General features: G+C 46.1%; 1 protein-coding gene across 1 annotated transcript; it reads right to left on the bottom strand.

The window, feature by feature from the left end:
• Positions 1-218,269: 218,269 nt before the first annotated feature.
• On the bottom strand, positions 218,270-576,321 carry GABRG1 (gamma-aminobutyric acid type A receptor subunit gamma1). The gene is made up of 9 exons (XM_069201737.1): positions 574,627-576,321; positions 480,370-480,518; positions 476,851-476,918; positions 452,998-453,218; positions 434,122-434,204; positions 368,224-368,361; positions 319,725-319,877; positions 225,028-225,239; positions 218,270-219,905 (listed from the first exon to the last, which is right to left on the bottom strand). The coding sequence occupies exons 1-9, from the start codon at positions 574,794-574,796 to the stop codon at positions 219,639-219,641; spliced, it is 1,461 nt and encodes a 486-aa protein (XP_069057838.1). The 5' UTR covers positions 574,797-576,321; the 3' UTR covers positions 218,270-219,638.
• Between the last annotated feature and the right edge of the window lie 395 nt (positions 576,322-576,716).

The following is a 576,716-nucleotide window of genomic DNA, read 5'->3' as shown; positions in this document are numbered from 1 at the left end:
GTACAGAATAATGAAACTCCGAACTCAGAAACGCCATCGGGATCTAAGGACCCGAGTTTACTGTTCACCCCGCAGATACCGCAGGTTAGGAGAATATATCCAGATGTGCCTATATTGAAAACAGCAGAAAATTATCAGCCGCAGGTCCCAAGGTACTACAGCAGTGACAACAGTACGGGAATGATTCTAGATCCAACCGTAATGGGAATACAGAATGGTCGCAACCCAACATTGGCACAAGCTGAATCAACCCAGCTTTTGATGCCTCAAAAGCAGATGCAGGGGGGAACAGCACATGCTCAGATGACGGGGAGTCAGACGGGCATGCCGGCAATGATGACCCATAGTGTGGGAATGAACATGCCTCAGAACCTGGGGAATGGACAGAACCCAGATGCGATATCCCTACCCATTACTGTAGGTCCACCGGTACCTTTGTACGTTCAGCCTAACTCAGGTATGAGCGGTCAAGGATCAAGGGTGCAGAGTGGGATGGAAAGGAGGTGCATAGAAAACACTCCAGAGACAACTCCGATAGCGGCTCTGCCAACTGGATCTGGGTCCTTGATGGAGTTTAGTCCCATATGTGCTCAGTCAACAGTGGTGAGGTCGAGTCCCCCACTGATGATACCGCTATCATCGAACACTGAAAAGTTGCCGCAACCATCAATGGCAGTCGATGCGAATGCTACACTGATGGGGTTGAATGCACAACAGCTGACACAGTGGTTCAGCAGTCTGAATTCCACACAAAGCTCAGCCAGTGGGACGGGAGAAGACTATCTGAATAGGGTCAGGTTGAACATGGAAGCAGAAGAATTGGTGGAAGGGACTATGGGTTTGAATAGGTTAGAGTCCTACTCGGAAGAAGAGCTGAGGTATCTATGTCCCAGGATTACGAGAGAGGTGAACAAGGTACACAGAAGGTTACAAGAAATAGCTGACAAAAACGGGGTTGAGATAGACAAGACAAAACACTTGAGCAGGAGCTATAGATTGGATTTCGGGACCACAGACTTTGAACACATGAGGTCAGCAGGCATGAAAACGCACCTTAGAGAATTGCTGCAGAGTGCACAAGTGTGGAGGTGCTTAGACAAGTGGGAGAGCAGATGGGCAAAGAAAAAGGAAAAGAAGAAAGACAGTGTCCCAGAGCATAAGGAGAAAAGACCACAGAGTAGTGATGCAATAGCCATGTTACCAATGAGGGAAACAGCAGGGGGAAAATTGATACATGTACCGTGGCACAGAAGCGACATTCAGTCTTTTACGGATGATTTTCCCAAACTGAGAGAGAAACCGATTGAATGGTATCAACAGACTGATAGGTTTGTGAAGCTCGCAAAATGTCTTTGGGAAGACCTGAACACCCTCTTTGAGATTGTGGTTCCGGCAGATTTGTGGGAAGAATGCAAAAGGGCTGTAGGTTGGCCGACAAGTGAACCAGAGAGGGACAGGGATACGGGTGCACCATCGCCTATGGTGATGAGCTTGTACTATAAGGTGATTGAGCATTTGAAGACGAAGGTTGCCGCGAAAAATGTGGATTGGCAGAAGATTGATCGAACTGCCCAAGAGGCTAAGGAGTCGATTCATGGTTACTATGAGAGGTTGTTGAAGGCGTTCAAGAACTACAGTGGCACGGAAACAATAGAGGCGAAGGACATGCTTAATTTTGTGTTTAGATTTGTGGAAGGGCTGAGACCAGAGATAAGTCAGATGATAAAGACGCATTTGATTTGTTGGCAGTCGAAACCGATTGATGAGGTGTTGAATTATGCGAAATACTGTAGCGACGAAATTGAAGTGAAACAGAAAAGGTTGAAAGAGAAAGTGATGATGATGCAACTTAAAGCAGCTCAGACAGGTTTGCAAGGGTTGCAAGGGTTCCAACAGCAGGTACTGCAGCCGCAGCCGCAGCCGCAGGGAAATATGGTGTTTCAGCCACAGGCGAGAGGCAGAGGCAGAGGAGGCTTTGGGAGTAATGGTCCGGATTTGAACACTGTTGCGATTCCGAATGGTGTGCAGGGAATGAAAAGGGTCATGCCGTGTCATGTGCGCGGAATTGTCGGACATTGGAAACGCGAGTGCCCGATGGTGGTGCAGGAAGGTGCAGGTGTTGGTCAGCAAAACAATGATGTCAATGCATTCCAGACAATGAGGGGACCGAAAATGAGAGGTCCAAACCCAAATTTTCAGACCATAAATCAGCTGCAGGGATTACAGCCTATGCAGCCGCAGCAGATGCCCCGTATGCAGATGACGCAAATGCAGCCAATGCAACAGCAGTTTCCCATGGTACCTAATCAGCAAATGCAAATACCTTTGGCACCAGTGAGTCAGCAGCAAATGATGGTTCCTCCACAGGTCTCGGGTCAGGTGATGAATACAAATGGCACAGTACAACAGTTCCCATTACACAGTGAGAATGGAATAAACAATGTATGGGAGAGTGAAAGTTCAGAACAGGAGGGAGATTGTGTGCTTGCAGCATCCTTGGAAGTTGATCAAAAGGGTCCATATGTGGAGGGAAGAGTTATGGGTCACCGTGTTTCATTCTTGGTTGACACAGGAGCCACACGTTCAACTGTTAGGAGCATTGAAGTACCAAATTTGCCACTCTCAGGGAGGACAGTTCAAGTAGTGGGAGTAGCAAACAGGCACCTGACGAACCCAATCACAGATCCAGTACCAGTCAGAATTGGTAACTATCAAGGGTTACACAATTTTGTGGTATGTGACTCAAGCCCGATAGCACTGTTAGGGAGAGACCTATTGTGCAAATTGGGATGTTCGATTATGTGTTCGGACGATGGAATTAGAATTCAGACGAACAGTGATGGAGAAGAAGAGGACAGTGTAGAAGGGGATGAGATGGAAACTGTCGATGAAGAATACCCTCTGATTAACCTTTTTCCGATGATAACTGAAGAAGATATTCCAGCTGAATTACGGGAAACAGTCGGAAAGGAAGTGTGGGATATGACAGGAAAAGAGGTGGGATTGGTGAAAGGAGTGGAACCAGTGAAAGTGACCGTAAAACCCAATGTAACCTTTCCCCAGACCCCACAATATCACATGGCACAAGACACCCTCATGAAAGTCGCCCAACTCATTGACGAGTTTGTAAAACAGGGAGTGCTGAAAGAAGTGTTAAGCAGTCCATGTAATTCACCAATCATGGGACTAATAAAGCCGAGTGGAAAGGTCCGAATAGTGCAGGACTTGAGGAAAATAAATGACATCATAGTTAAATGCTGCCCTGTAGTACCGAATCCAGCTGTGATAATGTTTCAAATCCCTTGCGATGCCGAGTGGTTCTCAGTCATCGACTTGTCACAAGCATTCTTTTCAGTGCCTCTTCATGAGGACAGCCAATTTCTCTTTTGTTTCAAATTCTTAGACAGAGTTTACAGTTGGTGTCGAATTCCTCAAGGGTTTTCTGAGTCACCGTCAATTTTCAATCAGATTCTAAAGAAAGACTTGGAAGAGTTAGAATTGCCATTCAAGTCAACACTAGTACAGTACATTGATGACTTACTGATTGCATCTAAGACAGAAAGTGGCTGCACAGCCGACACCATTGCTCTACTGAACCATTTGGGAAGGAATGGACACAAGGTGTCTCCTTCAAAGTTGCAGTTCTGTCAGAAGAAAGTGAAATACTTGGGTCATCAAATAGAGAAGGGGTCACGGAGAATAATGAAGGAAAGAATAACAAGTGTACTTCAAATGAGTCCACCAAAGACAAGGAGGGAGGTGAGGAAGTTTTTGGGGATGGTGAGCTACTGTCGCCAGTGGATTCCCAACTTCTCGACTCTAGCAAAGCTTTTACTGAAACTGACCCAGAAGGATGCCTTGGATGAAATTGAGCTGAAAGGAGATGAGATGGATGCTTTTATTGAATTGAAAGAATGCATGTGCAGGGCTCCAGCTTTAGGTATGCCTGATTACACAAAGCCTTTCACATTGTTTTGTCATGAACGTGATGCATGTTCTTTGTCTGTCTTGACCCAAGCCCATGGTGGCATAAACAGACCAGTAGCGTATTTTTCAGCTACTTTGGATCCGGTCGCAGCAGCACTGCCAGGGTGTTAGCGTGCCGTAGCAGCAGTTGGTATCAGCCTCACTCAGAGTGAAGGAATAGTGATGGGACACCCATTAACAGTCATGGTCCCTCACTCAGTTGAAATACTTTTGACCCGCTCCCGAACGCAACACATGACTGGAGCAAGACTCACAAGGTATGAAACAATAATTCTGGGCTCACCGAATGTGCAGCTGAAAAGGTGCACTACGTTGAATCCAGCAACCTTGCTTCCCGGAGAAAATGCTGAAATTGAGAACGCTGAAGACGTCGAGCACGACTGTCTTCAGGTGACTGAATTTTGCACAAAACCCCGACCTGACATTAAGGATACTAAGCTTGATGAAAATGACCAAATTGTTTTTGTTGATGGGTCATGTCTAAGAGATGCATTGGGAATTTTGAAAGCAGGATATGCTGTATGTACTGTAACAGGTGTCTTGGAAGCGTCCTGGCTTCAAGGAGTCTATTCTGCACAAGTAGCAGAGCTTGTAGCCCTTACAAGAGCATGCCAACTGTCTACATTGATGAAGGTTACCATTTACACTGATAGTCAGTACGGGTTTGGAATTGTGCACGACTTTGGGCAACTATGGTCACAGAGAGGTTTCCTGACCTCTTCAGGGTCCCCAGTGAAAAACGGGGAGAGAATAAGGGAATTGTTACACGCCATTCAGATGCCAGCCGAAATTGCAGTGGTAAAGTGTAGTGCTCATACAAAAGGACAGGACTATGTTTCCTTGGGAAATGCATATGCGGATCAAGTCGCAAGATTTTGTGCCTTGAACTGTATATTGCTCAGGGATGAATGGAATTTGATAAGTGAGCCAGAACTCGAACCAGCTGAAGCATTTGCCTTGAAGGTCGTGGATACAATGGATGAACTAAAAGCATTACAGAATAGCGTCAGGGAGGATGAAAGAGCTTCCTGGATTAAGTCACAATGTACAAAGAGACCAGATGAGTTATGGGTTTCAAATGAGGGAAAATTTGTTTTACCAAATTGTCTCTTATCGCAGCTAGCGCTGTTCTATCATGGGCAGGCTCACCTAGGGAGAGATGCCATGATAAGGTTGTTCAAAACTGATTGGTTTAACCCCAGATTCCGTCAAGCTGCAGAAGCAGTTTGCCATCGTTGTGTCATTTGTCAGCAGATGAACCCAGGAAAGGGAACGGTTGTGAACATGAGCCACATTGGCAGGGCGAGCGGCCCGTTCAGCAGAATGCAGATGGACTTTATTGAGATGCCTGTGCATGGAGGTCTGAAGTATGTGTTGGTGATTGTGTGCATTTTTAGTCACTGGATTGAAGCCTACCCCACACGTAGAAATGACAGCCTTACAGTTGCAAAACTATTGTTGAGGGAGTTGATACCACGTTTCGGATTCCCGATCTCTTTAGAATCAGATAGAGGAAGTCACTTCAATAACGAGGTGATAAAGTTACTTTGCGCAGCGCTGAACATTGAGCAAAAACTGCATTGTAGCTATCGCCCTGAAGCCTCAGGACTGATGGAGCAAATGAATGGTACACTGAAATCAAGAATGGCGAAAATATGTGCATCGACGAATTTGAAATGGCCTGACGCATTGCCCTTGGTGTTAATGTCAATGAGAAACACGATTGAAACAAATTGGCCACAGCACACAGAATATATTGTCCAATCATGTAGTGAGGATAAGGGATCCCCGGTGGTACGTTGAAGGTTTTGAAGAAGTATAGGTAAAGAGACAATCTTGAGTCTTGTTGCTAGATGGTGTCTTTAATTGTGGAAATTAGAAATCATGATGTCATCAGAGAAATACAGCCAACACGTGTTTCGTCACACAAGTGACTTCATCAAGGCTTATTGTAATAATAAAACTAAGAATAGTCACGCTGCTCGAGCAGCGGCAGGAAAGTTGGATGTTGAGCGCGTGACCACTAGACGCTCTCAGACAACTCACCTCATTTCTACAAACAACGCAGCTCAGGTTTAACTTTGAGGCTTATCAGGGCTTCATACACTTCAACCCACGCGCTCAACATCCAACTTTCCTGCCGCTGCTCGAGCAGCGTGACTATTCTTAGTTTTATTATTACAATAAGCCTTGATGAAGTCACTTGTGTGACGAAACACGTGTTGGCTGTATTTCTCTGATGACATCATGATTTCTAATTTCCACAATTAAAGACACCATCTAGCAACAAGACTCAAGATTGTCTCTTTACCTATACTTCTTCAAAACCTTCAACGTACCACCGGGGATCCCTTATCCTCACTACATGATTGGACAATATATTCTGTGTGCTGTGGCCAATTTGTTTCAATTTTGTTCTTGGGTACTTGGATACCCGTGATTGTGCCTCCTGGGTAGTAGGGCACTGGGCCAAGCTGCACCAGACTTTGCTTCATCGCATATACCTGTCTCTAATCATTGTTGTACTGCCTAGAAGTGCGGCTGCAATCACCCCTACTACCCTAGTGTATCTTTACTTTATATTTTGTCAATGAGAAACACCCCTGACAGAAAGACTGGATTGTCCCCGCACGAAATTCTCATGGGCAGGGCCATGAGACTTCCTGCAGTTCCCGCAAACGCGCTTTTGAATATTACAGATGATATGGTGTTAGACTACTGCAAAGGTCTGGCTGACGTGGTTCGCTCTTTCTCTCACCAGGTGGAAGCAACCACCTTGCCACCGATCCAAGGTCCAGGACACACACTGAAAGCAGGTGACTGGGTCGTGATAAAGAAGCACGTGAGGAAGTCGTGTCTGGAACCCCGTTGGAAAGGCCCTTTCCAAGTGATCCTGACGACCACTACCGCTGTGAAGTGTGCGGGAGTTCCCAACTGGATTCACGCCAGTTATACAAAGAAAGTGTTGTGTCCCACAGATGAGGAAGTTGAAGCGCTGAAACTGCCAGTACCTGATAACAAAGTGCCGAGCGCTGAGACAGAGCAAAACAGAACTAGAAGCGAACAGGCAGAAATAGAGGAGAGAGAAATATTCTCTGAGGACGAAACAACAGATTCACTTGGGGAAGACCAAGGAGAAACCTCAGACAGCGACGAAGCAGCTGAAGGTAACAAAGAGCCTGAAGCAGCTGAAAGTGACAAAGAGCCTGAAGAAAGTAACGGTGACGAAGGGCACGAGAGAGGTGAAAAAGCAGGAGAGCCTGATCAGAGGAGGGCTTTCCCAGAAGCAGACGGTAAAGAAAAAGAAAAGGAAAACGTGATTGACTCCCCAGAACAAGGGGACAAGGCAGAACAGAACGAAACTGTTCAAACTTCTTCAGAATAGATCGCAGGTCCATCAAATGGACACAGTGCAAAGAAAAGACAAAGTATATCACCGGTAAAACTAAGGACTAGAGAAAAGTTGAACGACAGTGAAGGGCCAAAAGTGAAAGAGAAAAGAAAGGGGGTGACTGTCGTGGTACCAACATCAGGTGAAGAAAAAGACTTGACCAAAGAGGAAAGTACCAGTGAGGCAGAATCAAAGAGAGATGCAAAATTGAAAAGGAAAAGGATACCAAATAGGAGATATTCCGGTCCAGAATGGGCATATGTAGTCAATGACGATTGGACCGACGAATTTGTATCTCTTAGCCTCGAGAACGAAGAAGAAGAGATACCAATAGAAAAGAAAAGTTTTATGGACACTATTGACTGAAAAAAAAAAAAAGAAAAAAAAACTGATAAATGACATTGCTTGCTATAATATAACGTGATTCAACCAGCTGAGACATTGCTAAACCGGATGAGACATTTGCTAACTTGATAAGACTTTGATAACATGATTGACTCTTAAACACGATTTGAGACAACGTTGCTAACTGAAAAAAAAAAAAAAAAAAAAAAAAAAAGACTGAGTTATTGCCGAATTGAGACAAATGCTGCTAACCGATAAGTGACTGAGCTCCTGAAGAAAACTGTGTGAACATTGCGCTCGTTAAGCTTTGTAACTAATTGCTAAATCGTTTCTTTTATAAGTGCTTCTAGCTCTCTGATTCTGTACAGATCATGACTAGGTACGCTACACAAAACAGTAGAGTGAAATATTGTAAATATGCGTGTATAGGTTTGATAACTGCATGTGTACTAATAATAATGGCAATAGTGCTTGCAACGCGTGCTAAGGGTGAGAATGGGAAAATTGATGCTTCTACTTCTGCTCCTGTTACTGTCACTGAACTAACCGCATTGAAAAGACTAGAATTAGATGAGAGACACTTGCATGATAAGAAGGAACTTTCGTATAATGTTTTCTATCGCCTACTAACAGAATATGTTGAGACTATGGATGCAAAAGATTGTTATGTGTGTACACAGATACCGACATCGGTAACGGAAGGGGTGACTTATCACCACATGCCTCTTACATATGGGATTACATGTAGTATAGTTACTTCTAGATTTTATGGTCAAACTAACATACAGTATTTTTACTCAAATTATGATGTTACCTTTGCATATGTTCCTATAATAACGCAGCTAAGCCAGATTGCTAAAGATTGGGATGCTAAAATAATGAGGGAATTCTTTGAGCCAATGCAACCTTTTGAAACAGCTCACGCTCATAGGGAAAATCTTACCTGCTCGCTATCTGCAGTAGAAATAAGCTTTTAAGATCGCACAGATGATAGAAGGGCACAAATGAATGCGAAATTAGAAAAAGAGCTAAGTAAGAGGACTTCAGTAGATAATTATGCTTTTGCAGCAATAAAAACACAAGGGAAAATAGCTTTAGATGCTTGGCATGTAGGGAAATTTTGTATATATCGTGGTGAATCTTATTATGATAACATCTTCGTGGGAGCGAGTGAATGTAAACATACGTTTATCTTTAAGGCCAAATGGACATTCATGCTGAACGGACTTGACCCTGTCATACCTGGTGTATATTACATTTGTGGGCATAATGCCTATTATCGTCTTCCAAAGGGATGGTGGGGGAGATGTTATTTGGGTATAGTGTTCCCAAAGGTTTATCAACTGGATGACCTATCGGTGATTCCAAAGACGCCTGGATCTCATCGTATCCAGAAAAGAGAGACCGCAGCTGCTGTGGTAGGAGATATATTTGGAGCCATGATTCCTTCATTAGGAGTTGTGTTGAATTCCATCAAAATAAGAAAGTTGTCTACTATAGTGGATAACATGTTGACAAAGTTTTCAGGTGCTATAATCCTGATGGATGCTGAACTTGCAGCGGAAAGAGCTATGACTCTTCAAAACAGGCTTGCCCTAGACATTCTTTTAGCAAAGGATGGCGGCGTTTTCAAAATGCTTGGTGCGCGCCACTGTTGCACGTATATTCCAGACAACAGTGTGAAGATTAAAACAATGCTTGCTAATCTAACAAAAGAGAGTGCAGACTTGAAGGAATTGAAAGAACCAGGAGTTTGGGAGAAGGTTGGAAAGGGACTTGCTTCAGTGGGAAATTGGCTTGGTAGCATTTGGAATGGAATATTACTAAAAATAATACAGGGAATACTAATTGTACTAATTTGCATCTTTGGAATTTGGGGAATAAAGAGGGGAATACTAATGATCATGGCAAGAGTTAAGAGAAGGAAGGAAGAGAAAATGATGAAAAGAATGGCAGAAGAATACAAGGCAAGAACAAGGGGAACTAAAAGGCAGAGAGAACTGACAGAATTTTAATGGAATAAAATTTGTGGGAATAGTTTTGTGTGATGACAAGTAGTCATCAGAGGAGGGATTGATGACGCAGAAATGAAGGTTTTACATTTATTAGCGCATAAACGTAGTGCTGCAATAATCAAGTGTGACTTTAACCGAACTAATAAAGATTGTACGGGGACAAATGTGCCCTCAGAGTCGTTTGCCAACATTTATAAGCGTGCTTTATATAACGTGATGTATTCGAATTGTACTAATCTGACATAACCGTAAACGTGTGCTAAGATTTGCTTGTTTGAAATGTTTTAACTTAGCATAACTTTAGTGGAGGCATCGGCCTAGTTGCCTTGTCTCACGGTTTAGATGCTCGTGTTTTTCCAATGTGCTAATAAAACGTGTATTCTTGCTTGAAGCTGTACTTTTCCAGTGAAGATCGGTTCACATGCTTATCTTTAAGGTTTCGTGCCAGCCTGGCATCTTCTTCTTTGCTCCAAGGTCAATCTGCAGGTGCGGACAATGGAAGCTCTGAAAGTGAGTTAATTGGTAAAATATGTTGCAACTTACGTTCCCGACTCCAAGGATAATGTATGCTTAGGTAGAAGCTTGTGAACTGTTGTTTTTGATTGGACAATTTGAAGCCAACCTATGAACCCTCCAATGGAAGACCCTACTGGATTTGAACTGTTGTTTATTTAAACCTGGTGCACAAGAAGAAAGCAGCCATTACCCATTGCACCCACTGAGGATATCGAACATTATTAGCCATTAGACATTGGCCATTACCCGGACATTGCCCATTAGACCTTGGCCATTACCCGCCATTTGCAGGACATTGCAGCCATTATGGCTCATCTTGCCGACCTCGTCATTTTGCCATCTTCTAGAGACTTTAAGTAATTCTCGCTCTAGAGACTTTAACTTTGATTCGTCCCTTTGCATGAAATAGTAGTTTTGTCCTTTTATCTTGCCGCTGTGAGGCAACTGCCCCGTCCACCCTGCCCCTTTGCCCCGTCCCATGCTGATCGAAACTGGTACCTGTGAGACGAAGACTTCCTTGAATGCTGATTGAATTTGGTAAATATGAAAGGAAAATGTACAATTGCATTGTGTTTTCTTTTTAGGTAACCAACTGCTGATTTTTGATAAGAGCCCTAGTTAGGAGTTTTCCAAATTAATGTTGCTAAATTGTTTTGCATGAAGACCCACATGCAGATGCTAATCTGAGGTTAGATGAGGATTCATTTAATGCACGATGCAATTTGAGACCTTGTTATGCTGACTAATGTATGCAATTAGCCCATTACAGATTATAGTTTTAGTGGTTTGCGTTGCTATTATCGAATGCATTGTTATTCAAATGCTGCATAGATTGCTTCTTTTTCGCCGTTATGGACAGCTATTAATGTTCATTTACATATATCATTTGGTGTTGAGACACATTTATATCGTGCTAGCTTTGTTAATATAGGGAAATAAATTCATTAACTTTGAAGAAACTGGTGTGGTTATTCATGGCCGAAAGGTCATGGTTCGCCGAAATGTTTTCTGGATTAATTGTGAAGTGTTATGTTGATCAAGGCATTGCTTATGTTCGTTATTGATTATTGATTTGATTAAATTGATTACTCTCGGGTGAAGAGAGTCCCACTTGGTCAAAAGATTCATCGACCTAAGAGCGTCCAGATACAGGTAATTTATTAGGTTGGAACGCTCTATCACACCCTAATACCCAGGGCCTTCACTGCCTCAATAAAATTACTAATAAATAAGCATGGATTTTCATTATAGGAGAAACCTCTTTGATATGCAATGCAAGTAGATTTCGCATACAATGGTTGCTTGTCATTTTCCGAAAAAACAATAACACAATGCAATGTTTTATGCTGGTGCCATTTTTAACCTGAGAAATAATATTTCCCTATTAAATGTAGAATAACTGAGGTAGTAGCTGTCTACAATAAACATGAATTTTTATCACTGCCTCAAAATCTAATTAATGCATGCAATTTATTTGTGTTGCAGCTTCATTTTTTCTTAAAACTACAGGAAGGCAACTAAAACATTGCTGGCTAGCTTCCCTTTGTGCTTATTGATTGGTGTCCGCCACTAGATGTTAAAATATTCCTCATGGTGAGGATAAGACCCACTTGTCATACTGTTACAAAATCATTTATTAAGTATATTCTTATTCTCACTCATCCAAAAGGCTTTTCAGCAGTCAAAGAGCCTGCTTCATACACTGCACCATTAAACATGGATATAAGTGCCTTTTCCTGTATGTATCGGATGCATTACTTGTAAAAGAGGTTCTTCTCGCTTTACATTTAACAATTGCTAATTGAGGGTGGTTAAAAAATGAGGAAAATTGACCCTAAATGGGTAGAGTTAAAGGAGATTCAAGGAGGAGGTTAGTGTGGGGCATGTAAATACAAAAACAAACCTACATAAGAATATGACAATTACAATTCCCAAAATACTCATTTAAATCTACTACAGTAGTACTCTGAAAAAACAGACTTAAATGTACTACAACTGAGCCTTGAAGCAAGTCAAGCATCAGGTATGGTTGATCACCGGTACTGCAATACACTGTCATAGAAAAGAGATGAGGCAGGTCAAAACACTAACAAATGAGGAAACATATACAATAAATTAAGTCATTTAGGATTTTAAATTAAACTCCATACTTTATTTTTAGCTTTATTTTTAATTTTTAATTTTGGAATTTTAATTGTTATTTTCAGTGTACATAATACTATTCAATACATATATTTTAAATACTTTCAACTTTTAAAAAAGTAAATTACAAAAATATTATACATTCTATGCATCCTAAATTGTGACAAATTCAACATAAATGACACTGTTGGGAGAAAATTACCTTTTAGTTTTTTCATTAAAAAAATCAATCCAAATAAAACAAATTTAACCTATTTAAAACGAAATTATGGCCCTCATTACAACCCTGGCGGTAGGTGTTAAAGCGGCGGTAAAAATAATGGGACCACGGCAGAAACCCCCAAAACGTACAGCCACTTTAACACTCTGACCGCCACGGCGGTAGCAACAAACACCACGGCGGTAACCACCAACAGCCAGGTGGAAGACAATGGACCGCCCACCCCATCACAACCCGCCCATCCGCCAGCATTTCCGGGGTGGTACCAACGCCATCAAAAGCACAGCGGAAACAGTACTTGGAAGGGAAACCACTCACCTCTCGACACTCAACGAGGAACCAGGACCCCATGGAGCCCGAGCTGCAGGTCCTTCCCCTGCTGGTCTACCTCCTCATCTACCAGGAGTACCAACGGCGGTGGCGACGATGATGGTGAGTACTGCACCTAGGAGACAGGGTAGGGGGGAGGAAAAAGAGAGTGACACGCACACGCAACACGCCACACCCACACCCCCACCCTCACCCACAACACCATACACACAAACACATGCATCAACATTACATTTACACCCCGTAACTCCCGGGAAGAACGCAAGAACAAAAGGAATAGAGTCCAATCAGTTATATATCAGAAATAGTCAGATATACGTAAGAATTTCTAAAACAGTATTTACAAAAATATACAATATGTACATAAGAAAGTACATTGTCCACTCAAAATGTCCGTGGGCCACTGAGACAAAACTCATAGGCCAAGCCCACACTTGACTCCTGCCTCAATATGGAGAGAATACTGCAGGGGCATCAGGTCAAAAACACACAGGCACCTCAGGGGGAGGGTGAAGCGTGGTGCACCTCTGCCGGAAGATGGGACAACGCCACTGCTCCAGGAGGGGGCTCCATGCCCACAGCGATGTCCTGGGGAGTGCAAGGCCAGAGTCTCTCAAGTGGGTGCTTTGCTCACTGCTTGGTCCTGGGGAGTGCAAGGCCACAGTCTGTCAAGTGGGTGGTTTGCCCACTGCTTGGTCCTGGAGAGTGCAAAGCCACAGTCTCTCTAGTGGGTGTTTTGCCCACTGCTTGGTCCAGGGGAGTGCAAGGCCACAGTCTCTCAAGTGGGTGGTTTGCCCACTGCTTGCTCCTGGGGAGTGCAAGGCCACAGTCTCTCAAGTGGATGCCTTCTTCCACTGGTTCTGGAGGGGGCTTTGTGCCCAATGTGCATCATCCTGCCAAGAATAGGGTGAGTGGATGCCGTCTTCCACTGGTTCTGGAGGGGGCTTTGTACCCTGTGTCCTTCATCCTGCCAAGGATAGGGTGAGTGGAAGGTGAGTGGATGCCTTCTTCCACTGGTGGTTCTGGAGGGGCTTTGTGCCCAGTGTGCTTCATCCTACCAAGGATAGGGTGAGTTGGTGCCTTCTTCCACTAGTTCTGGAGGGGTTCTTTGTGCCCAGTGTGTTTCATCCTGCCAAGGATAGGGTGAGTGGATCCCTTCTCCCACTGGTTCTGGAGGGGGCTTTGTGCCCACTGTGCTTTATCCTGCCAAGGATAGGGTGAGTTGATGCCTTCTTCCACTGGTTCTGGAGGGGGCTCTGTGCCCAGTGATGGATCACTTGGGGTGTGGCAGTTCACAGTCCCTCACATGGGTGTATGAGACATGAGATTTGCAGGGACCTGGTTGCATGATAGTCCATGGAGGCTGGGCTAGACTCCATCCACCGACGGCTATAGCTGCAAACCTGTGGTAATGCCGGAGCTGGTGCAGGTGCTGCCAGTGGTGGAGGGAGGCTCCAGCCCTTCTCCTGCAGCCTCCGACAGCTGCCCACTGGGGCTGCTGCCAGTGGTGCTATTGTCAGCGGTGAAGGTGGTGGTGCTTGCAGCGGGGCCTGCGGTGGTGCTAGCGGCGGTGCAGGTGGCAGTGCAGGTGGCAGTGCTGGCCGTGGTGCAGGTGCCGGTGCTGCCTTTGGTGGAGGGAGGCTCCAGCCCTTCTCCTGCAGCCTCGGATGGCTGCCCACTGGGGCTGCTGCTGCTGACAGTAGTGGTGCTTGCGGCGGTGCAGGTGGCAGTGCAGGTGGCGGGGCCTGCATTGGTGCTAGCGGTGGGGCTGCTGGTGGTGCCGCCCGCGGTGCAGGTGGTGGTGCTGGCGGTTGTGCTGATACACACCAGGCCTTCACTTGCAGCCTCGGACGGCTGAAGTGCCTTGGCTGGTTTTCTCTGCCCTTTCCTCACCTTGGGAGATGGTGGTGTGACCTTGGGTCTGGCAGCTGGAGTCTTTGAGGTGGCGTTGTTGGGTGGTTGTGGCTCCTTCCCTTTGCTGGATACTGTCCCCCTCTTCACCTTGCCAGGTGGCGGAATGGCTTTGGCAGGGGTTGATGGCACACTGACTGGGCTGACGGGTGCCCCTTTGAGCCTTTGATAGCTGCAGGAACCAAAGAGGATGATGATTTGGTGGCTGAGGTGCTGGGCTGGGTTCTGGCCACCCTGGCCCGAGGGGAAGGACAGGGGGGGAGGTGTAGGGAAGAGGTCAATGTTTGCCAGGAAAAGCTTCTGAGGTACACTGGGGTGGGAAGAGGGAGAGGGTTTGGGAGTGGAGGAAGAGGGAGTGGTTGTAGGAGGTGTTTGTCTGCTGAGTTTGGGTGCAGGTGCATGGGCTGGATGCTGTTGTGAGGTGGATGGCTGTTGGGTGGGTGGGTGCTTGCGGTTGTGTACTTTGGGAGGAGGGGTCACAGACACACTGGGAGAGGACACAGGGGACGTGTGCATGGGTGTGGGGGTGGTGACTGCCAGTGAGGGGTGTGTTGGGATGGGCGTGCTGGTGATGGAGGTAGAGAATGAGGATGTAGTGCATGCAGGTGTGAGTGGAGACGCTACTGAGAGGGAAGTGGACAAGGAGGAGGAGGGGGACACAGTAGAGGCAGTGAATGTTGGTGTGTCTGCATGGGGATGGTGTTTGTGTGAGTGCCTGTGAGATGAATTGTGGTGCTTGTGTTTGCCTGAGCCACTTTTGTGTGGTGATTTGGGTGAATGCTGGTCTGAAGGTGTGCTTGGGATAGGTTGAGGTTGAGGGGATTGGGACTGGGTAGAGGAAGTTGGAGGAGGGAGGCTACAGACAGGGACAATGGTTGCCATCAGTGCTGAGGCCAGCGCCTGAAATGCTCTCTGTTGGGCCGTTACGCCAGAGTGAATGCCCTCCAGGTATGCATTTGTTTGTTGCAAATGCCTCTCGACACCCTGGATGGCATTCAGTATGGTTGACTGCCCAACAGTGAGGGATCTCAGGAGGTCAATAGCCTCCTCACTGAGGGCAGCAGGGCTGACTGGGGCAGGGCCTGAGGTGCCTGGGGTGAAGGAGATGCCCACCCACCTGAGTGAGCGGGCACGGGAAACACGCTGAGGGGCTGCTGGGAGGGCAGTGCTGGTAGAGGGGGGGGTGGCTGTATCTGTTGTTGGGGTGGGCACAGAGGTGTCCACCACCGTCAGGGCGCTTCCATCGGAGGAGGAGTCACTGTCTGTGGTGTCCCCTCCTGTCCCCGTCATGGTGCTCCCCTCGTCCTCTGTCCCACTGGTGTCCTCACCGTCGGTGGATTCGGCCTCCAGGCACATGTGGGATGCAGCTTCCTCCGTCGCTGGTGCCTCTGCCAGATGATGCTAATGCACACAAGGACAGGGTGACAAAACAAAAAGGGGAGGGAGAGACAGAGGATACACTTGGTCAATGCCAGCAACAACACTACCTTTGGTGTACACAACTCACAGGGAGCAGCCCTATGCACTAGGCCATGCACTACCAGTTACTAAGCTAGTCGCCAGCCCATGGGGTACAATGCTTAATGCCATTAGCTGCACACCTGAAACCCACAGGGCCCTGCCCAGTAGTAGATGAACACTAACATTATTGGGAGTGGAGTGCTTTAGAGCCTGCCCAGCAAGGGGCCTATCCTACCATGTTCGCCCTGGCCTAGTGGCACCCACAGCCCACATCCCCCACCCAGGTAAACCTTAACATGCGCACAGTCATGAATCTGAATCTGCACTCACCCCCTTGTGGCTGCTGTGATGCCTTCAAGCACCCATCCAACTCCGGATAGGCCACCGCCAGGATGCGGAACATCAGGGGGGTCAGGGTACGACGGGCACCCCTTCCTCGTTGGGAGGCCAGCCCCAGCTGGGCCTCCGCCATCTTCCTTGACCAGCGACGCAGGTCCTCCCACTGTTAGTGGCAGTGGGTGCTCCGCCTGTCAAAGACCCCCAGAGTATGCACCTCCTTGGCAATGGCACGCCAAATACCCTTTTTCTGATGGGCGCTGACCTGCATGGAAAAGACAGCAGAAAATGGCATTAGTTAACCGTCCAGACCGTCACACTCATGGCCCACAAGATCCCTCCCATCCCCTGACGCACATTACTTGACCACCATACATGCATCACCCTGGCCAGGACGCCCCTACATGTGGCTTACACATGTGGCTTACACACACAGCAATCCATACATTCATGGCCCACACATCATGCTCACAGTGTACTCACCTGTTTGCCTGGAGGACCGTAGAGTAACGTGTACTGGGGTAGGGCCCCATCCACCAGTCTCTCCGCAGTGAAGGCAGGGGCCCTTTCCCCAGACACATGAGCCATTGTCGCTTCCAGACACAGGTCAGAGCAGCACTTGCAGTGTAGGTCCTCTCCTGTTGAAGGTCAGGTAGCAAGTGAGTGAACAGATAGAAAATGGTGGTCATGTCCGCGGCGGTGTGTAAAATCACCACCGGCGTACATCGCCATTGGCTCCTGGAACCCATAGGGCCCAATGATAACCAATGCGAAGTTGCGCGGCAGTCATCGACTGCCTACCGCAACAGCGCAAAACGCCAGCGGAATTACCTAATTTCCACTTGTCCCTCCTCACAGGTCAGGCAGCCGCCATTTCAGGGGGGCACAGGCCATGGCACTTAGCAGACATTGGCACAGCAACTGGCTCTCAGATTCACATACAGGTTCTGTAAAGTAAAATATGCATCATTATTTCAATTGATGTGTGAATATGACCCCCTGCTCACTGTTTTCCTCCATAGGCTTCAACCGCTGAGGATGAATATGAGATGGCGACATCTTCCGGTGTACAGACCCCTGGTGGACCTTGCAACTACGGAGGACAGACACATTATCCTAACCTACAGACTTGATCGGGCCACAATCCAAGAACTGTGTGCCCACATTATCCTAACCTACAGACTTGATCAGGCTACAGTCCAAGAACTGTGTGTCCAATTGGAGCCAGACCTGATGTCAGCTATCCGCCAGCCCACAGGTATCACCCCTCTAGTGCAGGTCCTGTCAGTGCTCCATTTCCTGGCAAGTGGTTCCTTCCAAACAACAGTGGCCATGGCATCAGGGATGTCTCAGCCAATGTTCTCAAACATGTTGACCAGTCTGTTGTCAGCCCTGCTGAAACACATGCATAGCTACATTGTATTTCCCCAGGTGGAGGATTTGGCCACAGTGAAAGCTGACTTTTATGCCCTGGGATATATCCCCAACATCATTGGTGCCATAGATGGTACACATGTAGCATTTGTCCCACCCCGGACAAATGAACAAGTGTTCAGAAATAGAAAAAGCTATCAGTCTATGAATGTGCAGATGGTGTGTTTGGTGGACCAGTACATCTCCCATGTGAATGCCAAGTTTTCTGGCTCTGTGCATGCTGCCTTTATCTTGAGGAATAGCAGCATCCCATATGTGATGGGCCAACTCCAGAGGCACCGGGTGTGGCTAATAGGTGAGCCCAAGGTCACCACCCAGTATAAGTTTGTGTCTGAGTATATGGTTGTCCCTAAGGGTTAGTGTGTGTCTAACAGGTATCTCTCGATATTTGCAGGTGACTCTGGTTACCCCAACCTCTCATGGCTACTGACCCCAGTGAGGAATGCCAGGACAAGGGCAGAGGAACGTTACAATGAGGCACATGGGCGAGCACAGAGGAACATTGAACGAACTTTTGGGCTCCTGAAGGCCAGGTTCCGGTGCCTCCATCTGACAGGTGGATCCCTGTACTACCCACCCAAGAAGGTGTGCCACATCATCGTTGCATGTTGCATGTAGCACAACCTGGCCTTGAGACGCCAGGTGCCTTTTCTGCAGGAGGATGAGCCTGGAGATGGTCTTGTGGCAGCGGTGGAGCCTGTGGACAGTGAGGAAGAGGAGGCAGAGGAAGAAGATGTAAACAACAGAAGTAATATAATTCAGTAGTACTTCCAGTGACACACAGGTAAGACTGTAACTTCACTTTACATTTCAGTTTACTGTTGGAAATTGTACATGGCAGCCTGATTTCCCTATGTCTATGGCCACTTACTGTCACCTTTGGCATCTCTATTTTCAGATCTCTGTGGCCCACTCTGGCTCCTGGCATGTTTACTGCTGCCACTTAAGGTCATACCAACGTATAAATGACTGTATATATGACTTGCAATGTTTTCAGAATGTTGTACTAACACATGATTCAATCATTTGGCAGACTCAAAATTAGTGTTTGTTCTAAGGGTGTTTATTTAAGTGCTCATACATAGAGGGAGATGTGCAATGGGCTGGGGTGAAGGTGGAGGAATGTCCAGTTACAGTCCAGTCTCTTTGTATCACAGGTGCATTGTCCAATGGGGCATAGGAAGGGGAGTAATGGCAGTTCAAGGTGGACAGGGTGACAGAGTGGGACAGAAGGGTGACAATCAGGAGAGTCTTATTTCCTGGTGGGTGTCTCGGCAATGTTCTCTGGCTTCTGCCTGGATCACAGGGACCGTTTGCGGGGTGATTCTCCTTCTGCAGGGGGTGGGGTGCTGGTGGCCTGTTGGTCCTGTGGCGGGGCCTCCTGTCCACTTGTGCCGGCGGAAGTGGAGGGCTGTTCTTCCGTGTGGCTAGTGTCAGGGGCCCGTTGGTGTTCCACTGCCACCCTCATGGTCTTGCCCATGTCTGCCAGCACCCCTGCAATGGTGACCAGGATGGGGTAGATGTTTTTGAGGTCCTCCCTGATCCCCTGGTACTGTCCCTCCTGCAGCCGCTGGGCCTCCTGCAACTTGTACAGTATCTGGACCATGGTCTCCTGGGAATGGTGGGTTGCTCCCAGGATGTTGGAGAGTGCCTCGTGGAGAGTGGGTTCCCTGGGCATGTCCTCCCCCTGTCACACAGCAGTCCGTCCAGTTTCCCTGTTGTCCTGTGCCTCTGTCCCCTGAACCATGTGCCCACTGCCACTGACCCCAGATCGTCCTGTGTTTATGGGATTGCCTGGGGTCCCTGTAGTGGTGGACACACTGCTGATTGATGTGTCCTGGGGACAGTGGCATGGGCCCGCTTTGTGGGTGCTGTGGTGGTGTTTCCTGAGGGGGGAGGCTCTGTGGTGGGTTGGGACTGTGGCAGGGTAATCAACTGTCCATAGGTCCCTGATGGGCCAGGTTGGTTATCGTGATCGAGGCATGCAGAGCTGCTGTCATCACTGTGGGCCTCCTCTGGAAGGGGACTGGATGTTGGTGTCAACTCCTCTCCGGTGACGTTGAGTAGGGGTCCTGTGGGAATGAAAATGCAGTATTATTGTATCTACGTGTGCCATCTTGTGCATGGGTATGTTTCCCTCTATGGTTGTTATTAGCAAGGCAGCTTTGGCTTGTGTGAGTTGCCCTTGGTTTGGCTAAGTGATTGTCACTAGTGTGCATTCTGTGGTGATGGGTGTCCATGCAGGTCTGTGTTGGGGGTCCATGGATTGGTGTTACATGCAGGGCTTGGTTTTGGGATGGGTGGGTTGTGATGGTGGGGTATATGTGAGGTGGTGGAGTGATGGGGTGACGGGGTAGCAGTTTGTGATGGCATGCAGGTAGGGTGGTGGATATAGTAGTAAAGATTTGACTTACCAGAGTCCAGTCCTCCTGCTAATCCTGCAAGGCCCTCAGGTTGGATAATTGCCAAGACTTGCTCCTCCCACGTTGTTAGTTGTGGGGGAGGAGGTGGGGGTCCACCGCCTGTCCTCTGTACGGCTACCTGGTGTCTTGCAACCACGGAAGGCACCATCCCCCGTAGGTCGTTCCACCTCTTCCTGATGTCATCCCTTGTTCTTGGTTGCTGTCCCACGGCGTTGACCCTGTCCATGATCCTCCGCCATAGCTCCATCTTCCTAGCAATGGACGTCTGCTGCACCTGTGATCCGAATAGCTGTGGCTCTACCCGGATGATTTCCTCCACCATAACCCTTAGCTTCTCCTCTGAAAACCTGGGGTGTCTTTGGGGCGCCATGGATGTGGTGTGATTGATATGTGTGAGGATGTGTGGGGTGATGTGTTGTGGTGGGAGGTGCCTAGATGGTGTATGGGTGATGGTGTTATGTGGCTCAGATTGAGTGGGTGTTTCTCTGTGTCGGCAATCTATTTTTTCGTTGGAAGGGTTGTGGGTAATGTGGGTGTGTGTTTTATATTGGATTGGGTGTGTGGGTGTGGTGTGTGTATGTGTGTCAGGTGTGTAGTTTGAATTGTCACTGTTGTGAATTGTCAAAGCATGTACACACAAACAACAAACCAATCGGGAATGGGTGTCGAGGGTGGCACACACATGTAACTTGACACGCACACTCACAGACAGCCACATACACACCCGCACACACACAGTACACACACTAAGGCCATCACACACACGTCAAAAACACACACCTATTCCCAGAAACACAGTACATGCACAGTCACACACTACAACACAGAACACCACCAAATGACACTACAACACCACAACAAAACATCAAAGCATTAGCAATCACCGACAATAGAGACTACTCGCTGACAAATCACACATACAATACAATGTACTACCAACAGGGAAGGAACACACACTATCACACAACCATGCAACATAGCATTGGACATACCTAGCAAATACACATTACAAAGTACCTGACATACCATTCACCACACATCCACATGCATACAGTCAAAGCACACAAAGGTGGGGGGAGGCCTTGGAGGTGGAAGAGACGGGCCTGGTGGGGGAAACAGAGTGTTTTGTAGTCTCCTGGTGGAAAGAGGAGTAGGGAAAAGGTCAAAACATGAAAGCTACTCCTTTTTAGACACAGGGACGGTCATCAGATGGGGGTTTGGGAGTGGAAGGTGAGGGAGTGGTTGTCTGACATGTTGGTGTGGTTGTTGTGGGTGTGTGTGTGGGGGAGATATGCTTGTGGGTGGTGGCTGTCTGTTGGGTGGGTAAGTGAGGGCGTTTAGGTGTACGGGACTGAGGGGAATTGGAGGTGCTGTGATGTGAGTGGGTGATGGGTGTTGCAGATTGTGTGTGGCCCTAATATGTGTGTTTTGTATGCTGTGCAGGTGTGTGATGTATGTGTAGTGAAGTGTAAATTGGTGCCTATTCTTGCTAATTTAAACTCTCTGGGATGTTGATTGTGGCTGTGTATGATGTTTTCATTGCAAAGGATTGTGGGTTGTGTAGGGGTGTGTTATACTATGGCACACTAGTGACAATCACTTAGCCAACCAAATCAAAACTCACACAAGCCAAAGCTGCCTTGGTAATAACAACCATAAAGGGGAACATAACCATGCACAAAATGTCACATGCAGAAACAATAACACTGCATTTACATCCCCACAGGACTCCCACACAACATCACTGGAGAGGAGGTGCCAGCAACATCCAGTCCCCCCAGAAGAGGCCCAAAGTGATGACTGCAGCTCTAGACGTCTGGATCTGGATGATCAACCTGGCCCATCAGGGACCTCTGGACAGTCAGTGACCCAGGCACAGTCCCATACCACCACTGAGCCTCCCCCTCAGGAAACACCACCCAGCAGGCCCAACCCACTGTCCCCAGGACACATCAATCAGCAGTGTGTCCACCACTACAGGGACCCCAGGCAACCCCACAAACACAGGATCATCAGGGAACCGGGGTCAGTGGCAGTGGGCACACGGTTCAGGGGGACAGAGGCACAGGACAACAGGGAAGCTGGGAGGATTGTTGTTCATCAGGGGGAGGACAGGCCAAGGGAACCAACTCTCCACGAGGCACTCACCAACAACCTCGGAACATACCACCATTCCCAGGAGACGATGGGCCAGATACTGGCCAAGTTGCAGGAGACCCAGTGGCTGCAGGAGGGACAGTACCTGGGGATCAGGGAGGATCTGAGGGACATGCACTCCACCCTGGTCACCATTGCAGGGGTGCTGGTAGGCATGGCCAAAACCATGAGGGACGCAGTGGCACACCAACGGGCCCCTGACACTAGCAAAACCGATGAACAGCCCTCCACCTACACTGACGCTAGTGGCCAGGAGGCCCCGCCACCGGAACAACAGGCCACCACCACCCCTGCAGAAGGAGAACCACCACACAAAAGGTCCCTGTGACCCAGGCCGAAGCCAGAGAACATTGCCAAGACCCACGACAGGAAATAAGACTCCCCTGAATGTCACCCTTGTGTCCCACTATGTCACCCTGTCCACATTGAACTCCCACTGCCCCACTCCCTATGCCCCCTTGGACAATGCATCTGTGATTCCAATAGACAGGACTCTATCCTGGACATTCCTCCATCATCAACCCAGCCCATTGCAATACCCGCTACACTTATTATCACATAAATAAACACCCTTGGAACTAATACAAGTATGGAGTCTGTCAAATGATTGAAATATGTATTCGTTTAACAAGCTTTAAACATTACAATTCAAATGTACAGTTATATATACATTGGTATGACCTTTAGTGGGCAGCAGTAAATACACCAGGAGCCAGAGTGGGGCACAGATATCTGAAAATAGAGATGCCAAAGGGTACAGTAAGTGGCCATAGACATAGGGAAATCAGGCTGCCATGTACAATGTCCAACACAAAACTGCAATGGAAGGTGAAGTTACAGTGTCTTACCTGTGTGTCACTGGAAGTACTGTTGAATTATAGTTGTTCTGTTGTCCATATCCTCTTCCTCTGCCTCCCCTCGTCACTGTCCACAGGCTCCACCGCTGCCACACGACCATCTCCAGCCTCATCCTCCTGCAGAAAAGGCACCTGGCGTTTCAAGGCCAGTTTGTGCAACATGCAAAGATGATCTGGCACACCTTCTTAGGTGAGTAGCACAGGGATCCACCTGTCAGATGGAGGCACTGGAATCTGGCCTTCAGGAGGCCAAAGGTGCGCTCAATGTAACGTTCCTCTGCCCTTGTCCTAGTATTCCTCACTGGGGTCAGTAGCCATGAGAGGTTGGGGTAACCAAAGTCACCTATAAATATCAAGGGATACCTATTAGCCAGACACTCACCCTTAGGGCCAACCCCACACCCATATAGCAACAGACACTGGGTGCGGACCATGGGCTCACCTATTAGCCACTCCCTGTGCCTCTACAGTTGACACATCAAATATGGGATGCTGCTATTCCTCAAGATGAAGGCATCATGCACAGAGCCAGGATACTTTGCATTGACATGGAAGATGTACTGGCCTACCAGGCACACTATCTGCGCATTCAGAGAGTGAAAGCTCTTTCGATTTCTGAACACCTGTTCATTTCTCCAGGAGGGGGACAAAGGCAATATGTGTACCATCAGTAGCACCAATGATGTTAGGGATATGTCCCAGTGCATAGAAGTCAGCCTTCACTGTGGCCAAATCCTCCACCTGGAGGAATATGATGTAGCTGTGCATGTATTTCATCAGGGCAGACAACACTCTGGTCAGCACGTTTGATAACATAGGCTGTGACATCCCTGCTGCCATGGCCACTGTCGCTTGGAAGGACCCACATGCCAAGAAATGGAGCACTGACAGGACCTGCACAAGAGAGGGGTACCAGTGGAGTGGTGGATAGCTGAGATCAGGTCTGGCTCCAATTGTGCACACAGCTCATGGATTGTGGCCCTACCAAGTCTGTAGGTTAGGATAATGTGCCTGTCCTCCATTGTCGCCAGGTCCACCAGGGGTCTGTACACGGGGGTATGTCTCCATCTCCTATTCATCCTCACCGGTTGAACTCTAGGGTGAAAAACAGTGAGCCGATGCTTATATTCAAACATATACTCAGATTAATATGCCTTGCATTTTTTTACAGAAACAGTATGTGAACGTGTAGGTCAGTTGATGTGCCTATGTCTGCTGTGACGCAGTTAGGTGCCATTGGCTTGTTCCCCCCAAATGGCGCCCGCCTGACCTGTGAGGAGGGACATGTGGAAATTAGGTAATTCCGCTGTCGTTGTGCGCCATTGCGGGAGGCGGTCAATGATCGCCGTGAAACACATCATTGGTTATCATTGGGGCCTAAGGGTTCCAGGAGCCAATGGTGATGTACACAGGTGGTGACGGTACGCACCACTGAGGACGTGACTGCCATTTTCTATCTGTTCACTCACTTGTTACCTGACCTTCAACAGGAGAGGACCTACACTGCAAGTACTGCTGTGAGCTGTGTCTGGAAGCGACCATGGCTCGAGTGTCTGGGGAAAGTGCCCCTGCCTTCACTTCCGAGAAGTTGGAGAGACTAGTGGATGGAGTCCTACCCCAGTACCCTTTACTTTATGGTCCTCCGGACAAACAGGTGAGTACCCCTGAGCACGATGCATGGGGCATGAATGTATGGAGTGCTGTGGGAGTAAGCCTTGTGTAGGGGGGGAGGCTGAGGGGTCCAGGGCAGAGTGCTACATGTTTGGCAGGCAAAGTCTGTGCGTAAGGGGATGGGAGGGATATGGTGGGCCATGAGTATAATACTCCGGATGGTATGACTAATACCTTTTCTTATATATCTTTTTCTGCAGGTCAGCGCCCATCAGAAAAAGGGTATTTGGCGTGCCATCGCCAAGGAGGTGCAGACCCTGGGGGTCTTTGACAGGCGGAGCACCCACTGTCAAAAACTGTGGGAGGACCTGCGCTGCTGGGCAAGGAAGGCGGCGGAGGCCCAGCTAGGGATGGCCTCCCAAGGGGGAAGGGGTGCCCGTCGTACCCTGACTCCCCCTGATGTTCTGCATCCTAGCGATGGCCTATCCGGAGTTAGATGGGCACTTGAAGGCATCACAGCAGCCACAAGGGGGTGAGTACAGATTCAGAATCATGAAGTTGCACGCGTTAAGGTGGGGGATGTGGATCTGTGGGTGCCCCTAGGCCAGGGCGAACATGTCAGGGTAGGTTCCATGATGGGCAAGCTCAGATGAACTCCAACCCCAATAATGCTAGTGGGCACCTACTACTGGGCAGGGTCCTGTGGGTTTCAGGTGCGCAGCTAATGGTGTTAGGCATTGTACCCCATGGCCTGGTGATTAGCATTGTAACTGGTCTTGCATGGCCTAGCGCATAGGGCTGTTCCCTGTGAGTTGTGTGCGCCAATGGTAGTGTTGTTGCTGGCATTGACCAAGTGTATCCTCTGACTCTTCCCCCCCTTTTTGTTTTGTCACCCTGTCCTTGTGCATTAGTATTATCTGGCGGAGGAGCAGAGGCACCAGCGACAGAGGGAGCTGCATCCTCATGGGCCTGGAAGCCGAATCCACCGACAGTGAGGGCACCAGTGGGACGGAGGGCGAGGGTAGCACCACAACGGAGACAGGAGGGGACAGTTCTGACAGCGACACCTCCTCTGATGGAAGCTCCCTGGCGGTGGTGGACACCTCTGTGGCCACCCCAACTACAGGTACAGCCGCCAACCCGTACCAGCACCGCACTCCCAACAGCACCTCAGCGAGTTGCCCGTGCCCGCTCACCCAGGAGGGTCAGCATCTCCTTCGCCCCAGGCACCTCAGGCCCTGCTCCAGTCAGCCCTGCTTTGAGGAGGCTATTGACCTCCTGAGATCCATCTCTGTTGGGCAGTCAACCATACTGAATGCCATCCAGGGTCTAGCAGGGCATTTGCAACAAACAAATGCATTCCTGGAGGGCATTCACTTTGGTGTGGCGGCCCAAAAGAGATCATTCCAGGCTCTGGCCAACTCACTGATGGCAGCCATTGTCCCTGTCTCTAGCCTCCCACCTCCAATTCCCTATACCCAGTCCCATTCCCGTCAACCCCAGCCTATCCCAAGCACACCTTCAGACCTGCATGCACACAAATCAACACACAGAAGTGGCTCAGACAAACACAAGCACCACACTCCATTCCACAGGCACTCACACGAGCACCATCCAGATGCAGACACACTAACATCCACTGCTTCCACTGTGTCCCCCTCCTCCTCCTCGTCCACCTCCCTCCCAGTTGCGTCTCCACTCACACCTGCATGCAGTACATCCTCATCCACTACCTCCATCACCAGCACGCCTATCACTACACGCCCCTCACTGGCAGTCACCACCCCCACATCCATGCACACGTCCTCTGTGTCTTTTCCCACTGGGTTTGTGCCCCCTCCTCCCAAAGTACACAAATGCAAGCACTCAGACACCCAACAGCTATCCACCTCACGACAGCATCCAGCCCATGCACCTTCACCCAAACACAGCAGACAGACACCTCCTACAACCACTCCCTTTTCCTCCACTCCCAAACCTTCACCATCTTCCAGCCCCAGTGTGCCTAAAAGGCTTTTCCTCTCCACCCTTGACCTATTCCCTGCCCCTCCCCCCCGTCCTTCACTTCAGTCAGGGTGGGCAGAACCCAGGCCAGCACTTCAGCCACCCAATCCAGGGCCACTGTAGTTTCTGCAGCTACTGCATGTGTGAGAGGCTCCAAGGAGGCACCCGTCAGCACAGCCAGTGTGCCTGCACCACCTGCCAAGGGCAAGAAGGGGCCGCCAGCTAGCAAGTGGAAGGATGCACCACCAGCCAGCAAGGGCAAGGATGCACCACCAGCTAGCAAGGGCAAGGGGCACCACCAACTAGCAAGGGCAAGGAGGCACCACCAGCTAGTAAGGGTAGCATGGATCTGGTGTCTGGGGCTGGAGAAGCATCTGGGCAAACAACACCAGCCATGGCACTTCAGCTGTCTGAGGCGGCAGGGGAAGGGCTGGAGCCTCCCCCCACCACTGACAGCACCGCCACCAGCTCCACTGCCAGCAGCAGCAGCCCCAGTGGGCGGCCGTCCGAGGCTGCAGGGGAAGGGTTGGAGCCTCCCCCCACCACTGACAGCACCGCCGCCAGCCCCGCCACCTGCCACAACTGAGCAGCCATCACCGCCGTTGAGCAGTGTGTAGTCGTGCCTACATGGGCTGTAATGCATCCTGGCTCCTGCAACAACTGTAGGTATGACACACAGGTGAGAGACTGTGATCTCGCACCATCCAGGATCTGCATCACAGGGCACAAGGCCCCCTCCAGAGCCAGTGGAAGAAGGCATCCACTCACCCCCTCCTTGCCAGGATGAAGCACACTGGGCACATGGCCCCCTCGTTAACCAGTGGAAGAAGGCATCCACTCACCCCCTCCTTGCCAGGATGAAGCACACTGGGCACAAGGCCCCCTCCAGAACCAGTGGAAGATGGCATCCATTCACCCCCTCCTTGCCAGGATGAAGCACACTGGGCACAAGGCCTCCTCCAGAACATGTGGAAGAAGGCATCCACTCACCCCCTCCTTGCCAGGATGAAGCACACTGGGCACAAGGCCCCTCCAGAACCAGTGGAAGAAGGCATCCACTTGAGAGACTGTGGCTTTGCACTCCCCAGGACCAAGCAGTGGGCAAACCACCCACTAGAGAGACTGTAGCTTTGCACTCCCCAGGACCAAGCAGTGGGCAAACCACCCACTAGAGATACTGTGGCTTTGCACTCCACTGGACCAAGCAGTGGGCAAACCACCCACTTGAGAGACTGTGACTTCGCGGAGGGCATGTAGCCCCCTCCAGGAGCAGTGGCGTTGTACCATCTTCCGACTGAGGTGCCCCCATTCCCCCTCCCCTGAGGTGCCTGTGTATCTTCGACCTGATGCCCCAGCAGTGTTCTCTCCGTATTGAGGCAGGAGTCAAGTGTGGCCTTTGTGGACATTTTGGAGTGGGCATAGTCCCCCCATTTGTATATATTTTACATACTGTTTTGTGCTTTAGGACGTATTTATCTAGATTTTTAATATTACACTCACGTTACTCAATTCCTTTTGTCCTTGCGTTATTCCTGAGGGTTACGGGGTGGATATGTAATGTTGTTGCATCTGTTTGTGTGTATGGTGTTGGGGGTGGGGGTTCGTGTGTGTGTGTCACTCTCTTTTTCCTTCCCTCCTCCCTTGTGTGCTAGGTGCGGTACTCACCGTGGTCGTCTTCGCCGCCGTTCATGTTCCTGGTGTAGGAGGAGGTAGACCAGCATAGGAAATATGTGCAACTCGGACTCCATGGCGTTGTGGTTCTTCCTTGAGTGTCAAAAGGTGAGTTGTTTCCTTTCTGTGTTCTGTTTCAGTCGTGCTTTGATGGTGTTGGTACCGCCCCGGAAAAGTGGGTGGTACATTGTCTTCTGCCTGGCTGTTGGCGGTTACAGCCGCGGTGCTTTTTGCTACCACAGTGGCGGTCGGAGTGTTAAAGTGGCTGTCTGTGTTGGCAGGTTGTGCCGTCGTCAAAATTCCATTTTTTTTACCGCCGGCCTGTTGGCAGTATTACCACTGCTTTTTCACTGACCGCCAGGGTTGTAATGAGGGCCTATATTGTTTCAGGTCATAATACCTCCACCGCTGTATTATGCTGTTAAAATATAACATCTTTCAAGTTGTCACTACTACTGTCCGGGAAATGGCTAAAACAAGCAAAGTATAAATCAGGAGTTGCATTGAAGTAAAATGTAAGGACATGTTATCACATGAAAAACAAGCATACGGCCTGATTTAAGAAAAGTGATGCTGCACACAGTGCAGCGCCACTTTTCTTGAACCCCTTAGCGCCCACCACCCCCAATGCCACCATGTATGAGCTGTGTCTAAGATAAGGCACACCACGGAGGTAGTTAGGAGAAATAGCGTCAACATTTTTTACGCTAGTTCTGAGCTTTGCATGATTACCGTAAACATTTTTTACGCTAATCCTGCAAAGTCCATTGAGGCCCATTAAAAATAATGGGAGCAGGCGTTAAAAGTGCAGAAAACAATTATGCAAAGAACTGGGGAACGCCCCCTTTACATACATTATGCCTGGCGCAGGCATAATGTATTGCAAAGGGTTACAAAGTGGCACATTGCATACATTGTGCCACTTTGTAAATATAGCACAGCCTTTTTTGGCCATCTTACACCACATTAGCGTAAAACAAATGACATTAATGTGTCACTAGGACGGCGCTAGTGGCTCATAAATCAGCCCCGTAGTGCATAAACTTTACGGCCAGAGGTACAAAACACAGTTTGATGATTTATAAATTGCAAGTCTAATCAAAGCTCTATTTGTAAATTGCTAAACTGAGTATAGGGACAGCAGTTGTGTCTAGAAAACAAATCGGTATGCTTCACATCTGCAAAATTACAATTCTAAATTGTAATTCGGATTCTGCCACAGATTGGAAACTGTTATTGTAACAGCCACTGATGACATCACAAACCTGAGCCCACTGCCACAAATAGCACTGCATCTAAGGAGCAGACAAGTGCAATAATGCATATATCCAAAGAGGCCTAGACTTTCTAACACGACCAGCCAGGAAAGCAAACCCATACTGGAAGAACAGAGTAGATGCAAACAAACGCCTACTGCCAAGGACCTGTGTGTACCCATGGAGAAACTACCTGCAGAACATAACTGGCACTTTGACAAAACTGTGAGAAAAATACGCCATTGACTCTGCAAATGTATCAGTTCTGTAGGAAACATCTAATACAGCAAAGAAAACTTTTGCTAAAGGTGATGTGTCCTCTCTTGCCATAGCACTGATAATCTTCCTGGAGATCTGCATGAGGCTCCAATGACTGGACGAGGATCCAAAATGAAATACGTAAAGGAGAGCACCTGGGCGACAGAATCACCTATGCAATTGCATCATTTGCAAAACGGTTGCGCAGGTAAATCCCTCCTTTACAATGGTAATGGTCACAACAGATATAATTCACATAACACTAGGGGCCAAATGTACTTTTTACTCTTTGCAAAATACTGATCACAACTTATGAACAATATTTTGGTGACTAGTAAAAATGTTGATAACCAATCTTTATACTAATAATTGGTTGTTATAATTCTGAATCTTAGCAGGTCCGAATTCCAACATCCTTGTGAATATTAGTGAGGTAGATCGCAAAGTGCAACTCACTATGGTTGGAGTCCATCACATGGATGTTGGCCTGCTGGGATCAGTACACAACCATGTCTGTGATTGCTTTTAAATAAAGATTTGTTTTTAATGCAGCACATTTCATTTAAGGAACCAGGACTCCAGTTATAAAGACAATTTCACTTTCTTTGTTTAGGAGTTGGCAGTGGTCCCCTGCATCACTGCCTAATCTTCAACAAACTTTTGTTTTAGATTTACTAAGTGAAGGGGTCCTAAAGGGCCCCCTTCCTTTTTGTAAATACATTAGCACATTCTTTGAGGTGTTGGTAAAATATAAATGTTTTGCAACTGGATTTTGGTTGGAAAACATTAATACATAGCCTGACAGCCTTAAGGTGGTCATCCCCCAACTTTTTGCCTGCCTCCCTTCATTTTTCTGTCCCTGTTTTTGCTGGTTTTAGGACTCTGTGCACTTTACCACTGCTGACAGAGCTAAAGTGCATATGCTCTCTCCCCTAAACATGGTAACATTGTTTCCTACCCATTTGGCAAATATAATTTACCTGTATGCCCCTGGTAAAGTGCACTACATGTACCCACAGCCTGTACATTAAATGCTACTAGTGGGCCTGCAGCACTGATTGTGCCACCCACATCAGTTGCCCCTTAACCATGTCTCAGGTCTGCCATTGCTAGGACTCTGATTGCAGTTCACTACCACTTCAACTTGCCAAGCCTTAAACTCCCATTTTTCTAAATATAAGCCACCCCTAAGGTAGGCCCTAGGTAACCTATAGGGCAGGGTTAAGGGCCGGGTAGAGCCCTCTTTCATTAATCTTTACACTCCGGGGTTGGCAGTCTAGCTGCCGCTGGTCACGTGAGCATGTGCACCCTTGACCCGGAGCCAATATAATCGTGCCTAAGGCAAGCCCGTCTGCACCTGTCCGCGCCCGTCCGGGACCGGGGGCCGGTGATTATTCCACTCATCAGGCTACCTTAGACCGCCTTTCTTACTCGTCCCAATCCCTCCATTCATTAGCAGAAAATCCATGCTTGCATAAGATGGCCCTAGATAATTGAAAAGAATGGAGCTGCAAGCTGTGTAAATGGACCTCCCAGAGCTCAGATGATGTTAGGGCTCTTACTACGTGTTCATCTCTGGCATGTAAAAAGCAAATAAAAGGTGTGACCTCTACCAGGGATACGCTAATTTGTGCTTTAATAAATGCCCGCTCTTTAACTAAGCATAAAATGGAAATTGCAGAACTAATTGGGCAACACAAATTTGATTGCCTCTTTATTACAGAAACCTGGGCAAAAAACTATTCTAATCCTGACTTCATAGAGGCTACACTACTGGGACATGCACACTACAGATTGGATAGAACTGCTGGTAGAGGAGGAGGATTAGCTGTTATTTGCAGGTCACATTTTACATGTCAATGGAATGGGATGCCCCCCTTTTCTGAGACGTGCAAAGGTATGTATTTTAAAATAAGTCAAAATAATTCCTTACTTTTTGAAGGACTGCTAGTTTATTGGCCACCTGGTCCCTTTTTTAACTTCTTTCAGCATTGGCCAAACTTACTAGAACCTTTAATCATGTCAACTAATACCATTAAATTAGGGGATTTTAATCTTCATTTTGACGACGCTCAAAACCCACAGATTGAAGAATTCATAAGTTTTATGGCAGCTTTAGACTGGGAACTGAAAGTCATATCAGCTACCCATATAGCTGGCCATCTGTTAGGCAGGATTTTTACTCGCTCTGAGAATCAGTTGCTATTGACTAATTCCCTGCTTAGCTGGACAGATCATTGTCTTCTAACCTTTAGATTTATTGAGGTTCGCCTGTTCCAGCAACCCAGCTCTAAAGGGAAATTGGTCAGACTCTGGAACCATATCAAGAAGGAACCGTTAGTACCTGCTTTTGAGGCATTTTGGGCAGTTACTAAAAATCTGTCTTTGTCAGCTTTAGATAGTTTCAATCAGGGAATTTCTATTGCTATTAATCAACTGGCCCCATTGAAGTCTTCTGCTTCACGAAAAATGAAAAAAATATAGTCACCCCTGGTTCACTAAGGACCTTAAGACCTTAAGATAAGAAAATATCGCCAACAGCGGCGATGGAAGCTAAACCCTAACTTGGCTGAGAAAGACAAACTAAGAGCCACTCTTAAAAATTATAAAGAGGCGAGCACTAAAGCCAAATCTGAGTATTTTACCCAAAAAATTAATGAGGCATCCAATGCCCCCAGAGATCTTTTCAAGGTAGTTAGTACCTTGACAACTCCCACTCCTCCCCCAGAGTTGGAAAATTCTCAAGAGTTTTGTAACAAGGGGGCTACTCACTTTGAAAATAAAGTTCTACAAATATACGCTAGCTTTAATCACTCTGAAGAGATGGATGGTCAATTTAGATACAGACTGTCCTCTATTAATTAATTTTCAATCTCTACCTCCTGAGAAAATTAAAAAGCTAATGTTAGAAATTAAATCAGGTTCTCCTTGTGATCCTTGTCCTCCTCATATTTTACAACAGGTCCCGGACCTTGTTTTGACAGCCCTAGCCCCGATTTTCTGTGAGGTCCTTTCCTCCGGAGTATATCCTCCATCTTGGAAGGATGCAACTGTGATCCCTCTGGAAAAGAAACCTGATGGAGTTAGACAAGATTTGAGCAATTTATGGCCCATTTCTTTACTCCCTTTTCAGGCCAAGATTTTTGAGAAACATATAAAAAAGGAATTAGCCAATTCCTTAACCGCCTCAAGAGGATTAGATTCCTCCCAACATGTTTTTAGGCAGGCACACAGTACTGAATCAGCGCTCATTACCACCTCTGATACGATTCGCAGAATGGTGGATGAGGGACAAGGAGCCATATTAGTCCTGTTGGACTTATCTGCGGTATTCAATACTATCTCGCCTCAGATTATGATATCCCGCTTATATCAAGCAGGGATTAGGGACGTCGCTTTGAAGACTTCGGAATCTTTCTTGAAAGATAGACCGATTACGGTAAGCTGCGGCGACTTTAAGTCGCCAGCATATCACTTACCTTGTTGTGTCCCCCAAGGCTCCTCACTTAGCCCCACTTTATTCAATCTGTATGTCGCACCTTTAGTCAGACTAATTCACACTTTTGGCTTTATGCCTACTTTCTATGCCGATAACACACAATTAATCATCCCAGTTTTTAAGAATTGGGAGGAAGTGGCAGATCGCTTTAATAAATGTATGCGAGAAGTCAACAGGTGGATGGGCTTAAACTGGCTTAAATTAAATGGCGACAAAACCGAAATTTTGTGCTTTGGATCTGGCAAGGAACTGTGGAACTCTCGCTGGTGGCCGATAGAATGTGGAGCTCCCCCGGCTCCATTGTCGCCTCTAAAAATGTGGGTGTCACTTTTGACAACTGTCTCTTTCGAGGCGCATGTTAATCATGTTGTAAAAATCAGCTTTTGGACGTTGAAGATGTTGAAAAAGATTCTCACTTATCTCTGCCACCACCTGACCCCCACATTAAAACCCTGGCAGTCCAACTGGACTGCTGAATTGGGGCCTTTATGTATTTTTAACTCCACCAACCACATCAAATGAAGACATAAAAACATTTCTACCTGCAATGGTCAAATAATATTTGATAAATGTGCCAGATGTAGTAGTACACAGTGGAATATCCTTTGCAAAGTTGAAGCGGTCATCTTTGAGTAGCTGCTGCACTGAGGTCTACTGCTATATTGATACTTATGTTTGGTTTAAATATTTGCCTAGACCAAACTGCAAAGGTATCTTGACACTGAGGTGGTCATTCTGACCTCGGCGGTAAAAGGCGCCTACCGCCGGTCAGAAATCCTCCATAATCCCGCCGCGGTCGCGGAAACCCGCCACGGTCATTCTGACCCGCAGAAGGCAAACCTCCGAAAATCCGACCGCCACAACAGACCGCCAGACCAGCGGTCGGCGGAAAGGTGGAGGTGACCAAACCTCCACCGCCACGCCAACAGAAATACGCCCATGCCATTACGACCCACGAATCCACACGGCGGTCATTCAAACGCGGTATTCCATTGGCGGGACACACCGCCGCGGTCAGAATACACACAAACGAACAAAACTCAGCCACATTGGACGATTTGAATCCCACACACCTGATACACATACACACACCACTCCCACACACACAATACAATATAAAACACCCACCCACATCACCCACAAACCCCTACGCTAAAAAATTCGTAAAGAAGGCAAGAGCGAGACACCAGCATCCAAAAAATAACAGCCACAGCCACTCAACACCATCACCCACACACTATCCACACACAAAACAACACACACCACCACACTCAACTCACTTAAATACACATACTCCACCCCACACATCATACACACCACCCCATGGCACCCCAAAGACAACCCCGCTTCACAGACGAAGAACTCAGGGTCATGGTGGAGGAAATCGTTCGGGTAGAGCCCCAGCTGTTCGGCACACAGATACAATACACCAGCATTGCCCGGAGGACGGAGCTATGGCAGAGGATTGTCGACAGGGTGAACGCAGTGGGACAGCACCCCAGAAATCGGGAAGACATCAGGAAGCGATGGAACGACCTACGGGGGAAGGTGCGTTCCATGGTATCCAGGCACAACATCGCCGTGCAGAAGACTGGCGGAGGACCCCCACCTCAACCCCCACAATTCACATCATGGGAGGAGGAAGTCTTGAACATCCTGCATCCTGACGGCCTCGCAGGAGTCGGCGGAGGAATGGATACTGGTAAGTTGAAGCTTCAATACTGCTTCCCCCCCACCTGCATGCCAAATCAGACCCCAACCCTCACCCCCATCCTCGAACCCCACCCTCACCCCCACCCCCATCCTCACCCCCACCCTCACCCCCACCACCATCCTCACCCCCACCACCATCCTCACCCCCACCCCCAGCACACCTATTCCCCGCCAATGTCTCACCATCACAACCCACACATCCCAAAACCTAGGCCTGCATGCGTCCACTAAGCATGGACACCCATCACCAAAGCATGCCCAATGCATATACACATCCCCCCCACAAGCCACCCTCACCAAAGCCCCCACACACGAATGCCAGCACTTGGGGACACGAGAACCCACAGATACACCCATATGCCACACATTGAAACTATAACCATACCTCTATACCCCTGCAGGACCCGACCGTCAACACACTGCGGCGGAGGGGCCAGAATTCTCCACACCCCCCACCCAAGAGGCCGTCAGCGATGACAGCAGCTCTGTCGACCTGGACACCGATGACCAGCCCGGACCATCGGGGACCTCTGGACAGTCGGTTCCCCTCACACAGGCCCAGGCCACTACAGACCCAAACCCCTCTGGGAACACCAGCACAGCTCCCACCCAGCGGGCCCATGCCTCTGTCTCCAGGGCGCGTCAATCTGCGGTGTGTCTACCACTACAGGGCACCCAGGATAACCCACCACCCCAACAACAACAGGGACCTGGGGGCAGTGGTAGTGGGCACACCGGCCAGGGGGCAGAGGCCCAGGGAAACAGGGGAACTCGGAGGGCAGCTGTGCGACAGGGGGGGGAGGAGAGGCCCAGGGAACCCACTCTCCACGAGGTCCTCACCACCATCATGGGAGCATACAACCGCTCCCAGGAGACGATGGCGACGGTACTGGCCCGGTTCCAGGAGATCCAGGTACTGCAGGAGGAACACTATCGGGGGTACAGGGAGGACATCAGAGCCATCAACACCACCCTGGTTACCATGGTAGGGCTGCTGCAGGACCTCGTCAACAACAGGGCGGACACTCAACAACACCCAAGGGCCCCTGCCACTAGCCTGGACCAAGAACAGCCAACCACCTCCGCCGGCGCTAGTGGACAGGAGGCCCCCGCACAGCAGCAGCCCACCAGACCCCCACCTCCTGCAGGAGAAGAACCACCCCGCAAGAGGGCCCTGAGATCTCGCAAGAAGACAGAGTAGGATGTCAAGACCCCCGCCAGCAATGGATACCACCTGATGTCATCCCACTGTCCCACATTGTCACCCTGTCCATCCTTGAACTGCCCATGCTCCATCTCTCCACAGGCCTCTGGACAATGCACCTGTGTGACTGTTACTCTGGACTCTGCCATGGACATTCCTTCACCATAGCCCCCACCCACTTGAAACCACCCATCCCATTTTGAGCACTTAAATAAACACCTATTTTGCACCAAAATATCTGGAGTCTGGCTGTGATTTCAATAGATTGTAATTGACATGACAGTGCAAATATGTCCTTGTACATGGTGAAGTCAACAAACAGCTGCCACAAAGCTGTAGTCCATGGGGAAACGAAGCACAGGACTCGTAGTGGGGACCCCAGATCTGAAATAGGGAGGGAAAAGCCAAAACTCAGTCATCATACACTGGGGCAAATAGACAGGCAGCAGAGATGCTGGAGAGTAGTTAACATTTACTAAATTATCTTTGAAATGTTACCTGTGTCCTATTGGAAGTACTGTTCAATGATTCTGTCCCTGTTGTGTGTTTCAGCCCCGTCGTCTTCCTCCTCGTCACTCTCCTCAGGTTCCACCGCTGCCACAACACCACCGTCTCGACCATCCTCCTGCAGGAAAGGCACCTGGCGGCGCAAAGCCAGGTTGTGAAGCATGCAGCAGGCCACGATGATGTGACACACCTTCTTAGGTGAGTACATTAGGGATCCACCTGTCATATGCAGGCACCTAAACCTGGCCTTTAGGAGGCCAAAGGTGCGTTCGATCACCCTCCTAGTACGCCCATGGGCCTCATTTTACCGTTCCTCTGCCCTGGTCCGGGGATTCCTTACTGGGGTCAGTAGCCACGACAGGTTGGGGTACCCAGAGTCCCCCACTAGCCATACACGGTGTCTCTGTAGCTGTTCCATCACGTAAGGGATGCTGCTATTCCTGAGGATGTAGGCGTCATGCACTGACCCTGGGAATTTGGCATTTACATGCGAGATGTACTGGTCAGCCAAACACACCACCTGGATGTTCATTGAATGGTAATTTTTTCTGTTCCTGTACACCTGCTCCCTGTCTCTTGGGGGAACCAAAGCCACATGGGTCCCATCAATGGCACCAATTACGTTGGGAATATGTCCAAGGGCGTAGAAATCACCCTTCACTGTAGCCAATTCGCCCACCTCAGGGAAAATGATGTAGCTCCTCACGGATTTCATCAGGGCAGACAACACTCTGGATAACACCTTCGAAAACATGGGCTGAGACATCCCAGAAGCAATTCCCACGGTTGTCTGAAATGACCCACTTGCCAAGAAATGGAGTACTGACATGACCTGCACCAGAGGGGGAATCCCTGTGGGTTGGCGGATGGGGGACATCAGGTCGGGCTCCAGCTGGGCACACAGTTCATGGATAGTGGCACGGTTAAGACGGTAGGTCAGGATAATGTGGCGTTCTTCCATTGTCGACAGGTCCACCAGCGGTCGGTACACGGGAGGATTCATCCGTCTCCTCGCCCAACCCAGCGGACGGTGCCTAGGAAGGACAACATGGAGCACACAGTCAAGCAACCCACAGGTACGTACTCACAGCTAGCACAGTATACGATTCTCTATGCAGTGAATGGCGTGTCTGAGTGGCTATGCAAGGCCTAGGCCTGTGTGACGCAGTTGAAATTGAGCCATGTGGGCCCTGGAAATGGCGGCTGCCTGACCTGTGAAGTGTGACAATGGGATGTGAGGTCAATGCGCTGGCGTGGCACACCGCGGCGGGCGGCGGGCGAAGACCGCGGCGCAAAGCCGCATTGGTTAACATTGAAGCCTATGGGTTTCAGGAGCCAATGGCGAAGGGCGCCGGCGGTGGCGGGACGCACCGCCGCGGTACGCACCGCCACGGACGTCACCGCCATTTTCTATCTACTTATCCACTTGCGACTTGAACTTTCACAGGAGAGGACCTATACTGCAAGTGTTGCTGTGACCTCGGTCTGGAAGGGACAATGGCTGCTGCGCCTGGGGAAAGGGCCCCTGCCTTCAATGGAGAGGAGTTGGAGAAACTTGTGGATGGGGTCCTCCCCCAGTATGCGCTACTCTACGGTCCTCCAGACCAACAAGTGAGTTTAATTCAATATGGATTTGGGGCCACTGGCTGGCTTGGGGGCCTGGCGGGGGGCCTGGCGGGGATGGGGGGCACGTTGGGCCTGGCGGGGGGCCTGGCGGGGATGGGGGGCATGTTGGGCCTGGCGGGGGGCATGGCGGGGGGCCTGGCGGGGATGGGGGGCATGTTGGGCCTGGCGGGGGGCCTGGCGGGGATGGGGGGCATGTTGGGCCTGGCGGGGGGCATGGCGGGGGGCCTGGCGGGGATGGGGGGCATGTTGGGCCTGGCGGGGGTCCTGGCGGGGGGCCTGGCGGGGATGGGGGGCATGTTGGGCCTGGCAGGGGGCCTGGCGGGTATGGGGGGCATGTTTGGCCTGGCGGGGGGCCTGGCGGGGATGGGGGGCATGTTGGGCCTGGCGGGGGGCATGGCGGGGGGCCTGGCGGGGATGGGGGGCATGTTGGGCCTGGTGGGGGGCCTGGCGGGGATGGGGGGCATGTTGGGCCTGGCGGGGGGCATGGCGGGGGGCCTGGCGGGGATGGGGGGCGTTGGGCCTGGCGGGGGTCCTGGCGGGGGGCCTGGCGGGGATGGGGGGCATGTTGGGCCTGGCGGGGGCATGGCGGGGGGCCTGGCGGGGATGGGGGGCGTTGGGCCACTGGAAAGGAAAATGCTGACAAACTTGAACGTGGTATTTCTCCCTCCCTGTACGTGTCACATAGGTCCGCGCCCATGAGAAGATCGGGATTTGGCGTGCCATCGCCAAGGAAGTCCGGACCCTGGGGGTCCACCATCGACGGGGCACCCACTGCCGCAAGAGGTGGGAGGACATCCGCCGCGGGACCAAGAAGACCGCCGAGTCTCTGCTGGGGATGGCCTCCCAATGTAGGCGGGGTGCCTGCCGTCAACTGAGCCCCCTGATGTTCCAGATCCTGGCGGTGGCCTACCCTGAATTGGATGGGCGCGTGAGGGCAGCACAGCAGACACAAGGGGGTGAGTACAAGCATTATCTACTCTGTTGTCGCGCAGTGGAGGTGTCTGGTTGGGGGAGGAGGGCTGGGGGTTCCCCTAGGCCAGGGCGATATCTGTAGGCTGGGCACCCCCGTAAGCCCCTGTGTCCCCAGCCACCACCCTCAGTAGTTTGTCAGTACAGCCATCCCTGGGCCGTGTCATCCATGGGTGCAGTTGTCAACTCTAGGCGTGTAGGGCATGTTCCACGGAATGCGTAGCGGACCCCAAGTGCGCAACTTAGTGCAGGGGGCATCTGTGTCTGTCATGTCCGCTAACTGTACCGGAGATCCATGTACTCAATATCCCTTTATTTCTCTCTCCCCCCCCCTTTTTGTTTGTCTTTCTGTGCTTGTGTGCATCAGCATCATCAGGCGGAGGAGAAGTGGCATCGGGGCAGGAGGGAGCTGCATCTCACATGGCCCAGGAGGGCCATGCCACAGAGTCAGACTGGACCAGTGAGACGGAGGGCGAGGGGAGCTCCACGACGGGGACGACTGGAGCCTGCAGTGACACGGACACGTCCTCGGAAGGGGGCTCCCTTGCGGGGGTGGCACCATCCGTGCCCCCGCCATTACAGGTACAGCCGCCACCCAGCGCACCATCTCCGCCCTCCCAGCAGCCCCTCAGCGTTCGCCCCGTGCCCGCTCTGCCAGGAAGCCGGGCATCTCCTTCGCCCCAGGCACCTCAGGCCCTGCCCCTGTTACCCCCGCTGCCCTCAGTGAGGAGGTCATTGACCTCCTCCGAACGCTCATTGTTGGGCAGACTACCCTTTTGAATGCCATCCAGGGGGTGGAGAGGGAGGTTCATCGCAGCAATGCGTACCTGGAGGGCATTCATTCGGGTCAGGCTGCCCATCAGCGATCGTTCCAGGCTCTGGCCTCAGCACTGACGGCAGCCATTGTCCCTGTCTCCTGCCTGCCTCTACTAACTCCCTCCTCCCAGTCTCCTGTTCCTCTGCCTGTCCCACCCACACCATCAGACCAGCCTGCACACACCTCAACACCCAAGAGAAGCTCATCCAAACATAAGCACCACAGATCACGCAGACATTCACACACGCAACATTCCGATGCAGACATGCCAACAGTCACTACCACCTCTGTGACCCCCACCTCCTCGTCTCCCTCCTCCCTCCCTGTGACGTCTACACTCACACCTCCATTCACCTCACCATCAGCCAGTGTTTCCATCACCAGCACACCCTCCACTCCAGTCCGCACACGTGCAGTCACCACCCCCACTGCCATTTACACGTCCCCTGTGTCCTCTCCCACTGTGTCTGTCACCCCCTCTTCCACACCACACAAACGCAGCCACCCACCCACCCAACAGCCATCCACCTCACGACAGCCTATCCCTCCTGCACCTGCACCCAAAGACAGCAAACGTGACTCACCTACAACCACATCCTCTCCCTCCACTCCCATTCCCACTGTACCTACCACTCTCCATTGTCCCAAGAAGCTCTTCCTCGCCACTACTAACTTCTTTCCTGACCCTGAGTGCCCCCCTCCTTCTCGTCGGGGTAAGAAGAGCACCTCAGCCACCACCAGCCCTGCAGCCCCCTTGACAAGGGTGCAGGGGTATTGGAGCCCGCCAGCCCGCATGTCTGGATCTTCGCCCAGCAGCAAGGGGACAGCCAGCCCACCCCCTGGGAAGAGGAGCAGAAGGCGGAAGGGGCGCCGCAGGAGCCCGCCTTCTACATCCCCCCCGGACACCACCCAGAGACAGTCACCAGCCACAGCTCCAAAGGGAGGAAAGGGCCACAGGCCCACGACTAAGGAGGGCAAGGGCAGCAAGTCGGAGAGGTCAGGCAGCAGGCCTGCTGCCCAGGAGGAGCCCACAACCCCCATAGCCGCTGCCCCGGGAGGAACCGGCACAGCTGCCCCGGGAGAGCCCACCACCCTCATAGCCGCTGCCCAGGGAGGACCCAGCCCAGCTGGCCAGGAGGGCCCCACCACCCACAGCCCAGGTGAGCAGTGAAGGAGCACCATCCCCGCTGCCCAGGAGGGCACCACCAGGCAATTAGCAGTTGGCCATAGACCGTCCGCCGTCTCAAGAACCGCTGAACTGGGCCCTTCAGGGCAAGGACCGCTGAACTGGGCCCCGCCGTCTCAAGAACCGCTGAACTGGGCCCCGCCGTCTCAAGCACCGCTCCGCTGGGCCCCGCCGTCTCACGCACCGCTCCGCTGGGCCCCGCCGTCTCAAGAACCGCTGAACTGGGCCCCGCCGTCTCAAGAACAGCTGAACTGGGCCCTTCAAGGCAAGAACCGCTGAACTGGGCCCTTCAAGGCAAGAACCGCTGAACTGGGCCCTTCAAGGCAAGAACCGCTGAACTGGGCCCCGCCGTCTCAAGCACCGCTGAACTGGGCCCTGCCGTCTCAAGAACAGCTGAACTGGGCCCTTCAAGGCAAGAACCGCTGAACTGGGCCCCGCCGTCTCAAGCACCGCTGAACTGGGCCCCGCCGTCTCAAGAACAGCTGAACTGGGCCCTTCAAGGCAAGAACCGCTGAACTGGGCCCTTCAAGGCAAGAACCGCTGAACTGGGCCCCGCCGTCTCAAGCACCGCTGAACTGGGCCCCGCCGTCTCAAGAACAGCTGAACTGGGCCCTTCAAGGCAAGAACCGCTGAACTGGGCCCTTCAAGGCAAGAACCGCTGAACTGGGCCCTTCAAGGCAAGAACCGCTGAACTGGGCCCCGCCGTCTCAAGCACCGCTGAACTGGGCCCCGCCGTCTCAAGAACCGCTGAACTGGGCCCTTCAAGGCAAGAACCGCTGAACTGGGCCCCGCCGTCTCAAGAACCGCTGAACTGGGCCCTTCAAGGCAAGGAGCGCTGAACTAGGCCCCGCCGTCTCAAGAACCGCTGAACTGGGCCCTTCAGGGCAAGGACCGCTGAACTGGGCCCCGCCGTCTCCAGCACCGCTCCGCTGGGGACCGCCGTCTCAAGAACCGCTGAACTGGGCCCTTCAAGGCAAGGACCGCTGAACTGGGCCCTTCAGGGCAAGGACCGCTGAACTGGGCCCCGCCGTCTCAAGAACCGCTGAACTGGGCCCTTCAGGGCAAGGACCGCTGAACTGGGCCCCGCCGTCTCAAGAACCGCTGAACTGGGCCCTTCAGGGCAAGGACCGCTGAACTGGGCCCCGCCGTCTCAAGAACTGCTGAACTGGGCCCCGCCGTCTCAGGAACCGCTGAACTGGGCCCTTCAAGGCAAGAACCGCTGGCCCTTTGGCAGACGTGGCAGGGCAGCATCTATCTCGGGCAGGGCTGCAGGATGTCCTCTGGCCAACTTGCCTCCTCCAGTGGCAGTGGGGTCTGTTATGGACTGTTTGGACTGTGGCTTTGCTCTCCCCAGGATGGCCCAGTGGGCAGGCCACCCACTGTATGGACTGTATGGACTGTGGCTTTGCTCTCCCCAGGATGGCCCAGTGGGCAGGCCACCCACTGTATGGACTGTATGGACTGTGGCTTTGCTCTCCCCAGGATGGCCCAGTGGGCAGGCCACCCACTGTATGGACTGTATGGACTGTGGCTTTGCTCTCCCCAGGATGGCCCAGTGGGCAGGCCACCCACTGTATGGACTGTATGGACTGTGGCTTTGCTCTCCCCAGGATGGCCCAGTGGGCAGGCCACCCACTGTATGGACTGTTTGGACTGTGGCTTTGCTCTCCCCAGGATGGGCCAGTGGTCATGGAGTCCCCTCGTGGATCTGGCGTCGTGTACTCAAGTGGCTGAGGTGCCCCCCCTTCCCTTCCCCCTGAGGTGCCTGTCCTATTTTCTTTCTGATGCCCCTGCAGTGTTCTCTCCGTGGAGTTCTTGTCGTGGGACTGGGCCTTGCCCCTTTGCACAGGACCCCTGTGATCCACGGACAGTGGTTGGACTACATTTAGTAGCTGTATATATTTTGTACATAGTTTATTTATTTATTGGGATTACTGGTGTCCATATTTCAATATATCTGCCCGTTTATGATCTCTTCTTTTGGTCTTTGCATTATTTCAGAGGGGGGTGGTTTGTGGGTTGTGACAGTGATCTGTGGGAATGCATTGATGTGTGTGTTGTAGTGGGTGTGGGTGGGTGGGTGTGTGCCGGTAATCTTTTCCCTCCCCTGTGTCGTAGGTGCAGTACTCACCGATGTCTTCCGCGCCGCCGGGCGTGCTCCTGGTATATGAGCAGGAATAGGAGTGCGGGGATGACCTGCAACTCTGGTTCCATACTGCCGGAATCTCGCGTGGAGTGCGTAGAGGTGAGCGTTTTCCCGTTCGTAGTCTGTTTCCGCCGTGTTCTTATCGGCGGTGCTCCCGCCCCGGAAAAGGTGGCAGATTGGTGGGTCGTAATAGGGTGGGCGGTACATTGTCTGCCGCCTGGCTGTTGGCGGGAACCGCCGCGCTGTTTGTTTGTACCGCTGTGGCGGGCGGAGTGTTAAGTTGGCGGGCTGTGTTGGCGGTTCCCGCCAGGGTCAGAATTGCATATTTTAGACCGCCGGCCTGTTGGCGGCTTGGCCGCCGCTTTATCACCGACCGCCAGGGTCAGAATGAGGGCCTGAATGTGCTGCATTACGGACCAAAATGTGCTTTTTATTGCACATGATTAATTGAGTCAACCGTGATACACATTTAGCTAAGGCTGGTTTTAAGGCTTGGACTATGTTTAGGTTTAGTTAGGGCAGGTTAAAACTAAAATAGTTTGTAAGAGGTGGAATAAGAAGAAACGTAGGATAAGAAGTAGGAGAAATGGGAGATAAAGTGGGTGGGCGTACACTCTTCATCCAGAAAATAACAGGGTGAGAGACTAATGAGCATGGTAAGGTATGAAATGTTTGTGGACTGGGGTCTAAGAATGAAAATGGAATACTGGGGTTAGAGTTAGTTACTGTCAGCAGTTGTCATTAAGAAATTATTTAGGAATCATCTCAGCTGCCACTTCCTGTGTTCTACCTCTGTCCACCTAGCATTTATCCTGTGTTTCTCCTGGAAACAAAATGCACTGATTAGTAAAGTCATTAGTAAATTCAATAGGCATTCATAAAGCATGTATAATCTAAAAAAATTACTATTACTAACCAAAACACCACTCAAAGTTTTACTTATAAAAATAAAAAATCTAAGGGGCGGATTATGAGCTCAGCGGTTGAATCGCCCGAACTGCAATATGGTAGTGGTGACAGGGCCATCAAGCGCACAGCCTCAGCACCATCATATTACAAGGTTTCTACTGGGCTGACTGGTGGAAACATCATCAGTTTGGCGGAAACAGTGCAGCGGTATTGGCCTTGGCTTCCTCAGGGAGCCGAGGCCAATGTCGTCACACACAGCAGCCTCAGAATGTGCACTGTCTGCCATAGCAGAGGATGCTGAGAGGAGGGCCCTTGCACTGCCCACAACATGTTAGTGGGCAGTGCATGGGCCCCCCGTGCCCCCAACTCTTCCTTTCCACCTGCCTTTTCATGGCGGAGATCCTGCCATGAAAAGGCAGGCATAAAGGAATATCGTGATCAGCATTGTGATGCCAACTTGGCACTGTTTTGATTGACCATGACTTTCACTGCCGCTTAACACTTGGGATCCCTGATCCCGGCGGAGCTGGCGGTCTCCTGGCAATCCAACCGCCAGGATTGTAATCTGGAGGTTGGATCAGCAGGATTGCGGCCATCAGACCACCACTACAAGTTTGGTTGTCACAGGACCACCAAACCCATAATGAAGCCCTAAGTAATCAAAAAATCATCACAGTAACATATTAAAAATTGGGGAAGAATGGTCAGAAAAGGAAGATCAGGAAGACTAAAGAATTTCACTCTTTCTTCCTGTTAATAAACATAAAACAATGAACCTTTCAAAAATATGGTATGCATGATACCCTTAGTGAACTCCCTTCTACCACCCAGGGAAAATATTTTATTTGAAACCCAATATGGGCATTATATAGTGTCAAATCTCTCCCTCTGAACATTATGGACTGTCCCTTATCTTTGTACATAACTACTATACTGTAAACTCTAAATTAGGGAGCACAGACCAAGCATTTGTCCACCTACAGGTTGAAATTCTCCTAGCAGCTGTGGGTTTGCAGCTCTTCAGACCAGTGGTGTACATCCACCTCAATGGTATTTTCTCTTCCATAAATTTCACCTTACTATGGGCCTACAATCTGCCACTAACTTGAGGGTGAGATATTTTACCCCATAAAATATAGTGCAACTTCCTCCACCACTGTTAAATCGTTCTACATTTTGAAACCCATGTTGTGCTGAAGGGACTGGGACCCTTTATATCCCACAAATACCGTCTATAAAATTATACCTTTATCCCACTGTGTACAGCCTACAACCACGTGCATCAGAGGTTGGGTTTGTCCCATAACCAGCCCTCCAAAGATGTCCTCCTTCTGTTGAGTATGCGTTTTGGCCATGGATAGCAGTAGTTGGCCCAAGGGATTGTATTATGGTCAGGTTCTGTGCCCAACTACCAGTGTGTGGCCAATCCCCTGTCAGCAGGCACCAGCACAGCACCTGACCTTTCAGCAGCTAAATAGAGGACTTCCTTCTTTTCCTTGTACCCACAGACATGTATTGGCCTTTGTATGATCTGCCTTGTATCCGTGTGCCAAATACCAAGTACTCATACACACCTAGAAGTCCAAAAGGGCCCACAGATTTGCCATGATGCAAAATGTTAAGCATAAGAGAATGAAAAAGTGCCACCAGCAAAATCTTACTGTTAGCAGTGCGGGCATTGCTTTTGAGTTAATTTAATGGGGCGTTCAGTCTTACAAATATAACTCAAATGACAAGGGAATAGTAGAAGACAAAATCTTTTTGTACTGCTGCTCTCAACATTACAATGACCTACTACACAGCCTCTGCCTCTCTCTTTACACTGTCTCTCCAAAATATATGGATTGGGCAGGGGAAAGTGAAAGGCAAAACATCAGGGACCACCAAAGCCTCCACCTCCCTCCTCCGTCCTACCAGAGCTCACAGTGTCATTGAAGCCTCGCAAATATCCAACCCGTCTTTTTACAAGTGTGTTACCTACTATGATATTTGTAATAAGGCAGACAGGATATCCATCATGTTTATGTTATCCACCAAACTCTGAATCAGTCCCATAGTAAGTAATGAACCACTACTCTTTTTGGATCAACCCAACTTTCACAAAAAAATTGACAATGTTGAAATATATGTTGATGGAAGAAGCAATTATTAAGGAACTAAACTGTTATGGTAGGCGGAGCTTGCCTTGCCCGAAGATGGCCACCTACTAGGCAACTCCAGCTGCATGCACAAGTCTACACTCTCTTGCATCATTTCACCAAAAATAGCACTCTAAGCTGTCGCCTGCTGCCTCCTCTAAATCAGGGACCCTGGCACTGTGGGCATCTTCTGCACAGAGCAGCACCTGGGGTCTTGTCACAACCCATTGTGGCCTGCCGTATGAATGGGCCGGACACAAACTGCATGGCCTGGTGTTGAGTGCTGATTAGCTGTTGCTCCTATTGCACTGTTTCCAAGTCCTCAGTGCCTCCAGGGGATCCACAACATTAAAATGCGGCCTTTGTGGGCGGCCGGCCTGCCGGTGCTCCTAAACAGCCCACCTCACTGATGCTCTCGGTCGCAGGTCCAGCACCCTCGCAGCTGAGGGTTCCTGCTTTCTGCCCCATGCTGATTGAGTGACCAGGCCCTCTTATTTGGCCTCCCACGCAGTGACTACCTTTAACTGCAGCACGCTGCCTGACGCCCTGAGGATATTTGCTGAAGTGACTGCATTACTGCACACTGTGGTGCGGCCCGCAGTTATTCTGCCCATGGTGGTGAAGACATGCCCCTGGGCCTTGTACACTGGGGATCTCTAACAGTGAGCCACTGTGGCCCCCTGCACCTGGAGGAGAGTGCCGCTGCATCATTGTGCCCCTCAGTGCCCTTAGGAAATTGGTGCCCCCATGTGTAGCAAATCTGGTCCTGAGCTGAGCCCCTTGTGACTTGGGGCACCCGGCTGACCTGGTTTGTGCTCCTGCCATTTGACAACTGTGGGGAAAGGTTTACCACAAGGCTACCACACTACTCTGCTGTAAGGAGATGTGTGGGCTCTCGGGGCCCAGAGCGACATTTACTTGTGGCACAGACCCACATCGTTACTTGAGAAGGATCAGTGCCAGACTGTGGGGCATATGTTACACTAGGCCAAACATTGATACTCTGCCTCATTAAGACTGTGCCCAAGCATCAACTGGAACAATTGAACATCCATTTGGCATCCATAATTTATTTTGCATGCCTTCCTACCATGGAACTGCATGTCTATGCGCCATTGGTGGGCTGAGATGCTGATAATGCAGGTGTTGATCCCTGCGGAATTATAGCATGCTCTGCAGGTTATAGGGCTATGATGACAGCGGCGTCCCCAAGTCATAGTGACTGCTGCTCACTATCACTGCACAGGCAGACAATGCTCCCCACCAAGGATTCAAACAGGGTGTCTTGCTCCTTGCCCCTTGCTCCTTGCCCCTCAGCACCAACCTGCAATTCCAAGTGTGACTTGTGCGACTGTTGCGGCTAGGACTGTATAGAACGCAAGGGGCAAAGCTGACAAAATGCACCCCAAGCTGCAATTCAAACTGTGAAAAACTCCATGGCTGCACAAGAAGGGAGTGGCAGCACCTGAGAAGGGACCTGAAACTTCTGTGCCAAAGAAGGGAGGTGAATTTTGCCAAATGTTGACAGTTATGCATCTCTGCCTTACCTAAATTAATGGTAAGATTAATGTGCTCTTGTATTGGATGGATAGAATGTCAGAGTGTCTTGATTAACATGCGGAGGGCTTGGACATGGAACAATGACGAGTGTCAGAAACTGAGGATGTACAGGTGTCAACGGCAGGGACACAAAAACAGCTTAAGGAGGCCCTATCAATGCTGCAGGCCAAATTCGAGGACTTGGAAGCCCACTCCTGGTCTACAGATAGTCAGCCTGGCAGAGTAAATGAATGTCGGAAATTTGGAGTTCTTGTGGAAGGGCTCCTTATGGAACCACTAGGGTGAGAATCTTTCTCTGACATAAATTTGATGGAACGCACTAACGGCACACTTCCCCCTTGACTACTGCCAGGGGCTAGGTCCCACCCAATTATCTCAATACTGCTCAACTATTGGGATTGAGATGCTGGGCTCTGACTCTTCGCCATGGGGGCACAGAACTCCATATTTTCCTGGACTTTACACCACATGTACAGGAGGCATGGAGACAGTTGCTGCAAACTACAGGAATTGAAAGTTAACTATACTATGCTATACCCCGCATGTCTATGAGTAACAGTCAACAGGATAACCAAGATTTTCAATTACCCTAAAACCCTTCAACAGTTCCTTAAACAGTGGGTGTTGGACCTGGCCCTTTTCGCAGGGTCATCCCCAAACTTTTTGCCTCCTTCCTCCTATTTTTCCTGACCTGTTTTTGTTGGCTTTTGAACTCTGAGCTCTTTACCACTGCTAACCAGTGCAAAAGTGCATATGCTCGCTGTGTAAATTGTACTGTTAATTGATTTATCCATGATTGGCACATTAAATTTACTAGTAAGTCCCTAGTGAAGTGCACTAGAGGTGCCCAGGGCCTGTAAATTAAATGCTACTAGTGTGCCTGCAGCACCCATAAGTAGCACTGTAATCATGTCTCAAACCTGCCACTGCAGTGTCTGTGTGTGCATTTTTAAACTGTAAATTCGACTTGGCAAGTGTCCCCATTTGCCAGGCCTAACCATTCCCTTTTCCTACATATAAGACACCCCTAGGGTAGGCCCTAGGTAGCCCCATGGGCAGGGTGCAGTGTATGGTTAAGGTAGGACATATACTATTGTGTTTTATATGTCCTGTCAGTGAAATACTCCCAAATTCGATTTTCACTGTTGCAAGGCCTATCTCTCTCATAGGTTACCCTGGGGACTGCCTTTAAACATGCTTAAAGCGTAGCTTCCCTTTGGGAGCAGATAGACATATGGAGTTTGGGACCTCTGAACTCACAATTTAAAAATACATCTTTTAGTAAAGTTGATTTTGAGATTGTGTGTTTGAAAATGCCACTTTTAGAAAGTGTGCATTTTCTTGCTTGAACCATTTTGTGATTCTGCCTATTTGTGGTTTCCCTGTCTTGGTTAGTTTGACAGTTGGGCTGTTTGTACCTCTCTCCAGAAAGTGACACAAAGGGGGCTGAGGTGTACCCTGCATATTCCAATGAGCCATCTGTGCTAGTAGGGAGGGGAGACGTGGTCACTCGCACCTGAAAGGGCTGTGTCTGCCCTCACACAATGCAGACTCCAACCCCCTGGTGTGTGTCTGAGGCTTTGCCTGGGCAAGGCAGGATTTCACAATCAAGAGAGACTTTCCTTTGAAGTAAGCCTACTTCAAAGGCCAAAATGGGTACACGAAGAGCACCCAAACACACAGACTTTAGACACTTCTTGGGGTAGAGACTCTACCTCACAGACACTTCCTGGAGAAGAAACCTGAAACCAGAACCTGCATCCTGCCAAGAATAACTGCCTGGCTGTCCGAAGGACTCACCTGACTGCTTTCTTTGGAGGACTGCTGCCTTGCTGTTGCCCTGCTGCCTTGCTGCTCTCTTGCTGTGGTGAAGAGGTGCTCTCCAAGGGCTTGGTTAGAGCTTGCCTCCTGTTACCTGAAGTCTTAGGACCAAAAAGACTTCTCTCTTGCAACTGGACTCCTTGTGCAGTGAACATTTGACGCACAGCTTGCTAAAATTGACACACAGCCTGCCCTGCGGTGAGAACTTCACCACACGACGGACCGCAACGATGCAGTGCGACTTCGCAAGGAGAAGATCGACGCAGCGCATGTGTTGCGACCGGAACTTCGGCGCACAGCCCACCGGATCGACGCATAGCCGACCTGGGACGACACAGCCCAACTTCCAGAGAAGAAATCGACACAGCGCCGGCCGTGCGGGAGAAAATTCCACCCACTGGATCGATGTAGCGCTTGTGACTTCGCTCCGCAAGCCCAGAATTTTATGCACAGACCCCGGGGCGACTGAAAACCCCGCAATCCGAACAAGATCCATGACCAAGCGCCGCAAATCGACGCACAGCCGTCCCTGCATGGAAACTAAATGACACATCGCCGTGTGCGGCCTGAGAAATCGACACACACCCATTTGTTTCCACGCTTCTCCTCCTCTGCGGCCCTTTGCAGAGATTTTTCACGCAAACCAGGTACTTTGTGCTTGAAAGAGACTTTGGCCCTCATTACAACCCTGGTGGTCGGTGTTAAAGCGGCGGTAATACCGCCAACAGACCGGCGGTAAAAAAAATTGAATCACGACCATGGCAGAAACCGCCAACATAGACAGCCATTTTAACACTCCGACCGCCACGGCGGTAGAATCAAACATCGCGGCGGTAACCGCCAACAGACAGACGGAACACAATGTACCGTCCACCGTATAACAAGGCACCAATCCACCAGCTTTTCCGGGGCGGTACCAACACCATCAAAAGCACAGCAGAAACAGTCTGTGGAACGGAAACCACTCACCTCTCAACACCCAACGAGGAACCAGGACGCCATGGAGCCCGAGTTACAGGTCCTGTCCATGTTAGTTTACCTCCTCTTATATCAGGAGCAGCAAAGTCGCCGTCGACGACCACGGTGAGTACTTCACCTAGCACACAGGGGAGGGGAGAAGGGAAAAGAGAGTGACACACACATGCATCACGCAACACCCACACCCCCACCTTCACCCACAACACCATACACACAAATACATGCAGCAACATTACATTTACACCCCGTCACCCCCTGGAAGAATGCAAGGACAAAATGAAATGATTGTAATGAGTGTAATCATCGAAAAATCAGATTGACCAAAATTAAAATCGTCAGTATATACAAATATGTACACCAACTACACAAGTCCAGATAGTAATGAAATCATTGTCCGTGGACCAGTGGTCCAGTGGTCCCAAAATGCATGGGCAAAGCCCACACTTGATACCTTACTTGAAACGGGGAGAACACTGCTGGGGCATCAGATCGAAAATAAACAGGCACCTCAGGTGGAGGTGGAGGGGGGCACCTCAGCCGGATGAACGGACGACGCCACTGCTCCACAAGGGGGCTCCATGCCCACAGTTTGGTCCTGGGGAGTGCAAAGCCACAGTCTCACAAGTCTCTCCAGTGGGAGGTTTGCCCACTGCTATATTCTGGGGAGTGCAAAGCCACAGTCTTACAAGTCTCTCCAGTGGGTGGTTTGCCTACTGCTATTTCCTGGGGAGTGCAACACCACAGTCTCACAATTCTCTCCAGTGGGTGGTTTGTCCACTGCAATATCCTGGGGAGTGCAAAGCCACAGTCTCACAAGTGAATGTCAGTCTCCACTGGTTCTGGAGGGGGCATTGTGCCCAGAGTGCTTCATCCTGCCAAGGACTGAGGTAGTTGATGCTTTTCTCCACTGGTTCTGGAGGGGGCATTGTGCCCAGAGTGCTTCACATGCAATGTGGCAGGTCCCATTCCCTCACCTGGGTGTGTGTGCCACAAGATTGCCTGGGAACAGGTAGCATGATACTCCATGGAGGCAGAGACACACTCCACCCTGCTGCGAATTCACCTGCGACCTGCAGGTACAAACAGTGCTGGATGTCATGCCTCATGTAAGCTGTGCAGGTTCCAGGACGTATCCTGCAGCCTTGGATGGCTGGCAACTGGGGATGATAGCCATGTCAGCTATGGTGGCACTGTCTGAGCACGTCGCGGGGCTGGTGGCGGTGGTTGCGGCGGTGTCTGTGGTGGAGATGCTGGCGGTGGTGAATGTGTCCGCACCTGTGGAGGGACACAGCAGGACGTCTCCTGCAGCCTCGGATGCCTGCCCACTGGGGATGATCCTGGGGACTGTTACTGCGGCATCAGATGTGCAGGTGGCGGTGCAGGTGGCAGTGTCTACCGCCGTACAGGTTGCTGTTCTGGTTGCCAGAAGGGGTGACTCTGGTCCCTCAGCCAGAGGCTCCGTGCCCTGACTTGCCCTTCGCCTTGTGTCCCTTCCCCACCTTTGATGTCACTGCTGGTCCCTTGGCACTGTCCCCTTTTGGCTTGGAGGAGCCCTTGCTGGGTGTTTGGTGCAGCTTTTCCATATGGCATGTGGGCATCTTCTTCACCTTGGCAGGTGGCGGAATGTGCTGATCCTTGGCCTCGCTAGGTGGCAGACTGGAAGCTCTGAGGGGTGCCGCATGCGATGTGACAGGACCTGCATGGAAACTAAATGACACATCGCCGTGTGCGGCCTGAGAAATCGACACACACCCATTTGTTTCCACGCTTCTCCTCCTCTACGGCCCTTCACAGAGATTTTTTACGCAAACCAGGTACTTTGTGCTTGAAAGAGACTTTGGCCCTCATTACAACCCTGGCGGTCGGTGTTAAAGCGGCGGTAATACCGTCAACAGACCGGCGGTGAAAAAAATGGAATCACGACCATGGCAGAAACCGCCAACATAGACAGCCATTTTAACACTCCGACCGCCATGGCGGTAGAATCAAACACTGCGGCGGTATCCGCCAACAGAGAGGCGGAACACAATGTTTCGCCCACAGTATTACAAGGCACCAATCCGCCAGCTTTTCCGGGGCGGTACCAACGCCATCAAAAGCACGGCAGAAACAGTCTGTGGAACGGAAACCACTCACCTCTCAACACCCAACGAGGAACCAGGATGCCATGGAGCCCGAGTTACAGGTCCTACCCATGTTGGTTTACCTCCTCTTCTATCAGGAGCAGCAAAGTTGCCGTCCACGACCACGGTGAGTACTTCACCTAGCACACAGGGGAGAGGAGAAGGGAAAAGAGAGTGACACACACACGCATCACACAACACCCCCACCCTCACCCACAACACCATACACACAAATATATGCAGCAACATTACATTTACACCCGTCACCCCCTGGAAGAATGCAAGGACAAAATGAAATGATTGTAATGAGTGTAATCATAGAAAAATCAGATTGGCCAAAATTAAAATCATCAGTATATACAAATATGTACACCAACTACACAAGTCCAGATAGTAATGAAATCATTGTCCGTGGACCAGTGGTCCAGTGGTCCAAAAATGCATGGGCGAAGCCCACACATGATACCTTACTCAAAACGGAGAGAACACTGCTGAGGCATCAGATTGAAAAGAAACAGGTACCTCAGGTGGAGGGGGAGGGGGGCACCTTAGCCGGATGAACGGACGATGCCACTGTTCCAAAAGGGGGTCCATGCCCACAGTTTGGTCCTGGGGAGTGCAAAGCCACAGTCTCACAAGTCTCTCCAGTGGGAGGTTTGCCCACAGCTATATCCTGGGGAGTGCAAAGCCACAGTCTCACAAGTCTCTCCAGTGGATGGTTTGCCCACTGCTATATCCTGGGGAGTGCAAACCCACAGTCTCACAATTTTCTGCAGTGGGTGGTTTGTCCACTGCAATATTCTGGGGAGTGCAAAGCCACAGTCTCACAAGTGGATGTCAGTCTCCACTGGTTCTGGAGGGGGCATTGTGCCCAGAGTGCTTGATCCTGCCAAGGACTGGAGTAGTGGATGCTTTTCTCCACTGGTTCTGGAGGGGGCATTGTGCCCAGAGTGCTTCATCCTGCCAAGGACTGGGGTAGTGGATGCTTTTCTCCACTGGTTCTGGAGGGGGCATTGTGCCCAGAGTGCTTCACATGCAATATGGCAGGTCCCATTCCCTCACCTGGGTGTGTGTGCCACAAGATTGCCTGGGAACAGGTAGCATGATACTCTATAGAGGCAGACACACTCCACCCTGCTGCGACTTCACCTGCGACCTGCAGGTACAAACAGTGCTGGGTGTTGTGCCTCATGTAAGCTGTGCAGGGTCCAGGACGAATCCTGCAGCCTTGGATGGCTGGCGACTGGGTATGATAGCCACGTCAGCTGTGGTGGCACTGTCTGAGCACGTTGCGGGGCTGGTGGCGGTGGTTGCGGCGGTGTCTGTGGCGGAGATGCTGGCGGTGGTGAATGTGTCAGCATCTGTGGAGGGACACAGCAGGACGTCTCCTGCAGCCTCGGATGCCTGCCCACTGGGATGATCCTGGGGACTGTTACTGAGGCATCAGATGTGTAGGTGGTGGTGTCCACCGCCGTACAGGTTGCTGTTCTGGTTGCCAGAAGGGGTGACTCTGGTCCCTCAGCCGGAGGCTCCGTGCCCTGTCCTGACTTGCCCTTCACCTTGTGTCCCTTCCCCACCTTTGATGTCGCTGCTGGTCCCTTGGCACTGTCCCCTTTTGGCTTGGAGGAGCCCTTGCTGGGTGTTTGGTGCGGCTTTTCCATACGGCATGTGGGCATCTTCTTCACCTTGGCAGGCGGCGGAATGTGCTGATCCTTGGGCGCGCTAGGTGGCAGACTGGAAGCCCTGAGGGGTGCTGCATGCGATGTGACAGGACCTGCATGGAAACTAAATGACACATCACTGTGTGCGGCCCGAGAATTCGACATACACCCATTTGTTTCCACTCTTCTCCTCCTCTGCGGCCCTTCGCGGAGATTTTTCATGCAAACAAGGTACTTTGTGCTTGAAAGAGACTTTGGCCCTCATTACAACCCTGGCGGTCGGTGCTAAAGAGGCGGTAATACTGCCAACAGTCCGGTGGTAAAAAAAAAATGGAATCACGAACATGACAGAAACCGCCAACATAGACAGCCACTTTAACACTCCGACCGCCACAGCGGTAGAATCAAACACCATGGCGGTAACCGCCAACAGACAGGCGGAACACAATGTACTGCCTACCGTATTACAAGGCACCAATCCGCCAGCTTTTCCGGGGCGGTACCAACGCCATCAAAAGCACAGCAGAAACAGTCTGTGGAAAAGAAACCACTCACCTCTCAACACCCAACAAGGAACCAGGATGCCATGGAGCCCGAGTTACAGGTCCTGCCCATGTTGGTTTACCTCCTCTTCTATCATGAGCAGCAAAGTCGCCGTCGATGACCACGGTGAGTACTTCACCTAGCACACAGGGGAGGGGAGAAGGGAAAAGAGAGTGACTCACAAACGCATCACGCAACACCCCCACCCCCACCCTCACCCACAACACCATACACACAAATACATGCAGCAACATTACATTTACACCCCGTCACCCCCTGGAAGAATGCAAGGACAAAATGAAATGATTGTAATGAGTGTAATCATCAAAAAATCAGATTGGCCAAAATTAAAATCATCAGTATATACAAATATGTACACCAACTACACAAGTCCAGATAGTAATGAAATCATTGTCCGGGGACCAGTGGTCCAGTGGTCCCAAAATGCATGGGCGAAGCCCACACATGATACCTTACTCGAAACGGAGAGAACACTGCTGGGGCATCAGATTGAAAATAAACAGGCACCTCAGGGGGAGGGGGGCACCTCAGCCGGATGAACGGACGACACCACTGCTCCACAAGGGGGCTCCATGTCCACAGTTTGGTCCTGGGGAGTGCAAAGCCACAGTCTCACAAGTCTCTCCAGTGGGAGGTTTGCCCACTGCTATATCCTGGGGAGTGCAAAGCCACAGTCTCACAATTCTCTCCAGTGGGTGGTTTATCCACTGCAATATCCTGGGGAGTGGAAAGCCACAGTCTCACAAGTCTCTCCAGTTGGTGGTTTGCCCACTGCTCTATCCAGTGGAGTGCAAAGCCACAGTCTCACAAGTCTCTCCAGTGGGTGGTTTGCCCACTGCTATATCCTGGGGAGTGCAAAGCCACAGTCTCACAAGTCTCTCAAGTGGGTGGTTTGCCCACTGTAATATCCTGGGGAGTGCAAAGCCACAGTCTCACAAGTGGATGTCGGTCTCCACTGGTTCTGGAGGGGGCATTGTGCCCAGAGTGCTTGATCCTGCCAAGGACTGGGGTAGTGGATGCTTTTCTCCACTGGTTCTGGGGGGGGCATTGTGCCCAGAGTGCTTCATCCTGCCAAGGACTGGGGTAGTGGATGCTTTTCTCCACTGGTTCTGGAGGGGGCATTGTGCCCAGAGTGCTTCACATACAATGTGGCAGGTCTCATTCCCTCACCTGGGTGTGTGTGCCACAAGATTGCCTGGGAACAGGTAGCATGATACTCTATGGAGGCAGAGACACACTCCACCCTGCTGCGACTTCACCTGCGACCTGCAGGTACAAACAGTGCTGGGTGTCGTGCCTCATGTCAGCTGTGCAGGGTCCAGGACGTATCCTGCAGCCTTGGATGGCTGGCGACTGTGGATGATAGCCATGTCAGCTGTGGTGGCACTGTCTGAGCATGTTGCAGGGCTGGTGGCGGTTGTTGCAGCGGTGTCAGTGGCGGAGATGCTGGCGGTGGTGAATGTGTCAGCACCTGTGGAGGAACACAGCAGGACGTCTCCTGCAGCCTCGGATGCCTGCCCACTGGGGATGATCCTGGGGACTGTTACTGAGGCATCAGATGTGCAGGTGGCGGTGCAGGTGGGTTGTCCACCGCCGTACAGGTTGCTGTTCTGGTTGCCAGAAGGGGTGACTCTGGTCCCTCAGTCGGAGGCTCCGTGCCCTGTCCTGACTTGCCCTTCGCCTTGTGTCCCTTTCCCACCTTTGATGTCGCTGCTGGTCCCTTGGCACTGTCCCCTTTTGGCTTGGAGGAGCTCTTGCTGGGTGTTTGGTGCGGCTTTTCCATAGGGCATGTGGGCATCTTCTTCAACTTGGCAGGTGGCAGAATGTGCTGATCCTTGGCCTCGCTAGGTGGCACACTGGAAGCCCTGAGGGGTGCCTCATGCGATGTGACAGGACTCGCTGAGACCACAGTGCTGGAGGATTTGGTGGCTGAGGTGCTGGGCTTGGACCTGGACATCCTGGCCCTAGGGGAAGGACGGATGGGGGGAGGTGTAGGGAAGAGGTCAATGTTAGCCAGGAAGAGTTTCTTAGACACACTGGGATGGGAAGATGGAGAGGGTTTGGGAGTGGAGGAAGAGGTAGTGGTTGTAGGAGGTGTATGTCTGCTGAATTTGGGTGAAGGTGCATGGGTTGGAGGCTGTTGTGAGGTGGATGGCTGTTGGGTGGGTGTGCGCCTGCGTTTGTGTACTATGGGAGGAGGGCTCACAGACACACTGGGAGAGGACACAGGGGATGTGTGAATCGTAGTGGGGGTGGTGATTGCACGTGAGCGGTGTGTGGTGATGGGCGTGCTGGTGATGGACGTAGTGGATGAAGATGTAGGGCATGCAGGTGTGAGTGGAGATGAGACAGGGAGGGAGGAGGAGGACGTGGAGGAGGGGGACACAGTGGAGGCAGTGGATGTTGCTGTGTCTGCATGTGGATGGTGCTTGTGTGAAAGCCTGTGTGATGTGTGGTGCTTATGTTTGCCATGTCCACTCTTGTGTGTTGATGAGTGTGCATGCTGGTCTGATGGTGTTCTTGGGATAGGCTGAGGTACAGGGGATTGGATCTGGGTAGAGGAAGTTGGAGGGGGGAGGTTGAACACAGGGACAATGGCTGCCATCAGTGCTGAGGACAGAGCCTGAAATGCTCTCTGTTGGGCCGCCATGCCAGAATGAATGCCCTCCAGGTATGCATTTGTTTGTTGCAAATGCCTCTCAACACCCTGGATGGCATTCAAAATGGTTGATTGCCCAACAGTGAGGGATCTCAGGAGGTCAATAGCCTTCTCACTGAGGGCAGCAGGGCTGGCTGGGGCAGGGCCTGAGGTGCCTGGGGCGAAGGAGATGCCCACCCTCCTGGGAGAGCGGGCACGGGAAACTCGATGAGGGGCTGCTGGGAGGGCGGTGCTGGTAGGGGGGGGTGGCGGCTGTACCTGTTGTTGCAGTGGGCACAGAGGTGCCCGCCACCGCAAGGGAGCTCCCATCAGAGGAGTAGTCGCTGTCGCTGGTGTCTGCTCCTGTCCCCGTCGTGGAGCTCCCTCGCCCTCCACCGCACTGGTGCCTTCTGATTCCGTAAATTCACCCTCCTGGGCCATGTGAGTTGCAGCTCCCTCCTGCTCCGGTGCCAATGCTCCTCCACCAGATGATGCTAATGCATACAAGGACAGGGTGACAAAACAAAAAGGGGGGAAAGACAGAGGAGACACATGGTCAATGCCTGCAACACCACTACCGTTGGCGGACACAACACACAGGGAGCAGCCCTATGCACTAAGCCATGCACTAACACTGCAGGGGAAAAGCACATGCCCATGGGAGACTCTGTCTAGACCCATTTCATGCACAGCTGGAACCCATAGGAGCCTGACTAGGTGTAGAGGGCAATTACCACCTTTGGGGTTGGAGTGGGACTGAGCCTGCAAATCAATGGGTCTACCTTTGCACGTCTGCCCTGGCATAGGGAAACACACAGCCCACCTCCCCCACCCTGACACCTCATTAAGGGTACCGAGTCAGCTGAATGAGAGTGTACTCACCTCTTTGTGGCTGCTGTGATGCCCTCAAGCGCCCATCCAACTCAGGATATGCCACCGCCAGGATCCGGTACATCTGGGGGGTCATGGTGCGACAGGCACCCCTTTCACATTGGGAGGCCATCCCCAGCTGGATCTCTGCCATCTTCTTGCTCCAGCGCGCAGGTCCTCCCATCTTTTCCGGCAGTGGGTGCTCCCTCTATGGTAGACCCCCAGGTTCCGCACTCCCTTGGCGATGGCACGCCAAATACCCTTCTTCTGGTGGGCGCTGAACTAGAGGAATAGTGAAGTAAAAAAAGGATGTTACTCCCCCGCACAGTTCTTTTCACACATTGGCCACAAACCTCCCACCCTGTCCCAGAAAAACATACACTCACCATCCTCACATGCTGGCCTGTTCCCCCCCTGTCTCTTCCATCCACGACACTCCATACAATCATGTCCCATCCACCATGCACACGGTTCACTCAACTGTTTGTCTGGAGGACCGTAGAGTTGCGTGTGCTGGGGGAGGACCCCATCCACCAGTTTCTCCAACTCCTCCGCAGTGAAGGCAGGGGCCCTTTCCCCAGACACTGTAGCCATTGTCGCTTCCAGATGCAGGTCACAGCAGCACTTGCAGTGTAGGTCTTCTCCTGTTGAAGGTCAGGTATCAAGTGAGGGAACAGATAGAAAATGGTGGTCACGTCCGCGGCGGTGCGTACTGTCACCGCCGGCGTACATCGTCATTGGCTCCTGGAACCCATAGGGCCCAATGATAACCAATGCTGATTTGCGCAGCGGTCTTCGACCACGTACCTCGACGCTGCACAACGCCAGCGCAGTTACCTAATTTCCCCTTGTCCCTCCGTAACAGGTCAGGCAGCTGCCATTTTAGGGGGCCACATGGCAGGCCAACTAACTGCGTCACAGCTATTTTGGCCAGGAATACGGACAGACGAAGGCACACAGAGATAATTTCACAATTGTGCTAAACAGCCTTGTGAAACCTATGTGGTGTATGACCCTCTGCTCACCCTTCTCATCCATAAGGCACGTCCGCTGGGGCAGGTGATGAGATGGCGGCATCCTCCTGTGTACAGACCCCCGGTGGACCTGTCGACAATGGAAGACAGACACATCATTATCACTTACAAACTTGATCGTGCCACAATCCAGGAACTGTGTGCCCAGTTGGAGCCAGACCTGATGTCAGCTATCCGCCATCCCACAGGAATCCCCACTCTAGTGCAGGTCCTGTCAGTGCTCCATTTCCTGGCAAGTGGGTCCTTTCAAACAACAGTGGCAATGGCATCAGGGGTGTCACAGCCAATGTTCTCTAACGTGTTGTCCAGAGTGTTATCTGCCCTGCTGAAACACATGCGCAGCTACATCATTTTCCCTCAGGTGGAGGATCTGCCCACAGTGAAAGGTGACTTTCATGCCATGGGACATATCCCCAACATCATTGGTGCCATTGATGGAACACATGTGGCATTTGTCTCCCCCGCAGGAATGAACAGGTGTACAGAAACCGCAAAAGCTACCATTCTATGAATGTGCAGATGGTGTATTTAGCAGACCAGTACATCTCCCATATGAATGTCAAGTATCCTGGCTCAGTGCATGCTGCTTACATTTTGAGGAATAGCAGCATCCCTTATGTGATGGGGCAACTCCAGAGGCACCGGGTGTGGCTAATAGGTGAGGACAAGGTCCCCACACAGTTTTAATAGGGTAAGGTATGGGTATGGGAGAGTCCCTAAGGGTTGGAGGATGTCTAACAATTGTCCCTCGATATTTGCAGGTGACTCAGGTTACCCCAACCTGTCATGGCTACTGACCCGTGAGGAATCCCAGGACAAGAGCAGAGGAACGCTACAATGAGGCACATGGGCGAACTAGGAGGATAATAGAGCGCACCTTCGGCCTCCTGAAGGCCAGATTCCGGTGCCTCCATCTGATAGGTGGCTCCCTATACTACTCACCGAAGAAGGTGTGCCAGATAATCGTGGCATGCTGTATGTTGCACAACCTGGCTTTGCGACGCCAGGTGCCTTTTCCGCAGGAGGATGGGCCTGATTCTGGTCTTGTGGCAGCTGTGGAGCCTGTGGATGGTGAAGAAGAGGAGGCAGAAGAAGAAGATATAGAAAACCGAAACAACATCATCATGCAAAACTTCCAGTGAGACACAGGTAAGAGGGTGGCACTGCTTAACACATCTCATACTACTGTAGGACAGAGCATATATCTGCCTTTTGACCTCTGTGTATGGACCATGACATGTCACTTTGCCTTTCTATTTCACAGATCTGGGTCCCACTTTGTGCCCTCTGCTATGTTTACTGCTGCCCAACAACTGTCTAACATTGGTATGTGAAAATGAACATTGACATTGCTATATTTCAGATAGGTTGCAATTACACATTTGTGAAAGTACAGACTGACTCCAGATTGATTTGTGATTCAAGGGTGTTTATTTCTGTGCTAATAAATGGAGGGGGGGGTGCAATGGGCTGGGGTGATGGTGGAGGAATGTCCATGGTAGAGTTCAGTTTCTTGGTCTCACAGGTGCATTGTCCGTGGGGGCATAGGAAGTGGAGAAATGGCAGTTTAAGGTGGACAAGGTGACAAAGTGGGACAGAAGGGTGACAATCAGGAAGGTCTTATTTCCTGGCGGGGGTCTTGGCAATGTTCTCTGTCTTGTTCCTGGATCTCAGGGATTGTTTGCGGGGTGGTTCTCCTTCTGCAGGGGGTGGCGTGCTGGTGGCCTGTTGGTCCTGTGGCAGTGCCTCCTGTCCACTAGCGCCGGCGGAGGTGGAGGGCTGTTCATCGTCCAGGCTAGTGTCAGTGGCCTGTTTGTGTCCCATTGTGTCCCTCATGGTGTTGGCCAGGTCTGCCAGCACCCCTGCAATGGTGGCCAGGGTGGTGTTGATGGACTTCAAGTCCTCCCTGATCCCAAGGTAGTGTTCCTCCTGCAGCCGCTGGGTCTCCTGAAACTTGGCCAGTACCGTGCCCATGGTCTCCTGGGAATGGTGCTATGCTCCCATGATGTTGGAGAGTGCCTCGTGGAGAGTGGGTTCCCTGGGACTGTCCTCCCCCTGTCGCACAGCAGTCCTCCCAGCTTCCCTGTTTTCCTGTGCCTCTGTCCCCTGAACCGTGTGCCCACTGCCACTGGCCCCAGGTCCCTGATTGTCTTGGGTTGGTGGATTTGCCTGGGGTCCCTGTAGTGGTGGACATACTGCTGATTGACATGTCCTGGGGACAGTGGCATGGGCCCGCTGGGTGGGTGCTGTGGTGGTGTTTCCTGAGAGGGGAGGGTCTGTGGTGGCTTGTGACTGTGGCAAGGGAACCGACTGTCCAGAGGTCCCTGATGAGCCAGGCTGGTCATCTGATCCAGGCGTGCAGAGCTGCTGTCATCACTGTGGGCCTCTTCTGTGGGGGGACTGCATATGTCTAGAACCTCCTGTCCGGTGACGTTGGGTATGGGCCCTGTTGGGGTGTAAATGCATAGTTTTAGTATCTCTGTGTGCCATCTTGTGCATTGGGTGAGTTACCCTGTACTCCTGTGCTTGCATTATTGTGTTTGCCCTTGTATGATTAGTGTTTTGGGGTCTGTGTGGGTATCTGTACTGGACATGCTTTGGCAATGGGTGTCCATGCTTTGGTGTTGCATGCAGGGCTTGGTATTGGGATGGGTGGATTGTGATAGTGGGGCATATGTGAGGTGTTGGAGTGATGGGGGTGAGGGGGTCGGTGGGGGTATGTGATGGCATGTAGGTAGGGTGTGGGGGATATAGTAGTGAAGATTTGACTTACCAGAGTCTAGTCCTCCTGATACTCCTGCGAGGCCCTCAGGATGCAGTATTGCCAAGACTTGCTCCTCCCATGTTGTTAGTTGTGGGGGAGGAGGTGGGGGTCCACCGTCAGTCTTCTGTACAGCAATCTGGTGTCTGGATACCACTGAATGCACCTTCCCCCGTAGGTCGTTCCACCTCTTCCTGATGTGATCCCCTGTTCTTGGATGCTGTCCCACTGCATTGACCCTGTTGACGATCCTCCGCCATAGCTCCATCTTCCTTGCAATGGAGGTGTGCTGCACCTGTGATCCGAATAGCTGTGGCTTTACCCGGATGATTTCCTCCACCATGACCCTGAGCTCCTCCTCAGAAAACCTGGGGTGTCTTTGAGGTGCCATAGTGTGGTGTGGGTGATGTGTGAGGTGATGTTTGTTGTGCTGTGTGATGTGTTGTGTTGGGGTGTGTTGTTTGAGGTGCGTGGATGTTGTATGAGTGACGTTGTGGTGTGCCTGTGGATGCTGGTGTTTTGTTTGCTATTCTCTCTCTCTCTGCTTTTTCAAAATAATATCATTGTAAGGGTTTGTGGATAATGTGGGTGTGTGTTTTATAGTGTTGTGAGTGTGTGGGTGTGGTGTGTGTATGTGTATCAGGTGTGTGTATTTCGAATGGTCCAATGTAGTTGTGTTTTGTAAGTGAGTGTGTATTTTGAGCGCAGCGGTGTGTACCACCAATGGATTACCCTACTGGGGGGAGGGAGACTTTACTGGATCTATAGGAGAGTGACAGGGAGAAGGGTTCCCCCCTGGTGGATGTCCTGGGTATGGAGTGTGGAGACATCCCAGAAGAGTGTGGGTTGAGTGTCAGGGACAGTCAGATACTGTCTCACCAGTCTCAGGAGGGTGATGTGGAGTGCTTTTTCAAGGCTGAGTCACTGGATGGTTGGGTGAAGGGTACTTTGGTTAATACATGTGAGGGGCTGAGTGATGTAATTGCTGGAGAACATATGTCTAATCCTTATTTTCCAGAGCTACGCCAACACCAGGTGGAGTGTGAGTTCTCTGACCCCAGGGAGCTTACAATGGAGGCAGACTTCTGGGTGAGTACCAGAGAGTCTGAAGAGGCATTTGGGGGTGCTCCTGAAGGGAGTGGTCTAGGTGTTTCCCAACCAGGTGAGGTGGGAAAGGATTGCAGTGTCCCAGGTAGGTCCCAGTGTAGTGGGATAGGTGAGGGACCCCATGTCCAGTCTCAGAGGAGAGGGATTAGGGATGGGCTGAGGCTGATGGTGCTCGAGATCCGGTCCCAGGTCATGGAGGGTTCCATGAGGGAATGCCAGGAGAGGAGCCTAGCTTGTACCATAGGGCCACCTGTTGAGGGAGACCCTGCAGTGTCAGAAGAACTTTGGTGGGGTGACTGTAGCCAGCATCCCACCAGTTCTGGTGTCTGGCAGCACCACTCCTAGTGAGGGGGTGCAGAAGTCCATACAGAGGGTTGAGAGGGGGCTGCGGACCCCAGTGGAGGACCTGGAGGGTCAGGGGTTAGCTCTGAGAGCAGAGCCCCCAGCAATGACCTAGGTGAGACCATTTTTGGTTTGGGGGCATCCAGACTCTGCCAGATGGGCAGAGGTCAGGAGACCTGCACCAGCCAGACTCTTGTGTGGCCCTTGGGGACGGTGTGTTCATTGTGGGGGGTGAGTGTTTCCCGCAGGAAGTCCTGGCGTGCCAGGCAATAGTTCAACCTCATGGTGGTGACTCTGGGTTGGATGACCAGGTTCAGGGGTTAAAGTCTGGCCTGGTGGGGGGTCAGTGTGCCCCCCCAAGAAGTCCTGCTGTTCCAGGCAATAGTTCAACCTCAGGGCGGTGACTCTGGGTTGGATGACCAGCTTCAGGGGTTAAACTCTGGCCTGGTGGGGGGTCAGTGTGCCCGCCAAGAAGTCCTGGTGTGCCAGGCAATGGTTCAACCTCAGGGTGGTGACTCTGGGTTGATGGACCAGGTTCAGAGGGTAAACTCTGGCCTTGTGGGGGGTCAGTGTGCCCCCCAAGAAGTCCTGGTGTGCCAGGCAATGGTTCAACCTCAGGGTGGTGACTCTGGGTTGATGGACCAGGTTCAGAGGGTAAACTCTGACCTGGTGGGGGTTATGTGTGACCCCCAGAAAGTCCTGGTTTGACAGGCAGTGGTCCAGTCTGAGGGTACAGACCCTGGACTGGAAGGCCAGGTTCAGAGTGCCCCCCCTGACCTGGAGGAAGGGGCTACTGCTAACAGTGCCCATACCATGTTGTCTTCTGGGGGGGCCACTCCTAGTTGGTGGTTGCCATACCCCAGAAGGGAGGGCAGGGGGAGGGAAGCTCACCCCTGGCCCTAGTCCAACCTGAAGGTACAGACCCCAGGTTGGAAGACCAGTTGCAGGTTAACCCCCCTGCACTGGTCCAAGAATTGTGCAGGACTGCTGCTATAAGCACCCTGACAATTCTGGACTCTGGGGGTGCCACTGCAGGAAGGAGGGGACAGAGCCCCAGAGGGGAAGACCTGTTGCAGGTTAACACCCCTGCACTGGTGGAAGAATTGTGCAGGGCTGCTTCTATAGGCACCCTGACAATATTGGACTCTGGGGGGGCTGCTCCTGGAGGGAGGGTGGGGGTGCTGCTCCTGGAGGGAGGGTACAGACCCCCAGAGGGGAAGACCAGGGTTAGGCTGTCATCCCTGACCTGGTAAAAGGAAGAGTGGTCCAAGGGTGGCCAGCACCTGGGGCTACCGCCCCCCACTCTCCACAGTCACAGTGGTTAGAGAGCTTTGAGAGGCCTGTGGCCTGGCTCTCATCCCTGACAGCTGTCAGTGGCCACTGTGGCTTGTTGTCCTGGTGGACAGAGTTAACCCTTTGGGGGGTACAAGAGTCACACCCCGGGGTGGAGTGGGCATCACCACTGTGTTGGCCCTGGTGGTACTATCCGGCCCCTGGGATACATCTGTGAGCAAAGTAAGGTTAGGTGCTGCACAGATGGTATCCGCAGGTGGGAAGAAAGGTTCCCCATGGGTTAGCTTAGTGTGCCCTGAGAGTATGGACAGAACGTTCCAATTGGAGTCAGGAAGGCGTAGAACTGGAACATGCCCCTGCTGTTGTGGCCCTGGGTCCTTGTTCTATCACCTTAATCAGGGAAGTACATCAGGATAGTGATTGTTCTCCCCTGGCTTTGGGCTAGTGGTGGGTCATGTTGGACCTTGCCCTTTTCGCAGGGTCATCCCTAAACTTTTTACCTCCTTCCTCCTATTTTTCCTGACCTGCTTTTGTTGGCTTTTGAACTCTGAGCACTTTACCACTGCTAACCAGTGCTAAAGTGCATATGCTCGCTGTGTAAATTGTACTGTTAATTGGTTTATCCATGATTGGCATATTTTATTTACTAGTAAGTCCCTAGTAAAGTGCACTAGAGGTGCCCATGGCCTGTAAATCAAATGTTACTAGTGGGCCTGCAGCACTGATTGTGCCACCCCATAAGTAGCACTGTAATCATGTCTCAGACCTGCCACTGCAGTGTCTGTGTGTGCAGTTATAAACTGTAAATTCGACTTGGCGACTGTCCCACTTGCCAGGTGTAAAGAAATGGCTCCCTGTTGCAGTTACCCCCCACTTTTTGCCTGATACTGATGCTGACTTGACTGAGAAGTGTGCTGGGACCCTGCTAACCAGGCCCCAGCACCAGTGTTCTTTCACCTAAAATGTACCATTGATTCCACAATTGGCACACCCTGGCATCCAGATAAGTCCCTTGTAACTGGTACCTCTGGTACCAAGGGCCCTGATGCCAGGGAAGGTCTCTAAGGGCTGCAGCATGTATTATGCCACCCTAGAGACCCCTCACTCAGCACAGACACACTGCTTACAAGCCTGTGTGTGCTAGTGAGAACAAAATGAGTAAGTCGACATGGCACTCCCCTCAGGGTGCCATGCCAGCCTCTCACTGCCTATGCAGTATAGGTAAGACACCCCTCTAGCAGGCCTTACAGCCCCAAGGCAGGGTGCACTATACCATAGGTGAGGGTACCAGTGCATGAGCACTGTACCCCTACAGTGTCTAAGCAAAACCTTAGACATTGTAAGTGCAGGGTAGCCATAAGAGTATATGGTCTGGGAGTCTGTTTTACACGAACTCCACAGCACCATAATGGCTACACTGAAAACTGGGAAGTTTGGTATCAAACTTCTCAGCACAATAAATGCACACTGATGCCAGTGTACATTTTATTGCAAAATACACCCCAGAGGGCACCTTAGAGGTGCCCCCTGAAACTTAACCGACTGTCTGTGTAGGCTGACTAGTTCCAGCAGCCTGCCACACTAGAGACATGTTGCTGGCCCCATGGGGAGAGTGCCTTTGTCACTCTGAGGCCAGTAACAAAGCCTGCACTGGGTGGAGATGCTAACACCTCCCCCAGGCAGGGGCTGTAACACCTGGCGGTGAGCCTCAAAGGCTCACCCCTTTGTCACAGCACCGCAGGACACTCCAGCTAGTGGAGTTGCCCGCCCCCTCCGGCCCCGGCCCCCACTTTTGGCGGCAAGGCCGGAGAAAATAATGAGAATAACAAGGAGGAGTCACTGGCCAGTCAGGACAGCCCCTAAGGTGTCCTGAGCTGAGGTGACTCTAACTGTTAGAAATCCTCCATCTTGCAGATGGAGGATTCCCCCAATAGGATTAGGGATGTGACCCCCTCCCCTTGGGAGGAGGCACAAAGAGGGTGTACCCACCCTCAGGGCTAGTAGCCATTGGCTACTAACCCCCAGACCTAAACACGCCCTTAAATTTAGTATTTAAGGGCTCTCCCTGAACCTAGAAACTAGATTCCTGCAACAACAAGAAGAAGGACTGCTTAGCTGAAAACCCCTGCAGAGGAAGACCAGAAGACAACAACTGCCTTGGCTCCAGAAACTCACCGGCCTGTCTCCTGCCTTCCAAAGAACTCTGCTCCAGCGACGCCTTCCAAAGGGACCAGCGACCTCTGCATCCTCTGAGGACTGCCCCGCTTCGACGACGACAAGAAACTCCCGAGGACAGCGGACCTGCTCCAAAAAGACTGCAACTTTATCCAAAGGAGCAGCTTTAAAGAACCCTGCAATCTCCCCGCAAGAAGTGTGAGACTTGCAACACTGCACCCGGCGACCCCGACTCGGCTGGTGGAGAACCAACACCTCAGGGAGGACCCCCGGACTACTCTATGACTGTGAGTACCAAAACCTGTCCCCCCTGAGCCCCCACGGCGCCGCCTGCAGAGGGAATCCCGAGGCTTCCCCTGACCGCGACTCTCTGAAACCTAAGTCCCGACGCCTGGAAAAGACCCTGCACCCGCAGCCCCCAGGACCTGAAGGACCGGACTTTCACTGCAGAAGTGACCCCCAGGAGTCCCTCTCCCTTGCCCAAGTGGAGGTTTCCCAGAGGAAGCCCCCCTTGCCTGCCTGCAGCGCTGAAGAGATCCCTTGATCTCTCATTGACTTCCATTGCGAACCCGACGCTTGTTCTAACACTGCACCCGGCCGCCCCCGCGCCGCTGAGGGTGAAATTTCTGTGTGGGCTTGTGTCCCCCCCGGTGCCCTACAAAACCCCCCTGGTCTGCCCTCCGAAGACGCGGGTACTTACCTGCTGGCAGACTGGAACCGGGGCACCCCCCTTCTCTCCATTGAAGCCTATGCGTTTTGGGCACCACTTTGAACTCTGCACCTGACCGGCCCTGAGCTGCTGGTGTGGTAACTTTGGGGTTGCTCTGAACCCCCAACGGTGGGCCACCTTGGACCAAGAACTGAACCCTGTAAGTATCGTACTTACCTGGTAAAACTAACAAAAACTTACCTCCCCCAGGAACTGTAAAAATTGCACTGTGTCCACTTTTAAAATAGCTATTTGTGAATAACTTGAAAAGTATACATGCAATTGAAATGATTCAAAGTTCCTAATGTACTTACCTGCAATACCTTTCAAACAAGATATTACATGTTAAATTTGAACCTGTGGTTCTTAAAATAAACTAAGAAAAGATATTTTTCTATAACAAAACCTATTGGCTGTATTTGTCTCTGAGTGTGTGTACCTCATTTATTGTCTATGTGTATGTACAACAAATGCTTAACACTACTCCTCAGATAAGCCTACTGCTCGACCACACTACCACAAAATAGAGCATTAGTATTATCTCTTTTTACCACTATTTTACCTCTAAGGGGAACCCTTGGACTCTGTGCATGCTATTCCTTACTTTGAAATAGCACATACAGAGCCAAATTCCTACACCAGGCCTAACCCTTCCTTTTTCCTACATATAAGACACCCCTTAGGTAGGCCCTAGGTAGCCCCATGGGCAGGGTGCAGTGTATGGTTAAGGTAGGACGTATATTATTGTGTTTTATAGGTCCTGACAGTGAAATACTGCCAAATTCGTTTTTCACTGTTGCAAGGCCTATCTCTCTCATAGGTTAACATAGGGACTGCCTTTAAACATGCTTAACGCATAGCTTCCCTTTGGGAGCAGATAGAATGTGGAGTCTAGGACCTCTGAACTCACAATTTAGAAACACATCTTTTAGTAAAGTTGATTTTGAGATTGTGTGTTTGAAAATGCCACTTTTAGAAAGTGAGCATTTTCTTGCTTGAACCATTTTGTGACTCTGCCTATTTGTAGATTCCCTGTCTGGGTTAGTTTGACAGTTGGGCTGTTTTCACCTCTCTCTAGACAGTGAAACAAAGGGGGGTGGGGTGTAGCCTGCATATTCCAATGAGCCATCTGTGCTAGTAGGGAGGGGAGGAGTGGTCACTCGCACTTGAAAGGGCTGTGCCTGCCCTCATACAATGCAGACTCCAACCCCCTGGTGTGTGTCTGAGGCCTTGCCTGGGCAAGGCAGGATTTCACAAACAAGTGAGACTTTCCTTTGAAGTAAGCCTACTTCAAAGGTCAAAATGGGTATGAGAAGAGCACCCAAACCCACAGACTTTAGACACTTCTTGGGCTTAGAGACTCTACCTCACAGACACTTCCTGGAGAAGAAAACTGGAACCAGAACCTGCATCCTGCCAAGAAGAACTGCCTGGCTGCCCAAAGGACTCACCTGACTGATTTCTGTGAAGGACTGCTGCCTTGATGTTGCCCTGCTGCCTTGCTGCTCTCTGGCTGTGGTGAAGAAGTGCTCTCCAAGGGCTTGGATAGAGCTTGCCTCCTGTTGTCTGAAGTCTCAGGGCCAAAAATACTTCTCTCTTGCAACTGGACTCCTTGTGAGGTGAAAATTCAATGCACAGCTTGCTAAAACCGATGCACAGCCTGCCCCACGGTGAGAAATTCACTGCACGCCGGACCGGAACAACGCAGCGCAACTTTGCAAGGAGAAGATCGACACGGCGCCTGTGTTGCAACCGGAACTTTGACGCATGGCCCACCGGACCGACGCACAGCCAACCTGGGAAGACGCAACCTGACTTCCAGAGGGGAACTCAACGCAGCGCCTGCCGTGCGGGAGAAAATTCCACGCATTGCCCACCAGATCAACGCAGCGCTTGTGATTTCGTTCTGCAAGCCCAGGATTCCACTCACAGACCCGCGGCGTCTGAAAACCCTGCAACCCAAAAAGGATCCACGACCGAGCACCAGAAATCGACGCACAGCCATCCCTGCGTGGAAACTAAATGACGCATTGCCGTGTGCGGCCCGAGAAATCGCTGCACACCCATTTGTTTCCACGCTTCTCCTCCTCTGCGTCCCCTTGTGGAGATTTTTCACGCGAACCAGGTACTTTGTGCTTGAAAGAGACTTTGTTTGCTTTAAAAAGACTTAAGACACTTTATAACACTTTTCAGTGATATCTCTACATTTACTTATTGCATCTTTGATTGTTTTGACCTGCAAATATCCAGATAAATATTATATATTTTTCTAAACACTGTGTGGTGAATTTTTGTGGTTCTATATTGTGTTATTGTATGAGTTATTGCACAAATACTTTACACAGTGCCTTCTAAGTTAAGCCTGACTGCTCAGTGCCAAGCTACCAGAGGGTAGGCACAGGATAATTTGGATTGTGTGTGACTTACCCTGACTAGAGTGAGGGCCCTTGCTTGGACAGGAGGTAAACTGACTGCCAACCAAAGACCCCATTTCTGACAGTGGGAGTCAGCAAATGGAATGCAACTGTCACTGTGAGCAGACGTTGGTGAACCAGCGGCATTCCAGGACTTAGAGGGACTAGATTGATGCGGAGATAGCTTCTGTCTCACTCACATTTCATATTGCTAAGTTCCACTTTATATGATGCTGTTACATCTTCGTTGTTGATATGGCAGTTGCAAGTGGAGGGTGGCATACTTGTTCTGGTATGTGGGCTTGATGCATGGTTGGTGCCGTTGTTGGTTGCGGGGCACCCCCATGAGTTACCAAGATTGCATTCCTTAAGGCCAGACAGGGCTCCGTGGAGGTGCTGGGCTGGATTGATGCATGGCACGTGCAGGAATACCTGTGAGTGGCAAAGGAGCGAAGTCTTGCATGTTTGCTTGTTTTTATTGGTCAATTGGTATAATCTATATCCCTGATGTGGCCCTCCTGAGGCATTATGTTGCAGGGGTGCTTGGTGGGAAATCTCTGTCCCCATGTGTCCACCACATAGTTTCTTTTGGGGCTCTTTGTGGGGTTAGGTGAGTCTGGTGTGGGAATTGTATTACTGTGATGGCTTTTGGGGAGTGTGGCGTGGGTGGGGGGAGGTTGCAGGCAAGTCCAACAGACTACAAGGCACAGGCGAGGGATGATAGAGACATATGTCCCACAGCTTGACCACAATAAATTGGCAGCAAGGAGTGGATATGTCTGATGATGTGGGTACTGCCACAGCCTTTGAAAATCACCCATTAAAGCTGAATTTTCTCACTTGGAATGTTAGAGGGCTGTATGAGAGTAGGAAAATCCGAAAAGTGGTATTGTATTTGCAGCACCACAAGATAGATGAAGTTATCTTACAGGAAACACACCTGCCCCTCAGTAGCATGTTGCTCACTCAGAGGCATTTGAGGGGTGCTTGTCATGCTGCAGGCTTCACTGTGCACTTGCATGGAGTCAATGTGGGCCCGACGTGATTCTGGAATTCAGCTGAAGGATGTTTATGTAGAGCCTGGAGGTTACTTTTTAGTGGTGTCATGCCATAAGGAGCACTTCACTGCCTTGCTGGTGGGGGTATATGGGACCAGTCATGATGACCCACAGTTTTACTACACTCTACATGCTAAGCTAACCCTCTATGATGACCTGCCCCAGATATGGGCGGAGATTTGATTTTAATTGCATCCTGCCTCCTGCTTTGGATTGCTCCTGGGCCCTCCTCGGCAGCCGTCAACAGTGGATTTCGCTATATCGGAGGTGGCAGAGAAAGGTGGTCAGTAGACATGTGGTGTTATCGCTCTCTGAAGGGCAGAGAATACACCCATTTTTCCACAGTTGAATACAGACAAACACACATCGACTACCGGCTTGATGCAGTGTTCTGTGAGTAGCTAGCCCAGGCAATTGTTGAATACTTCTGTACCCATCTAGCTTCAAGAGAGAAATTCACCACTATCTGAGAGGCCTCTAAGGCCTAAATCCGTGGAGTTACCATTTCAAAACATCCCGGCGTGCTTCGCTCGATTTAGGGCCCACTGACGTGGCTGGCGGTAGATCTGGATGAGCTACAGCACGCACTTAGGGAACCGGCAGAGCAGAAACTACTCAGGGATGTCAGGGGCAAACTAGCTAAATACAACAAACTGGCTCAGACCACACCTGGGCAGATACTCAACAGCTAGAATCTAAGGTGAGGGCAAGTGCCTGAGTGCCACTCTAGCAGCTCTTGCCCATCCCATCCAAGAAGACAGCGAAGTACTAACAAATGTAGATGAGCAGGACGTGTCTCTCCACTAGGCTGGTCAGGTGGCGGTCTGGTTCTGTCACTATTATTCCACACACTATGCCTCCCAAACTGCATATGATGAACAGGCCACATCTGATTATCTCACTCATACAACTTTAAAATGGCTGACTGATGCGCATAGGGAGTGGCTCCTGGCGGCACTCCGCCCCTCCGAAATTGTGGCCGTGCGGAAAGATATGCTGAGCGGAAAGGTGCCAGGCACAGGCAGTCTGACAATGAACTTCTACAAAGCCTACCAAGGAAAACTAGTGCCTCACCTGGTCAGCCAGTTTGAGGACATGGTGGGGGATGGGAACATGCCCCCGACCCTGCATGAGGCCCTACTAGTAATTGTACTTAAACCAGGTAAGCCAGCCAATCATTGGTCATCCTATCGGCTGCTGTCACTCTTAAACACTGACACAAAGATCTTCGCGAAAGTTCTGGCTAATCATCTGGTGCCATTGCTACTGAACATCATTAGACCTGAGCAGTCTGGATTTATACCTGGTAGATCGCTCATACATATTCTTCATACCTTCTTTGGTGAAACACCCCACATCGATCTTGAAGTATGAGTCATGGCAGTCTTTCAAGATGTGGAGAAAGCGTTTGACTGTCGAGTGGGGATTTATGTTCACTGTACCTCACCACGTGGAACTGTCTGATGTTTTTTTTAAAACTAGTAGAAGTCCTCTACACGGAACTGACGTTGCAGTTACGGATCAGCGGTCATGTGACAACCCCTGTTAATATCACAAGAGGCACCTACTAGGCATTCCCTTTGTCCCTGCTGCTCTATACGCTTTTTGCTGAACCTCTGGCTTGTGTGCTGCAGGAGTACCATATGCACTGTGCCATCTGCTTTCCACATTACAACCTTATAGTGTCCGCCTATGCGGGTCACACACGTCTCTATGTTCGCAGTCCTGAGCATAATCTCTCGGCAGTATTTAGGGAGTTCATCCATTTTAGCCGCCATTTTGGATTATAAATTAATTTAGGCAAATCCCACTCATTCCCCTTACTGCCACCATAACACGGATACAATTGAAGTTCCCTTTTAGGTGGACAATAGATCCGGTGTGCTACTTAGGAATTCAGATTCACACTGACCCAGAAGTAGTGATGAAAGAAAATTACGGGAAGGCGGTGCATTGCCTTACTGTGGAAATAGATTGCTGGATTTGGTTGCCCCTCTCCCTATGTGGCCGCAAAGCCATCATGAAAATAATGGTATTACCGTAATTTATGTTCCTATGCGTGAACAAACCAATTCTGCTACCAAGTGCGGTCTTCCGAACTCTATGCATGTTGCTGGTGCGCCTGGCTTGGGCCGCTAAGCAACTGCAAGTGTGTTGGGATACACTCACTCTGCCAAACGCGATGGGAGGACTTAATGCTCCAGACCTTGAAGCTTATTGCACAGCAGCACAATGCATGTTTCCCTGTTACTGGCTTTGTGGGGGAGTGGACTTGCCACATCTTTGGCTGGAACATGATGCAGCACTTCCTATGTCTCTCTCCCAAGTTTTATTTGGCAAACTGAAATGCCTGTTTCATACATTAGACCTCGTAGGCACCACGTATATCCTTTGGAAGAGGTTGTTGGACTTGCAAACTAAGACCTTTCTCTATTCCTCGCGGCTGTCCTTAGAGAGGTGCATGGGGCTTCCACTGGGTTCAAGAGAAAGCGGCCGAAACATCACTTCCAGAGCTCAGAAAACGATTTATGGGTGACTTCTTCAAGAACAGAGTTCTTTGTGACTGGGCTCAGGTTAGCGCAAAGTGCAACAGATAATCGTTACATTATATGCCTACTAGCAGAGGGCCCGGTGGCCTGGTGCCTACTGTCACTGGCAAGAGAACCTGGGCACAGACAGTAGTGACAAACAGTGGACGTACTGTTGCTTCGTAATGTGCACCGTGTCCCTGAAAGGCTGCCACCGACTTTTACACTTCAAGTATCGCAATAGAGTATACTACACCCCAGCTCAACTATTGCGATATGGCCTCCGTGAAGACTCCCACTGCCTGTGCTGCTGGGTGAATGATGCAGGCTTCGGCCTGGTGTGCAGCACCTCTGGCTTGCAATATTTCAAACATTAGAGGAGATGACGGGGGGCTTTGACCCACACAACTCTAGTAGCCCTTTTAGGTTACGACAGAGATGTCCCGGTGGCATAACGGCGACTAGTGGCTCTGGACCGATTACTGACATGGCTTAGAATAGCAATGTACTGAATGAAAGGCCCCCTTCCTACAATAAAAGAGTGGCATACGGACATTACGTATTGTAACACCCAATCAGCTGCTTACCACATTCTTATGCTGTCCTTTAGTCCCCTAAGGGCTATAAGCTGCCCATATGAGAAGTACTTGGTGTGTGTGAGAAATAAAGAGGACATAGAGAGAGAGGTGAGTGGTGCGGTGCAGTATGTAACGTGGTGGGCCTGAATGCTGGTTGGATGGGTGCGACATTGCTTGCACACTTGTCCCTTGCGTGGGAAGGAACTTAGAGTTGATATGGAGCATCCTGTAATACAATACGCGTGCTAACTCACGAAAGAATATTGTATGCTGTTCCCCATTGGCAAAGGTGGTGAAAGTATACTTAGCTGTGATGGTGAAGTTAATTTTTGCCGCTGCATGTAGATAACTGCACTGCATATTCACCTTGTATTATTGTCATGCTTGTTACGTACCTGTACTGGTCTAAATCTGTCCTAAGTACTTTGTCTGTGCTAAAATGGTTTTCCGGCTTCGCCTGATTGTCAACCAAAATGAAAATAAGCTTTTTTTATTTTATTTATTTTTTAAAGAACTGAATTGTTAGGTGCATACAAAAAGACTAGAAGAGATGACGAAATCACAAGAGTACAAGGAAATACTGACGAATGAAAAGATTATGAATTAAGGAATGATGTGGCACGATTTAGCCTCCAATGCCTACATCAAAAGGAAAGCGACTAAAAAAGTTCAGCTCGTCGATACTGAAACTACATTATTGAAAGAAGGTGTCAGGGTGCCTGATCTGTTCTGCATGGATGTCATGTGCGGAGATTAAATGTTGACCTTGTAGGCCTTGAACTGGGACCTTAGCTTCCTAAGGAACACTAAAGGACCAGACTATTTAGGTGGTGGGTATTGGGATAGAAAAAAGGGCAGCTGGTTCCTGCGTGCTAATTGATACACATGACAGATGTACTTAAACTGTTCTTTGTACACCTCATATATTACTTGAGATTTCTCAACAGTCTGTTTTGTCTGTAATTTAAATGTGCAGAAGTAAACAAAGGATATGTGAATTTCAATACAATTGTTTTCAGCATTTCTATTCTCTGCTTAATGTTTATTAATTTAAATGTTTATTACCTCTAGTTAGATAGTCTATAACGGTGAGTAGTTTGAATAATTACACTTTCCAAATGCTGTTCATTGAAAATTGGAAAATAATTATCCAATTGAAAGAATTTGCATTTTCTGTTAAACCACTAGAATCGGAGTCATAAACCATTCTCACAATCCTAGGGGTAATAGCTTTCTTATCTACCTTAAAAGGGGAGGGGGGGGGTCTCTTCCTTAATAGTTGCTGGGAAAACTCGGATAATTGCACTGGATTTCAGATGATATGTACAAATCGGTCTTTTTCAGTTCCCCTCAGAATACAATTTCTTTTGTAAAAATAAACGAACTGAAGACTGAAGCCTACTTCAAGAAATTAGTTATAACAGGAAACTCCAAAATGTTCCGTGGCTGCAGCTGAGAAGTACTGCATGGACTCTTCCACTTCCTGATATGTGTCACTTTGTGATAATACTAGTGCAGCTCTAGAGAAATGTTGCTCTACTTTCAACATGACGTTCTACTCACGAAAAGAGCTTTGGTATCTGAATTATGTCCTTACTTCGACCGTTTTATCACTAAAAACAACATTCTGTGTCCTGTTCATAAATGATCACTCTTGACTTTGCGAGGAGTTCATTGAAGACTGAACTGCAGTTTCCACATTGCACAGAAAAGAGGTTTCTCTTGGGACCTAAATATCCAGGTATCAGCTGAATTGTATGTTTGGGCATAATACTCCAAATGAGCGGGAAGTCCTTCCAAAGCCTACATATAGTTATTCTTTGAACACAGAGTTATTTGCTAATGCTTGTTCTGGGCAGTAGGGATGATGAGACACCAAGTACAACTACAAGTTATCATTAACCTGGCAATTGTGACCATTGCATAACCAACAAAGAGAGACCTACCAAAATTAAGGCTGAATACTTTATTTGGAAAAAGGCAGGAAAAAAAAAGCAGAGGCACAGGGCAAGCAGCAATTAGATTCTCTGAGGACAACCAGGTGCAGAGAGTAGGCCAATTACATGATCAGTTAAGTAGTCATCTTGTCAAAGATGAGTTCTGATGAAATGGAAATTCTAGAGAAAGGACCGAATTTTGTCAATGCCACTAGTAGTGATCCATTGAAGACATTTTCAGAACTCCAATATATTTCCACAAAAAAGAGGAGAATATTGTTGTTCTTAATCTCAATCAGTGATCAACTAGCAATCATGGGGAGACACTGGAATGAGCACAAACACCTAATTCTTTACCCACACCCCCACACATGATACCTCCAGGTGCTGTCATATTTAAAAAGGTGGTGACAACAGATCCTATATTGATGAAGACCAATCAGAAACAAGAACTCAAAACCTAGCCAAAGAAAAGAATGCATTAGCAAGACTGGAACTAGAACAATACCTGTAGATAAGAGTGGGGATAAGCTGATGAAGAATAGTGAGGCTTACCAACAGCGTGTCTAAGATTGTTATTGGTTACAAGAAACTATGTGGTACCTAGAAATTCCACAACTGGATTGAAAGAACAAATCCAAAATGTTGTAGCTGAAGCTCGACTGGCTGGTAAACAACAACATAAAAGGCTGATTTCTTGGTGGCACAAGCCACAGATGCTCTATTTTAAACTCTGTTGAAGATTCATAGACATAACAAACTACCCTATAATAAAAGTTCCACAGAGCCTGATCTTTATCAAGATTCTGTGACTTATTTTTAAAACGGAAGAATCTGAGAGTGGAAATATATGTTAATTTCACCCAATATATACTCAGCTTCATGAGGAATATCGAGTAAACTCAGCCTCCCTGCTATTGGTTTCTCTAGATGATGAAGGTCTATCAACTAGCAGCCCACATAAAACGAAGTTGGCAGTATTTCACTGTCAGGACATATAAATCACATTACTATATGTCCTACCTTATCCATACACTGCACCCTGTCCTTGGGGCTACCTAGGGCCTACCTTAGGGGTGCCTTACATATAAGAAAAGGGAAGGTTTAGGCCTGGCAAGTGGGTACACTTGCCAAGTCGAATTTACAGTGTAAAAATACACACACAGACACTGCAGTGGCAGGTCTGAGACATTATTACAGAGCTACTTGTGTGGGTGGCACAACCAGTGCTGCAGGCCCACTAGTAGCATTTGATTTACAGGCCCTGGCACCTCTAGTGCACCTTACTAGGGACTTACTAGTAAATCAAATAGGCCAATCATGGATAAACCAATTACATACAATTTACAAGGAGAGCATATGCACTTTAGCACTGGTTAGCAGAGGGAAAGTGCTCAGAGTTCAAAAGCCAACAGCAACAGGTCAGAAAAAAATAGGAGGCAGGAGGCAAAAAGATTCAGGATGACCCTGCATAAGCAAAAGTCCAACACAACGTATGTCCTCCCTTTCTATTTCTTTGTCACAACCTGGCCACCAATACCAACTCTTGACTCTATTCTTAGTTTTGCCTACCCCCAAATGTCTTTCATGGCAAATTCCCAGGATTTTCTCTCTCAAAGTTTCAAGAGGCACCACCTTTCCTTGTCTTAAAATTAAACCACCTTTTGAGGACAACTCATGTCTTAGTTACCAGTAGGTAAGCAACTCTTTACTGAGGGACTTTTTATTTGGCCAACCAACTGATAACAGCCTACTTACTTCCTAGAGAACTGAGTCCTGTTCTTGGACTTTTTCCATTCGTCACCTAACATACTAGGAACTTCTCTTGTAAGGGGTTTATGGTCACTCTGCAAGACAACATTTTACCCCAAATAAATTGACAGAAATACTCTAGACCCCATACACAGTTGTAGAACTGAGTATTTTTCTTCAGTATCTTCCTTACCCAGCTTATTCTTCTGTGTAAGGCCTGCACCAATCCCTCTAACACAAGCATCAGTAGTAACAGTGTTAGCTAATTCAGAGTCAAATCCTTGTAAAGGAGGTGCATTGCACATCCCATTCTTGAGGGTTATAAACATATCCTGACAATGACTGGGCCATTAAAACTTGTTCCTAAGTTTGAATAGTTGTCTGATCTTAGAATAGAATTCTATCAACCACAAGAACACTCTCAACTCATCCTTGTTTCTGGGGTCAGGTGCCTCTCTTACTGCATTCAACAATTCTTTTTTTTGGTTTAATCCCTTCACCGTTAATTTTGTGCCCTAGATATGTAACCTGTGTTTTTGAAAATTTGCATTTACTGAATTCTGCAGTAATACCTTTTTTACAGTATACGAAGTACCTGCATCAATATCTGGTCATGTTCTTCCCTGGCTATCCCCATCACTAAAGTGGTGCCTTAGAAAATCAATAGGTTTTTAATTCTTTTAAAAATTAAATGCATCAGTGTTTGGAACATAGCCGCAGCTGAGGCTAAACCAAAAGGTACTCTTTTGAACCCATAGCACCCAAACAGTGTAAAGAAAGTGGTGAAGTTCCTGCTATCAGAGTGTAATGATACCTAGTGATAGGCTGCAGTAAGGTCAATAGTGGAAAACCCCTTTACATTCTTGGTAAGGGCTAACTTCTCATTAATTCTTGGTAAGGTGTACTGGTCCACACTAGTGTTTTGGTTCAGATCTTGTAAGTTAATGTATAACCTTAATTTGCATTGGCTTTTATAGCTACAACTAAGGGTGCTACCCACTCTGAAGACTTGACCTGTTCTATTACCCCAGCTTTTCACAGATCTTCCAGTTGAATCCTCACCTCATTCATCAAGGAAAACAATATGTTTCTAACCTTATGAATACTAGATTTGGCTTCTGCTTTTAACTATATACTATGTTGAAATCCTCTAAGTTTACCTATACTGCCTGTGAGGACTGTGTGGAATTTCTTTTGAAATTTGCAATCCAAATTCTTCTTCTGGCTGAAACATAAGTACAGGATCTGGGATGTTTGGATTAAAAGTTATTTCCAACTTGTCTTGATCCATCCATCCCAGTACTGAAGGATCAGTGACAGATACATACAATTAGCCCATAGTTTCTCTGCTTTTAAACATGAACTTAAGTTTCCTATATGCAACAATATCAATGGGTTCACCAATGAATGTTTAAGGGAAATATCAGGGTGTTCCAACTCTTGCCCCAATGCACGCTCAAATTTCTCATCATATACTATTGTAAACGGTGAGTCCGAATCAGCCACTATTGAAATATGTACCCCATTGTATACAGTGAGTCCGAATCAGCCACTATTGAAATATGTACCCCACCAATAGACATTTCACACATTGGTTTCATTCTTTTACCATTAGCCCTAGTACTTATATCATGTATTTGGGCATCATCAACATTCAGAACACACATATTTAATTGAGAATCATTGGGCAAACACAAATTGCTATCATCTTCCTGGTCAACCATTTTAACTTTACCCCCTTACTTCCTCTGGCAAACTTTCTGGAAATGCTGTATAATGCAATACTTGACACATTCCTGCATGCATGCTGAACAATTCCTGTCACTACTTAAGTGTCTGGTGCTGCCACACCTATAACACTTCCTTGGGTTTAAACTTTTTACATTATTTCTCCTCTCCCCTGCGTCTTCTCCTTGTTCTTCTTCTTGAATGATGCTTGAGCAGACGACCTGGTGTCGCTTACTTTGGCTACTACTGACCTTTCCTGTTTAACCTTGCTTTCAGATAACACAGCCTTTGTCGATTTAGCTCTTTTGACAATGTCAATTACATCTTGCAGTGGTTTTTCACGATTTGCCCCCAAACTTTCTTGGATATTTGAGTTGGAAGCTCGCATTACCATCTGGTCCCTAATAAGTTTGTTGTGCAAGGTTCCTAAACAACATGAGAGAGCCAAAGTTTTGTAACACAGACACATAATCCTTCATAGACTCTTCTTTCCTTTGTTTCCTGTGGAGTAATTTATAGCGACCACTGCATACAGTGTTTTTTTAGTAATTGTCCAAGTCTCCCAGGGCATTGTATACACAACCCCTTTACCTTCTGCACAATTTTTTTATTAATGCAATTGTAAACCTTTAAACTTCCTGATCCCAAACAATGCAATAAAATGTTCTTATTCTTTTCAGGTGTTAACTCTTTCTCTTTGTCATCAAAAGTGGAAAATGTAGTTTGTGAAATATTCCCCCCATTCCTCCCACTTTAACACAGGTTCCCCAGCAGCAGGTAAATTTGCTTGTGGTAGGGTAAAATTGTACACATTTCCAGATGCCATTGTGAACAATGAATGTACAATGAGGAGAAACACAAAGTACAGGTGAAAGAACTTGAAAAAAAATCCTTGTTACTCCAATTTTATATATCACAATGAGGAAGTCAGCACATGTTGCCAAAAGTATTAAGGTTACTATTTTAAGAATATTCAATTAGTGCTTTCAATAAAAATTTGAAGTGCCAGCTCATAAACGTGCTAAAATGCTTTGTTGAAAATGGATCAGAGTGTGACCATCAGTAGGGAAACACCAATAATAGTGCCCCAAAAATGGATACTTTAAAACGAATCACCAGAATGTAAGCGCAAAGCTGAAATTCACAATGGTAGCCTCACATGAAAGGCAAAACCCTGAGCACAGAAGTAGTATAAAGACATGCACACTAAACGTCACAGTGGAAATACTCACAGCTCTCTCTGAACCCAAGTACAAGGTTTTGGTGATGTACTACACATGTCAGTGAGCAAGGTTTCACTGAGGAATGGGGCAGCTTGTGAATTTCAAATAATAAAAAATGTTGGCATGCATTTGACCATGTGTTACAAAGGCTACAACCTGTGCTTGTGGTTGACACTCCATGCATTTATCCTCTTTTCAAGATGGGGGCACTTGGACATGCACAGTTGTGTTTGCGTTCCAGTGATGTCAGTGGTGTCATAGAAGGAAGCTGGTGAGACAGTTGGAAGCTGCCAGGTAAGGAGTTGCTTTAACGACCAAATAAATTAATAATGGACCGTAAATGGCCTCATAACATAACATTGAGAAAATAATAATAGTACTTGCTGTTTGAGGACATCTTTGGAAATTAGCAGCACTGAACCAGGTTGCCAAAATGCATGTCCAAGGCTCAAAAGTGTGTTGAAGATCGTCGCCAATTTGTAAAGAGCGACTCCACATGGTACACAGGAACTTCTTGCTTTATTGAAATTACATACATCAACACACTGTAGTGGAGGACAATGTGGTAACACACAATGCGTCTACTCCAGACAGTTCCTCTCAGCATCTCTGACTGTTAATCTGTGGTTCAGATGGGCATTCTAGAATGCCACCTGAAGTCATCTTAATAAGAGAGTTCTAACCCTGTTACGGTCCTACGAGATACGCTCTTAGAAGTGTATACCTGCCATCATAACAGTAGCGATTCACCTCTTTTGCTCGCACTGAAGATGGATGACATATTTTGTTTATCTGGTTAAAATGTTTCTCACCTTAGGGACATTTAGGAGTGTTTTTATTGCACTTTTCATTTACTCTACTAATTGCAAGGGCCATGTTTAGAGAAGATAAAAAACGGACTCTGAATCTTGACAATATTTTCTAAGATATGAAGGGTGGAGATGAGTGAACCTATTTGCTTTTCATCATATTTGAGTGGGACAGGTATGATGCTTGACTCACCTATCCCAAAACATGTGTTAGTAATAGTAGACTATGGCCTCCTTCTTATACACATCTGCTGAAAAATGGCCTTCTCTGAAGGGTCACCCCAATCATTTTGCCTTCCTCCTCCTCTTTTTCTGACCTACTTTTTGTTGGATTTAGGACTCTGGACACTTTACCACTGCTAACCAATACTAAAGTGCATGCGCTCTTTCCATAACAAAATGGTATTATTAGCTCATACCCAATTGGCATTAATTTACCTATAAGTCCTTGGTAAAGCGCACTAGATGTGCCCAGGGCCTATAAACAAAATGCTACTAGTGGGCCTGCAGCACAAATTGTGCCACCCACATAAGTAGCCCCTTAACCATGCCTCAGGCCTGCCTTTGCAGGAACTGTTGTGCAGTTTTACTGCCACTTTGACTCATCATTTAAAACTACTTGCTAAGCCTTAAACACCCCTTTTTCTACATATAAGTTGCCCCTAAGGTAGGCCCTAGGTAACCCATAGGGCAGAGTGCTATGTAAGTAAAGGACAGCCCACATGCATATGTATTTTACATGACCTGGTAGTGAAAAACCCACAAATTTGTTTCTCACTAGTGTGAGGCCTGCTCCTCTCATAGGCCAGCATTACAACTGCCCTTATATACTTTTAAGTGGTAGGTTCTGATCTGAAAGACGTAGCCCTGTCATGTTTATCATGGCCAGAAAGGTAATAGAAAATCCTGCTTACTGGTGAAGTTGGATTTAACAGTACTATTTTTAGAAATGCTATATTTAGAAAGGGGGCATTTCTCTGCACGTACCACCATCTGTGCCTTACAGCCTGTCTCCAATCCACATCTGGTCTGTGCTGGTTGACAGCTCCCCTTGTGCATTCCACTCAGACAGCCATATACACAGGACACTCAGTTATATGTGCATTCATCTGCATACTGAATGGGCAGTAAGGGTGGAGAGACTATCTCTTATACTTCAAAGGCAAGGGGCTTGCCTTCACACAAAGGACTGATAACCCACCCACACTGATCCTGCCAGACAGGGCTGGGTTGGAAGGGTGACTTGTGCACTTCAAAACCACTTTTGAAGTTTCCCCTACTTCAAAGGCATTTTGTGTATATATACTGGGTCTGTGACCCTGCAAAATTAGACATTTCTGGATCTACAACTGAACTCTATCAGAGGAACTGCCTGGCTGCCCAAATGACTCATCTGGACTTCTTTGCTGGAAGAACTGCTGCCCTGCTTGCTGTCCTGCCGCCTGCTGGCCGCAGACTCTGCTGGACAACTCTGCCTTCCCCACAAGTGCTCTCCATGGGGGCTTGAATTGAGCTTGCCTCCTATTCTGAAGTCTCAGGGCCACAAAGACTTCACCAAAGAGAAGAAAATCCAAATTCATCAGAAAATTGATGCAACACCTGCAGAAATCAGCGTAGCACCTGCCTCGTGGCTTACAAATCGCTGCATCGTCTTCGGGATCAATGCAGTGCCTGCTCCTTCTTACTAGGGTGTTAAGGATTTTCACATTACACTAAGAGAGAGTATATGGGAGAAAAGGGGATAGAAGAAGAACACATCCGTACTCGACTCCCAAAACAATACTAAATCACAAAACAGAGTACGGGGTTCTTGTAACGAACTACTTGCACTAATGAGCCACGCATATTCCTAGACGATCTTGAGTTCCGGAAAGATTGGTCGCTTATAGCATGGGAATGTACATGCGATTGGCTGATACTAATTATAAAAACTGCCACTAGATTATCCGAAACCCTACTGATTCAGATAAAAGCCAGTGAAAATAACCTGAAGTCAGGTGTGAGTATTCTCTCCTTCAAAAAGAAACTGGAGGAGGTAAACAGGAACATGAATGAATATAAAGAATACCTAACTCAGCAAAAAATAGCAAAATTTCAAAAAGACCTGAATCGGTTTTCCCTAGAAAGGATATACCCCTACACCAAACCTGACTATGTAGCAAAAAACCCCACTAACACATCTGACACGTCCTCGGGCAGTAACATCAGTTCAGATAGTGACAGTAACTCGTCAGGGAATACACGACAACGCCGCTGAGGACGTGGGCAACGTCGGGGTGGATGGAACTACCCACCCCTACCACCTCCATGCCCCCATACTTTAACCAAAATGGGGCTGGCCTAACCAGTATGGCCCCCCAACACATTACCAAGCACCCTACTTGCAACACCCAGCCCAATGGTCCTTCTCCGACCCCCCACCCCCTTTTTTAGACAGAGGTCACGGGAGGGGCGGAGGGAGCAGAAAAGAAGTGCAGTGGCGCCCAAGAGAGGACGCCCCAGAAAACCCTACACACAGGGAGGCCACCCCAGGGACAAGCAAGATATAGTGAAACCTGGCCCGGAGAATATAGCCAGCATCATTAACTTAAGCAACCGGATACTAAGCCAAACCGAAACTCAAGCATTAAATAAAGGGTTGAATTTCGTTCCTACCCCAAAAGTTGATCTGTTTAGAACCAGAACAGAACTAGCGGGTCTGTTTCGGAAGATCCGCCTTAAAACCTTCTTCCTTGGGAAGAAATATGAGACTCCCGCACAGAATACAGGACTGCACCCTAAGTCTACCTTCTGTCCCTCAGCAGGGCAAATGCCCCCTGAGGTGCTGGCCTTCGAAAAATCAGTATCCCTTAAAGTCAATGGGCTAAACGAAGCACCTAACAAAATATTCCACAATATGAGCAAAATTGAAATAGAGTCACTGAAGAACCTTACAGCCGACCCAAATATCATCATAAAACCAGCGGATAAAGGCGGGGCCACGGTGATCCTTTCACAAAAAATGTATAGAGACGACTGTGAGCGACTTCTGGGCAATACCAGACACTACAAGCGTCTGGCACGTGATCCGACAACTGATATCCAAGAAGAAATCGCTTTCCTAGTAACAAAAGGGAAGGAGAACAACTGGATCACAGATCACGAGGCAACCTTCCTGATACAGACCAACCCAAAAATCCCATACTTTTATATTTTACTGAAAGTACATAAAGAAAAGATCCCCCCCCCCGGAAGACCCATAGTTTCCGGTATAGGCTAAGTACTAGAGCCCTTATCAAAGTTCGTGGATGTCTTCCTACAACCATTAGTCGAAAGAATCCCGACCTATCTCAAGGACACCACCAATGTCCTCCTTTTACTGGAATCTATAGCCTTCGACAAATCTAAGGAGCTCCTGATCACCCTAGATGTGGAATCACTTTACACAAACATCCCCCAAGAGGCTACCCTGGAAGTTATAAGCAATCTGCTGGAACTACATATGGATGAATCCCAAACACCCCCTGGTTTCATACTGGACCTAGCACATCTCGCTCTCACCAGAAACTACTTCAAATTTGAGGATAGCTTCTTTTTGCAGACACAAGGCACATCGATGGGTAGCACATTCGCCCCAAGTTTAGCTTGTCTATACGTTGACCACTTAGAAAGACAGGTGGTCCTACATGAGGATAATCCCTACTGAGACCAGATTAAACTCTGGAAGCGATACATAGATGATGTACTACTGATATGGACTGGCAGCAAGGAAGAGGCCCTGACGTTCGCAGTTTGGCTTAATGGAGCCAACCCTTTCTTAACTTTCACGATGAACATAGGTGACAACAAGCTACCTTTTCTCGAGTTACTAATCTATGAACGTGACGGCGGTCTGGCCACGGAAGTGTATTATAAACCGACAGACTGCAATAACCTGTTACAATACCAGAGCTTCCACCCACGAGCTCTAAGAGATAACCTCCCGGTCGGGCAGTTCCTACGGGTAAGACGAAACTGCTCTTCCATGACCGATTACCGCAAGCATGCAGACAAGTTAACTACCAAGCTACACACCAAGGATTATCCTCCTTATCTGGTCAGTAGGGCACGAAAAAGAGCACGCAATAATAATAGGGATCAATTGCTACAACCCCGAGCCCTGAAACCAAGTTTGGAGAAGATCGTATGTGTTACCATGTTCAATCCCCTATCCAATAAAATCCAGAAGATTATAAGAGACAATTGGAAAATTCTAACATCAGGCGGTTTACCCTTTGAACCACCACTACACGCGTATAAGAGAGCAAGCAATATACGGGACATGGTGGTCCACACAAGACCCAAAGAGATGCTTCGTCCCACACAGACCACATTGTGGCAGATGGGCCCCCCCGCTGGTCACTATCCGTGCGGCAACTGCAGCGTTTGCCGCTTCACCCACAGATCTACCACCATCAATCTTGACCTGAAAACCCCATGGGTGCAGAAATCACTTACGAATTGTAACAGCAAGAACGTAGTCTATCTAATCAAATGCCCCTGCCTACTCAAATATGTGGGGATGACTACAAGAAAAGTTAACACCAGAATCTGTGAGCATAGAAGCACGATTAGGTGCAAACGCGAGGCAACAAAACTTACTAGCCACTTTCTGCTAAAAAAATCACTCCCCAGATGACATGTCATGGACGGTCCTGGAACATTTTCTTCCTTCAACCCCTAACATGTCAGAAAAACTGTTTAGGGCTGAGCAACGCTGGATATGGAGGTTACACACCGACACGGTTGGTCTAAATGACGAGATACCTTGGTTTTTTCTTCAATCTTAACCCCCCCTATGACCCCTCTGTCTCCTTTCGCACTTTCCTTCACTACATACCCTCTCTACCTCCCCCTTCTTTTCCCTTCGCCTGTCTAGTATTGTTATTCCACTTCTCTCGGCTTTAGTTGGGTCGCCCTAGCCCCTTCTCCCCCTTTTCCTCTCTCTAACTCTCACCTCTATGCCTTCTCATTCTCCTGTTGTGTCCCTCCCTTATCCCTCCTTCTCCCTTCTTTCCAGTCTGTCCCTCCTTGTTCTCCATATTCCCCTTTCCTTTCCTTCCCCCCACCCCTCCCTCTATCACCCTTCGCCCTCTCGTCCCTCCTCAACCCCCCCTGTCTCTTTCCTTACGTCCTTTTCCCTCTCTCCTCTTCTTTCGTTTCTGTTTTTCACCCTCTCCCATTTTTTCCTCCCCCCAAACCACCCCCCCTTTCCCCCCCTCCATCACCCTTCACTCTCTCGTCCCTCTTCAAACCCCCTTGTCCCTTCCCTTTTTTCCTTTCCCCTCCCCCCGCCCTTGCCGGGCTACAGGCAGCCGGCACTCATTTGAGCCTTGGGCTCATCCTACCATGCCGGCGGGAGACTACATTTCCCGGCGGCACACACGGGAGGGGCGTCAACCCCTAACGCCGTCCCCGCACACAGGGGATCACCTGCCTCCGCCGCTCAGTACGGCGTTTTTGCCGAGCATGGATATCACGTCTCTTGACCAGCGCGCGCGAGGGCAGCGTCATCTAAGGTCGCTCCCTCGTCGCGCACTGGCCACTTCCGGTCCCGGGCTTCACCGGGTCAGACCGGTCCACATTTTACTAACACCCACAACGAAGGAACATCGTCAGCACTTCCGGTTTATGCCCGCACCCCGGTCGCGACGGTGATTGCCAGCAGCTGGGTCCCTTACTACCTAATTAGGACCACTATATCTACCTACCACAACCAGGCCACTTCATTCAAGCGGTCCTGAGAAGAGGTCAGGTATAGACGCACAGAGAGTGCCCACCTTTGATGCAGTGAGTCGGCCAGCGTTGGATTTACAGATAAGAGATCTCTCTCAGTTTTTCCTTATTCCTTTCCTTCTTCTTTTTCTCCCCTTTTCCCTTGTCTCCCTTGGCATTTTTACTCCCCTCCTGTTCTTAACCTTTTCATCCTATCCCTTTTCCTCCCCTGTCTTCCACTTCTCCCTGATTCCACTACAGCTAACCCCCTTATTTGTCCCCACGCCTTTCCCTCTATTGCTCTATCCCCTCTGGTTCTTTTTGCTTCAGCCTCATTTTTCTATGTGAGCTGCATGTTTCTGTCTCCCTCTGCCTCAAGTCTCTCTTGCCTTCTCTTCCCCTTCTTTTCACTCTACTCCCTCGAGAATTCTTTCCCCCCCCATTTTTGATTTTTCCTTCTACTTTCATATGGGTTCTCCCTTCTGCCCTTTTTTTCCCCCGAACCTTAGAGTCTGACTATAAGGGGACGCTCCCTCTCCAGGATACCAGAGGCCACTAGCCTCGTATGTTAGGGTAAGAAATTGCCTTGCCCTTCCTATTGTCCTCCACGTATCTGCGTGCACAGCTAGTATTGAAGCGATTGTTATTCATAAATGCAACCAGTACTCCTGTTCTTGCATGAACCGTGTCACGTGTGCTGTGGTTTGCTGTGTTTTACCTTATCACGTTGTTGGTCTGTTTTTATCCCATTTTATTGTAGGTCCTCCCCAGGTATTCCCTTGGTAAAGGTAGGCCCTTCTTTCACCCCTTTCTAATGTGATTTCTTTATGCAGCGCCCAATAAGCATATGCAACAGGGATCCAATGCCCTGATGAATGCCCAGAGACCCCCCATAGCTCAATTTCAAGGGCAGAAACATGTCAGCTACTTCTTTTAGATAGGTGACCTTGTGAGTCATTGCTCTCACATCGGTCCCCCAGTTCTTTTTAATCACACCACACGGAACCCTTATTAAAAATTCACCCGGGTATCTGAGTAGGTGTTTTTATTTCCCTAGCATAGCTGGATCCCCTTTCCAGAAATAAAATTAATTTACGCACTCCCTCCTGTAACAGTGAGGTTGAGTCCGCCCAGGTGGCACTGTCCTACCTGGGTGGGGCTAGGTGTCATATGATGAAGCATGACACTATATAGTGTGTGAGACCACCTAGTCCGTAAAGGAAATCCCCCTCGCAGACCACACACCACACCATAGCGCACCGACATTTCACCTCCAGTTGAGGTTTACGGGTGGTCTAGTGTCACAATTGGTACACTATCGACCTACCTTCGTTACAAGAACCCCGTACTCTGTTTTGTTAAGGATTTTCAACACATCATCCATGGCCATCAAAATATTCCCATATTGCAGTGAGGAACCAAGGCTGCGTTCTTGAAAACCAACACATCACCTTGCATTGTGGAAAGAAATTACGCATTATCTGTGCCATGCTGGAAAATCAAATGCAGCGCCTTATTTTTCAACACATCTCCTCCTCTGCTGCCTCTGTGTGTCGTTATTTTTGGAGTATCCTAGACACCGTGTGTCAAAAGGATACAACCACTTATTCCTAATGGTTGAGACTCATTTAAACCTTTAAAAAGTGATATCTTGACTTGTGCATATTGGATTTTTGTTGTTTTATCTATTTTTCTAAACTTGTGTGGAGTATTTTTGTGGTGTTTTCACTGTGTTGCTGTATGAGTTATTAAACAAATATTTTACACATTGCCTTCTAAGTTAAGCCTGCCTGCTCTGTGCCAAGCTAACGGAGGGTGAGCACAGGATAGTTTAGATTGTGTTGTGACTTACCCTGACTAGGGTTGTGGTCCCTACTTGGACAGGATGCATATCTCTGCCAACTAGAAACCTAATTACTAACAACATCCAAGTATGACCAGCGTTAATCAGGATACATGACAGCACTTAGCAACACTGTGAAAAGTGGCCAGACAAAACTCTTAATATGACAATAAAGACATTAGATTTACAAGGATTTGTTCACAAGTACTAGAAGGGAGTGCCTGAGAAGGAAGCATTCTACACCATATGGGTAACATCTTACGTACTTGTGATGCCCCATATGTACGGGACTCATGTTGGAATATTGACCACAGTTTGACTGGAAAAAAGTTTTTATTGCACATATCCATTATAGAGTCACACTAATTGTATGTAACTATCAAACTCAACTCTGCCAAAACCAATTTTGGGATCCCATAATAAATGTTATTCTATTTCCAGTGCTGATCCACAAATTGGTGGACCAATGTAGATGAGACCATACACTACCTACAACATGCCACGTTGGGCCTCAGTATGAGATTGCCTTTATCTGCCCCAGTAACTAGCAATAATTGACATGTTTATTACACTGTAGCTGATGTGTGCTCCATTACTCCTAACTGGTTCAAAAGGACACAGGTAACAATTGGTAAATGTGTGAATTCAGACTCCTAAAAAGCTGCACTCACAAAATAGATTGAATATTAGGACAACAAATTAACCTGTTTCAGAAATTGGTGTGCATTCAGGAAGAAGATTTGTGAAGTGATAAAATTAGGAACGACGCCATGAGTATTGTTCTAAATCCTACAAAATCTATGTGACCTAACAATGCACAGCAATCAAGTACGACCTAGGGCCGTAATACAGAAGTGCCCTGGGGGCATAATGGGCATTTGTGGCCACTTTGTGCACCCTTGGAGGCCTTCGCTATTACAGAAGGCGCAGCAAATGCCTGTGCAGCCCCCTCTGTGATAAAAATAGTGCTGACGCACATCTAGCGCCAGCGTTATCATTAGAGGGCATTTCCTCATTTGCTTTGGGCCATGCCCCCATGCAAATAAGGGAATCTGTTTGCCTCAGTACCCGTACTGTAATACCGACGTGGGTGCAGAGGCAAGCATTCCTTTAGAAGGCTCACTAAAAGTGTGCCACTAAAAAGTGGTGAGCTTTCAGTGCGACTTCTAAAGGCAGCCCTCTAAAGGGATGAAAAAGGGTTCTATGGACCCCTGAGAGATCACCTTTCACACGGGTGCATTGATTCACTGCACCTGCATGCAAGGAGATCTCAAATTCCTCTGAAAAGTGCAGGTGGGTTGCCCCTTTACAGAGAAACATGGAGCAGCTTTTGAGCAGCTGCTCTGTATTTCTGTTGAATGCGCTGCCTGAGTTTACCACTGCCCTGTACCCCATTCTGATTAATGGGGGACACTTTTCATGTTTGCACCTGGCACACATGTTTTAAGGTGCACTGTGGTTCATACATTGAAAGTGCGCCCTATCCCAAACAAGGGCCCTGGTCAGTGGTGTAACAAAGGTCCTGCAGTGCGGGGGCCCCGAGCTTCAGGGGGGCTCTTAACACAGAGGGGCCCTCCCTGCACTTTGCAGGGGGAGGCCCTCAAGTTTCATTACGCCACTGGCCCTGATGCTTTATTCAATTTCTATCTATGTCATTCCATCCTTTGTCACTGTGTAAACAAGCTCCAAATATCATCACGTCTTAGGTAAGTTACTTGAAGCTAGTAAGCTCTAAGTTCATCTGTGCCCATGCATAATTCACTCCAGGCACCAGAAGCACCCCTGATGTTTACATCGCTGCACTAGATGCCTACTTGTTGACCATTAAATTATTTCATATACATTCTGGAGGAGCTTGACTATTTATTGTGTAGCAGCAGAAGAACCATTAGCCCTAGAGCCAGATGTTAAAGGCCACCTCATATGTGGCCCTGAGGAGGATGTAATGTTTATTGCTCTGATGAAATCTGACAACACAAGTAGGACATTTTCGATGCAATTAATCACATCCCACGTTTTCCTAGATAATGAGCAAAAACATACAGATTTGTGTACTTAACACACAAAACCAATTCATGTTTTGCCAATTAACAGGCACTTTTCCCTACTAAGTTGCAGCAGTTATAACATTGTGAAATTTAACAGGGTATGTAAACTTTATCATACCTAATATTTATCAGTAGCGATTTAACAGGTGTGAGAAATTTGAGAGAGGTGACACCGATGGAGCAGCAACCACAATCCTTGTCAGGGTGAATTCACAACCAAACTTTAAACTAACCTGTGCTCAGCCCTCTGGTAGCTTGGCACAGGGCAGTCAGGCTCAACATTGAGGCATTGTGTAAAGTATTTATGCAGCACTTCAAACAATAATAAAGTGAAAACACAACACAAATCCAACACCAATTAAAAAAATAGAGGAGTTTTTAATAATTAAAAAATACCAAAATGAAAGAAACCAATCAATGTAACTGGAGATATGCAATTTTAAAGATTTCAGTGAAAATAGTGCCAAAGTGCAAAAAGCGCTAACTATTGTTATCTGCTCACGTTGGACAGGAACAAAGTCAGAAATTCAGGCCAACCACAATGGAGCACAGGCCGGCGACAGGGACCCACCTAGGCCCTGCTGAACAAAGTACTTCAATCCTAGCTGCAAAGAGATGTGCACTCCTTTGTTGAGAATGCGTCATGCAGCAGAGGAGACACAAGGTCCGAACAAGGAGATGCATCACACAGCAGAGGTTTCAGAGAGCTGATAAGTGAAAGGTGATATCCTTGCATGGAGATGCATTGCGCGGTGGCAGTTTTGTTGGGCTGTATTGATCGAAGTGATTTCCTTGTAGCTGCAATGGGTATTCCAAAGCCTATGTGTTAGGAAAGGCAGCAAAACAGGCAATGTATTGGTTCAGAGAACAAAACATTGAGCAGCAAAAGTGATGCAGCAGTTCTGCAGGAGATGCACTGCTCCACGGAGGAGATGCTTCAGTTCTGCTGGATCCACATATGTGCTGGCAGATAACCTTCAGGCCCACTTCCAAGGGACCAGGGCTTGGGTGGTACCATGTGGGAGAGCAGGACTCACAAGTGGCAGCGCCGAGGTGCTGGGTTCAAGGTTGTTGGAAGCCTGTTATGTCCGTGAGGCTTCAGATCACGAGGCCAGTCAACTAGCCCTTGGCGTCACTCTGGGTTTAGAGTTGCAGGTCCAGTCCTTCTCACTCAGGCAAGAGGGAAGCAAGTCAGCACAGTAGAGCAGCAGTCCTTAAGACCAGCATTCTAGCAGTGTGGCAGTCCATTCAGCTGCACAGCAGTCCTTCTTCCTGGCAGAGTCCACAGGTCCAGAAATGTACTGAAGATTTGGGTCCGGAGGTCCAACATTTTTTAGACAGCAACCACGACCTGTCTACCTGCTCCCAATTGAAAGTAAGAGATTATTAAATGCAGTAAAGTAACTCCAATATTACCCTATGGTAGACATAGGCCTTGTAGTAGTGAAAAATGACTTTAGGAGCCTGTCACTATCAGGAAATGTAAAAGTACATGTCCTATTTTTTAAATACATCGCACCCTGTCCTCTGGGCCGGTGCAAAGTCCACAATAGGGGTGACATATGTACAAAAAAAGAAAGTTTAAGCCTGGCAAAAGATTTATTTTGCCAAGTCGAACTGGCAGCTTAAAACTACACACACAGCCTGCAGTAGCAGGCCTAAGAAATGTTTAAAGGGCTACTTAAGTGGGTGGCACAATTAGTGTTGCAAGGCAACTAGTAGCATTTAATTTACAGGCCCTGGGTACAGACAGTACCACTTTACTAGGGACTTGCAGGTACATTAAATGTGCCAATTGAGTCTAAGCCAATACTACCATGTTTTAAAGAAGAGAGCATAAGCACTTTAGCACTAGTTACCAGTGTGAAAGTGTGCAGAGTCCGAAATGCCAAAATAAATGGGTTCAGAATATTGAAGGGTGAAGGCAAAAAGTCTGGGAATGTCCATGTCAAAAGAGTCAAGTCCAACACAATCCCTCCACCAAAAATCTGGGCAGACAAATCAATACATTAATGTGCATTCCTTCTTATGCGATAGAACATGGACTAAGGACCTGTTATGCGGGTTAACTTGTCAGTTATATGCCTCTCTCTCTAAACTCAGTTGGATCCCTCCATGTACACACTCCAGAGCCACTGAACTGTCCCATGGGGATCCCTTTTCTACACCAGTGGACCCCTTCTGTGCAGCACCTAACCTCAACTTGCTCACAGATGCATTCCAGTATTCAGAGAGTACCGCCATGGCCAGCAATGTGATAAAGCCCACTCCACCCCTTGACCAATTGGGTATAAGACAATGCCTTGGACCAGACTTCTATCCCCAACCCAAGGAGAATTCTGCCCATAAGGACTGCAACCAACAGAGGCCACTCACAGCTGTCAGTGCCTAGACCGGACCCCAGGCCATTTAGGGTTATCTGATCTATGAGGTTTCTCTGAATGGGGGGTCAACATCCTCAGGTGTTAGGCACCCTACTTCCACTCTCTTCTCTTTCCTAGTAGTCTATTGGTGGTAGCCTGAAACTGGCTGCTCAGCCCAGGGTCTGTACCCTGAGGCTGAACAAGTGCCTGGCAGCCCAGGACATCCAGGGAAGGGAGAGTAACACCACCCCTATCAAGGGTGACACATTCTGTCTGTGTCATGTAGGGGTCTGTCTGATACAGGTTCTAAGCCCTCTGTCTCCTTGACAGCACGGAGCACCCTCAGGCCAGAAGTGGCCTGACCAGAGGCAGTCTAGGGGTGCTTTGTTCTCAAAGCTGGTAGCCCTGAATCATCTGGTCCTCTCACTGTGGACTGTTTCCACTGCCTGCTCCTCCATCTGGGCCTCTGTACTCTCCATTTGGAATCCTGGGTGACCACCTCACTGGTGCACTGCTCTGGAGAAACCAGCCTTTTGTCAGGAATAAGGCCAGGCGCGGTCCAGGTCTCGCCCGTAATTCTGCTGCGCAACTCTGCAGCGTTTTATGCACACCACTGGTCATCCCCGCTTGTTCCAAGAATGGCCATCAGTGTCGTCTGCCCTGTGGCAAAGCTCACGTAGCTGCAGGTTCAGGGCATTGGTGGACAAGATGCACTTATCAGTGATATCCTATGATGGCACTACATTTCCCATGTTTTTAGAGGCAGCGGCCATCTTGGGGTGTGGCAGGCCTATAAAGCCCAGCCACACCCAAGCACGTTGCTCACTATTTTGAAGACTTCAATGCAGCCAGACCTCGTGGAAGTTTCTCTGGAGAAGCCCAGAGTTTCTGAATGGCAGATTATCGTCTAACCAAAGTCTATGGTGCATTCAAAAACAAGTAGCTCGTACTCGTAGCGGTAAGGCCTTGCTGAATCCAATTTTGGAGGAAGTTATTACTTCCAAAAGGTAACGCGCTTTTATGCACAGTAATTCAAGGTGTTTCCGTTCACAGATGTAAAGCGCTCTTTTGGCTCAGTAATTCAAAGTGTTTCAGTTCACAGAGATAACGCGCTTTGTGCACACGTAATTCAGGGTGTTTCCGTTCACTGATGAAAAGCTCTCTTTTGGCTCAGTAATTCAAAGCGTTTCAGTTCACAGAGATAATGCGCTTTGTGCACAAGTCATTCAAGGTGTTTCCGTTCACAGATGAAAAGCGCTCTTTTGGCTCAGTAATTCAAAGCGTTTCAGTTCACAGAGATAACACGCTTTGTGCACACGTAATTCAAGGTGTTTCCGTTCACAGATGTAAAGCACTCTTTTGGCTCAGTAATTCAAAGCGTTTCAGTTCACAGAGATAACACGCTTTGTGCACACGTAATTCAAGGTGTTTCCGTTCACAGATGTAAAGCGCTCTTTTGGTTCAGTAATTCAAAGCGTTTCAGTTCACAGAGATAACGCGCTTTGTGCACAAGTAATTCAAGGTGTTTCCGTTCACAGATGTAATGTGCTTTTGTGCACAGTAATTCAAGGGGTTTTCCGTTCACAGTTATAAAGTGCTCTTTTGGCACAGTAATTCATAGCGTTTCAGTTCACAGAGGTAATACGCTTATGTGCACAGTAATTCAAGGTATTTCTGTTCACAAATGTAAAGAGCTCTTTTGGCACAGTAATTCAAAGCGCTTCAGTTCTCAGATGTAAAGCGCTCTTGGCATGATAATTCAGGCACTTCAGTTCCCAGATATAAAGTGCTTCAATTCACAGGAAGAAAAGATTCTTGGCACAATGACCTAAGTGATTTAGACTACTTGAGTAAAAGCGCTTCCTGGTGTTATTAAGTAAGACGCTTTAGGTTTAATGAGTAAAACCTTTTTGACATTTATTATTATGAATGTGAAAGTATTTTGGAGATAAACAAATCAAAGTTTTCATTGTTCTTTGAATAACTTAAGATATGAAAAACATATTTAAGTCTTTGAGATTTTCTAAGTCATGATCAAAAGTTTATGTTGTGAATACATAAATGTTACAGGATTGATATTCTGTGTATAATCATAGTTTAATGTTCTTGTCATCTCTTGAATCTGAGGTCGTGTTTGACAAGGGGCTTAACCATCATTTCAGAAGAGGTCTCCACCTGATATCTCGGAGACACATTTAGTCAGGAGTCTATAAATTACTTACGTTTCTATGAATGAGTAAATGCATATTGTTCTAACCTTTCCTTTTCAGATCTCTCTCCCTGCTGTTCCCTTCCCTAATTCCCTTCCCTCCAACTGGCTTCACCATAACTCTGTGCTATAATAGCTTTCTGAGTTGGTGATGCCGGGAGGTGGGCCTTTTGTTCAGCGACGTGCAGATCTCGAGGAAAGGATCCCGTGACACTTTTTCACTATCATGGTCTGGCTGTCCCCTGTCTCCCTCATTGACAGGGATTCCATTCACTTTCACCTGGTGGAAATGATGACACCCACCCTCAGGGATCACAAGTCTGCCCTCTGAGTCTGCCTCCCAACTAATGGAGATTAGGTCAAGGTCTACTTCCTGCCCTGGGGAATGCTTACCTCATAGGTCATATTGGCCACCCTTGTAACAGTCCCACCAGTGGGTGATTTCTTAGGACAGGAAGAGTCCCCTTACTTGTGTCCTAGTAGAGAACAGTCAACGCAGAGGGGCTGGTAATGGGGTGCCCTTGGCCACCACCTACCAGAACCTCCTCCCTGTTTCTCAGAAGGGTCTGGGCAACTCTTTCCTCCACTTTACTCTGGGACTTGTCTTTGTCACCTTTGACCTCCCCCTCACTCTGCTGGGAGGACCCTGAACCATCCTTCTTGGAGTCACTCTCAGCTATCTTCTTGTGAACCATGGTGTTGAGCCAGTGGCCCGTCTCCTTAGCAAGCTCCCTGGGACCAGTGAGCATACTAGCAATCAGTTGTTGGTGCAGATCTGCAAAACAATGACTGAAGATGTGCTTTCTCACAATCACACTGTACAGTCCCTGGCAATCCTGCACAACACTGTCCCTCACCTAGCCAGATTCTGGCTATCACTAAGCTTTTGCCAATACTTCTCAGGGGTGAGGCAGTATTTCATGACAAGGGTTTCCTTCATAAGAGGATACCTCATCCTGTCCCCTTTTTCCATGGCCAGTAGAGTGTTCCTTCCCTCACCAAAGATATGGTTGCAGAGGTTAGACTCCAATTCTCTTCAGGGGTCCTATGCATCTGCAAACCTACCTCATATGCTTCAATCCACTTGTCAATATCATTCCACACAATAATGTCAGGCACCAGATGTGTATGAATGTTGGACTCTCTTGTCTCCAGAGGACATTTCAGGTACTCTAACAAAATATAGCTGGACTCTGCCTGCCTGTCTTTGAGGGTTAGCTCTCTGAGTTCCTTTCATGAACGAGTCTCTCTAAGGTCAGTTTCTCCTCGATGGCCAGTTTCCTTTCCTCCATCCTGAATTTGGCCATCTAAGGCCTGAACTTCCATTCTGCCTTCCTATTTGCCAGATCCTTTGTGGACAGGCCTTGAGAAGACACACTGCTCTTCGCTCTGGCAGGGAGCTTCCACTCAGGAGGCATCTCCCTCAGCAGACTGCTGCCTTTCATGTTTGCTTTATAGATCCACTCCTTGCCTTTCCACGTCATCATCTCCTTCCATTGTTGTAACTAGTGACTGGTGGACTTCCGCCCAGGACGTCAGTGCCTTTTGGAGCTCCAGTTTCATTGTGTTGCTCTTGTCTGGAAGTTCCCTCTCCTTGCAGAACTTCTTGAGCTGGGCCACCATGTAGGTGTCAATGTTGGCCACCTCAAACTCCATCCTTGCAGGTGTGGTTTCAGGCACATCACTCAAGTAGAATGAGAGGGAATTTGGACAAAACAAAAATGGCAATCAGGGAGGAATTTAAAACTTCAATTGGTCTCAGATTATTTATCTGTGATTTTCAGTGTAACATAAAACTCCTGCATGGCACTGCACAAACACAAGTCTGAATCATCACCAATGTAAGAAATTGGGTTACTGGCTGGGAGGAGTGAAACCCTACTCAAGGAGCAACCACAATCCCTGTCAGAATGAAGTCACAAACAAAACTAAAATTATACTGTGCTCAACCCTCAGGTAGCTTGTCACAGAGCAGTCAGGCAGAACAAGAGGGATTGTGTAAAGTATTTATGCAGCACTTCAAACAGTAGTAAAGTGAAAACACAAGACAAATCCCATGTCAATTTAGAAAAATAGAGTACATGTTAATACATTATTTGACACCAAAATGACAAACATCCAATCAGTAGAACTGGAAATATGCAGCATGTAAGCAAATCACATAATAGTGCAAAATACTACTCATGGTTATCTTGTCCTGCAAGACTTGGTGAAAGTTACAAGTTTAGGCCAGCTGTGATGGAGCACTGGCCGGGTACAGGGGCCAGGTTAGTCCTGGTTAAAGAGTTACTTTCAAAGTCCAGCACAGAGAGTTGATTTGCAGTAGAAAGGGCCATGAGGAGCAGGGAGAATGTTGAAGATGGCTGTTGATGTAGTGCGAGGAGCAGGCTGGGCATTGTGAATGGTTGTTGCTGTAGCATTAAGATCCTTGCGGGCATCGTGGATGGTCATTGCTGGAGCTGTGTGTTGGAAGTCACTGTGAGCTGTTGATGCTGTACCACAAAGGACAAATCTCATATTGCAGGACGTTATTGGTGGTCGCTGTGTGCAAAGAGCTGAGTTCGCTGGAACTTTGTGATGGCAGGTGACTTGGGCGGCAAGATCTTTGTTTGACTGGGTCTGTTCATATTCGTGGAGAGACCAAAATTTCAAAATTTCTCCTTTTCTTTGGAGAGGAGCTCAACTGAGGCCTCACCTAGAATCAGGGACCTGAAGTGCACCTCTCGGGGTCAGGAACTCACTCCAAGAGAGGCCAGCAGGGTTCAGACAGGTGCAGCTGCAGGTTCAGGCAGCAGGTTTGCCGGGCAGTTGCAGGGAGCATCTGGAACTTGTTATGTCCCTGTAGATCAAAATAGGAGGTCAGTCTGTGACTCTTGGGGTCACTTCAGCCTAGAATGAAGGGTGCAGTTCCAGTCTTTCTTCTAAGCAAGCAGGGCATCAGGCCACCGAGTAGCAGGGCAGCAGAATGGCAGTCATTCTGTCAACAAAGCAGCACAGGAGTCCTTCTTCTGTATAATCCACATGTCCAAGAGTATACTCAAGAGTTGGGTCTGGGGGTCCAATATTTATATATCTGCCACTTTGAAGTAGAAGTTTCCTGAGAATTCCCTTTGAAGTCCTTACATTTTCCTGCCTCCCCTGTCCTGGCCCAAAGCTGGCTGCATAATTAATGCAGTGGTGACAACTCATTTGTGTGGTGGCATGGCACAGCATATTCAGTTGCAAGTGGGGTTGCACCCAGCTCTGCCCCATCCTGCCAGTTGATGACCTATCCAGGCACACCTAATCCCTGTATTGTGCAGCTGTCTAGAAGCAAGTCCAACTGCCAACTACACCCAGTCATGTGACCTAGGAACAGGCTGCAGGCACCAAGTAGTTGGGGGGCAGGGGGAATGCCAACTTTCTAAAAGAGGATCTTTCAAAATTGTAACGTAAAATCCTACTTTAACACTAAAGAAGATATTGAATTATAATTTCTCAGGCACCAAGCATGGCATTCCCATCTGTTCCTAATTGAAAGTTACCACTTATTAAATGTAGTAGTTCAACCAAATATTATCCTATGGGAGAGGTAGGCCTCACAATAGTGAAACTTTAATGTACGTTTTTCAACTACCAGGACATGTAAAATTTTAAAGTGCATGTCCAACCTTTTTACAGTCCTGAGGGCTGTGTAGGGCCTAGGAGTGGCTTAGGTATAATAAAAAGGGAGGTTTGGGTCTGATAAAAGGTTTATTTTGCCATGTCAAAATGGCATTTTAAAAGTGCACAAGGAGGCTGCAATGGCAAGCCTGAGACATGTTTAAAAGAGCTACTTAAGTGGGTGGCACAATCAGTGCTACAGGCTCACTAGTAGTATTTAATTTGCAAGCCCTGGGTACACGCAGTACTACTATACTAAAGACTTACAAGTAAATTAAATGTGCCAGCTGGGTGTAAAACAATTTCACTATGTTTAAAGCACAAGTACTTTAGCAGTGGTAATGTGAACAGTCCTATAAGCCAACAAAAAGGGGTCAGGCAATAGGAAAGTGAAGGCAAAGAGTTTGGGAATGACCCTGCAGAAAGGGCCAAGTCCAATAACAGGGTATGTAAACTGAAATGTAGTGCTTAAAAGCATAAAGCGCCAACCAAGACTATCTGGTCACATTGTACCAGGTCAAATCTGAAAAGTAAGGCTGACCACTATGGAGTGTGGGTCAGATCCATGAACCAGCCTTGGCCCGCTGAAGCAGTACCATGTTTGCGTTGATGTTGAAGAGGTTGCAAGGGGTAGAACAGGCAATGTGTCCTGGTCCATCCTTGGGATGGGGGCAATGTGTCAAGCCTGAGCCATGCAAAATTCGAGATGTCCTCGATTCTCACAGAAGCAGCGATGCGTCGGCATTGATGGAGATCTGCCAGTTACAAGCAGCACAACAGAGCTGACACATTGATTCTTGGCTGGAGCAGCACTTTATACTCACTTCAAAGGGCCCAGTACTGGACTGGCACCACTTGGTAGGGAAAGACTCACAGTTGGTAAAGTGCCAGTGCTGTAGGCAATGGGTTGGATCACATCAGGATAAAAAATAGATCTTAATTTGATGAACAAAACAAGACAAAAATGACAAAAATCCAATCAGTAGAAGTCGATATAAGAATGTTTAAAGAATGTCTGTAAATACAGTGCTTAGAAACATGAAGCACCATCCAGAGCTATCTAGTCACTTTTTAAAGGGGTAAATCTGCAAGTTCAGGCCAACCATGATGGAGTGTGGGTCGGATACAGGAGCCACGCATGGCCCGTTGCAAACAGTACCTTGGTTAATGGATACATCAACGCCAAGGAGAGATGCGAAGAGCAGCTGTGTCAATGGGTTGTCATTGATCCTGGTGATGTAGATGTGTTGGTTCTGAGCCGCACAATCCGAGATGTACCATCTGTGAACCCCTGAGATGTAGATGATGCTTCATCATTGAGCTGCACAGCCAGTGATGGGATGTCCTTGCAGGAGCAGTGATGTGTCGCAGTCAAAGGGAGGTGTGTTGATTCTGACCAGCACAACCACAAAGATGCAAGGTTTTAAGCAGGGACAGCCAGGAAACCCACTTCCAAGGGCCCAGGACCAGATTGACACCACTTGGAAGGGCAGGACTCACAGCTGGCAGAGTCCAGAGACTGTTGCAGGGTTGGAGAGATGCATACAGGCTTTGATGTCCCTGAGACTGCATAACAGGAGGCACACCACTTTGGTCCTGGGAATGATGTGGGTCCAGGCCTTCTCACCCAGGCAAGGAAGGTAGCAGGCAGCAAGTTAGCACAAGCATCTGCTCCTAATTGAAAGTTATCACTTATTAAATGTAATAGTTCAACCCAATATTATCCTATGGGAGAGGTAGGCCTCACAATAGTGAACACTGAATGTATGTTTTTTAGCTACCAGGACATGTAAAATTTAAAAGTGCATGTCCAACCTTTTTACAGTCCTGAGGGATGTGTAGGGCCTAGGAGTGGCTTAGGTATAATAAAAAGGGAGGTTTGGGTCTGACAAGAGGTTTATTTTGCCATGTCAAAATGGCATTTTAAAAATGCACAAGGAGGCTGCAGGTCAGCAGTCTAGCAGAGTAACAGTACTTATAGCAGCACAGCAGCCCTTCTTCCTGGCAGAGTATTTACAGGTCCAGACGTGTACTGATTCGGTTGGGTCAGAAGTCCAGTTCTCATACTGAGTGGTGCTTTTGAAGTGGGGGTGACTTCAAAGAGGGGCTTAGAAGTGCACACAGGTCTTCTCTTTCCTGCCCTGGCTCCAAACAAACCACAGAGGGTATGCAGCTCTTTTTGTGTGGACAGGCACAGCCCTACTCATGTTCAAGTGTCAGCTCCTCCGAGGATGGCCCATCAGCCTGGTGATGGCCAATTAGGATGTGAATGGGCCATCAGGCACACCTTAACTCCCTTTGTGTTTGTCTAGAGGGAATGCACAGAGCCCATCTGTCACCCAACCCAAATATGTATTGGAGGCAGGCAGCAGGCACACAGGGCCTAAGAGCAGAAAAATGCTAACTTTCTAAATATTACATTTTTAAAGTTATAATCATAAATCCAACTTTCCCATTATGAAGGATTTATTATTATAAATCCATATGTACCAAACACAACAGTCCTTCTCCTCTCAATCAGGAATTACACTTAATAAATGTATTAAGGAGTCCCCAATGTAATCCTAGGAGAGGGGTGGGACTTACAGTAGTGAAAAACGAATTTGGGAGTTTTTACTACTAGGACATCTAAAACTAAAAAGTATATGTCCTGCCTTTTACTCACACCACAACTTGCCTTATGTGTAATGAAAAGGCAGCTTAAGGCTTGACAAGGGGTTTTAAGTGCCAAATCGACATGGCAGTGAAACTGCACATGCAAGCTCTGCAGTGGCAGGCCTGAGACATTTTTAAAGGGCTACTTAAGTGGGTGGCACATTCAATGCTGCAGGCCCACTAACAGCATTTAATTTGCAGGCCATGGGCACTTATAGTGCACTTTACAAGGGACTTATAAGTACATTAAATTTGTCAACTGTGGATACACCAATGTTACCATGTTTTAGGGGAGCGAGCACGAGCACTTTAGCACTAGTTAGCAGTGGTAAAGTGCCCAGAGTCCTAAGGCTAACAAAAACAGATCTGCAAAAGTGAGGAAAAACAGGCAAAAGTTTGGGAGAAGACCACCCTAAGGTTGTCAGGTCTAAAACTCAGCTTTATTCTACCATCCATCAATACCTGTATATCAGTATGCTCCTGCACCAGTCTTCTGCTGTCACCTAGACCAAATCCATGAGTGATTAGATCAGGCCTCTCCATCTCCATGTTTGTAAGATCAGTCATGTTTCCTAATTTGCACCTGCAACTTATTAACTAATCAAGTTTCCAAATTCTGGGTCCTAGACCATTACATGATCCACTCCATCTGCAGTACATATGCACCAGCACCCTACGCTATACTGTGTGCAAAGCATACCCATAACCATGACCCACTGTCACCAGCCAGCAAGCCGTTTTCTTGACGGAGCCCTCTTCCCCAATATAGGCCAAAATTCCCCTTCCAAAGCTCTGTTCCATTTTCGGTGCATAGAACCAATCACACTGTCTCCAGTTGTTGCGCCGCGTGGTGCGGCGCGAGCCGAGCATTCAGCTCGCGCCGCGCAGCGCGTTCTCAGGACGCGGCGCACCCCGAGTCTTCTTTGTACAGCGCGAGGCCCCAGATATTATTTTGGGCCTCGCTCTGCCTTCTGTGGTGTCCCTGTTCTCCCCTGACCCCTCCTTACCTGTTTCTTTTTCTTTCTTCTTCTTCTTTTTCTTCTTTACTTTTTCGAGGCATTTTCTGTCCTTTCTTTATGTCTTTCCCCCTTCCCATGTTACCTTTTTCTTCCCAGCATTCCTTGGTCCCTATTTTCTATGGTTCCTGTTCTATTCTATCCTATGTACTTTTTCCCTATCTAAAATGGTGTCTTTTTACTTCCTGTTGGTCACTTCCTGTTTCTTGGTATATAAGGGCTCTGTTTTCTCCCTTTCCTTGCGCTGCATCACTTTCTGCTCAGATTGAGTCTTCGCTCCTGATTCTTAGCCTTCGGTTCTGAATCTTTTCAATTTTGCATTTACCTGCATTTTGTTCCTGTTTGATTCCTGGTTTTGTTTTCGTTTCAGGAATCCATTTTTTGGAGGTTTTTTCCCCTTTATTGGGGTTTTTTCCCTCTGGCACTAATTCTAAAGGGCACGGTCTGTTCTTGGCGTTTCCACTGCCTGCAGCACCGTGGCTACTAGAAAGAGTCGCCCCTTTCTGGGCCAAAGCCGAACCCTCAAGACCTACGCCACTAGATCTGCGGTTTCCAGGCGCCAGCAGCACGTGAGTCGTGACAGAATGCAGCACCAAACCATTCCGACATCTTCTGATACTATGGATGACACAGTGGCGGCGGCTGCAGATCCTGATTCATCTTTTTTGACTACTATTCAACAACAAGCTCAGGAATTGCAACAATTGCGCAACGAGAATGCGGTCTTACGACAGGCTTTGGCCCTCCGCAGTGGCGATGTTCCGACTATCTCCGCCTCAACGCCTCGCTTCTCTGGTGAACCAACTAAACTGCGTGAATTCCTGGATGCATTAACGGTTTACTTCGCCTTCAGACCTAGCCAATTCTCTCATGACAGGACAAAGGTGGGATATCTTATTAGTGCATTATCCGGTCCTGCCTTGGCCTGGGTAACCCCGATGGTGTCATCCAACGATCCAGTATTGTCGGACTATTCTGCCTTCGTGACCCGCTTCAAACAAATGTTTAGTCGCCCAGGATTGGAAGCCTCGGCAGAGGAAGCATTATGTGATATCCAGCAAGGTTCCCAGGATGTCCTCCGATATATTACACGTTTCCGTCAATTAGCGGCAGAGACCACTTGGGTGGAGCGTACCCTGGTAACTTTGTTTCGCAGAGGACTTAAGGAAGAAATTAAGGATGAATTAGTACATTCCACCAGAGTTGAAGATCTTCGTGGCCTCATGGATCAAGCACTTTCCATCGAGTATCGTCTTCAAGAACGACGAATGGAGAAGAGAAGGAGTAGAGGAGCATCTCAGCCAAGCTCTTCACGGATGTATCCACCTCATCCTGAGGAATCTCGTCCTCCTGCTAAGGATATAGAAGGGGAACCCATGCAAGTGGATACTGCTCGAGGGCCACTCTCTGCTAGTGAGAAGGAAGACAGACGGAAGAAGGGATTGTGCCTCTACTGTGGTTCTGCTGGTCACCTGCTTCGTACATGTCCTGTACGTCCACCTAGACCCTTGGGAAACGCCACCTCCCGTCCTCTGTAAGAAGGGAGGGGACGGGATCATCGGCTATACCTTCTATCAGCTCATTCAACGACAATACAACTTACTTGTTCGTGTTACCAGTCATATTACAACTACCTGATGGCCGCCAAGAAAGAACTATGGCATTATTGGATTGTGGTGCTAGTGGTATATACATGGATAAGACATGGGCCACTAATCTGCAAATTCCCACTCAACCCAAAGACATTCCTGAACAAGTACACACCGTGGATGGATCTTTAATATCCTCAGGTCCAGTTGATACTACGACCTTGATGTTAAATTTACAGTTTGGTAATCATCAAGAACACCTCTCTTTTGATCTCATTTCATCTCCCAACCATACCATTATTCTCGGAATTCCATGGTTTACTAGACATAACCCATATGTGAACTGGGTAACCCGGACAATTTCTTTATCCTCACAGTTTTGTCAAGAAAATTGCTTTGCTTCCGATAAATATTGGTCACCAAACAGATTAACACCTATGAAGAGTACTACGGAGTATTCCATCAACACTGTCCAAGGGGTTCCTGAACATTATTTAGAGTTCCAAGACGTGTTTCAAAAACCATCCAGACCTGTATTACCTCCACATCGAGAGTACGATTGTGCTATTCCTTTGGAACCTGGAACAGTCGTTCCCTTTGGGAGGATGTATTCTCTCACGGAACCTGAAAAGGAAGTTCTTAAGGAGTATCTGGAGGAAAATGTACAGGGTGGTCTCATTGTTCCATCATCTTCTCCAGCAGGGGCTCCTCTCTTTTTTGTACCTAAGAAGACCAAAGATCTTCGTCCTTGCATAGACTTTCGAGGCCTAAACAAGATAACTATAAAGGATCGTTATCCTTTGCCCCTCATTAAGGATATTTTAGAGGCAGTCAGAGGGGCTCAACGTTTTACCAAGTTGGTTCTTCGGGGAGCTTACCACCTTTTACGTATAAAAGAAGGAGACGAGTGGAAAACAGCATTCAGGACACCGTTCGGTCATTTTGAATATAAAGTCATGCCCTTTGGTCTTACGAACGCTCCTGCTATATTTCAAAGGTTTATGGACTCAATATTTTCCGATCTCTTGAACCAGACACTCGTAATCTACTTGGACGACATCCTTATTTTTTCCAGACACCCCGAACTCCATTCTTCTCATGTGAAACAAGTCCTTCACAGACTCCGAGCACATCAACTATTCTGTAAACCCGAAAAGTGTGAGTTCGATAAGACGGAAGTCAAATATCTGGGTTATCATTTAAGTTCCACCGGCATAGCTATGGACCTAGAAAAGGTACAAGCAATTCTAGAGTGGCCTTCTCCCTCTTCTATCAAAGAAACACAATGTTTCCTAGGATTAGCAAATTTTTACCGACAGTTCATTCAAGACTTTGCTAAACAGACCAGCCATATAACCCATACCTTAAAGAAGGAAAATCTAAAACAGGGGTTTGTCTGGACCAAGGCGGCTGAAACAGCTTTTCAAGAATTAAAGAAGGCATTCACTCAAGCTCCCATCTTGAGACATCCAGATACCAATAAACAGTTTATCGTAGTTACCGATGCTTCCGAAAAAGCTATTGGAGCAGTCTTGCTTCAACTTCAAGAAGATGATGGTCTTGAACATCCTGTTTTCTATTTGTCCATATTCTCTCTTCAGCTGAACAACATTACTCTGTACTAGAAAGAGAGTTGTTAGCTCTGAAGACAGCCTGCATCGAATGGAGACAGTTTCTGATGGGATCCAAGGAGCCTTTCGAGGCGAGAACAGATCACCGTAATCTGCAATGTCTACGTAATTTTGTATGCCAAAATAGTCGCCAGGCGCGTTGGGCCTTTTTCTTTAGTCAGTATGACTTTTACATCACCTATATTCCTGGATCTCAAAACATTCTGGCTGATGCTCTGTCTCGACGCTATCCAGATTGTACTCCTTCCCCATCTCAGTTTCTACTGGAGCCTAGTAAGATCATTGGAGTTGCTCAATCTTTTCTGGATGAGGTACAACTGGAGTATTCCAGCCTGTCTAATAGCGAAATAGAGAAATTAAGAACCTTTTTATGCAAGAAAGAAGGATTCTTTTTTCATCAGAAGCTGTTATTCCTCCCTTCTAACAGAGTGCGAGACAAAGCATTACAGATGTGCCATGATTCACCGGTTGCTGGACATAGAGGTATTAAGGCCACACAAGAACTTCTTTCGCGATCTTTCTGGTGGCCTACCTGGAAATCAGATGTCGAAAGATATGTTCAGGCTTGTCCCATATGTGCCCAAGTCAAGATTCCCCGTAGCAGACCTGCAGGATTACTACAGCCTTTGCCAGTTCCACCAACGCCATGGCATACTATTTCCACTGACTTTATGTGTTCACTTCCGCCATCAGCTGGAAACCAGGTTATCATGGTCACTGTTGATTCTTTCACTAAGATGGCCCACTTTACTGCTCTAAAGAAATTACCAACATCCCAAGAATTGAGCCAGATATTTATCGACCATATTTTCCGTCTCCATGGACTTCCACATACCATTGTGTCTGACAGGGGTCCCCAGTATATTTCCCGGTTTTGGAAACATTTTTGCAAGACACTGAATATCAATATAGCACTATCATCCGGTTTCCATCCTCAGACCAATGGACAAACTGAGCGTTTGAATCAAGGACTAGAACAATACCTTCGTTGTTTTTGTAATTCCACCCAAAGCAACTGGAACACTTATCTTCCTATTGCTGAATATTCCTACAACAATTCTGTCCATAGTGCCTCCAAGGTCACTCCCTTTTTCTGTTCCTATGGCTATCATCCGACCTCTTTTCCTACTGCTCCTCAATCTACCTCTCCTCTGCCTGCCATTACATCTTTTTCCAAACGTCTCCTGCAACTCCATAAGCTCATTAGATCTAATTTATTGCACACTAAGAGGTATATGAAGAAGATCGCTGATAAGAAACGTGGACCCACTCCTGATTATCACCCTCAGGATAAAGTCTGGCTTTCTTCCAAATTCTTGCCCTCTCGTCTTTCTCTGAATAAGTTCACGCCTCGCTATTATGGGCCTTTTCGTATTCTTCAGTTGCTCAATCCTGTCACTGTTCGTCTTCGCTTGCCTCATACTTGGAAAATTCATCCGGTCTTTCATGTATCCCAACTCAAACCTTATGTCCCTGATCCTTTCTCTCGTCAGTTTCCTTGTCCTCCTCCTGTGTTGGTGAATGATGTCCCTGAATATGAGGTTCAAGAAATTTGTGACTCTCGCCTTTTTCACCAGCGTCTTCAGTATTTGATTCACTGGAAGGGTTATCCTCTTAGTGAATGCTCTTGGGAAGATTCTTCTTCTGTTCACGCCCCTCTTTTGATTTCTCGTTTTCATCGTTTGTTTCCCTTCAAACCTGGACCTTCGGGGGGGGGACCTACTGTTGCGCCGCGTGGTGCGGCGCGAGCCGAGCATTCAGCTCGCGCCGCGCAGCGCGTTCTCAGGACGCGGCGCACCCCGAGTCTTCTTTGTACAGCGCGAGGCCCCAGATATTATTTTGGGCCTCGCTCTGCCTTCTGTGGTGTCCCTGTTCTCCCCTGACCCCTCCTTACCTGTTTCTTTTTCTTTCTTCTTCTTCTTTTTCTTCTTTACTTTTTCGAGGCATTTTCTGTCCTTTCTTTATGTCTTTCCCCCTTCCCATGTTACCTTTTTCTTCCCAGCATTCCTTGGTCCCTATTTTCTATGGTTCCTGTTCTATTCTATCCTATGTACTTTTTCCCTATCTAAAATGGTGTCTTTTTACTTCCTGTTGGTCACTTCCTGTTTCTTGGTATATAAGGGCTCTGTTTTCTCCCTTTCCTTGCGCTGCATCACTTTCTGCTCAGATTGTGTCTTCGCTCCTGATTCTTAGCCTTCGGTTCTGAATCTTTTCAATTTTGCATTTACCTGCATTTTGTTCCTGTTTGATTCCTGGTTTTGTTTTCGTTTCAGGAATCCATTTTTTGGAGGTTTTTTCCCCTTTATTGGGGTTTTTTCCCTCTGGCACTAATTCTAAAGGGCACGGTCTGTTCTTGGCGTTTCCACTGCCTGCAGCACCGTGGCTACTAGAAAGAGTCGCCCCTTTCTGGGCCAAAGCCGAACCCTCAAGACCTACGCCACTAGATCTGCGGTTTCCAGGCGCCAGCAGCACGTGAGTCGTGACACCAGTATCCAATAACTCAACTGGTTTTAGATCAAGCAAAGCACTAAAACAAATATATAATTTCCGAAACTAACTGGTGCCATTTGTGAAAGAAAGCAATATCTAGCCCACAAGCATTCACCAGCTAGCGATTTTCTTGAATATGTAGTGGGTTGGAACTCTAGTGAACTGTTCCCACACTTGTGCCTATTTTGAAGATAATTTTGCGGATTAAAATAAAGTGAAAACGCACTTGCACAATCAACTCATTCATCAAAGGAGTCCCCCGTTAGGGTCTTTGAAACGTTCATTTTGAAGTTGTAAATATAAAAACGTGTTTAATGAGAGGTTTAATGGAGTTGGCTTAACGCCAATCGAATTGTTTTATTGCATATAAAGTGCTTCAAAAGTTCAGAAAATGTTTTTTGCTCCCAGCAAACACTCTATTAACCACAGCAAGATGATTTTCACCTGGAGGGAGCTATGGAGTCAGACACATTAGTCATGAGGCCGATTTTGACAAAAAACATCTGTAACTCACCGTTCCTGCGATCATTTATCAAATGCACCACTATCATGCAACTGACAACTGAAATTAATGAACAAGAACCTTTACGCTATGGATGCACTCTCCCTGACATTGATGGAAGAAACACAGGTTGGCCCACCGGCTGAAAACACACCGGGTTTTGTTACGTTAAATAACGAAGAACGAGAAGCCCCGCTGTTTACATTTGCTATAAGTAAACATGTGATTTTACATGGCATTTTGGAATGGATTTAATTTTTTACAGATAGGTATTATTTTCCTCTAATTCACAGATACATCACTTAGTAAACGAATTGTAACTGGTAGCTGCAGTGTGTGATCTTATCAAAATAATACCAGAAGACTCTGTACACAGGCAGAATATTTAGCTTAAGTAACACTGTGGTTTTGATTTGTAACACTTGGTTAGGAATGAAAGGTCTTTGGTACTCTATGGGGTCATTGTAGGATTTTAAATATTCGAAAACGTGAAAGAGCTGTATTTCCTGTAGGTCAAGGATGCATTAAATGTAAATCTTGCCAAGTCAACAAAACGCAGCTGACATGCCCATCCTCACAGTCTTTACAGCTTCAGCCCCTAATACGATGAACCAGTGGCGCAGATTGATGACATCATATGTCAGTCATATCAGAGTTCGTCCAACTATGTTGAGGTGAGAATAGTAGAAGAGCATTAAGCGGGAATCAAATTGTTACACAAGTTGCTGTGTGAGAACTAAAGAGGAAAAACCAATAAATGTAGACGGTCGTTTGTACAAGTAGTTCTGGATAGACTACTGATAGAAAATAAGATCATAAGCAACTGACTTTATCGTTACTTCCAACAAGTCCAAATCAAAGTTTTAAAGTGTTACCGAGTATTCTAGCTTCATCGAAGAATGCGATTTATCAACAAATAGCTACATCGATATTATAATCATAATATCAACAATAAGGTTTTTGTAGCAGTTCCTAATAGGCTTCCAACATTTCTAAGTACCTTAGCAAACAGATTACTATTACACAATTTAATAGCACTCTTTCTAGGATGAAAATGTTTATTCAGGATTTAGAAGTTTTTTCTGCAGACCGCCACATTTCAGTGGTAAAAGTTCATCTTGCTGAGCCATACCTCTGGCAAATCTACCAAAATCAGCTCTATGCATGCTTTCCTTGCTGGAAGACATGCCGGATAGTATTTCAATCAAAGGCCCTGTTTGTATCTTTGGGCCACATGTAGCAAGCGTTTTGCACGTCGCAAACAGCAAAATTCACTGTTTGCGACATGCAAAAAGCACATCACAATGCACAAACCCCGTTTTGCGATTCGGTAACCTGGTTACCGAATCTCAAAACGGGTTTGCTACACACAATTAGGAAGGGGTGTTCCCTTCCTAATTGCGAGTCGCAGTGCAATGTAGGATTGGTTTGTGACCGCGAACGCGGTCGCAAACCAATTGCATTTTTTTACACCCATTTCCTATGGGACCCCTTCCATGTTGTGAATGGCACTGTAAACATTTTTTCAGAGCAGGCAGTGGTCCTACAGACCACTGCCTGCTCTGAAAAAATGAAACGAAAACGTTTCATTTTTCGTTTTTGTAATGCATCTCGTTTTCCTTTAAGGAAAACGGGCTGCATTACAAAACAAAAAAAACTGCTTTATTGAAAAGCAGTCACAGACATGGTGGTCTGATGTCCGCAGCAGGCCACCATCCCTGTGAGGGCCGCCATTTGCAAGGGGGTCGCAAATTGCGACCCACCTCATGATTATTCATGAAGTGGGCATTTGCAACCCCCTTGCGAATGGCAGATGGTGTCAGGGACACCATCCAACATTCGGATTTGCAAATCTGAAAGTTGCTACATGTGGCCCTTTGTTTGGTACACTGAAAGTAGAAGCAGTAATAACTGTCAGCACGTTGAATAACAAGACTGGAGTCTTCAATCCACCTCTGCCTCATGCTCCCTGCCCTTTTATCTTCTCTTCCTGGTTCCTGCTTTCTCTCTTCGTGAATGTTTCTCGATTTTCACTTTCTTTCCCCTTTGTGCGTTTTCCCTCTTTTGCTGTCTGTCAATTATCTGATGAGTTACGGTCCCCAAGAAAGAGTACTGGTGGCCTCCATTGGCAACCAACCGCTCAAATTTAGCACCGCTGGTAGTGGCAGTAGAAAAGGACTTCAACATGTACAAACACGTAGTCACAACTTATAACACTGAAGCTCACCACTCAAACAGCAGTAGATCCTAGCCCAAAAAAGCTCAGGGATAATCTAATTAGACTCACATTTAATTAGGCTACTCTATTACATGTGCAAGGTACATGGGCCCATGTTTATACTTTTTTTGCGCTGCATTTGTGTCATTTTTTGACAGAAAAGCTGTGCAAACGTACAAAATACAATTGTATTGTATTTTGTAAGTTTGCGCCACTTTTGCGTCAAAGAGCAGCGCAAATGCGGCGCTAACAATGTATAAATATGGGCCATAGTTTTCCCTGCTGACAGGGGAGGTATACGTTTTGCTTGCACCACATTCTCCAGCAGAATCGACGTCTCTGTTTGGGAGCAGCCCTCACACATACAACAATTTTCAGGAGGTACGCTAACACTTAGAACCTGATTAAGACTTTGGCGGTCCCACCAGTACCACCAAAGCTGCAGGGAGGACGCCATGGTGGTGATGTTCTCCCCGAGCGTATTACAATGTTCCTGCCGGGCTGACCGGCAGGAACATTGTAATATGCATTCCCGCTGGGCTGACCGGCCAGAACAGTGCCACAATATTGGCTCCCTTAAGGGAGCCGAGGCCAGTTTCGTAGCACTCCAGCACCCTCGGAATGCACACTGTCTGCAGAGCATACAGTGTGCATTCCAACAGTGCTGGGCAGGGGGGCCCTTGCACTGCCCATTCCATGGGCACGGGCAGTGCAGACCCCCCATGTGGCCCCCTGCAATGGTTTTCTGCCAGCCTCTTCCTAGGGGGATCCCTTGTAAGGCCATTTTAAGTTGCTGCAGGAAATTCACCAGAGGCATGGCAGTTAATTGGGGGCAGCAGTTTGTGTAAGTGTTTGTCTCCAGAGGTCACCCTTGTGTACTAGCCTGCATACAGTGTAAAACCAGTACAGTGACACGTCATGGAAAGATATTTCAACATGTTAATCATCTACTGGTATACTTTAACTAAGTCAACCTTAAGTGTGCCCTGTAAGCTGCTTAATGTGCAAAATTTGCATACACACACTGAATAATAAAGAAAAGTATGTTCTCACAGTGAAATATTCTTAAAATCGGGTTGTCGCTGTGTAGGCCCTATCACATCTTGTCCCATGCAAAAACCTATATTATAAATAAAAGTATAGTTGTACAACTGGAAAATAGTACAAAATGCATTCGAAGTTCTTTTTCACTTTTTTTAATCAATAATCTAATTAAATTGTGGAAGTGTATGTTTGTTAAACGAAGTGCAGAGGAAACATTTGAAAAGTGTACTTGATCCTGCTTGAGATCAAAGTGAAATTAAAATCACTTATGCAGAGTGCTTCCACTCCAGTTACTCTAATTAGCTTTCCAGGTTAGATCTGGCAGATGCTGTGCCATTGGTCCACCAACGAGATTGAAACAGAGTGGTGGAGGATCGAGTGCTGAGCACTGTATCAGTCTACTGCATCATAGTTTGTTCCCAGCTGGGGGCATGGACAGGCAAGGAGTAGAAGGCTGCCTCATGACTTGCTGTGGAAGGAGGTGCGAGGTCCATGCAGAGCAATGGCAGGCTGGCAATGCTTCTTTTTTCTCTCACCTTTAGGAATTCACTGTGCCTTAATTCCTCCTAGCCATGAAGACCCAGCTGTTCATGGGAGTTAAACTGGACAAGTACAGGTAGCAACTGGAAATTAACAGCATCAATGACTGGACTGATGTAAGAACACAGGCTCAAACTGTTCAGCACAGTCAATGCCTCAGCACCCTCGATGACACACAGAACACATGATGAAAATTGTGGGTTGGTTGGTTTGCTTGCATCCCCTCTAGAAGCAGCAAAGAGGAGACTATGATAGTCTGGTGTGTGGTGAAACAGCACTCAGGTTGGTTGCCTATGGCCGCCCCCACTGTTCTCTTTCACTGCTATGGGCAATGCCTTGGAGGGTGGACCCCTTTTTCTTAGCTGGCTCTGAATGCTTGGTGGAGTGTGAAGTTGCTTCTCCAGTGTACCAAGGGTGAGCCCATCTGACATCATGAGCTGAGGCTGGGGACCAGCAGACAGCAATGAAATAATGAACATTCAGGGCCTAATTAACAAACACCACTTTTGAGTAAGTTTACCATTTTGAGGACGTTTCCTGTTTTTCAGTATTCACAAAGTGCATTTTTGTAGTAATTTACACTTTTATAGTAACTTACACTTTTGTAGTGAGTCTGGCATTACTACATGGTCAATCATAGGTACTGCAACACCCTTCCATAGAAAATAATGGAGGTAGAATTTAAAATAAAAGGGTACTATGTGTGGATAGAATGGGCCATAATGCCGGGATGGCTGGGGAGAGAGCTGTACCCAGCCCCACTTACACTTCAAAGAGCTATGCCTCCTGCACACACAGGAACCTGACACCAGTTCTGCCCCTGCTCTTTACACCCAAGACATTTTCGGAGCTAGGCTTAGAAAGGAGGAAGGGGAAGCAAAGAGGGCATTACTCACATAAAGTCTGGCACTGGGGCTAATACTCCAAATTAGATAATTTCCTGACCTGTGGAAGATTAAGAGGGTAGACTGCCCTGTTACTGGAAGGACTGCCCTGCTGCCTGAGGAAGAAAGACTAGGTCTGCTCCTAGAAACCAGAACCGCCAGAGTGACTCCATGGGATAGCTGGCTAGCCTCTGGTCTGAGCTACAGGGATGCAGCAAGCTCCAGAGACCCTGCCTACTACTTCTGGTCCCATGCTAGAGTAATTCTTAGCCCTCATGTGGTGCCCCTAGTCTTGGACCTGAGGTGCTAAGTTGGCTTCCTTCCACCAAAATATAAAACCTGCAAGTTAGAACACTTTTCATCAAAAACTGCCCTTAGAAACAACAGGAGACTGGGGCTGGCCAATTTGACGAAGGTGCATAGCCGATGGCATTGACTTTGCCACAGCTTCCTCTTCATTCTTCTCCAAAGCATCAAATCCCTTTCAGCAGGACCTCTCAAGAATGGCATCCAGACTCATGGAGCCATCTTCAGCTATAGCCTGCAGCCTCGCCCCCTGGGGTATTTGGAACTCCAGAAAAATGTCTAAGTCTGAAGGTAAATATCTTACCCCCGTTTAACGATAGCCAACACCCCATTGACGACATCTGCCTCCTTGAGCTGAAAATATAGCTTTTCGACCTTGGAGCTTTTCCAGTCATCATCAATGGCTTCACCAAGACTTCTACCAGTGGCTCCCCATCATCAATAACTTTTCCTCAGATACAGCCTGGTGCCTGTCTCTGCTGATACTCTGCCTTCTGAAGAACCTTTTCTGAAATTTCTGGAGCTACATTGTGGTCAGCATTAACTTTTGACTTTGACCCAGTTTGACATGACCAGATAGCCAAGGTTGATACTTTCTTGTTTTGGGCACTAGATTTCACTAAAGATTTTGACAAATTAATAACACTGGTTCTATTAATTGGGTTGTATGTGTTTGTGTTGTGTTGTTACTTAATTACTGTTTGTGTGTGCATAAATGCTTTACACATTGCTTCAAAATAAGCCTGACATCTTTTTTGCCAAGATGCCACAGGGTTAAGCACAGGTTAATCTTGTGACTCTTTGTAGTTCACTCTGACAAGGGCTGTGTTTTTATGTTAGAGGACCTTCCACCCCTTTCAACTAATAACACAATTATTTTCCAGTGTATTTTGTTTTTATTAATAACTTACACTTGGAGTTTGTGAGTACTGAAAAGTAAATTACTCAAAGTGGAAGCCCATTCAAAAGTGAAAATACTTTTGTGAATCAAGCCCTCATGTGTGCGAAAAAGTTAAAGAAGCAACAAACCCTCCAGGACTGATGCAGTGAATCATGGGACTGGACCAACTGCTCGTCCTCCCTCCGTGTGAATAAAAAAATAAACACATACTCTTGTAGTCAAGGCCATCTTAAGTACAATAATCATTACTAAATATACTCCTAAAGTTCATTTGCTCCTTCCTTTGTAGTTGAAGATAGGAGGTATGCTGAGTTTCGGAGACAGCAAAAGGAACAACATGGTCTTAGTGGTAGACTGCAACAAACCTCATGAAAGAAACAACTTCCTTTAATGTGAGCTCACTAGTAGATACTTATGAAGGCTCTTTTGTTAGTGCTTGAGTGAGTCTTACCAAAGTTGTTCTCCTGTTGCTGCACAAATATAGTAGATTACATTTTGAGCAGAATTGAGTCAGTCACCAGGCAGGCAGGTACCAAGACCAGAGGTTGGCAGAACCGAGGAATGCCATCACAAGCAGAACCCACATTGGTGCCTCTACTCCAGACCCCCCTTATCACAAAACTGAACCTGGTTTAAAGTCACAAACTTGAATATTATGGTGACAGAATAGAAGGTAGGGTTGGGCAAAACAGTCTCCATCCCCAAATAAGGGAAGATAGATAAATTCACAAAACAATCCGATGCACCCATGACACCAATGAAGATAAAATAGGTAGATGTGGGCCAGAAAGACTGCCCAGTTGGACTCCTTGACATCCATTGAAACAGTATTGCAAGTGATCCAAATAACTTGAAATTAATGTTCTTGTAAAAAAATGGAAGCAATCCTATAAAGGCAAGGTCTTAGTATTGGATAACAACATTTCAACCCTTGAGGACTATTTAAGAGAACGCAAAAAATCATCAACCACTGTTTGTTAAAATGTAAATGCCTTAAGTCCCACATCAAGTATGCTGAGGGCAGGGCCCACCACAATGTGCCCTGCTTCATTGGTTTAACAGAAGGAGTGAAGGACATATGACCTAAACATTTCCTTGATAAATGTTATGTGATTTTATGGAGTCGGTACAAAGAGCATTGACCTAGAACCCCTCCCCCTTTCACTCACTGCACTTCCGAGGACCATGATCATCAGACTCCTTCATTTACAAAGATAGGGACAAAATCCTAGGGACAGTTGTGAAACAAAGCACATTGAGTTTTACTTCAAACACATTTAAAAATTTCTAGGTTAAACACACCATATAAAACTATTGGGCTATAATCGGAAGGGGTCAATCAGCAATTGTGTGGAAGGAACTCATGCAACATGCTTTTTTACCCTGCTAAATTGAAAGGGCTGTGGCAATCAAATACATACATTTTTGAGACATTAAAGGTGTTGCCCAAATTGGGTTGCAATAATAAGTGGAGGAAAGACCAGAAGGAGGAACACAAGCAGGTACTTCTCAGGATGCCCGTTGGCAAGGACGGACAATTCACTTAAGAGATAAGAGTAGGAGGGGCAGAAAGCAGCACTGCACTTGGCTGAGTGCCAAAAGCTCACATAAGGGATGTAGAATTTGATTATCCCCAGCGAACATTTTACAGAACCAAGCAAAAAACGCTGTTCCTGAAGGAGAGATCCCAAAAGAGCACCCAATATGCAAACAAGAGGGAGATAATGAACAGCATACAAAAGCTTATAAGCCAATATCGGAAAATTACTCTGATGAGCTTTTCTCCTAGTAACTTTAGAGTGATGGTTCTTTTCCGAATATCTGACAGCTAGCCCACCATCAACTAATGTCTAATTTCCAACATGCTGAATCCAATTCTAATGAATTGCACACTGCTCACTCACAGCAATTGCTAGGTATGAGAGGAATGTAATGATGACTGGTTAAGGCAGTAATGAAGTATAGGGCCAGGCCTACAAGGACCTAGCACCACCCTATCGTCATATTGTTACGCTAATGTGGCATTAAGGAGGACATTCTCCTTTGCCAAATTTACACAAAGGTGCAATGCTAGCATTGCACCACTTTGTAACCCTTTGCATCACATTATGACTGCACGAGGCATAATGTATGCAAGGGGGGCATTCGCCCTCGGGGAGGCCGTGAAAAATAATGCGGTGAATTCTACTAGATTTCACTGCATAATTTTTGCCGTTATTTTTAATGCCTGCACACTGCAGGCGTAACAGTGATGGACATATTAAAACCTATGGGCCTCCCTAGCGCTTTACTGGACTAGCACCATAAATAATGGCACTAATCCAGCAAAGCACCACAATAGCATCATAAATTCTGATGCTTTTGTGGTAACGTGGGCCATGGTGCGCTGTATTGTAAATACAGCGCTACCATATTGATGTTTGGGGGACTGAGGGCGGCACAAGAAAAGTGGCGTATCAGGACATTCATGGTGCTGTTTTATTTTCTTTATCTAGTTGTTCTTTCGCCTAGGAAAGCATTGCGTTTCTTAGAAAGACATTCTTTTCCCTTTGTGCTTTCCTCAAGGCTGCAGCGAGATAGTGTAGCCGGCAAAGTGGTACACTGTGTCTCCAACATTCACAGAAATACACACATACTTCTGTGGGGATATTTTCTCAAAACATCAGGTGTTTTATTATAAAAACACTTCTCTGTCTCATGCACATTAGAGGGATATTCCAGCCAGTTGACCACAACCTCATGCTGGTTGACTTTGCTACAGCTGCTTTTTGAGACCACAGGTTCCATGGCCTAAATGGGGAAGGTGTCTCTATAGACAACATGCTACCTTGCCAGGTATAGGGGATGATGTCTTCCCAGGGGGAAATCCTGAAAGGCGGATTAGTGCTCATCATGCTGTGCTCTAACATAGCTTAGGTAGGAACCACTTATATTACACCTAGTGACAGTATGGTGGGACTTTTCCTGTGTTTCACTTTTCTTGTCACCATTTTGCTTCTATCATGTTTCATCATTCTAATTATTGTAAATCATACCACTTTATCTAAGACACAGCTGATTCAATATATATTAATGAACCATTTTCTGCCTCTGTTTGTCTTTGCATGTGTGAGACTAATGTAACTGAGAGAATAGGACGAGATCTGATCTACCATGATTTCCCTGAGAAGTCATTAGGTCATGCGCCCGGTTGCCACAAATCATCACTGCTCATGGGCAGAGATGAGGCGCTGCTAGTTGGCCAGAAACGGATTAGACCGACAGTTGTCATATAGTGGTGAGTTGGACTCAGTGCCCCACAATTCAGGTGATACTGCTGACCAAATCCAGCAGCCTCATTAGGACGCGACAATTTCACTGGCAGGATGGCAGAATTTATCTTTAATTTCATGTAACCAGTGTTACCATGGAATCACTAAATTCCTCCGAAGCCACTGGTGGGTTTAAAAATTCCACCCCAGGACTACTTGTTATATGTTCTATGTTTTCTCTTGTTAGACCTATCAGCCTCAGGGTGGTCTTCCCTCAATTTTATGTCTTTACCCCTCCTCTATTTTTGTTGACCTTAGGACTCTGTGCACCTTATCACTGCTAAGCAGAGCTAAAGTGCTTGTGCCCATTCCCTTGAATATGGAAAAAGTGACTTAAACCCAATTTGCATATTTAATTTACTTATAAGTTTCTTGTAGAGTGGTATAACATATACCCAGGTCCTGTAAATTAACTGCTACTAGGGGGCCTATAGCACTTGTTGTTCCATCCACTTGAGTAGCATTTTAAAAACATTTCTCATACCTGCCATTGCTGACTGCTAATAGTTTTAAATGTCCATTTCAACTTGGTAAAATAACCCCCTTGTCAAGCCTAAAACTCTCTTTTTAAAACATATGTCACTCCTAAGGTAGGCCCTAAACAGCAATAGTGCATGATGCATTGTAAATCAAAAGTTGAATATGTACTTTTATTTTTGTACATGTCTTGGTAGCAAAACACTCCCAATTTAGTTTTTTCACTATTTTGAGACCTACCTCTCCCATTGTATAACATTTGGTTACCTTATTATCTTAAATAAGTGCTAACTATTGATTCGGAGTATTTAGGAAAATCATGTTTGGTGTCTGAGGATTTTAAGTGACACAAATTGCTCTTTAAGTAGTTTTGGGCCTAAACCATTTGGTATTCGCAGTCTGTTCCTGGGTCAGATGACTAGGTGTGATTGGCAGTGAGTGGCAGGGAAGCACCAAAACCTTACGCCTCCTCAGGTGAGGCATAATGAGGAAAAATATTTGTATTTTGTCCTGCTTTTTCGTCTTTCCATGTGTGCTGCATTCTGTAGCACACATAGAAAGAGTAAAACTTCTCTTGGGATTGTTTTTGTGCAGGAAGGTGAGCCTTTCTGCACAAAAAACAAATCTGCATGCAACACAGAAACCCTTGCACCGTGGAGCAAGAGTACCTGTGTTTGATTTAGGCAGGCAATTGTGCACCTGTGCAGGGGGAAACGACAGGAGTGCACCACATTGCATAAAAAAGGTGCATTCCTGCCCTTTCACATTGGCATTGGGCTGCACAGCAGAAAGACTTGCAGCACTGCTCTATGCCAATTCCTCATAAATAAGCCACTAGGGCCCTCATTACAACCCTGGCGGACGGTGTTAAAGTGGCGGTAAGACCGCCAACAGACCGGCGGTAAAAAAATTGCAATTACGACCGTGGCGGAAATCGCCAACAAAGACAGCCACTTTAACACTCAGACCGCCACGGCGGTACAAACAAACAGCGCGGCGGTCACCGCCAACAGACAGGCGGAAGACAAAGTACCTATTATGACAGGCCAATCCGCCACCTTTTCCGGGGCGGATTCACCGCGGATAAAAACATGGCAGAAACAGGAATTTCGAAGGGAAAACGCTCACCTCATCACACTCCATGAGGAACGAGGACACCATGGACTCGGAATTCCTAATTCTACCTGCGATAGTCTTCCTGCTCCTGTACCAGGAGCACGAACGCCGGCGGCAAAGACCACAGTGAGTACTGCACCTACGACACAGGGGAGGGGGGAGGGAAAAAACAGGCACACACACACGCAACACTCCCACCCTCACCCACTACAACACACACACTAATACATGTTGATACATAACAGTTGCACCCCCCAAGCCCTCCGGAAGAATGCAAAGACAAAAGGAAATGATTGTAACCATTGTAATCTATTAAAATACAGTATTCCAAAAGATATATACACTATAATCAAATATATACACCAATAATACAAGTCCAGGTATTGCACCATTTATGGTCCGTGGACCACTGGGCCCAAAATGCATGTGCGAGGCCCACACTCGATACCAGATCAAAACAGAGAGAACACTGCAGGGGCATCAGAAAGAAATACAACAGGCACCTCAGGGGGAAGGGAAGGGGGGGCACCTCAGCCAGATGCGTGCACGACGCCAGATCTACGAGGGGGCTCAATGCCCACTGTTCAATCCTGGGGAGTGCAAAGCCACAGTCTCTCAAGTCTCTACAGTGGGTGGTTTGCCCACTGTTCAATCCTGGGGAGTGCAAAGCCACAGTCTCTCAAGTCCTTATAGTGGGTGGTTTGCTCACTGTTCAATCCTGGGGAGTGCAAAGCCACAGTGTCTCAAGTCTCTACAGTGGGTGGTTTGCCCACTGTTCCATCCTGGGGAGTGCAAAGCCACAGTCTCTCAAGTCTCTCCAGTGGGTGGTTTGCCCACTGTTCAATCCTGGGGAGTGCAAAGCCACAGTCTCTCAAGTGGATAACAGTCTCCACTGGTTCTGGAGGGGGACTGGTGCCCAGAGTGCTTCATCTTGTGAAGGACAGAGGTAGTGGATGGATCTCTCCACTGGTTCTGGAGGGGGACTGGTGCCCAGAGTGCATCACTCACCACGTGACGGACCCTGTTGCGTCAGTGCCCCTGCCCCTCATGGGCTAGCAGTGCTTGAGTTGATGGTGCCCTCTTCAGCGGTGCTTGAGTTGGCAGTGCCCTGTTCAGCGGTGCTTGTGCTGGCGGTCCTTCATGGCCCAGCGGGGCTTGAGTTGGCGGTGCCCTGTTCAGCGGGGCTTGATTTGGTGGTGCCCTGTTCAGCGGTGCTTGAGTTGGTGGTGCCCTGTTCAGCGGTGCTTGATTTGGTGGTGCCCTGTTCAGCGGTGCTTGTGTTGGTGGTCCTTCATGGCCCAGCGGGGCTTGTGCTGGTGGTCCTTCATGGCCCAGCAGGGCTTGAGTTGGCGGTGCCCTGTTCAGCGGTGCTTGTGCTGGCGGTCCTTCATGGCCCAGCGGGCTTGTGCTGGCGGTCCTTCATGGCCCAGTGGGGCTTGTGCTGGCGGTGGCCTCCTGGGCAGCTGGGCTTGTGCTGGCAGGGCCCTCCTGGGCAGCGGGGCTTGTGCTGGCGTGGGGCCCCCCCTGGGCATCTGGGCTGGGGCTGGCGGGGCCCTCCTGGGCAGCTGGGCTGGGGTTGGCGGGGCCCTCCTGGGCAGCTGGGCTGGGGCTGGCGGGGCCCTCCTGGGCAGCTGGGATGGGGCTGGTGGGGCCCTCCTGGGCAGCTGGTATGGGGCTGGCAGTGTCCTCCTGGGCAGCTGGGATGGGGCTGGCGGAGGCCTCCAGGGCAGCGGGGATGGTGGCGGTCTTCTCCGCCGTGCTGCTCTTCTCAGACTTGCCGGGTTTCTTGTGGCCCTTCCCCACCTTGGGAGGTGTAACAGCTGACTCCACACTCCCAACGGGACCCCTGGGAGCGGCTTTGGTGGCTGGAGTCTTACCCCTCTCCCGCCAGGCACTGGCCAACTTCTGATGCTTCACAGGGGGGGGAGACTGGCTGTGCTGTGGCTCCGTGCCACACTGGCTGTCCTGGTGGCCGGTGCACTCCACATACCTGTGACTACAGGCACCACTGGTCCCGGAGATGTTGTGGCTGAGGTGCTACTCGGGACCTATGAGATGGATGGGGTGGGGGATGTGCGGGAAAAAGGTCAAGGCTGAACAGGAAAATTCTTTTGGACACACTGGGACGGGTAGCTGGAGGGGGTTTGGGAGTGGAGGAAGAGGTGGTGGTAGTAGGAGGTGTACGTTTGGTGACTTTGGGTGCAGGTGCATGTGCTGGAGGCTGTCGTGAGGTGGATGGCTGTTGTGTGGGTGTGTGCCTGCATTTGTGTATCTTCGGAGGGGGCGTCACAGACAAACTGGGAGAGGACACAGGGGACGTGTGAATGGTAGTGGGGTGGTGACTGCACGTGAGCGGGGTGTGCTGGTGGGTGTGCTTTTGAGGGACGTAGTGGCTGTAGAGGTAGTGCATGCAGGTGTGTGTGTAGACGAGACTGGGAGGGAGGGGTGGCGGCTGTACCTGTAGATGCGGGGGGCACAGATGTTGCTGCCACCACAAGGGAGCTCCCACCAGGGTACGAGTCCGTGTCGCTGGTCTCAGCTCCTGTCCCCGCCGTGGAGCTCCCCTCGCCCTCCATCCCACTGGTGAATTCAGAGTCCGTAGTGTGGCCCTCCATGGCCATGTGGGATGCAGCTCCCTCGTGCTCCGGTGCCACTGCTCCTCTGCCTGATGATGCTAATGCACACAAGAACAGGTAGACCACAAAAAGGGGGGGGGAGACAGAATAAAGACATGTTGAGTGCATGGATTACCGTTGGCGGACAAGACAGACACAGAAGCCCCCTGCACTACGCCGCGCTCTTGGGCTCTACAGTGCAATTCCTGGGAAATGGCCTACAAGGCTATGGACGACATCTGCACACATAGATGACACAGTGGCATGAATAGCCGTACTTGGCACTCTACAGAGGTGGGGTGGGGGGCCACAGGGCCATGCCTTACGGAGGGGTCTAGCCTATGGAACTCGCCCTGGCCTAGGGAAACCCACAGCCCTCCTCCCCCACACAGACAACTCCATTGCGCGCAAAGTCAGCTGAATGAGAATGTACTCACCCCCTTGTGTCTGCTGTGATGCCCTCAAGCGCCCATCCGACTCCGGGTAGGCCACCGCCAGAATCCTGAACATCAGGGGGGTCATGGTTCGACGAGCACCCCTCCCAAGTTGGGAGCCTCCACCGTCTTCTTGCTCCAGCGGCGAATGTCCTCCCATCTTTTCCGGCAGTGGGTGCTCCGTCTGTGGCAGACCCCCAGGGTCCGGACGTCCTTGGCAATGGCACGCCAAATATCTTTCTTCTGGTGGGCGCTGACCTACATGAAATGTACAGGGGATGAAGAGAAGTCATTACCAACTGCGCCGTCAAAGTGAGTGGCCCCCCTTCCTACCCTTGCCATGTGGCACATGCACCCACCGTCTTTCATGCACGCAGCACTCTGCCCCCTTCCTTCTTACATCCAGCCCTCTCCACACAGGCATAGCCCATACAACATGCTCCCTGTGTACTTACCTGTTTGTCTGGAGGACCGTAAAGTAGCGTGTACTGGCGGAGGACCCCATCAACGAGCTTCTCCAACTCCTCCGATGTGAAGGCAGGGGCCCTTTCCCCAGACGCACGAGCCATTGTCTCTTCCAGACTGAGGTCACAGCAGCACTTGCAGTGTAGGTCCTCTCCTGTCGAAGATCAGGTATCGAGTGATTGAACAGATAGAAAATGGCGGTCACGTCCGCGGTGGTCACGTCCAATGCAACATTGCGCCATGGTCTCCGACCGCCTACCGCGATGGTGTACAATGCCAGTGCAGTTACCTCACATCCCATTGTCCCACTTAAGAGGTCAGGGAGCAGCCATTTCAGGGGCCCCCATGGCCTCATTTTATACTGCGTCACACATACCTAGGCCTAGTCTCAACACACATACAGGCCACCTTTTGTGTATGATTGGTGTTCTGTGTAAACTGTGGGTACGTACCTATGAGTTGTTTGACTCTGTGGTCGCTGTTGTCCTTCATAGGCACCGTCCGCTGGGACATGTGAGGAGATGGCGGCATCCTCCGGTGTACCGACCGTTGGTGGACCTGTCGACAATGGAGGAGCGACATTTGATAATCACCTACAGGTTTGACCGTGCCACAATCCAGGAACTGTGTACCCAGTTGGAGCCAGACCTGATGTCAGCAATCCGCCATCCCACAGGAATCCCCCCTCAAGTGCAGGTGCTGTCAGTGCTCCATTTCCGTGCAAGTGGGTCTTTTCAAACAACTGTGGCCATGGCATCAGGGATGTCCCAGCCTATGTTTTCCAACGTATTGTCCAGAGTGTTGTCTGCCCTTCTGAAACAAATGCGGAGCTACATCGTTTTCCCTCAGGTGGAGGATTTGCCTACAGTGAAAGGTGATTTATATGCCCAACATCATAGGTGCCATTGATGGGACACGTGTGGCTTTGGTCCCCCCATACAGGAGTGAACAGGTGTACAGAAACCGGAAGAGTTATCATTCTATGAATGTACAGATGTTATGTTTGGCAGACCAGTACATCTCCCATGTGAATGCCATGTTCCCTGGCTCAGTGCATGACGCCTACATCCTGCGGAACAGCAGCATCCCTTATGTGATGGGTCAACTCCAGAGGCACCGTGTGTGGCTATTAGGTGAGCCCCTGGAAGCAAAACAGTGGGAATGGTTGTCTGGGGTTATCCCTACAGGTTAGTGTGTGTCTAACAGTTGTCCCTCGCCATTTGCAGGTGATTCTGGGTACCCTAACCTGTCATGGCTACTGACCCCAGTGAGGAATCCCAGGACAAGGGCAGAGGAACGCTACAATGAGGCCCATGGGCGAACTAAGAGGGTGATCGAGCGGATCTTCAGCCTCCTGAAGGCCAGGTTCAGGTGCCTGCATTTGACAGGTGGATCCCTATTCTACTCACCAAAGAAGGTGTGCCAGATCATCGTGGTCTGCTGTATGCTTCACAACTTGGCTTTGCGACGACCGGTGCCTTTTCTGCAGGAGGATGGTCCAGATGGCAGTGTTGTGGCAGCTGTGGAGCCTGTGGACAGTGATGAGGATGAAGCAGAGGAAGAAGACATGCAGAACAGGGACTCAGTGATCCAGCAATATTTCCAGTGAAACACAGGTGAGAATACATTCCTGCCTACTACATGTACTTTTACACTACTACCTATATCCTGTCTGTCGTTTTCACCCAGTGTATGGTCACTCAGTTGTCACTTTCCCTGACGGTTTCACAGATGTGGGTCCCAACGTGTGTCATCTGCTTTCATTCCTCATGGACTAGAGCTGTGTGACATAGGTATGTTGACATTACTATTTCAAGAACATTTTGTCACTGTAATGGCAAATACACTATTTCGAAATCACAGACAGACTCCAGATAATTTTGTGCTTTAGGTGTGTTTATTTCAATGCAAATTATTGGAGGCGGAAGTTAAATGGTGAGGGGTGATGGCGGAGGAGTGTCCATGGCAGAGTCCAGTCTATTAGTCTCACAGGTGCATTGCCCATATGGGCATAGGAAGTGGAGCTGGGGCAGTTTAATTATGGACAGGGTGACAAAGTGGGACAGTGGGATGACAATCAGGGTGGTCTCATTTCTTGGCAGGGGTCTTGGCATCGTTCTCTGTCTTGTTCCTGGATCTCAGGGACCGTTTGCGGGGTGGTTCTCCCTCTGCAGGGGGTGGGGTGCTGGTGTGGTGGTCCCGTGGCGGGGTGTCCTGTCCACTAGCGCCGGTGGAGGTGGTGGCAGTTCATCGTCCATGTTAGTGTAAGGGGCCCCTTGGAGTGCCACAGTGTCCCTCCTGGTGTTGAGTACTTCCTTCAGCACCCCTACGATGGTGCCCAGGGTGGAGCTGATGGTTCTGAGTTCCTCCCTGAAGCCCATATACTGTTCCTCCTGCATGCGCTGGTTCTCCTGAAACCTGGCCAGTACCGTTGCCATCATCTCCTGGGAGTGGTGGTATGCTCCCATGATGGAGGAGAGGGCCTCGTGGAGAGTGGGTTCCCTTGGCCTGTCCGCCCCCTGTCGCACGGCAGCCCTCCCAGTTCCCCTGTGTTCCTGGGCCTCCGTCCCCTGGACCATGTTCCCACTGCCACTGCCCCCAGGTCCCTGTTGTTGTTGGGGTGGTGGGTTATCCTGGGTTCGCTGTAGTAGTGGACACACAGCTGATTGACGTGTCCTGGGGACGGAGGTATGGGCCCACTGGGTGGGTGCTGTGCTGGTGTTTCCAGAGGGGGGAAGGTCTGTGGTGGCCTGTGCCTGTGTGAGGGGAACAGACTGTCCCGAGGCCCCCACTGGTCATCTAGATCCAGTTGGACAGAGGTGCTGTCATCACTGTGGGCCTCTTCTGTGGGTAGAGTGGACATGTCTGGACCCTCCTGTCTGGTGACGTTGGGTAGGGGTCCTGCAGGGGTAGAAAGGCATGATTATTGCATCTGTGTGTGGCATGGTGTGCAATGGGTGGGTGACCATGTACCCCAGTGCTGGCATTCCTGTGTGGGACCTTGTGTGATGATGGTTTAGGGGGGTGTATGGCTATGTGCAGTGTGCATGCTTTGGTGATGGGTGTCCATGCTTTGTTGTTGCATACAGGGCTTGGTGTTGGGATGGCTGGTTTGTAATATTGGTACATTTGTGAGGAGTTGGAGTGATGGGGTGAGGGCGAGGGTGGGGGTATGTGATAGCATGCAGGTAGGGTGGGGGATGTAATAGTTAAGATTTGGCTTACCAGAGTCCATTCCTCCACCTACTCCTACGAGGCCCTCAGGATGCAGAATCGCCAAGACCTGCTCCTCCCATGTTGTTAGTTGTGGGTGAGGAGGTGGGGGTCCGCCGCCAGTCCGCTGAACCGCCAGGTGGTGTCTTGAGACCACGGAACGCACCTTCCCCCGTAGGTCGTTCCACCTTTTCCTGATGTCCTCCCGATTTCTTGGGTGCTGTCCCACTGCGTTGACCCTGTCCACTATTCTTCGCCATAGCTCCATCTTCCTTGCAATTGAGGTGTGCTGCACCTGTGATCCAAATAGCTGTGGCTCAACCCGGACGATTTCCTCCACCATGACCCTGAGCTCCTCCTCCGAGAACCTGGGGTGTCTTTGCCGTGTCATGGGGTGGTGTAGGTAATGTGTGGGGTGGTGTGTGTGGTGATAAGTGTGGTGATATGTAGTGGTGTGTTGTGTGAGGTGCGTGGAAGTTGTGTGAGTGATGGTGTTATGTGCCTGTGGATGCTGTTGTACTTGCTGGTGGTGTCTCTCTCTGTGCTTCGTTCTCATTTTTTGTCGTAGGGGTTTGTGGGTGATGTGAGTGTGTGTTTTATATTTTATTGGGTGTGTGGGAGTGGTGTGTGTATGTGTCTCAGGTGTGTGTATTTCGAATTGTCCAATGTGGTTGTGTTTTGTAAATGTGTGTGTATTTTGAGCGCAGCGGTGTGTACCGCCAATGGAATACTGCGGTTGAAAGACTGCCGCGTGGATTTGTGTGTCGTTATAGTGTGGGTGTATTTCTGTTGGTGTGACGGTGGAGGTTTTGTTTTCACCAGTTTATCACTGACCTTTGGTGTAGCAGACTTGTGTGGGTGTCTGAATTTTGGCGGGTTCCGAGATGTGGGTCATAATAGCTGTGGCGGAATTCCGCAGCCGCAGCGGTGTGTTGGAGGTCTTCTGCACGGCGGTAAGCAGCTTTTACCGCCAATGTTGTAATGACCCCCTAGATCTCAAGGCCACATAGAACTCCATTGCTCTGAGATTGGGCCATGGCATCTGGCCTGGTGAACGTCTAATAATGTTAGCATCAAAGGGAAAGGACATGTAATTTTTTCTTGATGGCCCATCATTTCTTACTCAGACTTCATCAATCAATTTGTCTGACATGCCATGCAGAGGGGACACACAAATCCTGGTGTGGGGCATCTCAGAAAACATACCAGTTGAGATTACCATTAACCTCTTGACAGAAACACACACTGATATATGAAATCTGGGGGAATTGTTTCTTGTACCCCACATGTATAATTCAGAGGGGGACTCATTGGGTCTGTCCTCACTCACCATCCTATTCAGCCTATCTTTTGAGCCTCTGGTGAAATGAACCCAACAGGATGCACTAGTACAGAGATGGTTCTGAAGACAAGACAAAGTTTTCATATATGCATATAACCTCCTATTTGTGTGATATCCATGGTTGTCAGGCAGACATATGGTGCAAATACTAGACATAATTGGTTGTTTCCTGACACAAATGTCATCTGGGGTAATTCCATTCTTATCCCGATAAGCAAAGGTAGATGGACTGTCTAACCTACATGCACTATCAACCAATTAGTTTTTAATATCTGGCAGTTAAAATCATACGAGACACAAGAGTGGCCTATAGGTAAATAAATATTAACTGGTCCAACAGAATTAAAGATGGATTAAGCTTCCAATACCAATTATGAGATGTGTGAACTTTTTTAGTTGATCTTGATCGGCCCACCCCAAGTCTTGTATGTAGTGCTGAACTACTGATTTTAAGTCGCAGAAGAAATCAATGCGGTGACCAAAAGCATAGCGTGCTTGTTCCTGTGGATTGGTGGTATCATGTGGGTGCCGCAGGATGAATGTTGTCAACCCACTTAATACGGGCGACTGCAAAAGGAAGAAAACTGTTCATATTAACGTGCAGCTCATCTCATTATAGTGAATGAATGATTTGTGACAAAACTGATACAACCTTGGTGTATGGCAAAAAGGACCAATATGGTAGACACATTTCAGTAGAACTCCAAGACCCCTCCATCATCTGCTGGCATCTTCCTTTGAAACTGGCAGATTCTTCATCTACTGTGCTGCCAGAGAACCTCCTGCTGCCATTGGTCTCTAAGGGCGGATGGTCTTCCTCCAATCTCTTTGCTGTTCCCCTTCTGTTTTTGATGTATCTATTCGTTGGCATTAGGACTCTGAGCACTTTACCACTGCTAACCAGTGCTAAAGTACATGTGTGTCTTCCTTAAACATAGTAACATTGGTGTATTCACAATTGGCATATTTATTTTATTTGTACGTCCCTTGTAAAGTGGCATACCATACACCCAGGGCCTGTAAATTAAATGCTACTAGTGGGCCTACAGCAGTGATTATGCCTGAAACTCAAGTATCCCTGTAAACATTTCTCAGACCTGCCATTGCAGAGCTTGTTTGTTCAGTTTCATGTCACTTCGACTTGGCATTTAAAATATCTTGCCAAGCCTTAAACTCCCCTTTTAGTACATACATGTCACCCATACGGTAGGCCCTAGTAGCCCATAGGGCAGGATTCTATGTAAGCAAAATGCAGAATTTGTACTTTTAAGTTTTACATGTCCTAGTAATGAAAAACTCCCAAACTCATTTTTCATTACTGTCAGGCCTACTCCTCTGATAGGCGTGCTTTGGGAATTGTTTAATATACTTTTAAGCTGTAATCCATGATCAGAAAGGAGTAGCTACACCATGTTTCATATCATTTGAGTGGTAAAGATAAATCCTCTTTACTGGTAAAGTCAGTTTTAACATTACTATTTTAGAAATGGCACTTTTTGTTATGCCGCGGCGCGCACCACGGCGCTTGCCGCGCCCGCGGGCTCAGGTTGCCGCGGCGCAGCACGTCAATCTCGCCGCGGCCGACGCCCGGGTCGCGGGGAGCGCCGCGGCCAGCGTTCGAGTTGCGGTAAACACCGCGATTGACGCTTGGGTCGCGGGGGATGCCGCGGCTCAGGCGAGAACCAGGAAGGCTCCAAGGAGCCGGTTTAAGGGTCGCGGCACCCGCCGCCTCCCTTATTATATATTTTACCATAAAGGCAGACGCGGCATGGCCGCTTACAGCGCATGATGCGCTTTACCGTTTCTTGCTTGCCTATACATCACCTGCCTACCACTTACCGATATCCTGAGAACGAAACCGAACCCTTACACATGGTGCACTTTATACTTGCCCCTTTTCTTCCCAGCATGCTGACCACTTCCTCTCTGCCCAGCATGCATTGTTAGACGCACATAACTGATTCACCATTGTTTTCTTTTCCCCAATCCAAGATGGTGGTATTTCTACTTCCTGTTTTCTACTTCCTGTCTAAGGGTATATAAAGGGATCTCAACTACTTGTCCATTGCGTTGCAACACTCCTTGGTGGTAGTCACGCTCCGATTGATCTCCTCCTGCGAATCCTGTCTGTTCCTATCCTGCCTTGTTTTCCAGTCTTCCTGATCCTCGATCTTAACGCCCTGGTGTCCTCCTTTCATTTCAGGGAGTTCCTGTGGAGGTTTTTTACCCTACTGGGGTTTTTCCTCTGGGACTCCTTCTGGAGGGCACGGACTGTAGTGGTTTGCTCATACCAAACAGCACCGTGGCTACTGGAAGGGGTCGCCCCTACCTCGGCCAGAGCAGAACCTACCGGAACAAGGATCGTTCCCCTACGCCTCCCAGCTTCGACGGTAAGACCATTGAAAACCGTGACAGATTGCAACGCCAAAAATTCCAGTTGCAGTCCGGTACTATGGATGACCCAGTGGCAAACACGGAACCTACTAACCAGGACCTACTGGCGACGCTACAACAACAGGCTCAAGAACTCCAGCAATTACGTACTGAGAATACTGTTTATCGACAAGCCTTTGCCTCCAGGACCACAGATGTCCCTGCAGTAGCCGCCTCTACACCTCGATTTTCCGGGGATCCCACCACATTAAAAGAATTCCTGGACGCCTTGACGGTGTACTTTGCCTTTCGCCCCTCGCAATTTGTACAAAATAAGACCAAGGTGGGGTATTTGATTAGTGCCTTATCAGGGCCAGCCTTGGCTTGGGCCACACCTCTAGTAACCAGAAACGATCTCTGTCTATCTAATTATTCCACTTTTATCACTACTTTTAAACAGATGTTTGAACGCCCTGGACTCGAGGCGTCAGAAGAAGAGGCTCTTTGCGAAGTCCAACAAGGGAGTCAAGATGTATTACAATACATCACCCGTTTCAGACAATTAGCAGCAGAAACAACCTGGGTGGAACGTACCTTGGTGACACTCTTCCGTAGAGGTCTCAGAGAGGACATCAAGGATGAACTAGTGCATTCTGCCAGAATAGAAAACCTCAAAGGATTGATGGACCAGGCACTAACAATAGAATATCGGTTGAATGAACGAAGAATGGAGAAAAAGAAGAGTCGTTTGCCTTCTCACTCAGTACCATCTCGTCCCTTCGCCCATCGTACCGAGGAAGTCCGTCCTGAATCCAAAGGGAATACCGAGGAAGAGCCCATGCAGATTGACACAGCTTGCGTACCTTTATCCGCCAGTGAAAGGGAGCATAGACGAAGGAAGGGGCTTTGTCTATATTGTGGTGCAGCTGGTCACCTAATTCGCGCTTGCCCCATTCGTCCAACCAAGCCCTTGGGAAACGCCAACTCCCGTCATCAGTAAGAAGGGTGAGGACGGGATATCGTGATATACCTTCTATTTGCTCTTCCAGGGAGGAAGGAACTGCTCTTTTTCTCTTACCAGTTACCCTCCATTTAACTGATGGGCCGTGAAGAAAGAACTTTGGCCTTATTGGACTGCGGAGCCAGTGGCCTCTATTTAGATGAAACCTGGGCCAAAGAACGACAGATAACACAAATACCCAAAGAAGTACCAGAACAGGTGCATACCGTTGATGGGTCACTCTTGGCCTCTGGACCTGTACAATATACCACCCCTACCTTCTGTTTACAGTTTGGAAAACACCAGGAGATTCTCTCGTTTGACTTAATTTCATCACCACACCACGTCATGATCCTGGGGATTCCATGGCTTGTACGGCACAATCCTTACATCAACTGGGAATCGAAAACCGTTTCGTTATCCTCCCATTTTTGTCAACACCACTGCTATCCGGCCGGGGATTATTGGTCCCCAAAAAGTCTCTCAACAGCACCTTCTCAGGTGGGAGGATCCATTAATGTCCTACAGGGAGTTCCCAGACATTATCAGGACTATATCGATGTATTCCAGAAGCCAGAAAGGCCTGAACTGCCACCCCACAGAGAATACGACTATGCCATTCCTTTAGAACCAGACACAGTAGTTCCTTTTGGGCGGATGTACTCTCTCACAGAACCAGAGAAACAAATTTTGAAAGAGTACCTAGATGAGAATCTACAAAGTGGGTTGATAACTCCCTCCTCTTCACCCGCCGGGGCTCCTCTTTTCTTTGTACCAAAGAAAAACAAAGATTTGCGTCCCTGTATTGATTTCAGAGGGTTAAACAGGATCACTATTAAAGACCGGTATCCGTTACCCCTCATAAAGGACATCTTAGAAGCAGTCAGAGGAGCCAAGAGGTTCACCAAGTTGGACCTCCGAGGAGCTTATCATCTACTACGAATCAGAGAAGGTGATGAGTGGAAGACCGCCTTTAGAACACCTTTTGGTCACTACGAATATAGAGTAATGCCATTCCGACTCACTAATGCCCCGTCCATCTTTCAAAGATTCATGGATTCTATCTTTTCTGATCTTTTGCAACAAACAGTGGTGGTGTATCTTGACGATATCCTAATCTATTCGGTTCATCCAGAGGAACATTCCAAGCACGTTCGCCAAGTCTTAGAGAGACTCCGACGACATCATTTGTTCTGTAAGCCTGAAAAATGCGAGTTTGATCAGATAGAAGTAAAATACCTGGGATACTGTATAAACCAGACCGGAGTTGCCATGGACTCAGACAAAGTGCAGGCTATATTGAATTGGCCATCTCCTTCTTCCATCAAGGAGACTCAATGTTTTCTGGGGCTAGCCAACTTCTACCGACAGTTCATAGCAGACTTTGCCCAGAGAACCAGTTTCATTACTCAAACCCTCAAAAAGGAACATCTAAAGAAAGGGTTTTGTTGGACACCAGGTGCTGAGTCAGCCTTTCAGGACTTAAAGAAAGCCTTTATTCAAGCCCCTATTCTTCGACACCCAGACACCAGCAAACAATTCATTGTTGTCACAGACGCCTCAGAAAGAGCCATTGGGGCTGCCCTGTTACAAAAACAAGACGATGATGACCTAGAACACCCTGTATTTTATTTATCACACACTCTATCTGATTCTGAGCGAAACTATTCCGTGCTAGAACGCGAATTACTCGCCTTAAAAGTCGCGTGCACCGAATGGAGACACTTCTTGATGGGATCAAAGGAACCCTTTGAAGCCCGGACCGATCACAGAAATCTACAGTGCTTAAGAAATTTTCAGTGCCAAAATAGCCGGCAGGCTCGATGGGCCTTCTTCTTCAGCCAATATGACTTCTTTTTTTTTTTTTTTTTTTTTTAAGTTTCAAAAGTTTTATTAAGAATATATAAGGCGGTACATACAGCATATAAACAAACTGTTTAGCTTTCAAAACATTGTTTTTGTTCGTTTACCACAATTATTTCCATTGTAAGCATATATACATGTACTGTCAGGTAAGTAAAAATTCCCAGTTGCATAGTTGAGTTGTGTACCCTTATTTTGAAGAAGAGTGGAAAACAGGTGGGGGGGGGGTGGTAAGGGGAGGGGGAGCGAGGATAGGGTTGTGTAGGAGGGGTTGGTCTTGGTATAGGGGAGAGACAAAATAGTCATATGAAATGGGGAGGGGGAGAGAAGGGAAAGAAAGAGGGAGAAAGAGGAAGGGTAATCGCGGGGGAATGTAGAATGAAGAGACTCGAGGTAGGCAGGGGGTCTTTGTATCCTGAGACTAGCTTGTTCAGGCCTAAGAGTAGATCGTTCTGTACTTCTCCGTCTGTAGCAAGTTATTATCTAGGGGTAGATAATATGTATGATAGATATGGTAAGGTCGGTTAGAGAGTGTCTACGTCTTATATGAGTTGATTTCTCAGTCCATGTTTGTGTTAGGAAGCGACTTGTATTACTATGTTGGGTAGTTCAGGGTCTCGGGCATGTGACAAAAATAGAGGCCTGTGGATTGATAGAGAGAGAGAAAAAAGAGAGAGAGAAGAGAGGATAGCGTAGCTAGGGAGAGAGAGAGGGGGCAGTAGGAGATTAAATGTGTTTCCGGAGTCTAGGATTCTCAGAGGGTGATTGGTAATTAATATTCCCTAATCATTGATCATTGAACATTGATCATCCGTTGGTCATCCACCAGCCGCTTCATGGTCTCTTCAAGAATGGGCGCCAGACCTCCTCAAATTGTTCTGCTTGGTCCTGTAGGTTATAAATCACTCGTTCATGGGTAGCCGTTTGATACATGGCCGTCATCCATTCCATGGGTGTGGGGGCAATGCTAGATCTCCAGTGCCGGAGTATGCATATTTTGGCCGTGGCTAGCGCCGTGTGGATTAATCGTTTATGTGCCCGCGATAGGGAGGGATACGGGCGAATGTCATGTAGAATGATAAATGCTTGTGGGGTCGGTTTTGGTATCTGTATGAAGTCCGATAAGGCGAGGCGTACGCGTCCCATAGTGACTGTACCGTGGGGCAGTGGCATAAAATATGAAGTTGGTCGCAATATGGCTCTGTGCATCTCCAACAGTTCGCGTGAGGTATCAACCCTGCCCTGAAGAGTTTAACGGGGGTCCAGTACCATCCCTGAAGGATTTTAAATAGGCAAAATTTCAGGCGTGCTTCACGTACGCCCCTGTCGAGGGCTTCCAGAATGTCTGGCCATTCTTCGTCCGTGTAGGTTATCTCTAGTATGTCCTGTCACTTTAAGCGTAGTCGTTCAAGTAAAGGCTGAGAGTAAAGGTGGTTAGTTAATTCGGCATAGAGGCCAGCCAAGACGCCTTTTTGTCGGCCCCATTTCTGAAGATAGGTGACGATGGGTGAGGTTTTGAGCAGCCACGGAGGGGTTCCTAATGTTCTCCGCATACAGTGTTTGAGCTGTAGATATCGCCACTCCTGGTTACTTTGGATACCGAATTCTTCCTGGAGGGAGGCGAATGTGCGGAAGCTATCTCCATCTATTATGTGAGATATATTGTGGATACCTGCCTCGGACCATTGGGGCCATCTGAGAATAGTCCCTCCTATTTTAATGCTTTTATTCTCTGCTATGGGAGCCTGAGTATGCAGGGAGGGGTGTACTCCTAGTAGTCGATGGGCTCTGCACCACGCTGTGTTTGTAGCCTTGAGGATGGGGTTAGTTAAGGGAACGTGGTCGGCGTATGTTCCTCCCATCTCCGTATACTGTCCATATAGGAGTTTCTCTGTGATCACCCATTGCGGTGGATCGGCTATATCCGGAAGCGTATATATTAGCTGTGAGAGTTGTAGGGCCAGAGAGTATTGTTCTACCAAGGGTAGTCCTAATCCTCCGTAGAGCCGTCGTGCCAGTATTATTGCAGGTTTCAGTCTTGGGCGTGAGGAGCCCCAGACGAAGGCCCTTATGGATGCGTCTATTAATCGGAGTGAGGAAAGAGGTATCTGTAGGGGAAGCATGCCTAACACGTATGTGAAGCGTGGAAAGGTGACCATTCTGACCGCCTGTGTCCTGCCCCACATGGACAGGCCTAGTAGGGACCATTTGGCAAAGTCTTGTTTCATTTTAGATATAAGGGGGTCTATGTTGTCCCTGACCATATGTTCTAGACCTCTGTTAATAAACGTTCCTAAATATTTAAGGCGGGTCGGGGTCCATTTGAATTGAAGGCCATGTATCGCTGCCCTCGTCGTTATGCGGGATAATGGTAGTGCTTCACTTTTATCCCAGTTTACCCGATATCCGGATAGGGATGCAAAGTCTTCTATAGTGGAAAGTAGTGCTGGGAGCGAGGTTTCTAGATCGGACATTGTTAACAGAATGTCGTCTGCGTAGAGATATATTTTGGATATGCCCCCGGTGATATGGATCCCTTTTATTTGGTGAGAATTTCGTATGGTGGCAGCTAGGGGTTCCATGGCCAATAAAAATAGAAGTGGCGACAAGGGGCATCCCTGGCGTGTGCCCCTTCCGATAGGGAATGGGTCTGACATGATGCCCCCACAGTTAACCTGTGCTGTTGGGTGGTCATATAATAAACGTACTTTAGAGATAAATTGTTCCCCCAGGCCAAAATGCTTCATGGTTGTGAATAGGTAGGGCCACTCAATGCGGTCGAATGCTTTCTCCGCGTCTAGGGACAGGGCTAGGGCTTCGTCAGGTAATTGTATGGATTCTAACAGTGTATGGCAAAGAGTTCGCATATGATTTCTGGAGGTACGGCCTGGTACAAATCGTACTTGGGTATTGTGAATCAATGATGGTATCACCTTGCGGAGCCGCGCTGCTAGAACACTGGCTAGGAGTTTGACATCCCCATTCAAAAGGGAGATAGGACGGTAACTGCCGCAAAGAAGGGGGTCTCTCCCTGGCTTAGGCAAGATGACAATCGTGGCTTTATTGGATAGAGCGCCCAGGGAGCCTTCTTGACATGCTTCCGTCAGTGCTTCATGTACTGCGGTTATTGCCTCCTCCCCAGCCCATTTATAGAATTCCGCAGGGAATCCGTCCTCTCCTGGTGATTTATGGTAGGGGAGGCTTGTTATAACTTGGGTTATCTCTTCTTTGCTTATGTTACCGTCCAAGAGGGCCCTGCCTGCCTCAGACAGACGGGGTAGATTGGCCGCGGCAAGGAATGTCTCCATTTGTGTTTGATCTGTCGTTGTTTCAGGAGTGTAAAAATGTCGGTAGTACTTGGCGAACTCGTTTACAATGTCTTGTGGGCGAGTTAGCACTGCTCCTGAAGAAGATGTTATGGCCGCAATGGCAGAGGCTGCCTCTCTTTGTCGGAGCTGCGCCGCTAGGAGGCGACCTGCTTTTTCCCCTTGTTCGTAATGGCGGCCTCGCAATTTTTGCAGTGCGTATTCCGCCTGAGATGTATAGAGTTCATTGTGTGCCATGCGGGCCTGTTCTAAGGCGTGTCGCAGCCTAGGGGATGGTTGGGCGGTATATTGTTTAGTGAGGTCCTGTATCGTGGTCTCTAAGGTGGTTTGGCGGGCTATTCTGTCTTTGTTGGCCAGTGCTGCATCTCGCATCATATTCCCTCTTAGGGTTGCTTTTGCTGCCGCCCATAGGATCCTTTTTGAGGATACAGTGCCTGAATTCTCGGCCATGTACGTGGTTACATGAGCTTTTAATTGTTCCTTCCCTTGTGGAGAGCGATATCTGTGTACAGCCAATCGCCATGGTTTACGACCAGAGAAGGAGAGTCCCACCTGGATCCGGATTAGTATTGGGGAGTGATCTGAGAGCCCACTGTCTAGGATACAGGTGTCTTGTATATGAGGGATTACAGTGTGTGATACTAAGAAATAATCCAGACGCGATTGGGTGCCATGGACGGTGGATAAGAAAGTATATTCCTTATCTTTCGGGTGTTGTATTCTCCAGCAGTCCACCAGACCGACGTCAGTGGTCAGGTCTGTCAGAAGCGCTCTGTCGTGATTGTTACATACATCGACAGGGCCTGTCCTATCCATTATGGCGTCTTGGACGAGATTCCAGTCTCCCCCGATTATGTATCGAGTAGTTCCGATTTCTGTCAGGAGGCGATTTAGCTGTAGAAGGAATGGGCGTTTTGGGCCGGTTGGTGCGTAAACGGATCCCACGCATAAAACAGTGTCCCCTAGTTTTAATTTAGCAAATATATACCTTCCTTCGGTATCATTCCAGGTTTTAATGATAGTGACCGGGAGGGATTTACGCACTAGTATCGCCACTCCACATTTGCGGGGTCCGTTACTTCCAGATTCCTGACTCGTTGGACGGCAGCTGAAGGCAACCCTCCCTACCCAATCCCGTTTAAGTTTACTGGATTCCAGAGTGTCAAGGTGAGTCTCTTGAATCAGAGCTATATCTGTTTTTTTGGATTGAAGATAGGACAGTATCTTTTTCCGCTTAACATAGCCCGTCATGCCGTGTACATTCCAAGAGAGTATGCGTAATGGTCGCGTCGCTTGAGGGTGGGGCTTCGACATATTGGATAATTGTGAGTAAGTAAGCACCCTCGATCCGGGGTTGGTGTTGGTGGGGGGGGAGGGAGGGTGGGAGATATTGACTTAGTAGTTAGAGTGGGAGTTGTGTTTCGATATGATACGGTGTTTTATTTTATTTTATTTTATACGGGGGTTAGTAGCTGGTGGAGGCCAAGGGAATCCTCTGGAGAAAAAAGAGAAGAGAGAGGAGAGGGTGAAGGAAGAGAGGTAATATAAGTAGGACGAGAGCCAGATGGAGGTGAAATATGAGGGAAAAAGAAGGCAAGGAGAAATGAGAGGGAGAAGAAAAGAGGGAGAAGGGGGGGAAGGGATGGATGCGTGTGCTGAAGTTGAGATTGAGAGTATAGCAAGAGAGCGTGCAATTTGGGGGAAGAAGTGGAGAAGGGTAGGGATGAGGGAGGTTAGGAGTCCAGCCTCCTTCGTTCGTTAGGTCTGTAAACGGCGGGACCGATTTCTCTCGGAGCTCTCGTGCCGTCGGGCGGTCTCGATCGGGGGGGGCGAAGGGGGGAAACAGCAGACAGCCAGTTATCGATATGTCGGTGATAAGGAGGGGTGGGGGGGGGCACACAGCAGTGCTTATGTTTATGTATCGGGAAGTGGGTCTGTTCATCGGTGGTTAGTGGCTAGTGTATTAGTTATATAACTAAAGTGTATATTGGCAGAAGTAATGATCGGTTAATAACTATAGTACCTGAACGGCGCTGGAGAGGAGGGAGGGGGGTGTCGGGTGTTGATGGGGTATGGTGTTTAGGATGTTGTGCCTAGTACTTGATGTTGTATGGTATCGTTGGGTGTTTAGGAGTTCATAAGATAGGGTCGTAAATTAAAGTAGGGACTGGGCAGACAGAAAGACCGAGACCGGCTGGCGAGGGGAGGGGGGGGCAGGGCAGAGGAGGGGGGAGAGAGCTCAAACAGAGTATTATGGTTCTCGCGTATGCATGGGTACATAAAGATACCAATATACAGTATAATATAATACTTCCTGAGCATTTCTTTTCAACTATGACACTGCCTCGTCTCGTCTCGCCTTACAACTGTTCAATGACATATTAGGTTGATCAACATAACATATCCTGGCATCTTATCACATTATCATGTTAGGAGCCATTATGCCAAACGTCTCTCTATTAATCGTAGGATAGGTAATGAGTGTAGCTGAGCCCCGGGTTACGCAAGGATAGTGCGTATCTCATCCTATTACTAACTCCTTGCCGTGTATTATTACATCATAATACTGACCTACTAAGGTCTTACTTGGTATGTGCCACCATCATAGTCGTTCTGTTGTTGATGATAGTTTAAGATAGTAATAATGATTAGGATGGGGGTAGGTACGAACATCTGGGGAAAAGAATAGCTAATAGTTTATAATTTACATTGTGATGTTATAATGTGGTGTGGAGTGGCAGTATAGAATGTCATAATATTTCGCTTTGTTATGCGGTATTATGTTGTATTATGTCCTCGTGTTCTATTTTTTTTTTTTCCCCAGTTTCTTATTGTAGAATAAGGTAAAGTCAAGTAGTGGGAGCTTTGATATGTTTCAGGTTATATCGTATTGTGTGTCCCTGTATTGGAATTAATTTATCTTTACGCGGTCTAGTCCCATCCCTTGGGGTGATAATGGGGGCTAAACGGTTCTAATGTCGGCGCTGGTCGAGTGTGGTGTGTATTAGGAAAGTTTCACATACTTTGTTGTTTACTACCATGAGATACTTTGTAGTGTGTGGAATGTAAGGTAAGTTCCATGATAGTTAATTAGTGTTTATTTTTTCTTATCTGTTTAATGCCCCTGTTACCTTGTTACCTTGTTATAGGGTTATAGGGTCGGGACCGGGCCCTTATTCAACATACAGTGAGTTGGTGGGGTCTGATCCCTGTTCTAGTAATCATCATCTGTTGTGTACTGAGGGCAAATAACGATTTACTGGTAGTTTCCATTATAGGGCCTCGGTTCTAGTCATAAAGAGCATAGATTTTTCATGTATCTGGTTTTAACATTGATACTAGCAGTCTTAGACAATTACAATAGTAATACACATATGATCTGGAAAGGTACTCATCCTTCCGCGGAGTCTATAGTTGTTATTTTCGACTCTCTGGCGATAGTCCCATAAGTCGTCTTGTCGCGTTACCTTCTCAAGAAGACCCAGTTGTAGGCTTTAAAGGGGAGCGGGATTTGTCTCTTTCCGATAATTGGGTGTGGGTTACTACTGCGTGTAAAATCTGACCCCTGTCATCATATGATCTAGTTAGTCTCTCCATGTCTCTACCTCTATGACTGGCTCCGGTGTCGTGTAGAGCCGTCTTCACCTTTTCTATTCCCGAGTGGGGGGTTTCGGCCCTATCACTGCCTCCTACAATGTCATGCTCACTGTCTGTGTTGTAAGAGTCCATAGGCTGGGATTGGAAAGAGTCAAGGAAGAGTCTCAATTCGTCGGGGTTATAAAAGTCCTTGGATACTCCATTTTTTGTAACCCACATTCTTGCAGGGTCAAAGAGACCGTATTTCATCTCTAGTTTGCGAAGCCGGGGTCGTAGGGCTAGGAAAGCCTTTCTACGTTCGTTGGTTTCCTTGGAGTAATCGGCGGTTATTCGGATCTCGTGCTGGTCTATTCGGAAAGGGCCGTGGTTGCGTGCTACTTGGAGTATTTGTCGGGTTTGATTATGCCGCAGCAAGCATTCGATGATTGGGCGGGGCCTTGAGGAGTTGTCAGAGCGTTTTGGGCCTATCCTGTGTGCCCGTTGGAATTCTAGCGGCGGGTCAAAGTCCAATGAAATCATTTTTGGAAGAGTGGAGGTCAGAAAAGTCTGCATATCCGAGCCTTCTTCGTTTTCCGGGATCCCAAGTATGCGGATATTGTCTCTCCGGCTCCTGTCCTCCATGTCCGTTAGTTTGCTCCTGAGGTAGATGAAGTCTTGTTCTCGCACCTGAGACGTGTTGATCTGCGTCTCTAGTGATCCCATGCGTTGTTCTAGCCCTGTCACTCTAGATTGAAAGCCGGCAATGTCAGATCGCATGGATTTGGTTTCTAGTGTCAATGAAGTTATAGAGGCGTCCATCCCCTCTATGCGGCGGCTGACGGTGGTGATCTCTTGTAGTATCCTGTCCATAGCCGTGGATTGATCTTTATCAGGCATCGTGGTGGACTCGTTTAAAGGTGGCGATGTTTGAGGGTTTATCTTCGTGGGGGTTAGGCGTTTGTGTTGTAGCGCTTCTGAGAATAATAGTTGTCGTGCAGGCTTGCTGACAGGTTTATGGTTCGGTTTGTTGCCGGGCATCGCCTCAATTGTCTACAGAGTCTGACCACGTGGGGCCCGAGATTCCCTCCGTAGATTCCGATAAGGATATAGATGTTCGGTGGCTTACACTGGTGTCAGTCCACTCCCTTCTCCTGTATCTCTGTTCTCTTGGCTCCCTCTGGCTCTCCTCATCTCCGGTGCCCCCCCAGTCGCTCACCCCTCTCGTCCCCTCGCCTCCACGTGCCTCCCGTCGTGCCCCTCTGCCATCCTCAGTATTAGTTGTCTGGAGGGGGGGGGAGAAAGTTTATTATCTCAGCGGGAGGGTTTTTGTTGTCCCTCTGTGATGGAAAAGAGGGGAGAAGTCGTGCCTCTGCCTCCGGCGATGCCGTTCTTATTTTGAAGAGATTCGATCCTACCTCTCTTTGGGTTTCTCTCCCGGCTGTCGAAGGGGCCGCACCCCTTTGCTGCGTCTTCCCGTCTCCCTGTGGGGGGGGGAAGGTCCACAGGTGTTTGTTGGCGTTGTAGGGAGATGGATGCGGGTCGTCACGGCTCCCGCAGTCCCTGCGGCCTGTTCAGCTTGCTCCTTGCCGCTACGGGCACGCCGTCCGCGGTCTTCCGAAGACGCAACTCCGCCCCTTTTTCCAGGCCTTATCGGCCTGGGGCGAGTCGCGAGTTTCCTGCCTTGCGTCCCGCTCCTACGGGGTCCCCGGACATGGTTCCGTGTCGCCGCTGTTGTAGGGGTGGAGGGGCACCGAACCCGGTGTGTTGTCCGGCTGTCTTCTCGCCCCCGTCGCCCCTCCGGGACCGCCTCGGCGCGGAGCTCTCGCTCTAAGCGGCCATCTTGTTTCGTGGCCCGGCCACGCCCCCAGCCAATATGACTTCTATATCACCTACATCCCTGGTTCTCAGAACATCTTAGCGGATGCCCTGTCCCGACGTTACCCTGGGTGCGGTGATTCCGCGGTTCAAAACTTATTTGACAACAACAAAATCATAGGGGTAGCACAGACTTTTTTAGATCAAGTCAAGTCCGAATATGCCCGTCTACACGAAACAGAACTAAAAAAGTTACGTCCGCAGCTGCACACAGATCATGACTATTATTATCGTGATAAGGCCCTGTTTTTACCCACTAAAGCAGTGCAAATCGAAGCTTTACACATGTGCCATGATTCCCCTATCGCAGGTCATCGAGGAATGAAAGCCACTCAAGATCTTTTGCTTCGCTCTTTCTGGTGGCCAACTCTCAAGGCTGACACTGAGGCAAATGTGTTATCCTGTCCTACGTGTGCTCAAGCCAAGACACCCCGAACCAGACCTGTGGGGTTACTTCGCCCATTACCTGTTCCCCCAGGCCCATGGCATACCATATCCACCGATTTTATGTGCGCATTACCTTCCTCAATGGGAAACCACGTCATAATGGTAACTGTGGACTCCTTCACCAAGATGGCCCACTTCACGGCCTTGAGAAAGTTACCAACGGCAAAGGAGTTAAGTCAGATCTTTACTCAAGAGATCTTCAGGCTACATGGGTTACCCCAAATTATTATATCAGACAGGGATCCTCAATATATCTCCCGATTCTGGAATCAATTCTGCAAGACCTTGGGGATCCAGGTGGCCTTATCATCCGGGTTCCACCCACAAACCAATGGACAAACGGAACGACTCAATCAAGGTCTTGAACAGTACTTACGTAGCTTCTGTAACGCTACACAAAGTAATTGGGCTCCCTACTTACCGCTTGCAGAATTCTCTTATAACAACTCTCTACACAGTGCCTCTAAGGTCTCTCCTTTCTATGGCTCTTACGGTTTCCATCCCAGGGCCTTCCCAACTCCCCTGAGAGACAACTCCAATCTTCCCGCCATCTCCTCCTACGTTCGACAGCTACGGGGTATACAACAAATTATCCATTCCAACTTTGTGTCCTCCAAGTTCCGCATGAAGAAGATAGCAGATAGGAGACGCTGTGCGGCTCCTCTATATCAGGTCCATGATAAGGTCTGGCTCTCCTCTAGATTCCTACCTCTCCGACTCACCCAAAACAAATTCAAACCCCGCTTTTATGGTCCCTTTCTAATTCTCAAAAGAATCAACCCAGTGTCTGTGCATCTTCGCCTACCTCGGACATGGAAGATCCACCCGGTATTTCATGTCTCGCAATTGAAACCTTACCGTCCTGATCTTTTTCATAGGCAGTTGCCCTGTCCCCCTCCTCTGTTGGTTGACAATGTGCCTGAGTACGAAGTTCAGGAGGTCTGTGACTCTCGGTTTTTCCATGGGCGCCTCCAATATCTTGGAAGGGATACCCTATGAGTGAGTGTTCCTGGGAGGATGCCTCTTCAGTTCATGCTCCTCTTTTGATCCGCCGCTTTTTTCAGCTCTTCCCTCACAAACCCGGGGCCTCGGGGGGGGCATACTGTTATGCCGCGGCGCGCACCGCGGTGCTCGCCACGGCCGCGGGCTCAGGTTGCCGCGGCGCGGCATGTCAATCTCGCCGCGGCCGACGCCCGGGTCGCGGGGAGCGCCGCGGCCAGCGTTCGAGTTGCGGTAAACACCGCGGTTGACGCTTGGGTCGCGGGGGATGCCGCGGCTCAGGCGAGAACCAGGGAGGCTCCAAGGAGCCGGTTTAAGGGTCGCGGCACCCGCCGCCTCCCTTATTATAAATTTTACCATAAAGGCAGACGCGGCATGGCCGCTTACAGCGCATGATGCGCTTTAACGTTTCTTGCTTGCCTATACATCACCTGCCTACCACTTACCGATATCCTGAGAACGAAACCGAACCCTTACACATGGTGCACTTTATACTTGCCCCTTTTCTTCCCAGCATGCTGACCACTTCCTCTCTGCCCAGCATGCATTGTTAGACGCACATAACTGATTCACCATTGTTTTCTTTTCCCCAATCCAAGATGGTGGTATTTCTACTTCCTGTTTTCTACTTCCTGTCTAAGGGTATATAAAGGGATCTCAACTACTTGTCCATTGCGTTGCAACACTCCTTGGTGGTAGTCACGCTCCGATTGATCTCCTCCTGCGAATCCTGTCTGTTCCTGTCCTGCCTTGTTTTCCAGTCTTCCTGATCCTCGATCTTAACGCCCTGGTGTCCTCCTTTCATTTCAGGGAGTTCCTGTGGAGGTTTTTTACCCTACTGGGGTTTTTCCTCTGGGACTCCTTCTGGAGGGCACGGACTGTAGTGGTTTGCTCATACCAAACAGCACCGTGGCTACTGGAAGGGGTCGCCCCTACCTCGGCCAGAGCAGAACCTACCGGAACAAGGATCGTTCCCCTACGCCTCTCAGCTTCGACGGTAAGACCATTGAAAACCGTGACACTTTTATAGAGTGGGCATTTTTCTGTCTTACTGTACTGTGTGCATTAAAGCCTGTCTCTAATACACGTCTGGGCTAGGTGACAGCTCCACTTTGTGCATTCCCTCTAGACCGCCACAAACAGAGGAACAGTGGGTGTGACAAAGAACTCATCTGAATTAATCTGCATTCTGATGGGCATTCCTGAGCTGGAAGGGTGGAGACTTACAGTTGAATAAGAAAGTGATGTTCCCCACACAAAGGGCTGATTATGGTTACTGATAGTCTGGAGACAGGGCTGGTAATGAAAGGGGGCCCTGTGTACTTCAAGGAGCTGATGAAGTCACCCCAACTTCAAAGGCACTTTTTGGTATAAGTATTGGGGCTCTGACCCTACCAAATTATATCACTACTGGACTTAGAAACAATTCTACTGGTGTAAGGGCTGCTGTGCTGTAAAGATTGCCACTCTGCCCGGATTGACTGCAGTGGACAAGGTTTGGACCCATCCTGCTCACTCAGAGTGACTTCGAGCTCTTGCTGGCTTGCCCACTGTTCTCCTGCAGTCTCAGGCACATCAAAGACTGTCTGCAACTCTCATGGTGTTGCTAGGCTCTGCCATCTGTGAGTCCTACCCTTGCCTGAGGTACCACTCTCCAGTCCTGGGCCTCAGTAGTGGGTTCTGCAGCTGATTTTTACAAAAACAGATGCATCGCCTCTAGTGGATATAATATTTCACTGCATTGCCCTTTGATGGCAATGCAGAAGCTGCAATGATGAGAGGAGATCTATAACCTGTGTGGCTCAACGCCGATGCGGCTCAACGACGATGAATTGCATTGACTGCAACAGAGCTTGACAACAACGCAGCACCCCCTTTGTGCAACTTGACGGTGACACAATGGATTCTTAATTTCGACCAAACCTCCATCCAAGGTACTTTGTTAACGGGACCTGTCTAGGTCCTGTAGCCAGCCTACCTTCCAACCTTTGGACCACTAACCTGGACAACCTCTCAAACTACCGCCCCATCTCTCTCCTCCCTTTCCCCGCCAAGGTCGCAGAGAAAATAGTCAACGCTCGCTTATCCCACTTCCTGGAGGAAAACAACATACTGGACCCCTCACAATCCGGGTTCCGCAAAAACCACAGCACGGAAACCTCCTCATCGCATGTACTGATGACATCAGAGCCAGAGTCGACAAGGGCGAGACCGTCGCACTCATCCTCCTTGACCTCTCTGCAGCCTTTGACACTGTCTGCCACCACAAACTGCGCACACGCCTCCACAACGCCGGCATGCGACACAAAGCCCTAGACTGGCTCACCTCATTCCTCACCGATATAACCCAAAAAGTCCGCCTCCCACCTTTCAACTCTACTGCCACCAAAATCATATGCTGAATCCCCCAAGGGTCCTCCCTCAGCCCCACTCTTTTCAACATTTATATGACCCCTCTCGCTAACATCCTCCGTCCACACGGAATCATCATCCTCTCCTACGCAGAAGACACCCAACTCATTATCTCCCTCAACCCCTCCACCGCCAAAACCAACCTCCATGCTGCACTCATTGACACCGCCACCTGTATGACGACAAACCACCTCAAGCTCAACTCCAACAAAACAGAAATCATCAATTTCGGCCCCAACAAAACCATATGGGACGACTCCTGGTGGCCCACCGCTCTAGGCCCCGCACCCACCCCCGCAACCCACGCACGCAACCTCAGCATCATCCTAGACCCCTCCTTCTCCATGGCCCAGCAAATCAACGCCGTCACCTCATCCTGTTTCCACACTCTCCGCACGCTGAAAAAAACCTTTAAATGGATTCCTACAGAGACCAGGAAGACCGTCACACACGCACTCATCAGCAGCAGGCTAGACTACGGTAATGACCTCTACGCCAGCACCACACTCAAACTCAAACGTAAACTCCAGAGAATCCAGAACACTGCCGCACGCCTCATCCTGGACCTGCCCCGCCACGAACACATCACACCACACCTCAAATCCCTTCACTGGCTCCCCATAGACAAGAGGATCACCTTCAAGATCATCAAACACTCACACAAATCCCTCCACAACACCGGCCCTACCTACCTCAAAGAAAGAGTGAACTTCCACACTCTCCCACACGCCACCTCTGATCTGCCGACCTCGCACTAGCCACAATCCCCCGCATCCAACGCACCACCTCTGGAGGCAAATCCTTCTCCTACCTCGCCCCCAAGACCTGGAACTCCCTCCCCACCAATCTTCGCAAAACCCAAGACCTCCTGCTTTTCAGAAAAAACCTCAAGACATGGCTGTTTGAACAGTAACCGCCCGCTAACTCCCCCATCCCCACCCCCTATAGCACCTTGAGACCCTCACGGTGAGTAGCGCGCTCTATACATTTCTTTGATTGATTGATTGACTATTGACTTCTAAGCACATTTAGGCCCGCCGAGATCGGTGGTGACGGTCAACAGAAGACCGCCAGTGCGCAGAGCCCCCCGTCGGCCACATTACGAACATCCAGCTGGTCCGGCCGGCAGAAACAGTGTTTCCGCCAGTCAGCATAGCTGGATTCAGGGCCTGAACATTGACTCCGGCTCCAATTGGAGCTTGCGGCAATGTGGCAGTGTGGCGGGTGCAGCAGCACCTGTTGTGCATTTCACTGCCAGTAAATCAGGCAGTGACATGCGCAACGGGGCTGTGCATGGGGGCCCCTGCACTGCCTATGCCAAGTGCATGGGCAGTGCAGGGGCCCCAAGGAGGGCCCTGTGTCACTCATTCCACCAGCCTCTCCCTAGCGGTGTAAACCACCAGGGAATGGCTGGTGGAATCGGACTCATTATCCGGTGGGCAGCGCTGCTTGCAGCACTGCCCTGTCGGATCAGAAACGCTGCCACCACCAGGCTGCCTGGTGGCGGGAGCCTAACGGTGGCGGTGTTTCATCCATGTCGGTTCTGCCCCGTACATTATATGGTGGTCTGGACCGCCATGCCATTGGCGGAAGTTACTGCCACCGCCGGCAAGGCGGTCCAGACCACCATGTTAGTAAGGACCTCCTTAATCCTGAAAAACTAATAACTGGATTTTTGTTGGTTTGGTCTTATTGTACTCAGATAAATGTTCCCTATTTTAACATGTGTGGAGTCTTTTTGTATTGTTTTCATTGAGTTACTGTATTTTAAGTTATGCACAAGTAATTTACAGATTGACTCTCAAGTTAAGCCTGACTGCTCCATTCAAAGCTACCATAGGGTCAGCACAGATTAATTTAGGGTGTGTAGGTGTGTACCTGACTTATCCTGACTAGCAGTGTTCTACCTACTTGAATAGGGTGCATACCTTTGCTGACTAGAGCCCCAATTGTCTACACCGGATTGTGGGGCCAGAGGGGCTGTGTCCAGCCTCTGGTGATAATGGATCTAGGAAATACCTAAAATGGTGGCTGCCTGAGCCCAGAATCTCTTGCATGGTGCAGTAGAGCAGAAGAAGTTGGATGGTCTGAGTACCCAACAGCTGTGCACCACAACAGGACCTCCAGAGTTGGCCTGCCTGGGCTCAGTGACAACGGGTGCACCCGCAGTGCAGTGGTGGGTGAGCTGGCTGCAGAGCAGTACTGTGTGAGTGGAAGGAGCAATGCTTTGGGCCTCAGTTCTGTGAGATGAGCGGAAGGTCACACGTCCACCTGGCCAGCGGGTCCCATAACCCTGCTCTGCCCAAGTGAAGAGAACTGCGGTTAAGCGCAGCCACTGCTGCCTTTATCCCAGCTGCTTGTGCTGCTCTCCTCCTCTCTGGGGTGGTGTTGAGGCAAGTGGCTGCTGTATTCGGACACAGCCTTGAGGAGATGCCAGATTTCTGGCAGGAGCCCCCTCCCCATATTTATATCATTGTGTGATTAGGAGAAGGGCAACTTTAAATCTCAGACCTCAACCCAGCTGCTCATGTTGCCCTTTAAACTGCTCCCCCCTTTTTGGAGTTGTGGTGGGGATAGCGAACGGGGCCTACGCCCTTGTGCCTGACAACAGGCCCAGGCTGGGCTCTCTGTGGGGACTGGGCTGGGGTGTCTCCTGGCACTGACACCCCACCTCCCAATGCGAGTGGCACTTTTCTGCTTGATGAGAGAGACTCCTGGGACTGGGAATCAGCTACCTGGAGATGCAGTTTTTCCAATTAGAGATAACATTCTGAGGCTGTCAATGTTCAAGATAAGGAAGGACAAGAGCCCTAGCACACATGCTCAGACTAAGATGGACTGTTTTACTATACAGTCAGCACTGGGCAGGATGCACAGACAGAGGGCCCAATATTGCTGCAACAGCACCCATCCAGAGACTTGATTATCATATTCCAAGCCATTCAATCTTCAAGGGAGGTGGTCAAAACCAAGATAGCAGATATACAAATGGATGTTTCGCTCCTGCATCAGGACCTGTGCAACATTGTTCACCGGATGTCGAAGTAGAAGGTAGGGTATCCACCCTTGAAGACAAGGTAATCACACTGAAAAGCACTGTGTCTAAACTTTACATTACTGCTGTTTTGGAACATATTCCAGAAGACACAGACAGGAGAAACAATCTTTGTTTTATTGGAGTCCGAGAAAATGTCATACCCCCACCCATCTGGAGCGATTCTTGGAGAAATGGCTGGAATCCTGGATACTGAAGGAGCAGTGTCTGCAGGGTTCACCACTGAGAGGGTGCATCGCTCTCTTGTCCAGTGCCCCCACTCTGGGCATCCATCCCTTTTCTGATGACTGCTCAGGTCCTGAACTATAGGGACAGAAATGTAATCCTTTGCACAGCCCATCAAGTAAGGGTCCTTGCTATCAACTCCACTAAAATTATGATCTTTTCTAACTATATCAAGGAGATCCTGCAACAATGTAAGTCATAGAACAAAGTTTAACAGAAGCTTTTGGGCTATGCAAATAAAGTACATGCTCGTATTTCCTGCCAGGCTACAAGTAAACCATAGCTCTACCTCTTACTTCGTTGACACCCCGGGATAGGCCTGGAAATGGGTAATAGAAGTCAGAGCTCTGCAGCAGAGTTCCCTTGAATAGTCTTTCTTCTGCTGCCTGTGGCTGGCAGTCATCTGATGGACCCCAGATGTGGACATGTTCAATGAAAAGCAGGAAACATGCTTGGAGCTCACAGGGCCCCAGGCCCCTGGAGGGGTGTGATCCTGAAGCAGTCCATGCGCTTCTTCGAGTCAGGAGGTGCATGGCCGGGACATCGGCTGATGGCTTGGACACAATACCTTGGATGCGACTAATCCTGAATGGTCCAGTCCACAGTAGACTGTGTGGTTTTGGCCTTATGACGCTATCTTGACTGCACTCACTTTACCCACAATTTCCAGAATAGAGGAATACCATTGCTATATCATTGCCCATATTGGTTGTAATGGTTTATTTTTTGGAATGAGCTTGGGTGACATATGCCTCAGTGGCAAAAGTGTAGGGTCGGGGGAAGTTTGTGGGTTTGACTGTTTTGCTCAGTTTTTGTTTTTCACATGTTTGTTTTCTAGCTTGCACTTCACCCATACCCATGACGTAATGTGCAGATACACCAGTTACAGACCGTCCACATGCATCATTCCTGGACCACCCTCTGACTTGCCAGCCGTGGCGCTCCTATACCGGGTGAGCCTCACGGCCTCCTGACAGAGCAACTGATCCATGTCCAACCAGCCCAGCTATGGATAGCTTCCAAGTATGGTTTGTCAATGGCATGCTCAACCAGATTAAATGCGTAACAGATTTCTGCCTTGCTCAGAGAACCCACCCAGCGGCCCTCCTGGAGCAGGAACCACAGTTGCTTGGTACTTAATCTTCCTTTCTGTACAGATTTGTTTATGACTGTGTCTTCCATTCGGGACACGCCAATGGATCTAGATGGGTAGCTATACTGTTGCATAAAGCTTACCCCTGGTGGTGACTAAGACACATTCAGATCCTCTGGGGTGCTATTTAGCAGTGGAGGGCACGTTGGAGGCAAAACCCATCAACCTCTTATGCATTTATGCCCCACCCCATCTCACACACTTGGGGTGCTTATGGTCATCACTGTGGGACTAACCCCAGGCACTACAGTTTTAGGTCTGGACTTCAATGCAACCCCTCACCCCAAGCTGGACTCCTCTGGTCCTCCATCAGATATTTGACTGAGAGGGGTGCAATGTCCTAGGTCCTGGTTGGACTCCATGGGCTTATGTGATGTATGGACGACATGGCAATCGGCAAGTACAGAATACACAAGTATATCAGTATCAGCCAAACCCCTCTCATGCATAAATCTATTTCTCCTTCCTGCCAATGCCTTGTCCTATACAACAGAAGCACACATACTCCCTAGCGGTATCTCTGACCATTCCCTTGTGACTCTTTGCCTTGGGATGCAGGTCCTGTGCATGGTGTCTCGTTGATGACACATTTGTGGCACACATTCAAAAAGAGCTCATTCTGTATTTTGAGACAAACTCAGGTTCTGTTACCTCTTTGAGGGTGCTTTGGGAGGCAAGCTAGGCCGTGATCAGGGTGTCGCCAGGTCATACCTTCACCGAATGGATTGGCTCAAAAGCACGGAGTGCAGTCTTTTGGAAGCTCGGATACTAGAATTTGAGAATCAGTGTCTTATAGGTACTCCTCAGAGGTGACTTCGATAACTCAACATTGATACCTGATTGCAGCATCATGTGCTTGAATAGGACTGCCAATGTTGAGCCTCTTCTAAGTGAGTGTACAAATGGGGATACAAAAGTGGCAAGCTCCCCTACTGGTTGGCCAACAGGAAGATGCAGTCTATGATGGTCCCAGGCGTTATGAACCCCATGGTGCATTATGTTACTACTGCAGGGGAGATAGCACAGGCATTCACTGCCTATTACCAAGAGCTATATGCTCTCTATCCCCGCCTAATCATGAATGATCCAGTCCACTCCTTAAAGATGTATCATTTCCCAGGCTTATGGAGCCCCAAATAGCCAGCTTTGATGATGCTATCAGTGTAAAAAAATAGCGATGGCTATATGAAATCTGCAATCCCGAAAGAACCGGGGTTGTGATGGCTTCCCTCTAGAATAATACCTCTGTTTCCAAAATAAGCTTCTGTCCCACCTGCCAAACCTTTACCCTGAAACGGTGCAACTGAACTCTTTTCCCGTGGAATGGGACAGAGCCACCATTGTGGTTCTCCTTAAGCAGGGTCAGGCTACTAATGATTACAGGCCTTTGTCACTGATTTATACTTAACCTAAGATTTTTGCTAAAATCCTGATAAACAGGCTCCAAAGTGTACTGTCACCGCCTGCTCATAGACACAAAGCAAGCCTTAGAGACCTTGGCCAGTCTTCTGCTGAATATACTGAGTATGGTGGGCCTGATCAAAAGGATGGTACTCCATCAATACTTATATGCAAGGAAAAACGTTCCATTCCTGATCTCCAATGTCTAGATGAATTGCCTTAACAGGCTATCCTAAGCATTCCTTTGGGGAGGGCAAACTCTAAGCATCACCTGGGATAAGTGCTGACAGTCGATTTTTGACAGTGCAATAGGGACTGGATGAATGGGGGTGGAACAAGCCTGCCTATTGCACAGAGCTGGCCCAACAGGATCTGGACAAGGTCCTGAGATTTCTGTACAAAAGTCCCATTACTTCCCCCATGCTGGACCTTACCAAATTGTGCCTATATCTAAGAAAAATGGCACACAACATGTCTGGCAAGATCACCTTTATGTGCTGTTTTTTGGAGGTCAACTCAGTCAAGGGAGCAACAATAGTGCCATACCCCTTGACAAACCTCCTATAGTATCCTGTGAGACTTAAAAAGGCTTTCACTTCAGTCTGAGTCTTGGGAGGCTCCCAAGCCAGAATGGTATCAATCTTTGGCTATAGGGGTGCCACCTGGCCACTACCCAACTGGAGTCCCAATTAAACCACACAACCCTGCCCTATTTGGCACTTGCTTGCCTTAATAGTGAGACCTGCCTTTTGCAGGGTCTCTGACACTTTACAGAGGTGTTACAAATATTCTTCTCATGTGGAACTGAAGCAATGTCATCCAGGTAGCAGCACTGAGCTCATCCAGCCCAGCCAACCTCTGAAAGGTGGCAGGGGCATTTTTCATCCCAAATGGCATCACCTGAAACTGAAAGTGCGCATCTGGGGTATAAAAAGCAGACCTTTCCTTGGCCTCCTCAGTCAAGGTAATCTGCCAATATCCAGACGTTAAATCAAACGTGCTGAGGTATTTGGCAGCTCCCAACCGATCTATGAGCTCATCAGCTCGGGGGATGGGGTGCGCATCAGTTTTAGTTTTAGTGACCGCATTGAGACCCCGGTAGTCCACGCAGAACCGGAGTTCTGGGGTGGCACCAGGAACAGCAGCTTTTGGGACCAATACCACAGGGCTGGCCCAAGGACTTCTGGAGTGCTCAATAACCCCTAGGGTTAACATCTTGGATACCTCATCCTTGAAGCTAGCCCTGACCTTGTTAGTCACCCTGTAAACCTTTTGTTTAATGGGTGTACTGTCCCCGGTGTCCACATCATGTATACACAAGTGGGTGACCCCTGGGATCAAGGAGAACAGTGGTGCCCTATCCAGTTCCTGGGGCCTTGGAAGGTGAAGGTAACAGACCAAGATTGAAAATCCACACACAGACAGCCGTGCCGGGAAAATATTGACACACTTTCTGAGACGCGGCTGAAAAACGATGTGCCGCCAGCCTCATGGCAGAAATCAATGCTCCACCGGCATTGCTGCTGGAAGATTGACGCATGCAGCTGGAGAAATGACACGCAACACCCACTGACAGAGGCTGATAACGTCGCAACCCACATAGAATGGTTTTGATGATACCGTGCAGCAGGATTGTCAAAGCAAACCTCGCTGGGCGCGGAAAAACAACGCAAAGCCTACCCGGACCTTAGTGCTTGCCCGGATCGATGCATCGCTCTCCTGCGGGGAGGAAAAAGGACGCACCCTGACCCGACCGGAGAAGGAGAAATGATGCACGGTCTCGCTTACAGGTGATAAATTGACTCATCGCTAACCTTTTCCGACGCACACTCGCCCGTGCGTGTTATTTTGACACTACCCAGGTACTTTTCAACGCTAAAAGTGTTTTTACTACTTTCTCAAGGATTTAAGACTCTTTTGCTTTTAAAATTAATATCTTGACTAGTGTATTGTGGATTTTTGTTGTTTTGGTCTTGTTTTGTTTAGATAAATATTTCCTATTTTTTTTCTAAACCTGTGTTGTGTCATTTTGTAGTGTTTTCACTACACTGTAGTGTTTTCACTGAGTTACTGTGTGTGTTGGTACTGTGTGTGAGGCGACCTCTGACCCTGGTTCTCAGGCAGGTCGCTCCCCTCACCGCCTCACAGCCTCCAGCGTGACCGCTCTCGCTCCTGTGCCCTGTGCTCCTGTGCCCTGACTGCCTTCCCGCCTCCAGTGACCTAGCGCCAGCGCCCTCTTCGTTGTGCCCGAGTGCCTGTGTCCGCTCTTTCTTCTGTACCCCGAGTGCCTGTGCCCCTGGTATTGTTCCACTGTATTGTATTGTTTTTACCTTGTTTGCCCTTACCGTGTTCTTCTCTCTTCCAGCCTCGTCGCGTCACCCCATCGCCGCCCGTTCGTTTCCCGCCGCTACACTCCGGTAGCTCCGCCCCCTTGCTCCCCTTTGGCTGCCCCGCTCCCACCTCCCAGCTGCTCCTCCCTCCCTCTTCCCCTCATATGGAGGCCGCGCAGCGGCTGCGCGCCGCTGGCGCGCCGAAGGCGCGCCAAAGGCAAGCCCGTCTGCGCCCGTCCGTGCCTGGACCGCGCCCAGCGCCAGACCCCCTGGCCCCCACCGCTGCGAGCCTACACGCCGGACCTACGAAGCCGCCACCCTCATCGCACTCAACACCGGCCGGATCCCCGGGTGCTGCCGTGCCGCCCCAAGACGCACCCACGGACCCTTCACCTGCCAATCCTGCAAGTTCTCCTGCATCCAGACCCGCACCGTGCCCGCCAAACCAAGCACCAACAGCAACCACCTGAAGTGCATCCTGCTTAACACCCACTCCATCCACAGACACACCGTGGAACTCTGGAACCTGCTCGACACCACATCTCCAGACGTCGCCTTCCTCACAGAAACCTGGATGAACGCCTCCTCAGTGCCCGACATCGCCATCGCCATCCCGGACGGATACAAGATCACCCGGAGGGACCGCATCAACCAGACAGGAGGAGGCATCGCCATTGTCCACAAGAACACCATCCGCATCACGACCAACTCCGACGACACCCTCACAGCTGCCGAACATCTCCACTTCCAGATTCACACCGACCCCAAGACCACACTCAGAGGCACCCTCATCTATAGACCCCCAGGACCCCGCACACAATTCAGCGAAGACATCGCAGACTTCATCAGCCCTCACGCCCTCTCCTCCGCCGACTACATCCTCCTAGGGGACCTCAACTTCCACCTGGAGAACAACAACGACAACAACACCACCACCCTGCTGGACAACCTCGCCAACCTCGGACTCAAGCAACTGGTGAACACCCCCACCCACTACGCCGGACACACGCTTGACCCAGTCTTCTCCTCCAGCAAGTACATCTCCTTCAGCCACTCCACCGGACTCCACTGGACAGACCACAGCTGCGTCCACTTCAGCTTCAGAAAAACCACGACTCACCACCACCCACAACAGGCTCCACGCAGGAGCTGGAACAAGATCACCGCCGACCAGCTCTCCACATCACTGAGCCAGAACCCTCCCGCCAGCTCAGCGGACCCCAACCAAGCAGCCAACAACCCTACACAGTGGATCACCAACTGCGCTGACAACCTCGCACCTCTGAAAACCCATCCCATCAGGCCCAACAGCAAGAAAGCCTCCTGGTTCAACAACGACCTCAAGAACTCCAAGAAGAACTGCTGCACCCTCGAGAGAGCCTGGCGAAAAAACCCGACTACAGACAACATGACCGCCCTCAAGTACGCGTCCCGTAAACACCACCAGCTGATCCACACCACCAAGAAGACAGCATTCAAAGAACGACTAGACAACAACGCACACAACAGCAAGGAACTCTTCAGCATCGTCAAAGAGCTCTCCAACCCCAGCGCCGGAAACAACGACATCACCCCCTCACAAGACCTCTGCGACTCACTCGCCTCGTTCTTTCACCGCAAGATCGCCGACATACACAACAGCTTCGGCGCACAGACCACGCACCCAACCACCAAACAGACGCCCCCCAACACCACCCTCCGCGCCTGGACCCCGGTCAGCACCGAAGACACCATCCATACGATGAACACTATCCATTCCGGATCACCAACCGACCCATGCCCCCACCACGTCTTCAACAAGGCCGACTCCGTCATCGCACCCCATCTCCGGGACATCATCAATTGCTCCTTCAACACCGCCACCTACCCGGAGAGCTGGAAGCATGCCGAACTCAGCGCCCTCCTGAAGAAACCATCAGCAGACCCCACCGACCTCAAGAACTACCGCCCCATCTCGCTCCTCCCGTTTCCTGCCAAAGTCATCGAGAAGACCGTCAACAGACAGCTGGCCGCCTTCCTCGAGACTAATGGATCCCTCGACCACTCACAGTCCGGCTTCCGAGCCAACCACAGCACCGAGACCGCCCTCATCGCAGCCACTGACGACATCCGAGCCCTGCTCGACAATGGGGAAACAGCGGCCCTTATCCTCCTGGACCTCTCCGCAGCGTTCGACACGGTCTGCCACCGCACCCTAGTGCAGCGCCTCAGCAACATCGGAATTCAAGAGAAGGCTCTAGAGTGGATCATCTTGTTCCTCACCGGAAGAACCCAGAGAGTCCGCCTCCCCCCGTTCAGATCCGAGGCCACCGAAGTCATCTGCGGCGTACCACAAGGATCTTCACTCAGCCCCACCCTCTTCAACGTCTACATGAGCCCCCTCGCAGCCATCGCACGCCATCACAACCTCAACATCATCTCCTACGCCGACGACACTCAGCTGATCCTCTCCCTCACCAACGACCCAGCCACCGCCAGAACCAACCTGCACGAAGGGATGAAAGACGTAGCCGAGTGGATGATGAACAGCCGCCTGAAACTAAACTCAGACAAGACGGAAGTCCTCATCCTTGGATCATCACCATCTGCCTGGGACGACTCCTGGTGGCCCCCTGCCCTGGGCAGCGCACCCAAACCAACGGACCACGCACGCAACCTGGGCTTCATCCTGGACTCCTCCCTCTCGATGACCAGACAAGTCAACGCCGTCTCTTCATCATGCTTCAACATCTTACGCATGCTCCGAAAGATCTTCCGATGGATCCCCACCGAAACCAGGAAGACGGTCACCCAGGCACTCGTCACCAGCCGACTGGACTACGGTAACACCCTCTACACCGGAACCACGGTCAAACTACAGAAAAGACTCCAACGCATCCAGAACGCCTCCGCACGCCTCATCCTTGACATCCCCCGACACAGCCACATCTCCGGACACCTGAGAGACTTGCACTGGCTCCCCGTCAGCAAGAGAATCACGTTCCGCCTCCTCACCCACGCACACAAGGCCCTCCACGACCTGGGCCCCAGGTACCTCAACAACCGCCTGACCTTCTACACTCCCACCCGCCAGCTACGATCGACCAGCCACGCCCTCGCCGCCGTGCCACGCATTAGAAAAGCCACCATGGGAGGAAGATCCTTCTCCTACCTGGCAGCCAAGACTTGGAACTCCCTCCCCATCCACCTCCGTCTGACCCACGACCACCTCTCCTTCAGGAAGCAACTCAAGACCTGGCTGTTTGAGCAGTAGCGGTCCCCCCTCCCCCCCAGCGCCTTGAGACCCTCCGGGTGAGTAGCGCGCTATACTCATTTTTTTGATTGATTGATTGAAATACTTTATACCTAGACTCTGAAGTTAAGCCTGCCTGCTTGTGCCAATCTACCAAGGGGGGAACCGGGGGTTTACTAAGGGCGATTTTCCTTTATCCTGACTAGAGTGAGGGTCCTTGCTTGGACAGGGGATAACCTGACTGCCAACCAAAGACCCCATTTCTAACATTGGTGATCAGCGGTTGGGATTGGACGTGCATTTGTACTTGACATACAGTGATTAAGTGTACACTACTGTTTTCAGTGCAGACCACTACGTGACTACATACTACTTGTCTTGTGATTTAGCTTTTTCTCTTTTTTGGATTTTTCCCTACTTCCGTTTTGTGGTAATCCTTGATTGACTTTTGAACTTCATTGGGAACTTGTTTTCTCCCTTTGGAACTTTGCGCTTCTGTTGACGTTTTCACCATGTCTTAGTCTGGAGATGCATCAGCTGGAGCTGCTTTTGATTTAGGGAACCTGGAGAGTTACACAGTGGCCCAATTGAAACAGTTCTGTAAGGATCTTGCCTGCCCCATTAAGAGCTCCACCAGGAAGGAGAAGCTGCAAAAGGCACTGAGGGCCTGGGTGGCAGACAAGAAGGCTGAGGGGCACACAGGAGATTAGGATGAGGGTGAAGAGGAGGAGGAGGAGGATGTAGAGTATGCACAATGGTATTGTGGGTGGGCCTGTTCTGTCTGGGGGGAGGCTCTCCAGGGCAGGTAGCAGTGTCTCATCTAAGGGTCTGACTCCTGAAGAGTTGCAGGACAGACAGGCAGAGAGGGCTCACCAGTTGGAGTTGGAGAAAATGAGGATGGCCATAGAGGAGAAGATGTTGTTGTTGGCTCATGAGCTCAGCTTGAGGGAGCTGGATCAAAGGAGCCAGTCTAGTAGGGATGGTGGTAGCAACATCACAGTGCAGCCTGAGAGGAGGGTGCAAATTCCTAAGGACCTTGTGAAGGATTACAAGAGGAAGGATGACATGCTGCTGTGGTTTAAGGGGTATGAGTCTGCTCTCCATATGAATCTGGTCCCTGAAGCTCATTGGGGGGCGAGTCTGTGGAAGGACTTTAAGGTATAGGGAAAGGATACTCTGACATCCTTAGGGGATGCCCAGGGGCTCACTTACCCTATCATGAAGGATGCGTGCGTCAATCTTCCAGCAGCAATGCCGGTGGAGCGTTGATTTCTGCCATGAGGCAGGCGGCGCATCGTTTTACAGCCGCGTCTCAGAAAGTGTGTCAATATTTTCCTGGCACGGCTGTCTGTGCGTGGATTTTCAATCTTGGTCTGTCAGCTTCACCTTCCAAGGCCCCAGGAACTGGATAGGGCACCACTTTGCAGGGCAGGAGTCTCAGCAGAGAGTCCAGGTGCTGGCAGGAGAAGAAGAAAATATTTATCTAAACAAAACAAGATTAAAATGACAAGAATCCACCATACACAAATCAAATTAGGAATTAAAAAGCAAAAAGAGTCTCAAATCCTTGAGAAAACAATAATGACATTGTTATTGTTCAAAAGTACCTAGGTAGCGTCAAAATAACACTGCACAGACGAGTGTGCGTAGAAAAAGGGCAGCAATGCATCGATTTCTCACCTGCAAGCGAGACCATGTGTCGTTCCTCCTCTGGTCAGGTAGGCTTGCGTCGTTTCTTCTCTCCGCAGGATAGCGATGCATCGATCCGCACAAGCACCTCGGGTCCGGGTAGGCTTTGCGTTGTTTTTCCGCTCCCAGCGAGGTTTTGCGTCCAAAATCCTGCTGCACGTATCAGCAAAACCACACTAAGTGGGTTGCGACGTTATCAGCCTCCGTCAGCAGGTGTTGCACAACCTTTCTCCAGCCGCGTGCATCGTTCTTCTAGCCGCGATGCAGGTGGAGCGTAGATTTCAGCCGCCAAGCCGGGTGGTGCATCGTTTCTCAGCCCCTTCTTGGAAGGTGCGTTTAGATTTTCCCAGCGTCGGTCTGTGAGTGGATTTTAAGTCTTAGGGGGTGATTCCGAGACTGGCGGGCGGCGGAGGCCGCCCGCCAGTCTACCCCCGACAAAATACCGCTCCGCGGTCGCAAGACCGCGGAGGGTATTTTGAGATTTGCCCTGGGCTGGCGGGCGGCCGCCAAAAGGCCGCCCGCCAGCCCAGGGCAAATCTACCTTCCCACGAGGACGCCGGCTCCGAATGGAGCCGGCGTAGTGGGAAGGTGCGACGGGTGCTGTTGCACCCGTCGCGTATTTCAGTGTCTGCTTTGAAGACACTGAAATACTTTGTGGGGCCCTCTTACGGGGGCCCCTGCAGTGCCCATGCCATTGGCATGGGCACTGCAGGGGCCCCCAGGGGCCCCGCGGCACCCCCTACCGCCATCCTGTTCCTGGCGGGAGACCCACCAGGAACAGGATGGTGGTAGGGGGTGTCAGAATCCCCATGGCTGCGGAGCGCGCTCCGCAGCCATGGAGGATTCTCCCGAGCAGCGGAAAGTCGGCGGGAGACCGCCGACTTTCCGTTTCTGACCGCGGCTGAACCGCCGCGGTCAGAATGCTCGACGGGGCACCGCCAGCCTGTTGGCGGTGCCCCCGTGGTCGGTGACCCTGGCGGTCACCGGCCGCCAGGGTCAGAATGACCCCCTTAGTCTGCCAGCTTCACCTTTCAAGGGCCCAAGAACTGTATAGGGCACCACTTGGCAGGGCAGGAATCTCAGAAGGGAGTCCAGGTGCTGGCAGGGGAAGTCTTTGATGGCCCTGATACTTCAACAACAGGAGGCAAGCTCAGGGCAAGCCCTTAGAGATTCTTCACAAGCAAAGTCCAGTCTTTGTCCCATGGCACAGGCAGAAGCAGCAACTGCAGGATAGCTCCACAAAGCACAGTCACAGGCAGGGAAGCACTTCTCCTCAGCTCTTCAGCTCTTCTCCAGGCAGAGGTTCCTCTTGATGTCCAGAAGTGATCTAAAGTCTGTGGTTTTGGTTGCCCTTCTTATACCTATGTTGGCCTTTGAAGTAGGCCTACTTCAAATGAAAGTCTCTCTTGTTTGTGAAATCCTGCCTTGCCCAGGCCAGGCCCCAGACACACACCAGGGGGTTGGAGACGGCATTGTGTGAGGGCAGGCACAGCCATTTCAGGTGCAAGTGACCGCTCCTCCCCTCCCTCCTAGCACAGATGGCTCATCAGGATATGCAGGCTACATCCCAGCTCCCTTTCTGACACTGTCTAGTGTGAGGTGCAAACAGCCCAACTGTCAAACTAACCCAGACAGGCAATACACAAACAGGTAGAGTCACAGAATGGTTTAAGCAAGAAAATGCCCACTTTCTAAAAGTGGCATTTTCAAACACACAATCTCAAAACCAACTTTACTAAAAGATGTATTTTTAAATTGTGAGCTCAGAGATCCCAAACTCCACATGTCTATCTGCTCCCAAAGGGAATCTATGCTTTAATCATTTTTAACGGCAGCCCCCATGTTAACCTAAGAGAGAGATAGGTTTGTAACAGTGAAAACCAAATTTGGCAGTATTTCACTGTCAGGACATATAAAACACATTAGTATATGTCCTACCTTAAACATACAGTACACCCTGCCCATGGGGCTACCTAGGGCCTACCTTAGGGGTGTCTTACGTGTAAGAAAAGGGAAGGTTGAGGCCTGGCAAGTGGGTACACTTGCCAAGTCGAATTGGTAGTTAAAATCTGCATACATAGACACTGCAGTGGCAGGTCTGAGCCATGTTTAGAGGGCTAATAATGTGGGTGGCACAACCAGTGCTGCAGGCCCACTAGTAACATTTGATTTACAGGCCCTGGGCACCTCTAGTGCACTGTACTAGGGACGTACCAGTAAATCAAATATGGCAATGATGCAAATCCATTTACCCATACATTTTACATAGGAGCACTTGCACTTTAGCATTGGATAGCAGTGGTAAAGTGCCCAGAGTAATAAAAACAGCAAAAACAGAGTCGAGCACACATCAACAACCTGGGAAACAGAGGTAAAAAGTTAGGGGAGACCACGCCAAGGATGCCAAGTCTAACAGGCACCTGTGGTGCAAGTGTCTCCTACATAAGCCCCCTGGAGACATCTAAATATCTAACCTACATTTGTACTATCTGTGAGTAAGTGTAAGCTATGTGTGGCACACAGTGCTCTTAATAGTGCTCTGACAAAGTTGTTGTCATCAGGCATGCTAGTTACATAAACAGTTGCTCTGACACCTATCCCGATAGACATAAATGAATATGTGACCAGCCATTCCATTTCCTAATACCCACAATTCCATGCCGGCACATGTTGCCCCTTGTGCTACAATCAAGCCATTCTCAATGTTAAACATTCCAACAGTCATGATTTCACCATCTTCACTCCAACGATATCATATTATTGGTCAGGCAAAACCATTATTTAAAGCATTCCACACATCTGACTGACTCACACCAAACCTTGGATTGGCATACATGACGCACAAGATGAGCACTTACTGGCTGCATCGGGGTCTTCAAATCGGGTCATCATACTAACAGTGTAGGGTGGAGGTCCACCTGCAAGACGTGAATGGAAAACATTGCATAGTGATATTTGTATGTATGAGTTAATGAACAACATTGTTAGGCTGAGTGAGCAAGTCATCCTAGTGGTAGATCAGAGCAACTGACAAACATCTATGATCAGTCAATCACACATAGGCCCTCATCATGACATTGGCGGTTAATCCTGCTTACCGCCGCGGTGACGACTGCCAAAATAGCACCACTGTGGCCGATATCCATTCGCCATATTATGACACACACACAACAATCCGACAGAATATTGCCAAATACACAAATCTGCCAGCCCAAAGGTCAGTGTTAAAGTGGAGGTACCAACACCCATACCGTTATGCTAACAAAACAACACCCACCACATCATGACCCATGAATCACCACGGCAGACATTCAGTGGTGGTAAACCATTGGTGGTACACACCGGCGCGCTCACAATGGACACCCAAATACTATACTACACAACATTGACCAATACCAAATACACACACCTGACTCATACACACACCACACCCACCCACCCACCACCAGCACTATAACACACACACCCACATCACCCACAACCCTTTACGAATACAAATTATTGCCACCAGACTGACATCAAGACCACTGCAACAACTAGACACACACACCCATACATCCTATGCAGCCCACTTCACACACCCAACCACAGTACCCAACATTCACACACTTACACACACCACACAACACCCATGTCCCCACAAAGGTAACCTCGTTTCACAGATGAGGAGTTGCGATTCATGGTGGAAGAAATAGTCAGGGTAGAGCCACAGCTGTTTGGAGCACAGGTACAGCAAATATCCATTGCCAGGAAGATGGAGCTATGGCGGAGAATCATGGACAGGGTGAATGCCGTGGGACAGCATCCAAAAACAAGGGATGACATCAGGAAGAGGTGGAATAACCTATGCGGAAAGGTACATTCCGTGGCAGCAAGGCACCAGCTCGCCAGGCAGAGGACTGGTGGTGGATTCCCACCTCCTCCGCCACAGCTCGCAGCATGGGAGGAGCAAGTCTTGGCATTACTGCATCCTGAAGGACTCACTGGAGTAGCCGGAGTACTGGACACTGGTGAGTCAACATTTACTACTTATCATCCCCATACCTGCATGCCATCTCACACCCTCACCCTCACTCCCATCACTCCACTCCATCCCACACAGTGCACCTACACATATGACTAACCCCAATGCCAAGCCCTGCATGCTAAACCAATGCATAGACAGCCCTCCCAGCCCTGCATGTACACCCATCACCGAAGCATACACAACATTGAGAACTAATAATCCCACAATAGATCACCATACACAAACAAAGGTGGCAGGGCAACAGCAAAGATAGAGGGGAAGCTAGGGATGTACAATATGTCACAGAAATGATGCACAATACATCACTTACATCCCCACAGGTACCCCAGCCAATCTCAGCAAAGAGGAGGTGCCACAACTAACCAGTCCCCTAACAGAAGATGCCCCCAGTGATGACAGGAACTCTGGACTTTAGGATCTGGATGAACTACCTGGCCCATCAGGGACCACTGGTCAGTCGGTCACCCCAGCCCACTCCCAGTTAACCACAGAGACTCCCCCATCAGTATACAACACCACAGCACCCACCCAGCATCCCCAGGACACGTCAATCAGCAGTGTGCTCACCTGTACAAGGACCCCAGTCCATACCTGACACCCAAGACAATCAGGGACCTGGGGTCAGTGGCAGTGGAGACACCGTTCAGGGAACACAGGCACTGGTCAACAGGGGCACTGGGAGCATGGCTGTGCGCCAGGGAGTGGACAGGCCCAGGGAACCGATCCTCCAGGAGGCACTCACCAATGTCCTGAGGGCCTACCAAAAATCCTAGGACACGATGGGCTAGATCCTTAACAACATGCAGTAGAACAAGCGGCTGCAGAAGGAACACAATCAGGAGATCAGGAAGGACTTGCAGGCTCTCAACACCACCATGATCTCTATAGCAGGGTTACTGGCAGACATGGCCAACATCATGAGGGAATAGACAGCACATCAGCGGGTCCCTACCACTAGCCTGTCTATTAACCAGCCCTCAACTTCTGTTGCAGCTAGTGGGCAGGAGGCCAGTCACAGAACCAACAGGCCACCAGCACCCCTCCCCCTGCAGAAGGTGAACCACCCCGCAAATGTTCTATGCAACATAGAAAGAAGCCAGAGACACATGCCAAGACCCAGACCACCGCCAGGAAATGAGACTCTCCTGATTGTCCCCCTTATGTCCCATTCTGTCACCTTGTCAACTTTGAACTGCCTTTGCTCCCCTTCCTATTGCCCCTTTGACACTGGACCTGTGCTACAAACAGACTGGAACAATACCCTGGACTTTCCTCTACCATCACCCCATTCCATTGCACTTTTCACACAATTATTTGCACTACAATAAACACCCTTGAACACAATTTGAGTGACACTGTTTTATGTGTTGAAAATGTGCATTTATGGGAACAGTCACATCTAGTGCAAATGATCTGAACACTGTGATGAACACACATATGACCACAAATATGTTTACTGCAGACACAAAATGTCTGCAGTAAACACATCAGGACACTGTTGTCATATCACCAACATCTGCAGAAGCACAAGCCACAGGTGACAGTAAGTTGAGATGCAAAGGATGTGAATGCCTTCATGCTACAGCCACACAGAAAATATCAATAGTCAGTGTAATGGTCAGTTGCACTGTCTCACCTGTGTGTCATTGGAAGTATTGACGTATAACTGATGTTCTGTTGTCCACATCCTCATCCTCTGCCGCCTGATCCTCACTGTCCTCAGGGTCCACTGCTGCCACAGGGGCATCTTCAGTCTCCTCCTCCTGCAGAAAAGGCACATGTCATCTCAGGGCCAGGTTGTGCAACATGCAGCATGCCACTGCTATGTGGCAGACCTTCTCGGGTGAGTAGCACAGGGATCCACCTGTCACATGCAGGCGCCTAAACATGGCCTTAAGGACGCCGAAGGTCCTCTTGATTATTCTCCTGGTTTACCCATGTGCATCATTATAATGGTTATCGGCCCCTGTCCTGGCATTCCTCACAGGGGTCAGGAGCCACGATAGGTTTGTGTAGCCAGAGTCACCTGCAAATAGTGAGGAACAAAATTTAGCCTTACACAATCCTATGAGGATAACACTTGAAGGAATACACTGACATACAGTGGGTGGGGAGTCTGGCTCACTCTTAGCCTAAACCTGTGCCTCTGTAGTTGGGCCATCACATTTGGGATGCTGCTATTACTCACAACTAATGAACTGACCCAGGATACTTGGCAGTGACGTGGGAAATGTACTGGTCCGCCAGGCACACCATTTGCACATTCAGTGAGTGGAAACTCTTGCGATTCCTGAACACCTGTTCATTCTGGCGGTGGGGTTGGGACAAACGCAATATGTGTACCATCAATCACCCCAATAATATTGGGTATATGTCCCACTGCATAGAATCCGGCCTTCACAGTGCCCACATTTTCCAACTGGGGGAAAGAAATGAAGCTGCACATGTGTTTCACCAAGGCAGACAATACCCTTGCCAGCCCGATTGAGAACATTGGCTGTGACATTCCTGCTGCCAAGCCCACTGTCACTCGAAAAGAACCAGTTGCCAGGAAATGGAGCACAGATATAACCTGCACAAGGGGTGGGATCCCAGTGGGATGACGGAGAGCTGATATCAGGTCAGTCTCCAATTGTGCACACAGCTCTGATTGTGGCCCTATCCAGTTTATAGGTGAGTATAATGTGCCTGACCTCCAGTGTAGCCAAGTCCAAAAGAGGTGTGTACACAGGGGTTTGTCTCCTCCTCCTATTCATCCGTAGTGGTAGGTATCTAAGAGACACAAGAGTGAGTAGGCTGTCAAAATTTGAACAATGGAACCACCACCTCAGTGTGCATACAGCATTAATGTGATGAGACAGTGTAAATGGCAATGTATGTGCAATTTTTGGAAATGACGCAGTTATGGAAGATCTGTATGTAGTCCACCACCACGAAATGGCGATAGCCTGTCCTGTACCTAGGGACAGGTGGAAGTGAGGTAACTCCGCCGACGTTGGGCGTCGCAGCAGAAGGCGGTCTTGAACTGCTGTTGAATTCCTCATTGGCTAATATCGGTCTCTATGGAGTACAGTAGCCAGGGGGGATCAGCCGTGGATGTGACTGCCATTTTCTGTCTTTGACCTCATTTGATTCCTGATTTTCCATAGTAGAACACCTACACTGCGTGTGCTGCTGTGACATGTGTCTGGAACCTACCATGGTCCATGTGACCGGTGAAAGGGCCCCTGCCTTTACTTCAGAGGAGAACTTGGCGGATGGGGTCCTACCCAAATATGGACAGCTGTATGGGCCTCCAGACCAACAGGTGAGTACACCTTGGGCACGATGTGTGTGGGAAGGTTGCATGGAGATGTGTGTGCAGGCATTGCGTCATTTGGGGCGGATGTCTGTAGGTTGTGTACATGATGGGTGGTAGGCGATGTGTGTGCCAATAGAGTTGGAAACGGGATTTGTGGGCAATATGTGTGACAGGATAGATTGTATGTGTAATGGTGTCCTCCTGTCTGCATTCCCTCTGCAGGTCAGCACCCATCAAAAGAAGGGATTGTGGTGTTCCATCGCCAAGGAAATGCGGACCCTGGGGGTCAACAGCAAGCGGAGCACCCACTGCAGGAAACGGTGGGAGGACCTGAGACGCTGGGCACAGAAGACCGAGGAGGCCCAGCTGTGGATGGCCTCCCAACGAGAAACGGGTGCCGGTCAGAACCTGACCCCTCTGATGGCCCGCATACTGACGTGGCCTACCCAGAGCTGGATGAGTGCTTGAGGGCATCACAGCAGCCACAAGGGGGTGAGTACAGTGGGCATTAATACAATATTTGGTAGGTGGCATGGGATCCGGGTTGTGGGTGTGAGTTAGTGGGTGCCCCTTAATGCCAGTCCAGACATTGCAGTGTGATCCAGCTCAAGGATAATGGGTGTATGGCAAATGCAGGTAACCTAGCTCGTTTGCATTCCATGTCAGTCAGGGTTTTGTGGGTCCCAGGAGGTGTGCAGTTGGCGGTGTTTGGCCCTCATTTTGCTGTGGCATCTAGCCAATTCAATGCCATTGCAATGCATAGTGCTCAATCCTGATCCCTGTGTGTGATGGTGCTGTGTATGCCAACTGTGGTGCTGGTGCTGTAATTGACCCAGTGCTCCCTTTCTCTCCCTCCCCCCACTTTCTCCTTCTGTCATCCTGTCCATGTGTGTATTGGCATCATCTAGCGGAGGAGCAAGGGCACCAGCGACAGAGGGATCTGCATCCCACAGGACCGAGGAGGCAGAGTCCACCGACGCTGAGGGAATCAGTGGGACGGAGGGCGAAGGGAGCACCACGACAGAGACAGAAGGTGACAACACTGACTCAGATACCTCCTCCTATGGAAGCTCCATGGTGGTGTAGTACACCTATGTGACCACCCCAGCTGCAGGTACAGGCACCACCCCGTACCAGCACCACCCCCCCCAGTAGCCCCTCAGCGAGTTGCCCGTGCCTGCTCACCCAGGAGGTTGGGCATCTCCTTCGCCCCATACCCCTTAGGCCCTGTGCAGTGAGCCCTGCTGCACTGAGTGAGGAGGCTATTGACCTCCTGAGATCCATCTCAGTAGGGCAGTCAACCACTGTGAATGCCATCCAGGGGCTAGCATCCCAGATGCAGCAATGCAATGCATTCCTGGAGGGCATCCACAGTGGATTGGCGGCCCAACAGAGATCGATTCAGTCTCTGGCCTCCTCTCTGATGGCAGCCATAGTCCCTGTTCCTACCGTCTCCCCTCCAACTTCCATTTCCCGATCCCAGTTTCCTCAACCCTAACCCATCCCATGCACACATACAGATGAGCATGCACACAAGATATCACACAAGAGTGGCACAGTCAAACATAGACACCACACTTCAGTCCACGAGCACTCACACAAACAACAGACAGTTGCACGCACATCCACATCCACTGCCTCCACTGTCTCCCCCTCCTCCTCCTCCACCTCTCTCACAGTCACATCCACACTCGCACCTGCATGCACTGATTCAACAGCCACCACAAGCATCATCACACCAAGTAGCACACACACTTCACTAGCAGACATCTCTACAACATCCATCTACGCTTTGAACGACAGCGGTGCAGCACCAAGTACATCACTACAGTCCATGTGGTCCGCAGTACACCCCTTACCCCCTTCATATGTGCGCCTAATGGTCACTAAAGCACAGCATGATGCAGATAGGGTCAAACTGCATCTATTTATGTGTAGGAAAATATGTATTCAGCAGGAGCTGCAACAAAACAGATCATCACGACTTCTGCTGAGTACATAGGGCCCATCACATACATTTATATACCCCTTATAACACCTGCTCTCAGCAGCCATTCAAAGTGCATGAAATATTTAATTAAGGTATTTTTCATTTTTCCCAGAGGCTTTTACATTTGCCCCCGAAACAGGTTTTGGGCCCGCTCCCATACATGATACAGGGCGCAGGCCTCATTGTGTGCTGCTCAAAACCGAGTTTACCTATGCATGCATCACAACACTTTGTAATGGTTGTGCAGGAAAGATGGCACATCTGCCTGGGCTCAGCTTCATTAATGCATATTAGAACGGCAGCCCTAAGGTGGTGCTGGGGCTCTTCATACAGGCACCATACGACATGTCCAGATCCTTAAACATGGCATGGTGCCCTCAACTGTATCAGCACCTGTCATGCACATGCAAATAATGGACTTTGTATGGAAATGGGATACTTACCAACTGCTCCACTAATCTTGATGCCCAGGTGATCCAGCAGATCTTGCTCCCTTGTGATGATGTCAGCCCAGCAGGGTTTCAATTGGTGGTCATTCCTTCCTGTGGCAACAACTTTAGTCAGATGGCTGAGCACCTTGCCCCACTACAGCTTCCTGGCCTCTGTGAGGTAGCCCCGTATGACACTGCCACCCAGTACCAACCTTATGGGCATGTAATGTTGTGCCAGCCACATGAAGTCCCCCAGCTCATGGGCCAAGATCCTGGCCATCCTCCCTTTCCCTGACATAATAGATTGCAAATGAAGTTGACAGAAAAAAAAATGCCCTAAGACTACACCAATTACTGAAAAAACTATCATACCCCAAACACCGCAGAATACAGTGACAGATACAGAATACTCACAATACAAAAGACAGATTGAATGACAAATACAACAAAACAGCACAGAACACAGCACAAAAAACACTCCAAATACTTCAAAACTCCAACAGCACCAGCTCCACACACCCTCACACAGTCACAGACAATACGACTGTGAAGTGAAAGTGAAAGTGGACCAGGAATACAAGCAGTATGTCCTGTTCCATCACTTCCTGGGCCTGTGTATCACGATTCGAGTTATTTGATTTTTTTTTGACACATGACGTTCATGCGTCGATTTTTCCCCATGGTGGATGAAAAAGCCTGTGGACGTGTGATGGATACTCAGGGGCCAGGCGTCATTTTTCTGATGGTGCAACATCTAGATTTGAGCTGTTTGCATAATTATTTTTGGACACATAACAGGAATGCATGGAGTTTTGCAATGTAGGCCTTGAGTGCACCCAGATTCACTTACCTGTCACATGGGCTATACAACAATGTTGTAATTATTGTATGGCTACATGTGTGTAACTATCCAGTTATATCTTTACGGTGACATTGGTATGTTGAACCTATAGGTTTGTTTATGACTCTGCTGCATGTGATTACTCATACCTTGCGTATATGTGCATGTGTAGCTGTGCTGTGTCCACATACATGTTAGCACATGTGTACTATGAATGCACATATGTGTTTGAACACTTGTTTGTGGGAGTACTATAGTGTTTTGTCTGATATACAAATGTATACTGTTGAACTTTTTTTTCCTTTTGCAGGGTCATCTCCAATCTTTTTGCCTCCTGCCTCCTATTTTTTCTTTTGAACTTTGGCACTTTACCACTGCTAACCAGTGCTAAATTCATATGTTCTCTGTGTAAATTGTAGTGTTGATTGGTTTATCCATGATTGGCATATTCAATGTACTAGTGAAACCCTAGTAAAGCACACTAGAGGTGCCCAGGGCTTGTAAATCAAATGCTACTAGTGGGCCTGCAGCACTGGTTGTGCCAACCACATTAGAAGCCCTGTAAACATGGCTCAGACCTGCCACTGTAGTGTCTGTGTGTGCAGATTCTAAGTGCCAATTCGACTTGGCAATTGTACCCACTTGCCAGGCCTAATCCTTCCCATTTCTTACATGTAAGACACCCCTAAGGTAGGCCCTAGGTAGCCCCATGGGCAGGGTGTAGTGTATGTTTAAAGTAGGACATATACTAATGTGTTTTATATGTCCTGACAGTGAAATCGCTGCTGCAATGCCTATCTCTCTCATAGGTTAACATGGGGTTGCCTTTAAAAATGATTAAAGCATAGGTTCCCTTTGGGAGCAGATAGGCATGTGGAGTTTGGGGTCTCTGAGCTCACAATTTAAAAATACATCTTTTAGTAAAGTTGGTTTTGAGATTGTGTTTGAAAATGCCGCATTTAGAAAGTGAGCATTTTCTTGCTTAAACCATTCTATGACTCTGCCTGTTTGTGGATTCCCTGTCTGAGTTAGTTTGACAGTTGGGCTGTTTGCACCTCTCTCTAGATAGTGACACAAACGGAGCTGGGGTGTAGCCTGCATATTCTGATGAGCCATCTGTGCTAGGAGGGAGGGGAGAGGTGGTCACTTACACCTGAAAGGGCTGTGCCTGCCCTCACACAATTCAGTCTCCAACCCCCTGGTGTGTGTCTGGGCCCTGACCTGGGCAAGGCAGGATTTCACAAACAAGAGAGACTTTCCTTTGAAGTAGGCCTAATTCAAAGGCAGAACTGGGTATAAGAAGGGCACCCAAACCCCTGAAAATTAGATCACTTCTGGACATCAAGAGGAGCCTCTGCCTGGAGAAGAGCTGAAGAGCTGAGGAGAAGTGCTGTCCTGCCTGTGACTGTGCTTTGTGGAGATAGCCTGCAGTTGCTGCTTCTGCCTGTGAAAGGGGACAAAGACTGGACTTTGTTATGCTTTCCTGCTTGTGAAGAAATCTCCAAGGTCTTGTCCTGAGCTTACCTCCTGTTGTTGAAGTCTTAGGGCCATCAAAGACTTCCCCTGCCAGCACCTGGACTCTCTTCTGAGATTCCTGCCGTGCCAAGTGGTGCCCTATCCAGTTCCTGGGCCCTTGAAAGGTGAAGCTGGCCGACCAAGACTTAAAATCCACGCACAGACCGACACGGGGAAAAAATCAACGCACCTTCCGAGAAGGGGCTGAGAAACGACGCGCCACCGGCTTTGTGGCTGAACTCTACGCTCCACCAGCATCGCAGCTGGAAGATCAATGCACGTGGCTGGAGAAATGTTGCGCAACACCTGCTGACCGAGGCTGATAACGTCGCAACCCACATAGTGCGAGTTTGCTGATACGTGCAGCAGGATTTTGGATGCAAACCTTGCTGGGAGCGGAAAAACAACGCAAAGCCTACCCGGACCCAAGGTGCTTGTGCGGATCGATGCATCGCTGTCCTGCGGAGAGAAGAAACGACGCACGCCGACCTGACCGGAGGAGGAACAACGCACGGTCTCGCTTGCAGGTGAGAATTCGATGCATTGCTGCCCTTTTTCTACGCACACTCACCCGGCCAGTGTTATTTTGACGCTATCCAGGTACTTTTGAGCAATAACAGTGTTATTATTGTTTTATCAAGGATTTGAGACTCTTTTTGCTTTTTAATTCCTAATTTGATTTGTGTATGGTGGATTCTTGTCATTTTAATCTTGTTTTGTTTAGATAAATGTTTTCAATGTTTCTAAACCGGTGTTGTGTCATTTTGTATTGTTTTCACTGAGTTACTGTGTGTGTTGGTACAAATACTTTACACCTAGACTCTGAACTTAAGCCTGCCTGCTTGTGCCAAGCTACGAAAATATGAAGCTCATTTCTTTCACTCACTGATCTTGTGATACCTATGCCCTTACATTTGTGGTAGGTTGCCTTTTGTTTAGGATCCTATACGTATTACTATGCAAGAGCCATTTCAGTGGTACATGTGAGCTGAGATATGTGGTATACATGTGTATGCCACCAACCAGGCACTCTCATTTGTCCACATCATGTTTGTTATGACTGTCACATTCAATGGCATACCACTGTGTAGCAGTGTTGCAGTCTGGCATAGATGGAAGCCTACTCTTCATCACTACTGTGGGAGTTGTTATGGCAACACAAACCCATGGTTGCATGTGAAAGGGCAGGATTACAGAACTCCAGTTTACTCAGGCCACTGTGCACATGCATCAGGCCTCTGACAATGTCATACTTTTATGTAGTCAGAGCAGTGTGTTACTGTGTTTTGAGCAGGGATCCAGCCTCTTTATCATTGCTACTCAGCAGAAAAATACACGCTCCCCTGCAGACAGACACATGCACAATTGTGATCAAACAGAACAGGATGTCACATTTTCCTCTGCGGTACTTGATGTCAGCCTTCCCCCCTCATGTGCAGAGGACTGGGTACTTGCTCATGTAGGAGATGTCTCATCATTTGATGTCCTTAGTAATTTACATGGGCAGCTTGGTTAGGGGTAGTATATCTGTTGTGACTTCTATTTTGGGATTGCGCCAGGGTACAGATGGTGTTATCTGTCACTGCCTCCTGCCATGTTGGCATGCGGTGAGCAACTACCAGGTTATGGTAGTGGCAAACATTACTGAGGTTTGTACTGACCTGGCCACCCTCTCTGTACATATGTTGGATTTTCACATGTAGACATTGATGTGTTGTACAGTCAGTATTGGTCTATGTGTTTTCCTTCTCCATGTTTTACTGCATTACTTGTAAGGTATATATTGTTTGCTACATTGCTCCCATTCTTTAGGGAGCTTGCACTATGTACACATCTTCTACAGCAACACTGTCTGGTCATACATGGAGAGAATGCAACATGTGACTTGTGTAAATTGTAGATGTACAAATCTTCTACTACTGGCTACATGATAGTTACTGTTCCATTGATGGTATTTGTGAGATGTAATGAGTGCCATGCACACATGACATTACACCTGCGACAGCACTTGGGTTGCCTCCAAGTGACCTCCCAGGTTGTATTTGCAAGTATCTGTGGGTGTCTCTCAGCTGTCCATTCACATCCTCCATTGAACATGGGTATGCATTTGTTCCAGCATGGCACAAGCTAAGTAACTCTTACCATAAATGAATGATGTTGAGGTGTGACATCACCGCAGTGCTGTTTTTTCATTAGCCAAATGCAACATATATGGCTACTTCTTCTCTCATTCATTTTTTGATGGATTCCTGATTTTTTTTTAACATTTCTGGACATGGTTGCACATCCCACAACTGATTGTCATGATGGAGCCCAAAAAATGTATGGGATAACTGTTGATACCTTGCACTTGTTCTGGCATGTGAGTGACAATGAGTGATGTGTATTGCTATGTGGTGTGTGATGCTGTTATACAGAACATACTAGGTAACCGTGTCAAGCATTGTTGGTACTAGCAAACCCTTTGCTACCTAAGACATACACCCGTACATCGGTCTTCACATATTTATCTGGAATTGCTGTAGGCATGTGTTAATACATCAGATTTGTGTGAAAAGTGTGGATCTTATGTACATAGGGAGTGTAACACACTCTGTCTATATTCCACCCAGACAATTATTTGGTGGTGCATTGTCCCATTTAATTCTTAGATCCTGACAATGGGTCCTGTGTTTGGCTAGTGATTCAGCACCCATAGCTGATTCATTTGTCTGACAACCCAAAGCGTACTCCACAGCCAACGTGTGTGTGCCATAACTGAGGTACAGTCCACCATGTGTCAGGGTTATGCCCAATGGCAGTGCCAGGACATACTCCCATGGATACACTGTGCAGGCTCTGCCTCTAACATTGGTTACAATCCCTGCACAAATACTGAAGGTTGATAGTTACCAGTGATGCCCCCCGTTGTCGCACATGCACCGTGCAGGCAAAGCAGCAATCACCCAGAGATGTGACAGTGTTCAATTCCTACATTACTTAAATACCATTTGATCACAGACCCTACTTTATGTGTGCCCCCCTTGCATACATCCTGGTAGGTGTGGTGTTGATGTGGGGAAAGAACTAGGAATTAGCACCTTGCCCACTTGACGGCATAATATATGTTGTGGTGCATTGATTTAGGCCCTCAGGAGTCACCTGCCAGTAATTGCATGTCACTGATATGTGAAATGGTGGCAGTAGACCCTTTTACATCACAAACAATTTTGCTACCATACTTGTAACTATTGTGTTTCTTACCTGCTCCCGGAGGTTTGAGTTACGTTCTAATGGTATATGTAGTGGAGAATGAGTCTACCAAGGAGATTCAGGTACAAAGTATTTTATTTGTGCTACTTACAATATGATGATGATAGTCCAGTCACTATGTATAAAAGAGCTGTACTATGTGTAGTCTCCTGAGAACTCTTGCAGTAGTGTTCTGTTGTTCCCCCTCCAAATTAGCTGCTCCATTATCCTCCTCCTGATTGGGGACGTCAACCTGTTCATCCCAGGGAACATTTGATCTTATACATATGTTATGGAAGATTGCACATGCCAATATAATTTTACATTCCAGTGGTGGAGCATACAAGAGGCTTCCTCTTGTCAGGGACAGACACCTGAACCTTGACTTCAGAAGCCCAAATGTCCTCTTCACAACATTGCGTGTTCTTCTGTGCCCTTCGTTATATGCACGCTCTTCCACCGCTGTGGGATTGGCAAATGAAGTCATTATCCATGACTGCATGCCGTAGCCTTGATCAGCTGCAAAGGAATGAGACAAGTTGGTAATGCTTGATAGTGGTTTGGAATATATCATGGCAGTTGTTAGTTGTAGGTGGAGTGGTGACTCAGACTTGCTTGTGGTATAGTGTATGTTCCTGTTTTTGTGAAACGGTTTCATAGGTTTGTGTTGATGGACATTACAATCTTGGGTAGTGGCTCAGGGACCTAGGAATTTTCAAATTGATTCCAAACTGATTGTTAAACCATTGCAAAGATGTGTTGTGTAGCCCATATTTGAGGCAGTGTCCTATTTTTAGATAGAACCCACCACCTCCTTGCACCATAATGGAGTCAGATGTAGAGACACCATGGTAGCCCTACAAAGCCAAACTTTTACCATGTGGCACTACGCATACAGTGCGACACTTAGTGACCCTTTGTGGCAGATGATGGTTGTGCCAGCCATTAAGGCCCTCATTATGACATTGGCGGTAAGTACCGCTTACCGCCATGCTGACTGCCGCCAACATACCGCCACTCCAGCGGATTACCACCACCCATATTATGACCTACACATAGCAATCTGTCACTATACAGCCACACATACAAGTCCGCCAGACCAAAGGTCAGTGATAAACTGGCGATAGCAAAACCCAAACCGTTACGCCAACAAAATTACCCCCACAGCATTATGACCCACGAATCACCACAGCGGACATTCAATGGTGCTAAACCACTGGCGGTACATACTGCAGCGCTCAAAATACATACAACCTAACAAAACTACCCCACATTGGACAATTCAAATTACACACACCTGACACACATACACACACCACACCCACACACCCACACCACTATAAAACTGACACCCACATTACCCCCAACCCTTTACCAATACAAACAAGTGCCACAAGAGAGATAGCAAGACCACAGACACACACCACCATCACTTATACACCATCCACATACCCTACATCACACACCCCAACACAGCACCACACACACTCTCACCCACACCACTCAAAATACACCCATGGCACCGCAACAACACCCCACGTTCTCTGAGGAAGAGCTAAGGGTCATGGTGGAGGAAATCATCCTGGTAGGGCCACAGCTATTCGGATCACAGGTGCAGCAGACGTCCATTGCTAGGAAGATGGAGCTATGGCGGAGAATCGTGGACAGGGTCAACACCGTGGGACAGCACCCCAGAACAGGGGATGACATCAGGAAGAGGTGGAACAACCTACGGGGTAAGGTACGTTCCACAGCAGCAAGACACCAAATAGCTGTACAGAGGACTGGCGGTGGCCCCCCCACCTCCTCCCCCACAACAAACAACATGGGAGGCGAAAGTCTTGGCAATCATGCATCCTGAGGGCCTGGCAGGAGTAAGAGGAGGACTGGACTCTGGTAAGTCAAATCTCTATTACTATCACCCCCCCTACCTGCATGCCATTACAAACCCCCACCCTTACCCTCACTCCCATCGCTTCACCACCTCCCACATACCCCACCATCACAACCCACTCATCCCAATACAAAGCCCTGCATGCAACACCAATGCATGGACACCCCTCACAGCCATGCATGGACACTCATCACTAAAGCATACACATTAGAGAGAATCACCTAGCCCACAAAATCACTACTCACACAAGGCAAAGCTGCAAGGGCAATAACAACCATACAGGGCAACTCACCCATGCACAAGATGACACACACAGAAACAATCCCAGTGCATTTACATCCCCACAGGTCCCCCACCCAACGTCACCGGAGAGGAGGTGCCAGCAACATCCAGCCCCCCGAAGAAGAGGCCCACAGTGATGACAGCAGCTCTAGACGCCTGGATCTGGATGACCAACCTGGCCCATCAGGGATCTCCAGACAGTAGGTAACCCAGGCACAGTCCCATATCACCACCGAGCCTCCCCCCTCAGGAAACACCAGCACAGTACCCACCCAATGGGCCCATACCTCTGACACCAGGACACATCAATCAGCAGTGTGTCCACCACTACAGGGACCCTATGTCACCCCACTAACACAGGACGATCAGGGACCTTGGGTCAGTGGCAGTGGGCACACGGTTCAGGGGACAGAGGCACAGGACAATAGGGAAGCTGGGAGGACTGCTGTGCGACAGGGGGAGGACAGGCCCAGGGAACCGACTCTCCAGGAGGCACTTACCAACATCATGGGAGCATACCACCATTCCTAGGAGACGATGGGTCAGATACTGGACAAGTTGCAGGAGACCGAGCAGCTGCAGGAGGGACAGTACCTGGGGATCAGGGAGGACTTGAAGAACATCAACACCACCCTGGTCTCCATTGCAGGGGTCCTGGCAGACATGGCCAACACGATGAGGGAGCCAGTGGCACACCACCGGGCCCCTGACACTAGCCAAACCGTTGAACAGCTTTTCACCTGCGCTGCTGCTAGTGGACAGGAGGCCCTGCCACAGGAACAACAGGCCACCAGAACCCCACCCCCTGCAGAAGGAGAACCACCCCAAAAACAGTCCCTGCAATACAGGCAGAAGCCTGAGAACATTGCCAAGACCCCCGCCAGGAAATAAGACTCTCCTGAATGTCACTCTTGTGTCCCATCCTGTCACCCTGTCCACCTTGAACTGCCATTTTTGCCCTCCTATGCCCCCTTGGACAATGCACCTGTGATACAAATAGACTGGACTCTATCCTGGACATTCCTCCATCATCACCCCAGCCCGTTGCACATCCCCTCTAATCATTAGCACTTTAATAAACACCATTTAAATGAATACAAGTATGGAGTCTGTCAAATCATGTCACCATGTATAGGTTTAACAAGCTTTAAACACTGCAATATAACTGTACAGTAATGTATACATCGGAATGACCTGTAGTTGGCTGCAGTCAACACACCAGGAGTGATAGTGGGACACACATATCTGAAAATAGAGATGCCAAAGGGTACAGTAAGTGGCCATAGAAATGGGAAAATCAGCCTGCCAGTGACAATGTCAAATACAAAACTGTCAATGTAAAGTGTAATTAGTGTCTTACCTGTGTGTCATTGGAAGTATTGTTGTATTATTGCACTTCTGTTGTCCTCATCCTCTGCCTCCTCATCTTCACTGTCCACAGGGTCCACTGCTGCCACACGCCCATCTCCAGCCTCATCCTCCTACAGAAAAGGCACCTGGCGACCTATGGCAAGGTAGTGCAACATACAGTATGCCATGATGATCTGGCACACCTTCTTGGGTTAGTAGTACAGGGATCCACCTGTTAGATGAAGGCAACAAAACCTGGCCTTCAGGAGGCCGAATGTCCTTTCTATTGTTATTCTTGTTCACCCATGTGCCTCATTGTAACTTTCCTCTGCCCTTGTCCTGGGATTCCTTACAGGAGTCAGTAGCCATGAGAGGTTGGGGTAATCAGAGTCACCTGAAAATATTGAGGGACAACTGTTAGACACAGACTAACCCTTAGGGCCCACACCATACCCATACACCAACAACACCTGGGTGGGAACCAGGGATCACCTATTAGCCACACCTGGTGCCTCTGGAGTTGAGCCATCACATATGGGATGCTGCTATTCCTCAGCAACATGCACAGACCCAGAATACTTTGCATTGACATGGAGATGTACTGGTCCACCAGGCACACTATCTGCACATTCATGGAGTGAAAGCTCTTTCGATTTCTGAACACCTGTTCATTTCTCCGGGGGGAGGGGAGGGCAAATGCAATATGTGTACCATCAATAGCCCCAATAATGTTGGGTATGTGTCCCATTGCATAGAAATCTGCTTTCACTGTGGCCAAATCCTCCACCTCGGGGAAAATGATGTAGCTGCGCTTGTGTTTAATCAAGGCAGACAATACTCTTGTTAGCACTATTGAGAACATTGGCTGAGACATTCCTGCTGCCAAGCCCACTGTCACTTGTAAGGAGCCACTTGCAAGAAAATGAAGCACAGATAGGACTTGCGCAAGAGGGGGGACCTAGGTAGGCTGACGGATATCAGATATCAGGTCAAGTTCCACTTGGGTACACAGCTCTATGATTGTGGCCCTGTGCAGTCTATAGGTGAGGATAATGTGCCTGTCCTCCATTGTTGCCAAGTCCACCAGGGGCCTGTACACGGAGGGATGTCTCCATCTCCTATTCATCCGCAGCGGTTGCAATCTAGGGAGTAAGCGATGAGTAGCTGGTCAGCATTCCGTATTTCCAAACACTACACTGCATTGCATGTTGTGACTGTAACACAATATTGTTGTATAGGCCCAAATGGTGCCTATGTGTACTGTGACGCAGTTAGGTGCCATGGCCTGCCCGCCCTGAAATGGTGTCCACCTGTCCTGTATGGAGGGACAGGTGGAAATAAGGTAATTGCACTGACTTTGTGCGCTGTTGCGGGAGGCAGTCGAAAACCGCAGTGCAAATCCTCCTTGGATTCCATTGGGTCCTATGGGTTACAGTGGCCATTGGTGATGTACGCCAGCGGTGACGGTATGCACCGCCGTGGACATGACCGCCATTTTCTATCTGTTCACCCACTTGCTACCTGACCTTCAACAGGAGAGGACCTACACTGCAAGTGCTACTGTGACCTGTGTCTGGAACCGACCATGGCTCGTGTCACTGGGGAAAGGGCCCCTGCCTTCACCGCTGCAGAGTTGCAGAGACTGGTGGATGGGGGTCCTACCCCAGTACCGAATGCTGTATGGGCCTCCAGACCAACAGGGGATTACATTGTGAGCACGATGAATGAGGCATGAATGCATGGAGTGCTGTGTGTGAGGGCCTCGTGTAGGTGGGGTTTGGGTAAGGTCCCTGAGCAGCGTGCTGCATGTATGGTGGGCAATGTCTGTGAGTAAGGGGATGTGAGGGCTATGGTGGGCCATGAGTGTAACAGGCAGGACGGTCTGAGTGATACCTTTTCCTATATGTCTTTCTCAGCAAGTCAACGCTCATTAAAAAAAGGGTATATGGCGTGCGATCGCCAAGGAGTGTGGACCCTGGGGGTCTACGGCAGGCGGAGCACCCACTGTCGCAAACGGTGGGAGGACCTGAGACGCTGGGCATGGAAGGCGGCAGAGGCCTAGCTGGGGATGGCCTCCCAATGAAGAAGGGGTGCCCGTTGAACCCTGACTCCCCTGATGGCCCGCATACTGGCGGTGGCCTATCTGAAGCTGGATGGGTGCTTGGGGGCATCACAGCAGCCACAAGGGGGTGAGTACAATGCCCCAATATACTACTTGCGCATGGTGGGGTGGCATCCGGGTGGGGGATGTGGGCCTGTGGGTGCTCCTAGGGCAGGCCGGCCAGTTCAGGGTAGGGCTTATGTGGGGCGGGGCCTGATGTCAACCTCCTCCAAGCAAGCTAGTAGGCCTCCACTACTGGGCAGGGGTCTGTGGGTGTCAGGTATGCTGCAATTGGCGTTAGGTATCCCTGTCCATGGGCTGGTGACTAGCATTGTGACTGGTAGTGCATTGCCTAGTGCGTAGGGCTGTTCCCTGTGTGTGAGTGTGTTGTGTACACCAACGGTGGTGTTGTTGCCGCCATTGTAATTGTAATTGTAATTGTAATCGTATTTATATAGCGCTTACTACCCCTGACGAGGCGTCGAAGCGCTTTTCGATGAGTAGCACGCTACTCCGGAACCCAACAAGAATTAGTGATGGATTAGTATCGTTAAATAATGAGTACAGTTTTAGTATTATTATGAGTTAATTTGAGCCGCGGATATGAGAGTTTGTTAGTTAGACTGGAGTAATGGAGGGGTGGAGGAGGAAATAAATCCAGAGGTGTTAATTGGGAGTATATCCTTCATTTACTCAACCCAAAGGCTTGGGATGAGTAAAGGGGGGTGGAGGGGGAAGAGTATGTGGAAGGGTTAGGGAGAGCATAGTAGCAGGGTGAGATGAATGCAGGAGAATTTAGTAGGGTTGTGTGGGAGGTCACAGAGGTAGAGTGAGGTTTGGTGAGTTAGATGTGGAGGGAAGAGCTTAGGCAGAGATATTTAGGAGATGAAAGTGGTAGAAGGGATTTGGGATGAGTCAGAGTGAGACTGGAGGATAGTTTGATAGAGACATGACATAAGAGTGATGAGTAGATAAGTGTGATAAGATGAGAGCAGGAATTCGTAGATATCTAGTATAACAAAAAAAAAAAAGAAAAAACAGGAGCCATGCAATGATCCACGAACATGCCAAGCACAGAAACAACATATACACATACACATATATATACACACACACACACACACACACCTATGCACATACAATACATAATTAGAATCATGGGTAAAAAATACTTACTCAGACAGGTTTAAAGAGTGTGTGTGTATTTTATTGTTATGACATAGTAGCAATACATATTTTCCAAAGAAACTATAAATAAATAGAAATATACATATAATCTGAAAAAAATATTTATCCACATAGGCATATGCAGTTCATAGTTGTTTGAAAAAGGTGGTTATGAAGGAAAGAGACAACTCTTGAGTAGTTTTCTGAAGACAAAAAAGTTATCTGTGGCTCTTATAGTTGGGGGTAATGAATTCCATAGTTTGGCTGCTTGGACGGAGAAGGATGTACCACCTATAGTCTTTTTCTTGTGTGGTGGTGCTCTAAGGCGGGGTGCCAGTCTTGAGCGGAGGGTTCTTTGTTGGATGTATTTGGTCATTTTCTTTCTGATAAAAAGCGGTCCTGTTCCATGTATAGCTTTGTGGGTGATACAAAGCAGCTTGAAAGTGCATCTTCTGGCAACGGGTAACCAGTGTAGTGCTCTCAAGGCAGGGGAGATGTGGGCTTGCGGCTTTATATGCAGTAGTAGCCTGGCTGTGGAATTCTGGATGCGTTGTAGTTTTTCAATAACAGATAGAGATGATCAATGGTAGAGGCTATTGGCATAATCCAGTTTGGATAGTACAAGTGAGATGGTAGCTTGCACCTTGTGTGGAAATCCGAGGTGGGGGAAGATGCGTCGTAAAGTGTTTAAGGTGATGAAGCTTGTGCGTGCTAATTTGTCTACTTGGGCATTCATAGTTAACTTGGAATCCATGGTGATTCCTAGGTTTTTAACTTCCTTGGATAATTGAGGAGGTGGTCCGAGATCGTCAGGCCAGACGCACAGAGGGTCATAACTTTTCCAGTCACCACATATGAGTATTTCTGTTTTGGAGGTATTTAGTTTGAGATGGCTCCAGGTCATCCACTGATCAATGGCTCTGGGGCAACTGAAGATTTGTGAGTTTTCAATGTTTTTGGGGTCTTCTTATTTAAGTAGTATTTGTGTGTCATCTGCATAGTTGTAGCATGTGAGATGGAAATCATTGATCAGTTCTGGTAAAGATATCATGTAGATGTTGAAAAGCAAAGGTGAGATGATTGACCCTTGGGGAACCCCTGCTTTTGTGAGGTAGGGTTCGGACGAGAAGGGGGGCGAGTGGATGATATTTGCTCTTTTTTAAAGATAGGAAGTAATCCAGTCGAGAGCAATCCCTTGTATGCAGGCTTCATGGAGTCTTTGAGTTAGGGCGTCATGGTCAACCGTATCAAAGGCAGCCTGTATTCCTTCTGTTTCTTGTATATGAGACAATTATGTATTAAACTGTGTTGACATGCAGTTAGAAACAAACACATAAGGACCAGTGAGGGTTTAAAAGATTCGCAAGAATAGCAAGATAGCTAGACTTCGGACGGGTCAAGTGAGACCTTTCACTAGATTTAAGAGCGCTTTTCACTGAGCCGAGTTTAAAAAACAACCCTGAATAAAGCAGACTTCATCCAGGGTGTGAAAACATACCAAGGTCTGGCTGAGGCATTGTGCTATAGTTGCATGTATACAGTGCTTCAGGTCCTGTCGAGATTTTGGACTGGTAGCAGGCTATTTTGTGGGATTGTTATGTTTTATTTTTTTCTTTGTTAGTGTTTTATAAAGGGAGAACCTTCTACTCTGTGTCTCCAGTAGCGGAAGATAGAACCCGCTCGTCACAGTCTTATACGGATTACGCTCCAGTACATCATCAATTGACCTCCAGGAAGGATTCTAGATTTTTTTTCTGCAATGGAATCTCTGAGCGCAGAGCCTTCCTTTATCTTTGCCAAGCCCAAGAGTTAGGGTGGCTTGTCCTTTCCAGAAGCTGAGCTTCAACTGGGGCACCTGCTACGTTTATATTTGTAAGTGCTTCCTGTTGAGGTTTAGTTTCTGCAAAATGAGCATCATGGCCTACCCTACCGGAGTATTTTCTACGAGTAAGTCAGTAAGCGTTTACCTAGCATGTTTTATATGCCCTGTTTATATTGTACACTAAGGCTACGTGATGGGTCATGGGGGAAACGTCTCCAACAACCTTGTGTGCCTTTGGCAATGTGATTGTTACTAGTGCGTCTTTGTGGAGATGTCCTTATGCTTCTGCGCATCAACAACGCACCACCTGAAACGGAGGTAAACGCAGTGGGGTCGTTTTGGAAAGCTGTCCATCATCCTGGTTAAAGGCGGGAATTCCTTTGCCTACTACGAGGGTGGACGGGGCGTGGCTCACCGGGCGGAACTTACAGGTGACTTATAAAGGGAGAACCTTCTACTCTGTTTCTCCAGGAGAGGAAGATAGAACCCGCTATTTAAGTCAGATACAGATTATGCTCCAGTACATCATCAATTCACCTCCAGGAAGGATTCTAGATCTTTTTCTGCTATGGAATCTCTGAGTGCACAGCCTTGCTTTATCTTTGCCAAGCCCAGGAGTTAGGGCGGCTTGTCCTTTCCAGAAGCTGAGCTTCAACTGGGGCACCTGCTACGTTTATATTTGTAAGTGCTTCCTGTTGAGGTTTAGTTTCTGTAAAATGAGCATCATGGCATACCCAACAGGGGTATTTTCTACCAGTAAGTCAGTAAGCGTTACCTAGCATGTTTTATATGCACCGTTTATATTGTACACTAAAGCTACGTGAATGGACCACAGTGAAAACGTCTCCAGCAACCTTGTGTGTCGTTGGCAATGTGATTGTTACTAGTGCGTCTTTGTAGAGATGCCCTCGTGCTTCTGCGTATCAACAACGCACCACCTGAATCGGCGGTAAACGCAGTGGGGTCGTTTTGGAAAGCTGTCCATCATCCTGGTAAAAGCGGGAATTCCTTTGCCTTCTTCGAGGGTGGACGGGGCGTGGCTCCAGGAGAGGACAATAGCACCCACACCATTGACCAAGGATATCCTTTGTCTTGTCCCCCCCTTTTTGTTTTGTCACCCTGTCCTGATGTGCATTAGCATCATCTGATGGAGAAGCAGAGGAACCGGCGACGGGGAGAGCGGCATCCCACAGGGCCCAGGAGGCCGAATCCACTGACGGAGAGGGCACCAGTGGGACAGAGGGCGAGGAAAGCACCATGGCGGAGACTGGAGGGTACAGTTCTGACAGTGATACCTCCTCCGATGGAAGCTCGCTGGTGGTGGTGGTCACCTCTGTGCTAACCCCAACTGCAGGTACAGCCGGCACCCCCGTACCAGCACCACCCTCCCAGCAGCCCCTCAGCGTGTTTCCCATGCCCGCTCACCCAGGAGGGTGGGCATCTCCTTCGCACCAGGCACCTGAGGCCCTGCCCCAGTTAGCCCTGCTGCCCTGAGTGAAGAGGCTACTGACCTCCTGTGATCCATCTCTGTTGGTCAGTCAACCATTGTGAATGCCATACAGAGGCTGGCAGCCCATTTGCAACAAACAAATGCATTCCTGGAGGGTATTCACTCTGGCATGGCGGCCCAACAGAGATCACTCCAGGCTCTGGCCTCCTCCCTGATGGCAGCCATTGTCCCTGTTTCTAGCCTCCCCCCTCCAACTTCCTCTACCCAATCCCATTCCCCTCATCCTCAACCTATCCCAAGCACACAGTCAGACAAGCGGGCACCCAGGACAACACACAAGAGTGGACATGGCAAACACAAGCACCACACTTCATACCACAGGCACTCACACAAACACCATCCAGATACAGACACACCAACATCCACTGCCTCCACTGTGGCCCCCTCCTCATCCTCGTCCACCATCCTCCCAGGTGCGTCTCCACTCACACCTGCATGTACTACATCCTCATCCACTACACCCATCACCAGCACACCCATCACTACACGCCCCTCACTGGCAGTCACCACCCCCACTTCCATGCACACGTCCCCTGTATCCTCTCCCACTGTGTCTATGCCTCCTACTCCCAAAATACACAAACGCAAGCACTCAGACACCCAACAGCCATCCACCTCACAACAGCATCCAGCCCATGCACCTGCACCCAAACACAGCAGACAGACACCTCCTATACCCACTCCCTCTACCTCCACTCCCAAACCATCTCCCTCTTCCTGCACCAATGCCCCTAAGAAGCTTCTCCTCTCCACATTTGACGTCTTCCCTAGCACTCCCCCCCATCACTCACGTCAGGCCAGGGTGGTCAGAACCCAGCCCAGCACCTCAGCCACCACCCAGTCCAGGGGCACAGTAGTGTCCACAGCTAGACCAGGTGGGAGAGGATCCTGGGCACCAGGCAGCCACACTGATAGGGTGCCTGCACCAAGTGCTGCAAGGAAGGGCAAGGAGGCACCCCCAGCTGCTGCAAAAAGGACAAGGAGGCACCCCCAGGTGGTAAAAGGAAGGGCAAGGAGAAATCCCCAGCTGCTGAGAGGAAGGGCAAGGAGCAGTCCCCAGCTGCTGCCAAAAGGATCAAGGAGCCATCCCCACCTGCTGGCAGGAGGGGCAAGGGGCCTACACCAGCAGGCAAAGAGGACAAGAGGCCTGGTGCTGGGATTCAGTCAGAGCACCCACCACGCCTCCCCACACCACTGCTAGCACCATCACCAGCATCGCCACCAGCACCACTGCCAGCAGCAGCAGCCCCAGTGGGCAGCCGTCCGAGGCTGCAGAGGAAGAACTGGAGCCTCCCACCACCACTGCCAGCACCACCACCAGCACCACTGCCAGTAGCAGCAGCACCAGTGGGCAGCCGTCCGAGGCTGCAGGGGAAGGGCTAGAGCCTCCCCCCACCACTGCCAGCACTGACACCTGCACCGCCACTGCCACCACTGAGCAGCTGTCACCGCCAGCGGACAGTGTGTAGTCCTGCGTCCATGGGCTGTTGTGCGACCTGGCCCCTCCAAATCCTGTGGGTCTGACACCCAGCTAGGAAACTGTGACCTTGCAGTACCCAAGTCCTGCATCACAGGGCACGATGCCCCCTCCAAAACCAATGGAGAAGCCATCAACTCACCCCATCCTTCCCAGGAAGAAGCACACTGGGTACAATGCCCCCTCCAGAACCAGCAGAAGTGGTCACATACTAGAGAGACTGTGGCCTTGCACTCCCCTGGACAAGTCAGTGGGCAAATCACCCACTTAGGAGACTGTGGCCTTGCACTCCTCAGGACCAAGCAGAGGGCATGTTGCCCCCTCCAGAGCATGTGGGCAAGTCACCCACTTGAGAGCCTGTGGCCTTGCACTCCCCAGGACCAAGCACAGGGCATGTTGCCCCCTCCAGAGAATGTGGGCAAGTCACCCACTTGAGAGACTGTGGCCTTTCACTCCCCAGGGCCAAGCACAGGGCATGTTGCCCTCTCCAAAGCATGTGGGCAAGTCACCCACTTGAGAGACTGTGGCCTTACACTTCCCAGGACAGAGTGATGGACATGTTGCCCCCTCCAGGACCAATGGCCTTGTCCCATCTTCCAGCTGAGGTGCTCTCCCATTCCCCGTCCCCCTGAGGTGCCTGTCTATTTTCGACCTGATGCCCCTGCAGTGATCTCTCCGTGTTGCTGCAGGAGTGAGGTTGGGCCTTGGACTTTGTGATGTGGCACTGTGGCCCATGCACATTGAGGACTGGGCAGTGTCCCTTGCATTATAAATATGTATATACTTTTTGATTTGGATGCACAAATTTCACCTTTATTTATCTTATTACAGACTTTTTGCACTATAGAAGTTGTCCTTGCATTATTCCTGAGGGATACGGGGTGAATATGTAATGTTAGTGCATCTGCTTGTGTGTATGGTGTTAGGGGTGGGGGTGTTGAGTGTTGCGTGTGTGTGTGTCACTCTCTTTTTCCTCCCCCCTCCTCTGTGTGCTAGGCGGCAGTACTCACCATGGTTGTCTTTGCCGGCGTTGGTGTTCATAATGGAGCAGAAGGTAGAAAAGCGTGGGGAAGACATGCAACCCAGGCTCCATGGTGGCGTGGTTCTTCCTTGAGTGTCCAGAGGTGAGTCGTTTCCCTTCTGTGTAGTGTTTCCGACAGGCTTTTGATGTGACGTCGCTTCTCTTCTTGTGCACTTAAAAGCAACCAAGCAAGAAAAACATGCAGTTAGTGAAATGTGGCATTGTTGCAGGTTGAAATAGTATAGACAAATGCAATCTTAGAGTGATTGGTTACATAGGTAACAAATACCAATTTAATTAAACATTGTAAAGTCAAACCACACAACCACACCATACAATCTAATTTCAAATCAGGCAGCACAACATGCAGATATATCTCTTGTTGTATCTCAATCTGTTTTAAAGGAGACACCTCTGGTAGTCAGAGAGAGGTGTATGGGTTAATGGAATAATCCTTAAAAAAAACCTATGGCGCAAAGTGGTCCAGGGGAGACGGAATAATCATTTAAAAATGAATTATGCTGCAGTGATTTGTCTGCAGTGAGCTGCAGCTAGGATGTCCATGAGGATATGGAATTATTATACACCTAAAGAAACCAAATGCTGTAGTTTGGCTGTGTGCCTTTGGGGGATGGATGGATGGATGGGTGAAGGAATGGTTATGGATGTGAATGGCTGGACGGATCAATGCAAAATGCTGAATTAAATAAAAGGAAATTTAAGAAAAAATCTTTCAAATATCAAAAAAACACAATAAAAATTAATTAAAAAAACGAAATAAAAATAGAAATAATGAATACAATATAAACTTAAAATAAACAAATGATCAACAATTTATGATGTTTGTATGTAAGCCTATGGCAAAGACACACTGGCCGGATGCACAAAATGGCTAACAGCCTCATAGTAAAACAACACAAGAACAAGGAAGTGTGGTAAACAAAGAACACGTGCAAGTGTATGGCAAAGGTAGGGACAGTGGGAGGATGGATAAAATGACACCAGACATATGCTCAAACAACAACAGCAAGGAGGAATGAGGAACAAAGAAAGCTCACTGGCAAGCCTATGGCAAAGGAACACAGGCTGCATGCACAAAATAGCAGCCAGCCACATGATCCAACAACAACAAGGAGCAAAGAGGCATGGAGACAAGGAAAGAATACATGCAAGCATATGCAAAGGAACACTGGCTGCATGTACAAAATGGTTGCCAGCCACATGGTCAAAAAACAAAAAGAAGCAAGGAGGACAAAGAAGAACATTTGCAAGACTATGGTAAAGACTCACTGGCTGGATGCAGAAAATGGCCACCAGCCACATGGTCAAACAACAACTGCGAACAAGGAGGCATGGAAAACAAATATCACATGCAAGTCTATGGACCCAGACTACGCAAAATGGCCCCTTGCCACACTGCACGGAGAACATAGACAAATGATGAACAATGACAAACACACATACACACTCACCCCACATACACACACACTGGCCATAAGGATGCCTGGTGGTAACACGCTACCATTAATTCAGCAATGCAAAACACAAAATTTTACTGAGCTATGAAGATTTCACAACAACAGTACACACATCCTCCTATCCCATCAAATATTACCACTTTTTGCAAAAAAATGAAATGTAAGAACTGGCCTACTGGCTAGATGGCCCTTTTGAAATCTAGGCCACATAGTAAAATAATATTGCAAAAGTTACAATATTGCAAAAGTTACAAACATGTAGAAAGGGACAGGTACTGAGCTGGGCAACAACTTCCCTTTACAAAAGATGAAAAATCAATGAAATGTAGAATAAATAATAATTAGGCCCGTATTAAACTCTTGGCAACCCACCACTATACATTTTTAAAATAAAATTCAAGTACAAAGAAATGTTGGTGCATACCCAAGCAAACAAACAAGAGCCTAATTCAATAGTTCTGGAATGTACTTGTGTGATTTCACAAAAAACAAAGTGGGTCATTACAACATTGGCGGTAAAAGCCGCTTACCGTCGTGCAGAAGACCGCCAACACACCGCCGCGGCTGCGGAAATCCGTCACAGCTATTACAACCCACAGCTCGGAATCTGCCAAAATTCAGACACCCACACAAGTCCACCACACCAAAGGTCAATGATAAACTGGCGATAACAAAACCTCCAACAGAAATACGCCCACCGTATCACAGCCCAAGAATCCACGCAGCGGTCTTTCAACCGCGGTATTCCATTGGCGGTACACACCGCCACGCTCAAAATACACACACACTTACAAAACACTACCACATTGGACAAGTCTAAATACACACACCTGATACACATACACATACCTCTCCCACACACCCAATACAATATAAAACACACACCCACATCACCCACAAACCCTTACGTCAACAATTGCGACAGAAGGCCAGAGAGAGACACTACAAACAACTACCAAGCATCCACAGGCACAAAATACCATCACCAACAGAGCCTCCACACACCTCACACAACACACCACTACATATCAGCACACCTATCACCACACACACCACCCCACACATCACTCACACCACCCCATGGCACGGCAAAGACACCCTAGGTTCTCTGAGGAGGAGCTCAGGGTCATGGTGGAGGAAATCGTCCGGGTAGAGCCACAGCTATTCGGAGTACAGGTGCAGCACACCTCCATAGCTAGGAAGATGGAGCTATGGCGAAGAATAGTGGACAGGGTCAACGCAGTGGGACAGCACCCAAGAAATAGGGATGACATCAGGAAGAGGTGGAACGACCTACGGGGGAAGGTGCGTTCCGTGGTCTCAAGACACCACCTTGCGGTTCAGCGGACTGGCAGCGGACCCCCACCTCCTCCCCCACAACTAACAACATGGGAGGAGCAGGTCTTGGCAATTCTGCATCCTGAGGGTATCGCAGGAGTAGATGGAGGAATGGACTCTGATAAGTCAAATCTTAACTATTACATCCCCCACCCTACCTGCATGCCATCACATACCCCCACCCTCACCCTCACCCCCATCACTCCAACTCCTCACAAATGTCCCAATATCACAAACCACACATCCCAACACCAAGCCCTGCATGCAACACCAAAGCATGGACACCCATCACCAAAGCATGGCCACTACACATACCCATACACCCCCCTAAACCACCATCACACAAGGTCCCACACAAGAATGCAAGCACTGGGGTACACGGTCACCCACCCATTGCACACCATGGCACACACAGATGTAATAAACATCCTTTTATACCCCTGCAGGACCCCTACCCAACGTCACCGGACAGGAGGGTCCACACATGTCCACACCACCAACAGAAGAGGCCCACAGTGATGACAGCACCTCTGTCCAACTGGATCTAGATGACCAGCCCGGCCCATTGGGGACCTCTGGACAGTCGGTTCCCCTCACACAGTCACAGGGCACTACAGACCTTCCTCCCTCTGGAAACACCAGCACAGCACCCACCCAGCAGGCCCATACCTCTGTCCCCAGGACAAGTCAATCAGCAGTGCGTCCACCACTGCAGGGAACCCAGGCTAACCCATCACCCCAACAACAACAGGGACCTGGGGGCAGTGGTAGTGGGCACACGGTCCAGGGGACGGAGGCACAAGAACACAGGGGAACTGGGAGGGCTGCTGTGCGACAGGGGGAGGACAAGCCAAGGGAACCCACTCTCCACGAGGCCCTCTCCTCCATCATTGGAGCCTACCACCACTCCCAGGAGACAATGGCAACGGTACTGGCCAAGTTTCAGGAGACCCAGCGGCTGCAGGAGGCACAGTATTTGGGCTTCAGGGAGGAACTCAGAACCATCAATTCCACCCTGGGCACTATCGTAGGGGTGCTGAAGGAAGTACTCAACACCAGGAGGGACACTGTGGCACAACAAGAGGCCCCTGACACTAACATGGACGATGAACTGCCCATCACCTCCGCCGGCGCTAGTGGACAGGACGCCCCACCACAGGACCACCACACCAGCACCCCACCCCTTGCAGAGGGAGAACCACCCCGCAAATGGTCCCTGAGATCCAGGACAAAGACAGAGAACGATGCCAAGACCCCCACCAAGAAATGAGACCACCCTGAATGTCATCTTTCTGTCCCACTTTGTCACCCTGTCCATCCTCAAACTGCCCCAGCTCCACTTCCTATGCCCATTTGGGCAATGCACCTGTGAGACTAATAGACTGGACTCAGCCATGGACATTTCTCCACCATCCCCCCTCACCATTTTACAACCCCTTCCAATATTGAGCACTTAAATAAACACCCTTGAAGCACAAAACAATCTGGAGTCAGTCTGTGATTTCGAAATTGTGCTTGAGCAATTACAGTGACAAAATGCTTTTTCAAATGTAATGTCAACATACCTATGTCTCACAGCTCTAGTCCATGAGGAAACAAAGCAGATGTCACACAGTGGGACCCACATCTGTGAAATCGTAAGGGAAAGTGACAACTCAGGGACCATACACTGGGTGAAAACGACAGACAGTAAAGAGGTAGTAGTGTGAAAGTACATGTAGTAGGCAGGTCTCTACTCTTACCTGTGTCTCACTGGAAATATTGCAGGATCACTGAGTTCCTGTTTCCATGTCTTCTTCTTCTGCTTCCTCGTCTTCACTGTCCACAGGCTCCACAGCTGCAACAACACCGCCATCTGGACCATCCTCCTGCAGAAAAGGCACCTGTCATCGCAAAGCTAAGTTGTGAAGCATACAGCAGGCCACGATGATCTGGCACACCTTCTTTGGTGAGTAGAATAGGGATCCACCTGTCATATGGAGGCACCGGAACCTGGCCTTCAGGAGGCCAAAGGTCCGTTCTATAATCCGCCGAGTTCGCCCATGGGCCTCATTGTAGCGTTCCTCTGCCCTTGTCCTGGGATTCCTCACTGGGTTCAGTAGCCATGACAGGTTGGGGTAACCAGAGTCACCTGCAAATGGCGAGGGACAACTGTTAGACACACACTAACCTGTAGGTATATCCCCAGACCCAGACAACCATTCCCACTGTCTTGCTTCCAGGTGCTCACCTAATAGCCACACACGGTGCCTCTGGAGTTGACCCATCACATAAGGGATGCTGCTATTCCGCAGGATGTAGGCGTCATGCACTGAGCCAGGGAACTTGGCATTCACATGGGAGATGTACTGGTCTGCCAAACACACCATCTGCACATTCATGGAATGATAACTCTTCCGGTTTCTGTACACGTGTTCACTCCTGCGGGGGGGCCAAAGCCACATGTGTCCCATCAATGGCACCTATGATGTTGGGGATATGTCCCAGGGCATAGAAATCACCTTTCACTGTAGGCAAATCCTCCACCTGAGGGAAAACGATGTAGCTCTGCATGTGTTACAGCAGGACGGACAACACTCTGGACAACACGTTGGAGAACATAGGCTGGGACATCCCTGATGCTATGGCCACTGTTGTTTGAAATGACCCACTTGCAAGGAAATGGAGTACTGACAGCACTTGAGGGGGGATTCCTGTGGGATGGCGGATAGCTGACATCAGGTCTGGCTCCAGCTGGGTACACATTTCATGAATTGTGGCACGGTCAAGCCTGTAAGTGATGATTACTTGTCTTTCCTCCATTGTTGACAGGTCCACCAGAGGTCTGTACACTGGAGGATGCCGCCATCTGTCCCAGCGAACGGTGCCCATGAATGACAACAGCGTGCACAGAGTCAACCAACTTAGAGGTACGTACACACAGTTTACACAGAACACGAATCATAATCCGAAAAGTGGCCTGTATGTGTGTTGAGGCTAGGCCTAGGTATGTGTGACGCAGTTAAAAATTAAGCCATGTGGGCCCCTGAAATGGCGGCTCCCTGACCTCTAAAGTGGGACAATGGGATGTGAGGTAACTGCGCTGGCGTTGAACACCGTCGCGGTAGGTGGTCGAAGACCGCGGCGCAATGCTACATTGGTTAAAATTGGACCCTATGGGTCCCAGGAGCCAGTGACGATGTACGCCAGCGGTGACGGTACGCACTGCCGTGGACGTGACCGCCATTTTCTATCTGTTCAATCACTTGATACCTGATCTTCGACAGGAGAGGACCTACACTGCAAGGGCTGCTGTGACCTCGGTCTGGAAGAGACAATGGCTCGAGTGTCTGGGGATTGGGCCCCTGCCTTCACATCGGAGGCTTTGGAGAGACTCGTGGATGGGGTCCTCCCCCAGTACACGCTACTCCATGGTCCTCCAGACAAACAGGTAAGTACACTGGGAGCATGCTGTATGGGCTATGCCTGTGTGGAGTGGGGTGGATGAAAGATGGGGGGGGAGAATGAGGCATGCATGAAACGACGATGAATGCATGTGCCACATGGCAAGGGTAGGGATGGGGGCCGATGACTGTGACGGTACAGTTGGTAATAAAATTTCTCTTCCCCCTGTTCAAATCATGTAGGTTAGCGCCCACCAGAAAAACGATATTTGGTGTGCCATCGCCAAGGACGTCCGGACCCTGGGGGTCTACCACAGACGGAGCACCCACTGCCGGAAAAGATGGGAGGGCATTCGCCGCTGGAGCAAGAAGACGGCGGAGGCTCAGCTGGGGATGACCTCCCAACGTGGGAGGGGTGACCGTTGCACCATGACCCTCCTGATGTTCAGGATCCTGGCGGTGGTGTACCCGGAGTTGGATTGGCGCTTGAGGGCATCACAGCAGCCACAAGGGGGTGAGTACACTCTCATCCTGCTGATTTTGCGTGCAGTGGAGGTGTCTGGGTGGGGGAGGTGGGCTGTGGGTTTCCCTAGGCCAGGGCGAGTTTAGTAGGCAAGGTCCCTCCGAAAGGCAGGCCATGTGGCACCCCACCCCACCTCTGTAGAGTGCCAAGTACACCTAGTAATGCCCCTGTGTCATCCATGTGTGCAGATGTCGTCCATAGCCTTGTAGGCCATGTCCCAGGGATTGAACAGTGGAGCCCAAGAGCGCCGCGTAGTGCTGGGGGCTTCTGTGTCTGTCGTGTCCGCCAGCTGTAGCGGTAATGCATGCACTCAACATGTCTTTCTTCTGTTGATCCCTCCCCCCCTTTTTGTGGTCTCCCTGTTCTTGTGTGCATTAGCATCATCAGGCGGAGGAGCAGTGGTACCGGAGCAGGAGGGAGCTGCATCCCACAGTGGGACGGAGGGCGAGGGGAGCTCCACGGCGGGGACAGGAGCTGACACCAGTGACACGGACTCGTCCTCTGATGGAAGCTCCCTTGTGGTGGCGGCACCATCTGTGCCCCCCCTTCTACAGGTACAGCTGCCACCCCCCCTACCAGCACCGCCCTCGGAGCAGCCCCTCAGCCTTTTCCCCGTGCCCGCTCACCCAGGAGGGTGGGCATCACCTTCGCCCCAGGCACCTCAGGCCCTGCCCCAGTCACCCCTGCTGCCCTCAGTGAGGAGGCCACTGACCTCCTCAGGTCCCTCACTGTTGGGCAGTCTACCATTTTGAATGCCATCCAGGGTGTAGAAAGGCAGTTGCAACAAACAAATGCATTCCTGGAGGGCATTCATTCTGGTCAGGTGGCCCTTCAGCAAGCTTTTCAGACTCTGGCCTCAGCACTGATGGCAGCCATTGTCCCCGTCTCTAGCCTCCCCCCTCCAACTTCCTCCACCCAGACCCAATACCCTGTACCCCAGCCTATCCCAAGCACACCTTCAGATCAGCATGCACACACGTCAACACACAAGGGAAGCTCAGGCAAACATAAGCACCACACATCCCACAGGCACTCACGCAAGCATCACACACATGCAGACACACCAACATCCACTGCCTCCACTGTGTCCCCCTCCTCCTCGTCTCCCTCCCAGTCTCGTCTACGCTCACACCTGCATGCACTACATCTACAGCCACTACTGCCATCACCACCACACCCCGCTCACATGCAGTCACCACCCCCACTACCATTCACACGTCCCCTGTGTCCTCTCCCATTGTGTCTGTGACACCACCTCCCAAGATACACAAACTCAGGCACACACCCAACCAACAGTCATCCACCTCACGACAGCCTACGGCGCATGCACCTTCACCCAAAGTCACCAAACGAACACCTCCTACAACCACAACCTCTTCCTCCACTCCCAAACCCCCTCCAGCTACCCGTCCCAGTGTCTCCCAAAAACGTTTCCTGTCCAACCTTGACCTCTTTCCCACACCTCCCCCACCCCGTCCATCTCCTAGGTCCCGAACTAGCACCTCAGCCACAACATCTCTGAGACCAGTGGTGCCTGTAGTCACCGGAATATGGAGTGCACCGGCCACCAGGGCAGCCAGTGTGGCACGGAGCCACAGCACAGACAGTCCCCCACCTGTCAAGCATCCGAAGTTGGCCAGTGCCCGGCGAGAGAGGGGGAAGATTCCAGCCCCCAAAGCCGCTCCCAGGGGTCATGGTGGGAGTGTGGAGTCAGCTGCGACACCTTCCAAGGTGGGGAAGGGCCACAAGAACCCAGGCAAGTCTGAGAAGAGCAGCACGGCGGAGAAGACCGCCATCATCCCTGCTGCCCTAGGGGCCACCGCCATCATCCCCGCTGCCCAGGAGGCCAACGCCAGCACCTGCCCTGCTGCCCTGGAGGCCACTGCCATCATCCCCGCTGCCCAGGAGACCACCGCCAGCACCTGCCCTGCTGCCCTGGAGGCCACCGCCATCATCCCCGCTGCCCAGGAGGCCACCGCCAGCACCTGCCCTGCTGTCCAGAAGGCCACAATCAGCACAAGCCCCACTGGGCTAGAGAGGACCACCAGCACAAGCCCCGCTGGGCTAGAGAGGACCGCCAGCACAAGCCCCGCTGGGCTAGAGAGGACCGACAGCACAAGCCCCGCTGGGCTAGAGAGGACCGCCAGCAGATGAGTTACTGCAGAGGAACCCACCGCCACAAGCACCGCTGAACAGGGCACCGCCGCCTCAAGCACCGCTGAACAGGGCACTGCCGCCTCAAGCACCGTTGAACAGGGCACAACCGCATCAAGCACCGCTGAACAGAGCACCGCCGCCTCAAGCACTGCTGAACAGGGCACCGCCGCATCAAGCACCGCTGGCCCATGAGAGCCAAGGGCACTGCCGCTACTGAGTCCGTCACGAGCAAGATGAAGCACTCTGGGTACAAAGCCCCCTCCAGAACCAGTGGAGACTGTCATCCACTACCTCTGTCCTTAGCAGGATGAAGCACTCTGGGCACAAAGCCCCTTCCAGAACCAGTGGAGACTGTTATCCACTTGAGATACTGTGGCTTTGCACTCCCCAGGATATAGCAGTGGGCAACCCACCCACTGTAGAGATTTGAGAGACTGTGGCTTTTCACTCCCCAGGATATAGCAGTGGGCAACCCACCCATTGTAGAGACTTGAGAGACTGTGGCTTTGCACTCCTCAGGATTGAACAGTGGGAAACACACCCACTGTAGAGACTTGAGAGACTGTGGCTTTGCACTCCCCAGGATTGAACAGTGGGCATGTGGGCCCCTCGTGATTTGGCGTGGTGCACTCAACCGGCTGAGGTGCACCCCCTTTCCCTCCCCCTGAGGTACCTGTTTTCTTGCTCTCTAATGCCCCTGTAGTGTTATCTCCATCATGGTCGGGGATCTTGTGTGGGCCTCTCCCATACTGTGTGGGCCCTGTTTTCCACGGACTTCATTGGAGCACTACCTGGACTACTAGGCTTGGTGTATATTTTGTTTATAGTGTATATATATATTTTTGCGTACTTGATTTTAATATATTACAATGGTTATACTCATTCGCTTTTGTCTTTGCATTCTTCCGGTGGGGGTGGGGGGGTGTAACTGTAATGTATCATGGTGTATTGGTGTGTGTGTTGTAGTGGATGAGGGTGGGGGTGTTGCGTGTTGCGTGTGTGTGTCCCTGTTTTTTCCCTCCCCCCTTCCCTGTGTCGTAGGTGCAGTACTCACCGTTGTCTTCGCCGCCGGCGTTCATGCTCCTGGTAGAGGAGCAGGAAGATAATGGCTGGCAGGATGTGCACCTCTGGTTCCATCGTGTCCGGATTCCTCGTGGGGTGTGTAGAGGTGAGAGTTTTCCCTTCGAAGTCCTGTTTCCGCCGTGTTTTTGTCCGCGGTAAATCCGCCCCGGAAAAGGTGGCGGATTGGTAGGTTGTGATACTGTGGGCGGTACTTTGTCTTCCGCCTGTCTGTTGGCGGTGACCGCCGCGGTGTTTGTTTGTACCGCCGTGGCGGTCGGAGTGTTAAAGTGTCTGTCTTTGTTGGCGGTTTCCGCCACGGTCGTAATTCCAATTATTTTACCGCCGGCCTGTTGGCGGTCTTACCGCCGCTTTAACACCGTCCGCCAGGGTTGTAATGACCACCAAAGTCCTTAAGTTGAAAGATTACCCAGGAGATAACGAGAGTGATCCTTCCACCTCGAATTCTAAGTGAAAAGTGACCAGGAGATGGATAAAGCACTGGGAGGAGCCTGCTGGACTGGAACAGGAAGTTGAAGTTGCTGGCGCACTTTCTTTCTGTTTGAAAATAAAGGCTTCTCAATCTAAAAAACAACTTGAAGGGTCCATTGGAGAAGAAAATCCACTCAAAACATGTTTCTACTAGATTTAGATATATCTGGAGAAGAACATTTACTCCAGGTGCACTTGTGCTGATGAGCAGGATTGTTTTGGCCACTGACACGGATGGAAGCAGCACGAGTAAACGCAAAGTCGGGCGCATGCTGCCAGAAACAGCACGATCAAACGTAAAATCTTGCACACACTCTCAGGCGGGGACTATCCTGGTGCTCGTGAGAGAACACTAAAATCCAACCTCAGGCATGCAAACTAAGGCCCTCATTCCGACCCGAACCTGGCGGTCCAAGACTGCCAGGGCCGCGGGCAACGGAAGCACCACCAACAGGCTGGCGGTGCTTCATTGCCCATTCTGACTGTGGCGGTAAAGCCGCGGTCAGAAAAGGGGATCCGGCGGTTTCCCGCCGGTTTTCCCCTGGCTGGGCTGAACCTCCATGGCGGCGCTGCAAGCAGCGCCGCCATGGGGATTCCGACCCCCTTCCCGACAGCCTGTTTCTGGCTGTTTTTACCATGGGCATTGCAGGGGCCCCCTAACAGGGCCCCAGCATGATTTTCACTGTCTGCATAGCAGACAGTGAAAATCGCGACGGGTGCTACTGCACCCGTCGCACACCTGCAACACCGCCGGCTCCATTCGGAGCCGGCTTCTGTGTTGCAGGCCCTTTCCCGCTGGGTTGGCGGGTGCTCCCTTGGCGGGCGCCCGCCGGCCCAACGGGAAAGTCAGAATGGCCCCCGCGGTCTTTTGACCGCGGGGCGGCCATTTGGCGGTTCCCGCTAGGCGGGCGGCGACCGCCGCCCGCCCGGGTCAGAATGACCCTCTAAGTCTGCTCTTTGCTGGATTGTGCAATTTGCAAGCTCTGTGCTACTCCTCGTAGCCTGAAGTGCCCGAGTTCCACAAACTCTGCCGGTGGAGCAGAGTTCTACGCCCAGGCCTTTGTCTCACTGTCTGGGAGGGATACGCAGACCCCAATACCAGGGCAATTTCCAGCCATGTGTCTCAGGACACTGGCAGAGGAGCAAAAATGGTTAAGGCCGGAAAACGGCAACTTCCTAACAGGAAGGTTTAGGCATGTCAAAAAGGCTAATTGTACCAGGTCAAATTGGCAGTTTAAAGCTGAACTAAAAGCTTCAGTAGTAGGCCTGAGGCATATTTTAAAATGTTACTTTAGTGGGTGGCACAATGAGTGCTGCAGGCCCACTTTTAACATTTTAGTTACAGGCCCTAAGTACCATACAACACCATATACTAGCAAAATTAGTAAATTAAAAGTGTTAATCATGTTTTAGGGAGAAAGTACTGAAAGGAAGACATCAGGTCCAGAAAGTACATCAGTTTATTTTATCACAGCAGCTGGTCCCCTAATCTGAGCAGCAAGTGTCACTACACAAACACAGGTGTATTCCAGCCTCCTAGCATTTACATTCTAAACTCTAGAACCCAGACCCAACACCACACTTTGCTTCACAAATATAAACAGTGGAAAAACAATAACAATCCTGAAGAAGTAAAATACCAAAGTGATGATGAACCCACCCCTTTTCCTTTTTATCAGCACTAAAATAGGAGCAATAACTCATTCTTAACTAATGAAGAACTGAAAAATATACATAAAAAGGGAGAAGTAAGACAAGAATAAAACAAAAGAGAAGACTAGAAAAAACATAACAATGCAAAACTATTTACGCAGAGGAAACATTTATTTGTAGGTTGGCAAGACACTTTCATCATTGTTTTATTGCAACATCCAGATGTGAGTTAGGATATGTTATATCACAAAATCCTACACTTTCAATAGAACATTTGTGGCCTTAGGGGGATGCTGAACAGTCTTACATGTGCTGTTAGGATGGCCAGACCCTCTGACAATCATGGCAAATTTAGAGCACACATGCCTAGACATTAAGGGGGTCATTCTGACCCTGGCGGACGGTGACCGCCAGGGTCACCGACCACGGGAGCACCGCCAACAGGCTGGCGGTGCTCCCAAGGGCATTCTGACCGCGGCGGTTCAGCCGCGGCCAGAAAGGGTAAACCGGCGGTCTACCGCCGGTTTACCACTGCCCTACAGAATCCTCCATGGCGGCGGAGCGTGCTCCACCGCCATGGGGATTCTGACACCCCTATGGCGGTAGGGGGTGCCGCGGGGCCCCTGGGGGCCCCTGCAGTGCCCATGCCCATGGCATGGGCACTGCAGGGGCCCCCGTAAGAGCGCCCCACAAAGTATTTCAGTGTCTGCCATGCAGACACTGAAATACGCGACGGGTGCCACTGCACCCGTCGCACCCCTGCAACTCCGCAGGCTCCATTCGGAGCCGGCATCCTCGTTGCAGGGGCATTTCCGCTGGGCCGGCGGGCGCTCTTTTGGAGAGCGCCTGCCGGCCCAGCGGAAATGTAAGAATGGCCGCCGCGGTCTTTTGACCGCGGTGCGGTCATTTGTCGGCGGGACTATGGCGGGCGGCCTCCGCCGCCCGCCATAGTCAGAATCAGGGCCTAAACCCTGAATGATGGATACAAATGATTCATTTGATATTTTACCATTCTCTGTTTTTTCGCTCAGTTTTAAATGTTTGTTTTCTATTACTGGCAACATCTACAGTATGTGCTATGCTAGATGTGATACATGGGCTTATTGTGAGTGTGTGTTATGTTCCATCTCACTACACTTACAGGTGATTAGTCTATCCTTTGATCTACATTGGGTCTCTGTTCATTTCTACATGTTTCCTCACACTGTAAAGTTACCTCTTCATACCTGTACTGCAGGAGTGTATCTTCTTGTATTTTTATCCCACACCAACCTTCTGAGGATGGCAGTGTATCTACTATGGGGATACTTCCCTGTTATTCTCTTTGATCTATTTACTAGCCTACTCTTTTTCCATACGCGTTTTTTTTTTGCAGGGGCTCTTTAAGTATCTAATTGTTTTGATATTAGACATGATGGATTTGTTTCCTGTATATTTATCAAAGGACTCTAATAAATCTTTTGTTCATTTCAGTTATCTCTTTCTGACCTAGGGACAGTTGCTTCCTTATGCAATTAGAGTTAGGTGCAGCTTGTGAGACTAGATATTAGTCTCTTGTGAGTATATATAGAGATATTTTGACTATATGTGCGTCTTTGGGCTTACCTTGGTTCATCTATTCACTGTCATTTTCATTTCATGGTTCCTTTTGTTGTCTGTTCACATGGTGGTGTGAGTTTGTTGGGAAGTATCAGAGTCACATGCAGATCTCTACCACTGGCACACATCTTTATGTTAATCTAATTACATACAGATGGAGTTCTTACAGTCTTCTCTTTGCCTTTTGAGTATACTAGTTCTATTTTATATGAGTCTAGCATCTATGCTTGTTCATTGAGACTTCTATCCTTAATTGATTCACAGGCGGTCTCCCTCAAAGGCTACCTCCCCTGTCTCCTTTTTCAACTTTATTGTTCCTTTGCACCCTGAAGAAGGTGGTTGGCTGAATTTGGTTTCACACCCAAACATGCGTCAGTGCTAAGAAAGTGGAGACCGGAAGACCTATATTGGAAGAAAATATAAGGGACACCAAGAAGATTTCTTTAGCCAAAACAATTTTTTATTGTTATATAAAGGGTTAAATTCTACAAATCATAAATCTAATTGTGTTTTGAAGGACAATATATATGTTTGTTGTATATTAATGCAAATGGGCATGTTTTGTTTTCTCAATGATTTAATCTATTGTGATATACCTACTTCTCATGGTACGCTGATCGATGTTCTTAACATGTTGTGAGTGTTTGGTCACAATGAAGGTATAGGTGAGGAATGATTGTGATATGCATGAAAGTATGTTGTATTTTTGGAATGTTCTTTGGAGAAAGGTTGGTATTTCTTCGTTGTATATAATTTGAACTATTTCACAACTGGTATCTGTCGTGATTTTATACTATCTACCACAAAGGAGCAGCCAATTTGTGGACAATGAGAGAAAAAGTATATTAGAAAGATAGAATAATTAATAAAAAGTATTGTGAGAACATATATATATATATATATATATATATCCGAAACGCGTCAGGTTCAAGAGAGCACTTGCTTTTGAAAAGGAATGAAGGAATAACTGCTTCTGTTGCCTCCGTAATTTGATTAAGGAAATAAAAGCACCTTATTTCAACGTGAATCTGGTACAGCGCTTTTCTCTGTGTGGAGATATTGCTGGAATTTGTTTGCGATGGTGCTCCGTCCCTGCATGCCGGCCGCCCTGTCTGGATAAGGCTCTTTAAAAGCGGAGTAAAGTGATGGTATAGATATATATATGGCTCAACATGTATTTTGTGAATATGTAATATGATTGTGATGTATACAAACCTCAAGACATAGGGTGGGCAGTCAATGTTTTTCATTTTGTGTCCACTCCCGAACTCCTCAAAAGGTCATGAAATTTCCAAAGCCAAGTTATGCCACAGACAATTACTGCTAGCTCCTTGGGTAGTAGGACTATGTACTGTTAATTGCACCTTATCGCAAAAAAACACATTCGCTGACTTCCCTGACAAATGTTTAACCTCCTCGTTGACCCCAGGCTACCAAAAAACGTTGCTTAACCTGGTCTTCTTGGGACACTTTCCTAAATGTCTCTCATGCACTAGTTTCACAACCTTCTTGCAGAGCCCTTCTTGAACCACCAATATGCCAATCCTGCATAGAAAACTGTCCACAATTGATAGTCCATCTATCACTCATTTGTAAGGGGTGACATCTTACTGCAACAATCTCATGTCAGGATACCTGTGAGACAAATCATTCTTGACTGCCTTCATATCACCTTTGACAAGTAGAGCCTTTATCCAATCTTCCTCATCTATTGCTCGGTCCTTGACAGCATCTCCAGATCTAATGGCACACACCATTTTAAAATCATTCAATGACTGTCCTTGTAAAACCTTTCAATACAAGGGTATTCTGGATAATCAATCCGTAGAGAATTATTTTCACACCAATAACATACGCTATTGTATATTGGAATTTTTGCCCTATATATTACCATTTAGCAATCAGAGGAGTGACCCTATAACCTCAATAATGCTAAAAAAATCAATCAAAGGCCTTTGCTTAGTTCTAAGGATAAACCAGTTTCCTCAGAAAAACATTTTGAAATATTGGGTGCCCCACCATAAGGCAAGAGATTATTTTTCTGTTGTGAAATATGTGTATTCTGTACCATGCCATCCTGTAGATGCAAAGGCCACAACTTTTTCACAACCATTTCCCATTTTTTGCATCAATATTGCACCTGAAAGTTTAAGGGGATTGGTGACTACAATTTCATGTTTAATAGAAGTGGGTTATAAATTATTCTCCACCGATGGAGTTGACAGAATTTTGGCCACTCCATGTTAAGTTTGTAACACTGTGTTCTGGCCAAATACTCCCAACCCCTGTGTTGTGGAGTTCTTTCATGTGCACAGCTCACCAGTGGTAAGTGGCGAGAGCAAGAAAGAATGGGCCTAGAGTGATTTTCAGGCACTAGGAGGGCACCCCGGCAAGAGTTTCCCAGCGTGGGTGTTTGCTGGCGTTCTTGACTATTTGTGGTGAGAAAGCTGCCACTCAAGTAGAAAATCTAATCCAGCAACAGTAAAATCAACTTGAGCAGCAGGGTCCTCTGGTGTGCAATGTGGTGTAGTTCATGATGCTTTATCAGCATGGAACAAGGCTTTGGCACTACAAATAAGCACAAGCAGCGCAATGTGCCAAGTTGTGCCCAACCGTTATCAAAAACTTCATCTCATTTATATTTCACATTCTTTTTTCATCAATTCACATAAACATGAGGTTTATTGGCAAATTTATGAACACATTTGACATATACTCTATGAGGCCAAAAAACAATCTCAGTTGGTCCTTGTTCACCGGTTTGAGTGTCTTTTTTAATAAATGCCATAAATCAAAATGTCATCTTGAAAACAGACAACTTCATCCATAGTCTTTGGATCACAGAGGAAGCGGATACTGAACTAAAAGGCATATGGACGTAATGGTAAGCACCCTCCTGTGTCACAAACGATGTAAGCTGCCTAGAGTCTTTCTACATTTCCACCTGATAATTAGCAGATAAATAAAGAGATGTGAATAGCACCACCCACATAAATGTGACTAACAATATTTTAATAGTGCCAGCTGGTCAACTCATATGTTTGAGTTTAAGTCACGCAGATCAACACACAATCTTAAGGACTTGTCAATTTGCATGCCAAGACTACAGGAATGAGCCACTCCAATCCCCTAATTGGTTTGATAATTCCTTACTTACACAGTCTATCGAGTTCAATCTCCAATTCATTTCTTAAATGTATTGACACTTTGTGCACCTTGTGTGCCACTGGTTGGGCTCCCTCTTTCAAAATTATATGGTGCTGGAACCCTCTACATTTTCCTAATTTCTCAATAAATACATGTGGAAATCCATTCACCTACTTTTGTTTCTTCAACTGATTAATGTCACCAAAGGATGAATCAATGAACATCTGTGTTGACACTACCATGTTGGGATAGTTGGGGTCTAGGATTATTTCAAGTTATGACTGATTTGAGTTCCAGGAGCATAACCTAGCCATTTGCTGTTCAGGGAAATTTTGAACCCCTTCTTTTTGAGAGAAGCATTTGATGAAACAAGATTAACATATTTAAAAAAAAAAAAAAGTAAATGACCAGTGAATAATGAAGTTCTTCACCTAATATTCAGGGAATCCATTTCAGAAGGACAGTGCTGTCTTAGGTGCACTAATGAGAAAAGCCAATGGAAGAACTGTGCACAATAGACTACACTTGCCCTACCAATATTTACTGGCAGTATTATTTTCACCACATAGTGAGGAAACAGGAACAGTTAAAGATTACATCTTGGATTTGGACTGGACCCTTAACTGCTAATGATGGTCTGTTTTGAAAATGAACCCAAACTAACATCTACTGGACTCTTAATCACCTAACCTTATCCCCCTAGAAATCCATCCAATTTGGACTTTGACACCCAGTTGTAACAGGGGTGGCATTCATTGGCTGTCAGAGGGGAATGTACTAACTTTGGGGAGAGTTAATGATTTCATTACTTAGCAGTAATCCTCATGATTCCGAATACACTGTTTCTCATATCAGTACTTACACATATGAGGTGTTCCACCTCTGCTCACACCCACGTGACTAGCCCTAACAGATGAAAAGATTTTCCACAAGTCACACCATCCCCACGCTCACCTCTCCCCTCCAACCACCCTTTCCGGGTATAAAATGGCCATCAAGCCGAGGAGACATCCTGTAGATCCCCAAGCCCAAAGAACCAAGGGAACAGGTTGTGAACAGGGAAGGAATTGGAAAAGAGAGATTTAGTTATTGGTTTGAGAAACATGGTACTTGGAGCAATGAGGATTAATGGTAAGTAATTAAATCATTACCTCCTCAACACTATTTCTCGTCCCAATACTTACACATATGAGGATATACCAAAGCCAATCCCTAACAACCTGGTCCCCGTAAAACAGATGCCACAAACTTCAGATACTGCAAAACAAACTTTATTATACCAGAAAACATCATATATGAGATTCGGTTGGTCAATGAGACACCGAAGCCAAAACTGCCGACCCATAGGGTATGGAATTTCGAACATCCAACCTGTAATGAGACACATAGAGGGAGTAGCCCAAGTGGCAGCAAGACAAATGTCCAACAAAGAAACCCCCTGAGCCTATAGCTAGGAAGCTGCCATACCTGAGTAGAACGACCCTGTACATCATCCGGCTGTCAGGAATAAGGCCATGTGTGGTCCAGGTCTCACCCGAAACTCCCCTGCTCGACTCTGCGGCGCTTTATGCACACCACTTGTCATTCCATCTTGTTCCAAAGGTGGCCTTCAGCGTCGTCTGCCCTGTGGCAAAGCTCATATAGCTGCAGGTTCAGGACATTGGTGGTCAAGATGCACTTATCAGTGCTATTCCATGAAGGGACTACAATTCCCATGTTTTTAGAGGCAGCAGCCATCTTGGGGTGTGGCAGGCCTATAAAGCCCAGCCACACCCAAGCACGTTGCTCACTATTTTGAAGACTTCGATGCAGCAAGACCTCGTGGGGGTTTCTCTGGAGAAGAGCAGAGTTCCTGAATGGCAGAGTGTCATCCAACCGAAGTATCCTTGTTTCCATGGTGCATTAAAAAACGAGTAGGTCGTACTCGTAGCTGTAAGGCCTTGATGAATCCAAGTTTGGAGGAAGTCATTACTTCCAAAAGGTAAAGCGCCCCTTAGCATAACAAGCAAAGGGTTTTTAGTTTCTAGAGTACTGCGGCCTTGGCTCAACGATCAAAGGCATTTCAGAGCACAGGTGTAAAGCGCTCTTTGCACAGCAATTCAAGCGATTCAGTTCACAGATGTAAAGCGCTCTTGGCACGACAATTCAAGCGCTTCAGTTCATAGATGTAAAGTGCTCTTGGCACGACAATTCAAGCGCTTCAGTTCCCAGATGTAAAGCGCTCTTAGCACGACAATTCAAGCGCTTCAGTTCACAGATGTAAAGCGCTCTTGTCACGACAATTCAAGCACTTCAGTTCATAGATGTAAAGCGTTCTTGGCACGGCTATTCAAGTGCTTCAGTTCACAGATGTAAAGCACCCTTGGCACGACAATTCAAGCGCTTCAGTTCACAGGTGTAAAGTGCTCTTGGCACGACAATCAAAGCGCTTCAATTCACAGGAGTAAAAGGTTCTTGGCACAACAATCAGTCATTTAAGCCACTTGAGTAAAAGCGCCCCCCTTAGTATAATGAGCGTAGCGCTTTAAGGCAAGACAAGTAAAAGCGCTTCCTGGTATTATAAGTAAAGCGCTTCAAGTTCAATGAGTAAAAACCTTTCGGTCTTTATAGTTGTGAATATGAAAGTATTTTTGGAGATAAGCAAATCATAGTTTTCATTGTTCTTTGAAAAGCTTAAGATGTGAAAAGCATATTTAATTCTTTGAGATTTTCTAGGTCATGATCAAAGGTTTATGTTGTGAATGCAGAGATGTTACATGATTGATATTCTGAGTGTAATCATAGTCCAAAGCTCTTGCCATCTCTTGTTTCTGAGGTCGTAGTTTATTCTTGTTCCATGTTTCAAAGAAGGGGCTTTGCCCTTATTTCAAAAGGGGTCTCCATCTGATATCTCGGAGACACATTTAGTCAAGAGTCTATTGATAAGTTGCATTCCTATGAATGAGTAAATGCATATTTGTTCTAACCTTTTCTTTTCAGTTCTCTCTCCCTGCTGTTCCCTACCCTATTTCCCTTCCCCCCAACTGGCTTCACCAGAACTCTGTGCTATAATAGCTTTCTGAGTTGGTGATGCCGGAAGGTGGGCCTTTTGTTCAGCGACATGCAGATCCAGAGGAAAGGAAACTGTGACAGAATAGTGAGCCCACAAGTTTTAAACTTTCCTCTTGGTCTGTATGGGGGCTGCGCAAAATGGCCACCCTAGATACCCTTATGCAAGTAGTCACTCAGATGGAAAGGGATATGACAGACTCAAAAAAATGTTACAGCTGATTTAGTGAATAAAGTAACTCAGTTATAGAGTAAAGTGGATGGTTCTGAGTCTGAGTCTCGTCCTACGCCTCCCACACCTACTAACATAGCTGTGAATATGCCGACACAGATTCCTTTAGCTGCACCAGAGAGGTTTTCCGGGGACCCCAATAAGGTTTACATTTTTCTGGCACAGGTGGAACTACATTTTACGTGTTGGCCTAGTGCCTTTCCGGACGCACATCTAGAATTGCACTCCTTATATCATATCTGAATGGTGATGCAGCTACTTGGGCAGTGCCATTAGTCTGATTAGACAGTCCTCTCTTATATAATTGGCGTTGTATTGTAGAAGAATTCGTAAAGATTTTTGACAGACGCGCAATCACTGTGTCTGCAGACAAAGAGCTACTAGAATTACATCAAGGAAATAAAGCCCTGATAACGTATTTGTAACAGTTCAACCAGTTAGTGGTGGAAACTGCTTGGCCTGAGAAAAAAAGGTCAGCAGTATTTTATCAAGGGCTAAAATACGAACTAAAAGATGTACTGGCCCAAGTTGAACCACAACCAGAAACTTGCACTGATTTAATTAATCTAACCCTACGGATAGATCACAGACTTTCTGAAAGAAAAGGAGTAAGTAAAAAATGGGAAAAAACAAACTGGTGAATGGAAAGATCCAGACACTTTCAATTGTCTTCAGATTCTATGATAAAACCGATGGATATTGGAACTGTTCGCCCACCACTTACCAAAGAGGAGAAAGACATGCAACGAAAAAATGGTCAGTGTCTGTATTGTGGGAACAAGGGTCATTTTGTAAAAGATTGCCAAAAGAAACCCAAAGGTAAAATTGATCCAACAGTTGTGACAAAGAAAAAGATAGTGGTTTCTTTGGAAAATTCACAGGAAAACTAAAGTGCCCAAGAAAAAACAAAGAGGACCTCTTGGGCAAATTGAAAATCCCTTCAGTGTGCTCTTGCATAAATCCTTATGTCAAACATTTCCGAATCTTAGTACAAATAACTGTGCGGGGAAAAATACATAATGTTCAAGTTTTAATTGATTCAGGGGCAACAGGAAACTTTGTGGACTAACAAACTGCACTAGACCGGCATATACCCAGTATCAAGAAAAAGATTCTAGAAGTTGTGTATGCAGTTGATGGAAGTGAGTTGACAGGAGGCCCCATTACTAAACAAACCTCACGAATACAAATGATTTGCAAAGATGATGAGAATCAGAATCACTTTGAGATAATTCGCTTTAATATAATCCAAGCACCTAAATATGGTTCTATCTTAGGAATGCCTTGGTTAATGTTACATAATCCATGCATAGACTGGTGCAACCAGGTTTTATGTTTTTCTTCTTCTTCTTGTGCAAACAAATGTTTTCAATCAAGACGAAACAAAGAAGGAAATCTTCAACACTCCATAGCTACTGTAGTTCAGAAGGAAATTGATTTACCATCATAGTATTCACAATATACCGATGTTTTCAGTGAAAAGAAAGCGAGCTCATTACCACCTCACAGGCTGTACGATTGTCAGATCGACCTTGTACCTGGCGCCAATATATTAAATTGTAGGATCTATGCACTATCAGAGAAAGAAAATCAAGTCCTATGACAATACCTTGATCAGTGTTAAGCCAACAAGCTAATTCGGCCATCACGATCTCCAGCGGCTTCTTCACTGTTTTTCGTTCCTAAGGCAAATGGCAATGTGAGGCCTTGTATTGACTTTAGAGCTATAAATAAGATCACAGTTAAAAATAAATATCCAGTACCTCTCATACCAGTATTGTTAGACCAGGTAAAATCAGCCGTCATTTATACTAAACTTGACTTACGAGGTGCTGATCACCTAGTTCGAATTTGAGAGGGAGATGAGTGGAAAACGGCTTTTAAGACTTGTTATGGCCTCTTTGAGTATTTAGTGATGCCGTTTGGTCTGTGTAATGCCCCAGCAGCCTTTCAATATTTCCTAAGTGATGTTCTGAGAGAGTATCTAAACATCTTCATCATCGTTTATATTGATGATATTTTGATTTATTCAAACTCTGAAGATATACATGAAGAACATGTTAAAAAAGTATTAAAAACTCTACAAAAACATAATTTGTTTTGTAAGCTAAGTAAATGCGAATTCCTTACCAAAGAAGTTGAATTTCTAGGAATCATTTTAACACCTGACAACATGCAAATGACTGAAAGAAAAATTCAAGCTGAGTCTGAATGGCCCACACCAAAATCAGTACGTGATATTCAATGTTTTTTGGGCTTTGCGAATTTTTATTGACTCTTCATCCATCACTTCTCTCAAAAGGTGGCACCAATCACCAAATTGCTAAGAAAAAAGGCCATCTTCAACTGGTCCAAAGAGACAGAGAAAGCATTTCAAGATCTAAAAAAGGCTTTTTCTACCGCTCCCATTCTAGCTCACCCTAATGTGGAAGAACCATTCATCGTGGAAGCTGATGCATCTGATGTTGCCGTTGGAGCCATCCTGCCTCAACGTCATCAAGAAACTGGACAATTGCACCCCATAGCATATGTGTTAAGAAAATTGAATGAAGCAGAACAGAATTACACCATAGCAGAAAAAGAATTACTAGCAATTCGTAATGCTTTTAAAAAATAAAGACATTATCTGTTGGGAGCGAAACACACCATAACTGTATATTCTGATCATACAAATTTACAATTTATGAGTTCTGCCAGACTACTAACTCCTAGACAACTAAGATGGATGCTATTCTTTGCAGAATTTGATTTCATAGTGACTTTTAGACCAGGAATAGATAATCGTAAGGCCGATTCATTATCTAGACAAGATTCTTCAATCACATCTACTGAACAAAAACCCATGCCTATTATAACGCCTTTAAAAGTGTTGTGTTTAGTAGCTGCCGAGAAATTTTTTGATCTCATTCGTAATCATTTTCACATCACTAAGTGGCAAGAGTGGTTATAACAAAACACCAAGAGGTCTATTCAACATGGCTTTCCTCTACATAAATCTCGAGTATTCCTGCCTACTTAGGAGTTAAGAGAGACAGCTTTTCATTGGTTACACAAGCATCCTCTAGTAGGTCACCCAGGTCCTCAAAAAAACAATAGAACTCATGAAAAGGTATTTTTGGTGGCCTACATTCGTTCTCGACTTTAAGCAAATGCTACAATCATGTGAAGTATGTGCAAGATGCAAAAGCGTACATAGCAAGCCCAAAGGTCTAGTGATACCTCTTCCCGTTCCCAGTCATCCATGGGAACATATCTCTATGGATTTTATTACTGGTCTTCCTCAAATAAAACAACTTACAACCATTCTAGTGGTAGTAGACAGTCTTACCAAGTATGCTCATTTCATTGCCTGTAAAGAGCTCCCAACTTCCAACACCTTAGCGACTATCATCTTAAAAAATATAATTTGTCTTCACGGACTTCCAAGAGTTATCCTCTCTGATAGAGCAACACAATTTTCTGCGCGTTCTTGGCAACAATGGTGCAAGGCTCTACAAATTGATTTGACTTTATCTACTAGTTATCATCTACAAACGGATTGTCAAACAGAGAGACTAAACCAAACTCTGAAACAATATTTATGATGTTATGCAACAAAGTCTCCTACAACCTGGCTGGGTCTTTTGTGGCTTGCAGAACTGGCTTATAATAACTCTCACCACTCTTCAATAAACTCAACTCCTTTCTATGGTTTATATGGGCGTCATCCGCACATTTTGCCAGTTACGTTACCTGCATCTACTCAAACCACTCCAGCAGTCATGTACATGCTAACACACATGAAAAAGATACATGCACAATTACAAACAAATCTTCATCAAGCAAAGAAAAAATATAAAATGCAGTATGACAAAAAACACCAGCCTGGTCCTCAGTATACAATCAAAGATAGAGTTTGGTTATTCACAAAAAACTTTGTATTCAAAAATAAAAATATGTTACATCCAAAATTCATAGGGCCTTATGAAGTAATACGACAAGTAAACCCAGTAACATATAAGCTAAAATTACCATCGTCTTTGAAAATTCATCCGGTGTTTCACACTTTGCTTCTTAAACCTGCTTCGCCCTCAAGCGTCACACAACCTGCTCCTCTATTAGTCTGAGGTCATTGGGAGTATGAGGTGTGATCTATTCTAGACTCTAAATAGAGGGGGTCTTCCCTTTGGTACTTGGTGTCCTGGAAAGAATACGGACCAGAAAAGGACTCTTGGGGACCTGCAAGACATGTGCATGCACCATGTTTGGTGCGACGATTTCACCTTCTCCATCCTGATAAACCAGGCCCTGGACCGCGCTTGGGAGAGGGGTGTAATGTCAGGAATAAGGCCATGCGCGGTCCAGGTCTCGCCCGAAACTCCGCTGCACGACTCTGCTGCACTTTATGAGCACCACTTGTCATCCCCTCTTGTTCCAAAGGTGGTCTTCAGCGTCGTCTGCCCTGTGGCAAAGCTCATAGACCTGCAGGTTCAGAACATTGGTGGTCAAGATGAACTTATCAGTGCTATTCCATGAAGGGACTACAATTCCCATGTTTTTAGAGGCAGCAGCCATCTTGGGGTGTGGCAGGCCTATAAAGCCCAGCCACACCCAAGCACGTTGCTCACTATTTTGAAGACTTTGATGCAGCCAGACCTCGTGGGGGTTTCTCTGGAGAAGAGCAGAGTTCCTGAATGGCAGAGTGTCATCCAACCGAAGTATCCTTGTTTCCATGGTGCATTAAAAATGAGTAGGTCGTACTCGTAGCAGTAAGACCTTGATGAATCCAAGTTTGGAGGAAGTCGTTACTTCCAAAAGGTAAAGCGCCCCTTAGCATAACAGGCAAAGCGTTTTTAGTTTCTAGAGTACAGCGGCCTTGGCGCAACGATCAAAGGCATTTCAGAGCACAGGTGTAAAGCACTATTTGCACGGCAATTCAAGCGATTCAGTTCACAGATGTAAAGCGCTCTTGGCACGGCAATTCAAGTGCTTCAGTTCACAGATGTAAAGCGCTCTTGGCACGACAATTCAAGCACTTCAGTTCACAGATGTAAAGCGCTCTTGGCACGACAATTCAAGCGCTTCAGTTCACAGATGTAAAGCGCTCTTGGAACGACAATTCAAGCGCTTCAGTTCCCAGATGTAAAGCGCTCTTGGCACGACAATTCAAGCGCTTTAGTTCATAGATGTAAAGCGTTCTTGACACAGCAATTCAAGCGTCTCAGTTCACAGGTGTAAAGCGCTCTTGGTATGACAATCAAAGCGCTTTAATTCACTGGAGTAAAAGGTTCTTCACACAACAATCAAAGTGATTTAGGCCACTTGAGTAAAAGCGCCCCCCTTTGTATAATGAGCGTAGCACCTTAAGGCAAGACAAGTAAAAGCACTTCCTAGTATTATAAGTGAAGCACTTCAAGTTCAATGAGTAAAAACTTTTCGGTCTTCATAGTTGTGAATGTGAAAGTATTTTTGGAGATAAGCAAATCATAGTTTTCATTGTTCTTTGAAAAGCTTAAGATGTGAAAAGCATATTTAATTCTTTGAGATTTTCTAGGTCATGATAAAAGGTTTATGTTGGGAATGCAGAGATGTTACAGGATTGTTATTCTGAGTGTAATCATAGTCCAAAGCTCTTGCCATCTCTTGTTTCTGAGGTCGTAGTTTATTCTTGTTCCATGTTTCAAAAAAGGGGCTTTGCCCTCATTTCAAAAGGGGTCTCCATATGATATCTTGGAGACGCATTTAGTCAAGAGTCTATTGATAAGTTGCATTTCTATGAATGAGTAAATGCATATTTGTTCTATCCTTTTCTTTTCAGATCTCTCTCTCTGCCGTTCCCTACCCTAATTCCCTTCCCCCCGACTGGCTTCACCATAACTCTGTGCTATATTAGCTTTCTGAGTTGGTGATGCCGGAAAGTGGGCCTTTTGTTCAGTGACGTGCAGATCCAGAGGAAAGGACACTGTGACACCAGCAAACAGACCTTCTGAGAGGCATAAGCCAAGGAAATCAAAGAATGAATCCAGCAACTCAAAGTAGGCATAAAAGCTTTCAACCCATGACGAAGCATGCCAAAGTTCACAAAAAGGGCCTCACATTGCCGAGAGCTTTTGGTGCGGGAGAGATAGATGGATACAGCCCGCGATACATCCAAGCTGTGCAGGCAACCTCCTCAGGTGTATCAGGATGTGGAAAAAAAAGAAGACAATATGATCTCCTGGTTACAGTGAAAAGAGGAGACAACCTTTGGTAGAAAGGACGGGCCCAAGCAAAGAACCAGGTGGTCGGAAAATACCTGTAAATAGGGAGGCCGTATGGACACAGACCCCAGCTCACCCAACCTCCAGGCTGAAAAGATGGCCAAGAGAAAAAAGGGTTCAAGAACAGAAACTTAAAATCTACAAATGGAGGAGATTGAAGAGACCTGAGAACCAGAGGGAGGTCCCAAGGGGGAACAACAGGATGGAGCTGATGCTTCATCAAAGAAAAACTCTTAAGGAGATGTGAACCCAATGGAAGGAGCTCAGGCAAACCAAAAGGCAAACAAATAGCCAGAATGGCAGCCCATTGGACCCTTAAGGTAGAAACAGCCAAACCCTTATGGAAACCATCCTAAAGGAACTGAAGAACCGAAGAGGCAGGACAAGAAGCTGGGTCCAAAGAGTAACCCCTACACCACTGGACAAAGAAAAACCAGTGATGAGAGTAAGCCTTCCTTATGGAACATTTCCGGGAGTTCTGAATGGAAACAGCAACAGGAGCAGAAAGACCCTGGGACATCAAACCCCTCCTTTCAAGAGCTCAACCGTCAGACACATCTGTCGGCAGGTGGGTGGGGGAAGAATGGGAGTCTGGAGAGGACAAAGATGGATGGAGAAAACCCATTCTGGCACAGTCGCCATCAGACGCAACAGAGGAAACCAACTCATTTGAGGCTAAAAAGGTGCCACTAGAATGAGGGAAAGTGATTTCCTTTGAATCGTGGCCAGGAGCCAAGGAACAAGGGGGATGGCAGGGAAGGCATACAGCAGCACCTGGGGCAAAGGGTGGGACAAAGCATCAATCCCCCCAACAACCCTGTTCTGGGAATCTGGAGAAAAAAAACTGAGGAAGGAGGTAATTGGCCCTGGATGAAAAAAGGTCAAATTGAGGAGTGCTGAAACATTGGCAAATCTGGGACAAAACATCTGGGGCCAGACAAAATTTGAGGGAAGAAGGAAATGTGCCAGAACATTGTCCTTTCCTAGAATATAGGTGGCAGAAAGAGAGAGAAGGTGAGACTCCACCCTACACCCCACCTGAAATGCAAGAGAAGCTAGAGCCCGAGACCCAATTCCTGATTGCCTGTTGACATAAGACTTGACTACTGTGTTGCCTGTCTGAAATAACACCGCCTGAACCTGTAGGAAGGGAGAAAAATGTATCAGACCCATCAGAATTGCATTTAATTCCCTCCAACTGGAGGAGCGCCTGCTCTCCTGAGGAGACCACCGACCCTGAACAGAAAGGGAGTCCAGAGTTGCCCCCCAACCCAGCAGACTGGCATCTGTGGGAACCACCTTCGTAAGAGGCAGTGCCAGTGGAAAGCCCCTGGCTAAATGACGGGGATCCACCCACCACTGTAGTAAGTGGTAAATGTGCCAGGAGACAGGAACCGGGTAGTCCAGGGGATGTAGACAAGGCACCAAATGTGACAGCAGATGACAAACCACCGGACCCAAGTGCAGACCGGCCTACAGAACTACAAAGACGCAGGAGGCCTGAAAGAAAAAAATTAAAGAGAAACAATGACAAGAAGACAGAAACAAGATTGAAGCAAGCGTCAATCAGGGAACAGGAAATGCATCCTACCATGTGACCCTGAAGATGTAGCCAATCTCAAGCAGGCGCCAGATCCTTTAAATGCAGAGCCAGGGTGAGATCTTGTAACAGCACGGTCCAGAGGAAGGCTGAAGAAACCCACTGCTTTGTGGAAACGGGCCCGATGAACTGCACATCCTGTAAAGAGAACAGAAGTGATTTCTCCGAGTTGATAAGCAGACCAAAAGCCCCCAGAGTCTTGCACATGAGCACAAACTCAGACTGAAGGACGGACAGCACAGGATGATGGAGAAGCCAATCGTCCAGGTAGGGATGAATCATCACACCTTGTCAATGAAGATAAGCAACCAGGGGCGTCAACACCTTGGTGAATACTCTGGGAGAGTTAGCCAGACCGAAGGGGAGGACACAGAACTGCCAATGGAGACCCCCCACACGAAAGCAGAGGACCTTTTGATGGGCCCGAGCAATTTAAATGTGGCGGTAAGCATCCCTCAAGTCCAAAGAGGCCAGCCATTTGCCTGGGCGAATAAGAGGAATAATGCGCTGAAGAGTGTCCATCTTGAAATGAGTTGTCCTCAAAAACATGTTCACATTTTTTATATTGAAAATGAGTCTGACCTTCCCTGCTGGTTTTGGGACCAGGAAGACTGGAGAGTAGCACCTCCTCCCTCGCTGTTCCAGTAGCACAGGTATCACAGCCCTCTTCCCCACAAGGTCTCCAATTTCTTGATACAGGACAGGAAGATCAGCGCAAGAGGCCAATGAGTCTATGGTGCTCGTAGGGGGAGGCCTGGAAACAAAGTTGAGGAAGTAACCGCCTAAAATGACTGTAGTCAGGAGCGCTTCTCATCTTTAGGAGCCAGGGGAGACTGAGGCTTAGAACTAGAGTGAGAAAAAAAAGAGGCAAACTTCTGAAGGCCTGGTCTTAAATCGCCCAGAGAAACCTCTAGTGCATTTCTTAGGAGGAACCTTCGTAGCGGGGGCAGGCTTGGAGTGGGAATGAAAAACCCGAGCATGTTTCTGAGCTTTAAAGGCTTTGTAGAGCATCTGCTCCAGAACTATACCAAAGAGGCGGCTGCCCGAAAAAGGCATATGCAAGAGACCCGACTTTGAGCAGAGTCCACCTTACAATCACGGAGATGGATGTGGCGCCGGGCTGAAATAGAAGATGCCATGGCTGACGCAGAGGCCTTCAACAAATCACAGGAAACATCAACCAGGAATTTTGCCTGAGTCTCCATGAAAGGAAAGAGAGAGGAGCATTCAACCCCTTCCCAGATTGGCTCAGTCAAAGAATGGAAATCTTTAACCAGCAACTGAGAAGCAAAAACAGCATAAACAGCAGCCCGAAGGCCAAGGTTCAATCCAGAAAAATACTTCTTCAAAGAGGCCTCCACCCGACAGGGGAACCTCCTCTGACAAATTAGAAGGATGGCATGCCAGGTGAACAGTAGGGGATCAATTGTCAGGGAAGAAGAAAATTACAGATCACCCTTGGCCAAAGGATAAAGTCACAACAAAAACTTAAGGAGATCAGCCCTCTCGGGATCCTGCCATTCACGAAGGAGATTCTCTGTTGACAGCCAAACAATCTGGAGGTGCAAATCAAGAAATCACAGCAGTCCCCAAGTCCCCGGCAGGGAGGACTGCAACGGACACCTCAACCTCAGGGACACCCCAGGAAGGCCCAGCCAACCCAGAATTGGAGAAGTAAAACACCAAACGTAAGTACAGTGCATAGCAAAGTACAGAGAAGAAAATAAAGTAAATGAAGTAAATAAACAGCCAACCCCAGGAAGCCCAACCCCCCAGGGCTTACCTTTTGACTGCAAAGCTAGGCAGCGTATGTAGCAGAAGGAAAAAAAACAGGATGTCTTCTGCGCTCCATGGCCCTTTAATACCTAGATATGGGAAAGGGTGATTGGAGGGAAGAGATGGGGGGGGTGTGACTTGCGAAAAATCTTTTGATTGGGTAGGGCTAGGTCATGTGGGTCTGAGCAGAGGTAAAACACCTCATATGTGTAAGTATTGGCATGAGAAATAAGGTTGAGGAGGTATTTTGATTTAACAAGAGTCCCGAATTAACTGTAAGGTGACAGTTAAAACTTTGCTGAATACCTTTTATAATGAAATAAAACAGTGACAATTACTTATCGTTTTCAGTTACTGTATTACACACTATATGGGCAAAAACAACCATTTAGGAAGCCATGTCGTTAGAAAAAGGGCTAATCCTACATTTCCACAATAAACAGATTCAAAGGAGTAGAGAGAATTCACAATACAGTGCTTCAGTACCATTTTCAAATCAATAGCCTTGGTTTCCTTGTATGTAATACAAATGTACAAAAACGACAACACACAATTTGGCTAATGATTTAATGTCTTCCAGACAATTGTTGAACAATTTATGCTGGAGAACTCTAATACCTGGAATTTTTGCACAATTATCAACCGTAGAAATGCAACAGCAGTTAATAATGATGAAAAGAAAATAGACATATCAGTATTTTATGCAAAAGTACAAAACACAAATAATTGTATGTCCAACATTAACCATGAATTTCTATCAATATTTCATTAAAAAAGAAAACAAAAGGTAATATTTTGGCAAAAGGCAGAACATTTCAAATGATCACGTTTACTGTTTAGGCTCTATTTTACAGTTTAACCGAAGAAGGATATCTGTCAAAAAGTGGTGGTAGTGCCATACTTTGTATCTGGACTGCACAGACACCAATAAACTCTAAAAAAGGGGACCCAGGACATTCATTGCTTTTTCGCGTATGTTTATCAAGATACCTTCTAAATCCTTTCCTTAGTTTTCTGCCTTGTTTCCCAAGTATTTGTAATAAATAATTGCTTTTCACAGTGCTCTCCATATTTAAATCCTCGAAATCTTTGAGACTTTAGCTAATGCTCTGGTAAAATGAAGGGTTTCCCATTTCGTTTTACATGTATTTACATTTAGGTGATATACTCTTACATGATTTATGAACATACTAAAATAGATGTTTTAAAGGAAAATAATGGTCTTGATGGAATGTCACGTTTTCAACAATGTGCAGGTATGCTCTTTCCTCGTTTTGTTTGCTTAGCAAAATTATTTTCTACTAAATGCGAGCTGTTCGTGTAAAAATACCACACTCCGGATTGTTCGCCTTCCAATACCATCCCAAATGTAAGTAGTTGAAGTGGAAGGAAGCAGCCAAGATGGCAGCTTAATGACAATGTCAGTAGTTAAGACGATGCAGGGCAAATATGGTTCACCCTTCTAAAACTGACTATCTCAAAAATATGGAAACACATGGTATAAAAAGAATGTGTGGTTACTTTTCAATGTATATTCTTAAGGCAATTATTTCAGTACTTTGGTCTATGAACTACATCACAGTTTAGATCCCGTGTTAAAAATTTTAAATTAAGACTACATATACATTTTTCCCTGTCACAATTACATTTCCTTTATTGATATGCTACATTCGCCAATGACGTATCACTCAGACCACATGCATATGCAGTTATAAATAAAGATAGCCAACCCAGTAGACGAGATTAAACAAGGTGAAAGCGGTCGGAAAGAAGATTCTTGAATACGAATCAATTTTGGCAACCCGGATATGGATCCTTCCTTTTTTCCATGATCCCGTACGGCAATCTTCAAAGCAGCAAAAGAAGCTGGAGCAGTCTTTCCCTTCCAAGCAATCATATCCTGGTGCTGTTCCCTGGTCTTGGCTGGTGATTGGAATTGAGGTGCACACTGTGCCAATGTCAATGGTATGCGGTTTCTGAAAAAAACGAGAAATAGTGTATGGGAAAGGTTTCATACGTACATTCACTACAGAAAATGTGGTCACTTCATGCTTTCTTTTCAAACGGTAATGTTTACTCATATCAAAGGATAATTTTCAAGAACTTCTTCGTTTAAGTGAACTTCTATGAAGATATTCTTCACATGGCTTCCTGACACTATCCTATTTACCTCTCTTCACGTTTTATTAATATCATCAGGCTTTCCTACCCCCTTTCACACACTCAAGGGTAATAGTTGCATCCATATCATTTCTGTCCTATCTCATGTCTACTGAACTGTTCTTAAATCCTTTTTTATTATCTTTAATAATTCCAGCCCTGTGAGCTGGACCAGATCGTTCTCCGATAAGTAAATAAAGATCATGTCTGGCTGTGGTCTTCTCCCCTTCACCCATTCTGCTCCCATAAAATGGATGTGAGTTCACTCATTTCATCCCTTCCTCTCCATGCCACCTCACCAAAACCTTGTCATCTTCCAGCCTCAACTGCTAATCATAACGTTTTGCTTTTGAGTGATCATCAGCCCATCTAACAATAAACCAGTGGCATTCCAAAACGTTCTTCTTTTTTTTCTGGCTATAAACAATCTTGTTTCCAAAGCTGATGCACATGCAACGCTCTCCTACCTCATGACCCCTCTACCACCATCATAGTAACAAGCCTACAGCTGTCCTCCACCTTTCCTTTCACTCAATCCCATCCTTCCTTTGGACCGTCTGTACCATTCACCCTCTGCTCTCTCAGCATCATCACCACCACCAATGCCATCCTCCATCTTTGCCTCTCGCCTGTCACTCTTTTGACCAGCTGCTCTCTTTTTTCCTTTTCCACGCTATCTTCCTCTGTCAAGGATCCCCTCAGTCAACCTACAATTTTCATATCCTCTCTACATAGGCCTTTGGCTGTCTGTGGTCCTTATACCTCCTATTGGCCCTCAGACCCAGATGTTTATCCTTCTGCAGGCCAATTTACTTTTGTTACTACCTGCACTCCTACACCACTTCTGTTGCTGTCTACTCCCAGCATCCTTTGGACTGTCATTACCAGTTCAATGTCCAAGCTTAAGCCAATATTTTCTTTTAAAGGTGGCGGGGTGTTCATATTCATTCCTCCCTCGTTTAACCAGCTGTAGACACTGCTCTGTGCCACACCCCTTTGATCCTGATCTTCTTGGTACCCCTACTATTGATTCTGCCTTTCCAAACTGGTACTATGTAAGCCAATTGGATGCACACTTCTACCAATGTGCCTGCTCTGCCAGTCGCACCAGCTTACATCCATAGGGCTGCTTCTTTTCTGCTGCCCGGATGTGCTGTTCATGGGCCAACTGCTCTTCTGACCTGTCTTGCTTCTGAAATCCTGTCCCCAACCTTGCCTACATTTTCAAACTGTTGCACTTGTACTTGCCTGCAGATTTCTCCCTGGGGGCCAGAACAAACTGGCCTCCACTGCTACCTCTTACTTTTTCTTTCTTGTGCCACTCTTTGAGGGCTTGGCCTGCTCCAGTCTTTGCTCCTCTTGATTATGTGCTTGGCAGCATGCACAGCTCATCAATAGGCCTTCTCCTATTCCCACTGGGATCTGCCCTGCTCATTGTCCAGCTGTTTCTAGTTCAAGAGGTCCCCCTTGGCATCACTGCCATCCCCCACTTCTCTCTCTTCTGAAGAGGCATCATAGAGGGCAGAACAGCCAATTACAATGCAGTATTGCTTTGGGGGCAATATACTGGCTTTCAGCCGGGGCAGGGTCCTTGACACCATCAGATCAAGAGACTAGAAGTCTGTGCATTGTGAAATCACTGCTGAGATTCCAAGGTGGAAGGTGCCCTGCCTTTCAGTATCAGCATTTGACACAGGACCAAAAGAAAATGTTGGTGACAAATCCATAATCCCCACAGAAATGAGACACACTTATTTGTATAGGTTTTTCTGCTGGCCTTGTTTGGCTTGAGTAATGGGCAGTACTTCACTAAAGACAGTAACTATACTTTTCTACCAATGGTACAGCACAGACACACATATAAAAAGATGCATGGCCCTGAAACATTCTCAATTCTTCATTGATCATTTTTTACTAGATTTTTGTGCTGCAATACCTTTCTTGCCAAATACCTTTACTCACAGTTTCCTAAAATTTATAAATGCTTTCTATTCACAACCCTTTTCTTCTTTACGTCTGTTGCATTTGATACTGTCAATCATGATGTACTCATATTTATTAATATCAGTGTTTTATGTATGTTGTGATCATCACTCTTTTTGGATTCTAAAGAATGCCAAACAGGCAGCTAAACTGATTGTTGTTATTATTACTTAGCTACCTACCCATGAGGAGAGAATTATTAGTATGATATCATAACATTATGTCCATAGCTTTGTTAAAGGTCCTCTACATGTGTTAAAATGAGGGTGATGATCTATATGGTCTATATGGTCCCTACTAAATCCTCATTCCTGAAAGCCCCTTCATACTTTACATTTTCAAGCTTATCACCATATGTTGTACTAAACAAATATAATTGCTAGAATATCAGCCACCACAATATCTTGCAGAAATGTATGTGAGTATAAATGTACTATTCTTAGCTCCACATCTACATACCTTGTAAATATAGTGTTTTGGCACTTGAGCATTTTTGACAAAATTAAAACTGAAATGTATTCAATTAAATTTGTCAAATTCATAAGGTTAAATTACAACACATCACAAGTTCATTGTCAATCATGATGAATATGCAATACATTTAATTCCCTATCCATTATGTTCTCATACTCTTCTTTCTTTGGAACAATAACTTCATTTTGTCTGTAACCTAATTTTGATTCATTTCTCAACAATGTTAGCTAGCTTCTTTTGCTCATCAATATGCCAATGGTATCATAACAAACCCTTGTAATGTGTAAGTAGTACTCTTGGTCCTTCTGTCGTGAGGTTACTTTAGCTAGTACACAGACACATTACTTTAGCCTAGGCCTGCAGCTTGTGCCCTTTCACCCCGATACGTGCTTCTTAATATTTTAGAAAAAGCTTTATTTTTAGTGGGGATGTTTTCTTATTTTATCAGCTTGTCCTTTTGCATAGAATTCTGTTATTCTTTTCTCTGCACAACATTTTCATTCCGTGCTTCATTCAAGGCTGACGCAATAAGTTACCAATTATTGCTGGCACAAAGCGTTCAGCATGTTCCCAAATCTCATACACAGAAATATTAGTCTTGTCACATCAGGGCAGTTTTCTCAGAACACCAGCTGTTTTATGATAAAACACCTCACTGCCCGCTACACAATAGAGGAGAATTCCAACTAGTTGCCACCATATGCTGCACATCGCCTTTGCAGTTTTGGTTGTGACCTGACACATTCTCTCCCTTCATGTGGGAGGATTCTCAGTAGACCAAAAGACCCCTTTTTTAACCTACAATCACAGGTATGGCAGATGGGTTTCTTATGGGCGGCCTGATGGGTCGATTAGGGCTTACACTGCCATGTTCTTGTATAGAATATTGGTAGTGCAGGTAGGGATTCAAGAACCATTATTGCGACAGTATGGTGGGACTTTTCCTATGTTTCACTTTGCTTGTCACTGCTTTACTTTAATTGTGTTTTATCATCCTTATATTCACAATACATACCTTTTCACATAGAATGCAGTTGATACAAAACTTATGGAACCTTCTCCTGCTTTTGTTTGCCTTTGTATGTGTGAGACATATGTGACTGAGAGATAGGGGTAAGATCTGTTCCACCAGGATTTCCCTGAGAAATCTTAATGTCATGCGAAGGGCTGGCACAAATCACCTTTACTGTTGGGCACTGATAAGGAGCTGCTAGTTTGCCAGAAGGGTTAGGCCAGCAGCCTTTACACAGTGCAGGATCAGACTCAGTCCCCCGTGCTTGGTGGAGCTGCTGTCCAATTCCAGCAGTCTTGTTACTATAACAGGAGCCTTAACGACATGGCGCCTCCAATATTCGTTAGGCACTGAATTACAGATCTCCCAAGTATCTCTGTCTCTCTACATGCTAAAGACACCCTCATTACCTTATTTGGAGACATCTATGGTATGAAGGATAAGCTTCTCAGCTAAGATAGGTAGCACCTATTTTTCACTTTAGGTTCTTCAAGCCTGAATGTTTAAAAAGATTAAATCCGCAATTGGTGTCTCCAGTTCCGAAATAAACAACTTCAAAATATTGCAATATGACAAAATCCCAACGGATTGTAATTGCAATAAATAGGAGGCTCCCCTCACAGCTCATTTAATAAATATTGACCTCATGGAGGAGCAGTTACATATGTAGTTGAGGCAAATCTAGCATATAGAACGTAGAGAATTCACTCTTGGGTCCCTTTTACGGCAGTGGATGGGAACACACATGCATTTCATCACTACACTCTAGTGTTCCATATGCATCTTGCCCCAGTAGACTATCTTTGTCAATGAAGCCAGTGAAAAATACATTAAAATTGACTAGTAATATAATATATGTATATATACATATTATCTTGCCAGTATTATGGTAGCTGATATTATGACTGATGTTTTTGTAGGATGATAATTTAAAGATGATATTCTGGTAGAATGCCCTGTCTCAATCACACACAAAAGAAAACTGATATTTCTGGCTTATTTGTTTTATTGTGTGGACACTTTGGACATAATGGAAACAGCTCAAATTCATTAATTTGCTGGCAAGTAATATTGCCACCTCAATCTAGTAATCTCAGGCACGCACGTGTCAACCCTCAACTGCCTTTCTCTCTCTCACCTTATACATTTCCTTAGAGCGCAATACCAACTATATTCCCACCAAGGAAAAACATTGAAGCAAGAAATTTTCTCATTGGAACTTAACTAGTACCAACCATAAATCACCCTTTCATCTGTCTTAACCATGGGCACAAAGGTAAGGAAACATGCTTTATATAAATAAATATAGTGTTTGTGAATGTTGCATGCCCTAACACTTACAAATAATTTGATGTTCATATTGGGCCTCAAATTCAGCATATAAATTAACAGACTTTAGTGTGCATAACAGAGAATGAATGAATGCATGATTGTAAACTAGGAATATCACGAAACCTGTTGACACTTACTGATATCTTATGTTTTGCCTCCTTTTCTTTAACTTTCATTCTTGATCTGTTGCTAGTGAAATAATGTAATGTCCCATATTCCATTAATGCAGCAAATATGAAGATAAAGCAAACTGAAACAAAGAGGTCCATTGCTGTAATATAGGACACCTTGGGTAGTGACTTCCTTGCAAAAGTACTGAGAGTTGTCATCGTCAAAACTGTAGTAATTCCTAGGTAGAAGAAGAAATAATATGTTAACTAAGAAAGCAGTCATACATGTTTTGGAACATATCTATTTCTAAATGTTCTTGCACTAAAGGCCAGCTTAGACAGGGCACAATAGCTGAGTACAACATATGCAATTTTTTCTATCCATGGGTGAGCCATAGTTGACTACAACACTGTGTCTTTCATCAGGAATGATGAGTTAGTGAGCTGTGTCTTGGGCCACATTCATTGTGATTTAAGTGACTGCAGTGATGTGATACATGTATCCTTGCAAGGGAGTTAATGTTCCGAAATTTTAGGTAAACTCTAGAGTTTTCTAGAGCCGGAGAAATTTGTCCTACTAGAACAAGGAGCTCATGGGGCGATGACCATGCGAAGTCTTGTACGACTTTGGTCCAGCCAAGCCTAACATGTGTGATAGGTAGGTGGGAATTCCTCACCTTTGGAGGACACTAAAGAGGAAGAGGGCCAGTGTGAGAGGGCAGTTCTGACTATCTGGTCCACCTAGACGTTTCGCTTCTGGATCTCCTGGTTTCTGACTTTTTACTGTGAGGGAGCCTCATTGTTTGGGACTAGCCCACAGTATACTCATGGTAAAATGGACTGTGCGTGTTTCCCCGCAGGCGCCGCCTTGTTAAGCATAGGCTGCTGCACATAGCAAGGTTAGGAGGCCCCGTGCTGGTTACACATGGGCACGTGTTCACATGCATGTGTACCCATGTGAAGGCTGCACAGAGAGGTTTCATGTCATGTGCAGCCCAAGAACTACACATTGGTAGCCTGGCACAGACGGGACCCTGCAAAGTGGGTGGTGACCTGGTGTAGGCCTTTTGAGATGGGTGTACACACATGAGGGATCATCAGTGTGCTTCCTGTCTTCATTTTAGTGACACTCCATTATAAGTCAGTGGGAAAGGCTGCAACTCCAGTTCCCTAGGATACACAGACTCCAGAGTTGCCTCAGTGTACTCTGTAACCCGTATGAAAAGAAGGGGGTTACAAAAGCATATCTGTGCCGCTTATGGGTCATCCAGGAATGTCATCTTACTTTGACTCAGCTAAGGGTCAGGGCCCAGGCCTTCGTGACCCTGCTGGGCTGGATTAATTACTGCTTTCTCCAGCTGCAGGAACAGGGCCCTGCATCAATCAGCCAGATGTCATTCTGTGCCAGGAACTAATTGTCACATTTGCTCTAAGGATCTCAGCATCCCTCCTCCCTGACATTCCTGCCAGAGCCTCTTTCAGCAATTCCTCCAAGGAGCCTTCCTCATTGGGGGGCCTTGGGGCTCCCCCACATGGTCGGCACCCAGGCCACCTCACAAGCATCTGCCTGCCAGAGAGGGCAGACCTCCAAAGACAGGAGCTGAGAGCCAGCTCCATGGCAGCACTCAAGTGTGCAGGCCGGGTGGGGAGCCGATGGGAGCGGTTGGGGGTGGGATCCCCATACCACTCCCCAATGTCACCTAACTAGGGTGGGGCTTCCATGTGGGACCGGACACCCCAAAGTGGAAGAGGTCACTGTGGTGCGAGGCTGCCAATGAAATTCAAAACCAAGCCGATCTCCCCGGAGCAGTAGGAGAGCCGTTCGTTGTCTATGCAGGGGACTCCCAGAGGAGCACCTCATAATGCATTGTGGAGCCAGCACACAATGTACAGAAGAAGCCATGAAATTGCTTGTTTTTGGGGCAGTGGTGACCCCAGGAGAGGGGGGTCACAACCAAATTGATCCCAAATTGTAGGGGTAGCTGCAGGAAGAGCAGAACTTCCCCCACAAATGTTTCGAATGTCCCCAACCTCAGTTTCAGGGGACTTGAAAAGGATCACCAATTAATGATCCCAATGTGTCTGCAAGTTCAGTCCTAGCTAGAACTTTTGTTGAAGGTGGTAGAACTGTGCCCTCTTGAAGTGAAGATCATGGCTGCAGTCCTTATGGCCTGAATGTGATTAACAATAGATTGTCATAGTGGTGAACACCCTCTAAGGGGGAATGGCTGTAATCACATATGTTCATACAGAAATGGTGTCCTTTATGGCCCATTATCAAGTGGTAGCATTTTTATGCTAAATGTGATTAACAATGTATGGCTGCAGTGTTGTGGCCAATGATGTGACATGTATATGGTCATAAGAAAAATCACCCTTTAGGGCCGAAAGACAGTATTAGGCAACTGAGAACAACCAAGTGATGTCCTATAGGGACTTAGTCAACTGTGGATCATTTTTATGTTGAATGCTTCAATGAGGAATATGATTGCCCAAACCCTTGAGGGGTGTGGTTGGACTGCGTAGATTCTGCTGGGGGTAATCAAAACAGCACAAACCATTCCAACATGCCAATACATGTTTCTTATGAATGCTTCATTTGAGTAATGACACTGACAGCCACTAGTGATGAAAGTGGATTGGCTTTATTACTAGTATTAGTTGCTCTCACTCCAAGATACAGTTAGATATTGCATTGGAATGCAAGTGAACGTTTTGCCATGTGGGTTGTTGGTTTACATCTCCCTTTGAGAGAGACAAGAATGATGACGCAATCTCATCCAATAGTAATTCCATCAGCTTGTGTACATTTGTAAATTTTTGCATAGTATTGAGTGGTGTGTGTGTAATAAATGTGATTTTCTTTTATCAAAAGAAAAGCACAGATTGGACAATAATTTATTGAGTGCTATTCTTGAATGCTTGTGAATGGTTATTACTAGCCAACCCCACCTCCCTTGAGCAAGCTTTGGACTGCTCCGCAACGCTACCCTTGAGAGTCAAGCGCTACAAAAGGGCGTTTGGTTTTCAGTTGTGGTCAAGTGCAGACCCATTACTTGTGCAGGCCACACAAATAATGACCTACCCTCCAACAGCCAGATCTTAGAAGATGAGTTGAATTCTCATGAATAGCCAACACTCACAGACTACATTCACACGGCCTCTCATGTCAGAATCTGGAGGATGGAGAGTAGCTAAGACAGATAGATTCCATTGTTGACATTGTGGATTCCACTGTTGTGGCTACCAACTCAGGTGGGCAAGGTTTTTGGGCCCAGTAGGATCTTGATTTGCTGTCATGAAACTAGACTTTCTCATGACATTGGTCTTTAGCCATGCTACAGTTCTAATGCTTTCTGGATAGGAATTTTAGACACAGCCCAATTCCTGTGTTGACCCTTGTGAGATCAGGTGGGACTGACTTCATAGCTTGTTGCGTAAATCCAGGGATACTTCAATAGTTATTGTGCTCCCACCAAGACTGTGTATTGCACTCTTCTGAGCCATGCCCCCGCCAAGATAGAGAATAGATGCCCTTGCCAATGGTGACAAATACAGTTGGGAAAATTGCCTTATTGTTGACAGATCCCAAAAGGACAAACATACATGAAACTGAGGTTTTATGTGTTTCCCCGATTGAGAGAGTATATTTTTACCCAGACAGTCCAGACAGCCAGGTAATATAGATTATTAATACAAAATGATGAATAATTAATTGCATTCACATTCCACGGGGAGCAAGCAAACCTCACACAAACTACTTTCTGCATGTTGTCACTGCATCAACAAGGGGAGGTATGTTTGTGATGAGTATGTTGGTCTCTGTTCCAGAATGATCAGACCATGGTGTTTGCCAATTCCCAAAAGAGTTTGGAAACCAGAGCTCTATCTGTCTGCCTCTGTGATTCTGTTTGACTTTTAATATTGTCAGTGACTGTTTTTTAATTCCTAATTTCTGGGGTTATAGGCACAAGAGTGTATTAATACAGTAAATCTTACTTTGTCACCCTTGTCTCTCTGCTCCCTACATCAGTCTCCTTTGTACTGTAAATGTGGTGTCTACATTTTCTGATCTGCATTCACAGTTCTACCTTCTGTTCTCAGCTTTACCACAGCTCTGTTCAGCCTATTAGACAAACATTTTCTCTATAGATTTTTTTCCATCAATTGCAACCGGAAGAGTCTCCTTTTCAGCTCCACTTCTTGATTAACACCCATAAAACAATTCCTCGTGACTTGGCCTTTTAAATACATTCAGACAGTTTTTTCAATAACCACATAACATATTTTCTTGCCTCTAAACTCCTTATTATGCCCTCCAACAATCCCTCATTACTCATTTTGCAACCTCTGAACATAGTTTTCCCATTGTTGGACTTGGCCCTCTCTGCAGGGTCACCCCCAAAATTTTTTGCCTTTACCCTCCACTTTTTGCAGAATTCCTTTTTTGTGCAATTCCTTGGTCTCTGTGCACTAGCTAATCAGTGCTAAAGTGATTGTGTTCTCCTTTTAAACATTGTAAAAATTGGATTACACCTGACTGGCATATTTATTTTCTTATATACCAAGGGCTTTTAACTGGGGGTGAGTGACAAATTCCGCTCCGTCAGTGGAAAGAAGCAGCATCCTCTGGTATATCACATGGTGCCATTCACTGTGATTTTACAGCGTGGAACAAACTCCTGGCACTAGAAATCAGCTCAAGAAGGACAAAATGCCCAAATTCCACTCACTCACAGAACTCAGCGGAATCTTGTGGAGTTTTTATGTAACTCTGTGGAATTTCATAAGAGAAACTCCATGATTTCCGCTCATGCCTACCTTTAACCTATATGCTACAAGGGGGGCTGAGCACATAGTGTGCTAACCACTTGAATAGTACCTTCGAACATGTTCCAGACATTGCATTGCAGCCAGAATGCAATTTTAAACTGCCAGTTCAACTTGGTAATATAACCCCCTTGTCAATCATCCCTAAAATAGGCTCCAAGCAGGCTATTGGGCAGGGTGCATTGTCATTAAAAGGTTGTATATGCAGTATTAAGTTTTACATGACCTGGTAGTGAAATACTCCTAAATGTATTTTTCTCTACTCTGAGGCCTACTTGTCCCACTGGATAACATTGCCTTATTATAATATTTAATAAGTAATAACTTCTGAGCGGGAACAGATAAGAATTTCATGTTTGTCTGTGTGTCTTAAAAGTTGTCTGTGAAAATCTTTAATGATTAAATATTATTTTAAATTACAATTTTGAACATGCCACCTCAGAAAGCTGGCATTTTTCCACTCCTTGGTATTTCATGCCTGCGGCCTGTCGTAGGTCACATGACTGGGTGTAGTTGACAGTTGGACTTTTTGAATTCCTTCCATACAGTCACACAATCGTGGGATTAAGTGTGCCTGAATGGGCCATCTGCTGGCAGGATGGGAGAAGAGCTGGGCACAGCCCCACTTACAACTGAATAGACTGTGCTCTGCCTTCACACAAATGGCTTCTCACCGCTTTTTTGTCTGTGCAGTAAGCCAGCCTGAAGCTAGGGAAGGGGAGTCAGAAAATTCCAAGCACTTCAAAGAGGAACTTCTAACAACTTCTGTTTAAAAGAAGGCATCATATATAAAAAGGGGACGCTCAGACCCACTCTTCAGTTCACTTTCTGGACCTGCTGAAGTACTCTCAGATGGCTGCCTCGCGCAGTGGCCTCCCTTGTACTCCACAAGACTGCTTTGCTTCACCTCAAAGAACTGCTTTGCTGCCTTGAGCTTGCCCTGAACTCTTAGAGGCCTGACCTTCTGCTTGAGATCTGCTTCATCATTTGAACCCAGTACTACCAGAGCGACTCTAAGGGCTAGTTTGGCGGCCCCTTGTTCAGAGTCAGATGGGCATAACAGTGACTCACCATCTTGAACATGCACCTGTACCCAGCCTGAGTGACTCCTACCCACACTAAGTGGAGCCCCACCAGTCGTGGACACTAGTGGTTGTGATAAAGGTACCTAGATCCAAAATTTGAAACAGAGAATATTTTTTGTTAAAAACCTCTCTGAGAGGTGACCGCAACCAACCTAATTGTCTATCCATCCAAGTTTCTTCACAGATCGGCCTCACTTTGTGGCAGTTCCTGCTACATTCTTCTCTGCAGTAGTAGATCCTGTTAAAAAGTTCTGCACCAAAGTAGTATTCAGCCTCGTGGAGCTCTTGTCGGCTACAGCCTCCTGCCTTATAAGGCTGGAGATTTTCAACTTCCAAAAAAGTGACTAAGTCCGAACGTAGAAATCTTCACCACAACTTCAGCTAGAAGCTCTCCTATGATGATGCCACCTTGTCAGACACCACCTGGATCCTTACCCTATTGAACTTTACATTCTTAGAACTTTTTTGATTACATTTAATCTAATTTTGAAGGTAAACACCGGCCAGGCCCAATCCACTCTTTGTATTAGACCCACACACCATCAGGGTAGGCTGTATTTTTTTACTTTGATTGTCTTGCCTGACTAGGTGTCCGAGATTGGTGGTTTGAGCTTTTAGGCATCTCTTTTTCTCTTAAACATTAAAAATTCATAACTCCAGCTCTACTGATTGGATTTTTGTCCCTTTGGTGTCCAATGATTTGTGTTTCCACTGTATTGTTGTTTGTGGGCTGCACAAATACTTTACACATTGCTTCTAAGTTATGCCTGAGTGTTTTTGTGCCAACCCACCAGAGGAATAAACATATATTAATTTAGTCACTTTTGTGGTTCACCCTGACAGGGATTGTGGTTGTTGCTTGAACATGGGTCTCCCACATTCAACCAACACAGTGCCACATAGTGTGAGAGAAGGAAGTCATGAGGCTATGACGTGGCCTGAAGCTAAAAATCACTTTATAATGAGGATACAAGAAACTAATGAAGGTGTTCTGAAAATACTGTGTACAAATGAGTCTAGAAAGAGACAATACATGCTGATGGATAAAATAGACTCCTTTTTAGATGAAATGTCCCAAGCTAGAACATCAGTTGTGGTTCTGTTACAGTTTTTGGGTATGCTATTTTCAGATTCAAAGCTTCAGTTTCAAAACAGCCAGTGTTTAAAGAATTTATGGGGTGTATATTGAAGAGAAAAATGTACCAGTATTTTGAGTCAGATGATTTAAGCAATCCATATAAAAGACGGATAGTTCACTCAGGAATGAACTGCAAGAAATGCCCTGCAAGGGACAACAGCTGTCTTCACAGCCAGTTTTATATATGATACCATTTAGTTTTTCACCAAAGGTTAGACAAACAATTGTCAATACCTTCCAAAAGTGCTGAAATAGAATCAGGTTCAATTCCAGACACCAATTAAACCCATTAGATTCAGGCTGGATAATAAGCACACGATCTTACTAATGTCCATGTTTCCTTGATGTGACCCATGGCTGTAGACTGAGATAGTCCAAGAAGAGATAAAAAACACTAACTGGTAACCACTACATGACCATGAAAAAATAAGTAGTGGTTTTCCTCAGATGGATTGACCAAAAGTGCTGGGAAGACTATAAGGCAAATTGCATTGAGAGACAAAGCAAGAAATGGGTCATCAACAGAGGACTGTCATGACTGTGGTACTGTTGAAGAACCTGGCCCATTCCAAAAGTTGAAGGACCATGGAAAAAGTGGAAAAAGATATAAGGATGGAGGATAGCCTACTGGCCTCAGTCTCAGTGTCCTGCTGCAAATGAAAAAATGGGGGACTCAATGAATTGATGAATCCTACTTGAAGATATCACACTCATTTCTAAGTGACTCGATTACTCATAGGACTTAAATATGTTATTGTGGAGCATTAGTTTGTATTTTACTTTATTAGGTGCTAACATACATATGTAGGCACCTTAGGACTGGCATATCTAGACTGAATCAGAAAATGACTTGTCTAAAATTTAGCACATTGAGCCAGTATGCCATCTCAGATCAAAAGCTGCACCTTTGCACTTAAAAGAACATCTCTGGGACAGATGGTTAAGCCTTTGATAATAGATACTTTATGTACTAGAAATAGAAATTTTAACCAAGTGCAGTTTTCTTATCACAGACAAAATGTGTTCATATTTCTTGAGAGTATCTGTCTGATTAATGCATTTTAGAAGTAATTGCAATTAGTTAAGGATTTTCCAACGGCAAGCCCACTTTCTAATATATAAAGTTGCCCAAGCTGGCATACACAAAAGCATTCTTAGGCCCTCATTATGACCTTGGCGGTAAATCCCACTTACCGCCATGCTGACTGCTGCCAACATACTGTCGCCGCAGCAGATTACCGCCACAGATATTATGACCCACACATAGCAATCCGACACTATACAGCCACACACACAAGTCTGCCAGCCTAAAGGTCAGTGATAAACTGGCAGTAGCAAAACCCACACCGTTACGACAACAGAACTACGCCCACAGCATTATGACCCACGAATCACCGCCGTGCTCAAAATACACACACTCAAACAAAACTACACCAGATTTGACAATTCAAACTACACTCATCTGACACACATACACACTCCACACCCACACCACTATAAAGCACACACTACCCACAACCCTTTACCATTACAAACAAGAGCCACAAGAGAGATAGCAAGACCACAGACAAGACCACAGACACACACCACCATCACCTATACACCATCCACGCACCCCACATCACACACCCCAACACAGCACCCCACACACCACTCACGATACACCCGTGGCACGCAACAACAGCCCAGGTTCTCAGAGGAGGAGCTAAGGGTCATGGTGGAGGAAATCATCGGTTAGAGCCGCATCTGTTTGGATCACAGGTGCAGCAGATGTCCATTTCAAGGACGGCGGAGCTATGGCAGACAATTGTGGACAGGGTCAACGCCATGGGACAGCACCCCAGAACAAGGGATGACATCAGGAAGAGGTGGAACAACTTACGGAGGAAGGTACATTCCACAGCAGCAAAACACTAACTAGCTGTACAGAGGACTGGGGTTGGACCCCCACCTCCTCCCCCAGAACTAACAACATGGGAGGAGCAAGTCTTGGTGATCATGCATCCTGAGGGCCTGGCAGGAGTAGGTGGAGAACTGGACTCTGGTAAGTCAAATCTCAATTACTATCACCCCCCCACCTGCATGCCATCACAAACCTCCACCCATACCCTCACTCCCATCACTTCACCACCTCCCACATACCCCTCCATCACAAGACACTCATCCCAATACCAAGCCCTGCATGCAACACCAATGCATGGACACCCCTCATAGACCAGCATGGACACCCATCACTAAAGCATGCACACTAGAGATAATCACCTAGCCCACAAAATCACTACTCACACAATGCAAAGCTGCCAGGGCAATAACAGCCATACAGGGCAACACACCCATGCACAAGATGAAACACACTGAAAAAACTAACACTGCATTTACATCCCCACAGGTCCCCCACCCAACGTCACCGGAGAGGAGGTGCCAGCAACTTCCAGTGCACCCCCAGGAGAGGCCCACAGTGATGACAGCAGCTCTGGATGCCTGGATCTGGATGACCAACCTGGCCCATCAGGGTTCTCTGGACAGTCGGTAACCCAGGGACAGTCCCATACCACCACAGAGCCTCACCCCTCAGGAAACACCAGCACAGTACCCACCGAGCAGGCCCATATCTCTGTCACCAGGACACATCAATCAGCAGTGTGTCCACCACTACAGGGACCCCAGGACATCCCACAAACACAGGACGATCAGGTACCTGGGGTCAGTGGCATTGGGCACATGGTTCAGGGGACAGAGGCACAGGACAACAGGGAAGCTGGGAGGACTGCTGTGTAACAGGGGTAGGACAGGCTCAGGGAACCATCTCTCCAGGAGGCACTTACCAACATCATGGGAGCATACCACCATTCCCAGGAGGCGACGGGCCAGATACTGGTTGCAGGAGACCCAGCAGCTGCAAGAGGGACAGTACCTGGGGATCAGGGAGGACTTGAAGACCATAAACACCACCCTGGTCACCATTGTAGGGGTTCTGGCTGACATGGCCAAAACCATGAGGGAGGCAGTGACACACCACTGGCCCCTGACACTAGCTAAACCAATTAACAGCCTTCCAACTCTGCTGCCACTAGTGGACAGGAGGCTCCACCACAGGACCAACAGGCCACCATCACCCCACCCCCTGCAGAAGGAGAACCACCCCGCAAACGGTCACTGCGATCCAGGCAGAAGCCAGAGAACATTGCCAAGACCCACACCAGGAAATAAGACTCTTCTGAATGTCACCCTTGTGTCCCACGCTGTCACGATGTCCACCTAGAACTGTCATTGATCCCCTTCCTATGCCCTCTTGGACAATGCACCTGTGATACAAATAGACTGGACTACAACCTGGACTTTCCTCCATCATCACCCCAGCCCTTTGCACACCCCCCTCTAATCATTAGCACTTAAATAAACACCATTTGAAAAAATACATGTACGGAGTCTGTCAAATCTTTTAGCCATGTATTCATTTAACAAACTTTAAACACTGTAATATAACAGTACAGTATTGTATACATAGGAGTGACCTGTATTTGGCTGCAGTCAACACACCAGTAGTGATAGTGGGACACAATTATCTGAAAATAGAGATGCCAAAGGTTACAATAAGTGGGCATCCAATTTGGAAAATCAGCCTGCCAGTGACAATGTCAAATACAAAACTGTCAATGTAAAGTGTAATTACCTGTGTGTCATTGGAAGTTCTGTCTTATAATTGTACTTCTGTTGTCCTCATCCTCATCCTCTGCCTCCTCATCTTCACTGTCCACAGGGTCCACCGCTGCCACACACCCATCTCCAGCCTCTTCCTCCTGCAGAAAAGGCACCTGGCGACATAAGGCAAGGTTGTGCAACATACAGCATGCCACGATGATCTGGCAGACCTTCTTGGGTGAGTAGTACAGGGATCCACTTGTTAGACGTAGGCAACGAAACCTAGCCTTCAGGAAGCCAAATGTCCTTTCTATTATTCTTCTTGTTCGCCCATGTGCCTCATTGTAACGTTCCTCTGCCCTTGTCCTGGGATCCCTCACAGGGGTCAGTAGCCATGAGAGGTTGGGGTAACCAGAGTCACCTGCAAATATCGAGGGACAACTGTTAGACACACACTAACCATTAGGGCCCACACCATACCCATAACCCAACATTCACTGGGTGGGAACCAGGGCTCACATATTAGCCACACCCAGTGCCTCTGGGGTTGAGCCATCACATATGGGATGCTGCTATTCCTCAGGATAAAGGCATCATGTATAGACCCAGGATACTTTGCATTGACATGGGAGATGTACGGGTCCCCCAGGCACACTATCTGCACATTCATGGAGTGAAAGCTCTTTTGATTTCTGAACACCTGTTCATTTCTCCAGGGGGGGGACAAATGCAATATGTGTACCATCAATAGCCCGAATAATGTTGGGGATATGTTCCATTGCATAGAAGTCAGCTTTCACTGTGGCCAAATCCTCCACCAGGGGGAAAACGATGTAGCTGCGCATGTGTTTAATCAGTACAGAGAACACTCTGGTCTGCACTATTGAGAACATTGGCTGAGACATTCCTGCTGCCAAGCCCACTGTCAATTGGAAGGAGCCATTTGCCAGGAAATGGAGCACAGATAGGACTTGCACAAGAGGGGGGATCCCAGCGGGCTGACGGATAGCAGATATCAGGTCAGGTTCCAATTGGCACACAGCTCTGTGATTGTGGCCCTGTCCAGTCTATAGGTGAGGATAATGTGCCTGTCCTCCATTGTTGCCAAGTCCACCAGGGGCCTGTACACAAGGGATGTCTCAATCTCCGATTCATCCGTAGCGGTTGCAATCTAGGGGGCAAATGGAGTGTAGCTGGTCAGTATCCAATATTTCAAAACACTACACTGCATTGCATGATGTGACTGTAACACAAGATTGTTGTATAGGCCCAAATGGTGCATATATGTACTGAGACGTAGTTAGGTGCCATGGCCAGCCCTCCCCCCTGAAATGGCGTCCGCCTGTCCTATATGGCGTGACATGTGGAAATGAGGTAATTCCACTGACGTGCGCCGTTGCGGGAGGCAGTCGAAAACCACTGTGCAACTCCTCATTAGATCCCATTGAGCCCTATGGGTTACAGTGGCCAATGGTGATGTACGCCGGCGGTGACAGTACGCACCGTCATGGACGTGACCGCTATTTTCTATGTTCACCCACTTGCTACCGGACCTTCAACAGGAGAGGACCTACACTGCAAGAGCTGCTGTGACCTGTGTCTAGAATCAACCATGGCTCATGTCACTGGGGAAAGGGCCCCTGTCTTTACCACTGTGGAGTTGCAGAGACTGGTGGATGGGGTCCTACCTCAGTACCGAATGCTGTATGGGCCTCCAGACCAACTGGTAAGTACACTGTGAGCACGATGCAAGGGGCATGAATGCATTGAGTGCTGTGTGTGAGGGCCTCGTCTAAGGGGGGTGTTGGTGGAAGGGTCCTGGGCAGCATGCCTAATGTATGGTGGGCAATGTCTGTACGTAAGGGGATGGGAGGGCTATGGTGGGACATGAGTGTAACAGACTGGATGGTCTGACTGATACCTTTTTTCTATGTGTATTTTTCTGCAGGTCAGCGCCCATCAGGAAAAAGGGTATATGGTGTGCCATCAGCAAGGTCGTGCGGACCCTGGGGGTCTATGGCAGGCGGAGCACCCACTTTCGGAAACGGTGGGAGGGCCTGAGATGCTGGGCAAGGAAGACGGCGGAGGCCCAGCTAGGGATGGCCTCCCAATGAGGAAGGGGTGCCCGTCGAACCCTGACCCCCCTGATGGCCCGCATACTGGCAATGGCCTATCCTGAGCTGGATGGGCACTTAAGGGTATCACAGCAGCCACAAAGGGGTGAGTACAGTTTCCCAATATATTACTTGAGTGTGGTGGGGTGGTATCCAGGTGGGGAATGTGGGCCTGTGGTTGACCCTAGGCCAGGCCAGACATTGCAGGGTAGGTACCATGTTGGGCAGGGTATGATGTGAACCACCTCCAACCAAGCTAGTAGGCATCCACTACTGGACAGGCGTCTCTGATATGCTGTTAGTGGTGGTAGGTACTAATGTCTATGGGCTGGTGACTAGCATTGTGAGTGGTAGAGCATTGCCTAATGCGATAGGCTGTTCCCTGTGTGTTTCGTGTATGCCAACGGTGGTGTTAGAGCAGCCACTGTCCCAGTGTATCCTTTGTCTCCCCCTCCTTTTTGTTTTGTCACCCTGCCCTTCTGTGCATTAGCATCATCTGGTGGAGGAGTTTAGGCACCAGCGACGGAGGGAGCTGCATCCCACACAGCCCAGGAGGCCGAATCCACTGACGGTGAGGGCACCAGTGGGACGCAGGGCGAAGGGAGCACCACGGCAGAGAAAGTTTGGACAGTGATACCTCTTCCGATGGAAGCTCCCTAGTGGTGGGGGACACCTCTGTGGCCACCCCAACTACAGGTACAACCACCACCCCCGTAACAGCACCGCCCTCCCAGCAGCCCCTCAGCAAGTTTCCCGTGTCCGCTCACCCAGGAGGGTGGGCATCTCCTTCTCCCCAGGCACCTCAGACTCCACCCCAGTTAGCCCTGCTGCCCTGAGTGAGGAGGCTATTGACCTCCTGCGATCCATCTCTGTTGGGCAGTCAACCATTGTGAATGACATCCAGGGGCTGGCAGCCCATTTGCAACAAACAAATGCATTCCTGGAGGGCATTCACTCTGGCATGGTGGCCCAACAGAGATCAATTCAGGTTCTGGCCTCCTTTCTGATGGCAGCCATTGTCCCTGTTTCTAGCCTTCCCCCCCCAAATTCCTCTACCCAGTCCCATTCCCCTCAATCCCAACCTATCCCAAGCACACAGGCAGACCAGCTTGCACACAGGACAACACACAAGAGTGGACATTGCAAACACAAGCACCACACATCATCCCACAGGTACTCACAAAAACATAATTCAGATGCAGTCATACCAACATCCACTGCCTCCACTGTGTCCCCCTCCTCCTTGTCGTCCACCTCCCTCAGAGGAACGTCTACACACACACCTGCGTGCACTACATCCTCATCCACTACCTCCATCACCAGCATGTCTATCACTACACACCCCTCACTGGCAGTCACCATCCCCACATCCATGCACAAGTCCCCTGTGTCCTCTCCCACTGTGTCTGTACCCCCTCCTCCCAAAATACACAAACACAAGCACTCAGATACCCAACAGCCAATCACTTCACAACAGCATCCAGCTCATGCACCTGCACCCAAACACAGCAGACAGACGCTCCTACAACCACTTCCTCTTCCTCCACTCCCAGTTTCACCCTCTTCCTGCCCCAATGTCTCTAAGAAGCTTTTCCTCTCCACCTTTGACCTCTTCCCTACCCCTCCCCCTGTCCTTCACATCGGGCCAGGGTGGTCAGAACCCAGGTGAGCACCTCAGCCACCCAGTCCATGGCCACAGTAGTGTCGACAGCTACTGCAGGTTGGAGAGGATCCCGGGAACCAGCCAGCAGTACTGGAAGTGTGCAGGCACCAGGTGTATTAAGAAAGGGCAAGGAGGGACCACCAGCTGCGAAAGAGAAGGGCAAGGAGGCACCACAAGCTGCAAAAGTGAAGGGCAAGGATGCACCACCAGCTGCAAAAGGGAAGGGCAAGGAGGCACCACCAGCTGCTAAATTGAAGGGCAAGGGGCCAGCACCTGCAGGCAGAAAGAACAGGCGGTCTGGTGCTGGGGCTCATTCGGAACCCCCACCACCAACCATGGCGGTTCAGCCGTCTGAGGCTGCAGGGGAAGGGCTGGAGCCACCCCCCACCACTGCCAGCCCCACCACCAGCACCACCACCTGCACCACTGCCAGCAGCAGCAGCCCCAGTGGGCAGCCGTCTGAGGCTCCAGGGGATGGCCTGGAGCCTCCCCCCACCACTGCCAGCACTGCCACCAGCACCACTGTCAGCAGCAACAGCCCCAGTGGGCAGCCGTCCGAGGCTGCAGAGGATGGGCAGGAGCCTCCCCCCACCACTGCCAGCACCGCCACTAGCACCATTGCCAGCAGCAGCAGTCCCAGTAGGCAGCCGTCCGAGGCTGCTGGGAATAGGCTGAAGCCTCCCCACACCACTGCCAGCACCACCACCCGCACCAATGCCAGCCCTGACACCAGACCCATCACTGCCACCACTGAGCAGCCGTCACTGCCGGCAGGTAGTGTGTAGTCCTGCCTCCATGGGCTGTAGTGCGTTCTGGACCCTGATAATCCTGTAGGAGTGACACCAAGGTGAGAGGCTGTGACCTTGTACTCCATCACAGGGCACAATGCCCCCTCCAGAACCAGTGGAAGAAGCCATCCACTCACCCCATCCTTCCCGGGATGCAGCACACTGGGCACAAGGCCCCCTCCAGAACCAGTGGAAGAATCCATCCACTCACCACATCCTTCCCAGAATGAAGCACACTGAGCACAAGGCCCCCTCCAGAACCAGTGGAAGAAGCCATCCTCTCACCCATCCTTTCCAGGATGAAGCACACTGGGCACAATGCCCCCTCGAGAACCAGTGGAAGAAGCCACCACTAGAGAGACTGTGGCCTTGCACTCCCCAGGACCAAGCAGTGGGCAAACCACCCACTTGAGAGACTGTGGCCTTGCACTCCCCAGGACCAAGCAGTGGGCAAACCACCCACTTGAGACACTGTGACCTTACACTCCCCAGGACATCGCACAGGGCATGAAGCCCACTCCAGGACCAGTGGTGGTGTATCATCTTCTGGCTGAGGTGACCCCCCATTCCCCATCCCCCTGAGGTGACAGTGTATTTTCGACCTGATGCCCCTGCAGTGTTCTCTCCATGTTGTTCCAGGAGTGAGGTGGGGCCTTGGCCTATGTGTTGTGGCCCTGTGGCCCACGGACATTGAGGACTGGGCAGTGTCCCTCCATTTGTAAATATGTATATACATTTGTATTTTGATGCACTTATTCATGTTATATTCCAATCATTTTGTCCTTGCATTATTCCTGAGGAGTAGGGGGTGAATATGTAATGTTACTGCATCTGGGTGTATGTATGGTGTTGGGGGTGGGAGTGAGGGTGGGGGTGTTACGTGTTGTGTGTGTCACTCTCTTTTTCCTCCCCCCTCCCGTGTGTGCTATGCGGCAGTACTCACGGTGGTTGTCTTCGCCGGCGTTGATGTTACTAATGCAGGAAGAGGTAGACGAGCATGGGGAAAATGTGCAACTTGGGTCCCAAGGCGTCGTGGTTGTTCCCTGAGTGTCCAGAGGTGAGTCCTTTGATTTCTGTGTTCTGTTTCCGCTGTGCTTTTGATGTCGTTGGTACCGCCCCAGGAAAGGAGGCGGATAGGCCTGTCTTAATACAGTGGGTGGTACATTGGCTTCTGCCTGGCTGTTGGCGGTTACCGCCATGGTGCTTGTTTCTACCGTTGTGGTTCTTGTTTCTACCGCTGTGGCGGTTGGAGTGTTAAAGTGGCTGTCTGTCTGAGCGGTTTCTGCCGTGGTCATAATTCCTTTTTTTTTACCGCTTGCCTGTTGGCAGTATTACCGCCGCTTTATCACCGACCGCCAGGGTTGTAATGAGGGCCTTAATCTCCAGTCTATTTTAGAATCAGAAAAGATGCATAAATAATTTTCATTGGACGTAGTTGAAAAGAACTCTGGGGCAGATTTATTAAATGTGGCGCTGAACCTAGTGCAGCGCCACTTTTCTTGCACCCCTTAGTGCCCCCCCAACACCAGCATGTGTGTGCCATATTTAATATACGGTGTACCATGGCGGAAACTAAGCATCAGAATTTTTTACACTAGTTCATCGCTTTGTTGGATTAGGGTAAAAAATCCTGATGCACCGAGAGGCCCGTTGAAACCAATGGAGCCTCCTTTTAATTCCTGCTCTGAGAAGGCATTAAAAGTGCCAAAAAAAAGTGATGCAAATAAATCTCTTAGATTTAAAAGGGGAACGCCCCCTTTACATACATTATTCCTGGTGCAGGCATAATGTAGCAGAAAGGCTTACAAAGTGGTGCAATGATTGCATTGTACCACTTTGTAAATTTTCGCTGCGATTTTGGCCTCGTTGGTCCCATTAGTGTTAAAATAAATTACGCTAATGTGGCGCAAGGAGGTGCTAGGGGCTCTTATATTTATAACTGCATTTATTTTCCTCCATTGTGAGGTTTGAATAGATTTTAACCCTCAAATTCGTTATACTACGGGCGGTGGTAGGTTTCTGGTCCATTAATGGAGGTCAGAATGTATATTTTCAAACCATAATTGGGGAGTTTTGCCTATTTAGTTTTAGCCAATTAGGAGTGCTTGTGCTAGGATTTCAATCAATTTAAAATAAAATCTGTGTAGCATCTGCTTATATTAGGGTATCTAATCCAAAAGATTGAATCATCTGGGCCAACAGCACCATGTACATGTTGAACAACGGGGTGGAAGAACCAACACCTGCAGAAATCCACAGGATGAGGTTTTAGTATCAGAGAAATTACAGCCTAGCTTAACCTCAATTGTTCTATCAGATATAAATCTATGAAACCACTTGGGAGTAGTATCTCTGAAACTGCCTTTATAACTCTTTCTGTGCTGCAACCTTCACAGGCTCCTACCTGTATCAGATGGAGCAGCACCTGGGTCTCCATAAAAAGGGACAGCTTGTATATACTGCACATTAGAGCGGTTTGGCAAGGAAAGGTAACAGTGATACTGTCCTACAGTTTTCCGTGCTTTCAGGATTTAAAGTAAAGACTTCTTGAATTTAATTGGAACAATGCCCATAGCCAAATATAGCTTAATAATAAACTGTCATCATGAAGGAAATACAAATGACTACCCATCAGTTCTTTAATGGAACTAAGAGTATTTTCCCTACTGAGAAAACTACACCATACTTGTTAGTAATACCAGAGGTCCATGGCAAAATGAACAGGAACTGATGTTAGGGCTTCAACTCGGCTCAGATAATGTACTGTCCCCATAACTATACATCTGAAAAAGTATGCATACATGGGATTTCCATAGTTTTCAAATACTCAAGGCAGTGGAGCCTGCCATCAGCCTAGGAAAATGATGTGGAGGAAACCTATTTTATGTGGTGTGTTTCTGTGACACATTCAATCACCACCACTATCTCTGCTGGCCTGGTCCTTGTTTTAATATTGTCCTTATGTTACATGTATGCACATAAGAGGTAAAACAAGTTCCTCTCTCATGTCCTTTAAAGAGTCACCAGAGATAAGTAGCATTATTTTTCAAAAGTGTGCATTAGTGTATTGTGAATGGTAATTAATTTGCATTGAGTGCAAAACTAAAATAAGAACCCCAACTAATTCCCTCAAATGAATAAAAGTGATTTAAAGGCCACAGCCAAGTCCAACTGAAGCTTTATCATCTTTTTCAGTAGTTAATATACACACCCCAACCAGTGATGGAAGAAAATGGTGGCAGAGGTATGATATGTCAAATCAAATATTCTCTAAATAGATATTCTCCATTTCACCCTCATCCATATCCAAGCTATGGCACCACACATCTGCCTGGTAAAATAGATAGAGAGACTCAAAGAGAAGGCCAGAGAATGGTTACTTCCTCCCCTGCCATTAATACTACAATAAGGTAGAGCCCAAAATCTCACAGATGAGAAGGTATATTTGAATATGAGTCTAGTGAACCAATGCCCTTACAGAACCTTATGTCTCAGTAGGTGGATCCCTTACATTTTAAAATGATTGTAAAATAATTTTCAATTCAGGAATTCATGGGTAATAACTGGAAGGATGTCTTCTTTGTTATATTTTTTTCCCCACAGGGAAGACTGTACCAACAGGTCTATTTGCTAACCCCTTACTCTCTTGAAAGCCAAAACAATTTTAGAAATGCGATCACAGTGATGGATGAAAAGCACTCAGTGGCCACTAAAAACAAAAGATCTGGAAAAGGACTTACCTCAGTTACGTTTTCTATGAGCAGGTGGCTCACCATGGTTTTGAGAGGCTATAGTGTTTAGATTTCTTTGAATGGGGAAGAGGTTTGTGTAAGCTACATGCCTTGTTAAAACCTTCAAATACCTTACTTACATCTAACTGAACCAGCTGGATGTTAGTGAAGCTCCCACGCATGTGGACGCTTTTTTCAGAAACTATTCCTCAAACTAGTTGCCTTTGGCCTAAGCGCTATTCTAAGTGTCATTTAGTTAGAAAAGGCATATAACATGATGGCCACCAGGTATCATCAGAGGAGAAAAATTCCTGGCAGCTGGGGTGGAAAGCAAAATAACCTGGCGTTCAAGATGCTGAGCTGGATATGCAAGAGGAGGAGGCTTAGAGAGATGCTAGCATGAAAGCTAGCAACTGTGGGCCTCTGAGAAATATAGGAGGTTGGACGAGTGCAAAGATTGAAGTCAGACTATAGTGACTGGCTGTAGAAGGAAAAGCAGGATGAAAATACTTAATTTACCATACAATGAAGTCAAAACTGATTTAAAATGGATGTAACACATGAAAGACAAATGCAAAATACATTTTTTTTTAAACTATCACGTAGGTGTTATAGTATGAGCTACAAGTAAGATATAGAGTTAGCTAGTGGGGATATCATGAGGATTAATGTGTCACCACAAAGGTGCTAAGTTAAAAGTCTGCAAGTAAAGTGGCCCACATGGAATACACAATACACGTGTTTGTAGCACAGTATTGAAAACAAAAACTTTGTGGCATAAAAATATCACGTGAAACTCAGGGAGCAAAATGAGGAATTAACAGGTTAATCTGCCCCAGAATTATCTATTGCATGGGTAATTCCTTGTGGTTAATGTGACCTCCAGGATCCAAATGTTGACGAGCAGTATATTCCCCACCTCCAGTAGTACCGATATCCTCACATAACTGAGTATTGGTAACTCAATGAGCTAGGAAAATCCAGGCCACTTTCTGGGTCACTCGTAATTAGGGGTTTAGAAATAAATCTTCATCTTCTGGATCCATTTCATGACACTTGTCTCTGAGGGGGACAACTTAATTCTATCAAAAAAGGGATCATGGTCACGGCTCCAGATTGTAGTATCCCAAGATGTTACTGTTGTACTTAAAAGTGGATGCTTTCGCCCATTTCAAGTGAAATGGTAAGTAGCAAGAAATTTATTGATACATGAGACATCTCAGTGGGTGCAAAAGGAGCGTTCAACCAAGCCAGGTCTGCCCTGGCTAACTGCCACAGTATTCTAACCTTCAACATTCCACCCAGGAACAGTCCAATAATTATATCATAACAAAGTTAGAAGAAGCTTGCATGGCAGGTACGTGGATGCCTAAGGTTCTTCTTTATGGGATTTTGTTTTCAGGACAACTGGGTCCAAAACACACAAATGGCCCTATTCACAAAACAAATCAATTATAGCGTACCTATACATTCACAGGATTTACAATATGATTGCTGGCAGCATCAGTCCATTCTCATGTGGAAAGATCTCTGCCATGCGTGAGGATTTCTCTGCATCTGTAAATTCCACTCAGGGTGTGCTAGAGTGGACATTCCAAGTCATGATTGGCTTGGAAGGGGATATTCCTACAAAAATGGATGAGCAGTCACAAACTCCTCTCATTTCTTTTTCTACAAAGGGGCAGATTTTAACTAGGCCCAGGAGAAATTGTGTTTATGCAGGTGACGTCTCATAGCACAAAAACAAAGAGAATGAACAGAATGCAAGTAGCTGTTGTTTGCATCACATGCAACATCGTGATATTTTTTGTGCAAAATGATCCAAAAATTGATTAAATTGACATTAATAAATAGCCCTAATTTCTGAATCAGCATTTTGTTTAATTCACCTAATTCTTCTGGAATTCCATGTAATTTTTGGAAACAAAATTAAGCAAATTTCACCCCTCCTAAGGCTTATGTAATTTCCGTTCCAGGGTGAAGGGGAAGGTGTTTCTTCACTGAGAAAAAGCTGCATAGCAGAAATTGAATTGTGTTCTATATGTCACATCTCCTTCAAATGAATAGGCATTGAAGCTGTGACTGGTGCAGATAATGTTTATTTCTGGTATTTATTGTGATTTCCAGAAAGTGATACATCCACACTTGTGATTATGCCCAACCTCTCCAACTATTGCCACTAATTTCTGTAACAAAATGTCAGACATACTGTCTTTGATAATATTTGTTTATTCATGATATGTACTAATGGTAAATTGTACAGAGGTGGCCGGTAATTTTAGGAGGGAGGGGGGCGGGTGGGAAGCACACTCACTCTCATTGATTCACACACGCACGCACGCATATCCATTCACAACACTCATCAACATTCAAACATACATGTACTCACCAAACATTCATTTAAAAAAACACACACACACACACCTTCAGCTCGGAGGTCCCAGGAGGGTTGGGACTGCTGCCTTCCCGTCCCAACTTCATCACAGGGTGGGATGGTGTCAGTGAGACTTCTGACCCCACCCCACTCTGTGACACTCGCCCTGGGCGCTTCAGGGCTTAAACCTGAAGCACCCAGGTCGGAGTCAATGGGTGGCCCTTCTCCTCGTTACTGAGGGGAAGGGCCTGAAGGCACCTTTGCTGAGCTGAGGAGGTCACGCCCATAGGAGCTGTGACCTCTTCAGCCCAGCAAAGTTCAGCTCAGGGAGCCAGGAGTCTGCACAAATCGCGCATGTCTTTCTCCTGGCTGCCTGAGATGAACATGAAGAGTGTCTGTCAGGCTGACCTTTGCTCAACCTGACAGCCAATCTTCATGAGGGGCAAAAGGTGGGGGGGCGCGGCCCCTCTGCCCTAAAGGACGGGCCGCAGCTGAAATTGTACCCTCTCTATAGTCTGCTGAAAAACGTTGACAATAGTTGTTTTTTGATGAATTAAAAGCAAAACTAAAAAAAGAAGATGGTAAAGAAGAATGAAAAGATGCACAATTTAGTTTGCTATTCATAATTTAATTTTCCTGTTCTCTGTGCTAATTTCACAAACACTTTTATTTTGTTTCCTTCCTCCCACTTACCATTCTCACGAAGCATCTTGACATTATTTAGCACCGACTGCTGAGGCACAAACAGATCTATTTCTTTGTTCGCCTACCGTGGGATGCAACTATCTTCATTTAGTAAATGAAGTTTCCAAGTACTGTGTGCAGCCTCTATTATGGTAATTTTACCTTTCATGTTAGATTTCAGTTATTGGTGGAGTGCTTTATAGGCAGATGTGTGTTTATGTTTCTGCGAGAACAGAACACGAAGAGCTCATTTTCACAGAAGGAATGGCGCGCAATAATTATGATGATTACTCTACGGAATAGTACAGCAGAATTTTGGAAAACATTAACCTTGAAAGAATTATCTTTGAAAATATGTTTATTTAAATCACCTTTAAAAGAGAGCATTTTACATACAATACTGAAAAAGCACGGTTAAATGTAATATTACTGTTCGTTTTACTATTTCCATTGCATTGTTTTGTTAGTTAAATAATTAGCTTGGTTAAACATTGCAGATGTAAAAAATAAATGAAAAGATCATTACAAAAATTATTATAATGTATTGCTAATACGACGGTGTAATAAATTGATGGAGGTAAGCATTAATAGTGTTGCATCCTTTTCTAAAAATGTAATTGCTCCACCCCACTTGCACAACTCTTCTCATTGTTTTCAGGTAGTTTACATTTATTATCACTTGTCATATATTAGCAGCCACCTCTGAACTATACAGACTCCACTCACTAAAACTAATGTTCTGCACCTTACTGGAAGGATTACCAACATGCTTAACATGCTAAACAGATTCTGGAGTATTTTGATGGATAAACAATAAAGTCATGCATGCCTCCATCTACAGTGAGCCACGAGAATTGTAAGGGTATGGCCACATATCGAAATCAAGCATTGGTCAACAAACAACACAACTGCTCAATTCAAAAAATTATTGGGACATGGATGTTTGTCTAACGCTCTCTCACAGCCTTTTTATGAGCGCACAAACATTTGTGAAATTTACAAAAGGAGTTTTAGCACTCGCCAAATGATTGTTTCACATTAAGATGTTCATTTCAATAAATATATAAAAGGGGGTGGGGCACAGTTGTACATGCTGCTGGGCTTGAATGTACGCCCATAAACCTAAATATATGTTAGTATTCATAATCTCCTCTCTGACCCATTAACCTTAGAAAAAGTCTGAGATGACAGGGGCAGGTCAAAATCCCTTCAAAGGGTGGGAAGGAGAAGGTAATACCCCAGCGGGGGTAAGTGAAGGAGTTTCTATATGGTGAAGAACATTTTTCTAATGGATAAAAGGTTAGCAGGTAGACGGTAACTATAACTCACACCCCTGACTTGCCCAGTTTTCTCATCATTAATTTTATTGCAAATGTTGCAGTGATATCAATTATGTTACTGTAATACATGGGGAAACTAACAGTGTATTAGGGTGGTGTGAGGTATACATGCCTTAGACATGAGTTATAGTTACTTGAGATAATTATAACTGGCAAATGTCTGTGTTTTTTTTTTAGTTTCAAACATATGTTGTACTGAGCATTTCACCTAAAAATAACATTACTTTAATCTTTGTTTTTTGAGTGAACCATTGATACAGAACTATGATACAGGGAGCAGTATTTATAAACTGGAATGGCATGGGCAGCAAAAAAAACGATGGATTAAACCCAGATCTGTGACTGGGGGTGAGTGTTTGCATTGTCAGCACTCCGTCCATCATCCTTTTGTTTTGCTAATGTCGCCCTAAGTGGGAAGGGTATGCCCAGACGTGGGTCCCATGCTTCCCATGCCACTGGATTCAAGCTAGCCTGGCTGATGAGGGGTGAAACCCTGAAACCGGTCCCAGGATGCTTGTTTCCAGTCCAGGGAAGACCTGGCCTGGCAGTTCGGGCTGGACTGTTCCCATAGGGAACAGGGTCAAGACTGATTTGCATATGGCTGGGTTCAAACTGGAATGGCATGGGCAGCAAAAAAAACGATGGATTAAACCCAGATCTGTGACTGGGGGTGAGTGTTTGCATTGTCAGCACTCCGTCCATCATCCTTTTGTTTTGCTAATGTCGTCCTAAGTGGGAAGGGTATGCCCAGATGTGGGTCCCATGCTTCCCATGCCACTGGATTCAAGCTAGCCTGGCTGATGAGGGGTGAAACCCTGAAACCGGTCCCAGGATGCTTGTTTCCAGTCCAGGGAAGACCTGGCCTGGCAGTTCGGGCTGGACTGTTCCCATAGGGAACAGGATCAAGACTGATTTGCATATGGCTGGGTCCAAACTGGAATGGCATGGGCAGCAAAAAAAACAATGGATTAAACCCAGATCTGTGACTGGGGGTGAGTGTTTGCATTGTCAGCACTCCGTCCATCATCCTTTTGTTTTGCTAATACATGGGGAAACTAACAGTGTATTAGGGTGGTGTGAGGTATACATGCCTTAGACATGAGTTATAGTTACTTGAGATAATTATAACAGGCAAATTTCGGTGTTTTTTTTTTAGTTTCAAACATATGTTGTACTGAGCATTTCACCTAAAAATAACATTACTTTAATCTTTGTTTTTTGAGTGAACCATTGATACAGAACTATGATACAGGGAGCAGTATTTATAAATATGTAATCCAGCTAACCCCTTAGCTGCTGGGCCTTCTCCCCACCCGTGCTGAGCCCTTTTTACGGCTATTCGGGGTAGTTTGTGCTTAGATCCACATAACGTTTTTTGCACATAAGCTATCCACACCAAATTTGCATCCTTTTTTTCCAACATTCTGGGGATTGTAACGGTACCCAGAGTTTGTTTGTTCCCCTGGAGGAGACCAAGAAATTAGCCAAAATACAGCAAACTTTTTTATTTATTTTTTAAATGGGAGAAAAGTGCTGCAGGAAAAAGCATCTGTTTTTTTCCTGCAAATGGCATCAACGAAGGGTTTGTGGTGCTAAAATCACCATCTTTCCAGCTGTCAGGAACAGGCAGACTTGAATCAGAAAACCACATTTTTCAACAAAGTTTTGGCATTTTACTGGGACATACCCCATGAGTGTGAAACAACACAATTCATTTGGTAAAATATAAAGAGTGAAAAATAGGTATCAAGGAAACCTATATATTTCCAAAATGGGCTAAGGTAAGGAGTTTGGAAACAGTGATTATTTGCACATCTCTGAATTCGGGGGTCCTCATACTAGCATGTGAATTACAGAGCATTTCTCAAAATAACTTATTTCTTACACACTACCTTACCTTTGGAAGGCAAATATACAGACAAAGACAATTGGCAAAAACACTTGTTCTTCTATTCTGTGTTCCCCCAAGTCTCCTGATTGAAAATGGTACTTGTGTGGATAGGCCTAGTGCCCGCGATAGGTAACACCCCAAAAAGCAACATGGACACATCACATTTTTCCATTGAAAAATGATGTGTTTTTTGCAAAGTGCCTAGCTGTGAAGTTTGAGCTATAGCTCAGCCGGCACCTAGGGAAACCTACCAAACCTTTACATTTATGGAAATTAGATACCTATGTGAATCCAGAATGCGGCTACATGTGGGGCTCTCGCTGGATTCTGTTACCCAGAATCCTTTTCAAACCTCAAAATGTGGCTAACTCCTCACATTTCAGTGACAGAAAGGTCTGGAATCTGAGAGGAGCCAATTTCCTTCTGCCCAGCGTTCCCTCAAGTCTCCCTATAAAAAAGGTGCCTCAGTTGTGGGCCTAGTGCCCGCAAAAGGAAATTCTCCAAAACACAACGTGGACACATCACATTTTTCTAATGAAAACGGACATGTTTTTTGCAAAGTGCCTAGCTGTGGATTTTGGCTTCTAGCTCAGCCGGCACCTAGGGAAACCCACCAAACTTATACATTTAAGGAAGGTAGATACCTAGGAAAATCCAGAATGGGGTGATTTTGGGGATTCTCACCAGGTTCTGTCATCCAAAATCCTTTGCAAACCTCAAAATTTGGCTGAATAAACACGTTTGCCGCACATTTCGGCAATGGAAAGTTCTGGAATCTGAGGGGCATCACAAACTTCCTTCTACCCAGCAATCCCCCAAGTCTCCCGATAAAAATGGGACCTCACTTGTGTGGGTAGGCCTAGTGCCCATGACAGGAATAGATCACACAACGGTCAATGTTAGTCCTTACGTGGGGTCAACTGTTGACCCAGGGGTGATCCAATCCTGATGTAAGCACTAGGTGCAGGGACTCAAGTGGGGTAGCATTTTTATCAGGACAGATGGGGAAACACTGGTTGGTAGGAATTTTGTGGATCCCAGCATATTCCTGTAGTTTGTGTGACAGAAATGCAAGAAAAAAATTGAGTTTTTATTCAACATTTCACCTTTGCATGGTATTCTGGGTAAGAACACTTTAGAGAATCCACACAAGCCACACCTCTGGGACACCCCTGGGTGTCTAATTTCCGGAAATGTCTGGGTTTCGTAGGTTTCCCTACATAGCCGTCCTAGCCCAGGACCAAAAACACAGATGCCTGCCTTACAAAACCAGGTTGTTTTGTGATAGATAATTTTGATGTCTCCACAATACGATTTGGGCTGTGGAATTTGGAGCTGAACTAAATTGGGGAGCTTCCAAAAGAGCACCCTCTCTGTGCTTGCCGCTGCATGCACCTGCTCTCTGAGTTGGGCTAACCTGCTATTGTCCCACTGCACAAACTGTGCTTGCGCAGGGACTGCACGACAGTCCTCATCACCTCCCTCAGAATCACTGGAAAAGGAGTTGTCGGATGGGACTCCTCCGACTGAACAATCACTCTGAGAGTCTGCTTCATTTTCCTATCCATCAGATGCTGTCCCAGTGTCTGACGTCTCTGCCTCCGATCCTACGTCAGAGCTGTCCTCCATAACCTGAGATAGGGCTTGAGAAGCAGTCATCCACTGAGACGCCATCTCTGCTACTGGCTAAACTGTCCCTCTAAAACACTAGCCTACGTAGCCAATCACAAATTGCTGGTGGGTGTGTGTGTGATGCATGCAACAGTAAAGGTCAGTCATCTTACCTTTGCTTCTTCTCTCAATCAGCAGGTTCTCTCAAGACACTCAAAAAAACAAAAAAAGACACCCTATTACTTCACCTTGTGACATACCCATCGCCAACGTATTTAGCACCTGTGGCGGAAAGTCCAACGATCATTCTTGGAGCTCCTACTCCCATGATCTTCTTCTCGGATTCCCTCACTACCACCCAACTAAAGTGCCCTTCATCTCTTCATAGCCCCCCTGGCACATACATTTCATGTGTATTATAGAGCAGGTAATGGCTGGCTTTACTGATCCACTCAGCCATTCACATAAAATACAGATTTGATTTTGTAGCAGACATTTAAACCTTCTGCATTACTTTATGGCATCAAAACTGCAACTAGACAAAAGTCGGATCCTTCTCTAGCAGAAACATAATCACGGTTGAAACACGTCAGTTGGAGTATGTGCAATGCTTTGACGACGTGCGCTGCTAGACAACTGATGGAGAAACCACACATGCATTGACAAAAGTGATCTCCCTGTATGTATGTATGTATGTATATATATATATGTATATATATATACATATATATAAATATATATATATATAGATAGATAGGTATATCTATATATAGAAAGAGCTATAATTATATAGCTCTATATATACCTTTTTTTTTTAATAGCTGTATGGTTCCCTGGGTTCATGGTAGGGGTAAACTATTTTTTTTTTTTTTTAGATATATCCTGGGGAGGAGAAGTCACCCCATTTTCAGAGGGGGCCGACCCACCAAGTGTAATCCCTGGTGTCTAGTGGGGTTTCCTGGAGGCTAGGAGGTCCTTTCAGTCCCGTTTTCCCCATCGGAGCAGAAAGTGGCCTTGCCTGCCGCTTCCTGCTCCGGTGCAGAAAACAAACTGTTATGTCAGCACGGCTTGTGGTGTGCTGACGTCACAGAGGGGCGGGTGGGGGGACAGGAGGAGAAACGGAAGCTCTTTCATGTCTCCCAAGGGATTTTTAAATAAAAAATAATCCTCAGGTGCGTTTAAAACCACTCCCTGGCATTGGCCACTGGTCGTGACCCGCACCAGGGAGGGTGTGCGTATGTAGGGCAGTGTTTGATGCACGCACAAAAGAGGTTAATACAATATAACAGCTTATTGATAACTTGGCAAGTGATGTTTACATCTTGAAAAAAAATTCAAAGAGAATTCCTCAAATCAACACACAGAAACAAGGCAGAGTGTATCCCACTCAGCGAAGTTTATATTATGTTTGCTAGTGAGAAAATGAGGCTGTATTACACACACTTCTACAAAAGTTTAAAGATAGTAGTTAACCAGCATAGCGATGTTCAGGATCATTTGATCATTTATTTACTTTATAAATTATGCATCATAATTTACAACCTGTATGGCCAACCATACAAAACCTTCAAGTACAGCATTATTTGATGTTTTATTGGGGGCCTCAAATACATGCCTCTCATTTGCTATGTTCTACTTACCTAGCAATTCTAATACTAACTTGTTTGTCTCTAGCACTAAATATTACGGTTTCAACTTTGTAAGTTCTGTAAATAGTCGGTGTTACTATTATCCAGTTTAAAAGCATTCACTACGCTGTAACAGTAATACTACCACATTTTTCGGTTTGAACCTGGGCATCCCTCATCATATTTTACATTCCAGTGTACACTACTCTCTGTCAAATCCTACTTTTTGATCATTTTCAAGACCTGCACAATTTGAGATGAGCACTGATTTCTATTATAACAAACACATCTGTATATCTCTAAAATATTTTATTATTCATGCTGATGTTTACCAATTTGCGCATTAGTACAGCCACACAATAAGTCAGTCTAGGGACCCCTTCACTACAGACTAACCACTTAAGCAGGTAGGATCAAACCACAAGTGCCCCCAGTCGACACCAGGGAATATATACCCTGGCCTTTAGAATTATATAGCTATTGTATAGGTCTGAAGAGCAGGGATTTCACTCATCTCCTTCTGGGCCTAGTTTAGAAACATAGATCAAAACTAGCCTAGGCAGTTGAAATTGTATAATTATTATAATGAATACTTGACAGACCTTAGTACAGGTATTCACTTGAAATGTAAACAAAAAGAACACTCCTAGTATTTTAGTCTACCAGCCTGCGACATTCTTGCTGTTTGAATGCAGGACTACATCCATTAAGTCACTTCATATCTCTCATTATGTCAGGCATCAATCTTAAAGGGTTTGTGTTAGGCTATGCAATATTTCCTAGATTTTGAAAAGTCCTGCACGAACAACTATATTTAAGTGGTTTTATACACTGGTGTGACTGTAGAACCTCAATAAATGTAGCTATTACTTCTCTAGAGAATGGCTCGCATGAAGGAAAGATAGTCTATCATTAAGTGACATCTGTGACCAGATGTCCCTGGTTGGCGTTGTTGGTTTTTAGGTATTATAAAGCAAATTTTTTTATTAAGTCTTTAAAAATTCATATCTCGTGTTCCCTACATTGGAATTCTGTGGTTTTGGTGTCAATGTAAAGATACAAATATCTCCTATTTTTATAAGTTGATGTATGATTTTTATTGTGTATTGTGTCCTACTTATTTAATGTATTTTTGTTTTTAATTGCTTTACACATCTGTCTCCTAAATTAAGCCTGTCTGCTCATTGCCAGCTACCAGGGTTTGAGAATGGGATTAATTTACACCTTTTATTGTCTTTGTGGCTTAATTACTAGTGGTAGGTCCCTACCTATCACTACTCATATACCAGTTTACAACAATGTAAAAATAAATATTGAAGGTAAACTAATGAAGCATCTTTAACCTTAGAAAACTAAAACATAATCATTCAAGTTAACCCCGTTGATTGCAAGGCTGATAGGTTTTAAATGGCAATGCTCAAAAATAAGAGAGATGAATTTCAAATTGGTGGCTAGATTGTCCTCCATAAGTGAATTATAAATAAATGAAAAGATATAGCACACCAAAAAAAAATGAAGATATTGAAATGTCAGACATCATAAATGAGATTCTATGAATGTGTAGTGAGATCCAAGTGTTAGAACATGAACCCTCACTGAACATGTGAGACATGAGTCACTATTGTGTTCTATTTTGACCCAGATACTAAATAGGTTAGTGTGGGCCCTGCCATTTCTGGGAGCTCTTTGATATGATATCATAGATGGGATGGTTTTTAAACCGCAATACACATTAAACTATTCAAGGGTATACAAAAAATAATTATTAGAACATGACTGATTTCACCTAAAAATAATATTTGATGTTTCAAAATGTTGATGTTCTTATTGAAGAACACTGTGATGCATGCCCTCTAGGAAGGTTAGTCACCTAGTAGAAGAGAAGAGGAGAGCAACCCCTTCTATGCAAAACGTCACCAAGGTAACATTGCTGCTAGTTAACCTGCCCCCTCATGTACCGGGATATAGGCACAATATACATGGCAATATCCAGAGCAAGATAAAACCATGTTTGTGCTTTGGAGTCTTGGATTCATGTTGTGAATAACTAAGGAGGAGATTTATGTTCTACAATATAATAAAATCTATTAACAATGTATTTTGGAATATGTTGATGTTTAACATAGAATCTAATTGAATTTAAGAATGAATTAAACTATTTTTTCATAGAAGACCAGGATAATTTTGTAGTCTCACTAAAGAGAGAGTACATGTGCAACACAATCAGTAAAAAAGAGTACAGACTCACAAATGCTCTAGTCTTTATACAAAGGAATGTGGTCATCAAGCAATCCCAGTATACAACTATTCTAAACATTAACTGAGCAGCATGATTATTTGGTTCCTTAATTGCTTTCAAAACGAGTTCAATTTTAGGGGTTTGAAAGGGCATCCCTAACTTATTCCTCTGTTATTTTCAACTTTACAAAGATGGACATTATTTTTTTTACATTGGAAACTGAATTTCTATTTTAATTAACACAATGATTTTGCTCTGCGTGGGTGGAGTTATAAGCGCCCAAAAACTCAGGTGATGTAGGGAGACTCCACCCTTCATGGAAGGGGATTAAATGTTCCTGACTTTGCTGGAGGTGAACTTTAGCTTGATCGAGAAGCCAAGTCCTTCCACCCAGATGCCACGTCTAAGGGATATCTGAGGGATGGCTTTAAACTTAGCTGGCTTAGGGTGGTGTTCCCTCAAAAGTTTTGCCTTAGTCTTTCATATTTTTCTGATTGTTTTTTTTCAGTCGTTTTTAGGACTCTAGCTCATTTGTAAGAAACTGGGTTAGTGGTTGATGGGAAGGTGAAACCACAATCCCTGTCAGGGTGAAGTCACACATAAACCCCATGTTTACCTGTGCTCAACCCTCCTTTGTGCAGAGCAGTCAGGCTTAACTTATAAGCAATGAGTTAAGTATTTCTGCAACACTTGAAAACACCATGCAAGACGAATCCCACCCCAGATTAGAAACAAAGAGTAATTTTAAAAAAATAAAACAAGACCAGGACAACAGAAATCTAAGCTGAAGAACATGAGATGTTCAATTATAAAGATGTAAGTGAAAATAGTGCAAAAAAGATTAAACCGCCAAATGTGGCCCCGGGTCATATACAAATGCTAGAAACATTCTTAAACGTTTTGCTTACTATTTATCTACTGCAGCAGTGAAAATAGATTTTTTACATTTGCAATTTGAATGAACTTTTAAAAATTATACATTGTGCTGCCTGAAAACCTGGCAGTAGTAAAACACTTTTGCTAGTGTTAGAAAAAAGGGCTGATTGCAGAGGCCCCCAAACTTTTTGCCCCCATTTTCCACTTTTTGCTGGTGTTTTCCTGACTCTGATGGTGCCCTGGGTACTGCTAACGAGTCCCAGGGTCTGTGCTCTGTGTAAAATCAGTATGCAAACTAGGATAATTATAACTGCCTAATTCAACCTACCTATAAGTATCTAGTATATTGTAGGGCATGTAGGTTTAGGGACCCCAGCATAGGTAGTACACCCATAGGTGCACTACTGAGGTGCCCAGTGTCATTTTAAAGGTAGGCCTGCCTTGCTGGCTGCTATTAAATTAAAGTTACATGCAAATTCGACTTTGGAATTAAAAGTAGTTCCAAAGCCTTAAACTACCTTATTTTTACATATAAGTCACCCATAAGGTGTGCCCTATGTGCCCCTAGGGCTGGGTGTCATGCAACTATAAGCAGGGACCTTATAAAATAGTTTTATAAGCCCTGATGAGGTAAAACAGCCACATTTGTTTTTCCCTCATTGTAGTGAATGGCCTCCATAGGCTAGAATGGGGAGTTTTATTTTAATTTTAAAAATCCCCTTAAGCAACAGATACCAGAAGTTTGGTATCAAATTAATATGTTATAATAAATCCCACAACTTCCAGTTGTGGGATTTAATATAACTTGTTCAGGTAAAGAGTTTTAAACTTTACCTGAAAAGTTGCCAACTTCAGCACTGCAGTGTTTTTGCTGCGGTGCTCTGATTGGCCAGCCTCTGGCAGCCTGGTCAGGCTGCCTTGATGAGGTGTGAAGTGGCCTGGCTCCACACAAAGAGATGTGCCTGGGGGAGGAGATCTCCCCTCAGCAGATGTTGAAGCAGGAAGGGGGAGGGCTGCCAAACTGGTCTTCAAAGGCAGAGAAGGAAATTTGGACCACCCAGCAACACCCTCACATCCTGCAAACCCAGTCAATTAGGTGCCCCCTTGATTAGATTAGGAGAGGGCAGGAGAGGTGTGTGCTTAAGATTTTTAGCCACACCAGTGGGTGGGCTCAGCCAGATGTAACCTCCAAAAATCACTTTCAGCCATGATGGATTTTTGAGGAATGTTGCTCTCTGGGATTGATTTTTGCCACACTTCCCAGGAAGTGGTCATCACAGGGGGAAGGCCCCTGCCCCTGATTGGAGAACCAGGACCCCCCAGTTTTTCACCCAGGAGCAAAGATAAAACTGGCAGACCTGCACCCACACCTCAGTTCCCTACCAGATCCCTTATCAGATTCCAACAAGGAAGAACTACAGGAGAAGAAGGACTGCCCTGCTGGACCCATGACCTGCACCTGGACACTGCACTCTGGTGAACTTGGGCTTCACCACTAAAATGACTTTACCTGTCTTCTACTGCTTCAAGAAGGGACTCCCTGTTTGCTACAGGTACAGAGGAGCTGCCCAGAGTCCCCTGCATCAAGTCCTGCAAGCAGAGCCCAGCTGACCAGCGCCAGTGGCCATTTGAGGATTCTGACCAGGTGCATTCTGGGAATAGTAGTCCCAAATCCCAAGGAGCAACTCAGAATTTCTGGAACCTTGGATCAAGTTGTGGACACTTCAAGGACACAAAAAGGACCTATGGAAGAAGATCCAGAAGTTTAAAGATGTTTGGAGCAACTCCATAAGATGAAGAGGTACATTGTGGGAGTTGTAGTCCCAGACCCCAAGAGGCACACCAGAGCCTCTGAACCATTGGCTGGTGCTGTGGACCACTGTCCTGAATCAAACACTTCTGAAAGTAAGTGTGACAGTGTTACCTCGTGGGTGGCCTGATCTCTAGACTTTGTTCCTTTCCAGTGTGACCTTTTTTTAACCCTTTGAGCGCTAGTTGCTTCTATGCGCTAGAAAGCATTAATTCTTTAAAAATTCATCTGTCCGGTTCCCCTTATCCGATATTATTCATTTTGGTGTAATTTTAAAGATAAAAGTATAATCTATTTTTATCAATTGATTTTAGATTTTTAAACTCTTTCCTGTGTTTTATTTAATTACTGTTTTGTGATATTTGAATGCTTTACGCTTTGTCTCCTAAGTTAAGCCTTGTCGCTCGTTGCCAAGCTACCAAGGGTTGAGCTGGGTTTAATTTACTGAGACCTAACTGGACCTAAGTGGAGGTTAGTGGCCTAATGCTAAGTGTGTGTACTTACCTGCCCTTACCAATAACCCATTTTCCAACAGCTAGCTTTCCATTCCTTCCAGTGGTTGGCATTCAAAGTAGTTGTGAAAATGTGCCCTAAAAGCAAACAAAATACTTACATGTGAAGGTTATTTGGGTTGTGGTGTTTTGGCAAAAGATAGGAACAAATAGCTTCGTACATGACCAGAGAAAAGGCGTTCTTTTGACATTTGAGAGGCTATAGGTAGCCTAGTGTGGCAGCAGACATCCTTCAAGTGAGTCCTCTCAACAATCTGTCTTTGCCCAGAGCAGTAGGGAAAGCTTTTGCAATATGTGGGGTGGAATCCTCATTTCTGTATAGCTGGATCAGCGACGGAGCTTGGAGCTCATAGGAAGTGAGGCTCACTTTTACCATCTTAATACAGGCCTGTGGAATGGTTAATAGTCTAGCAGAAAAGGAAGTGCTGAATTCGGTAGGAATGGGACCTTATAATTCTCTAATGGCTGGCAAATCAACTGGATGAGAATCTCAGCTAGCTACCAGCTCTTCAGAAAACTCAGGGCCTGGAACGAACATTAGGTGAAGGATGAATCCTGCCCTTTAAGAATGCTGAGGTGACTCCTGATCTCCAGCTAAACCGAGGGACTAGAAGTGCTAAAAACATCAGGTGACTGGTCCCTTCGAAGTGCCCCAATGGCACATAAAATTGAATAAAGACTGTGGAATAGACCGTCCAGTTGGAAGTGAACTGCAGTAGAATATGTGGGAGTCTCTACTAGACAGAGACTTGGACTGTATAAACCTTCTCTGAGGACCTGAGAGCTGTAGGAAAGAAAGAGAGTGACTTATACAGCAGGAAAACAAATTGAGACTAGTTATTTTAAGGTAACCAGAGGAGGGGAAGAAGGCACCAAAACACCCCAAAAAAGGTACAACTAGCTAAGTATGCACTGATGGATTGTGCTAAGTTTGAGGCTATTCCAGAACTGCTGAAAAGAAAAATCTGACCTATGGAGCCTTCATCTGCTACAACTTCTTGCCATGCACAGCTGTTGAAACTGTAAACTAAAAGAGGGAATAGGTACGACTTGAGATGATGATGAGGTGTTTAACCACTTCCAGAAGTGGTGACCTCAACATCATCCTTTTTAATCTCATATGCTGAACAAGATCCTCCTGCTACTTCAAAAACCTCATCACATTGAACTGACTGTAGCGTTTGTGTTCTGGAGACTCACAAGTGTAATGTTGTTTACTCTGGAGTGCCACAGAAAGATATTGAAACTTCGGGACTGTGAAACCCAACAGCTAGACTGTTTGAATGTAAATGTCTGTTTCAAATTCACATTGTAATGGCCATTAATGAACTACAGCACAGAGAATAAAGTTCAAAATTCCACGTGCCATCTTCGAAACTCAAGTGTGAATTGACTGGAAATTTCTTCAGTCAATGTTTCCAAACTATAAAATGCTAATTTCTTTAAGGCTGTTGGTTCTGATCTCGTTCACACCATCTCTGCTATATTTAGCTTAATACCTTCAGCCACCCACTCAATATTTTCCAGTATTTTGGGGGGATGTCCGATAACTTTGGCTATCATAGGTGGCATTTTGCTATTGCTACTTTTTATGTGCAATGGCTGTCCCGTTGCAACAAGGAGGACTGAAAGCACTTCCACCAGTGCAGCTGTGTTGTGAACGCATGATGCAGTACTTTGGAGCATCACTCCTGGAGCAATGGGAGTATGACTGGTTTCTATCATTCAGACCGTCTTTGCATTGTGTGCAGTCTGTGTTTTGGTGCCTCTGGTGCTGGTTTAAATATGCACTGAAAGTTTGTCTTTCTACGTAGCACTTGCTTTCATTGGACGTTGATCTATTGATGTTCTCGCTGAGGGCTCATTACCAGACATGTGCATTGAGGGTGAGTTTGCTATGGGAACCTGTTTATGAGATGCCCTTTGTGGATCATACAGCTCTAAACTCACTGTTGGGCACACCACGGAATGCTGCTGCCTTGGCTGGAGCTCAGGCTTTGGAACACAAATTCTCCTTGGATTTCCTTGGCGATTAACTTTCTAATTTACCACTTGCCAAAGTGCAAGATTTAATGTCTTCAATTATCCTGGATTTAATTGGCAACTTCCAAAATTACTCTGACTTTTGAAATTCAGTTTTTTCTTGATACCACAATTAACATTTTAAATTGTCCTTTTAATGCTGTGTTGGAAGCATGTCTTCCTGCAATGCTCTGAGAATGCCTTTGTGTTTGATTCTCCAGAATTTACTGGAAATGTCAGGACGTATTAAGTCACATAAAGGTTTAATTTGTGATGCATAATCTGGAATGTATGCTCTGCCAAAATTTAGAAAACCCAATAGGGATTGGAGTTTTTTAATGGTATTTGGACTGTGCGCTCACTGATAGTTCGTATCCCAGAAACAGGACACTAAGTAAGGCTATTTTTGTTTTCTTGAAGCTGAATTTATAGCCTAATTCGGCAAATCCCACAACAATGCAGGCTACCCGTCTTAGATGTTGCAGTAGTTCATCGTCCGTGAGGTAGATATCATCTACATAGGACAATGTTTCAAGGTCAATGTCATGCAATATTAAAGTCACACGAGCCTCAAACAGTCCTGGAATGTTCATATACCCCTGTGGTAAACGACAGCATTTTTGTGGGAGCCTAGTGCACTGAAACTTGTCAAGTCTCTACTCTCAGGTGCTATATTTTGGCAGAAAAAAAACATTGGAAATGTCCAGTGTTGTTCATAAGTGCTGTGCTGTGAGAGGTTTGTATAGTGTATGTGCGTGTGTGACTGTTTAAGCGTCTGTAATCTAAGACTATTCTGTTCAAATGGTCCGGTTTAGCTACAGGGAATAAAGGATTATTCATAGGTGAGACACAGGTTACGATTGCGCCCTGGTACTCCAGTTGTGAGAGGATTTCCCTCACCGGTGCTTTAGTATCATGTTTTATTGGGTATTGGGGTTGATTTTTAAGTGGAATTACGTGATGGGGGAATCTTCATCCCAGCCTATGTGGTTGCGATATAACACGGGTGTCTGCACCAATGCCCAATCAATGGCCTAGGATTCTGCGAGCTCATCGGGAACAAGAGGTGAGAAAAATGGTTTGATCACCTCTTCCCCATATGGGCAAGTATGGACAAATTCAGGTGGCCAATCCCTTTCGGCCAGTCCCAAAAGATTGCGTCAATTGTGCATTCAGTGTCTTCTTCTATCTGTAATGTTACTTTGTACACCCTGTCAGGCGTGGAGACACGCAAGTCTACAGTTTCAACTTGTAAGAAGTCATCAGTTGCTTTCACCTCTAGATGCTCTTTAAGATTCTGGCGAACTATTGTGACCTCTGCTGCACTGTCTAGCAGAGCTAGTGCACACGTCTTGTTCATCAATAGTGCTCTCTTCTTGAGTGGCATGACGAATTGCAACTGCTGCTACTTTCTTCTTTTTTAAATTGGAGTTTTTGTTGGGGAAGATTCTCTTCTTATTTAACAGAAACCTCAGTAGAGAGTTGTGATTCCTGTCTCAGTTTCACGTACTCAGTTCTTCGCTCTGACTGCCCACATCTCTCACTGCATTTTCCGGTGAGCCCTGAAAGGAACGAGATTGGCGTGTATCAGTATATTGATATCTGTCAGGCGTTTTTATATTATCTCTATTTGTGAGATTATATCTATTCTGTGGGGTCTCCGTATGCAGAGATTCTCCCCTTTCTTTTTTAGGTCTTTGTTGTTTTTTATCCCAGTGTTTTTTAGAACCCTCAGGAGCTTGCTTGGTAGAATCTTTATTAGATTTACCCTGAAACTTGGTTTTGTGGGTCTGGCCCCCAGACTATCTCGACCAATACTAGAGTATGCCTCCACGATAATCTTTGGCAGCTCACATTCTTGATCCTGTGGAGGAACGTCCCGGAGCCACAAGTGCACTGCTAGCACAACTGCTTCACCTTTAAGGTTACTTAATATGATTGAAGATACCTTGCCAAAATTGCCAATGAGTTGCATCCCCAAGTCTAGGGCCGGGGCAGCCCTGTATTTATCTTGAATTTGTTTTACCACTTCCGGTAAATTGGCCAGTGTCGGTGTACTGTGGCAAATACCGTGCCCCAAGTATTGCAGTTATCTACTGTGGGAACCATCCCAAATGTCAAGCACATAGTTAATATTCTATGCTTATCCTGAGGTTCCGTAAGGGGAAATACTGCTTCCAGTGCATTGATTTTTTTGAGCTAACCAAAATGGAATCTCTTCTCGTTTGGCGAGTACTTTACCCTTAATCGAATGTACAGTCACAGGATTAATGCCTGGTATTACTGCATGTGGTTGTGCCAGGCAGCACGTGCTGGGTTTGTATTTAATGTTCACATTACAAACTGTACTAACCAACTGTATATTTCCGTAAGCAGCAGACTTCAGCTACCGTGAAGGTTGCTGCATCAGGGTGCGGTGTACATGTGGCCAATAAAGGCCATGTAGGACTATCATTACTTAGAGGACCTAACCTAATATGTAGAATTACATGTGGTAGGGCACCATCAAGCAATTATTATGTTCTTTATAAGCTAGAAGTATTTCTAGATATGCATATGCTCTGTATTGTGCAGGTATGTTTGTAGATGTATAGTGATGAAATGTATTTGTGTTCCCATCAGCTGGTAGAAATGTGACCCAAGAATAGAACATTTCTGTTCTATAGGCTGTATGAGCCTCAAAAACAAATGTAACAGGACCCCCCTGGGCCATTAGGCCATGTGCCAATAAATGTGCAGTATGAGGGGGGTTGCATATTGACTGCAATTGCTACCCATTGCGGGTCCGCCATGATGAATGGTAAATTTTGTTAAGACATAAGCACACCAAATGGGGATTATCCTTTTAGGGCTCAAGCGTGAACAACCTACAGCATTAGTTAGGTACTCCCTACTTACCTGAGGAGGAAAATCCTCAATACCACAGATATCTCAGTATATAGTACTGAGGTGTGTTTGCATGTAGTGAAACAGAGATACTCAGGAGGACCTGAAATTTAGTGCCTGACCAAACATTGGTGGCACCATGTTGCATAGGTTATCATTATCCTAATGAGACTACTGGATTTGGGCGGCAGAATCACCTGTACTGTGGGAGACTGAGTCTGAACCCACACCAGGTGACACCTGTTGGCCTAATCCAGGTTTTGTTCCTGGCTAACTTGCAGTGCTTCATCTCCACCCAAGAGCAGAGATGATTAGGGCAACTGGGTGCATGACTCAAATGACTCCTCAAGGAAATCGTGGTCACTCAGATCTCATATGTTTCTCTCAGTTACAGTAGTCTCACTTAAGCAGGGACAATCAGAGGCAGAGTAAGGTTCAATAAGGTTTTATTGAAGCAACTATATCTTAGATAATAAAGCATGTATTGTAATAACTAGGACGATGAAGCACAAGATTAAAATTGTGACAAGGAGAGTAAAACACAAAAATAACGCTACAATGTTGTCACTATGGTTTTTAAGAATAGTTGCTATCTTGACTATGTTAGAGCACAACATTTTAGGCTCTAATTCTGCCCTTCAGGTTCCCCATGGAAGACATCATCTTTCATACCTGAGCGAGAGGCCTGTTGTCTACATAAGCAGATGCAGCGAAGCACTCGGCAATCAGCATACAGTCGTGGTCATCTGGCTGGAATCTCCCTCTAACATGCATGGGTCAAAGTAGTGTTTTTACAATAAAACAGCTGACGTTCCAAGAAAGGATCCCCATGTAACAGTGTGTATGTTTCTGTGAACATTGGAGACAAAGCATACCACTTTTGCTGGCAACCTATCTCACTGCAGCCTTGAGAAAGAACAGAGTGAAAGTAATGTCTTATTTAAGAACGCATTTCTGGCCTAGGCGAAGAACAGCTAGATAGAGAAAAATAAAACAAATGTGGCTATTTTTAAAATAATATAACAAAACTTGAATAAAACATATCTAGGTTAAAGTGCACAGCGGCAGGCCTGGTTTGCTAAAATAACATGTCTAGAACTATAGCTAAAATGGCTACACAACAAAGCGATGTCCCTCTAGCATTTGTTGACAGAAGTGAGCTCCGATAAGAAGGCCCTGATCAAAATTACTTAGTAAAATGAATGCAGATGTGAGTTTTCCATACATGTGAGAAGAGATGCATGAACATATCACTGAATAAGTTGAGAGTTCTAGAAAAAACTTTGGCTTAAATAGTATAATAGGATAAAGTAGCATCAAGGGTGTACCAAGGACAAGTGCCAGGGTAAACAAAGTGGAAAGTGTATTGATAACAAAGCTGTCTAAGATCACATAGGGAGTCAGATGAGAAAAGTGACTCAATGGGAAGGATCTACACAAAGTAACTAGACAGTGAAAATTCAAATACAAGAGACAGTCAGGAGACAATGCAGCATGCAGCATAACAAACGACCTAAAAGTGCAGGTACAAGTTTTGACCAGGTGAAGGTGAAAAAAGTATCCAACCAATTGGAGGACTTTGTCAGGTGTGAAATTAAAATTTTCCCTCTTTGAGTTTCTCCCTCCAAAACCATTGAATTCAGTAGAACATTGTCTAAAAACGTCACCAGAGAGCCTGCAGCCTTGCCCCCCCTGGAATGTTTTGGCTACCATTTCACTAAGCCAGAAGGTAAAAAATTAGACAACCAGATTGGGGTATCTAAGCTGCGCTCCTCCTCAATCAGCCTGAAATTGCGTCTAGGTCTCAGACAACTATGAGCAGTGACTTCTAGTTAGTGCTTTACTTTTTGTCCTAAGACTGAAAATTCACCCTACTGGATTTAAGTTATTCTAGAATCATTTTTTAATCCAATTGTCTCTATTTTTAGGAATTTGTTGTGGAATTTTAAGTGTGTTATGCTTTGACTTTTTTTTTTGGTACTGCTGAATACTCTATAGACTTTTTCTTAAGTTGAACCTGTCTGCTCTGTGCCATGGTGACAGAACTGGGATTTCTGGTCATCAGAGTATGCACCCTGTACACACAGAAATCACCACTTCTAGTCAAGTTAAGCTAGATACAAACCTGGAGATAACTCGTGCTCATCCTTTGGTAGCTTGACACAGAGCAGAGAATCTTATCTAAACAGGCAATGTGTAAATTAAGGGCCTGATTCCAACTTTGGAGGACGGTGTTAAACCGTCCCAAAAGTGGCGGATATACCACCTACCGTATTACGAGTTCCATAGGATATAATGGACTCGTAATACGGTAGGTGGTATATCCGCCACTTTTGGGACGGTTTAACACCGTCCTCCAAAGTTAGAATCAGGCCCCAAGTGTGCAACACACACGCAGTAACACAATTAAAACACTACAAAAAGTACTCCGCATAGGGTTAGAAAAATAGATTGTATGTTTGTGAGTAAAACATGACCAAGATGACAAAAATCGAATAAGTAGAAGCAGAGTTATGAATTTTTAAAGAATAAACCAAAAATAGTGGTTAGTCAGTTGTGCTAAAAGGTTACTTGAGGTCATGCTAGACCAGGGTAAATGCAAAGATCAGGCCAGCCATGACGGATTGCAGGCCGGCTACAGAACCCACCCAGTGCCTGCTGAAAAAGTACCTTGGATGGAAAAAAGTTTCGATGTTTAGGGCTCGATGCCTGGAGCAGACGAGATGTGTCACTGTTGATTGACGAGATGTAGGTGATGCGTCAGTTCTGAGCTGTGCACCATTGAGCCTGCATTGAAGATCAGGCACTGTTAGGTGTTGAGGTGATGCGTTGTTGTCGAACTGCTGCATTGGAGTGAAGTGTCTGCGCTGAGTCTCGCAAGTTGGAAGATGCATCAAAATCTGAGGATGATGCTCTGCACAGTCTGCAACTCTGGCAGTACTGGTAATGCATTGGCATTAAAAGGGAATGCGATGGTTATGGTCAGAGTACCATCAGCGATGCATGGATTTTCTTGGATTGCAGCACAGATACCCCCTTCCAAGGGCCCAGGACTGGATTGGCACCACTTGGCACAGCAGGACTCACAGCATACAGAGTCCAGGTGCTGGTTGCAGGCAGTCTTTGATATCCCTGAGACTGCAGGAGAACAGGGGATAAGCAAACAAGCCCTTGGAGTCACTCTAGGTTTGGCTTATAGTCCAGTCCTTTCTCAGCAGGGCAGTGATCAGCAGGCAGCAAGGTGACTCAGCAATATAAGAGAGCAGTGCTTCTTGGAAAGCAGTACAGCAGAGTGGCACTCCTTGTAGCACAGTAGTCCTTACTCCTGGCAGAGTTCTTCACAGGTCCAGTAGTGTACTGGTTTGGTTTGGCAGAGACCCAGTTCTTACACATACATGTGCCTTTTAAGTGGGGGTGACTTCAAAGAAGGGTCCTTGAAGTGCACAGAGCTCCTATTCTACTGAGTCCATTGTCCAGCCTATCAGTAGGCAGTAATCAGCTCTTTGTGTGGGGACAGACACTCCCAATACAGGTGCAAGTGTCAGCACCCCTCCACTATTCCTGCCCAGGAATGCAGATGAGTGCCCATACACACCTAACTTTCCTGTGTTTGTGGCTGTCTAGAGGGCATGCACAATGTGTAGCTGTCACCCACATCAGTTGTGTATCAGAGGCAGGCTGCAGGCACACAGAGCTGTAAGAGCAGAGAAATGTCCACTTTCTAAAATTGGCATTTCTAAAATACTAATATTAAATCCGACTTTACCAGTAAAGAGAGTTTATCATTATCATTCAATAATATAACACATGATGCAGCTACTCCTTTCTGATGAATTACAGCTTTAAAGTATATTAAGGAATTCCCAATGCTGTCATATGAAAGAAGCAGGCATCACAGTAGTGAAAAACAACTTTGGGAGATTTGTTTACTACCAGGATAGGTAAAACTTAAAAGTGCTTGTCCTGCTTTTTACATACACAGCACCCTGCCCTTTAGGCTACCTAGTGCCTACCTTATGGGTGACATATGTAATAAAAGGTGATTTATGGCTTGGTAAGTGGTTTTAAATGCCAAGTTAAAGTGGCAGACAGGCCGCACACACAGGCCCTGCAGTGGCAGGCCGGAGCCACTTTGAAGGGGCTACTTAAGTGGGTGGTACAATCAGTGCTGCTGGACTATTGAAGGCATTTAATTTACAGGCCATGGCCTTATGGTATAACCCTTTATAAGGACTTACAAGTAAATTAAATATGCCAATTGTGTATACACCAATGTTACCTTGTTTAGCGGAGAAGCACATGCACTTTAGCACTAGTCGGCAGTGGTAAAATGCTCAGAGTCATAAAGTCAACAAAACGATTCAGAAAGAATGTGAATCAAACATGCAAAAAGTTTGGGGGAAGAGCACCGACAGTCTGATCGTTCTATCACCTGGTTACCTGTGGTGGAACTCAGGCTTATTTAATGAACTTGTGTGTTTCATGTAAATATGCAGGTTTGTTTTAGGAGAACTATTAAGCAATCTTTTAGCTTGCAACAATGCTTATTTTTCATTTTTGTTGCCTAGAAAACTATGCAATTATTTTTCCCACAAGTTACATTTTAGAAAACTGTAGGAAACTACCAAAAAGTCTACATGTTCTTTGTAGAATACAATGAAGCTTTTTTCTCCAGTCAATGATGCTTGTTCATACTAACATTTACCGTAATACATTTTTGACATTACATTGTTCCCTCATTGCTTAATACATTGATGAAATTGTTCAGTGTTTAATACACATAACAGTATTTATGGGTAAGCTACTGTAACACCAGATAGCAACCTATGAATGGGTTTAGTAGAAAGACGTGTGCTGGGCAAAACAGCAGAAACTTGGCAGGAACAAACTGAGGTGGGCAAAACAGCAGAGTGGGGTGTGAGTTGCAGATGGGATCTAAGAGAGCTGCAGACACACTTAGAAAAAAATAGGAGGAAGGATAGAAAATTGAAAGTGACATCGCCAATCATTCTGTCACTTCAGGACAGACAGCATGAACAGTGCCACAAAAAATACAGTTGGCAGGTGTCATATGACTAGGTAAAACATGAGGACAATTGAGTTCTATGTGTATGTTCCTGTACAGTACTGGAGCACCAAACTGTTTGGTGTAAAGTCACACATATGGTACAAGAGTGTAGAAAATATTGAAAGGAAAGGAACAATGGATGCCCATGCGAAGTTCTACTTGATCAATACAAACCAAAAAACATCACTATGAGTATTTCACTATCAAGCACAATCAGATTGAATTGCACACGAGGAACTCATCTAATCCCACAAACAGCATTCAAAGGTGATTGATGAGATCGGCAATAACTGATGAAAGTACAACTGTTAAACTATGGAACCTATGTTTTTGAGTCCAAGCTACTTAGGACAGAACGCTATGTTTGACCCCAACCAGTAGTATTTGCTATTCTCCATTTAAAGCCTATTGCAAGATTTCTTGTGATTTTCTGTAAAGAATTCTTATCAGTAAAGTTTTTATATCGAAAAATGAAATGCATATTCAGAAAAAAAAAATCAATATATAGTGAAGTGGAGACTTAAAAGCTCCTAGTTTGCATTGTGGGTGAGGTACCTTGATCACAATATGTATTCTGATTTCTAGTATATCATCTGGGTTGTAATAACGTGTGTGCACTTTTCAGAGAATCTTGTTTGGTTCATAACATTCATGTTGCCCCTTCTGCCTTTATTTTTACCACTTTCAATTACTCTGAGGGCATAATATAGGTTGAATTAATTAGAGGGTATTTTCAGATTGTATTTGTTCTCTTGTGTTTTCTGATGCTCCAAGGAAAGCACCAGGATGTTACACTGGAGAACCTCCAACCTTTAGTACATAAATATTGTGTTTTGTACTCCCCTATAATTATAAATTTGATAAAGTATTTCACTGCTTCATGCGCAGGTTGTTTAATTCCCTCACTTAGGAATAAACCAGCTCTTCTTTATGAAGTTTTCGATTCACTCCTAATCATGCCTTTGTGGACTCTACAGAAACTGGTCCAAGTCACCATTCACAGTCCCCATGGAATTCGTTTTACAGTAACTAGTGCAGAATCGTGCAACTTTTGTCTAATTTGTTTTCGTAATATATTTTCTAGTTTTTTGCAGAGCTTGTTGGTATGGCTAGTTTAAAAATAAATTGCATAATACATATTGCGGGAGTGGTAAAACTCTCACTTAATGAGCATAGATGGAAAATCTAACTTCAAAATGAATCATGTCCAGTTCCAATATATTTTAAAGAGAGAAAGGGACACGTCTTATTACGTTTTCAAATCAGGGACCGTGATACAAAGTTCCCCAATGGAAAGATATAATGAGAAATGCAAGAAGTCTTTTTGAACACCTGGATTATTTTCAATGGACCCTGATGAAACGCGAAATGCATAAAACATTTAACCGCAAGTGTTTTCTTTGAGGCCAATTAGGTATTTCGGTGTGAATTACATTTCAAAGGCTTGCAAATCATACCTAAGATCGTAAACACTAGAAACACGTGAATCGCAATTAGGAGGAGAAGCCACTATCATCCTTTTTAGGGTCGAGCCTGCGTTGCATGCACTCGCACATGCGTATTGCAGCGAGACGCTTTAGGTATTAGAAAAGGGCTCAGAGCCCTGTCGACGTCACGTCAGTGTTTTTCATTGGTTCGTGGGCTTGCCTGTTAAAATCTGCTTGCTTTCCTTAGTCGAAGGCATGCATACGTCATGCCTTTTCCGGTCGCTAGCCCTCCTCGAGGGCATCGACCAAGTACAGAAAACATGCGAGGCTCGCTGTTTTCTGTCCGGCTCGTGGACTACTTTTTCTCTATTTTACTAGCGCGATTTCGCTTGGCAGAAGTCGAGCGCTTTACACAGTTAATTGCACTTTTTCGGGTTACGTACATAAATGCACTTTTGCCGATAGGTGAAAAGTCGGGTTAGGAGTTCACAACGCTATCAGCTCTAACATGAGCAAACGCGAGACCCGTTGCATTGCAAATGCTTGTATCACGTTGTAATTTAATGTTGCACCAAAATATCGATCGGGTGGCACACATTATGGACCACAAAAATTTACTTTACGTATTTCAACCACGCTCTCTCTCTCTCTCGGCATCACACTTAAAGCCTCGCTTGAACCAGCCAAATTGTCAAACGTGAAATACACTAGAGCGTTCGGCAGAAAGGGCAACAAAATGGATGTGCCCTGCTGTAGTACAAGGCAGTAGCGCTGTGTGGAGGGGTTTCATTCACCACGAACTTACAGTCGAAATTGTTTAAAAGAAAAAGCAATCCTTTCTTATTAGAAATACCAAAAAAAGTCTATCTTCTACTTAAAAGAAAAGTGGTATAACTAATATTATTTATTTTTATTACGTAATCCTATTTAAAAATAAATACTGGATGTACTTATTAAAAGAAAGAGCTTTTATCTTTCAGTTTGGTATCATGTATGTGTTTAACTGACCAGCTATAATGTTATATACATGTTTATGTTCATCAGCCATTCTAACACGGCGCCTACGATTATCAACAACTCATCTTGCACAGGCACGTCCGTAAAAAGTGAAGTTTGTCCTCTTACGGACGCCGTCTGTGAGTTTCGTTCATTGGTGGAGCGGAGGTGTAGGCTTGACCATGGTGACGAAGGTGAGTGTGGTTGATAGTTATGTTACAGCTCAGCAGTTCAATTGGATAGGCAAAGCGGTGTTCTGCGATGGATATGTGATCCAGTCCAATGTGGGAAGGCTCTTCTAAATATCACCGAAAATGTGCCGTCCCGGGATTCACACAGATGAAAGATGGTCCGCTCAAAAGATCAGATTCAAATACAACCAGTACCAAGGTTAATGCAGAGAACGGTGACTGTCTAAAATTACACGCATAGCTTCGAAGTGGCATCACTAGCGTGAGGCTCTAGACAGTGGTGACGTTAGTGCCAACATTTTGCATTGGCAGCAACGTACTAACAAAGGTACCATAAATAAAAAAATAACTATTTAAAGTCATAACTGACTGAAGTTGTCCTGTAAAATCTGAGCAGGCAAAGTTTGACGAAGTCAATTCGACAGACGTACACACTGCTTTGGTGTTTGGCGAGCTATGTGCATAGTTAGTGAGCATTTACAAGACTGAGTCAATTGTTGGGAGAAAGCTGAGTTTATAGATAGACAAATCTGTGAGTGTGTATGGATGTCTGCTTGCATGAATAAGCGACCGTTAAGCCAAGGTCAGCTTCAGTCAGTAATGGGTATCATCATGCCATTGATGCCCATGTTGTGCCGAAAATTAATACCATTATGGCAGTGCCAGGTGTACGCTATCATCCCATTGACGCCCACATGCTACGACAGACTACAAGTATAATCAAAGGCAGCATTATGATAAAAAGTGGATGGAATCACGCCACTGGCAACAGGTGAAACTCACGTAAGTTAGTCCAAGCTGTAACGCCGTCACAAAATACATGAACTGATATCTTCTAACAGTACATGGAATAATGGCACAGACAGAATGTTAGTCGCCCCATACTTGAATCCGTATCCCACACATAATGTGCCTCGGCGATCTTAGGGAGTATGTAACTTAATACCCACATGCAGTACTGCCGACAGCAGTATGCATCACTGGCCCCAGACAGTAATGAACATCAATTGGGCTAGGCAGTATTGCCGTACGTGCTTGAGGGCAGAATGTGAATTAATTGCTCTAAACAGTAATAACATTATTGTCCCCTGTAATGTGGCCCAAGTGCCCCAAACAGTAATGTGCACCAATGGCTCAGTAGACCTCAACAGTAATATGCACCATCAGCACCAGGGAATAATATTCATCAATGGCTCAGGCATGAGTATGTATAACTGGTCAATGAGGCAGGCCTGAATGCCCCAGACATTTTTGCTAATGGCCCCCGAACATTACATCCAAAAGCAGCCCTTGCTGGTAATCAATATAAATGTCCCTTGGCAGTAATATATGTCAGTTTCTGAAGATAGTAGCCTACAGAAGTGGTCACTGACAGGTCCTGAACCAGTGCACAGGCAGAAACTCGCATCAATGCTCCTAGTCCCTGATATAGAGCAATGGGCCTGTGCCTTATACATATATCAGTGGTCCGAGGCAATGCATGCATTACTGGCATTGGTCCCAAGCAGTGCATGCATTACTAGTACAATCACCAGTAGTCCCTGGCTGTGCATACATCAACAGTGCCAGGCAGTATATGCATTAAGGGCCACAAGCAGTGACACCGATCTTAGTCATGGGCAGTCTTAGTTACTAAGGGAGTGTAATGTCGTGCTGTGCTTCGTGGTGCACGCACATTAATAATCGATGCAAAACATTTCTGTGTTTTCGGGCTTTTGACGGTCGGCTTGTAATTCGTGTTACTCGTTGTCCCAAGAGACCGCGCCCACCGTCAACGCCCCTTTTATTATATTAACTCACGTGACCCAAGGGTCACTTATACAATAGAAACCGGGCAGGGGTGTGTGTCTGAGAACCCCTTCATTTTCCCACATTAATGGTAGTGCCCGCACTTGTTGCGTCACAAGCACGACACTACAGGGAGTTCAAAGTGTCAAAGCTGGTCATTTCTAGAAACGTAACAGCGCCTTGAGACCCTCAAGGGTGAGTAGCCGCGCTTAACAAATACTGATTGATTGATTGAACATGAAGTAAAGGGTTTGATGCAAACACAAGAGTCTGCAGCATCCACTTCGAATCCAGTAGCTACAAAACTCCCAAGGTTGAAAGAGCAAAACAATACACCTCCAGTTAGTGTTTGTGTATCCAGGTTTTGGGGATTTCTTCAGGGGACGGAAAGTCAACAGATCCCTTCTCAACCCGTTGCAATTCAAAAGGATGTCTGTTTGAAGCTGCAACTGAAGAATTTACTAAAGTATTTTTAACCTGCTCAAATCTGAATCCTTTCACTTCCTTTGGGGATGAAGGGAAGCATTTAGCTCCATACACTAAACTAGTCAAAGTTTTTCTGTCTGTAATGTGTTTAGGTCGAGTGCGCAAGCGCTCTGACCTGTTGCAATCTATCTGTGGGCTTATATCCACGCCCACCGCACGCCCATCACCATCACTCGTTCATGGGCTTGCCTTTTAAACATCCTTTATCATCATTGGTGAATGCTTTATGTTTGAACCTCCTGGGGGAGGTTTTGTTACTGCCTTGGACATCGACCCTGTTACATGGATAATTGCACTTTTACCCATACGTTTGACTGAGAGCGAACTTCTTCCTTTTGTGTCTTTCCTTTGCACTCATGCTCATGGCGGCCATGGCGCTTTGAATCGGCTCACATTTGTCAACTGTTTTACTTTTTATTTTCAGTTTAAGTGGCAAGAAAAGTCCAGTTAGGAATTTACAACGTTAACAGCTCTAACTCGAGCAAAAGCGAGACCCATTGCATTGCAAATGCTTGTTCTTACTTGCGGTTCAAAATGAGTCACAAAACCCCGTTGGTGAATTGGAAAAGCCTTACTCGCTCGAAAAAAGGGGTGTAGTAGTACACGGTCAAAAACGTTGAGCCAACGCAAAACCTGCGGTTGGGGCCGCGTTTTTATTTTGTACATCTGTCCCTACATTCGTTTTCCTGGGTTATAATGTCCAATTCTACCCTTTTTAAAAAACGTTTACATAGATAAGTGCATGCTCTGTTTTAGAAATGGTACTGCATTTTGTAGTGATAATTGCTTCTCTGGGTATGATTTTAATTATATACACTATTGTTTTGATGCGTGGTGCAGTACATCCTTCTCATGTATCTCGTCCTCCGCAGATGTTTCTCATTTGCATTGAAACTGCACTGAAGCAAAGATTATTTTAGAACAAGTACTTTTAAAACAGGTGCTGTGTATTTTTTTTAAGGAGGGCACCGGTAAGGCATTGCGTGTTTTAGCAGAGCTGGGGAGCCAGGAGAAGGACGTTGTTTTTTAGGTTAAGGTCAGATAATCTTTTTACAAATAAAGGGACAGTCCAAGAAACTGTGAATTTAATCTCTGCTGCTTTTACTTGTGTGCAGTTTTATCTTCATTCCAAATTTTGTGTAAGTGAATAGAGTTCTTTTTTCTGTGTTGAGAAGCAAAGAATTCTATAGGAAATTAAAATGAGAAATGGCACTCTGGGAGCCAGTGGAGACTCCTATGTGGGCAAAGCAGCACGAGCACAAAAAACATTACAAAAAAAATAAAAAATAAAAAATAAATAAACTTACCTGACTAGCCTTGAAACTCCTCGGTCCTAACACCCAGCAGGCACAGGCTCCCAGCCTGCCCTGCGGCCAATCATAATGCTGCTTTCATGCTCCTGGCATGCTCCGGGTTGGAGAGAGCACAGTGCGCATGTGTGTTTGGTCAGCCTGAGAGAGCCGGCCAAACACAAGCATGCATTGAGGGGAGTGTGCACCAGTTCCCTCAGAGCTCGTCATTCCCCATGGCCTCACCCCCTTGAAAAATAAAAGCGATAATATACATTGTTTATTATCATTTTTTTTTTTCAATTTGCAGCTGCTGTTGCTGATGGGGTATGGGGGCGACACCCCTCCGCCATAGCGGAGGAGCCAAAATTGTTGAGACTATTTCTGTGTAAACTCGAACTCAACTATAACAACCCTAATGCTATAACCAACAATTATCTATCTATCTATCTATCTATCTATCTATCTATCTGTCTATCTATCTATCTATCAATCCTGAGGACAATTGACTAATAGTTAGTTATCATTTCTCATTAGAAAGTTAATATTTTTTTTGTGATGCTTTAGTTCATGCCACTTAAACCCAGTACACCTTTTAAAAAAAAACACTTATTCATCATATTTTATTCATTTACAATCAACACCACATGCATTATACACCATAAGTACAGATATTAAAACAAGTAAACACAGTCCCAGGACATACTGAAGGGATCAAGAGGCTTCCTGCATAGGTAAGAATGAAGCACAATAAATATCAGGTAGCATGAAACATACAACTGATAAGGACAATGGATCATACTGGAAGTGATTCAACTTTAAAGCTCAGTAGGTGTCCACAATGGATAAAGGTAATACTGTAATGGAGAAGGATAGTAGAACTGGAGTGTGAAGCAGTTTTGAGTATTTCTAATATATGGTGTAGCAGAATCGTTTCCCCTGATGGTTTAAAGATGGTTGACTGCAATATCTTGAATGTTCCCACACATCAGTCCAGTACTTACCAAGATCTGAGTTGGGCTACAGTATATGGAGAAGATTTCCAGTCAGTTATGAACATCTCCAGCATAACAGGTCATGGCCCAGATTGCCTGTATGAAACCTTCCTTAGATCCAGTACCATTTAAGAAGGACTTTTAAGAAATGAGTTTAAGATGTAATTCATCTTATATCTCCTATATTATTAAGTTCTAGCTGAATAGGCCATTCCTTGTCAGTGAATTCTAGGGTAAGAACTGCCTTTCTTGTTGCGAGGCTCGTAGGATGTGTAGTATCTTGCAAGTTTTATGAAAGCACCCTTTTGATTCCGTACAGACTCCGTAGAAGTGTGATGTAGGTTTTGGAGCAGAATGCAATGAAAGCTTAGTTTAGAATGTTAAGTTTGCAGTTGCTCACAGATGAACAAAGAAGCGTAATATTCAGCTCCATGTTTAGCATAGTCATTAGTGGGTATCAATGGTGGGGAGTACGCACAGATTTTAAGGGTAAAAAGACTTCAAAGTTTCATCACTAGGAATGCTTACCAGTGAAAATAATAGAAAATAAGCACACACACTGCCAAGTGATAATAGGATTTGAACCTTCGGTTTACTAAGTGACAGCACAAGGCCGTGACCATTAGGCCAGAAATGACTCTTTTCTGCTCTACATCCAAAGGTAACTATAACATTCATACCAAACATCTTGCTAGTCTGACTCACTGAAGTCATTGTATGGAGAGACCATTGCAATAACAATCTCTCTCTCTCTTCCATCATTTTATTAGATGGAAGCGAGAGAGAGAGAGAGACAGGGCCGCAGGTAGAACCTGAAGGTCCCCTCAGTCCTAGCCAGCTTCCCGCATCCTGAGGGAGCCAGCATTGCTCCCACAAGTAGGGAACTGCTTTAAATAGCAGCTCCCTGATTGCAGGAGCAATGTTTTCATTTGTTTCCCTGCGCACATATTTGCGTGCAGGGAAACAGATGAAAACTTCACTTTCTGCAAGTGAGAGCTGTTTGACAGCTTTCGCCTGCAGAAAGTGCAGTGTTTGCTCTGACTTGGCTGGAGCTGTCAAAGCTCCTGCCAGGTCAGAGCAAACAGCTATGTCCCAGGGTTGGTCTCCCAGGGAAATAGCAGTAGCTGGCCCAGTGGGGTGGTGGTCCCCAGGGCCATTGCTGGCTCCTCGACGGGGGCTGCATGGCCCTCTTTATTGTGAAGTAGCCCTGGGGAGGTGGTGGTCCCTGAGGCTCAGGGGTCCACAACAGACCCTCTTCATTCTTTCATTGTAGCCCTGGGGAGGTGGCCATTCTGTATTGTATTTGTGCAAAGCCCTGGGGAGGTGGTGATCCCTGGGGTTGCGGGGGGTGCACAGCCCCCCACATTGTATTTTTTTTAAACCCAAGGAGGTAGTGGTGTCCGGAGGCTGCAGGGAGGCCAGCGCCCTCACATTTATTTGGATGAAAGCCCCGGGGAGGTGGTGGTCCCCAGGGCTGACTGGCTCCCACAGCCATTTTCTTTGAAGCCCTGGTGGTCCCTGTGGCTGCAGAGTGGGACACATAGCTCATGCATTATATTTGCTTAAAGCCCCGGGGAGGTGGTGGTCCCCAGGGCTCCAGGTGGTCCAGGCGTCCCCCACATTCATTTACTTAGATGCACCAGGGAGGTGGAGGTCCCCTGAGGTGCAGGGGGCTGGGCAGCCCCCCCCACCCATATTCAAAATACCAATGCACTGGGACCTGGCCCGCCTGGGCTTCTTAAAACTAGGCGTGGCAGCCCAGGCATAGTTTTCTTTCAAATTTTCCAGTGACTTTGCAACAAAAACTTTTTTTAAAGTGTTTTCTGGCCCTGGGCAGGGAACTACGGGACCCTAGCACCAGAGCTAAGGGGTCTGGGTGATTCTACCCTTTTTTTGTGAGGCTCGGCTGAAGTTGAATCCCAAGATGGCTGTCACCACTTTCTGGTTGAAGTGTTGGCAAGTCAATGAGAGCTCTGCACGAGCTTGGTATTATTCGCAAAGTCGTCGCGATCACACATAAACAAATTTGGATTTCCTTTAATTTCTCAAAAACTAATGAACAGATTTACACCAAATAACCCAAAGCACAATCTGCATGCTGACAGCTAGCTTTTTGCCATTGAGGGGTTCAGGTTGTAGTCTTGTTCAAAACTCCTATGGGAATTAAGATGGGAAACACATGCTTTTTTACCCCCACGCCCTCCTTTTTTTTCTCGCCCCCACTTGATGGATCACTCTGAAACTTCCCATGCCCAACAAGAACCACAGGTCACTTTTTTGGAAAATGTTGTGAAGATTCGCCAAATGCTGCCCAAGATATAGCCAAGTCAAAAAATGTTTTTTTTATGGAAACATCGTCCTAACTATAACTACTCACTAATGACCGCCAGTAGGTGATAGATATTTAACTGAGGGGGAGATGTAGGGGGTCATTCTGACTTCGGCGGGCGGCGGAGGCCAGCTGCCAAAGTTCCCCCGACAGAATACCACAGCGCAGTCAAAAGACCGCCGCGGTAATTCTGAGTTTCCCGCTGGGCCGGCGGGCGACCGCCAGAAGGCCGCCCGCCTGCCCAGCGGGAAACCCCCTTCCACGAGAATGCCGGTTCCGAATGGAGCCGGCGGAGTGGAAAGGGTGCGACGGGTGCAGTTGCACCCGTCGCGATTTTCAGTTTCTGCTATGCAGACACTGAAAATCTTTGTGGGGCCCTGTTAGGGGCCCCTGCAGTGCCCATGCCATTGGCATGGGCACTGCAGGGGCCCCCAGGGGCCCCACGACACCCGTTCCCGCCAGCAAGGTTCTGGCGGTCAAAACCGCCAGAACCAGGCTGGCGGGAAGGGGGTCGGAATCCCCGCCATGGAGGATTCCTCAGGCCAGGGGAAAACCGGCGGGAAACCGCCGGTTTCCCTTTTCTGACCGCGGTTTTACCGCTGCGGTCAGAATTGGCCGGGATGCACCGCCAGCCTGTTGGCGGTGCATCCGCGGTCCCCGGCCCTGGCGGTCTATGACCGCCAGGGTCGGAATGACCCCCGTAGTGTCTTGCAAGTTTTACAACAGAACCTTTGTGGCTCTGAATGGATTCTGCAGAAATGTGACATAGGTGTTAAAGTGGAATGTAATGGAATCTTGGCTTAGAATGTTGAGTTTACAGTTGCACGCAGATGATACTCACAGATGAATAAAGCTGCATAATATTCAGCTCCATGTGTAGTGTGGTTATTTAATGCATGTTGTCAATTGGACAATTGCTGGGTTCCATGACAGACCTTTACCGAAAAAGGCAATGTGAAAGAGAGCATCCCTGCAGTATGGGACAGGGAGCAGACATGAAACCTCCACAGTCTACGCCCTTTTGCAGCTTTAATGCCAGTGGCCTTTGATTTGAAATTGCATACCAGGCAAACCTTTCAAAGATCCTGAAGAGGTATCCTGATTCCACTCAACTGAAGGCTTTTTCTGCATCAAGGGGTGTGTCCAATGTCTTGTCTGGAACGTCCCTGATTAGCCACACAGTGTGTGAGAGGGTCCATACATGATGTCTAGATGTACTCATTGAGACAAAGCCCACTTATGATTTGTATATTAAAGAGGAGATCACTTTCCACAGTCTGTTGGCCAGATTCTAGGCAAGCATTTTCATATCAGCATTGAGTAGTGAAATAAGGCAATGGTGGGTACAACCTAAAGTTTGCTTGCATGGCTAGAGAATCATTTATAAAAGGGCTTTGTAAGAGAATACATGGAGCATACCTGTATCCCTAGCATCCTGGCATCATATAAACATTTGGCCAGTAGTGGTGTACCTATCTTATAAACTTAACTTCAGTCAGAAAATCATCTTCCCCCATTATTGTTATAGGTAATGTCAGTCATCACTGTTCCAAGTTATCCCTTTAGTACTTTGTTTCTATCTATCTGTCCTTATCCAAGAGACTAAGGATTGGCAGTTGATTCAAGAAGACATTTTCCGCTGCCATTGAGTATCTGCTATACGAATAAAGGATGAGTTGTAGAATTTTCACAAATGAGTTTACAATGTCTATGGAATGTAACTATCCTACTTCATAAGGAATGGGCAGTATCGACATCTGTGATTTCCTTTTCTTATCCTGAGCTGCAGGAAATTGGCCCACTATCTCCCTGTTCTTGTAATATTGACATAGAGTGTTTGCATTTTCTGTAAAGAAGGAATTGTGTTGTACCTGGCCCTTTTTGTGGGTTCACCCCCAGACTTTTTGCCTCCTTCCTCCTATTTTTTCTGACCTCTTGTTGGCATTAGGACTCTTAGCACTTTATCACTGCTGGTCAGTGCTAAAGTGCGGGTGCACTCCCTTCTAAAGTTGGTATGATTGGCTTACACCTAATTGTCATATTTAATGTACATGTAAGTCCCTTGTACAGTGGTATCTCTATACCCAGGGCTTGTAAATTAAATGCTACTACTGGGCCTGCAGTGCTGCTTGCTCCACCCACTGATGTAGCCTTTCAAACCTAGTTCAGGCCTGCTAGCGCAGGGCCTGCATGCGCAGTTTGCTGCCACAGGGACCTGGCATCTAAATCTACTTGCCAGGCCCAGAACTCCCCTTTTACTACATGTAACTCATTCCTAATGTAGGCCCTAGCTAGCCCTATGGGCAGGGTGCTCTGTATGTAGAAGGCAGGACATGGGCCTGGTAGCGATGAGGGTTAGCCTAGGCATGTTTGGTATGATTGTAATGGTAGTGAGAAATGGTGCTTACTTGTGTAGGTGGATTTTTTATTATCATTACAGAAATGGCACTTCTAAAAAGTGAGCATTTCTCTGTGCTTATGACTCTGATGTTTTGCAGATTGACTCCAATCCACATCTGGGCAGAGTGACAGTTGGGCTTTGTGCATACTTTTCATGCAGACTTTACACAGGGAGGGTGGAGGTGTCACAGAGGTGCATCTGCATTTTGAATGGTCTTCCTGGGCTGAGAAAAGGGGAAGGAGGGACACACATGCATCTATAAAGGCTGTGCCCTGGCCTCACACAAAGGGGTCGTTTACCCCCAACTGAAATTTGGAGCATGTGCTGGAGGACAGAGAGGTCCCAGAACCAGTTGTAACTGGTTGGAACCTCCTCTGCCCTCCTTTGTTAAACCATTGCAAAACTGAGTATGAGTACAGGGGTTTTTTCCCCACAATTTGGAGACACTCTGGACTTAAACATGCTTGTAACTGGACATGGAATGCTGCTGGAGCAACTCACGAGGAACCGCTTGGACTGCTGCTGCTGTGCTGATCTGTGACCTGCTTGGTCACTTGGAGGAACTGACAACTGCCTGCATCCATCGTGTGCTGGCCTGCTGTTGGGCCCTGCCTCCCTGTGCTCCATCTGTTGTGTCCCCAGGGACTGGGTGCTGCGGCCTCTGACCCCTGTAACTGAATACTGCCGCCCGTGAGGAGTGCTGCTCGTGCTCTGCTGAAATTGGCAAGTGCCTGGAGAGCTCTTTTTATGTTGTTCTACTTAAGCACGTTGGAAGCGCTTTATGTTCTGCCCTCTGTGCTTTATAAGCGCTTGAACAATTTTGGAGAAAATCACTGCAGCGACCCGTGCATTTGAAGGAATCTGAGCGCATCAAAAGCATGCTCCTTGGAGTGCCCCCGGGGTGAATAGCACTCCGAGGAGCTCCCCCAGGACACCCACAGGCATCAACTTTGGCCTGTGCACTGCTGTAGTCCGGGCGGGCTGCTCTGTAAATCTTGTGTCCCATCGGGTGCCATCTGAGCAAGGAGGAGGCCTCACGGGAGGACACGTCAATTCACAAAGGCCCCCACAGAGGTAGAGGAGATGCAGGCAGGGCAAAAGCGTCATCGGAGGCCCCCCACACAGCTGGGCCCAATCCTTTTGCCCCTTCTCGGGATTTTGGCTTTGCCCCTCCCCCTGCTAGGGCCAGTCGTAGCCCGGAGAGGCCACGGAGATTCTGGGTGCCCCATTAGGGCGTGGGCCCAAGGAGGGGCCCCCAATATAAGAATCGGAGGGGGAGTGTGTAGCCCCCCCTAATCAACAAACAGCCCCGTCTGAGCACAGAGAAGCACCGGGCACCCCCCACCTTTCACCATGGCACTGGAGGTGCCTAGAACCTAAGGAAACAGGTACTTTGAGAGGGCAAAATATTCCTGTGTGCCACTTAGGTCGATACGTTTCCTGAAGACTGGCCATATACTTTTCTAATGTTCCAAATACGGGAATGATAGGTCTGTTATGCTAACCCGTTTCTTTTATGAGGTAACATATATTTGCTAGTGCTCCTTTTATGGGTATTTTATGCTGATATATTTTTGTGACTTGCCACATGTTTTCTAATGTTCTTGGTATGGGCAAATATGATACTTTCATGAGAAGTGCATTTCTGTAGTAATGGTTTTGCTGACTACTGCTTATGTTGAAGAATAATAAGTAACATGTGTGTTATGTGTGACTACTGCTGATCTCTGCAGAGTAACTGTATTGTGTAACGTTCTGAGAACTGCTTGAGTAGCAGGGTATTACTGACATGTTGTATTTGGTCGAATAATGTTGTGTACAATACAGTTTATTTTTATATAACATTGGGCCAGATGTAGGAAGGCTTTTGCGCCTCGCAAACGGCGAAAAATGCCATTTGCAAGGCGCAAAAGCCCTTACGCGATGCAGAATCACATTTTGCGAGTCGGTACCGACTCGCAAAATGTGATTCCGACTCGCAAATAGGAAGTGGTGTTCCCTTCCTATTTGCGACCGCATCACGATGTAGAGTTGCTTTGTGACCGCGAAAGCGGTCGCAAACCAACTCGCAGTTACCATCCACTTGAAGTGGATGGTAACTCATTCGCAAAAGGGAAGGGGTCCCCATGGGACCCTGTGACGGGCTGGAACCAGTTCGCCCGCACATGGCTCTCACTTGTGCTGACTCTGCCCCTGTTACTCCGAAGTTTCCTGGTCGATCTGCCCGTGATTGGTCAGTAGATCAGCAGTGGCCAGAGGGTCAAATGTGCCGCTGTCAGCACTTGCGGGATTGAGAGGTTGGAAGGAGAAAGCGGATGACAGAACAACTGCCGAGAACCAGCCAGCGGAGGAAGACGAGGAGCGGAGCCCACCTGAGAACCAGCGCCGGCGGTCCCGTCCGGGTAGCGGAGGAGAAACCGGAAGACGAATGCCAGACACCCCTGTTCCAGGTGACCGGGAGGACGAAACACAGCATCCCGCCACACTTCAGGAGAAGCGTGGCCATTCAGGTGCGTGGGACTACGTCCCTGAATGAGTGCAAGTACAAAAGAGATAAAGGAGCGGAGTGAGAAGGGGGGGGCAGGGGGAAAAAGGTAAAACGGGGAGAAGGGAGGGGGGACGGACAAACACCGAGAAAACATAAACGCACGAGCACTGGGGGAAAGGGAAAGGGGTGAGAGAGTGAAACGAACAAGGACAAGGGAGAGTTAAAAACTTACCTTCGGGCACCATAGACCACCGTCACCTTAAAGGCGCCAGCCAAGACCCGAGCACAGGAACGGTTGAGCGCTGGAAGGAAAATACAAAGACAGAAAGAATAGGAATTAGACCACTAAGAAACAGAAGGAAAAAACACATACTAACCTGGGCTAATGTGAGGAATGTAACCTTGTCAAGAGCAGTAAGACAGGGACAACAAAGAAAGTATAAGGAAACAAAAGAGATACTAGTATCACGTTCACTTACGGCTATTATTCTCTTCTCTCCACATGCGCTTCCCGGGGAACGACCTGTGAACAAGAGAGACAGAAAGAGACGAGTAAAGACCTAACCTCAAGAACATCCCACCACCTAAAAACCCAGCAACTCAAGACTGAAACAAACTTACCTGCTTTACGCCACATTCCATATCATCAATAAAATTCCTTTGTTTTTAAGACTATAACGCAGTCCGGAGTGGTTCCTCCACATCCACACGGTTACAAGTGATGTCAGAAGTGGGACTTGTGGAGACCCCGCCACCATGGAAGAAAAGGCAACAATGGCCGATGTAATCGCTCAGCTGGCAGAAGGGCAATGGCATCTCCAGTTAATATGAGAACAACAAATGAAAGAAGCCAAAGAGGAGCGAGAGGCGCTACAGACAGCCCTTAAGAGCCAGGCAACGATTATGGCCAATAACCAACTGGTACATGAGATAGCATTGGGTAAACTTACCGATACCATCGCTCATACAAAAGTACACCCCACGGTACCGAGTAGTGTGTTGCAACGATATCAGGAGCAGGAAGACCCAGACTCTTTCTTCACAAACTTTGAAAGGGTGGCCAGCACTGCTAACTGGCCAGAGGATAAATGGGGTCAGTATATCGCCCCCCTACTCACCAGCCATTTACAAACAACATATCAAGCTATTAACCCCAGTGGTAATCTTCCATACAAAGACCTTAAGAAAACCATTTTAGAAAGAGTAGGTTTGGATAGTGAGAGTTATCGCACCAGGTTTAGACAAATGAAATGGCAGCATCAGGAGAACCCCCGTACCTTATATTATAGAGTCCAACATGCAGCAGGGAGGTGGTTACATCCCACAGAGAACACACCAGAAGACATGTTTGACATCATAGTCTTAGAACAGTACTTAGATGCTTTACCACCTACCACCCGGAACTGGGTACGACAACATCCTGGACTCACGAATGAAACAGCCATAGAGCTCGCCTGTGCTTATCATAGAGGCTCGGACTTCCGGGCTACCGTTAGTCGTGCCCCTCCACCTCCGGCCCGACCGGTTATACCTAGAATGCATCTGCCGCGACCTGTAGTGAATTCCGGAACAGACCGCTCACAGCCAGCTGGTCCAGGCCCCTCAGGCTACACAAGCCATGGTCCCCAGTGTTATCACTGTTCAGAGTGGGGTCATATTGCCCGGCATTGCCCTAAAAAAAAAGACACAGAGGAGCCCATGGAGATAGGCCTGACCAAGGGAAGAGTATTCTGGACTGGAGGGGAGAAACCTAAATATACCCTCCCTCTCATCGTCAATGAAGTAGAAAGGATGGCTCTAATCGATTCTGGATGTAGCCAGAGCGTGATCAGGGACGATTTAGTATTGCCATGGCAGAAAGATACAGAGACTCAGGTCCTCATTACCTGTGTACATGGTGATCAACGGTATTACCCCATGGCTACAATAAAGTTGAAATGGAGAGAACAGAGTGAGACCCTCCGGGTAGGGGTGCTCTCCAGCCTCGATGAGGATATAATCCTCGGGACAGATTATGAGGATTTTTCCTCCTTATTAGAGAATGCCGGACAAGAGCACCTTCTGAGGGATTGGTGGATGAAAGCACCTAGTGGAATGGTCACAGAGGAACCCAAACGGGTACGAATTGCCCTCAGCAGGAGACAAAAAAGAGAGCAATGACGTTCCTATACACAGAACGACCCATCCCAAGACGGTTCTATTGGAATTGGGAAGGTTTGCACAATTACCGGAGATTTCCGGCAGAATCAAAATGAGGATCCTACCTTAAAACACGCATGGCAGCAGGCCGAGTCCGGGGCAGCACAAGGGGTAGGTCCCCGATTCTTGATTCATAATAACCTCTTATATAGAAATCCCACGCCCACAAGAGGAAATGACCTACAATTAGTAGTACCTAGAAGTCACCGTCAACAAGTGTTGCAATTAGCACATGGGGATAATGGGGAAGGGCACTTGGGAAGGGAGAAAACGGAAGAAGCAGTCCTTAGACGATTTTATTGGCCAGGGGTTTATGGCGAGATACGTAAGCATTGTTCCGAATGTCCCAAATGCCAGTTGTACAACCGCTCTCCACAAAAACCTGTTCCCCTTCAACCTCTTCCCATTATTGATATACCTTTTACCCGGGTTGGAATGGACCTTATCGGTCCCCTTACCCCTTCCACTCGGGGTAGACAGTATGTGCTAGTGTTGGTGGACTATGCCACACGATATCACGAGGCCATACCCCTTCCCAGTATACACACTAAAGCTATCTCTCAGGCAATGATAGAGTTCTTTTCCAGGGTGGGTTTCCCGAAAGAGATATTGACTGACCAAGGGACTCCTTTTATGTCCAGATTAATGGCGGAAATATGTCGACTACTGGGGGTGAAACAGATCTGTACCTCAGTATATCATCCGCAAACAGATGGGCTAGTCGAAAGATACAACAAAACCATTAAATCCTTACTCAGAAAAAGTATATCTGAGGCTGGGAAGGACTAGGAAAAGAAACTACCATTGGTTTTATATGCTATCCGTACCCATGTACAAGCGTCCCTAGGCCATAGTCCTTTTGAGATGTTGTTCGGCCGACAGCCACGCACACTGTTAAAGATGTTAGTGGGAGGACACAGAAGAGGAAGTAAAAGACCTCTTAACCTACACCAGGGATTTAAGAGAAAATCTTCATACAGTATGGGAAGAAGCCCATACGGCCCTACAGGAAGCACAGAATAAGCAGAAGCAAAGATATGATACCCGAAGTACTGTTCGCACCTTATCAGTAGGAGACAAAGCTCTGGTCTTACTCCCTAGCACTGACAATAAGTTATTTGCCAAATGGCAGGGACCATTTGAAGTGATAGCACAGATCAACCCCACCACCTATAAGCTAGCCATTCCCCAAGGAAGTGGTAGGGAGCAAATATATCACATCAATCTACTTAAAAAATGGCTAGAACCCACAGGAGACAATTCTGTTCACTTTATTAACTCCGAGATTTTTGACGACATCCCGTATCCCAAGATAACTCCCCAGGATCGGTCCAACCAGGTACAACCATGGATCAATCCCGATCTTACTAAAGGGTATCACAACCAACTAACCCGTTTAGTACAGCACAATCAAGATGTCTTCTCTAAATATCCGGGTAGAACCACCCTAGTCCACCATCCCATCCGCCTGAAAACGAATACTGTCTCACGACAGCGGCCATACCGCATCCCGGAAGCAAAGCAAAAGATAACTGAAGAAGAAGTACAAACCATGTTGGCAGCAGGTATCATAGAGCCATCAACCAGCCCTTGGTGCTCGCCAGTCGTATTGGTACCCAAGCCAGATGGCAGTACTCAGTTTTGTGTAGACTATAGGGGTGTTAACAACTTAACCTATTTCGATGCCTACCCCATGCCTAGAATCGACGAACTGATTGAGAGATTAGGCCAAGCCAAGTACCTATCCACCCTAGATCTCACAAAGGGTTATTGGCAGATACCCCTAAGAAGGGAAGACAAAGAAAAAACAGCATTTGCTACCCCTTCGGGATTATATCACTTTACTGTCCTCCCTTTTGGGCTTCATGGGGCCGCCCGCCACCTTCCAAAGGCTCATGGATGAAATCCTACGACCTTTTCAGCCATATGCTGCTGCCTATCTCGATGACATTGTTATCTATAGCAAGACCTGGGAGGAGCACATGACACATCTAGGTACCATATTGCATGCTCTACGAAAGGCCCACTTAACCGCCAATCCTGACAAATGTAAACTCGGACAGACTAGTATCAAATATCTGGGCTATATTGTGGGGAATGGTAGGATTAGCCCACAAGTAGAAAAAGTAGAGGCCATCTCTAAAATGGAATTTCCAAAGAAAAAAAAAGACATTAGGGCTTTCCAGGGTTTGAATGGCTATTATCGGCGCTTTATTCCTCATTTCTCCACAATTGCGGAACCCCTTACTAATATGCTAAAACACTCCTGTCCCAACACCCTTGGACCCCCCTTTGTGACTGCAGTACGTAGTTTTGATCAGCTAAAAGCCGCATTCATGTCTGAACCGGTGTTATGTTGTCCTGATTTTGGTAAACCTTTTGTATTGTTGACCGATGCCTCCGACGTGGGGCTTGGGGCGGTGTTATCCCAACCACAGGATGATGATTCCCTCCACCCAGTTTTGTACATCAGCAGGAAACTTCTACCGCTGGAATGTCATTATCCAGCTATAGAGAAGGAGTGTTTGGCGATTAAATGGGCGATTGAATCTCTCAGATATTACCTGTCGGGCAGGACTTTTACCCCGATTACTGATCACGCTCCTCTGACCTGGCTTGCCCATCATAAGGACACTAACTCCTGTGTTCTCCGCTTGTTCCTTTCCTTACAGCCTTTCTCCTTTCGGATCCAGCATCTGCCAGGGAAACATATGGTGGCCGCGGATTTCCTTTCCCGTTATCCGGCTTTGGAGCGCCTCGACAGGCCGCTCTCTAGGGGGAGTGTATGTGACGGGCTGGAACCAGTTCGCCCGCACATGGCTCTCACTTGTGCTGACTCTGCCCCTGTTACTCCGAAGCTTCCTGGTCGATCTGCCCGTGATTGGTCAGTAGATCCGCAGTGGCGGGACGCCAGAGGGTCAAATGTGCCGCTGTCAGCACTTGCTGGATTGAGAGGTTGGAAGGAGAAAGCGGATGACAGAACAACTGCCGAGAACCAGCCAGCGGAGGAAGACGAGGAGCGGAGCCCATCTGAGAACCAGCACCGGCGGTCCCGTCCGGGTAGCGGAGGAGAAACCGGAAGACGAATGCCAGACACCCCTGTTCCAGGCGACAGGGAGGACGAAACACAGCATCCTGCCACGCTTCAGGAGAAGCGTGGCCATTAAGGTGCGTGGGACTACGTCCCTGAATGAGTGGAAGTACAAAAGAGATAAAGGAGCGGAGTGAGAAGGGGGGGCAGGGGGAAAAAGGTAACACGGGGAGAAGGGAGGGGGGACGGACAAACACTGAGAAAACATAAATGCACGAGCACTGGGGGAAAGGGAAAGGGGTGAGAGAGTGAAACGAACAAGGACAAGGGAGAGTTAAAAACTTACCTTCGGGCACCATAGACCACCGTCACCTTAAAGGCGCCAGCCAAGACCCGAGCACAGGAACGGTTGAGCACTGGAAGGAAAATACAAAGACAGAAAGAATAGGAATTAGACCACTAAGAAACAGAAGGAAAAAGCACATACTAACCTGGGCTAATGTGAGGAATGTAACCTTGTCAAGATTAGTAAGACAGGGACAACAAAGAAAGTATAAGGAAAAAAAAGAGATACTAGTATCACGTTCACTTACGGCTATTATTCTCTTCTCTCCACATGCGCTTCCCGGGGAACGACCTGTGAACAAGAGAGACAAAAAGAGACGAGTAAAGACCTAACCTCACGAACATCCCACCACCTAAAAACCCAGCAACTCAAAACTGAAACAAACTTACCTGCTTTACGCCACATTCCATATCATCAATAAAATTCCTTTGTTTTTAAGACTATAAAGCAGTCCGGAGTGGTTCCTCCACACCCACACGGTTACAGACCCCTTCCCCTTTGTGAATGCTGACAAAAATATTTTTTTAGAGCAGGCAGTGGTCCTATGGACCACTGCCTACTCTGAAAACACCGAAACAAAAAGGTTTCGGTATTTTTTCTATTTGCAGCTCGTTTTCCTTTAAGGAAAACGGGCTGCAAAGAGAAAAAAAAAACTGCTTTATTTAAAAGCAGTCACGGACATGGTGGTCTGCTGCCTCCAGACTCGCTATGGGGTCGCAAACTGCGACCAACCTCATAAATATTCATGAGGTGGGTCTTTGCGACCCCATAGCGAGTCGCATAAGGTGTCTGAGACATCTTTCTGCATTTCCTTTTGCGAGTTGCAAATTGCGAGTTGCTGGGACTCGCAATTTGCAACTCGCAAAAGGAAACCTACCTACATCTGGCCCTTAGTGTTGTGTTTACTTTGTGGTGGGGATAGTGCATCACGTGTGATGTGTGTGTTGTGCAAACGCTTCACATTGCCTCTGGTATAGGCCTGACTGCTCGTGTCAAGCTACCAAGGGGGTAAGCAAGGGTTATCTTGGACGTGTAACTCCCTTGCCCTGACTAGAGTGGGTGGGTTCTGCCTGCCTTAGGTGCATACCCTACCCAACCAGAAACTCAATTTCTAACAAATTGCATTCTAGATTCCAAGACACCGAGCACTTGTGGTGCGGTAAACAGAATGGTGGCTGTTATAATGTTCAATACATTGCCTGATCATGGTCTCAATGCAGGTTTCTCTCCCTCTATGTTCCACTGTTGGTCTCTCATTAGCATGCTACACCAGGTTGCTTTGTCTGTTATCCACAGTGTTGTCAGGGAAGTAACAGAGCCTTCATTTTGTACTTGACACTGCATCAAGTGAGACTTTGGTGCCTTTATTTCTTTATGGAGTTTGTATTTTGAGCTATTCATACACCAAGCTCTTGTTTGCGGCTGAACATGGTCCAAGTCTAAGTCAATGGACAGAGGTGCATGGTCGGAAATACCCTCCTCTAAAATGTTGCAGTGCATGATTCTTAGAGCAATAGGCTAGTTATCAAAAATATTCAATAAGGGAACTATAACAGGGGACACAACAAAGAGATGTGTACACCCAATATGCTGTATTCAGCAATCAGCATACGTCCCACAACAGCATGATTTTAGAGGATATTGCATAGGATTACCACATCTACAATACTACCATTGTCTGGGGCGAGATAAGTTCTGTTTTTAGATCAAATGCTACATTACCACTGTATCCTATCATTATGCAAATGTGACAAACTTCCTCCAGCAATCTAACGAGGGGGCAGGGGATGGTGTTCATGATTGGTTATGGGTGTATATGGAGTCCAGTATCAGAGCCTCTTCAGCTATGGTCAATTTAACAAAGACATAATATCCTCCTGGATTATGCAAATATTGTAACACCTTGCACCCTGGAGATTTCCTAATTATGATGATCATTCTCCATGTCTTTGAAAGATTAAAGAGAGTCTGATCACTGTCTTGGTCAGGTGAAGATGTCTACTATTCATTACTTTGCCCACTAGTCCTGTTTAAACTCGTTTGTTTCTATTGGTGAAAGATGAATACCTTGTAGAATTGATATGTCAGTCTGTTTTTTTATTTAAAGAATGCATAAATTTCTTCCTCTTAACATAATGCCATGGGCCTTTGACATTTAAAGATATTATTTTCAATAATTAAGGTTAAGTTAAAATTGGAGTTTGCACCCCTAGTCGCATAAATGACCATCTCAGTTAATTAGTCACTGAAGTTGTAGGGAGCTAAGCGGAAACATTACGTAGCAACCAAGAAAGGTGGCAGTACTTCAAGGATTAGGCAGTACTTTATAAGTTGGGCTAATCAGTCAGTGTAAAGGGGATGGTACAGCTTGCACTATTGTTAGGTGCCAAACTAATGAAACTGTTTTGAGCTGGAGGGAAAAGAAGGTGGATAGGAATACGGGTGCTGCTGATGTAATGGGGCACACTAGCTTAACTGTCCATTTATGCAATGCCCACTGAACACATTAGAGGAGCCAAGATTCTTCAAGAGAGTGGAGAGGCAACCAATAGAGTGTGGCTTTAGTCAAAAGTGTATTGAGTGGGAATGAGTTGGTGTAACGTTCAGTTGCAATGATCAATTTATCCAAGAGTTAGCTAAGAAGGATTATGAGGATACTTACAAATGATGAGTGGAGCGTTGTGAGGGGTACGCAAGGGTGTTTATATGCTTCTTTATCTAGTGGACTTTACCTCAGTTCTAGACCCTCCGCAACCAATGTACAATTCCCTTAAAATAAAATAAAAACTCTGAATTGGAGAGAATATATATATGATTAGGAATCTGATGGCCAGGGTGAAGTGGTTGTCAAAGGGTGTAGGAAAATAGAGAATTTGCTAGGGTGGTTGTGAGTCCACCACAAGTAATAATTCCACAACCTTGCCAGTTAAACACACAGTTTCAATAATTTCAATCTGAATTCCTGGTAGCGATGGCAAAAAGCAGATAGGTTAAACCTAGGAAGTATTGAAAGGTCTTAGCGCTAATGAAACTATTAAAAAGTCAGAACTCAACACAACAGAAATTGCACAGTTTCAAAAAAAACATGAAGAATGACACACAAATTATTAAAAACCAATCATGGGAACTGGAGATATGAATTTGTACAATTTGGAGGATACAAAACAGACTGAGTCAAGAAAGATACCTTATAAATTAACTTACTTTTAGGAAGTAAAAATTCTCCTGTAGGGCAAGATTGAAGGCTGTATCCGATGAGGTTGACTCAAAGTCAGATATACATTGTCTTGGGTATCACTGAAGCCATTTGTTTTCATGGCTATAGGCATACTTCACTGGATTCAATGTCGAGCTGCACCCAATTGGCGACTTCACAGGACCTTCATTAATGGCTTCACCAGGCCAGATGCTGAGCAGCCATTGATTGACACTGAGGCCTTACACAGTGGCGTCCTGTCATTGTCGAAGCAGTCCTTGGATTTGGATTGCAGCTTGCCCCAATGACAATTCATTGACAACCACCTTTCCTCCAGAAAGCCTTGTAAGTCAGAAGGTAAACTTTCCACTAGGACGAACCTGCTCCCTGTATCCCAATGGCAGTCCATAATGATCAGGCTTAACTTTTGATTTTGATTAGGTCTAAGGCGAACAGAAATCTACAGTTGCCACTTAGCACTTTTTGCCTAAATTTTTTAAAATGCATATTATAATATTCTCTATATTTCTGGATTGGTTTGAGATTTTTCTTCTGTTGTGTTGAGACAAGAAAATGCCAACTTTCTAAAAGTGGCACTTTCAGAACTGTGATTCCACATCTGATTTTACCATTAAAAATGTTTTTAAATTCCAATTCTTTAGACTCTAAACTCGATATTCCCACTTGCTCCAAACGAAAGTTATTACTTATTAATGTAATAAGGTAACCCATTGTTATCATAAGGGACATGGAGGTCTTGCAGTAGTGAAAAAATAATTTAGGAGTCCGTCACTACCAAGTTATGTAAAAGTTAAAATTACAAGTCCTGCTATTTAAATGTACTGCATCCTGCCCTATGGGCTGTTTAGGACCTAACCTAGGGGTGACTTATATGTAGAAAGATGGCAGGTTTCGGCCTGAGGAAATGAGTGTTTTCCAGGTCCAAATAGAAGCTTAAAGTGCACACACAAGCTGCAATGGGATATGTTTAAAGGGCTACTTATATGGGTGGCACAAACAGTGCTGCATGCCTACTAGTAGCATTTCATTTACAGGCCCTTGGTACATGTAGTGCCACTTTACTGGGGACATACAATTAAATTAAATGTGCCAATTGAGTGAAAGCGTATGTTACCCTGTTTTGCGGAGCGATCACAATCACTTCAGCACTGGTTAGCAGTGGTAAACTGGACGGAGTCCCAAGGCCAGCAAAGTTGAAATCAGCAATAATGGGAAGGTTAATGGCACAAAGTTGGGGGAAAACAACAACAAAGATATTAGGTCTAACAGTGCCAGGATTATTTTCATAAGAACACTTTTTGCCCCCCTTAACCATACTGCCTTCATAGATCTAAATGAAACTCAAAATATCTGTAGTAAATTAAACATGGTATATATTATCCAATGTTCATGCAGATTTGCAAAACAGTAATAAATCATCAGCAAATAAATATATATTGACCTGCGACAGTTTAACATTGGCCCTCCCTTGTCAAATGTTGTTAAAAGTAAAATCTGAATTCCCTGTACTGGGGTTAACTTGGTAGCAGCCTGTGAAAAGTCATGCAAATGCATTAAACAGCAGCAAAGTTATTAGCAAAAAAATACCTTTTTGATTCCAAGTATTTACAACCCCCCCCCATGAATCTGCATTAACCTCAACACAACAAAAGTAAATTACACATATGAAATGCTTGCAAGCTTTTGAGCAGATCCATAAAATTCCCCCCTCCCAGGAGTATCTGCTCAGGACTTGACATACCAACAGTAAACTAAACCTGCTACATTCCCATCAAAATGTGTGTGGTGTTTGTGTATTCATCAAAACCTACAACAGGCAACAGTAAATGAGCACCTTTTGGATCCTTTTAACTAATCGACCAACACAAATTTAGCAAAACCAAGAGTAATTTAAATGTACTAAGGATCTGCCAAATTTGTACAAATTTATCAAAAGGTGCTAATGCTATGGGGAAATGCCAAGACAGCTTTGAATTTTAACTCATCAGTGGCTGCCCAACAACCTTTTTAAATGCTGATTTAGACTAAACCACATTAAGAGTGAAGTGTTAATGTAATGTCAAATTGGAGTAAACCTGTTTTGCAGTGTTGGTTGCAGCATGGAGTGAAATTTACTAAGGGGGATAAAATGGGAAATGCATCCTTTTAAACCCCCCTACTTAGCTTGTTCCTTGGGTGGGTCTGAACAAAACTGGGTATGTCAAAACATAGCAGGTTTGACAAGGGGCTTGCTCAATTTGCGAAGATATGAAAATGGCACTGAAGATATTAGCAATCCTAAAATGCTGTGGATGAATCCTACCTACAGAGAATTTGGGCCTATTCACAAGGGTAAATTTAAATGTGAGTAAATGTAAGGACCTGATTCGCAAATGTACCTTACACCATTGAGTAATTTACACTTGTGCATAAGTTCACTACTATTTGGCTATTCACAAAATCCAAGTGTAAATTTATTTTAAACTTGCATGCCTCCACGAAATTAAAGGGCCCAGGGGCTATCAACAAACTGCAGAGTTTATTTGCAAAATTAACTTACACTTTTGAGTAATTTGTATGTGTAATTTACTTTATCACTTTTGAGTAACTTCATAGTCAGATTTTGTGAATAGCCAAAATTAGTAAATTTACTACAAAGTGGAAGAATAAATTACATGTGTATATTACTCAAAATTACAGGTTGCTACTGTGAATAGCCCCTGTAGTTTATTAATAGCCTCCAGGCCCTGCAGTTCACTGGAGACATGTAAGTTACACTGGTGGAGTAAATTTACACTTGGATTTTTTGAATAGCCAAAAAGTAGTAAACGTCATCAAAAGTGTAAATATTTCAAAAGTGTGAGTAACCTTTGTGGACCAGGCAAATTATGTGTAAATTTACTATTACGTCTTGTTATAACTTAACTACTTTTGGCTATTCACCATTTCCAAGTATAAGGTTACTACAAAGTATATACTTGCATCCCTTCAGTTTAGGGGGTGAAAAGGGGTGAAGTCTACATGAATATAATTCATAACCATTAAGTTACTAGAAGTAACTTTACTTTTTTGTATAATTGGCAGAGAACAAGGGGGCGTTGTCTGTCTGTGAGGAAGTATGGCTGTTTGACTCCAGAGCTCCGCGCACCGGACCGAGCCGGGGAGGTCGGAGGGGCCGACACCCACCAGGAGTGTTCCCCCTTCTTCCCGCTTTCCTCCCCGAGTGGACAGAGAAAGCCTCCAGGCCCGCATGACGCCTACAGAGGGCAGGGGAGCTGACGGAGCTTTGGTAATCAGTGGGCTTGATTTCACTCCAACCAGGAAAGCGAGCATCATCAAGAGGCCTGCTGGTGTGGCTTGCGTGTGGCCACGGTGCTAGCGGGCTGTGCCTGCCCTTCCCCCCAGGCTACCAGACGGCCCCACAAGAGCCAGGGTGCGGCGTCCAGATGGCAGCTGGAGGTTGCTGAAGCATGGACATGCCGCCACCCCCCCCGGAGAATGGAATACCAGCTTAACCGGGGAATGCCGCAAAAACACAGAACAAACAATGTTGCCCGACGTGGTGAGCCCCAAACCCACTAGTGAAGGTATTCCCCTCCAGCACAAGACCTTTACCGCACCCCCTCCCCGAATAGCCTGTACGCTCCAGCCAGAGAGGAGCCTTTCTGGAGAGGCTGCCAAACGGTCTTCTATGACGGAGAAGAAGGGTGAGGCCGCTGCACTTTGACCTACTGGCTCTCTCCACGGCCGCTCTGGGACTGTGGTCTCTTCTCCTCAGAGGGGTACATTTTTGGCTGAGGGATTTGGCAACTGAATTGGGCGTACCCCGTCCACCCGCACAAATGGATGACAACAATGGCAAGGCCATTTAACCTCGACGAGCTAAGCTAAGTGCCCGACGGTGTCACATACCATCCAAGTGCGTGACCAGGTCACGATTCAGCGACAGATAAGGGGACATTTATGGGAAAATCTGTTTGATGGCACCAGAGTGGGATACATAGCTTCACAATCCATATGTGCTCGACGAACAGGACAGGCCGCTTAAGCTGGATGCAGCTGGGGTTACGTACCCACTCTGTCTCTGCAGAGAGTGGCCCTTGTACTGGATCCCTCACACGGAGGAACACCCTCAGACCCCACGCTGCCGCATCACCCCTTCATTGGCACGCTGAAGCCCCAGAGATTCATTTGAACCCTCCTTTCTGGGTGGCGATGCCCACCGGCAAATCAGCAGGTAAACACTCCCGCCAATTGCTGGTTTCAGAAGCCATTGCGCTGCCTAGACCCATGGCATTACCAAAGATCCCCCCCCAGTTCTGTGGCAATGCCACAGAACGCATACTCCAAGAAATCGCTGCTGTGGGCCGCCACCTAGAAGCTATGGACTCAAAGATTACGGACCTCTCCGAGGCATCCACCTCCATACGGGGCAGTCATAGCCAGTTTCCAAGATAAGATCACGGACCTCAACCATCACCTCACAAATGTTGAAGGCCAACTTGCAACACTACCAGATCGAGACTCGGAGCTGCAGTTCCTTTGTGCAAAGATTACAGACCTGGAGGATAGGAGCCAGAGGGACAATGTCCGTCTTTTTTGGAATACCAGAACACAAGGAAGGATCAGATCCCAAGGCTTTCCTCAGGGACTTTTTACCTGAACTCACTGGCCTCGTCTTTTCCCCGCCGTTGGAGTTCCAACGGGACCACAGAATCAGCCCCCCACAAAGCTGAAGCTGTATAAGTGGTTGCCACGACAAACATTTCTGGTTGTACTCTGCTGTCTCTTTGATACTGTTATTATAAGCGGACCCACATGTATTACATGTATCTCATGTATTTCATGTAAATTGTTGCCCTAGACAGGCTGCACACTACCTAGGTTTATGTGGCGCTGCTGTTCCGAATACGATGGTAGGTTTGGACCCCGTCACCGGTTGAGGCCAGACACTGCCCACCCTACTGTAGTGCCTGCCCCTGAGCCATACCCGGACGTAGAACAATGGGGGTGTCCCATAGAGACCAGACCTGCGGCCCTGTTGCTCCCCTACTCCAATATACCCGTTCAATGCTTTGTAGTCTAGGAGCCCCCGCGGGTGGGATTACAGGCAGCCATGCCCCCCATCTCAGCTCCTCAAACCGGCAACCCTCCGAATCTTATATTCTACTCTGGACCTGGGGTCACGTCCATGCCCCCCCAATGAGTCATACCTACTACGGGATACTCACTTGGAAATAGGGGCCTCATAGGCACCCATCCAGAAGTTCCCGCCATGGCACGATAGAAACCCTCCCACCCACCCCGAAACATATCATTCCAAACCCTTTTCCATGTAGGACACTTTGTGAAGATGAGGGGTGCTGCTTTCAGTATCACCTGCCCTCCCCCCTGGCGAGGGCCCATGTGGGGGCAATGGGAAAAAGGTAGGGGATGGTGCACATGTTTACACTAATACTGAAGCCACAAAACATGATGATATAATCAGTGTTCCTGGCCCCTGATGGAGAGATACCGCTAATAGAGGTACATGTGCACCACAATCATGTCAAGGCGCTCAATTTCGGTCCCCTCCGCTGAGTTTTTCAGGCCAACGGTGACCCAAAAGAGTGGAGACCACAGGGCCGCCCGCATCATCTTCCCTCCCCTCTTGTCCGACGCTGAGGGGGTGCTGGCCTACCCCCCTCCTCAGCACCCACCTCTCTCTTCCGCTTCCTCCCCCGCCTGTTCCCCCCTCCCCCTACGTAACCCTGGAACACTCTGAATATAACAACCTACACTGTTTGCCTCTGGTTGATTATTATAGTCGGCCCTCCCTCCTCCCCGTGCGCACACCTTTTGGGCAGAACATACAGGTTCTGACTGCAGTCTACCAGGACTCAGAAATCGCAAGGTGTTTACCTCGGTTCCTATTGGATCCCTGCTGCATTCTTTCTTGTGTTTGTCAGTCCTCTTTATCCTATTCTTTCCTATTCTATTCTATCCTATTCTATTTTTATTCTATTCTGTTCCTCACACCTTTTCTGTGCCTCCCTCCCTGCCTTCTTGACTGGTCCGCCTCTCTTTTTCCCTGACCGAGGGTCCCCGCTCTCGCCCCCTCAGCACCCCCTGGTGTTTTAATATTACTATTGTACCCTCCACTCCTTGCGGTGTTGGAATAGTGGGGGATTGCCAACCACAGTGGACCAACAGGCCCGGCCCTTGAATGGGGACAACATCTCCGTTGAGGGTCCTTTCATGGAACGTTCACGGCCTAACGCACTACATCAAGAGACAGAAAGTTCTGTCCTACCTGCGGTCCAAATAAGCAGATATCACCCTCCCCGCCAGAATCGGAGAAACTGCGCAGAGATTGGGTCAGTCAGGTGCTCTTCAGTGGGGCTCCTTCAGTACACTCCGGAGATCCCGGTTCCAGGAGAAAATGCGGGGTGGCGATTCTCATCTGCCTGTCCTTACAATTCAGAGTACTTAAAACATGGTCTGATCCGGAAGGTCGGTACGTCCTCGCCAAAGTTAAATTGGGCGCTCACACAATTTGTGTCGGATCTATATATGCCCCTACGGGCTCCAAACGCCTCTTCTTCCTCTCTCTTAATCATCTACTGATGGATATTGGAGCCTCACATTATTTACCAGGTGGGGATTGGAACCTGGCGCACAATGCTATATTGTATCGTACCGGCAAATTAGATGTTGGTAATAATGCGGATAGGGCACTTCTTGGGGACGTCCTTTCAGACAAAGGGCTGGTGGATCACTGGCGCCTCTCCCACCCACTTGACTGTGAATATAGCTATGTCTCACCGGTCCACGGGACTCAATCTACACTGGATTACTTCCTTACTACCCACCGACTGGTCCAAACGAGAAGGGAGTCCCAGATAGTAACGGCTGCGTTGTCAGACCACTCCCCGGTCTTGATGGCATTAGATCTGGGCTTAGCTACTCCGGGGCGCTGGCTGTGGCGTCTAAACACGTCCAGATACCAGACGCCACAGGGGAAAGACCAACTTCGCTCACATGTCGCTACCTACCTGATCAATAACAAAGGCTTGGTCTCCTCTCCACAACTACTGTTGGCTGCGGCAAAGGCAACGATAAGGGGCCAACTCATGAGAGATGCAGCCATCGCTAATGCTCAGAGACGCTCCTGTCAGAAAGCCTTGGAAGAGTGTATAGTTCACTGTACCCGCGAATATACTGCAACACCCTCCCTTCCTACTCGCCGTCGCCTGGAAAAGGCTAAAATGGAACTAAATGCTCTCTTTACCTCTCAGGCAGAATATGCGTTGCAGCGGATGAAGGGACGTCAATATGAACATGGAGAAAAGGTGGGGCATTTATTGGCTGCCCAGCTCTGTCAGAGAGAAGCGACATTAGCCATCCCGGCCCTGCGAGGCTCAGATGGCACAACTCTCACTCACCCTCAGGTGATAGCGAACGAGTTCGGGCGATTCTATCAGACCCTCGATACTCCCGAAACAGTAGAGAATCACGATAAACTGGCCACATTCTTTGAGAAGGCATTCATACCTAGCCTCTCAGAGGAAGGGCACTCCTAGAGGGGGAGATCATCAGGGAAGAGATAGCACAGGCAATTGCTAAACTCCCTTACCACAAGGCCCAAGGGGAGGATGGGTTCTTGGCAGAATTTTATAAATGGACAGGGACAGAAACGGTGGATTCCCTCTATGAGGCATACCACGGGGCAGAACAAACAGGTTCTTTGAGCCCTCTTTCTAACAAAGCTTCCATAGCAATCTTACCCAAACCAGGGAAGGACCCTCTCTTATGTGGCAGTTACCGCCCTATCTCCCTACTTAATGGGGACATCAAGATACTGGCGGGAATCCTGGCGACATGTCTCAAGATAGTTATACCATCCCTCATTCATCATACAAAAGTGGGTTTCGAATCCGGCTGCTCCTCCAGGAATCATCTACGTACACTATTGCACACCCTATGGACTGCACGAGACTCACGGGAAGAGGCCCTTGCCCTCTCCCTTAATGATGAAGAGGCATTCGATTGAATAGAGTGGTGGTATCTTTTTGAAACTCTAAATCGATTTGGGCTCGGGACCAGTTTTAATAATAAGGTACGTTTGTTGTATGACTCACCAATGGCAGAGGTTAATTGCAGGGGTTTCCTATCTGATGTCTTCTCCATCAGACGAAGGACCCAACAAGGTTGCCCTTTATTGCCGTTACTATTTCTCCTAGCTGTGGAACCCTTAGCGGCAACTATCCGCAGATCACGCCTCATTACCGGGGTACCCATCCCTGGCGGTAGTTCTACCATCTACTTATACGACAACGATATCCTGTTAACAATCACAAACCCAGCTCAGTCGCTCCCAGCGCTTAGGTCAATCTTAGTTGAATATGAAGCACTCTCGGGTTACATAGTAAACTGGGATAAAAGTGAGGTGCTCCCTTTATCCCCTGTGACAGTAAGCGCGACCATACAGGACTTCCCGGTTAAGTGGAAGCAGTCACGTCTTAAGTACCTAGGCATATATATTAAAAGGGGCCTAGAACATATGGTGGCAGACAACCTAGATCCACTACTTGCCAGCACGAAGAGGGACTTCGACAAATAGTCCCAACTTGGTCTCTCCATGTGGGGAAGAGCGCAGGCGGTACGCATGGTAACTCTACCAAGGTTCTTATATGTCCTTGGTATGCTTCCCCTACAGATCCCTCTGACTCTCCTCAGAGAGGTAGATCGCCGAATACAGCCTTTGTATGGGGGTCCATCCGTCCCAGGTTACCCAAGGCCACACTAATAGCTCGTCATGAATGTGGTGGGTTAGGTTTACCCTCGGTGGAGTATTGCGCCCTAGTGTTGCATCTTTCGCAACTTGTCTTCCTGCTACCGGAAGCACCGGACCCGCCATTGTCGGTTGAGGCACAACGTACGCTCTTGCACTCCCTACCTGGACTCAATGTGCTCTATAGCGCAAGAGATATCCTACCTCGGCCCATTAACCCCATGATCCAAGCCATGAGGAATTCTTGGAGACGGGTGCACCGCTTTCTGGGGGTTGATCCCCTGATCCATTATCATGCTCCTCTATGGGGCAATGCAGGATTATTAATAGGGGGGAAAACAATCAACTGGGAAGAGTGGCGGACGAGGGGCCTCTTACGCATTGACCAACTTCTAGTCAATGGGCAACTGAAATTGTTTGCGGCCCTCTGGGAAGAATTTGACCTGCCCGCCCACCACTCGTGGCGTTTCCTCCAGATTCAGCACTTCCTCCGACAGCGCATGGGGACATGTCCTTGGCAGCTCCACCGCTCCCCAGTGTTCAGCTATATAGAAACATGGGGCCTCTTCCGGGGAGTCGTGGCATGCATACCCTGTTAAACTGTCTCCTGTTCTCCCTCCCCCTCTTGGTCTCCCTCAAAGCCAAATGGCAGGCGCGACTAAAGACAGAATACGAGATGGAGGATTGGGCTGACTTGATTGAGGCGAGAGACCGTGTTGCACAGGAGGCTCGCTTGAAGTTCAGTCTTTTCAAGACTCTGCACGAATGGTACTGGACACCCCAGAAACTTCGGGCCACAGGGCTACTGCCCCAAATATCCTGCTGGCATTGTTCTCATCCCCGCTGTGATCTACTTCATATACTCCACTACTGTTTGTCCATTCAACCTTACTGGCAGGCAGTGGGGAACAACCTAAGAGGAGTACTGCCTCTACCGCTTTCTCTCACTCCCTCCATCCTCCTTTTACATGATAAAGGCAACACCCATGGTCTTCTTCGTCCACAAATACACCTTCTGCACACAGCACTGGCAACGGCCAAATTATGCATTCTAAGGCATTGGCGCGCAGCCTCACCCCCCACCGATGATGAATGGATCTCAGCAATATACCAAGCTGCCTCCCATGACCGCCTCATTTACAGTCTACAGGAAAAGACAGAAATATTCCTCCAGACTTGGGCCCCTTTCCTTTCTACCCCAGATGATTGAACGCCCACATTGTTCCCCGATAAAGGGCACTATACTGCAGTCCTCATGAGTGGTGCCCCCCGCTGTGCCTATAACCACTACCACCCAAAATCACAATCATAATCATAATCATAACAGTAACTGCATCGGTTGACCCTCCCCCCTTCCCTCCCTCACACCTGTTCTTCCTCTCATGCTGTATTACCCCTCTCCCCCTCTGTCGTTTGCATTTGCATTTACGTTACTGTCCTTGCTCCTATTCCTCTTGTTCTTCTTTTTCTTTCTCTCCTCATCGCTCTCCTTCTCGCCCTCCTCATATGTATTGTCCTTATGGCTCTTTTTATTATTTCCTATTGATATTACGGTTTTTCGTCCTGTCTTTCTAATTTTTTTCATCGTTGGTCTCAACCTTATAGTTAGTATTCATCCTTCATATTGTTCATAGGATTGATCTTATGGCTGTCCCTCCTCCCCCCCTATTTCTCTTTACCTTCTTCTGTCCCTGTTCTTCTCTCTACTGCTTTTTATGTTTACTATCACTCATTCCTGGTCCCTTATTACCCCTCTTCGCAGGTCTCCGCTCTCATCCTGCCCTTCTATCTATACAAATCCTCAATACATATCTCCCCCAGAGAATTAGAGTCCACACGATTGGTAAGGATCTATACTCACATATCTCCTTGACTCCATCTATGCTTCTTCTCCCAAACCTTCGTCGACGTCCCGAGGAAGTCCATGGTTGGTCGATAGAGGGGTGGGCGGGAGTGCCCTCTTAATTTTCCCTATGGTCCCTTGCAACATGTTGCCCCTCTTCGTGGGAGTTTGCTAGTGGGCATAAACTGGCCTAAACATGGACATTCTGCATGAGTCTCAGCTCTTCTACATTGCATTCAGAAAGTGTCCATAATCACACTTGATAATGTATCCATGTATAGTTGTTTAGATACCTTTTGTATCACCAGGATTGACTATCCTACTGTGTGGTCATATATGATGCTTCTCTTATTTCTCAAATAAAGAATTACAAAATAAAATAAAATAATAATAATTGGCAGAGAACTCCACAACTGGGACAGAAACCTTCACACTCAGGGCAAAGACACCTCCAACTAAAGCAGAGACCTTTCTCCAAAATCACTTCTGAGGATTGTCAACTCACAGCCATTAGTTAAGTAGTCAGATATGCAAATTCCTCCTATGCCATACTTACCTCCACACTGCCCTCAATTAACCTGTACCTCTCTGTGCACTCTGTCATGAAGATGTATTTTTGTTTTTCTCTCATTCATTGGGGAGAGAAACTCTCTGGTGAGGATCAGGTATTACCCATTCCACCATTCTCATCCATACAAACACCTAGATGACATCCCTCTCCATTCGGGACAACCTGCTGGCCATGTTAGACAGCCAATCTTGCAGGGGGGGGTTGTCATGGTCTTATGATGATCTGTGGAAGAATCATATTTCTAACAACAATCTAATGTGCGGGAAGATACTCATGCAAAGGGGGCTACTCTCCATGAGAAAGCCATCTTCTTACAGGATTCCTTCAGATGACCGGCAAGCAGACCTGTGCCTTGGACAATATTGTGATTACCACTAAAACACAGCAAAGATGCGGCAAGCTCATCTCCGAAATTTTAGGGAAGAGTGCAAGGCAACATTTCTTGCTCCTGAAGAGGATAGTGGAAATACACAAAACATGCCAATGCCACTATTCATGGCCAACACATGCACAAGGTTTCATGGAGGCACCTCAGTTTAGGGGACAGATTTAACAAAAATATTCTGCAAAATAGTGATTTTTGGGACCACATAAACAGTCCTTGAGAATGAGGAAAATGAAATAAAATTGATTTTTAATGCAGCAAGGAAATACAAATGTAGATGGCTGGGTAAAAAATAAAAATAAATCAGAAAACATCAAGGGAAAAAGTCTATATACAACAGTGACCATTTAAAAGAAAAAAGTCCAAAAATCAGTCCACTGTCCAAACTATAATAAAATAGAAAACTATAATAATATTATTTTGAGAGGGCAGAACTTGCTCAGCCTGAAGATGATTGACCTCTAGGCGAGCTACTTCAGCTGCGCTCAATATCCTTCTCAATCCTGTGCCATAAACACTACCGGAGCAGCCTTAATTGTCACCATGCCTGTCACTTTTGCCCGTGCCCATGAGGTCAATTAAATCTCCTGGCAGAACAGGGTCTGGGGAACTGCAGCTGCCTGCTGCCACATGATGTGCTGCTGGAGCTGAGTGCAGCCCGCAAGGCCTACTGTGGAGTTTGCATACCCAGGGGTCACCTTGCCTGTGACTTTCTGGAGCCCCTGTGCCTGGAGGTGGGTTCCACTTCACTGCTGTGTTGCTCCTGTGAGCGGGCTGCACTCTATGCCAGGAGGGCTGCACTGTGCTGCCAGATCTACATTGGACATGGGAATCTGCCCTGGCCCAGTTCTCCCTCTTGTCTGCCAAGAAGAGGAGGTGAGGGATAGGTTGGGGCCCAGGGGACATCTGCCCTTAAGGCAGTAGCCTCAGACTGCGTGCAGCTAACCAGTGGTTAGCACCACAGGCTGCAATCGCACGGTAGTAGAGCTGGCCACTTTGGAACGTCTGTGAGGCCTACCATCATGGTATACCTACAGCAGATATGAAGAGTGGAGAGCGAAAGCTGTTGGTCATAACAGCGCCCATACAGCGCTATAGATGGGCATCCTGCTGCCGTTAGCCCCATTGCGGCTTCCCCTCTGGTTCTGCAGGGGTGCTGCATCCCCTACACCCACCTGAACTGGAGTAATCACTATTAGCAGAAGGTCTGTACCTGCTGGGATCAACTCATGATTCTTGACCTTTTCAAACATATTTTAGGCCTAAGTCTAGCTGCTGTGCCCCCTTCATGCCTCCCGTTGCTGGCATCTCAATGCATGGTGCCCTATAGCGCTGCCTGCTGCCCCATTGATTTGCCCTTTGTGGAGCTTGTTTGGATTATCCTCAACTACTGCTGTGGATTTAGCCCATTGGTCACACTAGTCAAGGCAGATAAAGCGCAGTAAAAACTGCAGTTTGAGTTGTGAAAAACTGTCCGGCAACGCAATGAAGGCGTGGAGGTGCTTGAAGTGGGACCTGAAACATCCGGGTCGGAGATGGGAGGTGAACTGTGCCAAATTTTGACCATCATGAAGCTTAGTCTTACCAAGATTAATGGATAGGATGAATGAGTGCATTGACAAACATGAAGAGTGTCTGGATATGGTGGAGAGGCAAGTGCTGGAGGTGGTGCTGGAGAAGGCCCTTACTACACTGAAGGCCAAGGCAGAAGATTTAGAAGCTCACTTCCAGTGAAATAATGTTCACATTTTAGGCCAGGCAGACTCCACCAGCGCTGGGAGTATGGGGAGATTTGTGGAATGATTACTTTCTGAGTTGATGGGGCGTAAGACATTTTCTGAAATTTTCTGTTCTGTTGCACTTCAGCCGGTGCCGGTGACCAGATACCACCTGATCATTGCAAGACTGCTCAGCTACCATGACTGGAATGCGGTAATCCATCATTCCCAGAAATAGCAGGCATGTCGCTATGAGGGCCATGAAATTTCTGTTTTCAAAGATTTTACCCCACATTTTCAGGAGGTGCAGAGAGTTTTTTTCCGCTAAACATGAGCTCAAAAAACTGAAACTAGGTTATGCTGTGCTTTGGCATGGTGAGCAAAAGAACGATGGATTGAACCCAGATCTGTGACTGGGGGTGAATGTTTGATTGGTTCCGCATTCCGTCCATCATTTGTGTTTTGCTTTGCTTTTGCCGCCATAAGTGTGCCGGGTATGCCCAGACGTGGGTCCCGGGCTCACTATGCCACTGGATTCAAGCTAGCCTGACTGATGAAGGGTGACACCCTGAAACCGGTCCCAGGATGCTTGTTTCTGGTTCAGGGAGGACCTGGTCTGGCATTTTGGGCTGGACTGTTCCCATGAGGAACAGGGCCAAGACTGATTTGCATATGGCTGGGTCTAAACTGGGGGGGCATGGTGAGCAAAAGAACGAAGGATTAAACACAGATCTGTGACTGGGGTGAATGTTTGATTGGTTCTGTATTCCATCCATCATATGTGTTTTGCTTTGCTTTTGCCGCCATAAGTGCGCCGGGTATGCCCAGACGTGGGTTCCGGGCTCACTATGCTACTGGATTCAAGCTAGCCTGGCTGATGAAGGGTGATACCCTGAAACCGGTCCCAGGATGCTTGTTTCCGGTTCAGGGATGACCTGGCCTGGCAGTTCGGGCTGGACTGTTCCCATGAGGAACAGGGTCAAGACTGATTTGCATATGGCTGGGTCTAAACTGGGGTGGCATGGTGAGCCAAAGAACAATGGATTAAACCCAGATCTGTGACTGGGGTGAATGTTTAATTGGTTCTGCATTCCAACCATCATTTGTGTTTTGCTTTGCTTTTGCCGCCATAAGTGCGCCGGGTATGCCCAGACGTGGTTCCCAGGCTCACTATGCCACTGGATTCAAGCAAGGCTGGCTGATGAAGGGTGATACCCTGAAACCGGTCCCAGGATGCTTGTTTCCGGTTCAGGGATGACCTGGCATGGCAGTTCGGGCTGGACTGTTTCCATGAGGAACAGGGTCAAGACTGATTCGCATATGGCTGAGTCTAAACTGGGGTGGCATGGTGAGCAAAAGAACGATGGATTAAACCCAGATCTGTGACTGGGGTGAATGTTTGATTGGTTCCGCATTCGGTCCATCATTTGTGTTTTGCTGTGCTTTACCCAGCACACTTACATGTGACTGTTAAAGAGAAGACGAAGATTATCAGCAACCCTAAAGTCCTGCAGTAGTTTGTCAAACAGCTAGGGTTGGCAGGTGCACAACAGCGTAAGCCAATGTTCACCAAGGTCAAAGCAGGGCGAGCTGGGGGCCTCTCAGGATCTCGAGTGGCAGGACTTATGCCTTTATTGCCCTCTATAATACCTGGGTTTATAACTGCTACCCTCCTTTTCCTTCAATGTTCACCATATGAATTGTTGTTTCTATTCCTGCTGTTACTGTGACTGGGATAAATGCATTGCAGTCCTGAAAGTTGCTGAGTAGGGCACTTGGGTGGGCTGTGGTAGTTGCTTGCCATATGAGTGCCCTGTGGTTTGCTATAATAGCTTCCTCTTCGGCCTGGCAGTGGATCCTGGGCATTGGTTGAGAAGATGCTGGCATGCTGCCCATATTACTATTCCCATGGGTGATTGTGAGGCGATATTGTATGTTTGAGTTTGGCTACTTGAAGAAGGGCACACACCATATTGGATATGCAGCCTCCTACAACCCTTTGCAGCAGGGTGCTAGGTGGGCAACATCTGCCCCCATGTGTGTTTCACATTGTCTATATTGGTGTTTCATGGTAGGGTTAGAGGGAGGGGCTGGAGAGGGAAATGAACTGCTATGCCTTCTGTTGGGTGGGCAGAGCATGGGCAGGGGTGGATTGGGGTATGTACAACAGTTTCTGTTGCACAGGCAAGTGTGGATAGTATTCCGTGGCTTGCAGTGTAGTTGATGTCCACATATAGCATGGTGCAGACATGGCTGACAGTGCGGTGCATGCTGAAGCTGATGTTGATTGTCCAATACTACTGAACTTCCTCACATGGAATGTCATGGGGTTAAATGACAGCAGAAAATCCCAGGATGCTTGTTTTTGGTCCAGGGAAGGCCTGGCCATGATCTGAATTGTTCTACCAATGAAAAGGCTCTAGGAGAGTTATATCCTGAATTCTCAGTTGTTGTTGTTAAACAGTATGCAATTTTTCCAAGAACATAAGTATTGAAAAGGCTACAGAGGCTTCATTGTTGATTGTTTCAAAAATGTTCAACAATTATCAGACACAATATATAAACTGGACAGAAGCAATATTAGATACAGAGGACCTTTAATCTTCAGGCTGAAGGTTGTGCAGTACCTCTTAATACCTTTACTTGCTGAAGGTTACAAAAGAGGCACATTAAGTCATTATGTGAGATCTTAGTGCAAAGAAACCCTAAACTATTGCCAAATATTACAATATTTTCTGTTGCTCTGCCTATTGACAAATATTGTTGCCACTATTTTTTTAATAACTACTATTGATACATTGGGATAGGATTTTGATGTAATATATCTTGTTAATATCTCCTCAGCTTTCTAGGGTTCCTGAGTGTGGCTAATCTTGATGAAAGACAGTTTGGGTTCCACTAACTATTCATGTGAGTCCTCCTGGATTGATTGTTACCTAATACACACCTTACTCAATTGGTTCAAAGGGATTGCAGTCCACATAATTGTCTGACTGATATTGGTACATTGATTAAGTCCTTGGTGTTCGAGAATCTAGAATACCCTTTCTTGGGTCGTGTTCTGAAGATAAATCCATAAAACATATCAGCAGCACATTAACTAAGTTTGTAAAAATGAAACAGTTCCCAAATGTTGAAGTAGTGTTGTAACTGCTATGTTGACTTATATACTTAGAAAAGCATTTACTTTATTTCTCAAAATGATGATTATTAAAACCATCCTAAACTAGAAATATGCATTTCTGTTAGTATTCTTAACCTCTAATAACTTTTATTACACATGATTAACGCAGGTAATTCCAATAGGGAACATTCGAACAAAGCGCAGATGAAACACATAACTGGAACCACTTTCAAAACATGTGCTCCTAAGTGATTACACATGATAGACTTACCACCACTCTGCTGTTCAAACTAATCTAGGGCGGCATCATGAAGGTGCACAGCGAATCTGACTGGCATGACAATTCCAGAATATTCTGAGCCATAATCCTGGCCCTCTCATCCATGTTTGGGGTTATGAAAAAGAAAGGAGCAGCTGAATGAAGGAGTGTGGAGATGTGAATGGGCTCATAAAAACCTCAAAATGTTTGACGTCCTTTTTCGTTATGTAATTTCTTGTGCTTTTGTGGTGGGCAGAAATCTCAGATTCAACAGTAGAGATCTGTCACTCCGCATGCAGAAGAGGACCCCCTGCTTGCATAGGAGATACTGCTGCATGTAAGAGTGAGACCCCACATGTAAAGAAAGCCCAAAACAATAGAGGGACACAAAAGTTATATTGTTTGTGTACCTAATTTATATAGTGAAAGAAAGGTTTTTAGTATGTCAGTCCTAAAAAATCAGAGTATTCTGTGAGAGTTTGTACTTAAGTGTTCTTGATCAAACGTTGCTGAATTTTATAGGCAATGAATAAGCATATGTTTAACTAGAGCATAACATGTTTGTTGACATTATTCAAAATAAACAGAGTTGCCTCAAGGATGATATAGGATAGTGATATACCCTTCATCATTGACAAAAGACTACCTAAGTACAGAAACCAAACTAGCAGCTCAAGGAAAAAATTAGTTAACATGTCAATTTTGTACCCCAACTTGGTACCCGAATGTGCCATGGATCAGGGTCAGGATCTACAAATAAGCCCTGTCACATTATGATGTTGTACAATATGCAACATTCTTCTACAATCATGCATGCAATTTCTGTGGCATACATCAGCACTCCATCCCCTCCATATGACAACTGTATCTGAATTATAACATAAGAACTCAAAGGCCCATTCAATCACAGCTCCTGTATGTATGTGTGCCCAATTATAGCTCTATTAAAGTATCATTAGACAGCTGTAGGATGTGAGGAGATGATTAGAGAGAGCATACTCAGCATCAACTGTAATAAAGACGTGGAATGCAGTGGATGTCAGAGTGTTATGTTTAATTTGTGTTGTAGTGATTAATGAGTATGTTTGAGAATCCACCCCTCAGATACTCATGTAGCCCCAATGTAAGGTATTGTTACTTATCAATGAGCCATATGTCACCAAAATCTGCAGCAAACAACGAGGCACAAGAGGTGACTACTGTACGATGCAACTATTGGTTGTTCAGGAAATGAGTTGTGCACATTATTTTGGGAACCCCAGGTATCCAAGACAGCTTGCACATGGATGGAGTGCCAGTGGTGTCTGTTGTGGAAAAGGTGTGCTGTGTGGTGAGGTGGATGAAATGCCACATAGGTGAAATTGACAGCACCTATTACTTGAAGGAAGTGGCAAAGGCACACTTGGGGCCTGATTACAAGTTTGGCAGTTGGAAAACCCAACCACCAGACTCGTGGTGAGGAGACTGCCATGGAGCTGGCGTTCTCCTCGCCTGCCCTATTAGAAGTTTTCCCCCGGGCTGACTTGCAGAAACCAAGATTTCCACCTGTCAGCCCAGTTGAAAATGTGCGGCGGCATTGGACTCAGCTCCACATGGAGCTGAGTCCAATGCCGTTGCACAGGGGGCTCCCTTGGACCCTCGGAATGCACACTGTCTGCTGAGCTAGGGGGGGTGCCCCTGCACTGGCCGTGCAGGGACTCCCCTGTGGCCTCCAGCACTTGGTATTTGCCAGCCTTTTCATGGCGGTTGAACCACCATGAAAAGGCTGGCAGAGAACATGGTTGCAATCAGCAGGGCATCTCTGACTTCAGAGCCGCCTTGACTGATCACAACCAAGACTGCTGTCAGCCCGTTGGGATCAGAGATCCTGGCGGAGATGGAGGTCTTTTGGAGGTCCACCCACTAGGGTTGTAATGTGGCAATCGGACCGCCACAGCCGCAGAGGTCCAAACGCCACCGCAAGTCTAGCTGTGTCTCTGCCAGTTACTGTGGCATGGCTTTTAACTGGTGCACTCTTCCATTGATACATCTCCGTACCTAATGCAAGCATCAAGACTAGTTTGTTTGTGAAATACCCATGTTTTCAGAGCTAACCCTCTGGAACGATCCAGAGACCACGAAATGGAGTGCTGCCCAAATTCTGACATAGACAGTGATGGCCTGGGAATGAGCTGTAGGTGAATCACGTTCCTGTTCCCAGTCTGCAACCATGTCAAGAATCACATCAGGTGAAAGGCTAAATCTTGCAATGACTGTTTCTCTGAACATCTCAAATATGCTGATCTTCTTCATGTAAACTCCCTCTATCCTCCTAAAATAATTATTCCATAAAATTAGTGGTAAAGCACAAAAAACGTTCACTCACACAGTGCAGGGAGAAATATGTATTTGGTACGTGGCTTCATATCTTATGTGGTCAGCCTGGATGTGATTGGTTGGTGTTGAAATCTGTTTCAACAGTAGATTAGATGTGCCTTTGAAATGTATCAGTGTTATAGCATTCAACAAGATTAGCTTTTAAAAAATTAAAGAAAATACCCTGTAATAGGTTTATACATACTTTACTGAAAAGTTTACAAAATTATTTGATTTTCAAAAGTGTAAAAGTAAACTTAAATGTGAAGATTTACACATAGGCCCATCCCATTCACAAATGCAAACTTTCATGTAAATAAATCTGTGTAAATTTACGCTTACACTTTTGAGTAACTTAATACTTTGGCTACTCTGCACACAGGTATGTAAATAGCATTTAGTACTATGCTAATTGTACTGCTAAATTTCTGCTGAACATACTACAAAATACAGTTTGTGACTAGGCCACACATAAGGTTACCTTTGTTAATAGGCTCCTCAATATTTTTAAAGTATGCATCACTGTTGCCAATGCTTTTTGCATTTGTTCTTCGGTATCTGCTAATCGCCTGGCTTTGTCAATCTTTCCATCCTGTACAATCAATGTACCTATCTACACTGCAATGGTTTCCCATATCAGTGTTTGCTTTACAAATCTGAGAAGTTCCACTAACTTTTTTAACATTGATAGTTTCTGGGAAGGGAATATTCATTGTATTGTTAGATGCCATTACCTGGAAATTAAAATAAATAAATAAACAAATAATTCAATAATAAACACAATAATCATGAATTAAAAGAGAGACAATGTCATAGTTATGAAAAGTGATTGCTGGATCTGGCATTTTCTACAGGGTCATCCCCAACCTTTTAGCCTTGCTCCTCCTATTTTTGTTGAATTTGTTGTTTGTTGACTTTAGGACTTTGTGTACTTGACCACTACTAACCAGTGCTACCTACTTGTGCCCAGGGCATGTAAACTAAATGGTACATGTAAGCCTGCATCACTGATTGTGCCACCCACTTAAATAGCCCTTTAAACATGTCTCAGGCCTGTCATTGAAAAGCCTGTGTGTGGAGATTAAAGTGGCAAGTCAATCCGGCAAAAGAAAACTTTACCAGGCCCAAACCTTCCCTTTCTATACATGTACTTTACCTCTAGAGCAAGTCCTGGACAGCCCAGATGGAAATGTACAGTGTATTTAAAAGGCAAGACAAGTACTTTTAAGTTTTACATGTCCTGTTAGTGAAAAACTCTTAAATTCGATTTTCAGTACTACAAGGCCTATCTCTCCCATAAGATAACATTGGAGTTACCTTATTAAAATGTATACGTTGGATTTCCAAATGGGAAGAGATGAGCTGTTCCTGTTTAGTGTCTCTGGAATCACAATACAATTTACAATCCCATCTTATGGTCAAATTGTGTTTTTTCAATCGCACCTTTTGATGGTATTTTCACTGAACACTTTCAAATGAAATATCTCCAGTTCTACTGATTAGATTTTTGTCATTTTGGTCTTGATTCATTTATTATATTCATCTCTATTTTTCTAACCTGGTGTGGTATACGTTTTCTGTGGTGCCTTCACTGTATTGTTGTATGAGGTGTTGCACAAATTCTTTGCACGTTGCTTCTAAGTTAAGCCTCACTGCTATGTGCCATGCTACAAGGGGAGTTGAGCACAGGTTAATTTGGGGTTTGCTTGTGTTTTACCCGGATATGGAATGTGGTTGCTGCTTGACCAGGGCTCACACCCCAGTCAACCCACAACCCAATTTTGCACAGTGATAATAAAGAAAAGATGACAAACATTCTGACAATTTATATTTTCTAAATGATGAAAATGCAATTTAAGAATAATTAAAATTGAAATCCACTGGAAATTAAGGCTAGATTATAGATTATAATATGGTTAGGATCAGGGTTCAAGGTGGTCTGGATTTAAGGTTAGATTAATGTTTAGGGTAAGAGTTCACTCTAAGGATAGGCTTAGAATCCATGTTATAGTTTGTGATATGGATACACTAAGTTAAAAAATAAATGTAAAGATAAGGCATCGGGCTATGATTAGCAATATAACTATTCCAGCATAGGTAACATAAAGAGTAACAGGGAGGTTAGCAGTAAAAGTACTACTTATGGACCAGCATTGGGGATAGAATGGGAGTAGAGACAATGTCATTTTTTTGAAATTTAGAATTTTTGATTGTGGGTTAATCATAGTATTAGTATATATACCATAAAATTGTGGTTAATCTGAGGACACAGAATACAAGCGATTGCCTTTGTTGAAAAGATACAGTTCTATGCTGACTGATGTATTTGGACTGGAAAGACTTATTGGATAGATGGAAAAAAAACTACGAGAAAACTATGAGAGCCCCAAAGGAGGCTGATCGTGTGACCATGAATTATCAGTATTTTTATGTAGCAGCTACAATCCAATACTTGAGATAGCTGATAGATCTATGTCTGACACAAGAGTGGAAAATGTTCCAAAATACCAGTATATTTCAATATATCTCAGTGTTCTTCATGCACTTTGGGGAAATCCAAATATATATTCTCCCACTGAGCATTTGTGAACAATGGACTTTGTTTGGTGAATTGGCTGTGGATGGTGAAAGGGATTTAACTGGGCCCGGGAATAAATATGAACTCACTTAGCGAAGCTACTTCTATAAGCAGGGCTTCTGGTTAAGGCCTTTTTTTAAAAACGAGGCAACAAAGGTAGAAATAGGACAACCAAAGACATACCGCTATAGACAAAGAACATTTCACAAACAGACCGATTTTATCTTTATTGCCAAGAAGTGAAATTCGTTTGTCAAACTATGTACATTATCCGAATGTGTGAGCATTCATTTTTTTTCTGTACCAGTTATGCCGTCTGGGCTAAACAAAAAGAAATGTGACGAAGCACATAGACAAAATAAAGTACAAACAGTAGCATATGCATTTGAGATGCCAATATTGATCAAATGTTGGTTTTAGACTATTTAGCGAGGTCCGTCCAGTTCTGTAATTAATTAGATTGCACAATAATATGCTGACCCTCACTGAGAGAGGCAATGAGAGTGCACTGTGAGTCAGAATGGGTCAAATGTGCTTCACATGGGCATTTTGTTGTCATAGACTTTCATCAGGAGACGCTGTAAATTCGAAAAGGATCACGAGTTTGCAGAATAGTATCAACATATGGAGGAAGTATTTTATAGTAGGAATTATTCAGTATAACACTATCTTGGCATCAGTGTTTTGTCACATTTTGAAAAAATTATTCGGTGATTCAGCGTCTGCAAATTACCGGATTGGGAAAAAGCTATTTTGTTTTAACTCTTCACCCAACTTGAGTTAATGTGCAAAAAGACATATTTACCAGTGTGTATGCATTCCAAGGAAATACAGGGCAGCACAACGTAAAATGATTTCAACCACTCCTACACACAACATGGATGGCTGCTGAATGTTGGTGTTAAAAGGAGGATTGCTGGAGGATGGCCCATTCGATTAAAAAAATGGTGGCACGAACCGACCAGTAGTTGTCACCCGTCAATGGTGTCTAAACCAAAATTGATTGTTCACACTCAAGCCTAGATCATTTAGCTAGGGCAGCATATATTGCATAGATAGATTAACATATTGATCTTAAAATGCGGTATTCACGTAGAAGCATTTTGGAGGGTTCATGCGAAATTTAACAATACGCATGTCGTACAATGAGAGCCACAGGCAGTTCCATGTGTCTTTGTCAAAAACGTCCCACCATTTTAGGAAACACCACCTTCTAAGTGAGTCCATTTCACATCAATAACGACTTTTCCACTTGTAAATGTAATCAACTTGGAACTTAAGAAATCTTGTTCCAATTCTGTAGGAATTTGCATTCAGATAACTAATCCTGACCTTCTGTGGCCTGTCCCATTACGAATTCAAGTACCACCAGCTTTGCTGCTTCTTTGCTATTTAAAAGCATTGTGAGTCATCATGTGTTAATAAAGGGCAGTTACTGATTGTTGGAAATGGCCCTTTTTTCAGGGTCATCCCTAATCTTTTTGCCTCCTGCCTCCTATTTTTCCTGACCTGTTTTGTTGGCTTTAGAACTCTGAGCACTTTACCACTGCTAACCAGTGCTAAAGTGCATATGCTCTCTGTGTAAATTGTATTGTTGATTGGATTATCCATCATTGGCATATTTGATTTACTAGTAACTCCCTAGTAAAGTGCATTAGAGGTGCCCAGGGCTGTAAATCAAATGCTACTAGTGGGCCTGCAGCACTGGTTGTGACACCCACATTAGTAGCCCGGTAATCATGCCTCAGACCTGCCACTGCAGTGTCTCTGTGTGCAATTTTAAACTGCCAATTCAACTTGGCAAGTGTACCCACTTGCCAGGCCTAAACCTTCCCTTTTCTTACATGTAAGGCACCCCTAAGGTAGGCCCTAGGTAGCCCTATGGGCAGGGTGCAGTTTATGTTTAAGGTAGGACATATATATGTTTTATATGTCCTAACAGTGAGATACTGCTAAATTCGGTTCTCACTGTTGCAAAGCCTATCCCTCTCCTAGGTTAACATGGGGGCTGCCTTTAAATATGATTAAAGCATAGATTCCCTTTGGGAGCCAATAGATATGTGGAGTTTGGGGTCTCCTAGCTCACAATTTAAAAAGACATCTTTTAGTAAAGTTGATTTTAAGATTGTGTGTTTGAAAATGCCACTTTTAGAAAGTGAGCATTTTTTAGCTTAAACCATTCTGTGACTCTGCCTGTTTGTGGATTCCGTGTCTGGGTCAGTTTGACAGTTGGGCTGTTTGCACCTCTCTCTAGACAGTGACACAAAGGGAGCTGGGTTGTAGCCTGGGTATCCTGATGAGCCATCTGTGCTAGGAGGGAGGGGAGGAGTGGTCACTCACACCTGAAAGGGCTGTGCCAGCCCTCACACTATGTAGTCTCCAACCCCCTGGTGTGTGTCTGGGGTCTGGCCTGGGCAAAGCAGGATTTCACAAACAAGTGAGACTTTTCTTTGAAGTAAGCCTTTTTCAAAGGACAAAATGGGCATAAGAAGGGCACCCAAAACCACAGACTTTAGATCACTTCTGGAAACCAAGAGAAACCTCTGCCTAGAGTAGAGCTGAAGAGCTGATGAAGAAGAGCTGCCCTGCCTGTGACTGTGCTTTGTGGAGCTATCTTGCAGTTGCTGATTCTGCCTGGTGAAAGGGGACACAGACTGGACTTTGTTGTGCATTCCTGCTTGTGAAGAAATCTCCAAGGGCTTGTCCTGAGCTTGCCTCCTGTTGTTGAAGTCACAGGGCCATCAAAGACTTACCCTGCCAGCACCTGGACTCTCTGCTGAGACTCCTGCCCTGCCAAGTGGTGCCCTATCCAGTTCCTGGGGCCTTGACAGGTGAAGCTTGCAGACCAAGCCTGAAAATCCACGCACGGACCGTTGTGCGGGGAAATTTCCAACGCAACCTCCGACAGCGGCTGAAGAAACAACGTGCCGCTGGCTCCATGGCTGAAATTGATGCAGCGCTTGCAGCGCAGCTTGGAGATTGACCGGAGAAGGAGAAAAGACGCACGAGCTCGATTGCGGGTGAGAAATCGACACACCGCTTACCTTTTTCAATGCACACTCGCCCATGCGTGTTATTTGAATGCGACCCAGGTACCTTTCAACGCTAACAGTGTTAGCATTGTTTTCTAAAGGATTTAAGACTCTTTTTGCATTTTAATTAATAACTTGACTTGTGTATGGTGGATTTTTGTCGTTTTGGTCTTGTTTTGTTTAGATAAATATTTCCTATTTATCTAAACCTGTGTTGTGTCATTTTGTAGTTTTTTCATTAAATTACTGTGTGTGTTGTTACAAATACTTTACACCTAGCACTCTGAAGTTAAGCCTGCCTGCTCGTGCCAAGCTACCAAGAGGGGGGGTTAGCTGAGGGTGATTCTCTTTTACCCTGACTAGAGTGAGGGTCCTTGCTTGGACGGGGGTAACCTGACTGACAACCAAAAACCCAATTTCTAACATTGGTGATCAGCGGTTGGGATTGGACTTGTATTTGTACTTGACATACAGTGATTAGGAGTACACTACTGTTTTCAATGCAGACCACATACTACTTGTCTTGTGATTTATGCTTTTTTTCTTGTGGGACTCCTTTTTGTTCTATTTCCATGTTTTTGCTGATCCCTTGAGTGACTTTTCTTTGAACTTCATTGGGAAGTTGTTTTCTGCCTTTGGAACTTTGCACTTGTTTACCATCATGTCTCAATCTGGAGATGCACCAGCTGGAGCTGTTTTTGAATTAGGGAAACTGAAAAGGTACTCAGTTGCTCAATTGAAACAGTTCTGTAAAGATCTTGCCTGTCCTGTTAAGAGCTCCACCAGGAAGGGGGAGCTGCAAAAGGCACTGAGGGCCTGGGTGACAGTCAAGGAGGCTGGGGGGCACACAGAGGAGGAGGATGTGGATGGGTAAGTGCAGCAAATGCACAGTGGTGTAGTAGAGGTACCTGTTACACCTGGGGGGAGGGTCTCCAGGAGGGGTAGCAGTGTCTCATCTGAGGGTCTGACTCCTGAAGAGTTGCAGGACAGGCAGGCAGAGAGGGCTCACCAGTTAAACTTAGAGGAATTGAGGATGCAATGGGAGAAGAAGTTGGAAGAAAAGAGGAAGGCCTTAGAGTTGAAAAAGATGATTTTGGCTTCTGAGCTAAAACTGAAAGAGCTGGAAGTCATGAGGGCTGAGTCCAGCTGGAATGGTGGCAGCAACAATTCTATATTCAGTGCTGATGAAGAAGTGCACATGCCCAGAGATGTGGTGCCCTACTTTAAGGAGGAAGGTAACACACACCATGAGGTTCAGAGGTATGAGTTAGCTCCAGTGATGCACAGGGTCCCTGAGGTGGATTTGGGAACTGGCATGGAGAGTCATATTCCTACCGGTGAGAGGGACAACACTCTACTGACTCTAGGTGACAGGGAGAGGGGTTCCCCCCAGGTAGACGTCCTGGTTCTGGAGTGTGAAGACATCCCAGAAGAGTGTGGGTTGCATGTCAGGGATAGTCAGGTACTGTCTCACCAGTCTCAGGAGGGTGATGTCGGGCCCTTTTTCAAGGCTGAGTCACTGGATGGTTGGGTGAAGGGTAATTTGGTTAATTCATGTGAGGGGCTGCGTCATGTAATTGTTGGAGACCATATGTCTAGTCCTTATTTTCCAGAGCTACACCAACACCAGTTTGAGTGTGAGTTCTCTGACCCCAGGGAACTTACACTGGAGGCAGACCTCTGGGTGAGTACCAGACAGTCTGAAGAGGCATTTGGGGGTGCTCCTGAGGGGAGTGGTGTAGGTATGTCCCAACCAGGTGAGGTAGGTAGGAAAGGATTGCAGTGTTCCAGGTAGGTCCCAGTGTAGTGGGATGGGTGAGGAACCCCGTGTCCAGTCTCAGAAGAGAGGGAATGGAGATCGGCTGAGGCCCAGGGTGTCTGAAATCCAGACCCAGGTCCTGGAGGGTTCCAGGAGGGAACACCAGGAGGGGAGCCTAGCCTGTATCGTAGGGCCATCTGCTGAGGGAGACCACACAGTGTCAGGAGAACTGAGTGGGCGGCTGTAGCCAGTGTCCCACCAGTTCTGGTGTCTGGCAGTACCACTCCTAGTGAGACAGAGGGTTGAAAGGGGGTAGCAGAGCCCCCCAGAAATGACCTTGGTGAGACCATTTCTGGGTTGGGGGAATCCAGACTCTGCCAGATGGGCAGGGGTCAGGAGACCTGCGTCAGCCAGACTCTTTTGTGGCCCTTGGGGATGAAGTGTCCCTTGAGGGGGGTAAGTGTGTCCCCCTGGAAGTCCTGGTGTGCCAGGGAGTGGTTCAACCACAGGGTGGTGAATCAGGATTGGATGACCAAGTTCAGGGGTTAAACTCTGACCTGGTAGGGGGTAGGTATGCCCCCCAGGAAGCCCTGGGTTGCCAGGCAGTGGTCCAGTCTGAGGGTACAGACCCTGGACTGGAGGTTCAGGTGCAGGGGTAAACCCTGACCTGAAGGGGGGGTGGTTTGCCCCATCACCCCCCTGATGTGATTTCTAGGGGTACTCTCCCTGAGGGGGGGTGCAGAACCCTGGGTTGGAAGGCCAGGTTCAGGGTGTCCCCCCTGACCTGGAGGGAGGGGCTACTGCTAACAGTGCCCCTACCATGTTGTCTTCTGGGGGGGTCACTCCTAGGCCAACCTGACTGCCAACCAAAGACCTTATTTCTTACACTGATCAACTACAAACTCTGGTCATTTTTGTCTTTTCATGTTACAGTGGTATGGCTATCATATCCAGACCAGTTGCAACACAAAACGGTAGGATACTCATGTAGAATTTGGTTAGGGGCCCCTTCCGCTTCCATATCTGACAGATACCGATGGGGGTTGGGATGAATGGGGCCCGGCAAGGGTGTGGGGGGAGTTGTCCTTGTACAGCAAGTGCTTCAGGGCTTGCATTGCACCTCTGATCCTGAGAAAATATATTGTGCACTTGATTTTAGTATTACTTCTTTTGTTTTGGTTTCAACAAAATAGCCCTGGGCATACTCCCAAGTAATTTACAAAATGTTCTTACCCAATGACGTCCTCGCGGGCACTGCATCTTTATTGATCCAAAAAGATACCCATGAAAGCACAACAGTCAGTATGCAAGGGATATATGTCTGGATAGTGAAATACCCCATACGTCGGCTCAGATCAAAGAAAATTGTCATAGTAACATAATCCCCTGAAAAAAAAAAAAAAAAGCATTTTATAATGAGCACTTCACAAAACAGGGCTTTCTAGTTAATATTTGTTTTGATGCCACCCCAAAAAACGCATTTGTTACATCTCCAAAAGTGTTTTGTATTTTTTTCACTGTGATTCAGACACATTTTCAAATATGTTCCAGTGAAAAGAAAATATGGGGAATTGTTTATTTATTAACATGATTTCCAAATTCCAAATTTATTGTCAGCTCGCACTTAAAATGTAATCGTCAAAATTTGAAATATTTCCCATGACATACAATCATATAATATCAAGTTAAAAACAATAAAAATAAAATATTGGTGTTGTGATTTCCAAACCAATTAAATGAATACTCACCTGTCTTTGTCAGTTCACCCTATGTAATTATATTGACCGTTTTGAATAGCTCTGTAGTATCTACTCCCTGTTTTATTATTTCTTTTTCCATTTCTATCTTGTAGAATGTTACGTGCCTCTATGATGTATGCATTGTTCTCATGTGGAATCCTGCTTGCCAGGTAAAGGCAGTTGGTTCCTGCACTTCGCCTGGTAAACAGCGATTCTCCGTGGGTCCTGTATTTATGGAAATAAACTCCACAAAAAGAAGTTTCCTCTCTGCCTTCGTCTGTCGTTCATCGGATGTTACATTTTGGTACCAGGAGTGGGGTAAAAATTTCCATATTCCCTTCATCTCTGCCTGCGGTCGTGTTTCAGGACCCACAGGATTCCTTATTGGACTGCACATTTGTTTCGAAGGAAATAAATAAATTTTCTTTTATAACTTGGGCGCTTAAGTTATTTACTTTGGAAGGACATATCGAGGGAGAGTTCTTTACCTTCTCCATTCCCTCGACGGACTTTGCCTCTTTCGACTTGTGGCCTACATTCTTTTCAACAGCCGGCTGCTCTCGGGCACTCAGTGCACACCGCGCTATTCTCCCTTGTTGCGCGCAACACTTCCTTTACGTGCAGCCGCTGACATTGTTACACTGTCTTCTTCCTGCGCGTTGAACTTAAAGGAGCTTCACTATTAAAGGGGCAACACTCGTTGGTCTGAATACGCATGCCAGATTTCAGCATTGTTTCCATGGAGCTTCACCCTTAATTGGGTAATTTTCATCGGACCAAATGCGCGGTCATGCGCACACCACTACTTCTGGGTGCAGCCGCTGACACCGCTGACACTGCTGCCCTTCTTCATCTTACTGCAAGAATTCCTGTTTGGTTTGTACTGAATACGCGGTGATGCGCACACCACACCTTAATTACTGTTGTTCCTTGTTCTGAATGCGCGGTGACGCGCACACCATATTTTCTACGTGAGGATCTATATTAAAGAAGAAAATATACTGCTGACTGATCTTTTGACAGACTCTTGATGCGCACACAAGCCTGGTAGAGTACAATTAACGGTTGTTAGAAATGGGGTTTTTGGTTGGCAGTCAGGTTACCCTCTGTCCAAGCAAGAACCCTCACTCTAGTCAGGGTAAGTCACACACAATCCAAAATTAGCCTGTGCCCACCCTCTGGCAGCTTGGCCTGAGCAGTCAGGCTTAACTTAGAAGGCAATGTGTAAAGTATTTGTGCAATAAATCATACAATACCACCATATAGCACCACAAAAATACACCACACAGTGTTTAGAAAAATATATAATACTTATCAGGATACTTGTAGGTCAAAACGAATAAAGTTGCAATGTGAATTTGTGAAGATATCACTAAAAAGTGATATAAAGTGTCTTAAGTCTTTAAAAAGTAAACAAAGTCTCTTTCAAGCACAAAGTACCTGGTTTGGAGTGGAAAATCTCCGCAAAGGGCCACAGAAGAAGAGATATGTGGAAAAATAGTGTGTGCGTCGATTTCTCCCCAGCACACACGGACTTGCGTCGTTATTTTTCACGCGGGTAAGACGTGCGTCGTTTTCCGGCGCGCGGACAGTCTCTTTCTATGGGTCGCGGGGATTACCAGATGTCCCGGGTCTGTGCGTGGATTCTCCTGCTTGTTTTCCGGCTGCGCGTCGTTCTGCGGGGCGGTGCGTCGAAGTTTCACACTCACGGCAGGCGTCGCATCGATTTCTCCTCTGGAGGTCGGGCGGCGTTGTCCTTGCGAGGCCGTGCGTCGAAGTTCCGGTCGTCCCGAAGGCGTTGCGTCGATCAGCGTCGGTGTGCAGCGTTTTTCTCACCGCGGAACAAGCTGTGCGTTGAAAATTTCGGCGCACGAAGCGTCCAAGTGAAAAAGAGAAGTCTTTTTGGTCCTGAGACTTCAGGGAACAGGAGGCAAGCTCTATCCAAGCCCTTGGATAGCACTTTCACAGCCAGACAAGAGTTCAGCTAGGCAGCAGGCCAACAGCAAGGCAGCAGTCCTTTGTAGAAAGCAGACAGGTGAGTCCTTTGATCAGCCAGGCAGTTCTTCTTGGAAGGATGTAGTTTCTGGTTCAGGTTTCTTCTCCAGCAAGTGTCTGATGAGGTAGGGCAGAGGCCCTGTTTTATACCCAAATGTGCCTTTGAAGTGGGGGAGACTTCAAAGAGTGGCTAAGAAGTGCACCAGGTCCCCTTTCAGTTCAATCCTGTCGGCCAGGGTCCCAGTAGGGGGTGTGGCAGTCCTTTGTGTGAGAGCAGGCCCTCCACCCTCCCAGCCCAGGAAGACCCATTCAAAATGCAGATGTATGCAAGTGAGGCTGAGTACCCTGTGTTTGGGGTGTGTCTGAGTGAATGCACAAGGAACTGTCAACCAAGCCCAGCCAGACGTGGATTGTAAGGCACAGAAAGATTTAAGTGCAAAGAAATGCTCACTTTCTAAAAGTGGCATTTCTAGAATAGTAATATTAAATCCGACTTCACCAGTCAGCAGGATTTTGTATTACCATTCTGGCCATACTAAATATGACCTTCCTGCTCCTTTCAGATCAGCAGCTGCCACTTCAACAATGTATGAGGGCAGCCCCAATGTTAGCCTATGAATGGAGCAGGCCTCACAGTAGTGTAAAAACGAATTTAGGAGTTTTACACTACCAGGACATATAACTACACAGGTACATGTCCTGAATTTTACCCACACAGCACCCTGCCCTAGGGGTTACCTAGGGCACCCATTAGGGGTGACTTATATGTAGAAAAAGGGGAGTTCTAGGCTTGGCAAGTACTTTTAAATGCCAAGTCGCTGTGGCAGTGAAACTGCACACACAGGCCTTTCAATGGCAGGCCTGAGACAAGGTTAAGGGGGCTACTTAAGTGGGTGGCACAACCAGTGCTGCAGGCCCAATAGTAGCATTTAATCTACAGGCCCTAGGCACATATAGTGCACATTACTAGGGGCTTATAAGTAAATTAAATAGTCCAATCAGGTATGATCCAAAGTTACCATGTTTAAAAGGGGAGAGAGCATATGCACTTTAGCACTGGTTAGCAGTGGTAAAGTGCACAGAGTCTAAAAGCCAGCAAAAATGAGGTCAGAAAAAGAGAAGGAGGAAGGCAAAAAGTTTGGGGATGACCCTGTCAAAAAGCCAGGTCCAACAATGGTGATGTGCACACCTTACAAGCCTGTTAGAGGACAATTTTTGGTGACTTCTAGTAGTGTGACTATGCGCACACCATACTGAATTAGATTTAAGATACCTTGTTACTTCAACATAATCTGTGCATTTCTGTTTCTTATTTTCTTACTATATTTCTTGTTTGTTTTGTGTTTTACAGTTTTATTTATCTTGTTTTTGTTACTTATTCATATTATGGCTACTAATGAAAATGTGATTCATCCACCACCTTTTTTGCAAAAATCTTGCAGACCAGAAATCAAATCCAAACAATGGGTACGTATTTTTTAGAACTATTTACTAGCTATTGATGCCCTTCACTACAGTCCTGCTAGGAAATTAGCTTTGTTGTTTAGTCATCCAGGCATTGAAGGTCAAAAGGTATTCGACAATCTTCCCCTAATTACTAATTCTGGGGGTGATAGTGACTGGGACGTATATTTAGAAGCTAAGGAAAGATTTAAAAAACAGTATTCCGATGAGGCAAGTGTACTCTTAGAAAGACACAGTTTTTTTAAACGGAAGCAGTTTCCTGATGAATCTGTTGAGGAATACACAGCTGCTTTACGCATTTTGGCTTCATCTTGCGAATTTGAAAATTGTCTGGACACGTACATTAGAGATCAATTTGTCTTTAATTGTTTTTCTAAAAAATGCAAGAAAGACTACTCACTTGTAGGAGTCCTTCATTGTCTGAAGTCATAGACATTGCTAAAAGTATAGAAAGATCCATGATTTCTACTCAAGTTATGAATACTCATGGAGGTCTATCACCAGTTTCTTATATTTCTGAGAATGATTCAGTATCTGCTAGAACCATGAGGACAACAAAAAAAAGAAAGAAACAATTATTGTGTTATCATTGTGGTTCCAAGAGTCATTTAGGCAACAATCCTGCATGCCCGGCTATTGGTAAGAAGTGCACTAAGTGTAGTAAAATTGGATATTTTCAAGCTGTCTGTAGGTCTCAATCCGCTGGGTCATTTGTCAGAATACACAATGTTAATATTCCTAGTGATGCTAATAGTGATATGCAGGAGTGTACCAATAAATTAACGAATGTGCTTTTTACCATTCAAAATGTTCAAAAAGATGTCAAGATTAATGGTCCCTTGTGTCAAGCTCTCGTTAATGGTAAATCCATTACTGTGAGGGCAGATTCTGGAGCGCATATCACAGTTTTAGCAGATAGGACATTCTTCTACTTGTGGCATGACTCTGTCAAATTGCAGCAACCAGACATTAACCCCAAAGCATTTGGGGACAAGGAAATTCATCTATTATGTTACTTTCATGCACTTCTTAGCGTCCTTGGTAGAGACACCTGGACTAAAGTGTATGTTGCTGTAGATGGCAGAGATTTAGTAGGTTGGATGGATTTTAGCCAAGTTAAGCTTACAACTGAGACCTGGTGAAGACAATCCCATTGTTTTGGGTAGTATGCCCATCTTATCTTTAGATGTTGGGGATGATGTTTTACCCACATTAATCTCAAAATTTCCCAATCTTTTCAAAAATGAGATTGGCTCAATGAAAGGATTTGAACATGTCATCAGAGTGAAAGAAATGCCATTCCTGTCAAACACAAGGTGAGACCAGTACCTATTAGTGTAAGAAATGATTTTAAAAAACTCTTGAGTATTCTTACTCAGGAAGGTGTTATTTCTCCCCCAGACTCGTCAGAATGGGTTTCACCTATTGTTCTAGCTTAAGAAAGTCTGGAGAGTTACGTCTCTGTGTTGACTTGAGATCCTTAAACAACAATATTATCATTGATTGCCATCCTTTACCACGCATTCAAGAGATGTTAGCCAATATTGGAAGTGCAAAATATTTTTCTGCAATCGATTTGCACTCTGCTTATCATCAAATAGCATTGAGTTTAGAATCCCAAGAACTCACCACCTTTGTAACACCTTTTGGAGCTTACAAATATCTCAGACTTCCTTTTGGGCTTGCATCTGTTGCGAGTGTTTTTTAAAAGGCAATGGATGTTCTATTTTCTAACATGTCCAATGTTCAGGCCTTCCAGGACGATATTCTTGTTTTCACGGATAGTAAAGAACAGCATTGGGAATTTCTGAGTAAAGTATTACGTATTTTAGAGGACACTGGTGTAACAGTCAAGCCAGAAAAATGTAAATTTTCTGTTCAACAATTGGATTATTTAGGACACACCATCTCTGCTGGAGGTATTAAACCCAAGTCCTGCAATTTAGAAGCAATCCTTAAAGCACCAGCTCCTGATAATAAGGATGCTCTCAGGTCCTTTTTAGGTTTGTGCGAATATTATGCCAGTTTTGTCCCCGAATATGCCATACTTGTACAACCATTGAGGGACTTGTTAAAAAAGGAGTTAGATTTCTTTGGACTTCTGATATCGAAACAGCATTCACGAAACTCAAACATCTAGTTTGTGATGCCCCTGCTTTAAGTTCCTTTATTCCTGAAGGTAAATGTATCATTACAGTTGATGCTAGTGCAAAGGGCATTGGAGCTGTGTTCAATCAATCTGTTAATGGTAAACTCATCACCATAGCGTTTGCTTCCAGAGCTCTGTTGGAAGCAGAAACTAACTGCCGTACTATAGAGAGGGAAGCGCTAGCTTGTGTTTGGGCTGTTCAAAAAATCAAAACATATTTACGGGGTAATTCTTTTGAAATACACACTGACCACAAACCTCTTGTCTTTTTGTTGAATGGTGATGGTCTAGGCAAGGCTTCTACTCGTCTCGTTTGTTTACTTTCTAAAATGCAGGAATATGACTTCACTATCAAGTATATTCAAGGAGGGAAGAATTTTCAGGCTGACTGTCTTTCACATGTGCCTCTGCCTTTTTCAGAAAGTATCCAGGAGGAGTATGAATGTGTTGTTTCTGGTATTGATGCTGTAAATGATCTTAACGGATCTATTTCCGAGATTGAATGGGTGAATACTACTGCTAGCGATGACATTTTATTGAAGGTTATGGAGTTTTCAAAGAAAGCTTGGCCTCCCATTCGCCAGCTACAATATCACTCACTTGCAAGTTGCTCTATATAGTCCTTCCGTGAATGGTTTGATGGAGAGGGCGAACCGTTTTATTAAAGATGGAATACAGTCTGCTTTTTCTTCGGGAATTGATGTTGAAGATTTCCTGAGGAAGAAAATTGCAGGTTAGCACTCCACCCCTCATTCCACTACTGGAATTACTCCTTTTGAGTTGCCGAGAGGAAGGAAATGTAGATCAAGAGTAGTACCCAGTTGGCTGGACTCCTTGCATTCAGCAATTCCTAAGCATAATAGCTCTGCATTCTCTGTGAGGGAGATAGTGGAGAACAGGCAGAAGAAACAAAAAGAGTATTTTGATTCCTCTAGACATACTAATAATAGAGAGTTTTGTGTGGGAGGTTGGGTTCTTATTAAGAAACCTTTTAAAGTGAAGAAAGGGGAATCTACATTGACACTTCCTGTTAAAATAGAAAAAGTCACAAAGAATGCTGTTCTAGTATGTGGCAAGGGTTGTTGGAATAAGTCTAGACTTGTTCATATTTCAGATGTGCAGGCACAAGTTTATAATAGTACTCATGTTTGTTTTGATGAAGGTTCAGTTTTTTGTTTAACTTGACAACGTCTGTATTGACAACACTACATCTCCATCTCCTGATACTGCTCCACCTCTTGATCCTTGTAATGTCAATGTGACAAAAGATGCTCCTTCCGATGGATACACCACTGAGGTTGTTCAACACACGTGTGATGTTGTGGACCATGGTGATTTTGTTTCTCCTACTTCTCATCCTAATGCAAAATATTCTCAACATGTGCCTGATGTTATTAGAAGCAACAAAATTAGTAGATTGCCTGTACGCCTCCAAGACTACGATTTACATTGATTTGTTATATGGGAAGGAGGTGTTGTAGTATCTACTCTCCGTTTTATTATTTATTTTTCCATTTCTATCTTGTAGAATGTTACGTGTCTCTTTGATGTATGCATTGTTCTCATGTGGAATCCTGCTTGCCAGGTAAAGACAGTTGGTTCCTGCACTTCGCCTGGTAAACAGCGATTCCCCATGGATCCTGTATTTATGGAAAGAAAATCCACAAAAAGAAGTTTCCTCTCTGCCTCTGTCTGTCGTTCATCGGATATTACAAGGTCCCTCACTGTTTATAGTATATGGTACTTATGCTTCAGTTGAATAAAAGGGCTAATGTTTTATCAAACTTATAAAAGCACCATTCATAATGTTTTAACAAACTTGGGGCCATATATATACTTTCTGACGCAAAACTGCACCAACACAGTTTTGCGTCAAAATATTTACCGCCGGCTAACGCCATATCTTTGTGCCACTCGGGTGTCGCATGGCGGCTCAAACAACTGGTGTGAATCATTTTTTTTTACTCAAACCAATACGTCACGTCGTAAAGAAAAACTACATTAACGCAGTGAAAATGACTGTGAGCCGGTTTACGATGTCGCAAACCGGATACGTGCCGTTTTTTGACGCAATCACGTCAAAAAGCGGCGCAAACACAGCAAAATGTGCTAAGGAGAGCCAAAATGGATCCCAGATGCTTGCACAGACCCCATGAAGATGACAACAGACCAGGAACCAGCCAGGAGGACCCTCAGAAGACCCAGGACAGGGAAAAGAAGAAAAGAAAGTGTTGCTTCAGTGCAGAGGAGCAGGAAATTCTGGTGAAAGAGGTGATGGACCACCAGCACCAACTGTTTGTCACCTCAAAGTTGCCAATCAGTAGGAGAGCGGCAATATGGAAACAAATTGTTGACAGGATAAACAGTGTGGCAGAAGTACGGAGAACAGCCATCGAGTGCAAGAAACGCTGGCATGACTGCAAGCGCAGGACCAAGGAAAAGATGGCCAGGAACAGGAAGGCAGTACTACAGACTGGAGGTGGGAGTCCAGCACTGCAGGAGGCCCTGGACCACATGGAGGAGATGGTGGCAGCTGTCATCCCTTAGGAGATCATCACAGGGATTCAAGGACAGGACAGCGGAGACTACCAGGAGACAACACAGATGCAGGGTAAGTCGCCTGGGGAATTAAAATGCACAAATGTTAACTGTAAGCAGGGGGGGACATACCTACTACACAATGCATGTAAGTCATGATATTCAGGGAGTGGCATGGGTAAAGGGGCACGGCACAGGGGCATGGTCTGTTCAGAGGAAACCTGGGGCACAGTACTACACTACACCAACAACCTTTGCATGGAAGTATGCTGCCATGCCAAGGATGTTGGAAAGGTAAAGCCAGTCCAGGAGGGTAGGGTACAACGTAAAACTGGCCTGCTGTCACACGCCAGATGTTATTCTCCCTACATGAACTAGGGCTCAATTAACAGTCTCAGGCCATATCTGCAAGTGGAATTTAAGACTGACAACAGTTGCCACTACCACCTCTGCTGTGTGTGCAGGTCAAGTAGCTAATGGCGGTAACGTCCCCATGGATCAAACACACCCAAATTAGAGGGTTCAGGATGACAATGTTATCAATCCCCTGTGATCAATAAAAATGTTCCAATCCTGTCAAATGTGATTGTCCATAATTTCTACAAACATGTGCCATTGTCATAAACATTATGAGGCACACAGCACTAATGTCATACCCATGCTGCATATGTCAGGGTCCACCCTGTGCCTGGGTCACAATAGCTCCAATGACACCATGCAACATCCCAAATGTCATACTGCTCAGACAACAGCATTGAGGGGGAGGACATATGTCCCCGGCTAGTGAAATTCACCCTCACAATCAGAAGAGTAAATGGAACACTGCTAGGACCATCATTGCAATCCAATGTAGTACACATTCCCCAACATCAACATTACACAATACCAATGCTGACATATTTTAGGAAAGTCCTCCTTTTTGCCCTGGTCACCCCCACACTTTTTGGACAGGTACTGGTGGTTACTGACTCTTGGCTGTGCCCTGGGTAACTGCTTACCAGTCCCAGGGCCAGTGCTCTGTGTAAAATGGATATGCAAATTAGGCTAATTATAATTGTCTAAGTTAACCTACCTATAAGTCCCTAGTATATGGTAGGGCATGTAGGTTTAGGGACCACAGCATAGGTGGTGCACACCTAGGTGCACTGCTGAGGTGCCCAGTGTCATTTTAAAGGCAGGCCTGCCTTGCTGGCTGCTTTTAAATTAAAGTTATATGCAAATTCGACTTTGGAATTAAAAGTAGTTCCAAAGTCTTAAACTACCTTATTTTTACATATAAGTCACCCCTAAGGTGTGCCCTATGTGCCCCTAGGGCTGGGTGCCATGTAACTATAAGCAGGGACTTTATAAAAATAGATTTATAAACCCTGGTGAGGTAAAAACAGCCAAATTCGTTTTCCCCTCATTGAAGTAAATGGCCTTCATAGGCTAAAATGGGGAGACTTTGTTTTAAATTTTAAAGTCTCCTTAAAAGATGCATACCAAGAATTTGGTATCAAATTAATTGTTGTAATAAATCCCACAACTTCCAGTTATTGGATTTAATATAACTTGTTCAGGTAAAGAGTTATAGACTTTCCCTAAAAAGTTGCCAATTTCAGCCCTGCATTGTTTTTGCTGCTGTGCTCTGATTGGCCAGCCTGTAGCAGCTTAGGCAAGCTGCCTTGATGAGGTGTGAAGTGGCCTGGCTTCACACAAAGGAATGTGCTTGTGGGAGAGAATCTCCCCTCAGCAGATGGTGAGGCAGGAAGGGGGAGGGCTGCCAAACTGGTCTTCAAAGGCAGAGAAGGACATTTGGAGCAACCAGCAACACCCCCACATCCTGCAACCCCAGACAGCTAGGTGCCCCCTTGATTAGATTAGGAGAGGGCAGGAGAGGGGTGTGTTTATGATTTTTAGCCACACCAGTGGGTGGGCTCAGCCAGATGTAACCTCCAAAAATCAGATTCAGCCATGTTGGATTTTTAGAGAATGTTGCCCACTGGGATGGATTTTTGCCACACTTCCCAGGAAGTGGTCATCACAGGGGGACGATCCTGTACCTGATTGGAGAACCAGGACCCCCCTGCTTTTCACCCAGGAGCAAGGATAACACTGGCAGACCTGCACCCACACCTCAGATCCCCACCAGAATTCAACAAGAAAAGAACTAAAGGAGAAGAAGGACTGCCCTGCTGGACCCCTGGCCTGCACCTGGAACCTGCACTCAGAAGGACTGCACCAGCTGCACACTTGGGCTTCACCACAAGAAAGACTTTGCCTGGCTTCAACTGGTTCAAGGAGGGACTCCCTGTTTGCTTCAGGTGAAAAATTGCTATCCAGAGTCCCCTGCACCAACATCTGAAGAAAGTGACCAGCTGACCACTGTCCAGTGGCCAAAAAGGAGTTTGCGCCAGGTGCATTCTGGGAGTGGTAGTCCGCACCCCCCAAGGACCATCTCAGAACTTCTGGACCCTTGGGGTGAGCTGTGGACCCCAAAAGAACCTTAAAAGAACATCTGGGTGAAGCCCCAGAAGTTTGGAGAAGATTTGAGAATTTTTGTAAAAAAGCTCCATAGAGGGACAGACCTGCCGCGGAAATTCTAGCCGGCTTGCCTCAACCGCGACCCGGCCTGATTTGGTGGTTCGTCCCGGTAAAGAAAAATCTCCGAAAAAGAGACTAAGTCCGAAGGTAAAAAGTTGACCGGGACCTCCCAGCCATCGTATCCGAGAAGGGCTCCATGGACGTCGGATCAAGATCCAGGTTTACCCCGGTCGAAGGATTTTCACCTCGAAAAAACGACTAAGTCCGAAGGTAAAAATCTCCACCGAGGAATCCAGCATCGCGTATCCGGAGAAGGGCTCCAGGAGGTCGGATAGGACTGGTAGGTTCGTCCCGCTGAAGAAAATCTTCAAAATAAAGACTAAGTCAGAAGGTAACTTTTTAAACGAGGCCTCCCGCGACCTGTAGCCGAGCAGGGCTCCATCACGGTCGGCCTGAAAGTTTGACTTTGCCCCGGTCGAGGTGCAACCAGATGACCCGATTGGCACTTTTTGTTTCTAAGCGCTAGAAAAATAATCATTCTTTAAAAATTCATATCTCCGGTTCCCTTTATCCGATTTTATTCGTTTTTGTGTCATTTTAAAGATAAAAATATAAACTATTTTTATAAATTGGTTTTGGATTTTTAAACTGTTTCCTGTGTTTTATTTAATTACTGTTTTGTGATATTTGAATGCTTTACACACAGTCTCCTAAGTTAAGCCTTGACGCTCGTTGCCAAGCTACCAAGGGTTGAGCTGGGGTTAATTTACTGAGACCTACCTGGACCTAAGTGGAGGTTAGTGGCTTGTTGCTAGGTGTAGGTACCTACCTGCCCTTACCAATAACCCATTTTCCAACATTTTTGGTGGCAGCGGTGGGATCCTGTACTTGTGTTCAGTATCACGTTACAGTTTTAAGTAAAACAAATTAAAAATCCTTTAAATTGTCTTAGTGCCAAAAAAAATATATATATTTTTTTTTAATTTGGATTAATTTCTATTATTGAATTTTTGTAATTTTTCTAAATTATTGTTTCCAATTTCTGCAAAAAGTTTTTGTTGACACAAAACTAGGGAACCATGGAGCTTGATCTGGCTAGCCTACCCACACTGACAGTAGTCCAGCTTAGGGGGTTGTGTCCTGAAAGAGGGTTGCCTGCAACCACTGACCTCAGGAAGCAAGTCCTGATCAAATCCCTGACAGCATGGGCTGAGACCCAAGAGCTAGGCTCAGAGGAAGCTCCAGAGGAGAGAGAAAAAGGCGAGGATATTAGCTCTATCCACTCAGGGGAGGAAGGGCATCTGAGCCTAAGTGAGGATGAGGAAGAACGGTCCTCAGTAAATACAGTCACTAGGGGCAGACCCAAAGCTAGTGGTGGGAAGGGGGTCCTTTCAGGAGGAGAGAACCCATCCATCAGGGAAAGAGAGCTGGAGGCCCAGCTAGCATACATAGCTTTGGAAGCAGACAAGCTGGCCCTAGAAAAGAAAAAGTGGGCAAACAAGGAGAAAAGAGATGGTGGCAGCGATAAAGAAGCTGAGGTGTCCCTGGTTGGGGTTTTTTCCCCCAGATTACCCAAAGGGGTGGTTCCTGCCTATGTAGAGGGGGATGATATAGATAAGTGGCTGGGGGCCTTTGAGAGGGCCCTCCAGATGAGGAGAGTCAAGCCTCAGTACTGGGGTTCACTTCTTTGGGAGTTAGTTCCCAACTCTGGGAGGGATAGGCTCCTAACCATGAGGGGGGAGGATGCAGACTCATACCCCAGTATGAAGAGTTGCTTGACTAAAAAGTTTGGTCTGACCTCAGAGCAGTATAGGCTCAAGTTTAGGGACACCCAAAAGACAAGCACCCAGTCCTGGGTGGACTTTGTGGACATTTCAGTAAAGGCACTGGAGGGCTGGATACAGGGCAACAAAGTAAGTAGCTTTGAGGGGCTGTACAATTTGATTATGAGGGAGCACCTTCTAACCAATTGTGTCCAAGAGAAGCTCCGCCAGTATCTAGTTGACTCTAAGTTGACCAACCCCAGAGAGCTGGGGGAGGCAGCAGATGACTGGTTAAGAACTAGGGTTAACCAGAAACCCCCAGGGGGTGATCAGAAAAAAGGAGGACATGGTTCTTCTCAGGGGAAGAACCAAGGGAAAGATGATAAAAAACCCAAGGAGTCCTCACAAGAGTCCCCAAAAACTTCTCAGGGTGGGGGAGCCCCGAGCCATTTCACTTTTAAAGGGAAAGGGTATCAGGGAAAGAATTATGATCCTGCTAAAGCAGGAAGGTTTCAGGAGCTTGCTAAGGCCGGCAAGTATTTTGAGTGTCATCAACCTGGACACAAAAGAGGAGATGCTATCTGCTCCAAGAAGCCCCCCACTGGTGGGCAATCCCAGGGGATTGCTAGTGTAGGGTTGGGGGTGGAAGTTGGCCCAGGGCTGGAATCAGGGTACACAGAGGTCACCTTAGTATCCGTGGGTGGGGTGGACATTGCAACTATGGCCACCTTACCTCCCATCATGGAGAGGTATAGGCAGAGGCCTAAAGTCAATGGGACTGAGGTGGAAGCTCTAAGAGATACAGGAGCCAGTGTGACAATGGTCACAGAGAAGCTGGTTTCTCCAGAACAGGTCTTACCTGGTGTCTTCCACCAAGTGACTTATGCAGATAGCAGAACCAAACTCCATCCCATGGCCATGGTGAGTCTGGAATGGGGAGGTGTGACTGGCCCTAAGAAGGTAGCTGTAGCTCCTGCCCTCCCAGTAGAGTGTCTGCTGGGAAATAATCTTAAAGCATCTGAATGGTCAGAGGTGGAGAGAAGGGTCCATGCACAGATGCTGGACCTCCCTGAATGGGTGTGTGCTGTGACCAGGTCACAGGCAGCACAACAGGGAAGTGCTGGACACTTGGACCCTGGAACAATGGGCCAATCCTCCAAGAAAAAGAGAAAGGGCACTGGGACTGGCTTGCCAGCCCCTACAAGTACAGAGGGTCAGCAGGAATCCAACCCTGAGGGGGAGGATCTGACCTCTGAGGGAGGGACACTTCCCCTGCAAGCTCTGCCTGACTTGGCAGAACTGCAAGGGGCAGGTGGGCCCACCAGAGAAGATTTGTGCCAGGGACAAAGAGAGTGTCCCACTCTTGAGGGCCTGAGGCAGACTGCTGCCAGGCAAGAACAAGGGGATACCAGTGGGACCCACAGGTTTACTGGGAGGATGGAGTTCTCTACACTGAGGCAAGAGCCCTCAAACCAGGGGCTACCAGGAGAGTAGTGGTCCCCCAGAAGGATAGAGAATTCCTCCTTACCTTAAGCCATGATATCCCCTTAGCTGGACATTTGGGACAGACCAAGACCTGGAACAGGCTGGTCAACCATTTTTATTGGCCCCAAATGTCAGAAAAAGTCAGGGAGTTTTGCAGCTCCTGTGTCACCTGCCAAGCCAGTGGCAAGACAGGGCGCAAGCCAAAAGCTCCCTTGATACCACTGCCAGTGGTTGGGACTCCCTTTGAGCGGGTGGGGATTGACATTGTTGGTCCCCTAGACCCACCAACTGCCTCAGGTAACAGGTACATTGTGGTGGTTGTGGACCATGCCACCAGGTACCCTGAGGCAATACCCCTCCGGACAGTCACTGCTCCCACAGTGGCTAGGGCCCTGCTTGGTTTGTTCACCAGAGTGGGGTTCCCAAAGGAGGTGGTCTCAGATAGGGGCACAAACTTTATGTCAGCCTATCTGAAAGCCATTTGGGATGAGTGTGGTGTTACTTATAAGTTCACCACCCCCTATCATCCACAGACCAATGGTCTGGTGGAAAGATTTAATAAGACCCTGAAGGGCATGATCATGGGTTTGTCTAACAAACTCAGGAGGAGATGGGATGTCCTCCTCCCATGCATGCTGTTTGCCTACAGAGAGGTGCCACAAAAGGGGGTTGGATTCAGCCCCTTTGAGTTACTGTTTGGGCACCCAGTAAGAGGCCCATTGTGCTTGGTGAGAGAGTCTTGGGAAAAGCCTCTCAAAGAGTCCAAGGAGAATGTGCTAGATTATGTGCTGGGCCTGCGGTCACGCATGGCTGAGTACATGAAGAAGGCAAGCAGAAACCTGGAGGCCAGCCAGGAGCTCATGAAGCTCTGGCATGATCAGAAGGCTACCATGCCTGAGTATCACCCAGGACAGCTGGTGTGGGTTTTGGAGCCCATGGCTCCTAGGGCACTTCAGGCCAAATGGACTGGGCCCTATTCAATTCTGGAGAAAAAAGGTGAGGTCACCTACTTGGTGGACCTTGGCACCCCCAGGAATCCTCACAGGATCCTGCATGTTAACAGGATGAAACCCCACCAGGACAGGGCAGACATGACCATGATGATGGTCACTGATGAAGGGAAGGAGGAGGAGGGTGAACCTCTGCCAGACCTCCTGTCCTCAAAGGCACAAGATGGGTCAGTGGAGGGAGTGGTACTCTCTCCCAAGTTGACAGACCAGCAACAAAAAGACTGCAAACAAGTTCTGGAACAGTTTGCTAGTCTGTTCTCCCTGACCCCTGGACTCACCAATTGGTGTGTCCATGACGTTGACACTGGTGACAGCTTGCCTGTCAAGAACAAGCTGTACAGGCTGTCTGACCAGGTCAAGGCCAGCATCAAAGCTGAAGTGGCTAAGATGTTGGAGCTCAAGGTAATTGAGCCCTCTGATAGTCCTTGGTCCAGTCCAGTGGTACTGGTGCCCAAACCTAATCCCCAAGGTGGGAAGAAAGAATTGAGATTTTGTGTGGACTACAGAGGTCTAAACGCAGTCACTAGGACTGATGCTCACCCCATACCTAGAGCTGATGAGCTCATTGACAGGTTGGGGGCTGCCAAATTCCTGAGCACATTTGATCTGACCTCAGGATATTGGCAGATTGCCTTAAGTCCAGGAGCTAAGGAGAGGTCAGCATTTTCCACACCAGAGGGCCACTTTCAGTTCAAGGTGATGCCCTTTGGCATGAAAAATGCTCCTGCCACCTTCCAACGGTTGGTGAATAGAGTCCTATCTGGGTTGGAATCTTTCAGTGCAGCTTATCTGGATGGTATAGCTGTATTTAGTTCCACCTGGAAGGACCACCTGGTCCACCTGAAGGAAGTGCTTCAGGCCCTGCTTCAAGCAGGCCTGACTATCAAGGCAAGCAAGTGCCAGATAGGGCACAGCTCAGTTGTGTACCTGGGCCACCTTGTTGGTGGAGGCCATGTACAACCTCTCCAGCCCAAGATCCAGACTATCCTGGATTGGGAGGCTCCTAAGACCCAGACTCAAGTCAGGGCCTTTCTTGGCCTGACTGGATACTACCGGAGGTTTGTTCAGAATTTTGGGACCATAGTGGCTCCTCTGACTGAGCTTACCTCCAAGAAACAGCCCAAGAAGGTCATTTGGACCCCAGAGTGTCAGAAAGCTTTTGTTACTGGCCCCTGACTATAGCAAGGAGTTTATAGTGCAAACAGATGCTTCAGAGGAAGGGATTGGGGCAGTGTTAGCACAAGTTAATGAAGAGGGCCAAGATCACCCAGTTGCCTTCATCAGCAGGCGACTACTCCCCAGAGAGAAAAAATGGAGTGCCATTGAGAGGGAGGCCTTTGCTGTGGTCTGGCCCCTGAAGAAGTTGAGGCCTTACTTGTTTGGCACTCACTTCCGTGTACAAACTGACCACAGACCTCTTAGATGGTTGATGCAGATGAGGGGGGAGAATCCAAAACTGTTAAGGTGGTCCATTTCCCTACAGGGGATGGACTTCACAGTGGAGCACAGACCTGGGACTGCCCATGCCAATGCAGATGGCCTTTCCAGGTTTTTCCACTTAGCTGATGAGGACTACCAGGGTGTAGGTTAGTACCCATCACCTTTCATCTGGGGGGGGGCAGTGTAGGAAAGTCCTCCTTTTTGCCCTGGTCACCCCCACACTTTTTGGACAGGTACTGGTGGTTACTGACTCTTGGCTGTGCCCTGGGTACTGCTTACCAGTCCCAGGGCCAGTGCTCTGTGTAAAATGGATATGCAAATTAGGCTAATTATAATTGGCTAAGTTAACCTACCTATAAGTCCCTAGTACATGGTAGGGCATGTAGGTTGAGGGACCACAGCATAGGTGGTGCACACCTAGGTGCACTGCTGAGGTGCCCAGTGTCATTTTAAAGGCAGACCTGCCTTGCTGGCTGCTTTTAAATTAAAGTTATATGCAAATTCGACTTTGGAATTAAAAGTAGTTCCAAAGTCTTAAACTACCTTATTTTTACATATAAGTCACCCCTAAGGTGTGCCCTATGTGCCCCTAGGGCTGGGTGCCATGTAACTATAAGCAGGGACTTTATAAAAATAGATTTATAAACCCTGGTGAGGTAAAAACAGCCAAATTCGTTTTTCCCTCATTGAAGTAAATGGCCTTCATAGGCTAGAATGGGGAGACTTTGTTTTAAATTTTAAAGTCTCCTTAAAAGATGCATACCAAGAATTTGGTATCAAATTAATTGTTGTAATAAATCCCACAACTTCCAGTTGTTGGATTTAATATAACTTGTTCAGGTAAAGAGTTATAGACTTTCCCTAAAAAGTTGCCAATTTCAGCCCTGCATTGTTTTTGCTGCTGTGCTCTGATTGGTCAGCCTGTAGCAGCTTAGGCAAGCTGCCTTGATGAGGTGTGAAGTGGCCTGGCTTCACACAAAGGAATGTGCTTGTGGGAGAGAATCTCCCCTCAGCAGATGGTGAGGCAGGAAGGGGGAGGGCTGCCAAACTGGTCTTCAAAGGCAGAGAAGGACATTTGGAGCAACCAGCAACACCCCCACATCCTGCAACCCCAGACAGCTAGGTGCCCCCTTGATTAGATTAGGAGAGGGCAGGAGAGGGGTGTGTTTATGATTTTTAGCCACACCAGTGGGTGGGCTCAGCCATATGTAACCTCCAAAAATCAGATTCAGCCTAGAGGGGGTGCGTTCGTGCATGATGTCAACAGCAGAACAAGGAGCAGCCATGCAAGGTCGAACATCAATCTTGCATGAACTTGTAAAAAGTGTGAAGGAAATCAGCACAGCTGTAAGAGAGTTGACACAACACCTCCAACAACAATCCTGTCAACGCGTGCACAAATGCAATATTGACCCCCTCAGGGCCGACCTGGCTGCCTACCACAGTGATGTGGCTGCTATACTTAAGAACCAGCAGCTCCTCCTTGCTGCAGTACTGCCCTTAATAGCCCCACAGTTGGCAGCTACCGGGATATCTGACTCCACGTCTTCAAACACTGAGGTGTGTGTTGCCCCTTCACAACCACCACCACCAAGGGCAGAGGAGACAACACACACATCATGAGATGAAGATGTGGAACAGATCACCTTCACCCGTAAGAGTACCCGGTAGCACTAGTCCCTGCCACATGGCCACCTATAACCAAGGTCCTGTGCTTTGTAACATGCCAGTCTTGCAACAGCTGCTCACAAGCACTGTTCTCCAGCCCACTGTTTATCTTGTCACCCTGCCCTGTGATTGTCTCTCACTAACTCATTGCAAATCCTGTCCCTCTGCACTGTCTGAGACTTCACCCCAGCATGTCCAATGACATGTCCTTTTGCACTTGTGAAGGATCACAATGGAAGGTGTCACACTAATGGACTCACAATCATGGACAATGTACATATAGCACTACAGCACTTTAAAATAAATAGCACTTACACAACAACTTTGTCTCTGTGTAATGTGACACATCATCCGTGATGGAGATCAGTGATGTTTACCTCAGGTCAATGATTATAGAATGTCAAAACAACTGACCTGAAAGAATGTTGGCTGATAACTATGCACTGTGGTCTAGATTGTACCATCATCTGCCCTTCCTGAGGGTTAATTATGAGGGAAATAGAAACTATACAGTATAATTCGGTGTTGGACAGAATAACGCTTCCTCAAGGGATGTCTAAGCCAAAAATGATTGCCTTCAACTTTTTCTTCAAGCCAATATTTACGTATGTGACATTTGACCAAAATTCTTCCTAACACACACCATACAGCATGAACGGATGTGGGCGAGTGTACATACACATATGTAACCTGGCTGAACAATGTAACAAATGATAGGTGTGAGTTATGTATACCATACTACATGAGATCATACTACCACTCACCTTCTAAGGCTTCACTTGAACATCAGGCTGCAGGCAGACTTAACACAGTGTCCTCAATACCAAAACTATTCGCAAAGTGTGTGAGATTGAAAACATACATCAAAAATGAACAACACTTTGGGATCCATAGTAACCTTGAGTGGGGGGTGCAATGGATGGCAGATTCTTAGCAAAGTAGCTCTGGTGTAGCTGCCAATGTAACAGCTCAATTGGGATTTGGTTGCAGGATGGGACACAAATGCAAATACTAAAGAGACACTGTTCACCCATGCCAGGGCCTTGATCCCCAAGCATAAGAAACATACTGTAAAGGCTTACCTAAATATTTATTTAACAGTAAAAAAGGAAGCTAAAACCTGGGGAAACACCTTACCTAACCTAACCTATCCTAACTACACATTAACCACAACTGGCTCTAACTAACCTAAGCTAAACTTACTTATCACATTTAACAAAACGATCTAAACATCAACCCCCCAAACCCCTTATAAGACGGGACACATGGAGGATAACATATACTAACCTAAACACATAGGGCCATATTTATACTTTTTGACGCAAAACTGCGCTAACGCAGTTTTGCGTGAAAAAAATTAGCGCCTGCTAACGCCATTCTGAAGCGCCATGCGGGCGCCGTATTTAATCAATGACGTTAGCCGGCGTTAGCCGCCGGCGCTGCCTGGTGTGTGTGGAAAAAAACGACGTACACCAGGCAGCGCCGGCGTAGGGGGATATGGAGCTTGGGCGCCAAAAAATGGGGCAAGTCAGGCTGAGGCAAATTTTTCGCCTCAACCCGATTTGCGCCATTTTTTACGACTCCCAACCCCCATAGAAATGACTCCTGTCTTAGCAAAGACAGGAGTCATGCCTCTTGCCCAATGGCCATGCCCAGGGGACTTATGTCCCCTGGGCATGGTCATTGGGCATAGTGGCATGTAGGGGGGCACAAATCAGGCCCCCCTATGCCACAATTTTTTTTTTTTTAAATGACTTACCTGAACTTACCTTAATGTCCCTGGGATGGGTCCCTCCAGCCTTGGGTGTCCTCCTGGGGTGGGCAAGGGTGACAGGGGGTGTCCCTGGGGGCATGGGAGGGCACCTCTGGGCTCCTTCAGAGCCCACAGGTCCCTTAACGCCTGCCTTTTCCAGGCACTAAAAAACGGCGCAAAAGCGGCCGGACGTAATTTTTTTTGACCTGCCCACTCCTGGGCGTGAATTTTGCCCGGGAGTGTAAATACGGCGCACATGCCTCGGAGTAAATTTTTTAGACGGGAACGCCTACCTTGCATCTCATTAACGCAAAGTAGGTGTCCATGCTAAAAAATGACGCAAACTCCATGGACTTTGGCGCTAGACGCGTCTAACGCCAAAGTATAAATATGGAGTTAGTTTTGCGTCGGAATTGCATCAAAAAAACCGACGCAATTCCGGCGCAAACGGAGTATAAATATGCCCCATACTATCTTACACTAAACAAATATATATTTTATATAAAAACCCCAACATCATCCCCCACCCACACACACACATAATAAAAACCAGCTATTAAAAGTATCATATCCCCACCCCCCCAGCACTACTACTAACTAAACTAACAGCCTATTCTAACCTAACACTAAGCCCCCTAACCCCACTAATGAAAAGAACCAGGAAAGAGGAGGGAGGGGAGGGAATCATGGCTGAGGGTAAAATGTTTGCAAGTTCACCCTCCGCAGGGTCTTCTTTATGGCACACACCCTCCTATTCACTTGTGCCACCTCCTGCTGCAGCCTGTTCATTTTCCTCAACATACGGTCAATGTCACGTTGCATCCGCTGAAAATCTGCTGGGTCAATGACTGCAGCAGGGGTGGTCTGGGTGCCAGTTGAAGATGTATGTCCCCTTGTCGGTGCCATGCGAGTAGGAGGAGGTGCAGGTGGTGCTGTGATAGGTCCTGGAGCAGTGGAGGTTGACGGTCCAACAAAGGTGCCTGCTATGGTTGGTGCCACCTGGGTGGTAGTGGTAGTGGTGGTGCTGGTGGTGGTGGCTGTGGTGGACACGGAAGGGCCCCCTTGGGCAAATGCCCTCCACACTCTGGAGGCTCTTTCATGGCGATAACGCCGTGCCATGTTGCGGAACCCAGACTCCACATCCAGAATGTTGCGGTAACTCATTGCCCGGCTCTGAAACTCCCGAATCTGGATGGGATTCATATTGGCTGCTGTTAAAAAATATATAAAACCAAACATTAGGTACTTCGTTGTGTGATATGGCTCCAGAAGTAAATCAGACAATACATCTAATGTACCAGAAACAGGCCATATCATCATACAGATCACTGACTGTCCCTGAGGAAGTACATGCCAACGCAGCCTACACATGTCCTATCAAACAGCACAGCAATGCTCTAAAAGATGTGTAACAACTTAAATGACCTATGCATCATTGTTCAGCCATTTGTCACGTAACAAATACTGCAAGTCCTCCACCTGTGACAGGCCAACTAGTGACTAACTTCTGGATGACAATCAAGGGCCACAAGATCTGTGATTTGTAAATCAAATTTCCAGGATGGAATGCAGTTGCTAATCATGAGTGGGTATCCTAGTTTTGGACAAGTGATTTACAGATTTACATGTCTGTGTACTAAACTTGGATCATCCGTCCTAGGTACACATTTCATAACCCTATGCCTGTGTCTGAGGGGGGATGGACAAGTAACAAATACTTTCCAACATCTAGGACACCCAGGAAGCTCTGGTCAGCTGTACATGGGTTTGGGCAGCCCACCACAGGTAAGGAGGATGTCCAACTAGGATATACCCAAACCTTGGACAATCCCATCCACATTTATGTTTGGAAATGCCGACAATTGTCAACATCATTTCATACCAGTAATACATGACTTACAACAAGCAGATAGATTCAAGCACACATCTGGCCATGAGCTGCATGCACACCTATGACATTGTACTCAAGTGCCACATACACGTAGCACAAACATGTGGAGCTACATGCTGCTAGGAAGTCAAACATACAGACAAACATGTGCATTAGTGAACAGGGAGGTTCAAGTCTGTGGGTAAGACTTTGGCACCCCTATTCTGTGAGATTCAGGGTCTGACTTGCTGACTAAATCATAAATATGGTCCTCTGCTAAATTTTCTTATTAAAAGTTTTATCAACAAAAGTCACCCCATTCACATGGCTGTGCCTACAGGGCTGCACTACAATCCAAAAATATGACTATACGCTAATGATTGTCCCAACTCAAAGATGGAAAAATAAATGATACTCCACTCACGTAACATATCCGATCATTTACCAGCGCATCATACCTTGCTATGTGTCTAACACACAGGAGTCAATCACACAACAGCAGCAAACATAACACAGAACAGAAATATCAACACTTACTAGAGATGTCTGAGTCCGCAAATCGAGCCACCTCTCCGATTGTGTAGGGGGCAGGTCCACATGTAAAGCATGGAAGGGTTCTCAATGTCTGTGCACTGTACAACACTTCCAAATACAATTACTGTGTGTAAGATTAAATCAGAAAGTCCAGCCTCTCAGGCATCATGATACTGCAACCGACATACCACTGCAAACATGTACAGACCCGGGCACTCCAGTGAGTGATATACACATATCTGCACACATGCAGTGTCCCTAACGATCATGTGGTGGCAAACATGCTCCATCATTTGTTTGCAGACTCATTTATGGAGTGTACTCCTCTCATCATGTGTATCAAGGAGAGACATGCAAAGCCACTTTCCTGGAGGACTGCAATAACAGTTACTCAGGTATTGTGGCTTGGGAATCAAAGGACAATCCTTTACTGTGTGACGCACCTGTGGGTTGAAGTAAGGGCATGATTTATCATGCTTTCTATGGTCCCTTACATGTAGGGCCTGTGTTGTGGTTAGGTTACATATGCTACATTAAAAGGGTACCCTGAGCCACATATGCCCCCTATGACACCATAATAGCAGGGATCCTGTGCATTATTTGGTGACAGTTTGAGGCTAGCCATGGATTGACCAGTTTTCATATTTGGATACAACAACATATGTTGACAGTGTATACTGTATTCATCCATGACAGACTGCATGGGCACAGGTGTAGTCATTGCACCTGAAATGTGTCTCTCATTGCCCTGTTTAACCAATATGTTTTTGGGAAATCACAGATGAGCCACATTCATCATCTTACATTTGCCAATTTGGTTGATCAGCAGATATATAGCAAACAGACACTGTGATATTATTAATACATGGTTTGACAAATGTACCAGTGTGTCAATCATGATGATGTAGTTTTCAATTTGTATGTACCTTCGGAATGACAGCAGTCACAGGAATGCTGGTCTACTGATCTTAGCATACACCAATGTCAGTGATAGCCTCCATACTGGGAGGTTAGTTATTAAACATATGCTGCACTTGATCAGCATGTGTGTGCCAAACTAAACTAGCTAAGTATTAGTCAACTTTATATGTATGATGGAATTGGTCAGTGGTCCCTTGCATGACATCATGCACTTAAACCATTGTGATCATGCAATCCCCAAAGTCAGATACACCATGATGATCCCAATATGAGAAGTACATGGCAATAGAGTAACACAGGTGGCAAATGCATTAGCTCTGTTCAAGCTATTGTGACTGAGACTAATGTAAAACACACAGGTTCAATGTACAGAGGGCCATGGATAGTTGTTACCCCTCAATTTGTATATTTTGCTTCATTTTATGAGCCACGGCTAAGGTAAGTTGCACCAAACATGTTGATATGAACCCATGTGCATTACTTTTGGCATCCATCCCTAATTTAATTGCAGCACAACCAAGTCCAACTATCAGCCTCAGATATTACCTGAGGTCAGATATAACTTGTTACGTGTGTGTCAGAATCCAATTCAGACATGTATCAGAAATAATTGGGGGACACATTATTTCTTGAAAATATCTGGATTAAAAACATGTCTTTCCTAGTAGACTCACAGACCATGCATAAAACATATGTTAGAGCCCCATTTACATCATCGATTGACGTGAAGGCAGTACTAATTTACAGGCTCCTGTTGTGTTTTGTAAGTTAGTCCAGCTGTTGCGTCAACAAATGACGGTAATGTGTAGGAATTATTGTATAACTTACGGCAACTGTATGTTTAACTTGCATTCCACATGTCCAAAAACATTGCCTCCAGCACATGAACAAATCTGCTACTGTCACTACAGAGTATTTAAATGTGCACATTACTCTGAATTGTACTCACCAACAGGGCCGCCAATTACAATCCCCAGGTGGTCCAGCAGGTCTTGCTCCCTGGCAATCAGGTCAGCCCAATGGTGTTTCAGCTGGTGGTCGTTGCGCGGTGTGTTGTAGATTCTTTTTAGATGATACAGGACCTTTACCCACCGGAGCCTCCGGCCACCTGCTTTAATCATTAATGGGAGGAAGTGGCACACCAGCCAAATAAATCCCCCCAGCTCCTCCTCTCCCATCCTACCAATACGTGGCCTACCCAACATGCTTGAAAAAAAAGATGTAATAAAGGGGTACAGAGGATGAGGAAGGGAAAATAGGAGAGGGAAATGAAAACTAATTAACAGTAAAACAGCCCAACTATCCCCAAACTTACACTACCCACAACTGACTCCCAACAGTACAAAGACAAAATTAGACACCAGAAATGAAAAAAATACACTTATACAGGATAACACAGACACTTAGGAAACACCAAAAGACAATTTAAAGACCACACAGGAGACAAATTTACAATATGCACAGAAAGACAAGTCCAAACACAGCCACACATTCAAGAAAAATCACAGACTGCAAAGTGAAAGTGAAAGTACACCCACTATACCAATTCTGTTGGATATCCTATTACATCACTTCCTGCGTCAAATGCGGTGCGTTTTTATTCTTATGCGTCAAAATATTATGACGCTTACAATCTGTGCGTCATTTTTTTTTCCGCACATGCCTAGCGATAAGCCTGCTTCCGTATTTTCAATTATTTTTCATACTTAACCAATTTCATAGGGTACAGTGTGGGAATTACCGCTCAGGGCCAATGGATGTATCATGGAAGTGAGCGTCATTTTTCCACGCATATGGGGCATTTTTTTACGCATGTGTGTCTTTTTTGATGCGTATGCGTCAACATTTCTGTCTTTTACTGGGTTTGGGTCATTTCTAAACTTTAATAGTACATGACAAGTGTGACTATACAAAGATAGGCTGTTTGCACCTACATTGTGCATTCCGGTGTATGGGCACATGTGACAGATCATACTACTGTGGACCATAATCCTCTAGTTGTTGTACCGGATTTGCACTCTTCACTGACGCAATAGATGGCCAAACATGTGGAATACAAATTGGTATTACCCAGTTTGGGCATGTTGTGTGTCATTAGAGGATAGCAAGGCTATGCAACTCAATACAGTAACTCATTGCCTGTGTGTGTGTGAATTGGTTCTTACTAATGTAGTTGTCCCACTGTGTGAACACCACAAGACGCATTTTCTTAAATGTGCTTGTATGCATGTTTTCTCAATGTGGCCAACCATCAGATGCTATTCAGTGTGGAAATGAGAAAGGAAATGTGTTTGTCATACACGTAGCCACAAATGCTGTGTGAACTTCCCAGGTTTTTTGAGACATAAGCATCGCCAATGACAAACCATGCACAGGATAGATAGAAGACGGTTGATCATGGCAAAGTTCCAAGACTAGGCCATCACATGTCCTGGAATGTTGGATACCACTTCCTGGGCACTTGTTTGTATACTACCCATGAGTCAGGCATTGAAAAATGCTATGTGTGTACGGTGTTTGTGACACCGAGTCCCAAAACCAATCCACAAATGTAATGTCACGCCACAGTTTGAGTCATATAAATGACCAATGTTTCTCCTGTGGCAGTGGAGAACCAGCAGACCAAGCAGCACGTGTGCACATATTTCCAGTGGTTAATTGTACAAAGGTGTCCAGTTCAAGTGTGTGGGGCCATGTGTGTCATTATTGGGGTCCATGTTGTCACAGTTACGTGCAGGTCTAGTTATGAGTCTGTGGAGCCACTTACTGCATTTATAAAGTATCCTTCACAGCTGAATTGAAGGAAAGCCGAAGAGGAATTGAGAACACACATGGGGATAGTCCAGCTAAGGCACTGCAGAAATTTTATGAGACTGACCACAGGGCAACCTTGGTGTGCTCACAAAGTTAATGGATCAGGAATTTTAAACCGGCAGTTTTCATCACAACATTTGTACACAGGGTGGCCTCTAAAATTCCCACTGCAGCCGGGAACATCAGTGCCTCTGTGCTGATTAATCTCACAGCTATTCACCAAGCAAGCCCCATCAATATGTTGGGGGCAATGTGAATCAGTGTGTGGACTGTCCGGGTACAAACATGTGTTGACATTTCATGCACATTATCTAAAGTTGTTTGTTGTGCTGGAGGCACCATACCCAATCCATGCATACAGCCATGGTACACTGTCACTATTTGTCACTCATGCATACATGAGACCCAGACAAGGGATGGGCCATGATTAGACTATTTGAAGACAAGTTCCACCCCATGATACGGTAAGTAAACTGATTACGCTATAAAATGTATTTGAGTATTCATTGTAGACCTACATGACACAATATCCCAGGAGGAGAGTGAGGGCATGGAAAGCAACTATGAGACAAATGTAGCCACAGGGAACCTTTATGGTGATGCAAAGACAGGAACCAGTCTGGCTAACAGGATGCAGGGTCAATCAGGAACAAAAATGAACAAGCCAAATACACAGTGAGCAGACTGAGACTGAGACTGGTCAAAGCTGGAACAACACTGTGGAAAATGAAAACTGTATTTGTCCTGTGTGTTGGAACGTAACACAATAACCCAAGGCCTGTGTTAACCAGGTGATTTATACGGCAATGCATAACAGTGTTATACATATAATGGCAGTTTCTATGCCATTCCAGGCAGCTGCAAGGGCAGCACATGTTCAAATGGCTGGTCTGCATGAAGGTGCACACAGGTGTGTGCAGCTTCAGTCTATCACAAGTCCTGTAGGTGAGAATCAAGTTCAAAGGGCCAACAGTACCTTTCACATGGGAAGCAATGGACAGGTGATTACAGGTCCTAAAGACTACAAGTCAGTGCATTATTTGACCAGAAGTCCGTGCAGACAGAAGAACAATGACTATGGCATACCATACTAAAGAGGGAAGCACACTGGATTCAGAATGTGAGTCTGGGTGTGTGTAGATGAGGGATTATCTGGGTACAAATATTCCATTTCCAGGGCCCCCTGAAAAAGGGTAGGGTGAGACTGAGAACATGGCAGTGACAGGACTTATGACCTGGGATGGCATGTGCAGGGGATGTCTTGTGAGCAATGCTAGTCATACCTGGGGCACTCATGCTATCCATTTGCTGCTTACATGGATTTCTTGTCACACATACTCCTTGCAAAGATAGCTGATGTCACACTTACTGCTGTCACGGGTCTGGTCATACCTTCTTGTTACCAATGCTATAGCATATCCACTGCCTCATGCATGAGGCATTTTTATCCTTAGTGAATGATGGTGCCTTAGTTGTGTGCCATATGCTGCAATGAACCATGTTGCCAACATGTATGTGTGAAATAGCTGTGGTCCTCTGCTATTGCCCTTCAAATGCGAAATGGACATGATATATGTAATTTGCAGTGTGTGTGTGAAGTTGGGTGTACATTCATACCCATCAAATGTGATGTGGATTTTTCAGTATCCTAGTATGTATATCAGCAATGCTCCAGGAGGCTACACTCTGATTATGATTCTTAGGGATAATGTGATGCAAAAATGATTACCCAGACCATGATATAGTGATTAGAATAGGTGTTTATTGACATATGGTAAGACAGTGGTGACGGTGAGTAGAGTTAAAAGAAATTTTGGACAATGTGTTGTCTCCGACGCAATCCTGCAGCTGTGTTTGGATGGTCCCCCTCTTATTGATGGACAAAGTCCTCCTCTACTCCTCTTCAGGCATTTGTGGGTCAGGTTCATATAGTGGAATGTTCCTCCTTACACATATGTTGTGCAGGATGGCACAGGTCAAAATGATCTTGCAGACCATTTCTGGTGAGTATAGGAGGCTGCCTCCGGTGATGTCGAGGCACCTGAATCTTGACTTCAGGATGCCAAAGGTCCTCTCGGCTATGGTGCGTGTCCTCCGATGTGCCTCATTATAGTCACGCTCTGATGCTGTGCTTGGGTTTGCAAATGGGGTCATGATCTATGGCTGGATCCCATACCCCTGATCAGCTGAAAGAGAAAATGAGTGAGAAAATGTTGATGTTGCTTGCACCATGATTATCACTTTGCATGGCAGTTGTTATCTTGTGTTGTCTGTGACTCATCGATGTTTGTGTCATTGTGTGGAATCCTAGGCTTCTAGGATGTACCATCAGCATTGGGTTGTTTTATTATCTGAACTGGTGTTTGGCTGATTGACCGGATGTCAGCGGTATTTTTGTAGAGTTGCAGTACATTGTGTACTCCCTTGCATTATGTCATGTGAAAGAGGTGTCCATGTGTCTTAACTGGGGGTGACATGTTACTTCCATACACAGAATCAATTCCACAGTGGTGGTAACACGGTTGCCTCTATATGGCCGGGACATCTCATCCAATTTAACATATGCAATAGAATTAGTTAAACATCAGTGAGGCCCTTAGATATGACAAGGTGACAATGTACAACACATCTCCATAAGTTGTCAGCACTGACGTGTTGACAATTGACTATGCACAAATAACCCATCTGTGACAAGTTCTCTGCAGACCTATTTCTCTGCCCTTGCCGAGTTGACTCAGGTTCAAACGTGTACCTATACTACTGACCCTGTTCCAGTTCAGCTAGCTAACTTGGTTGTGAGCTTGTCATTTACAGTGTCAGAAGGTCCATATGCCTGTACATCTCTCGTGTATATGTGTAATTGTCTCAAACCATATGTGTAGGAATGTGCACTTTCAATATTGTCAAATCAATATGTGTTCTTAGCACAGTCCACTTGCTTATTGGGAGTGGGCAATGTCAGAGCAGGAATCAAATCAAATCAAATCATTAACATTTATAAAGCGCGCTACTCACCCGTGCGGGTCTCAAGGCGCTAGGGGGGGAAGGGGGGGTTATCGCAGGAGTGATGTGAGATATTGGTACTGCCTCAATTATTCCATTTCACCTTCATTAGAATCATCATCATCATGCTATGTGTCTCATGGTTCTTTGACCTGCAGCGAAACACATTACACCCCCCTTACACAGTACTTATCAGTTGGAACGGTGTTTGATTAGGTGTTATTGATGTGATATTGAAAGAGTAATCTTTCATGTTGTACTGCCAGTTAAGGCCATGTCCTTGTCATTGTGTTGTTTTAAATTGCTCCCTTGTGTCTGTGGAGTGGCATCTGTTGTTATTTGGATCTGTCGTTTGTCCATAGGTGTGTATCCAAATGGGTCAGGATATCACACATGCCTAGCAGTGTCACAACCTCAGTGTCTTCCTGGCCATGTGTCAATGTAGTGGTGTATGTGTTGTGTGTCCTACAGGGTTGCTGTGCAGGGTGTATTTAAGTAGGTTTCTGTACTTACCAACAAATAGGCCATTTCCATATCGTCCATCCTGGAAGTGTTGCTTAATGGTGCAGTGACGGAAGATGAATGAATCATGTACACTCCCAGGATACTTTGCCACGATGTTGGTGATCAATCCCCGGTGATCGACAATGGCCTGCACATTGATGGAGTGTGTGTGCTTCCTGTTGCGGCATAGATGTTCGGTTGCAGCAGGTGGCACAATGCGTACATGTGTGCAGTCAATGGCACCAAGCACGTGTGGGAAGCCGTTGATTTGGTAGAAGCCCTGTTTGGTATCCTGCTGCTTCTGCTGTGTGTTGGGGAAGCTGATGTGTCGGGGTGTGAGGGAGATGATGGCATCCAATACCTTGGGTAGGAAGGCAGAGAATGAGGGCTGTGAGATCCCGGCAACCAGAGCACCAGTGGTTTGAAAGGAGCCACTTGGCAACATGTGCAGGACAGCTAGCACCTTGGTTTCTGGTGGAATGATGTGGGGTGTCTGCAAGCTGGATGCCAACTGTGGCTCAATGTTGCGCAGCAGCTGCTGAATGACTTGCCAGTTGAGCCTGTATCTCTGGATGATGTCTTGTTGCCGGAGTCCCTGAAGGGTTGTCCTGGTGCGGAATATCCTCTCCTGCCTTCTGCGTTGCCTTTGGGGTCCCTGCTGGTGTTGTAGAAGCTGCTGTTGTTGGTCCTGTGCTCTGCGTCTGCGTGCATGCTGGATGAAAAGCACCTCTATGTCTTCCTTTTGGAGCTCTGCTGTTGCTTCTGTGTGTTTTCCTTAAGTAGTGGTGTATTAGCCCCATTTTAACGCCTGCCCTGACCCAGGCGTTATTTTTTGACGCAAATCAGGCAGTGCGTCTTTTTCCGCCTCCGCCTCCCGGGTGCAGGATTTTTGCGTGGTAGCATAAATATGGCTCACGGGTGTTTAAGTCATTTTTTGGATGGGAACGCCTACCTTGCGTGTCATTAATGAAAGGCGGTTACGGCGGACTTTTGGCATTCGCGGGCTCGGGCGTCATTGTATAAATATGGTGCACGGTTTGCACCGAATGTGAGTCAAAATGTTTGACGCACATTCGGCGCAAACAGAGTATAAATATGCCCCTTGTTGGTCCAATAAACAAAATATACAGTAAATTGCTTTCATTTGTGCCTGTGAAATGCAGCAATATGTTAAGATTTGTGTATAGTACCAATCACATTTTTATGTTTAGAAAATAAACTCAGCCCAACCCAAAAGTGCAATGGTGATCACATATGACATGCATTTCTACATGGCACTAAATGGGGAAGACACAAAGCATTCCTAAAAATATGTTTATCTCTATGTGTTTGCAATGTTGTGCAGCAAGGCAACTCACATTTTGTTTAACTTTGCAAGCTTTAAGCTTTAGACTTTACACTAGGATCCAATGCTATATGGGACGTACTCCACTAACACCCATCTGTCAGTTTTGCGCATTCCTGCGTAACTCACATATTTGTTGAGGTTCCCTAAATTTTGAAAATCATTTTTGCATCAAAATTGGATTTTTCTCTTACACCCAATCACCTTCTCTCAGCCTTCATACTTCATTAATGGATTTGTCGTTGCCTTTTTTCAAATGTATCGCACTGGAAATATTTCCAGCTATTTCCCATGCATCTGTCATATTACTCGCTTCATGAACTAATTTACCATTCAAAATTGCCACAACTCCACTGATGTTTTCCTTCTTCTCATAGGTTCAAAGGACTCTTGCTTGTAGCTAAATATGGTGTAATGCAGTAAGACCACACTAAGCGCCACATATAAGAAGCTTTTTTCAGGTCACAAATGGGCCAATTTTGCAAGATTGGGCTGTTTGAGACAAGAAAAAAGCATTTTTCAATGTACCAAAACATATTAGGCGATTTGGTAACCTATTACAGAATCGCAAAATAGGTTTGTGATTTGGTATTAGGAAGAGGCGTGTTAAGTGCATCCCTTCTCAATAGAGACTTGCAGTGGTATGTAAGAATGCTTTGTGACCAAAATGTGCTTTTACAACCAAATTCTTTTTGGTGGTAACCCATTCACAAACAGGAAGAAGACCCCAAGGAACACAATCCCCTTTGTGAATGCATAGGAAAAAGTTTTTCTTCTTTTTGAAACACATTCAGTTTTCCTTTAAGGAAAACGAGCTGCATTAAAAAAAAAAAAATGTTGATTCATTTAAAAGCCGTCACAGACATGGTGGTCTGCTGACCCTAGCAATCCACCATCCCTGTGTTTATAGCTTTTTCCAATGGGTCGTAAATTGTGACCTACCTCATGAATATTAATGAGGTAGATCAATTGCGATCCCATTAGGAATCTATAAATGTGTCAAGGTTTGCAAAAGTGTTTGCAATTTTCTAATAGCACATCACAAAGATTAATTATCAGGAACTGGCAAAATAAAACCTACGTACATATGGCCCTAAATCCTTAACTGCAGATCCACACATATATTGCTACTTTGTGCAGCTTGGATACATTCCACTAACACCTTATTAAAGTGCTCAACCATACTATTGCTTTTTTGGTGGTACAAGGGTGTCCTAATGTGCTTAATTAAAAAATAATGGAAGCATTTCTTTTGAAACAAATTGCACCCTATTATCAGTAAAATTGCCCTTGGAAAATCTTCTTGAGTCATTGTTTTAAATAATCAGTTACAATGCTGATATTTGAAACTGTAACTGGTTCATATTTAACACACCTGGACAATGGTCAATTATCACAATGAAATTCTTCATCTTAGGTGGCAAAATATGAAAAGGTCCTAAAAATTCAATACCTAGTCTCTGCTATGCTCTGGTTGGCAAAGGAATAAATAAGTCCACAGTGCCCTCTGTGACCAGCACCTTGTCACTCCTATTGCAACTTGCACACATCTTAACAAACTCATCAATTTCCTCATCCATTTTAGACCACCAGAATTCATTTTATAATTTTCTTTTGGTAATGGTTGCCCCCAAATGGTCAGCATGGGCTGTTCATATTAATCTTTGTTGAAATCATTCTGCTACTAAGTTGTTTCCCCCACTAGCTGAACACTTCCAGCGGACAACTCATCTGATACTTTCCAGAACACTTGCAAATCAGCTGACAAGTTTTTTTCCTTAGGCCAACCCATTTTAATCAATATTATCACTTCACACAAAATCTTATCTTTACTTACAGCATCTATCAATTGCTTTTGTCCTACAGACATGTTGATGTCATGGATGCATGCCACAAAACACTCCTCAATTTCTGGTTCCCAATCTTGTTGTTCAACATCCTCAATAGGTAGTCTAGATAACCTGTCTGCTCTACAGTTCTTTCCTCTCAGAATGAACTCAATAATAATTGTAAACTCTAAAAGTTTGGCAGAAAGTCTTGCAATACGGGCTATCACTTGTTTCACTATTTTACCAGACAAAATGTTGTCTAAAGCACATTGATCGGTTTTCAAAACAAATGGTTTGCCCCATGAGTACTGCTTGATTTTTTCCACACCACACACACATGCTAGGAGCTCTTTCTCGATAACAGATTATTTCTGCTCCACTTGGCATAATGTTCTTGAGCCAAACACTATTGTGCTTCCATGTTCACCATCGCATTGTGAAAAAAAGCCCCTAAGGCATACTTACATGCGTCCACCTTCACAATAATTTACCTCATTTCCACAAAATATTATTTTTCTTATCTTTTGGAACATATCCTCACATTGATCAGACCACACACATGTAGTTTCCTTTTTTAACATTGATCTGAAACATTCACTGTTCTTAGAAAAATCTTTTTAAAATGTTGCATAAAATTCACACCTACCTAAGAAAGTCAATTGGACCTTTGTTTCTTGGGGCAGGAGCTTCCACAATGCATCTAACCAGACTTGGTTTAGGTTTGACTCCTTGCTCCAATAAAATATGTCTCAAATACTCTATTTCTTTGCGTCTGAAAACATATTTGTCCTTTCTTAATGTCACACTACGTTTTTTCTTAAATTCCCAAATCTTCATCCAAAATATTATCATGTTCCACTTCCATACTAGAAAAAATCAGAATGTCATCTTGAAATACTATTACGTGAGGATTGTCTTGAAACATTCCTGATATCAGCCTCTGAAAAACAGCTGCCATAGATGCCAGACCAAAAGGCAACACGTAAAATTGAAATATTCCATCAAAAGTAACAAATGCAGTCAGATGCAGAGACTGAGTATCTAATTATACCAGGTGATAGCAATCTTTCAAATCTAAGTTGATAAATGAGCCTGAGAATCCATTTTTTGTTATTAAGTCTTCAATCCTTGGCAATTGAAAATTATCTACCCAAATTGCTTCATTCAGGCTTCTCAAATGAACCCACATTCTTAAATCTCCAGTTTATTTTTTTCTTGCCAAACTATGGAGGATAATTAAAGAGTTGCATTAACATATTTAATGATGCCTTGCTCACACAAATCTTTCAATAACTTAGATAATTCCTTCCTAGCACTCAGGGGTACCTTACACAATGTATGCTTTATCGGCACGCCACCCTGCTTAACTTTCATGGTGAGACTAAAGTCTGTGATCTTGAAAAACCATCTCAAATATCTTTTCTCAAAACTCATTGATGTTGCCAGTGTCATTGAGTGGATTTACTTCTTTCCTGTCAATGAAAACAGATTTGTCTCACCCCGGTACTTTTCCTTGAATGGCATAGATGAATACTCCAATGAAAGCCCGAAAATACCCAATAAGATCTATCTTGCTTCCTTCAAAAGCCACTGTCAATACATTAAGAGGATGTAATGGCCTATTGCTGTTCATCTCATTTAACACACATCAACTACTGTTTTTTTTTGTTCTCCTGCGCACTCTAAAGAAATGTCCCATCTTTCCACAACCACCACATTGTTGATTCAGAGCTCGACATTTCCCTGAATGAAGAAACATGCAAAAAAAAACAGTAACAACTAATCTTTTGTGTTTTTTGACCTGGACATTAGTTTTGCTACTGCTTGTAAATCCATGTTTCTTGCTGTCATTGTTTTGCCTGGAGGGAATTTTATTAGCCACAACCTCATATTGTTGTATTAGATAATGACAATTTTAGCTTTTTTGCATCTCCACATGAACATTCAATACTTTCCACAATATCAGTAATCATATCTAGTGAAGGAACCTCGCCTGATTTTTTTTTTTAGAATGACTCCTAACAATTAATTGACCTCTCATTAATTGTGAAGTGTGGATCTCAAATTCACATTTTGCTGTTAATACTTACAAGGCTGTAATAAACGTATGTATACGTGTGCTGGGCTTTTGTGATCTGGTAAAAAAATTCTACATATGCACAATTATATTTTTTCGTTTCGGTAAAATACTTGTCCAGCTGTGAAACAGCTAACTCAAACTCATCTGAATCTTCTCCATCTGAAGATTCATATGCAGGTAAGGTAAGGTGATCAAGTATGTTTTGATCTTCTATGCCCAAGTAATAATACATAAAACTTTTTTTTAGTTCAGTCTAAACCTTTGCCCATCAATGGGTCCTAACAACACTCTAAAATATCTCAGCCATATCTTCCATTTAAGGGGTGGCTCACCTGGGTCCTAAAGAAAAGGTGCTGAAGTGACATATTCTGTATATTGTGAGGCTGGTTTGTGAAGCAAATCGAAAATAAAGGAAAAAAATATTTTACCAAGCATGCAAATTTCTGTGAAGTGTAACTTCACACTGGGTTTAATTGCTGTATGTGAGCTAAAATAAAAATAAATTTAAATCATAGAAACGTTGTGGTTGGAGTCGCAGTTGTTTACAAAGTGGGAAAATCACAGCAATTCTGATGTGCACTAGAGTTTAAAGTGTGTAAATCACTGAATAAGTGCAACTTAGTTTTAAAAGTGCGGATATCGGCGTATAAGATATTCCAATTAGACGGTAAACCTCTTGAAATATGGCTGACATTTTCACCCCAAGTTGTAAAGAAAAATGGTTCCTTTCTCTATGTTGGCTGCTGCTTCTGTTTCAAACTTTGTCTGGGATTGCTAAAGAAAACTGTGAAAATAGCTTGAGAAAACCCAAGTGAACACACAGTTTTTCCCTGTTGAGTTTCCTTTGGTAAATGTGTCTTTGCACAAAAGAACTTGAGAAACAATTTATTTGTCTTTTCTAGCACGTGTCTAAACATGCGTGCTCATCAATGAAATTATGCTTCAAGTGAAGTGTTGAGCGAATATGTGCTGGGGAATGAAATCGTTATGTTGAATGTGCTGGAAGTTGCGTAGGAAATGATCTTGCTCAGCTGGAGTGCGTGTTTCTTACCTCCTTATATGATCTGATCAGTTACAACTGTATGCCCAAAATGAATCCCATTAGAGAATTTCATTGGCTCACCGTCACCTGCACATATACTTCTCGGAGTAGAGTGTTTCTTTGCCCGTGAATAACTTTTTAAACCACAGTCTAAAACACTGAAGCAGTTACAGGATCACACACTCTTTTACCATTGCTAAACATAATTCAAGCCAAGTTCATCTCTACCATTGCCTATGGTAGTCTTAAAAGGGAGACATGCAGCTCATTTGGATAAAGCTATAGCTAAACTGGTTAAGTCTGTTTTTCATCTGCCTGTATGTCTATCTCCAGCTCAGCTTCACCTTGACTTTGGCTTGGTGAAGCAAACTATTGCCAAACTCTGCTATGAACTCAAGACAGCCAATTGTTATGATGCTACATTTTTACCTATGGTTTGAAATCAAAGCCAGAATGTATTTGCCAGCCAGAGATTACCTCACTAGCTCCCTGGCTTTGCTAGATTTAATGGAACAATGGGAGACGTTCACTCCCTACTCCCAGAGGAAGGTGGTCATTCCGAGTTTGGCGGTCTTGAGACCCCAGATTCAGGTGGCAGTCGGACTGCTGCGGTAGTAGCTGTCCGATCCGCCCCATTCTGACCATGGCAGAGCCGCCGCAGTTCAACCTTTGACACTGCCGGGCTGCAGTCAGCCTGCAGCCTGGCAGTCCCGGCAGTTGTAATCCACCAGGGCAGCACTGCTCCGGATTTCGAGTCCCCATCCACCAGCCTTTCCATGGTGGTTTACATCGCCATGGAAAAGCTGACAGAATGGGGGTGCTGGGGGCCCCCTGGGGTTCCCTGAACTGCCTATGCACTTGGGATGGGCAGTGCAGGGGCCCCCATGCACAGCCCCATTGTGCATTTCACTGCCCGAATTACGGGAAGTGAAATGCACAACCAGTGCTGCTGCACCCTGATGCACCCGCTGCACCACCACATTTGCACCGGCTCGATTCTGAGCTTGCGTCAATGTTAAGGCCCTCTTCACTGCAGAGCCGGCGGGCCCGCCGGCCCTGCAGTGAACTTGGAATAGTGCTGGCGGTTTTCTGGCCGCACTAGCGGTCAGGTGGCGGGATGAGTTTGGCGGCTGCCGCCCGCCAAGCTCAGAATGACTGCCTCAGACTGTGATCAACAAGTCCATTAAATCCTTCTCGCTGCTTGCGGAGAAAGAGGCATTCTCACAGAGAAGGCATGCCTGGCTCACACGGGCATCCTACACCAAACTAATTCCTCAGCCTTATCTGGGCATAGCTTTCAAAGCCCAGTTTAAACCATCTACTATGAGGTTATGAACTGGCTGCCTCCCATCACTTTTACATCTGCTCGCTTCGATGTGTACCAGCACCACAGACCTTTGCAGGCTTTGTAGAGAATCCCAAGAAACCTTGGTCCCCCAGATCTGCATTTGCAAGGCTACTAAACGAGATCAAAGTTCTATTCTAAGGTCAGCTTGGAACCAGAGGGGGTTTTGATGATGCAGTCCTGCAATATTTGCGTGCTTTAGTGCAACAGACAGCAGCTTATCTGAAAGCTTACAAGATATTTGGTAAGGCTGGACCAGAAAATGACTAGCTTATCAGTAGCCTCCTCCTAATGACTAAATTACGACCTTGGCAAAAGAAGGGACGGTCACATTAGTATGCCCTATTTAATATTGTGTTTGTTGCAATTAATTTATGAGTTTAAATTTTTATTTTTGTTTTCATCTTATGTTTGTAATTAGCACTTTGTGAAAAGGTTTTAATTACCCATGCACTTAATAAACAACTACAAGTCCAACAGTCTAAAACGTTGACAGAATGTCAAACTGTTCTCATAAAGTACATGTCCTCCATGATTGGTACCAAAAATTCTCCTTGTTGCAAAATTTGTAATGATGAGTCACACACTGCAAGATGCTGGAAACTGTGGTTATTGATGATAGAGAAGTGGTGTGTCCAGTAGAAAAATGGGCACAGAAATGACTGTCAAGGAAGGCCATGGAATACACCTACATCACACATTCTACTGATGTCACTGTGTTTCATGCTCCTCCAGTGACAGTGGAGATTAAGAAAAAGTGCAAAAAAAAGAACAATGCAACAAGCCTCTGCCTATGTTGCTAAGATTTGGAACAGCCTGATTTTATCTATCATCTATCTCAATCACTCATTGACAATCTATATTTGCATTTGACCCCTGATAGCATTACACTTCCTTTAGCTAGGTTATGCTATACAAATCTCACATATATACTTAGTGGAACAACATTCCTACTGTTATTCATAGCACTGAGCAGACACTCTGAACCTGTTGCCCCCTCTAATGGGAACAGAGAATCAAAGAGCATTCACTAGCTGAAGAAATTCCCCCAGTATTTTCCAGTGCAACAAAGGTGACTGAGTAATTGCAAAGGGTTTCCCTTTGTGATGGAACAGGCTGCAGCAGGAAATAGTCACCATAGGTTTCAAATGAATCGCTGTCATTAGAGCAACAAGTGCAGTACCACTGGACCTTAACTAGAAGAATTGTAGATGGATTTATATTGGTTGAGTGTGAATCTTTGGTTGTGATGATGCATGCACTTTCTTTCCTTGATACATGTCACACTGACAGTTGTGTGACGCCTTCAATGTGTTCTGGGCCATTAGCCAACAGCCCCTGAAAAGAGTGAAACGGTCACTTCCAGGAAAACAATGAAGTGGAGACCGAAAAGTCAATAGTGTCTGAAATATCACCCCAGATGACTGAGTTCACTCGCCTGTTTAGTCAATTATTCCTCTAAAAGCCAGGATAAAATAATGTCAGGCGAATTCTGTTCTGTTCTATTCGTGGGGCTTCCTAGAGTGTTTGGCTACCCAGGACGGCCTCCCAGTGCTGAGGCAGCTAACAGGTTACATATCAATGCGGATCATAAAGAGCTGATTTTAGCTGTTTCCTGAATTTTGGTTCTGACTCGGTTTTCCTTATCTGCTGAGGGAGACAATTCCAGAGTTTTTCAGAAAGCAAACAACTGTCTTCCACTCCTAGTTTTTTTAATCCTGGGAACTACGAAGAGTTGCTGACTGGTGGAGTACAGCGATCTGGTGGGGTAGTAAGGGGTAAGTAGTCTTTGAATCAGTCTGGGACCCTTTTTATACAAAGCTTGATGGACCAGGCAAAGTGCCTCGAAATTAATCCCTTTAACCACTGCCAGTCAGTGCAGGCTTGCCAGGGCCGTGGTTGCAGATTTGGTGATCGGGATTCTCAACAATATACGAGCTGTGGTTTCTGAGTGGGCTGGAGTCTTTTTATGACCGGTGTGGGGGGTCACTTGATGCAGGGTTTAGGAGAAAGTGTCAGGCAATGGCAACAATAATACAGTTGTAAATGCTCCGACAGGATTAGAGTGGAACAATATCCGTGAAAAAGAACCATGTGTATAGCTATAGGATTTTACATATTGGATGTTATTTTTAAAATATTAATAGGTGTACAATTTAGACATAGGTGTTGCAATGGATTAGTCTAATCCACTTTTATTGTGTTTAACTAATCTTTTAGTCAAATCTTCCTGCCTGTAATTTACTTGGTGTCATCATTTCTTTTTTAGCCCCGACGGTGGCCTGTTCATTGTTAATTCCTTTTAACATGATTGACCAAAACTCCAGGAAGTCTTAAAAGCGGTTGCTTTATGCAGTAAGGCTGAGGGGATTTGTTGACTTCTGACTATTTCTCTTTGGGTAATTGATTTATATTCCTTCTGTTGCATTTTTACATCTTTATTATTTTCTGAATTGATATCTATCTAAACAGAATTATTAATTCAAGCCTCACATTTCATCGCATGAACATCACTGTGAAATCAACATTTCCCTCTGTGGAATTCCATCGCTATTTGCATGTAGTTGTCAGCAACCGCTTGTAATGGACCTTTGATAATAAATCATGGCACCGTGGGCAGCGCTCAGTTATTGAGCCACTAACTACATAGCTGCCGAGTGTTCTTTTTGCTTATGTTCGACATTTCCATGTTTATAGGGCCTTTAGGTGTGACACTGTAAAGTCTAATGTATGATACTTCGAGTAGCACTTTATTAACAGGATTACAAAGCAGTTATTTCCATGTAATTGGATGCAAAACCGAAATAACCGCATTCTGTACAATGTAAAGGTTTAGATATAGCTTTGAAACATTTAGAAAGACACATATGATGCTTCTAAAAAGCCAATAATCAAAGACATTTTTTATCAGCTTGCTAGCTCACAACTTTCCACATGTAAATATGTCCTAAACATATACTGAAACCCAGAAAAGGACCGCCAAAAGAGTGGTTCTGCAATTATGGTTGCATTTATTCTTTTTTTCACTTATTTTGTGGTCACATCACCGCTCTCAGTTTAAATGCTGTTGTAGTATTCCATTGCTGATTGCTTATTGCCTCTCAAAACAGCACACTGAGTACTGGTCAGCACTGTTAAATAAATGATGCACTTGTGGCTGCTTTTTTCCTGATCTTTGAGTGACAGTTCTCACATTTTATTAGAACACTGTTAACTTTCCTTTTTCTCTCATCCTTCTTAGCGCAAAGGCATTTTTCACCCATTGAAAAGAAAGTCACTTTTTACCATCAGTTCACTTCCATCAGATTAGCATGTACAAAGTTGTCATTACTAAATCATTGCTCTATAGTATGCGAGAGTGAAAGCACAACTGTCAGGGAAAGAAAGACGTTTTGATCTGAAATTCACTGCAGTGTATTAATAACTCGGAGGTTATGCAATAAAAAAGGAAAAATAAACATATCAGGGTAAGATGCCCAGTGCGGTCCAAGACGATTAAATGCATTTATCTGCCAAATGTCTGGTGCATGTGCACACAGGCGGAGGCGAGCAACTTCTTGGTGGGTGGGGGTGGAGGGGGGGAGGTTGAACCGGCCAGCTGTGTGGCGGAGCTGAAAGTGTCTTCCAAGAACACGTGCCTTTTTCCACAGCTCTCCTCTACGGAACACCAGGCATTCACAATGTGTGTGATTAGATGTTTGGGAAAAGTGTATAACTTACTACCGGTGCAAAATATGCCACATCAGGTTCACGTGATTTGCTGCACAATGCAGAAAATGAACCCATTTGTATCTGGGTGTTGTCATCAATTTTCACCTCATCCCAGAAAGCTTGGTGGGCAGTGGCCTGACTGTATGAAAAACATACATAAATAACACGCCAGCGCCCACCCTTCCTTCCAGCTGACCACAGCACAATGTAGCGCAGAATTTATCAGCGAGGTTCTGCAGCAGCCTAGCGCCACACAGCCCAGTAGTCATCAGGCCAGCACTACAACCTAAAAGCTCAAGGGGTGCTTTGTGAAATACAGCGCCTCCTTTAAGGTGGTACCAGTTGTGCTATCATGCGTGACTAATGTAATTTAATTTTAATGCGGTGATGCGGACACCTTCACTAAAATACGTAAGTCTAAAACCTGATGCATGGTACTTGGCAGGGATGTGTCTACACGTGTCCTACGATTTACTATCTACATATAAAGAGCATGATGAACTGAAACCGCCTCGTTTTATTTGCCACCCATTAATTTCTCATTCAGAATGTGCTTACCTTTGGTGGACAGCATTTCCTTATTTTTTGATTATTTTGTGAGAAAAACACGTTCTTTCCCATATTCACTGAAGGATTTTCTCTATGCAGAATGCGGTAACATAATGTGGCCTTCCCCTTTGAGAGAAACATTAACAAATATATATGATCTGAATTTCAAATGATCAAATTATCAGCCATTGATTTTCACCATTTCTTTTAATGCTGATATTCAGATGAACATTCCGGAAAGCGGATGTTAGTCCCAGCATCAAGAACTGGCCCTAATGTATGCTGTAGCCGTTTCTCTATAGTTCAGACTTGGCTAAGTTACTCGTCCTATTTGGCAAAGTCACTGATGGCTGAAAACCAAAGACATATAAGTTGTCATTTTCTCATTCCACATTGTTTCATTACGGGTTCACTGAGTGCTGCGATCGACCTTACCAGATCGATTCAAGTTATTTACTAGGGTCCCAAATCAAAGGTTCAGAAATGTAAGATTTAAGTGTGGTGAACTTCTTTGATATGCTTTAGTAAACTCTATATTATGCCTGTTGCCTAGTGAAACATCATTTTCCAAATGGGCAAAAAAATTGAAATTTGTTCAACACTGTGGTAGTTCTGTACCTTTCTGTGCAATTATTTTTTGGACTGCCCACTTTCCATTGTTGCAGATTCTATAGAAGTGTGTGTGTGGGTCATAAGAATGTGGCCTTATATATTAAGGGTGTCATGCCTCATTACAATGTCCACATGACCAACACTCGCTTTAGTAGTTTATTACTGTTAGCAGAAAAGATGTCTTGGAATCAACAATAATGGAACACAACACCTATCTTCTCTGTCTGTCTCACGCACACTGAGATAATACCCATTGCTGATCTGTCAGAAGCAGGATTTCTACCCTATCCAATATTGTCAACAAGGACAGTCAGTGAACTTTCAGATGTTTCACACTCTTTTTTGCATGCCCAATAGGTTGCCTGCATTCTCTCTCTTATTGATGTTTGTGGCTACTGCACCGAGTTTGGATGCACTGTGCAGGTCATTGACATCTTGCCTAACTTTGTACACGTTTAAGCAATAAGGAAGTGACGTGAAGATGAACAAAGGGAACTCTAGCCTGCGCGATCATTGGTAGAGGGCCTAGACTGTGGTAGCACTGGCCAACAGATCATTGAGAGGGCAACTTTGGCTTGAATTATTGAAACACAAACTCTCATTGAAAGTAGGATATTCCCCTACATGTGTATATATATATGTAGTTTCTGTATTTCAACAATGTATTCATCGGAGTTATGGCACCTTCTTTGATTGGCCCCACTTTCAAGGTTGTGCTGTAGTGGAAGTTAGTTAGTTGCGCTATGTCTGATTTGCTGGAGGGGCTATTCTTCCTGAGAGTGTCTAAGGTTGCCTAGTAATGGGCTACTTTCAATAGGCAGTAGATCACTCGTTCTGTATTTGGATCATAGCAATCTCTTGATGCAAGTGCATAATGTCTTGTTTGTGTGCCCTGGTGGCAGTCTTGTTGAAATATATTCAATTAATTTCTATGCATTTCTTCAGAATATTTAGAAATGTTTGATGTTGGCCTTGTAATAGTTCTCCTATTTTCTGGTAGCAATGGTGTGTGGCAAGACAAGATCAACCATTATCAACATGTAGGTATGCAATTGCCAGTTGTAGGAAGGATAAAGCAGTTGATGGCTTAGAGAATGAGATTAGTAATATTTTTGGGCGTATGTTGGTTTATGCAAATTATTAGTTAAAGAGAAGAACACATATTTGTAACTGTGTCTTTTACATTGTTTGGATCTTCAACTGGCATTCAGGATGTCGCTTTCATTCCACGGCCGACTTACATGTTTGAAAGTCAGTGTAGTGTTTGTGGTTGTTGCATGCAAATATAGAAGGCATGTTCCATAATGATGGTGGGGGGTGTGCCTTCACTGGCCATGGAGGTGCAGAGAACGCCACTTACATAATTAAAATCAGCTTTGATAGCTCTGATTTTCCACGATGTAAAAGAAAAGATGGACTGTTTGCTACATGAGATTTGGGTCCATCCAAGGGTTCAAAAATTACCTTGCTAAAAGATGACCATACATTGCCATATGTTACTTGTGAAATAATAGAATGCAAAAGGGACTAATAATCCTAGTGCACACACTGCATTGTTTTTGAAAGACAATGTCCAGAGTATCTTCCTACTGAATCTCATGTTATATTTAACTATACGTAGTAGTTTCTTGAAAAGGTGAGGTGTTGAAAGCCTAAACATTTCTGGTTAAAGTAGATATGCAGTATTCGCCGTATACGGTATTCACACTGATGTTGAGCATTCAAGTCGGTTATAAATGTCATCTTCAATGCATGGTTATGCACAACATACGTCTGTGTTTTGATCTTCTGGAGTACTGTTTTTTCTGTTTATTTGGATGCTTACAATGAATATTAGGACTATGCACACAACGTTCTGCATTGTAGGGATGTAATTGCAATGATGCTAGTGTTTCCATCATGTTGACTTTCAGTGTTTTTCCAGTTGACTTGAAAGTCATTTTGATTTCCACTTTTGTAACCACCTCCGTCTAGTAGGCTTGCTCTGTCTCTAAATCCTGCTGAAATCTTAACTGTATCTGTTAAACAGTGGATAACTAAGGAATTCACAGCTTTTTGAGTTTAATATAGACTTGCTCACAATTGCAGTCGAACCTGCAGAAGCGGATCAATCATCTGTGAACATGCATGCTGCCGATATGGCACTTGCATGAATCTCTTCATGCAGGAAGCAACGACTGAATGCAAAGGGTTGGTCAGTTTTCATACTGATTAGATTTAAGGTTTGAGCTTCTCCGGTAGTTTCCTTGGTACTGCAAGGACATAAAACTACTCAGTTGCTGGTCAGGCAATCAGGCACTCATTCAAATTGAGGGTTTCTGTGGAAGTGTCAGAATGTTGCATCAAATTGAGTTCTATTGTTTCACATATATTTACAGCCTCATATGTTTCATCTTACTCTTGAGACCTGACACATGGTCTATATTCTTGACAAACCTACCCTTCTCTGGTGTCCATTTTTAAGTGAACATTGCAATCCCTAGAAACGTAAATCTACGTTTGTTGTAACTTGAATTGTTGCTATGCATTCTCTCCTTAGTTACACGTTCTCTGCTGCTCAGCCAGTGTGTGTGTGAGGTTACAGAATGCTGATGAGTGCCAGGTTGGTATGAATGGTCAGTTGGTGAGAGCGGGTTGAGCAGCAAGGATGCTGCTCCTGGTGGGGCTTTGCTTGTAACATGTAACTAAGCTGAATAAACGTACATCCTATAATCTACAAAGGGTCAAAACTCAATTACAACACTGGGGACGATTGAAGAAAGAACCTTAATGAGGAAGAAAAATGAAAAGAAACTAAGAGTAAAAGAAGTGCCGAAGAAACCTAGGGCCATATGTACGAACACATTTTCCCATACACACAGAATGGGTAAAACCCTTTGCTACATCTGGCCCTTAGAATACAGAAGTGAAAGCTTGAAGTGTAGAGAAACGCCCTGGAAGCCCACCAGTGTCTGTTTCGTGCAACAGCCTGTGGTTCCTCTAATGTGAAGGGCATTTAACCTCCTTAACGCCAATGTAAGCTGATTTATTGTGACTTTTGTGGCAACAATAGTGAAGTTGGCGTATACAAGATCTCATCGGGTAGAGAAACATGCCGGTGGGGAATGAAACAGGTATCACTGATGCTCAAGAAATGCTCAAAAAATGCAAGGAACGCAGGAAGCAATGTGAACATGATGTCAGTGCTGGTAATCAAGAAATGAAAGTATGCAGCAACCAACACTGTTTTGGGTAGATGTTCCAGTGAGCAGTAAAAATGGCAGCCCTGATGGAATAGAAGTGCTGGGAATAAAGCACGGTAAGTAAGCAAACTGGCTGTGAATGCAATCAGCTGTTTGAAGGCTCAAAGGCAGTGTTTTTGGTGTATGCTGGGAGCTACTTATAACATTGGATGGCAGCTAGTGGAAACATTCAGTGCTTAGTGAACTGCCATAATACTTTAGATGTATGCCATGAGGATTGACTCTTAATACCATGAATTCAACCCCCACTTTGAATAGATTGGTAGTGAGTTAATTGTTTTTCTCAATTTACTTCTTTTTGGATATGACGTTAAGAGTGCAAGGGTTGGTTGCGACATTTAAAAAAGACCCACGTGGCCACTGTGTGCTGTCCCAGGCATTACGAGCATCAGTAGATGCATGCCTGCCACCCGCTTCATTATGAAAGCCAGTCGTGTGTGTTGCCATGTCAGCTGCTCATGGTGGTTTACTAATGTAACACCTCTGAAGGTGGAACATGCACTGCAGCGGCTGAGGGGAACAGGAAGCAGAGGTCGATGTGTGTCAGGAGACGAATTAAAAATTCAATGTGCACTGGTTATGGTGCAAGGAAAAAAGCTGTAACATGGATGAGAGTTACAACATGTTATTAAAGTGGCGAATTATGAGTGATAGAAACTGCATTGTGTTACATGAGAAGACATAAAGGCAGTGGAAGGCATTCAAGCGGCAGTCATCACTCCTCTGGTGTGGACTATGCACCTGAAGAATTATGAAGTTTCTTCAATTGTCAGGGATTTGAGTGTAATTTGGGTGAGAGGTCACTCACTGTGGACTTCAAAGTGTCATTTGCGTGATATAGTCATGTGCCATCCAGTTCGGCTTGCCATGCCAGCACTTGTCTGAGAGCTGTTATCAATTTGCTGCATAACTGTATTTTTTATTTATGCCATGCTGAATTTGCTGCCCATTATTAAGTTCCATGGTAAACCTTTTGCCCAACTGTATTTTCAACATACTTGATTGGGGGTCCAAGGTCTTATACCTCTGGTCATGTAAGGTGTGTGGCATTCGTGATGCAGAATGGTGTTGAGTGTTAAGGGTTGTGTACCCTAGTGTTGCAGGTTCAAGTACCATGGTGTTGTGTTGCAGGGTTGTGTTAGTGTTGCATTGCAGGGCTGTGTATTGTAGTTTTGCTTTGCAGGGTCAAGTACCCTAGTGTTGCATCTGTGAGTTGTGTACCCTAGTGTTGCTTTCCCGGGTCCTGTACACTAGTGTTGCATTGCAGGGTTGTGTACCCTAATGTTACATTGCAGGATCAAGTTCCCCAGTGTTGCATTGCAGGGTCGTGTTGGTGCTGCATTGCAGGGTTGTGTATCCTAGTGTTGAGTTGCAGGGTGGAGTACCCTAATGCTGCATTGCAGGGTCATGTACCCTAATGTTGTGTTGTACTACCACCTATTGGTCCTTATGTTAAAGGGCAATATTATTTCCATCATTTGTTTCCCCAATGGAGAGATGTGTTGTGACTTAAAGTGTTGCTATGCGTTCTCTCCTTAGTTAATAGTTCTCTGCTGCTCAGCCAGTGTGGGTGTGTGTGTGTGTGTGTGTGTGTGTGCGCATGTGTGTGTGTATGTGAGTGAGGTCATAGAATGCTAATGTGTGTCTGCTTGGTTTGAATGGTCAGTTGGTGAGAGTTGGCTGAGCAGCAAGGATGCTGCTCATGGTGGGGCATTATCTGTATCTTGTAACAAAGCTGAATAAACCTACTTCTTATAATCTACAAAGGATCTATCTTTATTTACAACAAAATGGTAGGCTTATGTTCCATTTTGTGATCTAGAAATAGACAACACTTCTGGTCAGAATGATGGTGTGGATGAAAGAAGGAGGGTATGCCACATGAAAGCTGTCCTATATAATTCTAGACGTAGGGTTTTTTATTATCTTAATTTCTTCTGAGTGATCCACCTGTCATTTGTTTCCACCCCTTCCCTCTCAAAATATGAGATGTTCTTGTCCTTGACGTCTTGTAGCAGGATTTGAATGAGCTGGGCTTTGTCAATGAAGAGGTAGAGGACATGTTTCTTTCCCAGCACATCTCCCTGGGCAAAGGTATATTTTGCTTCAACAGAGCATCCCACTTCATATTCCTGACATGCCCTTTTCATAACACTTTCATTAGATTTTATTTTCAAATATCCAAAAAATAATTTCTAGAAATGAAAATAAATAACAAACCGCTGAACAAAAGCTCCCTGTAACTACATTGAAAAACTGGGATTCAGATTAAAACAAAACTTGAGAACAACACAATACTAGAAAGCAAACACAGTGGTTCAGCAGGGCCCCCTAAAGTTATCAATCTGTGCACTTGTATATGACAGACTCAGCAAGAGACACACTCTCTGACATAAAATGAGAACAAGAAGAACCCAGTTTAATTCAAGACTGTGTGAAAATATAATGATAAAAGCAGGCAGCATAAATAAACACATCAAATAATACCTGGAAACAAATTTACACTAATTAGCTTTAGGCTAAAATACCTAAAGTACTATACTATTTTATTGCCTTTCAGTGTACCAAAGAAACTGAATGCAGCAGCAGAAAAAAACATGAACATGTCAGGGTAGAGAACTTAATTCTGAAGTCCAGCATTGACACATCAGTGACATGGGAAAAACTCTGTGCACCTATGCCAGCCCACGTTACATAAGCCCAAACAATAACACGTTAATACAGCTTATGACACACCTGCAAATTAAGCTAAATAAAACACAACAGCTACAATAATGTAATAACTGTTGCAGCAAATGCAATACCTGAAATTGTATGTGAGATCCCTGTTGTGTTCCGTAATCCCACAAAAGAAAATTGATACAGTCTCCAGTACTTTTGATCTGCCAGCTCAACAGAGTTTTTCTTCCATTTATATTGAATTTCGGTTTTGGGATACCCATCTGTGAAAAGGGAAATTAGAGTAGAGGACATGGCATAAAAACCTTTAATGAATGGAACAATAAAAACAAAGATATAGGCCCTAATTACAAGTCAGGTGGAGCGGATTAATTATATGGAATTCAGTTATGCTTAATACTGAGAGGGCAGGTGTTCCCCCACCTGATCATCCCAGATATTGTAACACCAGCCCCAGTTTTAACATCTGTCTGGTAGAATTGCCTGCAGCCAAACCTCTTTCCTCATGTTTTTCTTCTGGCGGGGTAGTATGTAAGGCTCCCCCTGCCAGAATTTAGGTTCACCAACTCACCCCTTCCGCTCCACATCCTCCTCACCACACCCCAAACCTACACAGAAGCCAGCGGCATAACAAAGGCCCCCACAGCTCATGCAGTGTGGAGGGACCCTGAGGTCCAGGTGAACACCTCAGCACAGTACATTATGCAGAGGCAGCAGGCCCCTGACTGGATTTAGGAGGAGTCTACAGGTACTTTGCAGGGGGCCCCTTAAGTTTTGTTATGCCTTTGACAGAGGTCGACGCTTACATTTTCCACCTCCTCAAAGGAGGCAAATCAATAAAACTAGCAGAACCTTCAATTCCGTGTGGTTTAAGTGAATCTGCTACCACAGGTATTTTCCATTACTCTGGGTTTCATTCATAATTGCATGACACTGGTGCAGTGTTAGTGGACTGAAATGTAAATTTTGTGTACAGAGTTTGCCACTATCCAGTGATGTGCAACACATAATTAAGGCCAAGGTATACAATCTATTTTACTGATAACTATTCTTGAATGGTAAAAATTACCTTGGTAGGGGGGAGTGCTAGAATGATAGATTTCACTAAGATAGTCATCAAGGAAGATTTTCAAAGAGACGGCAAACAAATGAGAAGTGATGGAAGAATGAGTAATATGTCAACATAAAATTACAAAACATCAAAGTAGGGTCTATCTGAAATTGTAACCATTGATAAATACAAAAAGACATGGATGAGGTGTTTGAATTAACCTCAGCCACTGGTAATTATTTGAGACTGCACACCACTCCATCATGTTTTCTTTATAATGCTACCTCAGACAGGAACCATCCATATGCAAATCAACCTTGATCCTTTCTCAGATATTAACAGTCCAGCCAAAATGTCATGATTGGAACACATGCAACCCCAGAATATCTTTTGCCAGCTTTAGTAGAGTGAAACTTGGTTTCAATGACACAGTAAGCAGGGAACCTATGCCTGGGCATGTACCTCACACAATTAAAGCATACTGTCCATCACTTTACTGTTTATTCAAGCTAATACCCTATATGCAATGGATACAACCAGACATGAGTTCTTTGTTCACTGTGCCATAGGTGTCAAGCAGCACCCTACTGATGAGGCCTGAATAGGATGTAATCAGCCTGAAGTTGCTTGTGTTCCCTTCTGTAGGTGACTTCACCTGGACAGAATATTCCTATGAAACACCAGCCATACTGATTTGCATAAAGTAAGCCTCTGTCTAGGATGGCAAAATAAGCAAAAACAATAGCCTAGAATGTGTCCTGAACAAATTCAAGTTAATTATTGCAGGAAATGCTGATGCCTGTAAAATAGTTACTCATATTTTGCAGAGAACTATTTCATTGAAAGAAAACTACTTTGGTAGATCATTTCTCAAATCTTCCAATTCATTTGCTCAAAGATTCTGTATAGGATTTTACAAAATTACAGAATTTTACACATCATTACCAAAACCTGTGAGGGGTAATATTGGAAAGGAAGATAAGAATTTAATCACACAGTAAATCTTTAGATGGCACCCATTGCTCACTACTTTCAGTTTTACAATTTGATCTTCATGATCAAAGAGTTGGAAAATCAGCTGCCATAGGCCATTGGTGTGGATGTTGTGTTTGGCCAGTGGACTTGGAGGATTTTCCTCAGACAGGTGTTTATGAAAGGCTGGACTTTGTTGGTGGTGGTCATTGTTGCCCTCCAAGTTTCTGCTACATACATATGGATCTATTTTACAGTGGTTTTTAAACCCCTGTTCTTGGTTTTGGTTTGCAACATTGGGTCCTTGGAGCGCCAGATCTTCTCATTGAAGGCAGCCCTTGCTTTGCCAATTCTTGCCTTTAAGTTGGTGTCTTTGCCACCCTGCTTGCCTATTATACTGCCCAGGTAGGTAAAAGCCTCAACCTCTTTCAGTGCATCATCCGCCAGAGTGACTGCAGAAAGTTGAAAGATCAAGGCGAATACAACAAAACCAACAAGGAAGCAAAGAGAAGCTTAGAAGCGAGTGAAGATTCATCGATGGTCTTGTCACAGAAGCCTAGGAAGCACCAAGCCATGGAAACCTGAAAGAGCTTTATGACATAACAAGGAAACTCTCTGGCAGATAATTGAGATAGGCTTCATTATAAACTTCTAATTTATATTTACAAAGGCATTACCACTTTTCAGTAGCAACACAGCTTTAAACAAATCTCTGCCTTCAAGTCAATCAAAAAGTTGAAATTGAGCTGTCTTTCAGCCTTAGTCATTGATTCGGGTTTCACTATAAAGTTAGTCAAACCTAAAGTTGACAATGAGCCTCAAATATGAACACTCCAAAGAATTTTTAACACCTTACTATTATTCATTATGCCTCATAATGCATCTAAAGAAACCAAAGTTTTAGGATTATTCTAAAAGGAAGATTTTCAAATTAGCACTTATATCTATTCCTACTACATTAAATTATTTTGTGAAGCTATTAAAGAATTTAGGCACTACACCAATCCTCCTAAAAATAATTATGAACGATTATCAATGTGTTTAGCTTTGCCATGCGGGAAACAGCTTTTACAATGCTGCCTTTACAATGCAATGCCTTTCCCACATACGCCTTTACCACATAGCTATGTTTTTGTGCCTTTACCATGCATACCTTAACCATGTTATTAAGATAAGTATGCAATTACGTCTGTCTGTCTGTCTGTCTGTCTGTCTGTCTGTCTGTCTGTCTGTCTATCTATCTATCTATCTATGTACAGATTGATATAGGTACATGGGTGTATGTATTTGTGTATACACACCCAGACACACATATATGGGTAATGTTAGGGTTTAGGGGTAGTAAGGATAATTTTAGGGTTTAGCAGTGTTGTAGTGTTCAAGGGTGGTACATTTAATTTTAAGGTTGGGTACCGCTAAAGGGTGATAAGGGTAATTTTAGGACGTAGAGGTAGGTAGTGGCAAAGAAAGGACAGATGTAAATTGCAAAATGGGGGTTGATTCTTTCAGTGAACGTCTAGGGTTTTTTCATTGTAAGGTAATATTTTACTAACATATGTGAAGCCAACCCTCTACAGTGCATGGTACAACCCTCTTGGAGGTAGCCAACCACCCTGCTGACAGCCAACCCCATGCTGCGCACAGCATTTCATGGCATGTGATGTAGGATCAGCCACAGGGCCTGTCTTGCAGCCCAGGCCCTGCCTCCAAATCCTGCTAGGCAGCCCTGAGAGGCTGCCAACCCCACCCAATGCATGGCCTTTTGTCAAGAGTGGTGTGGGATTAGCCATAGGGCATATCTTTTAGCCAGGCCCTTTTTCCAACTCCCAGTAGGCAGCTAACCCCACACTGCACACAGTCCATTCTTTGGTAGTGCACAGTGGGGGTTTGGCCACAGGACTTGGCCTGCCGCCAGACCCTGTGACATAGCCCCCAGCAGGCTGCCAAGGCCATGCGATGCACAGCCTAGGAGGGGGACAGCATAGTGTTGGCCCCATGCCCTGTGGACCCTATTCCTTGGCGCCATATCCGCAAGCCATAATACACCCCAGGGACCCGAACCCCCAGGGCCAACTATAATAAAGAAAAGGGGAGGGGCCACACACCCTCTCCAGAACCATATCGTCCCCAGGAAACATATCCTCCAGGGCCAAAAATTATTAAAAATAGGGGAAGGACAACTAGGCCCCCCTACCTGAGCCTATTTTAGGTCTCAGTGTCCCATTCCCTGGGGCCTCCATTAGGTATAGATGGGAGCATTGGTGACCACCCTCAGCACCCACAAACAACATTTTGAGAACTGCAGGAGGGTTCCCAGGGCCCCACAACCATAGTAGGATCCCCGCATGGTGCAGGAACCCCCATTGCTCTCACACAGAGGAAGCAGCTGTTTTCTGCTTGCTCCCTCCAGGCATGAACAATATGTGTTTTGTTTTCCTGTCTGCAGGAGTGCAGGTAGGGAAACAGAACTGTCTGATCCCAACCGCTGGGAGTATTCTTAAATTTCTCTCAGGCTGAGAGCAGACTTAGGGTCTGATTCACAAAGGCAAATATACACTTTTGTGTATGTTTATGATTGTTTGCTAGTAAAAAGGGATTTATGAGTAGCATCTTTATGACCAAAGGAGTCATGACCGCACATGAAAAATAGGTCTTTTCATGTGCAGAGACTCTACACTGATAAATATACTACTTGTAAATCCCTTTGTGAATCAGGCCCTTAGTGCTATCTCCCATCTGGATGAGATTTGAAAATTCTCCTGCCAAACTGGAGGAAACACAAATTTCCCTGCCTGCATGCAAGAAGGATTATTGCTGTATCCATGGCCTGGACTCCCTGGAGCACAATCACTAAGTCGGCCCCAGGAAATGGGGTCCCTTTGGACATTCAAGGCTTGAGGGGACATTCTCATTTTATTAAGCAATCGGCCACCTGGACTTGGGCTCCAAGGGGCCAATAATGACTCAACGAGGTGGCCATGTGTCCCTCCCATAAAAATTTATTGAAATTGTACCTGAGTAAATACTATGCTATGAAATCTATTTCAAACAGAAATAAGGATGTCACAATATTGAATATTCAGGGTTTAAAATAAGAGATATCCTGGACCTCATGGCTATAAAAGATCTAGCTGATATAATTGCACAGGATGGTCAAGTTGCCACTGAAAGTGAGAACACAGATAATCAAAGATTGGGCTGTATAGGCTTTGTCACGGATAATTACTAGCCATCTAAACCATCTAGCCATCTACACCATCTAGTAGATTCAATCCATAATTACAGAGTGGAAATCTAAAGCCATCTAGTCGGTTCAGTCCACAATTATCGATTGGAAATCTAGTTGAAATTTTTCATGAGCTAGTGGTTGGAGACATCAACAAATTACGAACAAAGACAAAAACTAAAAGATTTGGCAACTTTACCCATAATGATTGGGAAGAAAGTAATGCATTTAGAAATAATGCCTTTAGATACAGTGGGGAACATCATCATTATGGATACAGGCCAATATATTAAGGAAGCTCAAAAGCAATAACACAGTTGTGATAATTATGAGAGACGTAAAGGAAATCCCATTCAAGTCCACCAAGAAAGCTATCATGAGATGTTACATGGGTGGCTAAGTCGTCAACCTATCAAAAATAAAGAATATATATATTTGAAAGAGGACTTTCCAAGAATTCCCTATATTTATTTTCTACCAAAGATTCATAAAGACAAACTTTATCCTCCTGGTAGACCCATCGTGAGCATGATAGGCTCTCTTTTAGAGAACACTTCTAGATATGAAGACCTTTGTTATGTCCATATGTCACAGAACTTCCACAATACCTATGTGACACAACAGACTTTCTATCCAAGATTGACAATTTTCCTTGGCAAAGCACTATTTTTTGGTGACAATGGATGTCATATCCTTATAAACATCCATCAGGCATCAGTTTGGCAAGCAAGCATGTAGGTATTTTTTGAGAACGTGTCCCATAGAGTTTGCACAGCACACTGAAATGTTGATGACCATGTTATTGTTCTATTAAACACATGATATCTTTTTATTTAACAATGAATATTACATCCAAAAAGAAGGTACAGCAATGGGGGCATCATTTGCGCCAACGTATGCCACCTATACATAGGATGGTGGGAAAAGGAGGTGGCATGGTCTGACGAGCTGAGTGCTTATATGGAGAAAGTGGTGCTATGGGTGTGTTTTATTGATAACTTGTTTCTCATGTGGGATGCACAAGAGAGCTTACTACAGGAATATATTAGAAACTGAATATGAATAATTTAAATATACATCTTGTAGCAACAATGAGTAGAAGCAAACCTGAGTTCCTTGACATCCTGCTTGAAGAAAGAAATGAGAAATTGGAAACATCTGTTTTCCGACAACCAACAGCTTGCAACTCCATATTGCATGGTAGCAGCGGGCATTCAAGGGCTCTGAAATGGAGCATCACCTACAGACAGTTTCTGCAGACTTACAGGATATGCTTATGTGATCTGGTATTTGAAAATGAAATATTGGTGATAATGAAGAGATTTTCTGAGAGAAGATATCCGCAGAAGGTCCTTATGGATGCATATGAAAGGGTAAAATGCAAGAAAAGGGAGGATTAGCTCTTTAAACAACAGCACCTTAGACAGTAGGAAATTGTGGATAGTTCCGGAGTTCAGTAATGCACATAAGGGACTTAAAGCTATTTTAGCTCGCAAAACAGCATGTTCTGCAACAAGCTGAACATATTAAGACAAGGACTGGACAGTACCCCCAGATCACATATCAGAAAGCTAGATCATTGGGGGATATGTTAACCAGAAGCTTGTTCATGAAAAAAAAGAGAAAACAACATGGTTTTCTGGTGCTGTGGCCATTGCAAAGCATGCAAATATGCAGTGAATATGCAGTCCTTTGAGACATTTGAGGGGAGAGTGTGTCACATAGCAGAGAGAATCACCTGTGAAACAGAATTTGTAGTTTATATTATCCAATGTGGTTGTAAAAAAATAAAAATCTTATCCATTAGTAAAACACTTCTGGGATGTTTAAGAGTCTGACTTTTTATGGCATCAAAAATGTCTCAGGATGGGAGACAGAGCATTGAAATGAAGTAGAACGGAATCCATAATGATTTTTTTGTTGGGAACAGAAAAGTGATGGGGCGCAACTTAGATGCAGAACTACGTGTGCATTTATAGGGGATAGAATTATATCTAATTAGTACTGGATCAGGGCAAGATAGCTAGATATTGTATCTTTTGATGCAAAAGTCTCCCAGTGTTGTCATGATCAAGTGATGATCTTAGTTTCTGAAGGGTTTGCTCTTTTTATATGCTATTATTAACAACTTGTGGGAATTGCTTTTCCCATAAATTGTAGTGACAACAGTATAAAAGTGTGGGGGGAGCTATTCAGTGCTATGATAGTGGACAATGCAGATATTAAGAATTAGCTGTGATTATTGATGCATGAGGTACTTTGTATATGTTGATTTTATGTGTTTTTTTCTGTTTTTGTATGTACTTTATTAGTTGAAGTATATGTGTTTTTTTTTAATATCATCATTTCCTACACCCCAATGACCAACAATATTGAAGCTTTATGATAAGGGACAATTTTGTTTAGAAAGATTGTGGATAGTGACTCAGACACCTCCTCCAATGGCATCTCCCTGGTTGTGGTGGAGCCTACTGGGCCCAGCCGTTCCTTAACATCTTCCACCACCCCATACCATCACCGCCCTCCCAGTAGCTATGTGCCCGCTCACCCAGGAGGGTGGGCGTCTTCTTCGCCCCAGGCACCTCATCTCCTGCCACTGTTAGCCCTGCTGCCCTCACTGAGGAGGCTATTGACCTCCTGAGAAGCATCTCTGTTGGTCAGACAACCACTGTGAATGCCATCCAGGGACTGGCATCCCAGATGCAGCAATGCAATGCGTTCCTGGAAGGCATTCACGGTGCCATTTCTTACCTACAGAGATCTTTTCAGGCCCTGGCCTCCTCTTTGACAGCAGCCAGTGACCCTGGTCTTTCCATCCCCCCTCTCACAACTTCGATCCCTTCCAGTACCCCACTCCCTTCTTCCATCCCAAGCGCACATCCAGACAGCCATGCACACAAATCAACACCCATGAAGCATGCAGAAAAACACAAGCACCACATGTCCCACCACATGCAGGCACACACCCAACATTCAAAGGCAGACACAACAACATCCACCTCCACCACTGTGTCCACCCCCCCTCCTCCCAGGACACAGAAACGCTCCCAGACTTCCACTCCATACACATCCACCAAACATAGGCATACTTTACTGGCACCTACATCTAAGTACAGCAGTCCTACATCTCAAACCTCCACTCCTTCATCCTCCACTCCCAAACCTGTCTCCAAAACCCCTCCAGCTGCACCTCGTAAGCTTTCCCTCTCCCATGTTGACCTGTTCCAACCCACTGGCCCACTCCGCCTTGTCCCTATATGTTCCCTTGGCCTCCTGAAACTCACTCCTTCCTCATCTAAGTCTTCCACAGTCCGCCCTACCCATTCCCATGCCCCTTCCCCGGGGAAGAAGGCTTGTGTTGCCCCTGGTCCCTCTGCCACCCCCGGTCCAGGCCGACTCCTCCTCCTCCCAAGGGCAAGGCCAAACCCTCTCCACCTCCATAACTTACGCTCAAGACCCCCCTTCCAAACCTGAGTCCCCACCCGCCACCCCCTGCCTCCGAACCCTGAGGTGCCTGGCTGCCCCATTGATGCCTCTTCTCAGCGGAGTGTTCCTTTACATCATGGGAGTCAAGTGTAGGCTATCTTTGTCCTACCGAGACCTTGTACTGGCTGCTGGCCTTTTGTAAATATTTTTTTTTTAACATAAATATTTGCTGCCCAGCAGACATTTTGGTGCTAAATTGAGCAGTTGTGCAGCGTTTCACTTTGGGGGTGTGGTGTGCACAGGTATGTGTATTTGTTGGCCTGTGTCTGGTGAGTATATTTTGTTAGGGTGTGCATAGCTTGGGGTGGTGGGAGGGGTTGGGTGTGCGTTGCAGTGTGGATGGGGTGGGTGGGTGTGTAATTATGCCCTTTCCTCCCTTGTGTGCTATGCTGGGGGACTTACTGTTGTCGTCTTCATCGGCTGTCACGGTTCTGGAGGAATATGGCAAGGAGAAGCACTGGCATTATTTCCAACTTTAGCTCCATGTCGGCATTGTCGTGTTCTGTGGGCCTCTGGTGAGTGTTTCCCTTTCATAAGGGTTGTTTCCACCAGGCTTTGAGTGGCGGTGGTTCCCACCCCAGAACTGCTGGCGGTGTGGTGTTCATAATATGCTGGTCGGTTGGGCCCTTCTGCCGGCCTGGAGACGGCCTCTGCCATTGGCGGCGGTGTTTCCAATATGGTGGTGGGTGGATGGGCCGCTGGCTGTTTCTCCTATGCTTCATTATTTGGCGGTCTGCATCGCTGGCCTGTTGGCGGTCGTTACCGCCGGCGGTGCGGTCATTACCACCAGGTTAAAAAAGAACGCTTATATCTTGATCAATAAGTTCTGCCATTATGTACAAATCTGTGAATTATTATAGTTTGCACCATATTGTGGGCTACACAGCACATGTCACCATAGCATTTGGCAATATGTAGGCAGGATATGGAGACATGTTTAATTATATGCACTCCAGCTGGTATTATGTTTTCTAATTTTGAGCTTGTGCCAGAAATGATAATTTAGGAGCAATATGTGCACATAATTTAAATTTGCAGAACACATAACACTTTTCATTATGGAGATACAACTTGGAGATACTGGTTTATTGCACAGGATCCTATTTGGTACAGCAGCTTTCCTTAACAACATGCAATTTAGAACTAGTGTCAAGATGGGCAACTTAGGAATATGGACTACTGTATGTAATCAAAGCATGCAGAGCACATGTCATTTCATAAGTGAGATGTAGGTACAATATGGAGATGTTATTTAGCTGTACGGTATCATATTTGGTACAGCGTGCCCCTCGTTACCATCATGTGCCAGTATATTCAATTTGGGAATATGGATGATTTGCACAAGACTGCAGTTTGCACAGCACGTGTCATTTTATTTTGGATGATAAAGAGACACTGTATGGAGATACTGACTAGTTATATGGTATTCCAATTGATAAAGCATGTCCTATTTGATATCATATATTAGACATGCATGGGTTGTTGAATATACAGAGATTGCATGGGTATACAACTTGTCTTGGCATGGTACCTCAATTGGCACAATGACGTCTTTCAGTAAATCTGTGCCATAAATATGCAATTTAGGAACACTAATATTTGCACATTATTATGGTTTGCACAACATATGTCACTTTAATATCAATTTGAAGGCACTATATGGAGATACTATTTAATTGTACATATCCTGGTTGGTATAGCCTGTTCCCTCTAATAAAATGTGCCAGTATATGTAGTTTGGGAACATTGATGGTTTACATGACATTGCGGTTTGCACACCGTGTCAGCTGAATATTGGGCAATATATAGGCAGTGTATGGGGGACCATATATACACATGATCCACTAAGGACAAGATGTATGAATAGTGAATTACACAATACATGGCACAAATCAAAAATGGTACTCACTTTTGTGAACCATGGGATGTAGTCTTAGACTAAGTTTAAGATCACTGTTTTTTGAATGCCCATATAAATTATCGTATAAAGTATATAGTTGTAGCAAGTCTTCCTGGCCTGCTTCTATGTTCTTCTGAGCGAGCTTCCTGAAGCGTGCCATCTGGTTCCTGAAGGCCAGCATGTAACCGAATACATCCTGGGGGGGGCTTACTTGAGGCTTTTTCAAAGCCTTCCCTAACCAGACTCAAGGGTCCCCTGACAGGGTGGCCATACAACAATTCATAAGGACTAAGGCCCTCATTACGACCCTGGCGGTTGTCGGAGAAGTGGCGGTCTTACCGCCAACAGGCTGGCGGTAAAAAAATTGGAATTATGCCCATGGCGGTTACCGCCATGGTCATCCGCCACTTCTCCGAACCGACCGCTGGGCTGGAGACTGGGTGGTATCACGACCCGGCTGACCACCATGGATTTCATAGGGTTGGGAACCGCCATGAAATCCATTGCGGTAAGCACTGTCCGTGCCGGGGAATTCCTTCCCTGGCACTGATAGGGGTCTCCCCCACACCCCACCCCGCGTCCTCCCCCTACACCCCCCCACCCCCTTGCCACGTCCCAAAGGTGGTGGGACCCCCTTACCACCCCTACCCTCAACATCGCAACCCAGGCACACACGTACACGCATGCATACACCACCAACACACATACCCGCACACATATCACCAAACATGCCAACAGCCACACACACAGTCATACACACACACCCACATACAGACATACACGCACACATCCATTCAGACATACAGACAGACAGACACGCACACATTTCCAAACACAACACCACCCTCATGCATTCACGTACCCACACACCCCGTCTACATACTCACACGCACACAACACCCCCTACACCCTCCCCTAACGAACGATCAACTTACCTGGTCTGTTGATCTTCTGGGAGGGGACGGGATCCATGGGGGCTGCTCTGCCGCCAGCACCCCGTCAACAGAACACCGCCACGCCGAATCACGGAACGTGATTCAGTGGGCGGTGTTCTGTTGACGGGCGGTGGAGGTGGAGCAACCTCCACTTCCCGCCGACCGCCAGTATGGCTGCTGGCGGCTCTCCATCCGGAAAAGGATGGAGGGCTGCCAGCAGTCATAATTCGCCGAGCGGAAAACCGCCTGCACTGGCGGTCTTCAGTACGGCGGTCCCTCGGCGGTCTTGCAAAAACACCGCCTAGGTTATAATGACCATCTAAATCCTTTTGTGACACCTCCCTGTAGGCGAACAGAAGGCATGGCAAGAGGTTGTCCCACTTACATCTCAAGGGCTCTGACAGGCCCATGATCATGCCTTTCAAGGTGGGGTTGAAGCTCTCAACCAGACCGTTTCCTCCGTGGTGGTAAGGAGTGGTAAACTTGTAGGTTACCCACGCTCCTTCCACAGAGACTTCATACAGATTGATATGAAGTTGGAACCCCTATCGGACAAAACTTCCTTGGGAAACCCCATGCAGGTAAAAACCTCCATCAGTGCACGTCCCACCACAGGGGAGGTGATTGATCCCAACGGAATGGCTTCTGAGTACAGGGTTGCATGGTCCACCAACACCAGAATAAACCTGTTGTCCATGGCTGTCTTGGGATCCAGAGGCCCCACAATGTCTATATCAACCCTTCGAAAGGGGGTGAGGACTACAGGAAAAGGTTGGAGGGGAGTCTTACATTTCCCCCCACTCTTGCCACTTGCCTGACAAGTTTGGCAAGACCTACAGTGTGCATCTGAGTGCCTGCGCATTTGGGGCCAGTAAAAGTGGGTGACAAGCCATTCAAAGGTTTTGTCCTGCCCCAATTTCCAGCTAAAGGCACATCATGAGCCAGACTCAGTATGAAGGCTCTGAAGCACTGGGGTACCACCAGCATACGGGTTGACCCAGGCCCAGCATCCTTAGACTCACTATATAGGAGGCTGTCCTCCCAATAGATCAAGTGTGATCCAGACTTACTGCCACACACCTGGTTTACAGCATGCTGCTGCAAACCCTCCAAAGTAGGGCATGTCTTCTGTGCCTCACAGAATGCTTCCCTGGTGGGTCACCCTTCCTGCTGCCAAAGCATCAGCTCATGGCCCTCCCCCACCTAGGCAACATGTTCCCCTGTAGACTCCGGGCGTCACCCTCAGGCTTTGCCTCTTCCCATACTGTGGGACTTTCTGGGGTCGGTTTCCTGTGTCCTTTGCCCTTCCTCCTTCTGGCAGACACCTGGGCCACTCTTTCAGGCTCCAGGGTCTCCTGATCAACCTGACGGGCAGCCATTGACCGGGTGGATACACACACCCACCCACGCAGATGCAACATGTCCCATTGAGACCTGTGTTCCACCTTCTTCCAAGGGGAATCCTCCAGGTCATTGCCAAGCAGACAATCTACAGCCATGGTTGGACTCACAGCCACTCTCAAGGCACCTGAGACTCCCCCATTCAAAGGGAACCTAGGCCACTCTGCACAGGCGCTCTGAGTTGTCTACAGTAACTATGTGGTGAAGTACATGGGGATCTATCTGCTCCTGTGTCTCTTAGAGGCTCCACCCTCTGTTCATTGATGGTCACCCACTGCCTGTACTTCTTAGTGATCTCAAGCACTAGGGTTCTCTGGACCATCTTACTGTCCCCCTAGTGAGACAAGAGTCATCTCAGCTGGCTCCCACCCATCTGGAACCAACTCCTCCCCAAGCGCTACACTAGCCAAGCCCTGTGCTTGAGCACCTGTAGGTGCCTGTGTCCCCTTGGGACATTTGGGATCCCCCCTCACATGACCCACCTGGTCACATGCATAACATTTGCAGGGACCCCCGTCTGCAGATTTCCCTTTAGAAAACCAGAGCTTCTTCTCAAATGGGGGCTGGGAATCCTTACTACGGGAACTAGGTAGGGGTCCTTTGGAGAACTCCCCTTGTTTGCCCGTATTCCCCCTTTCTTCGGAGAGGGACCGTGGCCACCCTTGGCGTGGTATACCCCATACCTCTTTTGGGTCCTGGTGCTCTCCCAATGGTCAACTTCCTGCACAAGTTTCTTCGGGTCAGTCAGCTTGCTGTTAATCAAGTGTTTGGCGCAGCTCTGGAGAACAAAGACTGTACAAGTACTCCCAAGCAATCAAGTTGTAGAGCCCCTCATAAGTTTTTACCTTACTGCCCTTCACCCAACCATCCAGTGACCTGCAAAAAGAGCTACACATTCCAACCATGTTTGGGATTCCTTCTTTTTGTAGGACCTAAACTTGTCCTTATACTGCTCAGGGGTGAGACAATACCTTGTGAGTAGGCCGTCCTTCATGATAGAGTAGGTGGGCCCCTGAGGATCCCCTAAGGATGTCTGAGTATCCCCACTTCTACCTCAAAGTGCTTCCTTAGACCCACCCCCCCAATGTGCATCACGGACCAAGTTCATGTGGAGAGCAGACTCATACCCTCTTGAACCACAAGTATATGTTATCCTCCCTCTTGTAATCCTTCACAAGGTCTTTAGGAATGTGCACCCTCCTCTCAGGCTACACTGCGGTACTGCTGCCACCATCTCTACTAGACTGGCTTGTCGGATCTTGTTCCCTCAAACTAAGCTCATGAGCCAAGAGCATCTTTCTCTCCTCAATGGCCATCCTCCTCTCTTCCATCTCCCTCTCCATCTTAAGCTTCTCCAACTCAAACAGGTGCAACCTCTCTGTTCTGCAACTCTTCAGGAGTCAGACTTTTAGAAGACACACTGCTACCTGACCTGGAGAACCTCCCCCCCAGGCAGTGCATGTACACCTACTTCGCCCTCATGGCTGTCTTTCCTCACCCTCATTCTCCTCCTCTATTTGCCCCCCAACCTCCTTAGCTGTCACCCAGGCCCTAGTGCCTTTTGCAGCTCCTCCTTCCTGCGGAGCTCCTAAAGGGACCGACAAGATCCTTACTGAACTGCTCCAGTTGAACAACTGTATAATTCTCCAGCTTCTCCAACTCAAAAACAGCTCCAGCTGTTGCATCTCCAGATTGAGACATGGTGGTAAGTCAAAAGTGCAAACTTCTAAGGCAGAACAAAGAGTTCCCAAAGAGAAGTTTAAAAATCAAAAATGGAAGCAGATGAAGTCCAAAGAAGAAAAAAAAGCAATATCATCAAAACAAGTGGTATGTGGCTACGCGATTGTCTGCACTGAAAATGGTAGTGTACACGTAATGACTGTATGTCAAGTACAAATACAAGTTCAGTTCTCACTGCTGAACACCACTGTTAGAAATGGGGTCTTGTTGGTTGACAGTCAGGTTGCCCCCTCTATAAGCAAGGACCCTCACTCTAGTCAGGGTAAAGGAGAATCACACTTAGTTAACCCACACTCACCCCCTTGGTAGCTTGGCATGAGCAGGCAGGCTTAAATCTGAGACAATGTGTTAAGTATTTGTACCAACACACACAGTAATACAGAGAATTACTACAAAATGACACAACACAGTTTTAGAAAAAATAGTAAATATTTTATCTAAATAAACAAGACCAAATATAAATATACATTCACAATACACAGTTATAAATATGACTTTGGCACTTAAAAACACAAAAATAGTGTCAAGTGGCACAAATTCTGCAATTTTTTATTAAGTGGCGTTGTGACGGAGTCGTTTCCCACAATGCGACACCACTGGCGCCCTTTACAGAGTTGTGCGCACCCCCAGGTACAGTACCTTAGTAAAACAAGTAAAAAACAGGCCTGTACATGGAGTTGGGGAGAGAGGTGTCGCTGGATCCGATGCAGCGCCGTTTTTGGTGCTACAGGACAAAGAAGCAGAGGCATCATGAAGAGGCATCTGGTCTTTACTACAGAGCGGTGGAAGTGAGGCGGTTTCAGTTGCGAGGTGTCGGTCCCTTGGTATTTCCGGCAGAGACAAAGGGGGTCATTCTGACCCTGGCGGTCATGGACCGCCAGGGCCAACGACCGCGGGAGCACCGCCAACAGGCTGGCGGTGCTCCCATGGCATTCTGACCGCGGCGGTACAGCCTCGGTCAGATACGGGAAACCGGCGGTGTACCGCCGGTTTCCCGCTGCCCAAGGGAATCCTCCATGGCGGCGCTGCATGGGGATTCGACCCCCTTACCGCCAGCCTTGTTCTGGCGGTTTTGACCGCCAGAACCTGGCTGGCGGTAACGGGTGTCGTGGGGCCCCTGGGGGCCCCTGCAGTGCCCATGCCAATGGCATGGGCACTGCAGGGGCCCCCTAACAGGGCCCCACCAAGATTTTCAGTGTCTGCCACGCAGACACTGAAAATCGCGACGGGTGCAACTGCACCCGTCGCACCCCTTCCACTCCGCCGGCTCCATTCGGAGCCGGCATCCTCATGGAAGGGTGTTTCCCGCTGGGCTGGCGGGCGGCCTTCTGGCGGTCGCCCGCCAGCCCAGCGGGAAACTCTGAATTACTGCGGCGGTCTTTTGACCGCACAGCGGTATTCTGCCGGCGGGACTTTGGCGGGCGGCCTCCGCCGCCCGCCAAAGTCAGAATGACCCCCAAAGTCTGGCAAAGTCACGATGCTGCAGGGGAACCTCATGGAGTCGGGCTCATGTCATGGGATCACAGGCACCACAACGGAGTCGGGTGTCACAAATGTCGGTGCTACGACACTCCGATGTCAGCAAAGTCGGGTGGCATCAGCAGCTGCGGTGATGCGAGGCCTGCGGAATCATTGGTGTCGTTGTGCTTCTGTGAGGTCCACAGCTTCAGGTGCAGGCAGTGTTCCAAGTTTCATGCAGCGGCATCCTTAGCGAAGTAGGCTCAAAACTGGATGGTAAAGCCTTTGCTGTTCTTGAGGCTTCAAAACAGGAGGCAAGCTCTACTCCAATCCCTTGGAGATTCTTCTTCAAGCAGGAATTTCAAACTAACAATCTAAAAAACAACTTCACTGAAAGATGTTTTTTAAATTGTGAGTTCAGAGACCCCAAACTCCAAATGTCTATCTCCTCTCAAAGGGAATCTGCACTTTAATAATATTTAAAGGGAGCCCCTATGTTAACCTATGCAAGAGACAGGCCTTGCACAGTGAAGATTTGGCAGTATTTCACTGCTAGGACATGTAAAACACACCAGTACATGTCCCTCCTTTAACATGCACTGCAACCTGCTATTCATGGCCTACCTTAGGGGTGCCTTACATGTATAACAAGGGAAGGTTTGGGCCTGGCAAGTGGGTACACTTGTCAAGTCGAACTGGCAGTTTAAAACTGCACCCACAGACATTGCAGTGGCAGGTCTGAGAAATGTTTACAGGGATACTCATGTGTGTGGCACAACAAGTGCTGCAGGCCCACTAGTAGCATTTGATTTATAGGCCCTGGGCACCTTACTACGGACTTATTAATAAATCAAATATGCTAATCATGGACAAGCCAATGCATACAATTTTACATAGGGAGCACTTGCACTTTAGCACTGGTCAGCAGTGGTAAAGTGCCCAGAGTGACGAAAAAAGCAAAAACAGCATCCAGCACACAGAAGCCACCTGGGAAGTAGAGGTAGAAAGTTAGGGGAGACCACGCCAAGGAAGCCAGGTCTAACAGATATCATGTACCTTGAATAGACATTGATGTTTTTTTGTGAAACAAATTTTAGACATGTCCAATATTTATTGAATAGTTGTTCATCTTTGAATAAAGATTGAATTATGTAAATAACATAAGGGGATTGGAAGTAAAGAAGTTTTTCTAAAGGTAGTTTATTGGAACTAGAGGGTTATAACTGAAATATTTGCAGATTATAAGATGGCAGACACAATGGTTTTTGAAAAGGACAACTAGTGAGGCAGTGGGAGGTGGTAGTAGAAAAAAACGATGGACAAATGGCCTATATTGGGTAATTGTTTGATTGTGGGGAAGTGTCCAGGGGAAGGGCTTAAACCGAAACACGTTGACATTCCATGTTGGGTGAAGCACTTTGTTAAATAAAGGAAGAAAAGTGGTCTTCTGTCTTGTGGCTGTCGCTTTGTTGAAGGAGAGGTGCTGTATGGTCACGAGTAGGTAGTTGTAGTTAGGACCTAGTTTCCATAGGAAGAGTATTTTTGTTTTCCCAATAAATTTGGTGCCGCTTGACAAATCTTCACGAAATCTACTAAACTAATATGGCCTTTGGTTCATCTGCTGTCTTGAAAGTATTGAGGTGATATGTGAAGCAGGGGCAGAGAAAAAGGGGGGGTCCCAAAATGCGTTTTCCCAATTTATTTTTCCATAGGGTCATTATACATGCCTACAGCCCAAACCGCTGAACAGAATTACACCAAATGTGGCAGGAAGCTAGATATCAGTGCACAGGTTGTGATTTTTGTGATTTGGTTAAATCCGTTCAGTAGTTGTGTAGTAATTAAAGGGGAAATATATAGATATCTAGGGATGTAGAACCTCCATGGATCCACTGCGAGTCAATCTGAAGATTTGCATGCCATAGGAAGAATCTCATTGGCTGGCTGCAACCTAACAGGGAAGTTGCGGCTGCCATTTTTTTGATCATATGAAGAGTCCCTGTGGCTAAAATATTGGCTGCAATGTGGGTGAAAGGGTCAGAGTAGAGACTACCTGACCCCATGAGGGGGGTTTAAGTGGGGTAAAGTCATAAATTATGTTGTTAAAATGCGTCAAAATAATGTTTTGACATTTTGAGAGATCTGCTGATCCATCCGCAGGGCTCAGCATGGCCCCCAGTGAAAATCCTTTATGAAACATTAATATATATATATATATGTGTATATATATATATATTTATACACCCACTGAAAGACCCAGACACTCACACTCACTATCAGACTCTCATACCCACTCCCACACCCAGATAAACATTCTCAAACCCAGGTACACACTCTCATGCCCATTGTCACTCCCAGACAGACACTGTCACACCCACATAGAACCTCTCACACCCACTCTCACACCCAGACACTCTCACACTGACTCTCACACCTTGAGACACCCTCTCACACCCACTCTTACACCCAGATACTTTCACTCCCAGGCACACACTCTCACACCCAGGCACATGCTTTCACACCCAGTGTCACACCTAGACAAAACTTACACCCACTGTCACACCCAGGCACACAGTCTCACAGACATTCTCACACCCAACCACACATTCTCACACACAGACACTCTCAAAGCAAGTCTCACACCCAGAGACAAACTTTCAAATCAAGACAATCTCACAACCACTCTCACACTTGAACAGACACTGTTAGACCCACTCTCGCACCAAGGCACACTCTCTCACACCCAGACAGATACTCTCAGACCCAGTCTCGTACCCAGGCACACTCTCACACCCACTGTGACACCCAGACAGACACACTCAAACCCATTTTTACACCCAGACACAAGCTCTCACACCTACTCTCACACCCAGAAAGACACTCTCACAATAACTCTCATGCCCATATAGACTCTCTCACACCCACTCTCAAACGAGGCACTCTCACACCCACTCTCACACCCAGACAGGCACTCTCATACCTACTCTCACACATGGAGACACCCTCTCACACCCACTCTCACACTCAGACCAACACTCCCACATTCAGACAAATACTGTTACAGCCACTTTGATATTCAGTCACACACTCTCATGCACAATCTCACTCTCACACGTACACAAATACTCATACAGTCTTCGGTAGCTGTAAGCTGAGAGACAGAGTTGTGGCTGCAATTTGGTCTACCGGAAAAGGGTCCCGAAGCAAAAACATGTGGGCAGTAATGCATGTGAAGGGGTGAGGGTAGAAGTACCCTGACCACAGGGGTTGGCATAAATATGGCACATTAGGAAGAAATGGGTAGAGAATGCCAAAACTCCTTTTTTTGTTGCTTTTGAGATCCATGGGTTGATCCGCAAACCTGAATAAGATTTACAAATCCCTAATTATGACCCTTGTGGTCTTTAGACTGCCAGGGCCATGGTGGCGGTTTGACTGCTCCCAAAGCTGGAGGGACTGGTGGTGCTGGCGGTCGTAATTCGCTGAGGCAGTGCTGCATGGATTATGACAGTGCAGGGGCCTCAATGGACAGCCCTGTTGCGCTTTTCACAAAAGCATGACGAGTGCTGTTGCACCCTACACACTGCCTCATTGCCGCCAGCTCAATTATGAGTCAGCGTCAAATTGTGGGTTGTTTCCTACTGGGCCAGTGGGCAGAAACCTCATTCGTGAGGAACTCATAAAGGGGTCCGCAGAAAGGCGGCCGCACTGGCAGCAACCTAACTGCAGGAGTTTGGCGGGCGGCTTTTTCCACCCACCAAACTCTTAATGAACCCCTAAGTATTTAAATAAATACATATGTGTATGTTAAAAGGATAGGCTCTGAAAGGAGCCTTTGTATTTTTAATGAGTAGGTAATCACTACACATGAACCAGGATGCAGTCTTGCAAGTTCTACAGGAACACCCTGTTGCCTTTGTCTGTTACGTGAACTCCATCATTTCTGTATATATCATCCATATCAAATCATAAATTGTTGTGGTAGATACAGCCCATGTTATGGTCTCTAAGGAATGCAGAAACAGTTTTATTAACATGTTTCCTGAAGTTGTCTATTTGTCTTTGGCAAATGTTAGAGAAAGCAAAGGCAGTGTGTGGGGAAAGTGCCATTAGGTTTCCAAAAATATCCTTCATTAGTATTTCCAATCCTACCCCTATAACTGTGCTTAGGTCACTGCCACCACAGTGCTCAATCATAAGTGCTGGATATTGGCAATCCTTAATGGTTTCAACCAAAGAAAGCAATTGATGTTGTTGTGTAGGCTCTCATTATCCTAATTAAACTACTGGATTCGTGCGGCAGAACCACTTGCGCTGTGGGGGACTGAGTCCGAACCCACTACAGGTGACACCTGTTGGCCTAATTCGTGTTTTGTTCCGGCTAACTAGCAGTGTCTCATCTCCACCCAAGAGCAGGGATGATTGGACAACCGAGCGCATGACACAATTGACTCCTCGTGGAAATCGTGGACACTTAGAGGCAGAGTATAGTTCAATAATGTTTTCTTGAAGTAACTGCATCTTAGATAATAAAGCATGGATTGCAATAACTAGGACGATGAAGCATGACAGGAATAAAATTGTGACAAGGAGAGTGAAACATAAAAATATTGCTAGCATATTGTCACTAGAATGATTAAAAATAGCTCTTGCCTAGGCTATGTCAGAGCACAGCATGTTAAGATCTAATTCTTCCCTTCAAGTTCCCCTGTGAAGACTTCGGGCACATTTATACTCTGTTTGCGCCGAATGTGCGTCAAAATTTTTGACGCACAATCGGCGCAAACCCTGCCCCATATTTATACTTTGACGTCCGACCCCGCGGGCGTCAAAGTTCCACCATGTGCGTCATTTTTTGGAAGGGGGAACCAGCCTTGCGTTAATTATATGCAAGGTAGGCATTCCCTTCCAAAAAATGACTTTAAGGCCTGTGCCCCATATTTATACTCTGACGTCATTTTGACGCACAGGAGGGGTCAGGCCTTAAAAAACGGCGCCCAGTCTGATGGGCGCCGTTTTTTAACACCTGGGTCAGGGCAGACGTTAAGGGACCTGTGGGCTCAGAAGGAACCCAGAGGTGCCCTCCCATGCCCCCAGGGATACCCCCTGCCACCCTTGCCCACCCCAGGAGGACACCCAAGGATGGAGGGACCCATCCCAGGGAAGTTGAGGTAGGTTGGGGTAAGTATTTTTTTCGGTTTTTTTTTGTGGCATAGGGGGGCCTGATTTGGGCCCCCCTATATGCCACCATGCCCAATGACCAAGCCCAGGGGACATAAGTCCCCTGGGCACGGCCATTGGACAAGGGGGCATGACTCCTGTCTTTGCTAAGACAGGAGTCATGTCAATGGAGGTTGGGCGTCAAAAAGAATGGCGCAAATCGTGCTGAGGCCTGAATTTTGCCTCAGACCTGACTTGCCCCATTTTTTGACGCCCATCCTCCATTTTCCCCTACGCAGGCGCTGCCTGGTGTGAGTCATTTTTTTTGACGCACACCAGTCCGCAGCGCCGGCTAACGTCATTCAATAAATAAGGCGCCCGCATGGCGCTTTGGAATGGCGTTAGCCGGCGGTAAAAAAATTTACGCACAACTGCGTTGGCGCAGTTGTGCGTCAAAAAGTATAAATATGGGCCTTCATCCCTCATACCTGAGCAAGAGGCCTGTAGTCGACATAAGCAGCTGCAGCGAAGCACTCAGCAATCAGCATACAGTTGTGGTCATCGGGCTGGAATCTCACTCTCATGAAGTAGTGTTTTAAAAATAAAACAGCTGATGTTCCAAGAAAGGAGCCCCACATAAGAGTGTGTATGTTTCTATGAACACTAGAGACAAAGCATACCACGTTTGCCGGCAACCTATCTTACTGCAGCCTTGAGAAAAGCACAGAGTTAAAGAAATGTCTTGTTTAAGAACGCAGTGCTGCCCTAGGCCAAAAACAGCTGGATAGAGAGAATAAAACAGGACCGCAAATGTGGCTATTGTTAAAATAATGAAACAAAGCTGAATAAAATATGTCTAGGTTAAAGTGCACAGCGGCAGGCCTGGCTTGCAAAAATAACGTGTATGAAGCTATGACTAAAATGGCTACACAACATCCTCTCCTTGCCGGTTCAAAGGTGGTTCAAAGCCTAATTATGTTTAAAAACTACTAAAATTCAACCTAAGGCATATATATAAAAATGTAAATAATGAAAAGTTAAAGGACACTTGAGCATGTATCAAAAGAACAATTTAAAATGTTAAGTGTGGCGCCAAAATGCCGAATTTCAAAAGTCAGAGTCATTTTGGAAGCTGCCAATTGAATTTGGGATAATTGAAAAGAGGAGATCTTCCACTTCAGCAGGTAGTAAAGTAGGAAGTTCATTTCCAAGGAAAACAAAGGAGCATTCATGTTCCAAAGCTTGAGCTCCATCCAAGGCAGCAGCATTCCGTGGTGTGCCCAACAATAAGTTTACAGCTCCATCATCCACAAAGGGCAACTCATAAGCAGCCTCCCGTAGCAAACGCACCGTCAACACGCATTTCTGGTAATCAGCCCTCAGAGAGAACATCAACAGATTAGCGTTCAATGAAGACAAGCACTGCGTAGAAAGACAGACTTTCAGTGCATGTTCAAACGAGCACCAAAGACACCGCGACACGGGCTGCACAAAATGCAAAACCGGTCTGAATGACAAAGACCAGTCACACTCTAATTGCTCCAGGAGTGTTGCTCTAAAATACTGCATCATCCATTAACAACACAGCTGTGCTGGTGGAAGCGCTTTCAGTCATCTTTGCTGTGGCGGGACAGCCATTACGCAGAAAAAGTAGCAACAGCAAAATGCCATCTATTATAGCCAAAGTTATCAGAAATCCCCCGAAAATACTGGAGAATATTGAGTGGATGGCTGAAGGTATTAAGCCGAATATTGAGGAGAAAGTGTGAATGAAACCTGAACCAACAGCCTTAAAGAAATTTGCGATTCCAGTAGTACTGGACACATTAAATATTCGTCCCACGAGCTCACCAAAGTGGTTGGGAAACTTCGTCCTTAAAAGGGACTGTAGCTTTGCTGATAACCTAGCAACCTGAAGCGCATAGGTCTTGCGTGCAGATGTGAGCAGCATATGTTTTTGAAACAATAAAGCCTCGAGTCTGCTCAACTTGTAGCGATATGGGGCCAGATCTCAGCTTCCCTCTGTCATGTAGGAGGAAAAAGTACGTTCATGCAGCATGTAACAATCTTAGAGACCGTAATTACATAAACTATTGCGGCTCGCACATCACAACAGTTTTCACTATTGAGGAGGACATAGCGGCCATTCGAGAGTACCTGGAATGTAGGTCTAATCAAGGGGACTGTAACTCCGATCAGATAAAAAGCCAAGTTCACTGCCGAAGTATTACACGTCCCATGTAAGGACAGCTGTTTACAAACCATCTAATGACTAACAGAAGTCTCGCAATCACTACTGCTAAGAAAGACCTCTTTCATGCCACTGAGACATTTGCACAAGAAGAGTAGCTCCCACATCTCTTGGATGTAACTATCTCCTAGCCTTTCATATGTGCCTACTGGAATGTGTTTCAAGCAGGACGTGAATTGAAGTGTTGAAATAGGCAGAGTAATAACCCTGAGTATTACCCACTCAGCAGATGGCATTTCAGCCACAGTAAAAGGCAACTTTTCTAATTTCTCAATATTTAACATGACATAAGTCTTTTCTTTCTTAGCCATTAGTTGTTGTTGTGTGAAATTAAATGTGGAAAATATGTCCCCTGCGCTAATCTGTTGCCAGGGAACGTAACCTGCCTTCAGTGTTCGTAATGTCTAACCCAACTGCATAATGTACCTTAATTGACTCTGTCCATGGTGTAAAGAAGACATGTCACTTTGTATTATTTCTATTGCAGAAGAAACAATGTTGTTTAAGGTGTATATCCAGTTGGACAGGTTATTAATCCCATTGTCTACAACAGCTAATGCCTTCTGTTAGTTATCCTGATCTACTTGCCTTAACCGGGCAGCAGCTTCTTGTTGACAAAGCTTCCAAATTTCATTATAGACTGCATATAACAAGCACTTTCTGCGATGTTTTCTCAGGCCTAACAGAAAATCCTGTAAGTCAGTGTTATTAGACAGGAGACTGATGGGATCTCTAACAGCTTCTAGTGAGGAACTCTTCAACCATTGCTGGCTTAGTTTCCCTACACTGTGGCCCTCATTACAACCCTGGCGGTCGGTGATAAAGCGGCAGTAATACCGCCAACAGGCCGGAGGTAAAAAAAATTGACTTCAAAGCCTAATTATGTATAAAAGCTACTAAAATTCAACCTAAGGCATACATATAAATTTTTTAATAATGACAAGTTAAAGGACACTTGAGCATGTATTAAAAGGACAATTTAAAATGTTAAGTGTGGCGCCAAAATGCCAAATTTCAAAAGTCAGAGTCATTTTAGAACCTGACAATTGAATTTGGGATAATTGAAGAGAGGAAATCTTCCACTTCGGCAGGTGGTAAAGTAGGAAGTTCATTGCCAAGGAAAACTAAGGAGCATTCATGTTCCAAAGCCTGAGCTCCAGCCAAGGCAGCAGCATTCCGTGGTGTGCCCAAGGATAAGTTTAGAGCTCCATCATCCATAAAGGGCAACTCATAAGCAGCCTCCCGTAGCAAACGTACCCTCAAAACGCATGTCTGGTAATCAGTCCTCAGCGGGAACATCAACAGATCAGCATCCAATGAAGGCAAGCACTGCGTAGAAAGACAAACTTTCAGACCACGGCGGAAACCGCTCACACAGACAGCCACTTTAACACACCGACCGCCACGGCATTAGCAACAAGCACAGTGGCGGTAACCACCAACAGATGGCGGGAAAGCAAGGTTTCGCCCACTGTATTACGAGACACCAATCTGCCAGCTTTTCCGGGGTGGTACCAACGCCATCAAAAGCATGGCAGAAACAGTACACAGAAGGGAAACGACTTACCTCTGGACACTCAAGGAAGAACCACAACGCCATGAAGCCCGAACTACAGGTGTTACCCATGCTGGTTTACCTCCTCCTACCCCAGGAATACCAACAACGGCAAAGACGACCACGGTGAGTAACGCACCTAGTAAACAAGGGAGGGGGATGAAAAAGAAAGTGACATACACACGCAACACGCAACACCCCCACCCCCAACAACATACACACAAACAGATGCAACAATATTACATATCCATCCCATACCCCTCAGGAATAACGCAAGGACAAAAGGAAGTGAGTAAAGTCAGTGTAATAATATAAAGTTCTAGAAATACGCCCTCAAAGCACCAAACATTATCTACAATATATACAAATGGAGGGACACCGCCAAGTCCATAATGTCCGTGGGCCACAGGGCCATATCACATAGGCGAAGGCCCCACTTGACTACTGCCTCAATACAGAGAAAACACTGCTGGGGCATCAAGTTGAAAATACACAGGCACCTCAGGGGGAAGGGGAAGGGGGGGCACCTCAGCCGGAAGATGGTACAATGCCACTGCTCCTGAAGGGGGCCACATGCCCATCACTCTGTCCTGGGGAGTGCAAAGCCACAGTCTCGCTAGTGGGTGGTCTGCCCACTGCCTGGCCCTGGGGAGTGCAAAGCCACAGTCTCTCTAGTGTGTGGTCTGCCCACTGCTTGGTCCTGGGGAGTGCAAAGCCACAGTCTCTCTAGTGGCTGGTTTGCCCACTGCTTGGTCCTGGGGAGTGCAAAGCCACAGTCTCTCTAGTGGGTGGTCTGACACTGCTTGGTCCTGGGGAGTGCAAAGCCACAGTCTCTCAAGTGGATGGTCTGCCCACTGCTTGTTTCTGGGGAGTGTAAGGCTACAGTCTCTCAAGTGGATGGCTTCTCCACAGGTTCTGGAGGGGCCTTTGTGTCCAGTGTGCTTCATCCCGACAAGGAGGGGGAGAGTGGATGCCTTCTTCCACTGGTTCTGGAGGGGGCTTTGCACCCAGTGTGCTTCATCCCGGCAAGGAGGGGGTGAGTGGAGGCATTCTTCCACTGGTTCTGGAGGGGGCTTTGCGCCCGGTGTGCTTCATCCTGGCAAGGAGGGGGTGAGTGGAGGCCTTCTTTCACTGGTTCTGGAGGGGGCTTTGTGCCCAGTGTGCTTCATCCTGGCAAGGAGGAGGTGAGCGGAGGCCTTCTTCCACTGGTTCTGGAGGGGGCATTGTACTCAGTGTGCTTCATCTTGGCAAGGAGGGGTTTAGTGGAGGCCTTCTTCCACTGGTTCTGGACTGGGCTTAGTGCCCTGTGATGCAGATCTTGGGGAGTGCAAGGTCACAGTCTCTCACCTGGGTGTCACACCCAGCTTTTGCAGGGGCCAGGACGCACTACAGCCCATGGAGGCAAGACTACACACTGCCCGCCGGTGGTGATGGCTGATCAGTGGTGGCAGTGGCGGGGCTAGCGGCGGTGCTGGCAGTGGTGGGGGGAGGCTCCAGCCCTTCCCCTTCAGCCTTGGGCGGCTGCCCACTGGGGCTGCTGCTGCTGACAGTGGTGCTTGCAGGTGCTGGTGCTGGTGCTGACGGCAGTGCTGCCGGTGGTGGGGGGAGGCTCCAACCCATCCTCTGCAGCCTCGGACGGCTGAAGTGCCATGGCTGGTGTTGTTTGCTCAGATGCTGCTCCAGCACCAGGCTCCATATCCATCCTGCCTGCGGCGTCTGAGCCTTTGTCATTGCCCTTGGCAGCTGGTGGTCCCTTCCTGCCGTTGGCAGCTGGTGGCCCCTTCTTGCCTATGCCAGCTGGTGGTGCCTCCTGGCCTTTGCCAGCTTGTGGTGCCTCCTTGCTTATGCCAGCTGGTGGTGCCTCCTTGCTTATGCCAGCTGGTGGTACCTCCTTGCCTTTGCCAGCTGGTGGTACCTCCTTGCCTTTGCCAGCTGGTGCTCCCTTTTTGCACATGGCAGCTGGTGCAGGCACACTGGCTGAGTGGACGGGTGTAGCCTTGGAGCCTCTCACAACTGCAGTGGCTGCAGAAATGACAGTGGCCGTGGACTGGGTGGGTGAGGTGATAGACTGGGTCCTGACCACCCTGGCCCGAAGTGAAGGATGGGGGGAGGGGCAGGGAATAGGTCAAGGGTGGAGAGGAAAAGCTTTTAAGGGACACTGGGTCTGGAAGAGGGTGAAGGTTTGGGAGTGGAGGAAGAGGGAGTGGTGGTAGGAGGTGTCTGTCTGCTGTGTTTGGGTGCAGGTGCATGGGCTGGATGCTGTCGTGAGGTGGATGGCTGTTGGTGTCTGAGTGCTTGCTTTTGTGTACTTTGGGAGGAGGGGGCACAGACACAGTGGGAGAGGACACAGGGGATGTGTGCATGGATGTGGGGTGGTGGCTGGCAGTGAGGGGCGTGTAGTGATAGGTGTGATGATGATGGGGGTAGCGGATGAGGATGTAGTGCATGCAGGTGTGAGTGGAGACGCTACTGGGAGGGAGATGGGCGAGGAGGAGGAGGGGGAGGGGGACAGAGTGGAGGCAGTGGATGTTGGTGTGTCTGCATCTGGATGGTGCTTGTGTGAGTGCCTGTGGGATTAAATGTGGTGCTTGTGTTTGCCTGAGCCACTTCTGTGTGTTGATTTGGGTGCATGCTGGTCTGATGGTGTGCTTGGGATAGACTGGAGTTGTGGGGAATGGGACTGGTAGAGGAAGTTGGAGGGGGGAGGATAGAGACAGGAACAATGGCTGCCATCAGGGAGGAGGCCAGAGCCTGGAATGATCTATGTTGGGCCGCCATGCCAGAGTGAATGCCCTCCAGGAATGTGTTTGTTTGTTGCAAATGCCCTGACAGACCCTGGATGGCATTCACTATGGTTGACTGCCCAACAGAGATGGATCGTAGGAGGTCAATAGACTCCTCACTGAGGGCAGCAGGGCTGACTGGGGCAGGGCCTGAGGTGCCTGGGGCGAAGGAGATGCCCATCCTCCTGGGTGAGTGGGCACGGAAAGCACACTGAGGGGCTGCTGGGAGGGCGGTGCTGTTATGGGGGTGGCGGCTTTACCTGTAGTTTGGGTGGCCACAGAGCTGTCCGCCACCACCAGGGAGCTTCCATTGGAGGAGGTGTCGCTGTCTGAACTGTCCATTCCAGCCTCCGCCATGGTGCTCCCCTTGCCCTTTGTCCCACTGGTGCCCTCACCATCGGTGGATTTGGCCTCATGGGCCATGTGGGATGCAGCTCCCTCCATCGCCGGTGCCTCTGCTCCTCCGCCAGATGATGCTAATGCACACAAGGACAGGGTGACAAAACAAAAAGGGGGGGAGAGACAGAGGATACACTTGGTCAATGCCAGCAACAGCAGCAACGGTGGCGTACACAACACACAGGGAACAGCCTTATGCACTAGGCCATGCACTACCAGTGACAATGCTAGTCATCAGGCCATGGAATACAATGCCTAATGCCAATAGCAGCACACCTGAAACCCACAGGACCCTGCTGAGTACTAGATGCCCACTAGCATATTTGGGGCTGAAGTGCATCAGAGCCTGCCCAACATGGAACCTACCGTGCCATGTTCGTCCTGGCCTAGGGGTACCCACAGGCCCACATCCCCCACCGAGATGACACCCCACCATGCGCAACTCCTGATTCGGAAACTGTACTCACCCCCTTTTGGCTGCTGTGATGCCTTCAAGCGCCCATCCAACTCTGGATAGGCCACCGCCAGGATGCGGAACATCAGGGGGCAGGGCTCAACGGGCACCCCTTCCTCGTGGGAGGCCATCCCCAGCTGGGCCTCCGCCGTCTTCCTTGCCCAGCGACGCAGGTCCTCCCACCGTTTGCGACAGTGGGTGCTCCGCCTGTCAAAGACCCCCAGGGTCTGCACGTCCTTGGTGATTGCACACCAAATACCCTTTTTCTGATGGCCGCTGACCTGCAGAGAATGATAAATAGGCCATACCGCCTGGCCTGTTACACTCATGGCCCACCATATCCTTCCCATCCCCTTACGCACAGACATTGACCACCATTCATTCAGCACTCTGCCCAGGACCCCTCAGCCACCTCCCCTTACACGTGGCTTACACACACAGCACTCAATGCATTCATGCCCCATGCATCGTGCTCCAAGTGTACTCACCTCTTGGTCTGGATGACCATAAAGTAAACGGTACTGGGATAAGACCCCATCCATTAGTCTCTCCAACTCCTCTGAAGTGAAGACAGGGGCCCTTTCCTCAGACACTTGAGCCATGGTCGCTTCCGGACACAGGTCACAGCAGCACTTGCAGTGTAGGTTCTCTCCTGTTTAAGGTCAGGTAGCAAGTGAGTGAACAGATAGAAAATGGAGGTCACGTCCACAGCTGTGTGTACCGTCACTGCCGGCGTATATCACCATTGGCTACTGGAACCCATAGGGCTCAATGATAAACAATGAGGTGTTGCACAGCAGTCCTCGACTGCTTCCCACAATGGCGCACAACGTCAGGGAATTACCTCATTTCCACTTGTCCCTCCACACAGGACAGGCGGCTGCCATTTCAGGGGGGAGCAGGCCATGGCACCTAACTGCGTCACAGCAGACATAGGCACATTTGCGAGACTGCATGTTAACATACTGTTTCTGTCACAACATGTAAGGCATTTTACTCTGAGGATATGTTTGAATATGACCATCTGCTCACCGTTTTTCACCCTAGAGTTCAACTGCTGAGGATGAATAGGATATGGAGACATACCCCCATGTACAGACTCCTGGTGGACCTGGCAACAATGGAGGACAGGCACATTATCTCACCTACAGACTTTGATAGGGCCACAATCCAAGAGTTGTGTGCCCAGTTGGAGCCAGACCTGATATCAGCTATCCGTCATCCCACTGGGATCCCCCCTCTTGTGCAAGTCCTATCAGTGCTTCATTTCTTGGCAAGTGGCTACTTCCAAGTGACAGTGGCCATGGCAGCAGGGATGTCACAGCCTATGTTCTCAAACGTGCTGACCAGAGTGTTGTCTACCCTGATGAAACACATGCGCAGCTACATCATTTTCCCCCAGGTAGAGGATTTGGCCACAGTGAAGGCTGACTTCTAGCAATGGGACATATCCCCAACATCATTGGAGCTATAGATGGTACACATATTGCCTTTGTCCCCCACTGGAGAAATCAACAGGTGTACAGAAATCGAAAGAGCTTTCACTCTATGAATGTGCAGATAGAGTGCCTGGCGGACCAGTGCATGTTCTATGTGAATTGCAAAGTATCCTGGGTCTGTGCATGATGCCTATATCCTGAGGAATAGCAGCATCCCATATGTGATGGTTCAACTCTAGAGGCACCGGGTGTGGCTAATAGGTGAGCTCATGGTCCCCACCCAGTGTATGTGGTATATGTGTGTGGGGTTGGCCCTAAGGGTGAGTGTCTGGCTAACAGGTATCCCTTGATATTTGCAGGTGACTCCGGTTATCCCAACCTCTCATGGCTACTGACCCCAGTGAGGAATGCCAGTCCTAGGGCAGAGGAACGTTACAATGAGGCAAATGGGCGAAGAAGGAGGATCATTAAGTGCACCTTTGGCCTCCTGAAGGCCAGGTTCAGATGCCTCCATCTGACAGGTGGAGCCAAGTGCTACTCACCCAAGAAGGTCTGCCAGATAATCGTTGCATGTTGCATGTTGCACAACCTAGCCTTGAGACTCCAGGTGCCTTTTCTGCAGGAGGATGAGGCTGGAGATGGTCGTGTGGTAGCGGTGGAGCCTTTGACAAGTGACAAAGAGGAGGCAGAGGAAGAGGATGTGGACAACAGAACAACTATAATACAGAAGTACATCCAGTGGTGACACACAGGTAAGACACTGTAATCTCACCTTCCATTGCTGTTTTGTGAAGTTAATTTTGTCTGGCTCGCTGTTGTTCCCACTACAAAGGTCACTTATTGTACCCTTTAACATGTCTATTTGCAGATATTTGGGCAGTTATGTGGCTCCTGGTGTATTGACTGCAGCACATTACAGGTCATACCTATGTATACATCACTGTACAGTCTATTTGCAATGTCTACAGATCGTTAAACAACTACATCCTTAAATCATTTGACATACTCCATACTTGTTTTTTCCAAGGGTGTTTATTTCAGTACTGAGAAGTAAATGGGGATGTGCAATGGGCTTGGGTGATGGTGGAGGAAAGTCCAGGATAGAGTCCAGTCTATTGGTATCACAGGTGCATTGTCCAAGGGGGCATAGGAAGGGGAGCAAAGTCAGTTCAAGGTGGACAGGTTGACAGAGTGGGACACAAGGGTGACAATCAAGAGAGTCTTATTTCCTGGTGGGGGTCTTGGCAATGTTCTCTGGCTTCTGCCTGGATCGCAGGGACCATTTGCGGGATGGTTCTCCTTCTGAAGGGGGTAGGGTGCTGGTGGCCTGTTGTTCCTGTGGCAGAGCCTCCTGTTCATCAGTGTGACTACTGTCAAGGGCCCATTGGTGTGCCACTGCCGCCCTCATGGTGTTGGCCATGCACCCCTGCAATGGTGACCAGGGTGGTGTGGATGTCCCTCAGGTCCTCCCTGATCCCCAGGTACTGTCCCTCCTGCAGCCGCTGGGTCTCCTGCAACCTTGCCAGTGCCTGGCCTATGGTCTCCTGGGGATGATGGTATGCTCCCAGGATGTTGGTGAGTGCCTCCTGGAGAGTCGGTTCCCTGCGCCTGTCTTCCCCCTGTTGCACAGCAGTCCTCTCAGCTCCCCTGTTGTCCTGTGCCTCTGCCCCCTGAACCGTGTGCCCACTGCCACTGACCCCACGTCCCTGATCGTCCTGTGTTTGTGGGGTTGCCTGGGGTCGCTATAGTGGTGGACACACTGCTGATTGACTTGTCTTGGGGAAAGAAGAATGGGCCCGCTGGGTGGGTGCTGTGGTGGTGTTTCCTGAGGGGGCAGGCTTTGTGGTGGGTTGGGACTGTGCCTGTGTAACCGACTGTCCAGAAGTCCCTGACGGGCCTAGTTGGTTGACCCAGTCTGCAGAACTGCTGTCATCACTGTGGGTCTCTTCTGTGGGGGGACTGGATGTTTCTGGCACCTCCTCTCCGGTGACGTTGTGTGGGGGTCCTGTGGGGATGTAAATGCAGTGTATTGTTTCTGCATGTGACATCTTGTGCATGGGTATGTTTCCCTCTATGGTTCTTATTACCAAGGCAGCTTTGGCTTGTGTGAGCTGTTATTTGCTTGGCTAAGTGATTGTCACTAGTGTGCATATTGTGGTGATGGGTCCATGCAGGGATATGAGTGGTGTCCATGCATTGGTGTTGCATGCAGTGCTGGGTACTAGGATGGGTGGTTTGTGATGGTGGGGTGTATGTGAGGTGGTGGGGTGATGGAGTGAGGGTAGTGGTGGGGGTATGTGATGGCATGCAGGTAAGGGGGTGAAAGTAGTAAAGAGTTGACTCATCAGAGTCCAGTCCTCCTGCTACTCCTGCCAGGCCCCCAGGATACATGATTGCCAAGACTTGCTCTTCCCATGTTCTTAGTTGTGGGGGAGGAGGTGCGGGTCTACCGCCAGTCCTCTGTACAGCTATCTGGTATCTTGCAACCACGGAACGCACATTCCCCCGTAGGTCATTCCACCTCTTCCTGATGTCATCCCTTCTTCTGGGGTACTGTCCTACGGCATTGACCCTGTCCACGATCCTCCGCCATAGCTCCATCTTCCTTGCAATGGATGTCTGCTGCACCTGTGATCCGAATAGCTGTGGCTCTACCTGGATGATTTCCTCCACCATGACCCTTTGCTCCTCCTCTGGGAACCTAGGGTTTCTTTATTGTAATATGGGTGTAGTGTGTGTGGTGTGTGTGAGTGTGTGTGGGGTGATGTGTTGGGGTGTGTGCTGTGAGGTGCGTTGATGGTGTGTGGGTGATGGTGTTCTGTGGCTCTGGTTCTGTGGGTGCTTCTGGTGTGTCTCTTTCTTTGTTGGTAAAGGGTTGTGGGTAATGTGTGTGTGTGTTTTATAGTGGTGTGTGGGTGTGGTGGGTGTATGTGTGTCAGGTGTGTGTAGTTTGAATTGTCCAATGTGGTGTTATTTTGTTAGTGTGTGGGTATTTTGAGCGCAGCGGTATGTACCACCAATGGTTTACCGCAGTTGAATGTCCACCGCGGTGATTCATGGGCCATAATGCTGTGGGCGTAGTTCTGTTGGCGTAACGGTGTGGGTTTTGCTACCACCAGTTTATCACTGACCTTTGGTCTGGCTGACTCGTGTGTGTGTCTGTATAGTGGCAGATTTCTATGTGTGGGTCATAATACAGGTAGCGGTATACCACCGCGTTGCGGTATGTTGGCGGCAGTCAGCATGGCGGTAAGCAGCACTTACCGCCAGTGTCATAATGAGGGCCTGTATGCTGTTTCTATACCCGCATGTTCAGATGACACATAGCAAGGGTCTGGACTACTAAAAACCCCTGTGGGGTTTATAAAACATTTATGACACCTGTTGGTATCTATTGGCCACAATAACCACCCACCAGGACGTGAAAGTGAAACATTAAGGCGGTCATTCTGACCGCGGCGGTCGGCGGTCGCCGCCCGCCAAGCGGTTCCCGCCGAAAGACCACGCCGCAGTCAAAAGACCGCAGCGGTCATTCCGGCTTTCCCGCTGGCCCGGCGGGCGACCGCCAGAAGACCGCCGGCCGGCCCAGCGGGACAGCCCCTTCAACAATGAAGCCGGCTCGGAATGGAGCCGGTGGAGTTGAAGGGGTGCGACGGGTGCAGTGGCACCCGTCGCGATTTTCACTGTCTGCTAAGCAGACAGTGAAAATCTTTGTGGGGCCCCCAGGGGCCCCACGGCACCCGTTCCCGCCATCCTGGTTCCGGCGGTGGACACCGCCAGAAACAGGCTGGCGGTAAGGGGGTCGGAATCCCCATGGCGGTGCTGCAAGCAGCGCCGCCATGGCGGGTTCCCTGGGCCAGCGGGAAAGCGGCGGGAAACCGCCGGCTCCCCTTTTCCAACCGCGGCTTTACCGCCGCGGTCAGAATCGCCCAGGAAGCACCGGCAGCCTGTTGGCGGTGCTTCACCCGCACTCCGCCATGGCGGTCATGGACCGCCAAGGTCAGAATGACCCCCTAAATGTGCCATTCTGGACCCATTCATTGAGCTGATCTTCAGTTGCATTGATATATTTTTGAAATTTGTAAAATTTTGCAGGGGAAGTAATACTGGGTGCATTCAATTTCTTAATTTTTGCTAAGCCTAAACAACTTGTCTGTTGTAGAGTTTCATTTAAAAATATCTTTTGAACAGGTTTCAGCCATGCTCTAAATAATGCTTTCTTTCCCTTTATTTGCCAGTTTTTTGTTACCCACACACTTTTTAAGTCAATCGACTTCAACCAATAATCATAGCCTTCTATAGCCAACCGGGACGCAAAGGAATCCGAATAAATGAATTTCATATCTGTCAATAATTTGTGTACATTTTCCATTAATGGCAATTTGAAATAATATGACTTAGCGTTTTTAACATTGTGCCCAGAAAAATATGCAAATTGTTCAGAATATATTTTAGAACTCCCTTGTTGTGGATTCGGACAATGTTCCCATTGTGTGTAATTAAAAATAGTCTTTATGGTACTTGCTCTGTAAATGAAATGGTGTCCATAATAGCTATAGCAAAACATATCACCATAATTCTCTTTATATTTATAAACATCCTCACTTTAAAATACAGTAAAATACGGCAATTCAGTCATCATAGAATCAACTGTTTTTACATCCAAGTCATCAGAAACAACTCTGGGTATTATTACATCATTCATAGAAAGTTTAACCCCTTCGCTGCCAGGCCTTTTCCCCCTCCTGTGCCAGGCCTTTTTTTGCCTATTTGGGGCAGTTCGCGCTTAGGCCCTCATAACTTTTTGTCCACATAAGCTAACCAAGCCAAATTTGCGTCCTTTTTTTCCAACATCCTAGGGATTCTAGAGGTACCCAGACTTTGTGGGTTCCCCTAAAGGAGGCCAAGAAATTGGCCAAAATATCGTGAAAATTTCGTTTTTTTTTAAAAAAATTGAAAAAGTGGCTGCAGAAGAAGGCTTGTGGATTTCCCCCTGAAAATGGCATCAACAAAGGGTTTGCAGTGCTAAACTTAGCAGCTTCCCAGCTTTCAGTAACAGGAAGACTTGAATCATAAAACCCAATTTTTCAACACAATTTTGGCATTTTACTGGGGCTTACACCATTTTTGCATTTTTTTGTGCTTTAAGCCTCCTTCCAGTCAGTGACAGGAATGGGCATGAAACCAATGCTGGATCCCAGAAACCAAAACATTTCTGACAAGTAGACAAAATTCTGAATTCAGCAAGGGGTCATTTGTGTAGATCCTACAAGGGTTTCCTACAGAAAATAACAGCTGAAAAAGAAAAATATTGAAATTGAGGTGAAAAAAACATCAATTTTTCTCTATGTTTTACTCTGTAACTTTTCCCTGCAATGTCAGATTATCGAAAGCAATATACTGTTACGTCTGCTGGACTCCTCTGGTTGCGGGGATATATAGGGCTTGTAGGTTCATCAAGAACCCGAGGAACCCAGAGCCAATAAATAAGCTGCACCCTGCAGTGCGTTTTCATTCTATACCGGGTATACAGCAATTCATTTGCTGAAATATAAAGAGTAAAAAATTGCTATCAAGAAAACGTTTGCATTTCTAAAAAGGGCACAAGATAAGGTGTTGAGGAGCAGTGATTATTTGCACATCTCTGAATTCCGGGGTGACCATACTAGCATGTGAATTACAGGGAATTTCTCAAATAGATGTCTTTTTTACACACTCTCCTATATTTGGAAGGAAAAAATGTAGAGAAAGACAAGGGGCAATAGCACTTGTTTTGCTAATCTATGTTCCCCCAAGTCTCCCGATAAAAATGATAGCTCACTTGTGTGGGTAGGCCTAGCGCCCGCGACAGAAAACGCCCCAAAACGCAACGTGGACACATCCCATTTTTTTGAAAGAAAACAGAGTTTTTTTTGCGAAGTGCATACCTGCAGATTTTGGCCTCTAGCTCAGCCGGCACCTAGGGAAACCTACCAAACCTGTGCATTTCTGAAAACTAGAGACCTAGGGGAATCCAAGGAGGGGTGACTTGCGGGGCTCGGACCAGGTTCTGTTACCCAGAATCCTTTGCAAACCTCAAAATTTGGCTAAACAAAACACATGTTCCTCACATTTCTGTGGCAGAAAGTTCTGGAATCTGAGAGGAGCCACAAATTTCCTTCCACCCAGTGTTCCCCCAAGTCTCCCGATAAAAATGATACCTCACTTGTGTGGGTAGGCCTAGCGCCCGCGACAGGAAACGCCCCAAAGCGCAACGTGGACACATCCACATTTTTGGAAGAAAACAGAGGTGTATTTTGCGAAGTGCCTACCTGTACATTTTGGCCTCTAGCTCAGCCGGCACCTAGGGAAACTTACCAAACCTGTGCATTTCTGAAAACTAGAGACCTAGGGGAATCCAAGGAGGGGTGACTTGCGGGGCTCGGACCAGGTTCTGTTACCCAGAATCCTTTGCAAACCTCAAAATTTGGCTAAACAAAACACATGTTCCTCACATTTCTGTGGCAGAAAGTTCTGGAATCTGAGAGGAGCCACAAATTTCCTTCCACCCAGTGTTCCCCCAAGTCTCCCGATAAAAATGATACCTCACTTGTGTGGGTAGGCCTAGCGCCCGCGACAGGAAACGCCCCAAAGCGCAACGTGGACACATCCACATTTTTGGAAGAAAACAGAGGTGTATTTTGCGAAGTGCCTACCTGTACATTTTGGCCTCTAGCTCAGCCGGCACCTAGGGAAACCTACCAAACCTGTGCATTTCTGAAAACTAGAGACCTAGGGGAATCCAAGGAGGGGTGACTTGCGGGACTCGGACCAGGTTCTGTTACCCAGAATCCTTTGCAAACCTCAAAATTTGGCTAAAAAAACACATGTTCCTCACATTTCTGTGGCAGAAAGTTCTGGAATCTGAGAGGAGCCACAAATTTCCTTCCACCCAGCGTTCCCCCAAGTCTCCCGATAAAAATGATACCTCACTTGTGTGGGTAGGCCTAGCGCCCGCGACAGGAAACGCCCCAAAGCGCAACGTGGACACATCCAAATTTTTGGAAGAAAACAGAGGTGTTTTTTGGGAAGTGCATACCTGCAGATTTTGGCCTCTAGCTCAGCCGGCACCTAGGGAAACCTACCAAACATGTGCATTTCTGAAAACTAGAGACCTAGGGGAATCCAAGGAGGGGTGACTTGCGGGGCTCGGACCAGGTTCTGTTACCCAGAATCCTTTGCAAACCTCAAAATTTGGCTAAACAAAACACATGTTCCTCACATTTCTGTGGCAGAAAGTTCTGGAATCTGAGAGGAGCCACAAATTTCCTTCCACCCAGTGTTCCCCCAAGTCTCCCGATAAAAATGATACCTCACTTGTGTGGGTAGGCCTAGCGCCCGCGACAGGAAACGCCCCAAAGCGCAACGTGGACACATCCACATTTTTGGAAGAAAACAGAGGTGTATTTTGCGAAGTGCCTACCTGTACATTTTGGCCTCTAGCTCAGCCGGCACCTAGGGAAACCTACCAAACCTGTGCATTTCTGAAAACTAGAGACCTAGGGGAATCCAAGGAGGGGTGACTTGCGGGACTCGGACCAGGTTCTGTTACCCAGAATCCTTTGCAAACCTCAAAATTTGGCTAAAAAAACACATGTTCCTCACATTTCTGTGGCAGAAAGTTCTGGAATCTGAGAGGAGCCACAAATTTCCTTCCACCCAGCGTTCCCCCAAGTCTCCCGATAAAAATGATACCTCACTTGTGTGGGTAGGCCTAGCGCCCGCGACAGGAAACGCCCCAAAGCGCAACGTGGACACATCCAAATTTTTGGAAGAAAACAGAGGTGTTTTTTGGGAAGTGCCTACCTGTAGATTTTGGCCTCTACTTCAGCTGGCACCAAGGGAAACCTACCAAAGCTGTGCATTTCGGAAAACTAGAGACCTAGGGGAATCCAAGGAGGGGTGACTTGCGGGGCTCGGACCAGGTTCTGTTACCCAGAATCCTTTGCAAACCTCAAAATTTGACTTAAAAAACACATGTTCCTCACATTTCTGTGGCAGAAAGTTCTGGAATCTGAGAGGAGCCACAAATTTCCTTCCACCCAGCGTTCCCCCAAGTCTCCCGATAAAAATGATACCTCACTTGTGTGGGTAGGCCTAGCACCCGGGACAGGAAACGCCCCAAAGCGCAACGTGGACACATCCAAATTTTTGGAAGAAAACAGAGGTGTTTTTTGCGAAGTGCCTACCTGTAGATTTTGGCCTCTAGCTCAGCCGGCACCTAGGGAAACCTACCAATCCTGTGCATTTCTGAAAACTAGAGACCTAGGGGAATCCAAGGAGGGGGTGACTTGCGGGGCTCGGACCAGGTTCTGTTACCCAGAATCCTTTGCAAACCTCAAAATTTGGCTAAAAAAACACATGTTCCTCACATTTCTGTGGCAGAAAGTTCTGGAATCTGAGAGGAGCCACAAATTTCTTTCCACCCAGCGTTCCCCCAAGTCTCCCGATAAAAATGATACCTCACTTGTGTGGGTAGGCCTAGCGCCCACGAAAGGAAATGGCCCAAAACACAACAAGGACACAACATATTTTTTCACAGAAAACAGAGGTGTTTTTTTGCAAAGTGCCTACCTATGGAGTTTGGCCTCTAGCTCAGCCGGCCCCGGGGAGGGGGGGGGCAGAAATGGCCTAAATACAATTTGCCCCCCAGGGCAGCGACCCTTGCCTGATGGGTCGCTACCCATCTCTAAAAAAAAAAAAAAAAAAAAAAAAAAAAAAAAATTTGTTTTTTGCCCTGGCGCCTAGAGGGTTCTGCCCCCCCCTGGGGGCAGTTCGGCATAATAATAGGCCGATCTGCCCCTAGGGGGGGCAGAAATGTCCTAAAATAAATTTGCCCCCCCCCCCCCCGGAGCGACCCTTGCCTACGGGGTCGCTCCCCCTGCGTGACATTAGTGCCAAAAAACAAATCCCAGGTGCCTAGTGGTTTCTGCCCCCTTGGGGGCAGATTGACCTAAAATCGGCCAATCTGCCCCCAAGGGGGGCAGAAATGGCCTAAATACAATTTGCCCCCCAGGGGAGCGACCCTTGCCCAAGGAGTGGCTCCCTTATGTAAATTTCAATAAAAAAAAGAAAAAATCCCTGGTGTCTAGTGGGGTTTCAAAAGCCGGATTGCAAGCAATCCGGCTTTTGAAACCCTTTGAAGCCCCTCCGGGCTTGCGCGCTGACGTCACAGGGGGGGGCGGGAGGGGTGGGGGTGGAAGGGGAAGGTGTTCCCCTTCCATCCCCGCCTTGGGGGGGAGGGGGGTGCACGGGGGGGCGCGCTAGTTCTCGTCACAGGGGAACTGTAGCCTTGGACGAGATCATCTCGTCCAAGGCACAGAACCGGTTAAACACATATGGTATTTGAATGACCTCGGCCGTATATATCGAATTTGACTTTATCCCAAACAATCCCATCAGGAATTGGTATAGCGGAAATGTTCACGAAACACAAGTCTCTGCGGACCTTGTGAGAAGAAAATTGGCGTTTTAGGACCTCATCCAGCAGTTTAACTGTTGATGTTTCAGGAAGGTAATGACCATGTATTAATAGAAAGAAAGTAATGATAAAGTCAAAATTTAGACAAAAAAAGCCACAGATAGTTCCATGGGAAAATAAAGTAATTTGTTTTAAGCCAGTTTATCAGCTTACGTGTTTTTGGCTGTTCAGATGTAGAAGAGGCAAATGAGTCCGAGAAGGTGTAGTTGATGTCGGCAAAATATCCAGAAGCAGTACGTCCAAAAGCGGGAGCTGTATTTGTAGGGGGAGAACTGATAGAGGTGGTTCATAATAAATGATACCATCTGTCTGTGTAGAAGTTGTGTCAAATCAATGAGTGATTTCTGTGTTGTTGCAAGATCATTTTCTACCCTCCCCAAGCTCGGAGAGGTGTCAGCGTTGCTGCTCAAAACTTGTAGAGAGACATCTCGGCCAGTAGTGAGAGGGATTCAGGAACTACTGGCTACTTCTCTTGGTCTGCTGTGCAGGATCGGCCACATGCTGTAACTTGACATTGTCGATAGATACAAAGCGGTTTTCTTTGGCACCAGGCAACGATGGTAGAATGACAGTTCTGGGACCGTGTATGCCCAAGACTGAGACCGGTGCACGATACGGGGAATCAAACTCCTTTTTCACAGCAACTTTTTCACGTACTAGATCCCCAACCTTTGGAATCCAGCCAGTTTCTGGTATTGGTACATCCTTAATTCCTGTGGAGGCAGCACTGGAAGAAGCGTTGTCATCACGGAACTGTAATTCCTGAAAGACAGTGGCAAGTTAATTTATGTCAAAAGGTGTTTCTGCCACCTCCACGCCAGGAGCATCAAGATCTGGAACATACATTTGAGTTCCAAACAGGCACTCTTAAGAAGTATGACCACCCAGGGACCTTCTAGGCAGATTGTTAAGTGCTATCTGGACTCCATACAGGTGATTAAGCCAACTACGACCCAAACCTAATACTCTGGCTGTTAAGGATTACTTTAAATCACAGTTTTGTCGCTCCACGACACTATTTGCCTCGGGATGAAATGGAGACGAGTAATGGCGTTCGACCCCTACTGAAGCCATGACGTCCCTGAATGCCCTTGAGGAAAAAGCAGGGCCCTGGTCCGAGTGGAAAGACACAACTGCATATGTGCTGATAAAGACTTGAAGATCTTTAATAACAGTCCAAGCGTCAGCCGAACTTTGTGGCCATACCCTTAGAAACCTGGAGCAAGAGTCGACAGAGACTAAGATGTATTTGTATGCACTGTCCGGTGTTAGGGGACCACAATGGTCCAAGTACACACATTGTAATGGTTTGTTCGAAATTAGGAGGGGTGTCTGCGGTGGGCGTTTGATGGTGGAGCCCATAATCTGTTGGCAGATGTCACAACAAAGGACATACTTCTTGGTCTGTTTGTATAGACCTGGCCACCAATAAGATGCTTGCAATAATGATATTGTAGCTGCCACACCAGCATGAGCAGATGCAACCCCTTAGGTCTTTATTGGAAATTACTCGAACTCCCACGCCTGGTATTTTCACTTCTGCGTCAAGGAAGCCTCCCATGCGGTAGGAATATTTAGCAGGAAATGCTTTTGGAAAGGGCGTGCCTTCAGCCGTGGCTTTTACGGCGGCCCACATGTCATCGTCCGGATTCGTTCTAGAACAAGTTACTGCAGCAACAGAAGCTACTGCTGATTAGGCTGCTTCATCAGCCAGCGTAATCCCAGCAACATGTCTTCCAACGGACTGGAGTCAAAGTGTATGTATAACATGGACATTTGGTAGTGTTTCCTTCAGATCTGCTACTTTCCCCCACAGAAGCCTGTGTTTGATGGTGCTGCCTTTGGAATCTCTGAACCCATTCTGGCGGCAGTAGTGCAGGTATTCATTGAAGGACTAGACACAATTGTACGAATCACAAACAATCAGTGTTAGCTGTAAACGTTGTTCTGCTACTGAATTCAAATGTGATTTGTTTTGCAATCGGGACCGTCTTACCCTCGTTGAAAGTTACATATGTGAAACCAATGGCACCAGCAATTACTCTGATGACCAAATGTTTTTTTATTGTCCTTTGTGTGTAGGTGTTGTGCTGCAAGCATGTCTGTTTGCAAAGCCCTGAGAATTCGTGTGTGTTCAACTGTCAAGCATTTACTGGAAAAGTCAGTACATATTAATTCATATAAAGATTTTATGCATGATGCGTAATCTGGAATGTAATTTCTTCCCCAATTTAGGAAACCCAATAGGGATTCGAGTTTTTGATGGCATTTGGAGGTTGTGACTGTGCGCATTTTCCCAAGAACGGTGGTGCTAGGACATTTCCTTCACTTGGTAGCTCATATCCCAAAAACAGGAAGCTAAGGAAGGCTATTTTTGTTTTCTTGAAGTTTAATTTATAGCCGAATTCGGCAAATCCTACAACAATGCGGGCTACCCATCTTAGATGTTGCAGTAATTCATCATCCATGAGATAAATATCATCTACATAGGACAATGCTTAAGGGTCAATATCATGCAATATTGAAGTTGCACGAGCCGCGAACAGTCCTCGGCTGTTCTTATACCCCTGTGGTAAATGACAGAATTATTTCTGGGAGTCAAGTGCGCTGAAACTTGTTAGGTCTCTACTCTCAGGCGTTATATTTCGACAGAAGAAACCATTGGAAATATCCAGTGTTGTTTTGTATTTGCACTATGTTGTTCATAAGTGCCGTGCTGTGAGAGTTTTGTATGGCAAATGTGCGTGTATGACTGTTTAAGTGTCTGTAATCTAAGACTATTCTGTACGAATGGTCCGGTTTAGCTACTAGGAATAAAGTATTATTCATTGGTGAGACACAGGGTTTAATTACGCCCTGGTACTCTATTTGTTTGAGGATTTCCCTCATGGGTGCTTTAGCATCATGTTTTATTGGATACTGGGGTTGAGGTTGAGATAGATTTTTTATTGGAATTACATGATAGGGGGAATCTTTATTCCACCCTACTTGATTCCAATATAACGGGGGTGCCTGCGCCAATGCCGAATCGATGGCGTAGTGTGGTTCTAAAAATTCTGGACCCATGTAATTTACTTTGCCACAGCAGTACGATTTTAGTATCAAAAGACCGATAATGACTAGTACACTAAGCATGGGCATTTTCGCTCAATTCCAGCAGCGTTTTCACCTCGAAATCGCCATTTTCGTCCTGCACTCGTGGCTCCCATTTTATATACGGCAGCCATTTTTAAAAGTTGCCCTCACATAGGCTTATAATACAGTCAGATTTGATTCCAAGGACACGTACACCTTGATTGACTTTTCTCTGACCTGGGCAAGCTGGAACCATTGCCTCAGGCCAAACCTGTTTGGTCAGTCCCTCTCCCAGTGGCCGAATCAGATAGCATCAAGGCACACCATGCCATAAAACCCTTATTATCGCTCATACACCCTGCCTAATCTTGCTCACACCTGCACCTGCTCTTTTCTTCTTCTTACTTTACGAGGGGGAGGTGCCCATTTTTATTGGGGGTCCACACTTATCTGATGTAAAATACTAGGCCTTGCCGGGTAATTTATTATGGGTTGGATGACATGAAATATGAGGTTTCATCATGACACTGTTTTTTCCTTTGTAGTGAAAACATGTGAATGACCAACCAAAATGTCAAGAATGTTTGCCTGAAGCTTAAAAAACTGTATATAAGGAAACCTGACTTTGCATTGACACACAGTCTCCTGAGAACATACAAACCGTGCTGTTGTACTTCTAGGACGCATGTTACTTGGTTGCAGCCAATAAATTAGATCTTTGACTTCACCTAGAAGACTCTGAGTTTCTGTGGTCTGAATCAGGAAAGTACCCGAGGTCTTTGGGTGTACCCTGGCACCGCTGGGTTACCGGATCAGTACCGGTTCTGAAAAACCCAGTACCTCAGTTGGCACCCAACGTGGGGCGATACCAGCGATACCGGTCCAAGCCTGAGGTCCGTGAGGAGCTTCGTGTGAAAATTCTGGAGGAAGGCCGCCACTTCATCGACCCCTGCATGTCGACGTGGTCCGAAAGTCTTTGCTGCGAGGTTCCCCGCTTCCCGACGGCTACGAAGGACTGCTGCCCTGGCTATCGCCCTGATTTGGACCCTTGATGTTTGGTAGGGCGAAACGATAAGACGAGTCTTCTGGTGACGTCATCGATATTTTCAGTTAAGTATAAGTGGAGCGTCTCCCAGTCCTTAGTTGGACACTTGGTTTGGTCCTTAGTTGGACATTTGGTTTGGTATCCCTTCGGGATCACTTTGATTTGGAACTTGCAAGTACCAAAGCCGAAGGACTCGTGTATTCACGAGACTATCGTAAACGATAATCCTTTGAAGTTTGAAGCTAGACTAGTGAGTGACGATGCCTGGTCTTAGCAGACTTGGAAATTTGTTTTGTCTTGGTTGTAAAAGGGACTCCCGGTTGGAGGACTCATGTCCGGTTCTTCCGATTGGAACTTCAACCTATGAACTATATGTGAAGCACGGAGTAGGCCCCATCACATATAATGAAGTATGGATCCGTTACACCAGAAAAGATGGTGTTTTAAAATGGCCCCAAAATGGTAGCTTTGACACAGAAATTTTAGATAACCTTGAAGTTAGACTTTTTAAGAAGAAAGCCCGGCCAGCAATGTTTGATTCTTTCCGCTTATGGCGTAAGGAAGCCAAGCAAAAGGAAATTAAATTAGCTAAGAAAAATAAGAGAGAAAAAGGTATTTCGATTATGCAAGCTGCTATACAGTTTAAAGATAACGAAGTAGAACAGTTGAATGAGCAGTTGCATAGGCGACATAAAATGACAGTAGACAAATGCTATCCAGTTTTGCCGCCTCTTCAGCAAGATGCAGCAAGAGACTCTGAAAAAGATCCCCTAATGTCGCATTTGCTAAGTTCGCCACCACCCTATGCGCAGAATGCCACGGCACCTCCGCAACCTCTGGTTGCACAACCAGTGGTTGCATTGCCTCCTGCTCCTCCACAGCACCCACCAGCTATTTTTCAGTTGGTTCCTATTCCTCCGGTGCAGCCTCCTCAAGGGCCACCGGCTTTGACATCTGCTCTGCCTTTACTTTCTACAACTTTGATTACTATAGCGACTACCACTCCTGGTATTGTTTCTGACACTGCTTCTGTCTCTGCCTTGTCTCATTCTGTTTTTCCTCCTGTTCATTTGTCAACCTCTCCCTCTGTCCGTCAGAGAATGACAAACACTGTGACTAGGCTTTTATCCCCTCTCTTTGGGTCATTAGCTACGACCCCAGTTTCAGAGCGTAAACAATTGCGTAGCCAATTGCCTGACGATAGGGAGAAAGAGACACTGAATTATTTGGCGCATAAATGGGTTACTGAACCAGCGAGATATGAACTAGAGTCTGTTATGGATGTCTTCCATCAGTGGGAAGAACCGAAACAGAGATACGTTTTTGAGAAAATGTGTACTTTTCTTTCAGAGGATTTAGAGGAAAATGGTTTGGAGCCCAATCCGCCTAAATTGTGTCATGTACGGTTCGATTTTGCGACAGGTTTGATTGTGGGTTCAGATGTCGAGAAAGCAGTTGCAATGTTATTGTCGTTTAGAACTGAAGGTGTTTCCAGGTTATTGTTTAAATATGATTCTTCTGCTAAAAAGAAAGGGAAACAGTACCCCATGAGAGAAGTTCCCCCACAATGGAGGGAAGGGGACCCAAATGCTAATCCACCTGTCCTGCCTCATTTCCAGCGTGTATGGGTACACGTTCCATGGAAGCGAGCTGAAGTTTTAGCCCTTAAACAGACATTGCCTGATCCCCGTAAGAATCCTACAGGGTATTACAAGGAATTGTCGCAGACTGCGGGGTCTTGCATTATGAATTTAGCTGACAGACATGTTGTTTGGGAATGTTGTTCCACAGCCTTTATGGGGAAAGATTCGCCATACAGACCATGCTCAAGAGTTAGGTGACACATGGGCTAATATTGCTGCTGCAGACGCCCGACAAATTGGTGGTGCTAAACCTGAGCCTTTAGTGACAGAGCTTCCTGGTAGGATTATTGATTACATGAAAACTATAATGCCTGCGATGCGTGTAAACTGGGATAAATTGTCTGCATGTAAGCAAAAGAAAGAAGAAACGGTATCAGATTTCTTCACCAGGTTTGAAGAAATGTTTGTGGACCACAGTGGTCAAGATATGAGCACGGAAGGTGGTCAACGTTTGTTCGTCGATACATTTGTGCATAATCTGCTTCCTGAGTTGTGTAAAAAGTTAAAAGATTCAGAAAGTTCTTGGGCAGTTTCCTCTTCAGCGCAGATATTGGCTACTGCACAATACTACGAAAATAGAGATAAAGATGAGAGAGATAGAGTAGAGAAGAAAACTAAAGAATTGAAAACGAAGGTTCTGTTACAACAAGCGTACCCGCCACGTGGTGGTCAAAATAGTGGTGCACAGAACAACTATCAGAATAACTATCAGCCCCAACCGTTTCAGAGAAGCTCGCAAAGAGCCGAGTATGCTCAACCACGTATCCCAGTAGGTCCCAATCAGTGTTCATACTGCAAGGAAGAGGGTCATTTCAAGTATAGCTGCCCTGCTTTGCTACAGCGCGCAAATGGTACTTCTGGTTTAAGAGGTCGAGGTGTTCCACAAGCACCTAGAGGAATAGGACGTGGATATGTTCCCCAGAGCGCGCGCCCATTCCCCCCTCAAAACTCAATGAACAGATTTGATCAGCAGGTTAATGCATCTGGTAGGACGGCTCAGTACTATACTGATGATTACTATACAGAGGATGAGCATTTGGACAGTAATGATTGCTAGGACAGCCATAGACAAAGAGAGGGAGTTGTTTCAGTCCCAGTAGATCAGAGTGGGCCTTATGTTAAGGTGATTGCATCAGGTGTGTCAGAACCTTTTCTGTTGGATACTGGTGCTACCAAGAGTTCTATTATGCACTCAAAACTCCCTGGCGCACCTTTGTCTGGCGAAACAAATGTATCAGTAGGTTTTTCCAGCGCCCCAGTTAGAAATCCGATTTCTAACCTTATATCTCTTTCTGTTGGACCTTGTAAATTTGAAACACCCCTTATTTTGATGACAGGTTGTGGCGAGAACTTGTTAGGATTAGATCTGTTAAAGAGATTGTATGCAACATTGTATTGCTCTCCTTCTGGAGTGCAACTCACATTGGGTAAGAAAGTGGTTTCACCAATGTATTTGTCAAAGGACAGATTTCCACCAGAATTTTCGTCTCTTCCTAATACTCTTTGGGCTACTGGACCTAATGATGTAGGTCTTTTGGAAATTCAGCCATATGTGATAACATTAAAAGCTAATGTTAAAATGCCACGTATTCCCCAATACAAGATCTCTAGTGAAGGGGAAAAAGTGTTGTTAGCAATTATTTGTGATCTGATTGAGAAGGATGTAATTGAAGAGACAAGAGGCAACGTTTGCAATAGTCCTGTTTTGCCTGTCTTGAAGCGTACTGACCCTACTCAGCCACCTGTTTATAGGTTTGTAATTGATCTTAGAGAGGTGAACAAAATAGTTGTGCCACAGTTTCCAGTCGTCCCCGATATCACTGCATTGTTGACAATGATTCCAGCTTCAGCTACTTGGTTTTCAGTGATAGACCTGAAAAATGCTTTCTTCAGCATCCCTATTGCCGAAGAGAGCAGGGACATTTTTGGCTTCAATTTGGGAGGACGAAGCTTCAGATTTAAGAGAGCTCCTCAAGGCTATTGTGAAAGTCCATCTATCTATAGTCAGGGTTTGAAAGCACAGCTTGACACTCTTATGTTACCTGATAGCGCCACTCTCATTCAATATGTCGATGATTTGCTAGTTGCTGCAGATACTAAGGAGATCTGCAAAGAAGCAACATTGTCATTATTGCGTCATTTGTCTGATTTACACCACAAAGTGTCCCTTTCAAAGTTACAGTATTGTCAAAAAGAAGTGGCCTATTTAGGTCATCTCTTTTCGAAGGAGGGAAGGCAACTGACCCCAGAGAGAATCAGGGCTGTTGCAGCAATGAGTGTGCCAAGAACACAGAGAGAAGTGCGTGCTTTCTTGGGTATTACATCATATTGCAGACAATGGATACCTAATTTTTCGTTAATAGCCAAACCTTTGGTGGCATTAACTTGTAACAATACACCAAATCCCGTCCCATGGTCTGAAGATTGTCAGAAAAGTTTTGTCGAATTACGTGATGCATTATGTTCAGCTCCTGTGTTGGGTACCCCCAACTACAGCAAGCCTTTTACATTGTATGTCCATGAGAAAGAAGGTTGTGCGTTAGCAGTTTTGACACAACAGTTTGGAGACAGGGAGCGTCCATGCGCCTATTTCTCTTCAACCTTAGACCCAGTAGCTAAGGCACTACCGAGCTGCTTAAGAGCGGCAGCGGCAGCGGCAGCTGCTGTTTCTATCCGACAGTCTGCTGGTTTAGTGATGAACAACACATTAATCGTAATGGTTCCACATGCAGTGGACACGTTGTTAAACAGAACCAAGACACAGCATTTAACTAGTGCTCGATTGTCAGGTTACGAGTTGACATTGTTAGCAAGCCATGTACATATAAAAAGATGCACTACACTTAACCCAGCTACGTTATTGTCAATTGTGACGGAGTTAGATACTTCTGAACAACATGATTGTCTCCATAGAACAGAAGAAGAAACAAAAGGGAGAATAGACCTTCTAGACACTCCCCTTGCAAAGAGTGATGGTACTTCGTGGGTGGATGATTCATGCTTTAAGCTCCCGAATGGTGACACGACTGCGGCGTATGCTGTGACAACTTTGTGTACGATTGTTGAAGCTGCACGTATCCCACACAATTCAGCCCAAGCAGCTGAGTTAATAGCCCTAACAAGAGCATGTACAGTATCAAAAGGAATGAAAGTGACTATCTATACCGATAGCCAATATGCGTTTGGTGTGGCCCATAGTTTTGGGCGTTTGTGGAAGGAACGTGGGTTCCTGACCTCGCATGGAACTAAAATACAGCATGGTCAGTTGGTAAATGAGCTCCTTGATTCACTTACTTTACCGTTGCAAGTTGCGATTGTGAAGTGTAGCGCACATAAAAAGGTGACTGATGATGTTGGTCGTGGGAATGCATTTGCTGACGAGGTCGCAAAAGAGACGGCAAGGAATATGATGAGCCGAATGTATGTTGCGGGCCCTGCAAGATGGATTGGTGATGTTGGAATGTGTGAAGACACGATAGAAAGCGTGAAATCGATTCAAGCTGAAGCCACAGAGAGAGAATTGAGTGTGTGGAGAGAAAGTACGGGTAAATTGGATGCGAATGGTTGTTGGGTCGAGTTGTCAGAACATCAAAGATGGTTGCTACCCGATGCGTATGTGCTTGCAGTAGTTACAATGGCTCATGGAATGGCTCACATCATTGTGAAAGGGATTTGTAAGTTGTTGGCCCCAGTATGGCAAAATGCAGGAATTCCCAAGTGCGCAGAAAATGTGGTTAAAAATTGCATGGTATGCCTGAAACACAACCCTGGTAGAGGAACCCCAACTCCAGCTGGTCATTTTGCACCTCCTACGTATCCGTTTGAGGTTTTGCAGCTAGATTTCATCCACATGGAGAGGTGCAACAACTTAAAATACGTACTCGTTGTTGTTTGTGCCTTTTCAAGATGGGTGGAAGCCTATCCCCTAAAAGACAATACTGCGCTATCCACAGCCAAAGCCCTTGTGAAAGAGTTCTTCCCTAGATTCGGAATGCCGAGAATGATCTGGAGTGACAATGGAAGTGAATTTGTGGGTCAAGTGATGAAGAAAGTATGCGAAGGGCTAGGCATAAACCAAAAGTTTCACGCTGCAAATCACCCTCAATCAGCTGGATTAGTGGAGTGCTATAATGGCACTCTAAAGCTAAAATTGGCCAACATACAAGCGAGCTCTGGTCTTAAATGGCCTGGCGCTCTACCCTTAGCACTCCTATCAACCAGAATGACTGTGCATTCACGAGTGAAACTTAGTCCTTATGAAATAGTCTTTGGCCGCCCGGCCAATATATTGGGAGTGCCCAGGCCCAAGAAGTTTAGCGAGATAGAGCATCCTGTTTTGCTCGACTATCTGTATGAATTGACGGCTAAATTGCGTGTTTTACATCAACAGGTCCACGACACCCTGCCTCCGGTCTCTGAATCTCCAGGTCATCCCATTGAGCCTGGATCCTGGGTTTTAATAAAGAACTTTCAGCGAACCAAAAACGAGCAGCCCAGGTGGACCGGACCGCACCTCGTTCTTCTCTCCACAAGATCAGCTGTTCGAGTAGAAGGGAAGAAACACTGGATCCATGGGACCCATTGCAAAAGGGTACCCCTACCTCTGCCATATGACCGGTGGATCCAGGAAGGTGTCGCCGACTCAGAGACTGAAACCGTGCCACGTTTTCTGCCTTTCAGCGATGCACGAATAAAAGGAACACTCACTGAGAAAGAAAGTGATGACATTTTACAATCAGCAGTATCACCGTCAGTTCGATTGGACACTACAGAACCTGAACTCCTTTTTCAGGACCACACGATACCTGGGACTAACTGTTATAATCTACGACCAAGAATAAAGGACAAATAAAACAGTTTACTTTTCTTCCCTTTAGCAAAGTTCTCCAATATGGAAAATTATTTTTGAATGACTTTTTGTTTTTTGTGTTTTTCGAACCTCCATCCGGGTTCAGCTGTAGGATCGTGGCTGAAAAGACTTAGGGGGGTAGCCTGTGGACACAAGGGGGCATATTTATACTCCGTTTGCGCCGAATTTGCGTCGTTTTTTTCGCCGCAAATTCGACGCAAAACTAACTCCATATTTATACTTTGGCGTTAGACGCGTCTAGCGCCAAAGTTCATGGAGTTAGCGTCATTTTTTTGCATGAACACCTTCCTTGCGTTAATGATATGCAAGGTAGGCGCTCCCGTCTTAAAAAATGACTGCGATGCATATGTATCGTATTTATACTCCCGGGCAAAAATGACGCCCGGGAGTGGACGGGACTAAAAAACCTGCATTTGCGCCGGATTTTAGCGCCTGGGTCAGGGCAGGCGTTAAGGGACCTGTGGGCTCAGAATGAGCCCAGAGGTGCCCTCCCCTGCCCCCAGGGACACCCCCTGCCACCCTTGCCCACCCCAGGAGGACACCCAAGGATGGAGGGACCCACCCCAGGGACATTAAGGTAAGTCCAGGTAAGTATTATGATTTTTTTTTTTGTGGCATAAGGGGGCCTGATATGTGCCCCCCTACATGCCACTATGCCCAATGACCATGCCCAGGGGACAGAAGTCCCCTGGGCATGGCCATTGGGCAAGGGGGCATGACTCCTGTCTTTGCTAAGACAGGAGTCATTTCAATGGGGGATGGGCGTCGTAAAAAAATGGCGCAAATCGGGTTGTGGCGATTTTTTTGCCTCAGCCTGACTTGCACCATTTGTGGACGCCCATACGCCATTTTCCCCCTACGCCGGCGCTGCCTGGTGTACATCGTTTTTTTTAACGCACACCAGACAGCGCCGGCGGCTAACGCCGGCTAACGTCATTCAATAAATACGGCGCCCGCATGGCGCTTCAGAATGGCGTTAGCCGGCGCTAATTTTTTTGACGCAAAACTGCGTTGCCGCAGTTTTGCGTCAAAAAGTATAAATATGGGCCAAGGTCTACAGGTCTGGTTTGTTCTAGGGCGGCCTGGAACATTCAGAACACTCCTAAGTGAAGTAAACCAACCGCCACGAACGGCAACGGTTAGAGGATGGAATCTTTCCAAAATGGAGAACATGTTGAAAGACTGAGTTTCAAGAAGAGAATATGTGAAACGACAACCAGGAAACGGGTTTTGCTGCTGTGCATTTTTATGTTATTTAGTATACTTATGTTTTTTATAGGATATGTTTTATTCTGTTTTAACGTGATATTGGCACCCACTACCTCGTCTACACCTCCTCCTTCCACTGTTTCCCCACATTCTTTTCAACTCCTCCCTAAACATGAATCTGCTAGGAGACTAGAGTTCATTAATAACTCCTTCATCCAGCTTTTGCACCAACACCAACTAGTGATAAATACAACTAACTGTTGGGTGTGTGGCCTTATGCCTCACACAGCAGATAAAGGTATCCCTTATCTGATCCTGCCTTTCAGCCACAATGGTTCCGTGTTGGCATTCAGAACGATATTCATCTATGCACACTACCCCCTACGTTTTGCGGAAGACAACCCTAAGAAAAATGCTTTAGTTAAAGGTATCATAGACATGATGAAGGACAATATCTTCTAAGAGACTATTCCCAGAGATGAGACAATAGCATATATAGGATGGAACATGACCGGATATGAAGCCACAATGAGTGAGAAACAGCAAGCTAAGATATCTTCCCTGATTTGGGTTGTACCCCATCAGGGTCACCTGTGTCTGCAAGGTACTGGCAAGAATCCCAGAGCTCAGCTAGGGGAAAGCGTCTGCACTGAGACATATGTCTTCGCATCTTAGACCTTCCCCCCGCTCTTGGCAGCTAAGGGTACCTATTTCATCTGCCATGATAGAGCCTTTACATGGTTGCCCCCTGACTTTTCGGGCACATGCTTTGTTTCGTTCCTGTTGCCCCCTACCTACACAGCAGCGGCAGATTACCACAAGACGAGGATAGTTAGAGGCGTCTTCAGTGAAGAAGACACTGCAGGACAAGAATTTGGGGACTTCGTAAAGGGTTTTCTGCCGTTCTGGGAACAAATAGGTAACAGCAGGAGCATAAGGCAATTGATAAGAGTGGTTGAATCCACTGTGGCTGAAACCGCTGGTGCCCTTGGTAACTTGACTGCTGAGCTCCAGTCGGATCGTCTTATGACCCTTCAGAACAGGGTCGCATTAGATGTCATACTTGCAGACCTGGGTGGAGTATGTACATTGATCCAATCGAGTTGCTGTGTTTTTTTCCCAGATAACGCTCCAACAGTATACCAGGCCATCTCCAAACTGCATAGAATTTCCGAATCTATTCATTTAGATAGAGGAGATTGGTCATTAATGGGATGGTTCTGGGAACTGATATCAGCATGGGGATGGAAGATACTGATGGTCATTGGGATGATCTTGGCCATTCTTTTCCTGTTCTGTCTATGCGTGCAGTGTGCTCCTGCGATATGTGGCCTCTGTGTTACATCATGCATAAGGAAACCTGCACCAAGAGACGAGCTAAATACTAGGATGATGTTACAGCAACATCTCAACGACTTTAGAAACATAGACCTGGACTCAGATTAGCATGAGAATAGGTTTATTGCCTATGTAAGGGAAAAGGAGGGTTTGTGGTTCTAAAAATTCTGGACCCATGTAATTTACTTTGCCACAGCAGTGCGATTTTAGTATCAAAAGACCGATGACTAGTACACTAAGCATGAGCATTTTCGCTCAATTCCAGCAGTGTTTTCACCTCAAAATCGCCATTTTCGTCTTGCACTCGTTTTATATACCGCAGCCATTTTTAAAAGTTGCCCTCACATAGGCTTATAATACAGTCAGATTTGATTCCAAGGACACGTACACCTTGATTGACTTTTCTCTGACCTGGGCAAGCTGGAACCATTGCCTCAGGCCAAACCTGTTTGGTCAGTCCCTCTCCCAGTGGCCGAATCAGATAGCATCAAGGCACACCATGCCATAAAACCCTTATCGCTCACACACCCTGCCTAATCTTGCTCACACCTGCACCTGCTCTTTTCTTCTTCTTACTTTACGAGGGGGAGGTGCCCGTTTTTATTGGGGGTCCACACTTATCTGATGTAAAATACTAGGCCTTGCCGGGTAATTTATTATGGGTTGGATGACATGAAATATGAGGTTTCATCATGACACTGTTTTTTCCTTTGTAGTGAAAACATGTGAATGACCAACCAAAATGTCAAGAATGTTTGCCTGAAGCTTAAAAATCTGTATATAAGGAAACCTGACTTTGCATTGACACACAGTCTCCTGAGAACATACAAACCGTGCTGTTGTACTTCTAGGACGCTTGTTACTTGGTTGCAGCCAATAAATTCGATCTTTGACTTCACCTAGAAGACTCTGAGTTTCTGTGGTCTGAATCAGGAAAGTACCCGAGGTCTTTGGGTGTACCCTGGCACCGCTGGGTTACCGGATCAGTACCGGTTCTGAAAAACCCAGTACCTCAGTAGGATTCTGCAAGCTCATCGTGAACAAGGGGCAAGAAAGAAGGTTTGATAACATGCTCCCCATATGGGCAAGTATGGACAAATTCAGGTGGCCAATCCCTTTCGGCAAGTAGAATATCATATATATTGATGACGATGTCCCAAAAGATTGTGTTGATTGTGTGCTCAATGTCTCCTTCTAAATGTATTGTTACTTTCTACATGGAGACACGCATGTCTGCAGTTTCAACTTGTAAGAAGTCATCAGTTGCTTTCACCTCCAGATGCTCTTGAAGATTCCGGCGAACTATTGTGACCTCCGCCGCGCTGTCTAGCAGTGCTAATGCCCACTTCTTGTTCTTCAATAGAGATCTCTTCTTGAGTGGCATGTCAAATGGCAACTGCAGCCACTTTTTTCTTTTTGAATTGGGGTTTTTGTTGGGGAAGTTTCTCTTCTTTTTGAACAGAAACATCTGTAGAGCGTTGTGATTCCTGTCTCGGTTTCACGTACTCAGTTCTTCAATCTGACTACCCACCTCTCTCACTGCATTTTTCTGGTGAGTCCTGAAAGGAACAAGATTGGCGTGTATCAGTGTATTGATATCTGTCAGCCATTTTTATATTATCTCTATTTCTGAGTTTATATCTATTCTGTGGGATCTCCGTATGCGGAGATTCTCCCCTTTCTTTTTTAGGTGTTTGTTGTTTTTTGTCCCAACATTTTTTAGAACCCTCAGGAGCTTGCTTGGTAGAATCTTTATTAGATTTACCATGAAATTGTGGTTTTGTATGTCTGGCCCCCAGACTATCTTGACCAATACTAGAGTAGGTCTTTGCGATAATCTTTGGCAGCTCACGTTCTTGATCCTGTGGAGGAACATCTCGGAGCCATATGGGCACTGCTAGTGCAACTGCTTCCCCTTTAAGATTACTTAATATTATTGAAGATACAGTGTCAAAATTGCCCATAAGATGCATCTCCAAGTCCAGGGCCGGGGCAGCCCTGTATTCATCTTGAATTTGTTTCATCACTTCCGGTAAATTGGTAAGTGTTGGTGTACCGTGTGCAGTAGTATAGAGCATGGAAAATACTGTGCCCCAAGTACTGCAGTTATCTACTGTGAGAACCATCCCAAATAGCAAGCACATAGTTCATAATCTGTGCTTATCCAGAGGTCCCGTATGGGGAAATACTGCTTCCAGTGCATTTATTTTTCGAGCTAACCAAACTGGAATCTCTTCTCGTTTGGCGGGTACTTTACTCAAGATCGAATGTACAGTGGCAGGATTAATGCCTGGCGTTACTGCATGTGTAGTCGAAGGGGTGGTCGAATATTGACTACAATTGCTACCTGTTGCAGGTTTGCCATGATGAATGGTAATTTTGTTCAGACATAAGCACACCAAATGGGGATTATCCTTTTAGGGTTCGAGCTTGAACAACCTACATCATTAGCTAGGTACTCTCTACTTAGCTGAGGAGGAAAATCCTCAATACCATGGACATCTCCGTATATAGTACTGAGATGTCTTTGCATGCAGCGAGACAGACATACTGAGGAGGACCCCAAAATAAGTGCCTGCTTGGCAGCGCCATGTCACGTAGGCTCTCATTATCCTAATGAGACTACTGGATTTGTGCAACAGAATCACTTGCGCTGTGGGGGACTAAGTCTAAACCCACTACAGGTGACACCTGTTGGCCTAATCCAGGTATTGTTCCGGCTAACTAGCAGTGCCTCATCTCCAGCCAAGAGCAAGGATGATTGGGCGACCCAGCGCATAACACAATTGATTCCTCAGGGAAATTGTGGTCACTCAGATCTCGTCCGTTTCTCTCAGTTACATTAGTCTCACATATGCAAGGACAATCAGAGGCAGAGTATAGTTCAGTAATGTTTTATTGAAGTAACTGCATTTTAGATAATAAAGCATGGACTGCAATAACTAGGACAATGAAGCATGACAGGATTAAAATTGGTAGAGTGAAACATAAAAATAATGCTACCATATTGTCACTAGAATCATTAAAAATAGCTCCTACTTAGGATATGTTAGAGCACAGCATGTTAAGCTCTAATTCTGCCCTTCAGGTTCCCATCATCCCTCATACCTGAGCAAGAGGCCTGTAGTCTACATAAGCAGCTGCAGCTGAGCACTCAGCAATCAGCATACAGTCGTGGTCATCTGGTTGGAATCTCCCTCTCACGTACATAGGTCAAAGTAGTGTTTTTATAATAAAACAGCTGATTTTCCAAGAAAGTATCCCCAAGTAAGAGTGTGTATGTTTCTATGAACACTAGAGACAAAGCGTACCACGTTTGCCGGCAACCTATATTACTGCAGACTTGAGAAAAGCACAGAGTGAATGAAATGTCTTGTTTAAGAATGCAGTGGCCTAGGCAAAGAACAGCTAGATAGATAAAATAAAAGAAGACCGCAAATGTGGCTATTGTTAAAATAATAAAACAAAGCTGAATAAAATATGTCTAGGTTAAAGTGCATAGGGCAGGCCTGGCTTGCTAAAATAACATGTATGAAACTATAACTAAAGTGGCTACACAACAATGCCACTTTAACACTCTTTGGCCAACCCAAATAATATCCACATTAGATAAACCTAGGTATCTGTCAATACCACTTGTTCTTGCACTTTCTCTCGCCCAAAACACAAAGTTGTGTCCCACAATCAACACTCTGAGCATTTTGGAGGGAATCCTGAGTACCACACAGGAGAAGGCTGCAGTTAAATGAGGCAGATTTAGAAGATGAAGATAAAATGGAGGCTACTAGGTAGAATTTAAAGTTTCCCCAGAGAGTTTTCATGCAGAAGTCTCAAAGAGAAAATTATATAATATTACAAGAATTAGATCCATGCAAAGTTAGGAAATTCACTAACTTACATGGACATTGACTGGCATGTTTTTCAAAGAAAGTGTTTAAAATCACTTTTCATCACTTTAGAATATTAGCTGTCCATCATTCAAAAATGCAAAATTTAGTAAGGAGACTAAATTATGTAAATTCTGTAAATACTGTTTATGTTTAGGACAGATTAATTGAGCTTTATTGCATGGTACTGTGGAAGAGGTTGAGAAACTTTGTGAAGACATTCAGTTTTGTTTCTTTGGTCCAGAAGAAAAATGTAGAGGAAATTATGATGTAGTGACTGGAGGTGTGGAGCAGCAGGACACAGAGATTGGTATTGACATTTTGGAAAAGAGATAGGCAAGTTCAGTGCACTATCTTCTGAGAAACCTGAGTATGTTTGTATTTGTTGTCGCCACACTCACTGCAAAAACCAAAATTGTAATGTAGTTGTACTGTCTAAAACTAAGCAGTATAACAAAGATGAGTGGCATAAATTCAGTGAATGTCTATTTGTAGAAGAACACTTTGATACAGCCACAGAGCAAACAATATGTTAGTATTGTTATGATAAATTAAAGGTTAATAAAATGCAAGCTAGAGAAATTCATAATAGATTATAACTGATACCAATTCCAGAAGAACTTGAACAATTCAATGTGTATGAATCAATTCTAATTCATACTGTCCGTCCATTTCAAGCAATAATTTGAATGAAACCAAAGATAGGGAAACTATCAGCAACAGAGTTACAGAAAGGACTTAAAGAAAGAGTTGTCTATTTAACACTAGATTTTTTTTTTTTAATTGACACTGTGGATATTGAGAGAGATGTAAAAGAACTTCTCATTCTAGTAAATGGAGTGCCTACCAAAAGTAAAATAAAAATAAAATCGGGCAAGTAAAAGTGAATAAAGTGTAAAAAGCCACACTTTATACTTGAAAGAAAATATTTTTTTAACACAAATGTTGATGTTACTAGAGATGTAACTTGTATTGATGATGAAGTTCTACAATCAAGTGGACAAAAAGAAAAAGTAGATAAACAAAGAGTAGAAGAAATATATGAGCACTGCGGTATTCATCCAACTCATTTCAAAGAAGCTGTTGGAGATGCCATTTATCTTTTCCAAATGAAAAAAAAATCTAGAGGAGCTCAAATGTGTGTGTGGGAAAAAGTTTAGAGGCTTACTGTTTTCCACAGCTATTTCCCACAGGACTAGGTGGGTGACATGATGACTGGCATGTGCAAATGCCAGCAGCAAAGTACAGGTCATCAAGACTATATTCAGGGGCTTTGCCAGTGCATTCCATATGTATTCCATCTGTTATTTGAGAGTGTCTTGTCAGAACTGTCTTATACTGTGAAAGATATACTAAAGACAGGAGTTACTTTGCAAAATCTTCTGCAAGGGTGTCTATTGATAAAATACAAAGTAAGGATGAAAAGCTGGAGTACAAATTAATTAATTTGATGGCACATCAATGTGGTATTAATGGTACTAATGAATACTAATAAATATTAGTATCATCATCATGGAGAACTTTTGTATGCTCAGAAACCTAGGTGCATCGACTTGGTTTGTGACACTCAGAGCCTCATTTACAGGCACACTGCACTCCTGGAACCTCATTTTTTGTGGCACTCAGGTGGCACAGTGTGCGGGCCAATATTTACAAGGCCACACAAAGCCACCTTGCATGGCTTTTCATGGCCTTCTAAATATGGCCCCCTTTCATACACAACTGTGCAAGAAAGGTGTATTCCATGGGTGTTGTTGTGGGTATTCCTACACAACCCCTATGGAACCTGATGGAATCGCACGCATTCTGAGATATGCAAGGCTGGGAATGCATAGTTCCTACACCACCACCTCAAGGGTGGCGTTAATGTGGTGCAAAGAGGAAGAATAACAATGTTTATCCCTGTTTGTCCTCTTTCTGTGTATGCTGCATTTGCACCACACATAGAAAGAGGAAAATACCATTAATTAGTGTTTATGTGCAGGAAGATTTCCCTTCCTGCACATAAACAATCACCTCTGCAAGGCAGGCACCATGGTGCAAGGGTGCCTGAATTAGGGCTAGGTAGCAGTGTGTGCACCACTGCAGAGGAAAGTACAGGGATGCATCACATTTCTGTAAATACAATGCATCCTTGTACTTTCAAAATGATGCAGCACAGTGCAGCAAGCTGACTTGCATTGCCACACAGTCATTTTCTTGTAAATGAGGCCCTCAGTTGCGCAGAGTATGCATGCAATGATTTGCTTGAATTTCTAAGAGGAGCAAACTCTAACGTTAAGGATATTTATTTGCAGACAGCAGGGGAATTTTGCTCCTGCTAATGTATGTGGTTATTTGAATCACAAGTTTCAAGTGATGCTGGGTTTTATATGCAATAAAACAAATCCTGCTCATGGAGAGGATTTTTTGGGTGAAAAGAATACCAGGCATGAGGTGTTCCTTATATACACATGCTCTTATGGATAACAGATGCACCAAAATTTGGAACTGATAGTGATGAGTGTGTACTGTCTTTCACAAAACAGTGTGTTAAATGCAGCTTCCAAGATGAGAATAAAAACAAAAGCCTGAGACAGCAAGTTCTAAGCTTCCAGACACATAGATGTTGCAAGTATTGTTGCCGATGATACAGATGTAAAGGAAAATTTTATACAAGGTGTCATTTTGGATTTCCATGACCTATCATTTCCAAAGGAAGAGTGAACAGCTTTTTATCTGCAGTCCGGCACAGTCTAACAACAAAATCACCAAAACATACTAATAATTTGAGAAGACCGAAGGCCTCAATATATATTAATGATTATAATCCTGTCACTCTGAAATTATGGAATACAAACATGGACACAGTTTGTTGCAGACAACTTCACTGCTGTTGCTCGCTATGTTACTTTATATATCACAAAATCAGAGAAAAGAGAGATGAAGGAACTGTGGGAGAACATTTCTGCAGAAACATCTCTATCCAAGAAATTGTGCAGTTTCAGCTTCAAAATCCTTTCACATAGGGAGATAAGTTCATTTGAGTATTGTGACAGGTTGAGTTTAGCCAGCTTGTACTCAAAATCTGGGGAAATTATTTAGGTTAGTCTAGGCCTTGCCAACATGCAAAACAGAGTCTTGAAATATTTACCAGAAATTCATTACCTAGCAGAGTTTGATCTGGACAGTACAGATATTGGAAAAACACATATGTTGGTTACCTGATATCCAAGAAGAAGCCACACCTCAAAAGTATGTGCCTTTATGAAATTGTGCAATACTATAGGTACAGAAACAATGTGACGGAAAACATTAATGAAGGGAAATATGCTACAGTTGGTTGCGATGGTTGTCCAGTTCGGCATGCAAAAGGTAACAATAAACCATATAAAACATACTTGTTGAGCTGCTGAGAAAAAATAATTTTTCTACTTAGCACTTCTCCAGCTATTCAAGCCTTGGTGTTCTGAAACAGAGTTACTTGGACAATTTGACAGCTACGAAAACTCTCCAATAATCCTCAACTACCTGAAAATGTTATATGAAGAAATTAAACAAGAGAAAACCACTCTGAGATAGCAAAGGATAGTTCACAAAGCAGCCAGAGTTCCAGACCTCTCAGTCAAGATAATTGAAAATGAAGCCATAGTGAAAAATGAGGTGGAAACAACAATGCAACAAGCAAGAGAAGAAAATGTTGACTTGGAACAGTTAGCTGAACAACTGAATGATGAGCAGAAAGAAATATGGAAGTAAAAAAAAATAGAGCATTGATTCCTCCATGAAAAGAATCAATGTAAATGTTCAACATTTAAGCCAATTCTTTTGTATGTCAGCGGACAATTTGGCACTGGAAAAAACATTTTAATCCAAGTTCGAATCAATTATCTACAGAGGACTACAGAGAGAGAGTGGCAGGCCAACAGGATTCAACCCATGCGGAGGGGGTGGAGCCGAAGATTAGGACTTCCGGCTTGTCAGAATTGAGTTTGAGGCAGCTGCTCTTCATCCATTCAGCGATGGCCTTCATTCCTCCGTGGAGGTAGGTCTTGGCGGAGTCCTTGGTGAGGGAGAGGATCAGCTGGGTGTCGTCAGCATATGAGATAATGTTAATGTTATGGGATCAGGCGATGTTAGCGAACGGGTCCATGTAGACGTTGAAGAGGGTCTGGCTGAGGGACGAACCCTGGGGTACGCCGCAGATGATTTTGGTGGCCTCCGAGCAGAATGGGGAGGCGGACTCTCTGGGTTCTGCCAGTGAGAAAGGAGGTGACCCAGTCCAGGGCTCTGTCGCGGATGGTCATTAATAGAAAATGTACCACCAAAAACTGGCAACACAACTTTTTTTAGAGCTATTTTACTACAAACTGTACTGGATTTATCACCTACATACTTGCAACAAGGGGCTGCGTGATTAAATAAATGGTATCAACTGAGTTAAATAGTTTGCAGACCATGGTATCTTGGACGAGATACAGATGACAATGGTTCAACATATAAGTGGGGTGAGAGTAACATGTAATTTGCTGTACTGTGATCATGTGAAATTACAGCAAAATTCTGTAATACTGCTCTATTTTCTAAGCACAACATGCACCTTCATGTCTAAAATCAAGCAAGGGATTCATTTGAACAGAACACAAATAGCAGCAGTTGCCCTCTCACTAAATTTGTTGTTCCTGTGCCCCTGTATTAAGGTTTTTGTTCCAAATGACTAATAAGTATGCAAATAAGTGTAATTGTATAATTTTTAGCAATTTTGCATCAAAGAGTAAAATAAATTACTGATTACTCTGGCGTAATTAAAATGTTGCTCAGGTCTATATAAAATATGGTTTATCGTATAAGCATATTTCCAACCAATAAGGGAAAGAGGAATATATATCCTCCAACAATTTAAAATACAGACTTCATCAAACAATATTTACATCCTAACTCACTTTTCTAATTGTGTCCTCTGTGTTTTTTACCTGTATACCACTGCACACTAAATAGCATTTTTACAATCACAGGTAGACAAGTATAACTTTCAAATAATAGAAGAACAAAAACATTAGATTATCCTTGGGAATGATTAGTGTCTCCCACAAACAGTAGGTGGACAGAGGCTAAACTGCAACTCTCATCAGTACCTGGTACGCAGTAATGACATGATATACTGTGTCACATACAATATCCTTTGAACACTGAATCCTGTATCATAGAGCACGGAAGCAAATTTACATAATTATGTGCACTTTCTCTGGTTTGCCTGGCATTCTTATATGCCTTAGGTCATGAGCATGGTTTATATACATTGTAATTGGCAGGAACATGGCCTGAGTGTGGTGGTAGCATTCCTGATGATAAGTATACATCATATATCAGAGATATTATACATACATATATATATATATATATATATATATATATATATATATATATATATATGTATCTAGCATGCATACACGGTCTCTGTCAGAAAAAAATTGATTACAACAATGGCACTATAATAAGACACTATTAATCAGTGAATAATGAATGTCAAGATAAGTATACAAATACTTTATTTTGTACTTTAAATAATGCTTAACTTTGTGTGGCATAGTCATGCAGGATTACCTAACAAGTTGGTGAGATTACGTGGAACAATGCAAGAAGAGCAATTCTGCAATTAGCTCTATTTTCTTAGAGTACAAATCCCCCCTAGCCTCCAGAATGGATACAAGGATGCACGTTGTACTACAAAAATTAATAGCAACAGAACATAAACAGCAGTATGAGCAGCCACTCTCACTCAGTAAACGTGCTTTTCCTGTAGGGTATTTTATGATAAAAATACCTTTAATTATGCATGCAAGATTAACCATGTTAATACTGGTAATACAGCATCAAAGTATAACGGAGAATTGCCAAAATTACTCAAACTACTCTGCCGTAATTAAAATTACTCCCAGGCCCACCTAAAATTATTTGACTACAGGGATTCTCATGATATCCAAGACCAGGGATGTCTAAACCCATATTTGGGTAAATTAGCTTGCATAAGGTTTACTGACACATTTCCTAACACACATTCTTTGTGCAGTGATGTGATTACACATCCATGTTGGGTTTGAAACGTGTGTTATGATTTGCAGCATTCACTCAGGAGTTGTTTGACTGTTTCTGCTATGAATGCAAGAATGGCCATGTAATATTTCTTTTGATGGATTCATGTTACAGGTGGCAACAGATTGGTTGAAGTTCCAGGTAGGAGAGCATTATGCCTCCCCTTTCGTGTTGCATGATAGTGAGTGCACACATATTAGAGACATACGAAAAAGCTAGTGACACTTGTAAGCATATATGTATCTGAAATATGTAAGGAAATGAGAATGAATGCATTAAACATTAACTTATCTGCAATCAAATAGGAGACATGAATTAAAGTTTATCTAAAATACCTGTGTTCTACTTCTGATTACAAACTGTGAAAAAGTGGATTATTAGTTGAGGTGGATGGTACTCCAGTTTGAGTAATAATGTCACTTTTCCTGTTAGGTCCAGTAAATGTTTCAGTAATTTAAGCCTGAGCTGAACCACTAGTAGCAATGGCACAGACAGGCTTAACCTAAGACACATCTTAAAGTAATTAGAAGTATTTAGAAGTACCAAAATAGTTAAAAAGACAAAAAAAGAATAAAATATATAAACTCCATATGATAAAAATAGAATATAGTGAAATGATCAAAATGACAAAAAAAGGACAAAACTCTAATCAGAAGAACAAAAGATAACATTTTTGAAAGTTTTAAATAAAAGTAGTTCCAAAAAACAAATAGCACCAACAGCAACTGGGTTGGTCGCGCAAGACTGGGACAACTGTTTGGTATAGGGACGACCATGATGGAGCGAAGGTTAGATACACAAATCAGATTTGTCTACGTCAAAAACGTACCTTCACACTTAGAAAATTGTCAAGAAGATAGAGTTTTTAACAGGGTGAGACTGCAGGCTTAAACCAAAGAAAAGCTATTGGATGATGGGTAGACAGAGTACAAGGTCCTCTGTGAAGCTGTCAAAAAAGGTGGGAAAAGCTTCAACTGATGCAGTCAAAAGTCCATGCCAGGAAAGCCATCAACACTGATTGGATGCTATTCAATTTCGGGCCTAGTGAAGCTTTCTAACTTCAGATTTAAATTTTACTGAAAGTTGGATTTCCTCACTGAGCAGGGCTGCAGGTTGTAGCAGAGGAGGATCCAATGTTGTATGATGTCAGCTGGCATCAAATTTGCTGAAACCGATTTGCTGCTATGGAGAAGACCATAGTGGAAGCTACTGCAAAGCCTGGCCCACCACCAATGCACCCTAAGCAGATTGAATGCCCCCAGTAGGTGTAGAGCTATCATACCCCTTGTGAAGGGTGTTGAAACATCAACAATTACCAATGTTTTCTGCACTGTAATTTCTATAACTGGCAACATCAGACATTACAATACTAGCCCTCAGGAGAGAGTATTTTTTTGATTTTACACTGGGTAGATTTACTTAGGAGGATTTCAATTTTGTGACTTTTATGCATTTATACACCTTTTCAATGTGCCCTTTCTGATGAAGCTCCAGGCTCTCCTCCAAGGCTTAGGACATCAGACTTCTTATGTGGTTTGTCAGACAACCCCATAATCATACCTTTTAGGTTCTTGTTGAATCCATCCACAAGCCCATTAGTTTGAGTGTGAAAATAAACCAAATTAAACACTGCAAATATGTTCACATAAGCTTGATTATTATATAATGCAATAAACTAAGGGGGTCATTACGACCTTGGCGGGCGGCATCAGCCGCCCGCCAAGATCTGACCGCCATGCGGCCGCCAATGCGGCCGCACCCCCGCCGTGGCCATTTGGAGATCCCCACCGGCCCAGCGGGGATCACGGCTGCAACATAGGAGCCGGCTCCAAATGGAGCCGGCGGTGTTGCGGCCGTGCGACGGGTGCATTTGCACCCGTCGCACTTTTCACTGTCTGGACAGCAGACAGTGAAAAGCCGCATGGGGCCCTGTCAGGGGGCCCCTGCACTGCTCATGCCAGTGGCATGGGGAGTGCAGGGGCCCCCAGGGGCCCCACGACTCTCCGTACCGCCAGCCTTTTCCTGGCGGTTCTGACCGCCAGAAAAAGGCTGGCGGTCCGGGACTCGTAATCCCCTGGGCAGCGCTGCAAGCAGCGCTGCCCTGGCGGATTACATCCGCCGGGGCCATTGTGGCGGAAAACCGCCGGCCCCAGCCGTGCGACCGCGGCGCTACCGCCGCAGTCAAAATACGCCAGGAGGCACCGCCAGCCTGTTGGCGGTGCTCCCGTCGTTTTGGCCCTGCGGTTGTAATACCGCCAGGGTCATAATGACCACCTAAATGTTTATCACATTAACCACACTCATCCAGCATCATCCTACATATGCATCTTTTTGTTGATTCACTGTCACATGCATAGGAATACCCAGAATAGAAAAGATGTAATTTTCATAACACACTGCCCTACTTTTTGAGTTGTACCGCCTTCTACTAGGTGCACACTAGTATTTCTCCCTTCTGAATTTAGTGTGAGTGTTTATACAATATTGGATTATTTTTACATTATTTTCTATGGTGTGCTACTTCTTTATCTCCTCCATTTTCTATGGGAGTGTGTTTCAGTACCTGTGAGTGGCCATGTGTAGTGTCTGATTTACTTTATTAAGTCTACTCCTGGTTTTTTGACCTCTAGGATGGTAATAACTATGCATTCAGTTTGGAAATACAATTGGTCCTGCTATTTATGGTATGTTAGTTTGTACTAGAATGTGCCTTCCTAAATCCTTCCTTAAAATTCAATAAACTCTTTCCATTTTGAAGTAGATATGTCTCATTTTCCTCAATTACACCTAAATTGTATACATGTGTGCTATGGAGATCTATGCCACAGTGGTGGAGATCTCCACATAGAAAAAGATGTGTGAGGTCGAAGCTGAGGTCTCTGTCTGTAGATTAGTGAATTACATTTTATAGTATGTGATTAGTACTTCAGTAATAGGTATTCATGTACTACAAAGCACAGGTTGTGAATAGGCCTCTGCTAGATGCCAGGTGTCATATGCATGTTCTGGCCTTTGGTTAAGTCTATGTCTAACTCATCCCTCTGCAAATGGTCATAATCAGCAACTAAACTACTTGGTAGTTTTGAGTGTCAGCTGCTTTGGTCAATCTGTATTTTAAAAGAAAGATAAAAAGGTTGAACACTTTACTACTCACAGCTTGAAAACTCCAGTGGACACGAATGTTCATCCATTGGAAAATTATGAAGCTGAAGGTAACATTCAGCATTAATGGTCAACCTAAAGAGGAAGAGAGAAAAGAAACAATTGTGAGAGGCAGCAAGCCTTTTACTCTCCACACAAGTTAGCAGTCTGTCTGCAATAGGTACAAAGTTAACATGTCAGTAATTTGCTTGATCGCATAAGGTGAATCCCTAACCTTGCATATAATAGATATCTAGATCAAAATATTTTAAAATACTTGTAAGCTGTGTGGGACAAACATAGCTCAACTACAGCAGACCGTTGGGAATATTAGTTTTTAAAATATCAATTTCATAATGGTAAAATGATTGAATATAGTGACAGAAAAACATGCTAATATATTTTTCAGAGTGAGACAATTTGAAATTTAATAGAAAAGAAAAGTCAATGGTTGAGGAAATATACATTTTTAAATGTGTGGTTGGAGTTCACCTATTAAACAAATAAGTATAGTTTTCTTGTCACTGGGTTAGGTACCTACAAGTGATGGCTGGTGGAGACACAAGTCATATGAATTTATAATATTGGTTTCACTAAAATATTCCTTACACATAAACAAGAAAACCTCATATAGGTGTTGATGGGCCCTTGAGGGATTGCCTCATCTTCATTCGCTGCACGTCTATTATGCCCTTATGTTGAGTCATGCTGCTGGGGCTAACACTGCTGTCTGGCATGCAGGCATATCAGAATGTTGCATGTGGCCGGGAGCTAACATTTTGTAGGACCTATTTTTTGGTGTCTGAAGGAAAAAGCTGGTAAAAAATTGGTAGGAATTAAAGATTTATTTTAGTGGAATACATAGTACAGTATATGGTGCCAGTTATTGGTGTTGTTGCATTAGCAGACTTAGGAAGGAACAACATGTATATTTCTGTGGTATCACGGAAGTAGGGCCTCAAAATGCATGTGGTCTGGAGCTAAGAGCCCTGCGACTCTCTCCTTCTGATGGTCCCACTTGTTTAAGACACGAGGGGCCAGATGTATCAAAGGGTTTTACCCATTCTGTGTCTATGGGAAAATGCTTTAGTACATATGGCCCTAGATTGCTTGGATTTATAGGTTTGACAAGTCTGTGATGAGTTTGGACATCTTTCTTCGTGTGAAAGATAGAATTTGCAATGCAACAACATTTCAGATCTGGAGCACTGCTGAATTGAGGACAATTACCGAGGAGATCAGAACAATAATTGAGCCACAAGTTTCATTAAGTCCTCAGAAGGGGTTTTAACATGAAAGAGAAATCAGGAGTGTCTACCTGACTCACACGGGTTATGGTGATCAAGTCAGCGTTTGAGGAAAATGGGAATTTTCTAGATACTTTAAGAAATATCTGGAAATTGGGAAGCTTCCGCAGTCTGAAAACTGAGAGCTGGTGTGGTGTATGCTTCCTAACTGGATATTATTTACACTTTCCAATGCGATTGGTTGGATTGCTGTCAGCCACCCCTCAAGCAAAGACAGAATGAAAAAAGGTAGTTTCTTTCTCATTATCTTTCTGTCTTACCAGCTAGCCAGAAAGGAAAATGTAAGACTGCTGATTTAGAGATGTGAAGTCAAGGAGAGCTCCATCATAAACAGATCGCCTCTTTCAGTGATATTCTAAGGATGAACTCAGAAGGTAGGGATGTACCTAAATATGCTTGCATCTCCTCAATTAAAGCATTCACAGATTGCTAGATTTGCACTTGCTTGTGTGCCCCTACATTTCTCATGCCCTGTGATTCTACCAGTGCTTGCTACTCCTGCATAAGATCTAGTGAGACCCTGCTCTCTCAACCTTGAAGCTGGTCACTTGCTCTGTACCCCACAAGCATTAATTCAACTACAAGGCACAAAAACATCCATCTGTTGGTGTGCCCGGTTATCATATGCAGTTACACTGTATGGGTTTGGCATCCATATTTCGATACTTTATCTGTATTTTTTTGTGGTCAGAGAGAGCATTTCACCTGCTAGATGGAGTGAACCCAGAGATAATTTCCAAGCGGCCTTAGTCCCTTCACTATTATTTCTCACCAATAGCTTGAATGCACTTCTGGCAGAAGCATTCACCATGGGGGATGTGATAAAGCAATTACAAGATGAAAGGGAGTTGCAACTGTATGCCCCAGTGGAGGGCACACACTCACCTCTTTGGAGCAGCATATCTTTAATGCCTTCGCCCTCACCAGCTCCTTGGCCTGTCTATTGTATAAATAACTGGTGTCAAACTAGGTGAAATATACACACAAGAATGGGTGAAATGGTAGTGACCACCCTTATAAATCTTGCTATCTCATACAAAGCATGTATGCCAATCAATTACACAGGGATTCATTTGACATCCAAAGCCCAATGCACACTCATGCACACAACAGTTTTAACACACCTTACTTAAATATTACATTTCCACACATAAGCACTAAGTACAGAAGGCAAAAGTAATCTTCTTTACTCTGCCCAGGTCCTGTGTCTGTAATGTTGCAAGAAGTAGGAGCAGCAAATACACTCAGTTTGGCAGGGGCACAGTAAAGGTTGACACAAGAGACCAACACTCATTGAGAACTAGCGAGATGGGTGTCATCCCAATGTCAGTCTTAATAAAACACTAGACATAACTGTAGGGGTGGGTGGAATATCCTGTTCTATGTGTAGAATTATTGGAATTTTGGCAAATCTACCTTACTCTTGTATTGCGGACTTCCAGCCAAATTCAGCCAGTTGCCACATGGCGGAATTGTTTTTCGCATGCAGCTCCAGAACAATAAACTGGGAAGACCGAACAAGTTTTGGAATCCCTAGTATCATTTTCTGTTATTAGGAGGACATTTAGGCAGATTTTGCAGATGGTCAGGATCATCACAAGTTACATGCCTATATTACGAACAATCACAATAAATCTTTCTCATGACAAACAGTGCTGCTACCATCCACTAGATATATACTCAACTTATTTGTATGACTTTGACAATGTATAACTTAGCACATTTAAAAGCAATTATAGAGAAATTACAGTAGCTATAAAATGCAATCTCTCAAAAGCCACCTATGCCAACATATAATGTCAGAGACTGCAGATTTCTGGTGTGTATATGTGATAAACAACTATACTGTCTCAGTTTGGAATGTCACTGTTTATTGTTGGAAGTAGCAGTGTCATTCGACTTGGAATATCACTGTTATATGCCACTTTTATCAAACAGGCAAATGTCCTGATTGTTGATTACTCTGGTAGACCAACACAACTAGTGCTCACCATAAAAAGGTATAACTGAAAACTAATGAATAAAAATAAACCATAAACAAACTGAACCATTAAAATCGTACAATTAAACTAACAATATAAATGGTACACAAATGTTATCAACTTACTATTCCAAAAACTACAAAAGAGCTACAAAAGTTACAGTTTGGTTCTAAATATACTCGCACAAAACCATTGAAAACTCAGCAGTTAGAGGTATTTGAAGTGACTATAACTCGCATCCTAAGGTCAGTTTTCTCATTAATAATTTTATTACAAGTTAAAATATCAAAGATGCCATAGAGGTTGTCTCCACTGATATACATTCTGGAGAAATTAGTTGTGCATGACAAATGTGCGAGTTATAGTTACCTTATGGCGCGAGTTATTGATACTTGAAATAACTCTAACAGCTGAATTTCTATATTTTTGTACAAGTAAATTCAGTACCTAGCTATTACATCCCTGTAACCTTTGTTTTTTTCAGTGAATTTTTATGGCTTTTTAACATGAAGTAATTTTAATTACTATGCATTATCAACCACCAATGTGCATGGCCTTCGGCTGTCTATTGTAGGGGTTGACTGCAGTGGCCAGGCCCTACAGTCAAGCCCTTATAACCACGCAACCCTGCGTTACTCAAGGCCTTTGGCCATGTGCAGTGGGTGGTTGGCCACAGAACTTGTCTCTTTTAATGGATCTATAAGTAGGTGTGTGAGTGTCTGAGTGGGTCTGAAAGTGGGCGTGTGAGTCTATGAGTGTGTCTGAAAGGGTGCATGAGTGGGTGTGTGAGTGGGTGCATGAGTCTCTGGGTGCATGTATGAGTAAATGAATTAATCCATGAATGAGTCTGTGAAAAAAATATATTTTTATTTCACCATGTGTGATATTCGCAAATTAGTTGCAAACATTCTCGAATATTCTTGAATAATTTGCAAATATCACGCATGGTGAAAAAAAACAACTCTATGTCACATCGCTAGGGTCAGGGTACCTTCTTCCTAACCCGCTAAGCTACTTTAATTTCATTATTCTGCCCCAGGGACCATGTCCAAGGACATTAAAATGGTGGCTCCAACTTTCTGTTCAGGTTTTGGCCAGCCAATTATAGTGCTTCTATTCAAGTGTGCATTTGTGAATATTCGTGAATTATTAATTAATCCTTTGCACCTTTGGATAGCTATATTTATTTTACTATCAAAAACTACTGAAATGGATTAACACCAAACAGGATAAAGGCTTCTTTCTGGACCAAAAGCTACCTTTATGGCAAGGTTGGTGTAGTTCAGGCAGTAGTCGTGTTCAAAATCCCTATGGGAATTAACATGGGAAACACAACTCTTTTGACCCCTCTACTTCTCAGCTCCCGCTTGACGGATCACCCCAAAACTTTCTATACATAGCATGATTCTCGGGAGCACTTATTTTGGAAAAGTTTGTGAAGATTCATCAAATGGCACCAAAGATTTAGGCAATTGCCTTTTCTATAGATTCATGGTCCTAACTGTAACTATCTACGGGTGACATATATATATATATATATATATATATATATATATATATATATATATATATATATACTTAAACTAAAATATTAAAATAATTAAAATGAAAAATGTACAATAACAGATAAGTAACAAAACTCTCTAATACTTCCATTTGTTAATATTTAGATACCAACAAACGTTAAAAATCAAACTCAAAAGAAAACCCAAAAGAAAAGAAACAATCTGTTCCACATTGCAACACCCTCAACAGAAAACCTGCAAATAAAGTCTGAAACATGCAGCAAGAACATACATGGAAGTATGAAACAGACACAGAGTAGCAGAATTTTCTATGTGAATAATAAATGTATTAAACATTTAACAATACAGTTAGGTAGACTACATTAGACATAATGACAGAAAGAGCAAGATACATCACATCACAGAAAGGAAAGCAATAGTTATCTTGCATGGGCTACACTTACAGCCAATAAATTACTTTTAGGAAAACAATCAATTGAATTTGTGCTAAATATTAATCTAATGCTTGCTGTGGGAGGGCCACTACAAATGATGACACAGTAACTAATGTAAGGGAATACAACCACTCCCCAAATGTGAAAGAAATAGAAGTAAAGCAAGTATTGCAAGATATAAGAAAGACAGGCACTAGCTCACAATAGCCCACAACTAAAATACTAAACAATTTACTTTGTAAAGTCCACGAACACATGACAGGCCAGCAACCAGCTATACCCAACTTTAAATGTTTGATTGCACAAACTAAAAAATTAACAACCATACTTGATGAGGAACCCTTCCCCTTACATGATAAGCGGACCAATAAAAAATGAACACTAATATACAGCAGATAACTCAATAAAACAAAGCCAATGTCAAAAATAGATGACGGATGGGACCTTCAAAATGCGCTCCACACCATTCACTCAGATACAAACCATTAATGGTGAATATTAGAACACAAATATACCATATGATATGCACAACTAACTGATAGACAAGGTAGCACACATTACGAACTAATAAACCCCAGTAAAATTAAACTACTACTGCCCACATATAATTATAATTGATTTAGAGCATGTAGCCATGATTCAATTTATTTTAAAACTTTGCCCACACATAGCAATACAAGACATGCCACTATTTTAATAAGAGCATATGGAGATCCCTCCGACAATGTGCACTAAAGGGCATATTTATGGAAAAGTGGCTCATCATTCATGATGCGCCACTTGTCTAGCACCCCATTGCGTCCCCCTAATGACACCATGTGTGCAACGTATTTACAATACAGCACACCATAGTGGTAATGTCCTCATTAGCATCATAATTTATGCAGCTAATGGGGTGCTTTGCTGGATTAGCACCATAAATCATGGTGCTAATGCAACTAAGCACAGGGAGGCCCATTGTTTATAGTAGGAGCGTCATGTTAATGCCTGCCTTAGGCAGGTGTTAAAAATGAAGCTAGAAATGGAGCAGTAAAATTTCATACATTTCACTGCACCATTTTTCTGGGCCTCCCTAAGTGGGATTTCCCCCATTTCATGCGATATGCCTGGCGCAGGCATAATGTGGAACAAGAGATTACAAATGGTTAATGCTTGCATTGTGCCACTTTGTAAATATGGCATTTGGGAAATGCCACCTTAATGCCACATTTGCGTAAAACAAAATGATGCTAATGTGGTGCAAGGTGGCAATAGGGACATCATAATTATACCCCTAAATTTATAACATGCAACAAGCAGTCAATCAGTCTTTGAATGAAAACAATTATTGCACTAATCTATGTCCCTGTCACAAAGGTAGAAACTTAACAATTTATTCATAGAAAGTTCTTTCTACCAACATAATAAACAGAGACATAGCCCCTTAGTGGATTATTTTGAAGGCCTTTCAGTTGGCAAACTGCTCAGCTCCAGTCACAGACTCCAACCCAAATTCCAAATACCATGGTGGAATGTCCACATACAACTAAATAAACCAAAAATCCCAAAACAAGACTGTGGGTCTGATTATGAGTTTAGTGGTCTATGGACTGCTATGGCAGTGGTAGCGGTCGGACCGCCAGCTTGGCAGTCGGACCACTGTATTACGATGCATGCAATCCCATAGAGAAAAGTCCGCAGTGGTCCTGCCAACACTGCCAGGCAGTGCAGACCTCTGGGGTGGCGAGGTTGACGGAGCCAGTGTTTTCGCCGGACACATGATGATATTGCCTTCTGCCAATGTAACCGCAGCAGTCCAACCACCATGTCCAAGCAGGTGGAAACAGAGAATATAAAGGAAGCAACTCACCTGCAGGCAGTGTTACACGTCATGCGCTACCATGAAGCCCATCACATACAGCCTGCCGCTGTTGCTGCTCATCGATGGAGCCCAAAAATCCACACCGCTGTGGATGCAACTGATGGTAAGAACACACATCTACCTGTCTCATTAAACTCAACTACGGGACGCTGTTCTGGAGGGTAGGTCCTGAGTTATGGACCAGATTCGGATATACAAAGTGTTGTTCTGAGTCCTTTGAACGCGCTTCCCAAGGAGTCTGTTTTCAATTTGGGGATGGGCGACTCGACTTTGACTTAGCCAGTTTACTTTAATGTAAGTGACCGGTTTGTGTTTTTTAATTGAGACTTTTTCTTTAATTGGAGAAGCACTCATTTTTTGGTCCTGATGTAGCGTCATTGGATCCTTTTGGACCGCATGACACGAAACATGTCGACCTTTACCTAGAGGTACTATAAAAGTTATAGACCTCGCACATTTGTTGCTTTTTTTAGAGTAATTGAGCATTATATACTCAATTTTTTTACTCTCCTCCTGTTTTTAACCTTGGTTTTCATCCAATTACATTGATTAAAAATATGATATATGTGGTGATGAATAACCAATTTTAGTTTGTTTTTCTTTCCGTTCTCTCCTTTGTGTCCTGGTGCCAGAATATAGGCATTTCGGTCCAGATAGTTTGAACCCACCAGTCACTATCAGAACAGTACGGCTTAGAGCCCCCCTACGGGGAGCCCGCCAGGCGTTGCAGCGCCGGCCTGGCGAGGAGCATTTCCAGATGATGATGCTTGTCATCCATTGTGATGCTTGAGGGCTCTTGCTGCTGTGACTCCAGGTCCCCTAGGCCATTATTGAATACGTGGAACAGTGTACCTTTATTTGCAACACTATTATTGGGAGACTGTACGCTGGACCATTTAATCTCCCGGTCCCTCCCCCCTTATATTTAGTTTCATTAAACTCAACAACAGATCATTGCGCCACCAACCACTTGATATGGGGTTCACGCTACGGGCACCAAGTACACTTGTCACTGTGTCCCGGGTCAAAGTCATTCACAAAAAAATTACACTTTCACAGCTAGTATCTGCTACCTTTGGGCAGGTCACTGACACTGAACCACCACACTCCACAATAACACACGTGTTTACATCTTAGGCATAGGTACAGTGAAGTGTACATAACATTGTTTCACACAACAGCAAAACCACATTAACATCAAATCTACCAATTCAACTGACACCCTCACATTGCTCACATGCCATGGATTGTCATCAGATTGAATACACATGTGTATGGATTTGGCATGGAACACAAAGACCCCTCCAATGAAACATCCCTATAATGAACCCACACATCACCCACATTGCAACACAATGGAAGGTCAATGGGGTGGACAATATTTTGTGAGACAAAAATGTAAACCTCACAATGCAAACAATACCTGCACAATAGGCAAGAGGGCATCAGGAGCACTCCTGGAAGGATGCTGCCCTGGGACACAATTCACTTTGCACATGCACTAAAACACCATTTGCACAGGGACTGGCCCTTCATATATCTCAGGGACAAACACTATTTGAGCCAAGTGACATGCCTATCTTCATAATGTATAGGTGCAAGTCAAGGAAGCAAATACACCAGCAACATCATGGGCCATACAGCTAGATGAAGTAGCTTCAAGGTACACATATCAAAATGAACACATTGTCAGTCAAATGCAAAGCAAAGTAGCACAATTGAAACACCCTCCATGTGTGGACAAACAAAACTGTAGCTTCTGCACTGAGACAAATGTGCATTCCATATCAGGGGGACAATTCTAACACTATGAATACTGACATTGGCCAACACAAGATGAAATATTTACCATAGCAAAGAAAACACAATGCGATGACACCCCAATTGGATTAATAAACACATATCCATACAGTGAACATATACCCTTGTCTTGGATGACACCAGCACTGCCCACAAAGTCAGACAAACACAACTGTAGGCAGACAACACAGGTTTCTGAGGAACAACAAAAAGGTAGAAAAGTAATGGCAGGAAAAATGTGTACCAAATAAAACAACAACTTGGGTTTATTAACACTAAGTGCCTGATTATGAGTTTGGCGGTCAGGATGACCCATCCTCTGAACTTCTGACAGGGAGGTTGCCACCATATTGGCTGCCTCAGCGCCCGGCCCATTACAACTTTCCTGCTGGGCTAAAGGGGTGGAAACCAAAGTTTCTGCCCGTCAGTCCAGCAGGAAAGTGATGGCACCTTTGTCGCCAGCTCATAATCAAACCAGCAGCAATGCTGTCACCCGCAGGGTGCACCAGCACCCTTGCAATGCTCACTGTCTGCTGTGCAGACAGTGAGCATTGCAAGGGTGCCTGGCAGTGGGACTCTTGCACTGCCCATGCCAAGTATATGGGCAGTGAAGGAGCCCCCCTTTGGCCCACTGAACTTGTTCTCAGCCAGCCTCTTCATGGCAGTGAAAACACCATGAAAAGGCTGGCGGACAACCAGGTCGTAATCAGCAGGGCAGCGCAGACTTCAGTACCGCCCTGGCTGATTCCAACCTCCACCTCCACCACCATCAGCCTGTCAGGATTTAAGATCCTGGCGGAGACAGCAGTAGGTTAGCAGGGCTGCCCGCCAACCTTATAATGAGGTGGTCAGACCTCCATAACTACTGCGGTCCGAAAGCCACTACGAGTGCCACTATCATAATAAGGCCTAAATGATGTAGGTCAAAGGCCATTGGCCAGTCCATATGAGTCCATGCAAGGTACTGTGCCCAAACCTTGACTCCAATCACTGCCAGGGAACCTCCACAGGAAGGAGCATCATGTGGGCAAGCAGGCACCTAAGGGATCATGCTTGGGTTGGATGGGTCGGATTTGGGATGGGTGGGTTTGTGCTTAGGTGTGGGAGGGGGACTTTTTCTTTGGAAGGGTGGGCTTCTTCTTTGAGTGAGGCCTATGGGTGCTTGCAGGGGGGCATGTATGACAAAGGAGGACTTCATGCTGTAAGGGATGGGTTGGGATGTGGGTGGGGTCCTCTTGGGTTTGGGATGGGGTGTAAGGAACAGGGAAAAGGGCAAGCTCAAAAAATAAACTCTCCTTGGGAAAACGGGTGGCGTCATCAGAAGCGATTTGAGATTTGGAGTTTGGGGGAGTGGTGATTATGTCTGTGGGAGGTGAAGCCTTGGGTGTGTGCATGTGTAAGGTATGCTTGTGTTTGGGTGGTGTCTGTTGTGTGTGAGTGTAGGTGTTTGTGTGTCTTGGGGAGCTGTGAGGTGGAGGTGGAGGTGCTGGGAGATTGGTCGATGTGTGTATGTCTGTTGGGGTGGTGTCTGTGTTTATGGAGGATGTTGTGGATGTGTCTGTGTGTGTTGGGGTGGTGTGTGTGGGAATGCTGGATGTGGTGGATAGGTCTGTGTGTACTGGGGTGGTGTCTGGGGTATGGTTGATGTGGTAGATGTCTCCGTGGGTATTGTGGTGGGTGTGGGCATGGTGGTTGTAGTGTGTGTTGGTGGAGTGATGACAGTGTTTGTGGAAATGGTGGCTGTTGTGGTATCTGTGGGTGACTGTTGAGTGCCTGCATGCATGTGTTTTGTGGTGTTTGTTTCTATGTGTGCTGCATGTGTGTTGAAGTGGGTGCAAATGGATGTATCTTTGTGCTTGGGACAGGTAGGGGAATAGAGAATTTGGACTGGGAAGAAGGAGGTGATGGGGGACGATTGTGGGGGGTGGATAGCTGCCATTAGTAAATAAATCCTGTCATTTTGCTGACAATAGTACAGTAGCCTGAAGAAAGTGACATGGAAATACCAATGTCAATCAGCAATGTACACTTTACCATGTGTAAGTTTTCCTAATGGTGTCACATAGGTAGTACTAAATATTCCTCAGATATACTACACATTTGGCATAGAAATGTACAAGGTAGACAAAATGTGCAAATTGTCAGGGAGATATGTCTCTAAAATCCACATCACAATGAATCAGCTACCCCCGGGGGAAATCACCTCTACTGTATGGCACCCCTTACAATGACATATGCTGATTGCATCAGTAGACGCCATTAGTCCTTTGTATTTTGGGGAGGCCCACAGATTCTCAAGTACTTGTAGAGGGCTCTCAACATGTTGTCTAATAGGAAGCTACTTCACTGTCTCCATTTTGGTCCTGCAAATGCAGATATCAGTGGATGAATGATTGCACCAAACCACATATGTTTCCCACATAACTTGAAGTCACCCCATGATGCATGCCAACAGTCAGGAAATGAACCTTCCCCATTTCACATGTGCAGAGCATTTTTCTAGTTATGTCGCATCAGTGGCATGGAAATACACACTGTGTGTAAAAACTCTAGTCCCACCTGTCATGTCCCTCTTTACTACTGCAGTTGTACATGTCAAATGACATTTAATGATGGGTGAGGGTATGTGTGAGACAACAATCAATGGTGAGACCCTTCTGCCTGTGGCACCACATGAAATGTAGTCCCAGTTCATATGTTCAACTCCAAACACAGGCTAGCATGCACATATTTGTGAGGGAATACAGAAATGGTCCCATGAGCACAGACAGACCATGCATGAAACAGCAGTGTACACATTTTGTCAAAAGTGAAAGTTACATACGCTAACATGAAGGCACAAGGAATGTTGCCAACAGTGATGTCACACAAATCATGTGAATGGACATTTCCCACTTACCAAGAGAAAGTATTGATTTGTAGCTATACCCAAAGAACAATGTATGCTCTTTCACATGTATGATAGCCACCTTCACATGACAGACAGTAGTGAGGCACCATCACTCGTCATACACTGAAGTCAAGTGGCCTCTGGGAATCAGATGCCAATTCACTCACTTGACCAGACATGTGGCTGAGGACAGTGATTCAACACTTCTTTTTCTTTGGGTTGTAATAATGAGGTGTAGTGGTCTGTTGCGTATAATTTAGGGCCACTACAACAACAAACATTACTTGATTGATCAAGTTACACAGCCATTTTTGTCCCTGGAGAGCAAATATTTTATGGCGTGTACTCGGTTGTGTCATAGGTCCCAGGGCTACTAGGCAAGGTACATAGGTATGCACCAAATTTCATCCCTACACAAACCGTTACTCATCTTGTGTGTCACACATGGCCCATTTCCAATCGTCAGGGGGAGATGTCAGAACCTAACACATCAACTTGGCTATGTGAAAGGCAGGAATATGCCCTGTACTCACCCCCTTGTGGCTGCTGTGCTCCCCTTAAATAGCTATCAAGATCCGGGTAGGCCACAGACAGAATGCAGGCCATTAGGGGGTTCATGCTCTGATTTGCGCCCCCCGCGTTGGAAAGACAGCCCGAGCTGATCCTCTGTGATCTTCTGGGTCCATTGTCTCAGGTCCTTCTATGTCTTGCGACAGTGGGTGCTTTGCCAGCTATGGACCCCCGGGTTCACACCTTCTGGGCGATGGTTCACCAAATATCCTTCTTCTGATGGGTGTTGACCTGTCTGGGTGCAAGAGACAAACCAACAATTACAAACACAAGTTTTTGCATGAATGGTTGTGTCACATATATGTTAGAAACACCAAGTACAATATGGGCAATTTGTCAACACACCACAAGGGTAAAGCACATGTGCTGATCACTACAGGGACATGATTACATACTTTTGGAGTCATCTGCAGACTAACCTACTACCCTGCTAATCGCCTACAATGACTAAGAAAGCCTATTGACATCAGGTAGCTCTTGCTGCAGCAACATGTACTGTGATGTGAGCCACAATGAAACACTTCACACAGATGTGGTTCCTGAAGGGTAAACCCCTTAGGCATGACTGGGCAAACACATTCACACTCTGCAACATTGCCTCATATTGATCACATGGCAGAAAATGCTGGTGTACGGGGAGTGGGCAAGTGCCACAGTTGCATAGCCACAGCCTGGACTATGTCCAATACTGGGAGATACATTTGACAGGCCCTGGTATTTACAGGTTGAGGATACAGAACCTACATGACACATTTCCATCACTTTCATGCACAACAGTACATCATGTGGCCATCAGAAATGTGACTTGTGTCGCAACCTGAAGGGCATAGTGAGTCATGATATGCCTTCCAGACAACAATTTGGCAAGGCCAGATGTGGGATGAGGGATCTCTGGCACACTACACATTGCTTAGAAGATCCTCAAATGACTCAGACAAGATGCATACATACTCAGTTCAGGCTGTCATGCACATACATGTTGTCCAACGTTTACAACCATTGTAAACAAAGAAATGTCATTGTATGGCAGTAAAGTCTCCTTGCCTAGTTATGTGCACCCAACACAAGGAGGATCTAGGGCCTCACAAAACAACACACAGCACTATATGAATGACCACAACATATAGTATTGGTCTCCAATACCTGCATCATGCACACCCCATTGATGTCACTCAAACTGAAACAATAGGCACACAAAAAGTCTAATTGGCATGCAGGGGCACATTGTAGCCTGTGAGGAGGGAAAGGATGGGGCTGAACAGAGTCAACTGTGTCTTTGAGGTACTCACCTGCTCCTCTGATGAGCCACAGAGCTGACCATACTGGAGAAGGACCTCATTCACAAGCCTCTCCAGCTCCTCTGGAGAGAAGGCAGGTCCCTTTCACCTGCTGGATGTGGCATGATTGCTCCCATAGATGGACCACAGTGGCTGAAGTGGTAGAGGTGTTGCTAGCAACAGTGTCTGGAGTTAAGTGACTGATTTTGCACAACACTGAGTACATGTACGCCACATATGAGGTCATCACCAATAGCATACACAGCAATTGGCCTGCGACCGCCACAGGCAACATCACCGCAGTTGGTAAAACCCCCCACACAGATGTCTTCCGCGCGCAGAAGTGGGTAGTTCCTGACGTCCAGTGGAGTAGGTCAGGCCTCCGCCATTTTATCGGTTTGAAATACTGCATATGGTCCTCTTAAATGCATCACAACAACAATATATGTTTAGGATCATCACAAAGATCCTAAATCTGTTTTTTTTTGCAGGTTTGCCTACACAACCGCCACTGTAGGTGCCTCACTTTTTTCTCGTGTACGAGTGTTGGTGTTCTTTCACTGATCATGGCTGGGCGTATGGACATCGGAGAGGAAGAAGCCGTGGCTGATGGGCTAAACATGGAACAGAGGCATTAGATGCATCAAGCCTTTTTAATGGCTAAAGAAGCAATAGAACAGGGGGAGGTCCCTGTTGGGTGCCTTATGGTGTACAGAGAACAGATCATGGGACAAGGAAGGAATGAGGTCAACAAAACAAAGAATCCCTGAAGAAGTCCTATTTGAAAGGACGAAACGCTTTGGCTGTTGCTGTTGTGAACTTGTGTTATTTTCGAATAAGAGAAAGTAAAGAAAAAGATAAGAAAAGAAGAATTGAATAAAAAGAAGATTTGCACAATACCAAATTGAAGGACTGGATATGCTATATTATTGATGGTGGTGCACTACCATTGTTTCAACCAGCACTGTAGTGTATTGCAGGACACAGATGGCATATGATGGCGGTGCACGGTCTACCACAGCTGACGGTATTATTGGTGGTTGGAAAAGACTTTCACATTTCGAGCGCCAATTGAGTCACAAATAGTTGAGTTGAGTGTTGCCTGAATCCATGTTGTGGACACATGTGTTCACAACCATGGGGATCACAATTGATCCCCGTGTAGTTCACAGCTGTAATGTGTACTGGATGTACTGGATGTAATGTATTTCTGGTCAGAAATGCTTTGTCACATGATTTTGTTGGTATGCATCATATATGTTGCTGTCGACATGTTGACTTATGTTCAAAATCATGTTTATTCACACATGAGTACCCTGGGAGACAGAGGATGTGACAACCTTCTGTCTACCATCCATTGCCAGACCTTCAGACCATGGAGGAATGCCACATCCTCCAGCTCTGGAAACAAACAATAGTGGATCTATGACATCAGTTGGAGCCAAATCTGATGCTAGCCAACAGTAATCCATACTGCATAACACCCATTGTTTAAGTCATGTCAGTACTGCACTTTCTGGCCACAGGGTCCATCCAACATACAGTGGCCATAGGTGGTGGTAAGGCCCAACCTATGTTCAGTCTGGTGTTGGGAGATTTCCCCTCAGCAATGTTGAAACACATTGACAGCTATATCAGGTTCCCCCGATGTGAGGATTTTGCCAATGTGAAGGCAGACTTCTATGGTTTTGCCTGCCTTCCACATGTGATGGGAGCCATTGATGGCATACATGTTGGCTTGGTGCCAACGCAGGACACTGAATAAGTATATCACAACAGAAAAAACATCCATTCCATCAACGTGCAAGTTGTCGGTTTGGGGATGTCTACATCTCAAACGTCTGTGCCCATTTTCCTGGATCAGCCCATGAATCCTTTAGCACCATATCCCAGCTGATGTCATAACTGCAGCCAGAGAAGTCCCATTCCTTAACAGGAGACTCAGCATACCCAAAGAGCCTCTACCATGCAGAGCTTTGATTCCATAACTAATACTTGATACTAATTTTGCAGCAATTACTTTTAACAGAAGCCGATAACTCGGGCCATCTAGTAATCTTTCAAAGTACCAAAAGCAAGAAACAAGGAGTTTCTTTTCCTCTATAAATCAAGCTTTTGAGGCAAAAAAATCCCTTTGCATCACATGATACACCCAGATATCTAAAGAACTTGACTTCTTCTAATTCTTACCCTTGCAGGTATCACTTGTAGGTTTTCTGTATTTTTTTACTTACTTCCATACCTTTAGTTTTTTTTCTCATTTATTATCATTCCTTTTGCCTCAGCATATTCTGACAATAAAATGCTGTAATCCTACTTTTGTTTGATTTAGAAGGATTATGTAATCTGCATACAGCAGGTTTGAAATAAACATTTCTCCTATCTTTGGGGGGTGCACATTCACCTCATTTAGCTTAGCAATCAAGTCAAGAGGTTAAACAAATATGGCATAAGCACGCAGCCCAGCTTCAGGCCTTGTTTTGGCTCTATTTTTCTCTATAGGAAGGAACCATCCTCTACCTTCACTCTAACCCAGGCATCAGTATATAACGTCTGCATGGCTTTTAATAACTGAGCTGGAATTCCCCAGGAGGCTACCTTTTCCTATAAATGGTTACACTGTACTAGATCAAAAGCAGACTTAAATTCAACAAAGCACAGGTACATTGGTTGATTTCTTTGCTTACACTTGTCTATAGTAATAGACAGGGCTAAAATATTAACTGCCATCACTGGCCCTTTCACAAAACCTGACTGATAAGCTGGAATAATATTTTTTTCAGTAGCCCAGATTGGAAGATCCTCTAACAGTGAACCTGCATAGTATTTTGCCTCAGTGTCTTTTAAAGTAATTAAACGATAATTTCCCAGACAGGAGTGATTTCCTCCTGTACATATCGGGCAAATTACTGATCGCCCGTCAACGAAGGTAGGATGGTTCAGAGCTCTAAAGCATTTATTAAAAACAGTAGCCACCCTTTTTGCACAAAATCCCGGGTAAATTTTATATCAAGCATTTAGTACTCCACTTGGGCCTGGTGCCCCTGCCTGCCTACTCTTCCTAATCTTTCTAGTAATTTGAGCCACTAAAAATGTTAATTCTATTTCTCCCTTATGACCACCAGAGGCCATATTTGCACCCTCACCTGGGTGAAAATCTCCCCAATGACCCATTTTAATAGAATCTTCTTTAGTTTCCTTAGTATGGTTGAAATGCTGAGTTAGAAAATCAGTCCACACCGATTCTGAAATATTAGCACTTGTTAAGGTAACTGGAGCTTTATTCAGACCATTCACCATTTCCCAGAACCCCTGTGAATTACTCTTTTTACTTAAAAATAATGCCTTTGCCCAAAAATTATGTCTTCTCCATGCCCTGTGGACTGAAATGTGCTTCTATTAGGTATTAATAATGATTTTTGGCTCCTTTTGAATTTGGCAATCTCTAGGCTGCTTCTTGACTAATCTTAAAATTCTATTTCGCTTTCTCCTTATTAAAGCAATGGAGGCTGAAATGTTAATTTTATTTATGTCCCCATCACATTCCAGACACTAAAATATTTGACCATATAGTTATTGGATCACCAGTTTCATTGTTCAAACAGTGGCTATACCTAAAAAAATTAAGGGAATCAAAACTAGGGAGAAATATGAGGTCCATTCAACAATTTGCCTACATGAACCTATAACTGAAATAAGATGCACTGTCCCAAAAGAAAGGACTCCATTCTACCAATTAGGGTAGGGGGTCTTTTCAGTCACCACATGCATTAGTCTTACAGGAACAGTAGCCCTCACTCACAATTGGGTGACAAGCTTCATCGTGGGGCCATGCTCCTCGTTAGGCCGGCACTGCAATGCATGACTAGCCCTACTAGAGGGCTCTTTGCTGGAGATCTTTTTAAGAAAGAATGCCGGTAGTGAGTGGATGTGAAATGGGCTGGAAAATCTATAATACAACTTGGCACCCCTGCCAAGGTTAAAAACAAAAAAGGGGGGAGTACATAAAACAATGATTTTGTTCTCTACCAACAACTAAATGTAGGTCTACTACTCTAATTAGAGATTTAGATATTATGGAACTGTGTGTGGGTATTACCTACACTACAGAACTGCTAGTCATGGTCAACATGTTTCTCGCCTAATACAGTCACACATATCAGGTAGTGATTCTTCAGGACCTGTTTGTTGTACCTAACCCTCACTAAGAGAGTAAAACAACTCTACTCCTATTGTCATCTCCAGGCATGTGGCCCTCCCCTATAGTTGAAGCCATTGTCAGGCATTCATGCTGGAGATCTGCCTTTCTACATCACTCTGATGAAGCAAAGCTCCATATATTCACTTTCTGAGATGAAGGCCACTCAAAATTTTGGGGGGAGTACTTCACAAGTACTTGAAGTTGAGATGCAGTACTGAGCTTACTGGCTGGCTCTTAAGCTAGTTATTTATTATTACTTAACTTAACTGATGAGTATCATCAGTTATACTTATCATGTGCGGACACAAGCACGTTATGCCCCATATACTGTATTTCTGGGGGTATATTTAGAATGTTGTGCTCAATTTATGACAGAGTGTAAAAACACTAACACATAAAACAAAAAACACACCAATGCCCCAATGAGGTAAGCAGATGGCCAGAGTGCTTGAGGGTGTACATCTATGAAAAGGAAGGGTGCAGGAGGTAATAGGTCACAGCATAACTTTACACACAAATTTAAGAATAAGTGACAAAAGGTATGTCATGAAAAAATGTTATTGACATTAAAAAGTGATATAAAACATAAATTACTTTAATCAACAAAAGTATATTAAATATAATAAATTCAGGTAAGGTAACTGGTAAATATGTATGGACAGGAGTACTGCAAGAGTGAACATTATTGTGCATTGGTTGAACAGCCATCACTACATAGATAGAAGAACCATGACAAAGGGTTTCACACATCTTTTGGGATACTTATTATTGTATTGCTCTATAACACTAAGAGCAGGTTCATAATTGCTTCAAAACAGATTTATGTTGGATCTATGTGGTGCTACTCATGGTATATAGAAGTATGAATAACCAAGTTTTTTGCCAAAAATATGAAAAAATAACCTCTTGGCTAAGATAATTATCACAGAGCAGGATGAGCCTTCAGTGAATGTTGCGCAAAAAGGGAAAATAGTGATTCAATTTCAAATCAAGCAGTAAATGAGTTAAGTAGCTTTTTTTAGAAAATCAAAAATGTGTTACCTTAATGTATACAGAACTCTTCCATCATTCCATATGCGAAGCAAACGATTTGGTGATGTTATCCAATGTGCATCCGATTTCCGTGAGTTTCTGAAGAATGTGTCAGGAATCCATATTTTTCCAACCATATTGCTATTTAACATGAGTACCTTCATGGAACTATTAAACTTTAAACGACTGTCATACCATGCTTGTGCAAACATTATATCAATTGTATATTCCTAAAATAAAATAGAAACATTAATATATTAACATTGTCTTGGAGATCTTCTTTGCAGTACAAACCAGGCAACAACAGAAATTATAACAGTATCTTTATCCACCTTTCTTAAAGGTAACATTGCTTCTAACCTATATATGATATTTATTGGGTTTGTAAAGTGCTCTGATGCCCCACGGTCATTCTGACACTGCAGAAATAGAGTACATCTAGGTCCATATTTATACTTTTTTGGTGCCACATTTGCGTAATTTTTTGGTGCAAAATTGGCGCAAACTTACAAAATACAATTGTATTTTGTGAGTTTGCGCTGCTTTTGCATAAAAAAATGATGCAAATGCGGCGCTAAAAAGTATAAATATGGGCCCTAATGTGCAAAGTGAGGTATGTGAAAAGCGGGTCTGACTAATTATCTTGCTGAGAAAAGAGCTAGGTTTTGAGTTGCTTATAGAATCAATCATGGTTAGTTCCTTTCCATCCTTAAGGAGAGGGGGAGCTGCTTCCGTTCATCGGGGGCTAGAATGGAAAATGACCTGCCACCTCTAGTGTGCATCCTGTAACTCAATACCTCCAGTAAATGAGCATTAGATGAGTGGCGAAGTATTTTAGGTATGAGAGGAACATTCCTATTTCTGAGGTAGAGTAGTTCAGTGTCTCTAAAGACCTTGTTGGCAAGTGTCACAGCCTTAAATCTGACTCTCTTGTAGGCCAGGATCCATTGCAAAGTCTGGAGAGCTTGCAACCCCTAACTTCTCCTGTTAAAAATTAGTACTGTCCTTGCTGCATTGTTTTGGGTAATTTGGAGGCATTAGATAGGGTAATTTGTCATACCCAAGAAGAGAAAATTGCTGTAATGCAAACCCAGGTGATCAAGGCGTGTATCACTGTTTTAGGGGAAGTTGGAGAGCAGCACAAAACAAGTTGTAGAGATATTAAGTATATGCAACCTGAATGATAAGTCAGAGTCTAACCTTATCCTCAGGTTACTCACCATAAAGGTAAGTGAAAGAGGGGAGCAATGGCCCAGGCCACCAGTGTTTTCACAAGATAGTACTGGATTTACAAAATAGGATAATCTCTGTGTTTTTTCACTTTTAGGCGACTGAGGTTCATCCAGATGAACGGTTCCATGAGACACCTCTTGAACTTGTAAACAGAATTAGATACCTGTTGCTCTAGAGGCACATGATGCAATCATGATCCTGAAGGATTTAAAAAGGTGGGACAAAAGTGTCATAAAGCTATTAAAGAGAGTAGGGCTGAGGGATGCATCTTGCAGAACCCCTTATTTCTAATGAGGATGGCTCCAAATGTGAAAGATTGTAGCATGACCGTTGGAGTTCTGTCTATCAACAAGAAACAAAACTACCTCGGTCAGTCCCCACTATCCCCACTTCTTCCTAGCATCTCAACAGGGGACTGTGTTGAATGCCGTCCACAGTTCTAATAGTTTCAGCAGAAATTCTTCCCCTCGTCCAACATAATCTCAGGAACTGCTAACAGTTCAGTTTGTGTGCTGTGTTTAGGCCTGAGGCCAGACTGTGAGGTGTGGAGTCGATTTTCTAAAGTTTAGATAGTTTGAAGATTGTTTATTAACCACCTTCTCTGTGACTTTCAAAGGGATGGGCAGCAGTGATATGGCTCCATAGTTGGACAATATTTTGTGGTCTGCTGTTGGTTTCTTTAGAAGCTGTGAGATAAAGTGAAATCCAGAAACCCAAAAGGAGAGAACAAGGAACATTCCTCAATTAAAGCTAGAATTAGAAGAAATCTTGAGAGGGTTTTTAAACATTGAGCATATTGAACAATACCAAGAAAATTAATTGGTTTACTTGTGTAAAGAAATTATCAGAAGACACTACAGGTGCAGGACCACTTGACATAACTTGCAAATAAATATGATATAGACATTTTAAAAATAATTACCCCTTCAGAGGAGCTTTGGGTGCAGCTAGATGAAAATGCTATTGAAAACATGCCTTTGCCAGGATTGCAAATAAATCACACCAAATTGATGAAATGTGTATGCAAGTGGAGTGAGATGGAAAAATATAAATTTAAGTGGGCACTAAGGCAGGAAAAGAAAAGGACGCAAGCAGAGGAATCTGAGTAGAAAAGTAAAAATAAAGAGCAGTCAAAAGAGAAAGAGACCCCTATCGCATATCCGTTGAAAGAAACACCAAATGGGGCATATGTACATGTGCCATGGAGACGAGGTATTCTTTTGTCATTTACTAACAATTTCTCAACATTGAGAGACAATCCACTGCAATGGTAGACCCTGGTTGAAAGGTTTGTGAAACTGTTATGTAGGTTGATATAGATACTTTCTTTGACATAGTGGTGCGGAGTGATTTGTGGGCTGAATGCAAAGCAGTGGTTTAATGGCCAGCTTCAGTGCCTCAGATGGAAGTTGGTACAAATGTGCAGTCTCCTGTAGTTGTGACAAAGTACAATGAAGTGACTGAGTTTTTTAAGAGAAGGATTACTCCCAAGGATCTTGGGGCCAGATGTAGGAAGCAGTTTGCACGTCACAAACAGCGAATTTCGCTGTTTGCGAAGTGCAAACTGCACTTTGCAATGCACAAGAGGTGTCCCCTTCCTAATTGCGAGTCGCAGTGCAATGCAGGATTGCTTTGTGACCGCGAACGCGGTCGAAAACCAATCACAGTTAGCACCCATTTCAAATGGGTGCTAACCCATTCGCAAAAGGGAAGGGGTCCCCATCCAACTTTCCGATTTGAGACTCGCAAATTGTGAGTCCCTCTGACTCGCAATTTGCGGGTCACAATTTGGAATATTGCTACATCTGGCCCAGAATTATTTGAAATTAAATAGAGCACACAAAGAACTCAAGGTAACTGTACATTCATTTTGTGAACTATTGATGAAAGCTTTTCCGCAACATACAGGACAGCCGCATTTATATCCAGGAGATATGCGTTTCTTTATTATGACTTTTGTCCTTGACTTGTGAACTGAAATTTGTCAGCATAGACAGCAGAATGTCATTTGTTGAAAGACAAAGTTATTGGATGAAGTTTTGAAGTATGTGCAGTACTGTAGTGATGAAGACGAAATGAAGCATCAAAAGATTCAGGAGGAATTCATGCTAGCTGAAACAATAGTGTTGACAATGCAACAGCCATTCAGGGGATAAAATGGGTGATGCAGACAGGAATTCAGATATTACCAGGAATAGGAAGAGGTAATTTCTATAGAATCTGGAATAGGTGTTGATATTGCAACACTGAAGAAGACAACTGCTTGTCACATATGCAATAAGGGGGAAACTGGAAGCGGGAATGTAGATTTAATGAAGATAAGAATTATGGAAATGAGATGCAAGATGTGAATCAGGTCCAACAATCAAATATCCCTATAAGACAAATTCAAGCCTGTATGAATCGGAAACAATAAAGGTCCATGCTAAAAGCCCCTGTGATTCAGCCTAATGTGAAGGGACCACAAATTAATCCAAATCAATTACCTTGAATGTTATCAAATATAACCCAGAATCCCAAAATAATATTACAATTTCTAATTTTCAATGAAAACGAGGTACTGGATCTTGGCAAGTTGCAATGACTATGCTTGAAAGGGTAGGCAGATTGCATGCTTGGTGCAATCTTGGCGGTAGAACAGAGTGGACCATATTTAGATGGGAATGAGAATGGTTACTCAGTGGTGTTTTTAATAGACATAGGGCAACCTGTTCCACTGTGAGAACAGCGGAAGAACCAGAACTACACCCCTCAGGAAAAATAATACAAGTGGAAGGTGTTTCAAATAAAATGGTTACAAATCCAATTTCAGAAGCAGTCCCGGTAAGAATAGGATCTTACAGAGACAAACATCAGTTTGTAGCATGTGATTCAAGTACTGTTAACCTGTTAGGAAGGACTCTATTGCACAAGTTAAACAGCACCATCAGTTGTACTCCGGATGGAGTCATTTTTCAGATTCATGATGATGAGGAAAATGTGGAAATCAGACCAGGTTTGAGAGAAACTGCAGAGTTCTTACATATGTTGGTATTAAATCATTGCCCAAGGAGCTGTTTGAAAGGGTGAAGACAAAAGTCTGGGATGTTACTGGTTTAGACATTAGATTAATAAAGGGAGTTGAGCAAGTGATAGTAAATGTTAAACCAGATATGATTTCCCCTAGAACACCTTTTAACCCAATGACACTAGAAACAATAACAGAAATTGGGCCCTGATAAACAAAATGTTAAAGAAGGGAACATTAAAAGAACTGATTGGGAGTCCATGCAACTCAATTATAAGGTTACATAAATCAAAAGGCAAATACAGATTAGCACAGGATTTCAGAAAAATCTATGAAATCGGCACCCTCGTGTTGTCCCGTGGTACCCAATCCAGACATCATAATTTTCTAGATACAGTGAACAGCTGAAGGGTTCACTGTGCTCAAAATATTTAATGCTTTCCTCTCTATACCTTTACAGAAAGACAGCCAGTTACCATTTTCCTTCATGTTCTAAAAGAAGGTAATCACGTGGTGTTGTGTCCCACAGGGGTATACTGAGAGCCCGTCGCATTTTAATACGATTTTAAATTTTAGAGAAAGATTTGGAATCTTTGAAATTGACATGTAACTCAAGCCGTCATTATGACTTCGGCGGTCTTCCAAGAAGACCGCCGAAGTCCCGCCAGACCAAAGACCGCCTGTGTTGGCGGTCTTCCAACCACCATATTATGACTGATGGCGGCCCTCCACCATAATTTGGGCGGAGAGCCGCCAGCAGCCATACTGGCAGTCGGCGGTGCAGTGTAGGTTGCTCCTCTGTCACCGCCACGTCATCACAACACCGCACACCGAATTATGACACAGTATTCGGCGTGGCGGTGTTGTGGTGACGGTGTGCTGCCAGCGGAGCAGGCCCCATGGAACCTGTCCCCTCCCGGACGACCACCGAGACAGGTAAGGTTATCGTCCGACAGGGGAGGGGGGCCAGGGGGTTTTGTATGGCATGTGCATGAATGGGATTGTGAGTGAGTGTGCCTAGCCGGGATGAGTGAGTGCGTTTATGAATGCGGGGTGTGGTATGTGTCGGGAAGTGTTGTGTATGTGTGCGTGCATGTGTGCATGTGCGTGCGCATATATGTGTGTGTGTGGTGTGTGCATGCGTGAGTGGGGGGTTTTTATGGGGGGCCCATGGTGTTTGGGGGCGAGGGAGGGGAGGGGGCCCTGTCAGCTTTGGGGAGTGGTAGCGGGCCGTGGCTGCTGGGGGAGGACTCTAGGGATGGGTTGGGGGAGGGGGTGGGGGAGACCCCTATGAGTACCAGGGAAGGAATTCCCTGGCACTGATAGGCCTACCGCCATGGTTGTCATGGCGGTACAGAAGCCACGAAAAACCATGGCGGTATGCGGGGTCAGTATCCAGCAGGCGGTCGTGTGCTGGCCGCCGGCCTAGAGACTGATGTTTCCAGACTGGCGGTCGTTACAGCCGTGGCGGACGGTGTGGTACATTGGCGTTTTGGCATGAGCCAAACCGCTAATGTCATACTTTGGCGGTAGTTACTGCCAGCCTGTTGGCGGTGCTACAGCCAAGGTAACATTCGTCAATCGGGGTCGTAATGACCCCCTCAGTCTTTTTTTCAGTACATCAATGATCTACTGATCTAGCACTGAAGAAAAATGTCCAGAAGACTCCGTAGCCTTGCTAGACCATCTAGCTGAGAATGGATAAAGGGTGTCACCACAAAACATATAGTATTGTCAAGAAGTACAATATTTGGGGCACACAACTGAGAAAGGAACAAGGAAAGTGTCCAAAGAAAGGATCAAAAATGATATTGAAAATGGATAGCCCGGGAACTCAAAAAGAGTTCAGAATGTTTCTTGGATTGATTGGCTAAAGTAGGCAGTAAATGCCCAACTTTTCCCTGGTGGCAAAACCTTTGTTGAAAATGGTTCACGATGATATTACTGATCTGATTCCATGGGACAACTAATGCATGAAGGCATTGCTAAAATTGAAAGAAAGTCTCTGTTGCGCAGCAGCATTGGGAATGCCGGATTACACCACGGAGTTTGTTCTGTTTTGCAGTGAGAGGGAAGGGAGCACTCTCTCAACAGTAGCCCAAATTCATGGAAATTACAAAAGACCAATTGCATACTTCTCTGCGACTCTTGATCATGTAGTGGCCGCTTTGCCTGGACATCCGAAAGTGGTAGCCGCAGTGAGTGCAAGTCTCGAAAAATGCAAAAACATTGTGATGGAATTTCCCTTAACTGTTATGGTCCCACATTCAGTTGAGGTGTTACTAACCATAACTAAAACCCAGCACCTCACAAATTAATTACTTACTAAATATGAGCAACAGATTTTGTCTGAAAGCAATGTTGTCCTAAAAATAGGTAATGTTTTGAATCCTAGTACACCGTTGCCAATACCCAAAGAAAGTGACCCTGATCATTATAAACATGACTGTCTTGATTTCACGGATTTGTGCACTAGACCCAGACCAGACATAAAGGATGAGCCTTTGATTAATGCAGATTATGTACTCTTTGTGGATGGCTCAAGTTTAAGAACAACTGAGGGATGCTTAAGAGTAGCTTGTGGTCTGCACTACACAAGAAGTAATGGAAGCATCTTGGTTACAGGGAATCACATCTGCTCAAGTTGCAAAATTGATTACACTTCCTAGAGCCTGTAAACAAACTAGTTGAGTAAGAGTGTCAATTTTCACAGACAGTCAGTACATGTTTGGTGCCTCCCATGACTATGTTCACAGCGAGGTTTCATGACCTCTGCTGGAATGCCTACTAGAAATGAGCAACAGGTGAATGATATATTGGAAACTTTTCAAGTACCCATTTAAATTACTATTGTGAAATATGCGGCACAGAGGATTGACTATAGCTATATCACAATTGGCAATAGGTATGCTGATGAAGTGACACATTACTGTCTGACTATGTCACGGACTTACAACGGATCATACATGACTGGGAATCAGGAAGGAGTGTTCTTCCAATGATCTTAAGAACTGCTGAAAATTGAGATGAATTGAGACGAATGCAAGAGAGTTCACAGATTGAGGAGAATCAAGGTTGGGTCAAGGTAGGATGTGGAATTTATGACAATAATATGTGGGTTTTATTAGAAGGAAACCAATATCACCAGCCAGCTTACTGATTACTATGACATGACATCTACCTGATCAGGAACATTTTGATAGGAATGCCATGATTAGAACATTCAAGCCGTATTGGTACACTCCACGAATCAGAACACAATCAGAAGAAGTCCTCAACTGATGCATTGAATGTCAACAAATAAATGTGGGCAAAAGAACACATGTTACATTGAGTCATGTAGGCAAACCAGGAGGGCCCTTCAACTGGATGCAGATGGATTTCATTGAAATGCCACCTTCCAATGGACTAAGCTACATTTTAGTGATTGTCTGCACCTTTTCCCACTGGGTGGAAATGTATCCAGCAAGAAGGCATGACAGTTTAACAGTAGCTAAATTACTTTTGAGAGAGTTGATACCAAGGGACGGTATGCCTGTTTCTCTGGAATCAGATTGCGGTACTCGCTTTATTAGTGAGATTACAAAAATGTTGTGTCCAGCATTGAGGACTGATCAGAAACCTCATTGCAGTTGCCCTCCAGAATCTTCTGAAATTGTTTGGCAATAAAATGGGACAATTAAGTCTATATTGGCTAAAGTCTATGCATCAACATCATTAAAATGTCCAGATGCCTTACCCCTAGTCTAGATGAGTTTAGGAAACACACCAGATTGGAAAACGGTGTTGTCTCTTCACAAGGTGTTGATGAGGAGGTTTATGAGATTGCCTGTAGTCCCAGGAAATGTGCTTGTGAACATAACTGATGACTTGGTATTAGATTACTGGATTGGTCTGGCTGATGCAGTACATTCTGTGGCTCAAGAGGTTGAAGCTGCAACTCAGAACCCAAGTCAAGGACACTGCCACAATCTAAAACCTGGAGACTGAATTTACATTAAGAAGCATATGAGAAAGTTGTGTTTAGGCCTCTTTCATTTCATTCTGATCACCAACACTGCAGTGAAGTGTGCTGGAATTCTGAATTGAATTTATGCCTCTCACACTCAAAAGGCAAGAAGTGCAGAAGAAGAAATAGATCCTAGTGCTTTGTGTATGCGCCACTGAATGTTGCACTAGAAGAAATTAGTGGTCAGATTCAGCAGAGAGAAAATTGGGGTGAAGTAACTCTAACAGGTGAAGCGGTCCAATTGCTGGTCATCTCACAGAGCAGAGATAACCATGATGTACGAATTGTAATTGTTAGAAGTCAAGGTTCCAAAGGAAATGCAGAAGCGCCAATGGACCTTGAAGACCCTTGAGAAGATACATGTTCCGGTAGCTGTCATAATAATGAAAGGACTGTTACTGAAATCTGGCAGAAGGGTGCCAAAAAGAAACAAAGATTGAGTGTGGGTAAACATCTACCACCACTGGAAACAATCAAAGAAGAAGAATCAAGTCATGCTAGTGAAACAGAAGAACACACTTAGAAGGCCAAAAAGAGCATGAGTACCATGTCAAAGATATTCATCACCTGAATGGACATACCATATGTGACCAATACTGAATATACCAATCTCTCACATAATTGAATGGAGCACAGAACAGCTAGAACCCCCTTGAAAGGAAAAGAAACTACACAAAGAAAGAGAGACATTTAAGAAGTAACATACCTAGAGCTGAGATTAATAAGAATATATCTAGAGGTAACACTTGATAAGAACACTGAGTAGGATTGGGCATTGTCTAATACAAAATGATTTTTTTTATTTTTTATTTCTCATTGCTGTTCCTGACAGATTACTTTGGTAGTAGATATGATAGTATAGAAAATGTGTACTACAACTAGAACAGAGTTACAATAATTCTAGGGACAGTAGGGACAGTAGCTATAGAAATTTTCCTAGTGATCCATTTTACACCAGAAACCAAGAAAACAATATCTTTATTACAGAATGCAAAATAGACGAAGACAGACTGAAAACATCTTTTGTAGCTGTTTATCAATTAGGACATTTTGAATATTATTTTTTCAAATTAAGAAATGGTACTTTCAAAGGTGCCTTAATGAAAGATATGAACGTACACCCAAATGCTAAAGAAATGGAGACAGCTTAGCATTAGACCTTATTATTTGATTAATACTGTTGAGCCACATGAGAGAAATTTACCATGCAAAATGAATGGACAAGAGAATGTTTTTTATACAAATATTAGAAGAAAGGAATTAAATGCTCATAAAGGCTGAAAATAATAGAAATGATGTACAGAAGAATGTGTAGCGAGTAAAAATTAATTCAGGAAAATATGACTGTACCTAAATTAAGACTGTATGAAAGAATGATTGGAAAGATATGTTTGTATAAATGACAAATACAAGGAAAGAAGACATTAGTGGAAAATAGTAGGTGTGAACACACTTTTGAATTATCGGGAGGTTAATGGCAAATTTTCCCAAGAGTATGATCCAACCACACCAGGAGTATATTTTATATGTGGAAATAATGCTTACTTCAAATTGCCTGCATTTTGGGAAGGAATGTGTTATTTAGGACTCATCTTTCCCAAAATGTATCATGTAGATTATTTAGATGAACTAACAATGACACCAGCCAGTAAGAGATATACAAGAAGTTTGAATGAGGAGACACTAATTGTGGGATATACATTTGTAGCTGGTTTTCTGGCTGTGGGTGTGGTATTGAATGATGAGAAGATAAGAAAATTATCCACAGTGGTGTACAGATTAGCAACAAGTACATCTGGAACTGTATTATTAGAAACACTGAGCTTATTGCTGTTAAATGAATGGTTTTACAAACTAGATATGCTTTAAACATTCTTTTATCTGAAAAGGGTGGATTCTGTAAAATGGCAAGAATTGAAAAATGCTGTAGTTATATTTCTGGTGAAAGTAATAGGATAGGAGCATATGCAGGAATTATTATTGATTTGAAACTAGATTTAAAACCTTTGAAGACTCCAACTATAGATGAAAGTATTTCTAAAGGGTTTGCAAAGGCACGAGCATGATTAAAATACCTGGGAGGTGGAATCTTTAGTTATATATGAATCCCTATTATAGTAGTCATAATATGTATTATTGCTTTTTATTGCTTCTGTGCAATAATCACATTACTAATAAAGAAACACAGAGAAAACAAATTGAAAATAAGAATAAAAAAGGACATAGAAATGAGTGAAAGGGTGAGTGAGGAACATAAGAGAATAAAAGAAAAAGAACATCTAAATAAAGGCAAGAATCTGAATTAATTGATGAATAATTTTGAAGTAGGTTTATGATGATTACAAACCATGACAGGGGGAATTGATAAGGCTCCAATAGAAAATTAGAAAATTAAGAATTATAATACTAATCATTCAGGTGAGAATGAGTCACTAGGCCTTAAATGTTTAAAAGCATGCTCTGAATTCTGTCTAACACATGCTGCATGACTTGAGAAACTTGCTAGGCCGGCACCATTTAAAAAAAATGTTTCTTATATAACCTCTTCCTGATTTGTGAAATTACAACTTTTTAAAAGTAACATAGCTTACAGAATTGAAACATTAACATTGCATGAATGATGTGAAACAAGTAGCCATTAGCCATTCAACAAGACGATGCATTGTCTACTCTTTCAGCATCTCAAGAATTTCATAACATTGCTAACAATTGTATTAATTGAGTTAATTAAAAAAGGTGTCCTAGGGAAAGAAAAGGGGCAGATCTTTTAGAGAGGACAAATCAGAGAGATCCCGACCGACTGACTGAAAGACCACCACTGGGACTCACCATTGATTCTTGCTACTGCTGCTGTTGGAGCAAAGAGGATAGATAATTAGTGAGCATTGTCTGATTGATTTATAGGGTGTGAGGTGATGTTTTAGAGAAATCATACTGAGCTTGTTAGTTTGCAGGAGTAGGATCAAGTTTAGAAAGGCTTGAGGAAATTGCCTAGATGTCGAGCTGTTAGATACAACCGAGTTGTTCATTCTGCTACAGAGATTGTATTGAGTCTTAAAGAGAGTTGATAAATTGTTTCAAAATAGCATGATAGCTGTAAGCACATGAGACAGATAACCATTAGAATCTTAGTTAATGTAACAGCCTGATGAATGTTCCATTCTAACTTTCCCAGACTAAGAAGACAGAGGCGGTCATTGCATTTGCAGTAAAAGCCGCCTTCCGCCGTGCAGAAGACCGCCAACACACCGCTGCGGCCGCGGAATTCCGCCACAGCTATTATGACCCACATTTCGGAATCTGCCAAAATTCAGACACCCACACAAGTCCGCCACACCAAAGGTCAGTGATAAACTGGCGAAAACAAAACCTCCACCGTCACGCCAACAGAAATATACGCCCACACTATCACGACACATGAATCCACGCAGCGGTCTTTCAACCGCGGTATTCCAGTTGCAGTACACACCGCTGCGCTCAAAATACACACACATCTACAAAACACAGCCACATTGGACAATTCAAAATACACACACACCTGATACACATCCACACACCACTCCCACACACCCATTACAATATAAAACACACACCCACATCACCCACAAACCCTCACGCCCAAAAATTCCGAAAGAAGGCCAGAGAGAGACAGCACCAGCAAGAACAACAGCATCCACAGGCACACAACACCATCACCCACAGAACTTCCACGCACCTCACACAACACACCACTACATATCAGCACACTTATCACCACACACTCCACCCCACACATCACCTACACCACCCCATGGCACTGCAAAGACACCCCAGGTTCTCGGAGGAGGAGCTCAGGGTCATGGTGGAGGAAATCGTCCGGGTACAGCCACAGCTATTCAGAGCACAGGTGCAGCACACCTCAATTGCAAGGAAGATGGAGCTATGGTGAAGAATAGTGGACAGGGTCAATGCAGTGGGACAGCACCCAAGAAATTGGGAGGACATCAGGAAGAGGTGGAATGACCTACGGGGGAAGGTGCGTTCCGTGGTCTCAAGACACCACCAGCCGGTTCAGCGGACTGGCGGCGGACCCCCACCTCCTCACCCACAACTAACAACATGGGAGGAGCAGGTCTTGCTGATTCTGCATCCTGAGGGCCTCGCAGGAGTAGGTGGAGGAATGGACTCAGGTAAGACAAATCTTAACTATTACATCCCCCACCCTACCTGCCTGCTATCACATACCCCCACCCTCACCCCAGCACCCCAACGCCTCACATATGTCCCAACATCACAAACCACCCATCCCAAAACCAAGCCCTGCATGCAACAACAAAGCATGGACACCCATCACTAAAGCATGTCCACTGCACATACCCATACAACCCCCTAAACCATCATCACACAAGGTCCCACACAGGAATGCAAGCACTGGGGTACACAGTCACCCACCCATTGCACACCATGACACACACAGATGTAATAACCATCCTTTTATACCCCTGCAGGACCCCCACCCAATGTTACCGGACAGGAGGGTCCACACATGTCCACACCACCAACAGAAGAGGCCCACAGTGATGACAGCAGCTCTGTCCAACTGGATCTAGATGACCAGCCCGGCCCATCAGGGACCTCAGGACATTCGGTTCTCCTCACCCAGTCACAGGCCACCACAGACCTTCCCCCCTCTGGAAACATCAGCACAGCACCCACCCAGTGGGCCCATACCTCCATCCCCAGGACACGTCAATCAGCAGTGTATCCACCACTACAGGGAACCCAGGATAACCCACCACCCCAACAACAACAGGGACCTGGGGGCAGTGGTAGTGGGCACACGGTCCAGGGGACGGAGGCCCAGGAACACAGGGGAACTGGGAGGGCTGCTGTACGACAAGGGGCGGACAGGCCAAGGGAACCCACTCTACACAAGGCCCTCTCCTCCATCATGGGAGCCTACCACCACTCCCAGGAGACGATGGCAACGGTACTGGCCAAGTTTAAGGAGACCCAGCGCCTGCAGGAGGAACAGTATACTGTATGGGCTTCAGGGAGGAACTCAGAACCATCAACTCCACCTTGGGCACCATCGTAGGGGTGCTGAAGGAAGTACTCAAGACCTGGAAGGACACTGTGGCACTACAAGGGGCCCCTGACACTAGCATGGACGATGAACTGCCCACCACCTCTGCCGGCGCTAGTGGACAGGACGGCCCGCCACAGGACCACCACACCAGCACCCCAGCCCCTGCAGAGGGAGAACCACCCCACAAACGTTCCCTGAGATCAGGACAAAGACAGAGCACGATGCCAAGACCCCCACCAAGAAATGAGACCACCCTGATTGTCATCCTACTGTCCACTTTGTCACCCTGTCTATACTTAAACTGCCCCAGCTCCACTTCCTATGCCCATTTGGGCAATGCACCTGTGAGACTAATAAACTGGATTTTTCCATGGACATTCCTCTGCCATCACCCCTCACCATTTCTCTACCCCCTCCAATATTGAGCACTTAAATAAACACACTTAAAGCACAAAACAATCTGGAGTCTGTCTGATTTCAAAATAGTGTATTAGCAATGACAGTGACAAAATGCTCTTTCAATTGTGATGTCAACATACCTATGTCACACAGCTCTAGTCCATGATGAATCTAAGCAGATGTCACACAGTGGGACCCACATCTGTGAAATCTCAAGGGAAAGTGACAACTCAGTGACCATACACTGGGTGAAAACGACAGACAGTAGAGAGGTAGTAGTGTTAAAGTGCATGTAGTAGGCAGGTCTGTACTCTTCCCTGTGTCTGACTGGAAATATTGCTGGATCACTGAGTCCCTGTTGTTCATGTCTTCTTCCTCTGCTTCCTCGTCTTCACTGTCCACAGGTTCCACAGCTGCAACAACACTGCCATCTGGACCATCCTCTAGCAGAAAAGGCACCTGTCATCGCAAAGCCAAGTTATGAAGCATACAGCAGGCCACGATGATCTGGCACACCTTCTTTGGTGAGTAGAACAGGGATCCACCTGTCATATGGAGGCACCTGAACCTGGCCTTCAGGAGGCCGAGGGTCCGCTTGATCACCCTCCTAGTTCGCCTATGGGCCTCATTGTAGCGTTCCTCTGCCCTTGTCCTGGGATTCCTCACTGGGGTCAGTAGCCATGACAGGTTGGGGTAACCAGAGTCACCTGCAAATGGTGAGGGACAACTGACAACTGTTAGACATGCACCAACCTGGAGGGATATCCCCAGACCCAGACAACCATTCCCACTGACTTGCCTCCAGGTGCTCACCTAATAGCCACACACGGTGCCTCTGGAGTTGACCCTTCACATAAGGGATGCTGCTATTCCGCAGGATGTAGGCATCATGCACTGAGCCAGGGAACTTGGCATTCACAAGGGAGATGTACTGGTCTGCCAGACATACCATCATACCATCTGTACATTCATAGAATGATAACTCTTCAGGTTTCTGTACACATGTTCACTCCTGTGGGGGGGGGGGCAAAGCCACATGGGTCCCATCAATGGCACCTATGAGATTGGGGATGTGTCTCAGGGCATAGAAATCACCTTTCACTGTAGGAAAATCCTCCACCTGAGGGAAAACGATGTAGCTCCGCATGTGTTGCAGAAGGGCAGACAACACGTTGGAAAACATAGGCTGGGACATACCTGATGCTATGGCCACTGTTGTTTGAAAAGACCCACCTGCAAGGAAATGGAGCATTGACAGCACCTGCACTTGAGGGGGGATTCCTGTGGGATGGTGGATTGCTGACATCAGGTCTGGCTCCAACTGGGTACACAGTTCCTGGATTGTGGCACGGTCAAGTCTGTATGTGATAATCACATGTTGCTCCTCCATTGTCGACAGGTCCACCAACGGTCGGTACACCGGAGGATGCCGCCATCTCCTCACATGTCCCAGCAGGTGGTGCCTATGAAGGACAACAGCGAGCACAGAGTCAAACAACTCAGAGGTACGTACCCACATTTTACCCAGAACACCAATCATACACAAAAGGTAGCCTGTATGTGTGTTGAGTCTAGGCCTAGGTATGTGTGACGCAGTTGGAAATGAAGCCATGTGGGCCCCTGAAATGGCGGCTGCCTGACCTCTAAAGTGGGACAATGGGATGTGAGGTAACTGCGCTGGCGTTGTACACCATCGCGGTAGGCGGTCAAAGACCGAGGCGCAATGCTGCATTGGTTAACATTGGACCCTATGGGTCCCAGGAGCCAATGATGATGTACGCCGGCAGTGACGGTACGCACCGCTTCGGACGTGACCACCATTTTCTATCTGTTCAATCACTCGATACCTGATCTTCGACAGGAAAGGACCTACACTGCAAGTGCTGCTGTGACCTCGGTCTGGAAGAGACAATGGCTCGAGTGTCTGGGGAAAGGGCCCCTGCCTTCCATCGGAGGAGTTGGAGAAGCTCGTGGATTGGGTCCTCCCCAGTACACGCTACTCTACGGTCCTCCTGACAAACAGGTAAGTACACAGGAAGCATGTTGTATGGGCTATGCCTGTGTGGACAGGACTAGATGTAAGAAGGAAGGGGGGGAGAGTGCTGCATGCATGAAAGACAATGAATGCATGTGCCACACGGCAAGGGTAGGGATGGGGGCCAATCACTTTGACGGTGCAGTTGGTAATAACTTCTCTTTTTCCCCTGTACATTTCATGTAGGTCAGCGCCCACCAGAAAAATAAATATTTGGCGTGCCATTGCCAAGGAAGTCCGGACCCTGGGGGTCTACCACAGACGGAGCACCCACTGCCGTAAAAGATGGGAGGACATTCGCCGCTGGAGCAAGAAGACGGCGGAGGCTCAGCTGGGGATAGCCTCCCAACGTGGGAGGGGTGCCCGTCGCACCATGACCCCCCTGATGTTCAGGTTCCTGGCGGTGGCCTACCCAGAGTTGGATGGGCGCTTGAGGGCGTCACAGCAGCCACAAGGGGGTGAGTACACTCTCATTCTGCTGACTTTGCGCGCAGTGGAGGGGTCTGGGTGGGGTAGGTGGGCTGTGGGTTTCCCTAGGCCAGGGCGAGTTCCGTAGGCAAGGCCCCTCCATAAGGCAGGCCATGTGGCACCCCACCCCACTTCTGTAGAGTGCCAATACACCTAGTCATGCCCCTGTGTCATCTATGTGTGCAGATGTCGTCCATAGCCTTGTAGGCCATTTCCCAGGAATTGAACAGTGGAGCCCAAGAGCGCGGCGTAGTGCAGGGCGCTTCTGTGTCTGTCGTGTCCGCCAACGGTAGCGTTAATGCATGCACTCAACATGTCTTTCTTCTGTCTTCCCCCCTTTTTGTGCTCTCTCTGTTCTTGTGTGCATTAGCATCATCAGGTGGAGGAGAAGTGGCACCGGAGCACGAGGGAGCTGCATCCCACATGGCCCTGGAGGGCGACACTACGGAGTCTGAATTCACCAGTGGGACGGAGGGCGAGGTGAGCTCCACGGCGGGGACAGGAGCTGACACCAGCAACACGGACTCGTCCTCTGATGGGAGCTCCCTTGTATTGGCGCCAACATCTGTGCCCCCGCGTCTACAGGTACAGCCGCCACCCCCCCACCAGCACCACCCTCCCAGCAGCCCCTCAGCCTTTGCCCCGTGCCCGCTCACCCAGGAGGGTGGGTATCACCTTCGCCCCAGTCACCCCTGCTGCCCTCAGTGAGGAGGCCATTGACCTCCTCTGGTCCCTCACGGTTGGGCAGTCTACCATTTTGAATGCCATCCAGGGTGTCGAGAGGCAGTTGCAACAAACCAATGCATTCCTGGAGGGCATTCATTCTGGTCAGGCAGCCCTTCAGCGAGCTTTTCAGACTCTGGACACAGCACTGATGGCAGCCATTGTCCCCGTCTCTAGCCTCCACCCTCCAACTTCCTCCATCCCGACCCAATCCCCTGTACCTTAGCCTATCCCAAGCACACCTACAGACCAACATGCACACACGTCAACACCCAAGGGAAGCTCAGGCAAACATTAGCACCACACATCCCACAGGCACTCACGCAAGCATCACACACATGCAGACACACCAACATCCACTGCCTCCACTGTGTCCCCCTCCTCGCATCTCCCTCCCAGTCTCGTCTAGACTCACACCTGCATGCATTACCTCTACAGCCACTACGTCCCTCTCCAGCACACCTACCACCACACCCGCTCATTTGGAGTCACCACCCCCACTACCATTCACACGTCCCCTGTGTCCTCTCCCATTGTGTCTGTGACGCCCCCTCCCAAGATACACAAACGCAGGCACACACCCACCCAACAGCCATCCACCTCACAACAGCCTCCAGCGCATGCACCTTCACCCAAAGTCACCAAACGTACACCTCCTACAACCACCACCTCTTCCTCCACTCCCAAACCCCCTCCAGCTACCCATCCCAGTGTGTCCCAAAAACTTTTCCTGTCCAACCTTGACCTCTTTCCCACACCTCCCCCACCCCATCTGTCTCATAGGTCCCGAACTAGCACCTCAGCCACAACATCTCCGGGACCAGTGGTGCCTGTAGTCACCGGAATCTGGAGTGCACCGGCCACCAGGGCAGCCAGTGTGGCACGGAGCCACAGCACAGACAGTCCCCCACCTGTCAAGCATCAGAAGTTGGCCAGCGCCTGCCGGGAGAGGGGGAAGACTCCAGCCACCAAAGCCGCTCCCAGGGGTACAGGTGGGAGTGTGGAGTCAGCTGTGACACCTTCCAAGGTGGGGAAGGGCCACAAGAAACCCGGCAAGTCTGGGAACAGCAGCACGGCAGAGAAGACTGCCATCATCCCCAATGCCCAGGAGGCCAGCATCAGCCCAGGAGGCCACAGGCAGCACCAGCCCACCTGCCAAGGAGGCCACCGCCAGCACCAGCCCAGCTGCCCAGGAGGCCAGCACCAGCCCACCTGGCCAGGAGGCCACCACCAGAACCAGCCCACCTGCCCAGGAGGCCACCGGCAGCACCAGCCCACCTGCCCAGGAGGCCACCGCCAGCACCAGCCCAGCGGCCCAGGAGGACACCGCCAGCACCAGCCCACCTGGCCAGGAGGCCACCGCCAGCACTAGCCCCGCTGGGCCATGAAGGACCGCCAGCACTAGCCCCGCTGGGCCATGAAGGACCGCCAGCACTAGCCCCGCTGGGCCATGAAGGACCGCCAGCACTAGTCCCGCTGGGCCATGAAGGACCGCCAGAAGCTGAGACCCTGCAATGGAGACCGCCATCTCAAGCACCGCTGAACAGGGCACCGCCATCTCAAGCACAGCTGAACAGGCCACCGCCGCCTCAAGCACCGCTGAACAGGGCACCGCCGCCTCAAGCACCGCTGAACAGGGCACCGCCGCCTCAAGCCCCGCTGCACAGGGCACCGCCGTCTCAAGCCCCGCTGCACAGGGCACCGCCGTCTCAAGCCCCGCTGCACAGGGCACCGCCGTCTCAAGCCCCGCTGCACAGGGCACCGCCGTCTCAAGCCCCGCTGCACAGGGCACCGCCGTCTCAAGCCCCGCTGCACAGGGCACCGCCGCCTCAAGCACCGCTGAACAGGGCACCGACGCCTCAAGCACCACTGAACAGGGCACCGCCGTCTCAAGCACCGCTGGCCCATGAGCGGCAAGGGCACTGACGCAACTGAGTCCGTCACGGGGTGAATGATGCACTCTGGGCACCAAGCCCCCTCCAGAACAAGTGGAGAAAAGCATCCACTACCCCAAGCCTTGGCAGGATGAAGCACTCTGGGCACCAAGCCCCCTCCAGACCCAGTGGAGAAAAGCATCCACTAACACCAATCCTCGGCAGGATGAAGCACTCTGGGCACCAAGCCCCCTCCGGAACCAGTGGAGAAAAGCATCCACTACCCCAATCCTTGGCAGGATGAAGCACTCTGGGCACCATGCCCCCTCCAGACCCAGTGGAGAAAAGCATCCACTACCCCAATCCTTGGCAGGATGAATCACTCTGGGCACCATGCCCCCTCCAGACCCAGTGGAGACTGTCATCCACTTGTGAGAACTGTGGCTTTGCACTCCCCAGGATATGGCAGTGGGCAAACCACCCACTGTAGAGACTTGAGAGACTGTGGCTTTGCACTCCCCAGGATATGGCAGTGGGTAACCCACCCACTGTAGAGACTTGAGAGACTGTGGCTTTGCACTCCCCAGGATGTAACAGTGGGCATGTGGCCCCCTCGTGGATTTGGCGTCGTGCACTCAAGCAGCTGAAGTGCCCCCCCTTTTCCTCCCCCTGAGGTGCCACTCTGATGCCCCTGCAGTGTTCTCTCCATCATGGTCGGGGATCTTGTGTGGGCCTCACCCATACCGTGTGGTCCCAGTGTTCCACAGACTTTCTTAGAGCACTACCTGGACTACTATGCTTAGTATATATTATGTACATGGTGTATATATATATTTCTGCCTACTTGCTTTTAATATATTACAATGGTTACACTCATTTTCTATTGGCTTTGCATTCTTCCAGGGGCTTTGGGGGGTGTAACTGTGATGTATTGATATGCATTAGTGTGTGTGTTGTAGTGGGTGAGGGTGGGGGTGGGGGTGTTGCGTGTGTGTGTCCCTGCTTTTTGCCTCCCCCCTCCCCTGTGTCATAGGTGCAGTACTCACCGTGGTCTTCGCCGCCGGCTTTGTGCTCCTGGTAGAGGAGCAGGAAGACTATTGCAGGGAGAATTTGGAGTTCCGGGTCCATGGCGTCCTCGTTCCTCGTGGGGTGTGTAGAGGTGAGCGTTTTCCCTTCGGGATTCCTGTTTCCGCCGTGTTTTTATCCGTGGTGAATCCGCCCCGGAAAAGGTGGCGGATTGGCCTGTCATAATAGTGTGGGCGGTACATTGTCTCCCGCCTGTCTGTTGGCGGTGATGGTGGTCGGAGTGTTAAAGTGGCTGTCTTTGTTGGCGGTTTCCGCCACGGTCGTAATTGCACATTTTTTACCGCCGGCCTGTTGACGGTCTTACTGCCGCTTTAACACTGACCTCCAGGGTTGTAATGACCACCAGAATTATTACAGTTGCGGGATGAAGGTGAATCAAATATGCGATAATAGACGCGAACAGTAGTCAGTATCAGAGACACGCGCTACAGGATAGCGCAGAAGTGACTGTGGGCTGTACGGCAATACTCATAACGACTTACCCGGCAAGAGGCTTGCCCCTACTGTTGCTCAAGACAAGATGCCTGAATTTAGGACATAATACTCGAATAGAGAGATATAACCATTAATTTGAGAAAAGATCCTGTTTTTGGTAATTAGAGGAAATTGGACGGAAGAAAGAGGTACCAGTGCCCCCTGGCAGTCCTGATGAGGCCATGAGTGACGAGACCGAAACACGTAGACATTTTTCTAGTGGGATCAAGGGTTTGGAAGCCAATTAATTTATATCAGAAGTTTTCTTGCATCATCTAAATACCTTTGAAAGATATTTAGGTATTTTACAGCTGGGTGCAGTTGATACCCTCGATCAGCACAACTTAGTGGATCACATCTATAGTTTTGTAAAGAGTGACCACAATGCAAAGAAATGATGGTGGGCATATCTCTCCTTTTGTATATTTCTGTTACATGTATTTGTGAAGTGATAACTATATTTATGTTTATACTATGTTATATTTTTGTTTGTACTATGTGCGATGGAGTGTTTTATGACAAGCTTCTGTTGTCCTTTGTTATAAAGATTTTAATAAATAAGGGAAAGGAATCAACCCAGAAATCAGGAGTGATCACTGGCTTCTTTAAATAATAATTGGATTTGTCCCTGACTGTCTATTTTTTGCATTTTGTTGGTGAATCAAATAGTGGCAGATTCAGGGCACTCTTCATGTTTGTTTCTGTAAGTTGAAATTTTTTGACCTATAAAAATTATATTAATCTTCAATAAATAATTTGAAACTAATAAGAACTCTCCTGATTGACAATAAAAGAACTAAATTGTCAATTAAGTGGTTGTTATTGCAACTTAACAAGTTCTTCAGACACTCTGATAAAGATCCGTATTGAGGCTTCTGTTAAAGTAGGTAAAGGGGCGTGCACCCAGCACTATCAAGAACTTTAACAACCAGATCACCTCCTATGCTATCTCTCTGCCCCCCTCAAACACAGCAATACAACAAAAGGTCAGTTGGTATATTCAAACTGATGAAGTACCCACTGCAAACAACTGGAATGCAAATGGAGTCAGGACAATGCAGGAAGGTGTATGTTCAAATCTGCTATGAGATCCTATCACCAAATCATCCATAACACCAAAAGCATTTTTCTGGCAGACGGCATCAGTATCAACAGAGGCAAAGAAATCTTTGCCATTGTGAAGGATTTCACCTCACCAGCAGCACAGATCAAAATCCTCTCCTACGCTAAGACATATATCAGACACCCAGTCCTCTGATCAAATTCAATGCCTGCATGACTAAAGTGGCCCACAGGATGAAGACCAACTGTCTAAAGCTGGACACCACAAGACCGAATTTCTGATCTTCAGGAAAAAGGACCTCACCCTGAGACTCCACCCGGTGGCCAACAGTGCTAGGACTGACAAACGGCAATAATCTTGGGATCATGAGCAACAGCAAATTCTACATGACTGTCCAAATCAATGTTGTCACCGCCTCATGCTTTCATACCCTGAAGATGCTGAGGAAGATTTTCAAATGGCCCCCAATTAAAATCTGGAAACCATCACAGACATGCCCTGGACACAAGCAAGCTTGACTACGGGGAAACACTCTATGCTGGGATCAACAAAAAACTCACCAGAAGTCTGCAGACTACTCATATTTACAGTGGCCAGAATCAATCTCAACCACCCACGCCGCACTCACATCACACCACACTTGATTCAAAACATTCTACAATTAGCGGATCTTTCAGTCCAAATATGTATACAGTTGAAGTTATATGGACAAAATACCAAGTATGTCCGCTCAGTACAAACAAATAATCAAATGTGTGTACATATTGTCATGTTCGGTAGATTCCTTGAAATGGCACCTGATCTTTTTATTGCTCAAGCTTTATCTGGATTTTTCATTGCCTCAACATTTGCACCATTCACGCTTCATTTGGGAGTGTAAATATGTGTGACTGATAGTCTGACCTTCAAATGAACATTAGTTGATGAAGCACTATAAACTATTGTCAAACAGAAGAATCCCTGAGCAATGGCCACATTTCCTAGTGGCAATATGTAGATCCATGAAAACTGCTATCATCAGAAGAAGCTTTGACTATTGCACTGATTTTGTTTATCTGTATATTTGGGGAACGGGGTGTGGTGACCTGAATATCCTTTAATAACATTCATTTTCAGTTTTTAAGGTAATTTTTAACTTTATTATATTAAAGCTTTGTCAATGTTTGTGTACCTTAGCATATAGCAGAGGAAAAGCATTCAAAGATCTCTTTTGGTACATGTGCACACATGCGCCCAGGTGCCCATTTTTGGGCGCAAGAGTTATTTCTCAGGTTAGACAGATATTAAACGAGTTTTATTTAGATAGTAGAGCTATTTATGCAGGCTATGAAGAAAAAGCAGCGATAGGGCTGAGACAGAAAAATCTCACTGTCTTTACAAACCTTCCAAGTTCAGGCCTCAGATAGTAGACCTCGCCTATATATTGCATGACTCAGAGGTCATGCTCTTGCCATAATCAGAAGGGCAATGAAAGGCCTCGCACAACTAAGGCATATCTCATCTTGCAGAGATATTAAACATACCAAGTGAGCAGCTCAGGATTACATAAAGTATCAGCAAGTAGTAAGGACCTTCTCACCTGAAGGCCCGTGCCTCTGTTTCTCAGTTTTCACACTGCCTTGCTCAATCTTTGTTTGATACTGCATTATGGAATGTCAGCATACAGAGTGAACCTTTGTCTTTTTCTCTCTTGCTCTCACACCCTCGGGCTGTGTCACACTAAAATAAACACTGTGGTGTAAATGAGGAGGTTATTCACTCAGGGAACACTTTCCCCCAATCTGCTCAGAATGTTATGTACGAAAGAAACAGACAGATAACCAAAAAGACCTCACCCTTAGTATCCTGACAACTACATAAACTGCAGGTATGAAAATTACCATTGAAGAATATCATCCATAATCATGATGTCAAACAAATGCTCAACTTTTTATTCAGTAAACAATCCTAGTTTAAAGTGGCGGTCAGTTGACGAGAAGCACATAACAAAATATTTATTGAGATACGGAACAATTGAATTGAAGAAATATTTGCAATTATTGTCTAATATTAATTTCTGAATCGGGTAATGTATGGGTCAGATAAACATGCACTGAATTTTCTAATGATGATTATTGTGATGTATACATCAATTCTCATATTACATTTTGAGTTAGGGTGTTTCATTTTAACATGTTTATATGTGTAGTTAATGTATTGTGTAAAATGAGTTGCAAAACACATAACATTATTGCATAATATTTAATATGAAATGTATTTCTACAGCAGGCACAAACAGGGACCCATTCAGATCGTTCAAGTATTATTGATTGCAGGGTATACAAGTGGGCAGAGAGCATAAGATCTAGAAATAACTGCACATGCCTATAACAATTTTACTGGGATATGCTTCAATATCGCACTGCTTGATTGTAGTGACTTACCATATTGATCGGATCCACTGGACCAATGCTATTGACGTACACATCAATATCAATTATCGTCGGCCTCACTGAAAACAGAAACATTAATCAATATTGAACCCAGAATTATGATTTTCCAGGGACAATAAATGTCAGCAATAGTGCAACTACCAAATTAATTTAAATAAACACTATTTTCTACCTGAGGCACTTTGAAGATCTAACATTTATTTGTAATTGTATTTATATAGTGCTTACTACACCTGACGAGGCGCCGTGTCAAAATTATTGGTTTAGGTGACCACAAATAATGCATATAAACTTGAAACCCTGCCCAGCACCCTCGCAATGTTCACTGTCTGCTTTGCAAGGGTGCTGGGCACAGCTACAGCATTGCCCCCGGCTCCATTGGAGGTGGAGACAATGATGTAGCCTGTTTCCCACTAGGCTGGTGGGCAGAAACTTGGTTTTCACCCACCAGCCTAGCAGGAAACTCTTAATGGTTCCGGCAGGGAGGTAGCCAGTGTGACAGCAACCTCCCAGTCGGAAGTTCGGCGGATAGTAAAAACCATCCGCCGAACTCCTAATTAGGCCCTTTGTCTTCAGTAAATGTGAAATTACACTTCTAATACTATTTACTCACACATTATGTTACACCTGTATTGCTTACTATTACTTGTGTGAAAATCTGCTCTCCGGGGTAGGAGAAGAGATTCCAGGGTAGTGATGCCTTGAAAAGTAATTGAACACCCACAATTTTAAGAATTGTGAGGTGTTTGATTTTGCAGGGCACATTACAGCTATGGATACGGTTGGAGATTTAATAGGGATGCACAGGAAAGAGTTTCTCCATGCGTAGAAGTAAAAGGCCTTCTCTGCAACTGTCCAGCTGATAGTTGAATCTGAACCTGCCATAGACCCTGCTGTTGGTCTGTTCCGGAATAAGTCCTGACTCCCAATTGTTGTTCTTGAGCTCAGGAAATCTTGGCTGTATCTGACTCAACTTCTCCTACCAACCCCAAAAACATGGTTCTTAGAATGGTTTTTTGAAGACCTCCGGAGTACTGGGACAAACCTACCAAGCAGATCCGACCAAAGTGTGTTGCTGCTGGGCTGAATATTCAGATTTCTCCCAATCATAGCTTCTCTAAAGGAGCAAATCCAAATCAATAGTACCTTTTGAAGAGGGGGTCCTGTCTCTTGGAGCCATCCCCACTATAGCCTGTAGCCTTGCTCTGGTGAAGGATTCTGAGTGCTGAAAAAGTTACTATGTGTGAAGGTAGAAATCTCGACTGGGTGAAAGTGCTTAAAGTATTTGGTTATTAAGGGACCTTCCCTGCGTGTGAAATTTGACTTTCTCCCACTCATAGCTTTTGGGTACTCATTATTTGTATGCTTAATGCTGAGTATTGACCACTTTCACATCAAAGTACAGAGTGTTGGTTTTACAGAGACATTGCTACTGCATACCTATTCATATTACAGATAGGCATAAACACCTTAACAGCAGGTTACTTCACATATCTCTTTATCTTGTAGATATCCACTACTTCTTCCGGCCGTAACTGACCAAGAGAAGTGCTGGAGTTCAGTATCACTACTTTCTGTCTTCTTAACTTCCTCTTTCCTAGCTTCTACCATTGACCCTGATATTCCTGTGTATGTGGTTGTTAGACTTGGAATCCCTGGTGTGGTTTCCCCACACGTTTTGCCTTCAGAGCGCCTGTTTATGCTGACTTTGTTTTTGCTGGGCTTAGGATTCTGCACAATTTACCACTCCTGTCCAGAGCTTAAGTGCTTGTGCTCTTTCCCTAAAACGTGGTAACATTGGTTTATCCACAATTGGCATATTTAATTTACTTATATGTCCCTAGTAAAGTGCAGTACAAGTGTCTAGGTCAGGAAAATAAATGCTACCAGTGGGCCTGTAGCAATGGTTGAGCCACTCACTTGAGTAGCCTTTAAACATGTCTCATGCCTGCCAGTGCAAACCCTGTGTGTGCAGTTTCGAACTGCCATTCCAACCTGGCAAAGTAAACCTTCTGTTTCACCCAAACATGTATTTTTAATACATTGAATCACCCCTAAAGTAGACCCTAGGCAGCAACAAGGGCCGAGTGCACTGTATTGAAAAAGGTGGGCATGTTCTTTTAAGTTTTACATGTGCTGACAGTGAAAACAATCTTAAATTATTTTTTCACCACGGCAAGTTGAGAATACCTTTTTGGCATATACAAGGTTTCTGCCTCTAAATGTGTCCCACGTGACTATTGTTCGTTTAAAACACAAGATTAATGCAATCTGGATAAATTTGCTGCAAATATAGGGGTCAATTATCAGAAGATTTCTGAATACATTGTGTGAATCTGCCACAATCAACTCCATCCACTCCGCTGCACTTCCATACTCAGTCCAGTGTTTCCGTCAACAACTTCACCTATTCCCTCTCTCCCCCTTTGAAAACTGTTGACATTGTGAAAATATTCCTGGAAATTACATACTTGTTTTACAGTTCCTAATGTACATCTCTTTGTTAGAGGGTTTGGCATGTGATTCTTTGAATCTGCCATATTAGCAGCCTTCCTTAATGTGTTTAAATTGTGTCAAATATTTGTTTTCTTTACAGGTGTGCACCCACTATGCACCTAATTAGTATCTACAATTTATCCTAATCACAGGTTTAGTATCACCTGAAAACATCTACCAAGGAAAAGACAGAACGTGTATGCACTTTGAGAACTAAGGGCCAGATGTAGCAAACAGTTTGCAAACTGCACTTGGCAATGCACATAACCCTTTTTGCGATTCGGTAACCTGGAGTCCCCTTCCTAATTGCGAGTCGCAGTGCAATGCCAGATTGCTTTGTGACCGCAAATGAGGTCGCAAAGCAATCGCAGTTAGCACCCATTTCAAATGGGTGCTAACCCATTCGCAAAAGGGAAGGGGTCCCATGGGACCCCTACCCCAAACGAAAAAAGTTTCATTTTTTAGTTTTGTAATGCATCTCATTTTCCTTTAAGGAAAACGGGCTGCATTACAAAACAAAAAAACTCCTTTATTTAAAAGTAGTCACAGACGTGGTGGTCTGCTGTCTCCAGCAGGCCACCATCCCTGTGAGTGCCGCGAGTCTCAAGGGGGTCGCAAATTGTGACCCACCTCATTAATATTAATGAGGTGGGCCTTTGCGACCCCCTTGCGAGTCGCAGATGGTGTCAGGGATACCATGCGACATTCCAATTTGTGACTCGCAAATTGCGAGCCGCTCTGACTCGCAATTTGCAAGTCGCGAATTGGAATATACCTGCATCTGGCCCTAAGTGCTTAGGTATGTTCTCTTCCGCTCTTAAGAATAAAACAGGAAAAATAGGAGGGTAATGTTTTACTTCTCTGCAAAGAGAAGCTACATCATGTGCATGACCTTGATAAAGGTTACCATACCCAAACATAAAAACATCAACAAATGGCGTAGTTGCTTAGGATTGTTTAGAATACGGACTGTTGTGATTTGATCTATATAATGGTGCAAAATAAAACACATACCGCCAATATCAGGTCGAAACTTGTTGTCATAGCCTTGAAGTAAAGAATTTAGAATATGAGTGATGTCTCCTTCATGGATCTTTGGTGCTAAAATCCATGTTCTGTTCAATGTTAAGTCCTCTTCCTCTTCATCGTGAACCCTTTCAGTGCTAATGGGTTAGAAATCATATTTAAGGCATTTAGTACATAAACAAAAAGGTTGTGCATATTAATCTTGACAGGTAATTATGGCTGAACATATTTCTCATTGCAAAACTAGCTTAAGGACAGTACAGTACAGTATGGAAGAGAACATTTTAACAACATATTTGGAGACCAACCATCACCCCTTAGGAAGCATTCCAGTATGATGGTGTAACAAAATGGGTTATATGTTGCAAAGGATGTGAGTCCTTCTGAAGTATTAAGTCTGCAACTCCCTGTTACCATGGACACCATTGTAGCACTTGACTACTCAGGGTAGCAAAGCAGAGTAATACAAGGTCCACAAAACAAGGTCCACTCAGGAGAGGTGGTGTAGGCTAATACTTCGAACTTGCTGATACACCACAAAACACTCAATAAATCGTTGCCCCGTCAGCATCTTCTCTTATATTAAGGAACATTACTTGATTATGCACACTAATAAATTCTACTAATTAATTTAGGAATAACTACATTTAGGTAGTTGGAAATACCTGTGATGGCACCCTCATGACATGTTATACCCTTAGTGGGACCAGGAACATGCTACCAAATATGCTTCACCTATAGTAGGCACAATATAAGAGGGTGTTGTTATCAAAAAGGCAAGCCTATTGGCTTTGTCAGGGTGACACCAACCACATCAGTAAACTAAGAAGTAGGGCGTGATAAAACAATACAAACCCATTGAATTCAACAGGCACAGTACCATATTCAATGATGTTCATTAAAACCTGTCAAGATTCACTGGTAACCTTGAAGCTGTCAACAAAGCATTTCAAAGCATTATCTCAATGATGATCATTAAACATGCAACGCATGATTAAACTAATAGCGTCGTTTTTAATAAGGCAGTATCAATGTAATTAAGTGTGTATATGAGTCTTTCTTCTACCTTTAACATTATTCAGATGCCGCTTTAGTGACAACTGCCAGGGGCCTCAGCACTCTAGAGCCTTTGTGAAAAACCACAAACTCAAGGAGTGCTTGCAAGCATAAAAGGCATCAACTGGGCTCATAACTATAATCCCCTTAACAACTTAAGATGGCTTTCTTGGGACATCTTCTGGAGGGTGGGAAGGCTACGGGGATGTTTCTGTCAGGCCCCTAAAGACTCCATTGAACTGTTGGCATTGTCCCACCCTTCCTGGAGTACCACAAGAAGCAAGTAGCCACATTTCGTAAGGCCTTTTGCGTTATGATATGTGACCTTGCTCTGCATTGCCTTCTGTCTGAAATGCAGCCTCTTGCAACAGTTTACATTTATTTTGCAGCTAGGAGCCTGTGCCCACTTCTGCATCTGGCTCCTGCCTTTTGTGGAATCGGCTCCATTATTGTGACTCACACCTTGGGAGATCTCAGCCATGCCTTCCCTCTACCTCCCCCAGGTATGAGCACAGGACTACCTTCCATGGACAAGAGCAGTGCTCTTTCTTGGCTCCTGTCACTGGAAGATGAGGTCCCTTGAAATGTTTTTTTTCATTGGAGGATGGTGTTCCAAGGGCCATATGTGATCTTTGGGGTAGGGGCCCAATGCACCCCTCTTCCCAATGAAAATGAAATATTAGAGATTGTGCCAAATCCCGGAAGCTTGGCCTTCTTTGGGGCACTTTTGAAAAATACAGCAGAGCGCTCGGTTTCCAGTTTGGTGCCTGAAGGGGACCATACTTCTCATGCAGTTTTGTCCAGCCCCATAGAGCTGATTTTCATGAGTAAGGTATTTTGGCACTCCTGGGGACCAGCTCTTGCACCCAGGAGAATTTTCTTCAGCCTTTTTCTTTTAGTTGGGCACTCTTTCACTGCCATCACTCCCAGTTTCAGTGAGTTCTCCTCCATTTCTTACTTGTGGGGGAGTTTTTAGCTGGAGGTGGAACATTCTGAAAGTGGGCACCTTTGGCCAACCCGAGAGTACCACATCATCACTCCACTCTTGTCCCAACTCTCCTGCACAGCATTCTGGGACATTTTTGAAAGATGATGATTTGAAGTGGTCTATAAAAATACCTTTCCAACCATAACCAATACAGCTGCCTGTTCCTTTCCCACTAAAAACTCAAAGAAAGGCCCCTCCTGTGTTTGGCTCCAGAGGTTTGACCTTCCTGCTTTGTTTCCACAGGTGTGCCCAGGCCAGGCGCAGTCTGTACAGTTACATGCAGATTTCCTAAACACCCCTTCCCTTTCCAGAAAATGAGACAAGCAGGGTCTAATGGCTCTTTTGTGTTGAGAAGCCTTCTATCAAACCGTTTTTCAGAAGAGTAAGTACCTTAGCCAAGTAAGGTAGACAAAGGCCTGGAATCTGACTACAGCTGAGTTAGGGAAATATGATGATACTTCAAGTGCAATAAGTACAGATGTTATAGAGGTGACAGTTCATCTGGATTCACCGACCTGGTTATCCTAAAATGTATACCTGACCAGGATCCCTAGGCCTACGTATGGTGAAACTGTGACAAGAAACAAATTTCCCTTTTAAGGTATAATGGAGTGAACATACAGCCTTTTCAGTAAACACTTCAGATATCCACCATATATGCCTGCTCACATTATAAGACCTACACCAGGTCAGCATAAATCCCTGAAGTGTCCCTTTTATGACAGACTACCTGTACACAGATACTGGGCTAAGCTAACTTGAAAATGTCTCTTTCTGCAGGGGTATCCCCAAACTTTTTGCCTTCCTTCTCCTGTTTTTCTGACCTTGAACTACCCACAGAAGTAGCTTTTCAAACCTGTCTCAGGCCTGCCACTGTAGTGCCTGTGTGCATAGTTTACTGCCACCTTGACTTGGCATTTCAAACTGCGTGCCATTTGCTTCCCTTTTATTAAATGCAAGTCAGCCTAAAAGTAGGCTCTATGTAGCCCTATGGCAGGGTGCTGTGGAGGTAAAAGGTAGGAAATGTATCTTTATGTTTTTCATGTCCTAGTGGTGACAAACAGCCTATTTAATATTTCATTCCTGGGAGGGCTGCTCCCTTCATAGGTTAGCATTGGGAATTCTCTTATATACTTTCAAGTGGTAATTTCTGTTCTAAAAGGAGCAGCTTTGCCATGTTTGTTATGTTTGGAATGGTAATGAGAAATCTTGCTTACTGGTGTAGTTGTATTTTACATTATTATTTTGGAAATGTTGCTTTTAGAAAGTAGGCATTTCTCTGTGCTTATACCTCTGGGTGCTTTGCAGCCTGACTCCAATCCACATCTAGGGCAGACTGACAGCTATACTTTGTGCACACTTTCAGGACACCACAACACAGGCGGGGATAGGAGTGACAGGGGAGGAATCTGCATCCATTTGCATACTGATAGTCTTCACTGGCTGGGAGAGGTCATTTACATCTTACATGCCAATAGGCTGTGTCCTGCCCTCACATAAAGGGCTGATTTACCCCATACTGATGTCTGGAGCCAGAGCTGGGTTGAAAGAGGTTGTGTTATACTTGAAAGGGTTCCTTTGAAGTCACTCCTTACATCAAAGACATTTTTTAGTATAAGTACACGGGACCTGACCCCATATTGTTAGAGTGCTTTTTGAACTGGGAATGGACATCTGTCAGAAGGAGTGCTGCGCTGCACAAAGGATTAATCTAGACTGCTGCTGTTTCCCTGCTGCTGACTATTATTTACTGGGTGGGATAAAGGACTCATTAAATTGTTGTTCTGCTTGTTGCACTGTTGCCAGCTGCTCCCTGATTGGGCTTTACTAGACACTCCGTGGGACTTGTAACCAGATGCTGCTGGCTCTGCATACTTCACCAGAGGACTGTTGTCTGCCAGGAGAAACCGCCATTTGGACTACTTGCTTCTTGTGCTGGCCTGCTGCCTGTTGGATGGAGAGAAGGACTGTCTCTTTGGAAATATACCTGATGTGCTGGCCTGTTGCCTGCTTACCTGCCCTGTGCACCCCCATTTGTTCTCCAGGGACCGAGTGGATTGATCCTTTCCTGTTTTTGGCTATCCTGAATTTACTTCAAGTGTTTGTTTGACAATTCTTGGGACCAGCACGTGCTGAGCACTTTTTGCCCTCCCCCCCTTCCCAGAGAGAGCTTTTTGTGGGAAAGTGTGAGTGGAGTGCTTTTCCTTTTTAAAAAAACAGAGCATCCTAATTAGAGCGTGGTGAGTGCTCCCTTTTCACCTTTCTGTGTTAGATCATGTCCTGCTTCCAGATGGCACACTGCAGTCATGGGGACGGCAGCACAGATAAGGGAGGAACCAGCTTTGTTGCCAGCAAGGCTAGGGATGCCACACCTGCTTCCTTCCTGAAGTGCTGTACCACAGCGCAGTCACCACACCCCATCCAGGGCTCCCTGAAGTCATGTGTAGGGTCTTTGCTACCATGGGTAGGTCAGGCTCCTGAGGATTGTTGGCCCGGCCCCATGAGGTAGAGTGAGCCCCCAGTGAAACCACACCACCGTCCCACACAACGTTTGTTGCAGTGGCCTTTGGTTTCTTTGCCTGCTGGGGAACAAGCAAGGGGTCCCTGCAGACCCCTTAAGTGTGTGCCCCCCTCATGTTTGGGCATATCTTGGGGCATTCCACCTTGTTACCTCTTGAACATTACATGGAGCTACCCTGAATGAGACCACCATACTCCAGACACTCAAGTAACTACTATAAAGGAAGCAACTATATTACTAGGAGCTGCCACTGGCCGAGACTAGTTGCTGAACTGGGTTATCCGCACTCGGTATCCTATTTAGTAGGCACGCAGGTGCCTCCAAGCCCTATGTCCACATTGTAAGTTGTTGGTTTACTTTGACAGTCTGCATTATTGGCACTACTGATGTCCTCTTCATCATTGTACCTTGCCTGGGCCAGAATAACAAGTGAATCATTTTAAAGTAGATACACTATAATGTTGGACGTTTGCATAGGGTGCAAAATATTATTTAGGATCCATGTATAGGTCTGGTGGCATAACAAGCATAGAACCCATGTCTGGGCATACCCTTCCCACTTAGTGCGGCAAATGCAAAAACAGCAGATGATGGACGAAATGCAGAACAAATCAAACATTCACCCACAGTCACAGAACTGGGTTTAATCCATCTATATTCTTGCTTTCCCTACCATTCTAGTTTGGTCCCAGCCATATGCAAATCAGTTTTGAACCTCTTCCCCATGGGAACAGTCCAGCCCAAACTGCCAGGCCAGGTCCTCCCTGGACCAGAAACAAGCATCCTGGAACTGGTTTCAGGGTATTACGAAGCCGCGCCAATGGCAAGCCCGGGCCTGACCGGTCCCAGGGGCCAGTGACCCTGGACCTTTTACCATTAGTAGAATTACCTATGAGGCTGAGTTCCTCTGTTCCCTTAGACCAGAAAGCAGTACAGAAAGTAATAAAGAAGCTAAGGTTAGATATACTTCAGCTCTGCTAAGGAGGGGCCTTAGTCCCCCAGAGTTAGACTATCTGAACCCACAAATATTAGAGGAACCTTCAGGTAATCGGTTTCTCATTAGCTGCACATAAATTGGACATTCAGCTCTTACTTAACGAATTGACACCTACAGCTCTGTTCCTAACGGAAAAATGGCTCCATAAGGGGTCCATGCCCGACATCAATCTGGCCCTTCCCAAAGAATATTCAATTCTAAGGCAAGATAGAAGTTCTGGGTGAGGGGGGGGTCGCAATTATTGTCAGGGATCCAGTACAGGTCACTACCTATCCCCCCTGACCTGGCTGATTGTGAAACCATGTTCTTTTCTTTTCTCCTCAATCCCCAATATAGCTTCTTGGGGGCTCTACTGTATCGCCCTCCTGGCACACCTCAGCGTTTTCTTCAGTCATTATTGGAACAGGTGGCTGATCTCACATGTAATAAGCCAAATTTTACACTCTGAGGTGACTTTAACATCCATGCGGAGGATAAGTATAATGCGTCCGCTAAGAGACTGATCGCTGATTTGGAAGCCTTAGAGCTTACCCAACGAACCAAGGGTCCCACCCATACTAAAGGTCAGACTATCGACCTAGTTTTTAGCAACATAGCCAATTTAACAGTTCTGCCCCCTTCCCTGCTGGCTTGGTTAGATCACTTCTTAATATCGGTCCTTCTCCCGGACCAAGGAACGCAAAAACCTCCCCAAAGTGTCACTCAACCCTATAGGTGTTGGCAGAGGCTCAGGACTAAAGAATGGAAGGACAGTCTGGAAACATCTGTTCCCATTCTAGATGGAAACATATCCATGTTACTAACACTATTCAATAATTGGATTAGTAAAAGCTTAGATGTAGTTCTTCCATTCACAGCTAGGTCAAAGGGTCACAAAAAAAAGTGCCCCCTAGTTCTCCACGCATTTGAGTTTGATAAAAAGGGAATGGAGGCAGCTTGAGTGGAAATGGAGGAAATCATATGATACCCCTTCCAAGCAGGAATACAGGAAGACAATCTGAAGATTCCATGCCGAAATTAAAAAAGCACAAAGTACCGACTATACAGAGAAAATTGAGCAGAGCTCCAATCCATCAAAGGACATTTTTCGTATCGTAAAAGATGTTAATACTCCCCAAACGCACACTAAAGGTGAAGAAGGTTCCCAAAAACACAGTAACGACTTAGACACATTCTTTCAAGAAAAAATCTCGGAAATCCATGCAGCCTTCCCGGCAAGTGATAATTACCCTCCAGTTATAGATGTTCATGGCTGCAAGGGTCTGGTAAGGTTTACGCAGATTCCTCCTCTTACCTTGGAAATAGTCATGTCAGTAATGTAGTCTGGGCTCCGCCGCCAATTTTAGGTCTTGCATTTTCAACAATAGGACCAGTACTAACAGAGTTACTAAACTAGTCATTATCAGGAGGCATTGTCTCTCCACAATGGAAACATGCAATTGTAAAGCCACTGCTTAAAAAACCCAACCTTGACCCTGTTTCACTCAAAAACTATAGACCTATTTCCATGATCCCTACCCTTGCAAAGATACTGGAAAAACATGTCAACACCCCTCTTTCAAGCTTTCTGGAGGAACACAACCTCTTCCATCCCTCCCAGAGGGGTTTTAGACTGTTACACAGTACAGAATCCACATTGATTGCAGTTAATGGAGAAGCAAGGAAATGTGTGGATCAGGGTTTGGTGTCAGCAATAGTGTTACTAGATCTGAGTGCTGCATTTGACACAGGTGACCACAGGGTGGTACTGCAAAGAATGAGGGAAAGTGGAATTTCAGGAAATGCCCTACGCTGGCTCTCCTCATTTCTGGATGCACGCACATTTCAAGTGTTGGACCAGTCCTTCTATTCCAGCTGCTTTAGGAGCAACTGGGGAGTGCCACAAGGCTCATCTTTGAGCCCTACACTTTTCAACATACATATGGTCCTCTGGCAAAAATAGTGGAACCCTTTGGTCTCGTTCCTGTATCCTATGCCGATGACACTCAGCTGGTTGTTTCCTTCTCTACTGATCAGAACTCCCTCAATTCTCAACTTATCCCCTGTCCGCAGGCCATCTCCAAGTGGAGGCTGGATTCCAAGCTGAAGCTGAATGGAGGGAAGATGGAGATTATGTTTCTGGGGGCTCAGGCCAATCCAAACCTGGCGTCTCCTGCTCTCAGGTCATTAGAAGATTTACACCCACCCAATGCTAACATCAAGAGTTTAGTAATATGGCTAGATCCCTGGCTAACCATGGACCACCAGGCAAAAATATTATCTTCTGTGTGCGTTGGTCTACTGAGATTGCTCAGGAAAATTCTAAAAATACTCCAGTTTATTGTGAGGAGGCTCATTATACAGGCCCTAATAATCTCTCAACTAGATTATGGGAATGCTCTGCTTCTCGGAGCACCGAAATACGTGGTGAAGAAACTACAGGTGGTACAAAATGCTGCCGCCCCTCTCCTTTTTTAACTATCCAGCCATGAGTTGCAAACGCTGCGTTATCCTCTTTGCATTGGCTCCCTATAGAGTAAAGGATAAAATTCAAATCCTTGTGCTATATTCATAGAGCCCTTTATGGCAAAGGCCCACCTTTTTTGAGAACTTTAACCTCTTTCCACCTTCCCGCAAAACAGCTCAGATCCTCCTCTGCTGCCCTGGCATCCATTCCCCTGGTCAATGAAACTAGATGGGGAGGAAGGGCACTAAGCTTCCCTGGATCTAAACTATGGAACTCACTAACATTGAATTTACGACAAACCAGTCAGGAACTTCCATTTTGGAAGTTACTGAAAACCTGGATGTTTTAATGCTGGTCCCTCGGGTTGTGTTCTGAAGATTTTCTAATAGCCCTGGGAGGCCTCTGGGTAGCTATGTGCTATACAAATGTTCATAACATAACATAACATCAACCAGGCTAGCTTGAATCTAGTGGCATAGCAAAATGGGACCCACCCCTGGTCATACCCTTCCCACTTAGGACGACAAATGCAAAAGGAGATGATAGCCTGGCTGATGAAGGCTGATACCCTGAAAGCGGTCCCAGGATGCTTGTTTCTTGTCCAGGGAGGATCTGGCCTGGCAGTTCGGGCTGGACTGTTCCCCTGGGGAACAGGGTCAAGACTGATTCGCATATGGCTGTGTCCAAATTGGGGTGGCATTGTGAGCAAAAGAATTGATGAATTAAACCCAGATCTGTAACTGGGGGGGGAATGTTTGATTCATTCCACATTCCATCCATCATTTGTGTTTGCTTGCTTTTGTTGCCCTAAGGGCACCGGGTATGCCCAGATGTGGGTCCCAGGCTCACTATGCCACTCTGTTCAAGCTAACCTGGCTGATGAAGGGTGATACCCTGAAACTGGTCCCAAGGGGCTTGCATCTGGTCTAGGGAGTACCTGGCCTGGTAGTTCGGGCTGGACTGTTGCCATGGGGAAAAGGGTCAAGACTGATGTGCAGATGGCTGGGTCCATACTGGGGTGGCATGGTGAGCAAAATAATTATTGGATTAAAATCAGATCTATGACTGGGGGTGAATGTTTGATTCGTTCAACATTCCGTCCATCATTTGTGTTTGTTAACTTTCTAAAAGTGGCATTTTCAGAATTACAATTAAAAATCTGACTTTACCATAAGTTGTGATTTTAAATTGTGATTCCAGAGACACCAAACGTGAAACACCTATCTCTTACAGATTGTGCATGACACTTATAAGATGTAGAAATGTAATCATAATCTTATCCTACAGGAGAGATAGGCTTTGCTGTAGTGAAAATGACTTTAGGAGTACCAGGACATAAAAAACTTAAAAGAACATATCCTGCCTTTTAAATACTTTACACTCTGTCCTCTGGGGTGTCCACAGTCTATGACAGGGGGACATATTTATGAAAAGGGAAGGTTGGACCTGGTCAAAGATTTATTTTTCCAGGGTGACTTGGCAGTGTAAAGCAGTACATACAGGCTCTGTAATGGCATGCCTGAGACAGGGCTTCTTAAGTGGGAGGCACAATCGGTGCTGCAGGCCCACACATAGAATATTATTTACAGACCCTGGGTAAATGTAGTGCACTTTACTATGGACTTATAAGTAAATTAAATATGCCTTTTTGGGATAAGTCAATATTACCATGTTTAGGGGACAGAGCACAAGTACTTTAGCACAGAGTCCTAAAGCCAGCAAAAACTACATCAATAAAGTGGAGGAGATATGCAAACAATTGGGGGGAAAGCCAACTCTTAGGCTGTTGAGTCAAACAGGGAGGCTGGGCCCAGCTCCTCCCTCCCATCTGGCCAGTGATGGCCCATCCAGTGACACCTAAGCTCCCATTGTGTGTGGCTCTCTAGGAGGAATACACAAAGCTCAACTGCTAACTATGCCCAGTCATGTGACCAAAGACAGGCAGCAGACACTAAATGGCTAAGGCTAGAAAATGCCAAATTTCTAAATGTGGCATTTTCAGGATTGTGATTTAACATCTGACTTCATCGTAAGTTAGGATTTTAAATTAGGATTTCAGAGACACCAAACATGAAGCATTTATCCAGTGTTATACTATAAGAGAGATAGGACTTGCAGGAGTGAAATAAGAATGTAGGAGTTGTTTCACTACCAGGACATGTAAAACTTAAAGTATATGTCCAACTTTTAAATACACTGCAACCTGCCAGTAGGGCTGACCAGGTCCTACTTTTGGGGTGATTTATAAATATTAAAAAGGAAGGTGTGGGACTGGGAAAAGGTTTATTTTGCCAGGTCGGCCTGACCATTGACAACTGCACACACAGGGTCTGTAATGGCAAGCCTTAGATATGTTTAAAGGGCTACCTACGTGGGTGTCACGAGTGCTGCAAGCCAACTAGTAGCATTTGATTTACAGGACCTGGGCACATGTAGTGCACTTTACTAGGGACTTATAATTATGTTAAACATTCTAATGGAGTATAAGTCAGTGTTACCATGTTTTGAACAGAGCACTGGTTAGCCATGGTAAAGTGCACAGAGTTCCTAAGGCCAGCAAAAATTTTGTCAGTAAAAGCAGGAGGGTGGAAGGCAGAAAGTTAGGAGAAAACCACACCAAGGATGCCAGCTCTCACAACCTGCATTTATTTTTTTTACCCCTACAGCAATGACCAATTAACCAAATTAAAGAGGAATTCACAAACTAAGTAAAATGATTCAGATATGTTTGTACTATCAGTTGCTTCAGTTTCATAATAGAAATATAGACAAATTTTATTTCACCAGAATATCTCAGGCCCACTCTTCTAAAATAGGAAGAGAGCTCATGTAATGCCATTGTCCATTTTTTTTTTAGATCTCACAGTACAGTGGGGGGGTCATTATGACCACAGATAAGAATCCATGATGTCAAAATGCCAACAGCACTGACTTATGGATGTCTTATGTGGCTATCTCCTATTAATTAATCTACTGATTGAGTGGTCTTCTTGGCATGAACATGTAGTACTGTGAAAAGGGAGCACCCATTAATATCGTCAAGCTGGGACTAAGGGTGGTGTCAAAAATTAGTTCAGATGGTCCCCACCGGATATCATTAACTCTTTTTGCTCTAATGATTTAAATCCTACTGCACGAAGAACAGTTTACATCATATGATAAAGGCTGGATTTCTTTTCAAACTATCCATTGTAAAATATTGAAAGGAGATTTGTTCTGACGTGAACGCTTATGTTGTAGGGAAATTGTTTAAAGAAAATTCCACATGAAAGACATTTGCTATTTCTTTCCTAATGCTCAAAACATTTGATCTGGATAGTTTTATTTAGAGGACCTGGATGCTCTGACGGCTAAACACTTGGCATATGATCTCTAAATCCTTATCCTCAACTGGTTTGCAAAGCTGTTTTCTCTTCTATATTTAAGGGTATATTCACAAACGTTTGCGAAAAGCAGGGCAGCAAGTAAAGTTGCATGCTGCATTGTGTGACTGGAAGAGAGTTTAACAGCAACATATCTACTGTGATATGACACTCTTTAGCTCTTTACCTGTGCTTGTGTGCTTGAAACTGCCTAGTTCCAATTAAGGCCCCCTTGTGCCATGCTGCAAGAGTGCCTATGTAACAGGCAAAACGGTTTTGGTGCAGGAGGTGACACCTCTCTGCACAAAACAATCACAAGACACAATTTCCTCATTGCATCACACAAAGAAACAGAAAGTATTAAGGAGAAATAAACATATTTTTCATTATTACACCTCTGTGTGGTAGGTGCTTCGTTCTGGCACAATCCCAGGTGTACTACCTTTGGTAAATCTGGATTTGGGTTAAATTCCATGAGTGGATGCATGGGAATGCCCATGCTTCACCCATGGACTGTCTACCACAATTAAATATAACGCAACGAGGTGCATGCCACTATGATACTTTATATTTCTTTACAAAGACATGCAAGGCAGTGCAAATGAGGCCGGTTCCACTGTCAGTGGAGCCAGGTTTTGTTGCTGGGAACGTAAAGGCCACGTGCCTAGTTTCAGCTCTTTTCAATAAACAACGCAAAAATCAATGGTTTTAAAGCACGTTTTAAGCAGGCTTTGAAACCAGTTGTTTTGCATTGTTTATTTGGAAGCTCTGCATGCGGGAACCTGGCCAGAATGTCCTCAGCAACCAAACGGGGCACCAAGGCAGTGAAACCTGTCCCCACCCTGCCAGCCCACCGAAATGCCTGCAGCCTGTCCAGCCCTGGTGAGGCCCAATATGTTTAAGGTCACCCAGGACCACACATTTAGGGGGTCATTCCGACCCTGGCGGTAAATACCGCCAGGGCCGGGGACCGCGGGAGCACCGCCAACAGGCTGGCGGTGCTCCCTTGGGCATTCTGACCGCGGCGGTTCGGCCGCGGTCAGAAGAGGAAAACCGGCGGTCTCCCGCCGGTTTTCCGCTGCCCTAGGAATCCCCCATGGCGGCGCAGCTTGCTGCGCCACCATGGGGGATTCCGACCCCCTCACCGCCATCCTGTTCCTGGCGGTTCCGCCCGCCAGGAAACGGATGGCGGTGAGGGGTGTCGTGGGGCCCCTGGGGGCCCCTGCAGTGCCCATGCCAATGGCATGGGCACTGCAGGGGCCCCCGTAAGAGGGCCCCACTTTGTATTTCAGTGTCTGCATTGCAGACACTGAAATACGCGAAGGGTGCCACTCGGAGCCGGCATCCTCATGGAGGGCTGTTTCCCGCTGGGCTGGCGGGCGGCCTTTTGGCGGTCACCCGCCAGCCCAGTGGGAAACCCAGAATGACCGCCGCGGTCTTTTGACCGCGGTACGGTCTTCTGGCGGTTCCCTCCAGGCGGGCGGCTCCCGCCGCCCGCCTGGGTCAGAATGACCCCCTTAGTCACAGTCTGAATAGTGTTATCTTCTCCATTGTATCTCTTTGTCGTATCTCAGATCTCAGGCCGGCACCAGCCCAGACGAGGCCCGATAAGACCAAAATATTTCTAGATTTCTTTGTATTCTGGTATACACGGACCACCATCTACCAGCTTGAAATGGATGGCCCTCTTTGGAGGTAAAGCCAAGAACGATGTGCATACGGTTGGTTTATGTTTTGCAATGGCACACACAAGCTAAAACAATGGAATGGAATATACCCAGAATAGTTACCCATTGTTCAAATTGATTCATGCAATTTAATCAACCCTTTTGTGCTGTGTATGTCAAACTCAAGCTTTAAGTTTTGTGGATATATTATCAACATTCCATTATTCTCCAAAACTCTTTTGACCAATTGTATCTTGGCATTTGGGAAGAAAAATGAATTTATATTTTGAAAAACCTTTCAGACCTTTGAATGTTAAGTCACAGCATGCATATGGTCAACTCAATTGAATATAAAAGTCGAGAAACAGACCACATGTTGTCAGCCTTTTCATTTAAGATTAAACCGAGTTTTATTTGAAAAGTGACTGCGGAAAGTAATTACTAATTGACCATACTAACATACTAAAACAATTAAAAAATCTTGGAAAGGTGATGAACCAGGAATTATCTGCCGTCCTAGAACAGCGCAACCTGGTAGATACATCTCAGTCAGGGTTTAGAAGCTGTCACAGCACGGAATCTGCATGGGTATCAGTTGTTGATATTAGATTTGTTGTTGATCGAAGTGGTTCTGCTGTATTGATATTGTCAGTCGTAGTAACCCGATTGGCAAATCTGGGCATAAAAGGCCAGGCATTAAGACTACTAATCTTCTTCCTATCGGACAGGACCCAAATAGAGCCATTCTGCTCTTTCAATTTCAAACCCTTCTCTCAGGTGAGGTACTCCAAGGCTTGTCACTCTGCCAACATTATTTAGTTTATATATGCCCCTGTTGGCTGCCAAGGTTTGGGATTTTCGATACTCTCATATGCAGATGTTACTCAGATTATGGTCTCCATCATCATAGTCATTAACATGGTATCATCTAATTTCCAACAGTGCATGAGGGAAGTCGTCCTCTGGATGAACTCTAACGGCCTTAAATTAAAAGGGATGGTAACTGTGGTTCTTATATTTGTCACAGACTTCTCAGAATTGTCAAGCTATTGGTAGCCTGCTAAACTTGGAGCCCTCCTCTCACCAGTTCAGTCTGCTAGTAACCTCGATGCAATGTTCCACAGTAAGTTGTTGCTCTCTATCTATATATATAAATCATTTGTCTACTACTTGCTTCCTTATTTTTCACTCCAGTCCCTTTGCGTAAAACAGTAGTTCAGTTTATCTTGACTGATTTACTACAATGCCCTATTTTTGGGAATTATTGAAACACTTTGGCCGAAGATGCAGGTGGTTAAAACACAAATCAATCTCGAACCTGATAACGCGTCCAGCCCTTATAAATTACCTGTACCTGGACACGTTGGAGGTCGGTGAATCTTTTAACCGAGTCGGGCTCTCCTCATCCTAAAATAGTCGAGTCACTCAGATCAATAATCAATAACTATTGTAATCGGTAATCAATACTCAATTAATAGATCAATATAGCACATCAGAAATCAATAACAGTTGGTATTTCGGCGCACCATGACCTTTCAGTCATGAATAACCACACCAGTTTATTAAAAGTTAGTGAATTTATTTCCCTATATTAACAAAGCTAACACGATGTATATAAGTCTCAAAACCAAATGATATATGTATATGAACATTACTAGCTGTCCATAACGGCGGAAGAAACGCAATCTACGCAAAATCTGGATGATGATACACTCAGTTATTGCAATGCAAATCACTAATATGACTAACTGTATTTGACTAATTTCATACATTGGTCAGCATAACAAGATTTCAATTTAGCAAGATACATTGAATGAATACCTCGACTAACCTCTAATTAGCATTGGCATGTGGGGCTTCATGCAAAATGAATTTAGTCAACACAAATTTGGAAAACTTCTAACTAGGACCCTATCAAAATAGCAGTTGGTACCTAAAAGGAAAAACACAATGCATAATACATTTATCCTTTCATATTTACCAAATACAATCAGCATTCAAGAAAAGACTTCGTCCTTCAGGTACCGGTTGATCAGCATGGGGCAAGTTTCAAAGGGGCAAAGTTAAGGGCAAGCTTCCTTGCAGCGGCAAGGAGAATGGGGCAAAGTTACTGCATGGGCAAGACGGGGCAAATCAAAGGTAAGTCTCTAGGGTGAGAATTCTTAAAGTCTCTTTCTCTCAGATAGAGAAAAGGGCATCAGGGTGTCGTCCAAAATGGAGTCTGGCATCTGGCTTCAAACTGGCATCGAGGAAAATGGCTGACTTCTCTTTGTCCAGTGGGTTTAAGTAAGAAACATTCCAAATTCTGCAGGGTCTTCCATTGGAGGGTTCATAGGTTGGCTTCAAATTGTCCAATGAAAATTGTCTTTTACTAGCGCTCATTTATGCATACACTGTCCTTGGAGCCTTGGAACACAAGTTGTAACATGGGTTGCCAATTATTTTACTATCTGTACCTTGATTGTCCGCACCTGCAGACTGACCTTGTATCAAAGGGGATGAAACCGGCCTAGTACGAAACCTTGGAGATAAGTGTATCAGTCAGCTCTACTGGAAAAATACAACTTCATGCAAGAATATATGTTTCATTAGTTCAAGGAAAAAAAACACGCAGTTAGAATTTGAGACCAGGCAACTAGGCCAAAGCCTGTACTAAATTTAAGCTAAGCAAAACGGTTTTCAAACAAGAAACCATGGCATACATTTGCAATAATGACGGATTACTACATTTTCAATACTTCATGATTAATAAAGCTCGTTTACAATGATGGCGAACTACCCCGAGGGCACAATTTCCCTCATACATTATTTTCTTTACTAAAATTACACTTCATTATATGTTTTGATTACAGGATATGTATGAATTTATGTCGGACCTTCTGTTTCTGCGTCATCAAACCCCTTAAAAATGTTGCACTGGCTCCCGGTTAGCAAACGTGTGATGGTTATTACCTTATGCCCAGCTCATAACGCCCTCCAAAGTGCAGAACCGGGGTTTATTGCTAGCCAATGTGCTTGGTAGGTCCCTACATCTAACATAAGATCTACCCACTTGAGGAAACGCTCTGGCTGCCATATTAAGGCGTAGCAGATGGGAAAGCAGGTACTTGAAGGATTTTTAGCTCCAAGATGCATTCATTTATGTGGACAAACATTAACTGTCAAAATAATAACTTGATATCACTACCAAACACAACTCACAATGCCATATGTTATTTGATTCAATAGATGACTCTTTAACTTGATGGAAAAATAATCAAATTCCTATGGTGGCCGTTACAATTATGGACAACAACCAATTCCATTTAATTTCAGACTGTTCTACTAAACATGGCCTTTTTAATTTAGGCAAAACAGAGATGTGGAAATCTTCAACATAAGAAAATGTTTTGAGTGCAATTGATTTGAAACAAAAATAGTCTTCTAGCACGATGCAATGCAGAGCATCAATGATTCTCTGCAGTGGTGGGTAAAATCAGGAAGCACAGGGCTTCCCAAATCATTTCAGTTTCAAACTGAGAAACTGCACTGCATGCCTTTATTACAGCTCGCAGAGCTAGTGAAACATAATAAACCTAAAAGGGATTGTAGGGAAGCAGATTCAGACCCTTTCAAATTCCAAGATTTTGCATTTGAACCTCTGCTTTGGAACTCTGCTGTAAGTCAGATGCCAGTCAGTGATTCCCAGTCAGTTTAAGCTTTTGCTAAAAATGTATTTGAGCTGTAACCTTCAGTGCCAGTCCTTTAAAATAAGAAAAACTGCTGGACAGCTGGTGTAAAAGGCTCAGTGCAAGTTACATGTGGACAATTTTATGCAAATGTGTACACATGTGTGCTGGCTGTTTGAGGAAAACTGTGTTTGACACAGCCTGGTAGCTGCTCATAGGTAGCACAGTGACTGATGGTCCGAGAATTCATTTGTTGTGTACTGGAAATCCAAACAAAGTTAAAGTTCCTTATTATTTGTTATAAATTCTAATTCGTCGTAGAGTTGTGCTGTTATTTCTTTTTGGTCACAACAAAGAGACAACTGAATTAATATTTATTATTGTTTCATAGTATTTTTTCTTTGGGTCAGCCATTCTTGCTGCAGTGAAAATAGCTTTTAAGTGCTAGTCATTGTAACAACGTTTTAACTTTAAAACTTTAAATGTCCTAGTTTTCCTTTTTGGCTGCAAAGTCTAGGACTTATTAATATTTAAAGTGAAGATTTTCTCCTATCAAAAAGGGTTTATTTTGACAGGGCGAGCTACAGTTGTAAACTGCAGCTGTCAGGCTGCATCAGATGTTTTGGAGTTATGTTTGCCTGGTCACCCTGGTGAATGGCACAGAAGTGCTGTGGTTCATAGGTGACATTTAACATTCCATGCAATGAGTGTATTTTGGCGACCATATTCAATGGCCTTATAGGAAAGTTAACCATGCCAATTAGGAATTAGCCAATTTCAACATGTTTTAGGGGCCATAGCAAATGCACTTGGAGCTGGTTAGCAGAGTCCCAGTGCATAGAGTCCAACATTCAAAAGTATCACTCCACAAATAATGGGGGTGACCATGCAAAAATAGGCACTTTCTCACACACCCCTCACCTAACTCAGCCATTCTCTTGGCAGTTCTCATCATCTAAGCAAAATAATCAGGAAAGGACACCTGCACTGGTGTGGTCATTTCTAGGCCTGTTTTCAGTTATAAAGTCCATACCCTTTAGGGAAATTGACAACCTCAACAGATTGGACTTCTCTCCGTTCATCTGCATTAGGCAGTAGAGAGGCGAGTAATCAATTTGAACCCAGAAGTGAGTCCCAAATAGGTAGGGCCTCAACTTCCTCAGTGACAAAACCATGGCAAAGGTCCCTTTCTCTTTCTCTTTCTCTCTCTCTCTATCTGCCCCTCTCTTTATTGCACTCAAGTGCTGACCTTTAGGTGGTAGCTGCCTGCTGATGCAGGCAACAGGTTGATCCTGACCCTTATCATTAACTGTGAAAACATTGCCCCAGTGCCACCTCTGCCCTATCTGACACCCTCTGGACTTAGTCAGTCATGCCTGCTGCAGGACCTAAATCACTTCTCTGAGGTGGGTCAGGTGTACCCGCCAGGTGGACATAAAGACAGTAATATCATCTAGATATGTCACATGAAAGGTCTCCAACCCAGACATTACCCAGCTGACCAACTTCTGGAAGGTGACATGGATATTTTTCAATCTGAAGGGCATTCATTTGAATTGAACATAGATCTCATGAATTGAGAATTTTGGTAACTCCTTCTCTCACTCCATTTTTTCAATCTGCCAGTACCCAGAGATCAAGTCAAATGTACATAGATATTTGGTAAATGATCTCATCATCTTGGGGGATTGGGTACGTGTCAGTTTTGGTAAGTACTTAGAGACCTCTGTAATCCAGGCAGCAATCACAGTTCTGAGATCCCCCTATTCAGGTGGGCACTGGGGACCTGCATCAACAAGCTGGCCTGAGAACTGCTGAAGAGCTCATTCACCCCAATGCATAACATTTTTGAAGATCCTTCTGGATGCTGGACCTCACTTTGTCTGATAACCTATATATTTAATTTTTGGTAAGATGTTACCAGTGTCAATCTCATGAACACACATATGAGTCAGTCCAAGTGTCAGGAAGAACATTCCAGTAACCTGTCCCAGCAATTGATGACACTCATGCTCTGTCAGTGTAGGTGAGCACTACTGCCTCCACTGAAATATCCTTGGCATTTAAAATCTGAGGTCTGGGAGAGCTTCACTTTCCTCCTCCTCTCCTCCATTAGTGACCATTATCATGGTTACATCTGCCCGGTCAAAGTGGTTCTACAGGCTGTTAACATAGATCACCCTGTGGATGTGTCTTGGGGTCTATCAAGCAGATGACCTCCCGCACTGTGTATGGCCAAGTCTATTTACCCTGAAGGGTCCTTGGAAACAAAGGCTTCATAACCCACACCTTTTGGTCCCCCTGGTTTTCCACCAAGGTGGCCTCTTGATCATACCAGTGCTTGATCAGCAACTGGCTGGTCTCCATTGTTTTGTTAACCCTCTTCATGTGGGATTGTAGGCTCAGCAAATTGTCCACAGTATCCTACTTTGGTTCCTTCATTGGTTTCTCCCACTGTTCTTGGACAAAACTTAAGATACCTTTGAGAGGGTGCCCATACTTAAAAGTAAAAGAGGTTGAATGCCACTCTCTTTTCTGGTACTTCCCTGTAGGCACACAAAAGACATGATAGCAGGACGTCTCACTTCTGTCAGAGTTTCTCAGACAACCCCATAATCATGCCTTTTAGGGTCTTATTGAATCTCTCTCCAAGTCTATTGATTTGGTGGTGATAAGGGGTGGTGAATTTGTTAATCAGCCCACACTCTTCCAACATATGCTTCAAAGATGCAGGCATGAGGTTTGTCCCCATATTTGAGATTACCTCCTTGGGGAACCCTACCCTGGTAAAGATACCAAGCAGAGCGCTTCACTATGATTGCAGTTAACATACGCACGGCAATGGCTTCTTGGTACCTAGTGGCATGGTCCACAACCACTGCCAAGATGAATCTATCTGCAAGACTGTTTTGGAGTCAAGGGCCTGAAAATGCAACGTACGTTGAGAGACAGTCATCATTACTATAACTGCTCTCCTGGCCGTAATATTTAATTTAAAAAACTGACCTGTTTTGCCAGACACCTCTTTCTCTTGTTTTTTAAGGTAAATTACCATTCAAGCAACATTTTGCCAAGCCAGCCAGGAGCTGATTGGTACCTCGGACCTGACTGCGACCATAGGAAGGGGACCCCGCCTGGACGGATTCACAGTTGCGCAACAAGAAAGGTGAGCAGATGCTGCAATTGATTGGAAGTTCTGCTGAATCTACGGGGCTGAGGTCGATCCTGAACCCACCGTCAGACGGGTAGGAAATTACATCAGAGCCTTAGACCTAGCATTTGGAGTGTGGCAAACTAGGAAAACCATACCCACATAGTTGGCAGTAGTCACCTTTGTTGATCATCAGGAAAGATGAATATTGTTTGTTTTTTTAGTTTGTTATTTTTGGGTTGCTCAGCGCTTGGACCATTGGGCATGACACAGAGCATAAGGCCCTGGGTGTGACATAGGGTTAACACTTCTATTGTAAAGAGGTGTCTTTCACTTGGACCGCTGGACATGACACAGATGGTATGCATAGGCTCTGGGTGTGATATGGGGCCCACACTTTGATCTTACTAGGCTAAAGAGGTTTTCTCAGTGCTATCGGTTTCTTAACACTGCTAGTATCTGAAAGAAGTGAGAGGTGTGTTCTCCTGGACTGTTGGATGTGGCACAGATGGTATGCAGGACCACTGGGAATGACATAGGGTGTAATTCAGATGTTAGGGAACTAGAGTGATTGGGATACAAGAGATTAGGCATAGTTTGTGTCGGGCAAAGAAGGGCCTTGGCTGTTGAAGATATTCCCTCCTTTTTCCGCATAAGTTGTTGTTATTCTTACCCTGGAGCTGATATCATCAAGATTATTAGGCTCACTCAGTCTCTGGTCACAGGATAACATGTGTTTGAATATGGCTAAGAGATTTCTGACAGGAGGTTCCCTCTATTTTCTTTTTAATGGCTTGTCAGCTTTTCTTCGTGCCAGTTGAAAGGGTATTGTTTTGATGTTGTGACGCTGGTGAATTAATATGACTGTGTCTTGTCTAGAGTGTTGTGTTTGTTGCTGACCCAATGTGCTGTATCGGCAAATTTATGTTATTGTGTTTTGTGTTAAATATTGTGTTTTTTTGGTGACTTAATATGCTACTAAGATATTGCTGATTCTTACAAATTGCTATTTGATGTCAAAGTAAGGCTCGCTATTTTGATGCCAAATTCCAAATTTGTTTTGAGTTAACAATGGCACTTTTTCCTACGTTGTAGTTCTTCATATGCATTGATGTTTGTTAAATGTTTATTTAGATGCATCAGTGAATAACATTGAACTCATTAGCTCTAGCAACCCGGTGTATTACATACAATGCTACTATTGCCATAAAATGGGCCACATGACCAACAGATGCTGCCTAAAGGCACATCACATGCAGCTGTCAATGAGCCAGGGCCAAACCCCACAAAATTCCCATCTGCAAAATCAAGCCCAGGGAAACCTGACTGCACCTTATATTTAGCCACAGGGAAGTCACTCCACTGCTGCACCACTGCAACAGGGGTCAGGTAGTTGGACGAATGCTTGGCATCAGCACCCACAGATAGGGAAGCCCGACCAACAAGGACCAGGGCCACAGCCTGGCAGGAAGGGGTAGCTGCCTGGGAAAGCAATGCCTTTGTATAGATACAGAACACAAATGCAGAATAAACCATGATATCCCCAAAGCAAAGCATCCATTTTGCACACACCCTTTAATTCATTGCAGCAGAAGCTCAAGAGAAAAAGCATGCAAGATATAGGATTTAAAGAATGTAAAGCTTTACCTGCATTCGAGGAAATTCTGGATTGCTGTGCGGCTGTTGACCGGGCATCCTCACTAGAGTTCGCCATTATTGGTTGCTGTGCGGCTGTCCATCAGGTATCCCCACTAGAGGTCGCCTTTCAGACCCCATAACCGTCACAGCACACACATGATTTCCAACAAGTTGCAGACCAGCACATGTTGTTGAGATAGTAAAGGGAGTTCACCAGGACAATCAGTCACCCCAGTCCACTCCCATAATCCGGGCAAGCTTTGACAAGTTCCTGACCTTACTTCAGACTCCCCATGCAGCAATATATTTACCTTGTCCTTTCCCCAGAGCTTCCCAATAGCAGCTAAGAACCATAGGCTGAGAAAAATATGGCCCAAGGGAGTGGGGGGTGCCAGGGAAGAGAGTCCAAAACACCCATCACAGCTCTGAGAGGAATAGAACTCAGAAATGTGCTCACCCCGCTGCAGGCCTAGCAATCAGGCAACACACAAAGCCTCACACACCGTTTGAAGGGAGCAACAATCCTGATTTCGAAGTTCACAAATCAGAGGCATACGGGGATGCAGAACAGCTCTCCAACCCCCTCCAGTTCACAACAGTGAAAATCAGAGGTCTAGGGAAATGCCCAAACCCAAACAAAGAAGCCCAAATCTAGGCCAAAGGAACCCTCTAGAAAAGGGCGTAGCCAAGACAACTGGTGCCACATGGGACGGTCACATTGCATGCCAAATGAAGGGACTAGAGGGGCACACATATGACCTCAGGGTACATTGTGATCACCAACCAATGCTCAGTGCGACATGCCTCTTCTCTTACGTCCCCAGCGCATAAGTCAAAACACTGCGCACACCGATGCCACCACTATGTGCATAATAGAGTACCAGAGGGCTGGCGACGCCAACAGGGAAAAGTTAAAATCATCCACATTCACAACAATCCCTCCATTAAGCATACCATTCAGATGTACACTTAGTCAGGCACAGACAGGGAGGAGACCCAACGACCCATAATTGTTGGCATGCAAGTATGTAATATTCTTTCTTTTATAACAAACAAACAGACGTTCCTCTGTCGTAAACTCTCTGTCAACCCCGGCACGCAGGTACGTGGTCAGGCAGGCTCTGTGACCTAAGCCTGAGGTTAATAACTGAAAGCTAACAGGTGGGTTAACACTTAGCCAGCAGGCAAATGCACAAACAGGAAAACATAGATGTGATCTCACAGATAGGCACAGCAACCCTACAATGGTCCCCAGAGGTTAGCACCAGTGAAACCCACATGGCTGGATGGATGCTTGCATTCCCAAAAACACCATAAAGTTAGATGCTGCATGTAGTTAGGAACCCTTAGCCTATCGGAACACAGCATACACAGCACAAGCAGTGACCACGCGGCCCTCAGGCTGGACATCTGAACACATACTCACTGGCCCACATTGTGTCCTTGCCAGGTTGAGGCACACCTGCATTTACTATCTGGAAACTATATTTATGACTCCATGACAACTGTTGCCATTTTTACCAAGAAAGGAATGTTTTTTATTGTTTGATGGTAGTCATAGAAATGTTTAAAAACCTGCTTCAATCCAATGTATGTTCAGAGTCAATCCTCAGACCCCAGTTCTGTAACTGCTCTCCCAGCCACAATGGTTAATTAAATGAACTTCTCATGATTTGCCAGATGCCGCTCTTGTCTCTGGTTTGTAAGGTAAATTCTCATTTGAGCAACAATGTGATTGCTGTGGGTGAGATACATGCAGTGAGACTCACCCACAGTAAAAAGTCCAATGACAGGTGATCAAAAAAACAAGAAAAAACACAGGCGTACTTAATGGGTGGAACCCAATTTCAACACCAATTTTACAGGTGAAAAAGATATCTTCTGGTTGTATACCTCCACTTAGCTCTAGGGAAAGTTTGTGACTCCCTCTCTTTGTTATGCTTCCAGTGCCTTTGCAAGAACTCTCACTTCATCCTGTTTGCTTTCCTCTTTCCTCTGAGATGGTGATGAACTGCCTTTCTTGGGATTGCCCCATGTGTCTTTTTAGACACCCTAGTGTGCACCCACACAGCAGCTGCATGGAGACAGTCAGCTTGGGAACCACCAGACACTGCTCTAGCTCAGAAAGACAATCACACAAAAGGTGCTCTTTCATAATCAGATTATAAATCCCATCATATGTATTCACTTCAATCCAATCTTTTAATGAGGTATCCATAAAATGTACCCATGTTTGATGTGCCTGCTTGTGTGTGCCCCGGATCATCTTCTGTTCTCTTCAAGTGTGAAACCAAATGTTTTGTCTAGTGCATCCTTCATTTGGGTGTATAAATCAACTACCTCTTTCCCCAGAGTAAAAAGAGTATACCTCCCCAGTGTAGGTACCAACCCCCAAAATAGTGTGCCTGTTGCCGCCCACCTTTCACATTCTCAATGAACTTTCATAGGAGGTAAACTATTTATCTATGTCATCCCTCACCATGAAGCTAGGCACAACATCCCTTCTCACATATGAAAATGCCAATTAAACTTAACCTCTTGTTTAAAAATGCCAAGTGTTTTTGCTTTGTACTGATGGCTATAGAAGAGTAAGTGGAGTCATGATGTGTCAGAGCCTGGGAAGGTATGCTAGAGCCTCAGAAACATTGATTTGTCTCAGTTGTATTAACATTTAGGCCCTCAATACAACCCTGGCAGTAAATGCTGCGTACTGCCGTGCAGAAGACCGCCAACATACCGCTACGGCCGCGGAATTCTGCTACAGGTATTACGACCCACAGCTCGGAATCCGGCATAATACAGACACCCACACAAGTCCGCCACACCAAAGGTCAGTGATAAACTGGCGATAACAAAACTGACACCGTCACGCCAACAGGAATACGCCCACACTATCACGACCCACAAATCAACACAGCGGTCTTTCAACTGCGGTATTCCATTGGCGGTACACACCGCCGCGCTCAAAATACACACACATTTACAAAACACAACCACATTGGACAAATCGAAATACACACACCTGATACACACACCACACCAACACACCCAATCCAATATAAAGCACACACCCACATCACCCACAAACCCTTACTACCAGAATTCTGAAACCACGCCAGAGAGAGACACTACCTTAAACAACACCAGCATCCACAGACCCACAACACCATCACTTACACAACATCCACGCACCTCAAACAACACACACCAACACATCCCCTCACACATCACAACACACACCACCTCACACATCACCCACACCACATCATGGCACCTCAACGACACCCCAGGTTCTCTGAGGAGGAGCTCAGGGTCATGGTCAAGGAAATCGTCCGGGTAGAGCCGCAGCTATTCGGATCACAGGTGCAGCACACCTCCATTGCAAGGAAGATGGAGCTATGGCGCAGAATTGTCGACAGGGTCAACGCAGTGGGACAGCATCCAAGAATATGGGATGACATCAGGAAGAGGTGGAACGACCTACGGGGGAAGGTGCGTTCCATGGTCTCCAGACACCAGATTGCTGTACAGAGGACTGGCGGTGGACCCCCACCTCCTCCCCCACAACTAACAACATGGGAGGAGCAAGTCTTGGCAATACTGAATCCTGAGGGCCTCGCAGGAGTATCAGGAGGACTGGACTCTGGTAAGTCATATCTTAAATACCATATCCTCCACCCCACCTGCATGCCATCACATACCCACACCCTCACCCTCACCCCCATCACTCAAACACCTCACATATGCCCCACTATCACAACCCACCCATCCCAATACCAAGCCCTGCATGCAACACCAAAGCATGGAAACCCATCACCAAAGCATGTCCACTACAGATACCCACACAGACCCCACACCAAATATCATACAAGGACCAAGCCAAGAATGCAAGCACTGGAGTACAGGGTCACTCACCCATTGCACACGATGGCACACACAGATGCAATAATCAAGCCTTTACACCCCTGCAGGACCCCTATCCAATGTCACCGGACAGGAGGTACCAGACATATCCAGTCCCCCCACAGAAGAGACCCACAGTGATGACAGCAGCTCTGCACAACTGGATCAAGATGACCAGCCCGGCCCATCAGGGACCTCGGGACAGTCGGTTCCCCGGACACTGGCACAAGCCACCACAGAGCCTCCCCCCTCAGGAAACACCACCACAGCACCCACCCAGCGGGCCCATACCTCTGTCCCCAGGACACGTCAATCAGCAGTGTGTCCACCACTACAGGGAACCCAGGCAACCCCACTAACACAGTATGATCAGGGACCTGGGGGCAGTGGCATTGGGCACACGGTTCAGGGGACAGAGGCTCAGGAAAGCAGGGGAGCTGGGAGGACAGCTGTGCGACAGGGGGAGGACAGGCCCAGGGAACCCACTCTCCACGAGGCACTCTCCAACATCATGGGAGCTTACCATCATTCCCAGGAGACAATGGCAACGGTACTGGCCAAGTTTCAGGAGACCCAGTGGCTGCAGGAGGAACACTATCTGGGGATCAGGGAGGACCTGAAGTCAATTAACAACACCCAGGTCACCATTGCAGGGGTGCTGGCAGACCTTCTCAACAAAAGGAGGGACACAGTGGCACAACAAGGGGCCCCTGACACTAGCCTGGATGATGAACAGCCCTACACCTCCGCCGGCGCTAGTGGACAGGAGGCACCGGCACAGGAACACAACACCAGCACCCCACCCCCTGCAGATGGAGAACCACCCCGCAAAAGGTCCCTGAGATCCAGGAACAAGACAGAGAACATTGCCAAGACCCCGCCAGAAAATTAGACCCCCCGAATGTCACCCTTCTGTCCCACTTTGTCAACTTGTCCATCCTTAAACTGCCATTGCTCCACTTCCTATGCCCCTTTGGACAATGCACCTGTGAAACAAATAGACTGGACTCCACCATGGAAATTTCTCCACCATCCCCCCAGCCCATTTTACAGCCCCCTTCACTTATTTGCACAGAAATAAGCACACTTCAATCACAAAACAATCTGAAGTCAGTCTGTGCTTTCACAAACGTGTAATTGCAATAACCATGGAATATAGCAATGTCAATTTACTTGTGCACATACCGATGTAACACAGCTGTAGGCCTGGAGGAAATATAGCAGAGGGCACAAAGTGGGACCCACATCTGTGAAATGGAAAGGCAAAGTGACAAGTCAGGGTCCATACACTGAGTGAAAATGACAGACTTATGCTAGCTCCAATAATAGTTTGAGATATGGGAGGCAGTGACATCTTCTTACCTGTGTCTCACTGGAAGTATTGCATGATTATGTTGTTTCTGTTGTTGATATCCTCTTCTTCTGCCTCCTCTTCTTCACCGTCCACAGGCTCCACAGCTGCCACAAGACCACCAGCTGGACCATCCTCCTGCAGAAAAGGCACCTGGCGTCGCAAAGCCAGGTTGTGCAGCATACAGCAGGCCACGATGATCTGGCACACATTCTTCGGTGAGTAGTAGAGAGAACCACCTGTCATATGGAGGCACCAGAATCTGGCCTTCAGTAGGCCGAAGGTTCGTTCAATCACCCTCCTAGTTCGCCCATGTGCCTCATTGTAGCGTTCCTCTGCCCCTTGTCCTGGGATTCCTCACTGGGGTCAGTAGCCATGACAGTTTGGGGTAACCGGAGTCACCTGCAAATATCGAGGGACAACTGTTAGACACACACTAACCCTTAGGGACAACCCCATAACCAGTCACCTATTCACACTGTATAGGGTCCTTGGCCTCACCTATTAGCCACACACAGTGCCTCTGGAATTGCCCCATCACATAAGGGATGCTGCTATTCCTCAGAATGTAAGTGTCATGCACTGAGCCAGGAAACTTGGCATTGACATGGGAGATGTACTGGTCTGCCAAACACACCATCTGCTCATTCATCGAATGGTAGCTCTTTCGGTTTCTGTACACCTGTTCACTCCTGCAGGGGGTACCAATGCCACATGTGTCCCATCAATGGCACCAATGATGTTGGGGATATGTCCCAGGGCATGGAAGTCACCTTTCACTGTGGGCCAATCCTCCACCTGAGGGAACACACATGTGTTTCAGCAGGGCAGACAACACTCTGGACAACACGTTAGAGAACATTGGCTGGGACATCCCTGATGCAATGGCCACTGTTGTTTGAAAGGAACCACTTGCCAGGAAATGGAGTACTGACAGGACCTGCACAAGAGGGGGTATCCCTGTGGGATGGTGGATAGCTGACACCAGGTCTGGCTCCAAGTGGGCAGACAGTTCCTGGATTGTTGCACGATCAAGTCTGTATCAGACATCTGTACTTCCATTGTCGACAGGTCCACCAGCTGTCTGTACACCGGAGGATGCCGCAATCTCATCACCTGCCCCAGCAGACGTGCCCTATGGAGGAGAACAGCGAGCAGAGAGTCATCCAACACTGAGGTATCACAAAATGTCATTTGCACACATTTATTAAACCACAATGTGCCTGTAACTGTGTGTATTCCGGGCCTACATTGGTGTGACGCAGTTATTATTAATGCCATGTGGCCTCCTGAAATGGCGGCTGCCTGACCTGTAAGGTGGGACAAGGGGATATGAGGTAACTGCGCTGGCGTTCTACACCGCTGCGGTGGGCGGTCGAAGACGGCGGTGCAATTCTGCATTGGTTAACATTGGGCCCTATGGGCCGAGGATCCAATGATGATATACGCCGGCGGTGACGGTACGCACTGCCGCGGATGTGACTGCCATTTTCTGTCTGTTCACTCACTTGATACCTGACCTTCAACAGGACAGGACCTACACTGCAAGTGCTGCTGTGACCTGTGTCCGGAAGCGACGATGGCTACAGTGTCTGGGGAAAGGGCCCCTGCCTTCACTTTGGAGGAGTTGGAGAAACTAGTGGATGGGGTCCTCCCCCAGTACACACAACTGTACGGTCCTCCAGACAAACAGGTGAGTACACTGTGAGCATGCTACATGGGCAATGTCTGTTTGGAGTGGTGTGGATGGAAGATACATGGGGTAGGGGTCTGAGGCCTGCATGTGTGGACGGTGAGTGTATGTGCGTCAGGGCAAGGGTGGGAACGGGGGCAAATGAGTATGACGGTCCGGACAGGTAAAGAATTTCCTTTCCCCCTGTACTATACCTCTAGGTCAGCGCCCACCAGAAGAAGGATATTTGGTGTGCCATCGCCAAGAACATCCGGACCCTGGGGGTCCACCACAGACGGAGCACCCACTGCTGTAAAAGATGGGAGGACCTGCGTCGCTGGAGCAATAAGACGGCGGAGGCCCAGCTGGGGATGGCCTCCAAACGTGGGAGGGGTGCCCGTTGCACCATGACTCCCCTGATGTTCCGGATCCTGGCGGTGGCCTATCTGGAGTTGGATGGGCACTTGAGGGTATCACAGCAGCCACAAGGGGGTGAGTACACTCTCATTCAGCTGACTCTGCGTGCATTACGAGGTGTCTGGGTGGGGGAGATGGGCAGTGGGTTCCCCTAGGCCAGGGCGATCTTGGTAGGCAAGGTCCCTTGTTAGGCAGGCTATGTGGCACCCCAACCACACTAGCGGTTAGAACCATCTACACCTTGTCAGGCTCCTGTGACTTCCAGGTGTGCAGCAATTGGGCTTAGACCTTGTACCCCATGGGCATGTGATTAATCTAGTAACTATAAGTGCATGGTGTAGTGCAGAGGGCTGCTGTGTCTCTTGTGTCCGCCAACGGTAGTGGTGTTGCATGCACTGAACATGTCTTTCTCCTGTCTCTGCCCCCCCCCCCTTTTTGTGGTCTCCCTGTTCTTGTGTGCAATAGCATCATCAGGCGGAGGAGCATTGGCACCAGAGCAGGAGGGAGCAGCATCCCACTTGGCCCTGGAGGATGAAGCAACGGAGTCTGAAGCCACCAGTGGGATGGAGGGGGAGGAGAGCTCCATGGCGGGGACAGGAGCAAAGACAAGCGACAGCGACTCCTCCTCTGATGGGAGCTCCCTTGCGGTGGCGGGCCCCTCTGTGCCCACCGCATCAACAGGTACAGCCGCCACCCCCCCTACCAGCACTGCCCTCCCAGCAGCCCCTTAGCGTGTGTCCCATGCCCGCTCCTCCAGGAGGGTGGGCATCTCCTTCGTCCCAGACACCTCAGGCCCTGCCCCAGTCAGCCCTGCTGCCCTCAGAGAGGAGGCTATTGAACTCCTGAGATCCCTCACTGTTGGGCAGTCTACCATTCTGAATGCCATCCAGGGTGTTGAGAGGCATTTGCAACAAACAAATGCATACCTGGAGGGCATTCATTCTGGCCAGGCAGCCCAACAGAGAGCATTTTAGGCTCTGGCCTCAGCACTGATGGCAGCCATTGTCCCTGTGTCCAGCCTCCCCCTCCAACCGCCTCCACCCAGGCCCAATCCCCTGTACCCCAGCCTATCCCAAGCACACCATCAGACCAGCATGCACACACATGACACAAGAGTGCACATGGCAAACATAAGCACCACACATCCCACAGGCACTCACACAAGCATCATACCCATGCACACATACCAACATCCACTTCCTCCACTGTGTCCCCCTCCTCCACGTCTCCCTCCTCCCTCCCAATCTCATCTCCACTCACACCTGCATGCACTACATCCTCAGCCACTACCTCCATCACCAGCACGCCCATCACCACACACTGCTCATGTGCACTCACCACCCCCACTGCCATTCACACATCCCCAGTGTCCTCTCCCAGTGTGTCTGTGAGCCCTCCTCCCAAAGTACACAAACACAGGCACACACCCACCCAACAGCCATCCACCTCACAACAGCCTCCAGCCCATGCTCCCCTCACCCAAATTCAGCAGACGTGCACCTCCTACAACCACTACCTCTTCCTCCACTTCCAAACCCCCTCCATCTACCCATCCCAGTGTGTCTAAAAAGCTTTTCCTGTCAATGCTTGACCTCTTCCCTTCACCTCTCACCCGTCCTTCCCCTAGGGCCAGGCTTTCCAGGTCCCAGCCCAGCACTTCAGCCACCACATCCCCAGGCACAGTGGTGCCAGCAACTGCGGGGTCATGGAGTGCGCCAACCATCAGGGCTGTCAGTGTGCCACGGAGCGAGGGCAAGGACATTCCGCCACCTGCCAAGGTTAAAAAGGTGCCCACATCCCGGAGGGAGAAGCTGAAAACACCTGCCACCAAGGGGTCAGCAAAAAAGAAAGGGGATAGTGGCAAGACAACTGCGCCACCATCAAAGGTGGGGAAGGGCAAAAAACTGAAGGGCAGGTCAGGAGAGGGCATGGTGGCACCTACTGAGGGACCAGTGTCACACCTTCTGTCCACGTCCATGCCAACCTGTACGGCGGCGAACACCGCCACCTGCACCGCCACCTGCACCACCTCCGGCACGTCTACAGCCGCTGCGACAGTCCCCAGCCTCTTCCCTGGTGGGCAGCCATCCGAGGCTGCAGGAGACATCCTGCTTTCTCACTCAGCAGGTGCTGACACATGCTCCGCCGCCACAGACCCCGCAGCCAGCAACGCCACCACAGACCCCGCAGCCAGCACCGCCACCACAGACCCCGCAGCCAGCACTGCCGCCACAGACCCCGCAGCCAGCACCACCACGACTGACACCGCCGCAAGCACTGCCACGACTGACACCGCCGCAAGCACCGCCAGCGGCCCGCGACGTCCTCAGACAGTGGCACCACCGCAGACATGCCTAACATCCCCAGTGGTCAGTCGTCTGGGGCTGGTGGTGAGTTCCAGGACCCTGGGCAGCTTCCATGAAGCATCACTGTCATCACAGTTGTCACCTGCATATGGAATGCAAAGCCGCAGCAGTGTGGGGTATGTCTCTGCCTCCATGGCATATCATGCTACCTGTACCTCGGCAATCTCGTGGCACACACACCCAGGCGAGTGTATTGTACCGGCCACACTGCACGTGGAGCACTCTGGGCACAAAGCCCCTCCAGAACCAGTGGAGAATGACATCCACTACCTCAGTCCTTGGCAGGATGAAGCACTCTGGGCACAAAGCCCCCTCCAGAACCAGTGGAGAATGACATCCACTTCCTCAGTCCTTGGCAGGATGAAGCACTCTGGGCACAAAGCCCCCTCCAGAACCAGTGGAGACTGTTATCCACTTGAGAGACTGTGGCTTTTCACTCCCCAGGATAAAGCAGTGGGCAAACCACCCACTGGAGAGACTTGAGAGACTGTGGCTTTGCACTCCCCAGGTTAAAGCAGTGGGCAAACCACCCACTGGAGAGACTTGAGAGACTGTGGCTTTGCACTCCCCAGGATAAAGCAGTGGGCAAACCACCCACTGGAGAGACTTGAGAGACTGTGGCTTTGCACTCCCCAGGATAAAGCAGTGGGCAACCCACCCACTGGAGAGACTTGAGGGACTGTGGCTTTGCACTCCCCAGGATAAAGCAGTGGGCAACCCACCCACTGGAGAGACTTGAGAGACTGTGGCTTTGCACTCCCCAGGATACAGCAATGGGCATGGAGCCCCTCATGCAGCAGTGGCGTTGTGCGTTCATCTGGCTGAGGTGCCCCCACCTCCCCCTGAGGTGCCTGTATATTTTCAATCTGATGCCCAAGCAGTGTTCTCTCCGTTTGGAGTCAGGCATCTAGTGTGGGCTTGGCCCATGCATTTTGGGCCCAGTGGTCCATGGACAATGATTGGTGCACTATCCGGACTTGTGTAGTTGGTGTACATAATTGTGGTTACTGGATTTTGAACTTTGATAATGAGATTTCACATGATTACATTTGTTCAAATCAATTCCTTTTGTCCTTGCGTTCTTCCGGGGGGAGGTGGGGTTGGGTGTATATGTAATATTGCTGCATGTATTTGTGTGTATGTTGTTGTGGGTGGGGGTGTTCCGTGTTGCATGTGTATTTCACTCTCTTTTCCCTCCCCCTCCCCTGTGTTGTAGGTGCAGTACTCACTTAGTCATCGCTGCTGTCGTTGGAGCTCCTGATAGAAGAGAAGGAAGACCATCATCGGCAGTATCTGCAACTCGGGCTCCATGGCGTCCGGGTTCCTCGTGGGGTGTGGAGAGGTGAGTGTTTTCCCTTCTGTGTACTGTTTCCACCGTGTTTTTGTTCGCGTTGATCCTCCCCGGAAAAGGTGGCGGATAGGCCTGTTGGGATAGGGTGGGCGGTGCATTGTCTTCCGCCTGTCTGTTGGCGGTGTCTGCTGCGCTGTTTGTTTGTACCGCGATGGCGGTCGAAGTGTTAAAGTGGCTGTCTATGTTGCCGGTTTCCGCCACGGTCGTAATCCCATTTTTTTCTCCGCCGGCCTGTTTGCGGTATTACCGCCGCTTTAACACCGACCGCCAGGGTTGTAATGAGGGCCTTAGTGTGCAGGACACAAAACATTTTTATTTTCCATAGACATAGACAAAATAAATAATATGTGGCTGTCAATTATTGATTTAAAGGAATAAAGCAAAGTCTTGGTTGTTTTTCTGTGACTCCCTGTAGACACTTCACCATTGCTGACACAATTTTCATTGTACTGCAGGAGTCCTAATTAGTTCTTCTTCTCCGACAAAGACAGGCTTTCTTCTAGTGCACCACTTGCAGGAAGAGTCCAGGTGCAGTGTTCAAGTTGTTGGAGCTTTTTGTGTCCCTGTAGCTCCGGACAGGAGGCCAGCCAACTAGCCCTTGGAGTCACTGTGGTAGTCCTGGGATTAAACATGGCTTTTGATTACATGAAGCTAGCAAGCCAGCTGAAACTGCTTCTAAGCGATAGCCAAACAATGCAAACATCCCATTTGGTGCATGTTTACCTAAAATAATCACGGTCTTCAATAATCAGCTCTCAATTATTACATATGAACTATTAGGAAAGGTAATAGAAATAGAAGCTGCTCACAAACTTGCACACAATTGGTTCCCATGACTGTACAAACTTCTTTTGAACAAAATGGTTGTAAGACTAAGGCCTTATTACAAGTGGTCTGGTAACTGGTGGGATATTTATTGCTCCTAATAAAACCTGGCTCTGCTAGGTTAGAATTTATCGGGTGCAATAAACACCACCCAATTGCTAGTATTCCCTGACAGCAGGGAATAACAAGCGCATTTTGGGGCTTCCTATGCCAAAATCCACATGTCTTCCTACTTAATGGGTATTTTCCCCTGATAAATTTTGGTACGTTTGACCAGCCAAGATTTCTGTGATTTTTATGTGTGGTTAGCAGAAATATAGGAACTTAACGGCCTACTCGTAATAATGGCCTAAGTGAAACGGACATGTTAGAATTATCCAGTTTGTCTACTTAGTCCTTAACTTCCAATTTCCATTGTGGAACTTTCATTTTACACCAACTTTGAACATAACAGTCAAAATGCAGCGATAGGTTTTGAGGTATATATATATATATATAGAGAGAGAGAGAGAGAAAGGGGGAGAGAGAGAGAGAAAGATAAATAAATACATATACATATATATATATATATACCTATATATATATATACATATATATATATATATATATATATATATATATATATATATATATATATATATATATATATATATATATATATATTTGTTGTTGTTTTTTATGCCACAATTTGCAAATCGGATCAGCGTATATCTTATTCTCATGTATGGAACGCCCATAACATTTAACCTCTTGTTTAAGAACGCCCAGTGTTTTTGCTTTTTACTGATGGCTATAGAAGACGAGGTTGGGTCGTGTGCCAGGGCCTCAGAAACATTGATTTCTATCAGTTGCATTAATATTTAGTGTGCAGGACACAAAACGTTTTTATTTTCCATAAACATAGACAAAATAAACGATCTGTGGCTGTGCACTGCTGATATAAAGGAATAAAGCAAAGTCTTGGGTGTTTTTTGTGAAATCATGCAAAGAATCATCAAAAGGTCATAGCATGCCTAGGAGAAATATTCCTTCCCGTTGAACCAAATGAGTGTGGACTTAAATATTCCCTCAGTGCTAAAATCTCCTAACAGTGTTACTCACACAGAATATTTCTCCAGGCCTAATGTCCATGACAGTGCTTCATTGCAGTGTACAAATGTGTTCCTCCATTTATTGCAGGCAGATATTAGAACTATAAAATGTATCTAGAATGAACAGTGTCTGTTATAGTTATAAGCCGACATTGCTCTGACGTTGCAAGTGGAGTGACAAATCTTACCTACCCAATAGGTCTGCCATCTCTATTCTTTAAAGCCCTGGTTCCCAGTTCTTCTTTAGTTATACAACTATTCGTTTCCACAACGGAAAAACCCTGTTCTTGATTCGACAGGACTAATTAATTTGGAAAAGAAACATGCATAATTAGAAGCATCAGACAAATTTAGGGCCAGATGTACCATCACGGCCCATTGCGATTTGGTAATATCGATTTTTAAGAAATCGCTATTACCGACTCGCAAAGGGCCATGTATCACATTTGCGAATCGGTAATAGCGATTTCTTAAAAATCGCAAATGCTATTACCGAATCGCAAATTGCGATACTGGCCCCATTCGAAGCTATGGGCCTGTTGGCCCATAGCTGCGAATATTTTGCATTTCCAAAATTGCGATTTCTGAACCAGAAATCGCAATTTTGGAAATGCAAAAGGCCAGGGTGCTGGGGGCCTAAGGCCCCCTCTCCTGCACCCCAAAACCTTTTTTTTAACATGTAAGGTACACACATGCCAAAAGGGAATGTGTGCTTTACATGTTGAAGTTAAAAATGCAGTTTAACTGCATTTTTAAATTTTGCACCAGGTTACCACCTGGTTGCAAAGCATGGTATTTTGCAAGTGCAAAATGCCATTTTTGGAAAAACCGAATTTGCGATTTTTTTCCAGAATAGCCTTGCGACCTGGAAATTGCGAATCGCCAATTGCAACTCGCAATTTCCAGGTCGCAACGCATGAAATCGCTATTTTAACGATTTCTTAGTTGTGGTCTGTGAATGCATTTCATGCATCGCAGACCACGGTTTTGCACTCGCAAACGGCCGATTTTGCCGTTTGCAAGTGCAATATAATTTCATACATCTGGCCCTTAGTTACATTCTATTTGCGAATTTTTTTTTTTTTTTAGATATTTCTCTGAGCAGGAATCACTGATATTTTGAAATTAGAGATGGCTACATAGAGGCAATGGTAAATCATGATGACTAGAATGACAATCGAAAGTAAAAAATAGAATATATAAAGTGACTTACAAATAAAATGAAATCATGACATACACACATATTGCAAGTCACAGAGGAGTTCAGTGACCAAATAGAGGAACGAGAATGAAAGTTGAGTTGCTTTATATGATCACGGAACTGTGAGGTGACTTGCAATATCCTTAAAGTGTAAGGTAGGGGGTCCTCTACACTCGTTAACGTTCCTTCAAACCACTTAAATCCTTAATGCATTGTTGCATGCTCTTTTTGTTGGCTTTCTGTTCCATCTTACTTGTCTATTTTTTACTGTACACTTGTATTTTGCCCAGATTGATAAGCAAGTCATTTTCAAGGAAGAATGCATACAATAAGGCAAGTTCCATTGAAATTTACATCTGTGAAATGTGAAAACTGCATGTCAACAGAATATTAATTGAGTAGAAGTGTCTCTTGCGCATTTTTTGCCAAGAGTAGATTTGCTTCACTGACTTTCAGACCATTTTCACTTTTAAAAGCTGAACAAAATATGGACAATGGTTCTCCCTTGCAGCATTCATCTAAATATTGTCTCCGCAGGTCAGTTGCTCATTACCACTGTTTAGCACACTATAGCATGACTAGATTGAAAGTTGCGTCTCTGTATAATAACTTGTGTCATAGCTTACCATGACCTCTTCGATTAGATACAGTAAATAAGCTCACAAATACATAGGTTAATGGGGCAGCCTATTTTGGGAGCTGCTGAATTATGGATAGAACACTTTCATTTATTGAATCCAGTTTGACTGAAAGACAATTGTTTTTATTAATTCAGTTGACTTCAAAAGGTTGGCACATTGGAACTTAAAAGAGATCTTGAATGGTGGTCACACCATATACAGTAATCTGTAATTTGTTAGCATTACAAGAGTACCCTTTTTGCAGACAAAAATCATTTAAGATACTTACCGTCTGTTAGGCAATGTTCCAAAACAAACACCTGCTCCAATTACCAGTCAACCAGAACAACTCTATCTCTAGAATGACACTAAGTAAAGAATCTAGGACCAGTGAATTTATTGTTCTTTAGCACTCCCTAATCAGCCACTCTAATTCTAACTGCCGTGTACTATTGTGGGCAGAACCAATCAGTGTCGGTTTTAGGTGGGATCGACCAGTGCCATTGCACTGGACTCCAAGGTCGAGGGAGCACCATCTGCATGACAGACTGATCCGAGATCAGAAAAGCTTGCAGATATCTTTGTATTCACAATTTTTCAGGGGATACTTACAAACAGCATAAGTCTGGTGGTTAATGTAGTTCAGCCACAGATCTGACAGAGATATCTAGTGACAGTTTTGACTGATGATATAGTAGCAAATAAGGTTACTGTTCCTTCTGCAAAGCACAACATGCACATCACAGGTTAGTATTTTATGTAGACATCTTAGTGAATTACTGATTTTGCTACAGATATCTTTTTATTACTTGAAGTTCATAAATAACAAACCTAATATAGAACACTGAGCCATAAACTGGCATCAAAGTGTTGCACACAAATTGAAAGACATAGTTTTAGAACTTTATAGTTTTTCTTCTCAAAGTTTTATTATTCTAAGGTTGTCAAAAAGGGCTCCTATGGGTATCGATAATATTTAATGAGTTTAAAATCCTAATCATAGTGTTATGTTTATGGGCGGATTTAGTAACAATTTATGCCTGGTTTGAATCACAAAAGTGATGTAAATCCAGAGCAAAGTATTGTTTTGGTGGTTACTTTCCAGGGCAAATCCTGAATTGATTTAGACAGTAGCCTTAAAGTATCACAAAGTAGCACTATGCGCTACTTTAAGTCATGGAGGTATACCATGGGTGATACATGGCCATACCAGTGCATTCACCGATGGATTTTGATGCTAATCACTAACTACTATATTTGATAGAAAAATATTAGCATAATCAATTACGCCTCCTTCAGGCAAGTATAAAGTTGAAGAAAAGATTTATTTACTCCAAACCTTTCCAACTTTGCATGTGTGAAGCATTGTACAGCACACATACCAAATGGTGAAGTGCTAATTTTGTGTCAAAGCATAGAGTTTTATGATGCAAGGGAATCCTTCCACTATGAAACCTAAGAGGCAGTCTAATGTATGACAGCACTAGAGGAGAGATCAACAGTACCACCTCTTAGTAGATGTGGTGCTGTTATTCTCTCTCCTTTTCAAGCAATGCAGTGCAGCCACATTCACCACTGTGTATTGTAGTAGCGGTTTGCCGCTCTGCCTATTATGACCGTTGGCAGCTCTCTGTCCTTTTAAGGACAGAGAGCCCCCAACAGCCATACTGGCGGGCGGCGTGGAAGTGGAGGTTGCTCCACCTCCACTGCCACGCCAACAGAACCCCGCCCAGCGAATCACGTCCTGTGATTCGGCGTGGCGGTGTTCTATTGGCGGTGTGGTGTCGGCGGAGCAGCCCCCATGGCTCCCGTCCCCTCCCGGAGGATCGTCGGACCAGGTAAGTCGATCATCCGTGAGGGTGGGGGGGTATTGTGTGTTGTGTGCGTGCATGGGGGTGTGCGTCTGTGTATGTAGAGGGGGTGTGTGAGTGCGTGTATGCTTGCGGGGGTGTTGTGTGTTTGGGAATGGGTGCGTGTATGTCTGTAGGTATGTCTGTATGGATGTGTGCATGTATGTTTGAATGTGGATGTGCGTGTCTGACTGTGTGTGTGGATGTTTGCATGTATGTCGGTGTGTGTGCGTGTATGTGTGTTGGTGGTGCCTGCGTGCGTGTCGTGTGTGTATGAGTGATGTTATGTTGGGGGTCGGGGTGGGGAGGGGGGTCCTGCCACCTTTGGGGGGTGGCAGGGGTAGTGGGGTTGTAGGGGAGGGAGTCGGGTGGGGGTGGGGTGTGGGTGAGACCCCTATCAGTGCCAGGGAAGGAATTCCCTGGCACTGATAGTGCTTACCGCCATGGATTTCATGGCGGTTTCAAACTGCATGAAATCCATGGCGGTCAGCCAGGTCCAAATACCGCCGGCGGTATAGTGACGGCCGCCGGGCTGGAGACCCTGGTCTCCAGCCCGACGGTCGTCTCCGCCCTGGCGGGCGGAACGGAGAACCGGCAGATGACCATGGCGGTAACCGCCATGGTCATAATACAACAAAAAAAAGACCGCCAGCCTGTTGGCGGTCTTACCGCCGCTTCTCCGCCTTCCGCGAGGGTCATAATGACCCCCATAATGTTTACAGAAGTTTTCCCTAAGTGTAATAGAATTCATTGCTGAATGATCCCTGCAATTGTCAATGGTCCTCTTGGCATTAAGGTCTTCTTATATAATGACTAGCTCCAAGGCAAACAAGTGTCAAACTTTACTAAACTGTCTTCAATGTCTTTATAACTGATCTTTTGACAAGTTGCCATGGGCCATGTACCTGTTCAAGGGCACACGCTCCTCAATATCAATGTCAGGATAGTTACCCTTTTAAAATACTATGACATAAATTATTGACAGATACCGCACCTTTCTTGTGATGGGCACAATAAGAACATCCGTTGGCCTTCTAGAACAAACTGTTGGCAGGACTAGCAATAATCTCCTATATGGGAGGGGTGGTTAACCCATAATCATATCCCTTGTAATATTATCAATGAAAAATGAGAGTGATAGTTAACAAAATCTTTTTTACCAAGATCCATTATGAGTCCTGCCACATCTATGAAATGTACATGAGCTAAGGACTATGCTTGGGAAAACATTTCCAACATGTAGTCGCAACTTCCATAATTTCAGGAATTTGACCTTACACTTGTTATACAAAATTCTTGAAATTATGTTATTACTTCACATCATGTAATGACATGCTGTTTGCAATAATATTTTACCACAAGCACTCAGGATTAATGCCAATGGCCAGAAAGAGAGCAGCTGTTGCTTGAGCCACTTGTATTGTTAGTGCTATTGTATTAAAGTCAAATGCGTCTTCACATCGACAAAGGTATGCATTTCACACCAAAATTTGTGCTCATGACAGATTTGTTCTTTGCATCATTATGTGTAATTACATGTAATTTGCCCAACATTTCACATAATGTTGCAAAAAGCAAATTATGCAAATTTCTAACACACCTACTGAGGGCTACCCTGATTATTAAAGATTATTCTTTTCTTTCTTACTGAGTGCTTCTACTGCACCCAGTTAACTCCAGTTCTCCACATCATTTGAGACAAACATTATTAGAGGTAGCATTTGTGTCAATGCTACATTATAGGAAATCATCATCCTGCCAGGTTCATAATATTCTATCATAACGAAATCCAACTAGCCAGAGGTAATTTATGTTCTAAATTGATTAACGATGTTAAGAACAGGCCTAAGGAAATTTTCAAAGTTGTGTCACATGTTTCTGACCCCAATGTATTTGCTCCACCACGTGTAGCTAAAGCAAATCTGTGTAGCAAGCTGAGTAATTTCTTTGAAGAAAAATTATAAAGATTCAACTGATCCTCATATCATCAAATGCTGTAGATACACTGGCAATAACTAAATATTCTCCAAAATGTGGGCTGGTGAATTCACACCCATGTTTCCTACCACCTTCAGAATATAAATGGAAAGAATGCTTTCAGACTTGCACATCTGACTTCCCTCCAGACCCTTTTCCTCCTCATACTTTGCATCAGATCATCGACATATTTTGTCCGGTGTATCTGAAGTTGTTCACTACTTCACTTTAATCAGGATTAGTGCCCAAATCCTGGAAAAGGGCTAATATGATTTCCCTCGTAAAAAAAACAATGCAGACACAGGACTGTTGTTTTCGTCCCATTTTCCTGCTTTCTGCCTTCTCTAAAATTCTAGAGAAATAGGTCAACAGTCAGCTCACTGAATTTATAGAGAACCATAGTGAGCTACATCCCTCACAATCAGACTTCAGAGCCTGTCATAGCACTGAAACAGTGCTCTTGGAGATGTCTGAGTCAATACAGAGGAACCTGGACCTTGGCATTGGTTCTGCTCGATCTAGTGTCGTAATTTGATATAGTTTCAGACAAGTTATTGCTACAACGGCTCTCTGCAACTGGAGTGAATGGATCACCCCTTGGGTGGCTTAGCTCCTTTGGCGATTCTAGAGAGAAAGCACAATGGATGAAGCTGTTTCACTCAGAGGTTAAAACTGTGTTACATGGAGTTCCTCAGGCTTCTGCACTAAGTTATTACTACAATGTCTCTCTGCAACTGGAGTGAATGGATCATCCCTTGGGTGACTTAGCTCCTTCGGCAATTCTGGAGAGCAAGCACAATGGATGAAGTGGTTTCACTCAGAGGTTATAACCATGTTACATGGAGTTCCTCAGGCTTCCCCACTAAGTCCTACCTTTTTTAGTATCTATGTGACTCCCTTGACTTTCTTGGTGGAGTCTTTTGGTAATAAAATAATTTGATATGCAGAAGACACATAATTGCTGCTCCCAAATAAAGGTGACTCGCAGAGGCTAAAATGGCCTTTACAACATGTTCGAAAGCAGTGATTGGCTGGCTCAGGCCTAATAACCTCCTAAGTAATCTCGACAAAACTGAAATTTTGTTGTTTGGCCTGTACCCTATCAGGATGGACAGGTTGTTGGCCTGCAGATTGCCTTCCCTCTCCGATGACTGCAGCCAGAAATTTTGGGGGGGGAGTTATTTGATTACCCTCTTGTTATGAAGACAGAGATTGCCAGAGTGGTTAAGTCATGTCTTTGGATCTTGAGAACTTTAAAAACATTTCTGTTTCTACTAACTTGGGATGCACAGAAAATTGTGGTTCAGTCCCTGATCCTGTCTTGTCTAGATTACTCCAACGTTCTTTACCTTGGCTTTCCCGAACACTTGATACACCACCTTCAAGTGGTTCAGAATACTGTGATTCTTCTACTGTTTAAACTTTCAAAATGGACGCAAGTGTCAGTTTTTCAAAAGCAATTGCACAGGCTTCCTGTTAACAAAGTAATCACTTTTAAAGCACTGACTATTGCCCATTGTGCTTTACATGATTTTGGTCCAAAGTCTCTCAATTATGGGATTCTGGAGTATTGCCCTTTGAGAGCTTTGCCCTCCAGGAATGAATGATTAGTGTTTGTTTCGCCCTTCAGGGAAAAGAGGCAAGTGGGTTCTTATTTCTCTTTTCAAGTAACCTCAATTTGTAACCAGCTTCCTTTCCAACTAAGTAACACTTCAGATGAACTTGTCTTCTGGAAATTGTTAAAAACTCCCTTATTCAGCAACTAATATCTCCCTCAACCTGATATGCCATGTTTAGTGCTGGGACACTCTTAACTAGCTGTGTGCTTTATAAGTACTGTCATTCATTCACTTCTAGCTTCTTTGATAATTGAATGAACAAGTATTTAATCATGTTTTAGGGCAAGCCTGTTCAATGGGTACATTAATGTCTCTGTATCATCTAGCCACTACTGTCAGGGAGCTAGACTTTAATGTGGGTATTTGATTTCCAAGGGGTTTCCCAAATGACCAGCCTTCAGACTAATGACCACTCTAAACTTGATGTCATGCAAAGCTTTGGCAGTAAAGTGAGCATGAACTTAGTGTATTAGTTGGTGAGAATGTGAATCTTTCAAAAGAATGAAATCCAAAATCATGCCAGGCCCAACACATAGTTTCAAAAAAATGCACCTGGACTTAACCCCTGGTAGCTGTGGGACAGAGCAAACATGCTTAACTTAATGAAAATGAGTTAATTATTTAGCAGTACCAAAACAATCAAGTTGGAGGACAGCACAATAAAACTCCCACAACCAATTTCTAAAATTCAAGAAAGGTGTAATAGGAAAAACCAAATAAAATGATTAGAATCCAATCTGAAGAAGCATAGATAGGAATTTTCAAAGTTTAGTGCAAAAAGCACCAAGAAAAAGTAAAGCGACACACCATAATCACTCTTCGCAGCTGACTGGGGCCTAGAATCCATTTAAGATTTTTCAGTGTGGCAACGTTGAAAGCTGTATTGAAGGAGATCCACTCAAAGTCAGAAATCCATGGGTCATGGCCCCACTGAAGCTATTGGTTTTGGAAGGAAAAAGCTCAGAGCAAGTAAATTCAAGTTTTGAGCTAGCAAAGCTCTCACATCATAAGTATATTGTTCACACTTTCACCCAGGCAAATGTTGAACGCAGTTTCGGTTTTACATTCAAAACCTTCCAGCGGACCAACATCAAAGCTATCATCTGACAGGTCATGCTGAATCTAGATGCCTTTGCAGGAGGTCCTGCTGAAGCTCCAGAGGTCTTGAAATTTGAAAAACTGTCCAAGATCCACTTTTTCCAGCTTCCTGTAGTAACCCGTCTTGATCATTTGTAAGACTCCCAGAATCTCAGTGACAGGACTTAGGGGCCAGGACTCACTCCAGCAGAAGCCACCAGCTGAGTTCAGTCCATGTCCAGTTGCAACCTGTCAGCTGGTCACTTCAGACAAATGGCCTCCTTTGGCTTTTGATGTCCTTGAAGCTACACAGAAGGTCAGCCAACTGACCCTTGGAGTCCACATTTTAATCCTGGGTGCAAGTGGGAGCAGATCCAGCCCTTCAAATCTCCAAACAGGTCACAGAGAGTAGGTCCAGTACAATTCTGTTCTTCCACATGTCTATATGTTCTGGAACTGGGGTGCAATGTCACCTTTGTACAATTCACTAGCCAGTGGGTGGAGATAACTCCTGGACACTTTATAACCAATGGGCAAAAGGTAGTCCCAAGGTCAAACATTCTCACTTTTGCAGCATGCCCTGTTTACTTTTTTGCATTCAATCCCACAATGCACTATTATCATGGAAGAGTGGAATGACAGAGCCTGAAATGTATTTAGTGAAATGTGCAGTCCCTTCCACTTCAGTCCTACCAAATTGGTTCTGGGACCAGCCCCCCTTCACACTGGGATTGAACCAGGATGGGTGGGTACAGTGTGCCCTGGGAACAAAAGCCCCCACTTCTCAAGGTGTCACTTTGCACTTCACTATGAAATATCATGCCTTAACCTGGTCTCTTTCATTTTAGTAAAGCACCTGGTCCCACTGCAACTGCCATTCCTGAGACAGAGTGAGTCATGTAACTCATATCTAGGTATTTCTGCAAAAGGTCCAATCCATTACTTTTTTGGGAAAAGTTTGAAGCCACCATCAAGAGGAAAGTACTGGCAGACGGCACCTACATGAAGATTAATGCTAAATAGCCTACTGGAGCTTCCGGCAGGTAATGTAAAACGTTATAAACATTTCCTGTATATTTATTAAAACTCCAACTGAAATGCATTTTAATAAATCTTAAAAGCAGTGTGTGAATTGACTCTATAGCTTATTTTAAACAACACTTACATAAAACAGGTTTTAAATTGTACTTTTTTCTCATAGAAACAGCAACAGCCATAGCCCTTCACATTCAGAATAACTTTTGGGGACTGGTCACTGTAGGAATAGTCCAACCTTAAATTCTTACATGTTCCACATTTAGACAATAGGCACCCTATATTGTGAGCTGCAAGTCTTACTTAGGGGCAACTCACTTAAAATGTAAAAGTAAGGTTCCCTCCTATCAGGAAAGGTTATTTTTATAGATCTGACTGCAGATTTAAAACATGCAGCTATCAGGCTACATGTGTAGGCCTGAAACCATATTTTCTTTGTCAGTCTAGTGAATGGCACAATATATGTTAAGCTCCACAGGTCACATTTAAACTTCCATGTCATGGGTATATTTCCTGCACCATATAGTATGGCTTTATAGGAAAATTATCTATGCCAATTGGGGATTAGCTGATTTTACCATATTTTTTTGTCCATGGCTAGAATACACCTCAACCCAAAAGACTGTAGTTAATGGCACTGTAGTTAATCAAATTTGGATTCAAAGTCTTGAATTTAACAAAGTTTACTGCCTGCTTTAAATTTACATTTTACATACTTTGTTATCATGGGGAATGATGGAATGTTTATTATATTCCCCTAATGTCCATACACAAACTGAGGATTTTAAGTTAATCACTGAAGTTTTGCTATAAACTTTAGGATATGTACTATATTTTGGGATGCCATGGTTGGTTAAGATACTTTTGACATAACTATGCAAACAAACTGTTAACTGAATACTAAGCAGATCTTCAGGTCTATGCAGAATGCCAAGCTGATGGTGAACGCGTGCTGCATGGATCTGAGGTAGAGGCAGGTGTCGCAAGTATTTTCTTCAGTCCTGGTAGGGAGCTTTGGGCATAAATATGTCCCTTTCTCTGTATTGCAGTGAACATCACAAGGTGGTAAAATAGCTCAAGCTAACTTCTATGTGTAGGCATGGTGCAGACCAACTGATTTAAGTGCTGTATAAAGTGAAGGTATTCTGCAATTTACTCTATCCCCTTGAAAGCGTGTCTTGTAAGCCCTCAGGGCAGGTGCTTAATATGTAACAAATAATTACATACTACAGTTAGGAAATAGTGTGCCCTCACCTTGACTAAATATCCATAAAATGTTTTCACTGTGTAGGTCAAGGTACATGAACAGACCTAGGTACAACAAAGCCCCTTAATTTATATTTTTGCCTAGGAAAAGGATTCAAAGTTATTTTCTGAAATTGTTTTTGTTTCAGGTACTATTTTGTGACCCCCCCCAAAAAGGAAGCCTGCAGGACATCCAAAACCTAATTGCCTTGAGCCAAACATTATGTACCCTTGTTGTGATCAAAGGTTCTTGAGAAATGGCGGAGTCTCACGTGTACATGAAAAATTTTGTTATACTTCATTTGCCGATTCAAAAAATCAATGCCCTTGTATAGCCGAAGGTTTTATTCTGATTAATGATTGTTTTGAGGAGCAGCTGGCTCTTATAGCCTATGTATCATTTCATGATGAACGTATATTTTGATAATTTTATTGGAAAGGTAAGTTCATAAAACTGTTCTTTGTGCTGTCTGAGACACAATTGACTTAAAACCAGTTTTACCGCTCATCATCCCTCCAAAGGCCCATCCACTTTCCACCCTGGAGTTAATGACACTGCTCTTCAGAAGATGATGCCCTGACCTATGGAAACAGGAAGGCATGGATGTTGTCAACAAGTGGCCAATTAACCAATATTAGCTATTTGGGAGTGGGTAGGAACAATTGTCATTAGAAAGAAAGCTTTCCCCCTTTCTCTCTGGACTTAAAAATGACAAATTAACACATACTTGCTGACCACCAGGGGTGTGGCAGTGACCTCGTGCATGGACATTGTAACTGCCTTTCGGGGGCACCAGGAGAAGATATACAGAACTGGCCCACAGGTCACCCGGGGCGATATCAGGCATTGCTGGCTGGCCTGGGGCTCCCTAGTATTGAGGAAGTGGCAAGAGGAGAATTGGACACTGTCCTTTGCCTCGAGGAGCTGCACGGGGCCCTTCTCATGCTCCCAAGACCTAAAGTTCCTGGAGGGGATGGGTTCCTTGTGGAGTTTTGCTAAGAGTTTTTGGCAGTGGTCACACAAGTCCTTCTGGAGGTTTTCCTGGAAGCAGAAGAGAAAGGGATAAGGCCATCCACCATGGTAGAAGGAGATATTTGCATGTTGTCTAAGCCAGTAGGGGACAGAAGTCACGCAGTGGCCTATAGGCTGCATACCATGGTCACTTCTGATGTAAGTTCTGAGTAAACGTCTGGCTAACCAATTGCACCTAGTAATAACTACCTTGGTGCATGAGGACCAATGTGGATTCATCCCAGGCTGTAGCTTGGAGATGAACCTCACATGTGAGGGATGAGGTTGAGGGCATCCATGGAGAAATGGCTTTGGTTTCAGTAGACCTGAAGAAGGCTTTTGACATGGTTGACTGGGGATACCTGCTCGAAGTCCTGCAAGTCATGGGGTTTGGGCCCCAGATCCGGGGCTTGATCAAATTGCTATATGCTGAGCTCAGTGCCAGAGTGTGGGTGGGAAGTTGCAGGTCTGAGAGATGGGGTCTGAGCAGAGGGACAAGGCAGGGTTGTCCCCTGCCATTGCTCTTATTTGCTCTTGCAATGGCTGGCAGTGTGGGCTTGAAGGGAGCTATACAACTGGGGCAACATATTTTATCACTTTATGCTGATGATGCATTGTTTTATCTTAGAGTCCCCCCCATACTCCCTAGTGATCATGTTATGATTACTAGGTTAATTTGGTGTGTTTCAGGGTTACAGATGAGCCATAATAAATCACTGTCGTTTCCCCTTTCAGAATTGGTGGGGATCTCAGTGACTCATCTACCCGACATTGGCTTATGGTGGGAATTGGATCATTTCATCTATTTGGACATTATGATAATGCACTCCCAGGAAAAGCAACTGTGCCTTAATATTGGAAGGGTAACTGGCTTGCATGTATCGATCACCTTCTGTAATACAGTGTCACTGATGGGCCTTGTGGTGATCTCCAAAATGGTGTTCCTGCTGCGTTGCCTGTATGTCACACACAATTCCCTTTGACCGCTTCCCTCCTGAATGTTCAGAATATTGGACCTCATGCTCATTTTGCTTATCTGGGCTGGTAGGCATAGCAGGGTGGCCTAGGCTACCCTTATATTTTGTTATGAGGAGGGAGGGCAGGAGGTACCATGGCTAGCGTTCTATTATTATGCTGCACATATGCAACATGTATGCCTGGAGGGCAGGGGTAGCTGAGAGAAGCACGTGCTGACAGGGGTGGTGGATTTTGCAGATCTTCCAGCACTGTTGATTGAGGGTGCCAGTGTGTCACCAGGTTCACCATATGTGGTCAAACAAGTATCTCATAAATGGCAGAAGCTTGTGATGGTTGTTCTTCTGAGGGATCCCTTTCATAGGGAGTTATCAGTATGGACCCCTAAGCCGGTTAGGCATATGGTGGAGGGTGGCTGTGAGACACTTAGGAAACTGTACCCCCAAAAAGCACTTGATTTTATTTGAGGGCAGGTGGGTGGAGTTTGTGCTGGGTCCGGGGCACTTCCTTCATTATGCCTAGCTAGCTGAATGGGCCAGGGAGACTTGGACTACATTCAAGCAGTGCCCGGATGTCCAGCACATTGAGAACCCTGTTGACCTGCAGGAATGGGCGTAACCTGGTATCCCTGCTATACAAAGCAATGGCGGCTGATGCTGCAGGATGCCCACTGTGGGACTGGGCAAACTGGAAGGCCAATCTGAGGGCACCTCTGGGAGACACTGACTGGACATGCATATGTACCCTTACCAAGATAGTATCTAGTAATGCCCGATTCAAGTGGTCCATTAGAACTTTCTACATCGTACTTACATGACACACCTGGCACTTCATAAGATATCTCAGACCCGGTCGGACACATGCCACACTGCGGGAGTCCAGGGGATGACTTTTCACACCATGCATGGGGTGTCAGAAAGTGCAGGAGTTCTGGGTGCAGTGGGTGGAGAGACTTCTACATACCACTTAATTGCAGGGCAACTTCCCTCCACAATTTTGTTTACTGGGCCATATTAGCAGGCCCAAAGGGAGTAGTATGACATATAAATACCTACAGCTTGCAGTGGTCCTCGCTTACCATAGAGTAGCTATTACATGGATGGTTCAGCATATCCCGGATGTGGAGCACTGGCACAGAGTTGGTGAAGAATGACTCTAGCGGCAGAGATTTACATGAAACTAAACCGTAGGGATGAAAAGGCAGCAGATGACATACAGGCATGGAGTGCCCTGTGAAACTTATTTGTGACTCCAAAAGATATTTAGTCAAGTGATATGACTAATGACATGGACAACCTAAACTCCAAATGCGATTGGTGTAAGGGGTTACAATCTGACTGTTGAGATATTCTGATGTACTTCAAATGATTGTCTGTCCCCATGCAGGACAGCTGTGGTCACTTTTACCTCTACACTGTATAATGTGATGAATGTTGATTGCTGCAATGTTGGTTAAATTGAAACTAATAAAAAAGGTTTTTAAAAATGACAAATTGGGCTGATAGAATCTGCTCCTATTCATTCCCAGAGTCTTCCTAGACATTCTAACTCCAGCCCCAGTGGGGGGAAAAACTGTTCTTAACCGGTGTCTCGTCTAGTGGAAGAATCCATTTTGGATTTAGGGCTTCTTGTAATTTTGCTGTGCAAAGCAATAACGAACTGCCACAAAAAGAGGTGGATATAGGCTGAGAAAGAGAACAGGTACTGGCTAGTGCACAGGATTATATTGGCACCACACTACTACCGCCTCAGAGCAAGCTTGGGCCTGCAAAGTTTACACCTGAAGAAGATGAGCTGCTGGAAGGCAGAAGAATCAAGGACTCCTGTTTGCTGCTGGCACCTGGTTCTTGTATACCCTCTCCAAGTGTCAGTTGGCTGACCTCTTGTATGATTCTCCAGTGACACAAAAGCAGAATCACTTCTGACTCCAAGAAAGCCCAACTGTTCTCCCCAGGATCCGTGACCTGAAAGAAGCTTTGTGCCTAGAAGCCTTTTCTAAGGACCTGATGGCTTTAAGTGCAACCAGGAAGAACTTTCCTAGCAAGTAGAGAAAAGTGGGACTTCAGGACTGATTTAGGCTTTGATGAATGGCACTCCATCCATTAGTGTGGCAGAGCACTTTGCCTCTGCCACCTTCACGGACTATTGTCTGTGAAATTTAGAGACAACTGCAGTCTAAGTAGTTATGACTATACCTTGAAAGCAACCAATATTACAGTGGCTCCCTTCAAGGTACAAAAAGTTAGGTGGATGTCCGCCATCAATTTTGACAGCTCTTCACCAAACTTTTAAATGTTTTATTTTTATTTTTAAGAAATATAGTCCCCAAGTTTGTTTCTGAAAAATAAAACCTAAAGGCTTCCTGTTAGAAACTGGGTTTCTGTTGGCAGAGGTATGCACCTTGTTCAAGCAGGAACCACAATCCTAGTCAGGGTAAGTCACCACACACCCTAAATTAACCTGGTCTCACCCCCTGGTAGCTTGGCACAGAGCAGTCAGGCTTAACTTAAGAGGAAATGTGCAACACTTCAAACAGTAAAACAGTGAAAACACCACATGAAAAGATGCCATACCTCATTAGAAATATAGATCTGAACTAAATGAACAAAACAAGACCAATACCACAAACATTCAATAAGTAGAAGTCTAAATGTAGATTTTTAAAGAACAAACTTAGTTATAGTGCGTAAAAGCATACAGCGGCAACCGGGGCTACCTGGTCACGCTATACTGGGTCAAATATGAAAAGTCAGTCCAACCACAATGGAGCGTGGGTCAGATACAGGGACTAGCCTTGGCCGGCTGAAACTACCTTGGTTCAGAGTTACATCAACTTCGAGAAGAAGATGTGAGGGGCAAAGGATGGGCTACGTTGGCATCGATCCTCATGATGTAGATGATGTGTCGGCTCCAAGCTGCGCAAAGTCAAAGTTGCATCAGAAATGGAGGTCCACAATGTGGTAATTTGATCCTCGCAGCAGCTTTGATGCATTGGCGTTGATGGAGATGTGCTAGTTCTGAGTGGTGCAGTGGCATCTATGCATTGATTTTAGACAACACCCTATGCACACTTTCAAGGGTCAAGGACTGGACTGGCACCACTTGGCAGGGCAAGACTCACAGATGGCAGAGTCCAGATGTTGTAGCTTATGACTTGGAAGTCTTTTGTGTCCCTGAGACTTCAGCAAAACAGAAGGTACCCAAGCAAGCCCTTGGAGTCACTCTGGGTCTAGGTTCAAGTGTTATGGGTCCAGTCCTTCTTCCCCAGATAAGGAGGGTGGCAGGCAGCAGGTCAGCACAGCAAGAAGGCAGTTTTTACAGAGCAGCAGGCCAGCAGAGTAGCAGTCCTTGTAGCAGCACTACAGTCCTTCTTCCTGGCAGGGTATCCACAGGTCCAGAAGTGTATTGAGTTGGTAGGGTCAGCTGTCCATTTTGTATACCCAGTGCTGCCTTTGAAGTAGGGGAGACTTCAAGAGGGGCTTTAAAGTACACAGAGGTCATCCCTTCATGCCCTTGCTCCAGACTCACTACAGGGGGTTAAGCAGTCTTTTTGTGTGGTGGCAGGACACAGCCTATTCAGGTCTTAGTGTGAGGCTATGGTCAGTTCCTCCCTCCCATCCTGCCCAGGATGGCCCATCTGGATGTTGATGCCCATCAGTCACCCCTAAGCTCCCTTTGTGTGTGGGTGTCTGGAGTGAATGCACATGTCTAGCTGCGGTATTGGAGACAGTCTGCAGGAACATAGGGCAAAGAGCAGGAAAATGTCAACTTTCTAAAAGTGTCATTTTAAAAATTGTAACAATAAATCCAACTTTACCATCAAAGAGGATTTCTCATTAAAATTCCATAGTTACTAAACATGATAGGTCCACCTCTTCCCAATCAGGAATTACAACTTATTAATTGTAATAAGGAATCCCCTATGTTATCCTATGGTAGGGTTAGGTCTCACAGTAGTGAAAAACAAATTTGAGAGTTTTTCACTACCAAGACATTTAGGTGGTCATTATGACATTGGCAGTGACTGTCAAAGTAGCGGTAATACCGCCAACAGGCTTGCGGTAATTACCACCAAATTATGACCATGGCGGTGATACCTCCCATAGACAGCCAATGCACCACACCAACCGCCAGGGCGTTAACACAACTGACCACGGTGGTAACCATCAACCACCAGACAGAAGCCAAGGTACTGCCCACCATATTATGACATAGCAAATGGGCAGTATTTCCAGGGCGGTCCCAACGCCATTAAAAGCCTGGTGGAAAAACTGCATAGACAACAAAAGATTCACCAACAGGGACGCAGAGGATTTTGCAGCCGTGATGAACCGGAACTTCAATTCTTTCGGATGCTCTACTACACCATGGCCATCCTAGAACACCAATGCCGACGAAGATGACAACGGTGAGTACAGCCGCCTAGAACACAAGGGAGGGAGGGAAGAAAAGGAGAGTGACACACACACGCACAACACACTCCATTCACACACATACTATACACAGAACCAGCTGCAGAATAAAATGAATGTCACAGGACCCACGTTAAATTAAAACAAGGACATTTAGAGTGAACAAACACTGTAATTTGCTGTCAACAGCCACCATAATGTTAAATCAAATGCAAATGCAGGCGTCAATGTCCAGATTGGGCCAATGGCCAGTCCAAAGTGCAAAAGGGCTACATGTCCACAATGCACAATCCAAGGCCCAACTTGACTCCTGACAACTTCCGGACTCCACTGTTCAGGGGCATCATGTTGGAAATAGGCAGGCACCTCAGGGGGAAGGTGGGTGGGGGTCACCTCAACTGAAGTGGGTAACAGTCCCACTGGTTCTGGAGGGGGCTCCTTGCCCAATTGTCTCTGGTGGGGAGTGCAAGGCCACAGACTCTGAAGTGGGTAACATGCCCACTGGTTCTGGAGGGGGCTCCTTGCCCAACAGTCCCAGGAGGGTGGCCTACATGCCCTGCCCTCTGCTGGTGGAGGTGTCTCCTTGGCTGCCTCTGCTGGAGGTGAGGGTCCCTGGCCTGTGCTGGTGGGGCTGTCTCCTTGGCTACCTCTGCTGGAGGAGAGGGCTCCCTGCCCTCTGCTGGTGGAGGTGTCTCCTTGGCTGCCTCTGCTGGAGGTGAGGGATCCCTTCCTTCTGCTGGTGGAGGTGTCTCCTTGGCTGCCTTTGCTGGAGGTGAGGGCTCCTTACCCTCTGCTGGTGGAGGGGGCCGCTTGCCTTTCTTTGGTGGTGGAGTGTGAACCTTGCCTTCCTTTGGTGGTGGAGTGGGACCCTTGGCTTTTTTTGGTGGTGCAGGGGCATCATTGGCTCTCTTTGGTGGTGGAGGGGAATCCTTGGCACTCTTTGGTGCTAGACGGGGATCCATGTGTCCCCTCTTGTGATGGGCTGCCTTAGCCTTTGACATGTGACTTGTGTCCTTGCCTCCAGGACTAGGAGATGCCTCCACTGTCCCTGTCCCTTGGTTTTCGCCACCCTAATCCTCTCTTTCTGAGGCAGAGGGGTGCTCTTACTAGGAGTGGCTGCCATCACACTCAGGGGCCCCTTTGTGCCAGCAGCTGATTTTTTGGTGGGAGCAGTGGCAGACTGTTTTACTGAGGTGCTGGGCTGGGTCGTTGGGACCCTGCTCTTATGGGCAGGATGGGGAGGTGGAGGGAAGAGGTCAAGTTGGGCAAGGAAAAGCTTCTTAGGGACGGACACTGGGGCAGGATGTGGGAGGAGGGAAGGGAGTGGAGGTAGAGGGAGTGGTTGTCGGAGGTGTATGTCTGCTGGACTTGGGTGCAGGTGCATAGACAGTGTGCATGTGTGAGGTGGATGGCTGTTGCGTGTCTAAATGCAAGAGTTTGTGTCTCTTAGGAGGGGGCAGACAGGGTGGGAGAGGACAAACAGAACACGTGGATGGATGTTGTTGTGGGGGTGTCTGCAAGTGAGGTGTGTGTGCTGCCTGATGTGGTGATGGTGGTGGTGACTGTTGATGCAGTGTATGCAGGTGTGAGTGTGGATGTGACTGTGAGGGAGGAGGAAGAAACAGAGACAGTAGACCAGTGGATGTTGTTGTGTGAGTGCTTGTGGCCTGAAGTGTGCGGACTGTTATTGTCTGTGCCACTCTTGTGCGATGTTTTGTGTGCATGCTTGACTGTATGTGTGCATGGGACGGGTTGGGGTTGAGGAGATTGGGACTGAGAAGTGGTAGTTGTGGGGGGACGGTAGGAACAGTACCACTGGCTGCCATCAGAGAGGAGGCCAGAGCCTGAAACGAACTCTGTAGGGCCGCCAACCCACTGTGGATGCCGTCCAGGTAGCCATTGCATCTGAGATGCCAGCCCCTGGATGGCATTTACTATGGTTGACTGTTCTACAGAGATGGATCTCAGGAGGTCAATAGCCTCCTCACTGAGGGCAGCAGGGCTCACTAGGGCAGGGCCTGAGGTGCCTGGGGCAGAGGAGCTGCCCACCCTCCTGGGTGAGCGGGCACAGGCAACTCGGTGGGGGGCTACTGGGAGGGCAGTGCTGGTACAGGGGTGGCAGCTGTACCTGCAGCTGGGGTGGTTCCAGAGGTGTCCACCACCACCAGGGAGCTTCCATAGGAGGAGGAATAAGAGTCAGTGTTGTCACCTCCTGTCTCCGCTGTGGTGCTCCCCTCGCCCTCCGTCCCACTGGTGCCCTCGGCGTCGGTGGACTCTGCCTCCTGGATCCTGTGGGATGCAGCTCCCTCAGTCGTCGGTGCCCCTGCTCCTCCGCCAGATGATGCTAATGCACAAGTGGACAGGATGACAGAAGAAAATAGGGGGGAGAGAAAGGGAGCACTGGGTCAATTACAACACCAACACCACAGATGGCATACACATTACCATAACACACAGGGATCAAGATTGAGCACTATGCACCTCACTGGCATTCCATTGGCTAGGTGCCACAGCAAGATGAGAGCCAACCACCGCCATCTGCACCCCTCCTGGGACCCACTTAGCCCACCTAGCTAGTTAACAAGATTTTGCCATACACCCATTTACCTTGAGCTGGACCAAACATTAATGTCTGGGCTGGCATTAAGGGGCACCCACTAACTGAAACTTACCACCAGGATCCCATGCCAGGCAGCAAAGATCATTGTTACACACACTGTACTCACCCCCTTGTGGCTGCTGTGCTGCCCTCAAGCGCCCATCCAGCTCTGGGTAGGCCCCTGCCAATATGCGGGCCACAGGAGGGTCAGGTTCCGACGGGCACCCCTTTCTCGTTGGAAGGCCATCTCCAGCTGGGCCTCTGCAGTCTTCCAGGCCCAGCGTCTCAGGTCCTCCCACCTTTTCCTGCAGTGGGTGCTCCACCTGCTATAGACCCCCAGGGTCCGCACCTCCTTGGTGATGGCACGCCACAAACCATTCTTCTGCTGGGCGCTGATCTGCAGAGGTAATACAGTTAGAAGGACAACTTCAACCATACAATCCAGCCAGTCACACATATGGCCAACAAATACCATTTCCCCTCAATTGGCACACACATCACCCGGAGCCCTGCATGTACACTACCACCAGACATACCCCGAACCCAAATGACACACTGCCAGCACACACATCTCCATGCAACCTTGTTGCATGCATCGTCCCCATGGTGTACTCACCTGTTGCTCTGGAGGCCCATACAGATATCCATACAGGAGTAGGACCCCATCCACCAGGTGCTCCCACTCCTCTGAAGTGAAGGCAAGGGCCCTCTCCCCTGTCACACGAGCCATGGTAGGTTCCAGACACAGGTCACAGCAGCACATGCAGTGGAGGTGTTGTCCTGTGAAAAATCAGGAATCAAGTGAGGTTATAGACAGAAAATGTCAGTCACGTCCACGGCAGTGTACACTGTCACTGCCGCCGGTGATCCTCATTGGACACTGTACTCCATAGAGTCTCATATAAGCCAATGAGGAATAGCACTGCGGTGCAGGACCGCCTTCTGCCATAACGCCCAACACCGGCGGAGTTACCTCACTTCCACCTGTCCCCACATATAGGACAGGCGGTCACCATTTTATGGTGGTGGTCAACAATCTGAAATTGGAAACTGCATAATTGCTGTCAATTGTACATACATTGCCATTTACATTGTCCAATTGTATACATGCTCAGTTACACTGAGTTGGTGGTTCCATTGTTCGGTTTGTGACACCCTTCTCAGTCTTGTGTCCCTTAGATACCTACCACTGTGGAGGAATAGGAGGAGGAGGCAAGACCTCGTGTACAGACCCCTTGTGGACTTGGCTACACTGGAGAACAGGCACATAATACTCACCTATAGACTGGATAGGGCCACAATCACAGAGCTGTGTACTCAATTGGAGCCTGGTCTGATAACAGCTATCCGTCATCCCACTTGGATCCCCTCTCTTGTGCAAGTTCCATCTGTGCTCCATTTCCTGGCAACTGGTTCTTTCCAAGTAACAGTGGGCTTGGCAGCAGGAATGTCACAGCCAATGTTCTCAACAGTGCTGGCAAGGGTTTTGTCTGCCTTGCTCAAACACATTTGCAGCTACATCGCTTTCCCCCAAGTGGAAGATTTGGCCATTGTGAAGGCTGGGTTCTACGCAATGGGACATATTTCAAATAACCATTGATGGAGCACATATTGCATTTGTCCCCCCTCCCCAGCACAGTGAACAGGTGTACAGAAATCGGAAGCGTTTCCACTCACTCAATGTGCAAATGGTGTGCCTGGATGAACAGTACATCTCCCACATCACTGCCAAGTATCCTGGGTGGTGCATGATGCCTTTGTTTTGAGGAATAGCAGCATCCCAAATGTGATGGCACAACTACAGAGGCACAGGGTGTGGCTAGTAGGTGAGCTGGAGTCCCCACCCAATGCATGTCAGTGTATGCCATCAGGAGTCATCCCCCATACCATTGTGAAAGGCTAATGTTTGTACCTCAATTTTTGCAGGTGACTCTGGCTACCCAAACCTGTACTGGCGCTTGACCCCTGTGAGGAATGCCAGGAAAGGGGCTGAGATTCAGTATAATGATGCTAATGGGTGAACCAGGCAGATAATTAAGCAAACCTTCGGCCTCCTCAAGGCCTGGTTCAGATGCCTCCATCTGACAGGTGGATCCCTCTGCTACTCCCCTGAGAAGGTCTGCCAGATAGCTGTTGTATGCTGCATGTTGTACAACCTGGCCCTCAGACGACACGTGCCCTATCTGCAGGAGGAGGAGGGTGAAAATACTCCTGGGGCAGCAGGGGACCCTGAGGATAGTGAGGATGAGGAGGCCGAGGATGAGGATGTGGACAACAGGACATCAGTAATACGGCAGTACTTCCAATGATACACAAGTAAGTCAGAGGAACTGACCATTCCTCTGATTATCTTTTCAGTGTGGCTGTAGCCTGATGGCAGTCACTTCCTTTGCAACTCAACTGACTGTCACCTACCCCTTCTCATTTTGCAGATGTTGGTGTTATTACAATGGCTGGTGGAAGGGGCCCACTGGTGTGCTGTGTAGTCGCTCATGATGTTGGCCATTTCAGCCAGCACCCCTGCTATGCAGACCATGGTGGTGTTGAGGGCCTGCAAATCTTTCCTGATCTCCTGATGGTGTACCTCCTGCAGCCGCTGGTTCTCCTGCATGATGTTTAGAATCTGACCCATTCTGTCCTGGGATTGTTGGTAAGACCCCAGGACATTAGTGAGTTCCTTGTTCTTGGATGCTGTCCCATGGCGTTCACCCTGTCCATGATTCTCCGCCATAGCTCCACCTTCCTTGCAATGGAGATTTGCTGTACCTGTGCTCCAAACAGCTGTGGCTCTACCCTGACTATTTCCTCCACCATGACCCACAACTCCTCATCTGTGAAACTGGGTGCCTTTGTGGGGATTTGGGGGGGTGTGGTGTGTGTTGTGCAGTGGGTGTTCTATAATGTGGTGGGGTGTGGGGTGCATGAAGTATGGATGGGTGTTTGTGGCATGTGTAGTTGTTGCTTTGATTTGCATGGCTATCTCTTGGCTATTTTTCGTGTTCGTAAAGGGTTGTGTGTAATGTGGGTGTGTGTTTTATAGTGCTGTGGGTTGGTGGGTGGAAGTGTGTATCAGTGTCAGGTGTGTGGTTTTACTTTTGGCCAATGTTGTGTTGTTTTGTATTTGGGTGGCCATTCTGACCGCGCCGGTGTGTACCACCACTGGTTTACCACTGTTGAATGTCCGCCGTGGTGATTCGTGGGTCATAATGTGGAGGGCGTTGCTTTGTTGGCCTAACGGTATGGGTGTTCGCACCGACACTTTAAGACTAACCTTTGGTGTGGAGGATATGTGTTTGTGGCAGTGTTGCGTCTGTTTAGTGTGTGTGTGTCATAATATAGTGAACAGATGTTTTCCTCCGTGACGGTATGTTGGTGGCCGTCACCACGGCTGTAAGCGGGATTTACCGCCAATGTCATAATGAGGGCCTTAATGCTTAAAAGTATATGTCTTGCCTTTTATTTTCATAGCACCCTGCCCTATGGGCTACCTAGCTCCTACCTGAGGGGTGACCAATATGTAATAAAAGAGGAGTTCAGGCATGGCAAGGGGCTTTAAATGCTAAGTCAACCTGGCAGTATAGCACTGCATACAGGGTAAAATGGCAGGCCTGGAACATGTTACTTAAGTGGGAGGCACAAGCAGTGCTGCAGTGCCACTAGTAGTATTTAATTTACAGGCTCTGGGCACATGTTGTGCACTTTACTAGGGACTTAAAAATATGTTAATCTGGTATATACCAAATGGACCATGTTTTAGGAAGAGAGCACATTCCCTTTAGCACTGATCAGCAGTGGTAAAGTGCTCAGAGTCCTAGGGCCAACAGAAAGAAATCATCAAAAATATTAGGCAAGCAGGCAAAACGTTTGGAGGAAGACCACCCTAGGGCTGTTAGGTGTGTGTAGGAGTCATTATTTTTTTTTGGTTGAAACACAAAAGGAGAGTATCGGGAGTAACTCATGCTCCCGTTTTAACTAGAAAACCGTAAACACACAAAATGTGTGGGGTGCTGGAGGGAATGCTAGTTGGGCGCGTATTCTCCAGGCGCCATATGATCATATGGTCATATGATGAAGCATGACACTATAATGTGTGTGAGACCACCTAGTCCGTAAAGGGAACTCCCTCCAAGGCACAGCCACTCTTCACACCCTTTCCTTGCCTGGAGAATACGTGCCCAACTAGTGCTTCCTGAACAGGGCCTAATAGTCCAGTTCCCTCCAGCGTTTTACCTAGTAGTGATGGACAGAAAAACAGGACATTACACCAACCACCTTGAATGGGGCCAACAATGTAATGGCTTTCCTCTGGGCTGTCACAGGATGTTTTCCATTGTCAGAGCCGATGGGGACTAAATGAGGAGGGTGGCCTCTAAATCAGGTCCTTGTTCATTTGTTCCACCCCCAGAGGACTGGGACAAGGTGATGAAAACTGTTCAGGGACATCACACTTTAAGTGGACCAGAGAACCAGATATTTCCCGCTCAGAGCTTTTTTGACATGCTGAAAAATGATTCAGTGGGGCCTCATGGTAAAAGTACTCAGCCTTATGAACCTCTGTTGGTTACAGCTTCCATCCTTGCCATTCTGGTGGATTTTAAGAACCAAAAAGTGACTATGTCGGAAAGGAAAACCTTGTATGGGGCAAGGTGGCAAATCTATATCAGGGGTAAAGCAAGCTAGATACCAACAAACTGTATCTTTTTCCCACTCAAAGGTTTTTGCACCAGAAACAATGACTCCATTGGGAACTTGATATCAACATGCCTGAAAGTAGCTCTCACTGGCTTCAGGCTTGGACCCTGCCCTGCTAGACTACTATTACTTCCATAAAGTAGATTAATTGAAAAAGTAAAAACTCTGATCTGGGTGACCCACTCTGTTTATCTGGCCCCTGCTCTATTGCCATCTGCCTGAAAATGCACCTAAGGCCCAGGCCAATCATGAACTGATATTTTTCAATAGTTCTTTACTTTTTCTAGACACGTTTTTTTGTGAGAAATCAGGGCTGATTGCAGAGCCCCCCTAACTTTTTGTCCCTAATTTTCACTTTTTGCTCGTGTTTTCCTGGCTCTGATGGTGCCCTGGGTACCACTAACCAGTCCCAGGGCCTGTGTTCTGTGTAAAATGAGTATGCAAATTAGGCTAATTATAATTGGCTATGTCAACCTACCTAGAAGTCCCAAATATATGGTAGGGCGTGTAGGTTTAGGGACCCCAGCATAGGTAGTGCACCCACAGGTGCACTGCTGAGGTGTCCGGGGTCATTTAAATGACAGGCCTGCCCTGCTGGCTGCTTTTAAATTAAAGTTAAATGCAAATTTGACTTTGGAATTAAAAGTGCTTCCAAAGTCTTAAACTACCTTATTTTTACATATATGTCACCCCTAAAGTGTGCCCCATGTGCCCCTAGCGTTGGTTGCCATGTAACTATAAGCAGGGATCCTACAAAAATTGTTTTATAAATCCTGGTGAGGTAAAACAGCCAAATTTGTTTTCCCTCACTTTAGTGAATAGCCTCTATAGGCTAAACTGGGGAGACTTTATTTTAATTAACAAAGTCCCCTTAAGTGTCAGATACCTCGAATTTGGTATCAAATGAATTGTTATAATAAATCCCACAACTTACAATTGTTAGATTTAATATAAATAGTGCAGGTAAAGCGTTTTAAAATCTACCTGAAAAGTTCCCAACTTCAGCTCTGTAGTGCCTTTCTCTGATTAGCCAGCCTCTGGCAGCCTGGCCAGGCTGCCTTGATGAGGTGTGAAGTGGCCTGGGCTGAACGCAAAAGATATGCCTAGGGGAGGAGATCTGCCTCAGCAGATGGGGAAGCAGGAAGGAGGAGGGCTGCCAAACTGGTCTCCAAAGGCAGGGAAGGACATTTGGAGCAACCCAGCACCTCCTACCCATCCTGCAACCCCAGACAATTAAGTGCCCTCTTGATTAGATTAGGAGAGGGCAGGAGATGGGTTTGTTTAAGATTTGTAGCCACACCAGTGGGTGGGCTCGGCCAGATGTAACCTCCAAAAATCAGTTTCAGTCATGATGGATTTTTGAAGAATGTTGCTCCCTGGGATTGATTTTTGTCCATGAAGGACCCTGCATATGAGTGGAGAACCAGGACCCCCCTGTTTTTCACCCAGGAGCAAGGATAAATATGGCAGAGCTGCACCCACACCTCAGATCCCTACCAGATCCCTACAAGGAAGATCATCAGAAGAAGAAAGACTGCCTTGCTGGACTCCTGACCTGCACCTGGACACTGCACTCTGAAGGACTGCACCAGCTGCACACTTGGGCTTCACAAGAAGGACCTTTCCAGGCTTCAACTGGTTCAGGGAGGGACTCCCTGTTTGCTACACGTGAAAAATTGCTAACCAGAGTCCCCTGCCTCAGATCCTGAAGAAACAGACCAGCTGGCCACTGTGCAGTGGCCGTTTTGGAGTTTGAGCCAGGTGCATTCTGGGAGTTGTAGTACACACCCTCAACGAGCAACTCAGAGCTTCTGGAACTTTGGGGTAGGCTGTGGACTCCAAGAGAACCTTAAAACACCTTCTGGAACAAGATCCAGAAGTTTGGAGAAGATTGGAGAACTTTTTGGAAAATGCTCCATAGAGGGACCGACCCGCCACGGCAACTCTAGCCGGCTTTCCTCAACCATGACCCGGCCTGTCTTGCAGGTTCATCCCGCTAAAGAAAATCTCTGAAAAAGTGACTACGTCGGAACGGCTCCAGGGACTATGGATCAAGATTCAGGTTCGGTCCGGTCAAAGGATTTCCATCTCGAAAAATCTCTAAGTCCGAACGTAGAAATCTTCACAGAGGGCTCCTGTGACACGTATCTGAGAAAGGACTCCTGGGAGGGCGAATTGGGCTGGGGGCTTCGTCCCGCTGAAGAAAATACTCAAGAAAACGACTAAGTCCAAAGCTAAACTTTTGACCGAGGCCTCCCACTTGCTGTAGGTGAGCAGGGCTCCATTGTGGTCGGCCTTAAACTTTTGATTTTGCACCGGTCGAGGTGTGACCAGATGACCAGATTGACGCTATTCATTTCTATGCGCTAAAAACACTGATTCATATCTCCGGTTCCCTTCAACCGATTTTATTTGTTTTGGTGTCATTGTAAAGATAAAAATATCATCTATCTTTATAAATTGATGTTGGATTTTTATTGTGTTTTACTTATTTTCTATTTTGTGATTTTTACATGCTTTACACTCTTCTCTCCTAAATTAAGCCTTGTCGCTCATTGCCAAGCTATGAAGGTTTGAGTTGGGTTTCATTTACTGAGACCTAACTGGACCTAAGTGGAGGTTAGTGGCCTATTGCTAAGTGTAGGTACTTACCTGCCCTTACCAATAATCCACTTTCCAACAGTTTTCCTTTGAACGTTAAGAAATTTTGATCTCCAGTTTACGTTATCCAATTTTAATCATTTCAGTGACTTTTTGTTTATACGTTTTTATCTGCTTTTCTAAAGTGGTTGGTGGATTTTGTTGTTTTCTTTTCTTTGACATTGTTATACTGCTTGGACATAACCCACATTTCTCTGGGAAATTGCCTGCTAGTGACTGATTCTAGGGGTTGAGTTTCATTGAGAACTAACCACACTGTGTTTAGTTCGTTGGTAAGGCCCTCCTTAAATTAATAAACCTCATTTTGACAGGAAGTATATAGGAAAATGGACGAAAGGGGAATTGGTGGAGAGAAAGGAACACCAAGAAACAGAGAATGTTCAGTCAGCTCGGTAGGCTAAAACCATTTTAATGTTCTTTATGTTAGGTTGGCAGGTGTTTGAGTAGGGTTAATGTATGCTATATTGTAATCGCCAGACAATAGTCATAGGTCCTATGAACAACATATTTATTTTGGTTTAAAACACCTACGTTTTTTATATCTAATTTTGGATTAAATGAAAACAAGATACAATGCTCTAATATTCAAGTGTCAAACGCACATTCTTCTGAGATGCTTTCTGTTTCTGTGCTATTAATTCTATAAAAAATACTACCAGCACAGAGACGGTGTGTAATATAATTTCCTTAAAGATGAATCCCAACATGTTTTTGCTTTGACTGATAACTTGAAGCTGAATGTGTCTTATTAACAATGATACGCCCGTAAGGCTTTCAGTAGCGTTTGCATGCAGGTGACTGCTTTTGAATGCAAGGGCGTACAAGCAAAAGATAGGTCTATCCTATCTTTTTATGTGCGGAGGGAGTTTCCACCACGAGTGCAGAGACTCCTGAGTCCTAAAGATACTATTCATAAAGTACCTTTGTGAAGAGGCCAAAATTGTAAAGGTACATAAAAGTTTAGGTTTACGTTTGTGAATTGGCCCTGAGTGAATAACTTGCACTTTTAAAGTAACATTATTTTGACCCTCATTGATCCGGCTTCAAACAAGGAATGAATACAGAATCATTCCTTACAGGAGTCATAGAGGAGCGGTGAGCCTTCCTCGACACTGGCAGTAACATTATTCTTACCTGTATAGACCTTTGACACAATTTCTCAAAACATTTTACTTTCCCACTTGGAGTCTGTAGGCGTGGCAGTCTGTCTTGAAATGGTTTTGGTCTTTCTTGTCTGATTGCTCTCAAACTATTTTTTCTGCACTCAACAAATTCAAGTTTCATATAATTACATATGGTGTCCCATCGGGTTATCTTTCATCCACATTGTTCAACCTAAATGTAACACTTATTGGCAAACATGATCCAGTCCTTTGGTTTCACCGTTTTCACCTATGCAGATGACACCCAAAATACCATAAGACTACACAGTAATGTGTTTCTTCTTAATTCTGAATTCAAACAATATATGATATCCATTGCCCATTGGACTAATTCCAACTCACTGAGGCTAAATGCTTCTAAAACTGAAATCCTGTTATTCTGTGACTCTGCTCCCTGGAGCAATGCATGGTGGCTGTATGAGCTTGCTTCTCCACTTCTTCAAGTCTCATCAGGTTGGAACTTAGGGCTTATTCTCAATGCGAAGCTATCCTTTCAATAATATACATCTAAAAGGTTTCTGATATGCTTCTTGCTCCTTAATGTCTTACAGAGATTCCTTTATTACATCCCACATGATCAGAGAAAAAGGTTAATTGACGCTGCAATTAATCTTGAGATTAGACTACGGTAATGCAGTTTTTTCTGTGACCCTCATAAAACAAATGTCTTGCTTTCAGTCCATACAAAATGTGATAGCACACCATCTTCTTAGACTCAAAAAATGTTGTCATGTGACACTGCACTTGAAAAAACTGCACTGGCACAATATGGAGTATATATGTTAAAATCGCTTTGCAGCTGTCACCAGGCTATAAACAAAGTAGGACCCAGCTGGATTCAGAATTGGTTTTAGCCATATATACCTACACTTTCTTTCTGCTCAGCTTTGACCAACATTCTTTTGTTCCTAGGCCACACTTCCAAAAGCTTGATGGTCTCTCTTTTTGCTACCTCATGACCAAGGCATAGAACGTTTCAGACTTGGAGTAACCACTTCCCAAATGGACTGCAGTGAACAGTTAAAAGTGTACCATTTCTCATTTTAAGCTGCTTACATTACATTAAGCTAAATGACATTACATTTCTTTTATAAGCAAGCATATATATATATATACTTCTGAATCATAATCATATAATCATAATCCAACACGAACTTTAAACCATCCACAGTCATCAGTATTTTCTGACAACAACCATATAGTTTACTGGTTTTACACCATAACTACCTATTTTCCCTGATTAAATACTCTCACGTCAGTGCATACAAACCACATTTGGGTGAACTGTCCACTATGGCACAATCAAGTGGGACAAGGCAATTTGCAGTTGTGCTTCTTGGATGCCTGGTTAAAACCTAATTCCCCTCACGTTCTTTTTAGATAATTTCTCACTCACATTAAAAAAACTATCATTATAACACCACTTTCAATTTTAAATTGCATTCCGAATCAGTACAATAACATGTAAATTGAGTGTTAACCAGTGCAGTTCATAATATGAAATGAAAAAAGGAAAATATTAAAATGCAGGAACGCAATATGGGTACGTTCTCTCTTAATATTGCTAAAAGGCGTAAATCATTCTAGCACGTGGAATGAAGAAGAGATAATCATTTGAAAACATAAAATGAGACTCACAGAATGTTGCATGGTCACCTTAGAAATTTCCAAAGTACTTCTTTGGCGAAAAGAATCTCTATTTTAAAGGTAGCGATTTTGCTGGGGAAGATAATTCTGTAAGATAATGAAGTCTATACTAAACAAAGAACTGTGCAGTTTTATGGTATGTTAGAAGAAGTGGGCAGTGAGGAGCTAGATGTTATAATTATTGGAGGACAAAGAATTATGAGCCAAGTGCCATTTTACATATTTGTCACACAGTCGGGAATTGTGCTGGTGGCACCTACATTGGATGTACCCACAGCAGACCAAGACTGTATGCTGAATACACGAACAATATGCCTTTTCCATCACATGCCATAGCACCTCGATTCAATGTATACTCTAAACAGCATGCGCTAGATAGCATAGCAGTGAACGATGGAGACGTGGTTGCAACTGTTGCTTTCTCTTTTACCGTGAGTGTAGCCTGCCTTTGGAGGGGTGTCGTGGACCTCCCACAGAGAGTTGAAGACTGTACCTGCACCCAAGTAAGCTAGTTGTTCTCTCAAGGTCATCTATACCTGTGATTTTCCCTTCCAAAGGAACGCTGGGAAGTTGTGACTTATAAACTCAGCATCACTTTCAAGGCAGTGCTCAGTGAGTGTGCTTCCTGAAAGTCTACCAAAAACCTCCTCTCCAATGTGTCATTTACAAGGGCTTAAGATGTGACCCCATACATGGGCTTTGTGGAAGAGGCCGCTAAAGTACGTATGGCCCCTTCTTCAATGAGGAATTAACCTGGGGTTGAAAAAGTAGGCATTCATGCCCACTGGGTTCTCTGGGCACTTCGGTATCTGACAATGGCAGCACGCTAATGGATATTATAAAGATCAGAAACATCACTGGGCACAAAGCGTCACCCAGAATGAACACGCAAATACCTCATAACATTGTTGTAGAGGTCAGGAAAGCAGTGAAGACCCTAGTCTTCTGGCACCTAGTGATTGATTAAGTCCATAGTCTGTGGCAGCAGGCTCCCTCATTTTGTGCATCAGCAAAGACCTGCCTGTGGGCCATCTTGCAAATAGAAATGTTATGTCCCATTAGATATACAGATTCTATGAGTTGTCGCATGCCATAGAGAATGAAGAAGTGAAAACAGAGTGCCTCTCTTTCACTGTGACAAACAGAGGCAGGTTTTTAAGAGAGAAAGGGATGCACCACTGGGGTTACAGACTAACACTGCAACCCCATGCGAGGGTCCCTGGGGTGTGTATAGACCTTGCCATGCCCCACTCAGGAGGCACCCCAAAGCCACGCAGTAGTCAAGATCATTTTGTTTATAGCACACAAGGAGGCCTCTTGAGACCATTTTCATCACTGCCGTATGGCTAGAAGCATGGGTAAATGGGTTTTCACATCTGCACGAGGCCACAATCCCAGCACCAAGTGCAACTGCGCCCTCTATTTGGGTGTAAAAATGTACACCGCTGCAATAAGTATCACAGAGGTGTCCAGGCAAGTGTCTGAAGCTCAGTCTGTATTATGAAGGTGCCATGGTAAAGCAGATGCTAATGTCCACTGTGCTCTGGGCACACTTCATTTGGGAATGCTCTGAAGATTTTAAAATTAGAAATGAACAGCTGCAAAAATCCATATTTAGATATTTTTTCAATGTGTGGGAATAAAAAACTTATAATTATTTTCATATTTCACGCATTTGGCAAAGTATAGATTAAGTTGTCGTACTATTAAATTAAACTTAAAAAGCATGTTTACTCTAACTTAAAACAAGTTTACTTTGTTTCTTTCTAAAACATTCAACCCCCATGGCAACTTAGCACGTAGGTGCCCCTTGCCACTCTTCCTTTTTCTGAAACAATTACGTTTTCATATTTTACCTGTAACTTAAGTATGCACATTCGTTTAGGAAATACACTAGCAAAAATTCGACTCCTATGTGGGTATGTGCCTTACTTGTATGGGATTTCCCTTATCGCTCCTCTGACAAACGCATGGGGATGTTCATAACTTCCACTAAGCAAAAACCTGAGTGTGTCAGTGGAGTGCAAGTCTGCAATCATAAGCTAACCACTATTAGACACATGAGGCGGTCTTACATTTTAACAGTTTCGAGAATGATAACGCTTTGTTCCATCCTTTAGAAATCATGGTTCACTCATCAAAATTAATGATCAAGCCACAAATGAGCCTAGAGTAAGCACAATTACTCACAGAAAATGAGTTGTTGTTTTGTAAATTTGACATTTACTGAGGTTTAAATGTAACTGTAAAACAAGCACTGTCATAGCCAATAGTTCTTGACTTTAAAAGACTGCTTGTTTACACCGGCGTCTGAGAGTACATATTAACATATAGGCGCACACCTGTCCGGCAGTCTTGGACTGAGTTTCTTATTAAAGGAAACTCATTTCTAGTGGGACGCCATCCTTCGAGATGTGTGCTCATGAAGTATATGCTGGTTCTTCGTGGTTGATGCGCATTAATGCGTCATGATGCATGCATGTGCATGCCTCTGGACACAGTAGCCATTTTGCTTGTGCTTTTTAATCCGCCTTCCTAGGATGGCAGACACCTGTCTTGGAGTGGTACATAAAAGAGATAAATGTGCACAAATGTGTACTTTGAGAAAGAAGAGGTCCAACAGCAAACTGCTGCTGCCTAACCCTCCAACAAACAGCGAGCAGGGTGGGACAAAGCAAATGCCGCTAAGCAATGAGAGCACGAGATGAGCTATATTTAAAAAGAAAAAAGAGTGCACAAAGGGGTGTGGTGTGCAATGTAGAAGCTTGTTGGAAGATCATGGGAAATTTGAAAAAGAAAGAAGCAGGGCACTGGGGAGATAGCATGAGAGAAGAAGCACACAAAGGAAAGTGGCAAAACACGCAATCCGAATAAGTGCGGAAAATGAAAAGTAGTTTCTGAATGCATTGCAATATCAGCAGTAGATGGATACAAGTCAGCCAACCAGAACAAGGCGAGGCTAAAATGCTCCTGTGCGAGACAAACACACTAACACGGAGGAAAGCCAGTAATTCAAGAGGACATAAGTGAGATAGAAAAAAAACTCCAATCAAGAGCAAGTTGCTGACTCAAAGACACCTCTGTATATTGGAAACAGTAGGTCTGGTCAACAGAAAGCTAAAGTTATCTGTAGCCAAGACCTAAATGTGTTTTGGGAAAAGCCTTAGTTAGCACTTAGCAGTATACCTGTCAAGATTTTCATGTAAGCCATGTAAAAAATGGCCATAAATACAGCTAATTGACATTGACTTTGGTTATTCTGAAATTCAGCCAAAGACCCGGCCCTCTAAGACCTACATTGGGTACCCCTGCATAATATGAACAACGCCAAAGTTAATAGCACATCTGAGTTGAATTTTGAAGCCTTACGTGCTGTTTAATTGTCATAGCTCCATAGAAGTAACTCGTCTGGGAAACTACAGGCAGAAGACATGACAATTAATTCGCCGATCAAGTTAATTATTGGTTTTGTACGTGCACATTCATAAACATTCAGGTACAACTTGACAGGCCATCTCGGTTTGCTACATAGAATGCATTTAATATATATGTGATTAAACAGGAATTGGTTCTGAGCCCTATGTTGATATGTTTTAGCAAAAAAGCCCTCTTTAGAGTAAAATGGTTTTGCTTTTTAACTTGATCTTACCATTTCTCGTCATATCATTTAAAAAAGGTTGAAATTTCAACACGTTTGTGCTATTGTGGCATATTTATGGAGGCGAAGCAAAGGACTGCTGATAGTGCCAAATTGAGTCCACGACCTGACATATACTAATTAGAATATCGAGCTTATCTGATTAGTCGCGTTTGTTTAAAGAACAAAAGCCCTCTTATGGTATTGTCTCAGGATGAGTATGTAGCACGTACAGCAACTCAAAGACCTATTTAGTCATTAGTCACTGGTGCTTGGGGACGTATTAGACTTGGTCAAGACTTTAATTACTTAGGAGATGAAGAACATAATTAATAATAAAGCGTTTTTGGAATGCAGGTGAAAAGAAAACGTCATGCAAGCACAAATGAGAATTATTGTTTGCAAATGGAAAAAGGCTTCCACCTGTTAGCTAGGTTCATCCCCATTTGAATAATAAACACATATGCAAATTCTAGTTTAATAAGAACCTAAATTGATTGACATTATTTACTGCCCATTCTCCTTTTTAGATCTCCTTTACAAACTGCTTTATCAGTGTGTTATTGAAAGAACAATTGTGTTCAATATCAATAAGTGAGTGGGTTTGTTTCAGCCCTTTATCATTAGTTGGCTTTCTCTTCAGTCTGATTTATTCCTTTTTATTTGATGGATTTCCTTCCTCTTCTTGTGTTTGCCTCTGTTATGAAGGACAGCTTCTTTACATCTTGTTGATCTGATGCCTTGTATCTTCCTTTAGCTGACATCAGGGGGCATTGTCTGTTTTTTTCTGGCCCTCAAGAGGAGTGTGTGTGTTTTCTTGCTCTCGCCTATGCTGCTTTGCCCCTACACTTGTATTCCTACTTTTAGTTCTACCCCACTGCAGATCCTCCCTGGCTCCTCCACCTCACCCTGCTCATGAATTCTCACTGCCATTCACTACCTCTGAGTTGCTCATTCATTTCCCCATTGCTTAGTTACTCACTGTGCACCTCTCTGTCTCAGGTTGTTGTTATTATTACTGTTTTTTTCAATGTTTGTTGTTGATAAGAATAATACTAACATTATTATTATTATTATTGTTATCATTATTATTATTTTGTGGAGAACCTGACACTCTTTTCTCTATAATGTAGATTCATCTACATTTGTCTATAATGTAATGCGTGTTATCAAATCAAGACGCCCTACTGCCAACTCATATGATGACTATTAAGAACTTACTTCTCATCTCAGAGTACAACATGATCTTGAATAAAAGTGAAGCAGTCCCCATGTCTTGCGTCTTGCCATGGGCCTATATTAGTGATTGCAACTTATGCAAGAAGGCAGAACATTAAACTATCTTGGAATACATGTGAAAAGCGATATGGAAATAATGATGACAGACAACCTGAATTCGTGAATCACTAAAACGGCCAACAACTCTGTAAGATGGAACCACATAAAGTTATCATTTTGGATAGTGTAGGAAAATGCCTCTTTTTGCGTGGTCATCCCAACCTTTTGCTAGGTTTAATTACTGGTTTTTGGACTCTGCAACACTGAGACACTGCTGTCCAGTGTCCAGTGTCCAGTGTTTGTGTTCTGACCTCTAAAATCATGCCAAAATTGATTTACTCTTAATTGTCATATTCAATTTACTTATAGGTCCCTGGTATATGGTATAAGGTGTACCCAGAGCCTGTAAGTTAATGCTAACAGGCATAAACCATTATTTTAAATATTAATAAGCCACCTGTATGTAGACCACAATGCCCAATAAAGAAGGGTGCATGGTACTTAAAAGTAGAACATATAGATGTTCAATGTAAAACATCCTTACAGTGAGGAGGCCCCAAACGCTAGTTTCTCTTTTGCAGGGTTGGCAGTTCAATAGGAAACATTGGTATATAATATTAAAATTAAATAAGCTACCCTCACTCAGGAAGCAACTACAAAGTACATTTTTGAACATTTAAAAATATGTATTACAAGCCAATTCACTATTCAAGTTGGATTTGTACTAAATATTTTACAAAAACGTGCTTTTAAAAAGTAGCATTTTACCTGCCTAAAGCCTCTAGACACCCATGTGCGTGTGATTCCAACTGTCACCCAAGAGCTGGATAGGCGCTTGATGTATGAACTTCCTCCAAGAGCTGAGACAAAAGCCTAGTCTACAAGGATGTGTTCTGTTCCTCTGATTGGGTTAAAATTTGGTCAGTGCCTAGGAATGTAATTAACTTTAAATAGGCCTACGTTGTAACAGGCAGATGTAGCCAAAACCTGTGCCTGCCCCCTCCCTTGACCCTCTAGTCAGCTAAGCACCAATCCCAGTTGGTGACAGGTTGGCCCCTGAACCGATTTTGAGGGAACACAGAGGAGTGGTTGCTCATTTTCCTGGTCACACCTCTAGAGTAGGCACAAGAGCTATGCACAGGGGAAAGTGTTTTGTCAGGTTAGATTTAGGTAGTGTGGCACTATTAGATTATTTTTAGTAGGGCACATGGGAACTATTGTAAAATAGGTAGAATTACCACTGGGCACTTTTTCTCTACTGGTTATGGAGGGGCCAGGAGTCACCCCTTGTCCCTCGCCAATGCCCTAATGGATCCTCTGACCTTTTGTACTAGGATGTGAGTCCCAGGAACATAGGGGCAGCATCTACCCCCTTTTGGTGGGTCCCAGAGTCAATTACATAGCTATGTACAGCCCGTGCCCAAGGGTCTGGGTGGTAGCAAAGCTGAAGGGGTAACAGTCCTAAAATGTGGCATTGATCTCAGCCAGTGTGTATACTTTGTGACCCTTGGGAGTTAGAATGGAGAGCACCTGTGATTGGCATCATGTGGGATTTGTGAGCCTTGACCCACCGACTGTGCACTTTTAATGAGATGTTGTTGATAGTTGCAACCTTTAATCCTCTCGATCATCTCCAATAACTTCCCCCTTTAGCTCACATCTCAGAGCTAAGCAGCAGGATTGCGTGGACTATCTTTATATAGGGAGTTAAACAAACTTTCATGCTTTGGAGTATTGCAATTGAGTTGGGCTTGCAGTTCTTTCGAGGAGGCTATGCAGTGTCCCCGTGCCACCACCTTGTGCTGTTTTATTTATACTTTTGTTTAATTTTTTGGACCTTTTTGTTTCTTGGGTTGTAGGGAGGGACGTGAGTTTTTAAAATGTATTTATTTTGTTTTTTATTTGATATCTTATTTTCGTATTATACATTTTTTTTAAATACATTCGTAAAAATGTCTGCATCATACTTTTATGATTTATGTATGTTTTAATGCTATTGATAGGTATTTATATGTTTAAAAAATATTAAGAGTTGGAAAAAACAATATCTCACAAATCTTGAGATAGTTGTCTTACTAATAGGGAGACATGTTGAAGAATATATATGAACATATACCTTTGATATTCATTAACCTCTTCCAGAAGAGAGATGACAGATCTTTCCCTTCTTGCAGTACTGGAAAACTTGTGATCACCTGACAGAACTTTTCCCAATCCCTTCCTTTTCAGTATCTGGGACTATAAAGTTTCTGTAAATACAAGTAGTGCTCCCTTCTTACTATCTCTAAAGAAACGGGTGCACAAGTCATACCATGGAAGCTTTCTTGTGGCTTTGGTACTCCTTTTAGGTTGTTGAGTAATTCAGGGGGCCTTGGAGACAAAAGAAGGTAATGGCTGGAGATTGTCTGCCTAAGTCTTACCATGGCTTGCCTGTCTGCCAACGATTTGCCATGGTTAGAGTTGGAACCTATGAATTTGAAAACCCAAGTGGTTTCTTAGTGCCCTATAAGTTAAAACACAGAGAATCTTTTTCAGAGATTCCAGAAGAAAGTAAGGGGTTGGAGCCTGGTGCAATCTACAATGTTGAGATCAGTGGTGCTCATTTTGTCTTGGCTTGAGCTAGAATAGCCACTCCTGACCTAGAGGAAATTCCTGTTCTATCTGAGACATGGCACAGGAGCCCTGGCAACCACATGTGTCATAGACTGAATATACCACCTTTACGGTTTTAGTCATTATACCAACCTAGGAAGTCCTAGACTACGAGGTAAGCACTATTACTACCCTTGGCAATAAATCAGACATCTATTCTCTCCAATTACCAGCCTATACACTGCTTCCATATATGTCCAAAATAATGGAGGGATTAGTCAACAGCCAGCTCACTACTTACCTAGAGAATTACCCTTCTTGCCGTTTTGGATAACATCAGATTAATAGTAGATCAGGGCAAGGCTGTGTGCAGCAGGGGTTTATCGCAAGGCCTGGCCTGCAGCCAGTCCCTGCAGCCAACCCCTCTAAACACCCAACCCTACTCTGCACACCACCCTTTCACTGTGTGTGGTGGGAGATAGCTGTAACCTATCTCTCTGGGTGTGATAATCAATGTAAGAGGGAGTATCTGGGGGTGAGAGTGGCTGTGAGAGTCTATCTCGGTGTGAGAGTGCATACATATATGTCTTAGTGGGTGAGTCAGTGTCTGTGCAGGTCTGTGAGTGGCTGCATGAGGGTGTCAGTGGGTCTGTGAGTGGGTGTGTGAGAGTCTAAGTGGGTCTGTGAGTGGTTATGTGAGTGTCTGAGTGGATCTGTGTGTGAGTGTGTGAGTGTGTGAGGGTCTGAGTGGAGCTGTGAGTGGGTGCACAAGGATCTGAGTGAGTCTATAAGTGGGTGCGTGAGTGTCTGAGAGGCTCTGTGAGAGAGTGCATAAGGGTCTGAGTGGGTGTGTGAGTGGGAGAAAGAGAGAGAAAGAGAGTGAGCGGCAGAGATAGAGTGTTTTAGGCTTTGATAGATGATATACTTAGAATGAGATATTTCTGGACAAATTGAAAAGAAAAATGTATTTGTCAATTAAACAGAGTGAGATCACCTTTTACTATGAGCCTTAAACATTTGAAGTTCAGGGACACGTCTGAAGTAGAACCCTCAACCTCCAGTGTGAAGTTCTGAGACCTTGCCAATTAGGTCAATGTTTTTTCTGTTATATTTATTCATTTGGTGCCCTTTATGGGCTATCTGGGACCGCAGAGGTAGCCTCAAGGCTGCGCCTGTGGTCCCTGCTATTTGTTTTTTTGAAAGATGAAAACTCTGCTTTCTGACAGCAGGACCTATTTGGTAGGTCCCGCTGTCAGAAAGAGGAGTTATGTTTGTTTTTGCCTGGTGGGAGCAATCAGCTCCCACCAAGCAAAAGCAAACAGCTATGTCCTGGGGAGGGCACCCTGGGACACAACAAGAGCCACTTCTGGGGGTGGTGGTCCCCCTGGCCATCATTGGCTCCTCATGGGGTGCTGTGTGGCCTTTCTCCTATGGACAATGCCCCAGGAGGTGGTGGTCCCCGGGGATAAGGGGGTCCCAAACCCCCCTATTTGTATTATAATCCTTGGGAGGTGGTGGTCCCGAAGGCTGCGGAGGGTTGGGGTGCCCCGTGTTTTAATTGTTTGAAGCTCCAGGGACGTGGTGGTCCCTGGGGCTGCAGGAGGGCCAGTCAGCCTCCCGTATTAATGTTGATTTAAGCCCTAGGGAGGTGGTGGCGCACAGAGCTGTGTGGAAGGCTAACAGGCCTACCCCACACAAATAAAACATTTAGCCTCGGTGAGGTGGTGGTCCCCGGTGCAACAGGGAGGTTGGGCTGCCCCCCGTTACAAATAAATAATGCTCCTGGGACTTGGCTCACATGACCCCTTAGCTCTCGTGCTGAAGTCCCAAAGGGACCATCACCCCAAGGGCTGAGAAACACTTTTTTATAAAAATGTTTGCCACAAATTGGGATGACATCCAATTTCATGGAAAAATTGAAAAAAAAAAAGTGTGGGCTCAAGTGCTTGTTTTTTACAAGCACCCGGGTGTGCAGGTTCCGGGGCATTCACATTTTCTTTGCACCGGCGTGCAGTCTCCCCAAAGCCCTGGGGACCACCACCTCCCTGGTCCATTTTTCAAATATATTTTGGGGGAATGTGCTACCCTCTCCCACAGGACCACCATCACCCCGGGGCTAATGATCAACACAATGACGGGGGCCATGCAGCCCCGGTGCAGCTGTGGGGGCCACCACCTCCCCAGGGCACTCGTCAAGTAGATTTTTGGGAAGGTTGAATGGCCCCTGGCAGCCCAGGGGACCACCTCCTCCCCAAGGCAAACAAACAAATGTGAAGAGGGTCCATCACCGACCCCTGAGCCCCAGGGTCTACCACCTCCCCAGGGCCATTGATTGTTGGAGGGGCCCAGCTCCTGCTATGTCCCAGGGTGCCCAACTCTGGGACATAGCTATTTGCTGTAGCTTTGCTGCCACAAGCCACAGAAAGCACTCCACTAGCAGTGAGGGAGAGCTGTTTGACAGCTCTCCCTCTATGTGAGCAGAGGTTTCCTTTGCTTCCTGCCAGTGGAGATGCAGGCAGGGAGGCAGATGAAAGCACTGCTCGCGCAGTCTCTGTGACAGCAATGCTGGCTGCCGCAGAAGGTGGAGAGTCAGCTGAGACCATGGGGTCCTTCACGCTCCCCCCACAGTCCCCAAAACTGTCACTGGGTGGCTTGGAGGGCACCCAGGGCACATGGCCAGGCCCTGGGTGATAGGGTCCTGGCACCAAGAGAGGCCCTGGGTGGGGGGCCTTTTGACCCCACTCTCCAAAAAAAGAGAGCCTAGGGCCAAGATCAGCCTCTGCAGGAGACCTGCGTAGGGCCCCTCCCCCAAAAAATAATTCAGGCCAGGCCTCAGATGGGGTCCCTGGAGCCAAGATTGGCTAGGGAGGGGGGCTGGGAGGACCTAGCTCCCCCCCAAAATAAATGTTTAGGCAGAGCTGTGGGGGATAGGGTGCCCGAAATAAAATCGGCCTCCCCAAATAAAAAAAGTGGTTAGCTCAGGCCCCAGGGGCTGAGTTTAACCTGGGGGGCCATGCAGCCCCTCTTTCTCCCAAAATTAAATATTTATGCTGGGCCCAGGTTATGGGGTTTCCGGGGTCGAGATCAGCTTGTGGAGGGGGGCCATGTGGGGTTGGATAGTGTGGAGCGCAGGGTTATGTGGTTATAGGTGTTGGCCACAGGGCTGAAGGGCACGACTACTTGAGATAACTCTAACTATAACAGGTGAATTTCTATGGTTCATGTTGGCGTTAGCATGGTGCTGTTTATCCCACCTGATAAATAACAATACCATGGGGTACTTTGTTTATCAGTTGCAATACATAGTACTTTTTATGAATGGGAATAACTTGGATTTTGGTGTTTAATGCACCAAAAGCTGCATGATATGGTAACACTGTATGCTTCCCCCCTTACACCTGCCAAACTTTAACAAAGGATAAGCTAATTGATGAATCTGATCATCAGTGGAATAAGTTAAATAAAACAAAACTCATAATTCCAACCAAAAAACAGGGGTTTACAAACAGGGTGGAATCAACTGAGCCTCTTGTTATAATGCCCTTACCCTTTTGCATACTTAATTCATATTGTACATTACCATGCCTTTTCAACCTTTCCTCTAAAGCATTGCTACAACTTGTTGCATGTTAGAATGTCAGTTTCAATTTCATATTGTAATATGTACCTTGATTTTTCTATGCCTGTTTCGTCAATGCCCAGTTTAATTCTATTCCCTTACTAGATTTAATATTGTCCATTAAAAACCCTACCTGGGCCTGTGGAAAGCCACACTTGGTACTCTGAGACACAGCAGGCTGGCCGATGGATCCCTCTGGAGTGCTGGCCTAGGACCTGGCAAAGCTTTCCAAACAACTGAGAGTCCTTTATTTGTTTGTATAGAGCTTCCAGAAGCATTACCTCATCTGGGGAGAGCTACCAAATAGACAGTAGGTTATCCACACCCTTGCACTATTAATATGGAGGAAGTCCACAAGCCAATCTAGTAATCTTTGCCATCAGGTGACTAAGAGGAAGAACTGAGCAAATGCATCTGACCTTCTAAAGCCCTGACTGGGCTTGTAGCTTCAAAAGCTCCCTCACTCAGACTTCTGTGGCAGCTCGACCATCTGATTGTGCAATTCACTCCTACTGTATGCTGTTTGACCTGACATTCTCAGTGTGGTCCACTCCCAACTATCACCCTTCCTGTTTTCTGAAACTTGTTTTGTTGGCATTAGGGCTCTGTGCAGTTTACCACTGCTAACCAGTGCTAAAGTATGTGTTCTCGCTCCTTAAAACATGGTAAATTTAGTCTACACCTGATTGGCACATTTAATTTGCTTATAAGTCTCCAGTATACAGTACTACGTAGTATGCAGGACATGTACTTTTAAGTTTTACATGTCCTGGAAGTGAAAACTCCTATATTTGTATTTCATTACTGTAAGGCCTAACTCTCCCATAGGATATAATTGGGTTACCTTATTACTTTTAATAAGTGACACCTTTTGATTGGGATTTAGTAGAAATGACATGTTTGGACTCAAATGAATTGCAGTTTAAAATCATGTTTAACAGTAAAGTCAGATTTTAAGTCACATGTCTGAAAATGCCACTTTTAGGAAGCTAGTATTTTAAGTCCTAACTATTTAGTACCTGCTGCCAGTGTCCTGAGTCACATGATTGTGAACTGCTTAGCTTTTGAGCTTTCTCAGGTTGTGAGGCAAAGGGGACTAGATGCTGGATGTATGGGCCATCTTGCCTGGATTGCTGGGGGAAGAGTTGTTCCCTGATTCACTTACATTACAAAAGGATGCCACCAGCATACACACAAAGGAACCTCACAGTAGCCTTTTGTCACCCTAGACGTCTTGCAAGAGGAAGGCAAGTACTTCCCAGAATCAGATGTGAGGGTAGTCTAGAGGATTCCTTGCTTCAAGACTGGAACCATGTTAAAATATTGATCCCTCAGAGCAACCCTTCAGTGCAATCCTGGGCCTGTGGAAGACTTCAGAAGGACTGTTTTGGATCCCAGATGACTGCCCTGCTGCTTGAACCCATGACTACATGAGTTATTCCAAGGGCTAGCTAACTGGCCTCCTGTGGGAGCTACAGAGATATAACAAGCTCCAGACACCTTGAACCCTGTACCTGGACTCTGCTGGAATGAGGCCTAACCCCCTTCCCCACAAGGGGTACCGGCCAGGTTCTGGACTTTTGGAGTGGTGTTTGAGGTGTTGCTCCTGCCTAACCCTAAAATTTGAGACTTAGGGCCAGATGTCTCAAACGATTTTGCATTCGCAAACGGTGCGGATCGCAGAAATCGTCCGTTTGCGAATGCAAAAACATGGTCTACGATGCATGAAAGGCATTTGCAGGCCAAAAACAAGGAATCAAAAAATTTCTGATTTTTTGCGAAGCGTCATGATTTTGCGTGTCGCATTTTGAGTCTCGCAATTTGTGACATGAAATACCGAATCGCTATTAGCATTTCGCAAATTGCGAGTCGGAATAGCGACTCGCAAATTCAGAATTGGTAATTCACGTCAGAAATTGCAAGACGCAAAATGCGACACGCAAAACCATGTTGCAATTCGATGCATCAAAAATTAGCAAATTGCAAATTTTCGCAGAATGGCCTTTTGCACATGCAATTTACCACGGATTGAAACCAGGTGGTAACCAGGTGCAACCTATATAAAGAGGCCCAGAATGCCTCAGACTCTTTTCCACAATGGCTGCACTCTACGTCATGGCGAGGAGAATGAGGATCTTGGCAGGTTTGAGGAGAGGGAGAAGGAGACAGGAGCGCATTTTCAGAGTGCGCATTACCCTTTTTGACCAGACTGAGGAGGAAATATTTGTACAGGTTGAACTCAGCCATGATATTTGACCTGATAGCTGAGCTACAACCCATACTGTAGCGCACAACACACAGGACCAATAGCATACCCACCCATGTGCAGGTATTATGCACCCTGCACCTACTTGCCTCAGGGAGCTATCAAGGGGTCATAGCAGCAGCTGAAGGGGTATCACAGAGTGCCCTCTCTAGATTTTTCAATACATTTCTAAATGCCATGCTGAGTAGGATACACCAGTACATCAGATTCCCCCACACCCTACAGGAAATACAGCAGACCAATATAGAATTGTACCAGATAGCACAGTTCCCCTACGTCCTAGGTGCCATAAGTGGGACACGTGTTGCAATCTGTCCACCATCAGCCACAGAGTATGTGTACTGCAACCGTAAATACCAACATTCAATGAATATACAGGTGATATGCAATGCCTCCTATATCATAACTGATCTCTTGGCCAGGTACCCAGGGAGCACACATGATTCGTACATCTTTCGCCACAGCAGGATTCACACAAACTGCTAGCTGGGGAATTTGGTGAAGGATATCTACTAGGTATTTTCCCTCTTTAAAATGGTGCATTGATGGCAGTGTGACGTCAGATGGCTCAGCTACTCATTATACCCTCTGTTCCTTCCAGGAGACAGTGCCAACGCACTGCGCACCTACATGATGACGCCCTACCTAAATCCGGAAACACCAGCAGAGGGGAGATACAATTCAGTACACTGGGCAACCCGCAATGTGGTGGAGCGCACCTTTGGCCTGCTGAAGAGTCGCTTACGGTGCATCCACAAAAGTGGAGGGGCACTACAGTACAGCCCGGACACGACCTGTAGAATAGTGGCCACATGTGCGATCTTGCACAATATAGCTAACACCAGGGGCATACCTGTGGAAATATCAGAGCCAGACTCAGATGATGATGACGATCCCATACCACCCCTACAGCCAGCAGACAGGACCAGTGCAGCAGAGGGCAGGCAAAGGCATGCTGACATCACGTACAACCATTTCAGATGTAAGTCATGACAACACAACCTCACTGACATGTGTTCTGGTACTTAGCACCTTTATTACATTGACTTCAGGTAACATATGATTCACTAGGACAAAGCAATTCACATGTGTCATAAATGAGCCATTTACAGTGTCGCACTATTGTCTTCATAGTTCACTGTAATTCAACATGTGCAGTTAGTGACCCTGTGGCCATCAAAGTCACTTTTTACGACCGCACATTCCACTCAAGTGCGCAGTGGCCTCACTTGCACCTCTTGTACCAGCCTCAGTGGCAGTGCTGTGCCTGGCACTGCGACGCCTAGGATCCATCGTGGGCACTGCAAGGCTGCTGAGGCCAGATGACTCTTCAATATCCCCAACTCCAAGTTCACTGGGTGTAGCACTGTGATTTGCCAGCATGGTATCCAGAACGTTGGTAATCTGGACCAGTCCCTGGGCTACATCCCGACTACTATGTGCTGCCTCCAACTGTGCGGCCACAGCACGCCGTGATATGAGGGCAGTAGATGTAGCTAGGCGATTGACTGATCTACAAAAGCCACTGAACATCCCCATGAATCGCCTTTTATGCCTGCAGTGGCTGACTCTCTCATGCCTTATCTCAGTACAGAGTTCCGTTACTGCATTGGTCAGTTCCCTGGTGTTCTCCGCAGCTGTTAGCTGTCCCTCATGCAGCTTGCAAATGTTGGTATTCAGACACTCCAACTGCTTCTGCAGACCCCCCATGTTGGTATTGTGTGCCTGCATCTGCCTGTGCATTGCCCTCATGTTTTTGTTTTGTAGGCACTGCACTTTGAGCATTGATGCCTCCTGGCCACTGAAGAATGATGGGCCCTCACCTACTTCCGTGTGCTGTGTGCCTGCATCTTGAGGCCTCCTGCGGGGTGTTGAGTGACGCTGGGGCATGGACTGCTGCCTTCCGGTGGATCAGGCTTCTGGGGATGGAGTGTGGCCTTCATCCTGCATGTCATCCGAGTCCAGGCTCAAATCGGGGAGAGGTACAACCCTTGCTCTGCGACTGATTGGCGCAATACTCAATGACTCGTTGGTGTTGGAGTCTAATGGAGGCTGTGTTTCAGCATCCCCCACAATGGCACAATCTGCTGCTGCTGGGCCTGGGCCATCTGCAATGACAATGTGCAGCATGTCATTTATGTATGTATCACCAAATGTTGCCCAATGGTAATAAATGCACACTTACATCGTATCACTATGTAGTGGGTGTTGTGTTCTTCTGGGTGTCACTCTACTTAATTACATTCTATGTGCTACTTTCAGCTCTGGGTTGTGGACTACCACTCCCATAAGGCATTGTTGTGCTGCATCTAAGATGTGGAATGGAGTACTTATCACAATGGTTTGCACTACTTGCTATTTCCTAAGGGGCATTTGTACATACACATATGGGATTACATTTCATTATTGGACTTACCTTTACTGGTGCTGGGTGTGCCGGACGAGTCTATGTCAGTGACCCTACTGACAGCTTCTTGGAGCAGTGTCGACTCCACCAGGTCTTCCATGGGGGTGGAGGGTGTCTGGGTGGATGGTCCGCCTCCTGTGCTCCTTGCCTCCTGTAGTCTGCTGGCCACCCTCTCCTTGACACGGGAACGCAGGGCGTACCACCTCTTTCTTATCTCCTCCACTGAGCGCTGCGCAAGCCCCACTGCACAGATTTTGGTCTGGATGTCAGCCCAGAGTTTGAGCTTCTCACTCTCTGGGACCTGGAGGGAGCTCTTCCCAAATAGCCGGTCATGGCTCCTCACCACCTCCTCAGTGAGCACCTCCAGTTCTTGCTCACTGAACTTCAGCTTTCTCTTCCTCTCTCCCTTCTCCTTCCCATTAGCAGCATTGGCCATGGTGATGTAAAGTCCTGGCTTGCTCACAGACTTGCTCCCTGGGGCTGGGCTGTGTCTCTCTCACTGCTCCTTTGGGTGTGGGTCCTGGAAACAGCCTGGGCTGACTCACTTCCTGCTTGTGATGTCATCAGGCTGTGCCAGGTGTCTGCAATTTGCAATTTCACATACCGAATCACAAATATTTTTGCGATTCGGTATTTGGGCCTCACAATTTGCATTAGCGATTTTTAAGAAATCGCTATTTCCGAATCGCAATTTTGTTACATTGCATTTTGCGACTCAGAAATGGCGATTTCTTAAAAATAGTTATTTGCGATTCGCTAAGGGTTTTTTACATACATCTGGCCCATAGAAACATATGCACCAAAACGTGTCAGAAGACTGGAACCTAACTTCCAGCTCTTCCGCCCAAGGTGCATCGCCGGTCAGCCAGATTTGACAGTAACTCCCGCCACTATATTCTCTGTAGCAGCAAATCCTGCTCAGTGGGACCTGAGCGAAGATATTTGTCTTTGTGGAACCCTCTGTGTCTACAGCTTGCAGCTTTTCCCCAAGAAGCAAAAACCTCCTTGGCCTGGAAATCCAACTTCTCCCACTCAGAGCTTTTTCCAACCATAGTTGATGGCTTCATGTAGACCTCCTCCAGTGGTTCCTTGATGACAATGATGCCTCCTCTGACAGACCTGCTGCCTTGCCCTGCTGAACTCTACCTTATCCTGGACTTTTCTTTAGAGGAATTTCTAAGTCCAAAGGTAAGCCAAGAAGGGGCCTGACACACCTTGTGTATCTGGCCCACACTTCATCACAATCAGCCTTAACTTTTCACTTTGCTCTGGTTTCGCATGAACAGATACCCGCACTTGGCGCTTTGATCATTTGGGGGCTATTATGTAAAATGATCATAACTCCAGTTCTACTGATTGTATTTAATTATTTTTAGTGTCATTTTATTCTATACATTTTCTCTAGTTTTCTAAATTGGGTTGGGATTTTTCACATTATTACTGTGTGTGTGCTGCATAAATACTTAACACAATGCCTCTAAGTTATCCCTGACTGTTTTTGTGCCAATCTACCAGAAGGTTAAGCACAGGTAACTTAATTACTTTTGTGGTTCACCCTGACAAGGAATGGGACTATTGCTTAAGTAGGGTTTTCACCACTCTCAATCAATAGCCCAAGCTCTTACAAGTGTGCCACCAGATAGCTGTGCCTTGAGGACAGCCATATGGTGGCACTGTGTCTTCTGTAAAGTATTGCTGCTTTCATTTGAGATGCACAGAGAGAGGGAGTCTGAAGGTCAAGGATTGGACCCCAAGTCCGGTCTGAGGCCTATCTGGCCACTTGGACCCCTCCCATAGCCCATTCAGAGCTTTTCACCCTGGTAAAGCAGGAGTAGACCTCCTCATCCCTATAGAAGCTTGCAGGATCATTCTGAGCCTTGAGAGGCCAGAGCAATGTCCCCAGGTCCTGTAAGACTTTACCCCAAGTAAGACAAAGATGAGGCATGAGGCCGGTCAGAGTTTCTTAACTTGGCAAACCATGGGAAGCATGGGAGCCCTCTTCTGGCTGCATGACCCCATCCCAGGCATATTGATACAGACCTGTCTTGTGAATGGAGCAGAGAGCTCATGATGCACCTGCCAGCCATACAAAACTCTTAACAGGGCTCGGCCAGAGGTTCTCAACCCAAGGGAGCCCATCACTGGCACTTGGCCACATGGCATGCCAGAAAATGGAACCAGGGCTGAGGGTTTGCAACCCTGGCTCACCAGAACTCTGACCCTGGTCCTAGTCAAAGTGCTTTATTCTGCTGAAGCAGGGGCACCTTCCCTGGGGGGCCTGTACTAGGCAATATGTGACATGATATGCTGAAGAATGGAGCCCAGGGCCAGTAGCTTACACCCCTGTGCCATCCAGAGCTCTGACTCGTAAAGAGCTTCTTAATCTGGCAAAGCAGGGGAGACCTCCCCTGACCTGCAGTACGCCATTCACTGTGCAACATGATGGGCAGACTAGAAAATGGAGCCCGGGGCCCATGATGCGCCACCACCCTCACCTCTTCTGCCAACTGGAGCTCTGACCTGAGGCCTAATCAGAGCTTAGAGATTTTTATCCCAGTAAATTTGAGCCCACATAAGCCCATCCTTTGCACTCTGAGACATGGTGAGCCAGAGTACAACTCTAGCTCCTGAGAGCCCTCTGTCTGCCAGAACTCTGACCTGTGTCTCAGTCAAGGATTTTGATCTGCCAAAGCAAGGGGCTATCCCCGGGCACTCTGCAACAAGGTAGTGGTGGTAAATGTTTCAGAAGCATAATTGTGTGCACCTCTAAATAGAAAGCATATCAGCACACACTAAACAGCTAACAAAATAATGCAAAAAATAAAACACTTTTGCAAATGCAGCCCTACCATATCAAATATATTTACTCTTTTTAAACACAAAAAAGGCTTAAATAGGCAAATTGTGGTTACAGTAATATGTATTAGAGCAGTTAATGTTGACTAAAAGCAGATAACAATGATAAAATCTAATCTTTGTCAAAATGTTATTTATTACCTGGTCCAATGCACTAACAAAGACATTCATCATAAATTTAGAATGGATACAGACGAGAGGTAACAGCCACTGGGAATCCCGAAACAGAATGGACTTTCATTTGCAATAGAGACCTCTGCACAACATTTGAAATCACTGACATAATAGCTCTAAAAGGTCCGGATAGGAGAAAGGAGAGTTTGCACCCTCTCTTGGGGTCGCAGGGCAGAGGTAACTGAGCCTTAGTAGACAGTGCCATTGCCCCCCAACTGTCACTATTTGACACAGGAGAGCAGCAATTGGGTGTAAAAGATAATATTTCTTCACAGACCAAAAACTTTTTCTTGTATCCACTAGCTCTTTTACTTGAAAATGTCAGCTCATTTTGTAAATAATAATTGTTTCATATGTTTCAACTGCCAACGTGTTTCGCAGCTTAAAACTTGTTATTTCCTCAGGGCAAAAGCAAAATGCCATTTAAAGCTAAAAACTCAATACACTTACACATCCAACTATCAGGGCTGGTGCTACCTATGGGCAGTATGGGCAGCTGCTCAAAGCCCCGCATTCCAGTCGAAAAAGTGGGGCCCTGCTTCCTTGTGAAAGGCCACAGATGCAGTCAGCCCCCTTCTCCTCCTGTGCCCCTTCCCCATCGGATCACATTGCAAATGTATTTTTTTTAGTTAGATGTCTTGAACTCCCTGGCCCAAGGGCATGATGGCTGTTAGAAACTGGGTCTCTGGTTGGCAGTCAGTTTGCACTCTGTCCAAGAAGGGACCCTCATTCTAGACAGGGTAATGGAGATACACACCCAGGATAACCCCTGCTCACCCCCTTGGTAATGTGCACAAGCAGTTAGGCTCAACTCAGAGGCAATGGGTAAAGTATATGTACCAACACATGCACACAGTGATATAGTGAAAACACTACAAAAGGGACACAACACCAGTTTAGAAAAATAGCCAATATTTATCAAAATCAAACAAGACCAAAATGACAAAAATCCAACATACACAAACAAAGATATGAATTTTTAAATTAAAAAGTGTTAATTCATACAAATCAATAGATCCATTTTTTCACACTAAGTACCTGGAATGCATCAAAAATAAAGCTGCACGGGTGAACGTACGTAAGAAACGTAAGCGTTGCATCAAATTCTGACTCGCAAGTGAGGCCATGCTGCAATTCTTCTCCAGTCGGGTACGCAATGCATCGATTTCCAGATGGGCAGCCTCGGGTCCATGCAGGTTCACTGTGATTTTGATGCCCAGCAATGATGCATGTGAAATCCTGACACACGATGGCGAAGAGCCGTGCTGGGTGGGTGATGCATCAATTTCGGCAGCCACAAGTGGCGGTTTCGTTGATTTTCCAGCCACAATACAGGTGCTGCGTTGATTTTTCTCCCGCTCTGGTTTGGTGCATGGACTTCAGCCTTGGTTCCACCAACTTTTTAATTGAAGGGCGCAGGGACATTATACAGCACCACTTGGCAGGGTAGGAGTCTCGGCAAGAGAGTCCAGGTGCTGGCAGAGGAAGTCTTTGAAGGCCCTAAGACTTCAAAACAGGGGGCATGCTCAGTCCAAGCCCTTGGAAACACTTTACAAGCAGGAAAACACAGCAAAGCCCAGACTTTGTCCTCTCTACGGTAAAAGCAGCAGCTGCAGGCCAACCCAGCTAAGCACATTCACAGGCAAAGCAGCAGTACTCCTCCTCCAGCTCTTCAGCTCTTCTTCTTGGCAGAGGTTCCTCTTGATCCAGAAGTAATCTAAAAGTCTGGGGTTTTGGGTCCACTACTTATACCCATTTCTGCCTTTGAAGTAGGCAAACTTCAAAGGAAAGTCTGTGTTGTTGACAAGATCCTGCCTTGCCCAGGCCTGGCCCCAGACACACACCAGGGGGTTGGAGACTGCATTGTGTGAGGACCGGCACAGCCCTTTCCGGTGTAAGTGCCAGCTCCTCACTCCCGACTTTATCAAGGAGACTCATCAGGATATGCAGGACACTCCTGAGCTCCCTTTGTGTCAGTGTCTAGAGAGTATACACTGGCAGCCTAACTGTCAGTCTGATCCAGACATGGATTCCACAGGGAGGCAGAGGCAAAGAATGGTTAAGCAAGAAAATTCCCACTTTATAAAAGTGGCATTTTCAAACTGAGAATCTAAAAACCAACTTTACCAAAAGATGTATTTTTAAATTGTGAGTTCAGAGACCCCATACTCCATATCTCTATCTGCTCCCAATGGGAAAGATATTTAAAGGCAGTCCCCATGTTAACCTATGGGAGAGATAGGTCTTGCAATAGTGAAAAACAAATTTGGCAGTATTTAACTGTCAGGGCATGTAAAACATGCCAGTACATGTCCTACCTTTTAAATACCTTGCACCCTGCCCATGGGGTTACCTAGGGCCTACCTTAGGGTTTCCTTACATGTAGTAAAAAGGAAGGTTTGACCTGTCAAGTGGGTACACTTGTCAGGTTGAATTGGCAGTTCAGAACTGCACACACAGACACTGCAGTGGCAGGTCTGAGCCATGTTTGCAGAGCTATGAGTGTGGGTGGCACAATCAGTGCTGCAGGCCTACTAGTAGCATTTGATTTAGCGGCCCTGGGCACCTCTAGTAAACTGTACTAGAGACTTAGTAGTAAATCAAATATGCCATTCATAGAAAAGCCAATTAGAGTTACAATTTACACAGAGAGCACTTGCACTTTAGCACTGGTCAGCAGTGGTAAAGTGACCAGAGTACCAAAACCCACAAAAACGAAGTCCAGCAGACAGTCAAAAACCCAGGAAGAAGATACAAAAAGACAGGGGAAACCAGACCAAGGACGGCAGCTCTAACAATGGCATTGTTGGTGGTCCAGGGGAGGTGAAAGAGAAACAGTGGACGGGGAAGTGGGCAGCAGCAAAGCCATCAGTTCTGTTGAATCACAATGTTTGGGATGGTCCCTGCTCCTAAAAATCTGCCCTCAAGCCTTGTCTGCTCTTTCTGTTTTGGGTTGCCAGGCAACAGAAGACCTCTTTTGTTTCAAAGACAAGCCAGACATTATCAGGTGAGGAAAGGTGGGTTGGGGAAAGAGGGAGCAGACAGATCAAACTGGCATAGCAGAAGTGTTTAGCAAAGCACACTTCCATGGGCTTTGAAGCGCCAGATCAGGATGCAAGGTCCAGGTATTGGGCCCCTTTCTTGGGCCCTGCAGGTATTATCCAGTGCTGCAAGGCCCAGGGCAGGTTGCCCTCTCTTCTTGGCCTTGCAGTGCAATACTATTGTTGTGAAGCCCAGGGGATGAAGCTTTCTCCCCTCGGTCTTGCAGCAAATAGAGTAGTTTAATGGAACTGGGGAACAAGAACAAGGCCTAGGGTTGGCTCTAAATGCTGTGTTTCTGGGAACATCACTTACATTTCCTCATGCCTAAAAAACATAAAATATATTACCTTTTGTAATATAACAGATACTCGTTTAAAGTACTTCATTGTCCCTGAACTGAGTTTGCGCTATATAAAACTGGAAAAAAGGAAACAACACCATGTCACTGTCACCTCATGTCCTGGCATGGTCCATCACTACTGACTCATGACTTACAAGTTTTCAGACAGCATAGGTGCAGGGGTATCATAAACCCTCCACCCTCACTTCTTGCTTTAGGAACTACAGCGATGATGGAGTTCTTGGCAGGCCTCTTCTGCCTACAGCCCTGCAGACAAAGGCTTAGCTCACAATTAATGTAAAAGGGTGGATGAGTAAATGAAAGGATGGATGCACAATTGAAAGGGTGAATGAATGAATGAGTGTATGAGTGAAAGGGTGGATGGATGAATGATGAGGGAAAGGATGGATGGATGAGTGAGCGGAAGGATGGATGAGTGAAAGGGTAAATAGATGGGTGGATGGGTGGAGGGGTGCATGGATGGGCAAAAGGGTGGATGGAGAAAGGGTGGAGGAGAGATGGGTGAGACCAAGGATGAATAGACAAAGTGAAAGGATGGATTATGGGTGGGTGAAGGGGTGGATGGATGTGTGAAATGACGGCTGGATGAATGGATAAGTGAAAGGGTGAATGGATGGACAGATGAGAGTAGGGCTGAATGTAAGGATGGATGAGTAAGTAAAAGGGAGGGTAGATATACAAAAGGATGGATGATGAGTGAAATAGAGAAAGGGTGGATGGATGAGAGAAAGGATAGATGGATGGGTGAAAGGATGGATGAGTAATAGGGGCAATGAATGTATTAATGAGTGGATGAGTAGATGGGTGGATGGGAAAGGGGGAATGGAAGGATGGATGGCTAAGTGAAAGAGAGGATGGCTGGATGAATGAAGGTATGAATGAAAAATTGACAGGGTGGATGGATGAGTGAAAAGTCAGATGTAAAGGGTGGATGAGTTAAATCATGTACAGATGAGCGAAAGAGAGGGTGAAGAGATGGAAAAAAGGATGGATGATTGAATGAATGGATGAATGAAAGGGTGAATGGATGGATGGATTAGTAAATGAAAGGATGGCTGGATGGATGAAAGTTTGAATGGATCAAAAGATGAGTAGATGGATGTGTAGAATGCGGATGGATGAGTGAAAGGGTGGTTAGGTTTAAGAAATGGGTGGATAGGTTTGGATATGAATGGGGGCATGGATGGATGGACAAACAGACTGAATTGTGAAAGAATAAATAGAGGACAGACTATAAATGTGAACTGGTAGATATCAGTGGTCTATTGGAAGGATGAATGGCTTGATCTTTGGATGGAAAAGAGAAGAGAGCTCTTCTGGGGAGTGTTGTGATGAATTACTTCGCTTATTTGGTGCACTAAGAGCTTTGGTTCAAGGTGGAAGGTATTTTAATTTTCTGGCTACGCCCTTGCCTATATTTGACATTTCTGTATTTGCTGTATATTTATGTGTGGCATCTATACATCATACATGTGGCATTTTGAGAGACACCCAACTGCTACTTGAATGTTACACTAGTAATTGTCAATTTTAGCATGTTATGTTTTAGGTGTAGGTTCTAGAGATAGCCTTGTAGTGCCATGATCTGTGCTTGAGATCCATATTATGTTTGTAGCAATAGGCAAGGTATCAAAAATAAATTGTGTAATAGTGTGTCCTCAGTGCCTTCTTTAAGAAAGCTGCAGGGAAATAACCTTTGTGACCTCTGTCAGCCAGTATGCTCTCTGGGAATCCTATATAAAAGAATTATGATTCCTTATTTTAAGTCCCACTTGCTGACACACCTGTAATGCATTTCCTATTGTGAATTTGTCACTGCAGTCCTCATGTTAGTGCACCACTGTTGGATGGTTTTGCTTATGCAGGGTCATCACCAATCTTTTTGCCTCCTGCCTCCTATTTTTTTTTTTTTACCTGTTGCTGTTGGCTTTTGAACTCTGAGCACTTTACCACTGCTAACCAGTGCTAAAGTGCATATGCTCTCTGTGTAAATTGTATGTAATTGGTTTATCCATGATTGGCATACTTGATTTACTAATAAGTCCCTAGTATGGTGCACTAGAGGTGCCAGGTCCTGTAAATCAAATGCTACTACTGGGCCTGCAGCACTGGTTGTGCCACCCACATAAGTAGCTCTGTAATCATGTCTCAGACCTGCCATTGCAGTGTCTGTGTGTGCAGTTTTAACTGTAAATTCGACTTGGCAAGTGTGCCCACTTGCCAGGCCTAAACCTTCCCTTTTCCTACATGTCAGACACCCCTAAGGTAGGCCCTAGGTAGCCCCAAGGGCAGGGTGCAGTGTATGGTTAAGGTAGGACAAATAGTAATGTGTTTTAAATGTCCTGACAGTGAAATATTGCTAAATTCGTTTTTCACTGTTGCAAGGCCTGTCCCTCTCATAGGTTAACATGCGGGCTACCTTTAAATCTGATTAAAGTGTAGATTCCCTTTGGGAGCAGATGGACATGTGGAGTTTGGGGTCTCTGAGCTCACAATTTAAAAATACATCTTTTAGTAAAGTTGATTTTAAGATTGTGTGTTTGAAAATGCCACTTTTAGAAAGTGAGGATGTTCTTGCTTATACCATTTCTGTGACTCTGCCTGTTTGTGGATTCCCTGTCTGGGTCAGTTTGACAGTTGGGCTGGTTGCACCTCACAGTAGACAGTGACACAAAGGGAGCTAGGGGGTGTTCTCTGCATTTCCTGATGAGCCATCTGTGCTAGGAAGGAGGGGAGAAGTGGTCACTTACACCTGAAAGGGCTGTGCCTGTCCTCACACAATGCAGTCTCCAACCCACTGGTGAGTGTCAGGGGCCTGGCCTGAACAAGGCAGGATTTCAAATTCAAAAGAGACTTTCCTTTGAAGTAGGCCTACTCGAAAGGGGAAATTGGGTATAAGAAGGGTACCCAAAACCACAGACTTTAGATCACTTCTGGACATCAAGAGGAACCTCTGCCTGGAGAAGAGCTGAAGAGCTGAGAAGTGCTACCCTGCCTGTGATTGTGCTTTGTGGAACTATCCTGCAGTTGCTGCTTCTGCCAGAGTAATAGGGCAAAGACTGGACTTTGTGTGCCTTCCATCTTGTGAAGAAATCTCCAAGGGCTTGATTTAGAGCTTGCCTCCTGTTGTTTGAAGTCTCAGGGACAGCAAAGACTTCTCTCTGCCAGCACCTGGAGTCTCTGCAGAGACTCCTGCTCTGACAAGTGGTGCCCTATCCAGTCCCTGGGCCCGTGAAAGGAAAGCTGGTGGAAATCCAAGGAAATGGACCGATGCCGCTGCTGAATCTGGTGACGCCACCAGCAACCGACTCTGTGATCTTCGCTGGAACGCGACGACCTTCGCAGGCCCGATGCCACCGCAGACCCGATGAAGTCCGCGACTCCGTGGAAGTCGCTGCGCCACCCACCTCGTGACCGGCACCGCTCAAAGTGCGTGGATTCAACGTTTCGCACAGACGCCGCGATCCCCAACTTCGTGCATCGACTTGTTTTCACTCTTTACTAAAGGTACTGTGCTTGGTGGTCTAGGCGACTCCGTGTCCGGCGCCACTGGTGTCGGCTTGTTGGGAACAACTCCATCACGATGCAGTGCTAACACCTCATCGAAGCATTTTGTGTTTCTAAGCGCTATTTTTTAGATTAATCTTTAAAAATTCACAACTTGACTTGTGTATGTTGGATTTTTGTCGTTTTGGTCTTGTTTTGGTTAGATAAATATTCCCTATTTTTCTAAACTTGTGTTGTGTCATTTTGTAGTGTTTTCATTAAGTTACTGTGTGTGTTGGTACAAATACTTTACACCTAGCACTCTGAAGTTAAGCCTACTGCTCTGCCAAGCTACCAAGGGGTTAAGCAGGGGTTAGCTGAGAGTGATTCTCTTTTACCCTGACTAGAGTAAGAGTCCTTGCTTGAACGGGGGGTAACCTGACTGTCAACCAAAGACTCCATTTCTAACAACCACCAAAGCAAGAGCTCTCTAGTAACTTTGGCGTAGCAATGCAATGCAAGAAGGTCTTAATGACTCCAAGAGTACAAGACCAATTCTCTGGGAATTAGTAAGGAGCTAGATTACAGTTTCTAGCTAGGACACTGAGCAGTTCATTAGTAGTATTGATGCAAAACCCATTTGCTGCTATTGTTTCTCTGTCCACAGGTTGAAGGGCCTAAACTTTCATCTCATAGTAGCAGCAGGAATACACATTGGTATACTTCTGCAAAATACACACACTTGTGTGAAGACCAAACCTGTCAACTGCCTTATCTTCACAACTGACTTCACTAATGGTTCCAAAATAGGTGCATCATCAAACGTTCTTTTCCTGTCAAAGTAGAAGGGATTTTAATGAAAACTTTCACTAGCACAGACTTCCTCCGGATTATGTTTTACGTTGCTTCTTTAAGCCACATATAAGTAGTTCATTCTGCTTTTATGTCCTAGCATTCTGCAACTTGCGTTTTCATTTCTGTCAGAACTCTGGTGGAACAAGATTCAAATGAAAGGACTAGGTCACTTCAGGGATGCCAAAAAAAGATTACTAGTCCTATGATGCCACGTACTGTGATGTCACTCTCTGAGATGTCACTTTTTGTAATGACATTTGCAAATTAGAAGGGCCTCACATCTTCCCGTTTGCCTGGGGACCCAAAAGTCCAAGGACCGGCCCTGCCAAGTATGAATAGCAATTTTTCACGATTGACACATCTTTAAATAGTTTGTGGTAAACACTTTACGCTGATCGGTATTGTAACCTATAACATAACCTTGTACATTGACGATAACTCTAACCTGCGCCTAGAGTTTGGAAGCAGGAAAAATCTTAGGTGAGGAAGTTCAAGATATTTTTTACCGAGTTCTCTCCGTCTGTCATCAGTTTCAGAATCAAGCCTTAATTCCCACTACTGACCAGTGAGTGGATAGAACCCCTTGACTTTGAACGCTGTTCTTCTGCCAGGAGAGGTCACTTCTACACGATATATAGGTGGGCTAGGAAACCAACACTGTCTTACAAACACATTTACCATCTCAAAGCGGCAAGTATGCTTATCCAGATGCCTAGATGTGGAGAGAGATGCACAGAACACTCAAACCCTAACAAAATGTTCACAACACAGGCAAAATTAAACGTAGGCACAATTGTTAGAGAAAAGCAGTGAAAAATCTATCAAAAAGTAGGTTTAGCATAAAAAACTGTTTTTAGTACAGAATTATGTTGCAAGAAAAAAAAGTTTGTAGAAAAAAATCATTCATAAAAACCTTTTTCAAATAAATGTTACTTGCAAGCGAAAAAGGTGAAAGACTTCGCACGTTTACAGAGTTGCGATGTTTGTAAACTTTAAAAAGCTTTGAGCCACGATTTACATTTGCACCCCTAAAGACGTATATGCACTGAAACGTGGACGAAAAAATAGTTAATGTGAGCAGATTGGACAAACATAGCAACATTCAGCGCCAAGAACGACTGAGAAAATAGCATTAGAGAAAGATTCAGTGAAGACAGCAGGTTCAGAAACGGTGAAAGAACGGTGTTAATTTATTTGTACATTGCATATATGTTTGCAGAAAAGAAAGGCAAAACTGTACAGTAAATGATTTCTTCTACGATAGCAAACGATAATAGGTTCCTTCCCAATATGACTCGCTAAGCTGTGGAACTGGATAGAACAAAGCTGCTTCCAACCTTACTCGGTTTTTTTGTGTTTAAATGAATGCCCCCACATAACATCACATACACTTTTAACACCCGTGAAAACTACAGTTTGGCGTAATGGATATTTCAACGCACCTGATATTCGCGTACGTGGCAAGCAAAGTAATTACGATTCTCAAATGCATTAATGTTGCTCTGGATACCTTTCTAAGTTAAATGAATCCAGAAGTTGCTGTATGTAGGTCAAATGGACCAGGCCTTCAAATCCTGTTGAATATTTTATCTAGAAATACTATTACCTAATTAAACAGTCCTCATTTTGCGGACCTCGTGATGTAGACAGACTAAGTGGATCTACCGGGATTCAAATCTGTGACCTTTACACAATATTATTTCACCGAGCTATCTTCCCATGTAAATCGCTCAGGTTGGTTTTAATCTACTTTAATCGCTTTCTACAATTTGTTGAGTATAGGAATGTTTACCAATACCTTCAATTCTTTATTGGAGTAGTGCTCTTCTTTAACAAGTCAGCCAAAATATGTGTGCAATATTTCTACCCACTCCTCCGCAGGTTAACTACGGTTACGTGAACCTAGTGCGTGCACAGTGTTGTCTTATAAAGTATCACAAACACAGACACATAAGCAGAACATTGGCATATTAAGGGTGTTGCGCATGCAGAGGAAATTGGCTCCCCATCCTTTGACAGTAAAAAAACGCTACAGGTGGGGTGCATTAGATACCTCATGCTCCTGGGCTCCGGTGCCACTGCACATTCTGTACTGTTGATAGCTACACCCCTGGGACACAAGCCATCAGCCAGTTCTGAAAGACAAGCTGAGCGGGATTGTGATCTCATAAATTGCGTCTTCAGAACGGTGGAAACTAAAAGAAAGCAGCCCTCGTAGTTTTTATATCCATGAATAACTGGCCTTGATTCATAATTTAACTCTGAATTACATTGAAACTGCAGTAATATAATCTCGTGTTCCACTAAAACAAAACCCTGGTGAGTGACCTGCTGCTCAAATGATATACACAAAAATACATTGTCACAGCGGCAGAGGTGCTGGGCTGAAGCGAATCACGCTACACGTGCACTCTTTCAAGATATGGCTTCCTCGCTTGACATGGAGCACAGAAGCGGTGCAGACTTTGAAGTGATGTCCTGGGCTTAGAATGACAAACTGTGACCCAGAGATGAGGTACAGAGGGCAGTGTGGGAAGAAAGTGACAGCTCGTGCAGCGAAAGCCCTCGAATGTTATCGATAATGTCAGAATCGTACAGATTATACATGGAAGCCAGTTTGTCACCCCACATGCTTCCTAAGAAGGCATATCCCTTGTTGCTATATTATGCTAATACCATCACGCACGGGGGAGGCGGGCACTTTGAAAAACTGTACCAGGCTACGAAGTCATATATCGGATTGATACATGGTATTAACAACGCCAAGCACAATACACAGGCAGCACAGTCTGAAAGCACTGCATTCGGGCAGTGGAGAGATGTCATTTCAGTGGACCGAGCGAAAGACTGCATCAAGCCGTGGGAGAAATTTCCGAATGCTAAATCAGAGTTTTAGCATAAAATTAATCTCAGAGATATATAGCTCCTTGTAACAAAACTCTTGCAATATCAGCATGTCTGAGTCCACTCAATAACTTTACTTTTCATAATTAATATTTCACCTACATCAGTCTGCTCCGGCAACAATTTCAGAAAGTATGTAGAATAAAAATAACGTGGGGACTGAAAAAAGAGTTCCCTTGCTAAACTGGGCCTCTTTACCTCCTAATTACTCCCTCCTCCCCCAGTTTACCAAGCGTGAGTAATGTAGAACATACTAAACTTCCAAGGTGGTCACCATCCCATGGGAGAGGGAGGAGTACAAAGGAGGAAAGGGGCGGGGTGAAGAGGGGTGGGGGCGAAAGAGAGAGAATGGCAAAGCACATCCAACACCCGGTGTGGCATGTCCCTGGACAGAGAAGCGAAACACTACAGAGCGGACATTCAGGCAAATAAGTCTGCAGTGCAACAAATCAGAGGAAGGAGAGGAACAAGGGGTGCATTAGGTGGCCAAGCCCCTGCGCGCTCTGTACTCACCAGGTGATCCTGCTCACTACTGCCAGCAACAGGAAGACGAGCCTCAGCCCAGCACACGAACCTCTCCTGCCCGGGAGCACACGGACAGCCATTACCCAAGGGCGTCGCTGCGTTATTGTTATTTTATTTAATGACCTGTAGACATTTGGAAACGAAATGCACTCTGGCATGTATTGGGAATAGCAGGTGGCATCCGCCTCACATACGCACCGCAGGTGGCCAATCAGGTCAGCCGCTTTTAGCAAGAATTATCTTATAAAAGTGTGGCGCCAATCAGCCGGCGCCAGGGGTGGGGCTTCCCACCAGAGAGGGCGAAAACACGGCGCTGAAATGATTTCATTAAAACGACCTTCCATGCCGCCGCCAACGTGTATCATAAAATGCATTTACAGACCTTGGAAGACCAGAGGGTCAATTTAAAACATTCTAAACTGAGAAAATAGGCGAGAAAATCAAAGCTTTCAAGATGGTGCCGTTAAGAATGGAACTTTAACAAGCCATCTTCGTACACAACACACGCATCAGCCTCTAGTTTATCAAACCGACAAGAAGTCTATTATTACTAATTGTGCCCTTTAAATGACGCAGCCAGGTTTAATTGAATATATAGCAAGAAAAGGAAGGAATTTCCCTGAGAAGACAACTGATCTCTCGCCCTCAAATTTCAACAAGGTACCAAGGAAGTTATTTACTTCGATATTCAAGCTCGCAGGAAGTTTTGAATTTGTATCACACTAAAGATAACGGTAGAGTTGCATTTTTTATTTTTAAGATGAGTTTGGGGTGCGTGAGACATCTCCCTCCCCATCATTTCTAGACACCCGAGGCTGCATTCTGCAGTTCGTTCATTTCACAGACACTGAGCGAGAGGTGCGCTGCCTTTTTTACGGGAAGTCTCCTTGGGCTGTCCCCAACCGAGCCCCGTCTCCGCCGGGGCGGGCAGACACTGCCTTTTCTGTCAGAATGAATTACTTAGTGCCGCCAGTGCATAACCAAGCGTTGCCATAGTGACCGGATGTCGCCGCTGCATCACGAAGAGGACGGGCAGGGGCGGGAACATCACTGCCGTTCCAGCAACTCGCAAATTAGCGCGGTCATCCTGTCAGCACCTGCAATAGAGCCCGCCAGCTGTCCTCTCCTACAGAGATGAGGTTTTTGACACTGTCCCTTTCAGAATATAAGTGGTTCCCCGGCCTCGTCCTACGCTCCTTTTTGTCTCAGTGAGGGATTCCGCGGAGAAAATAATAGGACATTTCTATTTACTGCAGTACTCTACTGCGACACTAGAAAAAGCAACAGTTCGCTAGGGAAACACGCCGGAAAACACGCATCGCTGGTTTATATTGAGGTTGTCCGTCACGTTTTCTCGAAACCACATTACCATAAAATACATCTGCAAGCTGTTATTTCTGTGTAAAACGAATGCTTCACAGCTCCTTGCTCGCCTGAATGCAGCACCAGCCAGCGAACTCGTGCAGTCGTCAGAAAGGTACTCTTCTATGACAGAAAGTTAAGCTGTGATAACTACGTGGCAAACATGAGAACTAAGCCAGCTCGGTTAGTTGAGACGTGAGGATATTTCTGAATACTCTGCTTATTACAAACGCAGTAATAACGCTATTTGCTTGGGACATTTAAAATACAGTCTGCTCAGTTAATTATATAGTTTTCAAAACGCCACTATTTTAGTCTCATTGCAACCCCAGTTATTATTACATTTTCAGGGAGTTCTGAGCTTGGTCTCATTTATCGCCCTGGGGAAGTGGAGACCTGAAATACATTTATGTTTATCAGTCTCAGCTTATTACTGGACCCTGAGGCAGTGAACTTTGAAGACAAGTAAGAGAAAGAAGAGAGAAGAGAAGAAGCTGCAAATTTACATACTTAAATCTACACAATTCACAAAGGTATTTAATATGTTGGAGTCAATGATGAGAGTTTAGTTCTAGTTTTAAGAGTTTTAATACTCATTTGATTTACATATTTCTTTATTATCAGTCAGTAAAAGATTATTATAAATTACAGAACAAAGCATGTAACTTGTCTCATAAAGATCTATTCCTAACTTAGTTTTGGAAAATAAAACTCAG

Source organism: Pleurodeles waltl, chromosome 1_2 (assembly GCF_031143425.1).
Source record: "Pleurodeles waltl isolate 20211129_DDA chromosome 1_2, aPleWal1.hap1.20221129, whole genome shotgun sequence".
Lineage (NCBI taxonomy): Eukaryota > Metazoa > Chordata > Amphibia > Caudata > Salamandridae > Pleurodeles > Pleurodeles waltl.
This window is presented reverse-complemented; position numbering and strand designations above follow the sequence as displayed.

What these genes read in the sequence shown, in the direction of transcription:
- GABRG1 (XM_069201737.1), bottom strand. Translation starts at nt 574,796, where the DNA reads ATGCCAGAGTGCATTTCGTTTCCAAATGTCTACAGGTCATTAAATAAA. An exon ending in CAGTGGATCCGATCAATATG is followed by an intron (nt 453,219 to 476,850) that starts GTAAGTCACTAC and finishes ATTTTATTTTAG; the next exon opens with GAATATACAATTGATATAAT. An exon ending in AGGCAAAACATAAGATATCA is followed by an intron (nt 219,906 to 225,027) that starts GTAAGTGTCAAC and finishes CGTTTTTTTCAG; the next exon opens with AAACCGCATACCATTGACAT.